We start from the raw sequence: 553,415 nt of genomic DNA, 5'->3' as shown, positions 1-553,415 counted from the left end.
CAGTCACCCGGCTCAGGATGCTGCAGTACTGCTGTGCAGTATCTTCTGCCTGTTACTTGCTTTTATGGGTGACTTTCTGTTAATGCATCTCCAATATATTTTTTTGTAAGAAAGCAAGCCGTATTTCTGTTGGCACAGGTTGCCTATTGGTGATTTCACAGTGCTGATGCTATGGTCTTTTCTTTGTTTAGTACCTGATGATCCAGCAGACTCCATTCGTGCGTCGCCAAGTCCGCAAGCTTTTGCTCTTTATCTGTGGATCCAAGGATAAATACCGTCAGCTCCGAGACCTCCACACTTTAGACTCCCATGTTCGTGGAATCAAAAAGCTTCTGGAAGAGCAAGGCATTTTCCTTCGTGCCAGTGTGGTCACAGCAAGTTCAGGCTCTGCTCTGCAGTATGATACATTGATCAGCTTGGTAAGGAGAAGTGTGCACCTGTACTTGGAGAAAGTCTGTGTTGCACTTCTGTAAGATGTCAGTCACAGAAATACTGACACGGTGTTTAATCCTGTCCCATTGTGCCTTTCAGATGGAACATTTAAAGGCTTGTGCAGAGATTGCAACGCAGCGAACAGTGAACTGGCAGAAATTCTGCATTAAAGATGACTGTGAGTTCTTTCTCTGAGAGTGGTCAGGAGAGCAGAGGGTTTGCATTGCATGCCTTGATTTGAATGAAGACTTCTCAGATGGGGAAGCTCAGCAGACAGAAAAGGGGGAGCAGAGCTGAGAGTTTGACTAGGACTGAATTGTTTCCAATACTAATTATCACAGTGCTCTAATTGCAACTGTTCCCTAGCTGAAGAACACAGTATGCTGTAATGGATAACTTAGTAGAACATGAATTAGGAGATCTGCATTGTTTGCACTGCTTTGTGCAAATTAGGATGTGACACCTGACCTTGGTGTACCCAAGTGTTTTACTTCCATAATGTAGGGTTCTGCCAGCTTGTGGGATGTCCCTTGTCATGTTGGAAGGTATTTTTGTTGGGTTTGGTAGTTCGGTGTAGGTGCATTTAGTTTTAATCTAGGCAGTAAAAATTTTCTTCCTTTCTCTGCAGCGGTTCTCTATTTCCTCCTTCAAGTCAGCTTCTTAGTAGATGAAGGAGTGTCTCCAGTTCTCCTGCAGCTGCTGTCTTGTGCTCTGTGTGGCAGCAAAGTGCTGTGTGTGGCTTCATCCTCTGGATCGTCAAGCACTTCTTCCACCTCTGCTCCTGCAGCATCAGGCTCTGGGCAGCCAGCCACACAGAGCAAATCCTCCACGAAAAAGAGCAAGAAGGAAGAAAAGGAAAAGGAGCGAGAGGGTGAGCTGCAGCTGTGCCCAATTCTGTAGTTCTTTTAGGGATGAAGTCTGCTTCTCTCAGCTTTATGTACCTCTATTTAGAGAGCACTGCTTGCTTCTAGTTGTGATAAATAGCACTGTTATGAAGGGGGCACGAATCTTGGCATGGGTGCTTGAAACCTTTAGCAACACCTAGGAGAGAAGAGCAGTTTCACTGTATATAATAATAGGTTCAAAGGTGGAGTACTGTGCTGTAAGAGTTGGGACTGAAATTGGTTACTGGGCATATCCCAAACCCACTGTGAGTATTTTTTAATTTGAGTGGGCTTTGAGTTGTCTAAAAGAAGTTGCTTATGCCAGTGACTGAATAGCTTCTACCTAAGTTGCTTGTCTTGGGATGGAGGAGGCTGAAATCCTGATGGGAATTAAAACAAATTCTGTTGATGCACACCCAGTTAGCTGTGTTCCTCAATGGTTATGTTCAGACTTGTTTCCTCTGTCTGACTTGTGAGCTATGTTGGAGCCAGGGCTGCTTCTTAATGGATGTCCAAAGTCTTGGGAAAGTAATTAAGCTTTCCTATAAAAGTCATGGGCATAAATTCTCTCTTGGCTTTTCTTCAGGGAACTGTTTTGGCTTTCTCTGACAGATGGTTCTTTGTGACTCTGCTCACTGCCCTATTATTGTTCCTTTTCTTTTTATCAGGACGTGTAGCACATTTCTCATGTCCTTACTGGCAAGTATTGCAGGAGTTTTCTTCTCTAATAGTCAGGAGTGTTAAATGATATTTTTTGAAAAAGTGTTGCCTTAACCACTGTCATTTATCCCCATGTCCTTTCTCTGTGGTCTATAAAATAGGAAACAGGACTGCCTGTGAAGTACTCAAATCATCTGCTTTATTAATTCTTTCTCTCTTGTGCTACCCGGTGTCCCCTAGGTGAGAGTTCAGGCAGTCAGGAAGACCAGCTGTGTACAGCTCTGGTGAACCAGCTGAACAAGTTTGCTGATAAGGAAACCCTCATTCAGTTCCTGCGTTGCTTCTTGCTGGAATCCAACTCATCCTCTGTCAGGTGGCAGGCACACTGCCTCGCACTCCACATCTACAGGTGAGCTGGGAGGGAGCCTCTCTGAGCCAGCTCTTGTGAATCAGTCCCAGCTCAGTTCTGGAAAGATGAAATAGCTCCGTCTCTGCCCTAAAAGTTGCTGAGGTTTGCAATGATGGTATCACCTTGTGCTGCTCATGTTATTCTGCAGTTTTTGGGGCCAGAGGTGTAAGTTGTGACTTACACATCAGTGATCAACTTGAGTTACCATCTGCAAGTCAAATATGATTTCTGCCTTTAGAATCTGGCTCCTGACATCCTCAGAAGCAGGTGTTTGTGGGAGAGTGAATTCCCGAGGTAGACAGAAGCTGGTGCAGATAAAAAGATGGCAGCTGTGTGTGTAAAGGCAGACTTCAGGGTGCTGAACTCCCTCAGGAGTCTGTTGTTACTAGAGAGTCTTCCATTTTGAAGACTGCTGGAACACTGTTGGCGATGGGAAGAGTTGACATTTAACTCTGTGAACTCTCATGTATGGCAAGATAAGAAATAGTTACAACCTTTTTTGAACTGTAAATATATTTTCTTTCCTCTGTGTATAGCTGTCTTGTCAGTATAGCTATCTTGACAAGCCTACTTGATCTGTAATCTGTCCAACAGGAACTCTAACAAGTCTCAGCAAGAATTACTGTTGGATCTCATGTGGTCAATCTGGCCAGAACTCCCAGCCTATGGGAGAAAGGCTGCCCAGTTTGTAGATCTCCTGGGATACTTCTCTCTGAAAACACAGCAGACTGAGAAGAAGGTACAGTGTCATTCAGAAAAAGCTGAACAGCATCTCAGGTCCAGCTGTTAAGAGTTTTCTAAGCGTTCATTTATGGTACAGCTGGATTCCTTGAAATGGAGAGTGGGGATTTTTCTTTTGTTGTGTTGTGGGTTGAAAACTGTTCCTTGGGAAGTCTGTGGGGAAAGTACTGCTAGCTCTAATGCTAGCTCTGATTTACAGATTTGGTATTTCATCTCTTAACTGTGACTTCTGAACAAAGGCAGTGGTGGAATTTCTTAAGGGGCCACAAACAGAGAACAGATAGTTTAGATGCACTGATAATTGCGTGTGTGTTTGTAAAGAGCTGGAAATGTTCTTTGAACCCTAGCAAACATTTCCAGTCATTGTCTGTGACATACAGCACTGTTGTTGTGGTAAAGGTCTAATTTTAGGATCTGTTACATTCTTGGTTAATGACTTAACCACACAAATACCTGTGGGTACAGTGCACACATCGTCTGGGGGACAGAGCATGGCACATGATGAGAAATCTTTGCAGCATTAAAAAAAAATAATTGCTGAGCAGGCAATATTTCCTAATTGTATTTCAGTTGAAGGAATACTCCCAAAAGGCTGTGGAGATCCTCCGGACTCAAAACCACATTCTTACCAACCACCCTAACTCCAACATTTACAAGTGAGTTACTTCTGCCTTTGATCCATTTCGCTGAAGGAGCTTTTTAGCAGATGAGCTGCAATCCACAGAGCATCAGTCCCAATTCTTCTAATGAAATTGTGGTGGAGGAAGGACCCCTACTGAGATTACATGCTTGCTGCAGCTGGCCTTGAGAGAATAGAGAAAGAGAGAGAATCTGCCACATGAAAAGAAATAAATATATGCATTATTGGCAGTAGTTTTAGCTTTTTTGCTTTCCTTTTTGGTACGTTAGAAAATAGTAGGAACAATTGGAGAGTATAGATTTGCCGAGTTGCTAATTGTGTTCCTAGTCATACCTTGGTGGCTAATTGTTTTATTTTCTTCCCCTTTGTTCCAGCACACTGTCTGGGCTGGTGGAATTTGATGGCTATTACCTAGAGAGTGATCCTTGCCTTGTCTGCAACAATCCAGAGGTGCCCTTCTGTGTAAGTACTGCTGTTCTTAAGCCCTTTCCAATTAGTTACAGGGATCCCAACGTTTACAACAGCTGTGTTTCTGTATTTTTGGGGGATGTGATCATATTGACAGTGTGTCCTTATTTTTGTCTTCTCAGTACATTAAGCTTTCCTCCATTAAAGTGGATACTCGGTATACAACCACCCAGCAAGTGGTGAAGCTGATTGGCAGCCACACCATCAGCAAAGTGACAGTGAAGATAGGAGACCTGAAACGCACCAAAATGGTCCGAACCATCAACCTCTACTACAACAACAGGACAGTGCAAGCCATAGTGGAGCTGAAAAACAAGTAAGTTCATCCATGTGTTTCACTGAGTTTGACATTAGGATTTCTGGTGAGGTGGATGGGTTAAATCTGTGTTACATTTGGAAACCAGCGTTAATACCAAGAGCATCTCGTGGGGTTTTGAATCAGGAAGGAATTTGGACTTTGCAACGCATCCAGGAATGTTGAAAGTGTTAACACTACTTGTTTGAAGCCGTATAGTAGAACTAAAATTGGAAGATGGATGGCCTTGCTCTCAAGTGCTGATGTACTCAGGAGAAACCACTCTTTTTCAGTGCATTGCTCCATCTGGAGCCATTTCTGCTTATATGCTTTCCCTTCTCACTTCTTGAGATCTTCTCACCAGAATCAGATCTCTTTGGCTTAGGGATTAATCTGTGCCTGCTGCTTATTGCTTATTTGAAGTCTTAATCTTCTGTGACATCACAAGTAGCTGCTGTGGAGAGGATTATGATGTCACAAAGAGAGGATTCTGACTTCAGGTTGAGAATAAGCAGTGGGAGTAGATGAGATCTTTAGAAATAAATATCCTGTTTTCATGCAAATGTCTTTACTAATAAAAAAAAAACGGAGGTGAAAATCCCTAGAAAATGTCTGTAGAATTAAAGTTCTTCCATGAGGCATCAACAGCTCTCTAATCCTAAACAGTCTCTCTCTATGAAGAGGATAAAGGCTTAAAATGTATTTCTGGCTACATATCATGTCAATACAGAAGCTAAGAAAGCGAATCCTAGAACTGCTCTCCATTCATCCCATATAAAGTAGATTTGGAGCCGAGGTAGTTGTGCTTGGCTCCTCTTTGTGCGTGGGCAGGAGGGAACTTCCCCATTGAAAAACGTTGCACTTCTCTTTCCTTTCCCAGGCCAGCTCGATGGCACAAAGCCAAAAAGGTCCAGCTGACCCCAGGCCAGACAGAGGTAAAGATTGACCTTCCTCTGCCCATCGTGGCTTCCAACCTGATGATTGAATTTGCAGATTTCTATGAGAACTACCAGGCTTCCACGGAGACCCTGCAGTGCCCTCGGTGCAGTGCGTCCGTCCCTGCCAACCCGGGGGTGTGTGGGAACTGTGGTGAGAACGTGTATCAGTGCCACAAGTGCAGGTAGGTCATCCCAGTTCCTCCCCACGGAGCCCTCGTGCTGCTGCTCACGTTGGATGTTCAGCAGAATACCCTGCTATTGAAATGCACCATTCTGGTTAATAGGAGCACGCAATCAAATTAGTCGAGAAGTATAAAACAGGCTTACAGAGGGATTTAGCATTAATGCAGGCAAACAAAGGAAACCTGATACGACAATGCTGAAAGAATGCTGAAGTTTTGAACCGAGCCCTCAGAAGTTTAAAGCAGCAAATTCCCAGAAGGAGGTTATTTTTGGCCTGCTTGGTTAAAGCAGGAGCTGGAGTTCAGTTCTGGGGGGGTTCTCCCTGGGATCCCCAACATGGTGTGCAGGATGGACTGTCCTGGTTTGTCTTTTCATAGCTTTTGTTGTGCTCTCCTCATTCAGAGCAGGGCTCAGGGTGTAATTTACTGTGTGCTATTCAGGCTTTTACTACAGTATGGCAAATCCTCCTCTTTTGTGAGTTTAGTTGCTTCATTTGGAGTCTCTTTTCCCATTGTGTCGTCCCACATTCCTCTCAAATCTGCAGAGGTTCCAAGGTGTTCAGCAGATTCGTTGTGCAGATCAGTTGATTATTGGTCTGCCGAAAGGTTTCCATATCCTATATTGAAATATGGGAGCTATAAACCAGTTCATGTCATGCTACTCTAGTCTGCAGCAGAGGATATTAAGTATGCTGCAGCTAGTCCCACTGCAACTGTTAGAGAGTGAAAGCTATTCAGAGCCCAGACCTTACAAAACTGTTTCTTTTAATCTGTGTCCTCATAAAGGGCACAGTGTCCTCATCTGACGTTCTGCTGGGAGTTACTGTTGTTGAAGCAGGATTGTTAGGCACAAACTCAAGCCTGTTTCTACTTACTACTCAGAATGCACTACTTCTACGTGGATTTTTTGGTGCCTAGGTTTTGATTGTCACATACCACATGTGCTTTGCTCATAATAGCTTCCTTAAGGCAAGTTAGATATTTTGGGGACCATCCTTCTCCTTTACCTAATTAATGAGTGCATTGAGAGCTTACTTGCTTTATTCCCCCAGTTACCTCGATAAGCTCAGCTGCGTTCTCTGACCTTTCTGGCTTGCCTTCCAGGTCCATTAATTACGACGAGAAGGATCCCTTCCTTTGCAATGCCTGTGGGTTCTGTAAATACGCACGCTTTGACTTCATGTTGTATGCCAAGCCTTGCTGTGCAGTGGATCCCATAGAGAATGAGGAGGATCGAAAGAAGGTTGGACTAATAGCAGATTCATTAACAAAACGCTGTATCTCTTGGCCAAGTCAACAATGTGGAGACATCAGAGGCCCATCTGTCTCGGGTGTAACATGAAAAGCAGTGCTCCTTCAATGCTTTTTACTGACTAATGCATTTTCTTTAATTCTGGTGATCTCTCAAAATCCTCATTCTTGTCTCTGGTATTTTGAGAAGTATGGAATGCAATCCCATATTTACTCTCTTCATCCACTAAGTAGATCATTCTTCAAAGACATTATTCAGTGCTTTGCATACAAACTATCTAGCCCTGCATCTCTTTGTCTTGCTGTGCAAGACAGGTTCATTTGGGTTGTGCTATCTACATTAGCATCCCATCTGAGGAGCCCTGCTAATGAAAGAGGAACCCTTTGCAGTACATGCAGTGTCAGTGTGGCCTGTCACAAAGTCTGAGTGTGCAGATTACGGTGTTGCACACTGGATACTCATGGAAGAAGCAGAGCTCACACTTTTCAGTAACACAGAGAACTTCAAAAGACGTGGGAAAACTTGGAGGTGTAGCTCAGTAGAATTAAAAATCTTGTCTGAGCAGAAAGCAAGAGCTTCCTTTCTTCTTTTATTCTTAGGCAGTAACAAACATCAATACTCTCTTGGACAAAGCTGACAGAGTTTATCACCAGCTAATGGGACACCGACCACAGCTGGAAAACCTTCTGTGCAAAGTGAATGAGGCAGCTCCTGAAAAGCCCCAGGTAACAAAGGACAAATGGATTTTGCACAGAAAAATCCTTGTAGAAGGCAAGGAGGACACTGGCTTATATACTGCCAAGGACAGCTGAAGACCCTTGCCTCAGATGCTCCTTTGCAGTGGTTATTTTTTGTGTGTAGCTTCCACATGTGATGCATTTTATTTTCCCCTCTGTTTCAGGATGAATCTGGTAGTAGTGGAGGGATCAGTTCTACCTCAGCTAGTGTGAACAGATACATACTGCAGTTAGCCCAGGAGTACTGTGGTGACTGCAAGAACTCATTTGATGAACTTTCCAAAATCATCCAGGTATGATATGCTTTGATTGGTATTTGGGTCATGCGTTTCCTTCCACTTCTAATGTGGACACCAAGCCTTAAAACAGAGCAGATAACAGGGAGTTAGGCTGACATTTCTAATGAATTTCCCAGGTTTGCCATTGACGTGAAGGATTTTGAGTTTTGTGAAACGTAATGTATCTCCAAAAAGCGTACAGTGCAAGTAACCTGTAAATAGGTTTAGCAACTGCGTACTGCTTCACAATTTTCATTTCTCCTTTTCTGTGTTTCCAGAAAGTATTTGCCTCTCGGAAGGAGCTCCTGGAGTATGACCTTCAACAGAGAGAGGCAGCAACCAAATCCTCACGGACCACCGTCCAACCCACGTTCACTGCCAGCCAGTACCGTGCCTTGTCTGTTCTGGGCTGTGGTCACACATCATCAACAAAGTGCTACGGCTGTGCCTCAGCTGTCACTGAACACTGCATAACATTGCTCCGGGCTTTGGCAACCAACTCTGCCATCAGGCATATCCTCGTGTCCCAGGGCCTTATCCGAGAGCTGTTTGACTACAACTTGCGGCGGGGCGCAGCCACCATGAGGGAGGAGGTCCGTCAGCTCATGTGCCTTCTGACCAGGTATGGGTTGATTCAGTGCTCGTAGCCCTCTTCTAGTAAAAACAGAATTGGGAAGGTGTAGCTGAGCAGGGGAGAGATCTTAGGTCAGCAAACTGTAGTCCGTAACTGCTTGCTGTACGTTTGTCATCAGCTAAGCTGAAATCCCAGGAGCTTTTGGTGTTTAGTAGGAGCACAGCGTAACAGTTCTCTTTTTCCTTCTGATGTTAGGGACAACCCAGAAGCCACACAACAGATGAATGATTTAATCATCGGGAAGGTTTCTGCAGCCCTGAAGGGACACTGGGCAAATCCTGACTTGGTGAGAGACTCCAGTGCTTTCTTTTTTTTTTTCTTTTTTTTTTTCCTGACCCTCTACAACTGCTGGTGTATTCCAGTCATTGCATTTTCTCTGTTATCATAATCTGTCTGTAATACATAAGGTGTCTTGATAGGAATGAAGGTAAAGTACAACATTACATTACAGTAACATGCCTGAGTTTCCTCAGGCTGTTCTACATGCCTTAGCTGTTGTTTGCAGCTCACCTTGCAGCTCTCTCAGGCAGACTGCCTGTCATCTCAGTTGGGGATGGGACTAAATGTACTTAGATCAATGTTTTAAAGCTGTATTTTTAAATATCAGAAGGCAAAAGAGACTGCTGTAGCACCTTCTTAAGCTTTTGCACATCTGTCTTACAGGCTAGCAGTCTCCAGTATGAGATGTTGCTGCTCACAGACTCCATCTCAAAGGAAGACAGCTGCTGGGAGCTCCGACTACGCTGTGGTGAGTTGAAATAGCTAAAAGTGAAAGCTTTGTTTTAAATACTGTACCCAGGTCCCTGCACTTTGTCTCCAGGATATTGAAATAGGAGTGCTAAGAAACAGAAATATGGAAGTGCTTAAAAAAACTGAGTGTTATCCATTCTTGGCTCCATGAGAATGTGATAGCTTTGCTTAAGGATATGAGGAGGTCTTGCTTTATTCCAAGCACTTTTGAGGTGCTGTACAGAGCTGTGGAGGGGTCCCATGTGCAGATCTTGATGGCAAGAGCATGTCTCTCTTTCAGCTCTCAGCCTCTTTCTGATGGCAGTGAACATTAAGACTCCAGTGGTTGTTGAAAACATCACACTCATGTGCCTGCGCATTCTTCAAAAGCTGATCAAACCACCTGCTCCAACCAGCAAGAAAAACAAGGTATTGCCTTAGAATTTGAGCAAAGTATCTGAAAATGAGCTGATTAGAGCCTGCTTTTTAGGTACAAGCTCTTGGTGCTTCCACCAGTTTTGTGAAATCAAGTACATCTGACTCAGATTTTTGAATTCAGCTGCAATTCTGATGAAGGCAATATTTGTTGGCTGCTCTTGACTGTAATTTAGCTGCAGTTTGTGGCTTTGTCAAGAATCACAGAGCTTTTTTTGTCTGCTAGGATGTGCCTGCAGATGCTCTCACCACTGTGAAGCCTTACAGCAATGAAATCCATGCACAAGCTCAACTGTGGCTCAAGAGGGACCCCAAAGCATCATATGAAGCTTGGAAAAAGTGCCTCCCTGCCAGAGGTAGTTCTGTGTTTTTAACTCTGTGCAATATTGTGAAAGAACATGCCTACACAACTCGACAGAAGTACGTGCTTCTGTCCCTGCCATCTGATACCATCTTCACACTTAACCATGCAGACTCTGGAGATGGCAGCACTGACCTTTCTAAGCTGCGTTGCTCGACCTCTGAGCAGAAAATGCACTGTGCCTGAAGATAAACGTTTCTCTTGAGCTGTGTTCAATATTGCAGGTGTAGATGCCAATGGGAAATCTCCTAGCAAAGCAGAGCTTCACCAACTCTATTTGTCAGAAAAATATGTTTGGAAGTGGAAACAGTTCATGAGTCGGCGAGGGAAGAGAACTTGTCCTCTGGATCTCAAGCTGGGACACAACAATTGGTTGCGACAGGTAAACATGGGTGAAAGCTCCAGTGTGATGCATTGGCCTGTCAGCACCATGGGGCAGTTAACCACCAGGGAATGTTGGTAGTTTGCCATATTTTACATGCTGTATGGATGAGTGCATGGTATAAATATTTTGATGTAGAGCATCACGTAGGCATTCTCTTAGAATGAAGTCTTCAGAAGAACAAGTGAACGCTGCCATCAAGTCCCACCAAATTGTCCCAATGTGTGCTGTCTCTTTCTAGTGAGGTATGCCTGGTTTATCTCTGTGCATCAAATGATACCTTCTTTTAATGCTTGTGCTTTAGGTACTGTTTACTCCAGCCACTCAAGCTGCAAGGCAGGCTGCATGTACCATTGTGGAAGCTCTGGCTACCATCCCCAGCCGCAAACAACAGGTCCTTGATCTCCTTACGAGGTATTTCCATGATGCCACACTTGGCAGCTCCAGGATTATTTTTCTCTTAATTCCCGTGAGAATCACTCCCTTCTTCTTTTATCACCTCTGTCTATAGTATGCTTTTGATTGGCATGCTGTTTTGTGCTGGGTTCTTAAACTTAATTAGCTTGGTGGATATTTTTTTAGGAAGAGGTTTTTTTTTGTTGTTGCTTGGCAGTGTGTGTTTTCCAGAGGTAAGCAGATGGTATTCAGCTGCATGGACATAATTTTCCTGCTCTTTTAGACAGCAAGATAACAGGAGAACTCTCTTCTAACTAACATTACATAACTTAGCACAAGTGACACTGTTAGCACAGTTGGTCACCATCTTTTTGGGACAACTTTAGCAGTAAGTAATGAATGCTGGTAATGCTGTTAGTGAGGAAGGACAGAGTGTGAGGGGGACTTGTTGCTGAGTGACATGTTGTCATCATGTACTTCTCTTTACCAGCTACCTGGATGAGCTGAGCATTGCTGGTGAATGTGCTGCTGAGTACCTGGCACTGTACCAGAAACTCATCAAACCTGCCCACTGGAAAGTCTATCTGGCAGCCAGAGGCGTTCTGCCTTATATTGGCAGCCTCATCACGAAGGTATGGACATGTTTGGAGGAACTAAAGAGTAGCAGAAAGCTTGTCCCAGGCCCGTCACTCTATCTGGCTTTTGTGTTTTCAAATCTTCATCTCTTTGTTCAGTTGCTGATCATTGCCAGGTTTATGAATTTCACGCTTTTGCTCTGTCATCTCTGAACAGAAACAGCTGCATTGGTTTTAGCCCCAGCAGTAGAAGGCCTCTGTGTAAACTACCCAGTACATAATTAACTGCTAGGTGAACGGCTGTGCTAAGGGGTATAAATATTGCTCCCCTGACTTGGCATCAGGTCCAAGCTGAAAACTGTCTTAGCTGCCAGGCTGGACTCTGAAAGCTCTTCATGACAAGGGAAGATTAGGTTCCTTGAAAATGAATTTACAGACTGTTGGAGAGGAAACACATTTAAATTGCATTTGTCAGAGAGGTAGGTCTCAGCACTTAGATGTTGTGCCGTGCTCCCAGCTGCACTCCAAAGGAAGTGACAAATTCAGTGGGAGTGGAGGCCATGAGTCCATCATGGAGGGCCCCTAGAGCAAAGCAGCACTAATAGTCATCAAGTGGGTACGGGGAGAAGATAAAGGAGGATATTTGGATCAGTTTTTCTCTCTCCCCTTCCTTCTCACTGCTGCGCTGCAGTTGAAGTTTGTCTGTGGTTGACTCTGTTCTTTTGCTATGTTCCTCTGCACCCCACAAGTCAGTGTGCATTAGGTTTCAGTCTGTTAGACGCTCACCAGCTCATCAATATTGACATTGCAGTTTGTTGTCCTAATGGACTTGTTAATTATTTTCAGGAAATAGCTCGCTTACTTGCCTTGGAGGAAGCAACGCTCAGCACTGATTTGCAGCAAGGATATGCCTTGAAGAGTCTCACAGGTACCAATGCAATCCGTGCAGTAGGATTAGATTAGTGGCAGGATGATCATTCTTCTGTCACAGCATATAATGAAATTTCTGAGAAGTGATGCAGTGTTTTGTAATTGTCAGCACTGGATTTTTGCCATCAGTTCAGCATTCAGTCCCAAAGTAGAATTTTCTGTATCTTTTTGTGGTCGGTTTCAGTATGCAGTTACCTGAACTGTGGTAGTGTATCATGAGCAAACTTTGTCATATCACTTTTCTCCTCCATTTCTTGATTGTATTTATTGACCACTGTGATTCCTGGGGCCACTACTGTTTGTTTCTCGCTTAACGTATCATAGCTTTTCATTTTTTAATCTTCTGGTGTATGCTTTTTTCCACTCCCATTTTCTTGGAAATGGGAGTGTTTTATATTAACTATTTATAAAAGAGGTTGCTCTTTTTTCTGTCATCCTGCACATTCTTCAGAAATGAATGGACTAAATCATAAGACGTGGCTTCTAGCCAGAAAAGACATGTTGATAAATGTAATGGGATAGAATCCAAATGTCCACTGATTCTTTTCTTTGCTGTAGGAACAAGGAGTATGGTGATATAACTGATGAGTCGCATCATCAGAGGCAACTTAAGCATTGGATAGGGAGCAGTCATTTGCTTTTGAAGTATCTCACAAGAAAAGAACTCCCTGTACCTTTTCCTCATTCCCTCATCATGTTCCCATATGGTGTAATTTATAGACAGATTTTGCAGGCCAGGATTGTTGCTTCCAACCACTCAGTTCATAAACTTGAGTTTTAAACCACAAACTGACAAGAGGAGTTGGAACAAGACAGTTCATCATGCTGTTTTATATTATTTTGCCTAGTTTGCTGGCCACGTGAAATTCAGAGCCAGCAAACCAAATTCTCTTTCCCTCTTCCTGAATATCTCACTGCTTTGTAGGCCTTCTCTCTTCCTTTGTGGAGGTGGAGTCCATCAAACGACACTTCAAAAGCCGCCTGGTGGGGACTGTCCTGAATGGGTACCTGTGCTTGAGGAAGTTAGTAGTACAGAGAACAAAGCTGATCGATGAAACCCAGGACATGCTGCTGGAGATGCTGGAGGATATGACAACAGGTAAAGCCACCTCGGTTCCATAAATACAGGCTCTGGGTCAAGCAAGATGAAAAGCAGATAGTTAGAGCCACGTGAAGAACTTCTCCCTAAGAGAACTTCTCTAGCAAGTTGTTTTGTTTTGTTTTTTTGTGGCTTGGATCCCAGTTTTATACTGATTCTTGTGCCTTTTGTAATACTTGTGTTTCTTGGCAGGCACAGAATCTGAAACCAAAGCATTTATGGCAGTATGTATAGAGACTGCAAAACGTTACAGCCTGGATGACTACAGGACTCCAGTTTTCATCTTTGAGAGATTGTGCAGTATTATCTATCCTGTAAGTATACAGATGAATACAGCATGATGTATGAAATCAGAAGTGCTAGCATATTGTCAAAAAACAATAGTCCACGATGATGACTTACTGTGTGCCAATGTAAAACTGCCCCGTTTGGGGAATTTAATATTGAGGTTTCCTGCTTTGGCATGCAATAAAAAGCAGTATTGCTTCTTCAGGAATTTGTTAACTAAGTGATGTACATGTGACAGTGTAAAGCAGGATACACCAGTGATGGAAGCACTTTATGTTTAAGGGACATCCTGCTAATTGCTACCATAAGAATGCAGGAATAGGAATGTGGCTAGGATGAAACTCCTTTACTCTGCCTCTGCCCTGTTGTTCTTTAGGAAGAGAATGAAGTAACCGAGTTCTTTGTAACCCTGGAGAAAGATCCTCAGCAGGAAGACTTCTTGCAGGGCAGAATGCCAGGAAATCCCTATAGCAGTAATGAGCCTGGCATTGGGCCACTCATGAGGGACATCAAGAACAAAATCTGTCAGGACTGTGACCTGGTAGCTCTGCTGGAGGATGACAGTGGAATGGAGGTGAGAATGCACGAGTGTGGTTTTCTTGCAGAAATGTGCGAGGATATTTCTAGGCAGCTGATGTGTTGTGGGCTTGTTCTAGATCTCTTATTTTTTCTCTTTCAGCTTTTGGTGAACAATAAGATCATCAGTTTGGATCTACCTGTGGCTGAGGTCTACAAGAAGGTGTGGTGTCCTACTAACGAGGTACGTGTTATCTTTATATGTGTGTACATTCACAGCACAAAGCACTTATCCTTGATACCAAGAACAGATAAATCACAAGTCAGTATTTATTTCCTACGAAGAATTTCTTCATATAATTGCTCACACCTTTTTTCTCTGTGTGGATAGACTGTTAGTCAATTCTGCAATGTAAGCGATTTAAAAGCACATAATGCTGACCCAGATGAGTCTGTTGGACTTCCCTGTGTAGTATATCAGATAGCTGATCTGCCTTCTTGAGTGACTAACTTTCTTACCTTCCTTTAGGGAAGAGACTGAGCTTTGTGTCACTTCCTTTCAAAGCACATTTCACACTCTGTGTGCACGTGGCAGCTTACTGCGTGCTTGCAGTCTGAGGCACCTGTTTGCTCCATCAGTCTGCACTTCAGAGATGAACCCAAATTATTTATACAGAGAGAGCATCCAACATTTCTCCATACTGCTTTGCGTTTCTGTTCAGCTTGAACACAGGAATGAGTTGCCAGTCTCAACCACTGAGGTCCTGCTTGAACTTGAGTGCAGTCCCAAAGGGAAATGAGAACCCCCATGGCACACACTGCCCCAGCCCACGTGCCCTATCTGAGCAGCACCCAAAGCTCTGCTCTGAGATGCAGTGCTGGCAGGGAGAGGCAGAGTGTGCTCAGCATTACTGTCACCAAGCAGCTTTCATCTGTCTTCCTTTGTGAGCACCTCTGCAAAGCACTTCTGGAGTGGCAGCTGGTGTTCCCTAGGAAATAGACAGCCTCACAAGAAAGCAACCTCAGGCCCCTTTTTGTTTCTCTTGTCTCTCACTGGCTTTTTTTTGTTCATCTGCCATTTTACCAGGGCCCCTGTGGTGTTAATTGCTGGTCTCTTGCGTGGCCTTTGAGCAGATCTTCCCCCCGGGGCTTTCCCTGTGCTTATGTATTTGCTGTGACATTAAGCACTGCTTATTCCACATTAGGCTTAGCACGCTCTCTGACAGGTTTTCTCTTGCAAGGTCTCCTGCTCCCAAATCTGGGATTTTTCTTTTCTGCTTTTTATTCAGACCTATGGATTAAAATGGAAAGTTTAGCGATATGCAGTCAATGTTTCCAGCTGGAAAACTCAAAACTCACCCTTTCCCAGGGCAGAAGCACAGCCCTTTGGTGGGCTTGGTTGTACTGTTGTAATAACATCCCTCATTAAATTGGCTTCTACTGCTCCTCTTCCATTTTCCATCACTGCAGATTTTATCTGCTTGAAAGCATTCATCCAATTTGCTTTTCTTGCTTCATTGCCCGGTCTCTGTATTTCCCAAGTGTGCTGTGAATACCCTCAGAGGAGTTGCTGTGAAAAGCAGATGTTTCTCTAGAGATGAACACGTTTTCCTTGCCTGCATCTGTCACTGGTGCTCAAGGAAACCATTGGAGGAAACGTAAAGAGGAGACTGTTTATTACAGGCTATCCATCTGACTTGACAGACAGACAGATGATTAATTGAGGTTTTTGCAAGTAGTGGCTTTACTGTTTTCCTAATTCATCCCAGTAAGGGGAGAATGAGGGAGTGAAAGATTTCTCCATGTCACCATCAGCTGTCAAGTCAAGGATGTGTATTTGCACAGTTCCTATAATGCTCTCCTTCCTTGCAGGGGGAGCCAATGAGGATCATCTACCGCATGCGAGGGTTACTAGGAGATGCAACTGAGGAATTCATCGAGTCTCTCGACTCCACCACTGGTAATGCACTTGTCTCCTGAAAGCTGGGATTAGATTTGAAATCTGAAGTTCGCTGCAGAGCAGTGACACTATTATCCCCACAGCTTACAGTTGATTGACGTTCCTTGTGCTGCATTTACCTGCTTCACCTAGTGTGGAGGAGGATTTTAGCAGCACTTCAAGTCTGTGCTTTAAACACAAACACTAGCACGGCACGTGGCTGTTCTGCCTGGCCCTTCACATTCCTGCTCATAAGCCTTTTCAAATTTGACAGTCAGTGTGACTTGAACTGTTGGTAAATGTGCACTGCTGTGCTCTGGTTTTGCCTTCATGATCTGCCTCTGGTCCTGTAGATGAAGAGGAGGACGAGGAAGAAGTCTACAAGATGGCAGGCGTCATGGCACAGTGTGGAGGCTTGGAGTGCATGCTCAACAGGCTGACTGGAATTAAGGACTTCAAGCAAGGCCGGCACCTCCTCACTGTGAGTCTCAATTTCTCTTCTTTGGAGTCAGAAGATAAGGTGATAGAAAATTCCACAAGTATCAGTGGAGTTTCCACTTCTGGCTGCCTGCCTTGTGTCGCATATTAAGTGTTGGAACAGAAGTTTCAGTTTACTAATTTACAAAAAAACAAAGTAATTCCTTCTTTTCCTCTTCCGTTCCTCTTTGGTAACAATTCTTTACACAGGCTTTGAGGTTAGGCCCTGGCACTATTGAGAAGTGTGGGTGCCCAAGGTCATGGATGGGGCCCTGGGCAGTCTGAGCTGGTGTTGAGACAGCCAGCCACAGCAGGGTTGGAACTGGCTGGGCTTTAAGGCCCCTTCCAACCCAGTCATTCTGTTTCTATAATCATTCTCTGCTATCTGGTGTTTTTAGCTTCAGCAAAATCCCAGTGCTCATTCTGAAGGGTACCCTAGGGAACGCATTCTGTGTTTTGTAGGTGCTGCTAAAACTGTTCAGTTACTGCGTGAAGGTGAAAATAAATCGTCAGCAGTTGGTCAAGCCAGAGATGAACACTTTGAATGTCATGCTGGGAACTCTCAACTTGGTAAGGACATCCTGGACTTCCATGAGGTGCTTTCAATGGACTCCAGTGAATTTACACTGCCTCTTGACTGTCACGCTTATTTTTGACAAGTGCAAGAGATCTTAAGTGCTGCTGGACTGCTGTTTCAATAACTGCTGCTGTTTTCCCCAGGCTTTGGTGGCTGAGCAAGAAAGTAAGGACAGCGGAGGTGCAGCTGTGGCAGAACAAGTGCTCAGTATAATGGAGATAATACTGGATGAATCCAACGCAGAACCTCTAAGTGAGGACAAGGTGAGTACTTGGACTTACTGCACAAATGGAAATGTTGACTGGGATTCAAGGATCTTATTACAGGGATGCTGAGCTTCAGGAGCTGTAGAGGTGTGCTGAATGGGAGCCTAACCCTTGTTATGCTTGCTGGCATGTCTTAGCAGGCCTCAAAGGTAGGGCAGGAGGAACCAAAAGCACTGCAAAGTTATTTGGGATGATTCTTGCACAGTCCAGGTGCGGGTTAGTAAGCACTGCTTGGATCCCTTCCCTGGTGCTTTGGGCCACAGAGCAATGAGAGGCAAGAAAAGACGCGACTCTGCCTTGTTTTGTCAAGTGTTTTTGTGCCTACTGAAAACATGCTTGGTTTTACAGCCAGTTGAGGATAAGAGCTGTATCTCAAGTGCCCTGAGAGTGAAAAGAGTTCCTTGCTCATCGTTTGAAACTATTGTTTTGTAAGAATCTGCTTTCCTTTAGGCTGGGATTATTAGACTAGAAAATAATGGTAGGTGGAAAAAGTTAGGTGTCAGCCAGGGGAGTTTTGCAACCATTCCATAAACTGTTTGGAAACGAGGATGGATTTTTTACTTCATCAGGGTCTAGAACTCTAATCCTTCAAGACTGGGTTTCCTTAAAGGATGTGGATTTATTCCTGAACGTAAATCATGCTTTTTTTTTTTTTTTTTTTTTTTTTTTTTTCCATTTGCAGGGTAACCTCCTCCTAACTGGTGACAAAGATCAGCTGGTGATGTTGCTCGACCAGATTAACAGCACCTTTGTCCGTTCCAACCTCAGCGTCCTGCAGGGCCTGTTACGCATCATCCCTTACCTGTCCTTTGGGGAAATGGAGAAAATGCAGATCCTGGTGGATCGGTTTAAGCCCTACTGTAACTTTGATAAGTATGTTGTCGTATTTCAGCTAAAAGCATGTGAAATCAGAGGTACTGATAGATCTCTACCTTACTGATGCTTACTTCAGTGTAATACAAAGCCTCAGAGATTCCTGGTACATAAGGTTGATTTCCTATTTCATTTCTTCGCCATTTAAACAAATATGTGAGCATGTAGCTTGGATAATGGTGCTTTAAACTGTATTCTGAGATGACACGTGTATGAGTTGGTTTTCTGAGTCTCTGAGCTGGGCTATGTGCATGCCTTCAATGATAATGTAATGAGAATTACAGGCAGAGATTCATGAGGAACCTCCAAGTCACCCTTTGTTTTCCTCTTTCAGGTATGATGAGGAGCATAGTGGAGATGATAAAGTTTTCCTAGATTGCTTCTGTAAAATAGCAGCAGGAATAAAGAACAACAGCAACGGCCATCAGCTGAAAGATCTCATCCTCCAGAAGGGAATTACACAGAATGCCCTTGACTACATGAAAAAACACATTCCCAGTGCAAAGAAGTAAGAGTCACTTCTTAATCTGAGACATCCTTGTCTCATTTCTTCATTGTCAAATGCAGTGATCTTCCAGGATAGATATTAACAAGTCCACCTTCTGAAGCATTTAGACTTGGTACAGCTAAAAAGCAGAGGATTCAGTGAGAAAATGTTGCTGTAGGGAGAGGCTAAAAAGCCTGCAGTCATCCCATTTGCTACCCATCACAGCTGAGTATCATGATGCCAGTTTTTTTCTGCCTGTTCCTTACCTATGAGACTGGAACAGAGCTTTTGCTGTTGCTGCACAGCTCACAAACATAAATCCCAAGGCTAAGAGTTGACAGTCTGGCTATTAATGTGCACAACATGGAAGTGAGAGTATGAATGTCAGTTCATTAATTAATGGAGAAGGGACAGAGGGGGAGGGGTGCTTGTCTTGCCTGCAAGCCCGTGCTCTGCAAGCTGTGCAGCTGGCTGACTGCCAGTGGCCTTTTTGGAATGGGTGACTGCCCTTCAGCTGCTGCCTCTTTTTTTTCCTGTGCAGTTTGGATGCAGACATATGGAAGAAATTCTTATCTCGACCTGCACTTCCTTTTATCCTGCGCCTGCTCCGAGGACTTGCCACACAACACCCTGCTACACAGGTAAGGAGACCACATTCAAAGCTGAGCTGAGCATGACAGGCTTGGTACACTGCTTTTTGTGGTCGTAGCTAAGCAGGTTTTTCTGTAATGTTTGACTCTACACTTTTTGTTGGGCTTGGAGGGGGGACAGTATCATAGTATAGGCCAGCGTAGAGGCAGTTTGTACATGGTTTTAAGGCCCAGGGTCCATAGTGTAGGAATAAATTAAGCCACTGCCATTGGCAAAAAATCTCTTCTAGATCAGTGCTTCTGCCTAGCTGTGATGGGATCAGAAAGAAGAATCACCATTGTGTGCACCCTTTTTCTGAAGAAGGTGCTGTGTTTCAATCTCTGCTAGGTGCTGATAGGCACAGACTCCATTACCAACCTGCACAAGCTCGAGCAGGTGTCGAGTGATGAAGGGATTGGGACGTTAGCAGAGAATCTTCTGGAGGCATTGAGGGAACACCCGGAGGTAAATAAGAAGATCGACGCTGCCCGGAAGGAGACACGGGCAGAGAAGAAGCGTATGGCCATGGCAATGAGACAGAAGGCCCTGGGCACGCTGGGGATGACGGTAATGTCTGTTTGCACTGATGACAACTGGTGATCTAATGGTCTTTGATTTTTGTCCTGTTAAAACTGCCACACGAGGAATTGTGTAAAATGATTTATTGACAAATATTGCGGAGCTGGAGCCCACGGTTTGCTTGGAGGGTAAATATGGTTGCTAATAGCAGGCTGGGAAAAGGGTTGGGCATTCCTATCACAGTGGTGGAGACGGTGCTGCTGATTGTTGTCTTTTTGACCTGCTCAAGTTGTTTTCTTTTCCAGACGAATGAGAAGGGTCAGGTGGTGACCAAGACTGCACTGCTTAAGCAGATGGAGGAGCTCATAGAAGAACCAGGTCTGACTTGCTGCATCTGCCGGGAAGGATACAAGTTTCAGGTAAAGTGCAATATGTTTGCAAAGCAATCTCACCACCTGAGGGGACTCAGCATCCAGGGCTCCGTGCATTGGCTGTGGGAGGTCAGGAAGTCCCAGGTTTGGTTCTTGGAGTCCAAAGGTGGTTGGGATGTGGAAGCGTGTTTCCAGTGAAAGCTGGAAAAAAATGTACTCAGTGTAAGTGTCTGGGATAGGTGAAACTCAGTGCATTGTCAAAATGACAACAAAGAGTGAACTGTTCCAAATGTGGTTGATCTCTACCATAACTGTTGTCATTGCAGCCTACAAAGGTCCTAGGTATCTATACTTTCACCAAGCGTGTTGCACTGGAGGAGTTTGAGAACAAGCCCCGAAAGCAGCAGGGGTACAGCACAGTCTCTCATTTCAACATTGTCCATTACGACTGTCACCTTGCAGCTGTACGGTACGTTCTGATGATAAGCAGAATCGTGGTGCTCATGTGCATGGCCTTATAATGGGTTTGCTTAGGAATTTGTCACTTTGCAGCTTGCAGATAGCCACGGTCTTCTCTTTTGCAGTCTGCTTTAATGTGCTAAATGGAGGTCAGGCTTGAAGTTTGTAGTTTAAACTGTGGAATTGCCAAGTTGTTCGTAGCTCCTTTGAAAAAATCTTGTGTGCTTCTAACTTGCCTGGGTGTGTGGCTTGCCCTCTCAATACAGACTTGCTCGTGGCCGTGAGGAGTGGGAGAGTGCAGCCCTACAAAATGCCAACACCAAGTGTAATGGGCTCCTGCCAGTCTGGGGACCTCATGTGCCAGAGTCTGCTTTTGCTACTTGCTTAGCACGGTGAGTAGTTGTTACTTCTCATGGTGTTTTACACTTGACTTAGGTGAGACCAACAGAATCCCTTTGTAGATTTCCATATCTCGATGCTAATGAGTTACAATGTCCTGACCACTTATCTAGAATGCTTGTAGATTGATCATCCTGTTGTCCATATTCTGGTTCACTTTGTGAGGGGCTTTTATACAGTCATGTTAGAAATTAGGAGTTGTAACATCTCTAATGCTTTTCAGCCAAGGAGCTGTATCCCAAGCCCTGGACATAGGAAAATAGTACTGATATGTGTAAATGTGTATGCACACGGAGTTGGATTGGCTCAAGTAAGCTCAGAGCCTCTCTTTGGGGAGATTAATCAAGTGTATGCATCTTCATATTCCACTTGTTCTGTAGAGCTTTGCTATGATGTAATTGCTAAGTTTCTGAGTTCTAACTTCTTCACAGTGTGGAAGAAGAAACTTTATTAAAAAGCCTTTACAGACTCTTTATAAAATGCCACTTCACTGCTGTTTTTCAGACACAACACATACCTCCAGGAATGCACAGGGCAGCGGGAGCCCACCTACCAGCTCAATGTCCATGACATTAAACTGCTATTCCTGCGTTTTGCTATGGAGCAATCATTCAGCGTAGATACTGGAGGAGGAGGAAGGGAGAGCAACATACACCTCATTCCCTACATCATCCACACGGTGCTCTACGTCCTCAACACGTCAGTATCTTTCTCTTAGTAGCAGGGAACTGCACGAGGAAAGGCAATTGGGAATTAGCTCCCAATAATTACACCCATTCTAGGTGTAATTATTACCCCTGGGGTGAGCAAAAGGGTTATTAGATTAAAGAAACGCTGCCAGCTTCATTTTCTGGAGTAAACAGTGGGGAGACCCTGTGAAGAGGTAATTGTCAGCTGAAAGCAGCCTTGGTATCATTTTTGTCTGATGTGATAACCACTTATGGCTCTTGGTTCTGCTTTTACCAGATTTGTCCAAATGTTAAGACAATCTGAAGACCAAATTTATTTTTAGCAGTAGACAGCAATGTATGAACACTTCTGTTGAAGTGTTTCAGTAATACCTTCTTTATACAAAGCAAAAGTGTGTGAGGCTTTGGCTTGACACTGTGTCTAAGCCTCCGAATCATTAGATACCAAAGTACTTTAGAATACACGAGCTGATTCTGATAATACAGCAAAAAGTGATAATGCAGTGCCAAAAGGTAATGCCTTTTATTTCTGCAGTTAGATATTGAAAGGTAATATTAATGATAAGAGGCTGTAAATGTTAAAACACATGCCTCTTAAGGTCGTTCCAAATGGAGTGCAGTGAAATCTCTGCCTCCTGGAACTAATCAGCATTTTGGCTCTAATGCAATTTGCCTCTTGTTTTTAATATCTATCTCCAGATCCTTGTCCTATTGTTGTTCTCAGTCTCTCGAGAGACAAATAAATGAAACTATTCTTTTCATCTTGTAAGTCTTCTTAGTGGCACCAGCGAGCCCAGCACCCGCTGTGTGGCTGTTGTATAAAAATGCATTATGTCCTTTCCAGACACAATTTATTTTTTTTCCCCTAAAGATGTGTTTGGTACTAAATGTAGAAAATAGAGCTACTTGTTGGCTACCAGCTGCATAATGTAGCAAATGTGGTTTATGCAGAACACCCAGGCATAGCCTTATCTGCTAGGGATACTGCTTGGTACCTCCTGATGGGGAGGACACAGCTGAATTTAAGAGACCTCGTGCAGCAGAGCAATGGGCTGTGATAAAGGGCTGCACATCTTCACAGGTGTTTACACAGCTCTTCTGAGGAGATCAAAGCGGGGAAAGGAGACAAATACACATCCATGTGTATAAAATATGGAAGCTTACAGTAAGCACACCATCTTTTTGGTTTCGAATTGGCCCGTATCTCCTCCTTGATTGCTTTTGCAGCAGATGAATTGCACAGATCGATCCTGAGGTCTGGCTTAGGAGCAGTTGTGCTTAGTGTCAGTTGGGCAGAGGTTCAACCCAACACATGGGATGCCTGGCCTGACTTTTTCCCCTAACAAAAGGAAAAATAGCTTTACAGTATTATTGTCCTCCTGGAGCAGTGCCAGCTGCCTTGCAGACCTCTCATACTTATGCAGCTCCAGGGAAATGAGTTTGCTGGGCTTGCATGCTTCACTATGAGCAAATACAGACTCAAGCACTGGATGAATTTGAGAAGCAACAGCATGCAAGAGCCAGAACAATTGCTAAAGCTTTTTCTTGTGGTTCAGAACTCGAGCAACGTCGAGGGAGGAGAAGAACCTCCAGAGCTTCATGGAGCACCCCAGGGAGAAGTGGCTGGAGAGTGCCTACGAGGTGGATGGGCCCCATTACTACACCGTGCTGGCACTGCACATCTCACCCCCTGAGAAGTGGAAAGCCATGCGAGTGGAGATCCTCAAGAGGCTCCTGGTGACCTCCCACGCCAGGGTGGTGTCACCAGGGGGAGCCAGCAGGTCAGCCACCAGCAGCTCTTCCTTCCTGTCTCTGCCAGGGCAGTCGGAGCCACGAGGGGCAGCCTGTGGGGAGCTGAGGAAACGAACACCAGTACTTTAGAATAGCAGTTGTTAACCCTTTCTGTGTAGCTCTGTGTTCAGTGTTGCAGAGGTGTGAGCGGAAGCGCTGAGTTTGGGTGATTTGGGGAGTGGATCCGTCAGCTGATGGTGTTAAGGTTAGAAAAGCCCCCCAGGTTATCTCGTCCATCACTGCCTTGCCCACTCATAGAACCACAGAAGCAGAGCCATTAAGATTGGAGGGAACTGGGCTTGTTTAGCTTGGAGAAGAAAAGGCTCCAGGGAGATCTCATTGTGGCCTTCCAGTATTTGAAGGGAGCATATAAACAGGAGGGGGAACGATTGTTTACAAGGTGGATAGTGATAGGACAAGGGAAATGGTCTTAAACTGAGGCAGGGGAGGTTTAGGTTGGATATTAGGAGGAAGTTTTTCACCCAGAGGGTGGTGAGGCACTGGAACAGGTTGCCCAAGGAGGCTGTGGATGCCCCATCCCTGCAGGCATTCAAGGCCAGGCTGGATGTGGCTCTGGGCAGCCTGGGCTGCTGGTTGGTGACCCTGCACGTAGCAGGGGGTTGGAACCAGATGATCACTGTGGTCCTTTTCAACCCAGGCCATTCTATGAGAAGACCACTAAGATTGCCTATCCAACCCCAGCCCACCCCCACCATGCCCAGTAAGCTGTGTTCCCCAGTGCCACATCTCTGTGTTCCTTGAACACCTCCAGGGACTGTGACTGCACCACCTCCCTGGGCAGCCTGCACCAATGCATCACTGCTCTTTTAGAGAAGAAATTTTTCCTAGTAAAACTTTCTGCGCTTCCCTTTGTGAGAAGGCTCCTTCTGTTCTCTTTGTGATCAGTGCAACAGCTTCCTTAAATAGAAAAATAGAAATAGAAATCAAATGCCATTGCTTTCAAAAAAGAAAAGAATCAATAGCAGCTGTCAGGCACTTGAGAAGTACGAGAATAAGTGGCTCTGCTGCCTGACAAAAGGAAATATTTCCAGAGCAGGAAGGGGAATTCCAGTTTCTGAAAAGATGATTTTAAATAGCTGTCATAATTAGGAATGCACTCATTATTATTCTAAGTCGTCTTACGGGGCATTCTTACTCTGATGACATTAATTACGTGTTTGATAAAGTCATTACATTGTAGTTACATACAACACAGCGTGCATCAATGCTATTAGAGGCATCAAAAGAGCTTCCTTGCCATTAAAGGGGCTATTGTATTGATTGCTGTGTTACTTTCTGCCATTCCAGCTCAGCCTGCTCTGTGCTTGGCTCCCATTCCTCTGCCTGAGTGCTGGGAAGGGGGTGCAGCAGTTACAGGAGATGCTATCTTAGAGGGTTGCTTGCTCATGCTTTCATGTGGTCTGCAGAAGAGAAGGGTGAAGCAGAAACCCTGTGTGGGTTTGTTGGTGTTCTTGAAAACCCTGTGCGTGGTGTTGTTTCTTTCCAAACATATCTCCAGGCACGTAGGTGATAAAAGCAGATTGAAGTAGAAGGAACCTCCACCAGCCCCACAGTCTCTGGGATTGCAGGGGAGAGCGCTCAGAAATGGCTCTTGGGAATTATGTCAAGGTTTATTCAAGGGCTTTATTTAATTCCTGCGGACTAAGAGAGCACAAAGCCTTCCTCTGATAACACCAGCTCTGATTTCCAAGGTCTCAGCTTATTTATTCTTGTGGGAAATCAGGAGGAGGGTGATGGGCAGGGAAACTCTGCACAGATAAGTGCCAATACCTCGGCAGTGAGGTGGAGAGGAAGCTTGTGTCTGTAACAACAGGGTGATATGTCTGTGTGCAAAAGATTAAAATTAGCATTCCCTGTTAGAAGCAGTGCAGAGCATTAGTGGGAACGCTGCTGTTCACAGCACTTTGGAATGCTGAATAGAAACAAGGACCCACTTCCATTCTTGCTGGCAGAGATGCAGGAGAGTTGCTATAGCAACTATCAGTGCATCTGAAAGCAGCTGAGCATCACCTCCAGCTCCCCAAAAGGACCTGGAAATCTCACTATTGAGGATGCAGAAACACTGTGCTAAGTGAAGGTGGTAAATGCTGCCCATGTCCAGGTGTTGTAACCTCAGCACCCTTTCTGTGCTGTTGTGTGAGACAGATTTGGGGAGAGCCTAGCCAAAAATGTGGGGTTCATGAATTCTGACAGATCTTCTCCTCCCCAGATGAGGATAAAATGGTTTGGTGTGCATGGTGGTGATGGTTGATGGTTGGACTTGATGATCTTCGTGGTCTTTCCCAACCTTCATGATTCTATGGCTCATGTTAATGACCAGGTAGCAGTATTACGTGGAGCAGCTGCCTACCTACCCAGACTGACCCCACAAGGGCCTTTTAGTTTTCAATTAAAGGAGCAGACAGCAATTAGATCAAAACCAGGCACATAAAAAGAAGCTCTGGCTTGCAGTATTTGGGAGCCTGGAATTAGCCTCGCTTTACATTGCTCTTCTTCCCATGTAAACTTAGTCACCTTTACTAATTGGTTTGCCTTCAAATAATTAAGCCTAGCTGTCACCCAGCAGCATGTTGCAGCTGATGGTCGGATGATCGAGCTGTCCCTGTTCATTGCAGGGGAGTCGAATTAGATGACCTTTAAGGGTCCCTTCCAACTCAAACCATTCTATCATACCCTCTGTCCTGCTCCCTGCTGTCAGTGGCAGCTGGGCTGGTTCTGGATACCCATAAAAGGCCATTTTCAAAGCTTTTGAGTGGTGATTGGAAGTGGCTGGTGAGGGAGGCAGCTGTACCTGAGGAAAGCGTGCAAGAGAATTCCAAAGGCATGAGAGCTGCTGGCAGGAGGCTCTGCCGTGCCACAACCTGTTGGTGATTCATCCCACAAGCTTTGGGAGTTGGTGCACCACGACAGCTCTGCTCCTTTTGTAGCATTTCTGCAGCTGGATGGTGGACGTCCCAAGGCACAAACCCTCCCATGGCCATACAGGAATCAAGCAGCATTAAGCAGAAGTTGTTCCGTTTCACCAAGGCTCCTTTTTGGGGCTGGGATCAGATTCTGCCATTGCCTGAGACCCATGTTTTATTATTTCTTTGGGAATCCACTATACTGCAGCTAGTGGACATACACGTGAGAGCTGTGCATTATTTTTCCAGCTTTGCTGTTGACTTCCTACTCAGCCTTAGCAGTCCACTTCCCTCTCTGCTTGATTTCTCCTCATGAAACACGTTTTTTATCGGTTCACCTCCTTTGGTAACAGCAGCTACAGCTCATAAAGCAATTTCCCAGCCACAGGGAACCAGTGCAGGATACCCAAGGTTTGTTTTGTGTCCAAGAGCACATAGCAGAGCTCCCCGAGAGCCATTCCCCACGCATTATTGACAGCTTTGGGGCCGTTTCAGCTTTCACACTATTCATCACATGGCTTACCAAAGCATAATAAAGTGATTAACTCCGAGATGGATTTCATTATCTCCCTAGATTGGCAGATAAGGCGGTGAAGGAATACGCAACGTACCGCTCTGGCCTTCTCTTCTGGGCCCTCGTAGATCTCATTTACAACATGTTCAAGGTAAGAGAACCGTGAAGGTTCTGCTCATGCACTTGCTTATTTTTCAACCAAGGGTGTTCAGAGGGTAAGGAACGAGGTGGGGGCATCCACCAAACAGCTTAAAGCTTCCAGGGAGGGTTAAAAGCGAGAAGACGCCTCATTGCGTTCTGTACAAAGAGACTGGGAAGTCATCAATGGGGTGACTTGGTAATGGGGCTTGGGACAAATCCAGTGACAGCAGGGCATGGTGTCAGAGCCTTGAAGTTGTTCTGGTTGGCACTGTCCTGCTTTCTCCTCTTGCAGAAGGTGCCTACCAGTAACACAGAGGGAGGCTGGTCCTACTCTCTTGCTGAGTTCATCCGACACAACGACATGCCAATACACGAAGCTGCAGACAAGGCCCTGAAAACCTTCCAGGAGGAGTTCATGCCAGTCGAAACATTTTCCGAGTTTTTGGATGTGGCTGGTAAGCATGCACTTTGCTTTCCCTTTTATAGGCTGCCTTATGCAACTCGTGACTCCAGACAGCAGCATTCCCGACACAGCAACGGCTTGTTTGCAGGGAGGGAGGAGACCTTGGCACCCAGCTATGGCCTCAGCTATTTCCCAAACACGCTTGAGCATCCCCAGACAGGAAAATTTCTCTCACCTGATCCTGCGCGTCCTCCCCCTGCTCTGTTAAATAACTGACATCACAGCATAAGGATGTTTGGGGGTATATGAATCATAGAACTATAGAATTGTTTGAGTTGGGAGGGACACTTAAATACCATCTGGTCCAACTTCCCTGCACTGAGCAGGGACACCCACAGTTCCATCAGTGCTCAGAGCCCCATTCCCCGACCGTGGGTGCCTGCACCACCTCTCTGGACAGCCTGTGTAGTGCCTCACTGCCCTCATTGTAAAAAACTTCCTTCTATCCAATCTAAATCTCCCCTCTTTTAGTCTGAAACTGTTTCCCCAACAGACAGTGAAACAGTGCTTCAGTGCAATGGGAATTCCAGCTGGTGGGTTTTTGTTAGCTCCAGCCTCTGAAAATTCACCTGCAGAGGAGCTGCTCTTCTGCTAAGAGTTCCTGGTGCCCCTCTCTCATTCTCATGCATTTCTCATTCTCATACATTTTCATGTATGGAGCAAGCTGGATCTCTGCAGCAGCTCTGTTCCCCAAAAGCTCTGTTCCCTGCTTGGTTTTAACACACACACCTCAGCCCCATGCACACAGAAGGGTTTATCTCTGTTGAGTCCATACTTAAAATAACACTGCAGCTGTCATTATTAACTTAGTATACACATGCCCTAGCACCAATCTGTAGTGTCGGCTGGAGAAAACACTTCTTGGAGCTAATTACTGTCTTGTCTTCTTCTGTTTAAAGGTCTCCTATCAGAAATCAATGACCCCGACAGCTTCCTCAGAGATCTTTTGAATTCCATCCCCTGAGCCACCAGCACAGAAGCGATGGGCAGAGACCACACTGCTTGCCTTCCATCCCCGTGTTCCTCCTCGTGCAGTCTATCCCTTTCCTGAGGAGTGCTGCAGTTTATTGGGGTTTTGGTTTGGTTTTGGTTGTTGTTGCTGTTGTTGGTTTTTTTTTTTTTTTTTTTTTTCTGTTGTTTATTTTTCTTTTTGTTTTTATTTTCTACAGGTTTTTCTTCCTGGAGTGATGTGGAATTTAGATTTGTTTTATCTTTTATTTCAGTGCTTCTGTCTGTAAAGCCTTGTGTATTCAGCTGGTTCAAAGAACTTGTACAGAGAGGAATCCATACTAGTAAATCTTAATGCTTTAGTGTGCACCTCTTTGAAGTTAAATAAATCAAACAAATAAGTAAGATGGGTTTGATGAGTATTTTAACCTAAAGGCCAAGTTCTCTCCCATCTTTTTCTTTCAGAGCTCTTTATTCCAGGGCTCAGAGTTGCTGCTCTTTCTGGAGGCATAGGAAGCAAAAGCCTTGCAGGGAGCAGACTGGCAGGGGTCACTGATGCACACACAGAGCAGGTTTCCCTTGTGGGATGTGAGCCTTAGAAACACGTGTGTTGCACACGCACCCCTTCCTCACACCTGCCCACGGGGAGCTGTGTGTCATGGACTCTGTCCTCACTTTGCTCTCACCAGGGCTGTACTCAAAACAGGTGTGGATATGGATGGCAGCATTGCCTCTCTTCTACCTGGTACAATTTTCAGCTTTGGAAAATGCATGGAAAACAAACGCCACGTGCTTCTAGAGCTGGGTGCTTGCTCTCTGCTGGTAAATCATGCACTTTGCTGTGCCCTGACCCAGCACTAAGTGCCTGCTTTGGACACAGCCCTGCCTTTCTCACCAAGCTGTGCATGATGGTAAGCTGCCTCTACCTCTGCTGTCCTGTAGCCCACCTGCCACTTGGCTGAGCTGGAACCTAATAAAGCTTTCCCTGTCATCTTCATCTCTGTTTGAACTTGAATTTCTGCAATCCTAACGCAGTCCTGTCACTGTAACTAATAATTATTTCAGAGGATGAATAACTCGCCGGCCCGTTTGATGCCTTTTAGTGCTGTACATGTGCTGTGATTTGGCAGTGAGCAGGTGGGTGAGTGCTGTGTTTTCCTTCTCACCTCTGCTGGTGCTTATTTCACTCCTCTGCCTTGGTCCCTGTGTTTCCAACCAGGGCTGAGCCTCTGCTTTGTGTCTCACTATTTTTGCCTTGATATGCTTTCATTAAAGCCAAACACAAACACCACCCCAGTGGGGTCTGGGCATCACGGAGGATTCCCTGCAATTTTTCCAATGTAGAAGTCATTTATCTCCCTGTGTGGCCGCCCAATTGCTGCTTTCTGGACACAATGTTTGGGTCCCACCTTTTGGACATCGGGGTATGAAAACCCCTGGGTGCTATTCAGGGGAACCCAGTGCCTTGCATAACTGCTTCCAGCAAGGACCATACAGAAGAGGCTTCAGTTGGGGACGTGCTTCAGCCAAAGGGATGCTCAGATCTGGGGAATCTGCCTCTCCCTGGGAGGGAGTCGAAGTCAAATTATCTTGATGAAATGCCAAAGTGATGAGTGTGCCCTGAAGCACACCTGTGTGGCTTAAAGGGGTGATTGCTGCTCTTCTCAATGCTGATGCAAATATTTGGTTACTGGGGAAGCAGGCAACATTTGCCACCATCACCAAGGACGTGTCTCTGCGATGCTCTGCCTGCAGTGCTGTCACCTGCACCTCCCATCGCTCCCCTTGTATCTGTTGTGGGTTTGTTTCCAAAATATTTCTCTTATCTCCACGCAGAAGGAGATGTTGGTGGCACTGAGATGGCACTGTCCCATTGTTTGTGCCTCAATCTGCAGAGATAATGGTAAGAAATCCCAGGGTGCAGAAATTGGGAGAAATATGTGAAGGTGGGAGTGCCTCTGCCATGAAAAGCCAGAATTATTGGGAAGGTTGGGGTGCAGCAGCCCCGTGGAGGGATTTGATGCCTATCCATTCTCTCTCTCTAAATGGCATCGCAATTAAGCAGTGTGGCTTTGATTTGCTGGGTGGCTCAGAGCTCCAGGAGCTGCTTATTTAATAACTTCATTATTATATCATCAGAAGAGCGTTAGTTAGCACTTAAGCAATTCTCTGTCTTCAGATAACCGCTAACAAAATTAACCTTTTATTGTCCAATCTTAACAACTAAGCAATTCCCCTGAATTCCAGAGCATCTTGCAAGGCATGTGAGGAGTGTGGCTCACAGGGCACAATCACAATTTGGCTCTTCTTTGATGCCAAGTGATTCATCTGGGACTTGTGCTGACACCATGCACGGCCCTGTATGGCCCCCAGCACCTCCTTATGGCCTCCAGCGCTTACCAGTGGTTCTATATAGGGCTACTGATGGGAGTTGGGGGCTATATGGTGCCCACCAATGGCCCTATATAGCTCCCAGCATCCACCTGTGGTCCTATATAGCCCTCAACACCCATCAATGGCCCTTTATAGCCCGCAATACCCACCAATGACATTATATAGGCCCCAGAACCCACCAATTGCCCTATATGGTACCCAACAATGGTCCCGTATAGCCCCCAGTACCCACCAATGGCACTATATGGTGCCCAAAATGGTCCTATATAGGCCCCAATAACTACCAATGGCACTATAAAGACCCCCAAAACCACCAATGACACTATATAGGCCCCAGAATCCACCAATGGCCATATATGGTGCCCAGCAATGGCCCTATACAGCCCCCAAAACCACCAATGGCACTATATGGTGCCCAACACTGGCTCTGTATAGCTTCCAATATCTAACAATGGCCATATATGGTGCCCAGCAATGGCCCTATATAGCCCCCAGTACCCACCAATGGCACTATATAGGCCCCAAAATCCACCAATGGCCCTATATGGTGCTTAGCAATGGCCCTATATAGCCCCCAATGCCCACCAATGGCCCTACATGGTGCCCACCAATGGCTTTATATAGCCCCCAATACCCAACAATGGCACTATACAGCTCCTCCAAACCCACCAATGGCCCTATATGGTGCTCAGCAGTGGCCCTATATAGCCCCCAGTACCCACCAGTGGCACTATATGGAGCCCCCCAATGGCCCTATTTGATTCCCCAGCACCCACACAGCCCTCAATACCCCCCCAGACTCCTCTCCAGATCTCCTCCATCCCTACAATCTTTCACTCCCCTAAATGAGCCCCACTCCCCTCCAACTCCCGGCAACGAACACGTGGAACAGAGGCGGCGGGAGGGAGGCGTGGCCTCGTCGTGAGGGGGGCGTGGCTTTAGGACATTGAGGGGGCGTGGCTATGGTGGAGAAAGGGGGCGTGGTCTGGCGCGGTGGGCGGGGCTTCGTGCCGGTGCGGCGGTTGCGGCAGCCGCAGGAACGCGCGGCGGCGGCGGCGGCGGCGCTTCCCCCCCTCCCCCCGCCTTCCGTTCATAACGGCCGTTCGCCTCCCCGCCGCTCCCTTCCGCCATGAACTCGCTGCTATTCGGCGAAATGGCCCGCGCCTTCTCTCCCGGCGTTACGGCGGCTGGAAGCGGTACACCGGGAGCGGCGGGCGGAGCGGCGGGTGGCCCACCGGTAACGGCGGCACTGCGGAACGATCTGGGTTCCAACATCCATCTGCTGAAAGGTCTCAACGTGCGTTTTCGCTGCTTCCTGGCTAAAGTGCACGAGCTGGAGCGGAGGAACCGGCTGCTGGAGAAGCAGCTGGCGGCCCAGCAGTGCGAACGAGACCGCCGCCTTCGTTACAAGACCTTCAGCCGGGATCAGGCCGTGCAAACCGACGGCGGTCTCCCGTTAACCGGAGCTGCTCTGTCTGCGAGCCCGGCGCCCGGCCTGGTTCCGTCACATTACAGCCGTTTACCCGGTACTATTTGGAGCTACACTCAAGTGAGGCGTACCGGTGGCGGTGGATTGGAAACGGTTCAAGGGCCGGGAGTGTCTTGGATTCATCCGGATGGTGTCGGGGTGCAGATCGATACCATCACACCCGAAATCCGGGCGCTTTACAACGTGTTGGCCAAAGTCAAGAGGGAGAGAGACGAGTACAAGAGAAAGTGAGTGGGGTGTCGGGGTGTTGGGGGGCTTCGTTTGGGTGGTGGGGACCCCCTCCTCTTCCCCTTTTACTCCCCCCCCCTTTCCTTCAAAGGGGTTTTGGGCCCCCAGCTGGGGATGGGTGCTCCTTGATGCTCTAGAGAAGGGATTTGGGCTCCTCCATTTGGGGATGCCCCTCCCCCAGCATCACAAGAGAAAGGATCCCCAGCTGGGGATGGGGTTCCCAGCACAACGATCTCTCTGGAGAATGGATTTGGGGCTCCCTTTTCCCCCCCCCCCCCCAGTTGCGTGGCATGCACTGGGGGCACAGGGATGGACCCTCCTGTTACACCTCGATCCTATGGAGAAGGGATTTGGAGCCCCCAGTTGAGGTGGGATCCTAGCACTGCGACCCGTTGGAGAAGGGATGCGTGGACCCCAACAGGGGGTGCCCCTTTTCCTTTCCCTTTCACCCCCCTACCCACCCTATAATTCTCTGGAGAAGGGATATGGGGGGCTCCCAATTAGGAGTGCCCCCCCAAACACTGTGATCCTTTAGAAAAGAGACCTGGAGATTCCAGTTGGAGTTGGGCTTCCCCAGCACTGTGATCCTTTGGAGAAGGGGTTTGCTCCCCTCCCCAGCAGGTTGGCACAGCCCTGAGGGCGGAGGGATATGGGGGACCCCAATTGGGGTGAGGCCTCCACTGCACTGTGATCCTTTGAGATGAGATTTGGGCCCCCCTCCTGGTGGAGATGAGTCCCCTTCATACTGTGATCCTCTGGAGAAGGAATTTGGGGACCCCCAGTTGGGATTAGGCCCATATTTTGCCACGATCCTTTGGATAAATGGTTTGAGGAGCCCAGCTGAAGTTATGCCCCCATTGCACCACGATCCCCTGGAGAAAGAATTTGGGATTCCCCAGTTGTGTGGCAGAGCCCTGGGGTTGTGGGGATGGGCTCCCCTTGAAGCCTTTGGAGAAGGGATCTGGGACCCTCAGTTGGGGATGAGCCTCCCAGCACCACGGCCTTCTGGAGGAGGGATTTGGGCCCCCTCAGCCCGGGGGGCACAGGGATAGGTCCCCTAGCATCACAGTCCTCTGGAGACAAGATCTGGGGACCCCAGTTGGGGATGGGGCCCACTTTGCAGCCTCTGAAGGAGATTTGCAGATCCCCCCCAGCATCATGATCTCTAAAGAAGGGATTTGGCACCCTCCCCTCCCCCCATGCTGGGTGGCACAACCCTGGAGGCACAAGGATGGGCCCCCCAGCACCACAATCTGCAGGGATGATGCTGGCAGCCCAAGATCCCCTCCTTGGGAAGAGTTTGGTGGGGGGGGGACCCTTCTTGAGGAGGGTTTTCTCCTCCGCCAGCATCCACTGCACCACAGGGAGGCTGGGTGTTCCAAGCAGCGTTGTCAGGCTGTAAAACCCCTCCAAAACCCCCTTTTTGGAGATGGGGAGTAATCTGTTGTTAATATTGCATCGTGTCGTTCTTCCTAAATTTAGCTCGTTCTTCATTTTCTGGCTTAATCAGTCGTCGCTTTCGTCCGCCGGTTCTCTTAAATTAGCTCAGTGCTGCAATATTTGGGTTGCAAATACTGCAGGGGAAGGTTTGCTTGCAAAGGAGCTTCTTTGAATTGGTCAAAACAAAACAAAAGCCATCCGGCAGCCTTTGTGAGCCCTGGGAATCTTGAGGCTTCCTTCAGCCTATTGGGGTTTGAAATGGTGTTCTTTCCCCGGTGATGGATAGCATTCCCTTTGCAGTGCTGTGTTTGCTGCTCAACGCATCTGTGGTAGAGATGGAGGCCAAGGGAGGAAAAAAAAAAAAGAGGGAGAGAGAGAGAAAGGGTAGTTGGGATTCTGCAGGGAAATTCCTGCATTGCCTGAGCTGCTGGGCAGTGGGATTGGTGTGAGTGCTCCCATTTTGGGGGTTTTTTAGGCTTAAAATGTGTTTCTCGGGTTGTGTTTTTGTTGGAGAGCAAATGTAATCCTTTATTTGTTTGTGTTTCTTTTGGAAGCAGTCGGGGTTTCTGGTGGAGCTGCCTGAATGTCTTCTGTCCGTTTAACAGAGCTGCAGCGTGTGGCTTTTTGCATCCTTTTGTAACAGAACTCGTGAATTGGTTCAGAACGCCTTTACAAGCAGGAATATTCTGCTCAAGTAATGATTTCTGCCCTCTGTGTTTATTACTAATCTCAGCGCATCTCCTGCAAGCCGCCGTGCCTTCACTGCCAAGCATTGGAGCACCCACTGCATCCAATGGGAAAAGAAGTCTCCCTCTTTGTTCAGCTGACACACCGCGGGGCTATGTTTGCTTGGTTGGTACCAGGGAGATGGGAGGAAGCTGCAACGTGATGTGGTTGGGTGTTGTGTCATTGTGCTCCATGGCTTTGCTCACCCTTGAGCACCCTCATGCCTGCTCATCTGTGGTGCTGGCGATGCCATTCTTGCAGTAAGATTCCTCAGTTTGGTTTCACTATCCTGAGCTCACGTGGTGGTGTGTTTGTCAGCAGCCCTGGAAAGGTCGGTGTGTGTTCATGCCTGTTTATTTGCAGAGGAGGGGTTCTTTGTTGTGGCACACGTGTGCACGTACACAAAATACACGCTCTGAGTTTACATTATCTTGCAGGAGTATATTCAAGTTATTTAGGGAAACAATCTTGCAGTGGAAAATGAGCCTCGTGCTGTTAGGGCCTGCGCTAAGCTAAGTGCACACATGAGTTTCTGACACAGCTCTGTGATCCTACAAAGCCACGCAAGTGCTTAAAAACTGATAGGTGCACCTGGCAGGCAGGCAGCCCTCTGCAACAGCCCTGCTCCGTTTATTGCAGGGATGTTCATGCTGGGAAGACTGAGTTTGCTGGGTCTGCTGCTATGTTTTTTGAGCACTGCTGGAGTGCAATTCAGGATCATAGGATGGCTGAGGTTGGAGAGGACCTTGAAGATCATCTATTTCCAACCCCTGCCTTGGGCAGTTTCTGCCATTACTGATGGCTTCTTGTGGGAAAAGGCACCCATCTCCTTGGTTCTGCCCACCAACATCACTTTTCTGGGGTATCCCAACGCAGTGCGCTTTGGATAAACCCAATACTGGGATGTGCAGTCAGCAGAGCACCTGGGCTGTGTTATACCCCCGTTTTCAGAGAGTTACAGAACACCTTGGGTTGGAAGGGGCCACAAATGAGCACCCCAAGCAGCGCACCACGATTGCTTTCCTTCTACAGGCTGGGTTATGGCTTTGTCTGCTGCCCAGCAAGAGGCAACCCTTTGCATTCAGCCACCCTTGAAGACTGGAATCACAGGATGGTTTGGGTTGGAAGGGGCCTTTAAGATCTCCTTTAGGACTTGAGTGCACCCGTGTGCTCTGCCAGCAGAACGCTGCTGCGTGTGGCCACAGCTCTGCTGACGAGGTGAAACCCTGCTGCAGTCCTGCCCTGCTCTCCCTTCTGTTCCTCTCCCCCCCTTTAACTGCTGTGGCAAGCTTTGCTCTGAACACTTGAATAGATTTGTCTATTATGGTTTCAAAATTGTTCTTAATTGGAGCAGATATTGAGCTGGCCAGATGTTGGTTGTCTTTTCCAGCCCAGATTTAACTCTTAGTAAGGGTTGGACTGGAAATAATTGTTTTACCCCAGGATGGTATTTCATTGGGAAGATTAATCAAGTCCACTTGAAAAAGAGATTATCTTAAATTTGCTGCAGCTGGAAAGGACAAAGATTATCATTGTGAAAGGCACTGAGCGTCAAAACTCACTGGGTCTCATTTTTTAAAGGAGAGAACTTAATAAAAATGTGCTTAAGAGAAGCCCTGGAGGAATGTCTGAGAACTTGTAAAGCTAAAATAGCAGTGGTAACAAGATGCAAATGTTACGCATAGAGCCAATCAAAAACAAATAATTTTTTTATCCCTCCAGAAGAATGCAATCATCGTGCAGGACTTGTGTCCACGTTTCAATTGGTTACAGAGCTGGCAATAATGCAAAAGCCACACATATATATGAGGGTATACATTTAATTCTGGTGCATAGGTATATTTCGGTATATATAGGAATGTATTTAATTCTGGGATGTGTACTTTTCTATTTTCTATTGTAGCTGTGCTGCAATGAGGTTGTTTGTGTTCTGCACCACTTCCCATGTGGATGCAGCCCGATGTCAGAGATTTCAGGTACCCCTCATAGATGTGAATCACGGAATCAGTAAGGCTGGAGAAGACCTCTGCTCCAACTACCCAGCTGATGTGAGGTTTGATGCTAAGTGCTCACCCTTGGGAAACTGGACATTCAGTCTTAAAAAGAGAAATCTTCTTGCCCTGAAAGGGCAAAGGACTGGGATTTCTGGGCTGTAGTAATGCAGGTAAAGTTTGGGAGAAGAGCACAGGGCTCCCTTTGATCCTTCTATCCAGCAGTGCTACGCAGAACCGAGGATTGAGGCTCTATTTGCTAGATACTTAACCAGATGAACTCTGTGCCTTATTAAACTGGCTTGGAATGGGAACCACCGGGGTAGGGTTGAGATGCAAGGACTGATTTCAAATAGCGTGTTAGCTGTTCATTCTGTGCTTTATCTTTGCCCAGCTATTAGCTCAGAACCCCAATTAAAACAATGAATTTGCAGATGAAGCGGATCGGAGAAAGGAATCGCCGCGTGGTGCTGTGAGTTTCAGAGAAACTTGGGCTGTGCTCTTCAAAGAGTGGCATCCCCTGTTGAAAGAGAACCACAACGCTTTCTGTGTGTGTTGAATTCACCTTTTGTTCCTCAGTGACTCACGGTGGGGAAACCTGGCTATGGTGAAGGGGAAAAACCAGGCAGAGAGCACGGCTGTGGGGCTGCAAATCCCCCAGGTGCCTCTGATCGCCAACCTATCAACCCCCCAAGACCGTTCTGATGTAGGGGTGAGGCGAAAACAAACTTAAACCCAAGTTATTTCTGGCTCTTCATCATGGGTAATCACAGCCTTTCTGCAGGGAGAGCTGGGATGGAGCTGAAGGAAGCGCCGAGCCCATGGACAGCTCAACAGCTGCTTTTTTGTGGTTGGGTATTTGTGGTAAAGCTCTGTCTGGCCTTAAGTTAGCTTCCTGCGTTTCCTTCTCTGTGACTAACTAACTATTCTCAGTTTGCTGGAAGTGTTCACAGGACGTTGCTCTTTTTGGCTCAAGTCTCTATTTTAAACGTAAAGTCCAGCTGTTTTCATGGAATCATTAGGGTTGGGAAAGAGCTCTATGGTCACCAAGTCCAGCCATCAACACATCATCGCCATGCCCATTGACTGTGTCCCTAAATAGAACATTGAAGTCGGAGAAGACCTTCAAGTTCACCAAATACAACCATCAACCCATCACCACTGTGTCCCTAAATATAATCACTAAGGTTGGAGAAAACCTTCAAGATCACCAAGTCCAACCATCAACCCATGACTGCCATGCCCATTGGCTGTGTCCTTAAATAGAATCATTCAGGTTGGAGAAGACCTCCAAGATCACCAAATCCAACCATCAACCCAACCCCAAATAGAATGATAGAATAATTAGGGTTGGAGAAGACCTCCAAGGTCATCAAGTCCAACAATAAACCTATCCCCACCATCGTGTTCTTAAATAGAATCATTAAGGTTGGAGAAGACCTCCAAGATCACCAAGTCCAACCACCATCTCATCACCACCACGCTCACTATGTCATAGAATCATTAAGGTTGGAAAAGACCACTAAAATCTTCTCGTCCAGCCTCAACCCCACCATGCTCAACGAGCCATGTCGTGGTTTGTTTGGGTTTGTGCAAGAAAGGAGATTTTGTAGTTTGGTCTAATGTAACACGGCGTAGTAGTTTAACTGAATTTAGTTTAAGTGAAGCTCTTCTGCAGCCTTGTGACCAGTTCACAGTGAGAGATTATCTTGTTCCCAGAACCCTGAGCTGATTTGTGCTGAGAAACAGAACGAGGCACTTCATGAACATACAGCAGGAAAGCTGTATGGCTTCTCCAGGGTATTATTTTCTACATTTTGCTCTCTTGTGGTATGTTTTGTATGGTTGTTCTTGGGCACTGCTGTCACGTGCCAATGTTTAGCAGCAAGTGAAGTGATTGAATGCATCTCCATTTTATGTTCAGAATAGGGGAGAAGTAAATTTGCTGCAGTGTGATGTGAGCTTGGATGCACTGATAGATCATAAGGTTTCAAATATATTGTTGGAAAGCCTTGGTTTGAGGTTGGAGATGCCCACGCTTGCTGGTTAATGACTCGTGTTGGAGGGTGGCATCTGGTTTTGGTGTGAAAGAAAGAAGTCATTTTGTAATCCCTGGCTGCCTCTGGGTCCCAAAGCAGGCATGAAAAATCCCATGGTTTACCAGTGCCTGCTGGTGAGTTCAGTAACTTAGAAATGAAATTATTAGTGCCATCCCTATAACATAAGGGAATCCATCTCCTGCTTTCTGTGCTACGAATGGTGCTGGTCAGCGTGCAAAAACAGCATTGGCTCACACTCAGGGCACACTAATAAGCCCACTGCTGCTGTCAGGGCTGGTTCCCATGGGGGAAAAATAGAATTTCCTCTTGCAGGCATAAGGCAATGTGACATATCCACCCCATGGCTCTTCCTGTAAAGCATTGGCTGTGTGATGAAGCACTGGGCAGTCTGGATTCTGTCCTTACTCTTCCCCCAAATACCTCCCCAATGACTCCACCAGCATCCCTGACCTTTGGTTGTTTCTCTGTTCCACACTGCTTTGAAACCCCCACTCACAAAAAGAAAGGGAGAAAAAGGAGTGCAGAGCACTTAGGAACTCCTAATTCACAGGGCAATGTTTTTCCACTAATCTGTATTCTTACCCAGCACGTGGAGCTGCTGGCTGCCAGCAGGGACAAAGCGACCCTGGGAACGAAGCCCCTCCTGCAGCGATGCCATACAGGATTTCAGCCCTTCCAGAACTGCTCTGGGACTTCAATAAGCTCATTTGGGGACAGCTGTCCCTTGGGTTAGCTGGGCTTGGGGCTGTGACTCAGCCTGGAGCTGCAGGCAGTGAGCTCACTGCCCGCCACGCTGCTCCTCCAACAGCCCTGCTGCCTTCAAACCAAGTTTGTCCTGCAGCTCCTCAGCCCTCCATCATCTCTTCCCTTCCCTAAATAGCACAAGCATTCCGCTGCCAGAGCTTTGCATCCCACTAATGACCACATTGCTCATTTAGCTCTCAGGTAATGTCAGCGTTTGCTCTGCAGAGCAGATCTCCAACACCAGCCTCTGTTCATCCCATTTTCCTCATTGTTCATCTGTGCATTAAGTACTGAGCAGTTATGTCACTGGGAATTGATGCAACAACAAAAACAGCCATTGTGTTGGTGTGAATTTAAGGCTGATCTGCCTTTCTCCAAATACTGCAAAACGCCTGAGCTTGGATGCTATATCCTCCTTGGTGTCATCTTTATTAATTTGCTCCCATTTAAATGGCAGGGTACTGCTGTTTAATGGTACTGCTGAAAGGACCAGTCACTGTAATTAGCCAGGAATACTAAACTATATTAATCTACCCATTGTACTAAAGTGATTAAAGCAGCTTAAACACAGTAAGCACCCTCACGGTTCTTGGAGGGCTGTGTCAGGAGTGCTGTGTGTTTCCTCAAGTGTCGCAGCAGGCTTTCAAGAGCTGTTTACTTCCTACCTTTTGCTATCACTTGCTGTCTCAGAACCCTGATGTTGCATGCAAATATTGGTGGTGGGTGAACAGTCGGTCTGGATGATCTCAGGGGTCTTTTCCAGCCTCAAAGGTTGTGAGATTCACCTTTGCAAAGATAATCCAGCTCATAAAATAGAGGTCAGAGGAAGCTGGGTGCATAGGAACACAGTGTGGAGACTTTGCTCTGTATCTCCGCCGTGACTTTGATTTCCTGATAAGAATTATCTCACTTGATAAAACAGCTTTATTGGGTTCAATCAAGCCTTCAGTGTCGGAGCAGAGATTAAGACAACTTCTGGCTCTTGGTTTTGAGGCTGGTTTTGAGGAGGTGGAGGGAAAGGGAGGGCAGAGAGAGGCTTAGCACTCACTCTTGGCTTTTCGGGCTGAGATATTGCAGAAGTGAACGAAGACATCCCAGCAGTACACTCCAGCAGGAGCTCTGCTTGCCTTCTGCAGAAGAATAATTGCAATTCTTTTTATCACTTGGTCTTATCAAGAACTTGTGCCTTCCAGAAGTGCTCTGCGGTGGTCCCAGTGCAGTTACAACACAGATGAGGACTGGCAGCTTATAGCAAACCCAGCTCCGAGATCAGGGAGACTCAGTGGAGACCTCTTATGTAAGTGTTACTCAGAACTCCCTGCTCCATGCAGAGAGCAGGAGACCCACAAAGCTCAGCCTTTCCCCTCCATAGCATTGCTATGAGGTCCGAAGGCAGTGCTAGAAAGAAATAATCCTCACCCTACATGGGAAACATTTCCCTTGGTTAAAAGCTTGCTCGATTACTGCTTAGAGCTGTGATGTAAGAATCTTCCACGTAGTCATATGCATCAGCTGAGATAATGTGCTGTTTTAACTTGGCAGCCTCCAAGAGGACATTCATGAAAGCTTTCAGTAGGTGTTTATAGCAAATAGAAAGGAAATTCATGCCACAGAAGTTTGCCTGTTCTTTCCGACAGCTTAGCATTAGATCTTATTATGGCTCTAAATCTCTTCTGTAACTACTTGTCTCCTCAGCTGCCAGGCTTTGGCAAGTAGAAGTGTTTTGCTAAGAGAGCAAAGCGTGCCTCGCTTGGTTTTTCTTTTTTCCTCCTGCCCCCAAAGTGCTTCTTCCACGTTAGTATTTGTACCAGGTCTTGAAGCGTCTCCTACGTGGGGATTTAAATATATACAAATTAAAAAGAACTAAGAATTAGGAGAAAAAAATGGTGAGGCTCTGGGACGGGCATGCCGGTGCCTATCATCTGCTCTTTAAATCCATTTGATTAAATGATGAGCATTAAGCAATTTCTGAGTTTCTCTCAACAATGGATGGATTCTTCTGTGATTATAACATGACTCAGTCATAATAATCCCCTTTCATTGTGCACTTTTTGTTCCTGAAACTGAGCACTGAAGGCTTCTCAGTACCTCCCATCCTAACATCCAACCTGACAATTTGGTGAGGAAACCTTTCTCGCTCCGTTCTGCTCTGCTGCAGCCTGTATTTATGTCAGTAATGATGCAGATGGTGGGGATGAGCTGCCCAAAGGAATCACGTGGCGTTTTTGGGACGCTGTGATAATAGCACACTGTATTCTGCAGCTCACAGTCCCCTTTGTGTGCACGGGGTCTCTTTGAGCTTGTTTTCCCCAGCCTTCCCAGTGCAGCTCTATGAGTTCATCCCATTCACACTTGCACCAGGCTCTTTCTAAAAGAACCTGAGGTGCTGAGCAGGCTGTGCAATAACTGCAATATGATTTTTGCAGCTTTGCATGCTGTTGGAGGGTTAGGAAAAAACACTATTTCAAGATGTCAGATTAATTCTTCACGTTTGCCCAAGGAGGCTGTGGATGCCCCATCCCTGCAGGCATTCAAGGCCAGGCTGGATGTGGCTCTGGGCAGCCTGGGCTGCTGGTTGGTGACCTGCACACAGCAAGGGATTAAAACTACATGATCACTGTGGTCTTTTTCAAGCCAGGCCATTCTACGATTTGCTCAGAGATGCTTGCACATGTTACATGAGGCCTTAATAATGGAATTTAGCACGTGGCACTACTTCAGGCTCATAGCCTCTCTTTTGCTCTTTGTGCCCCACTTGAGTTTTGCAGCATCTGTTTTGGAAATCTTTGGAAATACAGGCAGGAATAACAAGTTTACTTGGCTAAATCTCAGAGCAGTTTGCAAAGCATTGAGGCCGAGCACCTGGATGTCTGACACAGTGCCTACCAGAATGATGTAGCTGCAAAATAAATGTCTATACACGATCAGCTGTCTTTAATGCACAGCATTTGTAGCGCTTGTGTTTGTGGGAGATTTCCTTACATGGGAATTGAGCATTTGATAATTAACTCGTAGCTAGCAGCGCTCTACCGTCGTGTAATCCTGTGCTTTTGAGATTACCTGTTTCAAAATGAGTCAGAGTAATTGCTTTATCTGCAGTTATGACAACAGTTTCACAGGAATGTAATGTTCTTTGCTGTGGCTGTTTCATAAGCTGTGCTTGCAGTTGTCTCCTCTGTACCTGGGTGGCAAAGGAGATAAGGGCTCATCGTGTTCGTGCACAGGAGCAGCTCAGTGCTGCTGTGTTCTGATCAGCCAGGGCTGACTGATGAGCTCTGTAGATGGTTCCTCTCCTGCACAGCATGTTTTCCCCCTTCCATGTTTGCCTCATCGTGGTAGGATACTGATATAGTTTTATCCTCACCTTGCGCCCTTCTTTTTGTGCAGAGCGAATGCTGAACTCCCTGCCCACCTTCCAAAAAAGCAAACCCCCAAGCCTTGCATTTTCCTAAATTGCTTTTTTTTTTCTTTTTTCTTTTTCCCCACAAGGCTCTTTTGTGAGAAACTGAACTGAGTTAGCTTCAGTTACCACGAAGCTCGTTGGAAAATGGAAGGCAGGCAGCTCTGTGTTCTCACGTTACTGAACAAATCCATCTCCCCTTCCCCAGGGTCTGCTGTACCACTGGAAAAAAAAATGGCATTTCAGCTGTCAAAAACTGCTGCAGAATTGTTTGTTCATGCTTAAGAGAAGTATATTTGTTCAGGGCTTGTAAACACCGTCAAGAAGATTTTGACAGGAGCGAAAAATGAACTTAAGCTGCTGGTGCTGAGTGGGAAAGAGCAAGCATTAATCCTGCTGGAACCCCTGGCTGCAGACTGCCGTGCCCAGCACTCTGAGCTCAGCACATCCAGCTCCATCTGATCCTTCCTGCCTTCAGATAGGCTCTTTGCTGCCCTGGCAAATACAGGAGGGAAGCAGTGTTTGGTTTGCTTTGTGTAGTAGTTAACGTGTTGTGCATTACATCATGAGGCTTGCTGCTATCTTATCGGCTGCGGCCGGTGATGACTGACCAGAAATCTCTTTCTGCAGGAAATGATTGGGTTCCAGGAGCTGGTGTGGAGAGCTCCAGAGGTAAAACGTGACTCTAATTAATTAGATTCTGATTCCAGAGTGTGGACGCTTTGTAGAGAAATACCAAATAGGCAGAGGCCTTCTGTGGTTTTGCTCCTAAAAGCTCCATTCCTCCTGAGCAGTTTGGATTTCCACACGCCTGACCTGAGCTGGAGGAGCAGAGCAGCTGTGTAGAAATTAAAGATGATGTGAGCTTGCAGGAAAGATGAAATGGACCTGATTAGGTAAGGCAATTCTATTTCAGGAGGGTGTACAGCCGTGGCTGGTAGGAGGTGTGGTTAATGTGTTAATCTATCTCTCATCACTCACAGCTGCAGAATAGCAGGTCAGTGGTGTTACAGAGCCATTAATGGTTAGGAGAGACCACTAAGACCACGTCCAGCCCTGCAGTGGTCAATGGAAGGCCTTCAAGGTGCATGTGCAGAAGGGGAGGTGCAAGGATTGTCTGGGTATCAAAAGATGCTTTAGAGTGGGAACTTAATTGCAGGGCTGTCATACTGGAGGTGTCTTATAGCTGTGTCACTTAACATGCATTAAATTTGGCTCTGAATCTTGCACCTATTATATGTAGATTCTCCTAATGTAAGGAAAGCAACACCATTTGCTCTCTAAAGGAATGCCAGCATGGCTGTTGCTGCTGCTTGAAGTTATTGAGCTCTTGTGACATTATGCATGGCTTAATGAACTTAATGAACAAATGAACCTGCAGCTGATTTTTATTGTGGTTCCATTAACAGGCTCGATCATCATTCCAGATGAATATAATCAAGAGGTATAATTACACAATGCTTCTCTGTATAGTGAGTTCTTCCACTAATTCTCTTCACAAGGAATGGAGCCTAGCAGAGGGCTTTAATATTAACCTCTCCTTTGTAACGAACCCCCTGAGCTTGAACAGTGCAATTTACCTGTCTAACCTCAACCACTGCCACAGGTTCAAGGCATGGACACCCACGGACAGGTTCCATTGCATGGACACCCTCCTTGCTTTGGGAAATCTGATGCTGCAGAGTATGAGCAAAGAGAGCTGTGACTTGTGCAGAGCAAATGCTGCCCTGCCTGTTGCAAGCAACAGATGACTTCATTCAAGAGTGCAGCTTGCTGCTGCTGCGTTAGAGCCAGCCTTTAATGGAATCAGATGTGCACATTAAATTAATACGTTTTACATGGAGCCCATCAACAAACATTTAATTTACTTCAATACGAAGGCAGGGCACGTGGGAGCAGAATGGTCTGTGCTTGGGATAATCTAGGAGAATCCCTGTGTGACAAAAGCTTTCTTAATCAAGAGGTAGCATTTGTGAACAAGCTAATTGTTCACAGTTAGCAATTGCCTAACGTGACCTCCCAGCTCGCTTGGTGCAAAGTGCATCGGATGGAAAAATGGAATCTAAAAACAAGGAGAAGGTTGGTTGGCTTTTTGACTCAACAGGATAGAAAATGGTTTTGTGTGGGTTTGTTTAGGAGCGTAAAGCTTTGTTTACATCTCTCCAAAAAGCCTCAGGTCCCCTCCCCAAAAAGTCCAAGTGGTCTCTCTTAGCCTGGGTACCGCAGTACATCCCAGGCAGCGTGCCCTGCCCAAATTCTGCCTCCAGCCATGCACAGGATTAGCATCCTCATATGTGGGAGTGCCACAGTTTGACTTCTGAAGGGCCGTTAAGTGAAATCAGCACTTAATGACCGGAATTATAAAGTATAATGTTGATAGTTACGATCTAGGTGGTGGAGAAGGGATTAGCAGGCATGTTGCTGCAGCCCTGGGTGCGTAATGAAATGGGATGGGCAGTGCATGGTGCAGAGCGTTCAATCCCGTGCCAGAGGTGGTGAGAAGGCTGCACACCTTCCATTTGGAGCTGCCATCAACGAGGGATGGGCGTCAGAGGGCTGAGAGCACAAAAGAACAAGCAGTGCTGGCACAAAGGAAGGCGAGCTCGGAGACGTGTCTCCCTTGGCATGGTTTGGTGCTGCCATGGGGTGGGGGTTTTCTCCACTTCCTTGCAGGTGTGGTGCAACAGAGAACGCAGCCTAGGTGATACATTTCTTACAGATGAGCAAGGCTGCGTGCATCTCATGCCCAAAAATGGAACGGTGGTGCCTTAGCATGCAAGGAAGGCCAACTGGAGTCCTGTACGTCCATGAGCATTTTTCAGCCGTTGTTCAAATGCACACTTTTTTTTTTTTCCTCCTATTGTAGACTTCAGCAGTTGAGCTCTTTGCTTTTTCTTTGTCTCCCTACGAACTGATGAGAAGGCAGAGCTGAAAGATTCCAAGTCCGTACCTATACCATCATTAAATGTTATTTGAGGAGGGTTTGCTCCCTTGAGGAAGGGTGTTTTTAATGAAAGAAAGAGTGCAGTGGATGCCATCAGGCATCATTAACGATCAGCTGCTCTATTTGCCTTTCTGCCTTGAGCAAAAGCATATTTAGGGCCGTATGTTTATATTTGGCTTATTTTGCAAGCATCTTATCTGTTGTCTAAATAATACTGTGCTCCTGCATTCATAAAAGAAACTCACCGAGCAATTTTTGCAAAGGCAAATTTGCAATTTTTTCTTTCCTGAGCAGCTTTTGTGAATCTGATGGGCAGTTCTCTCCTCCTGAAATTCACTTTGATGATACTGAGGGAGGAGAATTAGGCTCAGGTTGGTCTGAGCCAACCTGAGAGAAAGTTTGGAAGCCTGTTGTGTTAACCTCATGAATGCTAAGGTTGGCATGCTTTGGAGAAGGTTTGAGGGGATACCATCGAGTTCCTGAGATACCCCCCTTAGCAGTGTTGGTGTTGGTGTAGCTGCTCTTCCAATTTCAAAGGAAACACACAAGTTTGTGGTGTGACTCAGCTTTAGAGGAATAAGGCTTTAAGCAACTTTAATCCTAGCTGACTGCTGGTGAGTATTGTTTGTTTAATAGCCCTGCAACGCTGCTGTTCCCTTTAAAGACAGCAAACCGCCTTTGTTCTCCTCTAAGCTACGCAAGACACTGATTCTTAATCACAGGGCTGCAGAAGTGGTTTGGGGCCCGGAGCTGCAGTGACTGCACACTGCTGGAATGTAATTTGTCACATCTGGTAAAAGGGAATCGGTCCGGATCTGCTCCAATGCACACTAGCCCTTTTTTGGGGGTGGTGGCTGTGACTAAAGCACACTTGGTAGGTGGGAAAAGTGGAAAAAAGCATGGCTAGGCTTGAAATATGTATTTGTGATACAGTCAGCAGTGCAGCCTGCTGGGGTTGAGCCTTTGGGAAAGCCATAGAACCGTCAGGGTTGGAAAAGAACACTGAGATCATAAAGCACAGCCATACCTCTGCATTCCTCTGCACTACTCCAGTGACCACATCTTCTGCTGTCAAATCAACATCAAGAAGATATCGACTAGCATAAAATGATATTAGGAGACAACTTGGAGCACGTTGATTATTAATGATGCCAGTGCCATACTTAGCATCTTCTCAGTGGCTTCTTGTTGCGTTTGTTGGAACGTGTGATAGCAGCTGCCAAGGGCCCTTGTAAAGTCCTGTGTGTTACAGCAAATAGAGCATGATCATATGAATGAGCAATCTTTCTGTTGTCTCACTTGCTTGGAAGTTTAAATGGAGAATGAATCAACTGCCTCTTTGTCAGCCTCCAGCTTCTCCTTCCCCTTCTTCCCTACCAATGACCTGATCACTCCTCTAATTAAGAGAAACAGAAACCAGAGTGGGGTGTGTTGTGTGTAAGAGAAGACTGGCCTTTTCCTCTCCTTTGACTCTGAAGGAAGGGAATTAGGGCTGTAAATCACCGCTCTGTGAAATGCACTTGAAGTGACATAAGGAGAAGAAATGGAACGACTGGAATTTTGTGCAGGATGAGGGAGGTTGGGCTGAGCAGACGTCGAGATGCGTAATTTTGGCAGCTTCCCAGCATGGCTGAACTGCTGGGGAGGAACGCTAATCCTTTTTGCTTGCTTTTTGGCACAACCACTCAAAATATGCAGCTCCATCTCCCGAAAATACATCCTTCTCTGCAGACTGCATCGTGCTCTGTAGGAACGCAGGTAATACAGCAGGGTAACCTGAATGCAGCCTCTATTGCTGATGGAACAATTAAAGCCTGGAGGAGCAGCACGCAGTGCCAGCACTGACTTGCATCCACAGAGGGCCAGGAGGAGTGATTTAAGCCCAGCAGCACTGCTGTATCTGAAAGAGCCTATCACAGACTGCAGTATAACTCTGCTTTAATTTCACCTTCTTGACTTTAATATTAAATCTGGGAAACGAAGTTACTATTTTTATAGGAGCATACATGTAATCAGCAGTCAGAAAGGAAACAGGATATGGAAATACAAGCGAAAATATTTGATGACAAATGCAAATTTCAGCCTAAATATTTTACCCTGCTTGGCAGTAAATGCTCGCTGGTAAAAAGATGCACCACAAACCTTCCTGTGTAAATCAACCGTGGGTTGTAAGGGGGGAGTGCACATGCTGTTTTGCTGGCTGTTGCTGCAGCACAATGGCAGGAGGGAGAAGGAGCAGCCAGCATGTCATCTTGGTGCTGCTGCAGTGAGCTGTAACCCCTTCAGGAGTTTCTGGTTGTGCAAGTAGCACCGTGCATCCTCCCCTGCAGGAGATCCTCCTCACCTTCCAGCTCAGATGGGGTTAAATTTGCCCTTCAGTGCATTATTTGATAAAGTTTTGGTCCCTACAAAATAAACAAACAAATAAATAAATAAAAACTCTGGCAGCAGAAATTATTACGATGGCATTCAGACGTGTTTCAATCATGTGGTTTCCAACATCAGTTGGATTACTGAAAGTGAACACATAATTCCTTCTGTTATGAGGGACTGGGCAGGTCTCCTGTGGCACTATAGGACCGTCGAATCATCAAGGTTGGAAAAGACCGCTCATATCAGCAACCCATCAGGCACATCCCTCAGTGCCACATCTCCACTGAACACCTCCAGGGATGGAGACCACCACCTCCCAGGGCAGCCAACAACACATCACCTCTCTTTCTACTCTTTACTCATTGTACTTTTCTTCCTGAACTCAAACTGTATTCACGTGTATGGATGAGCATCATCACGTTTCTGAGAGCTTTGCTTTCAGGTCAGCAAATGACAGAAGTTGACAGTGCCCTTTGAAACGTTTGTATGCTTGAAAGGAGGAACTGCTGCATGGTTCTATACCCAATCCAATAATGATGCTTGTAGTATAAGGTTTAATTACACAGCTTGTAATGACAAAACTCCTTTTCTTGCACCCTCTCAGTTCTGCGTATGCCCTGCATTCAGAGACACTCAGCTGCTCTACTTGAGACTGCAGAGGCATGCAGGTTCTTGCAGGTTTTGATGTAGAGAGCACGTAAGTGTTTGAGTTGATTGGGCTGAACAGGTGAATAGTGAGAGTGCTGATTCGGGTGATTTAACTTCAGATGCCTTCTATTGCTCTGAACATTTCCCACCTTACTTGGAACCAAAAATTGCACAGAACTGTAGGAAGGGTGCTGATCCCAACGAGAGCTGATTTCACTTCTGTGCTTTTATAGGCTTACATCCCTGGTTTGAGGGTGTGTAAAGGAGGGGGACCATCTGCTTGACGTTTGAAATAACTGTCATCATCCCACAGCGAGCAAAAAACTTGTGATATGGAAAAAAAAAATACATTCTTTCCCACAGTTAACACTCCATCTGCACATCTTGTCTTTCAGATGGGAAGAGGAACTGACAAGAAGAATGAGCCTGGAGTCTATGGTAGAAACCTTGCGAGAGGTAAGCCTGGAATAGAACCCTGGAAGCATTCAGGTTGAAAAAGACTTTTAGGATCACCAAGTCCATCCATCAGCCCATCCCCACCATGCCCACTAACCCATGCCATGGAACCAGGAATCATTTAGGTTGGAAAAAAACACTAAGGTCGCCAAGTCTATCCATCAGCCCATCCCCACCATGCCCACCAACCATGTCACTCAGTGCAGATAGCATGTGCTGAATGGCAAGTGCTTTCTCTACACCTTTCATTGTGCTAATCATCGTTCAATTAAATGGTGAAATTAAATTAATTAAAACCCCTCCTGTAGTCCCAGCAGCTGAATGCCTTGCTGTGTGCTAGAGAGCAGGGGGAATGCTTGGAAGCTGAGTGCAGCGTGGGGGTGGTGATGTGCCTTATCAGCCCTGCTCAGGTTAAGTGAGGAAGTGTGTGTTGCCCTGTGGCCTCTGAGTTCTTTGTGTGTTTTCTCTTGCAGGAGGCGCAGGAAGCGGAAGCTCTCCAGGAGGAGTTAAATGAAAAGATTGAGAGATTGAAAGCAGAACTGGTGGTGTTTAAGGGTCTGATGAGTGATGTAAGTACACTGGAGAGCAGAGTGGCCAACTCCCACTGCCTCTGTGAAATGTGTGCGTTGTGCAAATGGCTTCATTCATGAAAAAGTTACGGTCTTAGTGAGTGCTGCTTCGTAGTTAGTATTACGACTGCCTTTATGATCTAATGCATCAGACAGATCACCCTTCCCCCTGCTTCCTGTCTGGTCTGTGTAGAGATGCATTAACTTGCTGCTTAGCCCATAAACTGGACTCTTCCCTTCCTCCCCCGATTCCACTGCTGGCGATGCTGGCATTCCAATCTGCAGCCATGGGGAACGTGATGGAGAACTCCCAGGTTAGGGAAAAGATTCGGTCACCATACAGCTGTCTTGCATTTTAGCCATACTGATCGTATAATCGTGCAGATATCTGAAAGAAAAGCTGGGTGAACACTGAGGTGGCTTTCTCCATTAGACTGCAGCAGCGTGCTGATGCCAGTTGTCTAATGAAGATGTTCTCTTATGCTTATTTATTCAGTAATTTTGTTTAGAACCGCTTCCTCCGGTCTTTATATGAGCTTGCAGAACCTGCTCCCCGGTGTCAAATGTATTCTCTCAGGGCCACTGGATCTATTCATGCGAAATTTGGCAATTAGCTGTCTCTTCTTCTGGTGTTTAATGAAGAATAGGCATGCTTGGTTAGAGGCAGTGTGAATCTTGTTAGGGCTGCATCACTTAGAACTCGTTCACAGAGGGAAAGGTGTTGTTCAGTGTGTACAAAAAGGGTGGTGGTGAATGCAAACATCCTGCTGGATTCAAGAGAAGGTGTGCTCTGAGCTTTGCAAGGTGGAAGAGAGCCTAAGGAAAGCAGCAAGAATGCTTGTTTGAATCCTTCCATGTAAATATGTAGGGCAGAGAAACACAAAATGTTGGCACGTGCCTCGTTGCCTTCCTGTCGATAAGAATCACTGCTACCTGTTCAGTTGATAAGAGTGTGTTTAAAGAGTGTCATTGTTCATAGCCTCCTTTTTTTTTTTTGGAAAATAAAAACCTTCCCAAGTTGTCCAGAGGTGCTTGACAGAGGCTGGAGAAGAATGAGAATCATAGAATATCCCAAATTGGAGGGGAACCCATTAAGATCACCGAGTCCAACTCCTAAAGAAACCTGCTCAATGTTCTTAAACAAAGAAAACAAAACCAAGTCCTCTTGTTGGAAAGCGAGTTTGCTATTTAAGAGTGCTCTGCAAAGAGTTTTTTCCATTTTTCTGGTCAGGGGGATGATTTCCCAACCACTGAGATGCTTTCCAACAGGGAACATCTCACCTAGGCTGGGTGTCTGTAAAAACACAGAACGGTGTTACGTTGTGGATCCAGCAGTACTGTCTGAATAGGAGCAGCCCTTATAAATTCAAAAGTTGTGTTGGGTTGGGCATAGGTTGTTCAGTGGCAAAGAACTGAGCTGAGGTTTTCTTGGATTTGGACACAAATGTTAATTCTGTTAGCTGTCTAGTCTGCTTAGACTGCCTTTCCAGGAGAACAGGACGTAATATTGTTTAAGGATGATGTGCCCTGGGGTGAGAGAGATACTATGGGGTATCTCTGCTTTCCTGAACTGTATAATAATAGAAGATAATCACTGCTGTCCTTCCTGCAGCCCATGACAGACCTGGACACAAAGATTCAAGAAAAGGCCATGAAGGTGGACATGGACATCTGTCGGCGAATCGATATCACAGCCAAGCTGTGTGATGTAGCGCAGCAGCGCAACTCTGAAGACGTTTCCAAGATATTCCAGGTGATTAGGCTGTGAATTTTCTGTAGGGTAGGACGAGCAGTGATGGGTCAAGAGGGAGCAGTGTCAAGAAGCGTGGTCCAGGTCGCTTCCATTTATTGAAATTTCTCTGTGTAGAACTATTCTCTTCTTTCTCAGTGTTGGAGTGTAGCTGTCTTCTGATGTAGCACTAAGAGAAAAAAAAAAAAAAATTGGGAGAGTTTTCACTCAAGATGAACTTTAAGAGATGATGTTAGTCTTGATCCCATTTGGTAACGAATGCATTAAAAAAAAGCATTCCAGGGGCCTAGGTTTGTATAAATGGCTTCCTCCTCACAAGTGAGAGGTTTTAAGCTTGTAGAACTGTCATCTGAATGTTCTTATTTCTGGCTCGAGCTCCACAGCCAGAAATAACACTTCTGTGGTGGCGAGTTATGATTGCATTGTGAGACCAGCAGCTCTAATTGCTTTCCTTGAGCTCCTATGGCTCCTTGGTGCTAGTGGGAGAAGTCGTATAATTTGCTACAAAAGCAACCAGTTGCAGCTCTGTGTTGAGCAAACCTGTAACTCCCATTGCAGTTGATCTTGTGTCATACCCGCTCTTTCAATTGTGATTAACCCAGCTTCACTTTGGTCTAAACGTGTCCTGTCCAATCCCTGGATAAGTCCAGTGCTTTTCTCTGTGTTGTGATGCCGTGTGAAAACACTATAAATATCCTTGTGGTCTCCACCGGTTGTGTATTTTGGTTGTGATGTAGTTGCCTTAATGTTTGGTGGCTTGTTTTTTTGTTTTTGTTTTTGTTTTTGTGTTTTTCCCCCCTATGTTTCCAGAAAGATTCTGATCTCTTTTTTGGAGACAATTTTTGTAGCATATTGAGCCACTGCGTTGTGCTCCTGGTTCCTTCTTGTCCCTGAGCAGAATTGCTCTGTCTTTCTGCTCAAAGGTAACTGCAAAGCACACTTTTGGTCAAGCATGCAGTGGTTAAAATGATCGGTATGGAGAGCAACACCAACAAAGGATGGCTCACGTGCCAGTGAGAGGGAAAACTGCAGTAGGCTGGGAGCAGGCTGTGTGTGACTCAGTGGTACCGCATCTTTTACAGCCATGCTCTCTGCCCTTTGTGGCACTTCAATTCTCTGCACATCTGCAAACTTCCTTTCTTTTGAGGCTGTCCAGGGATTGTCGTGGTTGGGTCGATCCTCCTCCTGTCAGTCTGAAGACTAAACAGTCTGCCTCTGCTTATGGGGAGGGAACAAACCTGGCTTAAAGAATCTCTGCAAGGTTTCTTGTCTACTCTTCACAGTCCCTCAACACTGGGAGCAACAGCCTGTGGTGGTGGCAGGAAAGGGAGAGTTCTGTCATTTGCTCTCAAACCTGCTGCCTGGGCACTCCTGCAAGCTTTTGCTTTTCCCCTGTATCATTCTAACCTCTGCATGTTCTCTGGTAGGCCATAGGCTGTTGTCAGTGAACAGATGAACATCTGTAGAGCGCTGACAGCCTGCAGCTTGCTTTGCTCTTTGCCATTTTTGAACTGCTTTCTTATGCTCTTTGTTCCCCACTCACTAATGGATGCAAATCTTGAATACGTGCAATCCCTGAACTGCCTGGGAGCCGATGTGGTTTTAACCACCCCAACGTAATGCCTCTCCTTTATTTGACACAGCATCTCAGTCGAACCTTCTAAGTTACAACTCTTCTCTTCAATTAAGGTGGCTTCCAAGAAGAAAGAACGAAAACTTGCCTCTGATGATGACCTCTCAGAGCAGGATGCAGACAACAGCAGGTTCTCTGACGACGAGGTCAGCTGTTCTTTGAACATCACAGATGAAATGAAGCGTATGTTCAATCAGCTGTGAGTATCGTGGATAACGTGGGGAAGACTGAAATGCAGATTTAATCTCAGAACTCAAATACTGAGTTACTTCTGGAGGCGTTCAGGAGGTTTTTCATGGTAGAGAATTCGAGTCTGTTTTCCCTGTGTGTTAGAGGATCTTAGGAGGAACCTTGCTGCTTTTTGGGCTGGATGGAATATGGCATCATTGTCACTGAAAGCTCAGGAGTGATTCCAACTCCTCTGGTGTTTCCCATGATTTTCAGGTCAGCTGTGGGTACGTGGCACTGGTGGTTGTGTCCAGATCAGTGGTAGCAGAGGATGACAGTCGTATACATTCCATGAATGTCAAAGGTCTCTTCTCCTGGGCAGGAAGAGTTAATTTATTTAGCCTAAGGGTTTATCCCTGGGCTAGTGAGAGTTAAGGGTCTCTGCTATTTTCTCTTGGCAGAGGGAACCCCAGCCAGGGCCGTAGGTCTGATTTCAGTAGCATTTCAGTATTTGTGTCTTCTGCCAACTTCTGCAATGACTGTGCTGGGAGAGGCAAGAATTCCCAGTGCTTTCCCACACATCAGTATTTAATACGTAGGAGTACACAAGTCTTTCTCTAAGGAGCACTGGCTCCTCTTCTGTTGTCAGCTGTTGCCAGAAGTTCTGTTTTCAGGCCATGCCCCCTTCCTTCCCTCCTCAGTTTCATATGTGGGAGGGCACGATGTGCCCAAGCAGTGCAGGTCATTCTTCGTGTTATAATTCTTGGTGCTGTGTTTGTGGCTTATTGAAGATGATACATGATTAAGTAAATTCTTGCTTTGGGGGCTTTGTCAGGTAGAAGGTGTATTTTACAAGTAGCTGATCTTATTAACAGAAACCTTATGCAACTTTCATTGTGTCTCTAGTGATGACCTTAATGCATAAGTGCCTAGCACTAAAAAGTCAAAACGTGGTCGACATTGAACAACATTTGTCTGTAATAGACAGCAGTCAGAACTGGGAGTCTGCATTCTGATAGCTCTTGCAGCAAAAAGAAACTGAGCTGAAGAAAATCAATTGCAAAAGACAGAATCGTGTATGTCCAAAATGTTTATTATTTTGTGAAGTGGAGATAGATGCCATCTCTCGTGCCAAGCTTCTCAGCTTTCTGAAGACAGTGGGGGACTCAGCTTCCGGATTGAGATGTTATCTGCTTAAAAGGAAGTGAGCTAAAGAACCAGAAATGCATCAGCCAGAAATGAGCAAACTGCTCCTGTGAGCAGCTTCAGGTTTTTGCCAGGCCTCCTTAACAAAGACAAGAAGCAGCTACTTGTGTTTCACTGCCTGCTGTTCAAACCAAGAGTGACCTGGCTGCCTTCTGAAACTTTTTCCTTTATTGCACAACTGGCCATGTTAAAGGGGCTTGACCAAATAGCGAGGTTAAAGGCCACTCTGCCACTGTTTTTTCTCAGTCCTAAGTGGCTTTAGTAGTATCTTTGCTTGTCCAGCTCAATAGTAAGTACTTATGTTCACTTGTGCATCATTCTAGGGCTCCGTTTTCTCTTATTTATTTTTGAAACGAATCTTTCTAAGTGCTGCAGGGGAAAATGTTGGCTGAACTTCAGCGTGAAATCAGCAGGGAATCTTCTAGTGGCTGTTTCCTGTATAATTCCCCAAACTGTGGTTGAGTTCATTTTCCCATGTATAGAAAGAACAGTTTAAAACATTTTTGTGGTTTTGCAAACAGGGGAAACTAACAAGCAGCACCATCTGGAGGACAGAACTAGGACTGTGTGCTTGGGCTGGGAATGCTAACAAGGATCTTTTATTCTGCTTTGGAGTGGCAAAGAGCCCAGGAGTGAGGGACTTGCAGACAGTCGCAAAGCCTGTTTTTAAAATCTTTCAGGATTTTCAACTGCTTTGTTTCCTTTGTTCGGTTCTTGTAAGCCCTTTTTTATTTTCTTTTTTTCCTTAAACATGAAACGAGGGGCTGAAGGAGTGGGGCTGGAGTTCTTTTTCACTCATGCTTTTCCATTACCTTCACAGTCGTGAGACTTTTGATTTTGATGATGACTGTGATAGCTTAACGTGGGAGGAGAACGAGGAAACGTTGCTTCTTTGGGAGGACTTCACAAACTGCAATCCTTCAATTGACCTCCAAGGAGAGGTGAGTATGTCAGTTATCTTCTTAAACTCTTCTCTTCAAAACTGGTATCCCTCAGCTGCTCTTTCAGCCATCTGAGCCTTTGGATATTTGACTGGTGATCTAGTTTGCCATGCAGACTTGCTTTGATTTTAAAATCCTCTTAGGGCTTTCTCTCCGTGGTTGCTTTTCAGTTTATCTACCAAACTTCATTTCTTCTGCTCCTTCATACTGAAGGAGATAGAAATATCAAGCAAGTGTCAAAAGACCCGAGGCTCTAGCTGTTGTAGGAGCATCACACCATCTGTCACCCTGACCAGCGAGGCAGCTAGAGCCCTTTATCTCCCATGCAGCATCTCACTTTCTCTGTAGGGTGTCGTTCACCCTTCCGTTGTCAAAACATCACCTGTAGTGTGTGAGATGGTACCGTGCCCTCATTCCAGCAGGGAGAAAAGTGAACTTGGTGTGTGCCACGTGTGATGCTGAGGTATGTACAGCCTGACACAAAGGGCTGTGTAAGGCCCGGGGGATCTTCTGAGCCCGCAGATCTTGTGCTTCTGTCTTCCCAGTCAATAGGAATCTCCTGGTGCTGGTGGATAATGAACAGCTTGCTCTTAATCCTTAAGATCCCGTGCAAAGTAAGCTAATGGCTGCACGCTGCCTCATTCAGTGACTCCTGAGCCTTTTAGAACAGGCCTAAAGAGAGATTGAAATGGCAAGGTCTGGCTCTGTGCAGGCAGTCTTAAACGTGATGCTATTATTTCATTACTGAGCAGCATGACAGCAGTAGGTAGGCAATAATCCTGCCTTCTCCCATCATTGCCATAGTACAGAGATGCTGAGGCAGCAGTCTCCTGAATATTGTCTTGTGTTGACTGCCAGGGGTGTGTTAATTTACATCTTCCCATTTGTGGATCATCTGGCATAGCCTGAAACTGCGGAGATTATTTCAAAGTGCTGGGACTGCAGAAAGCAGCATACTTAGCTGTACGTCTTTTGAGCAGGAAGAGTGGCAGAGTGATAACGTGCAGCCATGTACTGGAATTAGTGACAGATTTATTTGCATATACCCATGTGTGCATGTATAAGCACAGCTATCAGAGGAATATTGCCGAACTCAGACCTTCAGTGCAAAAACTCTAAAGGTTTTAAGAAGCTTAAATCCTTCTAAATGAAAATTATACAAGGAAAGGGTAGATCCGTCTTGTAGATGGAGCTTCAGAATAAAGACTGCTCCGTCTGTGCCTGGTCTTTAACACAGTGCTTTACATGCCTGAATCTTCCTTCCACTGGCTTTATTCCTTTCAAGTTCTTACACGGTGCCCTCACCACCTTCTTTGAAGACCTTCCTCCTCGAAGCGCTTCTGCATATAAAAGGATAAGTGGAGTGATTCTTGTAACTATAGGCTGGTTATCCTGACGTTGATCCCATGTAGGATCCTGATAAAGCTGCTGCGGATGTGGCCGAAGGATGGTGGCAAAATGAATGCTCATCAACTCAGTTGTGTTCAGTTGATTACTTTACCTGGCATTTAAGTAACGCATTTTGATAGGAGACGATGCGTGTAGGCTATGAGATGATGGAAACTGAGTGGTCTTGGGAGTATGGAATCAGAAAATAGGAATTCCAGAGCAATGCTGTAAGTAGTGCTCAATACAAGGGAAAAAAAAAAAAAAGAAGTTTCGTGTCTGGAAAGTAATTGCTGCATATTTCTGCATGATCAGGCTGGGAAAGGTTCAGCAAATGCAGTAGTTTCATTTTTTGGCATCATCAGGTATCTGTTTGTTGCTGGAGTCTTGATCCAAGGTTCCTTTGCATGGGAGGGTGTAAGACCTTGCGCTTCCCAGCGAGGTTCTATGAGAAAAATCCACAGTCTGCTGCTCTGTTGGTTTCTTGCTAATTCTTTGTGTCCTCATTTCCCATCAGGAAGAAAACCTGGGAAACTTGATCCACGAAACAGAGTCTTTCTTTAAAACAAGAGACAAGGAATACCAAGAAACAATAGGGCAGATAGAGGTAAGGAAGTGATTCATGATCATATAAATAATTCCTAATGGACAAAACGTGTGCAGTGTTCTGCTCACAGATAGACATGCACACACTGCCAAGGAGGAATCTGTATCTCTATCAAGAATGCAAAGATGTTTTCCTTTGACATTGTTTCGGATATTTTTTCCTAAATACTCTTTTCCTCACTACTACTGACTAAGCACAGGTCTGTCATTAGTGCAGTGAGAACCTTCAGAGCAAAGAATCAACGTGCACTGTTTTTTTTCCGCTGTTTGTCCTGCATGCCCACCATCAGACTGGGAAATGTTTCACAGGAAACCACCTCAGAGGTCGCCAGGCACAACATCTGTAGCTTCTCACCATCTTAGCCCTGAATGTGCTTTCATTCATTGCTCTGTGCTGACAAAGAAAGCGCCAAGCAGCAGAACAGGACATAAGAGCTGTTCTAAAAACAGCGTTGAGCTCTGATTAAAATACACCTCATAAGGAGATGAATGCACTCTCAGCATGCAACGCTGCCATAAAGGGTTTATATCTCCCCAGCAGTGTGTAAAGCTGAGGGAGGAGCTGCTAGCAACTCACCTTGAGCTGATGTTTTTTTCTCTTCTCCTCCAGCTGGAATTGGCCACAGCCAAGAGTGACATGAACCGCCACCTTCACGAGTACATGGAGATGTGCAGCATGAAAAGGGGCCTGGATGTCCAAATGGAAACCTGTCGTAGGCTTATCAAAGGTTCAGCTGACAGGTAGTACGATCTTAGAATCCTCCTCCTTACCATCCCACCTTTTATTTACTGCAAAAGTGAAGTTTGTTGGTAATGAAGGGTATTCTTAATTGTTTGAAGAGTGAAAGTGACGATTCCCTTCACAAGCCCCGCGTTTTCGTGCCTGTCAATGGTGTTCAATGCTTTGTCTAAACCTTTCTCTGAATTTTCTGCAGAAATTCTCCATCTCCCAGCTCTGTAGCCAGCAGCGACTCAGGAAACACAGATGAAATTCAGGATGAGTTGGACAGAGACGCGGATGTGGAGCCCATGGTCAGCTGATACGTGGTTGGAGCATTCCAGTGAAAGGGAAAACACAAGCAAAGATTGGAAAACAACACACTGTTGAGGGGTGAAAAGAATAAAATTAAGACTTGTAGGCCCCTGCATCGGGCTTCTATGGACTCGTTCCTACACGCATCCCCACCCCACCCAAGGATTGGTGCTGTAAATTTCTATTGTTATACAATTCACAAATGCAGAGTCCTGTAAGAAAACATGGTGTTTTAATTGTGCCTTTGCCCCAAGCTGAGCCACTTTGAGCTCCAGTGGAATATTACTAGCAGGTGTTTTTATATGAAAAAAAAAAAAAAGTAAATTATATATATATGTATCTATTGAAAAATCTGGTTGCAGCAGAGGATGGTGCTGCAAAGGCTCTGGATATTTCAATAAGCTTCTGGTTTTATTGAACTGCTGCACTGACTGGCAAAAGAAATACTGGCAAACTGAGCAAGGAACCCGAGACAATTGTGGTGTAATTACCAATGCCTGGCACAGAAAAAAAAAAAAAAAAAAAAAAAAAAAAAAAAAAAGAATGCCTGCAAATTGATCTGTAAACATTTAAAAATAATACAGGGTTTCGAGACTGAAAGGAGTTTCTTCATTCCCTCTTTCTGAGTGAAGGAGCCTTTGAGATTTGGACAAGCTCTCTGCCAAACTCCAGACTCAGAAGCAGCAGGTCTCAGCTCGGTGGCAAAGCAGTGGGTGAGGGAGGGTTTGTTGGGGTGGGACTGTCACTGATCAACTACTATGCAACAAAAAATAAGCGCGCCTTATTTATATGGAATGTTTGGTCCCTGCTGGGCTACAGTTATCTCTTGGGGGAAGGAAAGCTGAAAACACTTTGCACATGTTAGTTATCTGTAGAGCTTCTTTTGAGGAGGAAAGTCTTGTTTCAATGCCTGTGTTTCCAGTGGTTGGATTGAGGGGGAAGCGAGACCTTCAGTTCCGGAGTTGTTTTGTGTTTTCTTTTTCTTCAGGATATTTTTTTTAAACCATAGCATTTGCAGATTTTACTTTGCTGACAGGGAGATAACTCCACTTTATGCTGCTTTCGTGACGTGGGATAGTTGAAGCATCGGGATGAACTGACATGTTGTGCTATGGATGTGGGCTTGAGATGACACTGAGAGAGCTCCAGACCTCTGTTCTTCAGCAAAGCTGAACAACAGACAGCACTGTAATCCTTTTTAGGGCGTAGTAAAATCAATCCCAAACTGCTGCTGCCCTAAAGTTAGGGAGGAACAGCTGTGTGCTTTCTCTGTGAGAAGGCTTTGGCAATCTGTGTTTTTAAGCAGTGTCAGAAGTCTGAACCTCTGGCATCATCGAGCTGTTTGTGGTTACTAGTGGGAGTCGTAGCACCTCAGCCAGGTAAAAACAGGGTATAAACCTAAGCCAATAATGTTTTTTGTTTGTATTTAAGAGCAAGATTGCAAGTGTAGTTAATACTGCCTAGAGGTAGCTCTGTAGTTAACTAGCAGTTGCAAGAGGAGTAAATACCAAATGTATTTTGTACCTGCCAGAAAACTTAGCAGCTGTTTCATCTGAGCAGTGCTGGGACTGGGCAGGGAAATTCCAGATTTAAGCACCCTCTCAGTGTTATATAAAGGTAGGGTGGCCATCTTTTAGCTTCCTGAGTATTGTTTCCAAGCCTCTCTTCTTTATTGATCTGAAATCAGCAGGGCTGCAGACAGCCAGTGGAGATCAATATTGCTTTCTTGCAAAAAGAGCACGAGTGTTTCAGCAAATGGGCTGAAAATACCTCTCCATCTCGTGCTGCTGTGCAGAGGGGGCAGGACCTCAGAGGGATTCTCCTGGTTGTTCAGAGCGAGGAGAACCACTGGGGGTGATCCATCTGGATTCACAGTGTGAGCATCCACGGCCTCCGTCCAAGAGAAGAGATCCAAGGTTGTGGTTCCCTCACTGGTTAAAATACTCAGCGCTGTTATTCGTAGGGTTAGCAGCTTCTTGGTTCTTGTGGTGTGTGTTAGGGGCTTCTTCATCACGTAGGTGAGGAAGATAACTTATTCCAAAGTGCTCATTCCTATTATTTCTTTGGTGGCCAAAGTGGTAAGTGTCATGTTCACTAGGGCTGCGAGTGCAGGGCGGGTGGGAGGGGGCAAGAAATACCAGATGGGATATTTTTGTGACTGCATGCTTTCAATAAAGTACTGTTAGGGTTTTTGAGCCTGTATGAACTTCAGCTGCTAAATATGTCGTTTCTCACGAGGCTGAGAAACCGTCTGCCAAAGCTGAATGTCTGTAATGCTTTAGTGACTTTGGTGGAGGCATTAAGCAAACTCCTTGCACAGTGAGTCAGCCTCGTTGGAGGCTGTCGTGTGGCTGTCCTCAAATTGTGAGATGTTCTTTGGTACTGGAGAAACTGAGCAATTTAAATGACCGTCCAGCTTAGCTGCAGTTTGTTTCGTTTTGTTTTTTTTTTTTTTAATTATCATTTTTTTAAAACTCAGTGACGTAGTAAGAAAAAGGCTGAGTGGTCTTGAAGCTCGTAGCTGGCGTGGTGAGGTGGGAAAGAATATCCTCAGTTTGACGGTGGGAGCCAAGTGAGGAAGCAGAAATTGAGCTGTAACCTACAGCTTGTCTCGTAGCCATAATTATGAGAAGCATCTGTCATAGGGTTGTATTTTTTGGTAAGTGTAAGGGATGTGGGTTCGTAGTAGACAGTATAGAAATAACGTGTACGATGGTGATGTGTGTGGTGGTAAGTTACCATGCTTGTTGGTGTCTTTCTTATAACCATGTGTAATCCATTTTCTAGGAAGAAAAAAAAAAAAAAGGTGTTTTCATACTTGGGATTGGGGTTTTATTTTCATGTAGGTCTCAGTGGGTCAACCTTTTGGATATGACCAAGGTTGGTCCTTGATAGTTTCCCTAGGAGGTCTTAGGTTGGTTTAGCGTCAAGCGATGCGATGGTGGCCCTGTTCTGTTTGTGTTGAACCACTCTGTAGCAACCAGATCAAAAGCTTGCCAGAAAAAAAAAAATGGTGAAAATGCTGGAAAATGATTTTGGTGACCTCTTTCTTTTTTTTTTTTTTTTTTTTTTTTTTTCCTTTCCTTTGTAAAGCTGTAAATACTTTATTTTTGTTTACTACTCATAATGCGGTGTCATATTGACACTTTTTTAGACTGATAATCAGAAAATCCTCCTCATTGTTTCTCATTTTTTAAAAGGGGGTTTCAAGGAAGCAAATTTTTTTGCTTGTTAGCAGTGTAATAATAGATCCAATTCCTAAAATGGGTTTGTACAAAAAAAATAATGTTTTCAGTAAACAATGGCGGTTGCTTTTGTGGATGCATGTCGTTCAGAAATGTCCAAAGAATAATGTGATACAAACACTTTTTCAAAGATGTAGTAATTATTGTATTAGTTCAGACAACGTAAAAACAAATGTATTAAAAAAAAAAAGTATGGGGGGGGGGGCGGTGTAATGAAATTCAACTAAGCTAAATATGTAATTATTTATATAAAAAAAAACCCACACAGTATATATTCTATTTTTATTAGAGGTTTTTAAAGTGCAAACAGAGTTCTGCTGGCAAATGCAACTGTTCCCCTGTGAAGTATCTTCTGCTTTGATGCGACTCCGAAATCTCCGACTGTTTTCAAGTGATGATGTGGAACGGTGGGATGGGTAGGGCTGTGATGTGTTCCCCATCGCTTCCTCAGGGGTAGGGAAGACAAGCAGGCTGACAGCCTCAACCTACAGAATTATTGCTGCTCTCAGCCCATTCGTACTGCCCCAACCTTGGCTTTGTGTCCTACCCACTTGGAAGACGCGTTGCGTTGGTCTACGCCAGCGCAAATGGGAATTAATGAAACAGAGTAGATCTAAATAGTGCCTGGCTGTAGATCTAAAGCTCTTTCTACCCAAGACGAGGTGTTTTTCCATCGCCATCGCTGCCAGCAAAAACACAAGCTGAGGTCGTGGTCCAAGAGCGGCGACGGTTGGGTGCACGCAGCCTTACGTGGAGCAGCTCTTTGCTCGTGTTTCCTTTGGCTCTGGGAAAAAAAGCTGGGAGAATGTTTGTGCTGGAACTGCAGTGTGGGGAAGTCTCCAGCTGTGTTGCACGTTTGTGAGTGCTTTATTTTAGAGATGATATTTAAAGCAATTGTAATGCTGTGGTCAATGCTAAATCACAGTTGAGCTCTGGTTGACCAAAGAGGTTGACCAGACTTTTCCATGCCGTGCTTCCATGGTGTAATAACACCCCAATGAGGATTTTCCACATTTTGCTTCAGGATTTTTGGGTTTTGATTCTTATGCACTGCTCCAGGACATGGGTTGCTGGGGGAACACGCAGGTTTTAGCGATTTGTGTCACCCAAAATGCTCGATTTTAAGCTTTTATTACAAAATATCTTTATCAGTTTGAGTTTTAAACAAGAGATTGCTGCACTGTATCCTGGTGTTAATGATGCTGGTGGTAGAGGTGAACTAGACATACTACCTGCCAAATTCTTAATTCAATCCCTCCCCAACCATTGGTGGAGAGGCTGGAGGCTTGACCCCAAGTCTTTGGCAGAGTAGTGAAGAAACACTTGATTATTTCTTGTTGTCTGTTTTTGTGTAGAGTTCTGTGTCTTAAGACCCTTCCGCGTTCGTGGGAGCCGTTCCGAGCTTCTCTTTTGCAGAAGCAACAAATTGCGTTGGCAGAAATGGGTACTTGATGCTTCTGGAAATGATGATTCCCTCCTATCTAATTCCGTAGGATCATAGAATGGTTGGGTTGGAAGGGACCTCAAAGATGACCCAGTTCTGGGCTGGGTCTCTGTAGTGGAAATAATGCTTTAAAAACCCACCACGCTGGGGTTCTTTGAGGGCCCTGCAGCTGACAGCACCATTTCCATGGTAGAGCTCCCCACCCCATTGGGCCACAAACCCAACGCTGTGGGGTTCGCTGCCTGAAATGATGCTCCTTCCATAGCTCTCATTGGAACCCCCAAAGATTTATTTGTTATTAAGAAAGAGCTGAAGATGACTGAAAAGCTCAGTCACCAAACACTCCACCTTTCACTAAAAAAAACACACAATTTAGCCCTTGCTCAAGTGTACGTAGCTTCAGTTCTGCCAAAAAAAAAAAAAACAACAATTATTTATTATTTAAGGTGTCGGAGTGGAGGGTGCCAATGGATGAATCACTTCTCGTCAGTCCCTCTTTAGGCCATTGTAAGAGTTTTTTATACACATCAAAACAGACTACTGATGGGTGTTGGAACCTGTTTACCGTACGGTTGTAAATAATTGTGCTTTGTATTCTGTATATTGGCTTCTTTTAAAGAAAAACAAAAGAACTGGTGATGCCAGCTGGGATCCAAGGTGAGGATGGAGCAGCACCGGGTCCTGAGCTGAGCTGGGGGTGGAATTGGGCCCGTGGTGTCTGACACCACTTGACGGCAGATTTGGGACCATCGAAGGCTCCTGTTGACCTTAATCCATTTCAGAAGGAGCAGCAAGAGCCAGAAGGACTCCAACTCCTCTGATTTCCAATGGGTTACTGCAGTTTTTCCTCATTAGTGCCAAAACCCACCGCTCAGTTCTGCTCGTCGCTCCCTCCGTCGTCCGTCTGTCCTTCCGTCCGTCCGTCCCGGCTCTGCTCTGCAGGAAGGGGCTGTGCTGGGGGTCCCGGCTCTTTGGTTCCGAGGGGAAACAGAAACACTTTAAATAAATTCAAACCTCCTGGTTCCTGCCTGTGCCTGCTCGTTCTTGTGCTGCAGCCTGCAGTAAAGGGTGGGGAGGGGTGGGGGAGGGACGGCCGTCATTTCTTCCTGAAAGCCCCAAATTTAGGGAATGGGGGGGGAATTCTGAGCCGATCCCAAATCTCCCGGGTGTGAAACGGAGACCTATCAGCTGGCACCCGTAGTGCTCACATCTTTTGGGGGGCATTAAAGCACCCGATGCTCACACAGCCCCGGCTGCTTTGCAGCCCAACCTCTCCCTGCCGAGGGCCAGGGGGCTAAAATTGAGGGCTAAAATCCCATTTTGTTCAAGTTTTTGTTCTTTAAGGAGGTGTTCTTTAAGGTTCCCTTAAGCTGCTTTCTCTTCCCCCTGAACAGGGCAAAGGCTGGGAGCAGGCCTCATTTGGAGCGTATTTCTTTTTTCTTCTTTTTCTCCTCTTTTTCTGTTCTTTTATTTTTCCTTTTTTCTCTTTTTTTTTCTTTTTTTTCTCCTTTTTTCTTTTATTCTCTCTCTTTCCTTTTCTCCTCTCCTTTTCCTCCCCCCCTTTTTTTTCTCCTCCTTTTTCTCCTCCGCTTTTTTTCTCCTCCCCCTTTTTTTCTCCCTTTGCTTCCCCCCCTTTTTCTCACCTTTTTCTCCTCTCCTTCCCCCCCCTTTCCTCTCCCCCGCTTTTTTCTCCTCCCCCTTTTTGTCCTCCCCTTTTTTCTCCTCCCCCTTTCTTTCTCCTTTTACTCCCCCCTTATTTCTCCTTTTTTTCTCCTCTCATTTTATTTCCCTTTTTTTTCTCCCTTTTCTCCCCTCTTTTTTCTCCCCTTTTCCTCTTTTTTTTCTCCCCTTACTCCTCCTCCTTATTCCTCTCCTTTTTTCCCCCCCCTCCTTTTATTCCCCCCTCTTTTTTTCCCTCTTTTTCTTTCCCTCTCCCCTTTCAACCCCCTTTTCCCCCCCTTTTTCCTCTCATTTTTTCTCCCCTTACTTCCCTTTTTTTCCCTCCCCTTTCATTCTCCCCCCCCCATTTCCCTCCCCGTTCTTCCCCTCCCCTTTTTTTCTTCCCCTCTTTTTTCCTCTCCCCTTTTTCTATCCGTCCCTTTTCTCTCTCTCCTTTTTTTTCCCCCCTTTTTTTTTTCCCCCCTCCCTCCCCCTTTAAAAAAAAATAATTAATTAATCACCTTTATTTAATTATTTCCCCTTATCTTTACGCTCCGCCCCTTCCTACGTCCCGGCCTCAACCACTACCTCCCCGCACCCGGGTTGATCTCCATCATCACCATCCGACCCCGCAGATTTTACACCTCGATCCCGCATCTCCGCTCCTTGACCGTTAACCCTCAGCTCTCGGAACCTCTCTTCCTTTTCCCTTTATCCCACAACAGCGATCGTCCTCTGGTTTTTATAACTGCGGGTTTTTTTCCTTCCTCCCCTCCCCGCCCGGAGCGTTGCGGGCGCTGCCCGTAAAGCCTTGCGGAGCGTTGCGGGATGTGGCGGGCGCTGCGGGGCCGCGGGTGAGTGCCGGCCGAGCTCACATCCCCCCTGTTGCCCCTTCGTGTGTCCCCCCCGTCTGTCCCTCCGTCCCTTCCTGCCGTCCCTCAGTCTGTCCTTCCATCCCCTCTGCTGTCCCTCTCCCCCCTCAGTCTCCTCCTGTCCCCCCCAGGCGTTCCCCCCGACCCCAAGCGATGCCCAATGGAGGAGAACACAACTCAAGGAGCCCCGCTTGTGCTTGGTTGCCCCCCAAACCCTCAGCACCAACCCCACCGCCTTCCCAACCTTTGCCCCTCTCTCCGCCCCTTTGCCCCTATGGGGAATGGCAAAAGCTCAGAGCTGCCGCGCTCCGGTGCCCCCAACCATTTCCCACCCCATAGAAACCTTTGATCCAGCGTCTTCTACAGCTTTTTTTTTTCAGCCTGGGAGCACTAAAACCACGTTTTGTTGGGGAAAAAAGAAAAAAGAAGAAAAAAAAAAAGCGAGTTCTGTTGGAATGAAACCAAACTTTGTTGGGTTAAATAGTGTTTGTTGGAATAAAAGCGTGTTTTGTTGCAATAGAAACACGTTTTGAGGAGACAAAACTGCATTTTATGGGGATAAAAACAAAGTTTATTGGGGTAAAAATACATTTTTGGGGAGTAAAACATTTTATGGAGATAAACTCATGTTTTATTGGGATAAAAACAAGTTTTCTTGGGTTAAAAACACACTTTATTAAGATAAAACCACATTAAGATGAAAATGTGTTTTATGGGGATAAGCACACATTTTAATGGGATAAAGGCATGTTTTATTGAGATAAAACACATTTTATGGTGATAAAAAACATGGTTTGGTGGGGTAAGACTACATTTTGCTGGTATAAAACCACATTTTTGGGGGAGAAACTCACCTTTTTATGAGATAAAACCGTATTTTGTTTTGATAGAAACACATTTTATTGTGATTAACCCAAATTTTGTTGGGATAAACCAAGGTTTTGTTGGTATAAATCCACGTTTTGTTAGGGTAAACTCATATTTTATTGTGATAAAACCATGTTTTATTGTGATAGAAACACATTTGATTGTGATTAACTCAGGTTTTGTTGGGTTAAATCAGATTTTGTTGGGATAGAACCAAATTTTGTTGGAATAAAACCATGTTTTATTTGGATGAAACCATGTTTTATTGTGATAGAAACACATCTTATTGTAATTAAACCAGGTTTTATTGGGATAAACCCAGGTTTTGTTGGATTAAAAGTGTTTTTTTTGAGGGATGGACCCAGGTTTTGTTGGGATAAACCCAGGTTTTGTTGGATTAAAATCAGTTTTTTGGGGGATAGACCCAGGTTTTGTTGATAAACACAAGTTTTGTTGGGTTAAAGTCAATTTTTTGAGGGATAGACCCAGGTTTTGTTGGGACAGACTCAGGTTTTGTTGGATTAAACTCAGTTTTTTGGAGGATAGACCCAGGTTTTGTTGGGATAAACTCATGTTTTGCTGGGATAAAGCCACATTGAAATAAAACCACGTTCTATTTGGGCAAAATCCCACTTTTGGGGGATAAAACCACCTTCTATTGGAAGCACAAGTGGGATTTCCCCATCCCTCCCTCCCTAGGCAGAGATGCTTGCACCATGCAGCCATCCAGGTGACCAACGAGCCCATCCTCGAATTCAAGCCCGGCAGCCCCGAGCGAGCAGCTCTCCAGAAGGTACCCACACATGACATCACTTTGAGTTTTTCTCCTTTTTTTTTAAACCCATCTCCATCCATCCCCAACTCTGTGCTCTCCCTTCTCCAGGCACTTGCTGAGCTGAAGGGCCGGACTGAAGCCATCCCCTGTGTGGTTGGTGGGGAGGAGGTGTGGACGTCGGCGGTGCGGTACCAACTGTCGGTGAGTTTTTGGGGTGAAATACCACATTATGAGGGACGCATCCATCAGACAGGGAATTACTGATGCTACGTTCTCTTTTCAGCCGTTCAACCATGCGCATAAAGTGGCCAAGTTCTGCTATGCTGATAAGGTGAGCACCCCGCTCCTGGCCCTTTTTCTTGAGTTTTCCTTATGGGGACAGCACGATGATCCTTGGGCAGATGGCCCTTCACCCCCACCCCGATCTTCTATGATGAGCATCTCCTCATGGCTGCCACTCCCCTTCCACAGGACCTCATTAACAAAGCCATTAATGCCGCCGTGGCTGCCAGGAAGGAGTGGGACTTGAAACCCATCCAGGACCGGGCCCAGATCTTCCTGAAAGCAGCCGACATGCTGAGCGGCCCACGGCGTGCCGAGGTGCTGGCCAAAACCATGGTGGGGCAGGTGAGTGGGATGGGATGAGTGGGAGGAGTCTGGGGTCTTGGAAGGAGCGGGATGGGGGCTTTGGGAAGGAGTGAGGTCTTGGGAAGGAACGGGATGGGGGCTTTGGGAAGGAGTGAGGTGAGGTGAGGTCTTGGGAAGGAACGGGATGGGGCCTTTGGGAAGGAGTGAGGTGAGGTGAGGTCTTGGGAAGGAGTGGGATGGGGGCTTTGGGAAGGAACAGGTATGGGGCCTTGCAGGAGGCCAAACCCTTGTTGTAAAGGCCAAACCCCAATGCCATCTGTTGTTTTTGTTGGCCATGACCAGGGCAAAACCGTCATCCAGGCAGAAATCGACGCGGCAGCGGAGCTGATCGACTTCTTCCGCTTCAATGCCAAGTTTGCACTGGAGCTGCAGGGCAGCCAGCCGCTCAGCGTGGAGTCCAGCACCAACAGCATGGTGTACCGCGGCCTGGAGGTGAGCAGCCAGGCAAACTCATGGCCGTGGGATGTCATGGGGTGCCGTAGGGTGACATAGGATGCTACAACCTGTCCTTTTCCTCTTCCTTCTGTAGGGTTTTGTGGCAGCTGTCTCTCCCTTCAACTTCACAGCCATCGGTGGCAACCTGGCGGGCGCTCCAGCTTTGATGGTGAGCATCATGGAGTGATATTTCCCTCTTTTGTCCACCAGTCCCAGCCCCAAATCTCTGGGGTCCTGACCTTAAACCTATGAGTGATTTGCGCTTGGGGATGGAGGAGCTCTTTGGGGCCATTTCCAAAATTGGGTCCAAAACTGGGCACCTCCATGCTCAGCCCAGCCACACCCTTCTAGACCCCCTCCTGAATTTTGTTATTAGGCTCAGGGGATGTTAATTAGTCAGGCATTCCCCTGGCTGCTGGGTAGACCTGTCCACCAAACAGCTTTGATGGACAAGTACTGGAAAAAAGGGAAAATGTTCCCAAAATCTGAGAAGTGCCCCATCCTTGGAGACACTAAAGGCCAGGTTGGATGGGGCCCTGGGCAGCCTGGTCTGATGGGGGGCAACCAGCCCAATTCAGGAGTTGAAACTGGATGCTCTTTAAAGTCCCTTCCAACCTAAACCATTCCGTGATTCACCCGTAGGTTGGGCTTTACACAGAGAGCGGCTTGGGGTGCTCTAATAGGTGGGTGTTAATTAACCCTCAGCAGGTGTTAAGTAATCCCAGGGTGTTCTCCTCTATGCACTGCAGTACTGAACCTTGCTCATCATTGCAGTGATGGTGACACAGGGCAGGTCACGAGCTGCAGCCATGGTGGGGGCACAGAGCCAAAGTGGTGGGAGCACAGCGGGGCCACTGCTCTGTGTCTTGCAGCCAATTGTGCTGTTTGTTTGGGCTCTGTTAATACATGCTTGGGAGGTTGCTCTGCTCCCTCAGCTGGCGCTGGGTCATGTTAAGGCTGGAAGCCTCTCCCCTGTGCAACTCACTGTGCTCTGCCTGCAGGGAAACGTGGTGTTGTGGAAGCCTAGCGACACGGCCCTGCTTTCCAGCTACGCTGTCTACAAGATCCTGCTGGAAGCTGGGCTCCCTCCCAACGTCATCCAGTTCGTGCCAGCAGATGGACCCGTGTTTGGTGATGCTGTCACCAGCTCTGAGCACTTCTGCGGGCTCAACTTCACCGGCAGCGTGCCGTAAGTCGGGGTGGGGAAGCACAAGGAGCTGCTTTAAACAAAAACCAAGGAGTGAAAGGGGAAGAGGAACTTTTGCTGAGTGCTCTCTGCTCTGGGTTTTGCGCAGTGCCCGGTGCTTTGATATCCAGGTTCTTTTTCTCACCGACATTTCTTCCATTTGCAGAACATCCCTTCTTTGGGGATGGCCAGATGGGTTTGTTGAGGGTGTCACAGCAAGGTCAGGACCCTGCCACACCTTTCCCATGTTTCCCACACCTCCTCCTTTCTCTCCCAGGACTTTCAAGCGCCTCTGGAAGCAAGCATCCGAAAACCTGGACCGCTACCGCACCTTCCCACGCCTGGCTGGAGGTGAGCTCACATTTTGGGGAGGGCGCACAGCGGATACCCCATCCCTATACCTCGTGCTAACTCCTCTCGTTCTCCTTTTTTCTCCACCAACCAGAGTGTGGAGGTAAGAACTTCCACCTGGTGCACAGCTCGGCCGACGTGTCCAGCGTGGTGAACGGCACCCTGCGCTCCGCCTTCGAGTACGGCGGCCAGAAATGCTCGGCGTGCTCCCGCCTCTACGCCCCGCGCTCGCTGTGGCCCCAGATCAAAGCCAAGCTGCTGGAGGAGACCAAGAAGATCAAAGTGGGAGACGTGAGTGGAGCTGCCGGGCTGCTGAAGGGCTTTGCGGCTCAGCGGGTGGCTGATGGGATTAGAGACTGCGGTAACTGGCTACTAATTCCTATTGAACCGAGCTTTTTATCCACTGGTTCTCCCCACCACCACCACCCCTCCATCCTCCCCCTCCTTCATCTTTTTTTTTTTTTTTTTTTTTTTTTTAGTGATTAGAAATTAACTTGTAGCCAGCACCTGCGGGATGGATTGTGCAAAGCACTGAATACCGTGGGCTAATTGAAAAAGGGGAGGTTGGTCCCTCCAAACGGAGGTGTGCTTTGGGAAGGGATGCGTTGTTGTGGGAATTTCAGTTTTAGGATCAGCTTTTTGGCACAGTGTTGACCCCAGGCCCTGGTGGTTGCATGTCCTCGTGCTGTCTCCTCCACCTTTCAGCCCAGTGCACTCATCAGGAGCAACCCACATTGGTTGGACGCAATGATCTCGGAGGTCTTCTTCAACCTTAAGGATTCTATGGTCCTATGAGTGGATATGGTGGGGTTGGGTTGATGGTTGGACTGGATGACCTTGGAGGTCTTCTCCAACCTTAAGGATTTTATGATTGGGCGTAGTGGAGATGGGTTGATGGTTGGACTGGATGACCTTGGAGGTCTATGAGTGGACATAGCAGGGATAGGTTGGCATGATGAGTTGTACTTGATGATCCTGGAAGTATTTTCTAACCTTAATGATTCTATGTTGTCTTGTCTTTGCCCTTGCAGCCTGTACAGGACTTTGGGACCTTTTTCTCAGCAGTGATTGATGACAAGGTGAGCTCACATGTTCTGCCTGCATGAAGGTAGCACCACAAGGCTGCTGGTAGAAGTCTGGTTGGGTGGGGTTCATTACACTTAGCAAAGCTTTGAGCAGTATTCCAGGAGAGGAACGAACCCAACTATCACATATTGCCCCAGTCCTGAAGACGTTAAAGGCCAGATTGGATGGGGCTCTGGGCAGCCTGGTCTGGTGGGGTGCAACCAGCCCATGACAGGGCATTGGAACTCAATGATCTTTAAGCATTGATGCTTTTTTAAGGTCCCTTAAAGATTTGTCTATGATATGTCACTGCCTCTTTTGAGAAATGGGATATCTTGCTGAGAAACCTCAGTCTCAGATGTAAGTCTCAGTGCACAGCCCTCATCCTGAGCTGGAAGCAAGCAGCACCCAAAGCTCACCTCCAGCCCTACTTCAACGACAAGTGTAAAGTTATGTACACCTTTCATCATCCTTCCTTTCCTCAGTCTTTTGCACGTATAAAGAAGTGGCTGGAACATGCCAAGACATCCCCCAACCTCAGCATCTTGGCCGGGGGTGGCTGCGATGACAGCGTTGGGTACTTTGTTGAGCCATGCATCGTGGAGAGCCAGGACCCAACAGACCCCATCATGAAGGAGGTGAGAGTGGGGAAAAACACGGGATGTGGATCCACATCTTGGGCAGCACGTTGGCTGGTTGATAGTATTAGCTAACCTGGTGTTAATTTTTAGATGCTGGCGGTTGGAAGAGGCTGGTTTATATAAAATGGCTGAGTGATATGATTGATATTTTTGCTTTTCAGGAAATTTTTGGACCCATCCTCACCGTTTACGTGTACCCTGAGGAGAGGTACCAGGAAGTGTTGGAGCTGATCGACACCACAACCCCCTATGGCCTCACGGGGGCGGTGTTCGCCCAGGAGAGGTGAGCAGGGACCGAGTGGGGACAGCAGGAGGGGACAAGAGGAGGGGGCAGCCGGGGTGTCGGTCCTCCCATCCCTTCCCAGCCACCAGTCTACGTTCCAGCCCGTCAGGGCTTGCGTAGTGCGCTTTTTCAGTTAGAAACTGGTTTCAAGAATCCTGTTTTGAGTTTCTTTTTAGCATGGGGAAAGAGATTAGGAGAAGAATGAGTTATTTCGTTACTTAAGAAGCCTAGAAGAAAACAGGAGCACTATTTCTAAGTGATGAGGAGAGCCAGAAGCTTTTTAGACTGTATGAAAAGCAAGTTGTTGCATTACATCTTTGCGTTGTCGTATTGTATTGCTTTGTTGCGTCGTTGCATTGTGTTGTTTTCTTATTTACGACCTTTTGTTGTTGTTGTGAGAAAGTTTGAGGCTCACACAAAACAGATATGGAATTAATTTTTCAGTGAATACCTAAGAATAAACTAAATATTAGTGAAGCTAGTGGGCAGCTGTAGAATAAGTAACCTAGAAGGTCATTAGACCCAACTTACTCGTCATTAGGATGAGTTGTCCTAACTTAGGAGGTCATTAAGTCGGGCTGTCCTTGGACTTAGGTATAAAGAACTTCATTTTATAACAAAAAATCTTGAAAAGGAATTAGAAGAGAGAACTGCAGTCACTTAATTGAATTTCAAGCACGCAGATCCCATTGGAGTGCGAGTTGAACTTGGCTTGACAAAACATGCAGTCCTGGAGGTGCATGTAAAGGAAAGCAGTGCCCAAATTTGTTGCTGTTAGGGTTAGGGTTAGAGCAGAGGCCCCCCAGTCATATTTTTGTCATTTCTCCCCCCATGCTGACATATCCACCCATCCCTCCCCAGGAGCATAATTGAGGAAGCCCGGAGCCGTCTGCGCAACGCAGCCGGCAACTTCTACATCAATGACAAGTCAACGGGCGCCGTTGTGTCCCAGCAACCCTTTGGGGGCTCCCGCATCTCAGGTGAGACCCTTCAAACCCCCCTTCTTTCAGCAGCACGATGGGACACATCCCCTCCAACTACATCTTTCACCCCAATTCTACTTCTCATAGAATCGCTCACGTTGGGAAAGTCCACTATGATCGCCAAGTCCAACCATCAACCCATCACCTATGCCCACTAAACCACGTCCCTCATGTCCCTTTTTTCCCCCCAAAACAGGAACCAACGACAAGCCTGGTGGCCCCCACTACATCCTACGCTGGACTTCTCCTCAGGCCATCAAGGAAACCCACGTGCCTCTGTCAGACTGGCGCTACGCCTACATGCAGTGATGCCTTCCCCCAACCCGTGCCCTACTACTGATGCTCGACGCACACCGTGGCTTCCTGCCACAGCCTTGAAAGCACTTCAATCAACAGCTCTTTAGCAAAAGTTTTATTTTTAGGGAGTGATTCTTTTATTAAGTTAACTCGCATGAAAACACTGTTTGGGGAAAAAAAAAAAAAGAAAAGAAAAAAAAAAGGACTAAATTAGCTGCAGCAAATCCGCAGAGCGCCGTGGCCTTTGGGAATCGATTCCTCTGCTCTGTGCTGTAAGAGGGCAATGCCTCATGAAGGAGTAACACTTCTTCTACCACGTAAGGGCTTTTCCATCTCATGTCTCGAGAGCTAGCGGCACTGTGCCTCTGCAGAGGGCTTTGAGCTCACCAAGGGATACTGGATCCAGTTCCCCTTTGTCCTTCTGATGAGTGTCCGATGCTCTCAAAGCATCCTTTATCCATGGACAGAGCCTCGCACAGCAAAGTGAATGGAATTTAGGGACTTACCAGGAAGTTTGGTTTAAGCCAGTGTGAGATGCAGTGGGAGCCTTGAGCCTTATTTTTTCCTTGCTTCTGAGCAACGTCTGCAGGAGGCACATTTTGCCAAGAGAGGGCAGCTGCGAGCTCGGTGCTGCTTAGAAATTATCCGAAGTGCCTTATTCCACTGCAGAAGGCACTTCCAAGGCTGCATCCCTCCCGTGAGCTCAGCAGCTCCGACGTGGTCCCCAAGTTTCCTTACCCATGGGGATGCCCAGCTGTCCCCACACGTCCCGTCGTTGATCCTTGGACGTCAACTGGAAGAAGTGGAGGGGTTTTCTAGAACCCTCAGTGCCATTCTGCACAAGTGGCTGCAGCATCCCTCACCCCTGAGGCTATCAGGATTTGCAGATAGTGTGGCTAACCCTGTTACAGCTGCTGCAATAAGCACTGAAGTATCGATCTTGTCCATGCCTGGGCCGGTATTCAGCATGCAGGTGAAGAATGAGTTGCACTAACACCTGCAAATCCAGGCTTAAGTGATGAAAATCGCAATAAAATGCATTGCAAAAACTTTTTGTGCTGTTTTAATGAGTTATTTCTTCCAGTTGTTGCCAAAGGGTGGGCTGATACAAAGCGTGTGTTCAGTGCATGCAGCGTTATGAGCAAGGATGGGAGCAACGAGTGAGAATAACAGCAATAATAGCCATCGTAGTAATAGTCATAAATAATGATAATAATAAATAATCTCCCATGGGGAACTCCTCCTCCTTGCAGCCTGTGGGAGATAAAATAGCTTTGAGTGCTGAATGTAGGGGAAGGGGACATCCTTGGTGCCCTGTTCCAGGGAGCTGTGAGCCACTGCCTTTGGCTCAACGCCTTTTAGGACTTAAGGGCAGGGTGTCAAGTGGATTTTTGAGCCTTAACTCCGATTTTCATGGCTTTTGTGGCTTCAAATCAACCCCCTAATGCTATTGAAGCAGTTGGCTTTTTGAAGTCGGGAGTGCACCGGGGGGGATCACAAGATTCCTTGGGTGCTTCCATGCCTGCAGGGATGGGGAATGGAATTGCCTTTGAGGAGAGCGATGGGGAGAAGGGAACAGCTCTTCTACCTCTGGAAAAAAAGGCGTCAGAGGAGAAAAAATGATCAGAGAGAGCACATCCAGCCCCACAGTGGGACTTTCCCACAGTGCAGATGGAAAACCAAGCAGAGAGGAGGGGATGGGGCGTGGATGTTGGCCCCGTTCAACAACAATAAACGCAGCCCCTCCAAAATGCCGTGGAGCCATGGAGAGCTTGCTAATATTTGGCATTTTTGTGCTAAAGCCTCAGGTCCTGGAGTCATGAGAATACAGCAGGATGTCAGCCTCCAGCTAGAGTAAATAAAGCCTGGCTTCCATCCTTGGGGCTGGAACTGCGTTGTGTGACCCTTTGGGGCCAGAAGAAAATCCCAGAAAGCAAATAAAGGGGCACAGAGACCAGCCTGCTCCCACCTATGCCATGGGATGCTCCGGATTTCGGGCACTCCAATCCCACCCATGCCCTGGGGATCAGCATCACACGCAGCATGGCATCCTTTGGGTATTTAAAATGTATCAGCAGTGCCATCACTGCTGCTGTTTTCCATCCTTCAGTGATAAGGCATCAGCATGTACACAGCACCCAGAAAATCACCGCTTCCTCCCCCCTCCTCACACCAATTATTAACATTATCACAGCAACAAACCCGCTCAGGCTCTATTCTCATTTAAGATTTTCTTTCTTTTCTGTGCTTTTATATATTTTCTTGCCCTCCACTCCACATCCTGGAGATCACAAACGTGACATTTCAGTGCTGGAGTCGTGGTGCCAGGCGGGCAGAGTGGGCGACGACAATCGATTCTCCCCGGATTGTCCAGCAGTGCCATCCAAAACGTTTAATCAGATCAAAATCAGCCCTTCCGGCAGCTTTCCTTTATTATTATTATTATTGTTTTTAATTATTATTTTGTATTATTTTGTTTTCTCCCCAGCCTGCGAAAATGCACAACACCCCCAAGTGGGGCTCGAGGCAAAACTGTGGGGGAAGAGAGGAGCCAGTTGGAATGGGTGGGTGGGTGGATGGCTGTCTCCATCCAAAAATGTATTATGGGGTCCTGGGGGGCTGTAGACATTAGGGTGAATTGGGCTTTGGGCTCCCAGCTCAAGCATCTCCATCCGTGTTCCTTGGGTGGAATAATGGGATGGAGTCTCTGCTAGGAATGGTGGCAGAGAATCCTCCAAAATGGGTCCTGGTGGTAAACTGAACCCCCTCATATTGCATTTATGGCACTCTCTGTATTCACAGCTGTGTGCCAACACCAGGGAATCCCTTCTTGGTGTTTGGGTGCAGAGCTGTGCTGTGCCTATTTCGCAGATGGGAAGGTCGAAGCACAGCAATGGGAACAGCTGCACCCAGACCCCACTGCTGCCCCATTGCAAACAGCAGCAGAAGATGGGGCTCCCAGCCTTTGGCTCCATCCACCGGAGTGACGCCATCCCCCAGGAATGTACCCCCTCCCACCCCACCCCAGTGCAATGCTCTAATCCAGGGGACACTTTCAGACAGCTGCACTGCACAGAACCCTGACATCAGCAGGCAGCTATGAGGTCTGCTTGGCACGGTGCTCCTTCTGTAGGGCTGGCTGCCTGAGAGGGGGGGAAACAGGGACACATGTACGGGATTTCATGTTCCCTGTTAGAGAGTGAATATGGGAGGAGGTGAACCATTGCCTTTTCTCCTACTTTGGCTACTGTACTGGAAACTGCCTAGCCCTTTGTGGCGACCCCATCCTTCTGGGATGAATTGAGACTCCCCTAAAGGACACAGGTGACCGCTAAGCCTTTGATCCTAATTAGGACATGATGTATTTTCATCATGTCAATTTTGTCAGCAGTGCTGGAAACTGCTCCTGGCCCAAAGCTCCCCAAGCATTCCCATCTGTGAGCATCTTCATCCCCAAGCATCCCCATCCTTGAGCACCTCATTCCTGAGCATCCCCATCCTCGAGCATTTCCCCACCCCAAGCGATATCTTTGTGACACTGATTTACTGCAGCCCAGCCTGTGGGGAAGGTGGTAATTCCCTGCCAACACCTGCATTTTCTGCCTCTCCCACTTGTCAGCTCCTTTTAACAGCAGCAGATAACTCGTCCCTGGCTCCTGATGGTGATTTCCCCCCACGTTGGGCACCGGGGGCGGCAGCTGTGCACAGAGCAGCTCTCATCTTTCTGTTCCAACCCTGGGGGACTTAGCCATAACCTCCACACTAAGGCTCTGGCACCATTTCAGACCCTTCCCCTGTCCCAGGCGGGTGGAAGCCAGCTGCGATGCCTCCTCACAGCCTGGGAAAATAACTCAGGGTTCGACTTTTCCTTGAGAGCCCTGAAATCCGAGTGGCCGCTGTTCCTGCTGCCCCCTCCCTTCCCTTTGCATTTCCCTATCCTATACAGCCTACACAGCCCTCGCTTTGGAATTTAGCATTCTTTCTCCCTTGTCAGGTCTGGATTGGGCCACCCATCCAGCACCCTACAAGAACTCTCAACACTATGCCTACCTCCCCATAAACAACAACCCATTCCTTTACCACACCGCCATTTTTTGAGATTACATATCCAACTATTCCAAGATTTTCCTTGAAATCCCACTCTTTTATTCCATGTCACAGAGACCATACCTATTGGATAAGGAGATGGGACAATGTCTCTATACCTCCTTGGGTTCACAGCCCACAGTCAAAGAACCCACATCTATTTCTTGGGAGATCCCTCAATAGACTAAGCCACAGCAGTCGAAAACGCCATCTATCCCCGATTTTAGATGTGCACTCGTGGTGTATCTTGACAAGAAGGTGTAAAGAGATTTCACAGCATCTCAGCACCACAGAGCGTGGACAGCGCACGGTTGGAGGTGGACCCTCAGCCCCCAGGAGCACCAGGTCGATGAGCACAGCCCTGTCCTACCAACCAGAACCCCCCCAGATGATGATTTCTGTCGTTGATTAACATTAAGAACGAGTGTTACTGTTAGTATGCACCTCCTGCAGGAGGACAGGGCCGGTGGGAAGGATGGGTCCCGCTGGGTCTCCAGCAAAGCTTTGGGTGCGCATCCCAACCCGTCCCGTGGATGGTGGATCAACAATTTGTTCCAATCCCCCCAGCCTCATCGGGTTTCAGAATTGGGAAAGATGCACAGATGTGCAGCCTCAGTCCTATGGCTTTGGCTTGAGATTGGATTGACAACCGTACGCAGTTGGATTTTGGGTTCAGGTTCAGGCACAGCTGAGAGCTGTTATCGCAGAACTATGACCAAACATGATCAATAAATTTGGTGGTGGGGACAGAAACAGACAGGAAGGTTTCCAGAGCAGGAAATCCAACCTTCAAGACAAAGCCTGAGCTCAGGGATCCTAATGCTGGCCTCCATTCCCGTTTGCCAATCATCACTCAAACCAAAATCTCTTGATGTTTGGCCAAAAGCAGGTTCACAGATGTCAGTGCTGTGTCCTCCTTGGGGCAATTAAATGGGTTGTGAGGGGTTGGGGAATAGGAGATCTGATTCCTTTCCTCCAAAGGCAGGAATGTAGTGCTTCCAAACCACAAGAGGAGACCTTCTCCTACTCCACCCTTGGCATTGCCCTTGGCAGTGGGAATGCAAGTTGGCAGTTTTTAGCAGGAATCAGTCTTGTGAGGTTCTTACCAGCTTCCCCATACAGCCTCCCAAATATTTATTTTAAAAATTCTTCCACATATTCCCCATCCTTTCCCTTTTTCATCTCCACCCATACCTGGCCAATATAGAAGAGTAAAGTCTATGAGCAACACATCCTACATTTGCCCATGGGGGTCCTCAAACAAAGGAGCATCCCTTCCCCTGGCAGTCAGCAAGCGATCGAGTTGGAAAAGGAAAACTGGGGGTGGAGTAGCACAGGGCTGCTCATATCTAACATCTGTCCGCCCATTTTGGATTGAGCTTCCTGATAGAGAAGAAAGGTTTCATCTCCCATGGAGATGGAATGAACTTGGGGCTAGCTGCTCCTAACCATACGACTTCGAGGTGCCACGTCTCTATCTGTTATTTTAGGAAGGCTCCCATTGCTCTGCATCACATTCAGGTGCTTTCCCATCACCACACACCCGAAGTGCTGGGGATGTGACAAAGCAGAACAGCTCAGCTGACATCCTGTGAATTAATCAGTGAGAAGGACCAGCCTTGATTAAATTAGAAACTCGCCAACTAATAGGGATGGCCCTCGATAAACAAGGGACTGGGAATGGTAGGGAGGGAGCAGCATGAGAAGGGATGACTTAGGCCACAAACACAGAGAACTCCTGGGGTTAAAGGGAGGCTAGAACAGATCCCAAAGTATCATCTCTTCCCACTTGGGAAGCATTTATCCCCACTTTCATACATACGGAATAATGCTGAGAGCTCTGTCCCTGACCAAAAGAGGTAAAAAAGAAACAAAATGGGTGTTACAGTGAGCTGCTGACTCTTCCTGGTGACAGAAGAAGGGATTTGGGATCAGATAAAGCACTTTCCTCCCTAACACCTTGTCTAACATCAGAGCCTTGGTGCCACCAAAGGCCATGGCAGCGCTGCGGAGCTCTCCCACCTCCTCCTCCCATTCCTCCTGGCCTGTGCATCCTCTGCATTTTCCTGCTGGTGACTCACAGGGAGTTAAGTGTTGCCTTTTTTGCTCTTTTTCTTCTTTTTCTTTCTTTCTTCAGAGCAAACTAGGCGGCAGAGCAAGTTGCTTTGCAGCCCTCCCCACCTCCGCTATGCCAGCGAATTTCCAATTTTCAGCTAATATCAAGGTCGTGACAGAAAGCGCAGAGGCCCTGGTAGGACATAATGGCAGAAGAATTGTAAATGTTGCTTTTAGTGAATGCAGAATGAGGAAGGGCCAAGAAGGGGAAATTTTCCATTCAGCGTTGGCCTCTGAAAAGCGAATACATTTTCTCCTCCAGTGTGTCGCATTAGATTTCCAGAGGTGCTCGGCACCAGGTACATGTCATTAGTAACAGTTTGCGTGGTAATGAATCCTTTTATTTCTCTTCCACACAGCTCATGAATACATAAAGAGGCTGGTTTTAGTCGCATCTGGTTCAGCTGCAGGAGCCTCACATAACTTAATTTCGCATCCTCTTCTGTACGGTGGCAAGCGCAGCTGGGGCCAGCCTTAAAGGCACAGGAGGTTCTCAAAATCTGAGCAAAACCTGGGATTGGAGGTGAGAGTCTTTCTGGGGATGGCCCTGAGCTGTCGTACTGGAGCTGGGCATCCTTTGTTGAATAGTGAGATGGACTTGCTTGGGTAATGGCAGCTATGGGTTGAGTTCAGCCATGGCAGCATGGGGTTGAGGTGGGTTTGGCCATGGCAACATGGAGTTGGGATGGGTTGGGTTCTGCCATGGCAACGTTGGGTTGGATGGTGTTTGCTCATGGCAACATTGGGTTGCTTGGAGTTTGGCCATGGCAATGTTGGGTTGGGTTTGGCCATAGCAAGGTGGAGTTGGTTCAACTGGAGCCATGTTAGGCTGGAATGAGTTCAGCTGTGGCAACATGGGGTTGGCTTGGGTTCACCTGTGACAACATATGGTTGGTTGGGTTTGGCCACAGCAACATGGGCCACAGCAACATTCAGCCTTGACAACTTTGGAGTTAGGTCTAGCCATGGCAATGTGGGGTTGGGTTGGGTTAAGCCATGGCAACGTGAAGCTGGGATGGATTCAGCTGTGGCAATGTTGGGCTGATCTTTTGGGAACATGCAATAGCTCAGAGCAGCCCAGCATTCCTCATGCTTCTGGTGAACAAAATCCTCTGTTGGGATTTATTTAATGCACGTCACCTCCCCAAACACAGGGAGCTTCTCCCCCCGCAACAAGTTTGTGAACAGAGAGCAAAGATCTGTTCTTTCTGCAAGCTCTGCCCTGGGGTCACTGAGCTGATGGGTGAGAGCTGAGGCTGCTGGGGCTTTGCTGAGGCCAAAAAATAACTGCCAGGAATTAGGGCTTCATTAACAGCCTCATAAAGCAGGCATGAGGCTGCTGCCAACACAGTGTGAGGCTGCTGTGCTTTCCTCTTCTGAAGTTTTATCTTTCTTAATTGCAATTGCTTTGTAATAATAATAATAAAGTGAGCATAACTAGAGAACTAATTAAGCCCAAGCCTCACCCAGCACCACCTGAAGCCAGACTAGCCTGACATTTCCTCCCTGAGCTTCCACCTGCCAACTGGAACTCGAGAGCAAGACTGCTTCTCCAACAAGACCCAACCTGCAGTTTGCAGAGGCTTTGAGAATGGGATGCTGGGAAGGCACTCAAATATGGACCTATGATGGGAGGGAGCTGAAGTTCATGTATTTCAGCTGAAGTTTTGGGGAGAACACCTCTGTAGGCAGTATTAGATCGTCCCCAAGCCAGGCATGGTCCAGTAGTAGGCAATATTAGATGGTCCCCACGGTCCCATAGGACAAATCCCTTTCAATGGGGACTTCAACCAAATAATAAAACAAAACTCTGGGTTTAGAGTAGCTTATGGGCTTTGCAGGGTGAAGCTGATCTCTGGGTGTAAGTACCTGAAGTGGGGAGCCTGAGGCAGTCCCATGGTGCAGCTTTTGGTGTGTCAGTGACATTCCATGAGTGGTGTCATCCCCAACACAGATCTCTGAAACATTTTGGGAAGGTTTTAAATTGAGATCTGAGCCTTGCAGAAGCGTTGGGCTGAGGGGCAGGTTGGGTGTGCTCAGATCTGGGTCAGGGCAGCCTTAGGGCAATGGTGATGCACGAAGCACTCCCAAATCCCCACCATGGGGAGAAGCTGTGCCTCTTCCAACAGAACAGTGTTAGGTTTTCTAGGTGAAGAGATATCCAAGAACAGAGTAACAAAAAAATAAAATTGTTTGTAATTTGTTAAGAAATCATTTCCTGCACAATCCCTGTCCACTCTGCCATGCAGCTGCAGGTAACTGCACTTTGAGACTTTGCAATAAACTCCTCTGCAGTTTTCCAACAGCTTTTGTCATCAGCGTAACTGAATTTACAATGGACATGGAGTATTTCTCCCTTGCTGACCTGCAGTTGTGCTGAACACAGACCACAGAATGCAAATTTTTGGTGAGAAACCTCCAGCTCTTGTGGTTTTGGGATTAAAACCTTGGAAATGAGGTCAACACACCTCGAAGCCACGAGGCTGAAAATGCACAGCTCCCCATTGCTTGTATGTGTGTGCAGACAGGGACCATTTTGGGGAGAGTACCAAAGTACCAACACATCACTGATTTTCAGTGCAAGAAGGGGCATTCATTCTCCCATCATAGGATCATAGAACCATTAAAGTTGGAGAAGACCTCTAAGATCACCCCAATCCATCCCCACCATGCCCACTGACCATGTCCCTCAGTGCCACATTTCCATGGTTCTTGAGCACCCCCGGGGACAGTGACTCCACCACCTTCCTGTAAACTCACTGATGGTCATTAGTTTAAAAATATCCTGTTTAAGACTGCAAGTCAGACAGTAAACAGAGCAGAGCATCATCCTAACCCTACCCCTAACTCACATCCCCTTGGTCCTGGAATGATGGACCCCAAGAAGCCCCAACCATTTGTGACCCATTGGGTTGGATGCCCAAATGTCCACTTCTCTCAAGACACATAAATGGGAAATTCAACCCCAAATAACTTTGCACTTTGCAAAAACTACCAACCAGGACCATCTCCTCTCCTTTCTCCTACAAACTTCCTCACTCTTCCTGTTTCCCATTCATTGGCGTGTCCGTTCACCCTTCCCCTATCCCACATCCCCCTGGTCCAGGTATGATCAACCCCAAGAAGCCCCACCACTCAGTATCCCATTGGATTGGGTGCCCAAATTCATGGGGTATCATTTCGGCTCGTCGCCCTACTTCTCCAGCTATAAAGAAAGAACATAATGGAAAAATAATTAAAAAACAGAAGAGAGGAATAAAAAAAAACCCACATCATTTTAAGGCAAAAAGGGAGGGGGGCCAGGAGATGCACGGAGCCAGTAGATAACCAGCAGATGTGATTTTTGCAGATAAGCGTAGTAATTTAGATAAATCTGGAGGCTTTAGAGCCTTTCGCTTGCGTTCCTTTTCTTTCTGTCTGATTTTTTTTTCAATTTTATCTCGCAAGTCAAGAGGAGGGGGAGCAGGAAGGGGGGGAGCGTAATCTTTGGGTACTTTTTCTTTTCTTTTTAATGTGTTTTTCCCCAGAAGGTGGGATGAGGCCGCTCTCCCCCCACGCACATGCACACACACAAACGCACACAGAAGATGGGGCTCTGTTTTTTAAAAGCAGCGGACAAAAATCAAAATATTTGAAAATGTATTTCATGGTAATTATGTCATATTTCATGGACTGATGCCACTACTGAAAGAGAGCCTGAATGCCTTAATTTGTATAGAAATTGTAATCATTTGTTCATTTCAAGGTGAAAATTGCATTTTTTAATTTAAATTGTATCCTGCGTGATAGTCTATTATCTAGTAAAATTGTCTCCATGTCTGAATGCCTTATATGCAGCTGCAATGCTTGTTACAAATCCCGTTATATTCATAAAAGCTTTGTCGACGTCTCGGGAAATGTGAACAGTTTCTTGTGGGTTTCTTCTCTCTGTTGTGTTTTTTTTTGTTTTTTTTTTTTTCCCTTTTTTCCCCTTTTCCCTCCCATTCTCATCCTCCCTCCCCTTCCTTCTCTCTTTTTTTTTTTTTTTTTCTTTTTTCCCATATCTGCTATTAATGACAATTAGCCTGGCTACACACAAAAGGCAATTCTGTGCAGAAAGATTTCCGCGTCATTTATTTCGGAGCGTGGCACCTCAGGTTGTGTTGGTAGGGAATAGGGGGCAATGGAGGAGAAAAGGATGGAAAAACCCAATGTGTTCTGCCCTGGGGATGGGAATTCTGCACTAAAGTCACCGTGGGGAGGAGAGGATGGGACGAGTGCCCCATTGATGCTCGGCGTTAGGAAACTGAGTGCCGCTCGCTGTAGGAATGCAGGATGAGCCATTGGGTTACTATAAATCAGCCAAACCTGTTAAAATTCTGGGCTGGTTTGTGCCGGGTGAGAACGTGGCCCGCCCAGGATGGGATATTAATTATATTAATCCTTCAAAAAGAAAGAAATGGGCCTCCCAAGGAAATCCTTTTTCAGTCATTTAATTCCCTTTCATACACCTCTCCCTGCTCGGAATACCCTGATTTTATGCAGGTCCACAGCCCATTATAATAAACTTCTCTACACCTATTCTGCAAAGAAATTGCTCATGGAATGCTGCAAGGCTGAAGGCTGCTGACAGCACAGCCACTCTCTGACTGCGACACCCGAACATGTCAACCAATGTGGGCTCATGTAAGTCACTTAACCTTCAGCTCTCTGTTCCTAAAACCATCATCTCTGAAACCATTGTGTTACAGTGGGGCTGGGATGGGTGACGTGATGGAGGAGAAATCAGAGCGATTTCTTTCAAAATATTTTGGTTTTAACATCAGGATTTTTTCCAAATTGTCTTTTATTAATAAGTCTTGAGTAAAGAGAAATGAGCATAAATCTCAGTTTCTTCAGTTCTGGTTTAAGAACTGGTTTAAAATTTCAGGTTAGAAAGGTAAAAATGTTCACCTTCCAGTTTGTTCTTCTCATATTTTTTAAATGAAAGCAAAATGGAGAAGTGAAAACAATCTCAGTACAAAAAAGATTTTGACCCTTTCCTCCTATTTCATTTTAGAAAAACGCATGTGAGAATGTCTGAGAAGATGATGTAAATAAGTTCAATTTGTTTGGCTTTTTTTCAGTAATTCAGAAGAAAAGTGCTAATTAGTGCCCTTCCAAATGTGCTAGGGCTGCATCCCCATGTGCTTTCCCCAGCTGCTGAATGGTAATGGCATGAAGTTGGGTACACATGTGCCTGTGTGTGTTCAGTGCTATCACATGGGGATCCATGAGGCCATGACACAGGGATCCGTGGCCATAACACATGGATATCCATGAAGCCATGGCATGGAGACCAATGGCCATGACACATGAATCCATGAGACCATGAGATAGGGACCCTTGAGGCCATGACATGAGGACTCATGAAGCCGTGACACTGGGGATCCATGAGACCAGGACACTGGAGACCCATGAGACCATGACCTGGGGACCTTTGGGGCCAAGACATGGGGACCCAGAGGCCATGACACAAGGTTCCCTAGGACCATGACACAGAAACACACGGCCATGACACTGGGGATCCATAAGGCCATGACACTGGAGATCCATAAGGCCAGGACACTGGAGACCCATGAGACCATGACCTGGGGACGTTTGAGGCCAAGACATGGGGACCCAGAGGCCATGACACAAGGTTCCCTAGGACCATGACACAGAAACACACGGCCATGACACTGGGGATCCATAAGGCCATGACACTGGAGATCCATAAGGCCATGACACGGGGATCCATGGCTGTGACACTGGGGGCCCATGAGGCCATGATGTGGGGATCCATGAGGCCATTGGACCTTGGGCACCCTGTGCTTGCAGAAAGTCGGTGCCCTTTGCCCAGACTGCAGATGCAGTGTGTTGGCAAAAGTTAGCAGCTGGTGTCAAATGGCCTTGACTCTGATTTATCACTGGTTTATCAGCAGATTAAAGTTGACAACAGCTTAGGGCCATAATTGAGCAGTGATCCTTGTTGCAGGAGCTGCGTCGGTCCGGAGCAGCTCCCTTGTGGGCTCACTCATGCCCTTGATATCATCCACAGGGCAACATTTGGGCTCTGATGAGGTCTGGGAGATGTCCTGTGCTGCTCTGATAAGGCTCGAGCTGCCAGAAAAGAGGACAAGGAGCTCTGGGAACAGTTGAGGGCAGTGTTGAAACACAACGGCACTGTCTGGATGCGGCCAGCGCAGGAGCAAGATTGTGTTAGGGAGGGCAAAGAGCTTCCAGCAGCAGAGCGGGATGGAAAATAGGGCTGTAGCTATAGAAATAATGCTGCCCTGTTTTAGGGCTCCTGGGAAATGATGGGAGAAGCCTTATGAGGGCAGGGCAGACCCCATGCCTGGGTGCTCCCAGTGCTGGCAGAGTCCCCGCAGCCCCCAGCTCCTCACTGCCCCTCTACGGAATGATCCCTCTGCTGAAAGGCAACCAGAAAATAAATAAATTTAAAAAACCCACCGAACACCAGAGACTAATTACCCTGCTTTCTGCATGTGGATATTGGTCCAGCACTGCTTGGATGGAGATCAACTTATTTTACGGGGGAACCAAAACATCTTCAGATGGGACTGGCTTTGTTTAAAGGCAAAATGCCTTATTACCCACTGCCGAAGCCCCGAGCCATGCCTTGCTCTGCAGAGTTTCAAAATATTGTTCCGCTTGTTGCTGCTGTGCTTTGCCCTCTAACGAGAGCCAGGTGCCTGCGGAGTCAGAGCAGCAGTGCAGTCCTGTCCTGCCTCCCTCTGCCCCACCATCACTCGCTGAAAATCAATGTATAAAGACATAGGTGTGTTTGGAACAGGCGGGGTGACTGTCCTTCCCTTGTGAAAAGTTGCAGTGAAATTGGATGTTTCATTTCTTCACGTAGCTTTTCATTAAGGAATTGGACTCAGTGATCTGTATGGCAGTTGGGCTTGATGGTCCTCACGGGTCCTTTCCAACTTGGTATGAATCATAGACAGAATCACAGAGTCCTCAAGGTTGGAAAAGACCACTGAGATCACTGACTCCAACCATCAACCCATACCCACGATGCCCACCCATAGAACCATAGAATCATTAAGGTTGGAAAGCCCACTAAGATCATCCACTCGCTGACCCATCACCACCACACCCACTAAATCCTCCAAATGAAGTGCACAATTTTGCTTTTTTTGAGCAAAAACATCTGCGGTTTGCCTGTTGCGTTTGGCTGTTGTTGGTTTACCACTTTTTCCCCTTGAGCTCGGCAGAGCGCGTAAAGCAAACAAGCCACCCAAAGACACCTTTAATCCTTTTTTTATCTTTTTTTTTAATGTATAACAGTTATGCCTGAGTTACAGAGAGACACCTACAGGCAGCAGGTAGTTAAAGCAAATACCAGTTTCTCTTTCTACTATTACTACTCCATATAGCTGAATAAATTATGGTGCGATTATATATATACACACGCACGCACGCAGGCACACACGCACACACACTCCCAGGCAGGCATACACATGGAGCAAAATGGCTATGAGTCAAACACAGAAGCAACATATCCGCAGTTACTAGGAATAAGGAATGTCCTATAGTGCTATGTAGATATTCCCCAGGTGGGTATATGGAGGTGTTAGGGATGACGGGTTAGAAGCGTTAAATACACAAAGTCTCTGAGCGACAGGAGCCAATCTGCTGAATTATTGGACACAGTGAGGAAATGTCCATTTTTGTGGTCTCAGGACGGTGCTGAGAGGTGAAGCAGGGGCGTGGGGAGGTCCAAAACCCATTGGTGGGTTGGCTGTCCCCCAAGGATCTCAGTCTGCAGGCATGGAAGAAATGTCGACCTGAGAGAACGGCTCCGGAGCGTGGCCCTTTGCTCGTTGGCTTCTTGTGTGGTTGGGATCCGTGGGTACCCAACAAAGCCACCATTGGGTGGAGGTCTGCTCCATCTGCGCGTCCCTCAAGGTCCCACCACCAGCTCTGCTCTTCCACGCTCGGTTTTCTTTCGCCTCCCTCTGTTCTGTCCCACCCTACCCCCTGAGTTTGTCTCTTTTCAGCAGAACTGAGGTTGGCAACCCGTAAAACAAAAGGAAAAGAAAAATAAAATAAAATACTTGGACTCTCATACATGAATGTACCTTCAGAACAAAACGAAGAAGCAAACAACAAAAAAAAAAAGAATTCCCCAAATCAAACCCGTCCCACCCCAAAGATTCTGGAATGTATTTTGAAAACACACAATAGGCAAAATTTCTACATTTCGCCCTCCCCACTCCCCCATTTTTTTTTCTTTTTTCTTTTTTAAATTTTTTTTAATATATTTTTCTTTAACTAGCACGGCACTCACTGTGTTTTTAGTATTTAAAAAAAAAAAAAAAAGGAAGAAAGGAAAAAAAAAAAAAAAAAAAGAAAGTCAACTTTCTATAAACATACAGCACATGACCAAATTTCCAACTAATGTACAAAGTGCGACCACGAGGGAAAGGTCAGAGAACAGCTATGGGTGCTAGCGGGGCGATCTGGATTCCCCTACAAACTCTATTTACAGCAGTGCCCGGGTACTCACGGACTTTCAGGTGAAGGTGAACGGCAAACAGGTTTCTGCGGTGCTCCCTCTATTTAAGACTTTAATTGGTGGGGTTCTGTGCACCGCTCCTCGGGGGTGGTTGGGAGGTGGGCTGGGATGCACGGCTGGGAGATAGGATGGAGTGGGGAGAAGAGAGCTGGTAGGATTTTGCTAGTGGGAGCGATTCTCGTGACAAACTGAAACTTTCCTTCTAGTTTTGCAGGCAGCGAGGAATGCATTTGGTCAGAAATTTCAGTGTGAAGTAGTGGGGATTGTTGGCCTCTTGTTAAAGAGTGGGTTGTTTTAGCAAATGGGTGTTTCTGGCATTGACCCCTATGCTCGTGTCCAACACAGACACCCTTGTTCTTGCCCTAGAACCCCCTGTTCTGACACGGCAGTCACAGAAGGTGACTTGGGAATAACAGTTAAGCTAGGACTGGAGTTCAGAAGGGATTTCTCCCTTTGATCAGCTCAAGAGCAGCAGCTTGTGTTGCTTACCAAGACCTCAGACTGGCACAAACTGGGGATGGCGTGACTAGCAGAATGGCCAAGCTGGTGTGTTAGCACACTTTTAGGAATGTAGGCTCCATCACCCACATGCAGCAAAGCTGATCAATGCTGTATATGGGTCTGAAAGGACACTGAGCAATGTAAGAAGCAAAATTCGGCTTTGGTCCCGACAGGTATTTGCCCACATGGCTCAGGAAAAAGCAGCTTGGAGGTTCGTGATAAATGAGGCGGGGGCAAGGCAGGGGGGGGTTCCCCAGGAAAACGTTGTTTCAGCTGCAAAAACAACGTCGGATTATTTGGAAAGAACTGAAGAAACAGCAGTAAGAAAAAAAGGGCACAGCAGAAGTGTCTGTAACAACCTGGGCCTAGAAGTATGTGCTGGAGCAGAACTCATCTGACCGTGCAGCCCCATTTTCATTCAGGTGGAACCTTGCAGCAGAACCCCATTCTGCACACTGACCCTCTGAAACACCTTTGACTCTTCCTTCTCTCCACTGTTTTTGCTCTTTATGGCCAACTTCTCTCCCACTGAAGGATGGAAGGGCCACGACAGTCCTCACCCTTGCTGATTGCAAGGGCAAAAGCTCCACAGTAGTCATCTGTATCTGATGCCCTCTCTCTGGCCAGAGTTTGCTACCACATCTTCTGCCACTATCTGATGCCCGTGTCCTTTTGGTGATAACCAGGTCAAACTTGGTCCCTATGAAGAAACGTAAATGTTGCTCGTGCCTGTGCCCAAATCTCCCGTCCTCATGCAGCAATTCACATTTACACCTTCCAAAGGTCCCAGGCTGGACGGACATCCACCCTGCCCCTGCTTAGCAGCAATCTGGCCTGCTTTGGCCCTGCTTTGGGAAGCCATCAGTGAGAACAGAGGGGTAGAGTGGGGTGGGGACATTTGTTGTCTCTTTAATTTACGTTTGAGCTTTTTGTTTGTCTTTGTGTGTTTGTTCATATTTCTTGTGTTCATGATGCTGTTTTTTGTTGTTGTTGTTGTTGTTGTTGTTTTTTGTTTAAAACAAGTTCTTATATTTGGTCCATAGGTCTTCTGTGGTCCCAAATTACATCATCCTTAACAGTCAGCTTGGTTATTCCTTCCTATATAACATTCACCAAATTTACACCAATGGAAAGAAAAGGAAACAAAAAGAAAAGATCAATTTGGCTTTGACTATGCCAACTACCTAGATCAATGGAAAGTCCTTAAGCGTGGGCAAAACGCCATGGCCAGGTGGAGGGAGGGCATGAACTCAGGGTTAATAAATGTACCCAACCTATTGTCTCTGGCCACAGAATTCAGGTCAATGAGGCCAGGCTTGCCTCTGAGCACTCTGGGAGGAGCTGGATTCTTGGAGAGCCCTCCCCATCTTTCCCGTCTCCTTCTCAAGTTGATGCGAGGTGGAAGGGAGTTGGGAAGGAGTAGGGTCCGGGTACAGGCAGATCCCTGGAAGGCTGGTAGTGTTTCTCCAGTGGTACCGAGTTGCTGGAGTGGGTTGTTGGCACGGTTGGGCTCTTCAGTAAGCTTGGCCTGTCTCTACTGGTAGGAGCCCCAGAACGGCCGAATGTTCTCCCAGCTTCATCCTGCGCTGCGTGGACAGGCTCACGTTCTTGGCCAAATAATCAACAGCAGCTGAAGAGAGAGGTGATGGGGGAAAGGAGAGTGAGAAAACAGCACAACATGAGGTTTATTATTTAGTGGAAATGAGGTATTTGCCATCAAAGGATGTGTGACCAACAGACCCTGCAGACTGATTCTTAGAAATTGATGCTTGGATCAGTGGTTGTGCTCCTAGGAAAGGGTGTATCCTTCTAGATCAACCTGCCAGGGCTGTGGGTCCCTCACATCTCCTCACGGACCTACTAAGGTTGAAGATCCTACTTCTGCCATAGAAAATGGTGTTTCCAGGGGAGCTGCCCAAGGATAAGCCTGAGACAGCTCCAGCCTCACCCCGTGCCACCAGCGATGCCGCTGCAAATGAAATTTCAGCAGGACCTCACCAGCCTGGACAGGGCTTCAATGTGACTCAGCCACCACATGCTGACTCATCCCTCTGTCCTCAGGGAAATACTTTATCTCTGTCTTGGTGAGAAATGCATTCCAACTCGCCAGCCTGCCCCACGGTCTGGGGGGGGACGAGGAGCGGGGCAGGATGGTGACACTGCTCATTAGCTGAGCTTCAGTCAAAGTCTCTCCCTTTCCCTGGCTTTAATGTCTCAAATTAGATTAATAAGGAGCTGGCAGGAGATGTACAATCGGTGCCAATGAGTAAACAAATTTCAGCCATCAACATCTTGTCAGATGCCTGCCCCAGAGGAGGTCCCTTCCAGACACAAATTCTTATTAGACTTGTCATATCTATTAGAATTCCTTTCACGCTTCTGCGTTCCATCACCGGCATCATTAACACAGCTCCGGCCTTTGGGAACTGCAAGGACCACATTAATCTGGCATCGCTGCTCCTCACTGGCTGGGACAGCACTGGCTGGTGTGTGGGGAGCAGACAGGGTACAACTTCTACTGGTGGCACTCGGTTGGACACTTGGAGGTGGCATGGTTGGGCTGGTGCTCCTCCTGGACTGGGAGGAATCCCAGTAGGAGCAGCTTGTCTTGAGCACTAGGCTCTTCAAGTTGTGTGATGGTGCCTCCAACTTCATAGGGTTAGAGGCTGGGGAAGACTGCTCTATGGCTTGTGTCCAAACCTTATCAGTTTGTTCCCCTGATATTTCAGGTGATCACATTAAATAGCTGCTTTGTAAAGCTCTGTGTGTGTGTGTTTGGTGCCTGTGCTCTGGGAGAAGGGAATCACAGAATCATTAAGGTTGGAAAAGATCACCAAGATCATTAAGATCTGCTAAATATAAAATGCGCTGAGAAAGGCAAGAAAAAAATGTTGTTATATCAAGGTCATAACCATGCAAGACCTTGCTCAACAGTACTAATTACCAACAAAATGGTTTCTTCACATAGAGATCACTATAAATGGAGCTCATTATAAGAAAAGCTTGTAGAGAAGATTTATGTATTGCCTCTATTTAGCTGGACACACAAATATCCACAGCTGGATATATCTGGGGTAACTCTACCAGCCATGCAAGACTTGCTGTTGGCAGCTTGAATGGGAAAACATTCCTGCTCCAAACTGAGCCCTGTGGCTCCTAAACTGAATGGACATCCAACAGAAAAGAGGGAGAGAAATCAGGAAAGGCAATAAAACAGCATAGATGGGGCTGGGTGGGCAGCTCTTCAAGGAGAGGCCCAAGTGAAAATTCCTGCAGCAAACCAAGACAAACCCTTCTTTCTCTTTCCCTCTCCTTTGCTGGTCACTCTCCTTTCAAAAACGTAGCTCGTCCTCCTTATTTTATTTTTTACACACATGGGTGTGACTAACGTCTTGCCTAAGGGAATCTTTATTGGAAATACATGGTATTGGAATTTGTTTAAGATTTTTATCAATAGCACGTGTGTCCAGCCTCACATCCAGAAGCGAGGGGAAGGTCAAGGGGTCACAGATCAAACTCCCGAAAAACAAAAAAAGGAGGGGTGGGGGGAAGCTGCTATTGATCCCGTCTGCCGCCACAGCCGGTTCTCATTTAGCTGGAGAAGTTAAAGACATTAAAGGGCTGTGACGGAGAGGGGAATAAAAAGCCACAGCCAAATGGAAGGAAAGGTCATTGAGGACAAGCTATGGGCAAGCAGGAGTGCTCCCGGAGGAAGAGGATGCACCTTTAACCCTCTGCAGATCACCCTCTCGCAACACCATACTCATTATTAGTTTAACACCAGCAGGTGAGCCCTTTGGCAGGGTTTCTGGAGGAGAAACAGACCTTCCCTGGGTCGCAGTGCCTTCCAGGTCTGAGCTGTGGGTTGAGGATTGCAATTCCAGCCTCACTTTGGCTGTAGTAGGATCGCACCCTGGTTGGTTGGCAGACATTGGTTTTATGGTTTTTGTAGGGAAAGCTGAGCATGGAACCATCCCTTACCCTACACAGGGCAGGGGAAGAACAAACAGACATAGTTCTGCATCCCTAAATGATGGTATTAAAATCCCATTGGCTGAGCAGGGTGAACATGCTGTTGGGCTTTTGCAGAAGTAAGCACTGGAGAGGAAGAAGGAAAGGGTTGGAACTGGATGATCTTTTAGGTCCCTGCCAATCCAAGCTGTTCTATGACTCTAAGTTCTTGTTCTTTTTATTTTCTAGCAGAAATGTTTTACCTAAAATACATTATTTGGGACTTTGGGAGTGCAAGGTTGACGGGAGCAACCTCTATATGGAGCAATCTCCATCTATCAGGTTCAATTTTTCTCTCTTAGTGGACAGACTTCTTTCCAATTCCATCCCAATCCCTTCCATGGCAATACCCACACATTCTTAGATCCCTCCCTCTCCTCTCCTGATCCCAGTGCAGGGGCCACCCAGCACTTACTTTGTCCATACTGCCCATACTGGTATCCAGCCACTGGGTCCACGCTGTAACTGGTGGTGCTGTAGGTGGGAGGACAGTAGGACTGCGAGGTCGGGAGGCTGTCCACGGACTTGATGGAGTCACTCCGCTGGCTGCAGCTGGCAGAGATGGAGTTGGTGGTGTCCAGGCCACCGTGAAGGGGAGAGATGGAGAAGTCAGCCTGGGGCTGCGGAGGAACCCCGCTGGGGTTGCTCAGGATGCTCATCACCTGGGGAAACACAGCAGGCAATGTGTCATCAGGGGTAGGAGAGACAGACAGTCTACCAGGATGGAGAATGAAGGCTGCTTCCACCTGGTAAAAACAGACCTCACTTTTGGTTCCTCTGTGCCTAAGGCTTTATTTCAGAGAACTGTTGAATCATCGAGGTTGGAAAAGACAGCAAAGATCTCCTTGTCCAAACAATCATCCCATCACCTATGCTCACTAAACCATATCCTTCATACGCATCCAACCTACTAGTTTCATGTTTTTGTTGCCCTCTTTTTTAATGTTTTAATTATATATATATATATATATATAAAGAGGCTTTGTTACTTACATGCCTTAACTATATTAGATATTTTATATGTTGCCCAAACCCATTCCTTTTCACCCACTGCAGCCCAGGCAAATGTTGGATGCCCATAATTTTTATTTGAAAGACCTTCCTAAGGGATAACAGAGAGGTTCCTTCCTGGCACACTCAGCCTTCGGTTGCTCTTTGCTGCCCTGCCAACAATGTCATTGAGCACCAGAGAAAGGAATAAACCAAGGAAAGCACAAGGGATGCACAAGTCAAGACACACAGTTTCCTAAAGGGACAGCAGCTACTGCCATTGGAAGTCTGCATGGGGGGTTGTTAATGGAGGTCCCAAAACATTCTGGTTTTGATACATTCTGCTTTAGGGACAGAAATGTCAAAGTTCTCTTCACTCTGAAATGTCCATGAGTTCAAAGATGACAGGTCATTGCAGCACGGTACTTGGTTTTAGAACATAATTCAATTTGCACACAAGCTATCTTCCTGCTTTGAGACCTGAAACAGATGCATTTACGCTGCTTTTGTCGTGTTTTGTTTCTTTTTTTTCCCCACCAAAATGCCAGATTTGTTCCTGTGGGTGAGCGTGGGGCAAGCCAATGCCTACAGGCCTCCATCCTGATATACTGCCTTAATGCAATTGCCTCCTGCAATCAGCAAAGTGACCCCTGGGTGCCTGGTTAAGGGTGTGAGGAGTCTGTGGGACTGGCGGCGCTGAATTTGTGCTGGGAGAGGTGAGGGGACAACTCATCACCTCGGGGGGCCACGGGCAGCGCTGGGATGGCTGAAAATCTCCGACTTTAGCATAACCTTATTGACATCAATTAAAGTGGCAAATTGGAAATATTTGGAGCCTGGCAAGTGGTAAAATGAGCCCTTTATCCCCCGCCAGCGGCCTGGTGAGCTATTGTGCAGAGCATCCATTCTCTGGAAGGACACAAGAGTTGTTGTATAGAGCGCCGGGTCCCCTTCCTCTTCGTCTCTGTCCCCTCCTCCCTCACCTTCCTGCTGGACTGGGGCTTAGGGGATGCACTGCCCTTTGCTTTCTAAAGCTTCTCCTCCCCCCGGAAGGGCCCCGGAGCCCTGCAAAGCCGCTTTGCCTTGATGGGATCCCACCTCCCGACTCTGCCAGCATGAGATCCTTCCCAGATTTGTCTGGGGGGGAATTTTGGAGCAGGGCTGGCTGGGCCCCTGCGGAGGGGGAGTTAAAAAGCCTGGAAAATCAGTCTAACCCTGAGCACTGGGACAGGGATGGAGGAACAAGCTTCGGATGAGTAGCACAGAGCTCACTTACCCTGCCCTCCTTTGAGTTTTCCATCCTGCACCGAGCGTAGGTTTGCTGCTGGTCCACACAAGATAAAAAGCAATGGAGCTGTTTCATCCATTGGAGCCTAAATCCCCTCCAGCCCTCCAGGCACATCACCTCAATGAAGCCATGAGATGAAGTTTTTTAGCCACAACCACTTGCCCGTGGAACCCCCTGCCCCATGACAGCGGGGGGATGAAGAGAGGAAATTGCATTTAAATATGCAAGACAGAGTGGATTAATAGGAGAGCAGAGCTGTGAGGGTGGATGTAACGCAAACATCTCTGCCTCAAGGCTTATGCAACAGGGAAATCATGCAAGTGCTGCCCCAACGTTGATTTTCCAGCTGCAAAGTTGTTTGTAACCTTCCACTAAAGCTGGGTCACGAACTTTGATCTGGCTCAGCCACAAATCCCCCTCCTCTGCCCCTCGGTCCCTGCAGATACCCCTCCTAGCACCAGGGCTGGAGGTGTCACAGCCTGCCCCAATGGGTATCCGGGATGCTCATGTCTACAGCAGCCACAAAACGCTACTGCCTTTCATCTGAGAACCGAATCAGATGTTTAAAACAATAAACATCCTCCCTGCACACAGATATGTGAATTCTGTGCTATTTTTGGCAAGCTCCAGCTCAGGCAGCACCAAGCAGGGCTGTTTTGCTGCTCCCTTTCCGAGGTGTAGAGCTACAGATTTGCTGCATGCACTGCAAACCTCTGCAGGTGCAGAGAGAAATCATGTGCTAGAAAACAATGTGCAACTGGAACTACTCAGAGATCGGAGGGTTTGCTGGTGCTCTCCCTCCTGGCCATCTCCCCCATAAGAGTCAGCTGCTTTATATTACTCAGGAAAAATAAAAGGGTCTTAAAGCAAGTAGAAGTCATATTAACACTTCCGCTAAGGCCCTTTTAAAAAGAAAGGGGGATGTAAAGCTGTGTTGGTAAATGAAACCCAGATTCACACTCTTCACACTCATAGGAGCTGAGACGGGAGAAGACACTTGCAGAAATCCTGCTAAAGACAGTAATTGGCTTTAATCAGTCAGAATCAGGGCTGATTTCTAATCCTGGCTCTGCTACTGACTCTGAAGGGTTCGTGCGAGTCACTTAAGCTGGGACTCAGCTAACCTGAGCCGTGCGATGCTGTTTCTGGTCTGTGCTAATCCTCCAGAATCCACCTACAGAGAGAGTGATACCTCTGAAGGACCATTCCTCCCATCTCCAGACCCATCTCTGAAAAAAAAGATGGTCAGAATTTCCCTCTGGAAATGCGTAGCGAGACGTAAGGATGCCAATATTACACCAGGATGGTGAACAGCCCCCAGAGCACTGCCGACCATGGGAACATCTGTCTTTTTGCCTTTTCCAGGCATGCTGTGAGCAGTTTGGGACTGGGCTTCACCAGGACCCTGTTTGCATCCAATCCATCCCAGGACATGAAGGTGTTGGGAATAACAAGAGCAACATGGAGATTTCTGCTCCATCTCTGCTCTGCAGCCCCCCAGCATGGATAACCATCGGCCAGCACTATCTGACTTCTTGTTTCAGTTGGATAAACTCATTTTCCAGGCAACTTTTGAACTTAGGAAGGTGCGGGGGCATCTGGAGAAATCCCCTCCTCAAGAATGCCACGTCCTTCTCCCCTTTTTTTTCTGACCTTGCTTTCTTATAATTTATTACTTCTTGGTGCATTATCATCACTAACTAAAAATCAATACCCACTTCACATCTGTAAGGTTTTATCTGGAGGGAAATCTGCTCCCTGTCCATCACGGTGACTGACAGCCTTCCCTTTCCCCTCCCTCTCGTCGGCTGCCTCTCTCCCCTTCCCCATCTCCTTTACCTCTGCTGCTGTCCCAAATCAGTCACAGGCATTGCGTGGGCTTGCACTTCAGGCTAAGTCAATAACAGCCCCGGTGCTAGGAGCCTTCGGCCTCTCTCCTACCCTTTCCAGAGGTCATTTGTCATAGGGGAAAAGTGGTAGGGGGTCTCGGTGTGTTGGGGAACCCAAGGTTACCACACAAAGACCCTCCTGGATGAAAGAGCCAGCCTCCTGCTGCTGCCTCCCTCCCCACCCTCATCTCCCCCTGTTCCCCAACCCCCCCCCCGGGATGTTTCATCACTCTCTCCCATACTTTAAAAGAAGGGGAGTTAAAAAAATGTAATTAATTCCCTCCATTTCTGAGCTGGCCCTCAGGGCCTCTGGCCGTGGAAACTGTAGCAGGGGAAATGTGCACCCTTTATGATAAACGAACGCGGCTTTGGGAAGGGAAGAGCAATTAGGGCCTTCAATCTGTGCAATCAGGCCTTCAGATTTTAGGGTTGGAGGTTGGGGGGTGGTTGTGTGTGCTGGGGGGGCAGGAGGGGCTCAAGGGGCAAACAATGATAGGGAGAGATGCTGTTCTGATGGAGGAGGGCACACACACATCAGGGAAGTTTGATGACAAACCCTTGCCCTGTAGATGTGCTTGGGATATGGGACAAAGCAAGGCAGCCCAATGGTGACATCAGACCCTGAAACACCACAGAGTGGATGTCCACCGTACGCAGGGTGTAAATGGCCCAAGACAACAGGGAGGACGCAGAGATGTTTTGAGGAGATTGCATCCCAAAATTCCAAAAGGATGGGAAGGTGAGAGCCTGCAAACACCATTTTCTAGAGTGGCTCCCAGTGCTGCTTGTCTCTTTTTGGGCTTCCGATCTGACAAAGCGTAAAGCGTCCAAATTCAGACGCTGCCTTAGAAAAATGCTGCATTTAGAAACTGCTGAGTCTGGCTAAGTTGTGAATAAAGGGAAGACGTAATCATCTGCAACTAGCTGAAGGGTGTTAACTCCAAAGGAGCTGCCAGATGGTCCCAAAGGAGTGCAGACTGAAGAGGGAAAAGCTCATGGCAGTAAGCAGTATTTCTGAAGCTGTGGTGTTGTTTTCCTAGGAATGGATAGAAAACTTCAATTTTTGGAAAGGCTGGAAGCACGATTGGTTTGAATATTTAATACTAATCAGACAAAAGCCCTATGAACTTCTGCTGAGAAGAATGTGTTTGTAGGTTCTATGGTGTCAACGTTTACACCAGTCAGTGGGAAATGAATTTCTGAATATCTCATAGCCATGCTATGGGTCTCTTGGCTTTCCTGCCTACAAGGAGCAGACAACTGGTGTGCTGTGAGTTCCCCTATGAGGTTTTTACCACTGGGTTGGTCTCCACTATTTGCAGTTGATCCATCTTCTGCTTTGGGCAGGTGATGCTCTGTCCTCCTCTAAGCTACTTGGTGGAGACCCAGCTCTAACTTTTCCACCTTTCCCTGGCAGCCTTTTCAGCTAATCTTTTCCTTCCCTCTTGCAGAAGGCAACCTTTCCTCACACTGATGCTTTTTGATCTCTGTGGATTCATTCTCACTTCATGGGAAGAGGGAGAGTTGATTATTCTATACATACATTAAATGGGAACAAAACGAAGAGGTGACCGTAGGACTGCTGAGAGTTGAAGAAAGAGTTGGGAGGAGATAAAGAGCTCCCCAAAGATCTTCACTTGAAAGGAAGATAAATATATGCAAATATGCCCCTAGGTAGGCCTAAAATGACTTATGTAGCAATCACTAACTCTGCACTCACAAAGCCAAGTAATTAATTTTGAATATTTTCTAAACCACTAGACCCAGCTGAGCTGTACCTCAAAATGCCAAACCAATCCAGTAAGTGTTCCCTCTACGCGTGGTTTTGCATTCAGGCCAAGAAACTTCATACAGTTTGCACCTAAAAAAAAATCTGATCTGTTCAGTCTAATGGCAATTCCTAGGAAATTTTAGAGCCCAGGGATTGAACTTGTAGAATCAGAGTGTCATTACAGTTGGAAAGACCACTAAGATCATCTAGTCCAGCCATTAACCCATCACCACCACACTAGTGTCTTTTAAATGGAATTTGAAAAGCAAAAGGCCACTCCAGTGAGGTAAATGGGAGTTTAGCCCTTAATTTAAATGGAGCAATTATTTTGCTATAGGAATTAATTGTTATGCTATCGATTGAAGAAGTGCTGACTGGTGTTTCCTACAAAGTGAGTGAGGAGTAGTGCAAATGTTTGCTAACCAACACTACCAGTGTATTCACATTGAATGGACGTAGATAAAAAGGCCATACCCCCCAAAAATGGTTCACCACTAATGGCAAAGGATTGCTCCAGGGCAACGATGTTCCATTTTCATAACCTCTTCCACTCCAGTGGAAAGTGTTTGGGGACGAGTGAAACCTGTGACTTTCCCAATGCCACAGCACTTGAGTCAGAAGCAGACCCAGAACAGAAGAAAATGTTCCTGGATCCTTCCTACTAGCATAGGACAGAGCGTGCCAGATACCTTCAAAGCCATCAGCAATGGTCGCCAGCAAACATTAAAACCATCAGAAATATCATCAATGCCTTTCAGTGACTTAAAACACTTGAAGGGTGTTTCAGTGTAGTCTAGGACACAGCAGGTGAAATGGAGATGAGCACCACGTCCTAAGACGACCCTGTTCACTTGACAGATGAGAATGGAAAGGGCTTGGGGAGATGCTGGTGGTGAGATGGAGCTGGGGATGCAATGGTGAGCTGCAGCAAAGCGGGCCAACGCAGGCTGCACAAGGGGAGGATTAGGAAAAAAAGGCGGTGGGAAGTTATTACCTGATTGTTCAAGGCTATGGTGAGGTTCCACCTGGAGCACTGCATCTTGTTTTGGGCACCCTGCTTCTGTAGAGATGTACAAATTATGGAGAAGGTCTACAGAAAAGTTTCTAAGCTATACAAAAGAATGGGAAGGTGTCAGCTCTAACGGTAAGAGAAATTGCTTAAGGCTGGATGGTCTGGGTAAGAGAAATGAGCTCTTCTTGCAGTGGGAATACTGTAAGCAAACCAGAAGCACCATGGGGTTATACATCCAATAATGGCTATGAGGAATTTTGTAGCAGAAGCATAATTTGGAGGGAAGAGGGGAGGCATTGCTGAATAGGAATTACATCAAAAACTGCTTGATCCAGAGACACAAGCCACTGCTCTTGGTGCCTGGGAGCCAAGGTCTACTGTCACCTATGTGAAAGCAGATGCTAAAGCTTCTAACAGTCTGGATAACCAGAGAAAACAAATAGACCTGCTGTGCTTCAAAATCAAGACTAACCCCTCCCATAATTGGGTTAGACACAAGCCAGCCATGCCTTACCATGTTGAAACTGTTGAAAGGGCTGATTTTTGTTCACTTCTGAGCATCTCTGCTTTTAAACTCTGAAAATGGGCTTTGTGCTTTACTAACCATTGACATCTTTATTCACCCGATTGTACCTATGCAGACCTTATCCTGATGCTGGCCAGGTGGATACACTGGGGACTCCATGGGGAAATTTCTTTGTTGGGATATGGGGTATCTCTGGGCATTAAGTGCAGGAAGATGAATCTTGCTTGTGGCATTTTAGAACTCACAAAGTCATTGAAGATGAGAGAGCGGAAAGGCACAGCCATGGAAAACAGGAATTTCTAAACATTTCCAAGCTTTGAGAGGGACTCAGGTTAGGTTCATCTTTGGAAATGGGTTGGACTGTTGATACCTCGTGTTTTTTAATTGGCACCTATTCATCCAGTTCTGGGTAGGCTGAGACATGCTGATGGCAAGAATATACACCAAGAATATATACCAAACACCGAGAAACACCCGACAAAACTTCAGCCATTTCTCCCTGAACACCCTTCAGCATCCCCACGTCGGCAGAGACTAACAAAGACAGCCCCAAATTTGCAGAAAGTCTCCTTTTCCCCTCCTCCCCTCCCACCTCTCTCCCTCCTTTTATATATTTATTTCCCCTTTGCTAAGCCAGTCTGCGCTCGCTCACTATCACAACCCCCTGCAGACACTGGTAATGGAGTGCGGGTGCTGCCTTACTGCTTCGAAACAAGATTTCCTGAGATCCTTTGAGCTCGCTCCATGCCTCCCCCTCGCCTGCTTTTCTCTCTCTTTTTGGAGAGTGGAGGGGAGCCTCTATAAATGTGAAAGGAGCTGCACTACAAAGAATCCCCCAAGTGGCATATCCCAGCCTCGGGCGAAGCTGCTTGGTGCACTGATAGTCCTGCGTATCTGTTCTAGGACTCCTCTTTCTCTTCCCCTCCCTCTTTCTCTGATCAATCGAGGGCTGTAATCAGTTAAGGTCCAGCTTAACTGCAGTGTAAGATACACCAGTTAAGCAAAGCCAATGCCTCCAGGGTTCCCATGGTAAATACGGAGAGGTCATGGGGAGATGAAATAACCCTGATAAGTTCGGCAAGTGCAGTGCTAGCATAGAACACTTAATAACTTGAGCTGGCAGAAGAATGGGAGAAAGAAACAATCAGAACTGTTTCCCATTCCCAGCTCCTCTTCTGCTTGTTTGTTTGCTCCCCAGTTCTCCCCGTTTCTCTTTTCAGCTCACCCCATGAATGAACAACCCGGACCCCGATCCTGTCCAGGACCGCAGGGTTGAATTCTCAATGACAGTTCCTGAATTCAAGGAGATGCCTTTTGCAGCCCTACACGTGTGCTCTCCCCTTGGGCTTCTTTCTGCTGCTAGGGAGCAGTGTGGTATTTCTAATGGCAGGCAACTCCTTGCTTTTGCCAAACGTGAGCCTCAGAACCCTTGTAGGATCTGAGCTCTGGGTAATGGGGATATGTCTACCCAGGCCTGGGGTCCACTGGAGGCATTATTGCAAATAAATAGGAGGAAAAAAACAAGAGAATAAAGCAAGCATCTTGCTAAAAACGGTGCCTTAAATACAGGATTACCCTTACCACCAAGGCGTCCTACCTCAACAACCCCTACCCTGTTTGTTTCCGTAGTAAATCTTCTCCTTTCTCTCCATAAATGTCCATCTTCAGGGATGGCCCAGGAAAAACAGAGCCCTTTGCACTCATTATTTATAATCACCTTTACATTAGGTTGATCGCCTTCATGCTGGATCCAAACAACTTATGGTTTCCTATCACCCCTTTTGGAGGGTTTGGGGATGACTGGGGTGTCAAAGGGACTTCCTTGTGCTTCTGTTCCTGAGCTCATTGCAGAGAAGTCCCCTCTAAATTCTACCTGGCTTTAATCCTGAACTAATGACTTGATGAACACAACGTGAGGTTTGGATGCAAACAGCACCACATGGGCTGCTGTCTAATTGGACATCAGCCCACCAGGCATTGCAGATAGGGGAAGAAAAAAAAAATACCATGTAGGATTTATTAAAAACGATGCAGATGCACAAAGAGCAGAACAAAATCTTTAACCAGAAGCGATAAGAAAGCCCTAAAGGATTCGAGTTGAGATAAATATCCCTCTTGGAGTCCTCCAGTTCTCCAGAAGCTTTTTGGGCTGGCGTTTCCCCGCAGTGTAAGAGGTGCTTATTTAAGCAGGGGATGGGATTACCTCTTCCCCCAGTGCTTTGGCATTTCTGCACTCAGGGCCTGCACAAAACTTGATCAGTTTATATGATTAGCCAATGCAAAGAGCTGAAATCCCAACAATAAAGATACACCTTTGAACTGCTGGCCAAACCATGTCTATGCCAATGGGAAGGGTCAATACCTCATTAAAACTAAACCTCAACCAAAAGAGAACAGTCACACATTGACCAAAGGAGCACATAAACCACAGCACAGCTCGATGTACCAACACAAGGCACTCTGTATCTCAACCTCCCGACCGAGCTGGCTTTTATGAGAATACCTTGTTTGGAAGAATAAGAAAACGGCAAAATTGTGCCCTTTGCTGCGTGGCCAAGTAGGGGAGATGGGGGGATCACAACTCATAGTGCTCGAGCAGAGTTTTTAAGGCACCTCCTGCATGCAGAAGTTTAAAAGCACACAAGGCGCTGCTGATCCAGAGATAAATGGTGGAAAAGGGATTAGAGATACTTAGCGGAGGAGAGGGAAGACTCAGGAAGGGCTGATTATTTTAAAGATATGACTATTTAAAGATAATGATTGCATAAATTTAATTAATGCATTTTCATGCTGCAAATGGCCGTTTTGTAATTAATGTATCTGGCCTCGCTAAGCATGGGAGATCACATCTCCTGCCCCCCCTCCCTCCCTTCCCTATTCCCCCCTCCGCCTCGCGTTTAATGAAAGACAGAAAGCAGATGACAGAAACAATTTGTCAGCCAGTACGGGTGTCAGATGCCTAATTGGTTGCGCTGAGTTAGTGGGAAGTAAAGGGGGAGAGGGCCAAGGCTAGGGGGCTCTTCTCTCTTTATCCAAGGCTTCGGGGTGGGTGCCTGGATGGGAGGTGATGGGGGGTGAAAGTGTTTCTCGTTAATTGATGGAGATTAGGATACAGATTGGCTGTGGCAGGGACTGGGCAGTGACAAGAAGGGGATGGGAGAGGCTGGTTAACAGCCGTGCAAACAAGCTGCCATATCTCACCATGCATTAAGGCCGGCGGTGCTGACAGCACCGATGGTTCAGGTTGGTGTGTGTGGGTTAGAGCCTCAGGAAAACTGCGTGCCCTGTGTCTTCCCATCCTTGCCCCTCTCTGGGATTGGCTTAAAAAGCCAATCTGGAGTTGATGTACGTGTCAGCTGGTGACTGAGTTCTGTGGGTGTGTTTGGGTCGTAGAGATACAGCACAACCTACTGTTCTCTGGTCCTTATGTTGGAAAACATCCTTCTCCATGCAGAAAGGCCTGGCAGTATGAATCCCTCTGAAATAGCAACCAGCAGAGGCTGTCCAGAGAGGTGGTGATACCCCATCCCTGCAGACACCCAAGGTCAGGAGGGGATCTGAACGCCTGGTTGAGGTGTAGGTGACCCTATTCACTGCAGGGGTGTTGGGCCAGATGGCCTTGAGGGTCCCTTCCAACTCAAACTATGATTCTATGATGAATTAGAGAGCCCAGGCTACAAGCCCCCTGAATCTCGCTGAGAGCTGAGCATCCTGGCCCTGTCCCAGCAGGACATGGCTTGGGCTAGCCAGAGTCACACCTGGGAGGAAAGCAGAGCCATGCCTTATTTTTGCACCATCCCTCTTCCTTCAAGGCTTTCTGGGACCTCTGTACCCTCCAACTCTGCCGTATTTGTCACAAGCACAAGGCAGAGCAGTGTTGCCACCTTACAAATAGAAAAATGAGCTCAATGAAGGCTGATAACTCAAGACTGCACCAAAGTTTTTTGTGGTGGAGGAATTTGATCTTTCCAAATCCAAGGTCTTCATTCCGGACAGCCTTACCTCTCCTCTTGTAGGAAGAACAAGAGAATTACAGCGTGGTAGAATCATTAAGGCTGGGAGAGATCACTAAGATCACCAAGCCCAAGGAACCTCAAAACATCGGTGCCATCAGATGCTGTTGGGTGTCCCTATAGGTATAAGACAGCCTTAGAAAGGTGGGAACAGCTTCCTGTTCCCACAAATAAAGGTGATAAGTAGAGAGGCATGGGGAGAAAGAGCTAAGAATAGAAAATGTTGATTTCCCATGCTGGGCTCTGATCACATTCCAACACACCACCTGCAGAGATGAAGACACTGCTGGGCTCCTGCACTGTGCTACACGTCCCTTTGTGAGGGGTCTGCAGAGGGTTGAGAGGTGGTGAAAAATATTATGGGAAAAAAAAAGATACACAATCTTTTCTTTTAGATGAAAGAGTGACTTTCAAACAGCACAAATGGAAATGGAAAGGAGGTGGGCGATGGATGCAAGAGCAAATGCAAACTTTTCGATTTCAAAGAGATGAAAATAAGGTAAAACCTTGCAATTTGTAGCAAAAACATGTTTAAAATAAAATATCCCGTTAAAAACAGTTTTCTCTTTGCTTATAAAAGCAAAATAAACTCTCCAGAGAGTGAAATGGAACCATTCTGCTCTTTCCAAGATGTCCCCATCTGTCTCCTCGTCCCTGCTGGCCTCAGTTATTCATTCAGCTGTGGGGTGAGCATCATGCAGACATGGGATTTGGTGATGTGTAACTGAAGCCATTCTTATTGCTAAATACTTGTGTTGCAGAGATGTGGAAGTGCTACAGCCAAGGAACGGCTACCACTGTACAATAGAAATAAAACCTTAGTACCCCAAAATGGCATATCTGTGACATATCTCCCACCAAGCCTGGCTCTCTTTCTACTCCCACTCCAAAAAAGCAAATTCAGAAAAAAAGAGAAAAAAAGAAAAAAAAAAAAGAAAAAGAGAGGGTAAAAGCTTCATATTCCTGACTCTATTCCAATACAAAGTCAAAGTCAAAAGAGAGTGGGAGCCAACCCTGCTCCAGCTGCCAAAAGCTAAATGGCCTAAGATGCAGCAGGGAAAATGGAGGAATGGGAATTATTAATGCCTTCTGAAAATTTGCCTCGCACAGGCACTGCAGAAATACTCAGCATTTACTTCTTCCTTATTCATAATGCACACTCTCTTCCCTACACTGGAGTACACCCATCATTTTCCGTCTGGTTTATAGGACATGAGGGGCAATCACTGGGTGCTGGAGCTCTGCTAGGGAGGAATATGTTCCATCGTGCATTAAACAAATGCTAAATGATTACAAGCACCATATTGGCTGAGAAAAAAAGCAGGCTGCGGTGAGTTGTGCTTGTCACATCACCGCTCCTGCTTGGCAAATAAGTCCTAATGCACAATTGGTATTTATTAGATGACATACAACAACTGTCTCATTAAATCAGGGCTCGAGTGTAGGCCGGAAGTCTTAATTTAAAGTGTCACCAGCTACTGAATTCAGATGGTTTAGCCAGGAGGGAGGGAAGGGAAGGGAAGGGAAGGGAAGGGAAGGGAAGGGAAGGGAAGGGAAGGGAAGGGAAGGGAAGGGAAGGGAAGGGAAGGGAAGGGAAGGGAAGGGAAGGGAAGGGAAGGGAAGGGAAGGGAAGGGAAGGGAAGGGAAGGGAAGGGAAGGGAAGGGAAGGGAAGGGAAGGGAAGGGAAGGGAAGGGAAGGGAAGGGAAGGGAAGGGAAAAAAAATGGGGCTTAGAGAAGTAGGAAGTGATAAGTGGTCCTAACCCACCTTCTGAAATGGGTTGTGATTTCCATGCCGATCGCAGCTCTGGCTCAAAAAATATTTGTTCTGCATTTGCTTTCTCTCTCTGCTCCCCTCTACATACACTTCTTCAAACTCTCCCCCTAATAAACGGTTGAGCACCTTTCTCTGTGTTTTAAATGCAGCGTCGAAAGCAAAGGTTAATGCTGGAGATTGCATTCCAATTGAAAACGCGGCAACCGGTAAATTTGGTTTGTTTAGAGTGGAAATGCTTGAACTGCTGTGGATGGGTGGCGGGTGGGAGATGTGCCCCAGCTCCTCGCTGGGCAAAATTAAATTTCAAAGTTTAATGAGTTGCGAAGGGCGCTGGATTAAAAAGCCTGGACCCAAAACTGAAGCAGTGCGATGAAGGGAGAGAGAGAGAGAGAGAGAGAAAAAAATCCCACCAAACCCGAAACGTCAGGGAACAGAGCAAGTGAAAAATGTCAGGGCAAATTGCTCTTGACAGTGTTAATATCTGCACCTCATAGCAATAATTACATGTAAATAAATAGTGAAATAGCTCTCAGCTGGAGTCTGGACTCCGAGTGCAGATGCCACTAACAGCCAGCTGGGGACCTTTCGCTCTTCTACTGTCATTTTCCCTCCTTTCTTTCCCCCCTCCCTCCCCTCATTTAATCTCTGCCAGAGCTGTGAGTGTAATACTGAAGCCCTGCAGCCTCTTTCTTTGGGGCTCGCATCGCCCTCCCCACCAGGGGCTGCTTTTAGCCCCTTGCAAAGGGAGAACAAACTTCAGTTTGGTCATCTTGTGAGTAAAGCTGAGAGGTGAGAATGGCTTGGCTGGCTATCCTCCCACCTCTGTGGGCTCCTAAAATATCAGGAGGGATGGAGCTATCTGTTTCAAGCAGTAGAACCACCAAGGTTCTCAAAAGGACATGGGAGAACATAAGGCTCAGCATCAGGGTGCTAAAAGATGCTTCATTTCCAGAGAAGAGCCTGAGCTGATGCCTCTGACCCTTATACAAATAAAGACCCAATTGCACAAGCCCACATTGTTTTGCATTTCTATAGACCCACGTCACTCTGCACTTTTACAGACCCACATCATTCTGCACTTCTACAGCAATCCTTCCTAAGGCATGGCTCAGCATAGCACATCATGTTAGACTGCTAAGAGGAAAAAAATCACTGCATCATTAGCATTAAAGCCCACTGAGGAGTGCTAGGCAGACAAACTGCCTTTTGGTTTGTCTGTCCTGGTGCTTCGATGATATGGCCAAAGGGATGTGGGTGTTTGAGTGGGGGAGACTCCATAAAATAAATGTGCAATTGCATAGAGAATCATAGAGTTATTAAGGTTGGAAAAAACCTCTAAGATCATCCAGGCCAACTGTCCACCTACCACCAGTATTGCCCATTAAACCATGCCCAAAAATCGATAGATACACAGTTACTACAGGTTGAAGTACTTCTACAGAGAAGGCCTTGGGGCGAGAGCAAAGGGCCCTGATTACACCCCAAGTCAGGGCAACGAGGTTCCTACCTTACATATCTAAATTTAAGCAGAACAAAACGCTCGTGCCTCCGTTCTTGGTCTCAGAGATAATAACCATCCCTGTGGTACAGGGAGAAGAAACGCTTCCCAGGATGATGAGATGCTCAGATATTGTGATGAAAGTCTCAGATAAAGCTAAGCTCATTATTTTAGCCCTGTTCTCTTCCACTTGGTCCATTTATCTCTTCGCGCCCTCAGTTTAGCTCCCAGTCCTACAAATCAGGATTAATTATAAGCCATAAAGCTCTGCTAACCAACAAGCAAGCCCATGCTGCTTACCCCTCATTGCTGGGGAAACTGAAATAACTTGTGGCTGGAGACAAACAAACCTGTAAGGTTGCTCACAAGGGCAGGAATGGTTTAACCCAACTGAGGATGTAGAGAGAAAACCCAGGGATCTCTGCTCCTATTGCCTGGTGGTTTGGGAGGTGCCCCAAATGCACACCCATTGACATCTCTCCCATCTAAACAGCATCACCCCAAAGCTGAGCTGCCAGACCAAAGGAAATCAATACAAATAACCTGCCATGATAGGATGGAGACGTTCCTACTGAACCACTGCCTTGTATAAGGAAGAAAAGCTTTGAGGCCTTTCCTTTTGGCTAATGAAATTCACAACAACACCCCACACTGCACTGAGCAACAAACACAGCTCCATTATTTGGAAAACAAATATGTTCTTTAGAGCTTCCTGGTTGTCAAACACCTTTTTGTTTAGCTCAACAACTAATCCACTTATCGGAGGATAAAGCTGCCAGTGAATCAACAGTATGATAAAAGCATGCACAAAATTAGCAAAAATTTGCCTATGGCTCCTGCACGTTTAACAAACACCAGCTAAGAGAAAAATGATTCCTATTTTTTTTTTAATAACTGAGATCCCCAGGAGAGATTCTGTCAGATAGCAGCTTTTATTTTGCTTGCAGTTTTTTTCCCCTCTCTCTCTCTTCATATATAACCCAAGCACTGAGGCTGGGAGATGCTGGGAGCTGATATCACATCCACGGTGAAATTGGCAGTATTTGAATAAGCAAGTGATGCAGCAAGGAAAAAAATTAATAAGGTTATATATATATATCACAGAATCATAGAATTGCTCAGGTTGGAAAAAACCTTCAAGATCATCAAGTTCAATCTCAACCTAGCCATACTACCCTAACAACTCACCTGTAAATCATGTCCTCGAGCAATATATATATAATACATATTATATATAAATATATAAAATAAAAATGTAGTGCTCAGGCATTGACTGCTTGCCTAAGACCTCAGCTTTGCTGGATGTTTTCCTCCTCATTGGGTTGTAACACCCATAGGATGCTGGATTTGTCCTCCCCTGCTCTTCAGCATGCACTGCACACATGGATGTGTGCAGAGATGTTCTTGTGAGAATTCCAGCATTTCTGGACACAGTAATAAACCAATGCACGTGAAAGGGAATGAGAGAAAGAGGGGATGAAAACTCCTTAGGGCTGGGCTATTCCAATGAAATGGAATGACAGGTTCCAATGGGACCAATGCATCTCTCCATAGTTCACTGCATCAAAAAAGGGTGATTCAGCTTTTCCAAGGTCTGACTAATCTTCTGATGGTTCCTGTCTCTCTATCATACAGAGAATATAAAATGACCTTGCCCCAATGGAAGTGGGTTAGATAAGAGGAATGAACTTGGGCAGTATTCTCTTGTTGCTACCTTTAAATGACAACAGGAGAATAGTAGAATGGTTTGAGTTGAAAGGGACCCTTAAAGGCCTTCTATTCCAAGCCCCTGTAGTGAGCAGGGACACCCACAGCTCCATCAGGGCTCAGAGCCCCGTCCAGCCTAACTTTGGGTGCCTCCAAGAATGGGGTTTCCATCATCTCTCTGGGCACCCTATGACAATGCCTCACCAAACTTACTATAAAACCTTCTTCCATATCCAGTCTAGATCTCCCCTCCTTTAGCTAACCATTTCCCCTCTTCCTATCACAACAGACCCTACTGTCCCCTTCCTTGGTGAGTTGGACTAGATGACCTTTCAGGGTCCCTCTCAACTCAAAAGATTCTATGATTCATTCAAATATTCTCCTCTTTCCCCCCCACCAACTTTACCTAGGCTTGAACAGGACCACGGCACATGACCATGGGATCATTTAGGGGAGCTGGGAATTAATCAAGAGGCACCCACCTGTCAGGCTGGTATCTGGAACTAAATGGAAACACTTGCTAGTACTTGACCTCTCGCCCTCCAGACAAGCCTGCAGCTCTTGAGTGGTTTGAGAAACCCTCTTGCAGCTCTGAGACCCCAGGTGAAATAAAGCAAGGGGAGAGAGGCAGGAACTGGGTAATGAGCCACGGGGGAAGCAGAAAGAGCTGATGGGGGGACCAGTAACCTTCTGGCACTGGTGGGAGAATTCAGATGAAGAGATGGTGCAAAGACTTGGATGCAATGAGAAAAAAAAAACAGAGCACACCATGGTTTGGCCAACAAGGCAAGAGAAAGAGCCTCCTGAGGCTCCATGCTGTGTCATAGTAAGAGATGCTGGAAATATTTGGGGTGAAATATCCCCATACCTTTCTATGTGTCTCCTGGATGGGTTTTGGTTTGGATGAGCTATATCATACATACACATTGGTGCAGACTGTTCAGCACACTTTGGTGCTCCATCTGCTTTTCTTGTGCTTAGTGGAGGCCAAAATGCCGTGCCGATGAAACCCAAGGCAAAGCTCCATCTGCTCAACAGCAGAAGAGAGCCCTGCATGCCTGCCAAAGGATCTTCAAATATCATATCCTAATTTTTTAAAGAGAATCTTGCTCTTTAACATGCACAGCCAGATTGTAAACTGATGCAGAATGGCTCAGTTACTCCAACCTCGGAGCCAGATGATGTGAACAGAACGATGTCACTCCTACTTTGATCTTCAGCTTTAGGATTTTGGGCTTCAGCTTTAGGACTTCTGGGTTATCTCCATGAGAAGGGGAAGGACAAATACTCCAGGAAAACCAGCTTTCACCAACTGCCCCAATACCAAAGAAAGAAAGAGCACAGAACAAGATCTGAGCCAACGCATGAAGCACTGGGACATCTTTCTTACACAATGGGACATCTTACATTCTGGGACAGAATCCAGGAAGATGTCCCCTGGATCTTCACAGAATGGAAAGAGTTTAATACTTAGAAGCCAGCTGGAGGCAACACAGACCCCAAAATGTCTGTGTGAGAGACGACACTTGCAGATGGGCATGGCTGCAGGGCCAGGGCAGGGCATGGGGATGCAATGAGCAGCACGTGCAGCCCAGGACCTCATCAGAGCTGTCGGACAGAGCTGCTGAATCTTACGTTGGCTTTTAGGGTCTGGGAGACCCCATGTGGCTCCTAATTCGGGGCTGGATTTGTGCTCAGCTGCGCACTCTAATCGCTAATTAAAGGTTTGTCATCATCCTCCAGCAGCTGTCAGTGTCCTACAGGTCGATCCCCAAGCAACACTCTGCAGAGCCAGAGCTGTCGATTGGAAAGTTCATTGTATGGGCAGTGTCCAGCCCCCTCCCTGTCCTCAATACACCCGGGTATTTATTTCCTATTTATTCCCTTTATTTCCAATGCTCTGCGTTACCTCTTCCACCTTCTTGCAATCCAGCCCCCACATATTTCTTGCTTTCTCCTCTTGGTCGTTCTTTAGTTTTTCTTTTCTTCTATTTTTTTTCTTTCATTCATTCTTTCTTTTTTTCTTTTTTTCTTTTTTTTTTGGGGGGGGGGGGGGAACAACAACAACAACAAAATGTTATTTTGTGCCTCCTGAGCCTTGCTGGCTGGGCTCGGCTTCTGTATCAGCTGGAGGAGCTTATGAGCCTCGTCTCCTCGGATTTAGACTGAAATTTTGATTTTCTGCCGCGCTCAGATAATGTGGAAATCCTGTTCCCCGATATTTACTGTTTATCAGCGCAGCGCAGCGCAGTTCTGGGGGGAAGGGAAACTCCCCCTCCGTGTCCCCCCTCGTCCACGCCACCCCCATCCTGCATGCTAATGGGGTCTCACTTTGGAGCAAACCTACAACAAAAGCCTAATTACAGTGAGTGGAGGGGAAGAGGGATCCATCATTGGATCCTACTGGAACACGGGGTCGGTTCCTCATCCCATTGGTGACCACCACACCTTCTCCTTGGAGCTGTTGCCACCTCAGGAAGACCTCAATCTGTATGAAGTTGAGGATGGGAAAGCGAACAGCTGTTTCTCCAAGCTCCACAGCTGGATCCAGCATTCCCTCAGCACCTGCCTTTCTCCAAGGAGCTCCACGTCCCTTTTGCATCCATCCCATCCGCATCCCTTCCATGGAGATTAGTGTCACTGAGCCCTTGCAAACACATTCCTACGAGGAACCTGGAGGGAAAGCAGGGGGCACTCCTCTGCCCGACATGAACCAGGCAAGAAAAATAAAGCAGTAATAAGAAAATCTGGGGCTCAGCAGCAGGGGAACATCTCTAAGTGGCCGGCGGGGCGTAATGCCTCGCTATTAATGAGGCCTGCCACCGATCCCTAAAAGGATTGCTTATTGTCAGATAGTGTACGGGGCTTTCTCTCTGCCCCCCAGCCCCTCGTGGGGAAGGCAGGCATTTCCCTCTGGTTGGGATTGAGCTGAATGATGTCCTGGTCACCTACAAACGTGCTGGGCTTTCTCTAAACCATAATTAGCAGCATCAGCGGGGTAAGGCAGCAGGGTAACACGGCATGGAGGAGGAAATGGGAAAAAAAAGAGGGTTTAAAAAAAAAAAAAAGGAAGAAATAGAAGGGGAAAGGAATGGAAAGGGAGACGGGAAATGCGATAAAGCTCAGCCAGGCGCTCCCTGCTCGCGCTGTTCTCCGTGCAGCTCTTCTGGTTTAAAGTGACTCCGCTTCTTATGGAAGCGGAGAGGCGGTATTAAAAAAAAAAAAAAAAAAAAAAAAAAGGAGAGAGAGAAAAAAAAAAAAAAAACCAAGACACAGAGAGCTTCCTTATCTCATGGAGACAGTTGTCAGGAATCACTTTGACTGAGTCGTTTTGTCTCCATGCTTTTTTTCGCTGTCAAGCAGGCCTCAGGACATGGATCAAAGGAGAGGCGCCGAGCGCTCGCTGCAACTTCTGATCCCTTCTCGGTACAGACGCGGAGTGGCAGACAGCTCTCCTCCACATCAAATGGCAGGAGAGGAGCGGGAGGAAGAAGGGAGAGGGGGAAGAGAAGCTGGGAGAGAGGCAGAGAGGAGGCAGCGAGGGGCTCTGTGCCATTCTGGAGCTCAAGGACATATAGACAGATGGACAGACAGACAGCAGCCTTTGCTTTCCCCATTCCCCACTGGGAGCGTTCCCCTCCCAGCATCCTTCCCAAAAAGTTTTCCTATTCTTCCAACAAGCAGCTCCCCACGGTTCTCCTGCATTGCTCACGATCCCCTTTCAGGTACTTATTCCCTGAAATGAGATCCCCCTCATCTCCAAACTGGATAGGCTTAAGGGCTGACTCCAGCTTACCGCGGCGAGCTAAGACCCTCCACACCTTTGATCAATTCCTCGCTCGCCCACCCCAGACCCTGCTAGGATTTCTGATCTCCAGCCTCCGCTGTAAGTAGATCTGTCTGGGGGGGGGGCAGGCAGCAGCATCTCGCAGCACCCAAGCATCTCCCTTTTGCCTTTGCAAAAGATGTGGGTGCCATGCATCCTACAACCCTGTAGCACCCCATAGGGTATCTCCTGGCCTCTATGCCTCCCACACTCTATAGAAGCACAACCCTATAACCCCCATCCTGTTCAAGCACAGCCACACACTGCTCCCTCTCCGTGCACGGCGCATCAGGAACCAGCAAGCTGATGCAATGCCCAAATTCTCATCTCACACTAAAGATTGGTGCAGCATTCCTTTAGTGCACATCTCCCCCACGAGCCCCTCCTGATGCTTTGGGGTGTAACGTGCACGGCTCATCCCAGCAGCCCCAAAGGATGCTCTGAGGATGGGGATGCAGCCCTAGGCTCCCCTCTGCTCTCCCAGCCCCTGGATGTCCCATTTGCAACCTGCACCTATGTACTGTCAGCAGTCCCAGCAGCTAATTGCCTTTGGGATGGGAGCAAGCGTGGGTTTCCCTTTCAGAGCACACCCATTAGGGCTAGAAAAGCTGGAGGTCATGGACCCACAACCTGTTCCACCTCCTCATAGCTCTTCTCCCACACCCCCCGAATTCAATATACTTTCCACAATCTCTCTTCATGGAAAAAAAGAGGGTGCATGTTGGGCTTCATGCCTGACCCACTGCTGTAGGTTTTTCCTATCACAGACAGCTTTTCACAGCTAGAGCACAGCTGGAGCACAGCTGTTCCCCCATCTCCAGGCTTTAACAGGCACACACAATGCACGGGCACACACACTGGTGTGCACACACGGATATCGATGCCCTCGTGCAGGCAGGCGTGCAAGGCTGTAAGTCCTGCCTCTGAGTCCTTTTGTTGCATTCCTCCCTTTTAAGCCTCCCCTCTATTTTGCATCCCACGTCCCAGCGCTGCCCTTCCCCGCTGTTTCCCCTTGGTTCCATTGGCAGCAGCCAAGCTCTTGCCTCTGAATGCCAGAGGTCACTCTGACCTGCCTGTTGCCAGGCTGGATGCTGTATTAATTGCTCATCTCTCCTTTTCTCTATCTGCCCTGCCTGCCTTCCCTCCAGTCCCTTTATTTATTAAAAGTGGAGAGAATTCTGCATTTTTATTCTCCCGGTCTGTGGCACCTTCACACCTTCCTGTGTTTATTCCTCCTCTTATTGGTCTCATTGCTTTTTTTCCTTTATATTTCTTCCCCTATTTTCTCCTTATTCCCCTTTCTCCCCATTTTGTCTATCTCTGATACATCACACAGTCCGATCCTGGACCTCCTGAACTTACTGAGGCTCCTCTTAAAATCCCAAGGCTCAGAAAGCAATGGTTTGCTCCAAAATCAGCCTTTCTCACCTATAAAGATCTCAGCAATACATCCAGAGCACAACCAATGGGGTGGAAATGGAACCGTTCAGAACAAACACAATCAGTGCTACCCAGAGCTCTAGAGTTGGGGTTGAAGTAACAAGGTGCTGCTTTGTTCCTAATGAGTTTTCAGTGGGATAAAGAAATAAGGAAACCCACAAAACCTCATCTCACACCCTGAGCAGGGGCTAAGAGCACACTTTCTTGCAAGCACAGGGGAAAAGTGAGGGACTGTGGTTAGTTCAGCCCCAGTTATGAGCCCAATAGATGCCAAGAGTGAGGGAAGATGGTTTTGCTGCACAGGGAAGATGGGCAGAAAGCATTTTGGATCCTGCTCCTGTGCTTGCAGGAACAACATCAGTAGGAATCAGGCAAAGGAAAAAAAAAAAAAAAAAAGCGTCTCTGTTTTCACATGAGAAAAATGTTCCATTCTCCCCTTTTGCTGCTGCTTGGAGCAGAGGCGTCTAATTGACAAGAGCAGATGGGCTCTGTTTGGTTAAACAGGGTGAGGGGGAAATAAATAAAAAAAAATGAAACTTTAGCGGAGAAAGCACCAGATTCCCTGGGACTCATACATTAAATGCTGTGAAAGATGGAGCTGCATTTGACACCATGTAAGGGAAAGTGCCAACGTGGTCTCAGCAGAGCCAGGCTCTCCATGGTGGAAAAGGACATGGGTTTGAGCATGTTCTCCTCCTAAAATCCTGTGCATGGTCTGCTATAAGGAGGAAAGCCTGTCTGTGGGGAAGAAATAAGGTGTAAGGAGTAGTTGGGACCCAAAAGAGGGATGGTGGTCACCTTTAGAATGGGAAGAAGTTCATTGTAGGGATTCTGAGCCCTCTAGAGAGATGGGGAACAGGGCAAAATGCGGGGTAAAAATGGGATGGAAAAGGAGGGGTAAGAGAGAGGGAAAGGAGAATGGAAAAGGAATGGAATGAAAACACGGGATGGAGAAAGGGGATGGGAAAGAATGGTGGAGGAAACCAAGAGGAAAGGAAAAAGCCCTCGTGTGGGGTGGCACCCAAGAGCGATAGAGGTTAAAGAATATGAGAAGAACATGTTCCTACACCAAGATAAGCCGGGGAAATGAATCCTTATCCGTCCAAAACCAACCCTTTAAAATTCGAGCTAGAGAAGGGTCTCCTTTCAGGGAAACGGGGAATCCTTAATGCTTCCTCCCTCAGCAACTGTAATGCCAGGATGTTCCCAATCTGCTTTGAGGGATGGAAAGATTAAGAATAATAAAAAAATTGCAATAAAATATGTGTGAACGAGGGGGTAATTGTGGACAAATGCAGCATTCAAATTCATTTTTCAGCTCTTTTACACACCATTTCAATCTTATTTTCTGCTTGTTAATGAGATCTTGTTGGTTGGGGTGGGCACGGCTGCCCAGTATCGCTTGGGTAATTGCACATAATTTTCTCTCTACTAGTGATTTGCATCAGATTTTTTTTTTCCTAATTCTTTGCTATTTAAACCCCCTCCTCCCTTTCCCCCTCCCCCCCCCAAATCTCACCCTCTCCTCCCCCTCTTTCTTCCCCTCCCCTTCTCCTGGCCCAGCAAGACTCATTTTGAATGCTTATTATAAGGCACAGTGTCTCCAACAAAAAAAAAAAAAAAGAAAAGAAAAAGAAAAAAAGGGAAAAAAAAAGAAAGAAAAAAAAAATTGGGGAAAAAAAAAGAAAAAAAAAAAAGAAGAAGAACCAGACAGAAAGGATCCATGTCACTGCAGGAAGGAGCCAGACACTGCAATGCCTGCTGCTCTCTCGCCAGCTAACATCGTGTCCTTCCCCACTGCCAGATTTCCCCCCCAAAAAAAGGCTGCAGCTGGCTCTTCTCACATTCAGATCATCTCTAATCCCACCCCAGTGGGCTGAGGAAAGCACTACCCTGGGCAGTGGGAAGAGCTGGGATGGTGTCAGGAAATACAATGCTTGGGTAGACTAAAGAGAATCTTGGGTTTAGAGTGAAAACGTGTGGTCAGAGCCTAACTTTGTGGCTTCAAGGCTCCCTCCAGGAATGGTGATAAACCTGAAGTTGTAAAACCCGATTCCAAAATTTGGTTGGAAACCTTTGGTTTCCAGCCACAGCCACACTGACTGTGCTGGCTCTGTGGCTGTTACACAGGGAAGGGACCTGCTCGTGGAGCAAAAAAAGCCACTGAAAGCCCTCCGAAAATTAAAGCAACAAATACGAGATGATGAACAAGTTTCTCTTGGCTCTCAGCATTTCTGGAGCTGTCTTAATCGCTGGGTGATCCTGTGGGTTTGCTGAAAGATTCAAAGCTCTCAGAAATAACATGTGATGGAAGCATAGGGAGCGCCTGGCTCTTAACTCTGCCTTAATACATTCTCCAGATAGACAGCAGCCATTTGCAATAAACCAACCGTCTTTTGCTTTTGGACAATCCCTCACAAGACCCCAACATGCCACAGTGGATGATGAGACACATTTGAAAGACAGGCCTGGAGCTAAAGCCTTCTGGAAGCAGAGATTCGAGGAGGTGAAGCAGTAAGTAGAAGCTTTCTGAAGACCAGAAGACATTCTAAGAGGCAGAAGAGATGTGCTAGAAGGAAAGTAGCTCAGCATACAATAAAACACAATAATTATTTGCCATTTTAAAATAACCGGGGAATCTCCCATCATCACAAAGGCTCAACCTTTCATTTTCTCTTTACATTGACTTGTAATGTACTCATCAACCCAGTTTTCTCCCACTTCCCTCACTTCATAGAACCACGGAATTGTTAAGGTTGGAAAAGACCACTAAGATCATGTAGTTCAACCATCAGCTCATCACCACCATGCCTGCTAAACCACGTCCCTTAGAAACCATCCTGAAAGACCATCAGAAAAATGCTCAACTGGACTTAACTGGGCTCATACTGCGTTTACTATCACACTGATGATGATAAACCTTGTGATAAACCTCACACTAGCCACAGTGAGAGGTGATTCTCAGATAGCAAAGGTCTGAACTTCAGCAGAAATGGATGCAAAATGTGATGCAGCACATGGCTAAGGATGTCCTGGTACCTGGCATTGCAATAATTCAGGTTGATAGGTGTTCCCGGACAAATGGGAAATCATCTGTGGGATGAAAATGACTTGAAAGTGTTTAAGAGGGATTTATGAAATACCTTGAGGAGATGGGGACCTCACTGTGATGTTCTCCACTGTCCAGAGCAGCTTTCTGACAATCCGTGACTGCTGCAGCCCCTAGCAGATATGGGGGGACACATCTGGCTGCAGCTAGCCTGCTTTGAGGCTTGCTTTTTGAAACACTCAGAGCAAGATCTTTCCTACAAAGGCTGTCCCAGCACAAAGCTATCCCAAATAACTGCTCAGGCTACCCTGAGATCTTCCAGGAAGGTCTGGGATGGAGAATGGCATCTGGGATCATTCTAAGTACTGGTTTAATTGTGTGGGACTCTTTGCACAACCGAGGCAGTGTTCTTACATCATAGAATCACTGAGGTTGGAAGAGACCACTGTAATCTAATCCAGCTGAGCAACCCATCACCACCATGCCCACTCATAGAATCATGAAGGTTGGAAAAGACCTCCAAGATCATCTAGTCCAACCATCAGCTCATCACCACCGTGTCCCTCAAACATCACCGTAGGATGAGGGAGCTGAAGACCAAACTACTCAGGTTTGGAACAGAGGCACAATGACTTCTAAACTGGGTCAACTGGATGTCCCTTCTGGGAAGTGTCGAACAGAGCCAGGAGCAGAGCAGGGACAAGGAACAAAGCTGTGAGCTGGAAAACAAGGAAGAAACGTGGCCATTTCCCATGTGAAGTCTGGGTAGAACTCAGCAATGTCTGCCCTTTGTGTCAGGAGGGGAGGACCGAGCGTGGGGGGACCAAGCCTGCAGAGGCCAAATGTAATCCCTTTTTCTCTGTTGTGGGAATGGAAATGCCATGCTTCTCCTCTTGAATTTCAGCTGCCAGCACCGGGCCCGTCTGGTGGATTCTGGCTGGGACACCCAATCCCAGGGTAACTGGATAGCGTGCTGAGCAAATGTTGGGAGCTCCGAGCTGGCAGCCCCCACTGCCTTGTCTAAACTGCAAAGAAATCTCCCTCCTGCTGCTGCTGAGGGATGAAACCAGAGAACTGTCTGTTTGCAGCTCAGACAAACTGCCATCATTTTAAGTTTGCTGGTTGGTTTTTGTGTTGATTTTTTTTTTCCCCTACTCCTTGAATTCCGTCCTTCCCTGCAGTTGGGATTTAGCCCTGGAGATGTCACAGAGAGCAGCACAGGAGGATGGGGAGCGCTGAGGTTTTACCTGTAATTCAGACGAATGGCTGGAATGTGCTCATGTAAGTTGTCCAAAGCATTCTCTATCCTCTATTTACACACCTCGCCGTGTAAAAAAGGACATTTCTAACAGCTCTTGTTCAAGAGGGTGAGAGCATTTCTCACATCCCTCCACTAGGAACAGCAGAGAGCTTAGGAAAGCGGTGAGTTGGCAAGATCAGTAAACAGAACGCAGTCATAAAATAACCTGGGTTAGCCTCACCAGGCACAAAAGAAATAGAAGAATTTATATGCTGATATCTTGGCCCTCACATGATTAGAAGCATTAGGAAAATGGGAATCTCCCCTTCTTGGGGGTGCAAAGCTCTTTTCTTCAGGACTGCAAGATAATGTATCCTCTCTTTCCTATACAAAGGGCTTATTGGCTCAGGCCTCTATCTTCCCCTACCCTGAGCCTGGGGGCAGGGTAATTTGGGATTGGGATAAGCACAGAAAAAGCATTGGCATGGTCATTTCCATGAGCCTCTGATTGAGCGAGTGGGACCAGTAAGTAGGTGATGAAGGTACAGAAATGGAAATTGCACGATGGACTTGTGTACGTCTAGTGCTTGTGCAGCTTATCACCTGGATCTCACCCCCAATTCATTCTTTGGTGCTTAATTACACTTGTGAGAATAGGAATTAATCATGTGCCCTGGACTAGCTAAGCTGCCTTTGAATCCCTACTGTATGCTCATCTCCCAAGTCTGGTGCTATTAGAAACCTCTTGTTAGAAAGATGTCTCCTTATTTCCCCCACAAAATCACAGTTTGTGGCAATATTCAGCCCCACACCAGTCACACTTCTACATTTTCTATCTTATGGCCATTCCAAGATAGAAGTGGGATTTTTATACTGTTTCAGAGGAGCTGCAAGATTTCCCTCTTTCCATTGACACTCTATGTTTGTTTTCACACTTGAGAAATCACAAGTTATTGGACCTTAAAATCTATCTACCTCTGTGATGTCCCCGTTTATTGGATCCCTCTCTAAACAGTTGTAGCCTTTTCATTTCAGATGCCTACCTAATTTCTCCCAGTAGTTTCAGATTATTTTGTGCTTCCTGTCCTAAATAGTGTTACTGGCCATTCCGAAACCATGGCTGCAGGGCACTTCATGAGTCTCCATATCTCACAACTGACTGAGAGCAAAAGTGAAAGACATTTGGCACCCCTCAGGACAGCAGGCACTGCATAAATACGAGTCATTGCCGTTGATGCTCAGCGTATGGTATGTGCTTTATTGCACTTAAAAGGAAACATGCATTTGGAAAATAGACTGTGTCGAGTAAACCAAAGACCTCTGCCTACTGAGGTAACAAAAAAATTAGAACTTTTATCCATAATGGTGATAGAGATGGATTAGGTAGGGGGTGCATTCTCAGCTGGTGCAAATCCTGGCATCGCCACTGACTTCTGCAGGGCTCACTGGCCAAGAACAGGAGCCGCATCCTGTGACACACACGCATAGCCCAAGCCCTTCTCTCTGCTCTCTCCTGACCTGCTGCTGATGGAGGACTTAACCTCCACACTGCTGAGGCTTGTTTCTCTGCTATACACAGTGTGCAATGCCATGCATGCAATTGGAAGAAATAGGACAGAGCCAGGTGATAACCTTTGGAAGGCAGCTGGGACAAGGCAGGGTAAAAAGTAACCAAGTAAAGTAATTTCTGCCCTAGAAATCCTTCTGGAGCACTGAGAAGGCAAGCACCAATGCTCTAGGTCCTGACGTCTGCAGTGTGATGTCCTGAATGTGGTGACTAACAGGATGCAAATGCTCTGGCAGTACAGTGCTGAGCTCAGGATCGAGATACTGCCGATAAACAAATTAACTAATTGCTTTAACTAGGCCGCCTCCAAGAACTCATGACAATAACAGTAACTCCCTTGTTAACTATAATTCATTGTGATAGCCTGAAGCCTGCCCTGCTCTCAGAGGATCTGGACCAGCCAAATGCTCTCAGCCAAAGAAAGAGAATGGAAGCGGGTCACATACCTGCGGAGAGAGGCCATTGCTAACAGGATTCATGTGGTTGGCAGGAGCTGCAGCATTCATGAAGCTGTCTGAGTAGCTGGAGAAGCTGTGTCGGGCCCCATAGGCAGAGCTGGAATCAGCTGCAGCAGCAGCAGCAAGCCCTCCCTGATGCATGGTGGATGGTGGCAAGGGCTGGGGTCTGTGCACGGTGCTGCTTCCATCTGCAAAGAGGTGGTGATAAAATCACAGGATGGCTTGGGTTGGAAGGGACCCTAAATCCCATCTGGTTCCAACCCCCTGCTGTGGGCAGGGTTGCCACCTACTAGGCCAGGTTGCCCAGGGCCACATCCAGCTTGGCCCATGTTGTTTGCTTTGGACTGATGGAATCTTCACCTCAAAGCTGAGCGGAAGAGATGTGAGACACAGTGGTGTAGCAGGAACGACCATGAGACAGTGAGCAGAGCAGATCCACCTGCTCGCCAGAGGAAAAAGCGGAGTTTCCATTGATGTGAACCAAAAGCTGGTCTTCACAAGAAAGGAAAACCACCTACCCGTTACAGAGGTCTAAGAGGAATGTCACAAACAGAAATGACTGACGGGATGTTGTAGGGCAAAGGAGAGAAGGAATGGTCAGTGGGATGATATAGAGCAAACTAGAGAAGGAATGGCCAACAGGGTGATGTAGGGCAAAGCAGAGAAGGAATGGTCAGTGGGATGATGGAGGGCAGACCAAGGAAAGAATGGCCAACAGGGTGATGGAGGGCAAGAGGAGAGGAGCAGAGCGGGCAAATGAGTGCCTTACCTTGGGAAATGGTGGTGGTTGGGTAGGTGGAGTCTGGCAGCTGGTATGGGGGCAGAGTTGGCATTCCTGTGGGTGGGAAGCCCCCTGGCAGCAGATGGTTGAATGCTGCGAGCTGGTTTGCACCCGCCTGTTTGCGCCATCTCGCTCGTCGGTTGCTGAACCACACCTGGGACAGGGATAGAAAAGAGTATGTATGACTGGCCAAAAACAAACCCGAGTTGGATGCTGTCTTGATAACACATCCAGTGGCAATCTGAGATACAGCACTGGCCAAAGATAGGTTCAAGTTGCAGCCTGGCATTGACTTTCAGGGTATTTGTCCCCATTCCTTAGTCTCCTTTCTCTCAAATTACAACAGTACCACTGCCCTGTCTCCTGGGTAAAGATACATGCATTTAATATTGTGAAAGATATCATTAAGAGCACGGGAGGGTTCTATCAGCAGTAGGGTGAGAAGAAGAGGAATAATTCAGCTTGTGTATTCCGAGTCAGTCCATACCAAATAGATGCATTGCTACCACCTGGCCATTCTGCCTCGTTATCTGACAACTATGTGAATTATGCTGAAGGATTAAGTACCATAATAGCAACACGGCTGCACTGTTAGAAGGGATAAATAGACAGATTAGCATCATGGTTTCTATGTTAGACAAGCTAAATAGATACAACCAGACCGGAGGGAATACAAGGTTTTCTTAGCTCCTCTGTACTGCAGCAAATCACTGTTGTCTGTATGCTAAGACATGCTCTCCTTGCAAGAGGCATTGCAGTGTGCTCTAGCATTGTACTGCAGCCAATTTAAATCTCTATGCATTAAAACAGACGCAGTATTAATGCATGTGCAAAGCTGGGCTCGTGTTTCCTACAGTGCTAGTTTTACCTGTAAGACACAAGGGGAGATTTTTCTAAATTCATGTCTGCACTGATGTGTTTTATCATGGGCAATCTCCCTTCTGGAGAGTGGGAAGTGCTTCTCAGGCTGTCTCTTGGGCTTGGTTTACTTTATTTAATCAGAGAGGCTCTCAGGACCGATCCCTGTTTGGGGTTCAGAAGTATGCGGATAAGCTTTCAAGCCAGATGAGAATGCAGCTGCTGGACTTTGTGAGGCCTAAAGGGCTAGGAAACACGATTAAATTTCACAGCAACATGAAAAAAAATGGAGCAAAAATCAAGAGTGTAAAGCATTCGGGGGAAAAAAATCCTCCATCAGGCTTCCAAGCTGCTCAACGTGAGGTCAGAAGCTGGGTTACAGGGGGCTGAGGCACTGCCATCCAAACTGTCCCCACGTCTTGTGAACCAAAACAAAACTCTCTCCCTTAAATATAATGGAATCCGAGCCCAATGCTCCCTTCCCTCTTTGGAGCAGCTCTCTGAAATGCATGCAGTGCTGATGTCAGGTCCTTGGCACCCAACGTGCCTCTTTACAGACCTGTCCCTACTGCGCTGCCTGGAGCGGCGTAACCTCCCAGCACCTTCCAAAAGCGTGACAGAAATAGGTCAGCACACATCCGATCTGCATTGATCCACAGAGTCCATGCAGGTCGGAATCTCTGTGTTCATTTTTGGCACCAGAAGTCGCTAGCAAAATCTAGGACAGAGTTAAGGAGAGAGAAATGAATGAGCATCAAGGCCTGTAGCGCTTTCGAGTTCTTTTTATCCAGTCCAACCCATGACACAGTTTCTAGGAGCAGTGAGCTGCACAAATAAATAACCTTTTGTTTGCACGGTCATAAGAAGTAGATGGTCCTGCCCTTTTCTCTCACACACAGGTATGTGTTAATTCCTGCTCATTAAGGATACACTGCTTGGCTAATCCTCTCCTCTTCCACACTGAAGGCCATTGGAATTGGAAGGGACCCTCAAGGCCATCTGGGCCAACTCCATTGCAATGAACACCCACAGCTCCATCAGTGCTCAGAGCCCCTCCAGCCTGACTTTGGGTAGTGTCACCATCTCCCTAGGAAACCTCAGTGCCTCACCACCCTCAGTGTAGTCCAGGAATGTCAAGACTTTGGGGAGATTTGGGCCATGTTCCATTACATCACATGAAGTTAATGCTGTCTGTGCACTAGCACACCTACTCACACAAAGTTGAAAAGCAAAGCTTCTCTTATTTTGCTTCTCCAAAGCGAAGGGCGTGTAGTTGATTTGCTTCATATTTATTTCATATTTATTTTATTGTGAAGGGAGATGACTGGCCAGATCCTTTTACAAAGCATGTGCCAGAAAGGCCTTTTCAGGGGTCATCCTTGGGATGCCCTTAAGCTTACAATGTATAAGGGCTTGGGAAGGAAGGAAAGCTATTTTCATGGCTTTGAACTACAACTAGAGAAAAATTTGCTTCCTAATTATGCTACAGGCTCCACCTGTGACCTTGAAAAAGCTTTGTCTTTCCAATCTGAAGTGAGTAGAAACATTCAAGAAACGTTGGTCCTTATGCATCAGGTCATCACTTCTAAAGTGAGGATAAACCCCATGAATCACAGAACCATTTAGGTTGGAAAGACTACTAAGATAATCTAGTCCAACCATCAGCCCATTTTTCTCACATTTTAGTTTATTTCAGCAGTCAACCACCTAAGATAGGGGCCATAATTAACTCCTAGTATGCAGCATACCCAGCAAGATGAGAGCTCTGTCTCAGCTGGAGCGTCGCAGCAAATAATAAAGAATAATGATAGTAAACACGCATGCAAGCAAATACGATTCATAACTACAAGCTGAAGTGTAGTGCTTCCCAGTAGAGCCTGGATTCTCCAGCCACAAATACACTGAAACCTTCCACAAAGAAATTGATAGGATTTATCTTCCCGTGCAGAGGAAGGGACATTTCATGGCCCAAACAGGTTGATTCTGCCCCTTATTTATAACCCCCAGAAAAAAGGCAGATACATTCCAGCTAATGACGTTAGCAATTCTTTCCCTTCCCCCGCCTTAAAGGTGGCTCAGGCCTTTATGCTTATAAATCATTTTATTGGTAGTTAAAATACAGAGGCTAGAGCATCTAACTGTAACGCGAGGCGCACTTCAAAGGGAACCTGCTTTCATTGCACAACAGTTAAGGTTTTATCAGCCACTAAAGATTCCCCCTGCCAGAGGATCCTGTTACACCATGGTAAGCCTGGGGTGAAGGCTACGGCTGCTAAAAGCAGACTGGTGAGAAGGAGCTGAGGAAGAGGAAGAAGTTTTGGCACTGCTGGAACAAAACTGCACGGCCAAAGTTTTGTGCTGGGACAAATGCATTGAAGCAAGGACACCCACAGCCCCATCAGTGCTCAGAGACCCTCCAGCCTGACCTTGGCTGCCTGCACACCTTTCTGGGCAACTTGTGCCAGTGCCTCACTGCCTTTAGTGTAAAAAACTTCTTCCTTACATCTGATGAGAACTCTGTGACAAGAGCAGAACTGTTCACTGCACCATGGGCTACACTCAAAGCAAGGATGCTGCTCTGAGGCTTGTGATCACACCTCTTTATTGCAGAGTATCTCCTCCAGCACCCCCTACACAGATGGCAGAGGAAGGCACAGCGAAGCTAAGAAACCTCTCCAATCCCTCACTGTCAGCTGATTTTGGAAGAGCCCATCCTCCCCACCGACCTGGGTTTGGGGCAAAGGTAAGCACTGGTTCTTATTTAACCCAAATGCCAGCCCTTCGGAGATGTTCCAGGCACTTGTTCTCAAGCAGAGAACAGCAGAGAAGGGTTGCAGAGACAGCTGCCTGCCAGGATGGGGCTGGACTAAATTATCCCCGCAGCCAGTGAGATATGGGTCAGCTCCCACAATTTGTCAGACAAGGAGAGGAAAGGAAGGTCAAAAAGAGCCTCCTGTGGGAAAGAAAGCCTGTTGTTTCCCTGCTCGGCCTAATCAGGATTTGATGTTGGAGAAAGATGGATGGGATAAATGAGCTCATAAATGGAAACAGGGATGGAAAAGCCAAGGCGTGCCTTTGGTCTGCAGCAGGATGGAAGTGATGCAGCATATGTTGCAGAAACCAGGCAAAGAATCTCAAAACCCAGGCACACAAATTCCACCAAAATCAGATGAGGTCCCTCCATAGGTTACATGGAGGCTTTGCAGATTGGGTTTTCCTCCAAACCAGGACAGAGCCTCGCTTGGTCCACATCAGTCCTAAGCATCAGGGACACACGAGCATCGTTGAGGCAGCTGAGATAATTCCTTACAGAACAGAGGGGATACGGGTCCACAACAAGGCACAGATTTTAGACGCAGGTTTTATCCATGCATGCAGGGACACAGCTGTATCTAGTGACACTTTGGTTCAGTGCCCAAAATGCTGAGCCTCTATCACTGGTGGGTGATACAGTTAAGACAAGGTTAGTGGAGCAGAACAAATGATTCTTCACAAATGAGATTATCCAATGAATTTAGCCCGTATTTCTCCTGGCACTTCCCTGCTCCTGAAGGTATTGGCTATTTGTAACATTCTTCTGAAGAGTTTGAACCATTTCTGGCATGGGGATTTATTATTATTATTTTGCAAACCACTTTTGATGAAACCAACCACCTTTGGCAGTAAGATGTTTGATTACGGCTTCACATCTCCAAACCCAACCCTCCACACCAACACAGCTTCACACCACACAGTTTCAAAGCCAGAACCATTTTGGTCCACCTTCCTTGGGCTGGAAATTTGGTGATAAAGGTTCTTCTCATGAAACCTCTCGGAGGCACTGTTTGTTTTTCACACAATGGGACAGACACTGCTCTGCTATAAATCAGTGCGACTGCGCCCGCTCCCATTTAACACACAGCGATCCACACGACGTCTCATCTGAGGAACTGGGACCCAGTTCATTGCTTTGGCCTCTGGGCCCTCTTTCCTTTGTAAGAAAAGCAAATCGTTGCCACATTGTTGAGGCAATGCCTTGTTCAGCTCGCGACCAAAGCAGACCAAGGAACGCAGCACAAAACAAGCTCCTGCCAAATGCTGCAGCTCGTCCTCAAGTTTGCATTTATTCCTGTTGATACCCAGCCATGTTTTGCTAGGAGGACTATGGGATTAGGTTTATCATCTTCATCTCCAGTAAATTTCATACTTAATGAAATAGTGCTGACTCTCTCCAGCAAGATGCCCTCAGGCTTACACAGCTGGAACTTTGTCCCTCGTCAGTGGGACATTTCTATTTCCAAGGGTGCTGCTTACTGTAATTCTACTACGAATACCAAAAGTGCTGATGGTTTTCTAAGCAAACCCTTAGATACAGGCAGAGGACGTGCTTGCAATTTCAAGTGCTCACCTCTGGCTTTTGCAAAATTTAGGTGGAAAAAGACCTGCCACTGCTGTTTAGATCTCTGAAAATCTACCTTACCATTTGTCTTTTTATTTGTGATAAGATTGAGGGCTTATTTGGAGCATATTAGCTGGGGTAAGTGCTCCTGGTTGCTCCTTTTTAAGTGCTTTTCTGTTTCTTAATTCTGGATGAGGAGATGTGAAAGAAGAGCAGCAATGCTGGGACATCAAGCACTGGCCCCCTAAGCGAGTAGGAAGAGATGCTACGAGGTCATAACCAACCTCCACCCAGTTAGCAGCATCCCTCTGCAGCATTAGGCAGTGAACAGCCAGACGCTACTCTGCACCTCAGCTGCATCCAGCCTTGCTGGCTTTACCTTGCAAAGTCCCTTATTCAAGCTGGATCAGCACACTGCCCTCACTCTGACCTTGCTGGGAGCTTGGCACTGCACTGCTGTCCCTCACCGTGCCCAGGCACCACTGTGGTTCTCACGGCCTGGCTGCACAGTGCCAGGGGCTGCTCTCTGCCCAGCTGGATGCTCCGGTGTGCGAGGGCATGGCTGGCTCTGTGCCGTGGAAAATGAGCGTGCCAAGCTCAGCTCTGCCAAGGAGAGCCCCAGCTCCCAGCTCCGCAGCACTGCACCAATGCCAAAACCACGGGGCAGCTGTTGTGTCATAACCCCCTCGCAGCTCTCTTCAAGAAGTGTAAATGAGTGGGACCCTCAGGAAGAAAGAAAACATTCTCAGCTGACCTTTAAGGGTGGAGGATTGCTTCAAAAGAGCCTGTTTGGACACATCTCAAAGGGTTTGGGAAGCAAAACACCAGGCAAACAGCATCAGGCTCCCACCGCTTTGCATGACCCCAGCTCATGCTCAGAGCTTGGAGAGCTGCCTGTCACCACCCCATCCCTCCATCCATCACCTCTGCCCTCAGAAAGCAAAGCACGGACCTCTGACCGCTGGTGTGAGAGCACCCCTCTAGCACAGAGCAAAGACATTTGAGAAGTTGTTGGGAAATCACACAACCACAGAATGGTTGGGTTGGATGGGACCTTAAAGCCCATCCCATTCCAACCACCTGCTGTGGGCTGGGTGCCCCCCACCAGCTCACACTGCCCAGGACCCCATGCAACCTGACCTTGGGCACCTTCAGGTATGGGGCACCCACAGCTCCCTGGGTAACCCAGAAAATAGACTGCAGAAAGCTGCTACAAAATAAGGGAACAGTGGTTTGCAGCTCCTCCGATCCTGAGAACAGGGCTGCTTCGTGCAAAATCTTGAGCAAAATGGAATGGAATTTTTTTTCTGGCACTCCATTTGGCATGTCGGAGCCGTCGCAGCATGATCTGGAGGATGGCTGTTTGTTTACTACTGTTTGAAAGTGTGTCATAAAATACAGATGATGTGAGTAGCCTAGAAATGCACCGAGGTTTCAGAGACAGAATTGCTCTGAGCCTTTTTATTAAATGAAACATCCATTTACTCCCAGGCAGAAATCACAATGGGATCCATCATAAAAATGATCAATAAAGCATTGGGTTGCGACTCCTGCTCTCTCGTTTAATTTTGTTATTGAAATAACTGTTTCTCAGTGCATGGAATTTCCTGGGGATTAACAACAGACATCAACATCACTACAAATCCACCCCTCCTGATTTAATTCTGGGCACTGGCACAGGTTACCCAGAGAGGTGGTGATGCCCCATCCTTGGAGACGCCCGAGGTCAGGCTGGATGGGGCTCTGAGCACTGATGGAGCTGTGGGTGTCCCTGTCCATTGCAGGAGGGTTGGATCTGATGGCCTTTAAGGTCCCTTCCAACTCAAACTATGATTCTATGACTCCATCGTTCCAGGAACTGGGATTAACGGAGCTTGTGGAATGCAAGCCTGTCCCCAGCTGCTGTGGTATGACCACCTGAATCACTCAGAGGTGATGCTGAGAAGCAAAACCATCTATTTTTTTTAATTTTTTTTTTTTTGGGGGGGGGGGGGAAGGGGGAGGAGATGATTTTGGTGGGTTGCAGGGAAAGGATTTTGAGATCATCCTTTGGAACCCATCATGTCTGACTCACCATAGCACCAAGGCGAAGGGAAAGGGGCTGTTTGTGTGGGAACCTATGCACCACGCTCTCCATTTCCAACGTACAAACTTCTAAATGGCTTTGGATTGTGGGGCTGATCGGGGGACATACACTCTTTTTGTTGACGTTGTTCAAACACCAAAGTGAAACAAGCACCCACTATTTGTTTATAACTTGCTTTAAAAGCACAACGTGTTTGGGCAAACAGACCCAACAAATGGGATCATCTCCCAGAGGGATTAGGTTCAACTCTGCAGAGCCATGACTGATGTACCCGGTGTCTCTTTGGGCACTGTCACCTTCAGAAATCATTTCCACACCTGGGTAAGGATTTCTGACAAAACTATTCTCCCGCTGAAAAATGCTGTACTGACAAAGCTGAGACTATGAGAAAAGGGCTGTTCTGAAAATTGTCCCTGCTCTAGAAATACCAGGGAGAAAAGTTTCGAAATTATCAGAGAATCCCATTAAGGTTGGTTTGGTTTTTCTTCCATGTAAAACATTGTCATCGCCAGTTATATAATTGCAAAAAAACAGTGTAAAACCCCAAAATACACTGCAGATCAAACCCAAAGCTTCCATTAAATTCACTAAGTGAATTGCTTAGCTGTTAGGCTTAATTTTAAAAAGCCATGAACACTTGGCATTCGGCAGCTTGTTTGCTGGTAGGGTGAAAACAGGAGCTTGCAGATGGGCAGGAATTCCTTCAGTGCTGGGCAATTAGTGCGGGCACATGAGTCAAGACATCGCCTTGCACAAAAACAAGTGGGAATTTCCACTGGTGGCCTCGTTTGGCACCAATCTGGAACTGAAATCCTGCCCTAGCGGAAATCCACGGCGGTGTTGTCCCCGTCTACATCAGATTTGGGATTAACCTTTGAATGGCTCGGACCCTACGGCGTGTTGTAGCTTGAGTGCTGGAATCCCACATCCCAACCACACAGACACTGCACTGACCCTGCTAAAGCATGGCTCACCCTGCCGTGATCTTCCTAGCAGATGAGAAACCGGAGCTTGGGAGCTCTCCCCCTCCACCTCCTCTTGTTGTTCAGCTTGGGAATTTTATTAGCTGTCAACGTGTCAAACTTCCACTTAGCTGGACAGCTGCATGACCAGCCAGACTCTAAGGTCTGCCAATAAAGTTTAACAGAGCTATCAGCTTTTCACGTGGAGGAGATTACACTACAGGAGCACTCAGGTATCAGAGAGACTGAGTGAGAGCTGGGCAAGCTCATCTTTCATATGGTAAAGGAAGAGAAAGAAGCGAGGAGAAGCATGGACAAGCCTGCTTATTTTTGTCCAGTGCTGATGCAGCAATTAGCTCAACGGGATGCCCATATACAATACAGTTAGAAAGCCTGACGGCAGCTCTGCTGTAGAACTGTGTTTCGTAGAGGGTTGGAAAAGACCTCCAAGATCATCTATTCAGAATGTACTTTTCATTTACCGTCCTCCCGTGTTAACACAAAATGCTCTTGGGGACAAAGTCTGTCCCTTAACACCCAGAACTCCTGATCTCAGCTAGTCCTACCCTCATTACAGCTCCTTCAAACCCAAAGTGCAATTTCTTAACCTTAAAACCTCTTCCCAAACAGGGTTAAGGCTACAAGGTGGTGGACGATTTCCCTGCTGGATGTATGTGTGTGTGTGTGGCTTTTCTTCCCCCCACAAGAACTTGATTGACTAATGTTTGTAGGTCCCGAGAGCCAGTAAAAGATCTGCTCTGATATCCAGAAAATTTTACAAGGGGCGGCAGGCTTAAAAGTGGTGGGAAGAAGCTGAGCCTGCCAGGATGTCGGAATGAGAAAGCCATCAGGAATGTGCCTCAGAGAACAGCTGCTACTAGAGCCCTGGCAGGAACCTCCACGCGAGCTGCCTGGGAGCAAGTAGGGGGATTCAGAGATCACAGCTTGAAACAAGGGAAAGGTTCCCCTTATTTATTTATTTAGCTTTCCCTTTCTCTGCTTTCGCCTCCCTCCCTTCTCCCAGCCTTGTCACGGTGAGGTCAGAACCTATTGGAAAAAAGAGAACCTGCTGCTGGGTTTTGCACCCCCTGGTACTTTTGGGGTTTTTCCCTTCCTCTCCATCACAGCTCATGCAATGCAGATTTCTCGTGCCTCATTAAGAGATATTCCCTAAACTCCGTTCTCCCTTACAATGCCCTTAAAAAAAAATCCCTTGTCAATCTATACAAGGAATTCTCAGAAGCAGAATATGCAAAACAAAAACGGGGGAAATCATGCTACAACCTATGGTGGCTTAGCCCCTAAGTTAGCCACTTTTCCCAAGCTCCATCTATCTACAGTCCCGTATGTCTAGCAAATTATCACTACTGCTGAAATCTCAGATAAGGTTTTTTTCGGATGGATTCAGTTCACGAGATTTCTTTTTTGCTGGCTCTATCAAGCAGACCCTGAATGCTGGATTTCCCCTCTCAAGGGGAAGCTGGAAGGTGATGGGAATAGCCTTTAACCCACGAATGTCCCAGATGTGCACAGGAGGGCAAACATCCCTGCCCAGACAGAGTGGGGCAAGCTTGTGGCAATCACACGACACTCATTATGCTGAGAACCACAGAACAAAAATAAAAGGCTGTTTAACAGGCTTTGCCACAAGCCCACAGTGCTCTTTCCCTCCTTGCCCAGCTCTGGCTGCACGCACACAGTGCTCAGCCTGAAACCCAATCGCACGGCCACGCGGAGCTCGGACTGCTGGGGTCTCCATTTCACTTCTCTAACCCAGCACAATCCCCATTCCCTCCCCCTTCCCTTCCCTTTCCCCAAGGGACCCTATTATACCCCCCGATCTGTTCACACTCCTGATCCCTCTGCGTGTTTGCACACACTGCTGACCCAGCCTTTATCTGGAAGACATAAGGGTCTCTGTGTGGAGTTCCCACAAGGGCTATTAATCGTGTAGATGTCAGAGTCCCCCGGCCCCAAACCCTCCCTTCCTGCTCCTCCCCTCTTCTTCCCTCCCCCCCGCCCTTTTTGTCCTCTCTGGAGATCAGGGGGGGGAGAAAAAAGAAAGTTTTATGAAAATTCACACACGCATCTTGCAAACTTTGCAAAATATGATCTGCTCCCCTGGGCGAGGTTGGTCAATGGTGCCATTTCTCCTCCAGCACCAAATACAAACACACACATACGGCTTCCTCCGAGGAATTTCCTCACACAGCAAACAGAGAGCTAAGTGCCTTGCCAAGAAGGGAAATGTTTGGCTCCGCATCCCAACCTGGATGGAAATCCTGCAGCTGGTACCTCTGCAAGAAGCCAAACCCAAATGGCATAGCTGCAAACCCATGGGAACGCGGGAATGCGCACAACTGGATTTTAGCCTCAGATTCTCATGCTTGAGGCTCCAGAGAAGAGGTCCGTCCAAATTTCCACCTTCCATCCCCAACTGTCTCTCTCCCCAAGGGAAACAAGAAGCTGTGCCACCAGACTCATCCTAGGGTTCTGGTTCCTACCTGAACACGGGCCTCGGTGAGCTTGGTTCTCTGTGCCAGCTCCTCCCGGGTGTAGATATCTGGGTAGTGAGTCCTCTCAAAGGCCTTCTCCAGCTCCTCCAGCTGCTCTGCAGTGAAAGTGGTCCGGCTGCGGCGCTGCTTCCTCTTCAAAGGCAGGTCTGGTTCGGATTCGACATCGGAGCCTTCATCCAGCCTGTTCCCTGGGTGGGCAAGAAGAGGGGAAATGATGCTTAATGAGAGACAGAGAGGAGGGCTGTAGGGCACACCTCAGTGCTACAGTGCTGGTGTCCACCAAAATAAATGCTCTGCCTACATACAACACATCTACCAGTTTTCCACCACTACCACAGATTTCTCCCATTATCTTTCCCCACACTGTTAAAAGCCAATCTATCAAAACCAGAACTGTTTGCACAAAGGGATGGATGCTTCACAGCCCACAGTGGTCACAGTGAAAGAGCTTCCTGTTGTTGACTTATGTTACCTCAAGTGATTTCCATTTTTGGTTTGAAGGGACTGTGTTTAAGTATTGCACATTTTACAATGAAAATACGTAAAAACTGAAAGATAAGAGCATAAAGATTTTCAATATATGATCCCTTGGTTTCTGCAGTCTGATTTCCTCCTGCATTTTGCTGAAGTGCTAGCCTTTGAGATTTCAATTTTTTAAAGCACCTTGAGAAGGAAAAGAGATTTATTAGGAATTTTTCCAGCTGAGAAAAACATTGCCATCTCTGCTTCATCTCTGGGTTGGGCTGCCCAATCCACAGAGTTCTTCTTCTCTTACTTTGCAGATTTCAGCGGTCATTTTTGCACAGTCAGATTCTTAGAGCATGAAGATAGCATCAAAGTCCTTCACCAAGGTCTAACTGATCACCTCCTTCCTCTTCCTTGCCTTGCTCTGGACCTTTGCCTTTCCCTTCTTGAGCCCCAGGTCCCCTCAATCTCTTTGCTTTTCTCTCTCCCCCATAGTAGAGCTGGAATAAGCAAATCTTTTTTCTTCCTATTTGGCTTGGAAATGAAGCAGAAGGCACAGATTTTCACCAAATTTCCACTCAGATCGACTGGGTTTTGGATGGAACGCGCTGCCAACAGCATTACCAATGTCTCTAGCATTTGCTAGCAGCATCTGATGGAGCAAAGCTTGGGTTTCAAAGCTGTGCACCCGAGGACCCACCTGAACTTTTTGTTCAGTTCCTGTGCTATCATCACCCGAAATATGCCCTTTTCTTTTCAGAGCTGGGAATGGCAGCTGTGCCTCCCTAACAGCTGCTCTGCTTGGAGGAGTAGGAGGCAAACATCCCACCAGAGCTCACTTGTTTATCCTGAGAAGATCACAAAATGCCATCGCATTCTGCTTGCTGCGGGACAAAAATGCTTTTATGTCTCGAGGACACAACGTTAGAGCTGAGCTAACTCCACTTGTGTTCATTAACCAGCTTTCTGATTGCATCCGTGTTCGGGAAAGGTCTGGAATCTCAAATGGTGTGAGAGGAACATCTGTACTTGAGAACAGCAGCCCTGCACATCTGCACCCCAGATGATTTGGGGCAGGTAGGAGCACATCTGGAGCTTGGAGAACCGTGTTGTGCCAAAGCACATCTGGAAACCTGCAGCACACGGCAGAGTTCTGCACGTTGATCACATAAGTCACTGGTTATTGTTGGCTTAATTAGGATTTTTTCTTGATAATCAATACAAGAAAAGGACAGAACTGTGTTTTGGCTCAGAATGTGACAGGGTCAGTGAGAGAGAAGGAAGATACACTGTGAGCTGTGCTATGTACTACAGCTCACTGCTTTCTTGATGCAGCTGCTTACGTAGCATACAGCAAGGCTGGGATCCAGCATCTCCCCAGGTGAGGAAAGTCCAGATCCCTGATTTGCCCTAAGGATTTGAGAAAGGAAAAGCCATTGTCACCAGTAACAATCTGTCCTATTCACAGCAGCACTGGTGACCGTGCTGGTCATCACCCTGGCTACAGGGCTAGAAAGAGAGAAAGCCCAAACTTGCCACATAAATTGATGTAACACTCTTTATCCGTGAGACTCCAAGCAGCCCCCAGCTGGCATTATCTCCATTTCACAGCTGTGGCAGGGATGGAGGAAGTCACCCACCTACAGTCACCCCATGAGTCAGGAGCAAAGCTGGGAAAAGAAGCCGCAGCTCCTCGTGCCAAGTCCAAGGCTCCAGCAGCCCGACTACAAAGACGAAACCAAGAGAGCAAGAAAAATCCCAGGGCACGCCTGGAACCAGCTGGTCTCAGTACGATGCAGCTGCTGCTGTCAGCCACAGATGCACCAAATAATACAGAAAGTCGTTTGGCTGAGATAGACTGCAATATGAGCCTGTTACTTAGAGCATCCCCTGATAACAGGGACTCCCTTACCTGCCTAACGCACGACTCGAGGATCAAACAGGTCTTTTCCACTCCTAAATGTGCTGGACAAACAGTTGCCATAATCTCCATGAAGTTTCTGTGCAATGAGAAGCTTCCCAGTGCTGCAGGAGTAACTCAAGGAAACCTCCCTTCCCAAGCAAATCCAGGGGACCCATCCAAAACCCGAGTGCTTCGTTCCACAGCTCCATGTGAAACACAGACACACTGCACTCCAACCAGCACAAGCAGGGGGAGAAACTCAGTTTGCAGCCTCTAGCAGAATGGAGTACTGTGGGAGCACATATTGGCAGAGTTTTACACTTACTCAGCACAGGCAGCAGTGTGCACACTGTCCATAAAATGGTGGAGAGGTACCTGGCAGCAGCTTCTTACTGATCACTAATGGTGCTGGGAAGCAGCTAGCTGTCTGCTCACAGCTCCCCCTGGTATCCTACTGGCTGAGAAAGAGCAGAAGGGAGAGGTGAAGAGATGGGAAAATCTCACAAAGGAAAACAAAGAGAAAAATGCATTGATTGTGGGATGCGCTGATCCATAATGGCTCTTCTCCATTGAAAGAAGTGTGGCCAGAGCCTATAGCTGTACCTACTGACGTAGGACAGGTGAAATATATATGCCTGGGCTTGTCCTGGGCCCATTCTAGCAGGTGCAGATGTGTAAATTATGGCCCACAACTCAACATTCCTGAGAAATGCTGCTGGTTCAGGTTGTGGTACAATTAGCAGAGCACTCTGGAGGGGATTGAAAGGAACACAAGTAGGCTGAGGCTGGAGGAGAGGAGTAAGGAAAAGCCTCCATAATTACGGGCTGGATTTGTCCTCTCTCTTCAGCTTTCCCATCTTCCCCCCTTCTCCTCTCCAGCTCCATTCACTGCTTCTGGGCTCCTCTTAGCCCCAGAGTTAAATTAATCAACAGGATTAGGTGGAATCGGCCGTGAGAAGACCCTCCAGGCTCAGACTGAGCCCTTGATGCCCTACAAGGACCTGCTGCCTCGTCGTGAAGCACCTTGGTGCCGTCTGGAAGGATTGGCAGGCAGGACCAGACATGAAAACGCATTCATTAAAGTGGGGATTGGATTTTGTTGGAGGGGAAAGGGAAAACACATGCGCTCTCCTTCAGTATTTCTCATCCCTTTGTCATCCTCTCGCTTTCATTTCCTCTCTCTTTCTCTCTTGCTTCCAGCTGCACCATCCTAAAAATTAAATGTTGGATAGGAGAGGTGAAGAAGAAGGGAATGGTATTGTGGATGGTTTAGCTGTAACCGCTTGTGCTGCAAATGGCTTCAGCAAACCCACCCAGGCACTGCTGGAGCAGCAGTGATGCTCCACAAAAGCGGGGCTGGAGGTGACAGCTGGGAAGCTGAAGGTGCCCCAGGGGAAATTGAGTTGGATGACACAAGAATGAAGGCAAATCTCACTTTGGTGGTATCCCGGAGATCTGAATATCCCCTCTTATGAGCACTATGCCAGGTCTCCCCTTGCTCACAAAGCTCTCCATCCACCAAAGGAGCCGTTCTTGGTTCCCCAACAATGAAATATATGCATGTTTTTCTAGTCCTGTATATACCTGAGTTTCAGGTCAGGCAACTTTATGATGGAGGGCAATAAAGAGGCTCTCAATGGCCTCGGACAGGGCAGCTTCACCTACAACGATGCTTTTGCTTGACTTAATAAACAGAGCCACATTATCACGAGACAAAAAGGAGCTACCCATCTCACAGATGGAAACCTCTCTTGATTTCTGTGCGGGCACGAAATAATAAACCAAGGAAAAGATCTGCATGTATTCACTGCATCCACAATGTTACTCTATTCTTTCCTGTTCTGTTTTCAAGCACCCACAGTATATTTATCAGGTTGAGGCTGTAACTGGCCATAGGCCAGTACTGTGATGCTGCTATTTCCATGCTCTTTTTTCACCACCTGCTTGTGCAACTAGCCTGTGTACCATGCCAGGACTGGCAGAAGGTGTGCTTCGGTCCAGCACATCCATAGCAGAGCTTCTAGATAGAGCAAAGTTAGATGAGGATGTAGCAGAGGGCTCTGCTGCTGTTCTCTACCACATTTAGGAGCAGGGAGGTAGGAGTGCACACCTCCCAGAAGCAAGCTAGTGTCCCAGGTGGGATAAGAAGGGTCAGTAGGAAGCAGCCATTTATTCAAGGCATGGCTCCTGTGCTAGATCAGCAGCCAACAGCTTCAGAAGCAAGAGCTGAAACTCTCTCTGTCTTCTTAGCATCTGCCTTTCCCTCTGGCAGAAAGCAAACAAAACCCATCAAAATGCAAACAAGACTATGGAAAGCCTGAGAGAAGGAGAGAGACAGTGGCAGCATCACAGGAACAGAACTGTATTGCCTTGATATTTCTTTCTGACGTGAAAACAGGAACAGTCTTTTCTCTCTCTCCTTGGAAAATGATAAAGTCTTCAGTTCACAATGAGAAAGAGATGTGTATTTGTTTGCAGAATAACCCCACTCACCTCCAAGCCCATCCAGCAGCAGGTGGGACTGCAAAGAGGGGACAGAGGTGTTTCAAATTCATCTCTCACCCCTCTGCCCCTGTCCAAGCACATTCCCAGACACACACAAAACCAATCAGCGACACAGCACATACAATAAAGCTTGGGTTTCCCCCTCCCTCCCCTTTCCAACCTGTAAACTCCCCATTCTCCAGCATTTGCTCGTGCCTGTGCAGCTGTATTACAGTTTAACATAGTTTAGAGGGCTGTGGTGTGGAGCAGAGGCAGAAAACGAATCACATAATAGTTGATATGCGTTTTAATCAAGTAATTCGGCCCAAGCAGAATGATAGTGCCTGTTGGTGGGGTGCCCTTGAATACCAAACAGACTGGGTAGCAGGTCTAGGAAAATGAAAAAGTCATTTACAGCTCAGCTGGGGACTGCGATGTTCAGCAAAGCATTAGCGTGGGGACCTTAGGAGATAAAGGTTTGGGTGTTTTTTTATATATATTTTTTTTTATTCAGGCACTGAACTGGCTAGCTGTAACCAAACCACAGATGGAGGTAATGTCCGTTATGGGCTTTACAACTTGGAATTAATACTCACAATGAAGATGATGCACTTGAAGAGGGATACAGGCAGATAGAGTTTCTGCCTAGGGGGGAATATGGAAAGATGGGTGTCAAAGACAGAGGTGTTACACAGCTGCACAATTCCCTCATCACGTAACAATTTCTTCTGAATAAGGTTCTCCTTTTGTGGAAGGAGAAGCTGTAGGAAGGAGAGGGAAAGGAAGGCTGGAGGTTTAATAGATGAGAAGGGAGCATATGCAAAAGGTGCCGAGTGCACACACTTCAGGCCAGCCACAGCAAGAAGCACAGCACAATTCTGGCTTAGGACAAGCAATTGGACAATTTCTTCATGTCCAAATCCCAAGGATTCACCCTGGAGGTGAACCCCAATAAAGGCTTGAAGATGTCAAGGTGAGATCTGGACCAATGCGCCAAGTTTTACCTGGTTCTGGCAGTCCTACCTCCCCAGACACTCACCCCAAATTTCTTTTCCTCCCAGCTCTGCCAGAATTTGCCTCACAACTCAAATTGGTTTGTGGCTTTTAAGAAAACTCTCATAGAATCATATCATAGAATCGTAGAATGGCTTAGGTTGGAAGGGACCTTAAAAGTCATCTAGCTACAGCCCCCCTGCCAAGGACAGGGAGAATCTCAGCTGGCACTTGACCATATGTACATATGTGCCTCTATGCAAGATCAGCTTTTTGGTTTGGATGCCAGCTTCAGATGCACAGAAGTCCAAAATTCACCTCCATTTTCCATTGTGAAATCTCTACATCTCCTCGAGTAAGTGACTTCTGGGCTCAGATCTAGTCGAGTGCCAGTGGACTTTGGAAAGAAAAAGCTAAACTCCCTGTTTTCCATTGGGAGAGTTATCCATCACAAAAAGCTTCTTGCCAATGTGGAACTTGCACTGGGCGAAGATGCAGCCAGCAGCTCGTGTCTGCAGTCCCCTCTGCCTTGACTCCAGCTGTCCCAGGTAACCCTGTTCATGTTGGGCACAAACCTTTGCCTTGAAGCTGGAAGTTAAGCTAGATGAAGGCTTTTCTAACCCCACAGGGAGCAGGAATTGCACCCTTAACCAGCTGATCATCCCTGTGCCACGCGTATAGGTGGAACAAACTCCCTCGTACTGGTGTGCAGCTCTGGTGAAAGCCAAAAAACTGCACTCATTTCTCTGTGTGCAGGGATATGGCCCTGAAAACTCCATCTACTCTGCATGTGAAAGTGATGAGAGCCATCGGGGCCCCAGCAGCTCCTACTGCAAATCAGGGTCTGGCAGTGTGGGTACCAGCTGCAGAGCCCCTATGCAAAGACACATGGTCCCAAAAAAAAGAAAAACCAACACAACAAAACACAACCCACTCTGTTCCTTGCGAGCAGCGAACAAAACCAAATCATCCAGAACATTTGGAGAAAGATAGGGAGGGAGGGAGGGAGAAAGAGAGCCTACGTCTCCAACAGCCTTTGTTAATTCCCAGCACTGGTCTGAACATAAACAGATGGAATATCCATCAACTCCAGTCGTCTTTTCTTTTCTTTCAACTTTTTTCTAGTTCTCGCCTCCCTGCCCCCCTCTACCCTTAACACTCTTTCTTCTGGTTTTTGTTTGGCCTTTTAAAGAACCCCGAGGTAATGAGGCCTGCCCCAACTCCCCAGCACATCTGTGAAGTCCATAAAAGGCCCTTTTTTCACTTCAATATTCATAGCTGCGTGTTTGTGGCAGGCACGGGGTCCAGCAGGGGCTTGCTGGCTGCCCGACTTGAATTGATGCAGTCGGAGAGGCATCGATAGTGCTCCCAAAAATGGGAAGCAAAGGGAAACCAGCTGGTAGCAGGGCAGCAATACATCGCAGCCCCAAGCAGCATGCAGCCTCTCCTCGCTCTCAGCCCATGCTCCAGCCATGTCTGTTCTCCCATAGCAGCAAGCAAAGCATCTCTAACATCACAGCCACTCTAATAAGGGGGTGATCTTCCAGGGGCGCATGACACCAGCTGGACTCCTCATTCCAAGCACAGTGTAATATCTAAGTGCTCCCTGCATGCGTTATGACCACCCTCTGAGGGTGCCCAGAGGTACAAACACCGTCATAGAAAAGACACTGCACTGTACAAACACCTTCACAGAAACAATTCAGATCCACAGGAGCGAGACTCGCAACTGCCCAGAGGTGCTTGTCATCTGGCTGGGCTCTGTTCTGCCTTTATTCCTTGGTTCTGATCTTAGTCCTTAGCCTCTTCCGACACTTTTTGCTCAGAATTTTCCCTGAACTGACTGAGCAAGAAGCACTGTCTCAGATATCTAAAGTCAAATTCACCTTCCTCCAGATCTGGAGTGAAACCCACTTGATATAGCACGCTCAGCACATCACATACACACAGGCGTGCTGTCTCTGATGCCAAATATCCTATCGAGACGCACAAATCCAGGTTTTGCCTGTGAAAACCTCTGCAATCCTGCCCTCCTTCCTGTCCCTGTCCTGTTACTGCATGCTTTGCCAACACATCTCAATCCTGGCCGATAGCTGCCTTGCTACCCTGGGGTCCCTGCACAGCTCTATCACTGCTCCTGCGTCCCAATTTGCAACACCCTCTTTTATTTTCATCCCCATCTCCTATACAGCTCTGCCAATGGCCCTTAATCTTGTCCTGTAGTTCCTCTGCCGTTCCAGCTCTGGCCTCCCTGGCTGGATACATCAAGCTAAAGACCTTTCAATATAAGACTCTTTCAGGAAAGATAAACAAATTTAACCTCATAAACCTTTCCCAACCCTGAAAAACCAGCCTGTGAGAATGAGGCACCAGAGACCACTTAACCACACATGAGAAACACATTCCTCCTGCTGTTTGCAAGCCCTGCTTCATTTATCTGAATGTCAGAGCGACTGCCTGAAGCCAAGAGGTGTACAAGAGTGGGCACGAGCAGCCACTTTGCTTCCTTTGCTTTGCACTCTACCATGTCTGTGCAAACAGAGGGACATAAGAGTCATTAGGGCAGGCGTCCTGAGAGAACGTCTGATTCCTTTTCCCCTCTTCTGTTTCCCACCCTTTCCCTGAGTCCTTGTGCTTTTATGTGTGCACACATCCTCTTGCTTCACTGCTACTTCCACTGCTTCTCTGTTCTCTCTGCTGCCTTGCTACTCGCTCCTGTCCCTCTCTCTGCTTACGCCAATCCCCCCCGTTTGCTCTTCTCCCAACGCACACAGAGAAGGCTTTACATTAATTTCATCCCATGGAGAGAAAACCAAAGTACGTGACTGTATAGAGCCCGAAGAGAAAAGGGCCCAGCAAGCAGAGCGTGCCCCTCGTCAAGTTGGCCAACAGCAAGCTGAAAATGTGTTGAGAAGCCGGACTGTGACATTCGCCTGCAATTGAACCCCTCTGCTTGTCTCTGCTGCTCTCTGCTCGCCGAGTCGCGAGAAGAAAGAGAAGAAAGAAAAGTATAGGGAGGAGAGAATGCAAGTGACAGAAAGAAGGATTGAATGAAGGAGCAAAAAGAAAGAAAGATATCCCTGCGCCGCTTGGTCCTTTATCAGCCCTGTCATCTGGTGCAGGGCCCTGTGAGCATTGTCTCACCTTGGACAAAACAAAAAGGCGTTTTTTGTGCAGATTCCTTTAGAGCTGCCAGAGCCCGCACCTTAGGGGGTCGCTGAAGGCTGAATGTGCAGCTGACAGCCCCGCGCAGCCCGATGTGATATCAATAAACTCCGACACGTCAACTCTTCAGCACAGCTCATGTGGAAGGTACGGCTTGAATATTAAAACCTCCAGCGGCCGGGAAATAAGCTTGGGGTGGAAGGGGGGGGGGGGAGAGGAGGTGGCTCAGAGCAAGAGGGGGCTGCGGTAGCACAAGCTGGGAGCAGACAGCCAAAAAAACAGCATCACAGATCTGCTACCTGCTGTCTGAGTAACTGCTTCGTGTCTTTTTGCTTTTCCTCTTGGCTACCGGTGAGGACAGGTGGCATACAGATCCTCTCCAGGTCCTGGGGCAAGGATTCTCTGCTGGGAACTGAGCTGGACAGGAGCCCAGAAGCTAAAGGAAAATCTGAGCTCACCTGTTCAATATTACATCCTGCTTGGTGGACATTTGCTTCAGGGAGCAAATATCCTGCCTCTTTGCACACTGCTGTTTATTATATGACGCTGCTGAAAGACATCAACCAGTGACAAGTTCTCAGCTACCAGCAAAGCCTCCAGCCCAGAGTGACAAGAGCCTGTTTTGCCAACAGGATGCTGTTTAGCACGGTTGCCCCTTCCAACACCGTAAGAGGATGCTTCCCCAGAAGAGCAGACACAGCATCACGACAGACTTACGTGCTAATTCATGCCTGTTAACACTGGCTGCAAAATGTTTTCTCTGCCAACACTTTCCACCATTAGGTTTCAGAGTGAACGTGCCCAGCTGAGACAGAAGAGGCAGCTCACCCAGAACTCATCTGTGTGAAGCTCAGGGCTGAGTTAAGCTCTCTAAAGACTGTGTAATGTCCACAGCCTCCATTTCCACTCAGATCACAGCTCTGAAGTTTTAGTTTTGCTGCAAAGGACAGAACATAGTATTTCTGAATTAAGCTCTTGGAGCCTTAGGTGTATGTTAGAAGGTGAGCAAACCCGGCACAGGAGCAGAGCTGTGCTGAACAGGTCCCAGTGAAAGCAGGACACAACTGTGACATGAAGTCATGATCAACCCAGAAAAACTAAGTTTTTAAGTCCAGCACCAGCTCTACAGAGCAGTTTTTGGGAGGTAGATAACTGCATATGCATGATTTTCTGTGCTTTTTATCTGCCAAAAATGCTCAGGATACATGACTTCATTCTTCAGCTATTTTAAAATATAACAAGGGATCTTTCAGGGGCTTGCAATGATCTCTTTCCCTCTGGGATTGTGATCCTATGAAGCAACTGTGCCTTGACAGACATGCAGCAGAAGCTGAAACCCTCTTGCTTAGGAATTCAAGATGAGGAGCAAAGTAAAACATATTTCCCACCATCACTAAAGCAGAGGGATATGTTCAACAGTGCTCTTCTCTTACCAAATGGAGAGATTAAATACAGAATATATCTGTATATACATACAGATTAAGTACAGAGTAGTGGCTTTGCATGTCAAACAGTGATGGGAACAGGTACATTTGTAACTACGTTTACTTTGGTTACAGCTGTGCAGATCCTGAGGTTTTTGGTTTTCCAGACAAATTCCCCAAATGCAGGAAGACGAAAATGCTTCAGGATAACTTTAAATCATTCCTGCTTGCTTGGGCTGCTTATGTTATTTTTTATTTCTTTTTAAACAAACAAAAGATTTTAATCTCAGACAGTAGAGACAGTTGAATGGACCTGAAATGAGAAACCTGGCTTTGCTTTCAAATCTCTTGATTAGGCTTTTTTCCATTAAGGAATTTAACATTGCAACATGATGCTGTGATTTGAGAAGAGGTTGAAAACCACCTGGATCTTTTGATTTCTCCCCATGCATGGCTGACAGCCCTGGGATCTTTGCAGAAGCCTCTGCTCCTGCTGCAGTTCAATGATGACCATTCTGTGCCCTTTGCCAGGAGCTGTGCCATGCTGTTTAGAGATGCAGAGGACACAAACCTTGGTGCCATTCACACCTGGCTAGAAACAGAAGCACCACACAGAAATATTAATGGTCCGTGACCTACTACAGGGTGTAGCTGTGGCAGATAATAAGCAGCATCTTCCTCTTCCTCAAACGTGAAGTAGGGGGTTTATAAGGTCTAGAAAATCAAACAGTTGGTTCCCCAGTGAATACTGCTGTGCAGATTTGAGAGCATTTGTGTGCTGGAAGCTGCATGCATACATGCAGTCTTCTAAGTCAGCAAAGTGGTGGGCAAAAAATATTTCAGGAGCTACATGTGGGATTTGCTATCACCTATCAAACAAACAGCCTCCAAGCAAAGACAGGTACTAGCAACACACACTCAATAAAAAAAAAAGACAGAAACCCAAAGAAAACTACTTGAAAACCAAGCAGTGAAGTGTTACAAGAAGGAAATTCCCAATCTCAGCTTGAACAGACGCAGCAAGTGAGCAAAGAGTCAGAAGAAAAATATTTTTCCAGCTACTGATGAGCCCACATGAGAATCACTCACCCTCCAAGGGGCTCAGTGATATGTAAGTTAGTTCCACGCCGAGTACAGTTTTGAAAGCTGAGCACTGACCATGCAAAAGCCTAACCCCTTTCATCCAGCCCTTCTTCCCAACCGAATTTTACAGACCAGAGAAAATTAGCTGGAATGTTTAATGAACCTTTTGATATTCATACTTCTTCAGCTGGTAAATAATTTCATTCTGCACGCTGAGGACATTCAGGGTGCAAGCATGGAGATTTTTCTCTTGGGACAGAGCAAGTTGGCTTAGCTAAATTAAGAAATTACCTCCCTTGAAATTTGAAACACTTCAAAAATGCAGTTGCCTGCATTGTCCAAATTCTCTGTTTCGGGGTGTGAAGCATTAACTGATACTTGTATTTCTGTCTTTCCTATAGCCCATACCTAGGGTTTGGTGGGGGCTCTAGACTGTGCTGAACCAAACATGGACAAATGATGGCGGAAGGACCAGGCAAGGGAAAAAGGTGGTACGAGTTCATTTTGCATGTCTGAGTCAATACTGGAAATAAAATGTGGATGTCCCAGCTCCCAGACAGCTGCTGCATCGACTAGCTGATAGTTTTAGATTATAACACCCCAAAAATTCATGGCTTGGTCTGATTCCTTGCCAGACATGCTGCATAACTCCTACATCAAGCCCCAAACTCCTGGTCAGGTGAAAACATTCCTTTTTGAAAGACATCACTTTGCTGAATATCACCTACAGCTCTAACACATTATTCACGTAATTGATTAGCCTGCCCTTCTTACTTTAACACTTTCCTCCATGCCTAAAGATTCCCATTTCATGCTTCAGAAATCCCAGACAGAACAAGCTCTTGGGCTGCACGAGTTTGGTGGACAACCCCAGAGCCACAAGCAGCAGTAGCAAAGCAGAGCCCTTCTACTAAACAGAGAATTCAGATGTCATCTAGCAAATTCAACGGGTCAGCAAAGGTCTAAAATCAAAGGTGCCCTTTGAAAGCTGGAGTGTTTATTTGTTTTGCTGGTTTTCTAAACAGACAAGTCAACACTAAAACAACTTGCAGGATGTAAAATAAACTATGGGACCATCAGAAGAGCAAGCAACAAACCTAGACGTGAAACTTGGGTAAAATGCATGCCGAAGAGCTGGATGCTGGATATAAATTTTAACCCTGGGCTTGCTGTGGTTTTGGGGAGAAACCCCACCGGGATATTCAAGCGCCTGGCAGCAGCGGGAGCTGAGCCCCATTCTGGGAATGGCAGGGCTGCCCTGGGTCACGTAGCCACCGTCCCACTCCCCACTGCGAGGGGCCCCAGCGTTGGATATTTGCAACCGGCTTTAGCGTCACAGTGGGAGCTGGAGAGGACTTACCAGCCCTTTGTGCTGGATACGCTTTTCGGTCCAATGCTGCCAGCGCTATCGCTATTAGAAATGCCACCAGAATACAGGATAGATTTTCCACTCCCTTCTCATCCATTATCTTATCTGTCTGTATTGTCCCCTGTTCGGTATTGGGCTCGGGGACAGCTGACACACACACAGACACAACTCAAGAAGTTCCAGCAAGCCTTGAACCTCGTGGTGCGGGCCATGACTGGGTCTTTTAAAGGCACGCTTTGCACACTGTGTCTCTGCGATCTGCGCGAGATGCTGATATATCTGGGAAAGACTTTCAAAGAGCAGCACATGCCTTGCACCTACTTAGTATTAGGTGGAGGCACCCATCTCAACCCAGCGGAGACTGAGTGCTCCCTTTGTAGCTATGAACAATCTTTTCCCTCATTGATTATGAAAGATTCAGCCTCGTGCTGATTCCATGGGAGCTTTGTCGTGCTAGGTGATGCACAGAGCCATGAAAATGCATGGTACCTGCTCCACAGGCTGATATCAACCCAATCCAGCACATATGCTCTTTGGGAGACGGGTTACAAACATTTGCATGCTGCCTAAGTTCCTTTACTTCATAGCCATCCACAGCCAACCTTGGAAGAGTGGTAGGAACGGCACTAATTTTTCTTCAGTACAATTGTAGTCTAACATTTATATTGTGTTATGTTCCTGAAGAGTTTCACTCAGATCAATTTCATATTAAGATGCAAGGGATTCCATCCCCAAAACTGAAGTTTCCATCCAAAGCCACGTACAAACTAGATGAAGTGGATATCTTTGATGTTAAAAATAAATAAACGAAGTGTCAGGATTTCTAAAAACAAGAATTTTTAGGCTCAGAAATTAGATATAGATTTTAAATATCTTTGCAGCTCAGAGTTATGCAACATCAAAATAATTCCTTATATTATGTCGTCGATTTTCATAACGCAACCTACTTCCTTCAAATTGGAATCCATTCTAAGCACTCAGACTTCCAAATTTTTGTTGATGGCACTCAAGATTATATCCCAAACCTGCACAATGTCACCCTCTGCTGACGCGTTCAAATAGGAGTTTTTATAACAAAAGAGATACATGGTTCATTTAATATCCACAATCCTTCCTCTGACAGTTCCCAATGGCAGATGCTTCCCAACAGAGATGCAAACCACCCTGTTATTACGTCCTGCACCCATCACCCAGTGGAAGCAACGGTGATTTCCTAGTGCCAATTAACTTATGGATGACTTGTGCCAAAATAGAAATTAAAAAAAATTACTTCCTTCATTTAAAAATAGTTATTCAGATTGTAGGCAGCATCTAAAAGTTCATACATTTTGAATCTGAAGGCCTAGGCTGGAAAGGTCTCCCAGAAACACTGCAAACTCTTCATTACTTGCTGGCAAGATTTGCTCTGAGAACCGAAAGTCTGAGAGGAACTAGAAGCTATCTAAACAGGACCATGAATAACTATTATTTATCAGAAATCCTTTTATATTCATGAGATGAGGCCAGAATCTCCTTTTCCATCTTCACCCCTCTTTGGCTTGCTGTGCAGAAGCACTTACACAGTTGTTTTAACATTTTGCCTGTTGACATGCAAACAAAAAGGCACTGATTTAGCAGTTTCTAAGTCCTGTTCCGTAAGCTTAGAGGTAGAAATTACACTCAAATGTTTTCATCTAGTGCTTTCAAAGCCTAAATGGTCAGGTAAATTGAAATAGGGCAGTACAGGCAGCTTACTAGTGAAGGTACACATCTAAATAACAATGCTGAGAAGCATGGGAAAGGCTAATATAGACCATACAATAACATATAGACCTTCTAACATGCTTGTTTCTGCTGTACGTGATGTCTAAAGGGGGTGATGGATAGATCTGGGGTGCTCAACATGCAAAAAACTCTGCATCTCCCATTCCATCTCACATCCCCATAGGCCATGAGCAGTAAAGAAGGCATAGGAGAAGCAAGATATTTTGCTGTGCTCCAAATGAACGTGAGAGGCGAGGTGTGTAGAACAGAAACTGGGGTAGGGTGAGTAACAAAAGGGGTAAATAGACAAGTTTGGGAATGAAATTGCCTCTCTGAGGTTCTCTGTGATGCCTGAGTGCCACTGATGGAGATGTTCAGAGCACTCATTTTGCATCGTGCTATAATGCGAAGCCAAGGCGATGCCAAGGAGATGTACAACAAAAGCCCAGTTTGGCTGCATTTTTTCTGTTGTTTTTGATTCGGTTTGGGTTTGGGTTTTTTGTTTGTTTGTTTGTTTGTTTGTTTGTTTCTGGAAAAGAGGCTGAAAAGACATGGAGCGCTGCAGCAGCTGAGTACCATGGGTGGAAAAGTCAGCATACAGCAACACCCCTTACACAACTGTGGTGGGAGCAGTGATAAAAGGGGTGGAGAAGAGCAGAAAAGCACAAGTTATGCCTTTGTAGGCTGTGAAAAAGCAAAGCCCAGCCCTTGTGATGAGCTTTGGAGAGAGCAGCGGAGGTTGAACTTGCTCACTGTGCACTGCTGTTGTTGCACTCGTGCCTGCAAAGCATGGCAATCTGGGGCTACAGTGAGGCCAAGAGGTGTGTAGAGATGCGAGCATGGGAGTATAGAACAAGAAATAAGCAAGAAATAAAGCACAGCTCAAGGAAAGCTGAACTGACACCTCTGCAAGCAGAGCCAGGCGGCTCCCGCCTCCCTCCACATGGCTCACCTCAGGTGAGGGGCTGCGCTCCCATTGGCTATCCGCCCCGTGGGTCCACCCCCCGCTGGCAGTGCAGCCAATCAGGATGGGCATCGCCTGGGTGTGGCAGAAGGTGCCAGTAGTAGGAGGCACCTTGTGTGCTCGGTGGCCATTTTCTTGAGGGCATCAAACAGGGCTTCAGTGAAGGGGCTCAGGGCTGAGGAGGCTGGAGGAGGACTGGGAAGGGCTGGAGAAGGGCTTTGGGGGTTAGAGAATGCTCCATTATCCCATAGCTAAGAGACAGGAGGACCTTGCCTTAGGTCCTTGGAAAGGGATTAGGAGCATCTCCACTTGCTGAGAGGGAGCTGTGAGCGTGGGGGTAGGTAATATCTAAGAGAAAGTTGGATAAATGGTTCCAAAAGGGAGAAGGGAATGAAGAAGAAGAGGATCCAGGGAGTTGCAGTTACATAGGCAGGAAGAGGAGGGTTTTGATGTCTCCTTGGAGAGAGAGATGCTGGCATAAGGAATTTAGCCAGGAGAAATTTAGCAGCGTAACTCTGAATAACCCAGTAGCTGGGGATGAGGAAACTTAACAGCAAGAGAAAAAAAAAAAGGCTTAGTAGGTCATCTCCGGCACACGTCCATCAGCCCAAGGCTGCTCTTGCCAGGGAGAATTTTTCCTTCAAAAGTTGATAGTTCAGTTTAAGTCCCAGCGCTTTCCTCAGTGCCCAAATGCCACAAGAGAGGGAAATCCAGGCATTCCAGCTCCTCTAACTGCTAAGTCCTAAAATCTTTCTTTTTTTCCCTCTATCCCTATTTCTTTTGATTCAGACAAAACTCCCTCTGAAGTCGAGTGGACCAAATACGAGGGCATTTACTCAGAGCTCAATTCAGATGTCACTGGGGGTAAATCTCCATAATGCCAGCTGGCGCTTGCTTGAGTGAGCAGTCATTGCTCCTAAGTCGGCCGCCCAGGAAAATCTGCACCGGGTCTGCAGGAGGTGGCCCTGGTTGGGCTGAAGAAGCAATGGAGAGAGTCTGAAATGGAGAAAACGTCCTTCAGCTCCTTGTGTTGTCACAGATTTTGGTATCGTCTGTGAAAATGGTTTGCCTGCTATGATATGTGGGGAGAAGCGCCGTCCCGGGGGGAAAGCAAGCGGCTTTCTCTGCGAATTTCACCAGCGAAGGCAACGCCGTTTTGTGTTACAGCATCCCAATCCAGTCCATTGAGTTGTCTGCAGAGAGTGTTAATTGTAATTTATGGAGGCTAAATTCCTAATAGTGGGCGAAAATCGCGGGCTTTGTTAGAATTAGCGGTCCGCTGGTTTAGAATGGTGCAAAATATGTCTCGCGGGCTGCTACCGACTGAGTGAGATGTACTTGATCTTTTTTTCACTCTGCAGGCAGGACCCCGTGCTTATTTCTTCCAGCTTAAACAGCAGAGGACACATTAAAACAGAACAAAGCAAAAAGCCCGGACCGAAAACCTCGATAGTAGGAGGGGGGGAAAAGTTAGCAAAAACTCAATGAAGGCAACAGCCGTTTCTTCCCGCCTCAGGTCTGATTCAATCAGGTCTTTCAAAAGAAACTCCTGTCACCACAAACTGCCTTTTCATGCCAGATTCCTCCCGGCTCCCCCTCTCTGCCCCATCCCAGCGACTTCCAACAGCACCGATCAATCTCCAAGCGACACCCAGCCCCCCCGCCCAGCTGCCTCCAGCCACCGCCGTTCCCAAGCAAAAGGCAGCTTCACCCAGGAAGGTGGTGGAAAAAATGTGGACAAATTTCTGATTTGCAACACTCTGGGAATGGGTTTATTGCCATTGTTTGAGTGCAAATGTATAAATAAAGCAAAACGAAGATTCCAGGGTGAGTCCGATGAAAAGCAGAAAACAAGAAATTTTATGGCCATAAGTGGCGTGGGCTAATGGTGATTTTTGAGGCACTGGACCATGGTAGTTACTTAGCTAAATGATTGCTGTGAAACCGGGCAAGAGGCTTATTTCTTAATTACTGTTACATATTATGTCAAGCTGACACTTAGAGGCATGCTCGGGCAATGATAAAGTTAGCCAAAAAAAAAAAAAAAGAAAAAAAACACCGCACAACCAGCAACAACCAAAACTCCCTTGCCGTTCTGAGAGGCTGTTTTTAAAGCATGTTACTTGGCAGTGATGCTGGGAAAAGGCCGTGCTGGCCCCTAGAAAGGGGTGTCCCAGACTCATGCTCTGAAGCAACGTGGAGTTATCAGCAACGCTTACCTCTAGATCCATAGGATAACAGGTCTAGGTAAATGTCTGGAGTCCTGACAGCCTTTCAGCTGGCCTTCTCAGCACTGCTAAAGCACTGCTCTGAGCATCTTCAGCTAGCCCAGAGCAAAATACAGTCACCTCAGTGCATGAGCTGAGCAGGAAAGCTATAGGGGAGTGGGAAGAGCCAAGAAGACCAGTGGCACTAGGATACGGGAAGCGGATATCCCTGCTATCCAAATGTCCAGAGTAAGAGCCAGATTTTCCTCTTGGCCACACAGATCCCAAAGGCTGTGACTGGGAGCATCATTCCTGCATGGTACGCACGGGATAGAGCACAGAGCAAGGCCAAGCAGCGTGCTGTCCCAGTCTCAGTGGAGCTGTTCTCATTTCTAGTGACCACGGAGCTGATTCTGGTTATGCACAAAGCAAAAGTGCTGCCAGGATAACCCCAAGCTGCCAATTCCCTGCTCACAGATCTTTCCATCTAGACATCAATTTACGTTACACACGTGCTTTGATCATGGGTAGCCCATATGTAAAAAATCACACATGGAGGCAGCTCTAATTTACAGTTCTTTATATATCCCTGTAGGCTCGCAGCCCTGCAGGCTGTAGTTTTGGTCTCTGCTACTTTACAAAATAAACATACATGTATAGAATTCCTCAGGTGCTGCCCTCTCCCTCACTCTTTATACAGGAGGTGTACAAATCCTGAACAAAGGCACGTTTATGCATGGTTCTATCAGTGTATTTTCTCCAGAAGAAACAGAAATTACACATCTAGAATGCCTTGCAATAACTGGCTCACCACTGGCTTGAGTTGGACATAAATAAACAGTGAAGAATATCAGGCTAGCAGGCATGTAAGAAAAGTGACATTGCAGCATCTACATCATCCCTGCTTTTAATTTGTGTTATCAGCCAAATCAACACCTCTATCTCCATGTGACCCTTCAATTTGTGACATGCAAAACTTGATACTGTTTCTCCAGCTAGGTCAGTTTTACCCTATGTAAGCTGATTATACACTGCATTTAAAACAAACAAACAATAAAAAGACAAAACAAAACATACCAAAAAAAAAAAAAATACCCGACTCTCTGTGCAAGAATGCTAATGGCAAAATATATTCACAGCTTATTTAATAACCCGAGCTGCATAATTGCAACAAGTAAGCTCATCCTGAGGTGTTTAACTTATATTATGTGAGCAGAAAATTCTCCCTGAAAAAAGAAAATGAATGGAAAATGAGAAGAAGTCCTCACTGAGGACTGAGAAATGATGTTCCTTTGGAATCAGTTCCTGTCCTCAAATATCCTCTGAACAAATGTAATTATTTGCAAATTGTGGGGCTTGCTTCAGAGCTAGCTGGCCATGCTCCCGAAAATGCATGGGTTGCCCATTGATGTTGGAGAACAAATAAGGGCACTCTTTCAAAACTTTGAGAAAAGGAAAAAAAAAAAAAGAAAAAAAGAAAAGAGGAATACAAAAAGTTGGCCTTTTTTTCTAATTCCTCCTTCTTTTTTTCTTTTAGCCTCATGGAATAATTTTCCTTCAAGAGCCCCTGGATTCGCTCCAGTATTTTTGAGGTAGGAAACATGCAGAGGTTTAATTCTTTTTTGACTCCGTCGGGTTCAGGTTACATGTTGGGGTACAAAATCATAAACAAATGGACGGCATTTACATTTCTGAAGTGTTTCCAGCCCCCTCGCCCTCTCGTCCCACTTACAGGTACATCATAAGCAGTGCTGTGTAAATAAAGCAAGCCAGGTGCTTCACTGATAACAAGACATCCTTTCTCCCCTCTTCTATAAGTGGGTTTTGCTTTCTCCCTTGGGTTCCTGGCTCAAGTCCGAACTCCAGTCTTAAATGCAGGTCAGTCTCAGGTGAGCCCTAAGAAAACTGGCTGTTCCAAACCCAGAGGTCTGAGCAATTAGTTTTCTAGTCCCAGTAACGTGAGCATCTGATAAGTTGCCTGATTTGGGGGCAGATCACCCCAGTCAGAATCAAACAGAAGGTGTCAAAGGAACGGGACAGGGATATGGCTGGTAACTTCTGCTGCAGCCCTGCGTTTTTGGAAGGAATGTCAATTCGGATAGCTTACACGTTTCTTAAGTATCTTCTAGCCTCAGGAGACATTTAGCTGAACCAAGAGTGTTCTGTGCTATTATTGTAAAAATGAGGCAGCTGGTCATTTTAGTTCCCTGCTATGCTATGAATGCAAGGTAAGAAGCTGTCCCTGGTCAGACAAGAAAGGGATGGGAACCAAAACAGAGCCAGAGGGAGAAGAAGAAGCTTGGTCAAAGATAAAGCAATTTGCTGCTGGAGCCAAATAGAAAAAGCCACTGCTCAGAGTTGTTGCTGAGCCCCACAGCTGTTAGACAAAACTCTTAGCACATAGAGCCAGGCCAGGTTGCATGTGAGCAGATTAACAAAAGCGGTGGTGACATCAAATTCAGTTGCTTTAAAGTTCTATATTTACTGCAAACTCAAGTAGGTCCATCAGACTCACACATTTATGGCAGAACCCATCCCTTAAACCTTGCATGTGAGCACAACTCAGCTAAAATGAATATAAAAAGAAATCTTGCACCCAGCGGGGGGTACTTCTTGCTAACTAAATTAATGATCACTTTTTCAGCTTCTCCCTTTCCTAGGAGGTTGCAGTGAAATATCTTCTTAGGCATGCCTGTGTTTCAAACCATCACATGCATAAAGTTAAATACGGACGTAAGTAATTGCAGATTTGAGACAGGAGACAATAAGGACCGAGTTTTCAGTGGCTGAGCCCAGGCCTCCAAAACTGCATGCCTTAAATTGGGAGATGCGGTTATGAACGATCGCGTTCTCCTATGCCCCAGAGCTCTGAAACGCACACACATATTTTGCAAGCACCAACCAAAGTTCTGAACAATGAAACCCGGAGCAGAAATGTATAGATTGGAGAGGGAAGTGACTGATCCCTTCTCTGATGCAAATGGAGAATCTCCTATGAAATATCCGAGTTTCATAGCGCGTAAGGAGCATCATTCCAGATTGGGACTCAGGAGATTTCTTGGACGTTTCAGCGCAGATGATTTTTAGCAAACCAAATTGGGCAGACAGTTGTATCATTTGCCAAATAATCGAAATGCTACCCCTAGAAGCACGTAAAATAATAGGAGATACGGAGCTTGTGGGTCTCAGACCCAAAATACCGAAAGAGCTTTCTCAAATCCACTGCCTGTGTCCTACTTCATTTGCAAAACTCCACGAAGCGAAGCCGTTTTACGTTACACGAGTGGGTTCAGCCTCAGCACTGAGACAACTTGGGAAGGTGGAGGAGGCTCCAACGGAGAGGGAAGCTCATGAGACACACGTTCTGTTCTTTGTTTAACTCCCTATGGGACAGTAAGTGACACAGGCCACGCTCTAATTTCCTTACTTATAAAGTACTGATCATGTTCCCTTCCAGCTTGGGCACAGTGACCCGAAATCCAGTAATGATGCTCTGCTGTGCGTTCCCTACGTGTTCCTAGATAGATTTTCCAGATGGTCACTTTTCATTGTGACCTTTTAAGAGGTTTTTCATGCTGATACAAAACATGAGATGTCTGGTTTTGAGTGGAATAAACCAACGACTCAGTGCTTGCTTGCAAATGAACAAAAAAAAACCCACAACATTCAGAGAAGATGCAAGTGCTCCCAGGAGCCTTGAAATATATATATATATATTTTTTTTTTTTTGTTAACTATGATGTTGCCTGTAGCTCTTTATGGCAGTTTTAAAGCATCAAAGCTCAGATTTGTTATATTGAACCTGGAAAGCTTCAAAAACTTTTTGTAAATTAAAATTAAAAAAAAAAGAAGAAGAAGAAGAAGATACCAAGAGCTATGAAGTGGTATTTTTCAGATGGGAATATGCTTTGATTTCAGTGGTTAATGCAAATAATACTCTCTCCTCCTCCTCCTTCCCCCTGCACCCCCGACAGAGTTTTCAGTGCAGCAGACAGAAGGTGGGGAAAAACAAATATGACATAAATTGTCTTGGTAAACAAGTAAATAGTGTCATTTAACTCTTCCCCCTATGACTCCTTGCTGGAACTCCGAATTAGTTTATGGCAGGGCTCTGTCAAAAGACCCCCCTCCCTGGAAACAGAGGTGAGACCTCAAAAGCCATTGTCTCTTTAGTTAATTAATTAAGGTAATATTGAGTAGAGCTTTGCTTCTAAGTTCAAGGAACCCAGCTGGGGGCAGCAGCCTCTTGTTTGATGCCATGAATACGGTGGAATGAGCTCCAGGCCCTGCATTAAAATCCAAAATCATTTAAAACATGCCGGGGAGGAGGGGATGGGGGAAGGAGCCCAGTTTATAGAGCTTTACAGCAGGACCAAGCCTTCTTCAAATAACTACAGGGGGTTCTTTGCATTTTACACCCCTGCCAGCTAAGCAGCAACCAGTTTGCAGGTTTGTGACTTTTTGTCTTTTAAGACCAAGGCAGGAGGAGGCTGCTGGAGGTTCTGCAGAGCTGATTTCCTTCCCCATGCAGCCTCCTTGCTGGAAGCTGGGCAATGCTTCTTACCGGTGTCTGGTCCAATCCCTAGAAACGTCGCATTAGTCAATTTTGCTTACATGGGGAATCCTCTCACAGACATGGGATGGGATGACTCATTTGGATAAAGTCACCCACAAATGGAAGTCTTTGCAGGCCTAAGCTGGAAACGTGTTTTATTTCCAAGTAGCATCTTGCTGTTTGCTCTGCGAGCCTCTAAAGAAAATAATAATAATAATAATAATAATAATAATAATAATAATAATAAAAGCCAAATCTCCAGGTCCATATTCAATCTATAACTCTGACAGATATCATGGGTATTTTCCTGCATAAAACCCTCAGGTTATGAAGAAAAAGGCTGTGGATAAAGCTCTGCTTAGTGATTTTTACAGGAGGCTCCAGCCCTGGCTTTGCTGCTGATACTCCTTGTGAACCTGAGCAAGTGGCTTCGCTTTGCTTATCCCCAGCTCTAAAGTCACTCCGTTCCCTAAAGCAAACAGCATCCATCCACTCTGCCTGCAAAGCAAGGTGCTGCACCTTGCCCTGGTCTCTACCCATGTGTAAATATGGGATTGTTTCTTTGCTTTTCCTATAAAATGGGAACCAACCAGCTGATGGGTGCAGGATTCAACACCCAGAGATTTCAGGATCTTTGTGGATTCGAGCCTCACTTTTCTCCTCGTCCCCATATGCTGTGTATTAACGTCTGCCACCGTGCTAAGTCTAATTTCGTTTGGTATCTTCTCAGGGGAGAGGTTGGCTCTCATCTGTCTGTCTGCCGTACGCCAGGCACACCAGTGGCACTGTATAAATAACAGTGATCATAAATAGCTGACAACACCTGCTGGTTTTGAATCAGCAACAAGTGATAATCCTGCGAGCAGCTAAATGGGACTTTGGGATTCCGGGTATTGGCCTGGTTAACTGGCTCCTTGGTTTGATTATGCGTTTGTGTTTTCCCAATTCTTTTTCTTTTTTCTCCTTTGAAATGCCTCAGGGAGCCACTGTGGGGACAGGAACGACACCAAATCTGCTGGTCTTTCATCACATCGGTTCCTCATCTGTTTCTTTTTTTTTTTTCCCCTTTCCCCCTGCCCCATCTGCAGTGCTTTCGGGCAAAGGGACCTCATGGAAGCCCCAAAGGGAAATAATAAAAGTACTCCTGTACATAAGGACCTCAAACACTTTTGCAGGTCTTGTGCCCATCAGTAGGTCCACAGAAGGCAAAGGGATTACTAATGTGAGTAAAATCCTATGGCCACCTCTGAACCACGTCTGGAAATAGAGAATCTTGCCTGCTACACCTCAAGTTCCTGCTGCTCTTTGGATTGCCCAAGCTGATGAAACAGTTATTTCCCCAATGCAGAATTGCTTCTGCTGTTTCAGTTTGATATTTTAGATGTTTGCTCCGTGTTTCTCCTCCCCGCTGCTGTTTCAGTTTGCTGTTAATTGATTGGTTTTGCCCTCGTGGCCCAGCCTGCATTCAGGTCACCTCTCCAGTAGTCCGCACCCTTTGGAGGGCACCAAGTACAGGTTAGTGGGGGTCACGAGTCACAAAACCCCCTTGAGGGAAGTTTGGCTTTAGCCAGCCATGAAATAGCAAATCTTCCGCTGCAGAGGGGAAAATGAGGCTGGGAAAGGGGGGGGATAATTTTATTATTATTATTATCATCGCTTGACCTCCCAACCCAACCCTCAGAGCTGCCTCTTGTTAGGAGCGTGCAAACAGGCATATGGCCCCTCCATCACCAGGGACACACTGGACCGATCCATCACGGCACTTACCAGCCCCATACACCCTCCCAGCCATTGGGATGAGATGTTCCCAGCTGGCAGGGCTCACCAACAGCTCCCAGTCTGACAACAGGGGCAGGGGAGACCTGCCGAGCCCCAAATCTGGGGTGGGAAGGGTCAGCACAACTGGGCTGCATAAATCTCTGCTGTTAGTTGCCATCTGCACCTCTAGAAGTTATTTGGAGGGGCAAAGTGATGCAAAACTTGCTCTTTCCCTACTTTCCCACCATCCAGGCAATGAAATACCCCCAACATCATAAAGCTTCAAACACTCATTAATGCTCTGAAAACTTTATCTTAGCAAAGGTGGAAATGATGTGAAAGAGGCAGAGTTGGGCAAAATGGGGCCTTGTAGAGTTTGCTGTGAGCTCTGCAAGGAGGGGAAACCAAAACTGCTCAGTATGACCCAACCATCTCTCATCCCCATCTCCATAACAAGGAGGCTGGAGCCAGGGAGGAACCCACACCAGTGGTGACATGGACAGCAGAGCCCAGGGAAGGCCTGGTATCAATTTCAGGACTTTTAATTAATCAGTTGTTAATTTAATTAAGGCAGGTTTGGGCATTGGCTTCAGGACTCTTCCAGGTACGCCGTCCTTTGCTCCCTCTGTGGCATGTCCTGACAGCACAGGGCCAATATCCCAGGGTAAAATAATAATAGTAATAATAATAATAATAATAATAATAATAATAATAATAATAATAAAATAAATCCATCAAAGCCTATTAGTTAAATTGCTCTGTGCAAACCTAATTGACCACGAGGGATCTCCTAGGCAAGGAGGCCGTAAATCGCGATTTTAACAGCGGCCAAGGGAAGGAAAGGAGGAGGGAAAAAGGGGAGAGAAGAAAGTTTGCAATGGCTGGGGATCATTTTAGGCGACTGCCTGGCTGGAGGCTGCGGAGAAAGGAGGCTGATCTGGAGCATATGGTGCAAAGAGCCAGTGCTGGGGGTGGAAGAATAAAAACCCTGAGCGGCGCAGATCCTAAGGAGCTATTTATTCCTCCCCCTGCAGATGTACATTAATGCAGGAGGAGTAGGGGGAGCAGATCTTTCGGCTGGAGAAAGAGAAACAGCGCTCCTTCCTTTTAACATGCTGTTGTCTGGCTTGATCTTGTCACTCCAAAGGGACCCATTCAGAGGTATTCATGCATCTGCCTCGGGGGGACAATGGGACCTTAGTTTATAAACTGTCTGTCCAGTTGCCTGCGGCCTTTAGTCCTTTTGTTTTCGCTTCTCTTAATAAACTTTTTGGGGGAGTTCATCAATACGCTTGAATAGCTGATGTTCTCATTCTCAGAGAAGGGAATAACAGAAGGTCTCGAAGGTTTTTTTTTTTGTTTTTTTTTTTTTTTAATAGAGGTGGGGGTGTTGTGTTGTTTTTTTTTACCCCTTAAAGGAGAACCGAGGCTTGGAAAGCATCAGAATAAACCCTTTAAAAAAAAAAAAAAAAAATCTGAATCAACCCCAAACAAAACCTCCATTCAAGAGACGGAGAAATGCGCAACGTTTAATTGCACACACACACACACACCCGAAAGCAATTCTCGTCCTGCCGACAGAATTAAGACGATCTCCGCCTCATTTTACAGCTCTCCAAATATTTTGGGTAGGGGGATTGGGGAGGAATTTCGGAGCCCAGGCTCATTTCCAGAGGATTTAAGGCTGAATGCTGGCTCGAACCTTTCCCCCGAGTTTCCCCGAGTTCCACCTTCCCCCGGCAACTGCAGAAATCACAGCCGAGCAGATACGACCCCCCCCCCTCCAACCCCCCACCCCCCAAAATAAAGCTCAAATCGCGGTGAGCGATGATTTCTTCGGGGAATACCGAACCGCCCGCCCCGTCCTTTGTAGGCAAGCCCACAGCTGGGAGGGGGGGGGGATGAAAACACGGAGATTTCCCCTATTTCCAAGCACCAACGCAAAGTCCGGCCCCATCCCCGTGCCGGTTCCCTCTCTCCCCCCTTGATTTCTCTTTTAAGGCGTTTATTTTGCCGGCAGGGGGTTCTTTTCCCCTTTTCCCTCCCCGCAAATCCCCGCAAGCTCGGAGGAGCTGCTGCTTTGCCCCCTTCTCCACCTCCTATCCCAAGGCAGCCCCCCACCAACCGCTCTCCCCAGTGACTCCAGTTCAGCGTTTTAAGGCCCTAATGAGTGTTGACAAGTTTAATGAGTTTGTTTTAAAGAGGAAAAAACTGGTCAAGTCGAGATTTCCGAGTCAAATCCATTAGGAGATCCCATTCAAACCTCGCCTGACAGCTCAGCCGCTCTCACACTTCACCAGCCGGCGCAGGACCAGCAGAAACCCCAAATCCCTGCCCCAAAAGCTGAACCCTTTCCTCAGCCCCATAGCCCAGCACAGAGCTATGGGTACCCGGGGCGGATAGAGACCCGCACCCACCCCTCCCTAGCTAAAGGAAAGAGGTAATTCACCTTTTGAGGGGCAAGGAGAGGGTCTGCCCTAAACATATCCCACAGGGCAAGGGGTTGCAGCGCGCAGAGAGACCAAACGGAGCCATAATAACCTCTCATTTCTATTGGAAATTGCATTAAACGCCCGGCTATTTTCCTTTTCCTCCCCCCCCTTTCCCTTTTTGTCTCTCCCCCCATCAACCTTCATATAAGTAAACAGCCCTGTGAAGCCGAGGTGGAGGTCATGTTAAGTCATGCAGTCTGACTTCGTGAACTTTGAGCTGGGTGATTAGGAGGGAAAGGGAGGGGGGGGTTCTCCTTTTTCAATTTCTCCACTTCCTAGGTCTCTCCATTGTTCCAATTCCAAACAGCTGCTGGTGCTAATCTTTCGGTTATTTGCAATCAGGAGGAAGAAATACTCACACCCTAGAGTGCTCCGATATTAGCCCTGCCAGCCGAGCAAAGAGCCCACTGGAAGCTGAGGAGATGGAGGAAAACAAAACGGAGCAAAGTTATTGAACTCAGTTTGACTCTGAGCCTTTCAGGTACCTCTCTCAAACCTAAATCCGCACCGGCAAGAAAGCCATGGAAATGAGGCTTACAGGTACCGCATCACTTAAGGCCAGACCTGATTTTCCAAAGGTTAAACTCCTCCATCTACTCAAAGCGTGGCCGGAGCGAGAGGGGAGGGGGGAAAATACCAACCGAGGGGAAAAGAAACCACCACAAAAGCCCGGTTGGAGACCAACCTGGCGAGCTACGCCCAGGAGTGTTTCGCTCGAGCTGGCTTTGAAGGATTTCTATGTAATTATTACCAAGGAGGGCCAGAGAGACTAAAAGGGTTCAAGGAAGCTGCAGTGCAAAATGGACCGTCCTATTTACGTGTGGATGCACGGGAGAGGTTCAGTCCCGTGCCTGGGTACTCCCTTCCCGTTCATTTGTTCACCTGATTAATTAGAGCGATGGGTGCCGTTAATGAGAAGCTGCTCACCTTGAAGCGTCCCGAGGGAGGCTTTCCAAGTTGCACAGACAGCAAAAAATAACTCAAGCCTTGGCTAATAACCTTAAAACCGGGCTCCTAAAGTGGCTGGCAGGGCGGAGAGGGTCGTTTTGGGGTGGGTGGTGCGGGGGGGGATCCCATGAGTGTGCCGGGCTTGCCTGGCCCGCAGCCCTTCCCCAGCCCCGCAGAGCCTTTATTGGTTTACTTAGGTGTTAATCCCTTAACAATCAAGTTGTCTGACCACGGAGCCCCGTCCCTATTCTTGTTTACATCTAATTAAGGGGCCGAAATGCCACTTCCCTTCCGCAGCCCTCCCTGCCTTCAACCAACTTCCATCTCCCACCCGGTTGGTTTTGGTTGGTTGTTTTTTTTTTTTTTTTTTTTAAGCAGGTAAATCTCCCTTCGATCGAACGGCGAGATCCCGTCCCCAAATTCCACGTCCCCCGATCCAGCCACATTCCCTTCCAGCAGATGAAAGGCAGAGCTCTCCCGTCCCGGTGTCACCAGCATCTCCGAGCTCGCCTTAATTCAATTAAACCTCGGAACGCCAGGAAACCAGCGGAGATCCACCCGAGCAAACCAGTAGCCGGGGCTAACAAAGGACCTTTCTTTGCAGAGGGTGCAAGGAGAGCCAGGCCAGCCCATGTGTCATCCAGCCCCGGAGACTCCCGGCTCTGCGGGGTTAACGATTCAGACACCACTGCGAGCTCTGGGACTGCAACTTGGCTTAGATAGCGTCTCAGCCCTGGGGCAATTCCTCTAAATCAATTTTCAAAACAATCAGTTTAGGGGCTTTTAATTAAGCTTTAAACCAGTGGTTAAAAATAGCAGTTTACTTCTTTGGGATGCAAACTAGGCTAGCATAAAAATAAATCAGAGAGACGGGCCCGCTGCCTTTTGGGATTCAGGGCGACGTAGATTATATACGTCCCAAGATTACGAGGATTTCTCTTTCTTCTAAGACTTATTCTCTCTCCGAGCAGCTGCTCTTTCCATGCCAGACACCGAAGTGTCCGCAGGACCGCAAAGAGAGGGGATCCCGTGCAGCTTTCCCCAAACCCAAGCTGAGAGGAAAAGAATCAGGGAGGAAAGCTGGGAGCCCAGCTCAGCACATCCCCGGGGTTTTTCTATATAAGGGGAAAGCAAAAATAAAAAGGGGGGGGGGAAAGCAATACGGACAAGGAAAAAAAAAAAAAAAAACAGCTGGGTGTTTCTGCAAAGAGGAAACCCCAAAAAGCCAGGCTAGATTTGAAGCTGAGCTGCTCAGCTTGGAGATGGGACCCTGGAGCATCCCCTCTCCTCCACCCGCGGTGATAAATTCGCCTAAAAGGTGAATTTAAGCTCCCTGGGTGCTTTTGTAGTTTAAATGGGAGCCTCCAGGTTACCCCCACCGCCCTCTCCCTTTGTTTAATTCTTCTGTGGCTGCAGCTAAAGGGACTCTCCTAGGGCCCAGCTCCATACACACAGCTCACACCTTTAAATCCCTTAAGCTCGCACAGGTTTTTGGCTCCCCAAACCCGGCCAGAAAGCAGATGTTTAAACGCAGCCCTTGCACCAAAGGCAGCTCTTAAAAGGGACCACAGCGTTAGGTTGATTAAAGAGTAATTAAGGGCTGTGGGACTCCTTTGGTGCCGCTCCTAGGACTCTCCTCGCCCGGAGGATTTCTCCCTAGGTGACCCAGATAAATTACAGATAGGGTTGAAATAACTTTTGTCCACGACGGACCGGGATGAGCCCGGCCCGCAAATCCCCGCACAGCGGTGGTTAATGAGGCAGTCATGCAAAACGCAGCGACTTAAACCTAAAAAGAGTCGGCTCGGAGTGACTTCTCCTTCCAGGGCTCCGCGGGTGGGTTTCGAGCCGTTCCCATTTCCATTCCCAACCCTCGGAGCTCGACCTTGACCCGGTTTGTCCCCGGTTTAATGGGGAAAAGAGGAGTCCAGCCGCTTCAGCATCCTCGAAGTTGGGTTTCTCTCCCCTTCTGTTCGGTGGGGAAAAGACCCAAACTCCCCGCGTGGAAGGGGGGGGGGGGGGGAAACAGAAATGAGGGAGGCTGAAAAATCAACCTCCCCGAGAGGAAACGAGGGGATGAGCAAAGGGAGAAAAAAATCATCGGGAATCGGAGAGGTTTCCTAAGCTAACCTGCTCGGGGACGGGGAGAAAAAAACTTTCCCCAAAGGGCTGATTTCCCCCAAAGGGCTGATTTCCCCTAAAGAGCTGATTTCCCCCAAAGAGCTGATTTCCCCTAAAGAGCTGATTTCCCCCAAAGGGCTGATTTCCCCCAAACGCCTGATTTCCCCCAAACGCCTGATTTCCCCGCTACTTCCAAGGACTTTCTGCTGCTCCTTTTCCTCCGTTCCTTCTCCCCCCGCCCCCTGCCTTCCCCCCTTTAGATCTCAGCGTGTTTGCTCTTGACTTCATCCACTAAGTCAATAGTTTGGAGATGCCCTCATCCTCAGAGGCCCGAGCCCCCGTGTCCCCTCCCTGTTTTCTCCTGCGGATAATGGCAGCCTTTTGTCGTGTAATCAAGCTCCCGAGGGGTTGGGAGACAGATATAGATTCTTGGCATTTGTCGGTGAAAATGAAAGCTGGATTAGGCAGAGGCGGCTGCACACTCCATGGTAAAGGACAACAACTATTCCCCCATTGAAAGTCCCATTCTGGTTTGGTTATTTTATCTTTAAAAGTTGTTTGTATTTCTAAAGTGGCCATTGATGCACTTAGAAAGTGTAGCAAGCTGTAAAGCCTCGCTTCAAATGAAAGGCGGACAGAGAGAGAGAGGGAGAAAAAAAAAGAGGAGGTTAAGGGGAGAAAACAGAGTGAGAAAAAATACCGTCATAAAAGGATGGAGAGGAGGGGGAGAGGGGGTAAAAGAGTTAAAAAGATCCAATTCTGCCTAAAATCGGAGAGAAAAGTCACGAAGTCACAGCAGCCGGGGTTCGGCTCTGCTTTTTTCCCTTCCCGACGGAGAACATCGCGGGGGGTGGGAGGGGGGGGGGGGTTTGAAAATCGGGTGGGAACCCAACCGGGGGGGGGGTTTCCTTCGTTGGGGAGCTTTGATTCTTTGCAACCGAAGTGGAAAGCCAAGGCAGATGCTAAGTACAGCGCTGAAGCGATGTTATAACCAGCAACAAGCGCTCTGTTTTCTCCTTCACAGAGCTTTGCTGCCGAGCACTAATGGGGGAAGATTGTCCATCTCTGCACTATTCACCTCTGCCCATTTTCTCTCGAGAAGCTTTGCCAGTATAAATATATAATTCCAACCCCCCCCCCCCCCGAACGTCGCTTGGATTTAACTCCATCTCCTCGTCTTTTAGATGTATCTTAATCTGGGGTTGCGCCGTCCTTCCCTCCGCTGAACAGGAGGTAGAGAGGAGTGGGATATTTTGCTTTTAAAGGAAAGCATTTGTCAAACGCCCAAACTTTTCTCCTCCTTTTCAGTTCCAAGAGTGGAAATCGCAGTTTACCCGCTGCGAGCCGCGCGCACAAGGGTTGGATTGTGGCTGGATGGAGATTAAGGGGAAAACTCCAGGAAAAAAAGCAGCAGAGCAACGAGGTATAAACCAAACATTCACATTCTCCATCTATATCTATATATATATATATATAAATGAGGCTTCAAATAGCTCAATTTGCTGCTATTTAGCATCAAACGCTCCTCGAGAAATGGGGGGGGGGGGGGGGGGGGGGGGGGGGGGAAAGGAGGGAAGAATTGAAAAGAATTAAGTTCCTAAATAAGGAATCCCTATTAAAAATAATACCGGCTTTCCCTAACTGCGTGGCCGTCTATATGGACCCTTACAATCACCAGCAGCTCCGGCTATCTGCCCTCTCTCGGATAATTTACACCATACAAAGGTTGGGGGCTATTAATCCCGTCGTCCCCCCCCCCCTTCCACCCCCCATTCCTATTCATGTCAATGTTTCTTTCTCTTTCCGAGCAATCAAATGTGCTGGAAACAATTGTAGGGAATTTAAACATGACTGTTCCCTGAATATCCCTCGACATCGAAGTGTCCTTTGTACGTTCAACCTCTCCTTTTAGAGACGCTTCTATACTTCGAAATGCAAAATAAAACAACCGTGGGCTGTATTAAAGAGCCGGCCTGGGACTGATGGGACCCAAACCCCACAGTTCGAAATGAGCTTTATGGGATTTAAGGCTACTTCTGTTAACTTCAGGCGAGGCGAAAAATAGCCCGAGCGCCTGAAGTTGCTCGAAAAGCTCTTCTCGTCCAGCCTCAACTTTCCCCTCTCCTTTAATTCCCAATAAATATGCAAATCGATTCGTCCCCATAATGGGAACGGGGAAAATAAATAAATGACAGAATTGCGGTGGCTTCGGACTTTTGCCTCCGTTCGAGGTTTGGGTGAGAATGGAAACGGCAGCGGGTTGGGGTAGGTCCCCATATCCTTCCCTTCTCCGTTCCCTCGAAAGAAAGGAAAATTACATTTTTTAGGACCCTCCCCCTCGATAAAACGGGACAGCATCGCTGCCTAAACGCCCTGTCCGGGTCCCTACAGCGATACAGCGGGGGGGTGGCAGCCCCCAAGGAGGGCTGTATGGGCTGTCCGATGGGATGTCACCCCATCATACGCACACACACACTTTGGGGACAGCCGCCTCTCCGCGGGGACGCAGCATCGCAGCTCCCCCTCCTCTCTCCCCCGTTTAAAGGGTCACTTTGATCCTCGATCTTTAGGGGCTCGGGACAAAGAAGCCACTGAAGGCTGAAGGCTGCCGGGTGTGTTTGTGTCCCGTCCCCGTCCCCCCCCCCCCCCCCCTCTTTCCTTCCCTCCCCACCTACTCCGAGAGAGAGCCTTGCAAACAGCCGTGCCCCCAACCCCACTCTTTTAGGGTCAGGCAAAGTGCTTCCTTCCAATTTTAGCAACAGCAACAACAAGCAAAAGGGAAAAAAAAAAAAAAAAAAAAAGCCCAGAAAAGAGGGAAAACCAAGAAGGGCTTCCTCTGCCTTCCAGAGAGCCTCGGGGGCGGGGGGCAAAGGGATCGGATCTCCCCCCTCGCACCTCGGAGCATCCCTTCGTGCCTTCCGTGTCACCCTCACACCGCGACCCCAAGCCGCCCTGAGGGTTTTCCATTCCTCCCTCTCTAGGAAACGCGACCCTCTCTTTGAATGCCAATTATTCCCCCCCGCCTCCTCAAAAGAAAAAAATAAAAATGTAAAAGCCTTTTTATTTTAGTTATTTTTTTTTTTTTAAAGCCCTTGACTGCGTTTCTCGGGCAGGTGGAGGTGAGCCAGGAGCATCCCTTGAGTCCTGCTGTTGTATGAAGGGAAACCCCCTATTTCCATCTCCAGGAAGTCCCGACAGGTGAAAATTAGTTCTTATCAGCATTAATATATAATTACTAAAAAAGAAAAGAAGAAAAAAAAAAAAGAAAAGAAAAAAGAAAAAAGAAAGAAAACGAAAAACCAAAAACAAGCGCTTTGCTCCTCTTCCTCACCCCAAACCCCAAACCTCGGGCACAGCCGCACAGAAGGGATGAGCTCAGCTGTCCTATGCGCAGCACGGAGCTGGGGGACCCTTCCCTTATAGCACTGCCATACAGCTCAGAAACGAGCCCAGGGTCCCCCCCCCTCCCTCCGCAGACCCTACAGAGCCTTTGCGACAATTCATCACAGGACCCAGAGCCATCCAAGCAAGTAATGTGCAGCCTCAGATCTCCTATGTCCCACAAGACAGAGCGCCTGCTAATTAATAGACAGTGATTCCTGCGAGCAGCCCGAACAGTCTGTAATATGATGAACTTCCTTTGTACCGGTGTCACCACAAATGTTTCTGATAAGGAAAAGCATCCAAGGATCAAAGACTATAAGCTTCTCAATTTCCTCAAGCTGCCTCTACTTTTCCTCACCTACTTTTTCTCTTCTCCCCTCCCTCTGCGCAGCCCCGACCCTTCTCCATGAGCCCCGTTCTGCCTGAAAAACCCCAAATCCAACCCCGTCCCTTCCCCGTTTTTCCCCAACTCCCGGTGACAAATGTCTTTATAACCAGGCATTAACTGACAACTCGTTTCTTTTGTGGCCAGCTCAACGCCAGCCCCGGGGCGGGATGAGCCGAGGATGAGGATGGGGACGAAGATGAGGATGATTTTTGGGGGGTTGGGGGATTCAGCAGATCTCCATCCTGGTTCCACCGCATCCCCATCCCGAACCGAGCTGCTCAACCGCACCTGCGCTTCGGTGGTGCTTTAATTCTTATTCTGGACCGGTTTGGGATGGATGGGATGAGAGGTAACCCCCCCTCCCCTTAAAGGACCCCCCCTCTGAGCACACAGTGGAAGGGGATCGGTGCCACCAAGGCCCGGCCGGCAGCTCGGAGCCGCGTCCCCATCGCTGTCCCCATTCCCTGCAGCTGCCAGCATCTTCTCGCCCACATTCCTCCAAAACAAAAACAAAAACAAAAAAAAGGAAAACTAAAAAATAAGAATAATAAAAAGAAAGAAAAATGGAAGAGCCCAAACCGGGCTGAAGTTCAGCTTAAATAAAAGAAGAAGGGGAAAAAAAAGGAAAAAAAATATATTTAAAGGCCATTGGTGGAGAGAAGAGTTTATGTGGCAGCTGATAGAAATGGACTGCTTTTTTTTTTTTTTTTTTTTTATTTAAGAATAGTCTCTATAAATATATAATATCTCCAAAGCCCAGGTCTTAAGAGGGTCCCTTATTTGCTTCTTTCTTTTGTAGGAAACGTAATTTTCAGAAAGATGCTTCCCCCCCGCCTTACCCTAATGCTCGAGTAAGTACCTTACAGCTTTAAGGCTAGTGTTATATGTGCTTTAAAATCCTGCCATGTAAATTCCCCTGAAAAATTTGGAAAGCTTCTCGGGGGGGTACGAGTGGGGGTGTTGGGGAGGGGGGCTGGAATGGAGGAGGGGGAGAAAGGGGAGGTTAATCCGGGTTTAATGCTATGATGCAGTCACAGGACCAGGGCTAGGCTGATTGTGTTATCTCTTCCCAACATTTGGGTCTCCCATATTTCACCCAGCCAAATAGCTGCGAGAAAAAAGTGCGTATGGAGGCACTCCTGACGCCTCAGGAAAATATGTTATTAATATCTAAATAACTTCCCAATACTGTCTCTAAATCTCCCCTTCACCACTCCAGATGATGAATTCGTTTGAAGTGTTCTCCCGTCTCATCTTTTCAGTGTCTCTCTCCCTTTTTTTTTTTTTTTTTTTTTTTTTAAACCAGGCTTATTTCAAACTGGTAAATATCTAATTCCTTTAACCACACTGCAGACACGTCTCTCCCCTCTTATATACAATTCTCATTTACCGAGATCCAGATAGAAAACAGAGAATAAACCCCAACACCGCCTTCAACTCCTTCTGAAAATTATTCAGGCTTCGGGAGCATCTTTTTTTTTGGGGGAAGCACACCTGGATGGCACATCTGCCCTGCAGCCTCCCCGCTCCATCCCTCCTACCCCAATTACCACCAAAAGCCCGGGATTAGAAATATATACCTTCCAGCTTCCTTCCTGCCCTCCTCTATCACGGCATCCATCTCCCCCCATAGCCGCTTCCTATCCCTCCCAGCCTATCACGTAATCTACCATTCACCTTCAAATTAGAGATTATTATGGCTGCCTTGTATTTCCTTCCCCTTCCTGCTGAGCCGAACCCCCCCCTCGCTTCCCCGTACCCGCATTCCCCTTTTTCTTTGCCCTTTTTCTACAATTCAACCCATTCTTCTCCCCACCCAGCGCCAAAAAGAAGGGGAGGGGACGCACAAAACCCAAACAACCCCTGGATCACAAACATCTCCCTTATATTATTTCACTTCCCACTGTATAATTGAACCTCTCTCCCCGCATCCTTGTCTTAAGTTTGTTTTTTAAGACGCCTTCTATTAGATTATACTCGTTCATTCCCCCCTCCAACCTTATCTCTCCTCCTCTCTTCTCTCCTTCCCGTCACACTCGATTTAGGAAGGAGTTTATCTTGCAAACATTTGCCTACTTTGTTTATGTAGACCAGGTTCTGCAGCTACTTGTTCCCAAAAGCCACTGTTTGCCTTTGTAATTGTTATCTGTGTTTATTGTTGTACCTCATTTGTCTCAGCTTTTTTTGTGACATGTAAGCTCCGTGTGTGCTCACATCCAACCCCCCCTCCCTTCTCCCTCTCCCTGTATTTTTTTTTTCCCTTTTCCCTCCCCTCTCTCCTCTCCTCTCTCTCTCTCTCTCTCCCTGAAATATGCACAGAATAACTGAGCCTAAAGCCAATGAATTGCTTGACACTACCCTATCTCTTTCCTGCCCCCCATTATTAGAGCTGATCCCACTCGCAACACTCACAAATCCCGCCTGGTCTCTGTTTGATTAGATTGCCAACCTTTCGTAATCCCTTGATTTGATGAAGTGTCTGTTCCCCCCCATTTCCCCCCTAAACATACATTGACAGAGAAAGCTCTTGTTGGTTTTACACCGATGCAGATTGTTTGCTGATAAATGGACCTGAAACCCCCCGCTCCCCCCCTCCCCCCCCCGGCTCTTAGGGACAAAGCCACTTCCCAGGTGTGGCAGCGAGGGGTTGATCCCCCCCCCTTCCCCTTTATTTTTCCCATATCCACTCCCCCGAATTTAATTAAATTTGGCAGGACCCGAACAGCCTCCCTCCCCCCCCAAGAAAAGAAAAAACCCTAAACTCTACACCAGGGACTGCTATCACATTAAATCATTACCACCTCGGGGCGGGGAGGGGGGGGATATGGGATGGTCACACCTGTTCACGCTTCCAAAACCCCAATACAATTAAATGCTGCTCTGTATCCATCTCTTCCAACCGGGTTTCCCATCCCAACCCCGCGTATCATTTCCATGGGGGGGGGGGGGGGGTGTGTGAGAAACACAGCGGTGCAACCATTGGTGCCCCGTGCGCCATAAAGAGGAGCACGGAAATAAAGGAACGGGAGGGATTGGGGGGGGGGGATGCGAAACAGTCATGAGTCGTAAATAAATAATAAAAACCAAGAAAAAGATTGAAGTCATCAAAACAACACCGCGATAAGCGATTAAAAAAATATATAAACAATAATTAAAAGAAACAACGACAACAAAAATAAATAAAGTGATAAATAATGCGTAATAACGCAAAGCCACCTGTCCGGCCCCGCCGCTCTGATCCCAAACCCTGCATCCATCCCCGCTCTGTTTCAGCACAGCAGCCCCGAATGGGACACCCGTGGCCATAGGGTGACACGGAGGGGGGGTCATTCCTCTGCTGAAGCTCATCCCCCTCCTGCCATGCCTTCCCCATCACCCACCGCCCCACATCTGCTTGTAATTAATACGAGACCTCGCCTGAAGTGTGGGCACCATCCTCAGCACCCCGTTACATTTGGGGAAGGGGGGGGGGGCGGGTTCCGTTTCTCCATTCACCCCCACGATTCCATATCGCATCTCCGGGTGTGGGGTGAACCAAAGCAGCCCATCACCCACCCTAATAAACCCCAAACACTCACAATAAATAACAACAACAACAAAAATAATAACAACTCGCTCTTAACAAGGATAAAAATAAAAAAATAATAATAATAATAAAAATAAATAAATAAAAAATAAAGTGAAGCCTCATGAATATATGCCCAGGGCTAGCTGGAGTGAGCCGTTTAAAGATGAAAGTGCAAAGAAATAAAGGCTCAATTTAATCTGCCTTAAAACCCTTCAACTTAACGTTTGTGCTGGGAACTCAGAGAGTGAGTACTGATTGGGGATAAATACATTTCTTAGCATGCCTTGGAGCTATTACACCCTTCTCCAACACAGCTCCCTATTCAACAGCCACAGTTTTCATTACCAGCTCTAATAAGTCTTAACATTATTAAATGCCAAGCAGACGATAGAAAGAAACAGGCGCAGGGTGGAAGCTTTCTTTAACACTTAAAAAGAGAGAGCATTTAGGGCTGTCTTCCTCCGGCTCCCCGCGAGGAGAACCCGCAAATGGAGCAAAGGCGTTTGGCAGGAGGAAAAAGGCCAAAACAAAGTTTCCCCCTCTCCTTTTTCTCCCTTCCCCCCCCCCCTCCGTCCGCAATCATCATGAAAATACCCTTAAAAAAAAAAAAAAAAAAAAAAAGGGGAGGTGGGGGGGAAATAAATAGGAAAAATAAAGCGAGGAATACAAACACCCAACGCAGAGCTGGGAACGAGTGCCAGGAATGCTTTTATATATATATATATATATAAATTTAATATCAAACTTCGCAGGGTCAATGGGAATTGATCTCTAAGGGGCATCGCGATTCGCGGCTCTAAAAGAAACAGCAAAACACCGCCTCGGAACGCTTTACAAACTGACCGCTCATTAATTATCTTAATTGGGGCTGTTTAGAAACTTTTCTCAGTATTGATGGCTGTTGTTATTATTGGTGGTATTTTTTAATTGCTCTGACAGCCCCGCACCCGGCTTCACCGCTGCCCGCTGTTTCGGCAGCTCCGCATAACTAAAGCTTTTTTAGAGTTTTTTCCCCCAAATCCACGCAGAAGAAGGAGAAAATAAAACGAACGGGAGCCCAGCAGCCCATCAATAATGATTTATCTCCGGGATTGGGCGCTCCGAGGGCTGCGGCAAAAGGGAATCAGCCCCAAATTAGCGCTCGATTCAAAGCGGGTTCCGCAAAGAACCCGCGGTTCGTTTTGATTTTTTTTTTTTCCCCGACAGAAAACAAACTCAAGAAAATAACTAAAAAGAAACGATCTCGACGTGTAAAAATCATTACTTTTCCCAGCGATGCGACCCGGAGAAAAACCATCTCTCCGAAATGAAACCCAACGCATCGCGCGGTGACGCGGGGGCAGTTTTTCCCCCTCCACACAATGGGCTCCGATTTGCAAATGAGCATCGCCTATTTCCAAATCACAAGCAACATTTTGCAACGTCCAACGGCTCGCCTTTTTTCCAACAGACGGTCCTATAATATTACAAAACTATCTAACAGCAGGGAGTTTTGAATAATTTATCTCCCTTTCTTCCCTTCCTTGGCCCTTTGTCCGAACTTTTTCTCCTCCTTGCAGAATTTTGAATGAGAATAGAGAAGCCCTCCCTCCCCCATCCCTTTACTCCATTTTTAAGGCAGCCTAGGGTTTTTCCCCTTCTTTTTTTCCCCTTTCTTCCCCCCCACCCCCCACCCCCCTTTTTCTTTTTTTCCTTCCACTGTTTGCTTTTGTGGCCGGGAATCTTTTGCTTATAAAGCTTCAATAGACTCGAAGGTCTTTGTAAGTGAAGTTCATCTTCAAGGTTGGAAAAAAAAAAAAAAAAAAAAAAAAAAGGGAGAGAGAGAGAAAGGGAGAGAGAGATCGGATCCTTAAAGAACCCCCTTTTGTGCACCTTCATTTAAACGTTTGATGGTGACACGGAGAAGCTTTTCTCTGCCCCAAATTCCCCGCACTTCAATATTCCCCCGCATTGTCCCGAATTGGGGAAAACTTTGCAGCCTAGTGGGAAACTTTGTGGGAGCTCCTTTGCCGATATGGCAAACCGGCCCCCAAGCCGTGCAAGCCGGTCTCACCATCGCCATTTTGCCATCAATTCGGGGGGAAAAATAAACAGCAAAACCTTCATTCGAAAGGCTTTTCTACGGGACTTCGTAATTCCCGCTTTCCTCCCCCAAAAAGCGCTGAGCTCTTGGACGCGACGAAATCATTCCGTGCCTAAAGCAATACCTCCCTCCCGTCCCTCAAACTTCCCCCCTGCTTTCACACACCCTCACTGCCAAACTTCAATTATTTTCGCTAAAAATACCGGTTTCCCTTCTTTTTTTTTTTTTTTTTTTTTTTCTTTTCTTTTTTTCTTTTTGAAGGCTGAGGAATCATCTCCCCCATCCAGCTTCCCAAAATGACTTTTCCAAAGCACCACGAGCTTGAAAAACTCGCATCCCCCCCCCCTCCCCCCGCAATGAGAGACAAGTGCAGTGTCACCGGGTCCCCCCTCACCGAGCTGCCCTCAAGCTTTCCACCAGCAGCCCCAGCTTTATTATCCCTATTTATTATTTGCCTATTTATTATTTCCCCCCGAGCCCGGTGCTGGTGGCTCTCACTGCAGCCCCACAGCAGCGCGCATCCCGTGCTCTCTAATTGATATTGATTGGCCAAATCGGTCAACTGTCAGCCAGAGTTTCAGGGGACCACTTAGAGAGCAGGAGAGAAATCTGTTTAACAAATTCATTTAGGAATCAGAGATGCCTCCCCTCAGTCATCTCCCTTTATAAATAATTGATCTGGAGCGGCCGCGAGCAAAACACCGACAACTCTTCCACGCGGGGATGAGAAAACATCACAACCCCAAAGGCTGGGTACCAGCAGCCCCAGCAGCATCACACCTTGGCTCTGCCATCAGTCCTACTTGGAAAGGACAACTGTAAGGCTCTGCAGCCAATCCTTTTCTTATTCTCCATCTAAAAGTGGTGGGCTGTGCTCCCAAAGGTTCCCCCTATCTTAAATGTTCCCCCAATCCAACCTGGGGCACGCGTGGCCGCCTCTACCTTTGTCGCCCAGGATGCCATCTATGCTGTGCTTGGCCTTCTTCTCCCCGTCTTCCTCCTTCTTGTCGCAGTCCTCCTCTTCCTCTTTCTTCCCGAATTTGATGCGTAGCACACGGCTAATCGAACTCACTAAACCTCAGACAGTCAAAGACAAGAAGGCAAGTATAAGCTGCCTGGGAACGCATGGGGGAAACCCAAGCTGGAGCCTCATTCACATCGAGGGCACCTGCACCTCTTTTCCCAGTTTTATACACCTTCTCCTTCTGCCAGCTGCACCCAAGCACCCCTCAGTTCACCCAAGTGATGCTAACTTGGGTGCCTGAAGATGGACCCCCTCCCAAACACCTGGCCCCACTCATGGGGTTGCACATCTCAGGGTTCCCACCTGCTTTGTGGCAGGGAAAATGTCCCCAGCGCTTGGCTTGCACCCTCAGTGGGACCAGGAAAGGCCCAAAAGTTTGGATTCAGCCTCCCCAGGACCCCTCTTCTGGGGATCTGTGCCCTGCAGAGCAAGCTCAGCTCCTCTGCAGCAGAGAGGAACTCTGAGCCAAAGGAACCAGGACCTAAAAAACATCCAGACCCCCAGCACAGCTCAACACTGGGGTATAGCATCATTTTCATTCCATTGAGCGATGGCATTCCTGGATGAATGGAAGCACTGCTGTGTATCCCCAGTGCGCAATACCTGGGCTGAAGTCCCCCCCGACTCTGCTCTGGGATCTACCCCATGCAAGCTGTCCTCAGGTTGGAGGCCCCCAGTTGTCCCCAGGGAGCTGGAATAACTTGGAAAAACTGCTTTGGTTTGCATCCCTCCCCATGCAGAGCAAGGAGCAAGAGGATGCTGGAGACAACCGTGCCCATTTTTGGGATCACGGGTGGCCTTACGGCCAAGCTGCCTTCTCACCTGAGGGCACAGTGCTGCGGTCGCAGTGTCCATCCTTCAGCAGCCTGTCCCGGATCTCCCAGCTGAACATCCCAGGGTTTTCCCTCTTGTATTCCTCGATTTTCTTCTCCACGTCGGGAGTCGCAACCTGCTTTTGTGGTCAATGGCCACCGGTGCGTGCGTGAGCAGAGAGAGGGAAGGGGAGAGAGAAAAAGCCCTTTTAATTGAAAAATTAAACCGGGCTGCTAGTTTTGGGGGCAAAAAAAGTTGAATTTGAGGGATGGGAAGGAGGAAAATAAAGCTGGGAAGAGATACGGTGTTGTCCCCCAGGTGTGGATTCTATTTGTCCTCCTTAAAATTAAAGCGCACGGAGGACAAGGAGATGGCAAAGATGGGTTTAACCTGAGATGGAAGGAAGGAGGGGATGCGAGGGATGCTTTTTTGGGGGGCTGTGTAAACCCTAAAGCAAACAGGAGCCGAAGGAAATGCTCGAATGCTTGCCACTTGTTGCATGCTGAAAACCCCGTTAATTTATTCCCATCCTGCTGCCCGGCGCTGTTTTCTCCCCATCTTTGCTCAAAACCCGTTCATTTCGTTCAGCCCTAAATTCACTCCCTCTCCTTCCAAAATAAGACCCCTCCCCGGCTGTTTCCTAACACCTCGTGTCGGGCCCATAACGCGGCCCCACATTGCACTCACCCTGGGCTTGCTGCCCCCGATGGCCCCGGGTCGGATGGAGCCCGTCTCTTGGTACCTGCAGAGGATTTTGGAAACGCAGCCGTGGGAGACCCTGAGCTGCCTGGAAATCACGCAGGGCCGGATCCCGTGGTGAGCCATCTCTACGATCTTGTGGCGGATGTGGTTGGGTAATGGGCGCCCGTTGATGAAAACCCCTCCGAGTTGATTCACCCGGCCCTGGCCCAGCGGGGTGGACACTGGGAACGGGGGGGAAAAAATGGTGAAAAAGGGCAAAAAAAATCCGTCAAAATTCCACGCATCCCTCCCCGCGCCTCCAGTTTGCATCCCAGAGATTTGCACCTCTCCATTGTGTCCTAAAACCGGGGCAAAACCTCTCGCATCCCTGGAATTGGTTTTTATCCCGTATCCCCGCGGTGCCCTTCGCTGTAGGGGAAAGTTTTCCCGTTGAAAATAGAAGGAGCCGCGCATCCCGTCACCCCTCTGTCCCCTCGGGGTTACAGATCCTTGGGCATTTCACACCTACACTTTGAACCAGAGCCGAAAGAGGAAAAGATTTAAAACCTCACGGCAAAGCCAAATAGGATAAAAAAGAAAAAAAAAGTTCGCACTTCTCCCCAAAAGCGCGCAGCGCTCCTCGCTCCAAACGAGGAGCTCCGCGTCCCCGCTGAGGGGCTCCGCGCTCCGAATTAATGAGGGGCTCTCTGATTGCGACCAAACTTTTTGGAAATAGGCTCTCGAAATCCCCTCGAGGGTTTCTTTCTATGGGTTCGGAGGAACAGCGATGCGCGGCACCTGCGGGGTCGGTATTTCGCGCTGTAGATTTCGGAGATTAATACGATTTCACAGGCTTCGGAATTAGGGAGAGGGAAAAAAAAAAATTAAAAGAAAAAAAAAATACGAAGGGAAGAACTCAGCTGCGCAATTTGCAGCGAGGCTGGAGGGGGCGAGGGGGTGATTTTCTCTTTACAAAGAAAAGTCGATTCCAGAAATTGCCTCGCGATTTAACAAGAATCATGCACCACTAATTCAAAGTCACTTGGCCAGCACTCCCTGGATATATCATTATCGACAGATAACACTCGAGTGGCCAATTTTACATTCAAGAGGTACTAAAACCGCCGCCCGCTCTCTCTTTTCATTATTCCCAGTCATGTTGTGCAAATATTGTTGTAATCCTTTGATCCTTTCCCTTGCCGTCTGTTTTACTTCATTTGCTACAGAAAAGCACTTCAGCAAATCCCCCCAGCTTGTATGTTTTGCAGTCTGCGTGGCTTTCCCCAGCTTTGAGTTTCGCCACTTGATCACGGTCTGTATGAAATTCTCCTCTTTAATAAATGCGGGGAAAGGGCTCCTACTTTAATTCTGATTTTTTTCTTTTAATTTTTTTAATTTTTTTTTTTCCTCCTAATTTGTTATTATTCCCTCGCACAGCTTTGGGCAGAAATAATAAGCCGGGCGGCCGCACAAAGGGAAAGAAAACGACGGGGGAAGTTGGTTGCTCCGCAGTGGAGATGTCATCCCCGTGGATGACACTTCTCGAGGTGACAGCTCCCATTTCCCCCCCTTTTTCCTCGGCCGAAGCACCGCATCTGTTCCCAGCCCCAAAGCTCCGGCTTTGGCTTTTATTTTCCTGGGGAGAAGTTGGAAACAATCGGGTTTTCTTGCCTTTTTTTTTTTCCTCCTGCTTTCTTCCTTTCCTCCTTTCTTTCTCTATAGGGCCGGGACTCTTTGAGTTTGGAAAATGATAATAGTAGTCACAGTAATAAAGGGCGAGCCTAAAACCCGCTCCTAACTACTTGAAACGGGAGGAAAAATAAAGAGCAAAGCGGCACAAGCCGCTCGAGGAAAGGCACGGCGTGAGAAAAGAGCTCCAACCTCCCCAAAGTTGGACGCTCCGCTCCGGATCCCCCCTTTCTTTAAGCTCCATCCTCACCCAACTCACCTCTCCCCGGTTTCAAATCCATCCCAAATTCATCTATTTGAAGTCGTCCTCACACACGTAAAGATATGTATACCTACCTTCTAAAGGGAAGCCGGTGCGAGGGTAGTTTTGCCCCGGCGCCGGGCGCATCATCCGCGGTACCGTCCCGGGGAGCGCTGCCATAGCGGGGGGCGGCGGAGCGGCTCCGTACGGATCGGGGTCACCCCCGAACCCCGGGAGAGCCGAAAGATCTACGGCTTTTCTTCTCTGTGGTCCCCGTAAAGCTTGAAGGCTTTCGACGGTTTTCCAGCCCCGGCGGCTGTTTTAAAAAAAAACAAAAACCAAACAAACCCAAACGAACAAGGGAGAAATCATTGCTCCGAACAAAAAAAAAAAAAAAATCATCATCAGAATAATCGTTAACGAGGTGGGGAGGGGGGGGGGGGTGGTGAAATGATGGGGGGTGAGGGGTGAAAGGAGAGGAGGGAGTGGAGGGGGGGGGGAAAAATCACCCACCAGAAATCCCTCGGAAAGTTTTCGGGCTATGTCACAACCGGCCTGAGCGGGCGCTCCGGAGGAATGTAACCCAGACTGCAGGGAGAAGCAGACACATCCAAAGTTGCCTCGGTGCTGGGTTGGGCTTAAGGATGGGGGGGCGTAGGGGGAGTTGAGTTTTTCCCCCTTAAGCTGAGTTTTTTCCCCTTATTTTTGTTACCGCTGCTTTATTTTTTACCTCCCCCCCTTCCACCCCCCACCCTCCTTGCCTCTTTTTTTTTTTTTTTGGTGTTTCGGGGATGGGTGGGAGGAGGGTTTGGAAGTTGTTAAAGAGCCCAACTTGGGGCGGTGGGGAGGATAGAAGGAGCCCCAGCGCTGTGATAGGCTCCGGCTCCTTTCTTTTATTCATGACCGGGGATGGGGGTACCGCGCCGGGGCTGAGGGACCAATAAGAGGCAGCAGCTTCCCAACACGCAGGCAAATCTACGGGCTGGGGTTATTTTGTTAGACGCTATTATTCATTACTAGGCTTGGCTTCCTTTTGATGGAAAGCTGGGGCTCTCCCCCCCATCCTTTCCTTTCCTCTCCCACCCCCCCCCCCTTTTTTTTTTTTTTAAATATATCGTGGAGGAAAACTTTAGGATAAAGGATTTTGTTTCTTTTTTTTTTTTTCTTTTCTTTTTTCTTTCTTTTCTTTTTTCTTTCTTCTTTTTTTGCTTCACAAACTTCAGCACTCTACAATCAGGCTGGAGCATCCGTGTGCATCCCAAAGGGGTCACATCCTGCCTCAGGTTCCATATGGTCCAAATCCCCCATAACAAACGCCCCCCACCCCCCACCCCCCCCGAACGGTCCATATATACCAAATGGGTTCCAAATATGCCAAATCCCCCATAGCAAACCGGCTCCCTCGAAGCTTCTAGGGTGGGGTTTGAGGTGTTGGGTTCCAAATATCCCAAATATCACATAACAAACTGCCCTCCCCCACCCCCCCAAAGTTTCTGGGGTGGGATTGGAAGGTGATGGGTTCCAAATATACCAAATCCCCCATAGCAAACGACCCCCCTCAAAGCTTCTGGGGTGGGTTTGGGGGTGATAGTTTCCAAATGTACCTAATCCCCCGTAGCAAACCGGCCCCCCCGAAGCTTCTGGGGTGAGGTTTGAGGTGATGGGATCCAAATACACTAAATATCCCATTGCAAACTGCCCCCCCCCGAAGCTTCTAGGGTGGGACTGGGGGTGATGCGTTCCAAATATCCCAAATATCCCACAACAAACGCCCCCCCGAAGTTTCTAGAGTGGGGTTTGGGGTGATGGGTTCCAAATATACCAAATCCCCCATAGCAAACAGGCCCCACCAAAGCTTCCGGGGTGGGATGGGGGTGTTGGGTTCCAAATATCCCAAATATCCCATAACAAACTGCCCCCCCCCAAAGCTTCTAGGGTGGGGTTTGGGATGATGGGTTCCAAATACAGTAAATATCCCATAGCAAACTGCCCCCCCCGGAACATTTTGGGGTGGGTTTGGGGGTGATGGGCTTCATCCCTGCTGTTCCCAATGTTTGAGGATGCGTCGCACCTGCCTTTCAGAGTTCCTTCCACATCACCCCCTCCATCCCCACATAGGGACGAAATGAGACCCAAACCTCTCCACCCTGCTCTCAGTAGCTCCCGACGCATCTCCTTCATTAGCATCCTTAATGAATTGGATCATCCCTACCGGTCCCATAGGGTAGAATGGGTAGAAACGCTGTTCTGCCCCGATCTGCCCTCTCGCTCTCTCCTTCCCGTAACCCAGGTGCCATAGGGGCGGTTCCCGGCCCTCTGACCCGGGACGGGCTGAACAAATACCCAATGTTTTCCCCCAAAAAAGTGGGAAAGGGGCAGGAATCCTCCTCTCAGCGGGGCATGACGCCAGGGCTCGCGAACCCTTTTGTTTGCAGCTGTAAAAGGACTTTCCGTGCAAACCGCTGGAAACTTCTCTTTTCCCCTCCTTTAAAAACGAAAAAAAAAAAAAGAAGAGTCCTGGGGGGAAATGAAGCAGCCAGAGCCACTTCTGAGCTGTCTGGACCCAAAATGTGGTCCCTAAATTACCCCCTCGCTCCCCTGAGGGCACCAACACCCCCTAATCCTCCTCCCCACCCCCCCCTTTTCTTTTTCTGTGCTTTGATGCCCCACCGCATCTTCATCGCTCACACTCTTCCTCTGCCCTTCTCTCCCCGCCTTCTCGGTGTAAATAGATAAATATGTTTGTGAATCTAAACTTCGTCCCGAAAATACTCGGGAAAATAAGTAGAAAAAGGGGGAAGAAAATGTGAGGGGAAAAGGGGGGAAATAAGAGAGAGTAAAGAAGGGGAAAAAGGGGAGGAAGGAGGAGAAAAAGGAGAAAAGAGGGAAAATGGGAGAAAATGGAGGGAAAAGGAGAGGAAACGGGGGAAAATGAGGGGAAAGGAAGAAAAGGAAATGGGGGGAGAAAGGGAAAAGGGGGGGAAATGGGGGAAAAAGAAGAAAAGAAAGGGGAAGAAATAAAGGGAAAAAAAGGAAGGCTGAAATTCTTCCCGAGGTGTCAAGTTCCTCCCAAAGTCTCCTAATCTCGTTCCCGTGGGTTGGGGATCCAGCTAACAAAAATAAAGACCTTCTCCCCCCTCCCCTCCAGCCCCCAAAGTGCCGATTCTTGAAGTTTTAGGCACAAAAATAACGGGGACAGGGAACGATCCGGAGCTCCTTCTCCGCCGCCTTCCTTCAGCGCGGCCGTAATTCAATTATTTGCCATTCATTGGGTCAGAGCTTGGGAATAAAGTTGAAAATTAAATATTAATACTAAAAAAAAATTCTTTTTTTTTTTTTTCCTTTTTTTGGGGGGGGGGGGGGGCTACTGCTCTGCTTCATTACCCACGTTGACAAAGGAGAGACCCCTTCTTTTCTCTCCTGGGAGCAGCGAGCAATAGATTAAAACAAGCATCAATCAGGAAAAGGAGCAAGGAAACTGCTTAAAGGAGCAGGGCGGAATTCCTCCCTGCTTCCCCACTTCCCTGCACATCTCCATGGTTTCCTAAGGTATGTTTCTGGTTGATAAATGCCCCTATATCTCTGGTCCCTTTGGGGGAACGGCTGTAAATCAGCGCTGAAAGGCAGCTCATAAGCAGAAGGGAATGGGGTTGGGGCTGGTTTTGGGGAGCATCTCACTTCTGTGCTGCCAGAGGATGGGGTGGGGGGGTCGTAAGGGATCCCAATGGGAGCAAAAGGGCTTTGGGGGCCCTATAGGACGATGCACCCAGGGTGTTAATACTCCCTTATAGAAAGGCACATCCAGGTTAGCCCTAAACCCCCAGATAGGAGCACTGGGGGATCTCCAACCCCACCAATGTGCACTGCGCTCCCATGGACACTCTATTAACCCAAATAAAGTCCTTCTTTTTCTTTTTTTTTCCCCCTTTTTCCCCCCCAAAATTCAATTTCTAGAGCAACGCAGATCTGGAAACGAGCAATCCTTCAATGATAAGCAAGCAGCAGCTCATCTGCTGAAACCTGAAGGATTTAATCACCGATGCTTTCCCCCACAAGTAGGGAAAATGCAGGAAAAAAATAATAATAATAAAAAAAACCCAACCCCAAACCGCCTGGGGATGAATTATTTAATGAAAAGTTGCTACCTTCTGCAATTACAAGAAGATTACTAATGTGGGAAGGTTTTCCATTTGAGATCTTGGAGTAATAAGCATTATTTTTTTAAGCGATTATCCAATAAATCTCTCTTTAAAGGGCGATAAATCCACCTTGAAAACCAGGGGATTTAAAAAAAAATATTTCAGAGGGACTTCCGCATTTTTCAAAATGACCATTGGAGAAAAGCAGAGGAACACATTGAGGCTGAAGTGTTTGTTTTGTCAGAGAAGCCAGAAAGGAGAGGAGGAATATTTGCAGAGCTCAAAGCAAGCGCAGGAAAGCTGGAAAAGCAGAACCGTGTTTGAGAGCTCCTTCTCAGGGAAGCAAAGTTAATGCCCACGAATGCTCAAGGCTGCAAAAATTCATGTGTTGTTTGTGTTATTTGACAGATGGAGGAGATGCAGTCTGGGAGCAATGATTGCTTCAGCACCCTACAGATCCCCAGGGTGAAGCACGGCACCCATCTCGTGGGTAGAGCCCGAAAACCAATGGTTATCGAAGACCTTTGGCCAACACGTGGGGATGCAAACTGAATTCAGTGCACTGTTTGCTGCAGGTGGGTTAGAAAAGAGGTCAGGAAAAGAAAGCTGAGGGCTGAGTGCTCTGCTCCAGACCTCAACACTTTGCTTGCATCAATGCTCTGCGTTCCTCTTGCGTAGGGATTATTTGCAAGGGATGCTCCCAACTTCGGCGCTGGAGAGGAGGAACGTTCCATGCAATCTGACCATGGAGCCCCGAGGTTGGGTGAAAACACTTCCCACTTCCATCCCGCTTCTAAAGGAGAACTTGCATCACTTCTCATTGCAGAATGCCCCTGCAAATCCTCCTGCAGTTCTGCAGAGAGCCCAGTTGGCCACGCTGCCAATTGATGCACGTAACCGGAGTTCTGATCTTTGTCCTGAGACAAAAAAAAACCAAGAACACAACTCCTCTCCTCATTCAGACACCAAACAAAAGGCAAAGTGTCACAACAGCACCGGGCTCTGCCTCTCTGCTGGTTCAGGTTTAATTTGCCCACAGTGCAGTATTAATAGGATGTAAGCTGTGCCCTTGAGCAATTACCTTATCAAAGCATAACATCTATGGAATGAGCAAAGTATTTTCACTAAACAAATCAAAATAATAAGGCTGGCAATGGCCTTGTTCATTCTTTGAACCTCTGAGTGGCTTTTGAGATGTTCTACAGCTCCACACCAACTTTTATTCCTCTTAGTTTTACTAAAGCAGATTAACTCCTCCTTGCTGAAAGGCTCACTTCTATTTCTGTCGGGATGCATGGACTAATTGGGTTTATTCTGCATAGAACAGGAGCCCTGTGCTCCCGCTCCCATGCCCCATCTCACATGGGAGGAGGATTTCTGCCAGGCATATGACTTGCATTGAGATGGGAGGAGATGCTGAAGCACAACGATGATGCAAGCAAGATGGGTTTTCCTCTTCAACTGAACCGTCCCCATTCAGAACATTGTTTTAAGGGAAACAGAGCACCTGCCATCAAATATGCCAAGATGCCCCTGCACTGGATGTACACTCAAATCCCTCATTATGTGGAAAAGCAGCTCACCAGCTCCCACATTAGTCCCACTCCAGTGCTCTCCCACATAAAGATATCACTCTTCCCTGCTTGCACTGCTGGGCACACAAAAGCCATTGCACCCACAGCTGGTTGAATCCAAGGCTGAAGCCCCACTGCAGCTACAACTCACCTCCTTTAACCTCAGGCTTTATGAAACCTCAGCCAAGAGCCAGGGAAACCACCCAACCATTAGGGTTGGAAAAGACCTCTAAGATCATCCAGTCCAACGGTCCATCCACCACCAATACTGCCCTGGAAGGAGCTGTGTGCATGGCAGAGACACAACACAAAGGGCTGGTTTGGTCTTTCTTGAAGTGTAAGGAATCAGATGGAACCAAACTGCATATTTGTCTGGGTGAATTAAAGCACAATCCTCTCTTCCCAGAGGGAGAGGTTGCTTCATATTTATACATTTAGTCTTACAGGTGTAAAATAACTTCCCTTTATGCTTATATAATAATTTTTTCATTTGAATTTCAAGGCTTTATTCCCTTCTTTGGATTCAAGTCTCCTACCTGAACCTGATTCTCCATATTGCCATTAATTCCTTCATCACAGAAATGAATTCCATTTAATTCTCTATAGTGGTAGTGTTAAGGCAGATCAAAAAAATGCATTTGCAGAGACTTCTACCTCTTCTCCCACATGGTTTCCAGATCAACTGTGTCTTGAAAATACTTGAATTCAAAACCATGGCACTGTCCATCCCACCCAATGCTCCAGCACTGAGCCCAGGTGACTGCAGCCAGCCCTACAGCCTAAAAAATGAATAAGAAGAAAAAGCAACTATAAAACCCCGCAAACATACTGATAAAAATACATATCATAATATTACTGTGTTGATAGTCTTGAAGCCATAGAGCAAAGCTATGCAATTGCTAGGTTTTTTTTAATTAATTTATTTTAAAATACTAATAGCCTGATAGCTTTCTTTTTTTTCTGCCTTTGGTCTATGAGCTCAGGAGAGACAAACAAACTCTATACAAACTCTACTCAGGCAATGAGGAGATAATGGTGTTTCTTCTAAAACAGGTGTTCTTAGAGAATAGAAATTAGTAAAAGCAGGATAATATTGGTTGTTGTGCACAAGCTCTAGAGGATGATGGTGGTTTTCCATCATGTGTAGGGTCTGATGCGGCCCCACATCCTGGGCTTTAGGCTTAGGGTTGGTCCTCGACCTGTCCTCATCGTGGATAGTAGAGGAAAAGGGCTGAATGCATCTAAATCATTCACATCATGTTGTATGGAGTGGGATTTGAGTTGACTTTCCCCAAAGCAAAGCTCTTCCCTGGTCATTTCTAAACCTGCAGAACCTGTATGGGTGCTCAGCAGGCAGCAGGGAGGGCTGTTGGCTCTTTTCATCCTCTGCTTTTTGTGATGCTTGCCTCGTTTCCCCGTGGGTTCTGTTTCTCCTGGACCTGTGTGAGATTCACTGATCCCCCACCATGGTCTGTCTCTGCCTTCTAACTGCCATGCAGCAACTTAAGCAAGGCTTTACATCCCTTCCCAAAACCCAGATGGAAATTTTGGGCCCTTCCAGCCCTGAAGAAGAGGGATGAAATGAGCACAGGGGAAGAAAAGGTTAAACCTCAACCTTCAATTCCCTTCCATTCACACCAGGTAGCTTCTAATTACCCCCAATGGGAGAGGTCAGGAGGTGGGAAGAGGCTGCCACAATGAGGGAAAAATGTTTTATTGGCAACTGAGTTAAGGGCTCCCACCCTTGCACCCCGCTAAGGCCCTTGGTGGTAATACTTTTGGCCAGGTGTTTTTTCAATAGGAAAAAAAAAAAAAGGCTTCTATGGGTTGGTTTTATCATGTTAATGTCAGGGTGCATTACTTGAGACCAACTGGATGCCATTAGCTTGGGCAACATCAGAAGGGGAACTGCTGTCCCCGCTTGGTGGTAGCAATGGGTGCATCCTGAAGGTGATCCTTCTTCCATATCAGTGCCCAGAAGTGCTGGGAATGAGGTGTCATTGCCTTTTTTTGTGCTGTGGGAAGAGCTTTTGCAAAAATGCTTTCTCATTTGGGGTTCAGCACCATTGTAAGAGCACTGTTTGCTTCCCTAATGTGAAACTCGGTGTCGTTTTGTCTTCCTTTTAAAATGTTGTGTTTTTTTTTTTCCAGCCATTTTTTCCTCATCCTATAATACTGATTATGCTGTGAGACAAAACATTAAAGGAGAAAAATCCCGATCTACGAAATGCATAATTTTTTTGTCTGAAGGAGATAAGTCTTCAGAAACACAGAAGGAAATTTGCACGCGGCTCAGCCTCGTTGTGCTTAATCTCATGCCATAATCACTGCTGCTTGGGTTGGCAGTGGAATAATTAAACAGATATTAAAATTGCAATCAGCTGTCACTGGGATCTAATAGAAACGTTGGGTGATCAACATCTGGACCTCTGTCTGGAGGTGAGAAGTCAAGGGTGGGGGGTTCCATTGGCATCACCCAGCTCCTGGATGGGTTTCCCCTCCTACTTGAGTAGAGACCCAAGGAACATGGAGATGTGGCACTGAGGGACGTGGTTAGAGGGGATGAGTTGGGGTTGGACTCGACAGTCTTGGAAGTCTTGTCCAGCCCCAATGGTTCTATGATTCTTGTGCTCAAAGTTCTTCCATTTGGGGTCTTGTGTTAGTGGGAACCCCACAGCTGGCTGACGAGTTGCTGGTTGGACTTGATGTCCAAGGTCTCCTCCAGCACTAAGGATTCTGTGATTCTGAGTCTGTGGGAGCAAGCTGTAGGACAAATCCTATCTGTATGATGAAGGTATATTGATGCAGCTGGCATCCATAGATACCATCTCCATCATGCTGTTGTGTGGAAGATGCTCCCAGTTTTGATCATCAGTTCCAGGAGATCCTTCCCAAAGACGCTGGCTGTCCATGAAGCCTGGAGAAGTGTTTGAGATCTGCAAGAGAGGAAACACAGCGTCAAATTTAACGTGAAGGCTTTGGGTCTGAAGAGCCCCTTGGTGGGGAGCTCGCTTTAATTTGGTGCTGGCTTTTAAACAGGAATTCTTTTCCTTGAGACCAGCTCAGGGCTGTGAGATGAAAGACAATCTAGTTGCTAATGCACCGTAAAGCAAGGGGAAAAAAATCTGCTGACAAACCCCGTAAATAAGGTAGGAGGGTTTTTTTTCCTCCAAGAGTCAATTCTCATTTCCTGAATTTTCATTAGGAAGGAGGGGAGAGGTTTTCTTCTCTCCCATTAATTTCTCTTCGTGTTCTCTCTATAATCAACTGATTTGCTTTAATATTTGACGTAGGTGACAAAGTGTTGAAAGCACGTAATTGAATTGTTTTGCTTGCTTTCGCTATACTTAAACGTTTGCAGAGTGACCTCCTGCTTCTGGCACCATTAGAGTCTATGGAGACCATCACAGCACGGATCAAGTTGGAAGGGGCCCTAAAGGCCACGAGGTCCAACTCCCCTGCAATGAGCAGCGACACCCACAGCCCCATCGACGCTCAGAACCCAACCGTGGAGAAGGTCCCAAAGTGCTGCTGCGCAGATCCACAGCGCAAATAAGGATGAGATTTCGATCTGAATTACTTTGGCCAACATCCAAAGCAACTCTTCGACTTCGGCGCGGTCGCGGCGCTGGATGCGTGCCCGGCGTAATGGAAAGCAGGGCTTGGGGCCCCGTTCTGCAAGCCAATATTTAACATTCACAACTTATTTCTCGGCGTTAGGAAAAACAAATTAACAAGGTCCCAAAAAAAAAAAAAAAAAAAAAAAAAAAAGACTTCTTCTCCTGGAACAAAAAGAATCAAATTGCATTTTTTTTTTTTCCCCTCCCTGTTAAAACGAAAATCTTTCTGTCTGAGGCACCTTTGCTGGTTTTGATTAGATTTTTTTTTTTTATTTAAAACCATTACCTCTATCATTTTTTAAGCCCATGGTTACATTAGCTCTGGATGATGCAGTATCTGCAAAAGAAGGCTCTTTTCCTCTAACATGCAGCCTTTACTTGACTGCTTCCCATTGATAGGAGATAGAGCAGCATGGAAAATAGCCTGTGAGAGGCTGGTAGAAAGGGAGGGAAGTTAGCAGGGCTGCTCAGCATATGAAATAACCCCGTGCCTTTATCGTAATCCGGGGACCCACTTTCCTACCATCCTGGGCAGAGGTAGAGCTATCTCCAGACTGGAGGCAGGCAGATAGCCGGCGAGCCGCACTTATCGCCCAGCACAGCGGGCAGAATGGGAACTGGAAATTGCTCTAAAATAAAGTTGCTGGAGAATTAACTTCTAAAGGGTGGAAATGCTCAGAGGAGGGGGTGCTGGCCACTTGCTAGCCGCATAGAATTAAAATCAGGCTCATGCTTGGTCTTGCTCTGTTCTTGCCAAGTCCAAAGGTTCTGCTTGGATGAATTTTTCCCCATAAAAACCCATAAAGACAACAGGTCTGATGGGTCAGGTCATGGGAATGTACTCCTAATGAAGGGAAGGGATGCTTAAAGCGTCGTGGGGTTGCTTCTGTTGCAGCCCATATTGAAACCAACACCCAACTTCCCCTCCAAAACCCCCTCCTGCACCTTGGTAGAACCACACATGAACCCCACGCATCCTCACCAAGAGCCCCTCATCCTCCTTGCACAGTGCATTTTGCTTCCATCCCCACTCCTTTGGCAATCCCGGATGCCTGCAGGCTGTCCTCTGGAAGTCAGCAGGATTTAAGCCATGCTTAAAGCAATTTGGAGCCAGCAGAGGAGTGGGGGCTTGGCTGGGAGGGAGGGAACCCCCTGGAGTGAGATGGGGGTTTTGTGGCATGGAGGAAGGCATGCTGCTGTCTTGGGGCCACAGGGTGATGAGGGCAGAGCTGCTCCACATAAACTTTTTTTTTTTTCCCTCAGTTTTTAAATGTTGTGGGGTTTCTTTGTCCATTGGCTTGGCTCTGTTGCAGTCAGAAGATGGTTGGCTTTGTTTTCTATTGTTTTTTTTTTCCCCCTCCTTTTCTCTAGAATTTAATTTGCCTTTCTTCCCAATATCAGCCTTGCAAATAAGTTTAGAAAATCACCACGAAGATGAGGCTTATTTCACTCTGCCCCTCTCAAAGTGATGCTTCCCTGAATCAGAGAGTCATTAAAGTTGGAAAAGGACCCTGAAGGACCAAGCCCACCCCCAGTCCACCCCACCTGCCCACTGCCCACATCCCTCAGTGCCACATCTTCACACTGAACACCTCCAGGGATGGTGACCCCACCACCTCCATGGGCAGCTGTGCCAATCTGAACCCCCTCCAATGCAACTCAAGGCCATTACCATTGGATGGGGCCAGACCTATCGGGTCAAAAGCCAATGACTACTAATATATAACATTTACAAGGGTATTTATGTGTTGAAGAGGTCTCTCAGGACAGGCTGAGATGTGCAACTTGTAGGTGTGCATACACACAGCATCAGTGATGTGAATTATTGGGGTGATCTGATCCCAGCGCTGTCCCCCCCAGCCACCCAGCTCCAGTCAAGCCAGAAGATATTGTAATAACCCATGCATTGAGAGCAGAATAGAGAATAAATTGCTAATAAAAACTCTAGGGGATGACATATGAATGAGAATAGAGCCTGGCATATGTTTTCATCGACCTCGATGTGTTGCACCACGTTGTCCCCACACTTTCTTTTGGTGATAAATTACGGCGCATTGCTGCTGGGAATGGAATGATCAAGCTCAGATGTCTTATTAAGATCTCTCCTTTCCAAAATGTCACGTTGCCTTGATGTTTAAAGGTCTCTGCAGTGCAACAAGCGGGGCATTGTGGTGATCAGCAGGCTCCCTGTTCCTTTTTGCTGGTCAGGGCAGCAGGACCCACAGCATCCCACTGTGAGCTCACAGCGCTGGATGTCAGATGGTGCTGTCCTCATAGCAAGATAGAGGAAATGGGGTGAGCAGTAGGGTACAATTTCTTGGCCCATGCAGATTTGGTGCAGGGAGTTGGGTAGAACAAGGTGGGGTCTTCAAGGACACCCAGGTATACTTCTCAAAGCTCTATTTGACTGCTCAGCATCTCCAGCCCCTTTGCTCTGTCCTGTATCGCCACCCAAGGGGTGAAATCTTGCTTTTTACTGCAGCTCGTGCAAGAGCAATGAGTGACCTGTAAGCTGTGCCTGCAAACAGGTGGTTTCAAAGCCCTTGATACAGGGATGGAGAAGTGCTGGAAAGGCTTGCTGAGCCTTTTTCCCCTTAGAAAACTCTTTGCAGAACAGGAGATGATAACAAACAGCTGTGTTCTCAACCAGCCCCTCCAGCAGCAGAGAATCATTCAGGTTGGAAAAAAACCTCTAAGATCATCCAGTCCAACCATTCACCCATCCCACCGTGCCATCTGAGCACATCCCTCAGTGCCACATTTCCACACTGCACACCTCTAAGGGCAGTGACCCCATCACCCTCTGGGCATCACCTCTCTTTTGGATGAGAAATATTCCCTAATCTCCAACCCGAAACTCCCGTGGCACAACTTAAGGCCATTACCTCCTGTCCTAACCATGATCACAGCAGCATCTTTTTCACGGCACGAGCTTAGCATATGGCGAAATTTGGCCTGCGGACGGGGTGAGTTTTATCCCTATCTCCTTCCAGCGGTCCGACATCCATAGGGATGCTTCCATCCAGGGCCGATGGAGATCGGCTCCTACCGTTGCCATCGGAAGACGCCTGCTGCCACCCCGCGGCACGGCCTGGAAGCGCCGGGAGGGATGGGAGCCTTCCTCCTCTTCCTCCTCTTCCTCCTCTTCCTCCTCTTCCTCCATCCGTGCTCAGAGCCCCATCCAGCCTGAACTTGGATGTCTGCAGAGATGGGGCATCCAGCACTCTCAAGGCAGCCTGTGCCGGTGCTTCACTGCCCTTACTGTAAAAAAACTTCTTCCTACTCAATCTAAATCTCCCCTCTTTTATTTTGGAATCATTTCACCTCGTCCCATCACAACCTGCTGAAGAGTCCATCCCCTTCCTTCTTACATCCCCTTGAGATATCCCGGATTTTCAGTCTAAGCACAGGTGATGTAACATTTCTTCTTCACAAACTGTGCAGCTGTTGTTGGCTTGGACCACTGCAATGGGGATGTGTGAACAGCACGGAGACAAAGTTTTCCCCAATCTGCAAGGTTTTAAAGGGTTTCCTTTGAGTGTTTTGATTCAATTTTGGGCAGTCTGTGGGTATGTGTCAGCTCCCAGCTTTGGCAAGGCAGGTCCTCATGCCCCATCCCTGGAGGCATTCAAGGCCAGGCTGGATGTGGCTCTGGGCAGCCTGGTCTGCTGGTTGGTGACCCTGCACACAGCAGGGGGTTGGAACCAGATGGTCCTTGTGGTCCTTTTCAACTCAGGCCATTCTATCACTCTATGATTTTATACTATCTGTTGGATCAGATATTGATTTCATAGAATCATAGAATGGCTTGGGTTGGAAGGGACCACAAGGATCATCAAGCTCCAACCTCTGTTTGAGTTGGAACACTGAGGTTTTCACTTCTTCTCACAACAAATGCAAGTATAAGAAGAATACAATGTAGAATGTTGTATGGAATTCTTCTGTAACAGTATAGAAGAAGGGATAGGATGGCCAAACCCAACCCAACGGGATGCCATGATGTCTCTGTGCCATGGGCTCGCTCACGTGCCAAGGAAACAACTTATTTCCAGCCCTGGGCTTTCCAGGGAAAGAAGCAGCTCTTTGACAAGCTCCTTAATTAGCCAGAAAGTTGGGTCATAACCACTGCTGTGTCTCCCCTTGCTGTGGTTAGACTGCAGGGTGTGTGAAAAATTGCAGCAGCACAATGAGCATTTCGAGGCGTTGATGTCAATTTTAGAGAATGAAAGAAGGGATTTCTTTTTTTTTTTTCTTCTCTGTTGATAATGATTTTTTTTTTTTTTAAAGACTTCTGAATAACCTCAGGAAAGGAACAGAGAGGGTCTGTTTGTAAATGACTCTAAAAATGTGACCCTGAGCACCTATGATTATAACAGGGAGGACTTCCATCTGAACCTTCCAGCTCGCCCAGTGACTTGCTGCTTGGGCTCAAATCTGAAGCTGCTTAAGAAGGAGCAGAACGTGGTCCTGGCTGCTCAGACCTTCCCTGCAGCACCCAGAGGAGTGGGTGGATGGGCTCTGTTGGGCCATTGGGGTGCAACGTTTGCATTACACAACTGCACAATGGTGAGGGTGGGTATTTGGATATGTGATGGTGAAGCCCAGGTCCTGCTTCTTGCAGCACAAAGCTCCTGGTTTTAATGGGCTAAATGCCACTTAACCCCTTTTAGCATCCTCATGTAGGGTCCCTGCATGTCACACTGAATGGCCTCGACTCTTCCGTGTGTCTAGGAGATGGAGCTTTGATATCAAGGCTGATAACCCTGCTTCTAATGGGACATTTGGAAAAAGACACAGTTCTTCCCAGGCCCTCTGGACTCAAGAGAGGAACATCACACTGCACAACCCAGCTTGTACACCCCATAGCCCTTACCCCCTTCTTTAAAACTCTCCTGGCCAAGCTATTTTTGGAGCTTGCTTTAGCTGCCATAAGCTTCAAAGCCTTGTTTATACAAGAGCAGTTAATAATGGTAAGAGCTGTGTGCAGACTTCTCTAAAAGGGAGTCCAGAAAAGCTGTGCTCATTCAGGAATAGTAATTACTTGTATGGCTTCGGCAGCACTAAAAACAGCCCCGCAGTGTTTCAGGGTTGGAAGCCTTTGCCAAGCTGCTGAAGGTGAATGACTTGGGTACACGGGGGCTGTCTCATTGCATTTCTCAGTCCTTGGCTCACCCTTTCCTGGGCAGGCTGCCATCTCTTTGCAATGCTGAGCTCCTGTTCTCTGTGTCTGCAGAGCCACTGAGCTGCATCGCACCCGTCCTTGGGTCTTGGGATCAGCTGGGGGTCAAGGTTGCACAGAGAGTTGGTGATTGTCCCATCCTTGGACACATACAAGGTCAGGGGCTCTGAGCAAGCTGACTGAGCTGTAGATGTCCCTGTTCATTGCAGGGGAGTTGGACCAGATGGCTTTTTAGGGTCCCTTCCATCTCAAACGATTCTGTGCTAAGGTTAGGTTCGAACTTTCCGGATGCATTGCTGGCCTCCAGCTGCTAACAGGAGTGCTTCAAGTGAAATGCAAGCATCGTGTGGTGAAATGCTGTTGGTTCTATTTTCCTTTTAGGACTTTATGTACATGGGAATAGCTGCAGAAGGGAAGAGATGTGAGAGGATGGATAGCAATGGCCAAGCCTGGCTGGACGAAGCACATCTTCCTCTGCCAGAAGTGCTGCACACAAAGCAATGCAGCAAAACGAGTCCAGGAGTGAGGGCTCTGAGCCAAGACTTAAGTGACTGGGATAGAGCCAGCTGCCTAGGGGCAGGAGATGGGCTGCTGGTGTGTTATCACCACTGCTTGCCATGGACCAACTGCAGGGAGGGGCCCTGGGGGTGGATGCTGCTCGAGATGGAGCGTTTGTCTTCTTTGGCCTTGGGCAGCTCTGGGGATGTGCACACAGCAAGGCTCTGCTGGCTTTGGAGGAGAACTGGAGAATCCTGTGTCCTCATATTGGGTGGCCCCAAATCTCTGCACTGCACAAAGCTGCAATGTGCTCTGAGCTGTGATGCTCAGCAGCATTAAAGCACTGGGTGCTGGCTGTGCCAACGTGCAGGCAGCCGACCACCTCTGGAGCTGGGATTTCATGCTTGTGTGCTTGCTGTCCTTGCTACTGGGCAAAAAACGTCAGTGAAGACTTCATCAGCCAGGCTGGGAGCTGTTCCCATGCTCATTGCATGCCTGCATCTCCTCAGGACGAACGATGCTGCTGGGGGGGGGGCAGGAGGGCTCCCATCTGCAACGTGCAAATCCCACAGGGGAACTTTCAAAGAGTTTCTGAATAACTAGAAATGTATTTATAGCCAGCCCCAGGATGTTTGCTGCTAATGAGATGCACACAGGGCTCAAACATGACTCAGTGCTCCACGGATGTGAGTTTGCTCCTTTTAGTGGCCTGCTTTTAAACAAGAACAGAACTCTGGGCCGTGTCTTTGGGAGAGCTGGTGCTCCAAATAAAGGGAATAAAAGCCTGGCTGGGAGGATTGAAGTGTGCTCTTGTGCCATGTTTAGGGTTGGTGTTGGGCACAAAGGGGGGGATGCAGCTGAAGGCATCTCCCCGCCGTCTGCAATGGAATGGAATGGAATTGAAGCACAACGTGAAGGTTTGGGAGGATGCATTGCTGGGAGGTTCATGTGGATTTGGTTAGGGGCGTGAAATAGCGGTGCTGCCGGGTGCTCCTGTACCATTTATCTCTGTCCGGGTGGATGAGGTGGAAGATGGGTGAAGGCAGCTGACAGCCCCGCCTGGTAGCTGTAACAAATATGTGAATAATGACAAGTGAAATCCCACCCAACGAACAGCCCTGCTCACCACACGCATTTCTCCACTCAATCCTGGCCCCTGCTTAGCACCTGCAACACCTCCAGCCCTGCAGAGAGAGGTTGGGGTGTCCATCAGCCGCCGTGAGAAATGTCCTTCATTCCTCCTCCGAGCTCCTTCTTGAGGCAAACTCATTTGTTTTTCCAGCAGGGGATTTTTGGATAGGTCTCCAGTGCCAAGATTGTGTCAAAAGGGAGGAAAGGGAGCAGGTGAATTGGGAAGACAGATGTCTCACCTGTTATGTCATGTTAGTGTCAAGGCGTAGGGATCAGTGTGAATAGACATTAAGCTGGAAAACACAAGGAGGGGGGGAATAAGGTGCAGACAGAAGGAAAAAAGCATTCTCAGTGTCTGTTGTTTTGAGTTTCTGTGCCACTTGGCACAGTGAGGGTCACTAAAAGACAGGGAGCTGCTCAAGGTGTTGCCTTACCAACATGTTAACCCCTAGCAGTTGGCCAGGGGATGTGTTTTTGTGCTGAGCAGCACCTTTGTCTGGTGGGGATGGAGGTGGTTGGAGCTCCTGTTTGGGGGCAGATGGCACTGAGGGCTTTTGGGTTAAGAAAATCAGACCCTAAACAAGAAATACTTGAATTCTCTTTAAGAGTGATTGCTATTTGACCTCAAGTGCTGCCCGGGCCTTAAGCAAAGGGCAAAAATCTCAATTTCCATCTTGAGTCATAGAATAATGAAAGTAGGAAAAGACAGCTCTAAGTTCATCAAGTCCAACCACCAACCCACCCCAACCACCAACCCACCCCAACCACCAACCCATCCCAACCACCAACCCATCCCAACCACCAACCCATCCCAACCACCAAACCACCCCAACCACCACCCCATCCCAACCACCACCCCATCCCAACCACCAAACCATCCCAACCACCACCCCATCCCAACCACCACCCCATCCCAACCACCAACTCATCCCAACCACCAAACCACCCCAACCACCAACCCACCCCAACCACCAAACCACCCCAACCACCAACCCATCCCAACCACCAACCCACCCCAACCACCAAACCACCCCAACCACCACCCCATCCCAACCACCACCCCATCCCAACCACCAAACCACCCCAACCACCAAACCACCCCAACCACCACCCCATCCCAACCACCACCCCATCCCAACCACCAACTCATCCCAACCACCAAACCACCCCAACCACCAAACCACCCCAACCACCAACCCATCCCAATCACCAACCCATCCCAACCACCAACCCATCCCAACCACCAACCCACCCCAACCACCACCCCATCCCAACCACCACCCCATCCCAACCACCAACCCAACCCCACTATCAACCCCATGTTGTGCAGCGTAAGGTGTGGAGGACACAAATACCCATCAAATTGAATGGTTTCAATTTTGGAAGGGATGCAGGAGGTGAACATCCATCAAGTGAAATCTTTCTGTTTTGGTCCTGTGCAGCTCCCAAGTTGTGGCCAATGATCCTTGGGAGGCAAGTAGCCACTGCAATGAAGCAGTTCACCAACATTAAGTGCCATGGGTGCTCCACTGCCACTCAGATGACATTGACTCTGCAGGGATTTACAGCTGTCAGCTTGAATCCCTTCTCAGAGACCTTTGCTGACTTGCAGCTGGGAACATCACCAACACAGAGCAGAATTATCTGTGTTCATATCTGTTCTGTGGTTGTGTTGTGGAAGTGAACTGATATCTCCTTTAGAGAAGTTACATACATAAATGAGAATAACTGCAGTCATTATCCGGCTCTAATTTCTTAAAGCCACGATTCAATAACTAAATATACATGCTTAGTTCTAAGCAAGCACTACTACTTATCTGAATATATACAGGACTGGGACAGAAAATGCATCTAAAGCACAGGACACACTTGCATGGCTTGGTGGTGATGTACTCACCCCATAAAGCTTCAGTTTGCCAGTGGCTGGTTGTAGATCATGCATGTCATGAGGGGCCACCATGTGATAAGAGGAAAAATGGCTCTGGAAGACAAAGCTTTCCCCCATCACTGCCTTGTCGAGGCTATAAAAAGTTGCCCTGATCCAAGTTTTTCTTGTGCATAGCCTCTGGCTTGGTCTGTGGTCCAGCTAAATGAGGCTTGCACTTGCATAAGTGTAAGGAAGAGGAATCATTCTGAAGATATTTATAATGGCTTTGCTCTTCATGATCTCCTCTCCCTGCAGCCATGCATGTGACCCAGCCTTGGCTCTGCATAGGGCTGTTATTGTGGGGTCCTGGTCACGGTGGATGCTGCTGACACATGATGGAAAGATGTCAAAGGGACCATCAAAGCGGGTTTATCACAGGGAGCCCTTGTCTGCGTGCAGCCCTTTGGACTGACATGAAATAAATTTGGGGCGGTGGGGACAAGATAAATTACAGAGCCTCCTGGTCATCAGATGAAACAGCGGAGGGGGAAAGAAAGAACAGAGGGTCCTTTGCTGGGTGAGGAGGGGGGTGCTGGGCTGACACGTGAGTTGGGATGCACATGACGGGGGGGAGGAGGCCGTGTCCTGATACACTCAGGCATGCACATGAAGCTGAAACCCTCTTTATGACGCTTCCTCAGGGTGAGATGGCTTTCTGCTTTGCTCGGGGCTCGTATCCAGGTAAGAAAAAAGCCTTGCCTCCCCTAGAAGGTCAAAAAATAGAGGGGGGGATGCTTTGCCATCCTTCTGCTTGGTGGCTGCACCTCCTCCCAGCTCCCTGTGTCAGGCAGTTCGGCACTGTGCACTGCTGTAGGTGCAGCTGGTGGACGTCTGTGGTTGAAATGAAGACCAGGATGCAGCTGTAAATTACTGCTCTTCCTGCAAACCTGCCTGCTCGTGCAGCAACAAGCATTGCAGCACCACTGGGTGCTCGCAGAAAGACACGCTTGGAGAACAAGAGCTCTGAATCCCCAAGGTCAGCCGTGTGCTGCCATGTTTGCTTGGGTGGTTGGTGACAAATGTCAATTAATTGCTTCATCCTGCATAGGGAAACCCTCCCTGCTGGTGCTCGTATGGGCTGTGCTTGTACAGGAGTTCCTTTCCTTGTGACCCCGATGTCAGGAGCACCAGCACACGCCTGAAGGAGTGCTTGATGTTAACGGTTCGAGTTCCGCTGTGGGTCGTTTCATAGAACATCAGCCATCATTCATGGCCAACCGCAATGAAGAGCGGCGGAGTCGTTGCGGAGAGCCGTTAGAATTCAAACAGGCCACTTCCGCTCCTCTGCGCGCATGCGCTGTGCTGCTTGGAGGAACAAACAGCATAGAGTTGGCGGACTGGCGGCGCAGAGCGGCTAAAGCGAAGGGACTCCACGTCCCCGCAATACGCTTGGGAGGACCTATCACCATAGAGACGGGCTGCACAGAGCGGAGACAGCAGAGCGGCGCTCTGCGCAGTTCCGGGCGCGCTCTGTGGTGCTCTGCGGGGACTCGGGTGGGTCCGGAGCTCCAATGACCGCTATGGCCCCTGGTGCAGTTCCGCACTTTGGCCACGCGGCGGCAGCAGAGACCGAGGAAAGAGCTTCGCCTATAGGGCCCAATTTAATGCCGAACAAACGAGAGCACGTTAGCAGAAAGCACGGCGGCACATCGACGTGAGAGATGCTGACAGAAGCAGCAGTACACGGCACAGCTTGCACAATAGAGGAATTCATGGCTCGTTCTCAGTGCTTTGGGCGGTGTTCTGCTCAGACATGCTGCTGCAGGGGGATTTCCAGGACGATTTCTGCGGTTTTTCTACTGAGAAGTGAGCAAAGCTGTTCCTTATTGCTGTAACCTCGTGCCTGTTGCTGGGCAAATCACCACCCTTCCTTTTTCTGCCAGCTGTGTTAGGTTCTACCTAGGCATTGCTTGTGATCTGATGGGAGGGGAAATCCTCCGTAACACGAAGGCAAAAGATGGAGCGGATCACGGATATGGAAAAACGAAGCGCTGGAGATCCGGGCTGGTGTTTATCAGGAGCACCGCCTGCTGGTTTTTGTGTGCTCAGCATGAGTCACCGACTGCCGGTAATCCCTTGGGTGCAGGGCAGGTTATCGTGTTCCTAAAGGCAAAGGTTCGGCTGGCTGTACGCAGTGCAGGGCCACAACACGTTGGGGAGTGCTATTTCTGCACCGAGAAGCACAGACCCCAAGCAAAACATTTGTTTCGTCTTCCTTCCTGCAGAAGAAACCCTATGCGAGGGTGGCTGTGTGTTTGCAGCTCGGGTGGGCTGGGCTGCTCCTGGCAGCGGTTTTGCTGCAGCTGAGCCCCACGCAGCCCCCAACCATCACCGAAATGGGGGAGGGGAGGAGGGGATGCAGAGCCCCTATAGGGGCAGAGCTGCTGCATTTCCACACAGGTGCTGAGGCTCTATGGGGCAGAGCACGGATCGCTTCCCTGGCTGATCTGATGATGATGATGATGATGATACGGGGAGGGGGGGGTTGGTGCGAGGACTACAAACCCCGGCAGCTCCCACGCTCCGCCCTTCCGCTGCCGCTGCTCAGCGCGGCCCCGAGGCGGCAGCGGGCGGCCCACGCGTGGCCCCGCCATGAGCTCAGGTCAGGGGCGATGATGGGGGGAGGATGGGGATGGGAGGATGGGGGGCTGCAATGTGTGATCCGAGGGGGTGGCAGCGCTGGTGAAGCCTCGCGGTCGCGTAGCACGCAGGGGTTGCACACCGTGTTTTTCCTCGCTGTTGCGGTTTGCACAGAGCCCAGGGCTCGGTTATCCCGGCAGGTCGCATCTCTGCTCCGCTTTGCTCTCTTCTCCTTTTCTTTGCTTCCCTTCCCCATCCCCCAGCTCTGCCCCCAGCTGCACGGCCGCATCCCGGCTGTTGGCACCTTTACGCCGTGCAAGGAGATGCAGCCGGGCACGGTGCGCTGCTCAGCTCAGGACGCAGGCAGGCGGGGCGTTGAGTTCGCTTCTTCTACCTTTGGGTTCCCATTGGAAAGTGCAGGGGAGCAGAGCACAGAGAGGTCCCCTGGAGGTCGTTGTGCTTGCAAAGCACCTCGGAGCTTGCAAAGGAAAGATGCTCTCGTTGCCATCCAGCATCTCAGGGTGAATAAAGCCCCGTGGTTTGGGGCAAAAGCGGGGACAGCAGCTGCCCTGCGTCGTGTTTGCACGGCCACACCTCATCCACAAACTGCTGTGTGCAAACTGGTTGTGCAGCTTTAGCACGCTCTGCCCGCCCCTCTTTGGCACCGGCTGCTTCCTGGGCACAGCGTGGAGGATCCCGTGCCTTGAGATCAGCTGGGAGCTCCATTCGTGGGCTTTGGGAAGCAGCCGGGATGGGAGCAGGTGAGAAAACCCACAGCTGTGGGGTTGGGATCGTGTGGGAATCACTGCGGTGGTGGCAGGATGGTCGTGCAGTCCCCCAGAAAGGTTCTTAACCCGTGGAGCTGTGCACACATTGCACGGCAGGACGCTCAAACAGCAAAGAGAAAAGGATAAAAACGCATTTTCCATCCGTTTCCCAGCACCCAGGCGAGGAGGAAAGGACAGGGAGGAAAACAAGCATGAAAAGCACTGCGGGATGGCTTGCCTGGCACTGCCCCAGCACCTCTCCCTGTGCCAGCTTCTGTCCCCTGGCACCGCCTGCTGTCCACCCATTGGGGTTCTGTGGGCTTTGGATTGGATTTGGTGGCACTTCTGCCCCGGTGTTTCCATCCTTGCCACTGCCACCCATCTGGCACAGCTCTCAATGCCATCATAACACATTTGCTATTTGCATTGCAGACAGCAGCAGGCTGCTGGGGAGCCCACGGCCGGGCTACGGGACGCTGCAGCACGACACAGACACATCCTGCATGGTACGTACAGAGCTTTGGGTTAAGGGGAACCCGTTTGTGAGCAGGCAGAGCATCCTGCTTGGAAGGAAATTGCATAAGTGAGTGCATTTTGGTGTTCCTGCAGGAGGTGACGGGCTATCGCAGCCAGCCGTGGCGCACAGCCCTGTGCCATGTGTGCTGTGTGCTGAGTGCTGGGCTGCTGCTGCTGCTCTTCCACTGGAGACCCAGCCTGCGTGTACGGGCCAGGTGCAAGCCTTGTGCCTTGGGGCAGGCAGATTGGGTCATCATTAGGGTGAGCACCACGGAGGGGGGGTTTTAAGTGGGATGGGGTTCCCTGCTTGCATCCATTGGGACGCTGTGTGCGTTTTGCAGGATCGATTTGGGCAGTGCTTCACTGCACGCGTGCAGACGGAGATGCTGGGTGAGAGCAGGTGAGCGAAACCCCCGTTAAGTGGGTGGGATGCGTGTGTGAGGGGGGTGTTTGTAGAGATTGATGTCTGTTCTGTGCCCCGAGCAGCCTGGAGCATCACCCCGGGGCCAGGCTGGAGGACCGCAAGAGCAGCATCGCTGTTGGCGTGGCAGATGAGGAGGAGAGCCGGGACACCATCCGCCTGCACCAGGAGGAGGTGATGCCCACAGCCCCCCTCCCTGCTCCCCCGTGCTCCCCACAGCCCTTTAAAAGCCCCCCGATCTCTGCTCAGCACAACGTCCTGCGCTATTACCTCTTCGAGGGGCTGCGCTACGTCTGGATGGAGAGGAGGCAGGCATACTGCAGGGTCAGGTATTCCTCTTCCCCAAAAACAATCCTAATCCATCTGTGGGTCCCGCACCCACACCACTGGCTCTCTGCATGTTGCAAAGCCTTCGCAAATCCTTGCACTGTGCCCCTTTTGTTCCTGCTCCCAGCCTTGGCTGAGCACGCGGAACAAGATGCTCTCTCTTTCCCAAAGGGTTTTTGTTGACGTGGACGTGCTGTGTGTTCTGCTGTGCTCCCAGTGATTCTGAATCTGTTTTTCTTCCTTCTCTTCCCCCCGTTCCAGTGCCTTGGATGAAGGCTGGACCTGTGCAGAGCTCCACCTCTGTCGGGCTGGGCTGGGCCAGCAGGATCACAGCTCTAGGTGGGCATGCAGAACATTGGTAGGATACAGCAATGAGGGGTTTTTTTGGGTTTTTTTTTTTTTTTTGGCATTTACTCTCTCAGTCTGAGCCTGGAGCTCAGTTACAAGGCCTGATATACCATTACATTGTCATTTGAATACCTTCCATCTTTACTTTACAGAAGAAAGATCTACGGCCCAAACCTCATCGAGGTGCCTGTCAAGTCCTATGCCAAGCTCCTGGTGGAGGAGGTGAGCACCCGTGGGAGGACTGCAGACCCAGGAGCATCCCCAGTTGGCTGCAGAGCATCCTCAGCCATCCTGACCATAAACCTCTCTCCAGGTGCTCAATCCCTTCTACATCTTCCAAGTGCTCAGCATCTTGCTGTGGGTCTGTGATGCCTACTACTACTATGCTGCCTGCATCTTCCTCATCTCCACCATCTCCCTGGGGCTGTCCCTCTACGAGACGAGGAAGGTTGGTGGTTGGACCTTGGGAAATGCTTCACAAAGCCCACCCTGTGTTGGAATCTGGCTTTCTGGGGGCTTTATAGGGATCTGGCTTGGTGGAATAACCCTTTTCCGAAGCCAGCTGGCTGAGTGTGCATTGAGAAGGTTTCATGAAGTCATGGAATCGTTAAGGTTGGATAAGACCCCTAAGATCATCCAGTCCAGCTATCTGTTCATCCTCACTATGCCTACCAACCACGTCCCTCAGTGCCACATCTCCACACTGAACACCTCCAGGGATGCTGGTTCTACCACCTCCCTGGGCAGCCTGCTCCAATGCATCACCGGTCCTTTACACCACATCCCATGTATGGTCCCCAGCCTGGTGCACTCATGACCAAGGTGCTTTACTTTCCTTTTTGAGCTGGTTCTGGCTCCCCCTAACAGCTCCCTCCCTTGCAGCAAAGCACCACGCTGCGGAACATGGCCAGGATGTCCATCAGCATCCGAGTGCGCCGTGCTGACGGAGGTGAGCGTGATGCCTGTGATGAGCAAAGGCTCCTTTGAGATGGGACCAACCCCACCTCAGGGAGACGTGCTTGGCTTTTCCTACTGGGACACCCAGTGGGAGCGCCCCAGTGGGCTCAGATGGGTGGTGGATGGAACAGCATTGGGGTGGTTTGGGTTCTGGGTGCAAAGGATGGGGCCGGGTGCTGTCCCAGCAGAGGAGGCCATGGTGAGCTCAGCAGAGCTGGTGCCTGGTGACTGCATCAGCCTGCCCTTGGATGGTGTGCTGGTCCCCTGTGATGCTGCACTGCTGACAGGCGAGTGCATGGTCAACGAGAGCATGCTGACAGGTGAGAGCATCCCAGTGTCCCCTTCCATCCTTGCATCCACCTCCTGGTAATAAATTAGCAGTGCTCATCACCGCTGGGTTTTACCTGCAGGGGAAAGCGTGCCGGTGCTGAAGACGCCTCTCCCCGATGGTGGAGGGGCTGCGGGCACCATTTATAGCCCCAAGGAGCATCAGAGGCACACGCTGTTCTGTGGGACACACATCATCCAAGCCAGGTCCTACGTGGGGCAGGAGGTGCTGGCTGTTGTCACCCGTACAGGTAGCACCGTGCAGACACGTTGCGTCCATTGGGGTGGTGGCTTTGAGCGCATGCTGAGGTCCTCCTGCTCTTATCCCATAGGGTTTTGCACAGCCAAAGGTGACCTGATCAGCTCCATTCTCTACCCCAAGCCCGTGACCTTCAAGTTCTACAAGGATGCTGTGAAGTTTGTGCTGTTCCTCGCTGTGCTGGGTAAGGGAGGCATTGCCTGGAGCAGCCGAACTCCTTGTTATGGTGGAATCCCCATCTCTGCTTGGCTTTGTACCACAACCCATTTTTTTCTCTGCACAGCTTTTATCGGCACACTGTACAGCATCCTCATCATGATGAAAAACCAGGTAGGGGAAAACCACCACGCATAAAGATCCATCAACTGATGCTATCAGGATGCTCACCCCATTTACGCACCTCGCCTGCCAGGTTCCCGTGGGGCAAATCATCATCCGTGCCCTCGACCTGATCACTGTCATTGTGCCGCCAGCTCTCCCAGCTGCCATGACCGTGGGCTCCATCTACGCCCAGAACAGGCTGAAGAAACGTGGCATCTTCTGCATCAGGTTGGATTTTAGGAATAATTTCTTCTCTGGAAGAGCGGTGGCCCCAGGTACCCCCTGGGGCAGCTCAGGGGGTGGTGGGGTCACCATCCTTGGAGGTGTTCCATGTGGAGATGTGACACTGAGGGATGTGATCAGTGGGGATGGGTTTGGGTTGGACTGGATGATCTTAGTGGTCTTTTCCAATGTTAATAATTCTGTGATTCCACGCTCAGCCCTCCCCGCATCAACCTGTGTGGGAAGATCCGCTTGGTGTGCTTTGACAAGGTGAGCGTTTGGGGTGGCTTCATGCCATGGCTCCCAGCTTGGAGCTGCTCCTGCCCTACTGTGCTCATCCTACAGACAGGGACTCTGACAGAGGAAGGGTTGGATGTATGGGGGGTGATCTCCCTGGAGGACGGACGCTTCATGCCCATCATCCACGAGCCGCGCCGTCTGCCTGCCGGCCCCCTGCTCCATGCCCTGGCTGCCTGCCACAGCATCACACTGCTGCAGGGACAGCCCGTTGGGGACCCCGTGGACCTTAAGATGATGGAATCCACTGGATGGGTAAGGGGAGCGGTGGGACTGGTGTGGAGAGGGTGGTGCCATGCCTTCTGCTTGTGCGTTGCTTCCAGCGCCTGGAGATGGCTGAGGAGGATGAAGGGGAGCTGCCTGGTTTGCAGTGCTTTGGGACAAAGGTCTTGGCCATGATGAACCCTCCACCTGAGGAAGAACAGCCACCAGGCAGGGTGAGTGCCTCGCAGCATCCGTTGGGGAGGTCCTGGTTGGATGTTGGGAAAAATGTAATTTCCAAACGAGTGGTGATGGGCTGACACAGCTGCACAGGGGAGTGGTGGGATCACCTGGAGGTGTTAAGAGCCATGGAGATGTGGCTCTGAGAAACACAGTAGGCATGGTGGGAGTGGGCTAGCAAGTGGGCTTGTTGACCTTAGAGGTCTTTTCCACCCTTAATGATTCTGGCACGCTATAAATGGGTGCGTTGGAGATGGTTTGGTTGGACTCAGTGATCTCAGAGGTCTTCTCCAACCTGAATGATAACGTGGTGCCATGAATGGGTGCAATGGGGATGGTTTGATGGTTGGACTCGGTGATCTCAGATGTCTTCTCCAACCTTAATGATAACCTGGTGCCATGACTGGGTGCGTTGGGGATGGTTTGATGGTTGGACTCAATGATCTCAGATGTCTTCTCCAACCTTAATGATAATGTGGTGCCATGAATGAGTGCGTTGGGGATGGTTTGATGGTTGGACTCAATGATCTCAGAGACCTCCAACCTGAATGTTCTGTTATGCTATAACTGGGTGCGTTGGGGATGGTTTGATGGTTGGGCTCGATGCTCTCAGAGATTTCCTCCAACCTGAATGATTCTATTATGCTATAAATGGATGTTAGGGATGGTTTGATGGTTGGACTCAATGCTCTCAGAGATCTTCTCCGATCTTAATGGTTCAGTGATTCTGTCCCTGGATTGCATCCCTGGATGCTGTGCTTCATACTCCTGGGTTGCCATGTCTTCCAGAAGCACCACTCTCCCATGGGCATCCTGCGCCGCTTCCCCTTCTCCTCCTCCCTACAACGCATGAGCGTCCTTGCAAAGCTGCCCGGCGACGACGCAGCCTGGCTCTACATCAAAGGAGCCCCGGAGGTGGTGGCCAGCCTCTGCAGCACGGAGACGGGTGCGTTCCCACACCGCCATCCTATCCCCATGCCTTTGGGAGCTGTTGGGAGCCCTCTGTCCCCGCGGCAGTGCCCGCGGATTTCTCCCAGGTGCTGCGGCATTACACCGCCGATGGTTTCCGCGTGCTGGCGTTGGCTTGCAGACCCATGAGCACAGTGAGGAGCTTTGAGGATGCCCTGCAGCTGACGAGGTGGGTGCGCACTGCTTTGGCTTTAGATCCCGTTTGGTTTGATGGTGGTTTTCTTTTTTGTTTTTTTTTTTTTTGGTGTGTGGTTTTGGAGGTGGTGCCACGCAGATCGCTGTGCCCAACAGGGATGTGGCAGAGAGCAGCCTGACCTTCCTGGGCTTCTTGGTGATGAAGAACGTCCTCAAGATGGAATCAGCACCCGTGATCACACTGCTGAGGAACGCTGGCGTGCGTCCCGTCATGGTGACAGGTGGCATTGCAACGGGGGGACAGGGCTGGGGAACGGGGGGCAGGGAGGGGCCGTGGGGCTGCAGGAGGGCTGAGGGGCTCTGACTGCATGGATCAGTGGTGAGGATCCACTGGGAGGTGGGGTTGGGGCTATGGGGTTAAGGGTTATGAGGTTGTGGGTTAGGGTTCATAGGTTTGGGGTTAGGGGTTGGGTTCTGGGCTTAGAGGCTGAGGTTAGAATCATAGAATCATAGAATCATAGGGGTTGGAAGGGACCTCCAGAGATCATCGAGTCCAACCCCCCAAGGGGGGGTCATTAGGGATTAGGGATCTCATAATTGTTAGGGATTATGAGCTAGAGTTAGGTGCCAGGGTGAGGGGCTGGGATTGGGGCTAAGGGTTTTAGGAATATTAGGAATCCCAGACTGTATTTTATATGCATTCCCATGATTTGTTTGCATCGTGTCCCTTTGCATGCCTTGCTGGTGGGTTTGGAGAGGCTGGGAGATGTTGGCTGCTTCTGTAACCAGCACCCTTAGAGCCGGGGTGAGCAAGTTGAGCAGCAAAACCCCTGTTACACCACTGTTACACCATCAGCAGCATGAAAGTCCATATCCTGTCAACACTTTGATATACATAGCCTGCACTGTGCCCTGGGGGTGGGTTCCAGTAAAGCAAGCAGAGCTCTGAGCACCATGCCAGCCTAGGTTTGGTTGCTCCATGATTGCTCCACCACTACTCCCATCACCATCTGCAGGAGACAACATGCTGACGGCTGTGAACGTGGCCAGGAGCTGCTGCATGGTGGGTCCAAATGAGAGGGTTGTCTTCGTCACCGCTTCGCCACCCGGCCGTGACCAGCCTGCATCTCTCAAGTTCATCCCCGCAGAGCTCTCGCAGGGCGAGAAGCAGCCAGAGGTGAGCTGAGAAGCAGTCCCAAAAACGTGTTGCTTCTCCAGAAGTATGCTGACGGCTTGCTCTGCCTGCTGCAGGATGCACAGCAGTGGGATGGCCGCCTGCACCTGGCGCTGAATGGCAAATCCTTCGCCGTGCTTCAGGAGCATTTTGCTGACCTGCTGCCCAAGGTGCGTCCCATCCCCATCCACATCCCATCTGGGGGGTGTTGGGCAGTGGGACCGAGCCATCCTCTCCTTGCAGATTCTTGTCCGAGCCACTGTGTTTGCCCGCATGTCACCTGAGCAGAAGACTCAGCTGGTGTGCAGCCTGCAGGAGCTCGAGTGAGTGCCCCAGCCCTGAGGGTTGGGGGACAGTGGGGACACGAGGCATTTCTTGGGCACTGGAGGTTTTCTCAGTGTGCCGATTACATCCTGCCCTTTCCCCAAGCGTCCTAAACGCCTAGGCTTGACCTCAAATCCCAGTGTGTCAGTGTTATGAATCCACCTTCTCTGCTTCTCCTCCAGCTACTGCGTGGGGATGTGTGGGGATGGGGCCAATGACTGCGGGGCACTGAAGGCAGCTGATGTGGGCATTTCCCTTTCGGAGGCTGAAGCATCCGTGGCATCACCCTTCACCTCCTGCCACGCCAACATTGAGTGTGTGCCCACCGTCATCCGGTGAGGGGAGGACCCACAGGGGTTCTCAGCACCTCCATCCCCTCTTTGGGATGGGGTTTGTGGCAGGGCTCTGTTGTGCTGATGGTGGTTCTGCCTGCAGGGAGGGAAGGTGCTCGCTGGTCACCTCCTTTGGGGTCTTTAAGTACATGGCCCTGTACAGCCTGGTGCAGTTTGTGTCCGTGTTGCTGCTCTACACGGTGAGTCCATCTGTCTTGGGGATGGGATGCATCAGCAGGGCAGTGGGAGGTGGGGGAGGACCTCTCTGCATCCATCAGCAATGCCCAGGGATGCCCGAGCCTTCCCTACTTCTGATTTTTATCACACCACGTGACCCCATAGTTGAGAGCATTCCATTTCTCCCTCCCAGATCAACACCAACCTGAGTGACTTCCAGTTTCTCTTCTTCGACCTGATCATCACCACCACTGTGGCTGTGCTGATGGGCCGCACGGGTCCTGCCAGGGAGCTGGGAGTGCGTCGACCCCAAGGGGCATTGATCAGCATCCCAGTGCTGGGCAGCCTGCTCCTGCAGACCACTCTGCTCATCACTGTGCAAGTCCTCAGCTACTTCATTACTATTTCACAGAGCTGGTACGGGACCTGGCGCCGTGGGTTTGGCCATGGGGATGTCGTTGGTCAAAGTCAGCTTGGATGGTGCTGGCCAAAGCCAAGGGGGTTGGCACCAAAAGTCAACTTTGGTCATCACAGTGATCCTTTGTGTCTATTCTTTAGGTACGTGCCACTGAACAGCACAGTGACAGCTCCCCAAAACCTGCCCAACTATGAGAACACGGTTCTCTTCTGCATCACTGGCTTCCAGTACCTCATTTTGGCCGTTGCCATGTCCAAGGGGTACCCATTTCGGGAGCCGCTCTACACCAATGGTGAGGCCATGAGCAAGGGGAGACCCCAGCCCTTCAGCTCCTTTCCCCAGCCCTTCAGCTCCTTCCTCAACCTTCTCCCTTCTCGCCCTCAGTGCTCTTTCTGGTAGTCCTCATGCTCCTCTTCGGCCTCTTGATATGGTTGACCCTGTACCCTCTGGGCTTCCCCAAAACCCTGCTGAAGCTGCAGGACATCGATGACTTGAACTTCAAGCTGCTGCTGTTGGGAATTGCCACGCTCAATTTCTTCGCTGCCTTTGTGCTGGAGGTGGGTAGCAAAGCATCGCACTCAGTAGAGTTTTAAGACCACCATCCTCATGGATCTGTCCAAGAAACCTCCCCAAACTTGTTTTACTTCTATCTTTGCTGCAGACTGCACTGGACTATGGATTGCTGGGCTGCTTGCGTAAGCTGCGCCGGAAGAAGGCATCCAGCAAGCTGTTCAAGAGGCTGGAGAAGGATCTGAGCCAGCAACCATCCTGGCCGCCCCTTAATGAACCACTCTTTGCTACCCCTCGGATGTCCATCGCTGTGAGATAGCACACACCAAACTTCACTCCTCCCTGCTCTGCAGGGGAGCACCACACTCCTGTATTTATTTCTCCTGGTCCCACTGAGGGCAGCTGGTGCCTGGCTCCGTGTCCATCCCATGGGATGCAGCGTGCAGATGAAGATGGTCCCATCTTCCCAGGGGGGAGACCCTCAGCCTCACAGCCACGAAGCCACGTGCTCCAGAAACCACACGCTTGGTCCAATGGCCCCAAAAGAGAAGTGGTGGGAGATGCTAGAGATGAAAACTCGGGGGTTCACCTGGGGATGCCACCTGCCTTCTGCCTCCAGCACCATGCCCTTCTGGCTGGTCAGAGCTGTGAATTAAAGGGTCCTGCTTGTTCTGCCGGTGGTGGCACCCACTGTGGCCTCAGGGCTCTGCTCACTGTGAAGGAAACCTCCCTCCCTCCCTGCTGGCCACCTCGATGTGTAGGAAATGTTTACAAACCACTCCAGCTTGCCAAGGACGTTCTGAGCCAGCTTTCAGCAGCGAGGGGCTTGGAGCATCCAATGCAGAGCCCAAACCCTTATTGCACCTCATGCATTTTTGCCCTTTGGTCCATCGGAGCAGCTGGAAGGGCATCCATGCACCCCCTTCCAGGTCAGTGGGAGGTTTTGGCATGGGATCTCAGCACACTGGTGATGTTTCTGCATGGCCTTCCAGCTGTGCCAGCAGGAGCTTTGTAGCATTAAAACCCCCTCAAATCTCTATTTTTATTTCTATTTTTAACTCCATTCCAGTGCGTAAAGGGGTGGAGCAGGGTGTACCACTTCTGGATTTCACATGGTTCTGGTGTGAGCACATCTAATAAATTAATGCTATTTTCGTGAGAACGCTGTGAACCTCTGGGCAGGGGGATGGTGGAGGGAGGGCAGTGGGTCAGGGTGAGCTTTGGGGTCATTTTCTTCTCTATTGGGGCTGGAAGATGCTGTAAAAGCAGAGAGAACACAGGGATGGCACCACTGGGATGTCAGAACAGGCAGGAGTTGACTTTGGCCAACGCCACCCCCAGTGTGTTTCCAGCTGGAATTTGCTAGAAGAAAAAAAAAAAAAAAAAAAAAAAAGAGAGAGAGAAATTAAAATATATATATATATATATAATTGCTGGAAAAAAAGAAGAAAAAAAAACCAGGTGTCCTTGCCAAAATGTCTCTCCGTGCAAAACCGCTCATCGTGCAGCCTGTCTCCCTCCAGCACTGGTGTATGGAAGGCAAAGCCTGCAGCTGGAGGTGCTGTGGCTGGCATTGGGAATGCCAATCTCTGCAGGTGGGGAAGGGGAAGGGGCAGCAGGGCTGGGGGCTTGGCTGTCTCCAAGCATGGGATGTGGCGAGGCATTGAGCCCCCTCGAGCACGAGCGGTGCCTCTCTGCCCTCCTGGAGCTAGGGATTAGGTCAGGAAATGAGGCACAAGCAGAGGTAAGAGGTTTCCTGAAATCCTAGCCAGGGCTTGAGCTATTAAAGCAGGCTTCCTGAGCAGAGGGCGGGGGGTGAGGGGGGGGGAGAAACCCGTCGAGAGTTTGCCTCGGCCTTTGCCAAGTGAAAGCGCCTGGTGGCTTGAAAAGCAAAAGGAGGGGGAAACAACGCACTGCAGCCCCACTGCAACCCCCAAAGAACCCATCCGTGCCCTCCCAGCATCGCTGACCCCACTGGCACCATTGGGATTTGGAGCCATCCCCTCTGCTCAGCACCGCAGTGGAGCTCCTAGGGGGGAACCCACGCTCCCAAATTCCCATTGGTGCCATGCTTTGCCCTCCTCCCAACTCCCCCCCCCCCCCAACCCCTACTTGGTTTTGGGGTTAACAGTGCTATAAATGATGCCTAATTATGAAGCTGCTGCCCTGGGGACAAGGCTTGGAGAAGGCAGGAGTTCAGTTGGAGGTGTGCTCAGAACCTCAGGTTTAGCCACAATCCAGGTGTTAGGATTGGAAAAACAGGCTTGGGGAGCACCCTACACCCCCCACTTGCTCTCTCTGGTCTGAAACTGGATTTTCTGCTTCTTTTTTAGAGCAGCAGCAGCACTCACAAAGGAGGAATAGCTCACAGGTATCCCCTTCCCCATTGAGAAATGACACTGACCCCCCCAGGTCTGAGCTCCAAGCCCTCAGCTCCCCTCCACGCCATTCCCTTGCTTTGAATCTCACCTACAACCTTTAGGTTTTGGCCCAGAGCACCGCAGCTGATGTTGGTGTGGGGTGGTGGTGAGCACAGAGCGTGCATTCTTTGTTGTTCCCATCGCCCTCCAGCAATGGGAGCATCCCACGCTGCCCTGCTGACAAAGGGGAAATGGGGGGAGGGGGGGGGTTTGCACCCCCCAGGGTAAAGCTGCACCCAGCAATGGGAGCTGCTGCACCCACCTCCTCCTTCATGTCCCTGGGTGGGGGAGGGAGTTTCACCCTAAAAATTGAAAACTTGTCCCATTTTGCACCCCCCCCTCTGATGTATGTGTGTGTGTGTGTGGGGGGGGATTGTTTGGGGTCACCCCTTTTTCCCATCCTCCAACAAGAAGAGTTGACTCCTGTGCCCCAAAGCGCCGCTCAGCGCCGCTCAAAGCCTTCCTCACTTCTGCCATCGGGTCAAAAGCCAAAGGGATTTAAAAAAAAAAAAACAAACCCAAAACCCACTAAAATCCCAAAAGTTTCGCTCGGTTCAGTGTGCACCCATTGATTCTTTTTTTGGATTATTCCCGTTTCCTCCCCAGCAGGCAGCACATCTCCGGGCGAGGAGGAGGAGGAAGGGAAGGATCAGGTGTCGCTTTAGGACCCAGCGGAGCCCCCATGTTGGAGGTAGGAGCTTTTTTTTTTTTCTTCCCCCCCCCCCCCCCAACCCCCCCCTTTCTCATTTTGGAGTTTTTGAGCCTGGAGAGAAGAAACCAAAGCGTTGGGCAAAGGCGAGAGCAGCTCGGTGCACCCAGAGCGGTAAGGAGCCAGCAGAGCCCCAATCCTACACATCCATCCTCCTCAACCTCTCGATGACGGCCCCAAGTTAGGGCCAAAAGCCATTTTTGGGGGGGCTGAAACCCAACTTTTAGGGGGGGGCACGGAAGATGGGAGCCTCACCAATGGCTTTGCCAACGTGCTTGGAGGATTTCCAATCGCAGCCCCCAGGGACGGCCCTTGGAGCTCACGGTGAGGACGTTCCCATCGCTTTTTGGGGCTCCGCAGCCGTGCTTTGGGGGGGACCCCAGCTTTGGTGGAGACATCTCATCCCAGACAGCTGTTGTGGTGGCTTTATCACTGCTTCAATCAATCTAAAAATACCCCGAAGTCTGAAGGAAGCTGGATTATTTCCTTTTTTTTTTTTTTTTCTCTTTTTTTTTTTTCCTTTTTTTTTTTTCTTTTTTTTTCCTCCCGTTCTCCTGGAAACTGAAGGGATTTTTGCTTCGGTCCAGGTTTTATTTTATTTATATCCAAGGGGCACAGAGGAGGGGGAAATCCTGATGGAAGAGCGGTGCGTGGGGAGGCGTGCAGAGAAGGGGGGGGGGGGGAGAGCAGAAAACTTTTGGACTGGACGTTGGGTTTTTGGTTTCTTTTTTTTTCTTTTTTTTTCTTTTTTTTTTAATGGTTGGTCCGGGGCCAGGAAATGCGAATCCTTTCAAATTCCCTTTGTTCTCTCACTCTCTGACAACCAGAGCTTTAAAAAAAAAAAAAAAAAAAGACCAAAAAAAAAAAAAAAAAAGGGGAAAAAAAGCTGGGGGAGGGGGGAAAAGGCTGGGGGAAGGTGGGGTTTAGCAGAGGGAAAGGCTGTGGTGTTCTTTCTGCAGCCTGATTGTTCCCAGATGTGCGTTGCAAAAACATCTGGCTCTGCAGAGCCAATAGACCCCCCCCCCCCCCAGCCCCCCCTGCAGGGCACCCAATGGGGTTTGGTGGGGATGGAGTGGGGTGTGAGGGTGCTGTGCCCCCAACCCCGTGCCTTTCGGGTGGAAAATCCCAATGGTGGATGGCCGCTGTTGAGCGGCTGCCATGGTTTGCTGCTGAAATGGGATGTGAGGATGTGGTGGTGGCCTTCGTGGAGATGATGGGGGTGTTGTCATCGTGTTCCCATCGAGGATGTTGACGCCTGGTTCTGTGTGTGGGGCCAGGGAGCGGAAGATCCCTCATGGGAAATTGGAACTAAAGGAAATTGGAGCACCGGGTCGGGGTGATTTGGGGTCCTGGCCAGCACCCAGCCCCCCGAGGCTGGAGAAAGCCTCCTGGAGCCTCACGCTGATCCCGTTCATCCCTATGCAATTCCTCGTAGCCCGCACCTTGTGCATCCGCTGCTCTCCTGGCGGTGGGAAGCAAGACAGGGCAGGGCTGCGGGGCACAGGACCCGAGGTTCAGGGGCTGGGATGGGACCCCATTGGGACCCCTGAGGTCTGCCTGGTGGCCAAGTTATCCAACCTCAGTTTGTGCCAATCCCAACACTCCCAAAGCTTGTAAGGGCTGGGAGTCAACATCTCCCTACAGACTTGGGAGACCTCAGTTTCCCCTCTCTATCAGCAGGGTGGGATCCCCATCCCATGCCACAAAGCTTCCTCCTGGATGGACAGACGGTTGCATTTCCAACACTTCTATTGTATTCGTTATTCTCTTTCCCAATTTTATTGCGTTTTTCCTCTGCCCCCATCCAGACTGTGCCGTGCTCCTGCAACTACCTCCCATCACCATGAGAGCGCTGTGCCTCGTCCTGCTGGGCCTGCCAGGTGAGTGCCAAGGCCCAAAGCAGCCCCACACTTTGGGGACACTGTGGGCTCCAAAATATCTTCTCCTCCCCCTCCACCCCCCTTCCCAGCGCTCCTGGTCCAGGGCCAGTACAGCAGGTTTGAGGGCATTACCTACCCGGAACCGGTGCAATACTCCCAGTACGACCAGCAGGCAGGTGAGAGCCTTCATCCACCTCCTCTTCCTTGCAGCTTTGCTTTCCCTAATGCCTTTTTCCACGCTCTGTTCCATTCCCTTTTCCACCCCAACCCCCCACGTTTCCCATTGCTCCCAGTCCCCACGGGCTGTGCGATAACACAAGAAAACCCAACATCCTTACGCTCCATTTTCTCCCTTTTTTTCTGCAGAAATTCAGGATTACTACGACTACCACGGTGAGTGCAGCCGTGGGGCAGGTTGGGGGCTGGGGGTTGCACATCCTCATTGTTTTATCCCCCAGATGTGACCCCACGCACCCCAGAGGAGCAGTTTCGCTTCCAGTCCCAGCAGCAATCCCAGCAGGAAGTTGTGCCAGCACCAACCATGGGTGGGTGAAAAAAAGAGACCACATCCCCCTTCCCTTCCAGCACTGCCCCGACCCTAAAACCTGACTGGGGGACAGTAGGATGCTCCCTATGCCCAACCCCAAAGCTTTGCTCTTCCTCCCATCAGCTGCTGCCCCTGAGACTGAGCCCACAGAGCCCGGACCTCTGGGTAAGTGTGGCTTTCACCACTCTCCTCCTAACACAGAAATGGTGCAACTTGAGTCCCTTCCCCCACCCGTGCATCCCCCCTATGGATCATCCTTACTCCGGGGGGGGTAGGGAACGATGCAATGCTGAGCACACCCCCAGTGCTCATGGATTTTCCCCCCTATTTAAGCCTGCTTGTATTTTGGGGGCAAAACAACACAAAACCAGCTCTGGCTCTCATTGCAGACTGCCGGGAGGAGCAGTATCCCTGCACCAGGCTCTACTCTGTTCACAAGCCCTGCAAGCAGTGCCTGAACGAGATCTGCTTCTACAGGCGAGCGCAGGGGCTGTGCCCCCCACCCCCCCACCCGCATTGGCACAGTACCACATTTGGGTTTTTTAACCCCAAAACCATCCTTTACCCCGCAGCCTCCGCCGGGTCTACGTGATCAACAAGGAGATCTGCGTCCGCACCGTGTGCGCCCACGAAGAGCTGCTGAGGGGTAAGGACTCATCCATCAGCTCAGGGACATCCCCACCCATCGTTGGGTACCACCAAAGAGGATGCTGATGGTTGAACACAGAGGATGCTCTGCGTTCCCAGTCGGCACCAGTTTAGGTGCAGTGGCGGCTGCTGGAAGAGCGTTGTGTTTCCATCTCCCTGCAGCCGACCTGTGCCGTGACAAGTTCTCCAAGTGTGGTGTGATGGCCACCAGTGGGCTCTGCCAGACCGTGGTCACCTCCTGTGCCCGTAGCTGCGGGGGTTGCTGAAGCCCCCACCTCGCTGGGACGCAGCCCGGCTCCTCCACCTGGTGCTATAAAGGAACCGTGCATGAAAGGCCAAAGAAAAAGTCCGGTTTGGTGCACATAAAAATAAATAAGGGTTGGGGGTGGGGTGGGGGGTGTTATTATTTTTATGACTTTTGTTATTATATTGTAAGTCGGGGGGGGGTTGTTTGCTGCGTAGAGTATCCAAGAGAAAAAGCGTAAGGGTTGCTGTGGCTCCTGTCTCTTTCTTTTTGGGTTTCCCATTGGTTTGGGGTCATTGGTGATGCTCCTTGAATAGAGCAGAGCTGGGCTGTAGGATTTGGGAATGCTTTGGGGATTTGGACAGTTGAGTGTTCTGCTTGAAATAACACAGCATCATTTGGGGCAGTTCTGGTTTTTCCTATGAGAAATGGTGCAGCTATGGGGTTTGGAGTGGTTGTCCCCAGTTTCCACATGGGGAATAGCATGCATTCAGTCTATGCAGTGTCCTGATGTTGAATTGAGGGCAGTTTTGGGGTTCTCTGATTGGAAAGGAGGGGATTGGTTTACTACATTCAATTTAGCTTGTAGTTTTCTTGGGATATAGTCATCTTCTATAGCGTGTGTAATAATAACAGCATATAGGTCACATAATAATGATGCTAATAAATGTCATGGGGCCTGATGGGCGCCAATTTGAGCAGCTGGTTCCCAAACCCTCCACCCTCAACCCCAATAAGTGTCACTAGGTTGGCTTTCCATACATTTAATGGAGGATTAGAAGGGATATACAAGGGTTGGGGCCACGTTGGGTTGGCCCATAGCACCGATATCAAACCAGTCTCCAAAAAGAGCAGTAGAAAAGAGAGGACCCTCCCTGTGCCACGTGGGATCCAGGCGTAGGGATGCTTACCCTGGTCAGCACCAGTCTGGGGAGCCCCACTGCTCCCATCACATCCATGTGGGCTAAAAAACGTCCTATTTCCAAATATTGGTTATAGAAAAGCTGTAGAAAAAGGAGGGGGGAAAAAAAATCAAGCTGTATCAAAAATAGACAGTGGTGGCTCAGGGGGTAAAGTGCTGCTCTTGATCAAGAAAAAAGAGTGGGATTTGCGAACGCTGAGCAGATTTTTGGTGAGCTGCACGTGCTGCTCTCAGCCCTAAATGCTGCGGGGGTGACGGCGAGACTCCTGTGCCCCCCACTGCTGTGCTGGTGGCTTCTGTGCAGCCCCAGAGCTCTGCTCCAGCGCTGAGACCTGTGCCTGGGGTGGGGGGGAGAACAGAGGGGTCACCCCAAAGAGAAACCCAGTGGCATCCCCATGCGTGCAGCAGCATCTCCACGCAATGGGATGAGCCCCAGAACAGCCCAGCTCCACCACCATGCAACCTAAGGTGCAGGCAGCACCCCGGGGCCACCCGCCTGCAGCACTTGAATGCGTCGCTGTGCCTCTGCCAGCTGCTGCTCTGATGTGCCCAGAGAGCGGTCCAGGCGGCCCTTCTGCAGAGCCAACCTCAGCGAGGCTTCGTGTGTCTTCAGCTTCTCCCTCTCCACCTGCGTAAGGATGCAAACCGTTGCTCTGTTGCACGCCTTGCTCTAGTGCATAACATCAATGCATGCGTGCATGCTGTGTGTAGCTGCACGCTTTGCTCCTGTGCACAGCACACACATATTTGCATGCACGTGTGCACAGCTGCATGCCTTGCCCCAGTGCACATATATGTGTATATGCACGCACATGTGTTGCTGCATGCATTGCTCCAGTGCACAAAATATATGTATGCACGCCCACTTGCATTGTTGCATGCCTTGCTCCAGTGCACAAAATATACATATGCATGCACGCGCATGTGCTGTGCATTGTTGCACACCTTGCTCTGGTGCACAAAGTATATGCACGCATGCACACATGCACTGTTGCATGTCTTGCTCCAGTGCACAGAATATATGCATGCATGCACACGTGCACTGTTGCATGCCTTGCTCTGCTACACAAAATACACAGATGCATGCCTGTGCTGTGCATCACTGCACAGCTTGCTGCAATGCACTCTATATACACACATGCATCTGTATGTTTTGTTGCACTTGCTCCTTGCTCTGTTGCAGTAGATATATATACACATGTATTCACGTGTGCATGCTATGCTTTGTTGTACACCTTGCTCCTCTGTGCACAACGCACACATATAAATACAGCTCTGCACACACTGTGCAGAGCAGAGAGATCAGAGCATCATTGATATCATGCGTGCTTCACGCTTGGAAAAACAACATTGCAGTTTTATGGCTCCAGCACTGAGGCTGCACCACCCAAGGGTGCAGGGCAGGGCGGTGGGTGCTCACCTTCTCCAGGGTTCTTTTCAGGGCACAGTTGTCCTTTTCAAGGCGCAGGGCGCAGCGCTCAGCTTCACGCCGTTCAGCCTCCAGCTGGGTCACAGCACGCTGCAGGCTGCCCACGCGCTCCTGCAGCCCCCGCTGCTCTGCCCTCAGCCCCCCCAGCACCGCCGCCTCCTCCTCGTCCTGCTGCTGCTGTGTCTGCAATGGGAGCAAGGCTGTAGGGTGCTGCGTGGAGTTATAGGGTGTGCACAGGGTGATAGGGTATGATGCGGGGCTATGGGTTGCTGCACAGGGTGACAGGGTGATGCACAGGGTGATAGGGTGATGCACGGGGCAATAAGGTGCTGTGTAGGCAATGGGGTGATGCATGGGGTAATGGTGCTGCAAGGGGTGGTAGGGTGCTGCACAGGATAAGAGGGTGATGCGCGGGGCAACAGGGTGATGCACACGGTAACTGGGTGCTAGAAGGGGTGTAGGGTACTGCACAGGGTAATAGGGTGATGCACAGGGCATCAGGGTGATGCACAGGGTAATTGGGTGCTGGAAGGGGTGTAGGGTACTACAAGGTTAATAGGGTGATGCATGGGGCAGTAGGGTAATTGGGTGCTGCATGGAGTATAGGGTAACTAGGTGCTGGACAGGGTGGTAGGGTGCTGCAGAGGGTAATAGGGTGATGCACGGGGCAATAGGGTGATGCACAGGGTAACAGGGTGCTGCAAGGAGTGGTAGGGTGCTGCACAGAGTAATAGGGAAGTGCATGGAGCTACAGAGCAATGCATGGAGTAACAGGGTGCTGCATAGCAGAGTAAAAAGAGCTGCATGGGAGGGCTGCGTGGGTCCCAGTTAGGACAGTTGCCGTTGCTCTCCCACCTCCTGCAGCCGCCGGACCTGCGCCTCCAGCTCCTCTCTGCGCAGCTCCAGCACTGCACGCTCCTCCTGCAGCGCCCGCAGCTGCTCCCGCAGCACCCCGCGCTCCTCCCGTGCAGCATCCAGCATCTCCTGCATGGGGGACGTGCACGGTGACACAAGGCCAGATAGGTCCCCACTGCACCCCGAGGTGCTCCTGCACACCTGCAGTGCCCGGCGGTCGAGCTCGCCCGCAGCCAAGGCAGTCTGCAGCTTCTGCAACCGCTGCTGCAGGGCTGTGCTGGTGTTGGCCCCCGGTGTGCCCTGTGCATGGTCCTTGGCTGCCAGCAGTGCACTCAGCTTCTCCTGGAAGAGACAGAGCAGTGCATGCAAGCTGCTTTCAGGCATAAAACCAGCATGAATGCAAGGTTTCAGGCTGCGTGCACATGCAAGCAGCACTCATGCAGTTTGTGTGCCAGCCTGCAAGCAGCTTACATCCAGTTTGCGCGCATTTTGTATGCGAGACTCCAGGCAGCTTGTAGGCAGCTTGCCAGAAGCTTACACTTGGTTTTCATGCAAGCTTGCAAGCAGCTTGCATGGAAGCTTGTACGTGTAAGCTTGTGAGAAGCATACATGCAGTTTTTACACATCTTGCATTGAACCTTCCTTGCACCTCACATGCAGTTTAATGCGACGTGCATGCAATTTGTGCACATCTTGCATGGATTTGCATGCAGCTCGCATGCAGCCTGTGTGCAAGGCAGCAGAAAGGCTGCTCAGGGAGGGAGAGGAGGGTTTTTCCCCCCGGTGCCCACCTGGGCAGCCCGGCGCTCGCCCTCAGCAGCGTGCAAGCTGCGTTCCAGCGCTGACACCTTCTCGAGCAGCAGCCGGCGCTCGCCCTCACCCTGCTGCAGCATCTCCTCCTGCAGCAGCAGTGCTGCCTGCTTGCCTTCAGAGCCCTGCCACCCTGCCACAGCCAGAGCGGGGCTTGCAAACCTCTGTGCTTTTGAGGCATGCACTGGGGTTTATGGGGCATGCACAAGGAGGGGGCTGACTGCTCGTACTGGGGTTGTACCAGTTACTGGGGTGTAGAGGTTTATTTGCTCCTATGGGGTTTCTTTTATCTTTCTATTATGATCTGGGGGAAACGTGCAGCACTTGAGTGCAGCGCCATCACCCCACCCCACAATCTGTCACCCTCACAGCCCCACAACGTGCCCACATCCTGAGCAGCTACACACTACAGGGAGGCAGTGATGCTCCTGTGCAGCACCCAACCCCACACCACTAAGGGAAACCCACCCCAAAACTGCCCCATCACCTTCCTTGCTCTCAGCCAATCTCTTGTGCAGCTGCAGTGCTCTGTCCCGCTGTGCTTCTGCCTCGGCCAGCTGTTTGCTCAGGCTGCACACCCGCACCTGCAGCTCTTCCTGGGGGAGAAAATGGGGTGAGAAAGGCATATTTTGGGGATGCACACCTTGGAGAGGGGGTGAGGGGCGTACCTTATCCCGCTGGGCGTCCTGCAGCTGGCGCAGGAAATTCTGCAGGGCTGCACGAACTGCCTCGGGGTCAGCTGCTGCATCAGGGTCTGGGGGTGAGCAGGGGGTGCGTGTCCCCTTCCTGGGTCCAGCTGGAAGAGAGAGGACAGGGCGGGATGGCAGGAGACAAGGTGGGACAAGGACAGGGTAGGGTGAGAGGGGTGAGGTGGAACGGGGAGGGACTGGAGGGGATAGAGTGGGATGAGAGGGATGGGGTGGCATGGGGAGGGTCAGGAGGGAATAGAGTGGCATGGGAAGGATAGTGGGATGAGAGGGACAGGGTGACATGGGAGAGAGTGGCACAGGAGGGAAGGGATGATGCATGATGGACACAGCCACAGGAGGGGACAGAATAGGACAAGAGGGAACAGAGTGGATTGGGAAGGGGCAGGGTGGCACGGGAAGAATGCACAGCTAGATGGAGCACCCAACACCCACCCCAGTGCCCCCCACACCCCGTGCCATCCTCACCCTTGCCTGGAGAGCCTCCATGTGCCCGTCCAACACCGACGGTGCAGCGCAGGGCTGAGCTCAGCCCACTCAGCCGCATCTCAGCATCGCGTCGTCGCTCCTCACCCCGTGCCAGCTCAGCCTCCAGCCCTTGTGCCCGACCCTCGGCTGCGCTCAGCTTCAAGCTCAGCTCTGCTGCCTCACTGCGTGCTGCCTCTGCCTTCAGCCGCAGGTTGCGGGCATCAGCCAGCAGCTTCTTCTCGTGGCCTCGAGCATCCTCCAGGCTGCGGGACAGTGCCCGCTCCCGTTGCTGGAAATCTGCCTCCTTCTCTGCCAGCCTGCGCTGCAGCTGCTGGAGCTGGGGAGCAAAGGAATGTGGGGATGCAGGGATGGGATGGAGAGACGTGGGAGATGCTTAGAGATGTAGATGATGGAGCAAAAGGGTGATGGAGAGAAGGATGGAGCGATTTGGTTTGGAGAACGTCCAAATGGTGTGAAGGATGGAGTATAAGGACGATCCCCAGTGATGCAGGGAACAGAGCAGTGGGGCGATGGGGACGTGGAAGACTGAATGTGGGGTGATGGGGACAGGCGTGGCATCAAGGGACTGAGCAGCAGGTGCACCCAGCGACACAGGGCAATCACTGTGGGGCCACCAAGGGACATGGGGTACTGAGCAGGGGTGACAAGGAGGGCTCCAGCAGCCTTACCTCCTTCCTGGTGGCCTCCACGCCAGCCTCACTCTCCACCACCTTCTGCCTGAGGCCGAAGGCTTCACGATGCCTCTCCTCCTCGTGCTGTTCCTCCCGTGCCACACGTGCCCGCAGCTCCTCCACCTCCTTGCTCTTCTTGCTGTTCTCACTATCCAGAGCCTTCACCTGTCCCAGTGAGGCAACGAGGGGAGGCTGTGATTTAAGCTGCATGTGAGGGGATCCCCCTGTTGTCCCCCTCCCGCACCTGGCGGCGCAACTCCTGCAGCTCACGACGGGCATCCAGGCGGGCACGTTCCAGCCCACGGAGGGTGGCACGCAGCTCTGCTGCCTCCCTGCCTGCTGCTGCCTGCCCGTCCTCTGCCAGCGCCAGCCGCTGCTCCTGCTGCTCAGCTGCACGCTGCAGGCTGTGGGGATATCGGGGTGGTGAGGTCTGTGCAGGGTACTCCAACCTTGGCACAGTAGTGTGCCAGGTATCTCCAAAATTGCATCCTTCCTGTGCATCCTCCAGCCCTGAGCATCCCCTTCCAAAGAACTTCACCACCCCACACAGCTCCCATTTTAAGCATCTCCTTGACACCAAGCATCACCCTTCATCCAAGGTGTCCCCCAACCTCAGAACCCTACTCTGGAGCCCGAGCATCCTTCCCTTCTCCAAACACCACCCCAAACCCAAAACATCACCCCTGGACCCCAAGCACAACCCCTGCCCCAAACACCCCCTGACCCCAAGCATCACCCTGACCCACACCTGATGCGCTGCCCCTCGCTGTGCCGCAGTGCCGCCCGCAGCTGTTCGTTGGAGCGCCGCAGCGCTTCCTGCTCCCTGGCAGCATCACCCAGCGCCCTGCGTGCCTCCATTCCCATCCTGCGCTGCTCCTCGCACCCCTCACGCCCCTCCTGTGCTTCTCTCTGTGCCCGCAGCAGCGCCTGCTGCCTCGCTGCCCGTGCCTCCGCCTCCAGTGCCAGCTGCGCCCGCATCTCTTCCACCTGCACCAGGGGATGCTGTGGGATTATGGAGCAACCAGGGTGCAGCAGGGATGGGAAGGGATACGGGGGGCTCACATCACGCAGGGCGCTGTCACGCTGCTGGGATGCTGCCACTGCCTGCTCACGGAGAGCCGTGGCCTCGCGTGCGTGGGCCTCTGCTGCTGCCTCCAACTGTGCCTGCAGCGAGCGCAGCTCCGCCGAGCGGTGCTGGAGGAGCTGGGGTGAGCGCTGCTGTGCAGGGCTGGGGGCTCAAGGGGTGGTAACGGTGTAAGGGATTTGCAATGGGGATGGAGGGTATGCAATGGGAATAGGGCATCCAGGGAGGATGCCCAAGCACCGGGTTTGCAATTGGGGTGCCTGTGCTGTGCACCCACCTGCTGCTGCTGCTGCCAGCTCGCATTCTCGTGTCGCTGCCGCTCGAGCTCGGCTGTAGCCTGGGCCAGGCTCTGCTGCAGCCCTGCCAGAGTTCCTGCTAGAGCTGCCTTCTCCTCCTCCTTCAGTGCCAGCGCCTGCACAGGGATGCGCTCAGCGGGGGCAGCAGGCACACAGCAGGGACCCCCCAGCACCCACCTGCTGCTTCTCGCTCTCGGCACGCAGCACCCCTTCATCCCGCTGTCGCCGTGCTGCTGCCACCTCTGCTGCCAGCTCCTGCTGCTCCCGTGCCAGCCGGCCCCGCTCCATGTCCAGCTCCTCCTGCAGTGCCCCAAAACAGCCCCGACACCGTTCAGCACTGTCCCAAAATCGGTGCCACTCCAAATAATGTCAGCATCACCTTCAAATCAGCATCACCATCCCGTGGTGCAACGCAGTGTTGGCCCCCCCCCACAAGAAATGGCGTTGCTCCAATACTGGCATCACCCCAAAATCTGACAACAAATTGAGGGCAACTCAGAATAGTCACCCCAAAATCAGAGTTACTCCCCCAAACCAGCGTCGCTCCTCATAATCAGCATCAAGACTCCCAACCAGCATGGCTTCCCAGAACAGCATCACTACGCAGAATAGAAGCTCCTACCCAAATGCATCACCATCCTCCTAAAACCAGCATTGCCTCCCCAAATCAGCCTTACCCCACAACCCCCTGGTGCCCACCTTCTCGCTCTGCAGCTGCTTGAGCTCTCCCTCGTGTTCCTCCTGGGTCCTGCGCAGGGCCACCACCTCCTTCTGTGCCACTGCCAGCTGCTGCCGTGCTGCACCCAGCTCCTCTGCCAGCCCCACAGTGGGTGGGGAGTGATGGGAATGGGGGGGTCACAATACCCAGAATTGAGAGAGAAGTGATGTGACCAAAGGTGACAACCCCAAAACTGAGCAAGGTAAGTGGTGAGGCCAAGGATACCAGCCTCAGAACGTAAGTGGCTAAAGTGGCGTGGCCAAGGATGTGATGTGGCCACCCCCCGCCGAGCAGATACGTGATGTGACCCCACTGCCTGCTCACCCAGCAACCCATCCCTGGCCACCCGTAGGCTCCGTCCCTCGGCCTCCAGCTGCTGCCTGCTCGTTCTCAGCTGCCCAAGCTGCTCCCGTGCCTCGAAGAGGTTCGTCTCCAGCACAGCCTTCTCAGCCCTGCAGGGACACCGTGGCAGCACACTGCCTAACATCAACAGGATGGGACATCACACAGATCCGGCGACACCAACCTGAGCCCATCGGCCTCCTGGGCACGGTCACGAGCATCGCGCTGGGCAGCGTGCAGCTGGACCCCCAGGCTGGCCCCATCCTTGGCCAGCCCCTCTCGCTCCTGCATGGTGCGCTCCAGCTCTGCGCTCAGCCGCTGCTGCTCACCCCGTGCTTGCACCAGTGCCTCCCCTGCTGCATGCTGCTCCTGCTGAGCCTGCACCAGCACCAGGTGATGCGTGTACCACTGGGACGGTCTGGTAGCCCTGCGTCCTCTCCCAGTTCCCTCATGCATCTTTCCCAGTCGTCCCAACTGCCTCACGTGTATCCCAATTACATTCTCCCCATCATTTCCAAATGCTTTCCACATCCTCTTCATTATTCCCAACCACCCCATGCACCCACCAAACTGCCCCAGCACCCTCACCCATGCATCCTTCCAATCGCCCTGTGCATCTTCCCACTCACTCCATGCATCCCCCCATTTGCCCCTGTATCCTCCCCACCTTTCCCAGCTGCCCCTAGCCCCACACCTGCCCCAGCTGCTCCCGCATTCTCTGCAGCTCCCCACGCAGCTCCCGCAGCTCAGCCCGCAGCCCCTCACAGCTCCTCTCTGCCGCTTTCCGTGCCCGCTCCAGCTCCATCCTCTCAGCCTCTCCATCCCTGCAGCTGCGTCCCAGCCGCCCCAGCTCAGCCTTCAGTCCTTCCAACTCCCTCCTGGCCTCGCTGTCAGCTTCGTGCTGCTCCTCCAGCCCCACCAGCGTCCGGCTCAGCTCCCGTTTGTCCCGTGCCAGGCTGGCAGCCAGCTCACTGCTCCGTGCTGCAGCATCCCGCAGCCTGGCCTCTTGTGTGCGGGCGTCCCGCAGCGCTGCCTCCAGCTCTGCACTGCTGCCCTGTGCCTGGTGAGTGCCCAGAGTGATGGATGTGGGGCTTGGGATGTGCATGGGGGGCTTGGGAATGTCCATGGAGTTTGAGGATGGACAACAGGGCTTGGGGATGAGCATGGGGTTTGAGGTTGGACAGTGGGACTTGGGGATGTCCATGGGTCTTGAGGATGGACAACAGTTCCTGGGGATGAGCATGAAGTTTGAGGATGGACAACAGGTCTTAGGGATGTCCACTGGGTTTGATGATGGACAACAGGGCCTGAGGATGTGCATGCAGTTTGAGGATGCACAGTGGTGCTTGGGGATGTCCAAGGGGGGGGTTAAGGGATGTGGATGGCCCCAAGAAGGATGCACATGGGATTTGGGGACCTGGATGTCCCCAGGGAGGATGCACATGGGGTTTGGAGGTGCACACATCCCAGGGATGAGGAACAATGGATCTGGGGCACGGAGATGCAGATGTCCCCAGGGAGAAGAAAGGGTTTGGTGAATGTGTCTGGAATTTGGGGATGGGTATGGGATTTGGGGATGTGCTTGGCTCTGGGGAAAATGCACCTTGGTTTTGGGGGCCTGAATGCCCCTAGGAAGCACACTCATTGGGTTTAGGGATGCACACAAGGTTTGAGGATGTAATTGACCCCAGGAAGAATGCACAACAGCTTTGGGGACACACGGGGGAGGGGGTTGGAGACACAGATGTCTCCAAAGAGGACGCAGGGAGTTAAGAGATGCAGACATCCCCAGACAAGAGAATTACAAGGGTTTGGATGTGGGGGTGATTTGAGAACACCGGGGCTTTGTCACTCACCTGTGCCAACGCCTCTCCCAGCGCTGCCTGCTCGCCTCGTGCCACCTCTGCCTCCAGCTGTGCCCGGCTCAGCGCCTCCCGTGCCCGCAGCAGCTCCTGCTGCCCTGCTGCCCGCTGTCCTTCCAGCTGCTCCAGCTGCTGTGTGCTGCAGCACCCACGGTGGGAGCACACATTGGAGGGTTGCAGCACCCACTTTAGGGCTGGCATTGCAACACTTTTACTCTGCAGCGCCTGGAGGTCCCCACCTGTGCTCCAGCTGCTGTCTTGCAGCCTCTGCTGCTCGGTTGGCCTCATCCCGTTGCTCCTCCAGCTCCTGGATCCGGAGCTGCAGCTCAGCCTCGCTGCGTTGCAGAGCTCCTGCCCGCGCCTGCTCTGCCACCAGCGCCTGCTCCACGCGGCCCTGCTCACTGCAGACAGACAGACACACGTGGGGATGGACAAATGCATGGAGATGGTTGCATGTGACACACGGATGGATGGACATATGGACAGCAGTACCTGCGCAGGAGCTCAGTGTCAGCACGCAGGCGTGCAGCCTCACGCACGGCCTCATCCTGTGCCTGCCGGCAGCCCCCAGCCTCAGTGCTGAGTTGCTCCAGCCGCTGCTCCAGGGCAGCCCGCCGGCTCTCGCTGTCCCCCAGCTCCCTCCGCAGGTTCCCTGACACCTCCTGGGCTTCCTGAGGGCAGGGGGACAGTGGTCGTCCTTCATCATCCTCTGCCCATCCATCCTATACTCATCTTCCATCTGTCTTTCCTCCACCATCCATCCTCCCAGCTTTTATCTTCCTTCATCCATGATCCATGCATTCACTCATTACTATCCCTCCTCCTCCATCCATCTTCCCCTCCATCCATTCCCACATCCATTTATCCCTTATTCCCCTTCATGCACACTCCATCCATCCATCTTCCCTCCAGCTCTTCCCCTATCATTGTCTCCCTTCTTCCATCCTCCCACCTATCCTCCATCCTCCCATCCATCTATCCTCCATCCTTCTATCCTTCCATCCTCTTCCAACCACCTTCACATCTGTCCTCCCATCCATCTGTCCCCATTTCCATCTGCCCTCTATTCCCCTCCATCCACCTTCCAAGTATCCAGCCATCCACACATCCATCAGCCTTCCTTTCTCCTCCATGCATCCACCAACCCTCCGTCCTCCATTTAACAGTTGGACTAGATGATCTTAGTGGTCTTTCCCAAACTTAATGATTCGCTTCTATGATTCATCCTCCCATCAATCCATCCCCTATCTCCCGTCTGTTCCCACACCCATCTATGCATCTCCACATTCTTTTGCCCTCCATTCTACTCTATCCATCCTCTATGCTTGCACCCATCTGTCCACACATCCATCCATCCACCCATTGATCCCCACATTGATCTGTCCCCACATCCATTTACCCATTCATCCATCCACTCCAACGTCTGTCTGTCCATCTATCCTCCATCCGTCCATCCATCCATCCCCATGTCTGTCCATCCACCCATTCACCCATTCATCCCCATGTCCACCCACCCATGCATCTATCCATCCCCAAGTTCATCTATCCATCTCCATGTCAATCCATCTGTCCATCCATCCATCCAACCCCACATTCATCCATCCTCATGTCCATCCATCCATCCCCATGTCTGTCCATCCACCCATTCACCTGTCCATCCCCACGTCCAACCACCCATGCATCTGTCCATCCCCAAATTCATCTATCCATCTCCATGTCAATCCATCAGTCCGTCCGTCCATCCATCCATCCATCCATCCAACCAATCCCACATCCATCCATCCATCCATCCTCATGTCCATCCATCCATTCCCATGTCTGTCCATCCATCCACCCCCACATCCATGCATCCATCCATCCATCCATCCCCATGTCCACCCGCCAATGCATCTGCCCATCCCCACATCCATCCATCCGTCTGTCCATCCATCCACGTGTCTGTCTGCCATCATTCCTCCTCCCTCACCCACCTGCAGCTGGATGTGCCGCCGGCGCAGGGCACCATGCACAGCTCCCAACGTGGCCGCAGCAGCAGCAGGCGAGAGACTGCGGCAAGGGAGCCTGGGAGGCCCTGGGGAGGACCCATGGTCATCAGCCAGCACTGCCTGCAAGGGACAGGGACAGCATCATTGCTGCAGGAGGGGAAACTGAGGCACGAAGGGGTTGGTAGTGCTGGGAGTGGGGAGCACCTGGGTGATGTCCTGCAGCGTCTGGTGCAGCAGCTCCAGCTCTGCACGCAATGCCTGCACCTCCTCTGCTGACGGCTCCTGAGCACGAGAGGCTTCCTGCAAAACACCCGGCGTGCAACGTGCCTGGTGTGCGTTGTGCATCACACGTTGCACCTGCCTTGGTGTGCAGCGTGCATCTCACACAACGACACACACTCACCATCTTCTGCAGCTGTGCTGTCAGAGCCTGCACTGCCCGCTCCTTCTCACCACCTTCCTTCCGTAGCTGCTGCAGGGCTGCTGTCAGCTCCGCCAGCCTGGATGAGATGGCGCCCAGCAGGGATGGTGCTCAGCACCACGCAGAACCACGCTGTGTTGCATGGCACTCTGCAGCACCCTGTAGCACCCTGTCACCCCTCACAGCATCCCACAAAGTATCTCACAGCACCCCATAAAACAGCGTAGCACCCTTTAGCACCCTGTACCGACCCACAGAACACCACAGCGTCCCTCAGCACCCTGTAAGCACCCCATAACAGCCTGAATATCCCACAGCTCCCCAAAGCACCCAGCAGCACCCCGTAGCACCCAATAACACCCTACAGCATCCCACCTGTCCCCCAGCATTGCCCTCTCCCGCTCAGCATCGCGGCCCCGTGCTGCCAGCTGCTCCTCCAGCTGTGCCAGCTGCTGTGCCTGCTGCTCTTGCACTGCACCCGCCCGGCCCTCGGCCAGCTGCAGGTGGGCTCCCAGCTGCACGCAGGCGGCGTGGGCAGCACGGCCGGCACGGCTCACCTCCTGCCCCAGCTCCACCAGATCTCTGCAAAGGGAATGGGGGATAGGAGAAGGGTGAGCCCTTATCTTGCCACCCCATCCCCGCTCCTCGCCGCCCCACTGACCTCTCAGTGGCGGCTCGCAGCTGGCCAAAGTGGCGTCGGAAAGCCACTGCCTGCCTCCAGAGGGTGAGCAGGCGGCCGTGCTCGTTGCTGAAGTAGGTGTTGAAGGACTGTGAGGGGATGGGGATGGATGGAGCAGATCCTGGTCACGCAGTTTTGCAGCCTGGTGGTATCACCGCAGCACCAGGTCCTGCCCCATGCACCATCCTGTGCAGCCCCAAAAGTGCCTCCGTGCAATACCTCCTTCCGCCCTGCATTCTTTTGCATGCAGCGTTGCTTCTCCCTGCATCCCCCCCTGCACCCCAAATTCTTCTGTGTGCAATGACCCCACGGTTCTGCACCCCCTCTGTCTCCCTGCTTTGCATCTCTCCATGCAACATCCTCTGAATGCCCAAATTCCTCTCCATGCAATGTCCTACACCCCTCCCCATGCAGCACCCCTATGCTTTGCATCTGTGCAGCACTCCCTGCAACCCCTAACTCCTCTCCATGCAACAACCCAATGGTCCCACATCTCTGCATCTCACAACCCTCCATCCTGCAGCATCCCTCCACTCCTCTGCTTCGAATCTCCCCATACACCACCTACTGCATCCCCTTATAATTATCCATGCAATATTCCTCACACCCTTCTCCATGCAGCACCCTCTGCATGCAACATCCCATGCATTCATCAATTCTTCTCCATCCAAAATTCCATGCATCCACAAATTCTCCATGCGACATCCCAATGGTCCTGCACTTTGCATCCCTTCACCTCGCTGCATCCTGGCACCCCTCTCCTTGGCCTCTTTGTGCAACGCCCCGTGCACCCCCAAATTTATCTCCATGCAAAATCCCAATGATCCTGCAACCCTTGCGCTTTGCATCCCTCCACCTCAGGCTCCCATGCAGCACCCCTCTGCTCTGCATCTCCCCATGGCCCTGACCTCCTCCTCCCTCCTCCACTGGGCCTCACGCTGCTCCAGCTCTCCACGTGCCCGTGCCCAGTCGGCTGTCAGCTTGCGGATGTCCTCGCTCAGTGCCGCATTGGCCACGTTTGCCTGCTCCAGCTGCTCCCGCAGCATCGAGTTCACCTGCACCAGGCTGCAGCTCCTGGGCAACACAGGGCTGGGGATGATGCTAGGAGGTCCCAACAGCCACCAGCCCCACTTGGGACCCCCTCACACCTTTGCTGCTCCTCCTCCAGCCGGATCAGTGCGTTCTCCAGCTCGTTGGGGCTCTCCTCCTCCGGCTGGCTCTGTGGGGACATCGTTCCCTTTGCATGCAGGTGATGGTGGGGGACATTTGGGGACACACTGGGGACATTACACACTGTCAGCCTCTCCTGCTCCAGTTCTGTCTCCTTCTTCAGCAGCTGCTGCTCCACCTCACCACATTTCTTCTTGTACTGCAGCACCTGGGGGAAACAACGCGATGACATCCAGTCCCTCCCCGACATCACAGCGTTCCCGTGTCCCCAGTGTGCACCCACCTTGGCTTGCAGCTTCTGCACCAGCTGTGCTTGCCTCTGCTGGCCCTCCTGGTACGCCTGCAGCTTGCGCTTGTAGGCAGCCTGCTCCTCATCCAGCAGCCTCCGCAGCTCAATGTTGTGCTGTGCCAGGCTCCGGCTCTCTGCCACCTCCTGCTCGCCCGCTTCCAGCCGCAGGGATTGCTCCAGCTGCAAGCCAGCATCATCCCTTTGAGGATGCAACCCCTCCAGAACCATTCCAGGTGCAAGCATCCCAGCTGGGATAAAATCATCCTCGCTTTGATGGTGCAAAGCTCCATAGGGTTGAAGCAACACGGGGCGCCCTGATGTTCTGCACTTGAGATGCAATAGGAAATGGCAACGGAAAACTAATAGGGAATTGGCTGCTACGTGCAGAAAATAACCCAGATCTGGGTTTGCATCAGGTTGGCCAATGGATAAAGAGTCTTTCAGCACAAGGAACAGGAGGCAGTGATTTCCCTGTGGGTACTTTTTGGTTCTTGGCTCACTTCTTTTAGCAACCAGGCGTGCACAAAGGGGCGTGAGCCCCCAGAGCCATACAGACCCCAGAGTGGTACAGCTCGAGTTTTGCATCTCCCTGAGCAACCAAAGCCCTCATTCTTCTCCCAGTGCCACCGTTGAAAAAAAAAAAAAAAAAGGGGGGGAAAAAAAGAAAGCATTGAGATGAATAAAATGGGAATGCTTTGTGCTTCCTGCAAGCCCCAGCATGCCGGGTGCTGGATCTCCATCACAGCAGCGCCCTCAGCATCTCCGAGTGATGCTGGTAAAGAAAGGTGCATTTTGAGGGTGAAAGAGATGTATTTTGGGCTGTGTGTGTGGCTGACCTACCCGCTCACTGATGGCGTTGTATTTGATGGCCAACTCATCGCGCTCAGCACGGCTCTGAGCCAGCAGGTCCTCAACACGCGACAGCTCCTGCTGCAGGATGCGGTTCTCCTCCTGGAGGGACAGCAGCGAGGCCATGGCCTTGGGAATGGAACCTACAGGAGGGGACGAGGCTCAGGGTATAGGCTCAACTTTGCCGCTTTGCTCCTCTGGCTGCAAACTCCGCATCCCTCTGTGCAACAGTTGCTTTGTGCAATTGCACAACCAGCTGCATTTCTGCAAATCGGCGCTTGCACAAACCGCAGCTTTGCCGTTACAGCTGCACAGCAGATTTTGTCTTTGCAATGGCAAACGATCTCAGCTGCTCCTGTGAGTTCCTACCTCAGTCCGGCACGCTCGTGGGTTCCCCCCCCCTTTGCTTTGCTTTCAGCAGCCCCGCGTCTCCATCCTGCTCTGCTCTTTTAGGGCTTTGCTTCCGCTCCGCAAGCGGAAAGCGGATGCATGGTTGGGATTAGCCTGAAATCCTCATTTTCCCCTCCCAGGCTGGGAGCCCTCCTCTTCCTGGCTGTATCTGCGTGCCTCAGGGGTCCTAATGCCTCCCCCAAACTCTGCTTTGCTGCAAAACCAGAGCTTCGCAATTCAAACCAAGCAACAAAGCTATTTGAGCAAAAAAAAAAATAGAGATTCTTCTGTTACTGCAAGAAATCAGCAGCGCCAAGCAGCCCTGCACCCAAAAGCAGTGGAAATGCACTCACTTTGCTCCAATGTTCAGCTTCCTTGAGATTCGGGGCTCTGTTATCCCGCAGGAGCCCGGGAGAGAGGAGCCCTTTCGTTAAGCCATAACGAAGCACGGCCTCGTTAAGCTCATTACAGCGCAGGAGTTGGCTCTGGCAGGAAAAAGTGTTGGGTGGAGCATGCCAGGTTGCTATGGGAGGCCTTTGGCTGGGTGCTGGGAAGGGGTGGCAGCCACTCCATAAATCGTACGGTTAGCTGCCACGTGGAAAAGAAAGACCCCGGGGCAATTAATTTAAGTGCAGGGGTAACGGTGAGGTGCTGCTTCCTGCTCCCCCCCCCCGGAGGGCAGAAAGGAGAAACGCTTCAACAAATCGATGCCAGCTCAAAACCTGCATCCCCCATCAGGGGCTGCAGGGCAACAACGCACCGAAGGCATTTCCCTCTGCAAACCCTCGGATTTGCCCTCTCAGCATTCCCCAGCCCACGCTTGCCCCTCAGGAAGAGAAAATGCCCTTTCTCCTCCCAGCTGAGCCGCAGATTAGTGGTGAGGGAGGGAGTGCAGCACGGTTAGTCAATAGGATTGAGGCTTTGCAGTGCTGCTGGGATCGTCTGGCTTATGAAAACGTTCACGCCAGAGCCACGCTGAGGCTCCCTGATGGGTTTTGGGGACACAAGTCCTCAGCTGTCCCTTTTACTTTCCTTATTCCTTACCTTCTTTGCCCACAGAGCTTCAAAGCCACTGCTAAGCAACACCCATGTGTTGTGCCTCGCTGTTTCCCTGGCACCAAGAAGGAGGGAAAGCACAAAACCACCCCCAACATCAAATCCCCACCTCCAAGGAAGCCCCGTGGTCCCACCCTGAGCGCACACGGGCAGATCTCAGGGTGCAAAATGTCACATCTGGCATCAAAATGACTTTATTGTTCCCTTGGAAGTGTGACATCTCTCACCTGGCCCTGTGAGCTGCCAGGCAAAGTGAAAGCTGTGAAATGGAAATGTTCACCTGTCCAGTTGAGAATGGAAATAATAATAAAGTCTGAAACACTGAAAAAATAGCACAACTCTGTACTGTGAAAGGCCTTCACCATAATATAAATAGGTAAGAAAATACTTGGGAGTTTTTTCAAAGAGGAATCTCAACCCCAGCTCTGTTCAAGAGACCAAGTTTGTCTTTCATTGCATATATTCCAATAATAAAGTCTCTGCAAAAAGAATAAAAATCTCTCTTTGAAATAGAGGGGGAAAAAAAAAAAACACCACCAAAAAACAACCTCACTGGAGCAGGAAAATAGGAACTCCAGCACTGTGCTCACATTTACCTGCACACAGCAGTCGTGCTCCCCACCCCCCACATTGCAGGGAGTGCTAGAAATATCAGGGGTGATGCTCAGCATCGTGGAAGGACGTTGCCTGCACGATGCTGTCAGCAGCAGACAAAGCAAGGCCTTGCACACAAGAAGTCTCCAGGAGGGTGCTCCCCTCTGATTGCCAGACTGAAAGATTTCAGTGGCCCAAACGCATGAGGAGAAAGAGGAGATGGTGATGGGGGCAGCCTCGTGCTGCACACCTCAACCCACCTCTATTGCATCAGAATTGAAAGAAAAATGCCCAAATTGGGCAGCAAAAGTGCTGCCAGCTGAGTCCTCAATCAGTGCCCTGAGCACTCTCACGTCACCAAGGAGACACAGGGTGCCATGAAGCTGCCACATTTTTGCAGCCCTGCTAGTGCAGTAAGAAAGGAAGGAAGGGAAGACACAAGAAAGGTCACTGAAGCCTCAACGGTTTGCAGTGATCCAGGCACAAAATACCCAGAAAAGGCCCCCAGCTCTGAGGGTGCTGGCGTGGAGTTTTGTAAGGCACGTGCTTCATTTGTCAACCAGCACCAATTTCTGCTTTTCAACTCCAGCACCAGATTTTGGGGTCTTGTTTCTTGTCAGAGGGGGCCAGGGGAGTACAATGCCACCATAAGTGACAAATGAGGTGTCCTTAAGCAGCAGGAGCACTTCCCACTGCTGCTTTGGTCCTGCAGAAATTGGCACAATCTTCCTCCAGTGCCTGTGAGGAGCTGGCTCAGAACTGCACCCAGCCTGCATTTGCCTTTGTCTGGTTAGAATCTGACCTGAAGAGAGAAAGAGAGAGAAAAAGAGGGTTTGGACACTGAGAAAAGAGGGTTTAGACATTAAAAAAGGAGAGCTTAGACACTAAAAGGAGCTGCAGCACAGGTCGCTTGGTGCCAATCCATAACTCTCCCTGACACATGGCCAGGCACAGCAGCTTCTCACCTTTCAAAATCTGCCCCCACCCTGCTGCTATTTTAGTGAGAGTAAAACCAGCAGGATTGGGTTCTAACGTTGCAGGTATTGGCCCAAGCAACCTGCAAACCCCACATGGCCTCACCCTGAAGCTTTGGTGAAGTCACCCCAGACGTCGGTGGCAGGGGCAGAAGAAGCAGCAGCGGGCTGTGGCCAGGACAGCAGGGAGTCTGCAGCAGCCAGAGGAGCCAGAGACAGAGGAGAAAAAGGAAAACTGTTATTGACAATTATTCCTTCCAGATTCCCTGCTTTCATGAAGATGCTATATTGTTTTTCCACACACCCACTGCTTGAATGCAGTCAGTCCACCGTTCCAACCTGACTGGGGTTTAAAATGAACTTCTCACTGAAGTTCTGTGCTGCACACAGATGGTTAAAGACCAGGCAGGAGGGCCAGGATTCATGCAGGGACTTTATAAGCATGCTGTCCTTTCAGCTTTCAAAATATGCGTGCAAAACTTATGCTTCCCAAACAATCATAAAACAGAGAGTAGCTCTGAACAGTTAGGGGATATTAAGACTGACAAGCTGGGTGGCTTTGCGATCCCATTCCCCTCAGTGCCTCAGTTCCCCTCATCCAACAGGGCTTCAGCACTATTTCCTCCTGCAGGAGCTCAAGAGGAACGTCAAGGTCTTTCTATATCTCTGAATTCATAAAACTGAATGTAAATAGCCCTGCAGCCATTTCTGTAAGACACAGACCTGTGATGGGGGTACCAGGGAGCCGGGTGGGTGGGGGAAGTGAAGATGGCAGCAGCTCTCCAGAAGGAAGAGTTGGCACGGAAGATTTTCCTCCTGGAGGTGGTGGGAGCAAGCTCAGCCCCCCAGGACCTGCAGAACGTGGTCTGGTGTTCCCTGCTGCTCCTTCCTTTTTCTTCATATTCTGAAAGGAGACGTGAGAGGGAAACTTCAGGTGGAACCACATTTAAATCCAGAATCGGAGCATGATTCTACTTCTTCCTCCCAGCCAATGCTTTCAAGTAGCCCAGCAGCTCAGATGCTTTGTTCTGGGGGAAAAGATCGCTGTACTGCATTCTCCTGGTGCAGCAACAGGTGTCTAACCACAGATGTTTTCATCTGTGAATCCCCACCACGTAGCCACAGACCAGGTTCTGTGACTGGGAACCATAAGACACCCCTCTACAAATCATTGCAGGCAGCATGGGCACCAGCAGCTCTGCACCAGGCTTTCTTTAGTAAGGGGATTTCATGAGAAAGCCACTGCTTCCTCTTATGCCACAAACCACAGCAGAGGGGAAAAACAGATTGTGAGGGCTGAGTGTGAAGGCAGACAGCTTGGCTGGATTCTGCATCTCTAACAAGAAATGAGGCTAACAAAAGAGGCTAAAAGAATATTCTTGATGCTTTCATTTCCCAAAACGCTGCAAAAAAAAAAGGAAGGGTTTTGGTGATGTTTCTCTTTCAGTCTTTCAGGACAATCACCAAAACCACAGGCAGTGTTTTTATACGTTATAAAGTGTACAAGGTAAAACATCTGGAGCAGCAAAAACCCTCACCGCAATGTTAAGCTTGATGGTCTGCCCCTCCTTGAAGCCCAGGTCCAGCTTGGGTGCCTGGTCAGGGTTTTCAGCCTGCTTGGCCAGCTCGTTCTGTTGCCTCACCCACCTGCAGGAAGGCAAGAAAAAAGAAAAAGACTCATAAGCTGTAGCCCCCTTTGCACTCTGCTTCCTCATTCGAGTGAATTGGGCACAGTGAACCAGGAGCAAACAGCTCCCTCGCCCCCACCACTTGGAGTGAACACCTGCAGCCGCCACGCAAAACCACCAAGTCAAGAGGACAAAAGGAGAGGCACAAACTCACTTAAAATGGTCCTGGAGAGCGACATTGAAGTCAAAAGCATCTCCTCGATCCACAAATCCAACTCCAATGAAAGCACGGCGGCCTGGGGAATGAGGAAGAGTAAAGGCTAGAAATGCAAAACAGGGTAAAAGCCAGGGATGCAGACCAGCAGTGGGGGGACAGCCAATTTCACAGCCCTGTGACTGTCAGCTCCTCCAGCTGGAGCTGAAAGGAATTCTGATGACAGCAGGGCTGAGGTTAGGACTGGAGCTGCATTTCTTTCTTCCTTCTACAAAGAAAGGGAACAGCCAGCAAGTTCCAAGCAGGGGAAGCAGTGTTATACTGTCAGCAGGGCTGTAACATGAGGCTGGAAGAAAACTGCAGCCACGCTTTCAGTTAGCAGAGTTGTGTTTACATCATCACTTCAACTTGATTGGATTTAAAGAACTAGCAAAACCCAGCTTTAAAATTAATATAAATGAATCAACACGGAGGCTGGCATCACAGCGACAGTCCTACACATAGGAGTGTCCTTAATGCTGAGCAGTAGATTAAACTATTGCTTAAAAAAACTGATTTTTTTTTACTAGCAAAAGGCAGAGCGTGAAGGACAGAGGTGATCTGTCCATTCATCACTGTAGGCAGGGACTATTTAGCTCTCAACCACACAAATCATTCACCAGTAAGAACTCAGAATAAGCTCTGAGTGTTTTCAAGATCTGCTCCCCCCAGGCCTGTCTCTCCTAGCACCAAAGCAGCACCACACCGTTGCCATCCTCAATCCGGATAACGAAATATCTGCTGGAGTCTGTCACACCCTCCACAGCAATGCCAGGGAACTGCTCCACAGGGGCCTGGGCAAAAAGCTCTCCTGAAAAAAAAGAAGCAGGTGTGAGTTAACATGCCAGTGTAGCACATCAATGCCACTCTCCTTGCTGTGAGGATGAACACAGAGGCAGCAGCCTGCATGCAAGAAATGGGTAAACACGACCCGTTTCCTCTGCAGCAGCAGCTTGGGAGGCAATAAAGAATCTAGGAAATGGAAAAACTCTCAGAGTGACTTGTTGTGATGACAGGATGCTTGGAGGAAGAGAGGTCAGATCCTGCTTGCCTTATTTTGGCAGATCCGCACCATTTCATTCCACCAGATAAAGTTTCCCCAGCGGTAGGCACGAACACTTTTCCTGGCTCAGTTACCAATGCTCAACAAAGGAGCCTCCCACTATCTGGTGCTACATGGCACCACACTCTGGAGGTGACATACCAGCTCATTAACACTCAGCAGATGGATTCAAAAAACAACACACAGCTGCTCTGCAGTCACACCATGCCGAGGTCTGCTCTGCCAGCAGCCCAGTGCCCTCCTGGGGTGACAGGAAAGCTGTTCTGCTGCAGCCCCTCCTCCTCACCTGAGTTTTTGTCCTCCAACTTGATGAAAGCAGTCTTGCCCTTGGCGGTGATGCGCAGCCTGCCGCTCCATGCTGGCTGGTCAAGCTGCCACTCTGCAGCTCTGCAGGGAGAGGAAAAGGTGACTGACTCTGGGTGCCCCTGCAGTCCTCAGGAAGCAGCAATGAGACAATTTTATGGCATGGTAACGTATCACAAAGCCTTGTGAGATAGCATGTGAGGGAACCTGCTTGCACCTGGGCTTGCTGCAGACAGAAAGCACACATCACAAGACCTCGCATCTCACCCCAAATCTGCTGACCGCTTGCAGAAGCGCTGGGGAACAGACCCATAGTTCTGCACTACACAATACAGAAAGGTTTCACTTCCCCTTCTGTGGAATCGCCGGCTTGAAAACAGCGTTGGGGCAGTGCAAGCCATGCTGGTGAGGGGATCCTTGTGGAATACCTCAATTTTCATAGAATTATAGAGTGGTTTGGGTTGGGAATCTCCCATCATGGGGATACCATCTAGCAGTTCATACTGCCCAAGGCCGCTCCAGCCTGGCCTGGAATACCTCCAGAAATGGGGCACCTGCAGCTCTCAGGGCAGCCTATGCCAGGGCATCATCACTTCAGGGTGAAGAATTTCTCCCTACTTCATTTCCCCTCGTCCTGCCACTACAAAACCCCGTCCAAGAGCCCTTCCCGGCTCTCCTCTCACCCCTGCAGGCACCGAAAGGCCGTTATAAGCCCTCCCGCAGCCTTCCTGGCCGCTTGGACTGGATGACGTCGGAGGCCTTTTCCAACCTTGGCGATTCTATCGTTCTTTCCAGGCACAACAACCCTCAACTCCTCCTCCCAGCGGGGCTGAGCGGGCCTGCAGCCCAACAGAGGGGCCTGGCTGCCTGCGAGAGCCCCGAGGCCGCACTAGGCCCACCCCCGGCGTCGTACCGCACCTGTAGCCGCGGTTGGAGGCCCTCGGCGGCACTCGGTAGACGTGCACGGCCGGTTTCACGCACAGCACCGCTTCGTAGTCCTCCTCCATGGCCGCCAGCACGACGGAAGGGCGCCGGCGCCTCTATGGTACCGCCCGCCCCGGGGCGGGGAGAGAGGAGGAAGGGAAGCACTTCCGGTGCGTGCTGAGCATCGCGTTTCGCAACTGCGCCCCCTGCCGGGCGGGAGGCGCACTGCGGCAAGTGATCAGTCTCAAAAGCCTGGGGCGCGCTCTGAAGGCACGTTTTTCCCCTAAATCACCTTAAAATAAAAACATTGAGAAAGGACTCCATCCTGCTCCTTCTCGGTTCAGCCAGCCCCACAGCCTCTCCTCATGCTAGTGAGCAAAGGACGGAGGGCAGCCCAGCCCCAAAACACTACAAAATCAACCCAAAATTCTCCAGTTCCCATCCTTAAGCTTCCAAGTTCTGCTTTTTCTTCCCAAGAGCTTAGCCCTTGTAGCCCAAAGAGGACAGACGTCCCTCATCTCATCCATAGCACCTCAGAACCACGGTGGGCATCCCTCAGGGTGACACAAACGCTGCCACGGCCAACAACAACCGGTGGATTTTTGGGGTTCCCCATTCTGGGATCCGGCAAAGCGACGAGACGGAAGCAGGCCGTGAAAAAGTTTAAACACATTTATTGAAAATACAATTTATAAAATGTTTCTCTGCATACTCGGGCGCGCTCTGACGGGGCGGCGGGAGAAGCTCTCGGCCCCACAAAAGAAGGCGCGTGCCCCGGGACCGCCGTCTCGCCCTGCCTGCAGGTCGGGAGCAGCCGCCACGGCTGAGGCATCGGCGCACGGTCAGTGCTGGAGAACAAGGTCGGGTGTGCAAGGAGAAGGGTGGTAGGCACCTGACGGACGGGAGGAGACATCTAACATTGGCAAGGTAGCGGGAAGCTACGCCAGGAGCTGGGGTTGGGGTTGTTGTGCCAGCTGCCAGCCTTCTGGAATAGAAGCTATCGAGCGATTAGTTAAGGAAAAGTGCGGTGACTACAGTTATTGCTAATGTCCTTCTCCCCTCCTGCTCCCACCCACCCCAAATAAATCAGTTTCACAGACGCCTCCAGCCTGAGAGGGAGCTCAGTAAGCAGCAAGATTATAGCTTCTAAAGCCACGGAGATGGGTTGGGATCCCGGTGGGACGAGGCTTCTGCCATTCCCACCTCGTCATCCTCCTTCGCCAGTCACTCAGGGCTCTGGGAACTCACGTGGAGGGTGACACAGGGTCAACGAGCCAACTGACATTCTAGCAGATGCCATCTCTTTTTTGTACACAGGTAGTTTTATTTTACCTTTTTTTAAGCCGTATTTCCATCCACGTCTTTCCAGATGGGAGTTTCCCATACAACATGGCATGGCACAGTCACTTCTGTTCAGTCAGAAGGCATCAGGTTTGCTCATTTACCACATCTGCCAAGCACAAAGCATCTGGCAACACTGCACCCGTACAGAATAATCCTCTGACAGCCAACAACAGTATTTTTTTCTAGGTACTGAGCACGCAGCAATCCGCCGGCCCGCGGCCATTTCAGCTGAATGAACAGTCGAGGTCCTCACACGACACGCAGAAACGCCTCCACGCCTGACGTCGCCCATTACATCCCCTCCAAGAAGAGCCTTAGTGTTCATCTAATCCCTGGAGACAGTAATATCAAGATAGGTCAGCTTTGTCTAGCGTGCATTAGGACAGACAGCACTGCGCACGGGGGAAGCATCCATGTTCAATAGCATCCTGTGACACACACCAGCTCCTCATGGCTCTTCTCCACCACCACCACCATTCTGGGAAGCTTTCATCCTACGAGCTGCCTGAAATCCTGTCTCTTCGTGGGAGCAGGAGCAGCAAGAGCAATCCATTCCCTGAAGCCCAGCGGAAAGCTGGCTGTTACCACCCACAGCGTACGACGATGGGGAGGTTTCCAGACTTGATTGAACACATTTTGTTCCCAATGTCTGTGATTTCTAGAAGCGTGTGTATCAGGTACAGCACCGGCTCGTACCGTAACAGAGATCAGAGCCTTCAGTCCATTGTAAGCCACTTCGGTTTCAACCTTTGGAGCAGCGGCCGTCCCGCTCCCCGCCGTCACATCAGCCACCACGCAGGCTGGACGGAACGCAGCTCTTCACCATGGGTTCATCTCATGGAGCAATTAGAGCCACGCAGCACTATTGCCCTCCTAGCCTGCACGTCCAGATGTCACAGAGCCCTAGTTCCCCGCAGATCAGCTCTGCTGCAAGCAGTAACCACACAGCAGGCATTTTCGTGGGATCTGTCTACATTCCCTTCTCCCCACATACAAAAAAGATGTATTTAAAGGTTTTTTTTTTCCCCTCAAGCCAGCAGAAAACACCAGCCAAGCTTTAACAGGTGCAATACACAAACCAGATCATTGGACTCCACTGGCTCCCAGGCCATGGCAAGCAGAAAGGCTGGGCATCCCAGAGTCCAGTTTGCTTGGCAGTGGTAGAAACACAGAACGAGAAGCTAAGCTTGTCAAACCCTAACCACTAAAGTTGCAGGAATTCAGTGAAATTCCTTTTCAAACACTTAGCTACCTCTCTCAGTTAAAACAAACTAAACAGTTAAAACCCTTTCCATGCACTCCCTTGAAAGTCAATCCGATATACAAACAGAAAACAAAAGGAAAAAAAAATCAAAAGATATCCTTTGAAACAGAACTTGCTCTTAAAGTGATGAAGACAAAGTGTGTGTCTGGGGAGGCTTCCCGTTTTTTTCCCTAAATCCCAGGTTACAAGTACAACAAACATTATTGCTGGCACTAGCTTGAACCAGAGTGGCACGCATGACTCTTTGCACCTGTCCGAGTCCTTTACCCTCCCTTCCCCTTTCCGCTTACAATGACTGGGGACAGCCCTCGTCAGTTTGCTGATCACAGTGCGTGGAGCAGGGAGGTCACAGTGCGTGGGGTTGGAGGTCACAGTGGGCAGAGCAAAGGGGATCACAGTGCAAGTAAACCAGGTAGTTCCCTTTGCTCAAGTCCATTTGTCCGCCACAGCAGTGCGACCCGTGGCGGCTGACCCTGCTTTCTGCAGCATCCTCTCATGCCCACGTTTATCTGCGTTGTTTGAAGCCTTGTGAACCATCGGGGCCCAGGGGCTGCCTAATCACATTATTGGGCTGTCTGACGTCCTCCGGCTGGGAGATCCTCGTTGGCCTGCAAGGAGAAAGGAGAGGACGATGCAGTGTATTTGTGGAATGGAACGTGTGTAATTCAGATACTCCTGTACTTGCTTTGGTGGAAAGCTGCAGGACAACCGTTGCAGACCTGCTGCATTTCTCCCTGGGATAAGGGAACACGACCAAAAATAAACTGATGCTTCATTTCTTTCCTGAAGTTTTCGAAGCCTTGTTCCCAAGTGGCCAAGACCCACAGTACAACTACAAAGGAAAGGCCTTAAACAACCTGTACTCATTTCAGAGTGCTTACTTTCAACTTTCCCACTTGATGACAGCAGCTCTTTCAAGCCTACTTTCTCTTTGCTGAGGTTTTATGTCGTGTCAAAGTTGCCTGCACTCCTCTCTATATCCCCATCTTGCTCTTTCAAGGAGTTAAAGTCAATAACCTTTATTGCCTTATCGGGTACAAGCACTTCCTTTAGCTGCCAAAAATCTGAACTGCAAGTTGCTGTTTACAAACAAAACACTCCTTTCTCCTTGGCTGGCCTCGTTTAATACTACAAGGAGCACATCTCCTCTTTCCCCTGCTTGGAAGGTATTTGCACAGAGCACGCACAAAGATGTCACTTTCCTGCCCGCAGTGCCAAGTCTGCTCTCACCTATCCAGAATGGGTTTCTCCTGCTCCTCTTCAGGGCTGGCGCTGCCCAGTATTCGTTTCCTGGCCTCGGCGTACTCTGCTTCCCTCTGTGCCAGGGACTTCACAGGGAACGCCGGTCTGGTGGTGGAGTTGGGGTTGCTGAGCACACCGTTGGTGGCCGGCCGCTTCAGGATCCGGATCTGTGGGGGGGGACCTGAAGGAACGCTGTCGTCCTGAATCACGATCGGCACTTTAGGAGGAGATTTGGATTTTCTACTGCTTAAAAAGAAAGAAAAAAAAGCAACAAACAAACACACGACATTTGATCAGTGCTTGTTTTTACCGCAAGCACGCTTTGCTTTTAATTCTGTATGTGGATTCCTCCCAGCCAAACGCCATTCCCATGACTAAGAGGCAGCCTGTAACAATTAGAGACCTTGTTGTATTTGTAACCCTAAACTAGAGGCAGGCAGGTTTGCAGATTAGCTCAGCAAGGGACAGAAAACACCAGCCTCTGATGCGTTCAACATCTTGAAACTCAACCAAAGGAGACACTGAGCAGAGATAACTTCACTTTTGATTTGATTCACCAAAGATTTTTCAAAAGAAAGTGTTTACACATCTTCAAAGGCATTGGTTTAAGCACTTTAATTCCACTCCTTGCCAGGCCTTAGAGCCAGCCTTGGCCCCAGCCTGTTTTAATTCTCACTGACCCTTTTCTGCGTGGGTGTGGGAATCCTTGAGAAACAATACTATGACTCTAAGTGGTGTGCTAACAATCAGAAGGAAACAAAAATATGCATCAGGAGTGATTGGAAGTACCAGTGCTAGGAGGCAAGACACCCCCACTCCAACCCAAACAAGCAGGAAAATTAAGCCTTACTGATGCAAGACATGGTGAGCCAATTTAGGCTACAAGCTGCGATTACCTGATTCATTCATTTCCTCCTATGAGTGTCTTTTTCTTAATGGCTTCACCACAGCTGGAGCTACAGCCAGTCTGGGAGACAGCTCTGAAATAAAATCACTCCTAAGAACCTCTCCATTACTCTGCTACAGACCGGAGGGGCCCCCTGGTGGCACCACTACAGATCCCATTTCTCAACACCGCGCAGCAGTTACCTTTCCTTCTGCGTGATCTTCAGCTTCTTTTCCAATCGTCTGTCTATTTCCTACAGAGGAAGGAAGAAAAAATAAAAACATGAGGGCTCATCTTTGAGATCAGAGTAGGAATCTGCCTGCGAATGCCTTTTGTTTCCTCTTTGATACAGCGATGCCTCACTGCGAAAGGCAGAGACAGAACACCTCTCAACCTGAGCATGGCTTGCTAACCAAGAGGCAGAGGAAAGCAAAACCACTTCATTCACTGTACCCACGAATACACCTACACCAGGTTGAAGTTGCAGAGCGGGGCGGAAGGGCAGCTGCGAGGTGTTCATCTCCCCTGGAGAGCAATTTTCATTTTGAGAACTTCAGCTGCTAAGAAAGCTCTCTTATGGGCAGGAAAAAAAGCCCCAGAAACATTCAGCAAGCTGCTCCCGGATGGAGCAGGCACTGACACCAGACCTCCCTGCCAGAGAAACCTTGGAAGCAGCAGCTGGGACAACACACAGCAGCACAGACCTGGAGCCTGCAGCCACCCTGAGGACTAGCCAGCAGGTCTGCATTCCTGCTGCTTGCTGCAAGAACCCGCCTTCACCAAAATATCCTTGCCCTGCCCAACCTGCACCCAGAGACTCACCGAGCTGCAGTAGCCAGCCATGCTTTTTCCTCCTATGCCTCTCCTTTGCTTTTGCAACAGAGCTGCCAAGTCAATCAACACGTGGAAAGACATCTTCATTACCCTGAGAGCCAACTGTGTGGCTTTAAGCTTGCTGAATTCTGTCGAAAGCTTGCACCTGTCTTACACAAGGTGTTTACGTTTTGCACTTGGAGCAATTACACAAAGAAACTTTGCTAAACAGAAAAATAAAGCTGCCAGCCCCTCCAGTCTCTACGTAACCCATCCCAGCAAGATGCACCTCACTGTTACCTTTAGATTCCCATGACTGCAGACTGTATAAAAGAGCTTCCAGAACAGCAATGTGCTTTATTTAACTGTCAGTAAAGAGGGAAAAAAGTACCTTGGAGTGTCCCAGTTTTACCATCTGATAACTGGTAATGCTGCAGGAAAGGTCAAGCTCCTGGCAGGATGCAGTCACTCTGCTTTTCAGGTCAGTTTGTTTGACTACACCACAAGCCTGCTGCCAGCAGACCTGCCCTGCTGTCAAGAAGCATGCACAGCCTGGTAAGGAGTTGCACTGCTCCACATCCTCACCCCTACACTTCTGTGCAGTTACTCCCCAGTGAACAAGGAATGAATGCAAGCCATGACACACCACCAAAGCGTGGTGCTACTCATGGTCATGCAGCCCTCAGCACCCTCCATCTGGAAAAACACAGTTCTGAGTTGTTTCTGAAAGATTTTGTTGGGTGAGACGTTGAATTTTCTTCCCAGCTCTATACGAGGAAGCCACATTTGTTTCCTAGGAATCAAACACAGCATTGAGCTGAAGCCAAATCTCAATGAATCCCACTGCTGAGGGCAAACACACCTGCAGCTTCCTTCCCTTTCAAGAAGACTCAAATTTCAGAAGAAAATCCCACCCAACGTTGCTCAGGAGGATGGAGCCTCCTGCCCTCGTGGATGGAGGAATGGCCAACCAGGAAGGCAGCAGGGAAGCGGATATCCTGGCCAAGGATGGAAGTGGTTTCGAGCAGCTAGCAACAAACAATGACAGCCAAACCAAGGCCAGGGGGTTAGCTCATCTGTCTACCCTCCACCAGAAGAGGTTACATCCTACTATAGAACGCTTTTTCAAACTTGAATACGTGGCTGTAACCCTCCAGAGCTGTCTGGAATGAAGCTTCTTTCAATACCCCTTCATAAATACCTCCCATGTTGGTGAGGGGTGTGAGGTGCAAACTCACAAAACTCCACTCATTCATCCACGAGGAGGATTTTTCCAGTGCCATACAGCAAATACAGAGATCAGAACCAGCACCTCAACCCCTGCACCCAATGTTGGCTGTACAACACACTGCCCACGGCACAGTGAGCCACAAGGAAGATCCAGTCCTGTTCTCTCTTCCCTTCCCAGCTATGCTTCTGCATTCCTGTAGGCTCTGTGAGTCAGTCCTGGGGTTAGTGTCACATTCTTTACCTCGGATGGCCAGATCCTGTAATTGCAAAGAGTCATTTCAACCCCATCACCTGAAAAACACTCTGATTAATGCGACTGTCACAGTGATTGAGTGCTGCTGGGCAGCTCTTCAACCTCTCTTGCACCAGGGACGTCCCGCCTACATTCTCTGCTGCCAGAATCTACAGCTTCCTCATCTAGAAAGAAACACAGCTTTAACTTACCTAGCATATGCAAGGGTATCCCAAGGAATACTTCAAAACCTACCATCAGTACACCTTAAATGAGTCCTTCACCCAGATTTTCACTTTCCTACAACTACCAACAACTTGGCACTTCTGCTGCCTCGCTCCTCTGGCAGCCATAACATGAGGAGATTGATTCTGTCTTTTCCTAAGCAGAAGCCACATCACTACAAACTCCTGATGCTTAACAGGATTGTACTTTAGTAGGCATGGTGGTGATGGGCTGACAAGCTGGACTTTATCTTAAAGGTCTTTTCCAACCATAATGATCCATGATAATTATAGGTATGAAGGAGTTCAAATCTGAAGAGCATTATCAACTCAAATGGGCAGCCCTTGATCACCAGAGCAACCCAAGGCATTAGAAAGAGGCACAGTTGGCAGCTCACAACAGGGGTCACGCTGCACACAGCTAGAAGCTCCAGAAGCAGAAACAGCAGATCTGTTTGCTTGCTGATGTCATTCTGTTTGCACTGCTCTATCTCATGTTGCCTTGCCATCGAGCTGTGGATAACAAGATAAAATTAGGACCTGACTTATGGCACAAGTGCCAGAAGCACTACAACAAGCAAAAGGCATGCAAGCAGAGGAGGGGTGAGCCCACATGGCACTCAAGGACACCAAGCTGCACAGAAGCTGGGCAGGTCACGCTGTACAAAACCAGTTATTAATCTTCTGATGGTGAGAATGCATTAAGGAGTTTCTCCTAGCTTTCATTCCCCAAACAAGCATATTTATAACCAAAAGGTAAGCACCATTCGTGCCCCTGTGCTTTATAAACACCCTTCTCAAAGATTAGCAGGGAATCTCAACAAACTATTTTTAGTGCTATTATGTCTAGATGCTAAAAGGGACCCAGCAGACAGCACGAAGGAGACTCTGTTCTTTGACATTTAAGCTGCATTTGTAGATGAGGACGTAATGGAAGCTGAGCTCCAGTCCCATCACAACCAACTTTCCACCCCAGAAGAAAAAAACCAAACAAACAGGATCAGTGTGCCTCCTGGAAAGCAGTTAGGTGAGGACTGCAAACAAACCTATTTAGACTCAGTCCTCCTGAGACAGACTCGGAGAATCACAGTTTGTAGTGAGGCGCAAGCAGAGAACCCCAAGTTAACCCTGACTGCTGCCTCAAGCACTTGGTTGGAATAACTCTGGTATGTCAGATATTTATAAATAATTACCCCTCAGACAGTTGCCTGCAAAAGATCTCCAGATCTCCAGACCTCTGAAAGGCAGCAAATCCAAGCTGGGGGGAAAGGAATAACAAAGCAACTGCTGGCATTTTTATTTATTTTTTTTTTTTTTCAGGTATGCTGAGTAATTTTCACAATGCCTCAGCACAGGCAAAGACTTCAGCTCCCTAAAAATCCCTTACACCAGCAGGATTTCTCCCCTCTGCCTCCAAAATCCAGTTACTTTACAGAAATCCAGAGGAGATACTCACCAAGTGGGCCACACTGGAGCTCAGAACTGCCACTGATAAAGGAAGCTGCGCTCTCTTCAAAAGCTGATAACATTTCACATACATAGCTCTGGAAAAACATTAACCATGCTCTTTGATGTATTTGCTGAGGACACTTCTGAATACAACCTGCTACCTTGCCAAAAAGCTGAGCGTGAGATCAAACCCTGAAAAGAGGGAATGAGTCTGGAGCTGCATCCTCCCACATCAGTGCAGTGGGAGCATCATCCACTGAGCACAAGCAGCACTAGGTACCCTGAAAACACCTCCAAGTGAGAGCAACAGCAGATAATCCCCAGGTAGCAAACTGACTCCTCACTAGCTACTCATTCCTTTCCTCTGGAGATATATAAATCTTCTGTTAATTACTAGAATTTCCCAATTCCTGAGGCTAGTGGGAGTCAGACTGCTCCATTAATTAATCTGCCAAGTTACTCTGCTTATAATAACCCTGGCAGTGCACCGTACCCAACGCGATGCCAAGAAAGCCACAGATGCCTTCAGCTGCGTGGCATCTATATCTTCCACAGGTAGGTGATGCTCCTCAGCAGCTACAAAACACGGGAATATTTAGGAGCAAGCCTGGCAAGGGTCCTTTCCTCAGCCAGGCACACACAGGGGGAAGCACTGAAGAGGGCTGCAGTTTCTCCTCCCTCCCCACCTTCATGGTTCGGTGGCACAGGCAGATGCTCACCAAGGTCGTGCTGCTGAAAGTGGCAGCAAACAGGGACTGCTACCAGGTGATGCTGCCTCACAGCAACACCCCATTGCAGATGCTGGCTTTATGACATACAGAGCTTGTTTGTTCCTAGCCAACGAAGCTCTTTTCTTACCAGTCTCTGCTTGGGCAACGCTGAGCAGCAGGAACAGAAAGTTTTGTTTCCTAGTTTCAAGAGTTTTAACCAATTACAAATACCTAAAGTAAATATTCAGTAAATATTCACAGAAATCACAGTGAGCCTGTCCCCCCTCTCAGTGCTTCCTGACAGCAGAAAACACCAGTTATCCTCAAGGCTTTTCTCCAAAGCACAGCCCTACCCTGGAAGGAAAGTGTGCCAGAGCCCTGCTGACTTGTCCTCCAATCACACAAGGAGTTATAGCAGGCTACACGGGCTGGAGGTCACAGCATTATGCTCCGAAATATTTCCCTTTTGACTTCTGTGTACTTTGATCACATTTAGCAACCGAAGAAACACCAGCCAAAACCCAGATGCAGCCCTTTGCAACCAATGATTCACCTGCCTCTGCTGAAGGGTGAAATCCAAAGCAAGAAGCCCAGCCTGCTCCCAACTACCACTTGGGCATCGACCTGTGCAGAGAAGGCAGAAAGGAGCTCAGCAAGCATCCTGGAGCACAGCAACACCAGCAGATGATCCCCATACCCACACACACCTCCAGCTCAATGTGACCCCTGGGTACAGGGTTTTCACTCCAGTTTTGAAGTATGGCTTCCCATCTGAAGTGTAATGATTGGTTTAACCAGGTAAGCAGGCTGAAAAACATACCTCCCTTCTGTGATTTCCCTCTTCCTGGGAAGGCCACGCAACAGAGAAATGAGCAGTGCATTCAGTCGTATTCGTGTTTACCAACCCAGGCTGTCTCCTTGATGCCTCACACTTTGATCCTGCCACAAGTCTCTTAGACAACCCCAGACAGCTCACACACACCAGTTCCCCCTCTAGAACTCACAGACAGGCAAAACCTCTCCATTTCAGACTTTTCAAATACCTGTACGCCAGGCAGTTGTGCAACACAGAGCCTTGTTAGCCAGGTCTGCTGGCCTCACAAAATTCTGCTGCATCAGCTTGGTACAAAGAACTCACATGTAACATCCCCCACGCCTGCAAAATTCCTGGGGTAGATGAAACTAATGGAGCAGAGGTTTCTGCTTAATGTATGGTCACACAGGGTGGCACATACCAAACGAGCTGCTCCTTGAGCTGGCAAGCACTGGGTAATTCTGATGACACAGAAAACTAGAAGACAAACAGAAGCTGCATTAAGAAAAATAAATAAAATCGAGTATCTTTTTTATAGCTACTTTGACTGCCCAAGTCCAAAAGAGAAGCTGTATCAGGTATTTTGGCTTTTCCCCTTTCAAAGGGCACCAGTATCTCTTCAATGAATTAAGGTCTCAGTGCTGCTTGTAAAGTCAAACCTACAAAAGCTACATGTGCTGCCATAATGACTAGTGAAGCCACAGCAACTCTGCTCAGCCCAAAACTGCTTCTTGCTGAGAAGCACCTTCTTCAAGACCTGGAGTCTTACTGATTTAGGAGCCTAGCACCAAGAGCCACACATACAGAGGGAAAAATGAGCACTAAATATCTCAGCATCCTTTCTGTTCCGTAGAACACCCTCAGGTGACTTAGCAGAAAACTACATACCCAGAACCACGGATCTCCCTTTGCTACATTTCTCCTATTTCCTCAAATATGTGCTGAAAGGACTGAAGAATAACTAGTCAGGTTCACAACTGCTTACAGCGTTCAGAATATAGTTAAAGCTGCTCCTTGGAATGCTAGGTTTTATCTTTAACATTTACTGCAGATCCCTCTGGACCATGGCTATCATATCTCTAAGTTAGGCTCTGTTTCTGACCCATGCCAGGTAAGAAATAGGTGAAAGAAACCAAAGCAAACCTCTCACAACAAAAACAACATAATGATTACAGTGGCAAACCAACGTGTAAGCTCTCCCTGCACACAGTTTTTTCACTTTCAATAGAAAATCCACCCCACTAAAGCAGCACATCTCAAGCCTGCTCACTGCAGCAAATTTGTCACCAAGAAAAGCAGGTGTGTCTCAAATATATTTCAACTGCTAACAACTGACGTCAGTCACGCTGTCTGCTCCCCTTCCTGCACTGTTCCCCTTTTCAAAATCTGCCTCTGGCAGCAATAATTGCTGTAGTGACTCAGAGAGCCCCCAGCAGCACCCACTTGCTTCAAGCAGAAAGCCAGGAGAGAGCAGGTCCACGTCCCCGCAGGTCCATCCCAGCTTTGACTTCCTGCAGCCATCAGCAGTGGCTGAGATCCTCCTTCCTGCAGGCTGCAGCATGACCTTTCTAAAATATCTTGGCTGCTAGAAGACAGCTTCCATGTCTTCTCTTGCACAATAATAACTCCTGCTGGAGACAGCTCAGTTTTCTCCTTGCTCCATGTGCTTTTACAGGCACCCAAAGCCTGGACAACTGCAAAAGCAGCTGCAAGAGTGGTGTCAGCTACTAGAGAAATGTCTGCTCCCCACTGAGTGGCATAAGTATAATGTTTCTGCAGCCTGGACTTGCAGGAAAGGGGTATCAGAAAGGACAGGCGATGAGATTTCCTTTCTAAGGGTTTTGAAAGAACACCAAAAGGTACAAGCTGTGAAGACAAACAAGACAGACAACTGGTGCCTGGGATTTGAGCAGCCCTGCAATTTTAAACCATTACTCTAGGCCTCAGCTATTATCAGCTCCCAGACACAAGCGATGTCTCTTAATGAAGCAATTTAATGAGCACTTGAATTAACTCCTCCATCCTATGCGAGGTTTCCCATTATCACAGGATCCTGGTGCTAGCAGCAGAGCCAGCCCTCCCTGGCACCTCACAGAGGTGAGGGCATTGGATTACAGCTTCTATTTTGCCCCCACCCCGCTCCCCAGCTGTAACCCAATTCCTGCAGCAGCCGCTGACCAAAGCCAAGCTGCCCTCTTGTTGCAGAGCCAATAGTTACAGCGTCCTTCTGCCCTCTGAGCGTCAACGAGCCCACAAAACTCCCTACAAACAGCAGCTCTCAATCAGCAGAAGAAATTCCCTTTCTCAGGCTATGGAGTAGTAAACTCCCTGCACACCATTTGCCCACGCTACTGTAAAAATTACTGATTTTATTACACGAGGGAAGCGTGCAGAACCATCTGCAGCCTCACAGCACGTCAGGACCCAACCACAAGCCATGAGGCGGCCTAACGGAGGCAGAGGGCCGCCCAGGAAGAGCCCCGAGCTCCTCACCGCGCTCAGGGCCGTACCAACAGCCCCAGGAGAGCTGAGGCAGCACGCTGGGCCAGGCCCGAGGCGAAGCAGGGCCCAGACGCCGCGGTGCGAACCGGGCACGGCTCCACAGCCCTGCCGCAGCCCCGCGCCGTACAGGCCGCGGCCCCTTTAAGAGGCCTACCGGCCGCTCCCGACCAGCCGCCTCCTCAGAAGCCGCCGCGCCGTCCCCCACTCCTCCCTTTACGCCCCCTCTTTCGCCTCGGCCGACCGGGAGCCGCCCTCACCCCGCTGTCGGCCGCCTCCTCCCAGCTCTCGGCCACCTCCTCATCTTCCATTTTAATTCCCCTCCGCCGCCGCCGCCGCCAGCCCGGGACCCGCGCATGCGCGCCCGCCCCTCTCCTCCGTGCGCCTGCGCGGCTACAGCCTCTGCCAATCAGGGCGTGCCCGCTGCGCCTGCGCGCTGCGAGGGAGCGGGCGGCATCGGAGATGGTGAGGCGGTGCGCATGCGTGGTGGCCAGCTGCGGGAAGCCACGTGCGGCGGGGAGGGCATGCGGCGGGGAGAGCGGCGCGCTGGCGTCCCCTAGCGGTGGGAGGACCGGCGGTATGGAGAGGGACATGGATAAAACACGCGTCACCCTCTGGGCGGAGCAGGAACCCAAGTTTCAGCAGGGTTTACCTCTCGCTGCAACGCCTGCAGTCAGTCCAGCAGAGGGGCTGTGGCTGCTCCCATCACAGCACCTTCAAAGCCTGGCAAAGCTCTAGCCGGAGGGTAGCTTTGATTGGGGTTTGTTTGGGTGCTGAGAAGAGAGAAACTCATTGAAGTGTGTGTGATTCTGTCATCCTTACTAATCTTACTTTACATTTCAACCCTCTCAGTGCTTGCATCATCCTGAGCAGCAGGAGGGATAGCTTCAACACAAAGCCTTCAGTTCTCGCTAAAGACTCACTAGAATCATCGAATCATTAAGACCTCTAAGATAACCAAGTCCAACCATCAAGCATCCTATCATGCTCACCAAATCACATCCTTCACTGCCACATCTCCGCATTCCTTGAACATCTCTAAGGAAGGTGACTCAACACCTTCCTAAGCAGCCTGTTCCAATGCATCGCTACTCCCTCTGAGAATAAATTTTTCCTAATATCCATCTTGAATTGATGAGGCTTCCTTCAAAGCTGAGCTGTTTGTCCCACTTTTCACATGCTCACACACCACTCCCAGCTTTGAAGGACACAAATGTACAGGGATCAGCTCTGCAGGGCATTGATCCACGCACTACAGACTTCAATGCCTCTTCCAGCACAAAACAGCAAGGTTCAAACAGTGTGTTAGAGCAGCCTTCCTTTCTACCTTAATCCTGTAAACTTCCTCAACGCACCAGATAGACACCCCACCTATGAGCTGCAGCTTGCTAGCAGATAACAGGTAGCTTCCTACAAACTTCAAGCAGAGAAATACACAGACTGTGGTGAGCCCTGGCTCCTGCCCCATAGCAGCCTTCCTTTCCTCTGGCATCTTGAAGGCAGAGAGGGGAAAATTGGAATCCTCTCGGTAGTTTTGCAGAGGGATGCTGTCTGTAGAAGCAAGAGGGGCACATATGGTCCTGCAGCAGCTCTCACTGATGTCCTCATCCTCAAATCTCTGTTCTTTTGGCTGAGGCCTGAAAGCCTGGGTGGGGACAGCCCTGTGGGTCACACAGGAGATGTGGAACTGCATAAGGATGGGAGGAAAGGTTGCATCGTCAGGGTGTTCTTACCCATCCTCTGGCTTTTTCCAAAGGGAAACTGAAGCTGTGTTCTCCAGCAGCTGGTGCTCTGCCAGGCCTCGCACAGAGCCACAGCCCAGGAACCGCCCTGCCACTTTTTCCTCACAGCTGCCCTCCTCTCCCAACATGGCGGCCTCGCCTTGCCTCCCCTCCCAACATGGCGGCGGGACAGCTCACGCCCTCCCTTGAAACGCACTCAACATGGCAACCCGCTCCCACCACAGAAACCTCACTGCCGCGAGGTTTGACCTTCCCAAGATGGCGCCACGCCCCACGTGACTATTTGCTCTTCCCTATTCCGTGATCACGTGAGACAGGGCCGGGTGGCGCATGCGCAGTATCATCTCCGCCGCGGCCAGAGCGGCGGCTGCCGCGGCGCTGAGGGAAGATGGCGGCGCCGGTGCGAGCCGTCACCGGGGCGACGCGGCGGCTCCGGCACCGGCTGCCGTGAGGGCTCGGCTCGGCCCGGCCTAGGCCCGGCCCAGCAGGTGAGCAGCGACGGCAGGGCGGGAGCGGCTCCTCTTCGGATGAGCGGCCCCTTGGGGCGGGCCGGGCCCTGTGGGGGGCGGTGGGCGAGCGTAAGGACCCCGTGTGGGGCCGAACCTCTCGGTGAGGATCCTGTGTGCGGCCGAGCCCGGCCCGGTCGGCGTCCCTTTATTTAGGGAGGGGTATTTAGGGCAGAGCCTCCATTTCTCGGGGTGTTGTCGCTGTGTTGAGGTCTCCCTCCTCAGCCCCTCGTTGTTGAGGGGCTCCTTTGGGGATCCACAGCCCCAAAATGACGGTCGGGTGATGCTGAGCTGTGCCTTGTTGTTCCTTGTCCCCCGAGGGGCACTGAGCTTTATCGGTGCCAACACAAAGGTGAGCCTCAGCCAGGCTCCCAGAGCAGTAAATAACCGTGAATTCCTATGCTGGGCAGCTCACACCTCGCATCGTGTTGTGCTCTGAGTCCCTTCCATGGAGGCAGCCTCAGCTCCGCGTCGCTCCCCATTGTCTCGCTGCTGGTCCAACACCTCCTGGTGTTGGCAAGGCTCTTCTTGGTCGCTGCATCCCCACAGAGCTGTGTCCCTGCGAGGGAAGGGCCCTGCTCCAGGTTTCGGAGCTCGGGCTTTGCGTTTCTAGAAGCTGGGAGCCAAACTTAATTCGTGTTGAGAGACAGAACAAAAGAGAAGTCGGGGAAGCCTTGTTCAGCTGAAATGCATCTGTAGTATGGTGAAAGATAGGGCTGTTTTGTGTTTGTAAGATAACTTACTGTGTGCTGGGGCTGTCATTTGTATTCAAATGGATTTAATTATTGGTAGTGAGACTTATGCTACAGCTGGGAGAGCTTTGGCAGAAGAGTTGTAACTATGTGTGTGGACAGTTAGCTTTGATCTTGGTAGAATTCTTCCCCTTTATACTACAGGGCTGTGAATCTGCTTAAAATGCATTACATCTGAGATGCTGCTGACCTAAATTTGGAACCCGAGTGTAATGACAGAGCAGCCACCTCCCATCATCACTTGCATCCTGGAGCCTGGATCAATACATTACATTGCAGGTGGCCTTGCAAAGCTCTGGACTGCTGATGATGCTGCAGTGTTCTCACAAACGTGCCCAGCAGTTCCAGCCTGGGCTCAGGGAATTTGCTCTTCTGGAGAACCAAACCTCTGAGCCAGGTGTTAGCAGTGAGTCTCTCCCAACTTTACAGCTATTCTCCCTTTTCCTTATTCCTTGAGTGCTCATTTCTTCTTCCTTTTCCTTACACTTGTGCTGGAGCAGGGAGAGAATGCTGCTGCTTTCCCTTAGGCTGTGACCCTCAGTGTTCCCTGGGGAAATCTCCTTGAATTTCTCCAGTGCAGGTAGCCTGAACAAATCCTGGGTGATTTTGCATAGTGAAGATGTCTGTATGTTTTTCTTCTTGTGTCACCTGATAGTTATCTGATAGGTGGCTCCACCCGAGCAGCAATTTTTCCACAGTGCCAAGTGAAATTCTTCATAAAGCACCTGAGAGTGAAAAGCAGCATACAGCACAGTTGTGTTACTGCACTTCTTTACATGTGTTGCTTTATTCTCATCCACAGCAGCACGTGGAACTTGAAAACAGAGCTCATTTGAGCCTGTAGTCACTGGGGCTTCAATTTTCTCCATTTGGCTGCTGGAGAAACCTGAGAATGCTTCATGTTGACACAGGGATGCTCGGTTCCCTGTGCTTTCCCAGCACATGATTGATTTTTAAATGCACATTTTCAGGGCTTCCAAGGGCTGTGGGGCTGCAGCTCAGCCTGCTCTCTTTGCTGCCAACTTGAGCCATTTCCACAGGATGTGACTGAGCATGTCTGGAAAAGGGTTCCCACTTTCTGTGTAAACAGAGCTGTGCATCCGAGGGAAGTTCTTTTCCCTGTGTATTTAGGCTTTATTGTACAACATCAATTCAGGCTTTGCCCTTACACGTTTAGAAGGTTGAGCACAGATAAACCAAAAGCCCTTTGCTTCTGGATCAAGGTGTGGGGTGAGGACATCTACAGCAGCTTGTGGGAGACATCAGAGCCAGCAGGTTTGGTCCAAGCCCTGATAAAAGCCTTTGAGAAGAGGACTCTGGTGATGTGCTTGGTGAGTGTCGCTCTGGATGCGAGGTGTATTCCTGACATGAGGACTGTGTGCAATTCAGATATCTCCTGCTTCCTGTCGTGCTTTGAAATTCAAGTCAAAATCCCTTTCAAACTTGCTTATGCCTTAGATAAAAGAAGAGCAGGATGACATGGATGTGTCGAAAACTGCGGCTGGAAACTTGGGATTGTGCAAGATGTAAAAATGCGGTTCTTGCCTTCAGGAGCTTGCTATTTTGGGAGCTGCACATGTTCTCCTAGAGCCTCAATTAATTCACTTTGGATTGTGCTGCAGAGTGTGTTCACTTCCCCATTTCTATGGCAATTTAAAAAATATTTATCTTTGCTAGTTAAACACCGACTGAAATATCTGTGAATTAAACAAAAAGCATTCATTTTTCCCCTCTTGTCCACTATTTGTGGCTCCAACAGGCTGTATCTCTTCCTATGTTTTAGAATTGCTTTGAAATGCTTGTCTGGCTTTTTCTGTTCTGTGCTGTGCTGGGTTTAATCTAGTTTGGGGTTTGAGGGTTTAAAGTGAGTCCATAGAGTTTTTTTGTAGAAGCAGCTCATACTTTCTGCTCATGTTGGTTTCGTCTCATTCCAGTTTCTGCTGGTCTTACCAGATGCTTTTAAAAGTGAAGTGAGTGCAATATCATCACAATTGTGCCAAAAACAAATGAGAAATCCAAAGAGCAGCAGCCACTTTTGTACCATATGGAGCTAAAATTACTGAATCCAGTTCCTCGTGCGTCCGTCGAGCAGCCACCTTTAATCTGTCACTTTGAATGCATACCCTTCCTGCATTTGTCTTTAGGCTGCCTGTTTTTTCCCTGTTGCAACAGAGGGAGAAAAGCCTTTGGGAGCAGCAGTGGCCCATTCTGCAAATGTGGGCTGGGGGAAGCCAGGCTGCGTTTGGGGTGTGAGGTTGGAGGTCTGCAGCAGGGGGATGAGGGTGAGCTGGCATCACGAGTTCCTTGCATTTTGAGTTGCTAATGTGCATTAGGCATCTGTTTCTTGTCTTTTTTCATAGAATTTTCAACGTGGTATTGCTAAGCCTTGGTGAACAGACTTGATTTGCTGAATCTCACAGCATGGCATGGCCAGGTAGCTCATCTCAGGAGCTGCAGGAGGTGAGCGTTGCTCAGTGCTGTTGGATGTCCTCAGCCCTTGCGTGCTAGCAATGATGACAGCATTGCATCAGCGTGCTCCTGTGCAGTTAGCAGCAGGGCTGAAAGCTGCAGATATTGATTTTAAATTAAACCTTGGCCACTGAGCCTGCAGTAATATGTGGCTTTTTCCAGAGCATCCTTTTATTGGCCTGAAAGTCAGTACCACTGAGCTCATCTTCGCTTCAGAGGAGATGTCTCAGGGCTGCTCATCACTTGATTTCTTAGCGAGCAGAGGAACGTTGTGCTTTGTACAATTAGGCTGCAGGGTAGCTTTGCTCTGTGCAAACATTAAATCCTTCCATTCCTCTGACAAAGAGCACTTGGGGGACACCAGAGGTTGGCACGTGAGCATCTGCTCAATGGGTTGCCCTGCAGCAAACCTTGCCTTCACCAGCATTCTCATTGTCCTGTGCAGGCTTTTTGGGCACGTCAGGCATACGAGTGGGCTTCTAGATGTCTTGAAATACAGAAGTGATGCTTCTGTTGTGTTTTCAGGCTTATTTTTCATACGTTCAAGACACGATTGGTTTTTAGGTGTGGTTTCCTAATGGCCCAGCTGTACGTTTGTCTGAAATCTGTGTATGAAATCTGTGTACAGGCTGACCAGCGTTAGAGATTCAGTAGCTTTAAGGGATGTCAGGAGAAGGGAGGCAGCACTGTGCTGTTTTTAAGGCTTTCTCCTAAATAATTAATTTAACAGCAGTTCTACAGGCACTGCCTGCGAGCTCCTGAGCTATCTTAAGAAAGCAGGGAGATGGCACTTACTCCCAATATCTGTTCATGGACATTATCAAGCAAGATTTTTTGCTGAGGAATCATTGCAGGCACTTCTGGATAAGTCTTGAGCATCGTGTCTGTTGGGTGGTTTTGTCTGCGCTGATAAATCCTCAGGCAGCATGTGATACAGCAACGTTTTCCTGGATGATCTTATGATGTATTTTCAAGTCTCAGAGCCTGTTGTTTGCTTGCTTTGGGATCATTCTTATTTTCTGGCTAGGCAATTTGCCTTCATTTTGAAATTCTTTTTATCCTCAGGTGAGAATTAATGTAGTTTATGGCTTGCAGGGAGCCAGCAGAGGGAGTACATGAGCGTAAAACACCACTTCTTCACAAGAGCAAGTTTAGGATGATTGTGATTAGAAAATTAAGAGCAAACCTGGACACAGGTAGTGCAGCTGATCCCTGCAACCAAGCAGAACAGTTTTCAAAAGTGGCCCAATTTGGGTTGAGGTTGCTGGGGTGGTCACTTAGTGCCTGGAGCCCAGCTGGGATCGGTATCAATGTTCTGGTTTTTGGCTGGGGTGAGGGAATGCTGTGTTGCTGAGATGTCAGAGGTGGAGGTGTGCAAGCAGCAGCCTGCATTTTGTATCAAGGGATGGCATGTAGAGGGCTGGATTGCCTTTTAACCAAAGGTTAACTGTGTTTACTGCCCAGCATGGTTACGTTTGGGGTTTGTTGGCCAACAGCACATGCATGAGCTCCAGCAGCTGCTTCTGTGCTTTTCCAACCATCTCTCCCCTCGTGTAGCTTTCAGCAGGTTTCCCACAGCTTGAACTAGTTTCAGGTTAATAACACCAGCAAAAGAAAACCTTCAGTCACCTTTGCTGTGGATGCCTTTGGCTTTTTGAAGATGGGATATTTGAGTTCTCCACTTGCTTAGCGGCTTTCTGCAGCGAGGTTTGGCCCTGCTGCTTTCCTTTCGGTCTGGTTCACGATTGATGAACATTTTATTAAGCTTTTAAGCCAATTCTGATGCTTCTGGTTTCCTTCTGTTTATCCCATTAACAGATTCTAGTGACACGTTTTACCACTTGAAGCGTGCTGTTATTGAACAGCACTGCTTCCTCTCATTCACGTGCTAAGTGAGAAGTGTACACAACATGTTCTGTTAGGTTGAAATCCAGAATGAACCTCAGGTTTTCTACATCACTTTCAGTGCTTTAATTTTGTAGGAAGATAGCTTAGGCAGCTGTCATGGAGTTAACAGCAGCATAATGTTGGATTTGCATGCAGAGCCCTTACAACAGCACTGGTTTCCAGGCAGGGCGTGCAGCAGGGAGGTGGTGGCATCAAGAGGGAGAGATTGGCATTTTGCAACTTGCAGATGGAATTTAGGAAACCTTTCTCTTTAGAGCTGAAGTCTGATATGGAGGAAAAGACAATTTCCTGTTGAAAAGCATCTGAAGGGGAAAGGCAGAGCTTCAAAGAGCTGGGAACTGCCTGTTCAGTGGGGACGAAAAGCAAAGGTTGGTGCAGGTGTCTGCAAGGTCTCGCTCATTCATCCTTCCAGCACTGCCATGTTAGGTCGGATGCTGGTGGAGCAGTGCAGGCAGGATATTGCTCATTGCTTTGTTTCCCACTGGCTTTTTTTTTTTTTTTGCTTAAAATCTGCTTCTTTTCTTTTTTTTTTTCCCCACTTGTCTGGCAATTGATTTTCAAGCAGGTGGGCTCTCACTGGTGCATGTGTCTGAGGGCTCGGAACAGTGTGTTATTTTATGCTCAGTGCTTGGTGCTAACAGAACAAAACGATATCCCTACCCCAAATCACAGGCAGTTAGCACTGCTGATCCCGTTAATCATATGAAGCAGGGCTGGTGGCTGTGGGGTGAGTGGTGTTGGCAGAAGGGAGGGAAGCTGCCATCCCAGCCCTTGGTGCCGTGGCTGCTCAGGAGCCCTTGGAGCCTTGTTTTGGACTGGCTAAGCAAATAAGCCCAAATGCTCTTAATGTCTCTTAAACACAGCTCTGCTGTGCGGATGGGGCTGGTGACAAGCAGAACAGGCCTGCCAAAGTATGAGGAAGTGTCTGTAGCAGGTTGGCTCTTCCACCCCTAAATTAACCCTGTAGCTACTGATTGCCAAGCGCAATTAAATGTTCTGCAGAGTCCCTTTCTCCTTCCAACCAAAGCAGTCAGCCAGGGCTGGGCCATTTAACACACACCTTGATTTTTTTTTTTTTCCCAAGTGAGAACGTAGCTTCTACAATTATGTTTGGATAACGAGTTCTTTGTGGCATGTGAAAATGAGCATTCCCTTCTGAGTAACGCACTGTGACTCAGTACTATTGCATGACTGCTTATTTTCATTCAAGAGCTTGTTTTCATTCAAGAACTTTCCCTTTGGAGGATTTTTCTTTTCCTAAAATCTGTTGACTTTATAAAAAAGAAGTTGTCAAAAGCTCTGCGGGTTCGGGCACTTCTGTGACAGCTGAGCAGAGGAGGAGGGATCTCAGGATGGGAACCACCAATGCAACCCACGCCTGTGAGTTGGGGTCTTTGGGACCAGGAGTGATGCCTGCAGGTAGGGAAACCTTGCTGTGTCAGGAGAGGTTTTGCATGAGCAGAGTTCTTGCTGCCTTCTGCAACCAGGTTCTGGGAGCTGTTTTCACTTGGCAGTTTTCTTGTCTGCAATTCACATTTCTTCTCTGTCTGTTCCACTGCAGTGGCTAATTATTTTAGCAGAATAAAGAGCAGGTTCTTAAGTAGATTCAGGAGGGGAGGGAAGGGGTATTGAAGTGCACAGAGAGGAGGAAAAGAGTTCTAAAATGTTTTGCCAGCTGGCAGGGTAGCAGCTCTTAGGATCGGTCAGGCAAATGGGATCGGTGCTGGCAGAGCTTGGCTTCGATCGCCCTCTGAGTGTTTCTGTATGCATTATTTTAAGCAGTTGAGATCATTTGGTAAGGCTTCAGGCTGACTTTTAAATGCTCTGAGATGTCTGTCCTCCTGCAGTGTAAGGACTGTCCCCTGGGCTGGGGGTCTGTAAGGTGCAAAGCACAGAGTGATGCTTTGGGGCGCTTCGCAGCGATCAGGCAAAGCAGACCAGGGCTGTGGGATGATTCATTGGCAAGTGAATCAAATTGCACGTGCTTTTTGATGAGACACAGCTGTGCGAATCACTTTGTTGCTTTTTCAGTGCTGGTGTTGCTTAGATATTAATTTTAGTCTGTGTAGAAGCTGCAGTCCCAGCTCTGCACAAGCAGAGAGCATCTGGAGAGCTGCTCTGCCCTTGGGACAGCTAGCAGTGCTACTGACATGGGATTTTGTCCTGTGGCTGTGCTGATTAATTGTCAGTAGGAGCTGGTGGGATGTTTGAGCTTTGTGGCCTTTTTGCTTTAAGGCAAGGTTACAGCACAGGGCTTTTGCTTCTATCACTGTGGAAGGTGAGTGTTGCAATCTGGGGTCATTCCCAGCTCCCTGGTCTCACGCCCTATAAACAAGATCCACATCCATGGCAGGTGAAGCTTGGTGCCCAAATATCCCTTCCACTTGTCTATTGGGAGCTGAATTCATTTCTAATCTTGTTCTCCTTATAAAAAATAGCACGTTGTGGGTGTGAACTTGGAGGACGGTTATTTGTTATGCTCAGATGCTTAGGAAATGAGGATTTAGCTAAGTGGATGCATTTGGGTATAATGATATAAAGTGGTCTGGTAAAGCTGTAATGAAGTCCTGAACACTCTGCAGTCATTTTCATTTCAGTTAAGGGAAGGCAGAGGAATTTCCTTGCTCTCCAGAGAACAGGCTGCCATCCCGATGCCCTGCCAGCTTCCTCTTCAGCCTGCTTCCTGTAATTCTGCAGCAAGAATGTTGGGATTGCATATGTGTATTTAATGAGCATTACAAAAAAGATGTCTGGGAGAGATGTGCCCAGCAGGAAGCTGTGCTGGGAAGCAGAGTTGGGCTGATTTTAACTGTGGTGTCATGCACTCTGCCTGTGGGTGCTGCTTGCTGTAATCTCCATCCTTTGAGACCGCTGTATCGATGCTGGCACGTGTGGCATCCCAGGAAGGATAAAAACCATCTCTGCAGGTCCAGGTTTGTTTCCTTATCTTCTTTCTTAGGGAAGCCTTTCACAGCTAAGCACCACCGTCAGACACAGGGCCTGTTCACCTTCTGCAAAGCGTGGGAGACCAGGCAAGGCTGCCTGGAACTTCTGCACCTCCAGGGATGCACAGATACCTGCAGATCGCAGGAGAACACCAGCAGGCTTCCTGCAGCTCCTGCCTTGGCAAAGCAGGTGCTCTCCTACACTCTGAGCTGCTTGCACACAGTTTGTCTTCCTCCAGATCTTGCAGTAAGATCTGTGTCTGTGATTATTCTGTGTGCTGGAGCTCTAGAGGATTGAAATTGGGATTTGATAATTGGGTTATTTATAGTTGAGGGGGAAAAAAAACTTTCCTAGGAGGGCATCCATTCTTGCACTTCTCAGCTGACATCCTCCAGTAGGTTTTGCACATTATTTAAATAGTAAATAAAAGCTGCTGGGAAATGCCCACCACCATAATCTTTGCTTCTGAACCTTTACAACAACAGATTTCTTGTGTGAACCTATTGAACCAAGACTTACGTTCAGTTTTGTCACCCCCAGGTGTCCCATTGTACCTGGTCTGGTTGTGTTCCTGTTTGCTTTTCCAGCACATAAGACAATTCTAGGGTGTCTGGTGCTTTCTGTTCCCCATTTGCTGCTCTGGTTTCCTAGCTGTAAGGCTTTTGCTTCCCCCAGCTTGGGCATGACTCAGGGCTGTGAAGCTGGGAGCCTTTGCTTGCCTGCAGCACTGCATAAAGCTGGAAACGATTACCTGTGCTTGCTGACTGTTGATGCTATTGTTTGGAAAGGACCCAACTCACTATTTTTTTGTTAGTTTTGTTAATTTGTTTTTAGTGCAACTCTCCTTGTTTTCCTTAATCTTTGGGAATTTGTAAATTATCTGCTGCGTAATGCAGTTTACTGATGGGAGCAGCACTTTTGTCAGAGTGTTTCAGTTTCAGGCTCTCTGTCATAGCATTGACTCTAAGAAGGATTTCTGACATTGGAAAGCTTGCAGAGCATCTGCTAGCACAATAACTGGAAGTTTAATTTTAACTTGGTTTCTGCTGAAGGTTGACAGCCCCTCAGGATTTTCTGAAGCTGCTTCATCAGGGAAGCTGCCAAAAGTGGAGTGATGCTGCCTACTGCCATTCTTCTGGTGGTGGATTAGTTGTCACAGTGAGTTGGAAGGCAAAACCAGCACCTCTTCCTGAAGTGTGGGGTTATTTCCTAGAAAATAGGGTCTGGGGCTTTGCTTTGCAGCAGCTGGCATGGGTTTGGTGGTCACAGCCTATAAACCATCCAATGAGCCAAACTGCATGCAGCTGCTCCTTAAGATGGATTTCCTTCGCTTTGTAGTTCTGTCATTGTTACCCAGTAATGTTACATGTCTTGAATGGCTGGAGATTTAATATTTCAGCCTGTCATCAGCAGTCAGTCCTGCTCAGTGGCCAGACAGTGGCATGGCACGATTGGATTACAGTGGTTCTATCAGACTAGATGATCTTAGTGGTCTTTTCCAATCTTAACCATTCTGTGATGTTTGCTGCCCCAGCAGAGGTGAGTCTCCTTGCTTTGATGATGGTGGTGGTTGAGCATTTGTTTGGAGCCTTTTGTCCACGTGCAGGGGAGGCTTGGTTGTGAGCTCATTCTGAAGCAGTGTGCAGCCTGTTTCAGAGCCCTGCAAAAACCACGTCCTTGGTTTGGAGCTTCCTGGTGCAGTGCTTTGTGTAGAGCAACGTGCAGGGCTTGCACGTAGTGCACAGTTTATATTTCTGATGCTGTTGAGTTTCTTTTGGTGACCTCAGTGTTGTCTTTTTTCCCCACCTGAAGCTGTGAAGTGGAATGCCATGGCCAGCTCCTCAGACAGTGAAGATGACAGTTTCATGGCCGTGGATCCAGAAGAAGCTGTGGTCGAGGGGACAATGGAGCAAGATGAGGAGCCACGTGCTGAGCTGGAGGTGGAGGAGCCCAGGCATAACAGATCCATGTTGGAGCTCCCCGAGGAAGTTTTGGAGTATATCCTGTCCTTCCTTTCCCCCTATCAGGAGCACAAAACTGCTGCCCTTGTCTGCAAACAGTGGTATCGACTAATCAAAGGTACAAACAGCTGTAGTGAGAATGCATTTATTGTGATTGTAGGAACATGGATTTGTATTCCAGCTGCTCTGTGTTTCGCTTTAAACTCACCTGTTGTTTTCCACTTGAACTCAGAAATTGTATTTCAGCAAAGTGTCTGAAATCAGCAGACACTGTTGATTCCCTTGCTGAAGCATTGCTGGTAGCTCTGGTGCTGCAGAACAGAGCTGGGTATGCTCTTTTGAAGTAGGAAAAAGCAAAACCTCAAGCCCCCTACAACAACGTTGCTCACTTATTGCTGTTTGTGAGCACTACCTGTATGCTGCCACCATTGACCCTGCAGTCAGCCTTCTCCCCTGGCACGTGCACAGCAGACCTCCATTCCCTATACCCCATGTGTAATGTGGCTGTAGTTGTGCACTGTCTGCAGCTTGCTCAGGAATTACATTCCCAAAGTCTGTGCTTTTGGTTGGAAACCAAACAGTGCCTGGTTCTTACAGATCTGCTGAAGATAAGTGGCAAAGTATAAACTGCATCTACATTAATACAGATCTACATATTCAGATTTTCTGAAAGGGTAGCAGCTCTGAGATACAAATGCTTCACTGTGCTTCTGTGCAGCATTAATTCTGAAGCCTAATGGGGATATTTTAGTGCTGTATAGATGTGATACAACAAATAGTTTTGCTAGGATCCTTGTGCAAACTCTGCCTCTTAGCTCCCAGTGTTCTGAACACACTGGGTGATTTCTGCTACCTTGGACTGTTGACCATGCAAGTTTTGCTAGCAAGCTTCATAAAAACAGGCAGTTTGAGAGAAAAACCATGGTTAGATCTGTGGGAAATTAGTCAGGTTGCTGCACTTGGGCAGCTTGTTTCTTCTGGAACATGCAGAACAGGTGTCAAGTGAGAAATGTCTGCATTCTGCCCCTGGCTCTGCATACAGTTGGCAGGTGTGTGGGGCGATGTCTCAATTGTGGCCTTGTTGCACATGTGAGGCGTTGCTAAGATTCCAGGGATTCTCTGCTTTGCCCAGTGTTTAACAGGCTTGAACAAAAACACAGCTACCTCACAAGTAAGCATTGCACCATTTCTTTGGCATCGTTTTGGGTCAGTGAATGCGCAGTGCTCTGTTACTGCTGGCTCAGCAATCTGCATCCTCTTGCTGAAAAGTTTTCAAGTGTCCGTGGCCTTGTGTTGCTGCTTTCTCACACATCCTTGTTCCTGAAGCAGCCTTCAGAGGTGCAAAGGATGCAGCTGGAATGAGCCAGCACCCGGTGAGTCACCCCAAAAGAGGCTGTGGGAAACATCCCTGAAGTGCAGGGAGAGGGAAGAGCAGCCTGTGGCATTACAGAGTCGTCCATCTGGAGCCTGCTGGGTGGTGCTGGGCAGCTGCAGTGTTTTTTACGGTGCATATTGCTAACCTGTGCCCTGCAAAGCAGAGAGGTCACTTGAGGTAAATGCCCAATCTGTTTTCTTCTGGTTAATTTTTCCTGTTTGTCAGGATGCATCTGCTTTGAACCCTATGGTTCAAGTTAGGTTTCCCACATGTCTCTTGGGGACCGGCTGCTGGAGGACCCACGGCTTCATTTTTTAAAACTTCCTGCTGTGTATCCCGGAGTGTAATTTCTCGCTGGGGGTGTTCCTGGCACAGGGCATGCAGTAAGCAAACTCCTGGGAAAAATCTCAGCAGGTTCCGGTGCCTCAAGTGCATTTGTTGCCTGTGCCCAGCCTCCAGCAAGGAGTGATGCAGCCCTGTGACACCAGGGCACAGCAAGACTCAGACCAGCTCAGATCTGCATGCGATCATCGAAAGCCTTTGCTAGCAGCCAAGCACTGCAGCTAAAGCAGAATCTGCTCTGTGTGCTTTCTCAAAACCAGTACTTTGCTGCACATGCACGAAGGGCTGCGTTTTCTCCCCGTGTACCTGCACAGAGCACTTTGAGGCAGCAGGGATGTGGCTGAGTGGTGAGCAGATGCTGTGGCCACAGAGCATCTGTTGAGCTGCTGCAGTCAATCGGCAGCGGGCCACTTTCTTCCCACAGCAACCAGCTTCTGACTTCTCAGTACAAGCACGGTCAGATGCATTCTGTACACTGAATGAAGTGTGGCTGGAGTGCTGGCCTGCTCTGCACAGGAGCTGGAGCCATCTCCAGTAGCCAGATTCGTGCCTTGGAAAGCAGAAGGAAAACTTTCAACGAAGACATGCTGCCTTTTATCTCTGATATCTCTTTTATTTATTTTTAAATTCTTGTCTGGTAGCTGCATGCATTTTCTTCACAGTTCATTATTGCATGTTCTTTGTCCTCAAAGGTCCATTAAGGGAAGGGCAGATGCTCTCTGGGCAGAAAGGTGTGCTTGCTTGCAGCATCAGTTTGGGTGTGATTGGGGACAGCAACTTTGCATGGCAGCTGGGTGAGACAGAAGGACCTAGAAGATGTAGCAGAAAGGTAATAGGTTTTAAAGTAATGGGAAGCTAGTTCAGTGCTGTGATTCTTGTAGGCAGTTAAATATTGGGAGAAATGTGGGGTAAGTCACATAGCAGAAATGTAGCAAATAAGTTCAGTGATTGCTGATTTCTGCAACTGTTTATTCTCTTAAATCCTCTGAATTTCTACCAGCATAGTTAAAATCTAAATGCAGGATTTCTTTAATAATTGCTATCATGCTGCTACTCACTACACATCAACGTGATAATTCATTTATTTTGGCTTCTCCAAGCTCAGTGCTTCCTACAAAGGCTGTCGTGCACTTCTTATGTAGAGCTGTAGTATGTGCTGGATTTGGACGTGCTTGTGCAACCGTGCAGACACATTTTGTTCCTAACATGCCCCAAATTCTGCTGACATCTTGTCTTTCTCTAGGTGTGGCCCATCAGTGTTATCATGGCTTTATCAAAGCAGTGCAAGAAGGAAACATTCAGTGGGAGAGCCGTACTTACCCTTACCCAGGAACCCCCATCACACAACGCTTCTCACACAGTAAGTAACTGCCCAGCAAAGCTCCTGATCGACCACAGAAAGCTGTAGTGAGGCGTTTGCATTTTGTCACCTGCTGCACGTGGTGCTGTGTGCTGGCTGCTTTATGCAGCACTTCGTTTCTTAGCTTCTGAGCAGTTAACTTGGAGGAGGCTGAGCGTGGTATGCCTGAAAACAAAGCACAAAGGGCTGCACCTGAGACGTATTGAAGCAAACTCCTTTCCTGTGGGTGTGATTTGCTGATAGAAGTCAGCAATTTGGTTGACAGCAGTGCTTAAATTATGGCTGCATTTTTGCCTTGCTTCCAAGTTTACAAGTTTATGGAACAGAAGAAGAGTTCCCATTGGGGGAAAGATATTTAAATAAAACTTGTTATTTGTACTGCAATAACACTGAACTGTGCCAGGCGCTGGATTAAAATATGACAAAAATTCAGTCCTTGTGGTTTTGTCACTGGGTCAGAGTTCTGTGAGAGCTCAGCTCTTCCGGGGAGCAAACTTCACATTTCAGGAGTTAAATAAACATGATTTAAGTGGTGTGATTCCAACAGCAAGTAGTTGTAAAATTTTCATATTCCTGGGGAATAATTTATGAAGCAACTGACACACAGAATATGCAGCTTCTTGCTAGGACAAGTCTGGGAGGCATTCTGCTGATGGCGTTGTGCTTTTCAAGGATTTCATTGTCCTCCCCCAGCAAAATACCCAGAAAATGGAACCAGAGTTTATTGCTCCTTTTTAGCAGCAGTGCTAATAATGTGCTTAGTGATGATTGCAGGTTTGCATGTATTATCCATCAGCTTGCTGGGAGGTATTTCATCTGCACTGGTTCCTCTGAGCGTGCTGCTCTTGCACTGGCTCTGGAATCATAGAATTCATAGAATGGCTTTGGGAGGGACCTCAGAGATCACCTATTTCCCAAATCCCTCCTGCAGGCAGGGTTGCTAACCACTAAATCAGGTACTACATCAGTCCAGGGCCCCAACCAGCCCAGCATTAAACACCTCCAGGGATGGGGCATCAAAGCTGCTGCTTTCAGAGCCTGTGGTCTGTATTAGCCTCAGTGTTTGCCAGTGTCCTGGCTCTGGTCAACGCTTGGTTAGTAACAAAGCATTATTAATGTACTTTACACATGGAAAGCTAATCTGGATTAACTTGTTTGCTGATTTAAACTACTTTTTTTTTAATTTGAACAGTTCTCCAGATCTGTGAGATCTATTTCCCCTGCGGCAAAGCTGCATGAATTTGTGGGTGGATTCCAATATCAGGGCTTCAGGGCTTGGAGGGAGGTTTGATCAAAGCTGGGCTGGGTTCAGATTCCTTTTTGAGAGCGCTAACAAATCATTAATCACAATGCAAAGATTCTTGGAAAATTATGATCTCAAACACTACTGTGCAGTGAGTGGAGACGAAGTGGGAAGGGGAGGTTTGGGAGGGGGTGCAGAGGAGGACTCACAAACCATTTTTTAGGGATGACCTGCCAGGTTTCATGGGAAGACGTCATCTGCCAGGCACGAGTCCTTTGAAGTCAACAGGCAACGGTTACTGGCATCAAAGATTTGGCTAGGCCTGCTTCTTTTCCCAAGATTTATTAGAGATATCTCAGAAGTGCTAATAAGGAGCCAATATTTAACATGACATGTAAGGAAATTTTAAATAGAGGTCATTGTCTCCGATAAATTCTGAAGAACTTAATAGAAAAAAAAAAAAAACTGATAAGGAATAATTAATGTAAGTCGCTGGAATTTTACAGAGAGGAAGCGTTTGTCGAGGTCTTTGATCATATGACAGGTTTGGCTGATAACAGACTTTATGGATGGGGTGTAGGTTGGCTGAAGGATTTAACTGAAGCTGCATAACACTGTGCAATTCTCAATAACGCTGCTCCTTGAGATTTAGGCACCCAGGGTTACTGAAAGAAGTACTCATAGGTTTCTGAGGTGAACACCAGGTAATTTGGTGAAAGTGTAAACTTGGAAATAGTTGTCTAATTGTCTTCTTTAGCTGGAATGTGTAAACCTATGGAGATCATACCAGCAGGGTGACTCATGCAGTTAAATCACTGGCCACAGTCAGAAAGTGATGTCAAAAGGTGGAAGAATGCAGGAAAGGAAAGGCCTGAATGGAATGTCAACCGTTGAGCCAGAAATATTCTTCCTTTGATGGAAGAGGTGGTTCTGCAGTGACTATGTTTAAGTACTGATTTTTCCATGCAGACTGGGGAGCTTGGTACCAGCATGGTGACTAATTAAACAAATTCACACTGAGAGATGACAAAGGAAAAAGCTGGAAAGCTGTTGGTGTTATAGGAGGAGCAGCTCCTTTCCCAAGAGCAAGGGGACCCAGCAGCAATGGCTTTCTTTGTCTCTAAGCTTTGCTGAATATATTACTGCCTTCTGAGTGTCCCTGAGCTGAAAGCAGCAGTAAAATAATGAAATTGTAAGTCTGGGGTTGTTTTCAGAGGAGACAGATAGCTTGCACACTTCATCTCTTGGCTGAACCCCTCCTTCAGCGACTGTATTTGTGGTGCTGCGTTTCCTGTCCTTAGTTGAAGTGAACTTCTAGACATGTCTGAGCTCTTTCAAACTGGGGAAGTGATCTCAGGAGGTGACAGAGCTGTGTACAGGGACAGTTTAAAGCCATTACGTAGGAACATGACAATGGTCAGCAATAAGGCTGCAGCGCTATTGTCAACTGGAGCCACGTATCAATGGGAGTTCAACAGCCTGCTGACTTTTCCCCTCTCTCTGATGGGGAATCTGACCTCTGAGTTTGACTCCTGTACATGTAGGTTACCTTTTTTTTTTATGTACTTGATGTTGAAAAAGTCCGTGCCCTCTGATTATCATAAGGGGCATCTGTGTTGCATTTAAGTTTCCTTTCCCAGTTGCAGCTTGCTGATCTTTATTTTGCTTCTCTCACACTTAGGGTGCAAATCTCAGATGCTTTATTTGTGGCTGTTGTGCAGCACAGAGGGAAAAACTCTTCCTCCCTGGGTCTGTTCTACCCTCAAAAAGGCTGGTATCAAACTGGTGTTTTCACCTATGCTTTTTCTCAAACTGACCTGTCTTTCTTGGCACCAGAAACTTTGAATGGTGCACTGAAAAGAAGAAGGAAAACACAGCCTAAATTATTTTGATCTGGAATTAAAATACGTGCCGTGTGGACGTCACGGTGCCTGGCTGGCTTGGTTGCTCTTTTGAATCCAAATAGAGGAGAAGAATGCTGCCACCTCCCCTCCAAATAATAAATGAGCTGTGCTGTGTGAAACCAGGAATGCCAAGGGCTTGGTGTGGGGAGGAGGAGGGAGGCACTCAACCTGTTGTAATTAGGGAGCAAGTAGGCCTCTAAGGGTGCCATAAAGATTTCAAGGAATGTTGGTCCTTTTCGTTAGTTCTTCCCTGCTATTCCTATCCTGCTCCCGGCAGAGGTGCTGGGAGCCATGCAATCATTCTCCTGTTTTTCACCAAGGCAGTTTATATCCCAGCCCAGGTAAATCTTGAAACCCGCACAGTTACTCTGCTACTGTTTTACCCCCACCCAAAAAGCAGCTCCTCGGCTACTCTGCATGGTGTGTAGGTGTGTGCTGTACACCTTGGCAAGATGTGCTTTGAGATGAAGGCTTCAGCTGCAGGCGAGGGCCCCGAGGTGCACACAGAGAGCTGGGTGGTCTCACACCACCAGGGCCAGCTCAGGACGCTGCCCTCGTGCATCCCCATCCCACTCTTCCCCCAGTCCTGCTGTGTGGCCAGCTGCTGCAGCAGCAAAAAGCCAAGGGCGTGAGGGCTGCTGGCTTTTCAGCAGGCTCTCAATAGGGGAAGCAGGTGATCTGCATGACAAGCCCTTGGTCGCACAATAGGGCCCTTGGCAAAGGCCACTGCTCCTGGGCTGCCCTCCGCAGAGCTGCAGCATTGTGCTGGGTTACGGTGTGATTCATTTGTTGAGGTGGTGAGATGAATGTCTGAGTGTACAGCCGGGTGGGCTGTGTTAAAGGGCCGTTCCTCTCGGGCAGGGCTATCCCAAAAAACTGCTATGCTGGGTTGTTGGAAGCCAGGGATGCTCTTCTGGTCTGGAACAAAGCTTTTTCTATTGTACCAAAATGGGGCATCAGCACGTTTAGTCCTTTCAATCCACATATTCCTCACTCTGTGGTGTGGGATTTTTTCCTGTCTTGTGTTGGTACATGTTCCTCAGGAACAGTTCTGTGTCCTGCCAGGCCAACTAAACCAAATATCTTTTTATTTTGGAACTTGTGGTGCTGGTGAACAGCTGCCTACAGTGAGTGATGTAGAGAAAGAGAAGGAACTGCAGCTTTCACCCCTACACATACGTACCTTATATTTCAGCACGAAATACTGGCTGCTTGTCAGAACTGCCGTGCTGATCTTACAAATACACACTGAACTTGAATTTCTTTCTTGCTTCTTGGTCTTTTTTATTGAAGTTGCCCTGCCCTCCTGCTGCCCTTGACCTTGCAGCTTGCCTTGTGTTGGTTATTTACGGTGCTGCTTGGTCCCAAGTGCCCTGGGGGGGCTTCTGCATGTCCTCCCCCCAGGGCCACATGCTGCTCTGAGCCTGAACTTTGACTTGGTCTTTTGCCTTTCTGCTGCATATTTTTCAATATATCACTTGTCACTGTGAGGACGATGTCTTTTTCCCCCATCCAAGCCTCAGCTCATGCCCCTTGGCTTTCTCAAAGCGTAAAACACTGCCACTTTCTCCTACGTGCTGGTGGATGTATGTACGGATGTGAGTTACTGTGATTGCTTCCTACCAAACTTGATGGTAAATCAAGGAATCTCTGTGCAGGCACAGCTCATGTTATATTAGATATTGAGCACTTTGTTGAAGGCTGCTATAGAGGTTCCCATAGCTGTGTGGGGCTCAGATGTTGTGTGCAATCAGCAGGGCTAGTTGTGTGAGAGAGGGGAAATGCAGAAACAGCAACACTGCTCATGTTGTCTTTGTCTGATGTTAATCTCAGTGTTTCAGTTTTTTGAACGCAGTCCTATTTGCTCTGTGGATGTTTGATTTACAGAGGTGCCTGGGTACCACAGACACCTAAGTGGCCAAATGCTGTTGTTTGAATTCTTTTACTGCTGAGTTTGGTTACGGGCCAAAAGTTTGCTTTTTCCTAAATGTCTCTGTGGGGCTCAAGCACTGTGTTCCCTCTCCATCCCACTTCCCACTGCCTAATCCTTCTCCCTGACAAGCAAAGGGGATGCTCCTGTAAGATGCCATATTTCAGTGGTGCATAATTGTAATGAGATAAGGTGAAATGCTGTCAGCTTTGGAAAAAGAGAGTAAGTGACCGTGTTTAAGCATACAGGACCGTTGCTTAGTAAATCTTGGCAGCCCCGTAAGCAATATGAAATAGCTTAGAGAAGGTAAGCATGCTGAATGTGTTAATCATAGCTAATCTAATTAACTGCAAGCTTCTAAGGCAGCTTTCTTTGCATTTTCAGGAGCAGCTCTGCTTGAGAGGATAATCGTCTTAGGTTCTTGCTGGAGTTGGATTGGGTTACTCCTGACCCAACTCATCAAGGTTGCTGCAGCTTGTTGGCTTTCCCCTCACCTGATACTCGGGGAAATAAAACAAATTTTTGTGCACCCAAAACATGAGGATGAGAGAATGAACTAATCCATGGTTTTCTTTCTCCTAGGTGCATGTTACTATGATGCCAACCAGTCGATGTACGTGTTTGGAGGCTGCACACAAAGCAGCTGTAATGCTGCCTTCAATGACCTCTGGAGACTTGATCTGAACAGCAAAGAGTGGATCCGGCCCCTGGCATCAGGTGAGAGCAGCCGTGCAGCCTTCCCTAACCCTCCTCCAGCTGCTTGGTGTGGGGAGAAGGTGCCACTTCATCACCACTCACCTTGCCTCCAGGCTGAGTGGTCCCAGTTTTATCAATGAATGGTTTTCAGATGACATCCTGAACACACATCTGTTGCCTGCAGCAGGGTGCTGTGAGGCGGATTGAGTTGTTTCTGGTTTTCATTTTCATCTGGAGAAGCTATTGAGCACCAGTTCATGACGTGCATGATGAGGGGCATTTAACTGCAGTCACAAGAGCTCATGCTGATAAGAGTTGTTGTCCCAAAGTATCTCTGCTAGTTGCTGCTTAGGTATTTGGAAGAGTGGATGAGACGTGCCCATGCTGGCAGCCCAGAGCAACCAGGAAAACATGGGAAAGCAGGTACATTCCTGCAGCCCTCGTGCCCAGAGCAGGAAAATGCCACCAGTTATTTCCCACACTGATTTTAAACTCAAGACATCATGCACGAGGTGCTTGCTTTTCATGAGTTTCTGAATTTGGCTAACATAACTTTTGAAAAAAGCAGAATTTTGGGCAGCTCTTGGTAATGTGGAGCAAGAAGTGAATATAAAGCTAGTCGCTTGGGTAAAAGCTTTACATTTAATGAGGGAGAAACGAAAGGAAAAGGAGCTCAGCATTCACCATGCTTTCCTTGCTGAGTTGTCTGCTTGGATGCAGACTCCTTCTGACCCTGCGTTGTGTGTGGGTAAGTATTGAGAATTACTTGATCACTGTTTAAAGCTGTATTTTCCTGACTACTATTTCTTTTTTTAAATGTGAAATCCTACAAGATCAAGATGTTTCTGTGTTCAGATGTTACCCGGGAACTTTTCAGATGCAACTTTGTTAATGCAACTTGGTACATTAGATAAATAGATGCAACTTTTGGGAAACAATTCTGCCCACGCTTTGACGTTTCAGTTTGATTTTTGAATCTGCACATCCAGCATATGATGTGGACAGATGAGAGCTAGGCAGGCATGGGCTTAAAATGGAGAAAGAAAATAACCCACAGTGCTCTCAGTCTTCCTCCTACTGTGCCGTGGTGCTCGCCTGCTCCTTTCCCCCTGCTCAGCTGGAGAAGAGGCCATGGGTAGCATAAACAGGATGCTGGGTTATGCAGACCTTTGCTCTGACCCAGGCCAGCTATTCTTGCAGCCCAGCAAGTTCTTCCGTCAGATTGAATGTGGGGCACAACTCACCTTTAGCACTCACACCCTGTTAATGAATCCAACCGCCAGCACCCAGCTCTGCATCCCAGACACCCTGCTGGTATTTCACAGAGTGAAATTCCCGCTGCCTTACTAACAAATAGCGCTGTTAAAAAGAACAAGTCCTGTGGGAATATGTGTCAGAATTAAGTCCCATGGGAAGATCCCCTGAGGAAATATTTCTGCATGCTGTCATGAGTGCACAGAGCGAGATCAGATCGCAACTGAAACTTCAGGGCAGTCTCAGTGAACAGAAAGAGCTCTTGTTTGTCAGTCTTCAGAGAAGATGAGTCACCCGTGCCTGTGCTGGTGGTGGTTTCTTGCACATAGCTGCTTTTTGGTGCCCTAACCAAAGTGTTGGCACCCACTACCTGGGAAAGAATAGTGACTGGAGGGGGCAAAAGCAGAGAGCTTTGAAACTTAAGAGTCAGATGTAAATAACACGAGAGGGATTTTAAAAGGAGAGCTGACGTTGATGAATGAATGCTTGCTCTGGCACAGGGTGTGTGCAAGCTAATTGCTGGTGGAGGTTGAGGAGGAATTCCCACCCCGTTTCTGCAGGTCACTGGCTCTGCACACTCTGCGTAGTGGTTGTTCTCCAGGGGAAGATGGTGGCTTCTCCTCCAGGCCCATTCTGGCTCGGAGAGGTTTGCTCATGCATAATTACATCTATGCCCTTATAAATCATGGGCATCTTATCTAATGAGAGCCGTGGGGTAGCCTAGAGGCAGCCAGAGCGTGGTGCCAGCTCCATGCTGAATGCCTTGCAGCCTGTCCAGTGCTGTGCCACATGTGAGCAGGAACAGCCTCATCCCTGCCCCTTTCCAAAGGGCTTTTCCATGAGAAATCTCCCTTTTTGGTTGTTTGTGCCTGTTGTTTTTGTTTGGGTTTTCTTATGGGCAGACATTAAATGAGATGACATCAGAGCTAAGTAATTTACCTCCAATCTGAGCTGCTGCATTGAATCTGGGAGTAAATATTTAGCCTTCAAAGAAATAATTAGACCATGCTTCTTTAGTCCTTGAGACGGGGGAGGGAGATAATTGCTTCAAAAAAAAAAAAACCTAATTTTTGAGGTTTCAAAGTACTTTTTGCTTAGATCTGTAAGGACGGCATTGACTTTCTGCTTATTAGACTGGAACAGAACAAGAGAGTCAATGCCTACCTTTCATGTAGCTCTTTTGCTGGTGGGGTGTAATGCCTTACAAAGGCGAGTAGGCAGCAGGCTCTTTATTTTAGAAACGTGAACAGGAATGCCTCTGAACTCTCAGCTGCAATATCCTATTAGGCTAGGTGGGCCTAGAAGGCAGGTGCTGTCCTTGGTGAGCACTTTTCTTTGGTGTTGGGGATGCTTTCGTTGCCTTTATTTGCATAGTTAATCAGAATCTTCTTTGATTTTTGGCCATTCTGTGCAGAGACAAACCTGATTGAAGGCTGGAGGTGGTATAAGCTAGACTTTGTTTATCCAGCTGGAGGCAAGGGTTCGTCTCAGCTCTGCCACTCAAGCTACAGCATGCTGCTCTTGCAATGAGGGCACAGGCTTTGGTACTGATAGATCTTTGGTGCTCCCTAAATATGAGTTCTCATGTGGCTGAAACAGTCATGGAAGAAACTTGAAGCCAGTCAGCGCTGAGACTCACAGCCTTTGGCGTGATGGAGCTGCAGGTAGCCACGCGATGAGAGCTTTTTTTGTGGTGATGCTGAGGCATGGAATTGGCCAACCCAGCACTATGCTTCCCTGGTAGCAGGGAAGAATTGTTCTGTTCCTTTGCAGGTTTGTAAAACACTCTTTGCTTGAAACCCCCTCCATCTCTGTGCTGTGGCAGGTCCACGGGGAGGCTGCCTCAGCCATCAGCACTGACCCAGACCCATCAATGTTTCCCCTTGGTGTTTCACGACCACATCATCCTCAAACTGCAGCAGATAATTTATTGGCAAAATTGAGGGCATGTCTCCAGGCGGTATCCCTCTGGCCTGCATGTGCTATTTCAGACTCCTGAAGCAACTATGTGTTTCTGCAGACTTTCTCCCTTCCTCCATTTGTTGGTTTATGTTCCTCACAAGTCCTGCTCTTGGCCTCTGCCTGTTGGAGCCATGTACTAAGCTGGGAAATCCCTTTTTTAAATCAGAGAGAAGAATGCTGGTAGCTTTGCCTGTGCTCCTGAGGGCTTATTGAGCAGAGGTGGAAAGCTTTTTTTAAAACAGAGCCTTTTACAGCGCTCATAAAATAAGGAATGACAACATAAAAAAAGCTCTTTGCAAGGAGAGGTATGCTAGCCAAAATCTTGAAGTCTGTGCATCCTGCCTGCTGGGTCTGCTTCACCACCCTGGGCCAAGCACCATCCCTTACTTTGCTTTGCATTCTTCCAGCTGCAGGAGAAAGCAAGAAGGACTCAGAAAATCACACACCCACCCTCAAGCTGTGTTCCCCCAGCACCCTGCTCTCAAAGCAGCCCGGCAGCCCTGCCGCTCAGCTCTTCTTGTTTGCTGTGAGCAGTCTGGCTGTGCTGGCATCCCCATAGCCACCCTTCCTGCAGCAGGGCACAGCTCCCAGCACTTGCTTCCTGCTGCTTTCTACTCTGTGCAGTGAGATTGTCTTCATTTTTGCTGGGGAGACATGTCTCCTCTCCCTTGAGAGGCTTGAAGGCAGTGCTCTTTGTGTAGATGCTTTGATCCTCTCTGTATGTTTTCAGACCTTGCCAAGATGCAGCTGCGACTGGTCCTGTGCCTTATTGCTGTCACCTGAAGTGAGCAGCCAGCTTTAGCACAAAGACTATACTGAAAGCATTGAATGTGATGCAGTAAGTGTGCAGCAGTCATTCTCACATCTGTTGCTCCAGCCCTGCTCTTTCCCCAGGTTTCACTCCGTTCCATGCTTCAGCAGTGCTGGTTTCTGGCTTGAGTTTTGAGTCGGAGTTTTAGGATTGGGTTTCCCCTTGTGAGCCTTTGATGGTGTTGTGTCAACAGAAGGAGCAGACAAAAGGAGGTAGGGGGAACTGCTGTCACCTGTCCAAGGAAGCTGCACCAGATGTGGTCCCACTGTGGTGGGAGGCTCTCTTGGCTGCAGCACCAGATCTCTGCCCATTAGGTGAGCGTGTTGCCCTTGACAAAGCTGTCCAAAAACTTTGCCCCAAGCAGGAAGCTCTGTTTTCATCATCTCCTTTTGAAAAACAGCAATAAGTTTACTAAACAGTTGGTGAAGTTTCATAACAGTAGGCCTGATTTGGGGCCACCTGAGTGCTCCTTGCAGAGCTGAGTGGAGACGGGGTGTAGCCATGGCCAGGGCCCTTTGGGTACAGGTTACATTGTGTAGCTGAGAGCCAGCAGGCACGAAGAGAGAACTCTGAATCTGTCCATCAGTGTAAATAACACACAGGGCTACAGAATGTCAAAAGGATTGGTGGCATTTCTGAAGTAGAAACAATTGTTTGAATAGTAGAAATGCTCTTTGGATTTACTCAAAAGCCATTAGGTGTGATGCCCTCCTGAGATAATACAGATTGTTCAGCTGCTGTCCTCGGTTGTGTGTTGCATCTCCCTTCTAATAGCAGTCCCTGCTGAGACTCATTGCTGAAATGCTCCAGTCTGACCCCGTGCTGTGATGCTTCTGTTCCCATTGCAGGATGACTTGCTTTGGATTAATACAGTGAATGATCTAAACAATGTTTCCCAGTCTGTGGACTGCTGCTGGTCTCTGAGATGCCGGAGTGCAGCCTGCGAGATGTTTGTTAGTGAAGCAAACTTGTTTCCCTCCTTGCATACATGGGAATTAAGAGAGTCAATTTGGAAAATAAACTTTCAGAATTTAGCCTAACTTGTTTCCGTTTACAGCCAGCTGCCCTTGAGGGGAAGACTATGAAAGGATCTCTGTGTACATGTGCTTTTGTAAGTTTAGTGCAGTGTGTTGAGCAGACCTCTATAATTGAAAGCACACCTCGTTTTTCAGTAGAAGCCTGGTATCACCTTAAGCACATTAAGGCCATGTCATAGCTCCTGGCCTCCTGGGAATCAAAAGAGGTGAAAACCTGATAACTTGGCACGGAACAGTGCCTCTAATTATCACTACAGCTACTGGCTTCAGGTGTCTGATCTGTCAAAGTAGAGCAGGTTAATGAAACAGATGGAAATTCCTTGCTGTATGTGCAATGTCTTTCTAGTTGAAAGCTGGAGTGGATGGATCTGAGTAAAGATCTCATTGTGTTCACGCTGTCCTTCAGGACAGGCAGACTGTTGCAGCTCAGGTTGCTTGGAATTGCTTTTTCCAATTAAATCTATTGACATTGTTCCTTCTTTGGGCTCACGAGTGATGGTGTGCCAGCTTTGTACTCCAGCACACTGCTCCCTGTGGGGCTGGAAGGAGCAGGGAGAACTGAGGGAGACCTTTGCAAAATGTTTGGCAAAGAAAAGACAAAATAGTTCTAAAGCAAAATTGGAGTAAGGAGAGAAATCTAGCTGATGGTACACACAGAAACCTTGCGAAGCTGGAATTGTGCAGTGATCTGCTGCTCCCAGGTGCTTTGAGAGTGAAAGCTGCAGTTGGGCAATACTTAAAAACAATTTCAATTGCAAAATGCAATCTTGCAGAAAGTATACAAGCAGCTGGGTTTGCTACGTGTGAAAAAGCATTGGCTGTGCATGGAGGGCTGGCTTCCAGGAGATAATCCATCGCTGTTTAGGTTCAATAGGATTGCTCTGCAGCAGTGATTAAATGCTTAATCCCAGCAGGTTTTGGTTTACAACACACATCTATCCTCACTTTGATTTGCCAGGCTCTGTCTTCCCCTATTCTCGCTGCCTCTTGCTTGTGTTTAACCTTTGAAAGTATTTTCTTGTTGTCTGGATCTGTTATCATCCGAAACACGTCCCCAACACTGCAGTCTCCAGGGCAGCTCTTCCCCTTGGCCAGCAGGACCTGGGCTCTTCAGCACAAGTGGGAAGCACAGATCTTAGAGACTGGAGAGACACAGCATGGGTTGCAACCAGCAGCAGTGCAGGAATTATGCCTGGGTTGTGCAGGTGGGAAGAGCCCCCAGGCTGGACATGCGTCTCTTTCCCCCAGCTGTTTGCCAGGAACCGTTCACCAAGACAGATGGGAAAAGAGCTCAAAGTCTGCTGCCTTCTTCCCTGGTTTTTATACAGCTTTTGAGTGCTTTCTGCCTGCAGAAGAGCCCACTGGAGAGAGCAAAGCCTTTAAACTTGTTGGCAGGTCAGTGTAATGGGACGTGGATTTGGTATACCCCTATCAGGGTTAGAAAAAATATCCGTGCCTCCTATTTTTGTGCATGCAAACGTTTGCAGCATGGGAAATAGTGGAGCTCTTGGAAACTTGCTTATGCTCACTCAGTTTTCAGGGCAGAGGTTTAACCTGTTGCTGTTAAGTATGTGTTTGTCTGGAAGAGGCTGTGCTTCTCAGCCCTTCCTCTCTTACAGAGAAGGAGATCTCATCCCCTAATGCTGTTCTGTGTCTGACAGCCATCTCCTTTCCTCCCTGGTGGTGGAGGCTGTCCCCTCTTCCAGCCCAGTTTGTCAGAGCTCTCCATATCAGTGCCGATGAGCCACGTGTGAAGCTGCTTTTACATCAGCAGTCCAAAACAACTAGCGACTTCTCCTTTCCCATCCCTGCTCTCAATACTCTGCATCCGTTCTGCCCTTACTGGAAGTTCAGCACATTTTTATCTGTGTGCAAAACATGGGAAAACAGTCCCTGCTGTGGGAAATGCACTCCTTGGAGCAACAGCCCGTGTGCTCCCGTCAGCACAGCTCTGCTACACTGTCAGCTGTGCAGAGAAATCTGCCTTACCCTTGATGCCCTCTTGGCCTGGCTCTGACAGTTGGGCCTGACGTGGTTGGAATACGCTGTGCTCTGCAGCTTGGGAGCTGTCACAGGGGGAAATGTGGTGGAGGAGGCTGGAGAGAAGTGCCTGAAAGAGAAATGGATGGTTTAAGCAACTGTCTTAGTTTCCTCCTCCCTTAGTTCAGGATGAAAAACATTAGGTTCTCTTTGAGACCGAACTGCAAGGGGAAGAGCTGAGCAAGTGTTGGTGCAGAAATGGAGTCAGGCAGAGGAGATCCCACACCTCTACTCATCCTTGTCGAGCACAGGGGTACGTTTCAGTCTCAACCCTCACTCATTTTATTTCCTCAGCCACATGCCAGAAAACAGAGCCCTCTCAAAACGTTATCAGCACGAATCTAGCAGCAAGGCATGAAAAATAGCTTGTTGCTTTAACCTTGTCGGATTTAGATTCTCAGAGAGAAGGTCCCCAGGCATGGATCCCTCCAGAGATTAACGGAGGAATTTTCCCACTCTTGCCTTTATTGGACTCGGGGAGTTTTGAGCTTCTCTGGTCCCCATTTTCTCCAAGCAATGCACAAAGGTAGGAGCAGGGACTGCTGTTGGGTGATGCCTGATGTGTGCCACTTCTCAGCATTGTGGGCACTATGTGCTCATTTTAAACGTGACCCCAGGCCATCTGCAAATCGTGCTGATGAGCATGCTATACCAAAACTAGGGAAAACTATTTGTGGTTATGTCAGTAAATAAGAAGATCATGATCTGTAAAAATAGGTTCCTGATGCTAGGAGTCCTTATATAGACAAGCAAGTAATTGTGCCTCGTTAATAGTGCTGACCACTCAGCAGCTCCCAGTGAGTTTGGAAGCTTCTGAATGTCACTTGTTTGAGATTTGGTTGAAACTTTGAGCATCCTCTGTTGAAATTCTGCATATAAATCTCCATCCTGGAATACTCAGTGCCCTGCGTGCCAAAGCCAAGTGCTTGGAGAGCAATTTGTTTTTTAATGGCCTCAAAGTACAACCCTGCAATCTTTCCAACTGGTATTGCCATAAGCAGACGTTAAGCCTGATTTTGCAAGAGCTTTTTTGCTGCTTGGCTATGCAGGGTTGTTAACATAGCAGGTATAAAACCTGTGGCAGGATGTCCTTGCAGCAGCCTGGCTATTTCCTGACGCTTGTTGCCACAAGAACTGTAGAGAACTTTATTTCTTCAGGATATCTGCTATCCTGACAGATTTATGTGAGTTACATCTCAGCCAGTTTGAGCTTGGAGATGTTGGGAAGGCTCTGCTCGCAGGCTGTGCTGACACCTATCGGCAGGAGCTCCTGCAGGGAGGGAAAGCCTTGCAGCTCAGCACAGGGCTTCCAGCTGCTGCTGTGCCTTTGCATCGAGGACCCTGTCCACAGAGATCTCATGTGTCACACTTAAGATTGATTGTGCAGTGTTGGTATTTTATTATAGCCAGCATGATTTGCTTTCAGAGAGCTGCAAATGCTCACGCTTCATAGCCTGATTCTGCACCTTTCACAAGAACATCTACTTTAAAACAGTTCTCTCCTTGAATCTGGTAGGCATGTGGAATGACAAAGCACTGGCTCACACTTGTCTGCAATCCAAAGGTGAATCTTTATTCCTTGCATGAAATATTTAACAAGTTTGGCATTAAGTGCTGGAATTACTGGAAGAAGGGAGAGAAGTGTGAACAAAGCATAGAGTGCAAACCAAATGCTGAAAACAGAAGCAAGTGGGGGCAGTTAGGGACCCTCATGCCAGGCTTTCAGCAGGTAGTTGCATTTTGTTTGCAGGACAGCTCTGAACTGAGCAGAGCCCTGTTCTTCCTGAGGTTGATCTGCCTGTATTTATCTGGGGAGGCTGTTCTGACTGCGCACACAGGATGAGGAGAGGAATGTTTGAGGTTTTTGAGCCACTTAGTAGCCCTAACCTCACCAAATTGCACAGAAGCCATTTCCTGAGACACCAGCAATTTGGGGCTGGGTTGGAAAGAGTTCTCAGACTTGTGGAATTGCCCTGCTGTGTCCCTCCCGCTATGGCAATGGGACAGCAGCTAACTGGGAGTGTGACTTGAGTGAAAAGTGTGGAGCTCAGCACAGACTCAACATGCTTCTCTGCAAACCCACACATTCTTCAGTCCCTTCCCTACAGTTACTCTGTCATTACCACATTGCAGTCTGATACAGCAATTTCCATTCCTCCGTTTGCCTCCTGGAGAGAAGATGAGCGGCAGGAGCTGATCAGCCCTTTCTCTCTCGGCTCCCGAGCTCTTTAATTAGCGTTGGAGCTGCCTTGTGTAGGATGTTGAACTGTTACTCATATCACTAAAAGTCTGCAGGGTAAGTTATCACTGGGGTGGGGGGAAAACACGCAATAAAACTTAGAAAAGCTGGCTGGAATTCTGTTCCACCCACCTGGAGGGAGAGGGAGCTTGCAACAGCACTCCCTTTTAGGGCAGGACCAGATTTGCATTTCCCAAAAGCAGGGGAGGTTGCAAAGAAGGGAATGGGGTGACCTCACTGTGAGCAGCACTCAGCACCTGGGAGTGACACTGCGGTGACAGTGCTGTGAGAAACCTTCCCAGCCCAGGATGGGAGCAAACACAGCCCCTCCTGCACCATTGTGTGCAGAAATTGCAATGTAAATTGCACAGTGCAGAAATTGCATCCTTGTTTTCAGCTATTAGGAGGGAAGGGGGCAGAGCCCCGGGCGTTCTGGCACTCCTATCTTGTTGCTGTTTTGCTCAACACTGCTGTTACTGTGTAAAGAGGTTTCTGATTAACGCTAGCGAAGAATGACTCAGTAATCCTGTTGCACAGGGTTCATAGGGCACTGCCGCTCCTTTTAAACAGCTTTATGGGCTGATGGGACTCCACGCTTGGGCTGCGTGAGAATTTCCAGGACGAAGAAATGACTGTGACATTGCAAAAGCTCGGAAGTGACTGATCCTCACTGATGAAGATTTCTGACTTCCGCATCCACGCGAAGCACTGCAGGACTTTTGTCCTCTGTTTCAGCGCTGTGCCCGTGCCATGAGCCTGTGTCCTTGTCAGATGGGAGTTTGCTGTGTGACAGTTGTCCTGGACACCACGGGGGTTGCTGTACGTACCCCAGTTCTTATATTCTTGCAGAACACCTCCACTGTTTCTGCATTGGTGCACAGAGGGACGTGGGTTTGGTGGGCATGGGTTGATGGTTGGGTTGGATGGCCTTTGTGGTCGTTTCCAACTTTAATGATTCTCTGAGATTCGTTACCCTGAGCAGCATCTTGCAGGCAGCAGCCACATGTGCCTGCAGAGGGTTTGATCAAGGTGGGCTGTGCCTGGTGGGAAGGCATTTCAGGTCCTGCTCCATTTTTCTTTATCTCCTACAAAGCTGAGGTTGTGATTGTGGCATAGATCTCTTTTCTCACGTAAGAAAGCCAGATTGGAGGGAGCACTAAGTCACATGTGGCTTTAGTGAGGGAAAATGATACTTTCCTGGCTCTTCAATGCTTTAAGGTTTAGCAGTCCCAGTCCAAAGCCAGTCTTGAAAATGATCTCAGGCCTCTCTTTGAACAACTGAAGACAGAAACAGGTGAATGTCAGACACTGGATCTGAGGTAGCTGCAGCGAGTCCTAAAGGATGCAGTTCCATTCTGCAGAGAGCTGGTGTGAGACCTGCATGCAGATGCCTACGTTTCCCAGTAGAGTGGCCCTTTGTTATCTCGTGGTCATGGTGCCAGGGCTGGGATTGCCTGGGGTGCTGATCTTCTGCCTCCGGACTTGTTGTCATCCTGCTCAGCACTCTGCTGGGGGAACAGCTTTCAAGCAAATCTGCAGACTACTGCAGAAAAATCCAGGCTGCGAAGCCAAGGGATTTTTTCCTTCTCTGGTTTCCCTTCCCATAGAGGGAAAAAGATCTGGGGGGATTTCACGCTGTCAGACAAGACTCAGGATCTGCTGAGCAAGGAAGATTGTGGCCTTCCCATCAGTGGGGCACAGCCACATTGTGAGGGTAATGCCTCAGATAGCGTGCTGGGGGGAATTAGCTTTCCAGATAGGGCTCCCAGTTTGCTTCCTTTGAGTCTGCCAGCCTGAAGGCCAGGCTGCTAAATGCAATCCTGACACACCATCAGGAGCTCCGCAAGAGAGCTGTGTGCTTGGAGCACTGTAAGTGCAGGCTGCCCTTTGAGCTGCTCGTTCTGCTGGCACTGATGGCAGCCAGATTGCTTTTTCTTTTCTCTTTCTGAAAGGAATTTGCTTTTGACCAATTCTTTGCAATTCTCTGTAAGCACAGCACAAACTCTTTGCAGCAAAAGCCAGCACAGCATTTTGTCCTGCTGCGGATGGGTTGTGCTGAAGCACAAAAAGTTTAGGAAACATGAGATTACCAGCACGTGTAGCTTTTCATATCTGAGTGTTCAAGCTTAGCATCTCTGGCTTTTTTACCCTCATACACCCAATAACTCCTTCTGTATCTTCCCATCACCCTGGAATGGTGCAAATGTATGGCTTTACTCCATCTCCTCTCCTACAGCATTTCCCAAAGCGATATTGATCTGAACCGATTCTTTCATCTGGCTAACTCCATCACATCAAAAGCGTCGTGCAGCTTTTCCCCTTTGTTTTTATTTTCATCTTTTGAGCTCCACTTGATGTTCATTGCTTGCCCTCTTTCTGGAGCTGCTCGGGGGCTGTGCTTAAAAGGCAGCCTGGAAAAGCGTGTTGCACGTGCCCCTGCAGCAAGGTTTTTCTTTTGTTGCTGCTCGTGCTGCTCCACTGGCATTAGAAGGCTGAATAAATGGGCTTTAAAAACTGCTTATAAGGACATATTGTGGATGAGTGGTGTTCAGAGCTCGCATCAGAAGTGATCAGGGCCAGCATTTCTCTTCCACGTGTCCACAGAAGCCGGAGATTTGTTTTGTTTGTTTGTTTGTTTGAAAAGTATCTCTGCTTGGTGAGCCAGGAAAATCCATCAACTGGAACAAATAGCTCCATCCAGCATTTGGTCACTCATCCCTGCTAAATAAGCAGCATCAACTGGAAAGAGGTGGCTTCTTCTATGTTTAGAAATAGTTAATTGTGCTACACCCTCTGCACGCTAGAATTTTTATCCTGGGGAAAAATAATCTGATACTGGGCTTGATGATGTTATCAGGTGCAGAGCTTGGAAACCCATTTGAGCTTGTTAAGGAGGAGCTTCCATCATATTGACCAAGGAAGCTGTCAGAACAGACACAATTAGCTAATGAAGCCCGTCTGGGGGCACTGCCATCACTCAGAAGTTTCATTTGATGGTGGGATAGCAGAGCTACGAGAGGAGGAAGCCCTCCTGTGCCAAACGTGCTTGGAACACCGCTCTGCCATCCCAGGGTGAGTCACTGCAGGCTGCAGCCATGTCCCTTTGATGTTGCTGCTGCCTGCCCCATCCCCATGCTCCACGTGCCTGGGACCTGAAGTCACAAACGCTGCAGCCGTGTGCCTGTGCTGTGTCCCTCGGGTGCTCCTTTCTTTCTCAGGCTCGGAAAGGTGCCAGGTGAGCAGTGACCGGGTGGGGGAAATGAGTGGAAACTGAGTCATGCTTGGGCACAGCCTTTTACCAAAGGTACTTTGTGTCTCAAACTTGAAGCGGGTATGAGCCAGGCTTCAGCATTAGCTTGCAGTTTGCTGGCAGCAGCACCCTGAGCTCTTCTCTGCCCTAGAGACAAGCAGGCAGTGTTAGTTCTCCATCTCCTAGTCACTCTCTGTTCCCATGCTGAAGGCAGGATCAGTGAAGCTAAGGCATCTTTGATATCACAACTGTATCATACAGCAATTTTGCAGAGAGCCATCAAGCTCTGCAACATTTCCCCCATTTCTATGTGTTCCACCCATGGACCAAAGTTCATTTATTGCTCTGAAACAGAGCTGCCACCCAGGAGCAGCAAGGTTGCTCTGCACTGCTTGCTCCCTTTGAAGCCCTTTGCATACCGCGCTGTCTGCTCACCATGCCTGCACTGGGAAATTCATCTTTTTCCTGCCTGCCAGAAAGAAATGCTGCTTTCATTTTCACCTGCACAGCCTCCAATAAGAGGCAGTGCTTCCTGCAAAACCAGGGCTGACCTCTGCCTTGGGCTGATTGCATGGTACTTATTGACTCCTTTGGGAAGCACCTCGGTGCCTGCAGCAGGGGTTGTGACCTTCAGCCTGCAGCAGGACGAAGACCTTTCAGAGCAAAGTGGTGCTTTGCCTCTCAGCCCCCACCCCAACTTGCAGTGGGACCCTTGTTGTTCAACATTAACTTCTGTCCTAGTTTAAAACCCACACTTTACATCACTTTGGGATCCCCGTTGCAGATAGACAAGCGCACCCCAACCAGCTGTGTGCCCCTGTGCCATGTCCTGGCTGGACGAGTCCAACCAACTTCTTCTTTCCAAACCAGATCGAAGCCTTTCTAGCAACCAATTTGCCATGCCAAGCTTGGGAGTGTCACTTCTAAGCTCTGCCAGGGCTGCAGACCTGCTGGTGTGGATGAATGAATTACACACAGCCAGGAAAACTGGAAATATGGCATCTGCATGGGAACAACAAGTAACTGACCTCTTCTGCCACTTTAATCTTTAAAAAGACTTTGGGTATGGCCTTGCCATGCTACACATGTGCCCAAGCAGCAGTACAACATGCTCTGTCCCCAGCAAAGGGCTCCTGGGTCAGGGGTGCTTTTTGGCTCAGCTGTTCTCACCCACCACCTGGAATCCATCACAATCAAATTGCTTTTCTCAGCTGCAACATCTTAAAATAGCTGCTCTGGTTTCTTTTAAAAATAGTCCTAGTTCTGCATGTCATTACCTGCTAAAAATGTTTCCCTGAGTCCCATTAGGACATCAGAGGAGAGCGCTGGCTTTGTTATCTCAGCACTTCAGAGAGGGCGATGGTGCTTCCATGGCCACATGCACAGCTTTGCCCTTGGGCTCCCCTGGTCCCACACAACCCTTTTTTTGTGTGATGCTTTTAGGTGGTGTATTTATGATTATTAGAGATCTGCATTGATGAAGGAACCTACCTGGTGCTGGTTAAGACTGCAGGAAGCTCAGCCATTCACCCGACTCAACATCTAACATTGCAGCAAGGGAGTATTGTTGCAGAGCCCTGTGCCTCATTCTCTGATAGGCTCAGGGAGTGATTGCTCACCGACACAGCAAAGTGCTTTGGGTTTAATTGAGCCTCTTTCTGACAACGAGGTTGGGTTTCTGCTGCTGCTTGCAAGTTCCCAAGCAGTCCTCCAGGAGCAGCACTGGTGCATGTTAATTAGCATTCCTTCTTGCTCCTTGGGGAGAAGTTAGGTATTTGGAGGTAATTATTGCTTTTATTCAGTGCTAAAGCAATAATTTAAAGGGATATGGGGGAAAGCTAGTAATTTCCTGCCAGTGACTGACAGATGTTTTGCCATACGTGAAATGTGCTTTTAGGCTCCTACTAATTACAGCAACACAAATTGGCAGTAGTTTTCTTCCCAGGCTCCCAGCTCTAATTTTGCCTTCTTTGCTGCCTTTTTTTTTCTTTTCTTTTTCTTTCAAAGGTGGAGTCCCCACGTCATCACACTTGAGTGAAATTCACATCAGGTTTGATGCCTGTGTTTCGAGGATGGTCTCCTAACCCTCCCCTCTTCTCCCCCTGCCCAGGTTCATACCCCTCGCCCAAGGCTGGGGCCACGCTGGTGGTCTACAAGGACCTGCTGGTGCTGTTTGGTGGGTGGACGCGGCCGAGCCCATACCCCCTGCACCAGCCAGAGAGGTTCTTCGATGAAATCCACACATACTCGCCCTCCAAAAACTGGTAAGAGAACATCTGGATTTGAAACACTGCCTTTGATCCTGGCAAAGAATGTCTGCGGTGCTGTTGGGGAGCTGCTGGAGGGAGCGACGGGCTGCAGGGACGGGGAAGCTGTGCACATTCCTGGTTTCCAAGGTGTGGCTGATCCTGGCTTGTCTGCGAGGCTCCATTTCAAACAAAAAAAAAGCAAAGCATCGCTGCTCAGGCCTGGGGAGCTGAGCAGAGCTGAGCACGCTGCTGTCTGACACCTCTGGGGCGGTGCTTGCTGCAGACTCACACTGAAAAGCTACCAGCACCACCTCAGTGCTCCTTGGAATGCCTTCCACACCAGCAGGAAAACTGGGTGCGAATATTTTCAGTGCATAATTTGTTTGGCTGTGAGCTTGAAGAGTTTCTGAAGAAAGTGAGAGAGAAAGCCTCAATCCCTGAGGTTTTGCCTTTTGTCTGTGATCCAAAATTCAAAGCTCCCGTGGCCCTTTCCTGTTCCCTTTAACCAGCATTCAGCCGCTTTCAGACCGTGTTTTCTCGTCTGCTGCCTGTGTGAGAAAGAAGCAAATGCTCTATCAAAGCAGTGAGGGTTCTTTCTCCTCTTTCATTGAGAACTTTTAATCATCAGAAGTGTCAATTATCCACTGCACTTTCAGGCAGTGCCATTCAAATGCTATAATTAAACTGCGTTGGAAAGAAGTCAGGGCAAACTTAATTGAAAGGGTCAATATTTCCAGCTTTGCCCCGTGGCTTTGTCATGTTTTAGAAATGGTCAGCACATTGATACTTCTAATGAGTTTCGTTACTCTTTGGATCTTTGTTGGTATTCCTCTGCAATGCATCCTCAAGGGCTTGGCTGGCCCATGGGATTTCTCATTCTGCCATTCATCCAGCAGCGTCCTTCCTGACCCTGTGCTGAATCTCCTTCTCCCTGTTCCCCCAGGTGGAACTGCATCGTGACCACCCATGGCCCTCCTCCCATGGCAGGACACTCCTCCTGTGTCATTGAGGACAAGATGATTGTCTTTGGGGGTTCGCTGGGATCTCGGCAAATGTAAGTTTGGGGTGAAGGCGTTGGACGGGTTCTCCCGCAAGGAGTGTGGGGTGGGATAGCATAGAAAGAAATCTCTGTGAGGCTGGGCTGTGAGAGCCTTGCAGCAGGATCCCTGTGTGACTGCCTGGTTGTCCTCACAGCGCAGAGTGCTGCCAACACTGCCTGAAGCAATACCCTGAACTGGGGCAGCAGAGAGGTGGTGAGGTGTGTGGGAAGGCTGCAGATCGGTTTTTTTGATCAGAGAGCCTTGAGATAATCCTCTGTGCTCACCCTGCCTGCCCTTGTGGCTGGGAGTGGAGATGGGCTGGTGCTTGCTGCGAGCTCCTGCGGGGTCTGCTGGCTGTTCACTGCGTGTTTCACCTCCTGCAGTGAATTCCCTGAGGGCAGGTAGCCTGCAGCAAACCCATTCTGTGATAAAACCTCACCCCGGAGTCAGCATTTCAAAGATGCAGAGGGCACGGTTGTGCTGTGAGCAGGTGCTTGTTTGAGACCTCAAGCTGAGCCTCTGCCTGTTTTTTCACCCCCACAGGAGCAACGACGTCTGGGTGCTGGATCTCGAGCAGTGGGCTTGGTCCAAGCCAAACATCTCTGGGCCCAGCCCTCACCCGCGGGGTGGCCAATCTCAGGTGATGCTCCCTTCTCTCACTCTGCTCCACAATCCGCCTTAGCACAGGCATCTGCTGCCAAACAGAAACCAGGCATGGCTGAATTTCCAGCTTCCAGGCAGCTCTCTGTGGGTTACCTAAAAACTAATGCCCCATTTCTTAGTTATCTTTGCAGTCTTTGCATGCCGTGCCCTTGTTTTTTCTAGCCAGCTGTTCTATGAGATCACACTTCTAATCTTCCTGAGGCTCAGGTAGATACCAGACTGCATCTTGCACATGCCCCAGAACTGTGATGAGCATTTCTAGATACAAATTGCTATTTAGCCCATCAGAGGAAGAACAGTTATCATACCCTGTGGCACTTAACAATGAAGCATTATTACCGTGTCCTGGTTTTGCTGGTCTGACTCGCTCTTCTTTGCCCCCCCAGATTGTCATAGATGACGAAACCATTTTAATCCTTGGTGGCTGTGGTGGTCCCAACGCAGTAAGTACCCTGTGGGGAGTGTGGGCATGAACTGCAAGAGTCCTGCTGTACCACGAGCCCTGGGTGCAGGCTGGGGAGCAGGAAGGCTCCTTGCTTTCCCCAGGTGACATTTTGTCCTGCAGATCCGAGATGCACACTGCAGACTTTCCAGCAAAGCTGTCACTATAGCTAGAGCTGCCTTTAATTAATAAAAATCATCCCAGGAGCTATGTGAGCAGCTAACTGGGGTTAATTAGAAGCCCTGACTTTACACTGGGACAGTAGATGGGGATGAAAAGACATGAGCATAGCCACAGCAGGGTGTAGTCACCCCTGGGTGGTCAGATCCCAATGTAGGTCACTGTCCCTCTGCTTGCAGCAGTGAGGCAGCTGCCCAGCACCGTTCCTGCCGCTGCAGGATGATCTTGGCAGCACGCTGGTCTCCTGAATCCCTTGTGCTTTTCTTCACAGCTGTTCAAAGACGCCTGGCTGCTGCACATGCAGGCAAACCCCTGGACGTGGCAGCCACTCAAGGTAGAGAATGAGGACCACGGAGCCCCTGAGCTGTGGTGCCATCCTGCCTGCAGGGTGAGTCTGGCTTTGGGACAGATGCAGTGGGATCTCTGGTCTCTCGCACACGTCTGTAGACTTTCCTGCCCAGAATGCCCCAAACTCTCTTCCTTTTCATCCCAGCTCCCTGCCAGCAATGCCAGCAGCCCCCCAGCAGTCCATAACCCATTCCCTCTCCTCTCTTGCAGGTAGGACAGTGTGTCGTGGTCTTCAGCCAGGCTCCCAGCGGCAGAGCCCCGCTGAGCCCCAGCCTGAACTCTCGTCCCTCTCCCATCAGTGCCACACCGCCCGCCCTGGTCCCCGAAACACGCGAGTACCGCTCCCAGTCCCCAGTCAGGACCACAGATGAGGCTCCTTGCGTCAACGGCCGCTGGGGCACCCTCAGGCCCAGAGCCCAGCGCCAGACACCCTCAGGTTCGCGGGAGGGCAGCCTCTCCCCAGCCAGAGGTGACAGCTCCCCCGTGCTCAATGGTGGCAGCTTATCGCCTGGGGCTGCGGCGCCTGGCGGGGCCTCCTTGGACAGCCCAGTGCAGCTCATATCGCCCAGCACGCCCGGAGCCACTGAAGGATGCGACCTGAAAGTCGGGCTCGCCCTGGCGCCGAGGCGGGGATCGCTGCCGGAGCAGAAGGACCTGCGTTTGGGCTCCATCGATTTGAGCTGGGAGCAGAAAGCAGCTTCCCTGTGCCAGACGGATGGTGCGGACGGCAGGACGCTGCGAAACCCCCCCGAGCACACCAATGGCATCCACACACCGCCCCACTCCCTGCCAGGAGCCGTGTCCCCCGGAGCACTCCGCAGGAGCTTGGAGGCCATCAAAGCTCTCTCCTCCAAAGCTCCTCCAGCTTCTGCTGCTCTCAGCCCCCCGCTCGGCTCCTCACCGGGCTCCCCGGGCAGCCAGGGCAGCGGTGCCGATGCACGGCCGGGCTCTGCTCAAGGTGACAGCCACTCGCTGCCACCCATCGCCCGCCGCCTGGGCCACCACCCTCCGCAGTCCCTCAATGTGGGGAAGCCTTTGTACCAGAGCATGAACTGCAAACCCATGCAGATGTATGTGCTGGACATTAAGGACACCAAGGAGAAAGGGCGAGTTAAATGGAAGGTGTTCACTAGCAGCTCGGTGGTGGGGCCGCCCGAGACCAGCCTGCACACGGTGGTGCAAGGCAGAGGGGAGCTCATCATATTCGGTGGTCTGATGGACAAGAAACAGAACGTGAAGTACTATCCCAAAACAAATGCCTTGTACTTTGTGCGAGCAAAGAGATAATGTGGCCCGAGCCTACTGCCACCGCCCCCCTCCCCCATGGCTCTCCCTCTCCCTCTGAAATCTGTCGCGCAGGCATTCAAACTGTGAATTAGGGAACAACAAACAATGCAGCTCAAGCCGACCTCCAGCACATCCCGGTGAAGCAAATCGTGTTTACAAGCAGGGGAGCAGCGCCCTGCTGTAGGACCTGTTACTGTGCTCCACGCTGCAGCCCAGGCCAAGGATGTAGGGCGAGTCACGGTGCTTTCCTAGAGCCGACCTTGCAGCTGGAGGCTGTCAGCTCATTGCACTGACGATTCCCGTGCTTGGAGGAAAGAAAACAACAGCAATACCTGAACAAACTTTCAGCACTGCAAGCTGTGACCGTTAAGCTTTGCTCGACACAAACACGATGCCTTCTTTTTGCCTCTCACCCCTTTGGCCTGACAGCTTCATTCCTGTCCTCGTCACAGGACCCTAAGAAGGAAGAAAGGACAGTTGTGCATTGTAAAGCCAAAAAATAAAAATCATTGTGAATAGGATGGGCAGGACTTGCTTTCACAGCCCTCCTTGCCCGGCAGCCTTGGTGCTCTGCTGCTGCACATTCCCAGCAGAGGGATTGGAAGTGCTGAAAGAAACGGCCCAGATGCTGAGTGCTGGTGCACCCGAGCGGCACGGCGTGAGCCTCCACTGCAGGAACAAAACCATCTTTGCATGTGCCTCCTTCCGCAAAGATTAAAACAAAGCAAAATCCAAATGGATTGAACCCGTGTGTCCGTCTGGGACAAACTTCCTTCCTTCCTTCCTCCTTCCTTTTCAGCTCGAGGTGGGGGGAAGCTGGGCGCATTCTGCTCCGTTCTGCCAACAGCGCGCGCCCTTCCTGAGGATGCTCCCGGCTTCAGCACCTGAAAAGTAGGAAACTCACCCCAAAGCCCAGCCCTGCGCACCGGCAGCGCCATGACGTGGTCCCCATCTCCTCGCCATCCCCACTGAGCTTTGCCGGCTTCGCCACCACAAGCCCCAGCCTTTGGGGTGGCAGCCCTCCCCAAAAAGGATCGGGGCTCGTTGTTTTCTATTACAGTAGGACCGTTTTGGTCCAACAGGGCTGGGGAGCCCCGTTTGGGATGGGGCTGGGGGAGGGCAACGCCTCATCTGCAGTCTGTAGATAAACCTTTAGGTTCGATCCGTTCCCAAATCCCCGCTCCTCGGGGACCCCCACGCGACGTCCGACGTTTCTCTCCTGTCTGCATGTCTCAGCATCCCTCCCCCCTTAAAAAAAATAAAAGGCAAAAAAGCAAAAACGTGGGGCTGCTGAGAGCTGGCTGTGATATGGTCACCCACCCCCACCAGCTGCTCTCCTAACGGCCTCAAATCCCCAAATCACCTCCAAACGACCCCAAAACGGCAGCGCCCGTGGGGGGGGTGAGGAGTCCCTTTTTGGTGATATTTAAAGAAATCTGTGTACTTTTTTTTTTTTTTTTTTTTTTTTTTTTTTTTACGTTTCACTCTCTCTCCCTCGAGGAATTTTTAGCTGTTTAACAAATAAAAACCAGAAGAAGTGGCCGAATGCTGCGTCTGTGTGGAGGGTGAAATGGGGCAGCGTTTGGGGCTCCCGGTGGTGGGGGTGCGTGGGGCAACGCTCCGCCATAAGGGCGTCCCTTAAGTCCCATCACCTTTAGGGCAGCCCGTAACGCTGGGGGGTCTTAAACCCATAAGGCTTAGGGCTCCCTTCCTATACGTTTGGGTAACCTATGGCACACGGGGCTCACAATATAGAGGTCTGGGGGTCCGTGTAGGGGTAGCTATAGGGCTAACTCTCCGTAACCCGTAGCTTTGGGGTCGCCTATAGGGCTGAAACCCATCGCTTCCAGCTCCTGACCCCGGCACCGCAACCCACGTGAAGCCGCCGGAAGGGGCGGGGCTTGCGCGAGGCCACGCCCACCGCGTGACGTCACCGGGGCGGAAGCAGCCGCGGGTGAGGGAGGCGGGAGCGCGGCGGGGAGGGATGGCGGGGGGTGGGCGCTGCCCGGGGGCGTTCGGGGAGCCGTGGGGCGGCACGCGGGTGGGACGCGGGCTCGGGGCGGGATGCGCGGCCCCGTGGGCGGGTAGGGGGTGTAACGGGGCGCCCCACAACGGCGCGTTTAGAGAGGGATGCGGGAGCGGTAGGGGCGCGGGGGCCCACTGGGTGCAATGGAGACCCATAGGGGCGCAGTGCCCCACGGCCGTGGGGGTCTCCCCGTGTGCTCCCCAGGTGCCACCCCGCGATGGTGGAGCCGGGCTGGCTGCTGTCCCCCCCCGGCCGCCCCTACCTGGCCTCCATCCTCCACAAGAACCAGCGCAGAGTTTTTGGTGAGACCCCCACAGCGTTCCCTAACCCCCCCCCACGTAAACCCCAAACCCCCCAAAAACCTCACACGTCCCCCTTCTTCTCCCACCCCTCCCTCTTCCCCCCCCCCAAGGGCTGCTGGAGCGCCCCGCGCTGCCCCCCGCCCTCAGTGTCCCCACGGTCACCTACAAACTCTTCGTGTCGGGACGCAGCGGGGTGGGCAAAACGGCGCTGGTGGCAGCGCTGGCTGGGAGCCCCGCGCCCCCTTTGCACCGAGAGACATTGGGTATGGAGAGGGGATGTGGGGGGGCTCGGGGTCACGGTGTGGGAGGGACACGGTGGGGATGCTGAGTGTAACGGTGGCATAAGGGCACAGAGGGGAAATATGGGATTGGTGGGATGCGCGGTGTCGTGGCACGGTGGGGGGCACAGACGTGGGATGCTTGGTGTCATGGTGTGGTGGGGGGCACAGACGTGGGATCCGTGGGGTGCTTGGTGTCATGGTGTGGTGGGGACAGCAGGGATCTGGGGTCTGTGAGATGCTGTGCCGTGGTATGGTGGAGACCATAGGGATATGGGGTCTGTGTGGTGCTCAGATTAACTGTATCGTAGGGACACAGTGAGGGCATGGGGTGCTCGGTGTCACAGTGCCATAGGGACACAGCGGAGACACGAGGTCTGTGGGGCTCTCAGTGTGATGGTATGGTGGGGACCGCAGGGATGTGGGTGTCCGTGGGGGTTTTTGGTGTCACAGAATGGCGGGGACACAGGACACGGTGGGGACATGGGGTCTGTGGGATGTGTCACGGTGCAGTGAGGCCGTTGGCTGGATGTGTCCCTTTGCTGTCCCGCAGGAATCGAGGTGAGCACGCTGTTCTGGCCCGCCATGCCGCTGGGCTCCGAGCGCCCCTTGCTCTTCCAGCTGCGTTTTTGGGACTGCGGGGAGAGTGCCCTGCGGAAGTTCGAGCACCTCCTGCCCGTGAGTTGGGGACACGTGTGGGGTCGGGGGTGGGGGGGAGGATGTGGGACAATGAGGTGGGCGACGGTCGCCTCTCCTCTTCCAGGCCTGCAGGGAGGAGGCGGACGCCGTCCTTTTGCTCTTCTCCTTCACCGACCGCGCGTCCTTCGAGGAGCTGCCGGCGCGGATGGCACGTGTGCTGCAGCCCGGCGAGGACACGCTGCGCGTGGTGGTGGGCACCAGGTACCGGGGGTCCCCAGCAGCCACCACCCCGTTGAAGCAGAGCACCTCGAATCCCCTCCACTGCCCTTCCCTGCTCTCCCCCGAGACCCCAAATCCTGAGCGCTCCAAATCCTTGGTATCCCGCAGCACTCTGCATCCACATCACCCCCATCCCCAGCATCTCAGCACCCCATCACCTTCCAGCACCCCTAACCCTCAGCATCCCAGAGCAGCCAAAGTTCCATCAGCCCCAACCCTATCAAATCCCAGCACCCCAAATGCCCAACATCCCAGCACCCTCCATATCCCCATCACCCTAAATCTCATCTCTCCGCAAATCCTCAGCCCTCCCAAATCCCAGCATCCCCCTCCCTGTTCCCCCTACCTCCAGCTCTGTCAGATTTTTGGGGTGCTGCCATCACCATAACCCCTTCATGTCCTCAGATTCGACCTGTGTCCCCACACTGCTGTGACGGAGTCGGACGTGGCTGCCTTCGAGGACAGCTGGGGGCTGCGGGTGCTGCGGGCAGGGGGTTCTGGGGTCGGCCGGGGGGGTCTGGCACGGATGGCCCCACTGCTGGATGCCCTGGTGGGGCAGCTGTGGCAACGAGACCAGATGGCAGCTGGTGTCATCCCAGAGGGTCAGGGGGCCCCCGAGGACTGAACCCCATTTTGGTGGGGGGTTCTGTGTTTTGGGGGCGTGGGAACCCCTCACCGTGGCGTCTGGGCTCCCCCTGCCATTAAACAGTGTTGGTTTTCCAAACTCTGGATTGGAGATTTTTTTTTGGGAGAGGGGAGGGAAAAGAGGAAGGAGTCCCTACATTTTGGGGTGCGGGAGAAGGAGGTGCCCGGGGTCCTTGGGGTTTGGGGAATGTGGTCGCTGTTTGGGTGGGTGCTGTCCCTGTAGGATCTGGGAGTGATGTGGATTTGGGATGCTGGAGGATGCTGGGACTTTGGGGAGGGACCCCAAGCAGACAGGATCCCAACTGCCCCCAAAAGGCCCTAATGGGGATTTGGGGAACCCCAGCTCCCGCCCCACAGCAGTGATGTGGGGCGTGGCATGGGATGAGTCGGGGTCACAGTGGGGCCTGGGGTGCGGTGAGGTTTTGGGGAGCAGCTGGGCCAGCCCAGCCGGTCAATCCAGGCGCGTCGCAACCCTGGGAGAAAGTGCTGGAAACGTCCCAAAAGTGTGGGGGCAGATGGGGAGGGTGGGGGGGGGGCAGCAGGGAACACTGTGATGAGGGGTGGGGGTGGCCGATGGGGATGGGAGGGGTTGGATGGACAGACGGACAGACGGATGGACAGGGATGGGTGGTGGGTGGGTGGATGGATGAATGAAGGGGTAGATGGGATGGATGGATGGGGTAATGAATGGGGGGATGGGTGGAGGGACAGAGGGGTGGGCGGACACACGGGTGGGTGGATGGACGGACAGACAGACAGGGAAGTGCTTGGATAGACAGCTGAGGGCTGGACAGGTGGACAGGTGGGTGGGGGGGAGGGTTGGTCAGCCAGACAGAGGGACGGACAGGCCATGCAGCAGAAGGACAGCTGGACAGACGGACGGACAGAGGACACGCTCCCGCAGCGCTCACCGGGCACTGACCCCCCCCCCCCAGCCCCCCAACCCCGCAGCGCTGCGGGTGGGAACCGCTACGCCCCGCCCCGCCGCCATTGGCCGCCCCCCTTCCCACGCCGTTTCATGAATGAAAGGCAGATGGGGGGGGAGGGGCTCTTTAACCCCTCGTGTGCCGAGGGGTCCAAATGCGGGTAGGCTCTCCACAGCCAAACTTTGGGGGGACCGCCCGCTTTCTGGGTGTGTCCCCCCTTCCCCCCCCTTCGGAGACTCGCTGTTCCTTTAAGAGCCCCCCCGCTCTCCTATTGGTGGGCGGGGCCACGTGACGTCAGCAGGGCATGAATGAACAGAGCCGGAGCGCTCCCACGGAGTGCGTGGAGCTGCGGGGCCGCGTCCCGCCATGGCCCCCCCGGCAGCCTTCATCCCCCCCACCCTCCTCCTCTTCATCATCGGCCCCGCCGCCCCCAAGGAAGGTGAGAACCGCCGCGACCCCAAAACCAACTTTTTTCCCTTCTTTTCTCCTTTTTTTCCCCCCTTCCAAACTTTATCCCATTATTTAAGAACTTTTTCCTTTTTCTCCCCCCCCCCTTCCCCCACCCCGCCCCAATATTTTATTGTTTCTCCCTTTTTTGGGGGGGATGTGGGGTGGGGGGGGGGGGTTGCAATGAAGCTCAGCGCCTCTCTACCCGAGAGCTCCCAGCGTTTTGGGCTTTGGGGGACAGTTGGTTTGGGATTTAGGGGGGGGCAAAGGAGACGTTTTAATATCAGTAATCACGATCTAATGGTTAGTAATGATTAAAAACGGAGAGTTCGGGACTTTTAGTCCGTGGGTGCCGAGCGGTGGGCTCCCAGTCGGGAAAAGTGAGGATCCCTCAACACCGCTGGTGGGAACCGCTTAAATATATGGGGGGGGGGAGGGAGAAGGGCAGAAATGAGCCCAAAGTTGATAAATCCGCCCCATAAAGATACCGTACGAGGAAGGTTCCCGGGGCAGGATCCGGTGCTGGAGCTGAGAACAATGTCAGGAAAGCCCGAAAAGTGCTGGGAAAACAAACCGTCCCCCTCCTTCCCCCCCCCTCCGGTTCCGTGGGGCTCTATGGGGCAGTTTGGGCTCAGCTTTGGGATTTTTGAGGCAAATTGGAGGTGGTTGGGTTTGTTTTACTGGGAGGTGAAGGAATTGAGGGGGTGAAGGAATTTATTGGGATGGGGGTTATAAGCCTTACATGGGGAGGGGAGGCGGGATTCGGGGTGCTCTGAGGAGCGTCCCTATGGTCAACAATTTGGGGTGAAAGAAGTGAAAATATGGCAAAGTTGGGGTGTGAAATGCCGGGTGTGGGTTCTGCAAAGGGAAAGGAAGGGGATGGGGTGGTTTATTACCCCCACCTCGCAACTAAATAGGATTTGAGTGAGGAGGGGGGACTGAAGCCACGGTTGGGGTGTAGGAATGGGGAGTGGAGGTGGAGAGGGGCTGAGGTGGGATGGGGTGGGGGGCACTGGGTGTCAGGGCAGCGATGGGATGGCGATGAGGATAGGGAAGGAGTGAGGGGAGGGTAAGGACAGGGATGGGAATGGCCGTGGTCGTGGCCGTGCAGGTGGGGATGAGCCCCAAAAGGTGCACACCACAAACCCAGCCGTGCCAGATTTCCCCTCCTGGGGGAATTCCAGCTGCAGGAAAGCAGTGCTGTGCCCGATTTCTCCCCATATGTGGCCCTGTGGGGTGAAATATGGCACGAGTTTGGCGTTCTCAGTGCTTACCCCACTGTGGGGGTCACGTCCCCAAACTCCAACCCTGGGGGATGGGTTGAGGCTGTCCCGGCAGGCGCGAAGCCGGGCGCATTCCTGGGGGCTGATTCATGGGCGCTTCCGCCCTGGCCGTGGCCTCCTCTTCCTCCTCCTCTTCCTCCCCCGGTGCTGGATCCGGCCACCGCCCTCAGCATGCTGGGGCATGTCCTCTCCTGATGGCCCTGAGGGACCTGGGGGGACACGGGGCGGTGGTACGGGGTGGGGGCTCCTGGGGGTTTTGGGGTCCTGTGGATTTACAGGGGTCCCATGGACCTTCGGGGGTCCTGGAGGTATTTGAGGGTATTTAAAGGTGCTGGGGGTGTCTGGGTGTGTTGGGGGTTTCCGTGGGTTATGGGGGCATCCGTGGGACCTGGGGACATCTGTGGGCCCCAGGAACGTTATATGTGTGGATCTCAGGGATCTCTGTGGATCCAGGTGGCATCTGGGTGTTCTGGGGACAGGCGTGGATCCTGCTGGACATCTGTTGGTCCTGGAGGCGTCTGTGGGTTCTGAGGTCGTCTGTGGGTTCCAGGGGGACTTGGAGGTATCTGTGCTCTCAAGAGGCATCTGAGTGCATTGGTGGCCCTGCAGGTCCTGAGGCTGTCTGTGGGTCCTGGTTGGCATCTTCCTGATTTTGTGCTCATCCCACTAATGGTCCCTTTCTCTCCTCTTCCCACAGTTGTCCTGCTAGATTTCGCCAAGGCTCAAGGGGAGCTGGGCTGGCTCACCCAGCCCTATGGCAAAGGGGTGAGCATCCAGCAAGCTTCTCCTCAAACCAGCATCGCGGATGGGATGGGATGGAATAGGATAGGATGGGGGCATCCATGGTGATGGAGAAATGGATGTCCTTGTGAATGGGGATATCCATACAGATGGAGATGGATCAACCATGAGGAAAGAGAACTTGATGGGGATGGGGATGGTGGTATGGATGGGGACAGATCATCCACAGGGATGGATTGGGACCATCCTTGGGGATGTAGATGGGTTCATCCTTGGGAATTGGGACAGGGGACATCCATTGGGATGGGAAGACTTCCATGAGATGGGGGGACGTCCATATGGATGGGGACACGGAACGGGACTGTCCACAGGGACATCTGTGGGGATGGGAATGGGGAGCATCCAGGGGGACGGATTGTCTATGGGGATGGGGCTGGGGAGCAGCAGCACCACCGACCCATTTCTCCCTGTGGTGCAGTGGGACCTGCAGCAGCACGTGCTGAACGACTCTGGGATCTACATCTACGCGGTGTGCAGCGTGCTGCAGGGCGAGCAGGAGAACTGGCTGCGCACCAACTGGATCTACCGCAGCGAGGCGCAGCGCATCTTCATCGAGCTCAAATTCACCGTCCGCGACTGCAACAGCTTCCCTGGAGGCGGCGGCTCCTGCAAGGAGACCTTCAACCTCTTCTATGCTGAATCTGACGTTGACTATGGCACCAATTTCCAGAAGCGACAGTTCAAGAAGATTGACACCATTGCTCCGGATGAGATCACGGTGCAAGAAGACTTTGAGACGCGCAACGTCAAACTCAACGTGGAGGTTCGCTCGGTGGGACCTCTGCGCCGGAAAGGTTTCTACCTGGCTTTTCAGGACCTGGGGGCCTGCGTGTCCCTGCTGTCTGTGCGGGTGTACTACAAGACGTGCCCAGCTGTGCTGCGGGGCCTGGCGGTGTTCCCCGAGACGGTGGCAGGCGCTGACTCCCAGCAGCTGGCGAAGGTGCAGGGTGCCTGCGTGGAGCACGCGGTGGCTGACAGGGTGCCGATGCTGCACTGCAACATGGATGGAGAGTGGTTGGTGCCCATCGAGCAGTGCCAGTGCCAGGCTGGCTACGAGGCGGCGGGAGAGCAATGTCAAGGTGGGGATGGGGAGCGTCGGTGGGAGTGGATAAGTGGTGTGGGGGTGGGGATGCCCTGTCTTGGGGTGTCTTTGAGAGCCATCCCTGCCCCCGGGGGCACTCTTGGGGTATCTTCAGCACTCTTGGGGGTGCACAGGGATCCTCAGTGCAATTGGGCATTCTTGGGCATCTCCGGTGTCCTTGGGGGAAGCCTTGGAACGGCCTTGCGTAGCTGACACAGCGAGTGCATCGGGTGCAGAGGGGCGGACTGGCAGGGTTCCCCCAGATAGAGGGGTGGGTTGATGGGAGGAGCCTCCCCCATTCATGGTGGGTAATAACGAGCCGTGCAATAAGGTGAAATGCTCTGAATCTCTGGAAGCTGGTGATGATGCTCAGGCTGAGGATGGGGGACCCAAGTGTTCACCTCCATGTTGTCCCCTACTCCAGCATGTCCCCCCGGCACCTTCAAGGCTGAGGTGTCCCTGAGTGGCTGCCAGCCCTGCCCTGCTCACACGCTGCCATCCTCGGCCGCCGCTGACGCATGTCCCTGCCAGGATGGGTACTTCCGTGCCCCCACCGACCCGGCTGCCATGCCCTGCACCCGTGAGTGGCATTTTGGGAAGGTGGCATGGGGTTTGAGGGATTATATCTGTGCCCTGACCTCAACGTCATGCTCCGTGTCCCCAGGTCCTCCTTCACCCCCCCGCAGCGTCATAGCTCTTGGGCTGGGGGCCACCGTGCAGCTGCGTTGGTCGCCTCCCAGTGACAGGGGTGGTCGGCAGGATGTCACCTACAGCATCACCTGTGAGCAGTGCTTGTCTGAGAGTGGAGAGTGCCAGCCCTGCGATGGGGGAATCCGCTACTCGCAGCCCCCCCAGGGGCTGGTGGGGACAGGGGTAACAGTCACCGACCTGGAGCCCCACATCAACTACACCTTCACCGTCGAAGCTCGAAACGGCGTCTCAGCCTTCAGCCCGCTCCGCAGCGTGGCCAGCACCAGCATCAGCGTCAACCACACGGGTAAGGGCCACCCGTAGCCCTGTGCCCACCACGGGGTGCCACCCGTGGCCGCCGTCACACAACAAAAGAGGTGTCACCACCTCTGACACTGCCTCTCCATCGCAGAGCCGCCCCAGGTGACGTCGGTGAGCCTGAACGGACAAACAGCCACCAGCTTGGTCCTCTCCTGGACGGTGCCACCACGGCAGCAGAGCTGGGTCTGGAAATATGAAGTCACCTACAGCAAGAAGGTGCCACCAGCAGCATCCCATCTGCATCCCATCTCATGTCCTCTGCACAGTCCCTCGCTCACCCTCTTCCCTGCTTCCTCAGACAGATGAGAACAGCTACTCGGTGCTGCGCTGTGAGGGCACCTCTGTCACCATCCCCAAGCTGTCCCCTGGCACTGCCTACGTGGTGCGGGTCCAGGCGCTCACCAAGGATGGCCATGGCGCCTTCAGCCTCGAGCATGAGTTTGAGACATTACCTGAGGGTAAGGAACAGGATTTGGGGGATTTGGGGTGTTTTTTTGGGTGCTGTGGGGTGTACATGACTCTGAATGTTCCCACAGAAGCTGAGTCCATGGCATCGGCTGCCGTCATCAGTGGCTCTGTCACCGGTGTCATCTTTGTTGTCTTCGTCCTCACTGTTCTACTCTACGTCCTCCGGAGGTAGGGAGAGATTAAAAAAAAAAAAACAAATCCAATTTTCTGCCACCCCAGGGGTGAATAATAGGGCCAAACACTGCTTTTCTGCAGGAGGAGGAGGAACTCTCCATCGCGCCAGTCCCCCGAGGATGTCTACTTCTCCAAGTCTGGTGAGTGGTGAGGTGGTGGGCTCAAGGCATGGGGGTGACAAAAAGAGGACACTTTGGGGGTGACACGGCTGCCAACCCCACAGACCAGTTGAAGCCCCTCAAGACCTACGTTGACCCACACACCTATGAAGACCCCAACCAAGCCATGCTCAAGTTCACCACTGAGATCTCGCCATCCTCCATCACCCGCCAGAAGGTCATCGGCGCCGGTAGGTCCTCACATTGTCATCTGTCCCCAAACTGAGGAGGGAGCACATTTTGAACTTCTCTGTTGCCCTGAGCAGGAGAATTCGGGGAGGTCTACAAGGGCACCCTGAAGCAGGGCAAGAAGGAGGTGCCGGTGGCCATCAAGACGCTCAAGGTGGGCTACACGGAGAAGCAGCGTGTGGACTTCCTGAGTGAGGCCAGCATCATGGGGCAGTTCTGTCACCACAACATCATCCGCCTTGAGGGGGTCGTCTCTAAGCGTGAGTGCCCTAAAACCGCAGTTATCTTCCCAAAAAGCTTGCCGGACACCCAAGAAGCATTATTTTCAAGGGCACGGAGTTGGTCTTCAGAATTTTTCAACACATTTTGGCTCTCTTTCTGCAGACAAACCCTTCATGATCGTCACAGAGTACATGGAAAACGGCGCGTTGGACAAATTCCTGCGGGTAGGTGATGCGTGATGGAATCCCATTACCCCGGAATCCCAATCCCCGGGGTGGGATTAGCAGGACTTCAGCCCCAAAATCCCCGTGGAGACAAGACCTGGCTCTGTGAACGTCCCTGTAGTGACAAGATGTGGGATTTGGGGTTATTTTCTGTGCTTTCAGGAAAAAGATGGGCAGTTCTGCGTCATCCAGCTGGTGGGCATGCTGCGGGGCATCGCAGCGGGCATGAAGTACTTGGCCAACATGAACTACGTGCACCGGGACTTGGCTGCACGCAACATCCTGGTCAACAGCAACCTGGTCTGCAAGGTGTCCGACTTTGGGCTGTCGAGGGTGCTGGAGGATGACCCCGAAGCCACCTATACCACCAGTGTAAGTGCCACCAAAGAGGATTTTGGGGGTTTTGGTACGGTTCTGCATCGTTGCCTCCTTTCTTTTTCCCTGCCATTGGGGAATTGTGACGCCGTTGCCCCCAATAGGGTGGGAAGATCCCGATCCGCTGGACAGCACCCGAAGCCATCTCATACCGCAAGTTCACCTCTGCCAGTGACGTCTGGAGCTACGGCATCGTCATGTGGGAGGTGATGTCCTACGGCGAGCGCCCGTACTGGGAGCTCTCCAACCACGAGGTGAGCGTCTGCAGCCCTCTGGCACCCTATTTTGGGGGGCTGCCTTGGGGGCTGAGTGCCTTATTTGGCATGACTGCTTTCTGTGGGGCTGACTTTGAGGGATGACCTTGCTATTCCGGGTGGGCCAGCTTTGCTCTTTTGGGGTCCAGCTTTGTTATTCTGGGGGCTTTGTTAGGCACGTTTCTTTATTCTTTGCATTTCCGGGATGCCTTTACAGGTGATGAAAGCCATCAATGAAGGCTTCCGCCTGCCCGCCCCGTTGGACTGCCCCTCGGCTGTGTACCAGCTGATGATGCAGTGCTGGCAGCAGGAACGTGCCCGGCGCCCCAAATTTGCAGACATTGTCAGCATCCTGGACAAGCTCGTCCGCGCCCCCGACTCACTCAAGGCACTGGCAGATTTCGACCCCCGGTGAGCTGCAGGAACCTTTGCATCCTCTGCTTTTTTTGCACCCTTCCACTTTTCCACGTTGTTTTTCTTTGCATTATTTTTTGCATGTGTGCATTCCTGCATTATTTCCCACACCTTCTATTCCTGCAGTTTTCCTCGCTCTCACTCATTCCTTTGCATGACTTTTTCTCCAGTCCTTGCATTCCCCTTGTTTTCACGTCTTCCATTCCTGCATTTTTTTTTTATTGCACTCTTGCATCTTTGCACTGCCGTCTCCTCTTCCATTCATTTCTGCATGAATTTTTTTGGCAGCCTGTTGCTTTTTACACGCTTTCCTGTACCTCTGTGTAAACTTTTTTGCAGTCCTGCATTTCTGCATGCTTTTTTCTTTTTTTTCCTTTTGCATCCGTACATTTCTGTGTGCTGATGTCATTTCCTTTGGCTTTCCTCAGTGTCTCCATCCGCCTGCCCAGCACCAGCGGCTCCGACGGCGTTCCCTTCCGCTCGGTGCCTGAGTGGCTCGAGTCCATCAAGATGCACCAATACGCTGAGCACTTTGCTGCTGCTGGCTACAACACCATTGAGAAAGTGCTGCAGATGACAAACGAGTGAGTGGCGGTGGCTTTGGGGACAGCGTTGCCCTGGACTCCGTCCCTTGGGATCCCCTTTCAGGCTGGATCCCCTCCCCTGGGGAGCTCGGGGGTGGGATGCCCCCAGTGCTGCTCAAGATCCAGCCTTACGTCACGCTCAGAATCAAACCACCTCCAACCCAGCCCATTTTGCTGCCGTTCTCAACCCCCAAAAATTCCACCTGTAGTTAAACACCCCTTCTATATTTCCCCTACAGTGACCTCAAGAAGATCGGGGTACGCCTGCCCGGCCACAAGAAACGCATTGCCTACAGCCTGCTGGGGCTGCAGGAGCAGCTCTGCCCCGCCGGCGTCCCCATCTGACTCCACACGGGCAAATGAAGACCCCCGGCATCCCCCCCACCCTCCGCTTTATTTATTGTTGTTAATATTTTTTAAGGTGGTTGTTGCTGTTATTATTATTATTATTATTATTAATATTATTCCCGGCAGGGGATTTCACCGCATTGCCATCGCTGTCCTGAGGACAAAACAGGTGGAACCCCTCCCTCCCCCATAAAATGACAATTTCAAGTGGGGGAGGCTGTTTTGGGGGGGAATTTCCCCTTTTTTTCTGCATTTCAAGGAAAAAAAAAAAACCCAAAGGGCTGAGCCACAAAGCTTTGGCCCTCAATTTCACTACTTCTTCCTTTTTTTCCCTCCTGTTTTCCTCTCCCACCGCTGGTTTGGTTTTTCTCTGCCTTACTGCTGACAAGCAGTGTTACCTCTTTATTTTTTTTTGTCGGTGGTGTTGTTGTTTTTCTAATTTATTATTTTTGTATATTTATTGAGAGAAATCAAAAAGGTCTCAGATTTCGGAGAGGTAAAAGGAGAGAAGGGAGAGGAAAAAAGAAAAGGGGGGTAGGGGGGAGGTTTGGGGTTTTTCCCCCCTTTTTTTTTTTTTTAATGGATTCTATGAGGTTTTCATGATTTTCACGACAGTGAGTTGGATTTGAATAAAACTTTTGTGCTCTTTTTCTACCCCAGCGTCCATCAGTGCTGAGTTGGAGTGGGATTTTAGAGCCAGTATGGGGGGGGGGGGGAAAACCTCTATTCTTTGTTTATTTTAAGGAGGCTGGAAAACCTTAAAGCATTTCTCAAGCATTTGTGCACATTTCCCTTCTCCCTCCCCAAACCCGCGAGGAATTCAGGGTCACTTTGCCAAACACCAGCAGGGATGGCTGCGTGGTGCCTGCAAATAACCGGGTGGGAAAAACACCGGAAAAAGCATTTATTATCATCATTTTTTTTTTTTTTTTTTTTTTTTTTTTTTTTAAACCTCAAACCCGCAGCGAGGGGTGTGCGGTTGTGGAGCTTCTTCAGCATGCTTTCTTTGGTGCTTTTTGCCCTTTTTTTTGGCACTTGGCCCTACAGCACATCACCACGCCCCGTGCCCGGGTGCCGCCGTGCCTCGGTTTCCCCTCCCTGTGTGGAGTTTCGGTGAAACTCCCAATCCCTGCAGGAGCTGGCAGCAGGGTGATGCGTGGGGCAGGGGCTGCTGCGCACCCTCATCTCTATGGGGGCTGTGCTCCCATCGCCTTCTGCTTGCCCCCAACCCACTGAGCACGCTCCACGGGGTCTATGGGTGCTGTGGTCCCCGTATCTACTCAGCACCTTTCCCAGGTGGTGGGGATGGTGTGGACCTCCCGCCGCCCTACTCTGTAGACCCATCACTGTTCTCACCCCCGCCATGGTGTCCTCCTCTCATGGGTGTTGTCTGGCCCCAGCCCCACAGAGCCATCCCCCGCACCCCTCTGGCGCTGCCATGCCCAGCTCCAGCCCCATTTTTTGGGTGTTCCTCTGGCGCTGACCTCGTTTCACCCCTCCTGCAGCTGGGCTTGGGCATGCCCAGGATTAATTGCACCGCCCTTCATTAGCATCAGCTGCACCCTCCGCACCCTGAAATGCTACACCCTGCTTTGCAGAGCGACCCCGAAACGCGGTGGCAATAGGATTGGATGCTCTGCACCCCAGACAGCTCCTGAAATTAACCATATGACCCCAAAAGCCATTTAATTAACACAGCAGCAGGAGGGGCGGTCACGCGTCCTTGGCCAGCTCCTCTATGGCTCTGCGCAGCTGCAAGGGGAAGGAAGAGTTGGGACGGGTGCTGTCCCCTCATGCCCCCCACCCCATGTTCACCCAATGTCCCTGCTGGCACCTCGGTGCGTGTGACAGCCCCCACCAGCTCCCCATAGTGGGTGACGAAGATACACTGCAGCTTCAGCAGCTCGAAGAGGTGATGTGCCTGCAAAGAGCGGGGACATAGTCCAAATGTTTCTGGGTTAGGGGGGTCCCGTTGTCACCTGTTCCTCCACCCCAAACCTGGTGCAGTGAGGTCCACGGTGACAGCTGCAGTACGATGGGCTCAATGGCACAGTCTTCCCCAAGTGTCCCAGTGGAGGCTGGCTGCAGTGGGATAGAGAAAGTGATGCACTGTATGTTGGGGTGAAAAAAATGTCTCTTTTGGGTGCCCCAAACTCACCTTCTCCTGCAGCAGCCCTGGGGGTGCCTGTGGGTGCTCGTGGCTCTGCAGGAAGGCCACCAGTTTGGCACGGCTGATGGTGCCCACCAGTGTGGGTGATCCTGTGGGGACAGGAGCCAGGTGAGGTGACCACAAGGCCACGTCCCATGGCCACCAGGCCCCTGCACACCTACCACCCTACCTTTGCTCTCCACCACTGGGTATTCTTTATCAGTGGTGGCAGTGAGGGCCGCCAGCACCTCCTCAAAGCCATCACTCTTGGTCACAGCCACCACCTGCTGCTCCATGAACTCCTTCACCACCACCCGATAGGAGCTGGAGAACAGGGACAAAAAGCCATGATTTTTGCCAGGGAATCCCCCCCAAAGCAGAGCCTGTGAGGATACTCACGCTATGTGCCGGCTGCGGATGCGGGGCAGGTAGGGCAGCTTCTTGACAATGATGGTGCCATCATAGAAGGAAGGCTGGCACTTCTGAGTGATGGCATTGGCCACCAGCACAGCCAGCACGACGGGCAGCACGTGGGCCATGTGGCCAGTGGCCTCACACACCAGCAGGGCGGTGGAGACAGAGTAGGTGACAGCACCCGAGAAAGCAGCAGCGCCTATGACATGAGATAGTGGTGGCACTGGCACAAGGATTGGGGTGGCCCCACTGTCCCCACCCAACGATGTCATCCACTTACCGGCCAGTGCATATCCACTGGGGACAATGGGGTACGCCGTGCCCTCTGCACGGATGCCATGGGGAAACAGCCAGGCCAGCACCTCCCCATGTAACCGCCCGATGGCTGCTCCTGTGGGGTTGGAGACGGGGAGAGGGAGAAGCCCAGGACCCCCAAGAAACACCCCCCAAAAAATACAGAACCAGACCAGGTGCAGCCCCCAGTGCTGGATGCAACTCCCTTATCCACCACACATCAAACTGGGTTGGACACTCTCCTGTAGTCCCCCCAAGATCACATGCACCTCAAGAGCTGGATGCATCCCTGTGCCCCCCGCGTATCAGATCCCAACCCCCTAATATCCTCCTCGCCCCTAATGCGTTGGATGTACCCCATGCTCCCCCAGGAGTAGCCCAGGGCTGGGTGCCCCCCAGAAGTGGGGCAGGACCCCCCAGACTCACCATAGACAAAGACAGGCATGAAGTACCCAGCAGGCATGGGCAGGGTGGTGGCCAGGGTCAGCATCCAGAACTGAGGGGGCACACAGCACATGGGAATGGGAACAGCAGGTTGTGGTGTGGGGCTGGGGACACAATGAGGTACCTTCATCAGCAGGAAGAAGACCAAAGTACCGAAGATGGTGGCTGAAGGATGGCACCACTCCTGCCACAGCCCCCGTGGGTCTCCCAGCAGGGTGGTGGACATGGAAGCGTTCTGGGCCAGCAGAAACCAGGAGCGGTTGTCGAAGAGAGAGATGAGGTGTTCCTTCATGGACAGCTAGACAGACAGACAAATGGCATGGGTGTGGGGGTCGGGTGGGGGCTGACGGGAAAGCCCTCAGCCCTGCTCACCCTGGAGGCCATCAGCTGGCCCAGGCCTGGAGGGAAGGTGATGGACGCCAGCAGCAGCACCACCAGCGCTGTGTACAGGGGTTTGCTGTGGAAAGAAGGGCGGATGAGACAGACGGATGTACCAGGGGACACACAGACACACTGGGGGACACGAGGACGTAGTGAGCGGGACAGATGGACACACTGGGGGGACACAAGGATGTGTGGGGTGGGACACACGGGACGCACTCGGTGGCCAGCAGCCTGCCTGTCAGCCGGTTCTCTTTGACAGCCGCCAGCAGCCAGCGCTGGCAGAAGAGGTAGGCGCAGGCGATGGCTCCACAGATGGCCCTGGGGAAGAGATGGCAGTGTGCAGACAGAGCTGGGCAGGGTGTGCACAAGGAAACGGGCTGGGGACAGGCAGAACGCAGGCAGGTTATGGGCAGAATATAGGCAGGGAAGTGGGAAGGATATGGGCAGATTCAGGCAGGGTACGGGCACTGTGAGGGCAAGGAGCCTGTCCTCAGTAGGTCCTTCTTTACCCCAAAATCATGAAGAAGAAAGTCTCTGGCAGGTCGAAAGGGAAATCAATCTTGAGGTCGCTTTTAAAAAGAGCAGCGATGGTTTCTGAGGAGGAAGAAAGGGGCACATGGATTTTTAGGGGGGGACAAAGGACACTGCAGGGCTGCTCCCTGCCCTGCCTTGCCTTGCTCCCTGTTGAAGACGGCGAGGAGGCGGAACATGAAGGCACCACAAGTAGCAGCAAAAAACCCACGCCAGTAATCCCGCACGGCAAAGTGGGATGACATAACCTCGATGCTGAACAGCACCCCTGGAAAAAGGGAGGGGATTCACTCAGATTTGCGGGTCCCTCTCATGGGAAAGGGGCAGTGGGGTCACTCACCGCTGATGGGAGCCCCGAAAACAGTGGCCACGCCAACAGCCTGAGCAGCCACCAGCATCTCGTTCTGCTTGAATTTGTCCTGTGGAGGAAATGGTTTAGCTGAAACGCTTTGGGTTTGGAGAGAAAACTGGTTAAAAAATAATATTCCAGCATTGCCACCACCTCATACTCCCTTATCACCGAGGTCCGCATCTTCCCCAGATAAGCTGCAGCCATGGAGGAGAGGTGAACAAAGGGACCCTGGGGACATGGAGAGGACACAGCACTGAGCAACCCTGGCACTGAGCCTGTGCTGAAATTCCTGCCTGCAATTCCCTGCTCACCAATTTGCCAAGGAAAACGGTGCTGCCAGCAGAAAGGGTGCAAGTCAGTCCCACCACCTTGGCCCCAAAATTTTTGATGGCCAAGTATTCCTTCATCTCCACGCCGCTCAGGATGGTCTTGAGCTCAGGAATGCCGGAGCCTTGGTGGGGGAGAAGAGCTCTGAGTTGGGGGGGCTCCAAGATTGGAGGAGCCTCCAAGTACTGGATGCTCCAAGTGTGAAGAGCTCCAGGTTTTGAAGGCTCCAGGTTTTGAGGGGGTGGGTCTCCAAGTTTTAGGGATACCCTGCACTGCGGGGGGTTTGGGGAGCCCAAGGGGTCCCCACTCACCTCCCGAATACGGTGTGATGCTGTTGGCAAAGCCGGTGGAGAAGGCTGTCAGGGCCACAGGGTAGATGGTCCATGAGAGGTACTTGAGCACCAAATAATCACCGACTTCTTGGTACAGCCACCGGTGGGCTGGAGGAGAAGTGCTGGGAGGGGAGATGCCCCAACAGCCTCCCAGCTTTCCCCAGTTTTCAGGTTCTCCCCCAAAACTGGAGATGCTGCAGCCCCTCCTTACCCTCGTAGAGCCTGAAGACGATGAGGTCCATCATGAAGCTGATGGTGGCCATGAGGACCCCCAGGACAAAGAGGAAATACCAGTCCTCGCCCACACGGAAGAGCAGCCCCTTCACCACCTCCAGACACCCTGCAGAACCGGGATGGGGGCAACAGGGTGCTAACCTCCCAGAAGATCCCAAAACCAACTCAGTGTGTCCAAAACTAGGGGTAGGGGTCTCACCTCGCAGCCTCCTACGGGCTTTGGGGAAGGGCCGCCAGCTGTGCTCCGACACCAAGACCTTCTCCTCTTCCTGCTCCAGGCTGGGGGGGTCCATCCCGGGAGTGTTTTGGGGGTCTGGGGCTGCCCGGCTCGATGCTGCTGGCTGTGCCAGCGCTGTGGTGGAAATGAGTTTGCAAACAAGCTCATTATAAACGACCTTGACAAGGTGGCCAGACCTGCGCGGGCTGGAGCCAGCCGGAGCAACAAGGGAAGGGTTTCAGCCTCCGAATACGCCTCGGGAAGGGAAGGGGGGATGGGGATACATCCAGCCCTAGCTGAGGGGGCATGGAGGAGCAGTGCAGTGCCCAGCGATGCTCTGAGCATCTCCACACATGTGGACAGCCAAGGGTGACTCAGGCGCCTGCCGGAATTACTCAGCACAGAGGGGGGGCTGCTCACATTACAACCCCCTGCATTTTTTGGCAGGGCTGTCTGGTGGGTCAGCGCAGGGAATAAAGCCTTACATGGTCTGCTCTGCCGAGCCACTCGCCGAGCCCTCCTTTTCTACCCCAAAATGTGGCCTCGGCTGCCCTGGGGTGGGAGGAAAGCTCCAAATGATGTAGATTTTTGCACCCCCTCCCCCCCCCCAGATTCCTGCACGGAGCTGCCAGCTTGGAGTGCTCCATGCTTCCGTCAAGGACACTTCTAATGACTTTTTATTGCTATTATCACTCCCCATGCAAGGAGCCCTGGGACTGGAGCTTCCCAAAACCCCCATCCTGGTGACAGTGGGTGGGGGCGAGCATCATGCCCCTCAGCCCACTGCATTATCCTGGTGGGCAGGAATGCCAGCAGTGGAATCAGGTTCCCCCCACCATGTCCAGGACGGGGAGGAGCCGAGCCAACGAAAGGGGGGGAGAGAGGAAAAAATTTCCACAGCGCCCAGAGTGATGTAGCAGGACCTAAATTTAGCCGGTTTTACAAGAGGTCTGGAAGGTGGCCGAGAGCCAAACGGGGCTTTATAAGCTCGGTGGCCGCCCTCGAGACAGCCGGTGCCGCTGGGTAAGGAGGTGCCATTGGCCCCTTTGACCTGCTCTGGAGTGGATGAACTTGAAATCCTCCTCAGCTTTCCGGTCGGAGCACAGCTTCCACCACCACAGCCGCTCCTCGTCGCCCGCCTGCCCCATGGAGCTTTTTGGGAGCTTCGCAAGGCCCCACGAGCCGATGGGCTTCCCAGGCAAGTCCCTACAATGGGATCTCTGCGAGGGCGCACCTCACCTTTTGGGGTCCCGTTGCAGTCCAAGGTCACCCCAAGGAGGGTGAAGAGCTTGGATTCAACACAGAGTTGTAGGAAAGGTGTCATTTTGGGAGGGAATTATCGGGGGGAACGGGGACGAGCTGACCCCTGCGCTGCCCTACAGCTCGGCCTGGCACCAATGGCAACGTGAAGACCCTGGGCAACACCTACCAGTTCACAGTGGACGTCAGCGACTTCGCCCCTGAGGACATCATTGTCACCACCTCCAACAACCACATTGAGGTGCACGCTGAGAAGGTGAGCACGCCCTCCGGCACCCCACATCACCACCCCAATGCTGCCACCCTCCAGACCCCCACCCGGCTATCACAACATCCCCACAGTCCTGGCCATCACCAATTGAGCACTGAAGTCCCAATTTCCTCATCTTTTTGCCCTTTATTTTTGCTGCAGCGTCCCACGTCCTCTCCCAGGTGCTGTTCCCACACACCCTAAATCTTAACGCCCCAGGAGCAGCTCCCAAAACAGCACCTTTGTTTCTCCAGCTACCAGCCCCAGGTGACTCACGTCCCACCAACGCACCCGCAAGGAGATTATAAATATTAACACCACACACAAGGCGACACTGCGAGCCTCACCCAAGGGCAAAGAAACAAAGCTCTCCTGTGCCTCTTGCAGCCTAAAATCGCCCTTTTCTCCCCTCCCAGCTGGCCGCGGATGGCACCGTCATGAACACCTTCACCCATAAGTGCCAGCTGCCCGAGGATGTGGACCCCACGTCAGTGTCATCCTCGCTGGGGGACAACGGCACGCTGACCATCCGCGCCATGCGGCAGCCGGCTAAACACACCGAGCACGTCCAGCAGACCTTCCGGACTGAGATCAAAATCTGAGAGGCTGGGGCCAGCGCCGGGGATGGGCTTTTTCCCTGCCCTGTGGGTCAGTGTGTGGGGTGCTCCCTTATTTATCTAGTTGTCTGTCTGCTCTCTGGCAAGCTGGCTGCCACCCTGCTGGTTTGGGATGGAGGGGATGCTGTGGAGGGGATGGGAGTGCTCCCCGCAGGCTCCCTAGGAGGTATGAGGTGAAACCCGCACACAGCATGAGCATCCCTCACTGCAGAACCCCCAAGAACTGCAGGCATCATTTTGGGGCTGGATTGGGAAGACCTGGAGGTCCCACAGCAGTCGTGGTGGCGGTGGTGGTTGTGGGTTTGCCTGCAGGACGGATACGAGGAGCGAGGCCGGGGAGGAGCCCTTCCCTGACCCTCTGCTGGAGCTTTTCTTTGTATATACAGCTTGTACTGGGTTGTGAGAGATAACTGAGAACTGCTGTCTCCTTTCATTCTTCTGCTTTCCTGATGCTTTTTCCCCAGAGGATCTGAGTTAAAGGGACAAAGCAGCTGCAGGCTCAGCTCCAATGGGTACCTCAGTAGCAGGGACCACAATGCCTCCTGGATGCAAACAAGAAGCTGGCCCCAGCATCCCTGCTCCATGCCCACCTCCTTGTTTATTTCCAGTCCCAGTGACTCACTTCTTCCTGGCCGCTCTATTTCTAAGCCCTTCCCTCAGCTGCTCGGCTGCCAGCCCACCTTGGAAGGTCACCAAACCCCCTTCTCCTTTTTGCCCATCACCAAACCCTAGACGGCAGCAGGCTGGGGCAGAGAGGCTGCCAAACCCAGGGTTCCTTCCTTTGTGGGACCAACCACTGCCCCAAAGCCACCCCATGTGTACAAACACAGCACAGGGCTGTTTATAGAAACCACACAGCTCATGTTACCTTGGCATGGGTGTGAGGATGGCTTGTCCCATAATGGCTTATGATCAGCATTGACATGCCTGTAATGCTACAAGGTCATTCAAAGGGATCTAGCTGCTGCCTTTCGCTGTTTTATTTCTGTCCCATGCTCACCTCGGGTACGGCAGGAGCTGCTGCAGGGCTTGGTGGACCCCTTGCTGCAATGAAAAATGTTTAAACGGTAGCTTTTTGCTCCCAAAGAGCCAAGTACAGCTCAGAAAATTGGAACTGCGCATCTATGGGGAAATGAGCAACAGGATGCACCCACTGTGCCCCCAAATGCCACCCCATGGCACCCGGAACCCACACACTGCAGTCACACAGTGCCATCTAGTGGCGAGGGGTACAGATAAAAGACCTAAGGGGAGGAAAAAAGGGGTTTTCTCCCCAAAGCTGCCTAGTTTTGGGGTGGGAGTTGGGGACAGAGTGAAAAGCAGCTCAGAGTTCCAACGCTGAACACTGTGAGGGGCTCATCGCTGGCACGCTGGCCGTGCCACACACGCCTGACAGGGAAGCTGATACAGGAGGAACAGCAATATGGTGCAGTCTCCAGTCTGCTGCCTGCACAGCTGTAGCAGTTGGGCTGTCCTTGCCTCACCAGCATCTTGTGAAGAACAACACTGCTTCGACGCTCTTCTCAAGCGGCCATCCCTGCACCACACCTTTCCTATGGGGAGCAGCACAGACAACCATCTGGGTTGTTGAAGACCTGAGCAAGACCCTCAACCCCACCCACCCAGTTCCCTTAGCACACAGGACCTCGCCTGGATAATTCCGGCGCCTTTCATCCCCACAGAGCGTACCTCGGGGCCCGCTCCCTGTGGGGTCACCCGGCCATCATCGCGGCACACCCTCATCCCCAGGCTTAGAGACACTCAAGGAAGAACACCAGCCACCACGGACGCACAGGGCACGAAGCTGAGCCCACGGTTCCACAGAACACAGCGGGACCCAGCCGGCTGCCCGCCCCACACCGACAGCCCCATCCCAACGCCCGCCAACATGGCGCCGGGCCGGGGAGGGAGGAAAACACCCGCGTCACGTGACCCGACCGCCTCCTGCGCTTCGCGCATGCGCGTCCCCGCCCCGAGCAGGGCGCGCAGGCGCAGTGCCGCCGGAGGTGGGCGGGAAGGGGCGACGCCGCTTCCGCCCGGTGCCAAGATGGCGGCGCCCTTTGTCTGGGCCGTGTCACGGGCGGTGATCTGAGGCCGCCGGCGGGCCGGCATGGCAGGTAGGGCCGAGGGCGGTGGGAGAGAACCTGGGGGGGCTGGGAGGAGGCTTGCTAGGAGGCTAAGAGCCTCTTGGTAGAGGCCTGGGGGCAGGCCTAGGAGGAGGCCTTGGTTTTGGGGTGCAGTCCCCCTTTGCGTTGAACCCAGCTCTGAGGTGAGGCCCTGCGCTGAGCCTGACTGCTGCCCGCCCGGCCCCAGAGCTGAGGGCACCTCTGAGCACCTCAGAAATTTAACAGCAACAAAAAAAGGGTTTCTCTGCTCCACTGTGTTGTGCGAGCCCTTGTTAATAAACGGGAGAGCTCCCAGCCCCTCGCAGTGAGAACTTCTGGGCGTTGAAGGAGGAAAGAAGGCATAAAACCTTTGCTTCACGTCTCCTGTTGCTGAGCACCTCTTGCTCCCTTGGCTTTCCTTCCTTTTCTCCCCGCAGTTTCGCACCCTGGGGAGCACACTTGCGTGGGCTGCTCCCTGGGACCTGGCTGTGGTTCTTGCTGTGTGTGTGGGTGCTCTGCTAGCAGAGCTTTCCATCTCTGTGGTGGGTCGGGTAATGAGGGGCTTGTCAGCTTTGTCAGGGAGAGATGGGAAGGGAAAGCAGCACCCACGCCCTTCTGACAAGGTGGAATCAGAGGGTGTCTGGTTCTGGCTGCATGTTGTCTGCATGGAGGTCACAGCCCCTTGGTGTGGGGTAGGAAAAAAAAAGCAGCAAGAAACCACTGCGAGTTTTGCACGGCTCTGAAGCAATGAGTTTTGTAGATTAAAACAGAGGGTTTGCAGTGTGTTTCTCCCTGGAGGGCTGGGTTGAGTCTGACTTCAGCACCAGGGAGGGGTGGATTCGGGAGAAGAGCCACGAACTTCTCATTCCTCATAGTGCCTGGTCTGGTGCTTGGCGACCCTGCACATAGCAGAGGGGTTGAAATTGTGGTCCTTTTCAACCCAGGCCATTCTATGATTCTATGGTTCCCAATTCTGTTCCTGAGATCTTTCTGGCACACGGTTGCAACCAAGCACCACTCCTCTTTTATCAATGTTTTTCAGGCACGGAGCTGAGCGAGGGGGCTTTGATACATCTTCGTGTGTCACAGCACCAATAGAAAAGGGTTTGTGCCAATATCAGCTACTTTCTTTAGCAGTCCTGATTGTATTCCTTTTTGTTTTTTTCTGCTCCCAGTCCTATGCTGTTGTGTTTGCATGTGGCTCAGAGCTTTCTGAGTACATAAGGCAGCATTGTTTGTGCTGCTGGGAAAATGCTCTTTTTCCAGTGAAGCAAAGTTTCCCTTGCAAAGTTTAATTAGTCTTTATATGTATATATGAGGGTTTAGATAGATCTTGATGCAAGTATTGCTGTTTCTGGCTGTTGATAGATGTGTTTGGGGGCAGGTGGTTTGTTGGTGTTTGGTTGAAAATCATCCTGTGTTTTGGGAGAGGCAAGGGAAGGAGACACAGAGCATCTTTGCTCAGAGGAGAGCAAACTCACAATCTTGTGTGGTTTTTCCTAATGGTTCCTTTCCAGCTTCTATCTTTCTGACTTCTCAGCTGAGCAAACTAAGCCCCTAACACCTCCTTCCTGCAGGTTTCTTTTTGCTGCTCCTCTCCAAGGGGTAATTGCAATCAAGGCTGCAGAGCACGGCAGAAGACCGTTGTGAGCTCATTGCTACGACCCACTGCAGACAGGAGGAGGCTCCCTCGTCGCGCTGCACGCCCATCCTGTGCTTAGCAGCTGAAGGAACGCGTTTGTGGCTTGCAGCAGCTGCCCCAGCTGAACTGGCCTGCCCAGCCCTGACCGAGTACGTGAGCTCACACTGCCTGCAGATGTCTGCAGTGATCCCACCTCCTTTGGTCCGCTGACCCTCCGCCTTCTGTTTCTTAGGATTCCTGGCTTTGTGCTCTGCCCCATTCCCGCCCCTTTTGGGTTTTAGCACCACCTCACTACAGCTCTGCTTTCTGCCCACAGCCATGGATTTCCCTCAGCACAGCAGGCAGGTTTTGGAACAGCTGAACCAGCTGCGGCAGCTGGGCTTGCTGTGCGACTGCACCTTCGTGGTGGATGGCATCAACTTCAAGGCCCACAAAGCCGTGCTGGCAGCATGCAGTGAGTATTTCAGGATGCTCTTTGTGGACCAGAAGGAGGATGTGGTGCACCTTGACATCAGCAACGTGGCAGGTAGGATCCAAGGCTTCTGGAAATCCCACAGCCAGATGGGTGGCACAAGTGAGAGCTTGCAGCATGTGCTGTGTCTTTTGCAGGGTTGGGGCAGGTTTTGGAGTTCATGTACACGGCCAAGCTGAGCCTGAACCCTGACAATGTGGAAGATGTGCTGGCTGTGGCAGGGTTCCTCCAGATGCAGGAGATTGTCAACGCTTGCAATGCACTCAAATCCCTCACAGTGCTGGCAGAAAGCCCTGTAGAGAGCCGGGAGCTCCTCACTGAGCTTGGTACGTAGCTTTCTTGTTTTGTTTCGCCTCATCCAGCAAGCCACAGAGGCCTGATGGCATAGTTTTCTTCCTCTGCAGGGGTTGAGAAGGTGATTGTTGAGGGCAAAACAGTGGCAGCAGTAACGCAAGGTGATTCTGACAAACCAAAACAAGTTCCTCCCAGCCAAGAGGGGAAGGAAGAGGCGCCTGTGGCCGCAGCAACACAGCCCAAGGAGCCAGCAGAGCAACTGGATGCCAAAGAGGGCCCTGCAGAAGGTCAGCAGCCAGGAGGTGAGCTCTGAACTCCCCCCAGATGCCCTGTCCTGCTGCCCATTACTTCTTGAACGTGGCTCAGACACTCTGCCACTTGTAGGTGTGGACAGTGCTGCCAAAGTCGGCCCTGCTGCCACATCCCCCAGCCGCCTGCAGCCAGCAGAGAGCGAGGTGGGCAACAGGAGCCCCAGGGAGAAGAGCAGCAATGCTCCAAGCACTGAGGCAAGAGGTGCGTTGTGGTGAGCACAGCAGCGGGGCCTTTGCTGTTTTCCCTTCCTGGGAGCGGGGCAGGGTCTAAGCTGCATCAGCTTAAACTTGGGGTTAGAGTTAGGAAGTGCAGATGGGTTTTGTGTCTCTGATGCTGCTCTCGATCCTTCACGTCCCCGTTTTTTGAATGCAGAGATGGAGCTGGAAGGGAAGGAGAAAGAGGGGGAGGCGATGGCGGAGGATGAAGAGGAGGCTAAAATCCCCAAGGCAGCACAACCCAAATTAGAAAGCAGAGAAAATGCTGAGGATAACGAATCAGGGAGCACTGACTCTGGACAGGAGAACTCAGGCGAAACGCGGCTGCTGCGTTCGGGTACTTACAGCGACAGGACCGAGTCGAAAGCCTACGGCTCCGTCACACACAAGTGTGAGGTGAGGGCGGCCGCAGCCACAGCAGGGCTCCCGTTCCTTGGTGCCACCGGCATCACTGTGCATCTGTCTGCCTGTAGGACTGCGGAAAGGAGTTCACCCACACTGGGAACTTCAAGCGGCACATCCGCATCCACACCGGCGAGAAACCCTTCTCCTGCAGGGAGTGCAATAAAGCCTTCTCAGACCCAGCTGCGTGCAAAGCCCACGAGAAGACGCACAGGTATGGTGACAGCTGCCGCCTGGTTCAGCTGTTGGAGCTGTGACAGTGGCAGCGGAGTCAGAGGTCGGTGGGGACTTGCTGTGCTGCTTCCCTCACCTGACAGCCCCGTGTGCCTTGCAGCCCGCTGAAGCCCTATGGCTGTGAGGAGTGTGGGAAGAGCTACCGCCTCATCAGCCTGCTGAACCTGCACAAGAAGCGGCACACAGGGGAGGCCAAGTATCGCTGTGACGACTGCGGAAAGCTCTTCACCACCTCGGGCAACCTCAAGCGGCACCAACTGGTGCACAGTGGGGAAAAGCCTTACCAGTGTGACTACTGCGGGCGCTCCTTCTCTGACCCCACCTCCAAAATGCGGCACCTGGAGACCCACGACACCGACAAGGAGCACAAGTGTCCCCACTGCGACAAGAAATTCAACCAAGTGAGCTGGGGAAGGGGCTGGAGCAGTCACAGCTCAGTGCCCACCGTGGGGGCTGCTGGGGATGGCGGGGAACTCTCTGCATCCCAATGTTTGTTCCCAGGTGGGGAACTTGAAAGCTCACTTGAAGATTCACATTGCGGATGGGCCCCTGAAGTGTCGGGAGTGCGGCAAGCAGTTCACCACCTCAGGTAGCATGGGGTGGGTAGGTGGGGAGCTCCCTGCGCAGGGTGTCCACTGTCCATGGGGAACAGAGAAGGGTTTAAACCTCCACCTCACACCCTGGGGCTGCTCCTGAAAGGAGCTGATCTGCGGGACAGAGGTGTCCCTCCCATCTCCCCAAGCTGTTGCAGGGTTCCTGCTGCATGCGGCACAGGGAGGGATGGGGGTGCTCTGGTGTCCCCGTGCTGCTGTCTGAGATGCAGCTGCACGCAGGCAACCTGAAGCGGCACCTCCGGATCCACAGCGGGGAGAAGCCCTACGTCTGTGTGCACTGCCAGCGACAGTTTGCTGACCCTGGGGCACTGCAGCGGCACGTCCGCATCCACACGGGTAGGGATACGGCTCAGCCTCCACACTGCCTTTCCCTGGAGGGCTGAGGGGTTCCATGTTGATTCCCGTGTGGCTGAGCCCTCCTGCTGCCTCCCCAGGAGAGAAGCCGTGCCAGTGCCTCATCTGTGGGAAGGCGTTCACCCAAGCCAGCTCCCTCATCGCCCACGTGCGGCAGCACACGGGGGAGAAACCCTATGTCTGTGAGCGCTGTGGCAAGAGGTGAGTGTCCTCCGTGGTGCTCTTATTGCACACAGTGCTGCTGGGGCAGTGCCACCGCTGTGTCCTCATCCCTGTCCCCTTCAGGTTTGTGCAGTCAAGCCAGCTGGCCAACCACATCCGGCACCACGACAACATCCGACCTCACAAGTGCACTGTCTGCAACAAAGCCTTCGTCAATGTGGGCGACCTCTCCAAACACATCATCATCCACACGGGTGAGTGCCCCCAGGGCTCCCCACGCTGCCCCGTGTGCCTGAACCCATGGTTAACCTCCTGCTTTCCCTCTCGTCCCCAGGGGAGAAGCCGTTCCTCTGTGACAAATGCGGCCGTGGCTTCAACCGGGTGGACAACCTGCGCTCCCACGTCAAGACGGTGCACCAGGGCAAGGCGGGCATGAAGATCCTGGAGCCAGAAGATGGCAGTGAGCTCAACATTGTCACGGTGGCCTCAGACGACATGGTGACGCTGGCCACCGAGGCGCTGGCTGCCACCGCTGTCACACAGCTCACGGGTGAGCTCTGGGCTTTGGCCGTGGGGGACTTTGGTGTGGGTCGGATCTCTCATGGGCTGAATCTTGCCTGGCCTCGTGTCCTTGCGGCGCCCTCAGCATCACTTCTCTCTCCTTTCTTCCAGTGGTCCCCGTGGCGGCCGCTGTGACGGCAGATGAGACCGAAGCACTTAAAGCAGAGATCACCAAAGCGGTGAAACAAGTGCAGGAAGCAGGTGAGGAGGGGAGGGGGCCAGCATCGCACTCACCTGGCTCCCGCCCTGCTGCTGCCACACCCCGGGCCTCCCTTCTGCCCTTGCAGACCCCAACACTCAGATCCTTTATGCCTGCGATTCCTGCGGGGAGAAATTCCTGGATGCCACCAGCCTGGCGCAGCACGTCCGCATCCACACGGCCCAGGCGCTCGTCATGTTCCAGGCCGACACGGACTTTTACCAGCAGTACGGGGCCGCTGCTGCCACCTGGCAGACCGAGCAGGTCATCCCAGCCACCGAGCTGCTCTTCCGTGCCCGCGACAGCCCCCAGGAGGCCCCCACCGCCCCCCTGGCCCCTGTGCCCCTCGCTGGGGAGGGCCAGGCACCTGCTGAGTGACCCACCCACATCCCCTCGCCTTTATTTAAAATCAGCTGCTTGGAAATGGTGTAAAAAGTGTATTTCTGGAAGGAGAGAAAGAGAAGGAATAAATTGCAATATTTTCTAAAGCATGTCCTGGAGCCCACTGCCTCAGACAGGTGCTGCAGGGGTAGGGAGGGAGGACCTCAGGGCTGGAGGTACTGAAATACCTGCTAAGAGGTGCAGCTGGACGCTCCCCCCTGCTCAGGGCTGGGGCTGTGCACAGGGACCCTGAGGCCCCTTCCCACCTCTTCCTGCTGCTCAGGGGTGGGGGGGCCAGCAGGGTAGGGCGTGGGGTAATACAGACAGATGCATGGAGCAACCCCTGTCCCTACAGCCCCATCCATGGGGATGATGAGGTTGGGGCCGAGAGGTTTACTCTGCCCAGAGGCAGGATGGGGATGGGGGCCGGCACTCCCGATCCACACCTCTGCAGCAGGGATGATGATGCTGAGTGCCCAGGAGCACCGTGCGTGCCGCCATACACCTGCAGGCTGCTGGGAGGAAACAGCAAAACCACTCCACGTGGCTGTGGGTTTGAAGGACTCAGCACAGCAGCTTCCAAACCAACAGAGGCACGACGGTGTTGGGCTGACAACAGCTAGCGTGCTGCATCCGGTGCAGAAGCGCTCAGGGCACGGAGGATTTGTTCTCATCAAAGCTAGAAATGCCCATTTCTAAGACAATGGTGACAGCAGCATCCTGCACCTGAGTGCTTTAACAATGCTCGAAGGAACACCAAGAAGAGCTGCACTGAGGAACACCCTGCCCGCCCCCCGGCGCAGCAGGGAGCACAGCCGGCGCGAGGTGTTTTGTATTTTTTAATAAAGTTTGTAATCCAATGGACACACAAAACAAAACTGCGCTGAGAAAAACAGTTCCATAAATTAATAAGTGTTAGGGGAGGTGAAGGGAGAAGGGTAAAAAGTCTTTGTACAAGTGTATAACACTTCCACAGCTCATGAGACGAGGGAGGGGGGCATGTTTAAATGAAGCGCACTTACAAATGAGTGACAATACAAAGTCTGAGTATGAAAATAAGATTTTCTCTGAAAACACATTTTTGGCACAGATTAAAAAAAAATGTATGTTGTGGGGATTTGATTTTTTTTTTTTTTAAAGTCAGTATTATATATATTTATATATATTATATATATATTTATATATACACACACCCACTGAGTTCTGCATATCCCACCAGGAAGGAAAATAGCTCTCCCTTTTGTTTTGCTTTTTTTTTTTTCTCTTTTTTTTTTTTTTTTTCTTTTTTTTCAGTGTAAACTGTACATCCCAGATGAAGAGAAGACGGCTGCAGCAGGGGTGGGTGGAGGAGAGGAAGGTTCACATCCAGAAAAAAAAAAAAAACAAAAACAAACCAAAACGAAACAAAACAACGAAAAAACCAACAACAACAACAACAAAAAAAGAAGATAATGTGTGAAATGATCCTTGACCCACAGAATTCAGCAGAAGTTCCCAGGTCCTGCGTTTAGTCCACGGCGCGTGTTCGTGTGTGTCAAGACATCCAGAACGTCACAGCATGTCTCCAACTGTGCAAAGGTCCGAGTCACTAATTTAGTGCAAAGGCAGTTCAGGTTCTTTTTTATTTATTTTCTTTTTGTTAAAAAAAATAGCCGTCCTTTATTTTCCCCAAAAGGAGGCACGGAAACCCAATACCAGTCCGCCTGTTGAGTGCATCAGTTGTCCATAAGCTAAAGCAATATGTAAACATACAAGGTAGCAGAACCACTACCCAGCAACAGTTTGATCGAGGCCTGTTAGGGCAGGAGGCTGGTAGTCTGGCAGCATTTTCTTGTTTCTTTACTTTCTCTCTCTCTTTTTATTTATTTTTAATCTTTTTGTGATTTTTTTCGTGTGTTTTTGTGGGGGGGGGGAGTTGTGTTGTTTTTGTTTTTTTTTTTGTATTTTTTTGTTTTGTTTTTTTTTTAGGGTTTTTTTTTTTGTTGGTTTTTTTTTTTTTTTTTTTGCTGCAGGGCCTTGGAAAAAAAAAAAAAAAGAGTCAGTAACCAGTAAACAGCTCATACCGACGCAATGACGATCATCAGGTGAGGAGAGATGTTGGAGATGCTGGCGAGGAGGTCGGGGGCCAGGCGGGACAGGTGGCTTTCTGAGAACTCACAGGGTGGGAAGATCTGCAGAACGTAGGCAGGCTGTTGGGGAGAGAGGGAATGCAGTCAGACAGCAATGCATTGAGTGAGAATCCCCCCCTTCTTGTCTTGAAAAGCAGAGGGACAAATGTTACCAGCTACGGTGAAAAAGAGATGAAAAATGGCTTTGCTCTCTTTTCAGCCCAGGGCTGTAAAGAACAAAACCACAGTTTGGGGTTCTGTTCTGAGCAGCAGCAGTAAATGGGGGTTGTTTCAGTGATTAAATGAAGGAACCTCAACTACAACCCTGAGTGAAGACCTGGGCTGTGCGGCTGCAGGTCCCTTATCTACACACAGCTTTCATCTGCAAAGTTACCCCGCTCTCCTTGCCCATACCTGATTAGAGCCAGGGTTGGGAACGTTGATGATTCCTGCTGCTTGTTTAGCCTGCAGGTAGCTGATGAACGCAGCCTTCAGTGACTCAGTCTGATTCACAACATCTTCCTGGTCTCGTCCACAAGGCAAGGCCAGGAGCAGGCAGTAATCGCTCTCCACCTGGAAAGAAAACCAACCAAAATTAAGTCAAACGTTTGCTTGGAACAGGCCTGCTGCTGGCTGACTTCAAGCAGCTCTGCTCTCCCAGCTGAAAATACCCGCTCCTCCTGACGTGCCAAACGAAGGAGCTCCCAGAACCTTACAGAAATGCAAAGTGATTGAGGTGAGAACGAAGGCTGCAGCCCATACCATCATCCTGCGTGCGACGCCCTCCAGCTGCGAGGCCTCGAGCCGCATGCGCTGAGCGATGCGCAGCGGCGGCCCTCCCTCGGGGGCAGGCAGGGAGCGATGTGCCAGCACGTTGTTTCCAGACACAAAGTGAAGCTGAACGGCGGCCGTGTCGTTTTTCAGAGCCAAGAGGCCCTGCCACACGATCGGGTATTTCTGTAGGGAGAGGGAAAGGAAACCTTAAGATGGATGAACAAAGTGAACTTGCGGGAAGCGCTTCTCTCTCCTAAAGAGGGGTCTTAATTGTGATGGAAATGCCATCTGAACTGAGTTTCTTTCATACTTCCCTCAAATATTTCCATGGGAGATGTTAAATTCTGGTGCTACTCATGGGAGAAGAGAGGCAGAACCTATCTCCTGATCATATCTCTCCCAGCAGGAAGCAAGCAGCACAAGGCTCCTGGCCTGAAGATGACAGCACAGTGCTTACCGTGAGAAGCTGAACCATATCCACAGGTCTCTGTGACACAGGGTGAGGAGATGGCTCCTGTTTCAGAGCAGCCTGGGGCTCGGGGCGGTTGAGGGGCAGCCCTGGCGGCGCCCCAGGGCCCGACGTTGTTGGGATGAACAGCGATTGCTTGGGAACTGCCTGAGCTTGGTGCGGTGACGGAAGCTCTTGTTTCATGGAAATGGCAACAGGCGAAGGGTAGGAGGTCTGGCCCGTGTCTGCTTGTGCCCTCTGAAGGTGGACGTGAGGGTCTATCTGTGCTGCATGCCTATTTACAGTGGGGTGGTGACTCTGTTCAGGTCCCGATGTCGATGGGCCCTTGGGATCCTGGGAGATCTGAGGAGTCTTGCTGCGTCCGGGCTGGCTGGGGTGCGAGTGTTCACCCTCTGGGAGACCCTGGGAAGCAGGCAATGGGGGAAAAAGGAAAAACTTTAGACCACAGGCATATCAGAGCTCGCTAATGCACCAATGAGGCCACTGGGACACCATCAGCCTGGGGTAGCATAACTTGGACGTGTCTCCATGCTGCTGCTGCAGCAGCCACCTCCCCAGGCCCCGCTCTGCTGCTCAGATTTCAAGGGCCTCCCTCAGCCCCAACACCCACCCAACACAGGAGCCCATCTGCCCCGTCCAATATCTTGATGTTGACTGTTCTCCCCAACACCTCTGCCTCTAGAAACCAATGGAAGCTTTGCACCACACGTAACGTTCCTCTAATGTCTGTTAATGCTAACCAATGTTCAACATCCACTGCCTAAACAACAAAAACAGCTCTGTGATTTTGGAAACCAACTTAAATTGGGCTGGAACAACCCAGAGCTCAGCTCTCGATCACAAAGAACTGCAGCGAGGCCACTGTAAGCTCAAAACACGATGAGTGAGGAACAGCCTCACTTCTCACCTGTGATGGGGTCATGCTCCGGGAAGGCAGCCCGATGGGCGACGCACCGGGGAACTGCGGATGGCCAAGCTGTGCCGCAGTGTGGTAATTCCTCATGTCGCCATACACCGAGCGGTAGTCGTGGAAGGAGCTGCCCGTGGGGTGCATGATCTGCACGCCGTGCGGCACCACCACCGGCTGCGTCAGGGGCAAGCCAGGGAGCTGGCTGCTGGAAGGGACGCTGAGCAGCCGGGGCTCGCTGTGCGGAGAGTGGGCCATCTTGCCTTCGGAGGATTTTGGCGTCTCTTTGCCAGGCTGCGGGGTCTTGCTAACAGGCGGCGTTTTTCCGGCCCCTTCAGGCGTCCGGGACTGCCTGCTTTCTGAGTGGTGCTCGCCCACAGCAGCCATGTGGGGATGCATGATCATCCGCACGTCCCGCGGCACGTTGTACTGCTCCAGCCTGATGCTGGTGGGGTGCATGCGGTAATCCGGCTGCATCACCAGCACATCGGGCTGCACGGGGGCCGGCCCCCTGCACACTGTGGTGTGGTGGTAGTGCATCTCCTCCTCGGGGGGATGCTGAGAGGACAGAGGGGGCATGACGATATCTCGTATCGGCGCTGGTTGGGGCGTGCTGGATCGCTGAGGTTTCATTTCTATCTGAGGTTGCAGAGCAGCTCTGGGGGAGTGGAGCGCTTCGGGGCGGATGCTGTAAGAAATTCCGGAGAGGGGAGGAGTGTTCATCCTCACCTCCCCTTGGGACAGGTGGCCCAGGGACACAGTCTGTGTGACGCTGTGCGGGGGCATGATGACGGACTGCTCGGGGTGCATGCTGGAGATGTACTGAGGCACGGGGATCCCTGGTGCCAGCATGACCGGGGTGCTGCTCGACAAAGCTGGGGATGAGGTGCTGCCGGGATGACACGTGCGTGGGAACGGTGACGGCGAGTGCCCGCTGGTCCGCGGCGAGTGTGGCTCCTGTTTGGTGACCGCCAGGTGGGAAATAGCCCGGTCGGTTGGGGTGCTGGGCCCCGAGCTGACATGGTTTGCTTCCGAATGCATCTTCCCAGAAAGGGAAGGGTGGTGAGGACTGACCCCAGGACTCAGGTTGGAGGGCTGCAGAGTCTTGGTCTCCACTTTCAGAGCCGTCGGATCGGGCAGTTTTTTGTTCACAACGAGCACGGGAGGAGTGTTGACAGTCTGTGTGAGAACCTTGCCAGGCTGAGACGCTGCAGGCTGGGCAGGCAGGTGGGCTGAGTCGGACTTCTCCAGCGCAACGCGCTCCTGTTTGACGGAGGAGATCACGGGAGACATATTGTATGGCTGCGTTCCCAGTACCAAAGGAGAATGGGTGGAAACAGTCCCATAGCCCGTGGAGGTCTGAGAGCCTTTTGGTGTCGGCTGCGACGGTGTGATAGGCTCCTGTTTGATCTGAGACTTAGACACGGACTGCTGGAATTCAATGTCAACGGCACTGGCTGGGGGGATCTGACTGATCTTAGCACTAATTCGCTGCGGGCCTTCCGTCTTCTGTCCCGAGTAACTCAGCAGCACAACGCCTTCTGACGTGTTCACCCGCAGCCCGGGGCTGGAGCCAGTCTCTACAGGCCGATCCTCAATGATGGACATTGATCCTGGATGAAACCTACTGTTGTCGTTTGTGCTTGACCTCTGCTTAAATTTAGGCGACGGGGCATTAACAAGACACGTCTGGGTTTGGGGGGCTTGCTTCACCAAGGTGATCCTCGGAGCCTCCTCCAGGTCGACGCTGTGGGGCATTCTGCTTATGACAGAAGTGGCTTTGGGGGCAATCACAGTACTTATCTTTTCCTTCTCGCTGAAAACAGGTGCTTCGGCCACCGGTGGGTCCAAAGCGTTAGTGATGGGCACGGCCGGCTTCTCCTCCGAAACTGGTTTGATGGCCTCTACGACAGGGTGGAGAGGGGCCTCCTCCAAGCGGGGCGCGCTCACCGGCTCCACGTGCGTCGTCGTTACGTGCGTGGAGGTTATGCTCGTTGCCGAGACGTACTTGGGTTCCATGAGTATCTTCCTCAAAGTGCTCGAATTGGTATCGATGTCTGAGGCCTTTGTGTCGGGGGGCAGAGCAGGCGGAGGCGTGGAGCGGGCACGGGGCTCCTCATGCCTTACGATCCACTCGGGCACCTTGGCAGCGCCGGAGTGAAGGGGGACGATCGCGGCAGGCACCGCGGCGGGCAGCTTGGCCACGGCTGCCGAAGGAATGGTGGGAACGGCAGCACTCGGGACACTGGGTGGTGTGATGGGCGTGTTCTCAATGGGCGACCGTATCTTGAAGCTGCTCTGACCCCCCTCGTCGGCAGAAGCCAGCGGGGCTGGCAGGTCCAGAGGAGCGGGCGCAGGGGCTTTGGGAGAGGCACTGCTCTCAGCAGTGGCTTCGGGCACATCCACAATGATGTCTGCAGATGCAGCCTTGCTGCCTTCAGCAGCGCTTGGTTCTACAGTCACCTGAGTGGCAGCTTTAGGTGGCTTTTCCTCCTTCAGGGCGTCTTCAGGTTTTGCCTTTATCTCGTTGGCAGGAGGAGACCTGCTCTGTACCCTCTCTGGCTCATAGGCATTGACTTCAGCGACGTCGCCCTTCCTGCCCGTGCTCCTTTTGCGTCTCTGCCGTGTCGCCTTCTGACGGCCCTTTTCCTTCCGTGCAACTTCAGCCTCCTGCAGGGTCTCCGTCTCCTGTGCGGAGTTGGACGACTCGCTGAAGCTGACCTCCGTCTCCTTGCTCTCTGTCTCCACAGCCAGTGGGGCAGAGCTGGCAACCGGCTGCACCGGGGCCTCGACAGCAGCTTCGGCCTCAAGGATGTTGTTCACTGCCTGATCAGTTTCAGGTTCCATTTCCTCCCGAGGTGATGGTAACACCAGTGGCTCAGATGGGATTTCTGCTTCTGATTCCGTGGGATAGGTTGGGGGTGCAGGAAAGCTTTCCGTCTCCCCAGAAATATCATTGATGATGGATCCGATAGCTGCTGCCAGCTCTGTTTCACTGGCCTGATGGGCTGGTTTGTCTCCTTCCTCCTCCTGACGAACCTCATGCACATCTGCTGTCGGCTCCTTGTAGGCAGCAATCGACGGAGGCGTTTCGGTGAGTTTTGCAATATGCTCCACAGCCTGCTCGAGCTCAATCTGTTTTGCTAATTGGGCAGCCTCAGGGGATTGCTTCGGCTCCCGCATCACCTCTTTTTCTGTCTCCTGGAATGAATCTTCAACCTCATTCTTAGCAAAGTGGGGTGGCAAGATGTCCTCTTTCTGTGGGCTTTTGATTTTTGCTGGTGACACCGCCATAGGCTCTGCTTCTTCCTCAGCTGGCCGCAAGGCGCCCTTGACTTCATCGACATTGAGGCGTATTTCTACATTTTTGAGACACACTGATGCTTTATCTACAACAGTTTTGGTATTTTTGTACCTTCCCCTTTTGGATTTCGTAACCTTTTCTGGCACTGGCTTCTTCTCTGTCATCTCAACGGTGGAGATTTCTAGCTGATTTTTCTCTGCATCCACTTCTTTCCTATCACGTTTTTGTTCGCTTGCTGCCAGCTCTTTCTCATTTGCTTTTGCCTTATTGCTGTTGTCACTAACAGTTGATTCCTGACCACTTCTTTCAGCAGCATCCTCAGATTCAGCAGAGGTATCAGCTTTTGGTTCGTTCTTCCCTTTCTTCCCCTGCTGGCCTGTAGCAGCAGATGAGTGACTGTGTGTCAGCTTCTGGGATCGAGGAGACCTCCATCCCTCCACAGGCTTAGGAGCTTCCGCAGCCTCCTTAGCTTCAGTCTCCTCCACTTCTTGCTGTACCGGCTCTGTCTTTATAGGAGAGATGTCCTCCTCTGGCTTACGGCGGGTTTTGGGAGGTCTTCCTCTCCTCGGCGTCGTAGGAACAGTGGTGACCATTTCCTGTGGTTCCTTTTCCCCTCTCTTCCTGGTGGATCTAGTGACCTCCACGAAGTCCTTCACTGGAGATGGACCCTCATTGTCTCCTGTGGTAGCATAGACTGAACGGACATTCCTGCGCCTCGTTCGGCTTATGGGCAAGCTTGGCTCCACGTTTTCTGGCTCTGCGGCAGAACTAGGGGACTTAGCCGCATTCCTTGAAACTTTCTCTGCTTCCACTTTCAATTCAGAAAGTTTCTGCACTTCCCCTCGAGGAGAGCTCGACCTTTTGAGTTTTTCACGATCAATTCTTTCACTCTTCCTTGTGACGGGCTTTTCTGTGACACTAGCTGCTGCTGACTGTACAGGGGTCTTGGAACGTTTACTCTTGTAAGACTTTTTATCTTTTACAACAACTGGAGGTTCAACTTCCATATCGTTGTCAGAAACAGGAGGCAAGACCTCAGCAGCTGCCTCAGCCTTTTGACTTGCACCAGCATCAGCGCTGGCAGGTGGCAGAGGATTTTCTTCCTTCGGTTCTGCAGCCTCATCAGATTTCTGAACTTGTTTCGGTGGAGGCGGAATCAGTTGAGCACTCTCAGGTTCTGGATCTACACCGATGTCCACTTGGGAAAACGAAGCTCCGGGAGTAGGAGGTTTGGTATCCAAGTACGAAGGATGTTCTGCTGCCACTGCATCTTCCTCAGGTGCCACGGCTGTAGGAATGTCTTTACTAGCTTCACTGACTGGTGGGGGTTCAGTTTGCTCAGGTGGTTCCACTTTGACAGGAGCAGCAAGTTCAGGAAAAGGTTTTTGTTCCTCTGCTGTAGAAACAGGCTCAGATGGTTTTTCTTCTTTTACAGAAGTTGTTTCCACTATTATTTTTTCTACTACCTTCTCAGAAGCAACTGGTGTTGGTTCCTGTGGTAGGGCAGCAACAGAGGAAGGACCAGCTACTGAGGAAGTTTTATGTTCTGGTTCTTTACTATCAGGAACTGTTTCTGGCGTTTTAGGCCGACTCTCTTTATCTTCCTGTTTTTCCACTTCTTTTGGTTTCTGATCTTTCTCTTTTTCTTTTTGCTGCATTCGTGTTAGTTCAATAAATCTACTGTGGAAAAGAACAACTGGTTCTTGCACCAAGTCAGCTGCACTGTTAGTCCCATCGGAGGAAGACTGTCTCCCGTATAACCTACCAGAAATGAAGTCAAGATCATCATCTTTTCTCTCTAAGTGCTGCAGGCGCTTAGAGTCCTGTTCAAAGATCGAACTATGCAAAAAACGAGAAGCAAACAGTTCCTGTCTCTCTTGTTCTTCTTCTTTATGATCTTCTTTCTTATCATCCAGTTTTCCACCTTCTGAATCAGTCCTGATTTTCTTCTTTTTCATATACCAAGATGGAATAGGTCTAGGAGCTGAGTCAACCTTCTCTTTGTCTTTATTATTTCTAAAACTAGCAAACCTTGAATCCCAGTCTAGAAAGGACCAGTTTTCTTCTCTGGAGGAAGACAGGGATTTAGCTCTTTCAAGCAAGGCCTTTGTGTCTGGCGTGATTGTCTTGTCCAATGCAAAAGAATAAAATTTGTTTCTTTCTAAAGAACTTGACAGTCTCTCCTCCCTTTCACGTAATTTCTCTTCTCTGTCCCTCAATAAAAAAGATAACCTGGAACCCTCTAGCAAAGACGAGGCTTTTGGAGAATGGGGTTTGTTTTCACTGTCATCATCTGAATCTGAAGGCACCTCCCCAGGTTCCAGGTCTCGTACAGACCGCTTGCGTATGCCATCTCTTTTCACAATGCTGCTTGGAAAGCTAATATCAACTCTCCCAGGCTCCTGCTTTACTTGTGTTTCCCATCTACTTGAGTCATCTTCAGAACTCAGGACAGACAGTTTTATTTTAGCCATTTCTGCCATCTGCTCCCTTCTGCTGGAATCGTAAGGATTGAATTTCAGGGAGTCCTCCCTCACCGTCATATTGGAATAGGAAAGACCTTTTTCTTCTATTTTAGGTGACTCTTTGGTTTCCTTTAATGGTATGAGCCTTGGAGAATCTAGTGTGTCATCGTCTTCATGGAAAGGGAATTGTCTGATACTAGGCGAACACGATGTCCTTTCAGAGTCTTCACTCACCTGACGGGAACTTCTGTAGTTTCTCTCTCTTTTAGTGCTAATTTCGAAGTCAAACTGGTCAGCCTTTTTCCTTTTACTTGGTGGAGAGTCGTCGGTGACATCTTGCGGAGGTTTTCCCACCTCATGGACCAAGCTCCGTCTTTCATACTCATCTACATCTTTCTTTGGACTGCCAAACTTCTCAGACTTTGCAATCTCCATTTCCAGTTGCTGTTTTAACCTGCGACTTTGCTCCATTTGCTTCCTATAACTTTGTGTGTGGTCAATGTCAATGCCAATTTTCTCCTCCGTTTCAGTTGACTGCGGTTTCTCTTGGCCAAGCTTATGGTCAGGTGTGTCTTCTGGAAGACCAGAGTAATTCTTCTTTGCATCTTCTCTCTCTGTTCCATGATCATCTAGTAACTGTGCTTGTTTATGCTGGGATTTTACTGGATTCAATTTTTTAGAAGGGAGCTCTTGAATTTCCACTGGCTCATCAGCTGCCTCAATTAGCCTTGCCTGCAAATCGAGAGTGGGACGCATGCCAATCCCACCAACATTAAGAGTCTCCTGAATTTCTTTGGGACTAGTACCAGGAATAAGTCTTTCCAGTCTCATTTTTTTAGATTCCCTTTTAAGCATCTCCTTCCTCAGGGGCTTTCTGTCCAATTCTCCTTCCCTTAACATTGTAGCTTCTCTAGATGAAGCTGTTGCATCAAGTTGTTTTTTCAAAGCTACGCGTGCGTCTTCCTCATCTTGGCTGCCTCTTTTTGCTTCCAGTTTTTGCCTGTCAAGCTTCAGATTTGCATCAGCAAAACGTCTTTTACGAGCCTCCAGCTTGTCTAAATCTACTGCATTTGCCCCCTCAGAAGTCTGCTCTGTCTTCAAGTGCTTTTTGGGTTTCAGTTTTCCCTCTTTATCAACCACTTCTATGTGACTGGCAAGGGCTTTCTCTTTTTGTACCTTGGTTCTGACAGGTTCCAGTTTAGACTGCTCAGACTTTGTTTGCTCAGCTTGAGATGTTTGTGTTTTCTGTTCAAGAAGTGGGGACTTCATAGTGTCATTATCAAGCTTTGCTCTCAGTTTCTCCAAGGTAGGCTGATCAATAACTTTCCCTTCCTTCTCTTTTACTCGGGTCAACACTACACAGGGCATTAGCTCTAGACGGTTTTTAGCTGTCCCTTCTTTGTCACCTCTCTCTTTACTCTGTTTACTATTGCCCTTTAATTTTTCAGGGCTGGGCTCTCTCTCATTCTCTTGATCAGTTTCAGAAGACTGAGAGCTGGGTGAATGGATTTTTGCTTTTCGTTTCTGCTTATCCATTTTCTCCTTTTCTAGTTTTTCCGGCTTCTCCTTTCTCACCAAGCGTTTGTCTTTGTCAGCTCTCTCCTGGTCAAAAGCTCTCTCTTTCTCTGTTTTTTCGTTTTTTGCATAACGTTCTACACGGGCTTTGTCAAGCTTGTCGTATCGCGGAGGAGACAGAGAGCTGCAACTTCCACTGCGATCCGATGACCTGCTGTAGATCCTCCTCTCTGAATCACTCTGCAGCCTTTCTGACTGGGAGGGAGATGCTCCAGGACTCTGCGGACGCCTCGAGTGTGTGGGACTCTGGCTACGTTCAATCGGTCTCCTCTCATGATCTCTGTCGCGATCGGACTCAAACCGTTCCCTCTCCCTCTCTCTCTCTCGCTGTCTGTAGCTGTACTCCCTTATGTCTTGCTCATATGGATCGCCTCTGTAATCCCGGTACTCGCGTGGGTCATCGTAGTATCGTGGGTCATAGTAGTCTCCTTGGTAAGGATCCCATTCTGCATAAAACTCTCTGCCTCGAGCTGGGTATTCTCGACGAGGATCTTCAGGATACGTCCCAGGAGTCCTAACAGTCTCATAGTAAGTACGATCAGGGGCGTATTCATAAGATCCTCTTCTTTCATCCCTGCTAAAAATATGAAAAACAGGGCAATCAGTTTTCCCTCTCAACCAGTGTGTGCTGCATTACCACCTTTGTCATGCAGGTGAATCATTTTACAGTAGTTTGTTTATATGTGTACTAAGGTAACTGTACACAGCTGCATACAGAGATTTAACAACAACAATCAGTACACAGATGAGTAAATGCTTTGTTAGCTTCAAATACTGTATGCAGTTAGTACATCGGTCATTTAGTGACAGCTCTGCCAAGTATCTTTTCGTTAGCCTTACTGCATTGTTTTGCCAAATTCAGGTACTTCAAAACATAAAACCTACCTAGCACTTGTGGACACACACAGCCATGGTAGAGACCACTCCACCTCATGGAGCAGAGACGGTTCCTACCTACCTTCGAAAACATGAGTCAAGTCAAAATTCAAGGCTGGATTGTCTCCATTTCTAAGCAGTGAAGAGGTAATATCGGTTCTTCAAAAGTCCTAAACCTTTTAAATGAACTTTTAATTCCAAAATTAGCTCTTTTACTGTGATATGCTGACACTGCCTATTTAAATACCAAAATATCAGCCCACTTGTAAGAGCAGGCAAATTCTTAGGAAGCACTCAGCAAAGTCAAGCAATTAGCATTATATCATCTTGATAACCTTCAACTGCAAAAAGAAGCAATTCCTAACAGTGAATGTGACTGTTTGGCAGAGGGGCAGGATACAGGGATGGCACAGAGCTCATGTTCCTATTCTTCACCATTTATGTACAGTAACTTAGCTTCACAGTCTGTGTTTTATTCTGAAAGTTAGTAGCTTCCACATTGTAAGAAATGTACAAAATTAAAATAATTAAATAATAATAACAAAAGACACAGGGCTTAACACGGAAGACAAAAACCCAACCACCTCACTCTGCAAGCAATAATGAGTGCTGTGAAAGGCAGTTGTAGGTAAACACATAGGAAGAAGGAAGTTGCCATGTTTGATAACTTTCCATTTTAATCAACAAATACAAAACCAGACACAGAATGCACTATTTGTATTCAGTAACAATTTACTAAGAGGAAGAAATAGAGAGACTGGCTACTCCATACACCAAAGCAGTCTCATCCATTTCTAAATAATTTATGAACCATTAGGATGCTCGAGGATAAATGGCCTTTCTCCTGCAGCACACACTGCTCCACCTGCACTCTGCCCCAAAGTCATCACTCCTTCAGAGCTTTAACAGCAAGAAATCTTAGGCAGCTTTGAACAGTTGTGATATTACACAATTCAACCTCACACAACGATATTCCAGAGACAACCCAGCCTCCAGCCTCCTACTCAAGAAATCCCATTTATAATTTCACAGACTGCAGGACTGGATATGCTCACGTTCATGCGGGCCTATTGCGGGTGAAACGCCACACGATGTGGTTTTGTAACGGTTGTAAAGAAAGCTTCCAGATTTTCTGAAGCAGTCTGGTTTTGCAAAGATCTGAGATTAATGATGCACTGACCCGGTGAGATTATTCCCTATGTTGTAGCGATGCAACTTCTCTGAAGTTAAAAAACACGTTTTGGTTTGAGTTCTATTTAGGCTGAGTGCAATTAAAACCTACGGAAATCTGGCTGGTGCAATTCTCAGCAACATTGCCAGAGACAGTGAAGTGCCAGAAGGAGCCTGGGAGACCAGAAGATGCAGAATTACAAGACACACTGCAGGGCTCGCTCAATCACTCCATGATTCATTACTCCTAAGTATCTAGTAATGACAACGTGAACGTAATGACAGAAATGGAAAAACAAGTCTAACATGTACCCAACTATCAAGTTGTTCCAGGAATAAATGTGCAGCTCAGAATTATTTCACACTGAAGACAAGCCCAAGCTGACTTCTGTGCATTCAAAGACATCTGAAAATGCACTACTCTTTCCTCAGTTTGGTGTAGCTCAGAGAAAATGACTACTGACTTCTTGCTGGCACATCACAACATCTGGCAAGGACCAGACAATGAATGGACTTATTTCCATTATGCAAATCCTGATTGCCAATTTCTAAACTCTCTCCACTTTTACATCTGGCAATTTTGGATGCATGTTAGTCCAATCTATTTTGCTGTTAAAAAACAAAACAAAACATTAGATTTATGTAGCAGACAGGCACAATCAAAGCCCAAGTCACACTGAGCTTATTCACAGGTAGAACAATGGAGCCAGCATCTGAAGGTAACAAAAATGCACCCACACAAAACCAAAACGTTCTGTTTTTCAGCCGTCACCGCTGTCACTAGTAATAAAAACACTGATGTTCCATTCAATCACCGTAGGGGGAAAAAAAGAACAAAATGAGAGTGCTTCTGTGCAAGGCTGCTTTCAGCCAGGGCATACAAATAAAAACGGCTGTTCTGAGGCAGCACAAGATTTTGCAACCTTCACAAAATGGTCAGAAATCAACAGGACAGATGCTGTAGATGGTCATCAACACAGAATACATTTTTCATATGAAAAAAAAAAAAGCATCCTTGCTCATTTTTATAGTTTTATCGTGTTAATGAACTAACCTCTTGAGAAGGGGTAGGTAGAAGACAATTTCACTTTGTTCAAGAGATGAGCAGCAGTAGCTGATCAGACTATATGCAAACAACTGTTATAATCTAATTACACCTGAGGGTTAAGGCATTACAGATAAACTAGTCTCTGTATTCTTAAGAAACAACGAATGACTCATAACTGTGTCCTGGTGACCCATCACCATAACCTGAATACTAAATATACACCATGCAGATAGCTGAAGCCTCCACCTTACATATGAGTTTTAGTAACTGTCTACACTTCAGATGTGTGATATCCTGTCTACCTTAATGCACAGCTTAAGCTCAGCCACCAAAATTTGCTGGGGATTTTTTGTGTGGGTGGGTTTTTTCTGAGAGGGGAGGTTTTATGTTTTAAAGTTGAGAAGGTAGAAGATGATAAAAATATGCTAAAATGTTTTTAATGAAACTTTAAAAGGATAAAGTTGGTAAGAACAAAACTCAGTGTTTAAAACTTGGCCTGAAGAAAGTTTAATTGCACTGAATATGATACTGAAGAAGTAAGAAACAGTAATAATTGCATTAGGCACTTGCCTTCTTTCTGCCAGCATTTCATAGAAGTCTCTGATATCCTGACCTGTTTTCTCCATGGAATGATAAAATGCCAACTGACTTTCTCGATTTGCAAAATCCACCTGAAAAATAAAAGGTTAATCACATTCAGTAAGAGAAACAATCCATTTTAACACTGCTTCAAGTCTGCTGGGGAATCTGAGCATGGGAGCTGAACTGAAAATGGGGATTATCCTATTTAACGATAAAAAAGCCAAGTGTTTCTTGGGACTGGCCAACCTTGCACATCCCCAGGAGAAAAAGACCTTTCTCTCTCAACTCAGTGTTGCTGCGTGGATCTGTGTGACTACTTCCTCGCTGGGCTTTTAGGTGTAAGACCAGAAGCACATGAGAAGCTTCTGTTCAGTAAGCCAGCAAGAAAAATACGTTATTCTCGTGGTACTGATGCTTCCAATGCTGCAGCTCCATTTAAAATTCCAAATGCCTTATATCTCCACATGGTCAGTATTATTCTTTTCAGACTCCACATTATTTGCCTGGGTTTATACACCAAGGCAACAGTGGGGATGGGAAAGGAACCAAAAATTGCAGCTCCCTACTCTAGCTGCTTCAAGATTGTCTGTTTTCTAGCTAAGTGTGCGAATATGAAGAAGCCAATGGCATAACTGATGCCAAAAATTAATGATTAAAATGGATTTAATGAATTGTATATAACATTAATGAAATTATTATTTTTTTAAAACAATCTTGAGGGTTCATTTTTTTCCTAAATCTGCCCAGACTTTTGTATAACCACACCAGTGGAGCAGATATACAGATACTAAGGGCACTGCTTCCTCCAGGGTCGCTGAGGAGTAAGACCCACAGACCCATGATAGGAAACTTCTGAATGGACATGTATTTTATTCTGCACGAAGGCTACTTATATTCAACCACCACATTTAGAAACTGAAGTATATCCAACTCCTAAGGTATGAAAGGGTCCAAAGGGTATGAAGTTGCTAGGTTAACGTACCGGATGAGAGACCATGCTTGAAATCATCACCCACTCTTTAGGAGAGAAGAAAGGAGGAGGAAGAAGGTGATTCAGAGGGTGGCTAACACCTCACGTCCCATTTAGTGGCATTGATGGGACACTGAGAACAGGTTTTACCATATTCACCCAAATCCAAGGTGGCTCTGCAGATGCTAAGTGCTGCTCCAGGAAACAAGTACTCTCCATCCATTCTTTTTTAGAGGAGTTTTTAGTTTTTTCCCCCGCTGCAAAGAGGAGCAGGTGGCAGGTTTGGCCAGGCTGTGACCTGTGTGCTGGGGCACTGACAAGCAGCAGCCACACGGCAGCGCTCTGTCACCCCGTGCAGTTTGGAGTTTCCTAACATTAAAGCAAATCTCGCCTTGGATTCGGGTAAATAAGGCAGTAACACGGACACCAACACTCAGGAGCTTAGAGAGACAAGTTCAGCAAAACAAAACGGCAGGACACTGGAAAAGGCTCTGCAGGTAACACTTTGAGATACCCTAACAGCTTGATAAGCCGAGTGTGAAAAATAGTTTAAGCCTTAGGTAAATGGGACATGCTTGTCCCACTAAGAGCCCTTCTGACTGGCACTCTGCAAATGCCAGTGTTCAAGGGGTAAGGCCTAAACACAATTTGTTTCTGCTTTTGTTTTGGAGGTCATTCTGCACACCTTAATTTTATTCCCACCGATTTTCCTCCCCTTGGTCTCTTTTACAGCTGCTTGTGCATATTCAATCTCATTGTAGAGAACCAGGGCCATGCCTTTTAAGCGGTCAAACACCACCTGTAAAAAACAAAAAAACAAAACAAAAACCAAATAAGAGCCTCATCCACAGGACTTAACGTCAGTCCCAACAAAATCCTAAGTCATGAGGATACCAGTAAGAAAATGATTTTTAGCAAAGTAAATTTCCATTCTTTTCTGATGAGGCATATTGTAATGAAGAGACAATAAAAGCACACGGGACTGCTTTGAATTGTGGATCTTGTGGCTTGAGGTATATTATGCCTTTATTTTGTTTTTCTGTATTTTACTTTTTTTTTTTTTTTCTTTGGTGACTGAGTTTTGTGGTTTTACTTGTTTTACTTTCAGTTTTTCAAAAAATTTCCAATATGTCTTAGGGGGGAAAAAAGGTAAAGGGAACATTTAATCACAAAATGGAAACAGTTTTTCTTATGATAGTCTGCAGTACCGCTCAGTTGCTAAACACCCAGTTTCCAAATATCAGCTTCCTTCAGCAACACAGACTTATAATTCAAGCAACAACAACTACAATAAAGAATGTCAAAGCTGCAACACAAATCCACAGAGTTCCTTAAGGAGGCAAGACCCCGAGATCCCGAGGAGATGTACAGGCACAGCTTCACTTTAAGCACATCGACGTCCAAAAGGACAGGGACAGCTCACATGCTTAAGGTGAAGCATGTGCACAGATCTCGCTCATGGAGGGGCTGGGTGATGTGCCACTGCTGCAGGACATGTTCCACAGTCACTGCCTTTCTTCTTTTCCTTCACGTGCTTTTGTGACTGTCCTAACTGCATTTAAGAAGTCGTTTTTTGGTCTAATGAAAAAACGTAGTCATGTCTATTAATGTAATTAGCACGCGTAAGTGTCACTACTTGATTAGGTTGCTATTCCTACGTGTGAGCAGCCTAAAGAAATTTTGTTGGGGTGAGGCTGTACTGCACAAGAGCTACACACGGGTTCCAATGCTCGTTATCTCGGCTCACTCCAAACACCAGCAGCAACTGCTCTATGGATCAGATGGACGAGATGCAAAGCTAGAAGAGCCCTGTCAGCCAAATTACATCCCAGAGAGAACTTCTCTATTGGAGCTATAAAGCCCTGGACAGCCGGGGTTGAAAGGACAGGATGTGAAGAAAGGAAGACAGTAACAACTTCAAACCATACACCAAAGCCTCCCACCTACCTTCACCACAGGCCCGTATCGGCAGAAATGTCGAGTTAAATACTGATCCGTAACGTTTGTAGAAAGACCATCTAACCACACGCAGTTTGTAGGCATGCTCTTTCCAAAACCCAGCTGAACACAAAAGGGCAAAACGTCCATCAGTACAATTCACAAGCATTAAACTCACCGAACAGAGCACGCCTAATTAAGAGTCGTTTGAAAAAAGCTAGGCGTTTGTATGGCTTTTCTAAAATTAGCATCTTGCACAGGTGCAAGCAAGACAAAAAATCAAACAGCAATTAATGAAAATAATTCTGCATGCTTAAACAAATACAGTGTTTGACAACATTTGTTTCTTGTGCAATCTGAATGCTTCTGGAAGGTGACAGATTGATGGCTCTGGGGACTCACAGCCTCTGTTTATTGTCAGTACCAGGGCAGCTCCCCAGCTCTGCCTTCAAGGGGCAAACCAAAGAATGGCAGTCTCCAGGTCTGCTCCATGCTGGGCTTCCTTGCTCAGGCAGCCAGCAAAAATGATGATTAACCCCAATACTGGTGGTGAAAACACTGCGCTCTAATCTGGTCTATGCATTAAAAAAATTCTCACTTGCGTGGCCTAAGCTGATCCAAAATGTCCTAAGATGCTGCAAACCAAAGTAACAGGAGAAGGATACCATCCATGGGAAGATTTCTTTACCTTGAGCCGGTTGTTTCCAAGATATTCCCCATCCATCTTCTTAATTGCTTTACAAACACTTGCAATGTCACAGTATTGCAGGAATGCATACTGAGGAACACCATTCACTTTCTTAATGTCAATATCCTGGGGAGAAAAAGGAAATGACAATCAGCAACAGGCTGAAAAGGATATTCAACAACCTAACGGGATCTAAAAGGACTTCTGATACTCACAATCATTGTTTAATTAATGCTTCTTTCACAGAGAGGATTTAAACGTTAGTAGATAGTTGAAAACTTTGCTGTTCTGCTGTATCTCATTCAGTGGTAAAACCAAATCCTTACTGACACAGGGAGAGCTCTTTATAATGCAGATTCAGAATTCAACCCCACAGAAGCCAGCCTGACCTGATCAACGAACAGCAGCTTTGCTTTGCTAATATTATGTCAAGGAGAGACAACACCAAGAATTGTCTGTATTTCTGCTTGCAAAGGCTTGAGAGAAAACAGCCTGCTCCGATCCCCATTTCTGGGCCAAAAGCCACACAGGGTTTCTCATCCAAACAAACCCGACCCATCCTGTTCCTGGAGGCAGAGAGGGATGCTGGACACATCTCCTGAACCAGTCTGGCACTGATGTGACACAGACGAAAAAGACCCCAAATTTCTATCACTGCTGATATTTAACCTTAAGCCACCACGAGCCCATTCAATAGCAGATGCAGGCACAAGAAAGCAATGAAAGTCTAAATAAGGCTCATTTTAATTGATTTAAAAATAAAAGCAGCAAGCTTGCAGCTGACATTTGGTTAACATTCAAGCTCGGCACTCGTACTAGCAAATGTACCAAAAGCCTCTGAACAAACTCATGATGTTATGATTCATTCCAAGCTGAAAATAGAAGGTAGAGTGCTGGGGTTTATTTGTTTAAATCGCAGAAGCTTCCTTTGTGTACTGCATGCCAATGCTACAGCACGAGCTTAAGCACAAACGTTTCAACAGTCAGGACAGACTGATTTTGTGGTTAATAAACTTAGAGGCAAGGCAGCAGTCTGAAATGGTCTCACCTAAGAAATCTTTAGCTGGGAAAACAGAAGTGAACAGAGAGATTTACACAACTATTGGAATTCTACTGCCTTGACCTAATGATTTAAGTGGAATGCTAATTGAGGACTGCATTTCCAAGCATCTGAAGCAGCTATATATAACTACTGCATATAACTATTGCAACTGTGGCAAATTATACCTGACCACTCATTCTGGGCAAGCAATTTCTTTTGGCAGGCAAATAAAAAAACCATCATTTTGCTCATTATCCACTAGAAAGATTATAAAGCTGGTCCCTTTTGCACCTGAGCTTGTAAGTTTTCATGGAAATTCAGCAAGGCAGCACTGCTGCTGAATTCTGACCAATTAATAATGTTGACAATACAGCACTGTTTCATAGAAAATCCAATTTACAAGACAGTGCAGTATCACTGATAAGCATCTTTATCGGGACAGCTCAGCTGGTACAACACTAGAAAAGGGTTGAAGCCACAGGCGCTGTGTAAATTCATAAATCAGCACCGATTTCAAGAGGTAGGATGCACAAGAGCTGCCAGCCATAATAAAATGTACATTTTGTGTTTGTCCACAACACACACAGAAGCACGCTGTCCCTTCCTTTCACTGATACCTCTGCAGTATTCCAGAGCAAAACAGATAATGCAGCCACAGCCTCCAAAGAACCGTGCAGTGAGCACACAGAATAAACTTTAAGTGCAGAAGCTCAGATTCAACTAATTATATTCGCTGTAATTTCCTGGCAAATCTCTCATAATTGCAGTATTGATATGATTTGGTGGCATGAGGAGAGGAGAAGGGAATGATTGCTGCTTTACCTCATGCAGATCAGCCTGCTCAGCCAAAAACCCAAATCCCACATGTGTCATCACTACCCCATCTGTTCAGTGCCTCCTCTGCCCTATTGTCAGGGAACAGACTGCCATAGCTGATGGCTACTGCCACATGCAGCAGCTCAACACTTTGTTTCAGACATGAATAGGAAATGCAGACTTCACAGAGTGGTGCTGATTAAATACGAAAGCAGCACTAGGAGTATTTAAATCCCAACTATTCAGCTATGCTCTTCTGCAAATATTCTGGGCTGGCAGAAGGCACATTTCTTACAAACGTTCCCAAGACTGCTTCTACTGCTAAATTATCTCTTCAACACACATGTGCTGAGATTTCACTCAAAATGCAAAGAAAAGCTTTCAGGTATATTTCAGCAAGATGAATGACTCAGATTATTACAGAAGGACTGAATTATCTGTTATCAGCAGCATGATGTTCCACCACTCGCAGCATTTTATAGGTCTGTACAGAAAGAATGGGCAATAATACCCTACAGAGCAGAAAAAGAATTCACATACCACTATGCCACCAAAGCGCTGAAAGATGTTGCGAAGGTCATGATAGGTGGTTGTCTTCTCCAGGTTGCCAATGAAGAGAGTTCTTGTTGCTTTTGGGTGAAACTCATCTATCCTTTCATCCAAAGGACGAAATTCATTCTCGCTTTCTGTTTCTAGAAGCAGAAGAGTGAGAAATTTTTAGCACATCAGAGTGTTTTTCATGTGGGTTTGGTTCACACTGATTTGTTTGTTCAAGTCTACTTCCTGACAAGCAGATATGATCTGACTGAGACTAGCCAATGTCTTTAACAAAAATACAGCTTGTGAACTGCCCTCTTTAGGTGCAACTCAAAACATCACATCACTGGGTGAGCACTATGGAATGGGAGCATCCTCAGATGGAAAGCTGCTCCATTCTGTATCTGCTTCCCTAGAAACTTAACTCTTTTACAAGTATTAATGTCTGTCAAGAATTTAAATGAAGCTTCATCGCACTTGGGGAACAGCATATGGAAAAAGTTGATTTTCACAAGTTTATTTTTAAACAAACAATTGAAGTACAGTGTGAAATCGACGTGCTCAATGCCACAGCTTTCACTGATTAGTCATTCACACTACGCTGCCTAAGCCGTTATTAGCTGTTTTAATTAAAAGCTGAAAAAAGGTGGCTGTGGGGACTCTGTTCTATGCTTACATCACACTACTGGCTCCTGCTCCACTGAGATATGGAAGATCTGATTGCTCCCAGCAGCAGCAGCAGATCCCACTGTATGAGAGGATGGCAGCTTTCCTTGTCTGAGGTTTAAGACTGGAATTCTCTCCCTGTTTGACCTACAGTATCCACTCTCCTAGCTCTGGAATTTATTCTGGCCTATTTCCCAGTTTCTTAAAACTACATTTCTTCAGGAAGGAGGTTTTAAGATTTCTTATTTCTACAGTGCCTCAGCAGTGACTGTGCCCAGGGCAGCAACACGTCCGGCACAGGTCTCACCTGGTCCTATCCAAGCTGTCACTTCAATCTGCATGCCAAAGAAAAGCTTTCCTTTGGAGGCATTCAGTGCTTTTTCCTGGTCCTCCTGCTGTCGGAAGAACACCAGTCCATACCGTTCCTCAGAGGCCCCATGAATCTGCACCGACGTCACCTTCCCATACTTCTTGAATTCATGGAAAAGTCCATCTTTAAGGCTTGTATCTAAACCAACAAACATGTGTCAGTAGCGTGAAACACACTTTGTAACAACGTGGGAGAACGTTAAGAAATCTAATACTCTTTCTGAAATATGACTCAGCACTCAGTGCTGCAATACAAAACCCTAAGTTCTTGTATTACACAAACAAGAAGCTGAGGCATGGTGAGAATTAAAAGCCAAAGCTGCCCACCAGTTCTAAGTGAAACACTGGAGATGCTTCAAATCTTCCCCTGGAAATCCGGATCACTGTTTCTAAGCACCAGCTCCAGTAGCTGTGGCGATGGGACACGCTGGGTTTCTCACAGATGGTCACTAATTAAGCAATTTTCCCACCATTGCACCAGAGCTGAGACAGAAGCCCTAAGAGAAGCCCGTCTGCAGGGGCAGCACACAGCTGCCTCGAGGAAGGCACCATCCTGCTGCCCCTTACAGCCCTGTCTCGTTCAGCACACACATCTCTGCTCCTGCAGGAGCCACACTGGATGTTCTCTCAGCACTCTGCACTCCTCCCCTGGGCAGCATCCATTTTCTGCTCTAAATGAGGCAGGGCTTTGGGGGACAAACCTCATATGCTGCCAATTCATAACACCTATGGTACTAGAAGTTTGATCAAAGCTGTCCTGAACTTTATCCTGTGTCCCTTCCTCGCAGGTTAATCTTTCTACCCATTCCTGTCCGGTCTTTGTTACAATTCCATTTGAAGAACTTCCTTCCATCCTTCTTGCACACAGCAATAAGCTGCAGGGCATTTTTAAGACCTGCAGCCAAACCTAGAATGCATTTTTCTTCCTGAGGTGAAAAAAATGCACACCTCTGACAAAACCACAGCCCTGTACCTAATGTCAGTTTGGATGTCCGAAGCACGGAAGTACTTCTCTCCCAACAAAACGCCTTCAGAAACTGTTAAGCAACACTTGAACTGTTCTTTAACTGCATCAGAACAAAACTGTGCTGAGGCAGACAGCAAATGGAATAAAACTGTGGAAATTTCTGTCTCAACAGCTTCAGTTTGGCGATGCTGAAAGAATCTGAGGGCACTGCTCAACTTTTATCACAACCACAGCTTTCTTTCATGGATGCAAAACATTAAATTCCTGGCCCAAGCTACAAAAGCCACAGCAGGACTGCTCCTCTGGCCAAAGAATCATAGAATGGCTTGGGTTTGAAAAGGACCACAATGCTCATCCAGTCCCAACCCCCTGCTGTGTGCAGGTCACCAACCAGCAGCCCAGGCTGCCCAGAGCCACATCCAGCCTGGCCTTGAATGCCTGCAGGGATGGGGCATCCACAGCCTCCTTGGGCAACCTGTTCCAGTGCTTCATCACCCTGAGTGAAAAACTTCCTCCTAATATCCAACCTAAACCTCCCCTGCCTCAGTTTAAAACCATTCCCCTTGTCCTACCACTATCCACCCTTGTACTTGGAATTTATAGAGGAGTGTAGCACCACAACTTAATGCTTTTCATACGTAACCTGCAAACTGTCTTGCATTGTGATGGCAGCATACGAACCAAGTATGAACCAAGTTTCATACAAGCTGGTTCATCAAACGACACATTTTCCCATTCAACAGTGAAGTTCAAAAAGGTACTTAACACCAAGGATGCAGAATAAAAATTATTTAACCGGTCAATAATCCACCCTTACTTCTTTTTTTCCCTTTTTCTGGAACACTGAAGGAACACTTCTGCACGTGACCGTACCTGTTGAGCGCACTGGAAGATTTTGGACCTTGATCCCAAAACTTTTCCTGGGTTCATCTTTCTCCAGAGATGGAAGCAGCTGGGATGCAGGTGCGGGGACCGCTGTGGACTGCACTGAGCGTGCCGGCGACTCGTCACTCGAACTGCTGCTGGAGTCACTGCTGCAAAAGGCACAAGGGAATGGTCAGAAGGACAACGGGGATGGAATTAGAAAGCAAACCTTGCCTGAGCTATGGTGGTTAGCTCTCAGAGCTGTCTTTGCTCTCGGAGCACGCTGGCGGTCAGTGGCAGCACACAGCTGTTTGGGACCGTGCTGACATCAAACCATGGGGACAGGGCTCTCCTGAAGCTGCCTTATCTTCCTCACCTGGGGCAGGAGAGCTGCTCCCAGCACACGTGGGAGCTCAGAGATGCTCCACAACCACCCCACAGAACCCTCAGAGGTGAAGGCCGAGGAAATGGAATATGGGTAAAACATCAGATGGATCCTGTTGTGTTCGGAATGACAGAGCTTATCAGCCTGGGCACAGCACGCAAAGGATGGCAAAACACACAGGGCACATCACAGAATCCCCCACAGCACAACAAGAAATCCACTGCCAAGCTGATGGGCAGCCCCTTAATGTCTCCCAAGGCTCCACACCTCCTAGGGATGGATCCCAGAACCATAGGATTTCTGAGCTGCAAAGGACCCCCACAGCTATCGCCTTTGCAGAGAATACAAAATGTAGAGAATAATGTGACTGCAGCCTGCCCAGTGGGGACACGTCAGCTTCTTCAGTGGCTGGTTTCTTCCCGGAGGCACAAGGGCTTCTAACACTGCTAAAAATAATTGTGTCTGACATAACCCTGGAGAGGCTCCATTACACAAGCGACTTTCTAAAAAATTCCGCTGGAATTTCAATTCAGTGAGCGCTGGGAGGAGGATCTGCCACGTACAGAAATAACAGCCACGCTTTGAAGTTCATTGCTTTTCACATTTGTCTCTGTATCGTGTTAGAGATGAGAAACAAGCTCATCTTTTTTGTATCTGACATTATTCCACAGGTTTCCCGCATTCCCTCTTCACATTAAACCATCTGACTTCGTATCATACCATAGAATGGCCTGGGTTGCAAAGGCCCACAGTGCTCATCCAGTCCCAACCCCCTGCTGTGTGCAGGTCACCAACCAGCAGCCCAGGCTGCCCAGAGCCACATCCAGCCTGGCCTTGAATGCCTGCAGGGATGGGGCATCCACAGCCTCCTTGGGCAACCTGTTCCAGTGCATTTTCTCTTCCTCTTTTCCCAGGGAAATGGTTTTGTGTTCCCGACCATTTTAACCACCTGATGCAGCGACCTCTCCCACCACGCTCTGCATTTCTGTGGCTGTGCACTTTGCTTCTCCGTCAGCACGGAGCAAAATGGGCAGCAGGGACGCTTTGAAAACACAAACATCACCAAAGGATGAAGGGGGAGAGTCTGAAAATAATTTCCAAACTGAGAGCAGCCCCAGGGTGCTGTGCCATACCCCAGGGAAGTGAAAATAGACATCAGGGCTGCAGTGAGACTCTGCCCCTTTGCTCTTCTTTGCTCGGTACCACCAGCCAAACATTTCAAATACCCGTCTTTGCTGAGAGATTGTGCCTTTGAAGTAAGTGGTAGAGCTGGATTTCTATCTGAGCGGTGCTTTAGGATGGGAATGGGATATTTTTAGCATTTAAGAAGAACAAGCTGTTAGAGTGGCAGCACTCCTCCGTGGGTAACGCGGTGAGACATCGGAGCAGCAGAGCACAGCCGTGTCCCAAACACTGCACTGAATGGGATGAGTCACACAGCACAGCTCTCATCTTTACCTAAGGGGGCTCTGGGAAAGGGGGAACGCGCCGCTAACTCCTACTGCGTGCGTGGAGCTTTAGGGATGTGTGTCCCAAAGCAAATGGAGGCTTTGAGGCGTCCCAGGAAAAAGTCATGCTTTCTCTATTCAGTTTTCAGGGAGGAAAAAAACGGCAGCAGGAACAATTCCCCTTTCTTTCAGCAGAAGCTCGTCCCTTTTCCAACTGAAGAAACATGGATATAATCATTCAAGAGCTTAAGCCAAAGGTTTTTCTGTTGCGTGAATGGGAGATTGATGGAAGAGTTAATTACAGCTGCTGTGTCATGAAGTTACAGCCGCAGCAGAATCAAAACAAGCATGTGACAGTGAGCTATAGGAAGTCTCAACCGGAACAACAGAACGCTTTCACACAAAGCTAAAACATGGATGCTACATGCGGATACGTTCCCAAATACTGCTAATATGGCTGGTTTTCTCCTTGTATTTGGAAAATAACCACCCTTAGCTGGGACCATCCCGAAGGAACAGCTTAGTGCCTGCCCTCGGCTGTTCCCCGCCTGGCACGCAGCCTCCTCCCAGCACAGGGAAACCTGCTCCTCAACGTCCATGTAAACTCAGCCGAGCAGAATGCCAGCACAACTAATCTCCTGAGCTGTCACAACACACACGTCTCACATAGAGGCAGGCTGCGCTGGGAATTTGCTTTTTTAAACATCTCAGGCTTACGGCTTCATTTGCCTTTTAGGAGGTTTGCTTGTGACGTATGCTCGTTTGGGAAGAGGCAGCTTTCAGACGCTCGCTCATCGAGCTCAGATCTGCACACAGCTTTGCAACGAGTTCTGCTGCAGCTTTTATCCTGGCCTCACACAAAACAGGGTTTTGATTTTGCTGTTAGCAAAACCGGATGGAAATGGGAGCTGTAAGGAGAGGCTCTTTAAGGAGGCAGACGTGGAGCCTTCCTCTCCCACACACTCTCTGCTACAAGCATAATTTATGAGCCCTTTTAAAACATTAATCCAATTGTCTACAGGGTTTTACAAGCACTCAGGATGCCGGCGTTCTTACTCACAGTATTTATCTCTGCATCTATTTTCTAATAATCACGATAAACCTAACAGCAACCCAGTGCTCTGTCGGTGTCCATGTGGGCTCAGTCCCCACCAGGCACAGAACTGAGCTCTGGGGCTCAGACCACGAAAGTGAGCCCCAGCACGCCTGGCTCTCAGCACACAGATGTTGCTTTTCTCATTTGTAACTGCAAAGATGACGCTCCAGATCCTGGCGCACGCAGCACACCTCTCACTCCCACTGAAATACACCTCGTTTTCCACTAATTGCATTTTGCAGTTCTAACGAATGATGAAGTTATGTGCTATTTATGTATGATAAATGAAAGCTCCCAAGCGAAGCACACAAAGGCAGCCGCTCTCTTTGTTCCCAGCACAGCGGAGATAAAAGCAGGCTCCGAGGCAGCCCATGTGAAAGGATCCCTGCTGCTGAGCTGAATCAAGGGATCCCACAGCCTGCCTTACCCTCCTGCAGTTCTAAAATGTGGGACGGCTGTCATTTCTGAGCACAGATTCGAGAAGTGTGAGTCAGCTGTAGTGCAGTGAGCAGGAAGCAGGGAGGCCTGGGTGCAAAATAAAGCAGAAGTGCTAATGTGTGCTGCAGGCAGCTGAACGTCAGCTTTGGGGACAAAAGGCAACAAAGCCAGCCCTCGTGGCCAGGCTGAGTTAGAAGGCAAGATGCCTAAAATTGTTTGAGGGGGAAACGTATGCAAAATTTCAGCAGGAAAAGGTAAAAATTAGGTGGTTTTTTGTAACAGTTTCCTTCAAAAAAATGTGTAAGCGAAACTGGAAAACGATCCAGAGCTCTTTTAGAGAACTATTCAAAGCCATTTTTTTGTTTCTGCCAGGATGAGCCAGAACCAGGAGCCCTGCCTGGGTCAGCCATGCTTCAACACCCTGCCAGAATCACCTCCCAGCAGCAATGATCTGCTCAGGACAGGGAGCTCTGCCCCACCAACAGGCTGCTCACAGCCCATGGCAGCGACACAGCCCAGGAAATTCACATTTAACACGGAGCAATCTCTGAATGGAAATAGCAGGAACTCTTCAGATCCCAGCTCTGCCACAGGAGATGATCTGCGTGCAGAGAACAAGGCCTGCAAAGCGCCGTGTGCTGATCCAGAAGACACAAATCCTCGTGGTGTTTTTTTATTGTCTATGGGCTCCAGACAGAAGATGAGATTTCTTGGGCTTAACGATGTCAGCTCTGGGAAAACAGCAGCGGAGGAATGGCCAACAGACCCTGGAGTGCAAAAATCATTGTTTGGAAAAGCAGTTCTGGAGACCTGGTTACTGGTGGCCAACACTCTGCAAAAGCTATCATGGTCACCATGAAAAACATGAGGGAACGTGTCACATTCTGACCACACAGCAAAGGAGCTTGCCCTTGGAAATGCCTCATTTTCTGATATAGGTTTATTTTAAGCTGTTATTTCTGCCTTAAAGCACTACACCGAACTAAAAACGTGTTTAACTAGGATTCCTTTCATCCTCAACACGTGCTGAAGTCCCAAACCACCCCAAAGGACGCACGTTATCAACAGCAACTAAAGGCCTCCCACAAAACTCAATAGTCCCTCGCCTTTGTAAATAAGTTGGAACAAGCAGATTACTCAGAGTTATTCAGACTTTGTTTCCTTTTGTGTCAGCATACTCAGAACACTTTTGCTAATGCTAAATTCCACCTGAAAATCTTTTTTAATCGAACATTCTCAGCACTCGCCCACTGTGCACGTGGGGCTCCAGCTGCAAACTGGGAGCAAGGTCACCAACAACCAACCCTCTGCCTCCCTGAAAGCAAGCCAAAGCAGATCCGCACTCTTCGAGCATCCTCAAACAGAGGATGGGAACAGAGCACCGTCAGAGCCTGCCCCGTAGCAAAGCTCAGACACCAGTGAGAGGATCCACATGGCTGTCCTGCTGCATTTATGGGCCTCCATGAGAACCCAGAGCTCTGAGCATCCCTTCCTCACAGCTGTGCACATTCTACCACCACTGACCCACAGCCCTGCAGGTTGTTTGGTGCTCACGACGTATCCTGTGTGACACGAGGCCGTGTCAGCACGCGCGCACAACAGAACCATTTCTCAGCCTGGTGGAAATGAATAGAGGCGTGGGGTTTTCCCCTGCTGCAAGGAGTTACTGAGCCTGAGTAAAAAGCATCAGAAAAGCGAGTCAGACATCCCGAGTTTGTTTGCATTGAGTTAACAAGCCATTACCATGCTCTGCAGACTGCAGGCCTGCAGCTGGGCGGGCTCAGCCCACACACACATACCACAGCGAGCCCAAACCCTCCTTTTCCATTTCATAACAACCTTTTCCATTTTAATATCAACACATGAGCTGCCTGGCATGTGAGGGTGGAGAAAACCAGAGCAGAGCTACACCAAACAGTGCCTCCGTGTCATTACTCTGTGCCTGCAGCCTGCCTCGTGGTACCTCCAGCCTGTGCTGGGAGGCAGTGATTGCACCACACTCCTGGCATCGTGTCAAGCCACTGAAAACTTGCCACCCAGGGAACTTTGGTCTGTGCATGTCACCCTGAGAAGTATTTAACAACACACAGCTATGAGAAAACAATCTACCAAGAGAGGGAAAAAAAAAAAAAAAAAAAGACCTCCTACGTGTTAGCAGAAAACAGTTGTGAAAAATCAGAGCTCAGCAGATACAGAAGTATTTACTGCTCCAAGAAAGGCCATTACAAACTGCAGACAAATGAAATCAGGACGACCTCTTTTAATCAACTTTTTCTGCTTTACCACGCCCAGAAAGGAGACTTAAGCAATCTCCTGCTGGGCTGGAATCCTAAATTGAAAGAAGTAAAATGATGTTTAAAGGCCATGGGAAAGTAGCACAGCCACGACAACCCTGGATGTGTTAGCTAGCCAACTCACACAGGCTGCTGGAAGGGCTTTTTCAGCCTTGGACATTTTTAAGGTACAGTTCCTGTGTTTTTAACCCAAATCAAGTGTCTGGTCATTAGGGTTACAATACCATTTCCAGGATGGCCATATGAACATTTACTCCGCATTAATCCACGTCTGGCTGAGAACGGTGCCCAACGCAGCGCCAGCACCACTCCCTGACCTCATCCCTCTGTCCTCAGCCTCGGCTGTCGGGGTGAACTTTGTACGAGCAAGAAGAAAACAGCTAACCTGGAAAACACACACTGGTTACGGGCCCAGAGCTGCTCGCCGAGGCCAGGAGGCGCAGCCCTGTGCTGGGACGGGGCCACCTGGAGGTGCTGCCCACCCACCTGCTGCACACAGGTCCCCTGGGGACAACGCACTGCGCCGGTGCCAAAACAAAAGTCCTGAGAGGCAGAGGAAAGGCAAAACACTGCATGCACTGAGCCGGGGAGGCTGAAGCCAGAGAGGCCTCGAGGGTGAAGTGCAGAACAGCTCCGTGCCGTCACGTTCCCACGATTCAGCTTCCACCAGTGTGAACCAGAGCTGCTTTCCCTTCCAGATCTGGGAACGTCCCCGTGCTGCTGCGCGCTGCCTGTGATCACAGCTGCTTTTACAGACGTCAGCGGGGCAGGGCTCGCTGCTGCAGCTTGCACAGTCTGCAGGAAAAATCTCTTCTCAACCTTCTGGCCAGAATTACCGCCGGGCTGTTAAAGTAAACAACTTTTGCCAGCTATCTACAGATGATCTAAACGAATCTGTTGCAACCCCACCTGGGAGAGAATGAAATGAGCTGGGTACATCCTCACAGCCCCGCACTGCAGATGGAAAAACAAGGGAAGCGCAGGGCACGGGCTTTGCCCAAGGCTGTGCTGTGATCACCCAGGCAGCAGGCTGAGGCTCAAGGCAGGCCAGAGCTTTCCAAAATGCTGAGAAAGAGATATGAGAAGGTGGTTTCCTGAACAGCGGCTGCAACGCTTTCATGAAGGCACCTACCGAGGACTTTAAGAGAAACCTACCCTGAGTACAACCGGGGTATCAATGTGCCATTCAAAGTGCAGCCATGGTCCCCATTCATTCGCTGGGATTTGGGGCTGTTTGGAAATCGTGGAAATCTCTTATCAACAAACAGAATTGTTCTGTCGATGGGAGCTGCAGTGAAAGCTGAGCCAAGACACACAGCTGATAAACACTGCTGCTTCAGTAAAACCGGGAGCATGCAGAGCTTAATATAGAAATTCCATTTCTGACGGGTAAAGCCGTGCAAGTTTGGTCCTTCTAAAAATGGCCACCATTGTCCCAGGGGTGAGAATGGACAAAGCAACGTTATTGCTCAATCAGAAATAAGGATGTGTACTGAGGGTGGTTTGGAAACAAGTTCTGTTGCCCGACACCTCATCTCGCTTGTTAAAGAAATGCCAACTACATCAAAGGCTGACTGGTCTCCCAGGCTTCTTTATTTTACCCTGTTTTACACCAACCCCAGCAGCTGGAGCAGAGGGTGAGTGCTGTCCTCCTGCACAGGGCTACTGCAAAAGGAAGGCCTGGGAAAACCACGTCGCTCCTGTGATTGCAGGAGGTGCACGACAGAAAAGAGAAAGACGTGTGATGAGTTGTATGCTGAGGATTAATTTGTCGTTTGAAAATGCAAAGAACAGATGGATCTCTTGGCTAGGACTATATTTGGAAATGACTTCACTTGCTGCCCACGTGCAAATAAAAATAAAACTAAAAGTAGAACTTTCAGTGAAATTTCTCATGAATAGAAAACACTTAAGCCACAAGAGTTAAAACAAAACACAGCTCTGGAACAGGTAAAGTGCAACAGTGTAGTATCGTATCATAAGAAAAACGTGTCTTTCTATCTATTAAGCAACCACACAGAGTTATGCCAGACTTAACCATCCACAAACCAAGCGCAGCATCACATGATGGAGCAGCCCTTGAGTTCCTCTCTGAGACATCTCACAATCCCCCACTTCAAATTCTGTCAGCAATATTTGCTGTGATGCAGTGATTAAACGTCAGTGTGGCTGGGAGCCCGGGGACACACACGGCACTTCTCTGTGACCATCCATTAGGAAGCAATCCCGCTCCCCTTCCCCAAAAAGCCCAGCAGTGCCATCCCCCCAACGAGGCCGTGGAGTGAGGGAGGGTGAGGACTTTGATACTTGTGGGAAAAACGCAAAAGTGCAGAAAAATGCAAATGAAAACCATCACCCACGTGAACAGCCTCAGTCTGAGGAATTCCCACAGCTCACTGTCCTGACGGGGAGCAGGAGTTAAGCCTCCCATCCACAGCAAGACACACGACGTTCAGGAAACTACTTTTCTCTGCACGTGGTTTGAAAAAATCAAGGGAAATATTAATATTAAAAAGCAAACTCAACAAAAACTACATCTGAGATCGGCGTGAGATAGCATCTGTGTGGCTCCGCAACCACAAAACGAGCCGCTCCTCACCTCCCTCCTCAGAACAACCAGCCAAGGGCAGACTCACAGCAGCGCACCGGAGCCCAGCAGTGCAGGGCACCTCCTGCCCTCCAACTGGGCTGAACGCCGCCCCGCACGCCTTGGGAAAGTGAGGGGGGACAGAAAATGGGTACGAACCTGACAGCTTCCTTTCTTTGACTATTCATCCTTCACAATCCAGACAACAGGACACGCCAGGCGGTAAACAAACATGTTAGGGTGGGGCTAACTCCCAAGCAGCTGGGTAAGCCTGCCATAATTTAAGGGTTTGAGGTCTTGCAGCACTCTTACCAAACCAGGTGTCGGATGATACAAGGAGGTCAGAGCTGGAGCAGCCACAACAAGCAGGGCACTCTGCAGCTCCCCACGGCCAGGGGATACGGGGCTGCTGGGGCTGGGAATCAACAGGCAGAGAACAAAGCTGCTCTTTCACACGTTATCGCAGGGCGGGCCAGCAACGCCTTCGACTTTTGTACTCTCAAATGGAAGTGTGATGATAAATCATGTGAACGTCCTCTGGATGGGGTGGGTTTGGGCCTCAACCACTGACTCCTGAAGTGTTCCGTGACTTTTTATTAATTTTGCCCAGGTATAAAAACAATGAAGGTTTCTGGGCACTGGGAAAATACAAAGCAGCTGGGGAAGAAACAAGACAGACCTGAAAACCACTTCCCTCTCACAGAAAGGATCCTCCAGAAGGTGCTCTCGCTGCAATCCTCCATTTTTAAGCATCTTCTAGCTAAAATAATCACCAGGAGCTACAAAAAGCAACCGTGCACTGAGCTAAGGACATTTTTCAGAGAGATACTTGGAAGGCTCCACATTTCACTCCTGCAACCAGGAGCACTTGTGCTCGCAGGCAGACAGGCTGCTTGTTTCTAAATCCAGCACGTAGCAGGAAAGAAAAAATAGGCCTCCCTGCTTTTATCACCAGAATCTCACACGAAGGCAGGACGCTCGGAGAAGCCTGATTTCTCCATGCCAGACACACTAAAAGAGTTGGTTTTGTTCTCCTAGCAGTTGAGCACTTAATAAGTGGTACCGTAAGGTTCTGCTTTTTATTAACACGCTATCTGTACAGCACGTTTCCTTGCTCTTCCCTTTAGAAACTCACCTTCTGCTTCCCTTTAAACCAAACATGCAGTCATGCCTTCGGTATTTAAGAAATTATGACTACATCCTGGCCCACGCAAACTGCTTCCCCTTCACACAGCCCTCACTTCTCCCTCACGCTGTGATTTGCCACTCGTAACCACGCCGCGTTCTCCTCTGCAAACTGCATTCCTGGCTGACTGGAAGGATCTCAGAGGCAGATCTAATCGCTCGTTAAGAAGCTTTCGTGCTTAAAACCCTGATGCCATCATTAGTGGTTTCGGCAGCAGCAAAGTCACAGTAAGACTATGCCCGATGCGTGGAAGTTAAGGGCAAACCTAAGTGCATCAGTTACACGGCTAATTCAGTGGCTAAAGATCAAGGGAGGATATTCAATCTTTTTCCAGTAAGGTTTATTTGCCATCAATCCTCACCTGGGTCACCTTAGTTTAAACACGGCATAAACAACTTAGGTTGTTTTTAAGGTTAATGCCAGGGCCTCTCAAGCAGAGTTCTTTAAGGAAGGTACCACAGTGCCTGCACTTGTGCTCCTGGCACAGCCAAAAACGCTCTCCTTGGGGAAAAAAACACATCACTGTATTTGCAAACTCGCCTGTTAAGACATGAAGAGACTCTGTGTCTGTGCTTTAATGGCCGTACGTATGACTGAACACAGACGCCGGCTGGAGCTCTCCTTTGATCATCATAATGACTAGCATTTCTTCAGGAAGCATTTCATACAACCTTCCTTCTTTCCATTCATTCCCCCATGTGAATATTCATTAGAAATTATTAAACTGCTCATTATTCCGGAGGTCTTTATGATGGGAATCCCCTCTCCTACCTTTTGGTGCCTGCCATGCCACGGCTCCATCTGAGCTCCACGGCGGAGCACACAGAGGTGCTGCAGTGCCTCTCACCCCTTCCACTGCCCCTCACATCCCAGGCCTATTTCCCTCAAGACAACAGAACTCGGACCCCCAGCACTGCACAGCCATCACTCTTGGCGTTTTCTGCTTTGTTTTTTTTTTTAGCTTTTCGTTTCCTCTCATTCTCCAGAGCACGGCGGCACAAGGAGGCGGCTTTCTCCATGCCTTAGCCTCGCTGCTGAGAAGGAAGACGGGCAGCTTCAACTTCCCTGACCTCAGCTAATTCTTTCCTTCCCTCAGCCTACTCGAGATGATTAAGCAAAACACTTGGAAGGAAATCAAAGACTTAAAAACGCACTGAGAAGTGACCGTTTTGCTAAGGCACGGCCCCATCCAGCAGCACAAGGCAGCCAGCCCTTCCCCGGGCTGCAGAGCAGGAAATCCGCGCTGCTGCGGTGTGCGTGGGATCGAGAAACTGCAGCGTGGAACTCACAGGGATGGAGCTGCCATGACAACAGCACGGTTTCTGTGCCATGTGGGGTCTTCCCGCTGCTCCCAAAAAGCAGGGAAGGAAAAGTTGGCCTTGCAGACACCTCCAAGCCTTCCTGCTCGGAGCAGGCTGAGGGTCAGGCGCACCCGAGGGCTGGGGTTCTGCTGCCAGCATCCTTGACCTCACAATCATTAAGAAAAGGCTGAGCTGATTGCAAGCCGCCCTCACAGCATTACAAATAAAACTGCACAGGCATGTTCCTATCTAAAGGGAACCTCGGGCTGCTGAGTGCAAACCTGAAGGCACAGTCGCACTGCTCACACGTCCACGTGCTGGAAATCCCGCACGGCTGCTTATCTTCTACATGACTCCTTTGCAGTTCCCATTACAAATCCCCTACATGCATTTCAAGTATCTAAATCTCAACCTAGATGAAATAAAAGCTTTGTTCCTTTTTTTTTTTGAACAATCTGCAAAGCATCTTCCCTCCCATTATGGCCCAGGAAAACCATCTCCATGCCATGGAAACTGTATTTACTCCGCACAGCCCTCAGGAAACCACACCACAAGGAATGCAGCCATGCCTTTCCCTTGCTGCCCTTTTGCTCCTCCTTCCCAGCCCAAAGGAGTGGTGCTGGCACACGCAGTTCCCATGGTGTTTAACACCTGCACTCCTCACAGCCCCACTGTTTGACCACCGTGCTTTCGGGGCGTGGGTGAGCGACCCACCTCTGTGGGCAAACACGGTGACAAAGTGCTCTCCAATACAAACAATCACAGCAGCTCAGCGTCAGAACGGAGCGGAGCAGAATCGAATCACGTCCCATCCTGCTGCCTGCCATGCTCAGGGCTAACTGAAAGCTGAACACACCATTCAAGGCATGCTCCATTCCCTTTCTGGCACGGGGAACCAACAGCCCTGCTCAGAACCTGCTCTGGGGTTTCATCATCATCACAGTGAAGACGTTTCTCCCAGTGCCCAGTGACTTCCAACCAATGAAGACCTAAATATTCTCAGCATGACAGAACGGACCGTTTCCACCTCGCAAGGCACTGATGTATTCACACTGCCAAGCTCAACGTGTGCTGAGAACATGGAAGCCCCACTTCATGACTTCAAGGCCAGGTGGGACTTTGCTTTACAAGGTAAATGCGTGGTTAAATGCTTATCTATCTAGCCTCATGCTTACAGACACGTAAAGCTCCTTTCTGATCCTTCAACATGAAAACTACCTCCAAGATTCTATTACTTGTTCCACTGAATTTGAATTTACTTTATTAGAAAGACAAAAAAAAAACGTTTGTTTCCCTTTCCTTCCAGAGCATCACCTCATTTTCCATTACCAGAACTACAGACTGTCAAGAAAATGAAATGCCCAAAGAGCAGACAGCACTTATCTCCTGATTAAATCTGCAAACCTTGTTCCAGTGGGATGATATCTAAAACTCACACTGTATTTCCCCCAGCCTCAACATCCTAACAGCGGCGTTCTATAAATATTACAAGTTCCTTGGACTCCATTCTATCCTCACTGCGACCAAAGGAGCACCAGAAGAGAGGATTTTTCCTGCTTGTGTTTTTTTGTTTTTTTTTTTAAGCCTTTAATGTAACCAGGACTTTTTCAGCTCATCTCTCATTTGTTGAGACCTCTGAAGACTGAAGGACCTGGATTTCTGCATCCAGGAGGAGAAAACACTATACAAGAGAACTCACTTCTGCTCACACCGCCCATCTAACCCTTCAAGCAAGAAAGACTTTATGAGAATAACTATTAGAGAATTACCACTGGAAAATTCAATTCAAATTAACAACCCATCACTAAATATTTATCGTACTGCTACATGTATTTACTTACTACATATTTCAGTTTTTTTAAAAAAGAACTGGTATGCAAAGGAAATGTTTCCAACTCTGGAAAGCCTTCACCAAATAACACGGAGCAACCACAGGTACAGCAGCAACTTCCTCGTTTCCACACTTAGGGTGGATTTGCTCTCAAAAAGTCACATACGTGAGAGGCATTTCAAGATGAATTTTCCATTTACTTAAAGAAATCCAGTGGCTAGCTCTAGTACTCTTTTTTTTCTTCCCTGTATGTGGTTAGTGAAGCCACAGAAATTACAGAATTACAGAACCAAGGACACGCTCTTATCGATAGGGAAATGCATCTGGATTTTAAAAATTCTTCCAAGTCTACAATTTTTGCTGCAAGGAAACATAGGAAGAAACTGGAAAGGCAATACATTCATCTTTTAAATGTCAGCGGTAAGAGGGAATGAAGAGGAAGCAGGCCAATAATACTCATCATTTCTAAAAATACTATAAAATTCACCCTGTATAAAGTAGCTGGACCTTAAAATAAACTTATGCCCTAATTTAAAACAGGAAAATTATTAACCCGTTCTCCAATCACGTAGAGAGCAGCCCAGCCTGCAGAAAGGCTTTGGCTCTGCACACAGTTTCATCTAGCTAGCACCTCAAGGACCCTGCACGTATCCACCACGGCCAACAGTGAGCACCAACAACAGCACGGACCTCAACTTCGTTTTGCACCAACTCAGCCTCTCTATCTTTCATGTCAGCTTACTTGTACATCAGTGAATAGCTGCCACCAAACACCTTCTGGTTCAGAGGCTTGCGACCCCACACCATGACTCACAAACTGCCATCAGTCTGAAGCACAAAGATAAGGCACCAGGAACACAGAGTTGGCACACTGGCTTGGGAGATGGCACAGTGAGTTGGGTTACGGCGCACTGGGGTTGGGTGATGGCACGTTGGATAGGGTGATGGCATACCAAGCTGGGTGATGCCATGTTGGACTGGGTGATGGCATACCAAGCTGGGTGATGGAACACCAAGTTGGGTGATGGCATGTTGGACTGGGTAATGGAACACCCAGTTGGGTGATGGCACACTAGGCTGGGTGATGGCACACCAAGTTGGGTGATGGCATGTTGGACTGGGTAATGGAACACCCAGTTGGGTGATGGCACGTTGGACTGGGTGATGGCACACCAAGTTGGGTGATGGCATGTTGGGTTGGGTGATGGCACAATGGGTTGAGTTACAACACATTGGGTTGGGTGATGGCACATTGGGTTGGGTGATGGCACGTTTGGTTGGTTGATGGCACGCCAGGTTGGGTGATGGCACGTTGGGCTGGGTGATGGCACGCCAGGTTGAGTTACGGCGCATCGGATTGGGTGACACCGCGTCCACTGCAGCCACAAGAGTCCTACCTGTCACTGCTGGTACTGCTGCTGCTGCTGATGGAGTCGCTGCTGGAAGACCGACTCCTGGAGCCGCTGCCGCTGGGGGAGCGCGTGGGCCTGGAGGCCTGGCTGGCCAGCCGCTGCGGGGACTGGGTCCGGGACTGGGACGAATGCGGCGAGCGGCTCCTGCTGTGCTGGTAATTCCGTTCTGGCCTTCTGCCTCGTACCTCCCGTGTAATATCATCCCTGTAGATATCCCTGTGTACCACACTGGGCAATGTAAACTGTTCCCGGGCCCTAGGTTCGTAACGGGGGTCGTGAGCATCAAAACGGTTTGGACTTCGACTCCGAGAAGTATAATAGAGCCCATGTTGTAAAGTCCGCTCTCGAGGATCTCTATAGTAATCCTGATCGTAATGCCTTGTCCGATCAAATCCTCCCGTCCCCCGTTCATGGTGTCCATAGGCACTATGTTCATAAGCACGCTCCCTGTTATCTGAAGCCCTGCATTTAGGAGGAGGGAAAAATATTTAATCCATCAGCAAGGGGCAAGCACAACTAAAAGCAAATCATGCAAACATTCACTTCAGCACTGAATTTATTTTTGCGACTGCTTCTCTGCTAAAGAGCAATAACCTACCAAGCAAACATTGACAAACTTAAAACATTTTACTTAACTCCAAAGTTATATTCATATACAATAAAGCTGAGCAATCACTTTGTTTTAATTACAGATTGGGCTTTCATGACCAGCATCTTGCCTGCACAGGAAAAAATAAAGCTTTATAGTGCAGAATCCTCATGTAAATTGTTGGTTTGGGTCTGGTTAGTTGTTTTTTTTTTTTTTCATTTTCTTTAAAATTCAGCAAACGCTGAAAAAAACTTCATGGTTTTGAACATCACAATAAACTTTTTTTTTTTTTTTTCCATTTTTTGCTTTAAGAGCTTCAGAAATTTTTCTTGAATTTGGTAATGACTGGAACTCATGTAATTATCCCTCTGCACAAATGACATCACAAATTGGGCTGTAGCCATGAAAGCCTCAGTGCAAAGCATGACCCAGAGGTAAGAAGCTGCTTTCAAAAGGGGTAGTATTACCCAGACAAAGGCCCAGAAAATTAGGGGTTTTCTTCTTGTTGTTGTAAAATATTTCATTCTTTTAGAAGGATTTTTTCTTTTAATTGGAGAGCTACACTCAGTTCTTGTTAAAGCTGCAGACTCTAATTGATAACATCAGAATACTTAAATTGCAAGTATTCATAACATCTAAAAAGATGCAGGCCCTCAAAATACACTAAAAATCTACAGGAAGAGCAGAAGTTAATTTTTCTATAGGTGTTTGTTGAGATTGTTGTTACTGCCATCACAGAATTTGTATCTGTGTAAACAGGCTAGTCTGAAGATCCATTTTGTTTCAGTATTTGAAATATTTTGTACGTCACTTAAGGAAAGCTTCGTGCTCTAAGAATGTTAGTGTGATCTCTCAAACAAAGATACAGTAAAACTAACAGATACAGGAACATTATAAATAGTAGAGCAGTCTAATTTAGACAAGCACCAGCACGGGATGTCTAAATCACCTCTGCAAAATGGCAGATCAAGAACGATTACGTCGAACGCTTAAAAAATACTTGCAAAATTCTAAATACGGCAGGAGAGCCAAAGTTAATTTAAAAATTTAATTATCCAGCTTATGAAGGACATTTCAACCTTTTTCTCAGCCTTCTCAGAATCAATTATTAGTCACTTCAGTCCCCTGAATCCTAATAACCCAATTCTTCCCTGCCCTTCCTCCTCCCCTCCTGCATCATGGGTCTGTCTCCCATTTAAAATGGCAGAATCATTCCAGATATCTTTTATAAACTCAAAATCAGATTTGAATCTTTTTTGATTAGCGTCTCAGGAAGTTTAATTCCTTCTGCAATGAATCACAGGATCCTTCATCCTCTAAATATATTCACCCTCTGTTGTTCAATTATAACTCATTTTCAGAGTTATTTTCAGAGCTAACTCATGTCTTGCCTGCAATTTTTTTCCCTCAAAAATTATATATAAAAAACTCCCTAGCTGATGCAGTAGAAAATTTCATTGATGTGTATACGTGCTTAAAATTCATTCTTGCCTTATCTCTCGCTGGCAACAATAGCATTTCTAAAGACATTTCAGGGTCTAGCACAGAAACATGTCTCTCTTTTCCCCCCTTTTGAAGGACCACGATCAGCATTTTCATAAACGATTGCATTTAGCATCCTACAAAGTGTTAATCAGAGAAAGCTGATTTAATCAGGTAAGAGAAAAAGCAGTGTTTTCTAAAGGGTTACTGCTATAGCTGAGATAAAAGAACAAAGTCCTTCCATGAAAAGGACACAGAAGACAGACAGAGGAGCTAGCAGAGCTGAAAATCTAATGGCTACAGTGCTTTTTTGATTTATCTATTAGTACTAAGTACTACTGGAGTTAGTGGAAAGAGAGGGTTTGACTTGGGTTAGGAGAGGGGCTAATATACACAGGGCAGGACATACCAACCTTTTTCAAGTGTGGAAACACGACCTATATTCCCAATTAAATCTAGGGAGAGAATTGTGAACATAACTTCCCCAATTTTGGCCCCTCTTACAGGGGTAATCCACCTTCTTAATGGGCAAGGGTGTCAAATGATATTTTGGATGAACCAACAAGAAAAAAAAAATCTTATTGACAAGACAAAAAAAAAAATTCCACTGGAAGCAAGTAGTCCCAGACTGAAACCGTAACTCTGAAACCCCCAGACTTCTTTCTTGAGACAGAAGGCACTTAAATAGATCCATTATTTTAATTTCCAGCCCTATGTCTGAATCAAGCAGCTGGTAGTTGACCCAATGCACGAGGGCACTCATCGCTGTTGGCCAGCAGGCATCCTCGAGCCGCCTTGTAACCATCCAGCCCCGTCAGTTTTTGGTTGGTGTATCCACAAACTGATTGTTAGCGCCACGTCCTTAAAACTAAAGTACACTTAATGTGGAGCAACAAAGAGCTTTTAAGAGACTAGATAGTAATCCACTCCCCATGGCTACTGACGTCTTGACTGTATACCATCCAGTAAATTCAAGGCAGTAGTTCTCATCCCAGCATTTAAAAAAAACTATAATTTCCAAAATTTAGTCATGTCCATCAGCACTTTTTTGCCAATACCATCAGAAAGAATAATCCCAATAGCTTGGAAATGATGTAGATCCAAAATGGAAACATCACAAGCTGCCTTCGGTCTTCTCCATCCAAGCGTTATTTCCATGGCTAAGTGTTGTTTGTAGAATCCAAGGGACTGCATCATTAAATTCTACTAGGAAATTTTTGGTGACAATCCAATTAACACATAAACTGCGTATAGTGAGAACTGAGAACTAGGCATCAAGCTTTCACAGAATTTTAGGCTCTAGTATTCCGAAGATACTCCATACAGAACTTCACCACATGTTGTAGTAAGATAACTCCATCTGGCAGTAGGGATACATCCGAATAAGGCCTTAATATTATCCAAGAAATGGAATCGTTACTTCTAGAAAAGAGTAACTCCAATATCGATGCTGGCCAAAGGAAATCTTCCATCTTAAAACCACCTTATTTCAAGTGTAGATATCCAACCAGCTGCAGAAAACATCCTTTATGGATCCACCAGGTACCAGCCACTGGGATAGAAATCACTTCCGTTTCCAACCCAAAATAGGAAGCATAGATAATTCCCAAAATTTTAAATCCATCTGGGGGCCCTATATATGAGTTTGTGTTTCTCACCATATCAAATACAAAATACCTGCCTAGAGAAACCTTGGAACTTACCCATCAAGTCTCCGCTCATAACGTCCTTCCCGTGCATGAAGCGATGGTGGGGGGCCATAAGTGGGCCCCCCCCCACCTCCTCTGAACCCAGAAACCTCTCTACTACGAGATGCTATGGAAACTGTATCATCCAATCCCCGAGCAGCACTGGGAATGGTTCCTGGTTCATTATAATCCGTCCGTAGGTCTCTATCGCCCATTTTGTTGACAGAGTTGTGCGCCTTCTGCGCACTTTTGATGTCCACAAAATCCACAAACGCTGCCACTCCGCCTTCCGACCCCCTCTTAGGGAGTATTTTGACGCTTTCGACACGTCCATATCTGGAAGAAAAGCAAAGCAAAGCAAAAATATTAATGCAAGGAGAAAAAGACCGTATTTAATAACATTACCAAGTGAAAACTCAACGTCAGTTTCAACAATTTGCACGGGAAAACCCATCTCAAAACACATCAGAGGCTGGAGGAGGCGTTTTAAAAAGGGAAACAAACCCCCCTCCTTCACTTAGCCTAACACAAGGTCTCTGTTTGTATAATCACGGAGCAGCAGCAGCCAAAGAAATAGAAAGGTATTTGCAATTAGAGCAGCCCTTCTAATTTTTAATCTGACGAGCAAGACGTAATTAAAGCAAAACTGTGTCACAACAAGTAAAAATAAAGACATCTCAGAAATCTCCTTAAGAAAAAATGACCTTGACACAGCAATTCCGCTACTCTGATCTATATTTAATCCATTCAGCACTAAAGCAAGTCTTCATTCTCATCCCCGCTGCCGATCTGGAGCCCACTTATAGGGAACACCCCACAGGACACGCGTGCTGCCTGCCCCACATAGGGATGAAAACAAGTCCACAAAAAAAAAAACAAAAAACACATTTTTGCACACAAGCAAACAAGGCTTGGAACAAGGCTTTCTAATACTCGCAGACTCATGCCAAAGAGGATAAAATGGAAAGATGAACACAGCAATGTTTCGCAATGGCTGAGAACTGCACATAGCATTCAGACTGCTCCAAGGCAGCCAGTAGGGTCAGCAGAGCAGGTAAGGGCATTTAACTTCAATGTGAATCCGTGACTAAAAGGAACAAAACCTAAATTTTGGAATGTATTGGCAAACCGGGGATAAATGAAGGGGGAAAAAATTCATGAAATATTAGTAAAACGAACAAAGAATTATTGCAAAATTCTTCTATTCCCAAAGGCAGCACGATGCTGAACAGATGTAAGCTGATCTTAGACAAGAAAAGCTGCTTTCAGCTGTGTATGCACAAATAAAAGCCAATACGACTGTCTGTGTGAGGAGCAAACGCTGCCGGAGCCCACATCTGGTTTGTGCATGGCTTCCAGTACACCTTAAGATTTCATCATTGTTACTGGATGACTAATTGGTAAACACGATCTGAAAACCTGCCTCACCGACTGCTGGCTCCTCGTTCCAACCCGGCCCACTGAGCTTTGCATATCATCTGCTTCGGATTTCACTTCCATTTTTCTCTATTTTCTCCCCCTCCAAATACAGCACAGTGGTCATAAAGGAATGTGTGCACAAACAAGAGCATCTTTCAAGTGAATGAAAAAGCTCCTTGTTAGCCATAAAAAGGCAGGGGCGCGTATGGCACGCATTTGTGCCTGGACACTGCCCAGGACTTGGTGCTCATTCCCAGAGGGGTTTTCAAACTGTGACACCAAACTGCAGTGCTGGTTATGCTTTATTCTAATAAGAGCAGCAAGGAGCAAATAATGGCGATGCAGGAAGGAGACCTCCCCAGGTCTGAGCTCCCCTGGAGCTGGGTGAGCTCACTGAATCTCAAGGTGAGGTTTAGAAAGAAATAAAAATAGAGGACATGGGTAATAAGATTTGTACAAGGGAAAAAAAAATGAGCTTAATTGGATGTGGGATGTGCAAAGGGAGAAGCAACAGCAACGGAAGAAGGGAGAAGGAAAACAGGAAAGAGTCTGTTTGAAAAATGAGACCGACTGCCACGAACGAACACGACAAAAATCTGAACAATAACTGGGGACGTTATCTGGTGTCACCGAAGAGCCTTCCGCATGCATTTCAGTGCCAGCTCCCTTCAGACAGAAGAAGAAAGCTGCTGGAGATCTGTAACTCTCCTTTCTGTCAAGCTGCTCTCCCGAACGCCGCCGCTACAGAGCTGACTGGTTCCAACACGCACTGTGCTGCGCTCACTGTTTACACATTCAGTTTCTGGCAACGCAAGGCAGTACTTTGTCTGCAATCTTCAGCACGAAAAAAAACCTTAAATGTCTTAATATTCCTCAAAAAACCTGAAATCCTAATTGACCTTTCTGGCTGCAATCACCAGAGCCTACTTAATATGAAGTGCTGCCTGCCAGTTACATCAGAAAGAAGCTCCGACTGTTCCCACTCACCAGCCTGATAATTCTTTTATTTCCCAATTCTGCAATCGTAGCACGTTCGTGTTATTGTAATACACACACAGACCTCCACTATTTTCTTTTCCTGCAGAAGATCCAGAAATGCGTTCAAACGTTCAGCTACTCAAACCGACGCTGCTCGGAACGCACAAAAAAGCAGGAGATGAGCATCATGTGCTCCCTGTGCACCAACAGGACGCGACGGCGAACGCACAGCGCTCGCGGCAGAGCTCAGGTTTCATAGCGAGGAAGCTGCTGACGGCTATTTAAGGAAAAAAATTAAAAAGAAAACGAATGATGAAAACCGAAGGATAACGTATGATTTTTTTTCTAAGTAAAACGTGAGTGGGGGAGGCTCATCCTGTATTCCGCTGCAGCCACAGCCCTCAGTCACCTCGCCCAGTGACGGCGCGGTAATCTGGACGCACGGATCTGTGCCGTCCTGCGCCGTGTCCTTGATGAGCCCCCGGGATAATCTGTGACAATCGCCTTTGCTGCGAGGCAGGGAGGCGGCAGGGGAGGAAAGCGAGAGGCAGAGAGGCCGAAGGAGCCCAGGGGTCCGTGCCCTGCGCCCGCAATGCTCCGCATCCCATCCCCGGGGGAGAGGAGAGCCGCAGTGCCGTATGGCGAGGCTGGTGGATGCTGCAGCGCGGCGCTGGGGAGCCAAGATGGAGGCAAAGGGCGAGCATAACCTCGGCGTGGGTCTGAGTGCTGGGAATGGGGGGTGAAGGGGAGAGGGGAGAGCGGCTCCTGCCCACCCAGCCCTGCCTGCCTTCTGCCGGCGCTGGCAGAGCCGGCTGAAAACAAAGAGGCTGAGCCGTGCATCCAGCGCCCGAGGAATGCCAGGCACAGTGCCTCCTCATGTGTGGAACTCAAGGCGGTTAATCATTAGCTCTGCGTTGAATGAAGTCATGTTTCCAGAGGGGTTTACAGTTCAGCTGAATCCCAGCCGGGGCGCAGGGCTGTTATGTCAGCGAGCCCCTCCGCCAGCACGCAGCTGTAGCACGCTATAAACAGAGATCTGGAGGCCCCTTCACAAAACAGAAGTTGCTAGCTAATCGTCGCTCCAACAAAGCCACGCTAATCCAGCTTGTTAGACAAAGAACGTGAATTTGTCATTTCAACATTATGGGTTTATTCTCTGCAGATCAAAGCTCCCCTATCCTCAGTGCCGGGGTGTCCCTGGGCTCCAGCACTCCCTGCTCTGCTCCTCCCTGGGCACCGCAGCCACGCGCAGCCTCTGCCCTCCTCCAGCACGAGCACTTGGAACAAAGGACACAACAACAGAGCTGGCCAGCAAATATTTAGTAAGCAAATCTTACTGCTCAGCTGCGTTATTTTATAACCCGATTAGGATCTTTACAGACTGATATACACCGTAAGAAATCAGAGGTGCGGGCGCTTTTTTCTCTCTTTCCTTCTCTCTCCCTCCAAGCTCCTACAACCCCCAAAGCCACTCTGCGGGTCAGCTGCATCCCAGCCCACAGAGCATCACCTTCCTTCTGCGGGGAGCTTGGCACAATGCTGCACGACAAGTCCTGCTGCATGCCAGACATTGCGAGATCAAAACCAAGGCAGAACTTTTAGTGCTGGTTTCTGCACTGCTCATTACAAGCAGACATACTGCTCACCTGAACGGGACGGATCAGCTCGGATTCACACTGACTGAAGCCAGCTATCTTTAGTTGCTGGGAAGCACGGGCGGGTTTTTGTGCTCTGAGCTATTATACAATTACGTTTTTCAGTGCAGCACGCGGTGAGGAGCTCCCCTGCCAACCAGCCTCCTCTGGCCGTGCTGTTATTTCATAAGGAAATAACGTGACCTGAAATAGTCCTCAGCCAGATGTCTGCCTGTGTGCATCCCACTCCTCTATTCCTCCACGCACAGCAGAGCTGCTCCAGGCACGTGAGATGCAGGATGTGCTGCCACAAAGCAGGCTCCCACCACCAGCTTCAGAGGGGCTGTAGCCAAGCTATTCACGTTCGTAGAACCCAGCACCTCCACTGAGATCCCTTCCGGGCTTTTTGCTGGTTCTCAGCCCCACAACTCATTCCACCATTGATCATCCCTAGGATGCTGCTCAGGTCACGCTTTGGGCAGAGGATCAGATCCAAACCTGATAAAATCTTTGATCAAAAGTCATCATACATCTAGAATCACAGAACCATAGAATAGCTTGTGTTGGAAGGGTCCTTAAAGTCTATCCAGCTCCAACCCAACCTTGAATGCCTCCAACAGAAAGTAGACCTGAGAGTTTACAAATAGAGGACAAAAACTAAAACGAACTCAAACAAAGCACTTTTTGCATGGCTGGGTTTGGGTCCTTTCATAAAAACTAAGCTGTAACAGAAAGCACACCCAGAGGCAGTCCATAAATGTGTGTGTGCAGGGCTGAGATGAAAATAACATGTGTTAATTGAAACATAATCTCAATAGAGAGCAAGCTGAATTCCACAGTGCTGGGAAACCAGGCTTAAAACGAACAACTGCACGCAGGGAACCTGATGAGCCACAACCACTCATCTTCGTACAGCTGTCACTCAAACCAGGAGAGTTTGTCAAACAGAATCCCAAACGCCTGCTGACAAAGATGGGAACGTGCTCACAGCCACCTGCCCTCACACACGGCTGCTCCGGAGCAGAACTGACTCACAAAAACATTCCTTTGCGCCCAACATCTCCAAGTAGCAGCTTGCAATTTGGGATCGCAGTGAAAATGCTGTGATGTTTCAGAGCACTGACCTCGTGTAGCTACACACACAGCCCTAAAAGGAACCCGATGGCTCCAAACAGCTCATCTGAACACACCCAACAGGAATGAGGGTACCAGCATCGAGGCTGCAAGTGCAGCTTTCGGACTTGCAAAGGGTGCTGTTGGCTCTCCCCATCTCCAGCTGCTACAGCGCGTTAAAGACGGCTAAAAATAAAAGAAATTCAATGCCTCTCGAATTCCACCTTTCTCGGCACAAAATCCTACAAGGATAAGTCATCACAATCGGGATGATCGCAGGTAGGAAGGCTTGTCAGAGAGCAGTAAATCCACGTGATGTGAGCTTTGAAAGTCTTTGCTTTCGCAAAGCCATGCAAATAAAAGCTCCTCATCGCACAAGGAGTGCTGGCTTTCAAACCGTAGGGCAAACCGAGCTTGTGACAGCAGTGAGTCAGAAATGCCCTCATTACTGAGCTCCCACAATTTTCTAGATTGCAATCTTAGATGCTTTAAAGCCTGCTTTGCGATCTTTATCAGCTCTGCGACTTCTGGGAAAAAAAAAATACACATTATTCGGGGTGTTCTCTCCAGCACTCCTCACAGCAACAAAAAACTGTCAACGACTCTCAAAGATCTGGAGCAGAAACCATCAGCCGGGTTACGGCAAAGTGCTGATGTGACCAGGCTGAACCCTCAGCACGACGATTCCATCCCCCTTCCTCCACATAGCAAAAATGACCGACTGAAGCCCGTCCCCTCCTGCATTTCCCAGCTCCCTTTTGCCCCCAGCAGCACTCTGTGGGAATCCCCCAGCCCTGACTACAAACAGGGGCTGTTAATGAGACACAGCACGTGTTTCTGCCACGCACCGAGAACAGCAAAGGCTTTGTCTGCGCTCATAATCCCTCCGTAAGGGATGACAAAGTAGGAAATTAAAAAGCTAGCGCAGGCACATTCACTTCTGAGCCCTCTGCTATTTCAGAGCAACGTGTTCAGCAGATCAGATAGTCTGGAAGGTGGCTCTGTGCTGAAATCAGCGTTTGCCTCTTGCCTACAGCTCAGCTGTACGTTTCATTAAGACACAAAAAGTGATTCATAATTAAGTCATTTTATTTACACCTTTATGGCAAAGTCACCACTCAGATGCTGCCAAGGTATTAATGTATAAACAAATTATTGTGTCCCACCAGAGAGGGAAGAAAACGAATATTTTCAACTATTTATTCACATTGGCTACTTGTCCAACTGCATCTTCCAACCAACAGTCAGTGTATCAGGAAATTTTTCTCCAGTGCCAAAGACAACAAATTCCACCAGCAGCAATGCTATCAATGCTCTGTTTAAGTGTGAATGTATGGGGTGGCTCCTGAAACACGACTGCAGGTACATCCATTCCTCGAGGTGCCCATCAGCCCCACTGCACACAGAACAAGCTGCAGGAAGAGCTTCCAAAAAGCCTGCCCTGATCAATGATGGCAGAGGGGAAGCAGAAGCCCCCGTGTAGCCATTGGGAAAAGCCTCAGCAGGTTAGTCCCGCTCAATCCTCCAGCAGGATGCTGAGGCAGAAGGCAAATTGAAGCTATTTCACCACTGCATGGGGTAAAGCAGCACCAGTGCAGTTCAACAGCACAGGGTTCTTGCTCACAGCCACCAGAAAACAGCAGCTCTGTCATTAAGGAACCTTTTCCAGCCACCTCTGCAGGCTCTGGCAGGCACCCTTAGCAGGGCTTACTGGTATACCCATCTTCTTATTAAGGAAAAGAAATCAAAGCGGCTTTGTGAGCAGAAATAATGAAGACTCATTTCTTATGGATGCATGTCTTGAGGTCGAATTCCCCGGTGTCCAATAAACGCTGGTTCCCACTGCAGCTTTTCCCACGGTTAGGAACACCTCTCTCCCGTGTGGATTCTTTAATGTCTAATAAGGGTTGCGCTCACGCTGCAGCTTTTCTCTCCATGGGGCCGCTAATCAGGCCTCCCTCCTCTATTAGAACTGCTCGTTTCCATTACACTCACAGGGACATCTCGTCACCGAGGCTGGAGCACCCCTGAGCCCTCCAGCTCAGCTCTAGCTGGCTAACGGGTCCAGAAGTGATCAGGGATGATAAGCACGCACGGTAAGATCGCGTCAGTCTTGTCTTGCTCTCTTAGCAGATCAGAATAAATAAAAACGCTGCTGCTCCTGAGCAGTACAACTACTCATAGAAGCCTAAGGAGGCTACAGAACTTTGTAGAAGCTCTGCAAGGGAGAGAACGTGCTCAAGTGCATTGTATCAAGGGAGATGTGCTGTGATTCTTCCTCCTCCAACCTACACAGATGCACAGCCACCAAATTCCATCCCCAGGACATTCTCCTTCCAACATAGGGCATAATCTGCAGGTTTTCTTCAAAAATACTGCTGGTGACATGCCACCTTAAATGCTTTCTGAATGGGAATTGCTCAAACCTTGCTCTGAGTGAATGCTTTTAGGATTTGTTTGGATCTGATTTTAAGGATGTACTCGCATCGCATTGGGGGAATCTCACAATTAGTCGTTTTCCATTCTTACATCAAAGGGTAAATCCCCACCTCAGTTCTGCTTCTCCAAGCCCTGCTTTGCATGCATTCGGCAGCAGATGGAGGAAAATGCAGAGTCATAACATTATGGTCTCCCTGCCATGCTGTAAAGTACTTTAAATATGTATCATCTTCAGGCTTAACGAGTCTCTGTGATCACTGGCTCGTACTTCTCTAGTGAAACAAACTTCATAACCTGTCTTCTTACAGGCTTTGATATATTTTCCAGGAATCAGTGGTCCACAATGAGCTGAAACCATTTTTGTTTTCTACACATAGCAAAGCTTCTGTGTTGCTGACACTCCCAGCAAGTTGTTTTGAGAAGACCAAAGGTTCATTTTGTCTTTGATTACAATGAGGCCAGTGTGTGCACCGTGGCCATTAGATGTGCGTTCAGATGGCTTTCCAAGAGCAGCATCTCACGTGTACAACCACCAGCTCCTACATCAGATTTGGTTCTGTATACAAGGGAGACAGTCATCCATTCTGAGCATTTATTCTTCTCACAACCAGGATACGGATGAGGCCGGAAGACTTCTTCCTCCAGCAATGACTGCTTTAAACATACAGCTTGGCCATCTATCTTTCTTATTTTGACCTACTGACTGTTACGGGTCACCCGCAGCTGTCACAGAGAGCCTGAAAAGGAAAGGCTGAAATAAGGCTCTGTGTGCTTTTTGGCAGCCGGCACCACAAACAGGGACAGGAGGCATTCAGGCCCACAGCAGCAGCAGATGGACCCCAGCTCAGGGCTCTGTGCTGCGCAGAAGCAGCACGCATCCTTCCAAAGGTTCCTGCAGCACACAGGGGAGCTGAGGATGGGGAGAAGTTATTTCTAACAAAGCCCATGGACTGAGAACATCAGCTACGATTTCTACCTGGAGCAAAACTGATTCACCGCTTACTAAAAAGAAGTCACAGTCTGGCACACTCTATTTAGTGAGCTCCAAGATCACTTCCAAAGCAGCTTTGATCACGTACCCAATGCACCCATGTAACAGTTTGGGAACCCAGCTCTGACTTCCCGCAGCATCAGAGGATAAGTTAAGCCTCTTTGTGCGGACAGGAGGGTATCCAAGAGGAACAAGTAAGCAGTTCAACAGCACCTATCTGCAGGGCATCGCTGGTGCTGAGCACTGCGACCATCCATCTGCACTGCTTCCAGGGAGGCTCGGGTTTATCACCGTTCAGTTTTGTGAGATCAGACACTTCCAGTGCATTTTCATTAAATTTGGATGTGCAGGCTACACATCTAAGCATATCAAAAAAAAGTGCTTTCAATTTTAAGTTATTAAGCTTAATTAAAAAGAGGAAGAGAATGGAAGCGAAAAAGCTCCCTTTTGTTCTTAAAAGATGCCTGGGTTTTCAAACAGAAACCAGCCGCCGAGATAGGCTATTGCTTTTCTCATTATTAGTTTGTCTGGGCAGAAAATTTATGTTCCTCTCACATCCCAATTCTGCATTATCACCATGAATATTTGGACCTCAGACAATGCACGAATATACAAAACCGAGTCCCGAGCCAGCACCACGCAGAGCTGCAGGGTGCACTTCCAAAAATCTGCCCCGAGATGTGTGTTGTTTCAAGTGAATTCACAGACACTGCCTCAACCATCAATCTGCCCTGTTAACACACCAGACTGCAGCAATCCCCGGAATATATTGTGGTGTATTTATGAAAAGTATGCAACTACGTTTAATCTTTTATTAAAGGATGTTATCTTCACACTACAGAATTTTACAGATTGCATGTGATGATTACACAATGTCAGCAGGTCAAACAATAACTATGGAAATGCAGAAGCCAAAGCACTGGCTGTGTTTTACTCGTTCCATGCAAGTCGTCATCGCGTCTTAAAATATGACTGCAGCTGAGCACTGGAGATGGGTTTTCAGGCTCAAGGAGCCCAGAGCTGACGTTACTTGGCCACAGCAGCAGTGCTGGGCAGCCAGAGAGACAAAGCGACCCTGGCACACGCCGTCATCAGGTGAAAACCTGCAAAAAGCAGCTTTTGTCCAATTTCCATTCACCGCTCAAATCACCTTTCTAACACTGAAGACTGCAGGTTGGTTGCTCGCTGCCAATTCCCATCTTCAGGCTCATATTCTTCCCACTAAACTCAAATTCTTACTATGAACAGTAATTGTATTTTCTAGTTTATTCCTTAGTTCACTGTTTAAGAATGTTTGCCTTTCCAGTCTTTGGTTTCGGGGCATTCACAGACCTCAGCAAATTCACTCAACAAAAACCACATACAACACATCTCACAAGCACTTACTTTTGGTAGCCACCAAAATCAGAACTCACCCACTCCAGAAGCAACTTAACTACTTACATCCTCAGCACCAGCAGCCCTCCCAAAATACCAGCCAAGAGGGACAACCCTGTTTTGCCCCCTTCCCAACTTCTCATAGAATCGCCAAGGTTGGAAAAGACTTTCAAGATCATCCAGTCCAACCATCCACCTACCACCAACATTTCCCCACTAAACCATATCCCTGAGTGCAACGTCCAAACCCTTCCTGAACACCTCCAGGGATGGTGACTCAATCACCTTCCTGGCCAGTCTCAGCACCCGACCACTTTTTCGGAGAAGAAATATTTCCTAACACCCAACCTGAACCTCCCCTGGTGCAACTTGAGGCCATTCCCTCTTGTCCTATCACAGTCACACAGGAGAAGAGGCCAATCCCCATCCCACCACAACCCGGCCATCCTCTGGGCCCAGCCCTCCAGCCAGTTCTTTACCAGCAGAGCACACCTGTCCAAGCCATGGGCTGCAGCTCCTCCAGAAGAATACCATGGGAGACAGTGCCAAAGGGTTTTCTGAAGTCTAAGTAGACTCCATAACAGCCTTCCCCTCATCCACCAGGTGGGTCACTCAATCACAGAAGGACATCAGGTTGGTCAAGCAGGACCTGAGCCTCGTGAGCCCATGCTGGCAGGGCCTGATTCCCAGGTTGTCTCAAACACGTGTGTGATCTCACTCAAGATAACCTGCTCCATAACATTCCCTGATACTGAGGTCAGGCTGACAGGCCTGTAGGTCCCCAAATCCTCCTTATAACGCTTCTGGTAGATGGGAGTCACGCTGGCAAGCCTCCAGTTCTCTGGAGCCTCTCCAGTCGACCAGGAACTCTGACAGATGGTGGAAAGCAGCTTGGCTACCACCTCCTCCAGCTCCCTCAGCACCCTCGGGAGGATCCCACCCAGCCCCAGGGACCTGTGACCATGCAGGTGGATTAATGGGTGTCTGTTCCCACCTGAATCACGGGGGGTTTATTCTGCTCCCTATTCCAGTTGAGGTCAGGGGATTGAGCACCCTGGGGATAACTGGTCTGACTTTTAAAGACAGATGTAAAGAAAGCATTGAGAACCACAGCCTTTTCTTTATCATCAGTGGTCATGTTTCCCGTTGCATCCTGTAAAGAACGGAGATTCTCCTCAGCCGTCCTCTTACTGTTAATATAGTTGTAAAAAAGTTTTTTGTTCTCTTTTACCCCAGTGGCCACACTGAGTTAAAGCTGGGCTATTGCCTTTTCTAATTTTCTCCCTGCATATCCTAACAACTTCCTGTACTCTCCCCAAGCTGCCTGTCCCTTCTCCTACAGGAGGCAGGCTCTTTCTCTCCCGGAGTCTCAGCAGAAGTTCCCAGTTCATCCACCCTGCTCTTCTTCCCCACCAGCTCATCTTACGACACAGGGAGTCAGCCTGCTCCTGCACCTCCAGCAGTTCCCTCTTGAGGAACGCCCAGCCTTCCTGGGCCCCTTTACCCTTCAGGACTGAATCCCAAGGGACTCTCCCTACCACTGTCCTAACAGTGTGAAGGCCATGCCCTGGAAGCCCAAGGTTGCAGTCTTGCTTCATCAGGATTTGAGAACTCCACCATTTCATGGTCACTCTGCTCAAGGCAGTCCCAACCTCCACACCTCCCAACACTTCATTCTGATACGTGGTGTAGATCAGGTGAATCTTCACAAGCAGCAAGCATCTCCTCCTGCAACTCCTGCATGCTAGCGCAGCAAAATAAAGCTCGAGGCTCATCTTGGCTCACCAGCATGCCTCAGAACTGCAGCCTGCCCTCTGCACAGATGGATGCTGACTTCCTTTCCCATGAAATGCCAGCTGGTGCTGCTGGGCCCTCAGCAAAGACAAGGACCTAATTTTGGACACACCTTAGGACTACATAAGGTCATCCGCTGGAGGACTTGGCACAACTCGCTGTCCTATGAAAAGCACTGGGAGAAAAAAAAAAAGTCAACAAGACTATCAAGAACAGCTCCGGGCCTTTTCTAGTCCCATTTTAGCTTGATGAATGGGTTTAATATCTGCGTATTCCTCACAAGGGGCTGTTAAGTTCTCCATCCACCAGTCTGCTCTCAGCTCTCACAGGAACGGGTTCCACGCAGAACCCAACGCTTCCATCAACCCAGATGCAGCCACAACAACCATCAGGCTCCGACAGCGTTTCCCATATGCGTAGAACAGTCCTGTTTTGCTCATAGGTGGCACAGACAGGCGGGAGGCAATCCGTCTGAAATGCCATTAGGATTACTTCAGCGTTGCACCAAGGGAATTTAGAGCAATTACAAGAAACACCAAAAGCCAGAGAAACTTCAGAGCGGTATTTCAGAGATAACAAAAGCCGCTTTCCTCACATCACAAATGAATGTAGCCTGGACCTCTGAAGGAACCTCAGCGAACAAACAATGCTGGAAAGGCTCAGCAGACAGCAGAATTTTGTAACCAAGTGACCCATCCACTTATCTTTCAAGCACGGCCCCGCACACAGAAACTTATAACAGAAGCTTAGTCCAAATCTGCGCTCTGTGCAGCTCTTCATTAAGTTTCTTTGCAGTAATTACAGGCATTTCCCCGGCCAGCGCGGCGTCACCAAGCTGCCACCTCACTCCAGTGTGTGCAAAGAACTGAGCACGGGGCAGCCTGAGGAGCAGTGACTCTCACAGCACTGAGGAATCATGCTTACATTCCTCAAAACCAACATCTCTTACTCAAGGGCTTGGTCAAACACAGCGCAACCAGGCCTCAACGCTGCCCAGTAGCCCAGGCCCTCAGCAAAGCACAAGCAGAAATCCCACCTTCCCTCCAAAGGCTCTGAGCTTACAGGCCAGCACCTGTGCTATGTTCACCTAAACAGTGAACACCTGACAGATAAAAGCCAGGAATGGGATATTCTGTATCCATACCTCAGCCTCTTCCCCAGATAAATGTCACAACTGAACAGGGATCTCTACATGCAAAGCTGATTTAGGATAACTACCCACATGTTTGCATCTCAAGTGATACCCAACAACCATAACTAGATGATAAGCACTAAGAGCTTGGGAACGTTCTGCAGCAGCCATCCTGCAGGTCTGCCCTACGCAGTGCTACCATTCCATCACCATCCCCAGCAGTGCTGCACAGGGCAGGAGCAGGAGGAGCTCCCAGGCCGTGTCCTCACTCCCAGCCACCAGACACAACGTTTCTTGTAAACTGACCGATGGGAAGCCACTGAAAGAAACACACGCTCTCCATTATGGCCAGATCTTGCTCCTCAGAGCAGCACTGACAACACAACACACTGCAGAAGGCAGCCTGCATGCCTCAGAGCAGGGACCGGGGTGGACAAAGCCCTGCTTTTCCAGAAGGAAACGCTAACAGCTATTTATCTGTTCCAAGAGAGCTCTGGTTTGCAGTGTAATTGCAGTAATTTTGAAGGAGAACGGCTGCTCCTGAAATCCAAAGTGTCTCACAGTCCTGGTTGCCACTCTGAACGTCTCAATTCTCCCACAGAAGGCACGATGGCATACCGAAATCACATGGCTTGCAATTAAGAGGCTTTTACTCCTCTCACCCTTTAAAACAGCAATAAAGGGACAAAGCCAGGTTCTTCCACGTTAACCGAGAGAAAACACGGGAAAGAAACTACAAAAGGCCAGCACTAATGCTGGGGACAAACACTGCTATGTTTAGTTGTGGTGTTCTGCAGGCTGCTGAGCATCTTTCAGTGATGGTGAATGACTCTTTTCCTGCGAGTCACGGCACCGTTAGTTGGGGGAACCCAAAGTGATTGCAGCCACTGCTTCCCTGCACCCCAGTGCTGGTTTGGGATTTGCTGTGCATCAACACCCATTGCTTTCGTGTTCAGGGACGCCTTAGGAACTCACTGAAAGAAAACACAGAGCCTTAGAATGAAGTCTTTCAGAAGGGAGCACAGCCGGTGAGAACAAAACAAAAGCCTGGATTTCAGTTTGTTACAATACAGACAAAATCCCTCTTCTTAACCCCTCTGGATATCAAGACAAAAAAAGAAATGTATTCATTCCCTCCAAACACCTTTTCCAACTTAATTCCTTCTCTTTAAAAAAAAAAAAAAAAAAAAAAAGTCCAAAGATGGCAAAGCCAAGCAAGGTTCCTGGAGTAAATAGAACGGGATGAGAGCAGGAAGAAGAAATAAAACAGCACCCCCTCACACTGAGCGCGTGGATTGAAGTTTTTGGGTTTTGCTCCTGGGTTTTGCTCCTTCCGAAACAAAATGGTTGTGTTTCAAACTTGCTCCAAGCACAGCCTGTGCAGCAGCAGATATGGAAACTGCAGCTGAGTGGGAACGCAAACAGCCCCACGGGTAGCAGAGCTCTGCGGGCAGCGCTGCTCCCCAGCCACACCATGCCAAAGCCGAGGAGCACATCCACACAGGGGGAAAGGCTGGAAGCAGCACCGTGCCCACAGCACGGCTCACAGCCTCAACTCCACAGCCTCCCTCTGCTTCCACGTCGCGGCCGTCACCACACAAAGAGCCCGGCTGCTTTGTGCGGCTCTACCTGCGGCTGCCCATTACCTGCCGGTCCCTGCACCCGGACCCAGCCGCTCGGAATGGATTTTAGCCCCGTGTTTACTCGTGTAACGTCAGCCTCTCTCCCAACGCACGAACGCTGAGAAACGTTTATCTTTGGAAAACCGTCGAGAGATGCTGGGAATGGAGGGCTCTGCCTGGCAGCAAACCTCCTCCTGCAGCCACCAATCGAAACTCGCAGAGGTAAAAACAACCGAAAAAAAAAAAAAAAGAAAAAGAAAAAAAAAAGGGGGGGGAGAATTCACAATTCCGAGCCTGCCATTTTTTCACATCCATCTCCAAGCAACAGTGCCATAGCAACTTTTTCCTGCTTTAACCTTACAAAAGCGGAGGGCTGGACAAAAATAAGACTCAGGAACGTCGAATTCCCGCTCGCATTCAGCTCGCCGCGCTCGGAATCACGCAAAGCCCGAAGCGTTCCGCGCCGCGTTCCGCCGCACGCCGCGGAGCTCCGGCCGCACGCACGGCCCGTCCCGGGGAGCCCCGGCCGCACGCACGGCCCGTCCCGGGCCCCGCCGCCATTTTAGGGCCCGGCTGGAGGCAGCCGCGCTCGGGCAGCGGCCCCGCGGGCATCGCATCGCAGCGCGGCCCGGGCCGCCATCTGTCAGCGCGGCGCGGCTCGCATCTATTTTTCCCCACGGTGACTCACGGCGAAGGACGGAGCGGCGGAGCTCCGAAGGCGGTCAGCGCCCCGCGCTCAGCCTCCAGCGACCGAAGCCGCGCACGGCGGTGCCGCCGTCCCGGTGCCGGCGCTCCGCGAGCCGCGCACGCCGCGATGCAGACGCGGCTCCGGGCGGCGCTGAGCGCGGCGCGTTCCGGCGGGGATCCCTGCGGACCGCCGTTTCCGCGGACGTTTCCGCGCTTCCCGAGCGGCTCCCTCGGTTCCCCCCGCGGTTCCCGGACCCCTCCCGCCCTCCGTCGCCGCCCCACTCACCGCTTGAAGTGCTCGATGATCTTCTCCTCCCGCACGTTCTCCGGCAGGTTGCCCACCCACAGGTGCCTGGTTTCCCGCACCATGCTGCGCGCCGCGGGGCGAGCCCCCTGCCCCGGCTCCCGGCCTCCACCGCCGCCGCCGCCTCCCCCCGCGCTGCGCCGCCGCCGCCGCCGCCTCCTCCTCCTCCGCCGCCTCTTCCGCCGCGGGGCCCCGCCGCCCTCAGCGCCGCCGGCTGCCTCCCCCCGCGGCGGCGGCCCCGGCGGACCACACCATCCCCCGCGGGGGGGCCCCGAGGCTCGCGGGCCGGCTGCGGGGCGGCGGGCTGCCCCTCGGCCGCTTTTCTTCCTCGGTGCCTCCCCCCGCCTCGGCCGTGGCTCGCTCGCTGCCTCCTCCTCCTCCGTCAGCGGCAGCGCGGCGCCCCCCCTCTCCTCCTCCTCCTCCTCCTCCTCCTCCTCCTCCTCCTCCGCGCCCTTCGCTGCTCCGCCGCCTCGGGCCCGCTCGCCCCCCCCCCCTCGCGGCGCCACACGGGGGCCCCCGCGCAGGCGCAGTGCGCGCTCAGGCGCGCGGCCCCGGGGAGGAGGGAGGGGCGCGAGCGCGCAACGCCCCGCGGGAGGGAGGGAGAGTGCGCATGCGCGGGGAGCGCTGGGGAAGCGGGAGGAGCGCGGTGCGATGCGACGTGACGGAGAGGTTTTATTGCAAAAAATACAAAAAAAAAAAAAGGCTGGGATGGGAATCGTAGATAAAAGAAGTACGGCAAAAAAAAAGATGAGGTGCGAGCCAATAACGGGAGCTGCGATGGAAAGTAATAAATGCACGAGGTGGGTTGTGGAAAATAAGGAATGCGTGGCAGACGGGCTGCAGTACGAGGTGATGAGTGGATGCAATGCAATGCAGGGTTGCAAATAAATAAATAAGACGTACAGTGCAAAGAAATAAAGGGGGGCTGTTGCAAAAAAGTGGGGCTGCGATACAAAATGAGTGGGGAAAAATTGGGACACGCTGTGAAAGGTAAAGGGCTGCCGTGCAAAAATGGGTGCAGGGCAAAAGGCATCGAGGTTCTGCCTCCTCCTCACCATCCAAACCCAGCACAAGGCAAACCCTACACAAGGCAAACCCAGCGCTCTCCCTTCACTGCAATCAGCAAGTAAAAAATTAATTGTGGTGTGAGCAGACAAGGGCCCTGTGATGCAGAGCCTTTTATTAGCCTATAGAGCTGTTTATCTCTAATAGCTCCAAAGTTCAGTGCCGTATGAACCCCGCGGGCTGGCTGTGGGCCAGGCTCTGGCGCTGGAGGAGTTCACCAAATCTCACCGTGGGCACCGTGCTGCCAAATTCTTCCCCTGACCAAACTGCGGTTCGAGTTGGAAGGCACCCATAAGGCTCAGGTCCAGCAGCAGTCCCAGCCATCGAGCTGTAGGTCACTTCCCTTTGCAAATCTCTCCATTTAAGCAGCCCTCTGACGCACGTCAGCCTGAGCCTCGGCAAACCTGAGCCTTATCCCCAGCTCTGCCTGTAATCCCACGGTGGCCCCGTGCCTCAGTTTCCCCCGTGATGGTGGGTGTGAAGCTGCTCTGCTGAATGGAGATGGACTGATTAAAAATAAAAAAGCAATAACCTCTTGCATGCAAACCATCTACTAATAAAGCACGTGACCACGCACATGCAAGGAAAAGCATTGCAGTGGACTCTACCACACATTTCTCCATGGAAATGGGCTCAGCTCTTTGTTTTAACTGGTCAGAAACCCCAAGAGCAGGAACCACTTGTCTATACCTTCCTTAAGGGATTCCATTTTGGAGAGAAAGGAACATATCCCTCTCCAAACCATGAGCCAGCTGGCTTTTCCACACCAAGTTTTCCCCTAGCCAGGTAAGCATGCCCCCCTGTGACAGCATTTCCAAACATTTTCCTCCGTCCCTGCCAGGGAAGCACCTCTGAGAGACTAAAAAAAGCCACACGTTCTCCCAGGTCCTTCAAAGAAACCTCATGCAGGGTCACTGCTGTCACACTGCAGGCAGCCTGGCTGGAAGGACATCCACAGTCAAGGAGCTGTCACAAACAAAGCCTGCAGACAGAAGAAAACAGTTGAAATTAGTACTTAAAACGCTCTGTTTACATGAAAGCCAGCTGGAAGAGGAGTGCATAGCCTGGTCTGTGATGCAGAACGAAGCTCTGGATCATTCCAGTGCTCTTAGTGTGCTTTAAGGGGAAGCTGTTCCCAGTTACAACACACAGCCACGCTTGGGCAGTGCTGCTGTAACCAGATCCCTCTCACTCTTCTGAAGATTTTAAAGAACACAGATTGGAGAGAGTGTGACCTGCATCTCAGAAGGCCAAAGGGACCTCAGTAAAGGAGGTGGCAGCAACCGGCGTCATCCTGGTCACTGCACGAGGACCTGTGTGCAGCCTGCTGGCAACAAGCTTGGGAGCAAGCATCAAAGGTCAACACTTGATCCTGCACCCCTGCTACTCAAACAGCCCAGAACAGGAGACTCCATCCAGCTGCTCTCCATCACCCAGCGTCGCTCATCCACCAGCACACGCCAGGGCAGAGCCCAGGGCTCTGCAGGGCACTGTTTAATTGCTCATCCACACAGTGAGTGCAGTGAGAACCCAGCTATCTGCAGGCATTGCGGCCAAACACTGTTAAAACATCTGCATGTTTCTTATCACTACTTGGAGAGGATTAACATGCCAGACCAGATATTAATGAGGGAGCAGGTTATAAACCCATCTCAGCTTGCACACTGTGTTCACATCAAGAAAAGCAAAGCAGGAGCAGGACAGATCAAAAGAGAGCCATTAAAGGCGTGAGAAAAACAGTGCTGCCATATAAGGAGCTAATAAAGTTAGCAGCTCTCCAGTTTGGAGGAAAAAAGGGCAGGAGGATCAGAAAACATCCTTGGGGTTCATACCAAAAGCAAAGGCAACAGCCAGAGGCAGCCTACCATCTAGGAGCAAACGTGGATAAACAGAAAGGCACTTTACAGAGCCAACAGCACCGCTCATACATTTTTAACGTGTAACACAATGTTCATAACATTCCTAACCCAGTATCTTACCCCAAGTGGTGCAGCTTGCTAAAAAATTAGATACGGAACAAGGACAGCAACAAGGATTGCTCGCTAAAACCATAATTCCCTACAATCAGCCCTGGTTCAGTGAGGGCTCTGCTTTGTGAGCTCATAGCACTGCAGTTGGAGAGTGGGGCGGGAGGCATTGCTCTGCTCCCCACAGCTGGGGACACCGCACTGACCAGACCTGCAGGGATTACAGCACTCGCATTCACAGCACGCAGCGATTACCCTCAGTGTCCAGTAAGCATCCAGCTTGCTTTGCTTTGTGCAGAGAAATGGTGTGTTGCTCAGACAAGAGCTCTCAGACACTCAGGGCTCTGCTTTGTTCGAGCCGGTCAGCTCCACCAACATCTTGCCATGAGGCATTTTATTGACATGTCTTTCCTGCTCATTGACTATATTTATTAACACAACACTATGGCAGCTGAATATCAAATTGCCAGCCAAGCTTTTATCTCATTTTTTAAGCCAGCCTGAATTGCTGTGCTAATTTTATTGCTTACCCATTACGTTTTATGCAATGGATAATTTTCTCCAAAAAGGAATTGGTGCTTTTTGATATTTGGGCTCATGTGTTGCCAAGACAGAGGATACTGGCTAATGTGCTGATAACGCTTTGAACGTGAAGCCTGATTCTGAATCCTAAGCAACAACACAAAGTATAGGATTTGAATTAATAAAGCTATTGATTTCAGTCCTTGCCTCTTACAGGGTAGCGCTCCAAGTCTTCGCGATGTGTTAACTCTGTCCAGAACATCCCTTTGAGATGCAGAACATCCCTGCATCAGCTGTACCAGGACTCTCTGACTTCTTTTCAAGCACTGCTCCACCCAGACTTCACGGTGTTCTCATCCACAAAACACAGGGGATGAGAGCTGCTGCAAAATAATGCCACCGTGGCCAGTGGCTGAGCATCAGCTACCTTCTGCAGCACAGCAAGCACAGCTCAGGAGCCCCTGGAATTTGATTTACGCTGAACCCATTTGTGTATATATATATAAAAGCACACTTCCGTTTTCAAAATACGTTGCTACCCAAAAATAGATGTTTCTTCAACAGCAGAGCACAGAGCAATTGCTAAGGCATGCAAGCAAAGCACTATGTGCAATCAGAGACTGCAAAAGAACTCACTCTTGCTTACTGCATAGTAGAATTTTTGAAATTAATACCTAGTTTTTCACCCACTGTTAGGAAAATAATAGAAACATTTCAGTGCCAGCTTCTGTCCTGGTTCCTTTTGTCCCCAAGCTTCTCTGCAACCACATCCTGAAGTGCTGTACCTGATAGCTTTTTTCCAAACACGAAGCATTTCATCCTCTAGGCAGAGGGCTTCTGTCTTCCAGGCTGCAAAACAGAACGTTTCAGGGGAATAAGATGAAAGGGGGAAAAAAAAAAATAAAAGCCACCCAGCCCCACGTGGTTTGACTACTGCAAAGGATACAAACCTCCTAGAACTGGAGAGATTACTGTATCCTGTACGTTGCCATGTTTAACACACAGTTGCAGTGTATTACCTCTCCATTAAAAGCCTCACATGCAATTGCCCAGCAGGAATGACAGAAATCAGGCTGGAGATGTTGCAGGACAAAGGTTTATAACAGTGCAACCATGTGAGTGGAAAGCTGCTCTTCTTCAACGTTCCCAATCACACCTAGGGCAAAATAAATAGCAAGCCAGCTATCTTCAGTGCTTTTGATTCACCATGTTGGCATTGAAGTCGCATCACTGTGTTCTAAATGAAGCAGACCGAGTGCACGCTTGTGCCATTACTGCTCCCTCACTTCAGGGAAGGGCAAAGAAGAAAAGTACTCGTGCATGGAGACCGACTGTATTTGAAAGGAGAACAGTTTCTTGGCTAGCTTTGGCTTTCATTTTACATCACCACAGCACTGCAGAACTCACAATGCATGCTTATGCTTTTTCTACCTCTTTGGTGTAATAGGAAAGCTTAAAAGGCTGCAGTTTCACCCAGAAGAGGAGCAGAGGTTTCTATCACTCACTTGCTTTTTGCACCAGAAATTCAGGTTTTGTTTAGCTTGGAAACCTCACAGATGTCATTCTGGTAACTCTTCAATCCAAAGCACGCGGTGATACAAGTCCAACACTCCCAAGGAAATCCAGTTATTCCAAACTGATAGAGAAAAGTAGTACAATTCCTACAGGGTATCGTGGCCTGAAAAACCTGAAAGCATCCCAAACACTTTGTTGGTCCCCTGTACCTGCAGGCCAGCAGAGGCCCCCAATCAGCACCAGGCATATCTCCAAATACATCCCTAACAAGAGGAAAAAAATGGATGCCCTATCCAGGCTCATTTAATTCAAACACAGATGAGCCTTTTTAGAAACACAAGCAATTGGCAGTTTTCACATACACCATGCACCAGCTTCTCCCAGCTCTCCATCTCATTTTGAAATCTGGCCTGGACATCTCATACTTACCCTCAGCTAAATTTTTGCCAGAAAAACATAAAGTCACAGCTGTGCTCCAAATCACTGCAGCAACCAGGCAATGAAATCACTGCTCAGAAAGTGTTGCTCTAGCTTAGAAGGGCAGGGCCCCTCCACTGGTCAGCCAGCAGCACTCACACAACACCAAAGCCAATATTCTCATTGATGAAGGCTAATGAGGAGGTGCCAATACCTGCTCTCTTTGCTCACTGCTTGGACTGTGCATTTTGAAGTCATGGTGACCTAGGAAAGATCTGAACCAGCTGCTTTTGATTACCTTCTGCCTCACAACAAAAGAAATTACACCCAGAAAGGAAGCATTCTCCTTCCTTCTGGCAAGCAAGCACAACTTTGAGGAATTGAGTAATAAAGCTGTGGCATCTCATGGGAGCAAGCTCACAGGAAAAATAGTTCAAGGGGACCCTGATCTTCAGCAACACCATTTAGCACGTTGCAATGCTCCCTCTGATGTCTGTGCATTACATTTGCCTGAGCAAAATGAGAAGTAATAAACTATTGCATGTAGGTCTGTTTGCTGGTAGGGAAAGGGGCCCCACAGTTTTACTCCCTGGAGGCACCCGCTCTCCCCACCCCTTTTGTGTGTATTTTTTTTTTTTTTTTTTATGTGCCACACATCAGCACAATGCTGACAACTGCATTGTATGCTTTCTGCCTATGCAGCAATTCAAGAACACACAACTCTGGAAGGTTTTTTGAAATGGGAAAGGGGGAGGGAACTGTCCTTTGCTACCCCACTTTAATTGCACAGCTCACTCCTCTACATGACCACAGGGAAGGGATAAAAATAAACGATTCAAACCAGTGCCGTTTTTACCACCCAAAAGGGTCAAACTAAGTCTTCTCACAAGATACAGTCAGTTGTGCTTAGAATAAAAGCTACCACGAGCAAGGATAAAAAAGCACAGGGTTTCTTCTCTGGCATTGGAACCTCGCCTGTCCTCGCTGTTGTTTCGGTCTCCTCCTTCCCACACCTGCCAGTGCAAAGATACTGAAAAGGGAAAAGGGATGGAAGGGGACCAACAGCCAGCCCATCAGCTTTTCCACCTGCAAGCAGCAGCTTGATGGAGCCTGGTGGCACTGCTCCAAGAGCAGCGACCCGAGCACATTACCAGCCCTCCCAAATAAACTAATGCTTAACATCACACACACACCAGCACACGCAGCCTCCTTTAACGATAATGATGACTAATCCACAGCCTTTTTTATTTATTTATTTATTTTTAATAAGGCCACAAGGCAGTGCCTCTTCCAGAAGCAGCAGCCTTTTCTTTTGTGAAACAGTATGGGGTGGGAAGGGGAAGCCCTGGGACCTGCTCATGCCCTCCAGAAGCAACCACAGAAACACTGTGGCTTTCTGTGGCGGTGTAAAGCACTCACACAACCAGAGCACTGTGCCTTACCCTCCTCAGCAAGGCCAGATCCCACTGCCCAGCTTGCTGCATGTTTACAATACTCACAGAGAAACTATCTGCTGCAGAGTGGGAGTTACACAAACAATCCTGCATTTCCCTGGGAGGAAAAAAAAAAAAAAAAATTAGGGCAGAAGACAGCTTTCACCCATAACATTGCAACATTCCCCTACACTGCTTGGGTCAGGGAGGGGATGCAGAGTTGTGTAATTGAAGTGGAGCATCTGCATTAGCTCAGTGGGCCCTGTCCCCTGAGCAAGGTCACGTGGACTTGCATGGAGACACATTAGTGCTCGCAGCCTGCTTTAATGCAAAGCTGTGGTCAGACCGCAGCGGAGCCAGCACTAAAGGAGGTCACCTGGGGACTACAAAAAAGTAATGAATTAAAAAATATATATCTATATGCAGATGTTTACTGACAAGCAGGCAGGTCTGAATCTTTGCTCTGCAAAAAGCAAGGAGGAGCATAGAGCAGGCTGAGAAATAGCAGCCTGGTTCCCAGGACAAAGACAAATATCTGCATCTACAGACAACACCAAACAGATTTAGGTTACAGCTTTTACCAGCCTCCCTCCTCCCAGCTTCGCAGCCCTGAAACCCACCGGATCTGCCGTTATTTTAGCACACACCGACTCCAGCTCTCCCTGATTTTTGGTGGCACCGTGGAAATACTTACCCACCTCACAGGCAGGGTTGTGAAAGCTTACATTTGTGAGAGTTTGCAAATGGTTTTGAAAGCCTTCCAAGGAAGGTGCTGTAGGATCGTAAATCCTTCCCATTATTAATAAAATGGAGCTATTGTTCCAGCTCTAATCAAGACTTGTCTCCAGCTGGGCAATTTTAAAATGCAATTCAAAGCATACACACACACACACAAAACGATCATGAGGAAGCTGCAACACACAGGCTGAGAATAATAATAAAAAATAATAATAATAAAAAAAAAAATCACCGAGGCAGCAATCTGTTCTTTGGAGGTGGGATAAAAAAATAATAAGGCTGCTATGTAAGATGAATTCCAAGCAGCAGCATATCGGGGTGGGGAGAAGCTCCCTCCCACTGCCTGGGAAAGGTCACTTCTGCCCTAAGCAGCAGATCAGGGCTGTGGCACAGTGCATGCAAGTGAGCTCAGCCTCATCCATCTCCATCAGGAGACATCTCTGCTTTTAATTTATTTAGCAAAGGGGGAGGAAACTGAGTGTGTGTTGGGGGGGGGAGGACGGGCGGGGGTGAAAGAAAAAAAAAAAACAACTTGCAAACACCTCCCAGCACCCTCTGCAAGGATGGAGAAATATAGCGAGGGGGAGAGGCTTGGAAAGCGTCCTGAACCAAGGAGGGAGGGAGAGAGAGAGGGAGGTGGTGCATCCTCCGCATCCTCCTCCTCCTCCTCCACGCCTGCCCGGCTGCGGCAAAGCTCCGCAGTGGGTGCTCCCCTCCCCCGTGCATTTCCTCTGCTGTAGAAACTTCTGGAATCAGCAGCCGAGCTGGGGAGAGGAAAGCAGAGCAACCCTGCTGCCCGCAGAGGGGGGAGAAAAAAAGCGAGCCATAGAGCAGGCAATAAAAGGGAGAGGAATGCACGGCACCAGGGCACGCGCGTCGCTCCGTGCATCACGTAGGGCAGCCCGCGGGGCTGGAAATAAAGCACAAAAGCACACAAATGGTGGAGTGTGCAGCGCTGGATGGTGGGACGAGGAGCTGAGCCCTCCTCCCGGAGCTGCACTCAGCCCTGCCACTCAGTTCAGCTCATCCGTCCTCATTTCGGTGCAATGAATTCAGTGCCTGCCCGATTGCATTGGCAGCGTCAGCTGCTTTTTTTTTTTTTTTTTCTCAATAATAATTCATATTATTTTCCTTTTTGGTTTTGTTTCACGGTTTTATTTTTTACTTTTCATTTTTTATCCTTTAATTAAGAAATCCTTCCCCAACATCCCAAGGGAAATCTACACCTCTGTGGAACAAATAAAGCATTCAGGCACCAATCTCTACCACGGACTGATCCAAATGGGCAACTGGTTGCTTTTTGCTTGTTTTTATCTTTTTTTTTACTATTATTTTTTGCCTTTTTTTTTTTCTTTTGGGTGTGCACGTGTAATTTTTTTTTTTTTCCCTCTTGCTCTTAGGACAGTAGAAAGCCAATGGAGGAAAGCAAAGGTAATAAATATATAAAATCCAAGATACGTACGGGCCAAAGTGAGAGTAATTGGGTGTAATTGGATCATAGCATTGTAGGTATATGGCTTTGTTCTGCAATCCATCTCTAGGATAAGGAGATATATAGAGACATGTGGGAATAAAGAGCACCTGTATGGCCCTAAATCTGTATTTAAAAAAAAAAAAAAAAAAAAAGGGGATTTTAGGTATGAGGCTTTTAACAAAGGAGGGGAGATGCTACAGTGCTACACTGTGGTATGGATAAAGGTAAAGAAGCATTACAAACAGTAAACAAAGGAAAGAAATATGCGTGGTATCGAGGCTGCAGCCTCTACCGAGCACTGGAATGTGACAGGTTTTGTGTTTTTTTTTTTTTTTTCTTTTTCTTTTTAGCAGTATTACCACATCTGATCACACCACATGTATGTTTTTAATTATCAGAACGGTGGCTGTGAGGAGGCAGTTCCTTCCTTCAGCCCTCGGCTGTTCGGGGCTTTTTTAGTATTGTTTTGTTTTGTTTTTTTGGCATTTTCCACGCGGTGAGGGCAGCGAAGGCTGCAACCCCTGCGGAAAAGTGAAGGGGGAGAAAAAATTAGGCATCAAGCTATGGAAATACCCACCTGGGAGCGTGCGTGTGGAGGGGGCGGAAAGAGCAGCACTGACCCCAAAATCTTCACGCTATGAGAGGAAAAACACCTCAAAACGGGACGGGGAGGGGAACGAGGGGCCATGAGGCCCGTCCTTCGCTGTCCACCCGCCGCCATTTTGTCGCCTCAGAAGCGCTCGGCGCGGCCCCGCCGGGCGCCATTTTGTGAAGCGAGCAGCGGGCGGGGCCCTGCAGTACCGCGGGCGGCGCTGTGCTGCGCGGCCGCCTGCCTCCCCCTCCCCTTTCTGTGAGGAAAACATTCTCCGTTTGCTCATTTTTTACTCTCGCTTTTCTTTTTTTCTTTTTTTCTTTTCTTTTCTTCCTCCCTCCACAAAATGTGGAGGTTACGTGATGTTCTTAAAACAGGGTCGAAAAAAGGGGATAAGGTCTCCTCAGCATCACTGAGTGCAGCCACTCGCGTTAAGCAGATGAAGTCTGTGAGAGAAAGTTTGACCTTACACAGAGTTAAGGGATATATTTAATTTCAGAAGATATTCCCTTTGCCCTTTGCTGATGTCCGTGAGCCTCCCTGACAGACGGACACCTTCTGCTTTTTTCTGTATAAATATTTTTAAATAAAGCACACACCTATGGGCTCCAATCAACACCCCAGTGAAATAAAGAAGAAAATAAACTGCTCCAAGTCAGAGCTGGGCAAAAATCCTTAATTCCATCTGGAAAACAAGGGCTGCAGGATGTTGTAATCCACACTGCTGATGGCATGGATGCTGTCAGAGCTCCCTTGTGTCTATTTTCAGAAATAGGGTGGGTTGGGTGATTTTTTATTTTTTATTTATTTTTGCCTTATTTATTTCATAACCCAGCATATAATTTGCAGCCTGGTAACAACGCTTGCATAACGGGATGTATCGATATATATATATTTTTTTCCTGGTGTATGGAAAACACTGCATTAAAAATAACCCCCCAGCACTGCGTATGGAGGTGATGATCCAGGCAGGTCCTGCTGCAGGATCCTCTGTAAACAGATCTCAGGATAAAAGGACAATAGCACAGTGTTATTTTCATTGTGTTTTTTTTTTTTTTTTTCTGGGTGTTTTTTTTTTTTCCCCCCTTTCTTTTTCTGTTTTTGTTTTCATCCTGGCTATGCTCCAAATCACGAAGCTGGAGAATTTCAGGGCTCGCGCTACTCTGCTTATTTTTAACCCAGAACAATTCCAGCTGCTTTCCAACCCTCCCCCTTAACCAGGGCGCATTTCATCAGAGCTGCTGGCTTTTAGGCTGTGTTGAGCGCAGGGAAGTGAAAAAAATGGGTCCGAATGCTCCGCCAGAAAGGATGACACTGCAGCAAGCCAGCTGGGACATGCTCACAATTAACTCAGGTCAACCAAAGGGGGAAAAAAAAAAAAAAAAGATTTCCTCCAGCTCTAAAATCCATTTTAAAAGAAAAACAAAGCACTGTTGCCATTGCTCCTTCTCCCTTCTCGACTGCTCCAGCCTCACTCATCCCATCTCGCTGCAGCGCTGGCTCCTGCTCGCCGCTCCCCAGCAGCTTTCACCTCCGAGGCAGTGATGGCAGAGGGAAGGCACGCCAGGAATCCGGCTCAGCTCTCCCTCAGTCCACCGCCTGCTTTTCACATTTCTCACGGCTGATGGGGCCGTTTCCAACCCGTTTCCCTTTACAACCTTGCTTATGCTGCACCAAAATCTTCAGCTTGCAAGTGAAACCTGCAAAAGGCCGTTTTTGTTACAAAGAAAAACCTTGATTGCTGATTTAAAAATATGAATGGTCGTGCCTGTCAGCTCCTTTTAACAACGCTAGAGTTGCAAGAAAGATAACCTTTGTGGTTTTTTGTCCTACATTCTCATGTTCCTGAGAGCAGGGCACGGTGTCGGATGCCTTCTCTGGGAAAGACCAGGGAAATTTTATCCACAGGCCGCACCCAGCCCGAAGTGAAGAAATATTTGCATTTGCTTCTCCTTGGAGAGCAGCCAGCCTATGTGAGAGGGCCCTCCCCGCTCGCCTTGGCCTGCCAAGAGGGATTGCAAGAAAGGACGGGCTGATTGCAGCAGCTCAGGGCGTTGCGCAGGCACTGCTCCTTGCCCTTTTGCACCTCCACTGCAAGACGACGCAAGACCTCAGCAGGTTTTGCACCTCCAGGTGATCCGGGGGGGCTCCATGGGCCCTCTGGGGGTAAAGAATGAGCTCTGCATTGCTGTGGGTGTGCTTTGTGTTTTTGCTGGCAGACCTGGGCACGTTGGTGTTGAGTAAGGGGGTGGACTTGAACTTTTTTCCCCTTGCAAAATCGCTTGCCGTGGAGTGAAGAGCCCAAGGATGGGCTGAGCTGTTGCAATTGGTGCCTACATGCTCAGCAGCAGAACGGGACCCCCAGGACTTGATGGGGCCAGACATACAGCACAATTCCTTAATGTCCACCCAGAGGAAAACACAGAGTTGTGCTTTCCAGGCTCAGCAACACACCCCAGACCCCAGCTCACAATGCTTCTCCCCTTGCCCTCCCAGAAAGCAGCTCAGATCAGCCTTTATCAGTTTACTTCCCTATCTGTACACCCCCGTCATCCTTCGCTCCTGGAAAAAATTGCCAAATCCGACCACTTCTGCAACCCTTTGAACTCTCCAGCTGCACTTTGTCCTGCTCCTCTCCCTGCCAGAATCGCCTCCAAGGCTTTGTGTCCATAAAAGCCATTCCCTGCCCACCTCTGGCCAAAAACCACCGCAGCCCAGTGCCAGCAGAGCACCCTGCGGGGAAATACCCAGCCCCTTCCTGCTTTCACTACCCAAGCTGCTGCTCAAAGGGTTCAGCAGTGCAACAACACATCTATACCAATGCTCAGCATCACTATTTCCATCCTCCCTGAAAATCTCATTTGGAAAATAGCCATATTACAAAAAGAGGGAAATGCTCTGCTGTCTGGCACTTCCCCACTCCTGCACTCTTTACGCCACTTTTTTGGCATTTTTTTTTCACTTTTCCATGCCTGGATTTCCCCACAGAGTGCGAGGCTTTGGGAATGACTTCAAACACAGGACTTCTGGCATGGCACACGTCCCCACATGGACCATAACCGCCTCTATACGTGACCATCCCAACTCCAGGAAACACCACAGCTTTACACGAGCGTCTTATTTACAAATAGCTTACAGCCATCTGTGCCCTGATGGATGGCTGCAGACACACATCACCAACATGAATAATAGGCTTTGTAGATGGGGAGAGACGGCAGGAAACATTTGCGGGGTTGGTGTGATGAATCCATATGTTACCCATAATTAACCCTTTCATTCATAAATACAGCATGTGCTGGGGAGACTTTAGGCAACGTGACCTAGAAATGTTCGCCTGCTGCTTTGTTGGTGCTTTTTTTTTAAACATCTTCCTTTTTTTTTCTTTTTTTTCCATCAGGGAAGCATTAAATATTGACTCAGATGCTCTTGTTATTTCCTGCACTTGATTTGTGGCTTTATAAATACTTTTGGCTAAAAGGGAAACCCCTTTGTCTGTCTGGTTCACAGTATATTCACAAACAAAACCAATGTGCAGGTGGCACCGCTCACACAGATGCACAAAGAGAAGTTTTCATTTCTGCCTGTTTTCCATACCGTGGACCAAAAGAAAGTCTGAAAGCTTCTGCTGGTGGAGTGGTATTATTTTGGGGAAGATGCAAAATCTAAGCGTCAGTACCAGCGTCGCTGCCTACAGAAGACAGAAATCAGGCAGTTTTTTCACCCATTGGAGGAATTTGTGCTCCGGCTGCCCTCTGCCGGCCTGGGACTTTTGTGAGACAGAGCAGAGAAACAGCACGCATCCTTTATCAACACCGGGCACGCTGCAGAACCCCCAGTCCGGCCCCAGAACAGACCTCCTGCTCTCCCTCTGCCAAATCGCCGCATCCCACCCCGCCCCAGCCATGCTATCAGCCAGCAGCCCAAGCAAGCTGTGCCCAGCCTCCTGCCACCCGAGGTGACCCACGAGGTCCCAATGTGGCCTCTTCCTTCTTTTTAAACTTGCCTTCTGTAAGTTTGGGACACAGGAAACGGGCGGATGAAAGAGACGGCATTTTTAGCTCGGGGTTTTATGTAATGACAAGGAGCTAAATCAGTGCTGCTCTCTGCATCACCACAAACAGAAGTGTTTAAACAAAACCCCAAGAAAGCTTGAGAAGAAAGAAAAACACTGAAGAAATCAAACCAACTTCAAAAAAAGGATTTAAAAAGAAAAAAGTGAACAAACCCTCAGCTCATCCACCACCACTGCTCTTCCAGGGCTTTTTCTGCTTGTGATGAGCAGCTGGCAGAGGCCGAGCTGCACGGTTTGGGGTCCTGGCACCCTCTGGTGATGACACGCTGGTCCCGCTCTCTCGGTGGGTCCATCCCAATGGCACGGCCCTTCTCACAGCCTGCACTTCAGCAGGACGACTCGTTCCGCCGGCAGATGTGGCAGGCTTTGCAGAGCAGGTGGTGGCCCAGCGGGTAGCACCCATCCTCCGTCGGCTCCGGCGACAGCGGCGTCCCACAGCTCTGCAAACAGTGCAGCCACGTGTAGGGCTTTCCTGCAGCCCTGCGCCGTGCTGCCTGCAGGACACCGCACTGCTGCACCTCGCCACCAAGCCATGCTTTGTGCCTGCCTCCAACCCCATGTACTTTGCGAGGCACTGGGACAACACTTAGAGTTTCGGGGCCGTACCTCGCAGCGGTAACAGCTCTCGTGGAAGCTACGTCCCAGGCACTCAATCTTGTAGGTGTCCTCGTCAGGGATGATGGGGCGCTTGCAGGCACCGCACACTGGGGCGAATTTCCTTGGTGGGATAAAGCGGGGGTGAGGTGAGACCCACGGGGTGACAAGGATCAGCTGAACCCCCCTGCTGGTACTGCCCCACCTGTAGAAGTCAGCCACACAGTACACCTTGCCCTGCTCGTCCACCGCAAAGCTCTCAGCACCGATGGCCCGGCCGCAGGCAGCACAGGCGAAGCAGCCGGGGTGGAAGCCTTTGCCCAGGGCACGCACGATGCGCTCAGTGATCAGCCCCTGGCACTTGGCACATTTCTCCAGCGTGGCCTGCAGGCAGGGACGTGACATGAGAGATCCCATTGCTCCCCGACTGCCAATGCTCCCCAAGATGGCACCGCTCCCCGAATGCCATCATTCCCCAAGACGCCATCGCTCCCTGAAATGCCACCGTCCCGGACATCCCCTACCTGGTAGCAGGCATCGCAGGTGGGGCGGCCATCCCTCTGATAGTAGCGCTGGCCGGCCAGGCGTCGCTGGCAGGTCCGGCAGGTGAAGCAGTCAGCGTGGTACTGCTTCCGCATCGCCTCCACCGTTGGCTCCTGTGGGCCCACGGCTTTGTGGCAGAAGGCGCAGATGTCTGTGGGAAGGGAGCAGGGCGGGGAGCTGCCTTGGTGGCCCCACTGAGGGATCACCACAGCCAGGTCCACGTGCTTACCTCGAGAGCTGTCCCTCTCCATGTGCCCATTTGCACCTTGCCATTGCAGCTTGTCTGCTTGTCCCTGGCAAACTTGGAGAGGCCTCAGTTCAGCAGGGAAGGCAAAAGGAGCCTGGCAAGCAGGAGGAAAACACGCATTATATTCAAGCCCTTGAAGGTGGGGAAACCGAGGCACACTCATGGTCCTGACCTGCACTGTGGTGGGTGCCGCAAGGTCCAGTTGCTGCAGAGCTGGAGCCAGTGCCTCTGCGGAGAGGGGCTGGGGCGCTTCGGAGAGGATGAGAGCTGGTGGGGATGAAGGCACTGCTGGAGAGCGAGGGCAGGATTCTGCAGCAAAAGCCAGGCAGAGTGTGTTGGGAGAGTGCTGCCAGCCCCATCCCGAGCCTCCCCCTGCAATAATGCCCCGACAGCTTGCAGCAACGCTCCCCACCGACCAGCCCCAAAAGCAAACGCTGATAAGCGCTGGCTGACGGAGAGCAAACATCACCCTATGCTGGCAACTGGATCCATCCTGCCCTGGGTGTGGGGATCTGGGGAACGACCCTCAGAAAACACCCCCCCTCCACTGGCACCCACATCCTTTTGCAAAGTGTCTCCACACCACCAGAACTGTCCTCACACGCGGTGCCTCACAGCCACTCCTCACCTCCGTTGGGCAGCGCCGGGGTCATCGGGGGGCGAGGGCTGCCCTCGGGGACAGCCAGTGACACCCCTGCGCAGGGCTGCTCCCTGGGGGCTGCCTCCCTCCGTGGGGACGCCAGGGTGATGAAGACAGATGAAGCCATCCTCTTCTCTGCCTTCCTGGGCAGCATCGCAGAAACGGCAGAGGGGCTGGACATGGGCTGGGGTCAAAATAAGGAAAAAAAAGAAGAAAGCAGAAGGAAATGTGCCAGTGCCCCAGCAGTGCTGTGTGCCTGTGGCTGCTGCTGTCCTTCAGCCTCAACCCGTCTCCTCTTCCCCTTCCTGGATAGGCAATAAGGAACGGGCATCCCCGCCCCACGTCACAGCAATAAACAGCCTCGTGCCTGGTGGGGTGAGGGCACCCGGGGAGCACCTGGCTGCGGGCAGCATGTGCAGCCCCCAAAATCTCCCATTTTGTCCCAAGCACTCCTTACCAACCCCAGCCTTTTGCAAGCGTTGTAACCCTCTTTTATTCCTCTCTTACTGACCCCAACTGGGATCAAACTGCGGGGGGAACCCACCTTGCCTGTGGAAAATGGGATTGTAAGAGCACAGTGGCCACCGCACAGGCAGGATGCGCCCGACCCTGGCTGACCCCAGTCGGGAAGGAAAAGGGCTGTGCTCAGCAATGGGAAAAGCAGCCAGGACCTGCTTCCTCCCTGCTTCCCCCTCCAAAACAGCTCCTGGGGACCCCCAGGCTTCATCCAGCGCTGCATCCATCCCTGCAGTGCTGCAGAACAATACCTGTGTGATGAGTTGCCTGGTCTCATGCAGCACTCCGTATTCAGCGCGTGGCAGCTCTGCTTCCCTAAATCCGGCTCACGGGCATCCCCACATCCTGTGCAGTGGGGAAATCGCTGTGGGACGGGCACACTGCTGACTTCAGCCTCTGACTCAAAGAAAAGGGAGGAAAAAGGAGAATCCGGAGTGGCTGCGCTCCCTCCCTCCCCGCCGGCGGAACCTAAACGGGTCCCGGCGCTGCCAGCCCTCGCCCTGCACGCAAACCTTCACCTGCTCCCCGCGGAAAATAAAGGGGAAAAAAAAAATCAATCTGCAGGGCTAATGTGAACCATGTGCTCGGCGCATTCCTCTTTGTGCTGGGGCAGCCCAGCCGCCAGCGGCCCCATTGCTGCCCCACTGCCGCCCACCAGAGTGGCTAATGCTGGAGGGTGGCTAAAGCTGGAGGGTGGCCCCTCTGGGGTCTGCACTCTGCTTTTTGTGGGGTGCCCGCGCAACAGGAGGACAGCACCTTCCTGTTTTGGGGTGGCTGTGGCTATGCTGGGATGGGGCTGTGGTATCCTGTGAGAGACACCCCAAAATCATGGGTACCAGAGGGGGTGGGATCAATGGGGTGGAGGCTGCTTATGGGGCACCTCTCCCCAAATTGGAGTGGGAGAAGGCTCTCCTACACCCCCTCTGCCCCAACAGATCCCGCACGCACCCCCCAGCCCTCGGAGGACGCTGTGGGGACTGTGGCGATGGCCTCAGTGTCCCCTCCCCTACCTGGGACCCCCGTTTCCCTCCCTGGGGGCGGTTCTCGGTACCCCGTCCCGTCCCAGGACAGTTCTCTGCCGCCTTTATCCCCCCTCGTGCAGAGTCCCGTGTCCCACACTGGGGCGTCCCAGTCCCAGCGGGGATGTCCTCAACCCCGCACCTGGGGGTGTCTCCTGTCCCCTACCTGGGGAAAGCGTGGGGGCTCTGCTCTGAAGGGGCGTTGCCAGCCAAGCGGTGGCCCCGCAGCCCCGCGTCCCCCGGGGTGCCCGCTGTCCCGGTGTCTGTCCTGTCTCCTACCTGGGCAGCGCTGCGGGTCCCTCCGTGCGCTCCGTGGGCGCGCCCTGCCCGGCGCAGCGGGGGCAGCGGGGGGGCAGAGCCGCGGCATCACCGCCCCTTCCTCCCTCCCCTCCCTCCTCCTCCTCCCCCCTTCCTGCCCCACGGCCCGCCCCCCCCCGGCAGGCGGCCCCATAGCCCCCACCAGCTGCCTCAAAAGCCCTCAGGGTTCTACCGTGTGCTTGAGGGTGTCCGATGCACCCCTAGGTTATGGAATAACTCTATAGAGCTCCCACGACGTCCCACACCACCACGATACCCCAAGTGCCTCATACACCCTCAGGATCCCCCTGAGTCCCATACATCTCTAGATGCCCCCAAAACCCCAAGGTTCTCCGGCCAGCCCCATCCGCTCTCCTGCTGCACCCACCAGCGTAGGGCCGGATGCCCTCCAGCACAGTAGAAAGGGTTTGGGGGCACCCCTCTTTGCCTCTGTCCCTCTTTGCAGCATGCACCCCCTCCAGAAAGCTCTGCCCCGGCTGTCCCCGAGCCGGACCCCAATGCAACAGGACCCCAGCTCACTCTTCCCAGGCATTTGCTGGGAATAAAACACTTTTATTTTCCATGATTTATAAAGCTCCAGAGGTCCCTCGGTGCACCACGGTGGTGCAGCCTGGCAGCCCCTGAGGATAGGGGCATCCATATGCATCCCACATCCCACATCCCACAGCAGGACGAAGGAGATGACCCCCAGCCCAATCACAGCCATAGGGAGGGGGGCCTCAAAAGTCAGGGGCTGTACAAGCATCCACATATCCGACGGGATGGGATCCAGCACCTTCCAGGAGCCCCTTCCCCTGTGTTCCCGTGTCCCCATAGTGGCTGTCCAGCACAGCAGGGAGGACTTAGGGAGCTGCTCTGAGTTCTTCATCCCTGCTTATACCTCAGGACGATCCTGACGTCGGTCGATGCAGCTGGGAGAAATCCTATGGGAAACAGAGGAGAGAGAAATGGAAAGGCGGGCACCAGATCCTCACTGCGGCCTCGGGGCTGCGCTGGGGGCACTCACCTGCTGCCGGCACACTTCCAGTAGGGCGCCGGTGTGGAGCAGGCACCAGAGCTCACCCAGCAGTGAGAGGAAGATGTGGAGGAGGTCCGTCCAGCGGCCCACAGTGAAGAGGAGGATGAAGAGTCCTCCCATGCGCACCAGCACCGTCTGGTAGGCTGACTGCCTGCCCGTGCCTGACCGCTGCTCCTCTGTGGGGACACAGCGTCAGGGTATGCATGCCCATATGGACGGCATGCTCTGCAGCCAGGCAGAGCGTGGAATTCATCCAACTTGGAGACATCCTGGCTGAGCTGTCCTCAAAACTTGGGGGACCCGAATGACATCACAGCTGAGTCATCCCCAGAATCTGAGGGACCCAAACAAACTCCTGGTTGGGTCATCCTCACAGTATTCAAGGTCCCCATTGCAAAGCCACTGTGTGGGGAAATTTCCTCCTGGTTTTGATCCCCCAAGCTTTGGGGATGGCCCAATGACCTTTTTGAGTCACCCCTAAAATCTTTGGGGACCTTTTTGCAAAGCCAACATTTGGGAAAATGTCATCTCGGTTGCGTCTTCCTAAAAACTTGGGAGGAACACACGTGCCCTGCAGAACGTGTCACCTCCAGAACCCAGGGGATCCGAATGATGTCCCATTTGCAGACAGAAACCACGGGGCTATGACCTCCTGGTCGGGTCATCTCCAAAACTTGTTTTCCCCAAACATTCCGTGTCCTTACAGCCCTCCATCACCCTCTCACCTTGCATGTAAACAACGAGCAGCGTGTAGCAGATAGTGAGCGGCGTCCAGAAGCGGACGGCCTCCGCCGTCGAGAGGAAATCACGATTGATGAGCGCGATGGCGGCCAGGTCAGCCACGACGAAGGCGACAACCAGAGCCTTGCGCAGCAGCCGGGGCACGCCGTGCCCAGAGGTGAGCAGCAACATGCAGATGCCGCAGTACCGTGCCCGGCTGTGCAGCTCATACAGGGTGCAGGTGTGTAGAGCCAAGCGGCGGGCATGCACGGCCAGCAGCCCCGCCAGCCCCGCCGCCAGCACCAGGTTGCAGGTCCCATGGGGAGCTTCCTCCAGCAGGAAGCTGAGGCCGCAGGACAGCCCGCAGCCCAGCGAGAACTGGCACAGCACGAGCAGCTGGATGCTGTGGGCGCCCTGCGGGAGTGGGATGGAGCCGTCAGGAGCTGCATCAGGAGGGGGTGCAAAGCAGCAAGGGGATGCGCCATCGCAACACCGCGTACCACTGCAAAGCCACACACCACTGCCAAGCCATGCACTATTGCACCGCCATGCATGCCTTCCTCCATGCTGCATCTCTCGTCCTCAGCATGGGTGTTGAAAAGCACCAACACTATCATGCAAGCGTCAGGAGGGTGTGTGACTCGCCCACCACCACACCTCGGTTTCCCTGTCCCCACTCACCTTGCTGAGGGAGAGGAGGGTGGAGATGGCGCGGAGGGAAAATTCCAGCACCACCAGCGCGGCCACGCGGGAGCCCACCAGCGCCAGGATGCCCGTCAGCACCAGCACGTGCAGCGGCTCCAGCACCAACCGCCGCGCCCCGAGGGCCACCCGCAGGTCCTGCTGCGCCGGGTTGCTGGGGACAGCGGGGTACAGCAGGATGGGGTCACCTCCCTGCCCGCAGCAACATCTAGGGGTGCTGGATGGAGACCAAACGCAGACCCCGAAGGGGATCCCAAAAGCAGATCCCTCAAAAATGAATACCCAAAGGGGGAACCCCAAAGTGGATAACCAAAGAGTGGGGATCCAAAAAGGAGAGCATCCAAAATGGGGATCTCCAAACGAAGATAGCTAAAAGCTGATCCCAAAAAGTGGATGGCCAAGAGTAGACCCCCAAAGGGGATCTCAAAAGAGGATTCCCAAAAGCACAGTCCCCAAAAGGTGAAAGCCAAAGTGGATCCCCCAAGAGGGGATCCCCAAAAGCAGATCCTCCATAAGAGGCTACCCAAAAAGTGGATCCCAAAGGCGGATAACACAAAATTGGATCTCCAAATGTGGATCCCCCAAAACAGACACCCAAAAAGTGCATCACCCAGAGCTGGATAACCGAAATGCAGATAGCCAAATGTAGCCAACCCAGAAGCAGATCTCTAAATGTGGATACTCAAAAGCAGATCCCCAAGAGCAGATCTCCATAGCAGAGCCTTCCCAAAGCAGATCTCCAAACGTGGATCCCAAAGCAGATCCTCAAAAGTGGATCATCCCAAAACCAGACCCCCAAAAAGTGGATCCCCCAACACGGATCCCAAAATCAGATCCCGTGTGGTAGCGGGGTGGGAGCTTACTTCAGGCACTGGATGTAGAGATAAACTCTCAGCAGACTGCAGAGCACCGAGGTGGCGCAGGCCCCCACCAGCCCTGCAGGAAGAAGCAGTGCCACGTCACCGTGTCCCCAATGTCCCCAACATCCCCACGTCCCCATGGCCTCACCTCGCAGCACTGCATCCAGCAGCGCCCAGCCCCACGCCAGCCCCGGCCACGCGGGCAGCCAGGACCCCAGGGACAGCATCGCCACGCAGAGCAGCGCCAGGCCCAGCTCAAAGGTCTGCGGGCGGGGGCACGGGCTGGTAAATCATTGCCTGTGGCTGCACCTCTGGCCCCATAGGAGGGGACATTCAGGTGGTGGTGAGGCTCAGAACGCCGCAGCATCCCCACGGCTTTGCTATCACCCCTCCCGGTCCCACTGCGCCCCAAAGAGCCCCAGAGCTCCACCAAAACAAAAAAAAATACATCCCTTTATTTGTATCCGTGGGGTCCTACGGCCCCGGGGGCGGCTGCGGCCGCACCATCCTCCTGAGCTCATCCCAGAAGAAAAGGCTGAGGACAGTGTGGGGGCCCAGGCGCAGGTAGACGGCGCCGATGCCCTTGTAGAGCCCCAGCAGCCCCTCCTTGCTGGAGATTTGTGCAAAGCAGTCCAGGAACCCGCGGTACAGCTTGCCCTGCGGAGAGACACGCTGGATGCAGCCCGGCTGAGCCGGGAAATGACCCCAAATCCCAACGCCACGCACTCACCGTGCCGTCAGCCTCCACGGGCTGGTTGTAGAGCCGCGTGCTGACCACGTCAAACGGCGTCATCGTCACCGCCACGGCCACGCCGCTCACCATGCCGCCCGCCAGCACCGCTGCCCAGCTGCCCTCCCCGAACCACTGCGGGGATCCACAGCCGTCAGCGGTGGCACCGCAGCACGGGGCTGAGGCGGGGCGCGGGGGTCACCTGGTGCTGGCAGACCCAGTCCTTGGCAGAGGCGAAGGTGGCAAGCTGCGCAGCCGAGCCCACCGCCACGCGTGGCACCGCGCCCGACACCCCACGCCACAGCCCTGCCACGCCGTGCTGCCGGTAGATGCTCCCGAAGGCGTCCGAGATGCTCTGCGGGGAGAAACGCTGGGTGAGCACATCCGTACCCCACCCCCTACACAACCTCGTCCCCGTCACCCCAGTGTCACCGCATCCCTGAGTGCCACGCACGTTGTTTCCGAGCAGCCCGTGCTGATATTTATAGCACCCACCTGACAACGGCTTTAAATACTGCAGGACAAAATGGTGTCCCCTCTGCCAGCCCTACAACCGCCGCCTGCAGAGCCTGGTCCTTCTCACCTCGTGGTTGTGCTGGTGGCCCACGGCCATGGCTGACAGCGTCTGGGCTTGGAGGTGGGTCTTGACCTGCAGGGATGGACGACACCGGGTGACGCCAGGTGACAGAACCCCCCTTTGCCCTGTGCATTCCCTCCCTGGGCTTCAGCATCCCTTCCCAACATCAGGAAAGCGCCTTTTGGGGCCATCTGAGCCCTCCCGGCAGATACGGGGCACCCACTACGTGCCCCCCCAGACTCTGAACTCCCATTTCCCCCCACTGCCCTGGGGCAAAGAGCCGCAGCGGCGCCGCAGCGGCTCCGCCTCTGAGCACCCTAAGAAATGGAGAAACCTCAAAAAGGGAGAAATCCCGATTTCCTTGCAGTGGAGCTCCGGGCTCGGGATGAGGCGAGCAGGAGGGCTGGGGCACGGCACGCACAACGCGTCGCTGTGCTCCGGGGGGCAAAGCCGAGCGGGGACGGGGACGCGCAGCACGCAGAGGGGGGGCTCCTCTCCCCCCCCCCCGGCCCGCAGCACTCACCAGGTACGCGGGGCTGCCCACGAAGGCTCCCACCGCCCCGGCCACCGCCCCGGCCACCACGGTGCCCCCGGGCCACCCGGTCCAGCCGGCGTCCAGCGCGCAGGAGTAGCAATAGAAGCGGACGCCGTTCATCAGCCCCTGGTACAGCAGCCCCGCCGCCAGCCCCTTCTGCAGCCCCCGCAGCCCGTCGGCGCGGCACACGGCTCCCACCGCCCGCAGCACGCCGCGGTACGGCCGGGGATAGGTGCCGGGAGCCCGCAGCTCGCCCTGCAGCTGCAGCCGCGTCTTGACCACCTCCAGCGGGTTGGTGAGCACGCAGGCCATGCAGCCGGCCGCGGCTCCCAGCACCAAATCGGCGGCCGGAGGAACCCCTCCCGCCGGGGGGCCGTGGGAGACGGGGGCCGCGGTTTGGGGGGCGTAGGGGAAATCGTGCAGCGCGGCGGCGGGGAAGGGCCCGAGGGCCCCGGTGCCCGCCGCCATGCAGCACCTGCACGCCCTGCCAACAGCCCCGCGCTCCGCCTTCCTCGTCCTGCGGACACGAGGAGTTGGGGGGGGGGGGCGACTGAGCGCCGCCCAGCCCGATGCCGACCCCGATTTGGGGGCGGGATGCGGAGCAAAGGTCAACGGCGCGTCCCACCCCGCGTCCCATCCGGCGGCGGTGCGCCCTGCCGCAACGGGACGCGGCGCCAATGCGGGTACGGCAGAGGGACTTCGGGGAAAGGACGGAGGGCTGCACCGAGCAGAGCCCGGCAAACCCCAAAACCAGCAGCAAGGGAACCCCAGCCCTGTGCGCAATGCAGGGCCGAGCTGAGTTACCAATGAATATTTATTTGGGGAGGAGGGGAACGGAAGCAGATGTATATATATATACATTCAGTCACATACATTTCCTCCCAGAAAAAGGCCCCGCAGATGTATATTACAGGAGATCTCCGTAGTACTGTTTAAAAGCTCAGACTGTGCCCTGCAGGGTGTGTGGCAGAGGGGGGAGCGATGGGGCCGACGTGGGGCTGCTGCCCCTGTCCTCTGGGCACAGCGACGGAGCTGGGCACGGCGGGGCAGCCGCAGCCCTTCGGCCCCTGAAGAACTCCGGACTCCATCTCTCTCTGCTGGGGTTTGTCCCATCACACATCCAAGCCCAGAGCTCCTGTCGCCTCCTAAAACCAGACCGCTCATGGCCAGGATATTCAAGGCCAAACTTCTGGCCACGTTCCCTCTTCTTTCCCCATCGTTCCCTGCTCAGCACCTCCAGCCTCAGCCCTGGCGCCAGCTCAGTGTGTGGTTTGGCCGTGTCTGGATGCGTTGCCCGTGGTGAGATTCTCCGTGCCCAGAGGGGGCTCAGAAGGAGCAGTGCCATACACAGTGATTGCATCAGCAAGGAGAAAACATGCACGATGTGATTCAGTGCCCGTCTCACCATGGCTGCCACCTGCTCTGTTCTGCACTGAACAAAGCCATGCTGTGCCCGGTGGATGCCCAGCCCCAGCCCACCCCACTCCAACACGCCGGGGCATTCCTCTCAAGGCGAAGCGCTCTGCCCCACAGCAGCTGGATGGCGAGGAGGGCGCAGGCTGCACAGCAGGGCAAGGCTGGCTGCGGCCCCAGCATGGCCACGGGGACCGTGAGATGGCAGAAGAGGTTGGGATGCCGCCGGTCACAGGCGCTGCCCGTGCCCACTCTCTGAGAGCATCTGGGGTGTCTGTCAGCCGTCCTCCCCCCTCAGGGCTAACACCAGGGGTCTCGCTCTGCCCGCCCGCGGCACAGGCTGTCGCTGCGCTGCCAGGCGCTGTTGATGAGGCTCTGAGCATCCTCACATTTCTTCTTGACAGCTGCGTCCAGAATGGCCTTGTGCAGGAGGTCGACCTGCAACGCGTGGAACCGTCAGGCAGGGAGGCACCACAGCTCCTTCTTGCACCCCATCCCACACCCCATGGATGTATGGGCACGGAGCTTTGGGGCTGCATGCCCTCTGCAGAAAGGAGGGTTTGCCTTGCCTACAGGCAGGGAAACGTTCGTGCAGAGCACGTGCTCACCTGGTATTTGTTTCTCCACGCGGCATTCAGTGCTGAGAGGAACCTCTCCAGTTCTGTAGTGCAACTGAAATAGAGCACCCAGGGAGGCAGGAACTGCTTCTGGTCCTGAGCAAACTCCTGAACATGAGAGAAAGCAGGTGTTGCTACCACGGCCCTGCCCAGCCCCAGGCCACCACAAATCACCTCGCTCACCAGGATGCAGTACTCCTTGTTGGCCTCTGTGGAGATAGAGGTGATGTCTGTCAGCTCCACCGTGCCCAGCGAGCGGAAGAAGCTGGTCTGGCAGTCCTCATGACAGGTGAAGGCCTTCTCATCTGTCAGCACCAGGCAGCAGGGGACACATGGTGTAGGGGCTACACCCTGGGGGATGACCTGCACATAGCGGGTGGGGAAGGGGAGATAGATCCTGGAATGAAGGAGCCCCATCTCCGTGGATGCCACATGCTTCTAGTGAAGGAAAGTGCCCTAAAACATCGCTTTCTATCCCGCTCTTTCGGGAACATCATGGAAAGGACCATGGAGGTTGGACCCAAAGGGGCTCAGGAGGGATTTGTTCACCCATGTGCGCAGCTCACCCCTTTGGAGACAGCCTGGCAGAAATACTGCATCCAGTCGGCCATGTCCTCCTCGTTGTCAGCACTCAGCTCCAGGGAGGGCCGGTCTGTCAGGATCACCTGGAAGGAGTGGGGCCGGTCGGTGGTGTTGGAGCGCCGGCATCCCCCGCACTGCTCACCGCTGGGAGAGAGGAGGGAGATCAGGATGGACCGGTAGCGCTGTTCCGATGACAACAAGCCCTGCCCCCATCCACCTTCCTTGTGCTGTTCATCAGCCTGTCCCATTTTCCCAGCTACATCCTACCAGCTGCTTACCCCATGTTGATGGAGAGCAGAGGTGTGACATCTGTGCGGTCGGGGTACTGGTACAGGATCCCATTGCTGTCATTTGGAAAGATGAGAGATGGTCAGTGGAGCCAGCTCAGCTCTGCCAACCATACAAGCATGCCCTGGCTTTGGTCACACAGACACTCCCGCCCAGCCCTGTGCATACAGGGGTTGTGATGCTGCTGCTGGCAGCCACAACAGGGGCTTTATCTCAGCCTCCCAGGTGATGAGATGGGCCCTCCTCCTCTCCCAGACAGCTCCTGGACAGCAAAAGAAAACTGGTCAGGGATCTTCTCCCAGACCCACCTGAGCACCACGAAGCAGGTCTTCCACTGCTCCTTGCCCAGGTATGAGGTGCCAGCCTTGTAGTGCAGAATGCCATCCTTTGTGACTGCATTTTCAGCAGAGGTGTAGCTATTGGGAGAGGGTCCCAGCGTCTCATCCATGGGGTCCTCCCAGTGTACGAGGCCATAGAAACGCACAACCACATCACAGGCCTGCGGGATGGGCAGAGATGTGAACAGGACGGCGTCCAGCGCGATGCTCCGCCACGCGCAGCGATGGCTGCCATGTCTGAACTCACCTCACACTTGGACTCCTGAGCCACAAATTTTGCAAGTGCCAGTTTCTCCATGGTGGCATCTGTGAGGATACTGGGGTACGGTGGCTCCCGGCACCCCTTGATCATGGCTGACTTCAAGGAGACCAGGAAGAACCTGAGAGGGAGACGCAGCTATGGAGGCAGCCCTTTGTCAGCTCCACCTGCCTGGCAGCCAAGGGTCCCTCCACTGACTGGAGGACTTCTGACGACACGAGGGACCGTCGGTCCCACTTACTCTGTGAGAGCCACATCTGCAGTGTCGAGCAGGAACTGCTTCCTCCGATTGGTGCACACCAGCGTCACCGTCTGCTGATCCAGCCCAACCTGTGTCACACATGACTGGGTAAGGAAGCAAGACAGAGGACAAAGGGTGGTGGAGCAGGGCTGAACCTGGCATCCTGGCCCCAGGGGAGAAGGTCAGCAGGTGCTCTGCTGCCCGTGTGGAGACACAGCAAGCCAAGCACCAGAGGTGGCATTTGAGAGCAACACTTCTAACGCTCCATCTCAAAGATTCACGGTCCAAAATGCTCCTCATGGACAAAGAGCCCCACTGAAACATTCCACCGTGCTGCTGCTGCGATCCCTGCAGCCAAAGAGGTGAGGATAACCACCAACCTGCCTCCTGCTCCCTCCCCAGACAGCACTCACCGAAATGTAGTCGAGCTCATTATAGGAAACGGCCTCCTCCACCATGTATGGCTTCTCTGCTGCCCCTGGCACAGAGAAAAAGAGCTGCATGAAGGGGGCCAAAGGAACCTGTCACTGCCTGGAACCAGCAAGAGAAGCCATGTCCCAGGGGCAAGGAGCTACAGGGCACAGGTCCTAGGGCTCCTTAGGGGGCACATCAACCTGATCTCACTGCTGCTATTGCCACTGCTCTTGGGAGCATGAAGGAACTGATAAACATTGATGAGTAATGATACCCTAATCACTGAGCAAGCCGCAGATCAAGCATCACTTCCCCCAGCTCCCAGACCTCCAGGGGCTGTCCTTGCTAAACTGAGAGTTGTAGCAACCCAGATAAGCAGGAGCTGTTGAGATACCTTTCCGGATCAGATACACGTAGCAATCTGTCAGCAGAACGTAGACCAGCTGCAGGTTCCCCTCCATGTGCCCAGTGCTCATTCGGATCATCTGTGTGCAAGGAGGAAAGCTCTCAGCCCATGGCCAAAGCAGACAGAGGAGGCTCCTTGCAGACTGATTGGTATGCCCGCCCTATGTGACTGTCTTACCCTGAACAACTGTTCCTCATTCTCCCGAAAGACATGGATCATCAGTAGGAGCAGATGGTTGTTGTCCACCCTGCAAAGACAGACAGAACAGGCTGAAGGACAGACAAATATGTGGGGCTGGGTGGGTCCAGTCACCTTTCTGAGTGAATGTGTGTGTGTTGAGGGCACCTGCTGGCCCACAAGACCTCCTTGTGAATCCCTGCGCATCACCTTCATCCTGGAAAAGGTTGGGCTTCGCCCCACAATTGGAGGACAATGGAAAAGTATCAGCTTGAGTACCAGCAGCTCTTTACATTTGGAAGACACGTTCTGTGCTCACCCAAACTCTGTATGCTGAGCTCAGCAGACCCAGCCTCACCTGAACTCCGAGGGATGGGTGAGCTCTGAAGGGCTGCCCTGACCTTCCTCCACACCAGAGTCCTCAGCGCTGCTCAAGGAAGGGCTGGGCTGCTCCTTCTTTGGCTCACCGACAGCCTCGGGATTGATGGTGTCCATCCGGGCAGTTTGGGGTTCACTGCTCACTCCTCCAGACTCCTCTACTGCCCCAACTGCTTCTCCCTGTCTGCTTTCTTCTTCTTCTTTAGGAGTCTCAGGGCTACCAGAAACATGTGGCGGTTGGCCAGCCCCTGGAGCGTCATTGTGGCCACCACCTGGTGCAGCAGCATTTGGACTCTCGACGGTAAAGCGGTAGAAGTCCATGGGGGCTGAAATCCCCTCGCTAAAGTCGCCAGAGGACGATCCATCTGGGGTGTCCCCTGGCGTGCCGGTCCGAAAGGACTGCCTGGGCGGCTCCAGGGGCGCGCTCCAGCCGCCGGGGTCCAGCTGCCCGTTCAGCCTGTCCATCACCTTGCTCAGCGGCTGCCCCACGCTCTCCATGGACGTGTCCTTCATTTCGGGGATGCGCAAAGCCAGCTGGCTGAGGGCGGAGCGCTCGTGTCCCTCCTCCTGCCCGCCCGGGCTCGGCTCCCCGGCTGGGGCGGTGGGATCATCGTCCCTCTGTACATCTCCTCTGTCACTCAGCCCGTTCACATCGCTGTCTCCGCTGCTCTGATGCGTGCTGGTCTCGGGCACTGTGGGCACAGATGTGTTCACTGGCTCCTCTGGCTTTGCTTTCTTCTTCTTGCCTGTTTTCTTCTTCTTGGCTAACCTGCAGGGTGAGAGGCCGTCATGAACATCACTTATCTTTGCCTGCCTGGACTTCTGCAGTGCAAAGGGAGGCGACTGGGGTCCCACCCTTTCCTGACAACCTTCCTCTGCTATTTTCCCTATAAAAGGAAGCACGGTGCTTCTCTTCCCACACTGCTGGAGAGCAGGGTGCACCGTGACCCATCTCAGAGTCGTCTCCTCTGCACCTCCCAGAAAAAACAGGTGTGAGAACAAAACCCAGGCCTGCTGGTCTGGTTTTGGGGTGCCTCTGTCCCCAGACGTGAGCAGTCAGCCTTGCACTCTCTGTCTGGGTTTAAGGCCTCCAAGGGAACCCCAAGGCTCTCCTCTGCAAGAAGTCAAACACAGGCCAGCAGGTCTGCAGACACATCTCCCTCAGCAGGTTTAGCCACAGCTCACTGACAGACAAGAGGAAGGAAGGAAGATCTGAGACCCAGAACTGCTGCAAAGCCGCCATCAGCCGGAGAAAGCTTAAATCACAAGCTAACAGCTCCCTCTGAGCTCCCTGATGCAAAACGTTGGGCAAAGGAATGTATGCCAAGCAATTCTACAGACCCAAGGGAGCTCTGTTAACACCTACAGAGGATCACTTAGTGTGCAGAAGCATAAAACCACTGCCTCCTGATTTTACAGAGGCTGCACAACAGATGCTGGGTTGGAAGGAGTGGTGCACCATCAGCCCCCAGTGTCTGCTGACACTGCAGGGCACGTTTCCAGGCCAGCAGCTCCATCCCCACCTGATGACCTCCAGCTCTGTGCAGCTCTCAGACTGGTCCGTTCCTTCAGGGGTGGCTTCTGCCTTCTCCTGGGAAGCTGTGTGCACCGGGGTGGTCTCCGTGGAGGACAGCACATCTGCTTTCTCCTCATTGAAGGGGTTGTAGCGCTGCGTTGGGCTTTTCACAGAGGCTTTGCTGCTATTTGCTTCTGAGGCAGTGGAGTGCGGGCAGCTGAGCGTGTCTGTGAGCTCCCCATCTGCAAAGACAAGAAAGGAAATGTGGGATTAACATCAGCCTGGGCATCCTGCAAGGGCCGGGTCAGGTCAGGTCAAGCAAAGCTGCGTGCTGGGGGCTCAGGGCACTGGGTGGTCACCCCACTGCTTACAGAGCACTGGCAGAGCATCGCTGGGCCAGCTTAGCACTGACAGCAGCTCCTTGCAAGGAGGGACAGAGGGCGTGCAGACCAGCATTACTCTGTGCTTGGCACTTGCTGCAATTTAGAAAATGTCTAGAAATAACAGCTCAGTCACCCACGAGCCTGCACCTGCATTAGGAAGTAGAGGCAGCATCCCCAGGAAAGAACCAGTGGGTCTTGGGGCTGTGGTGCTCATTACCAAGATGACAGTGGTTAACGAGGCTCAGAAATGCCCAAGGTGGAAATGTCTAGATGGAAACTGATGCACTTATGTGGCATCACGTTTGTGGTCGAGTCACCAGGACTCCTCATCTCTGCTAACAAGTCTTGGGGGCAATGCTCCCATCCAATCCTCCTCGAGGTCAGCAGCATTTTACACCAAATGGCTGCAGAGTACGGTTAGAAACCTCGCAGCTGGGTCCTGTGCTCAGCTAGGAGGGCAGCACGGAACCAACCCATGAAGCAATGCCCCTTACAGCAACCTGCATGACACACACATGGCACTGGGAGTGTGGGGAGGGAACGCAGCATTCACCCAGGCTGGAGGACAGCAGGCTGTGCAGAAGTCATAGCACAACCAGCCCGGCCCATGTTAGTCTGCAGAGGGAAAAGGAGCAGCAGAGAGGGGCTACAGCAGTCATGCTCAGCATTATCCATCCACAAAGACAGGGTTAAAGGAAGGTGATTGTGCCCTTCTCCCCAACACCATTAATTCCCCAGCTAACTACAAGCCTCATGGTAGGCAGCAAAAGGCCTTCTGAATGACAACCCTGTGAGACTGATTGGGGGGTGGAGGGTTTGAAGAGGAAAATGAAACCTTTAGTGACATTCCAGGTGCTCAGAAGCACTCATGACCCTGCTTGAGCACAGAACTGGATCTAGGGGAGCTCACTGGCCATTGCCATCGCTGCAAAGACGAGAAGCCAAAGGCTTCTGCTCCACTCCAGCCTTGTCCAGACTGACTGGAAGTGCTGTGGTAGAGCACTTGAGTGTGTTGGATAAGAAAGAAAATGAGAGGGGGTGTGTTAGAGCCTGAGAGCCATCCACATGGAATTCAAGCAGTCTTCCCAAATAGTCAGGTAGTTCTGGCCAAAACAATTCTGACTGCAACCTTCATCCAGTTTGTAATTATAAAGAACAGAGTGCATTTCCCCCTGGGGTAAAGCAAAGAGATTTCCTGCTCCTGGGATATGCAGAGGATCCACACATGGGCTCTGCATATGGAGGAAGGAGAACAAATTCCTCTGTCTGGCTACGCTAGGAGCTGGGAAATGCTCGGCATGTGATCTTACAGGAGACAAGATATTCTCTCCCCTCTGCCTACACTGAATTCCATCAACATGTGATGTTTGCATGTTAAAGAAGTGAACAGGAGAGCATGCAGCAAGCTTCAGGTGGCAGCAATGCATAGAGAAAAAACAACTGTTGTTAACACATGAGTATGTCCCACCTTCCCAGTCTCTGCTGGGCATGGTCTGCATTGCTGGAAAGACATCTCCAAAATCATAATCTACAAAAATGAGGGATAAAACTCAGGATTAGAAAAACAAGTAGTGGGGAGGGAAGGGAACAGGGGACAGTGTGAAGGGGGTTTAGGGATAAGAAGGGTGAGAAACAAAACAATCTTCCACTGATATCTGAAATGCATAACAAAATAGTTAGGGAACATGGATGCAAATGGAAATCAGCTTCCCTAACAGCTGTTACTGATGGATATTTGTGTTGCAGGAGTTACAATGCATAGGGATGAAGGCCTCAGTATGTGAGCTACTGGAAAGCTATAAATAAACAAACAAACAAATAAAATAATGGTGGGTATCATAGCAGGCTTGTGTACCTAACCAGGAATCCCCTTTGGGAAACTATTTAAGTGCTCTGTGCCTCAATTTCCCCACCTCACACTTATCTCCCACAGACACTGTGATGTTTGACTAATTAACGTTTGCAAAGCCAAGGGTCTGATTAAAGGGCAAACCTTGTCCTCTGGTCCTAAATTCCCCAAATTCACCTACATTCCCATGGTAGAGATGCTCCTGTTGAAATGTCTGGTAAGGAGACTTGGGGGTCACTTAGGAAAGACTACGCACTACTTTGATACAAAGACTCTGTGTGATGCTTCAGGGAAGGGTTCTGCTTTGTACACCCTGGCAAACCCAAACACCTCACTGCTTTCCCTGTGAAAGCAAACCCTTCTGCACCTGAACAGCACAGAGGAGCCCAAGGCAGTGCTGTGCTTCAAAGCCCTTTGCTAAAATGATGCTAATGCCCATCCCTGCATCTTGTGTCCAGAGCTGCTCCTCCTCAGTGTCTTTAGGGACTGCAGTCCTTGCACATAAAAGGCAGCTGGCAGACCCTTGTCTCAGACAGATCCCATCTGTAGGTGGACTCGCCCCCAAATTCACTGCACCCAGTTAATGACACACACTGCACCATCTACTCCAGAATTCCCCGATCCTACTTTCCTCAAACTGGCACTGAAGAAGGAAGCAGGCCGGTGTGTTTGGATTAGGAACAGCAGCAGAAGAGATGTTTCTTCAGGTGAGCATGCTTCCTGCAGTGTAAGAGCTGCCTGTTTCAGCCTGGGACGGGTTAAGGAGGCAGGCATAAGACACATCTCAACTGGTCAGGGACAACACCCAGCATGGCCAAGCCCCTTCTGACACAGACAAGAAGGTGAGTGTAAGGATATGAGTATCATGAGTTATCAGGCTGCTGGAAGTAAGATGCATAAAGAGAAATCACAGCATCTCTGAGACCATCACCTGCCTTTTCCTAGGGCTGCAGAGATGGAAAAAGACTTAGGAAACTGTTCCCTGCTTCCTTCACCATACTGAGGTCTCTCAACTGCAAAATAAGCAGTTAGAAAAGGTCCTCTGCAGTCTTATGTACCTGCTCTAAGCTGAAAGCTGTGTTCAGAAACAGCACAGCCTTCATTCCTTGAGAGATTTCACCAGTTCTTGCAAAAACATCCCCCCCATTATGGAAATTTGGCCTGAGGCAATTGGCATGGAAGGTCCTCCTTTCCCAGACTGAAGCAACGTGGTTGTTTTTGCAGCTTAAATGCCAGTGCTGCACTGCCCTCTCATTTCCACTGGCCGCACCTCCCTGCGAAAGACATGAAGAGGCTCACAGCCTTACTTCTGGAGTTCTTTGGTCTCTTCATCTGTTCATCATCTGTTACATGATTTGGTGCCTTGTCCAGTTCAGCAGCACAGCTGATGGCAGTACGGAAACATGCAGCCCTCAATCTCACCTGTTTCAGAAGACAGGAGGCTGGTGCTTTTCCCTCCCAGACCACTTACCTTCACTGGATGGAGCAATGGCACTGTCGTCCCACTCCAGGTTGGTGGAGGTGACAGAGTTGAAGGAGTTGAGAGAGATACTGTCTGAGCCGTGCATGGAGCTGGGCAGGCGGTCCTCAAAGTCCAGCAGGTACTGAGGTTTGTAGTAATCTGGCATGTACGGGGCCAGATCCAGGTAAGGAGCGTCCTGCAGGGAAGAAGAAATGGAGTCAGTCAGGCTCTGAGTCACTGCACACAGGTAAAAGCACAGCCAAAATGACAGGACTGCCCTTGAATGTCTTCTGATGTCTATTCCTGCTCCTTTCATAGGAAAGCCAATGGCTTCCTCCTCTTTTCCTGCAACACGGAGGGTCTCCAGTGACTTTGTGAACACCTCCATTTCCCTGCAGGAATGCCAGCACTTCATAGCACATTTGGAAGCATGACTTCTCTTTATCCTCATCTGTCTGGAAGCCGCATATTTTCAACTGAACAAGACAGCTGCCAACAAGGTGCCCTGGCCCAAGCAGTGAGACCTGTGGCAGCCAGGACACCCATCCCACTCCATGCACCCACTGTCCCCAGTTACAAAGGCAGACAACAAACTGTCCCCTCACCAGATCCAAGTCAAAGCGGATGAACTCCAGCCCGGACACCAGCGTTAAGAACAAGGTCAGATGATCATGGCTGCAAACCAGGGCATTCCTGCAACACGGATAAAACAGAACAGTTGAAAAGGAAACTAGCTACAAGCACCCTTGTGTTTTCTTAGTTTTGGTGGTGTGTCCCTGAGATGCGCTGTAAACAACCCCACAGCTGCACGCCTGCTGTTTGCCTCCTGTCTAAGAGCTCCAAAAGCACATCTTCTTCTGCATGCTGCCCCCAAATTGTGCTACATCCCAATTTCCAATCGTCCACCAGAGCTGGTCCACAGCTTCTTGGAAGGCATGGAAGAGAATGAAGAGTATGTCTGGGGAATAACAGGAGGAATAAAAGGGAATAAAAGGGGTAAATAGAAGAGATGCTTGCAGGCCCTCTTATAGAACTGTACCTCCACATCTGGGATCCTTGCATCAAATATGCAACACTTCTGCAAATGATCAGACCTGGCCAACTTCTTGCTCTCTCACTGGCACCTCTTGTTTCTCACAAGGAGGGATACCAAAAAGAGCCCAAAAACCAGAACCAGTTCAGATACTCACTTGACATAGTACTTGTGCAGCAGGCTTAGGTTCTCCTGGAACAACCTCAAGTAGCTCTCCAAGGAGTTTTCATTGAGGGCAAGATACAGCCATGCTCGGCCTGAAAGCAAAGCAGCAGAAAGATTTATCTGCAGGGAGACACCTGCAAAGCAAAGTAAGCCTGGAAATAATCACAAGTCAGTTACAATGCATCAGATTGTTCATTCACATTCATATCATTTGAAGGGGGCATCTGACTGTTGGATGAATCTACGGGAAAAATGCCAGTGGGAGATGAATGGGAAGATTCATGATTTGGGGTAGGAATAAGAATGAGAGACTGTGTGGTAGGCAGTTGAGGAGCAGCCACACAACTGGGTCCCTACTGCATGATGGGGCCCTGCTGGCATTTCCAGTGGGATCAGCAGCCAGGAGAAGCAGAGGGAGAATCATTCTAAATCAGCACAGGTGGAATTGGAGGTATTACAAAAAGGTTGGTGCAGAGAGAGGTGATGGTGGAATCTGTGCTCAGCTCCACTCTCACCGGTACAAGGCTTGGGAGACGAAGGATGCTGGGAGAATCAGGCAGAGAGGAGGTCTCTGGGCACCACCCTGTGGCCTTGATGGTCCCAAACATCTGCTACAGACATCTCACAGCTGAGGAGAAGCAGCATCAGACAAACAACAGCTACAGCAAGACACTGCGGGGCAAGAGAGGTGATGCCTCCTGTCTGCCACAAACTCTTCCTGAGAGCACAGCACAGCAGATTGCTTTGGTTTCACAGCAGCAGAAGCATGGCTAGAGACAGGCTGCAGTACTGCTAGGGCCATAAAGCAGCTCCAACAAGACTGCCACCTCCTGGGGTTGAATACAGTGAGATGGACTCAGCCCAGCTGGCTCCCCAGGTCCCCAGCCCTCGAGCACATGGCCATTACAGCCTTCCCAAGCTTTCTGCCAGATGTCCCCACCCTGATGTCTGCTCTCAGAGCCAGGCCAGTGTCTGCGAACACTCACTGCGTCCCAGGTTGGTGGCCACGTGTTGGAGCACTTCTATCTGCTTGATGGCTTCACGGCGGGTGAAGTGAACAACCAGCACCCAGTAACCCGAGGAAAGGTCTTGCAACCTGGAAAAGAGGGGTCCAGAGAGAATGTAAGCAAGGGCTTCGTTATCCCCGTCCAAATTACCGACTAGACGTTTTTCCCATGTTGAGGAAAGCTTCTGCAGCATGCTGTGTGTGCTTTCACAAGCCAAATGCAGTGAAAAGGAAAACCCAGAAGTAGGTGCAATGCTTACCCATAGAGCAGAGCGTGGTCCAGATGCTCACAGAGCCGCTGCAGGACCTTGTCGTGGTTTCTGATGGCCGGGGTCTCATCCTCACAGGCAGCAAAGTAGCTCTGCAGCTGCAAGGGGAAGAGACAGATGGCTGAAGCATCCCACAGAGACAGCTGGAATCGCTGGCACGCTCACACACAGCATTAGGTAGCATCCCAGGAAGAGACAGAGGGTTTCTGCAGCACAGGTGAAGGCAGAGGCATTGAATACAGAACGAAGGCAGCCTGGTTCATCTGCGGGGTGAGGCCACATCACCACCAGGCATTATGTCATTTGGCTGCCACTTTTTCAAAAACCAGGACAGTCATCTCACTGTTCACAGCTGCAAGGCACTGGTAAGGTCAGCTCTGAGGTCCACACTGGTTCTAGAAACCCCATAAACTCCCTCACAGCCACATCATGCCTTCACAGCTGACCCAACGGCCCTCTCCTGCCCCTCGAGCTCAGAGCTCTACTCAGGTCCACATCTCACATGCACTTGGCATCCAGGCAGGCACATTACTCACGTAACCTCAGCTGTTCAGCCACGTTTATTTGCTCTGGTTGGCGACAGTTCAGCTGAGCCATGACAGCACATCCCCCTTACATACCATGTTTTGGCAACCTGATGCATCTTTGCCAAACCTCACCAGTCACTCAGGCTCCACGTAAATAACTACAGCAATAAAGAACCAGGTTTATAGGCTACAAAAACTCAGCGTTGTGCTTGTAAAGCCTGACCTGACCCCAAAAGCCAGGAACTGGTTTCTCCTCTTGAATTACTGTGGGTACATCCAGCTTTAGCACCCTCCTCGCCTGAAGATCTCTGCATCTCTGTGGAGGAAGGCAGCTCTTAGGTAAGACAGGAGAGCCAGGCGTGTTCCTACATGGACCCAGCCCTTACGTGGGAAAGAACTGCTGAGCTGGAAGACTTGCAACCAAATTCCTTCATCTGATTGCACAGTGCAATGCATCCAGTCCCTGTCCCAGTAAGGAGGTGAATCCCCTGGGGAAGGCAACGTGCCATGTTGGTTTGCTTACAGACTTTCACTGCACCTACGTGAGAGTCGACGTGTTCTAGCCCAGCAGCTCCTACCTGTGTTAGAAGGAAGCAGTCTCCAAAGATTTCTGCTATTAATAGGCAGCCCAGGCCTAAGCAGGGACACCAGTGCCCTAAAATCCCACGATTCAAGAACTACTTTGGGATCCATCTGCAGCCAGTGTTTTAAGTGCATTCCTGAAGCAAGGACACTCAAGGAAGAAACAAAATTCAGAGCTTATCCCCCAGATGATGGGCAGATGGAGCCACGGGGGATCACACAGGATTTCACACAGTCCCCTTTGATTTGGAGCAGTGGGATCCTCTGGGATGGCAAAGCCTTTGCCACGTGGGCTATGAGCCAGGAACCAAAGGCAGAAATGCATTATCCCACCCATGCTGCTGCCTATGCAGAGAGCTGGGAAACCCTCTGCTGTGGGTCTGGGACATCTGTCCTGGGTTTTTCTGCAGGCTATGTGCTTGCTTGACAAAATGCAGCTGTGGGGTCTTACATTAGCTGACCACACCAGCGGCTGAAAAGGAGCAGCTCTGTGCGCAGAGAGGTCAGCACAGAGGGAAGTCTCCAGTCTTGCTCTGTCACAGACCAGAGGAACTCCCCATCAGTGACAGAACCCAAGCCTGGGCAGCAAAAGAGATGAGCAAATGGAAGCACTTCCTCTTCTTCTTTCCTTTCTTCCCCAAAATAGCTCCTATCTTCGTTACAGACCTTCCTGCAGCCAGCTCGTGATTTCCAACCCTCTGCAGCTCCCCGGCGCTGCCAGACTGACCGACCAGCTCCCACATCACAGGTCCCCCCGAAAGCCATTAGCAAACCCACAGGGTTATCTCCTCTCAACATCTCTGAATGGTGAGAAGTACCTGGGGATTTCTGGAAGATTTCCATTCCTTAGAAAAGCTAAATTTCAGTTTTGATGGTGTCACTCTGTGTTATGTTAAGGCTTTGTGCTACCTTCAGCCTCCCTCTTGTCCCAGGAGCCAATTCCACCAGCAGCACCCTGGCCTTGCTTCATTTAGCTGAGGGAAAGACATAGCAACGTCCACTCCAAGCAGCCCTCACCCACTCTCTGCCATGTTGGGAGGCAGAGGACGGACTCGTGGACTGCTGTGTGTGCAGTCACGGGGCTGTGCAGCTTGGCAGTTCCTCCCAAGGTGGATTTGAGCACTGAGTCACGGCTGTGGATGAGCTGTTCCATGCGTTGGTCACAAGGAAGCACATCAAGGAGTTGCTCCTACCTGTAGGTGATGCCTAATACACCTCTCTGACCTCTAAATTACCATGCATTTACATGAGGTGTTTGTTCTTCTGCAAATTGCTACAAAACACAAACAAACCATTTGGAAGCAACCTCTTCCTAATCACTGTGTGGCAGATGGACCTGTTTGGGAAGCGAAGAGCTGAAGCCTCGTGACCACATGTGAAGCATCCACAAAGCAGCTTCCTGACATGCACGGGGAAAAGCAGGAAGGAAACAAGCAATGAGGGTAAAAAGCGTTAACTGAGCACAACTGCAGGAGCACTCATCTCAAGGGTTTCTGGAGAGATGCTCTCCCCTTCTGCCTCACAAACCAGGTGAGTACCAGACCGAATGGCTGAAGTCTGCCTGGGGTGAAGGAGTTGCGCAGCATGCAGTGCCCTGAGACCTCGAGTCTCAACCCAGAGCTATTTATAAACATTCCTGTGGCCAAAATAAGTGCTGTTGGCATCCAGAAGGCATCCCCACCATGCACTGAGAGCGTCCTTCTCAGCTCGGCAGCCCTTTGTGTCACAACCACATCTGACCACTGCGTTTCAGCAGCGTGGGGCAGAACCTGGTGTGTAAACATGCTGTGTAAAGCTGTTACAAAAGCTCCTCCCAAGCCCAAGTATTCAAGGATGGCAAGTTAAACACACTCAAAGAAGAGCAGAAGGGTGTTTGTCCAAAGGGAGCAGAGAGCTTCTCTGAATGAAGGGGAATAAAGGGAGAATTTGTGCTCTCAATCACTGCACCTCGTGCCAGTGAGGAGATGCTTTTAATTGCTGTTTATCAATAAGAGCTGACTGCAGACAGTGTTTTGGTTCTTTTTTTGTAGTAATATACCACACCCCATGCTGGCATGCATAAGGATATTCCTCACACAACTTTATAGCCCACTAATTGAATCAGTTCTCAATGAGTACACTGCTCTCCGGGCCCATTTGCAGAGCTTGTGCTGTAAGAAGAGGTGCCAAAAAATGAGCTGGCCAGGCTCTTCCCTCTATTCCTGTTTGGCTCCCAACAAAAGAAGGGACCTTCAGTGTTTTTCATGCTGAGGAATAGCTTTGAGCTGTAGCAGCCACACTGTGAAGTCCATTCTCCAAACAGAATCATTCTTGTGGTGCTTCTTGGAAGGCCCTCCTGCACTCCCACAGCCTGATTGAAATGCAGTCTTCTGACTCTGTTCAAGGCTGGCCACAATCCAGCCAAGTCTTCACCTCCTCTCCGTACATCTGGCCCACAGATATTCCACCAGCAGCTTTCCAGCATCAAGTTCACATCCCTTGTTCTGCTTGGCATTTCTCTGGCAAGACAAAATCACTGCAAAGAAAAGCCAACAGTGCCATCGGGCAGCCCCTTGCATTCTGCCAGCTCAGCTCCGACCCCAAACCACTGTGCTCACTGCATGGGACACTTCAAAACCCACTTTCTCACACACAGCACAAGGACTGGCAAGGGGTTTTCTGCCAGTTGCAAAAAAGAAAAACAAAAGGAATGCCACAAAGCAGCAAATGGATAGCCAAAACATCAAGCAAATTGGTGTAGCCTTTTTTCTGTCTCAATTCCTGTCCTCCCATTGCCTTCCCAATCAGTGGAAAGACAGTTTCTCCTATCTGTCAAGGAGGTATCTTTCTCTGAAAGCAGGATTTTGGAGATGTGAACCTCTGCAAGACTCAACACACTCCCAAAACCCATTTCCAGCAGCTGTCCTTCCATCTCACTGCTCAAGGCTGGAGCTCCAGGGAGCACCAAAACCACAAGGCAGATGTCTGACCTTGTCCCAGGCAAGTGATGGCAGCTCAGCTCAAAGGAAAGGGGCAAAGGCACAGGACAGGGCAGATAGGTAAGAAGACTGATAAATGAATAGAGGAGCAAAATTACACTTGCTCAGAGGAGTACAAATTCAATGGCAGATGGATAAAGAGGAGGCCAAACTCCTCTGCAACTTCTACATCACCCATAAAACTGGGCTGAATTTCAAGGCAGAGACGCTGCTCTGTTGCTGTCTTCACCAGTCAAGAAATACATACATATATACAGCACAACTTAGATCTCTGAAACTGCAGCTCTGTCTGGACCTTTGGGGGCTGCACACATGACTTGGCATTTCTTACAAAAAACTTTCAGATCAGCACCTGCCTCAGTGCCTGGCTTCCCATTCTGGACACTGCATCCCTTGCCTCGGTTTTGGGACCTTCCCAATGGAAAACATTGACACTCAGCAAGTTGAGGGCACTGCCAATTGCACTGGAGCAGCCTTGAGAAAAAACAGCACTTTCATGATGTGCAGAGACCTGAGCCTAAAAGAAACAAAGCCGACTCCCACAACAAAGACGTTTCACGTCTAGAAACACAGAGCTCTGAAGCATTTGCCCAGCTGTGTGCAGTCTGGTAAGGCTGTCACCTCCTGGGACACTTGTCAGCTCCCATTCCCCAAAGGCTTTTCCACCAGGGCTTTTCTTCATTTGAAGTTCATTATTTCTGCAGCAGCGAGCAGGGAATGGGCACGGAGCCGGCTGGCAAGGCTGGAGGGAAGCTGCCAGTGGTGCAGTCTGTCAGATGCAGCCAGCAGAGTCTTTGGGATGGCACACAGCTGCTGAGGAACAGGATCCCCGTGTTAGTTGCAGGCAGACAGAAAGGTCATATGCTCAGCACAACAGAAAAACAGATTTCATAGGAGTGAAAAACAAGTCCAGTTGGTAAACACACTACAACAAATGAGCACAGGGGGTTTGTGCCCTGCAACGGTGCTGTTCTCCCAGAGAGCTGCTGCTTACCCACACTGCAAGCATTCAGTGCTTTGAATCTCTCCACACAGACCAAGTTTTCTGGCACGAAGTTATTTGGATTACTCTTCTTGGATGGGGACATCAGAAAGCTGAATCACTCAGCGGCCGCATCACGCTCAGAGAACTTGTGAAACTGGAGGCTGACCGCCTCGGAGACAGTTCCTGTTGCTCCCTATACAAAAGCCACTGCCTCATCCACCTAGAGGTGAGCACATTCCTTTTGTGTTTTAGCAAAGGATGCTCTGCTTCAGCACCTCTCCAGGATGGGTGGACCAAACCGTCCCCAAATCTACCTTCAGGGGATGCTGCAAAGCAGAGCTGGGGCACAATGGGGGACTGCAACAGCATTTTTCTGGTACAGAGCTGAAAACCAGGTCGGGAGATGGGCAGAAAGGCACAGCATTAACTCACTGCTACTGCTGCTCAAATGGGGATAGTGGAAACTCCTCCTCAAGTCTGAAGCTGAGAAAAGAAAGCCTGTTACACCTGGGCAAAAAGCATTAGAGAGGCACATACATTGTCTCAGAATCACAGAATCACCAAGGTTGGAAAAGACCTTCAAGATCATCCAGTCCAACCACCCACCCATCACCAATAGTTCTCACTAAACCATGTCCCTCAACACAAAATCCAAACGTTCCTTGAACACCTCCAGGGTCGGTGACTCCACCACCTCCCTGGGCAGCCCATTCCAAACCCATGGTCACAAACTCATCCGAGCCCTCTGCTCTACAAATCAAACCTGTACCAACATGGAAAGTAAGGAGCGACCAGCCTACGCAGCCAGAAAGCTTTTGAAATCAGAGGTGATACCTGGAGAACTCCCCACACCTCGTGACACAACCTGCTGCAGGCAGGGAGCAGAGAACAAATGAGATGAGATCTCAGCGTGTGGGAAGGGTGTAGCTGCTCCTCTCACCTACTGACTGATGGTTCCCACTAAGACAGAGAAAAGAGAAGCACCAGAGACTCAAGGGCAGAAGTCAAACAGCGAAGCACTGAGATGAATGATCAGCTCCATTGCTGAAGGAGAGCAAACTCCCTGAGGAAGCAGAATTGCATCCCAGAGGTAGAACACAGGGGTGTGCCAGTGCTGGACTTCTGCCACGTGGCTGAGCTGGGTTTCAGTAGGACAGTATTAACAAATCTATCAGCCTGAAGTCTCCTATGCCTGCCTGAGCTTTTGTACTCTGAACTGAGCAGGAAAGCAAAGGGGTAGGACTGCAAAATCCAAAAATCCCTCTGTTCTGCTGGACCAAAACAGGAGAGCTGACAGAGATCAGTGCAGGTCAAGCCATAGCAAAGCTGTAGCTGAGGAGCCCTCAAATATGACAATTATTAAAACAGTCACCAGGTTGATTTTATAGCATCTCCAAACGAGGATCCCCGGGGATTTTCTGCATGTAAATAAACAGTGCCCAACAAATCCTGTGTGGGAACTGATATATCCTTATGCCAAGGTCAGACATGTGGAGCATCACAACGGAGCTGGGAGCCAGATGAACATCCACACATTTCCAGGTAGATACAAGATTATCCTTTGTTTTTAGAGGACAGATAAACGAGAGCAGAGGACAGGCTCACAGATGGAGGAAAGAGAACGGGAATTTGCACAGCCATCCTACATTCAGGAGTGCTGTCAAGCTACCCTGCCCTTAATAATGCTGGAAATTCACTTGTGTCACAGCAAATCTTCACGGATGAATCTGTATCAGGACATACACCAGGACACACACGGAGCAAGCCCAGGAAGCCCCCCTTCCCCAAAACTTGTGGGAACACTGAAACCAGGTCGCCTTCCCAAGCGCCAACCGGAGCTGCCATCGGCGCCAGGCCGGACCGCGAGCTCCGAAGTCCCGCACGCCTGACGAATCGCTCTTCCGACCGACACAGAAAGGGGCAGCAGCCCGGCACGGCAGCGCAGCCCCGCCGCAGCCCACACGGACCCCGTCCCGTCCGCGCCCACCTTCTTCACGGACAGCGAGATGTTCTCCAGGATGCGGTCCTTCACCTCGGCCGGCTCCATCACTCCCGGCCCGGCCGCCCTCCGCCGCCCGGTCCGCCCGGCGGAGCCCGAGTGCCGCGCCGCCCCCCGGGCCCGCTCCCCGCCCCGCCGCCCCCCGCCGGCCGGCTCCGTGCTGCCGGCTGCCCGGCCCGGCCCCGGCCCGGCCCGCAGGCTGCGGGGTTTGGGCCGCCGCCGCTCAGCGCGCCATGGCCGCGCCCGGGCCCTGCCGGCGGGCGGGAGGGAGCGGAGCCGGGCAGCGCTCGTGACGGCGCCGCGCTCCGCAGGAACTGAGCTCAGCAGGAAGGGGACGGGCTGTGCGCGGTCGGACCGCCCAGCACCGCCCCCGGCACGGAGCGGCTGCGGGACGCTGCTGGGATCCGCGCACCGCCTTCCTTCCGCAGCCTTTGCTGTAAGTGAGAACGGAGTTCGGTGCTTGGCTGTTTCTGGGCTCGGGTTGTTCGGAACCACGCTTGTACGGACCGCCGCTCCTGGTGAACGGCTTCCCAACATGCGGCTCTGGGATCCAGCGATCTTGAAAGCGGGGTTATTTGGGATACGGAATTTAGAGTTCCAGTGTTGGAAGAACAGGCAGGGAAGCTCCACGAGCTCCACCGATCCCGTATTGCTTATAGACACTGCGTGGTTCCTGCTTTGTGAGCTAATGAGCAAAAAGAAAAAATTACATTAAATCTTCTGGTATAAAGAAATAAGACTGACTTTCAGAATGGCGTGGCACAAATATCGCCAAATAATGGCGGAGGCGCTCCGGGCAGCGCTTCACGTAGGGCTCAGCAGCTGCACGGTGCTGCAGCAGAGCGGTGCTGCCATCTGCGGACAGCCAGAATTACAGCCCTTCCTAAGCGGGACGTGAGCAAAAAGCTGCTCAGCATTACGTCAATTCCCAGTGTCTGAAGTTTCTACTAGAGGGCATGCTTCTTTAAAGTGAGTTGACTACTAGTGTGCTAGCTTGTTGGTGATGTATCTGCAGACCCTCTAGAAGAAACGCACAGACTGCCAAAAACTTCCAAACACAGCTATCTCCATCACCTCGGGCCGGTGCTGGTAAGGAGGCAGCAGCGACAGCACCGCGAGAAGCCCACTGTCACAACGGGGAAAATAAAGGCTAAGCCATCAAGTCTGTTTCTGGTTCTTCCAAAAGGGAGGAGTTGTTCTGCCACAGGCCTATGGAGCAGAATAAAGCCATTGCAAGAAGAGACCACGACACTGAAGGATAGCAGGTCACACAGGTGAGGATGAAAAAGTCCACCTTTATTAAAAAGATTAAATGTTGAGAAAGTTCAGCTGGAAGCTCCTTACAAATGCTGAGCAGGACGTGGCACAGAAAACTGCATCAAAGGAAATTCTGTTTATTGATGGAAACACTAACACCAGTCTGAAGTCTGCTGTTACTATGAGATGATCACTGCTACCAAACTTCTTATCCAACGAGATGGAAGGACATGATTATGCAAGTCATAAGGAGACTCAGCACACATAAAATAATAGGTATGAGCTTTCATGTTCTTACACTATAAGCACTGCAGAGAAAGACCCCTACCTTCCCAGAGAATTCTCTAATACATGTGCAAAAACACAGGGTGATATAAAATAATGGCAGTATAGTTAACAGAATAACATTCAGTCGTTTTATTGAGTAAGAAAGGCCAGGAGGTGCTTTAGGACACATTAATCAGTTAACCTACCAATGCAGACTCATCACACAGCAACACAGCTCGAGAGAGACCTGTAAGAAGCTTAAGAAATGTATATTCAGGTAAAATCACACGGGACAGGAAGGAGAGGGACAGAAACAGACTCGGCATCCTCATCACAAAACAAACCAAGGGAGCCTCTCTTACCACTCAGTGTCAGCTCGGAGGTGATTTTGGTCTGCTCACACTGGTTCAGTCACCCGTTAGGTTAGTTCATACCTAAAATGCTTTCTAATGCTAACACGCTTTTGGAAAGCACACAGAGATAAAGCACTTGTTACTTTCAAAGCTGTGATAGTGATGTTGGCTCAGCATCCCTGTGAGGTAGGCAAAAGTTAGCTGTTTCCTGATACACAAAGTAGGTAAATGACTTCCTCAAAGCCATGGTGAAGAAAATGGGAGCTCTTATCAGTATCCCCAAGCACGTGAAATTACATTCTTTCACAGACAGGGAACCGTATGCAACCAGTATCTGTTAGGAAGCAAAAGCATTTCAGACTCATTTTCCTCTAATCCTCATCACTAAACTGCTTTAAAACTCCTCTCCTTGAAAAGAGTTCCACAAACATACACACGTATGAGTGAACTCTTCCATCATCTCTTTGAACAGGAAGCAGTGATCCTTCCCATGACTAAAGGGCAGCCCCAATACAACCACAGCTGCATACACTGCCTCACTACCAGTTACTCCCCAGGTTGTTCTCCACCAGTACAGCTATCAGACGAGCCATGTCTTAGGCATCATAAGGAATTCAGCTTGAGTAACTCTGTGCACAAGGAGTAGAAAAAGAGAAATACTCTTTTAAACTGACAGCTACATAAAAACGAGCCATCATAAAATGAAGCTCACAGCTGCTACAAAGGGTAACAACGAAGCCACGTTGGGATTAATACACCCACCTATCTCCCAGCGTACAATTAGCAGATTCACCAGCTCAGTCCACATCCCTGGGAAAGCTTTTCTCTGCAGAAAAGCGATGTGGGTCACAGAGCCAAGCTCTTCTTTATGCTGTAGGTCTACAAAGAAACAACAGTAGATACTGTGTTTTATACCTCTACTTAAAGCAGTTTCCAAAACACTTCCATCTCCCTCCATCTGCCCAAGCTGAATTCTTCCCTTTTCTCCTCATGTTTCTAATCTAGCCAAGTATTTTGCTGTATAAAGCAGCAGACAGTTGCTGAAGTCCTTATCTTCTTGTCTTGTGCCCAGTCAGATCAGGTTTTGTCACTGAGCTCTTAATACTATGCAATCTTGTCTCATTAACAGCTTCAGCACTGGCAGTGGCACACTCCACTAATACAACACTCAGTACTTCTGAATGTATGATTTAATTATGACAAATGAAGGACAACACCATGCTAAGTTTATTGCTTAAAAGTCCTTTATATAGTAATTAACGCGCTTCCCCTTGGTTCAAAAGCAAGGCTGTGCTCCAGGCACTAACAGAGTGGCACACCAGGATGAATTGCTGTGAAGCTCTTCACAACTCCTCTAAACAAACAACTCAGCAAACCCCTAACTATAGGAAATAAATACTTTTTCTTCAAAAAGAGAGAATTCAACTGCCACCGAGTAACAACAGAATGGACAAATTCATCTTTGTATGGAAAGTGACTGGATGTTTCCCAGTTGTGTTTGGCATGGTTTGCTTTTCAAACTGCTGCACGTTCACTGAAACAAACAGTTCTCCAAAAGGTCAAAGTATCAATAGGTGAGATCTAAAGAAGAAAATAAAACAACGCTGCAAGGTGCAGAGGGAGGAGAAGAGGTGGGGAAACTCACTTCAGAGCTCCTAACATTTAAGTTGGATTCAGTCACACAAACTGGTCTGCCTTAGAAAAAATCTGGTTAGTAAAGATGGTTTCTTCCCATCCCCAGTTCTCATTTATACGTAGAGCCAACACAATCATTTATTTTTGCTAACCCTGTGTCTTTCTCCTTTGCTTCTTACTTGGACTTCTTTTAGGTCTTACAATAGGACATTTGACTGTGGTACTTCAAGCCTCTAAACAGAGAGAATGACAATAAAAAAACATATTTTTTCCACTGAAAGCTTGTTCTCTCACTCAAATATCAACCCAGGTCCAAGAATTTTGGCACCCTGTCCATCATTTCTCCTTAACTACATGGCTGTCCTTTCAGACAGTTAAATTTAAGCAAAAGTAGAAAGGAAACCACTTGTTCTTCTACTCATTGAAGGCTATTCAGTTGCGTGATTTGCATTTACAGGTTCAGCTCTCAAAGCAGAATACATCAACTGGTTTTGTCTTCAAGCTTGTGCAGTGGGCTAGTTGTGCTCCATTTTTGCACCAACACACCACAGAGACACAATTTTGTATTTTCTAGATTATAAGAATCCAGCAGAGACAACAGTGAATGAATCAGTATCCTACTACCATTCAGGGGGCTTGGAAATTAAAGCTTAAAAGGAAAAAGAAAACCAACAAAAATTAAAAGATACGACTGATGAATCACGTTCTCAAGGGAGTGAATAGCACCTATGCCACTGTGATGCTAAACATTTGGCAGTGCTTTCTATTTGCCACGTGGGAGCCACTGAACTCCATGACTGTGGGAAGGAGTTGTAAGAAGAGCAATCAAAGCTACTTATGAAGGGAGTGTTTGTATGAGACTCAATCTTACTTCCATTAACAGTGGAAGCCCCTCAGAATTCATCAGCAGAAGGGTGACATTCTTTAAACTCTTGTCCTCAGGTCACGTTGCTTCTCCAGGATCAAAGCTGCAAGGAAGTGATATTCCAAGGAACTGATAAATGGCTTCCCTAAAGCCTGATGTGCAAGCTAACCAAGACCAGAAATCAAAACACTCACATACAATCAACAGCTCAGGACAGTCTCTCTGTGTTTCACACTGTCCATAACAGTCAACTACCCACATAATCCCCCTCTTCATTGGCATTAATACTGAACTGTGAGGTCTGGCTCTACAGCTTGTTACAGTTCAGGCAGAACACCAGCTGGTGCCAGCATAATTCCAAAAACATAGAAAAGCCCCAAAAGGAGATTGAGTTTGGCTGTCCGCTGAGGAATTTTGTTGAAGTTTTGGCTCCGAAATTGCCTCTCCAGTGAAAATGCCATCGGGATGGTGAGCAGTGGCAATGCCATGCTGATGGTGTAGCGTGTGGCCAACACACAGAAAATTAAGTAGGGTAAGAAGAGCAGCACGGTGTAGAGAACATAGGAGAACGCAGGGCCGATGAGGATAGCCAAGGTGACAATGCCTGCCTGCTGGTCAGACTCCATGTCTCGCGTGTTGTTGCTGTGCAGGATGGCCTCAGTGCTGAGAGCCAGCGGGACAGCGTAGAGCAGCGGTGAGACAGACAGATAACCAACCTGCACAGCATGGGCAAACATGACAGCCAGGGGCCCAAAGGTGATCAGGATCACCACGTCTCCGAGTGCAACATATTTAAATCCAATTCCTGTGGCAAAACACAAGAATACAATGAAGCATCATCAAACAAATCAAATGACAACAGAGAATGGATTACAAGAGATCAGCCCTTCCCATAGAAATACTGTAAAACAGCCAACAAGTACATAGCTATGGCTGAGAGGCATATTGTCTTTTTTCCTTTATTGAAAATGCAGCTCATTAATTTCTCCAGCCTTTCGTGTTGTACCAACCCAACCCAGAACAACACTAAGAACACCTTCTCAGTAAAACAAGCACGTACTGTTCTGCATTCTCAATGGAATTCCATCTAAAGCATAACAACATTCCAAAACATAACAAATTCCACCAATGGAAAAGGACACATGCAGCAAGCCATACTGTAGAAGATATGAGATACACACCACAAAAAGCTTCAGTAACAGTTCTAAGGAGCACCTACAGCCATACTGCTAACATAGTTGATACAAGTTATAACGATGTTGTTACATTTGCTAGTGTTGGTTGATGAATGGATCTGGACCTGCCCTGCAATTTTTGTTCAGATAACAAGAAGAGCTGTGTCTCCGAACCAAGGAGATAAAGAAGTTTTACCGAGTCTTTGTACCAAAGAAACAGGAGCTCCTGCTTGGAATCGGTCACTGAATACATAATTCTGGGAAACTTGCATATGTAACATAACTCTAAGAAAGTTCTGCATATATAACATACCTCTTGGAAAACTCATATGTAACACAAGAAATGTATGTTAACTAAAGATCTTTTGTAAGCATGCAAGCCATAGTGATAGGAGGATGACCCCCATGCATTCAGTGCTGCTATTAAAGAACTCCTGCTTTCTAACGCTCCAAATTCAGTCTTAGAGACTTTCCTGATCAACTGCCTTATGGTATCAATGTCTCAGTGCTACTTTCCAGCTGAACTTGATGCATCCCTTCTCGCACTTCCCCACAGTCAATGCAATCAATGGCAAGGCTATGTACCAGCACTCCAGGGAATACCACCAAATACTTTCCAGGCAGCCTATTAAATCACTTGGGTCTCCTCTGACAAGTCACTTCACTGTCCCATTCAGACTGAGAGCAAACAGGGGCCGGTGCTTACCTCCAGTATAGAGGAAGGAGCTGGACAGCCCCCCGAAGTAAACCAGGGCCAGGTGCTCCAGCTTCAGCGTTGAGACGGCATAGAGCCCAGCGGCGCAGACGCAGCCCACCGTGTACAGGAACACCCCGAACCGGACCACGTCCTGAGGCTCCAAGATCTGGTCCACCAACGTCCTGTCATCGCTCTTTTTGTGATCGATGCCTTTGGAGAAATCGTAGTAGGTGTTCACCAGGTTGCCGGCCCCGTGCACGGCCAGCACGGCCACGGCGCTGCCCACCAGCAGCCGCGGGTCCAGAGCTCCTTCGGCCCGGTAGGCCAACGCGCTGCCCAGAGCCACGGGGGTGAGGGAGGCGCTGAAGCTCCAGGGCCGCAGCGCCAGTACGTAGGCCGCGCACTTCTGCCTCCAGCCGCCGGCGGGGCCGCGCTCAGCCCCCGCCCCGCAGCCGTTCCTCTCGCCGCCGCGAGGGCTCTCGGCATTAATGCTGATCTTCTGCACCGGCTCCGCCGGCCCCATGCTCTCGCGGCACCTGCAAGGAGAAGGGCCGCGCGTCAGGGCCCGGAGGGGCGGGCGGGACGCACCGCCTCCATGGCCGGGCCTGAGGGGAGCCTCGCGCGGCGCCCGAGGCGATGCGCACCGCCCCGCCCGCCCCTCAGCCCCGCGCGGAGGGTTCCGCTGCCGCGCGGCCTGACGGGAATCTGTAACGCTCCGCCGGGGTCTGATGGAAGTATAAAACACCGCACGGCTGCCAGGGGCGGCTCCCAGCCCCGCTCTACGCGCCATTGCGTTTGCTGAGCACCGCTCCACCGCGCCCGCCCTCAGCCCCACACGGACTCATTTCGCGTACGCACCGGGCGCGGCCCTGCGCCTTAGCCTTCGCGCATGCGTACAACGCGCACGGGCTCCTGTGGAGAGCGGAGGGCTGCCGGCGTCTGGAGGGCGGGCCTAGCTCAGGCTTGTCACCAGCCGAGAGAACCTAGCTCTCTATTGGTAGAGCGCGCTGCCAGTCACTCGCAGTTCGCCTGCTGATTGGCAGAGCGGTGACGGTCACTCTTCTTGCGGCCCCTCAGGAGGAGAGGCGGGGCTAGGAGCGCCCCTTCCCTTTTTCTCTATTTCTATTGGCCAAATGCACTACCTATCAAACCTTTTCTGGGAGCCTATTGGCCGATAGCGTCTTGCCGGTCCGGTAGGCGCGGGGGAGGCCGCTGGGGCCCAGAGCGGGGGAGCCGGCGGCGTTGGCGGCGTTTGGGGTGGAGGTGGTGAGTGAGTGTTGCTCGGGAGCCTCCCTTCAGCATCCCGTAACTCCTCGCTCCCCGGCGCGGCCCCGCCATCGCGGCCCTCCCGCCTCACAGCCCGCCAGGCCGGCGCCTCGCGCCCTGTCAGCGGTCCGGCCGCCTCAGCCCCACGGCCTCCCTCAGCCCCGCAGCGGAGGCCCCGTTCCCGCCGCGCCGCGCGCCCTCAGCCTTCCCGCGCTCCCGGCTTGTGGGGTTCGGGCCTGCCGCCCCCTCAGCGGGGATGGGGCTCCTTCAGGGGGCTCCCCTCGTCGTGAGGAGCCCCGAGGTCACCTCGCGTGGTGTTCTCCGTGGGGTTTAAGGCTGTGTGGGGAATACTGGGGGGAAAGAATTGAAGTTTTGATGCGTTGTGGTGCTGTGGGCCCTTCTGTCAAGTGGGCAGGTTGGGTTTATGTGATGTGATGTTACAATAGCAAACATCCCCCTGCAGTGACTGCTGTTGCTATAAGTGGACATCTCATCTCTAAATATCTCCTGAGGAATGTAATGCTTGCCGGGCCCCAAATGTTGTTAGAACATGGGGATTTCCGTGGAGAAACTTGGGTGAAAATGCTCACAGAGGAATCAGATGCCATAATGGCACATTCATGGGAAAGACTGTGCCTCGTTATAGGGTGACTGCAAAACTTCATCTTATCATGGTGTCTTTTTGGCTATCGTGTGCCTTGCAGTTAGAGCACCATGGGTGCACCCAACCTACTGGAGTGTGTTTTGGTGTTGGAGGAACCAGAGAGGAAATGGGTTGTGGGAGACATTGCAGCGTGATGTAATGATGTGGTTTTATCACGGGGCTATAGTGCCTAGGGGAAGGTACTGGTTAGCTGTATTGTTTATACTGTCTGGCACAGCATCCTTGCGTGCAATGGGATATATGTTGGAAAAAGGCAGTAGGGGCAGAGTTAAGCTCAGAGATTTCAGTAACTGAAAATACTGAAAATCCTGTGTCTCTGAAGAACTTACAGGACTTGATGCCCCAAGCCCCAGCATAACAGCACCATGTCAGGCACTGTGTCTATTCTCCAACAATTTGCCAATGGCTTGAAGAGTCGCAGTGAAGAAACAAGGGCGAAAGCTGCCAAGGACCTGCAGCATTATGTCACCATGGAACTCCGTGAAGTGAGTGCTACAAAAAATGTATTATCTGTCTATTAAATGAGCGTAGGGCACTGGCTGGGTACTCTGAGGATGGATGTTTTTGGAATATGAAAACTGTTATTAGTGAGGAGGTGGGGCATAACATGGATCTTACCTTTGCCCAAGCATGTAGGAGAAGAGAGGTGAGCGATGGATGGTCAAGCACCAGGATTAATAAACTCAACAGGTCAAGGACGTAAAGAAGAGAAACTGTTTATAATGTATGGTTCTTTCTATTAGTGTAACCTAAGGAGTATTGTCTCTGTGGAGGTTTTGGAAGTAGCAAGAGAAGAGAGAATGCTGAGAGCCTATATGAGTCTTTTCCTGTTACAGATGAGCCAGGAGGAATCCACCAGGTTTTATGATCAGCTGAACCATCACATTTTTGAACTGGTCTCTAGCTCTGATGCAAATGAAAGGAAGGGTGGCATTTTGGCTATAGGTGAGTAGAAGTGCTTTATGCTTTTGAGTTTTCTCTTCATGTACTTCTTCAGTTGGGACAGATTTTCCAAACAAATGAACTTCTGCAGTCAGAGCCTTATGTCCAACTGCTCAATACGCTGGGTGTGTGCTAGCTGCTGGGCTCAAAGTATCTGTCTGTTAGTGTCAGCATGGGAGCTGCTGAGTGCTGAGAATGGCTGAAAACCTGGTGCTTAATGGGCAGTGAGCTCTTCTGGGAGTCAAACATCAAACATGAATGAGTGCTGAGCACATGAAAACTCTGTTCCTGAGCTCAACTGAGAACAATTTGTGCTTTCTGTTTAGTGCCTGATTTAGAGGTTGGCAGCCCTACTGAGACAGGGAGGTTGAAACTAGATGATCTTTGAGGTCTTTTCCAGCTCAAGTGATTCTGTGATTCTGTTTAATATGCATCCTAGAGGGCTGACTTCTGAACTCTTTTCTGTCTGAGGAGATTATTATTATTATTTACATTTGCCTGGCTCAGTAACAGCATCTTCCATCCAAGGGAGAGGCTCATGTAGCTTTTGCCTTAATTCTGGCTAGGTGCTCCATCAGTAGCTCTGGTTGTGCTTTCTGTGATGTGGCAGAGCTGCCTGTGTTTTAACTGTTAAGAAAATCAGCTTGTATGAATACTTTGCTTTCTGAATGAATAGATTGTATTGTAGAATTACTTCTTTAACAACCAAGTAGGTGTTGCCTATCAGTTAGCTTGGACATAATCATCCAATCCCAACAAGTTTGAAGATGGTGGAAGCCTTGTAGCTAGAGAAATTGTTGTTGACAGCATCTGACTCTTAAGCTGACAGTATTGCTTTAAAATTGTTTCTGTGACTTTAGTGCTGTTGAAAGGTGCTGGCTGGACAGCCCTGAATACTGGTGGCCTCTGCATCTACAGAGCAGGTAGAACCCAGGCTCTGGCTGCACAAGCTTCCACCACACTGCCCTGCCAGCATGCATCCACCCCTAGGCTGGAGAGCCCACCTCTAGGGCTGATGGAGGAGAGCAATCTCTGTGGTCTGTTCTGTCTTTCACTTTTCTTCTGAGGCAGACCAGCTGTAGCAGTTGCATGTGGATGGATGCCTTCCTATTAGGAATGGGCCTGTGATCCTAGGATGGATTTTTTTTTTTCTGTTTTTAAACTAAAAATGGGGAGAATCTATGAAGTCATTTTATGTGTTTTCCTGTCTATTTAACAAGTACAAGTTTGGAAGAATGGTGACCCTCTCCTATTTTTTTTTTTTTTTAAATCTTTATTTATTTATTTTTTCCCAGTGGATTTACAGTTTAGAAAAAGTTAATGGGAATCTTTAAGGAATGGATAGGGAATACTAACTCTCAGTTAGGGATTAGCTGCTGTCCGCTCCACCAATCCTTAGGGAGAACCTACAGCACTGCTCTTTTTCTCTACAGCAAGCCTTATTGGTGTAGAAGGAGGTAACGCCACCCGTATCGGCAGGTTTGCAAACTATCTGAGGAACCTTTTGCCATCCAATGACCCAGTTGTAATGGAAATGGCTTCCAAGGCTATCGGGCGGCTTGCAATGGCTGGTGACACCTTCACAGCTGAGTATGTGGAGTTTGAGGTGAAACGTGCTCTGGAATGGCTGGGGGCTGACAGGAATGAAGGTCGAAGACATGCAGCTGTAAGTGATTTATTTTTATTTTTTCTGACTTCACCTGTCTTGGAATGGGATGGTTAGGTTTAATGGTGGTGGGAGAGGTTCTAAGAAAGCTGGGAAAAAGCTCTGCTAGTGCAATTGTAAGGATCTGTGATCCTATCATAGCAGATGCAGTGTTTCCTCCCTTCTACCTTATGAATTCCTCATGACTAAACAAGGTTGAGAGACCATTATGCTATCATCTGTAAAAGTGGACGGAGCTGGTTACAGCTCAGGCTCACAGACACTAAGAGTCTAAATAAATGATACTGCATTCTAGAAATTGAGGTTTGTGTATGGGTGCTCATTTTCACACATTCACTGTTTCTTTCCCCGCCTCCAGGTTCTTGTTCTGCGTGAGCTGGCAATCAGTGTGCCTACCTTCTTCTTCCAACAAGTGCAGCCGTTCTTTGACAATATTTTTGTGGCTGTGTGGGATCCCAAACAGGCCATTCGAGAGGGAGCCGTTTCTGCCTTAAGAGCCTGCCTTATCCTCACCACTCAGCGGGAACCAAAAGAAATGCAGAAACCTCAGTGGTACAGAGTAAGAAAATAACTTTATTTGAAACAGTTGTTTTAGAAGAGTTAAGCTTTGTCTGAAATTCAGCTTTGCTGCCATTGCCACATGGCTTAAGGCTTCCTAGTATCAAACAGAACTTGGCCAGCGCAGCTGAATATTGTGAGCTCTGCTTTCTTGTGGTCAAAAATGTGATGAAGCTATTGATGAAGTTTATACCATGGCATAGCTGACTGGCTGTTTGATTAGTGGTGTTGAAAATATTCTGCAGCAGATTCTACAACTTCTGGATAATTGTTAGCTAGCAGTATTAATTACAATTTTTCTACTGGCTTTTCCTCTGTTATGATCATTGAGATTTTAATATATTTTTTTTCCCCCAAGCATACATATGAAGAGGCTGAGAAGGGTTTTGATGAAACTTTGGCCAAGGAGAAAGGAATGAACCGTGATGACCGAATCCATGGTGCCTTATTGATCCTCAATGAGCTCGTGAGGATCAGCAGTATGGAGGGAGAGGTGAGCAAGTGAACAGGACGGGGACTATGGCTTTTGGCTGCCAATCTGTTGATTGACAGTGTGTAGTAGCTCAGCAACCTGTGAAAATAAACCACTGTATTTGAAGTGGATTGATGTGACTGTGGATCAGAGCACTGATTGGTTCAAATTAGGTAGTGTCAGAGAAAAAAACGAGTTTGGGCTGAATAGGTATCAAGCTCTGATGGAAAGTGCTATTAATTGAATTAATTACAATAGAAAAAAATACTATAGAATGCAGTCTCTTTTGTTTCAAATTAGATATCCAAATATTTTTTTGCTGAACTTAAGCTTAGTTGATGTCTTCCAGCCGTTTGGATATCAGTGATACAACATGCTGCTTAGGAGATTTAGGTAGCACTGGACTAGGTATCTTTTAGTCACCTGTGTTTTTTTCTTTTGTTTTTTTTTTTTGTTTGTTTGTTTTTCAAATGTGCTTTTCTGCTTTATCCAGCGCCTTAGAGAGGAGATGGAGGAGATCACTCAGCAGCAGCTTGTGCATGACAAGTACTGCAAAGACCTGATGGGCTTTAGTACCAAACCTCGCCACATCACTCCCTTCACTAGCTTCCAGTCTCTTCAGCCCTCTCAGTCAAATGCTTTGGCTGGTCTTCTGGGTTACAATGCCCACCAAGGAATCATGGGTTTTGCAACTTCACCTGTGCCAGCAAAGTCTACCTTGGTAGAAAGTCGATGCTGCAGGGATCTAATGGAGGAAAAGTTTGATCAGGTAAGCGTTCAGTCTTGCCTTTCCAAATTCACGACGCAGGTTCTTGTAATTAACCTCTATATCCTTATTAGGCAGGCAATACTGCCTAATACTGAATTGGGGCATCAAAACTCAGTGATTGTATGTATTCTAGCTGTATAACTCTCTCTGTTAGAGCAGTGGTTTAATTTCTTGATTCATCTGTCTTCCAGATGGGCTCTGAAGCCAAATGTCAGTAGAATGCCTTAGGGTACCCGGGTAATAAACAGCCTTGCCTTACTTCCAGTAGCCATCCTTCAGAGCCCAATCCATATCCTTTCAGGTGTGCCAGTGGGTTCTTAAGTGCAGAACCAGCAAAAACTCTTTGATCCAGATGACAGTTCTCAATCTGCTCCCACGGCTGGCGGCTTTCCGTCCTTCAGCATTCACAGGTGAGGAGGCAGGTGGCTGAGTGTTAGAAGTGAAATTGTACTTGAAGTTACCCAGGTGAGTTTGTGCAGACAATGCAGAAGTAGAAATGCGGTGCTTGGGAGATGAGCAGGCGAATTCATCCATGCAAGTGGTGGGAGGACAGTCTTTTTTTCTGGGTAAATATGACTTGACATCTGATGCCAGTGTGTTGCTCTAATGAAGAAAATAGATTGAAAGCTGTTCTCTGAATTCTGTAATTGATTTCCTGAGAAGTAGAACCTCATTTATTTTTTGTATTAGTGTGTCACATTTAGGGCTGAACTCTGTTCTCTTGATCACAATCAGGGTGACCTTAATACTGTCAGCAGAATTGTCTTTCTCCGTTGCATCTGCCAGAAAATCTCAAGGTAAAGTGAGAAGTAGCTGCTGCTGCAGTTCAGCTGATTTGTCAAGCAAGCTTAGAAGAATATTTGAGTTGTAGGCATGTCATCAAACTGATCCAAGTAGGTTGGAAAATCATGATTAAGTTTCCAGTAAAAACAAGTACTTGTTTCATGTTTATGTATATAATCCCTAGGCAGTGTCTTGGGCTACCTGTTGCAATGTTCTCTTGTAGCTCTTTCATTTTTGTGGAACTTATTTTTGAAAAGAAAAAAAAGCCTTTGAGGCCGTGGGAGTTTTATCACATAGTGACCTGTTTGTCACCACTTACACCAGCGATTTTATATTGCAGTGTCTGTCACCTAGTTTTATACTTGTAAATACATAGTTACAAATCTGCTGCAACTGTATAAACCTAAAGGACCTCCATTATCTATCTTGTTCTCTTTTGTGGGCAGCTGATCAGTATCTTCCAGACACCATGAACCATGTTCTCAGCTGTGTGAAGAAGGAGAAGGAGAGAACAGCAGCCTTCCAGGCCTTGGGTTTGCTTTCTGTGGCTGTCAGATCTGAGTTTCAAGCTTACCTGCCAAAAGTCCTTGAAATAATAAAAGCAGCTCTTCCACCAAAGGACTTTGCTCACAAGTAAGTATGCCAAAGTTAGAGGAGGAAACTGAAAATCCCTTTCTTTGTATAATTTTTGTGATGTGGGATTAAATGATCATGTTAAAATCAATTATTTTTGTAAGACTGATAATGGAAGTGAAATGAGAAAAAATGTTTGAAAAACAGCAGCTCCTGTTAATTAACTACTACGTGATCTCTTTCCAGGAGGCAGAAGTCTGTGCAGGTTGATGCTACAGTCTTCACCTGCATTAGTATGTTGGCACGAGCCATGGGACCAAGTATCCAGCAGGACATTAAAGAGCTTCTGGAACCTATGCTGGCTGTGGGTCTGAGGTAAACATGAGGCACAGGAGCACTTTTTTCTGTTAGCCACTGGATGGCATTGTTGACCATGCAGAAGCAGATCTTGAAAGTGTTCAGGTTGTGAAGGAAGATTATTTTTCTAAATGATTTGTATTGCTCTTTCAGAAGAGTAATATTATATGTCTCTTGAATTACTTGAAAGCATTAGTCTCTGTAAATAAGTCTTTTTTTTTTCTTTTTTTTTTTTTTTTTTTTTTTTAAGAAACTAGTGAATCCAAAGACAATTTCCTTTACTTCCCACTGTTCAAATACACTTGGCAGCAGCCTGCGAAAGTTTAGAAAGCCTCTGAAGGGTAGCAGATTTCTGCCATATCACATTGGCAGGAAAGGAGAGTGATGAATATTTGCTCCTGGTTTCTATTGGGAATTTCATAGCTCATGAAGTTATTAATATGGGAAGGTACAGAGGAATGCTGCTTGCATTAATGTTACCACCTGGAGCTGAATTTAGTTGCCTTTGTGTCTAGGAGGCAAAAGTAAGATGAATCACTGAAGTTTACATCAATGTAGTCTGACGTAATGGCTGTCTGCCTGCTTCTTTCCATCAGCCCTGCTCTAACAGCTGTGCTGTACGACTTGAGTCGTCAGATCCCCCAGCTAAAGAAGGATATCCAGGATGGGCTGCTGAAAATGCTTTCCCTTGTTTTAATGCACAAACCTCTGCGACATCCAGGCATGCCAAAAGGTCTTGCCCATCAGCTGGCCTCCCCTAGCCTCACCAACATCCCAGAGGCCAGTGATGTGGGTAGCATCACACTTGCCCTACGTACGCTGGGCAGCTTTGAGTTTGAAGGTAAACTATGGAATAAGGAAGCAAAAGACTTCCTTAAACTCCTGTTACCCAGTAAGACCAGCAATCAGGGTGTAAACTTGTGTTAAGTTCCCGTCTTCTTCTTTCTAGGGCATTCTCTGACTCAGTTTGTCCGGCATTGTGCAGACCACTTTCTGAACAGTGAGCACAAGGAGATACGGATGGAAGCAGCCCGCACTTGCTCTCGCTTGCTCACGCCTTCCATCCACTTGATCAGTGGCCATGCCCACGTGGTCAGTCAGACAGCAGTGCAGGTTGTGGCTGATGTTCTCAGCAAACTGCTTGTGGTTGGAATAACAGACCCAGGTTAGTGTGGCATTCAGTGAAAAGGGTTCCCCTACCGTGTGTTGATGTAGGGTCTGAACGTGCTTGCCATTAACTTAAGATGTCAGTCTTCACAAAAAAATGCTGGTAGCCTGAGACAAGTTGATTTCTGCACACGGTCTCCAGATGTGCTGCTTATAGGTGCAAGAGGTTAATACTGTATTGATTGGGGTATTGATGCAGTACTGAGCAGCGCTGAATCTGTTGGGCTGACCTAACTTGTTTCTCATGGGTAAAATGCTGAGGTAGTGTTTCATGCTGGGAAAGCTTTCAGCATTTTTTTTTTTTTTTTTTTTTTTTTTGGAAGTTCTGAAGAATTTTGAGTCCAGCTGTGAGTAAGGGTAATAATAAAAAGAGGAGCTTACTGCATTTAAAAAAAAAAACCAAATGTGTTCTTGCAGACCCTGATATACGTTTCTGTGTATTGGCATCTCTGGATGAGCGATTTGATGCTCACCTTGCCCAGGCAGAAAACTTGCAAGCTCTTTTTGTGGCCCTGAATGATCAAGTATTTGAAATCCGAGAGCTCGCCATCTGTACTGTGGGTCGCCTGAGCAGCATGAACCCTGCCTTTGTCATGCCTTTCCTGCGCAAGATGTTAATCCAGGTAAAGAAGAGGGATACCTGCAAAGTGTTTGGTAGTTGAGGTTAAGATGGTGCTAAAGAACTGGGCTCCCTGACTGCAGTGAATGTAAGGGAGAGTGAGTGAATGTATTAATCAACCAGCTTAGGTTTCAGCAAGTCTTTCTTACTGATGGATGTTTGGAATGAAGCTCTAGGAGTGTGTTTAGTATGAGAGGATGGTGGTCACCATTTTGCTCTGTGTTTATCTTGCCTGGAGCTCTTTCCAACTGTATTGAGGAAAAATGCTCTGCACAACATTTGGGCAAACTGTTAGGCACTGCTCCACGAGTGTGTTTGTTTTGAAGACATATATTCCGATTAACTGTTTGGATGGAGTGCAAATGTAGAATATCATTTAAAATCTTTTGGTGTCATTGGATAGGAGAGAAATCTGAAGATTTTTTTTTTATCTACATTTTATTTTCTTATTTCTCATGCTTCCGTCATCTTTCCTGCAGATTCTAACAGAACTAGAACACAGTGGTGTTGGTAGGATTAAAGAGCAAAGTGCCAGGATGTTGGGTCATCTGGTTTCTAACGCTCCACGCCTCATTCGTCCATATATGGAGCCTATCCTGAAGGTACAGTCAGTCTCTCTCCTTCTCTGTCTGCTTCCCTCATGCACACTTTCTGTTTATTTTGGAGTGAAATGATACAGCAAGTGGGTGTACAACCCCCACCTTGATCAGAAGCTGCTTTTCTTTCGCTTCGTCATAGCAGTAGAAAATCTGATTGGTGTGGATGTCACCCTGAGTAATAATGCATGCGTATGACAGAGTAACCTAATTTGATTCTGGATTTGCATAAAGTTGGTGACACTGAGTTTTTATTTACTGTTCAAATACTCACTGTGATGCAAGTTCAGCCTCTGAGGAATTTTAGGTGGAAAGGAAAGAAGAGAAGACTTTGAGTATTTCATGTATAGCAAGAAGTCATCTCAGCACATTCTAATCTGTTCCTCTGTACCGCCCAGGCACTGATTGTGAAACTGAAAGATCCTGATCCAGATCCAAATCCAGGGGTGATTAACAACGTTTTAGCTACCATAGGGGAACTTGCACAGGTAGGGAAATTGCAAGTATTTCTTTTTCATGTTTGTCACTTGTCAAGCTTCTGGAGATGCTAGACAAAGAACTTTATGTGATTTTCAATAGGTCAGTGGGCTGGAGATGAGGAAGTGGGTGGATGAACTCTTCATTATAATTATGGACATGCTACAGGACTCTTCCCTGCTGGCTAAAAGACAAGTAAGTGTTTGACAGTTGCACTAAACTTGCTGTTCTGTGTCAAAAACAGTAATGAAATATCTGTGTCCCATCACAGCTGCTAGAACAAAACTTTAAATCACTCAAGTCTCTCTCTTGGATAGCATACAGTCACATTTGTGACTTGTGTCACAGGCTGGGGATTGCAGTGCCTCTTTCTTGACAAAGTACTGAATTTACTTCTGAAGGTAAAGAAGGAAAAAGTGAAGTAGCTTTCTTTGAAATGCATGCACTCAGTCTTGGTGCCTGTTTGAACTGTATCTCCAGGTTATGGCAATTAAGTCAGTCACTGATTCTGTTGCATGACATAATACATTCACTGGTCAAAACGAATCTTTTCTGGATTTAACCATTCCAGGTGGCTCTTTGGACACTGGGTCAGCTTGTGGCTAGCACTGGTTATGTGGTGGAACCATACAGGAAGTACCCAACTTTACTGGAGGTGCTTCTGAACTTCCTGAAGACTGAGCAGAACCAGGGCACCCGTAGAGAGGTACGAACACAAAGCTTTCTCACAATTCTTTCTGAAAACTTTTCAAAAAGTGCTTTTGAAATTTGAAATAAATGCCTCTGAACAAAGACTAAAAAACGAGAAGTGAAAGATAACTGCTGTGGCTGACATAAGTACAGTAAGCAGAATTAAGAGAATGGAAAGGTGAATGAGTGAAATGGCCTCCAGCAGTTGGATGGAAAGAACTGATGCTTTCTGCAGGCAGTCGTTTCAGTTCCAGATCTTCTTTCTTTAATCCTCAGCACCTTTCCAAGCCTGGATTCATGTGTTGACTTTTGCCTTAGTGCTGCGCTTCTGACAAATTTTCTTTGTTTCTCTTTTATCAGGCTATTCGTGTGTTGGGGCTGCTGGGTGCTTTGGACCCCTACAAACACAAGGTGAACATTGGCATGATTGATCAGTCACGAGATGCTTCTGCTGTCAGCCTCTCAGAGTCCAAATCTAGCCAGGATTCTTGTAAGCATCTGGAGAAACACCTCCTTTGTTTTCTCTTCCAAGTGAATATACAAAGAGCTTCAATATACAAACAATTTGTGGGGTTTTTTTGTTTGTTTATTTTTCTTGCCACTTTATCTTCTCTTCTGAGCAAATTATTATTGTGAATTGAAGTGCTCTTGAAGTGCTATGGTATGGAAAAACATTTTAATATACAACTTGTGACATTGTCTTCTTTCTCCTAGCGGATTACAGTACCAGTGAGATGCTGGTGAACATGGGAAACCTCCCTCTGGATGAATTCTATCCAGCTGTCTCTATGGTGGCACTGATGAGAATTTTCCGAGACCAGTCCTTGTCCCAGCACCACACAATGGTGGTTCAGGCCATCACCTTTATTTTCAAATCTCTTGGACTGAAATGTGTGCAGTTCCTGCCCCAGGTCATGCCAACGTTCCTTAATGTAATAAGGGTCTGTGATGGTGCCATCCGAGAGGTGTGTACACTCCTTCCCTTTTATTCCACTGCCTTAAAATAAGAATGCATTTAAAAGAGAATGCAGCTGGCTTTAGGCATTGCTGTGCTGTGTGTTGCTGTCTAGCATGCTGCAGAAGTGAGGTACAGCTCTGCCTTTTCTCTCCTTTGAACATTTGATAGAATATTCAATGGAAACAAATGTTCTGCTTCTTATTGAAGCTTCTGACTATAATCCTAATGTGGACATTATCTCCTTCTGTTGTTTTTTTTCATTAAGCTGTTTTTTTGTTTTTTTTTGTTTTTTCCTAGGGAAACAGCTTGTGCAGCTCCCAGAGCTTTCAGTGATCTCTGCATTAGTGCACTATTGCAGTTATTAAATAGTAGAGGTAGATTCTTCAAGTTTCCAATAGAACTGTGTACTTTAGCACATCTATGAGAAGGAAAATTCAATTTCCTAACATCCAGAGCAACATGGACAGTAATTCCACAGCAGCATTTTCTCTTCCTTCCCACTTAATTTTCAGTTTTAGGAGGAGATGAAAATTGTGATAATTGGCCTAAGGTGGTACATCTGACCAGAGATGGCTGGTGTTTGCCAAGCTTTTTTCTCAGGCTGCTGAAAACAATCTCTGGGGTGGGAAGGGCTGTTTGTATTAGTTGTTGATATTGTGTTTTATAGGTGGGATGGGTGCTTCCTTAGCAGACTCTCAACCCTGCTATAAAACCATTGTTTTCTCCCATACTGAACTACTACTCAGATTGGAAGGAAAAGCTCTCAGGGTTCTGGGTTGGCCAAACTCCTGAGCATGGCTGATCTAACTGCTTGAAAGCTACGTAGTTGTGCAGACCTATTAAAAATGTTCAGGTAAAAGAACATGGTGAAAGTGTACTGGGGACAAGAGCTGAGGTGGGTACGTGTGGCTACAAGGAAGCAGGTCCTTGTCCTACATGTAAGCATGCTTTTTCAACACACTCCAAAAAAAGGCACAACATAGGAGCTCAGCATTCATTTTTGGTAAATGTAGGTGTGCTGCTCTCACTAAAGAAATTTGTGTTATTTCTTCCTCAGTTTTTGCACCTGTTGTCTCTTTCTCTGAACTTCACTTTCACTGCATTTTGCCAATGTAGTCTTTGAATACTGCATGAAGAAACTATATTTAATATGCAATGATTTCCATATTCCTACTTTCCCTGGGGGAAAAAAAGGCTGTAAACATTTATTTTATGGACAAGGAGATTTTACCCACATTATTTTATACCGATTTCAAAAATAAATTCATTGCCACAAGTGAGTGCATAAGATTGTGTTAGGGGAAAAGGAATTGCAAAATTGTCACAGTATACATGAATAAAATTGTCTCAAAGTTCTCTTACTGTATCAAACATCATTCAAAAGAAAAAAGTGATACATTAGGCAATATATCAAGGAACAAACTCTCTTCCCATTGACTTCTCACCCGTATACCGTGGTGGGGATGGGAAAGAGTGCAGGAGTATTTTAAAACATGTGCCAGTTTGGCTAACAGGCAGGGGGAAAGGTTAGGGGCTGTATTTTTGGAAGCATCCTTCAAATCTGAATTACAAAACTGTTGTAGTTGAAGTCTTGGCATTTGTGCTTGCAAGTTTATTTTGGCACATCCTAATAAGTTTGCTTACCTAAATATCTATGTGCTTGACTGTATGAGGCTTGGAGCTCATAAAATTTTTGATGCAAGTAAAAAACAAAACAAAACAAAAAAATTAAGAAAGAAAAACCAAACACCACTGCACTGGAGCCACTAAGAATTTAGCCCCATTTCTTGAGCATATGCATGCTATCTGTTTGATAAATCAGCTTGTGAATTGCTTGAGAAACACAGTTCACTCTGGTGTTCAAATAACTATTCTGATCAGTACCTGTTTCTTCTTCTAGTTCCTGTTCCAGCAGCTGGGGATGTTGGTGTCCTTTGTGAGAAGCCACATTCGGCCCTATATGGATGAAATTGTCACCCTCATGAGAGTGAGTACAATTTTTAAGACAGTCTTGTACTGTTCAAAAACAGCTTTAACAGGAGGTGTTCTGAGTTCATAAATAAATGGCATTTCACTTCATTTTCACATACTGTTTGCAAACACATGGAGATAAGAGAAATCAGTAGCCTAGAGGTTATTTTTAACAGCACTAAACATACTGGAGGCACTGAATGTTTTAAAAACAAACCAAAACTGCTCACTTATATAACTATAATGGAAGTGTAGGCCCTCCATACAGGCTTGGATTTGTGTAGACACTGTCTCCTACGATCTGCTTTTCTTGTAATTGGTACAGTTTAGCTGAAGGAGAATTACTTAATTTTTTTCTGGTTTCTTCTGTAGGACTTCTGGGTCATGAACAACTCCATACAGAGCACAATTATCCTACTTATTGAGCAAATTGTGGTGGCTCTAGGAGGCGAGTTCAAGCTCTATCTGCCTCAGCTCATTCCTCACATGTTACGGGTCTTCATGCATGACAATAGTCAGAGTCGAATTGTCTCTGTCAAGGTGAGTGGGAAGCTACAACCTGCTGGGTTGGTTTGGGTACTGCCAAGGCAGGTACAGGCTGCGTGCCTTCTTTTAGAAGGATTTCTGCTGCTTGTGTTGTAGGTGCAGTGTTGGCAGTGGCTTGGGGTGAAGTACAGACAATAGTCTCTTGAAAGCAAAAGGTCAAAGCAGCTTTTCTCTGGAGACTGATCTATTTAAAATGCATCTTTTTTTTTCTCCAGCTATTGAATGCAATCCAGCTCTTTGGAGCTAACCTGGATGACTACCTTCATTTATTACTACCTCCCATTGTAAAGCTGTTTGATGCCCCAGATGCCCCAGTGGTGGCTCGCAAGTAAGTGTTAGTAGCTTTGCAGTCTATCTTTTTGGCTGTGACATCCCAGTTTCTCAGTGGTTTCCCTGGCCACATGTAGAGTGAAATAACTCTTAGTTTTCTGCATTAAATCATTACAGAAGGCTGTTCTCAGATGGACTGTGCAGCACTGTTATTTGGATATAGACTACTAACTTTCTGTTCTCACCTGTCAGCATTCTAGTCACTGCAGCTTGCAAGCTGTCCTGCAAATGATAGCTGTGTTAATGGTTTTGGTGATATTCTTCCCATTATTTCTGATACCTGGGAGGTCTGAGCATGAATCACTTACATATTTTTTTACATTCTATTTCTTCTGTTGTGTCATGAGAGATTAGAAATCTTTTCTTTCTGCTCTGACTTTAGGGCTGCTCTTGAAACGGTGGACCGCTTGACAGAGTCTCTGGATTTTACCGATTATGCTTCACGAATTATTCATCCCATTGTGAGAACACTGGATCAGAGCCCAGAGCTACGAACAACTGCAATGGACACTCTCTCCTCTCTAGTATTCCAGCTGGGAAAGAAGGTAATGCACTTCTAAGGCTTGTAAGCTTATAGATGAAAGAATAGTCCGAAAGATCAGGGCTTTGAAGTTGAATATTTATTTTATAGTGTTTTGGGGTTTTTATATAAAGTCTTTCCTTCTCTTAGTTGATTCTGGACTGGGATATTACTAAATTAGACACTCACAATTGGTTTCTTATCAGATCAGTGAAACAAAGGTGGGATTTTACTGCTCTTGGTGAGTAACTAGTTTTTGATGTATTCCCTTGTTCAGTACCAGATCTTTATCCCGATGGTAAACAAAGTTCTGGTGCGACACAGAATTAACCATCAACGCTACGATGTTCTTATCTGCAGAATCGTAAAGGTTAGTTGAAATGCATATTGTTGTTTGCATCAAAGTACTTGAGGAGTGTTTTCATGTTGATTTTGATGTAGCTGGGAGACTTTAAGATATTTGTAAAGTGAAGAGTAGTTGTTGCTATATTTATGTGTTAAGTATGTATCTGTACGGAGTCTGAGATTGATTGGGAAAACTGTTGTCAAATGGTATCAGTTACCTCCCACAGAAAAATCACTGCAAGTCCTAGGTAAGAACTTAAATTTGTAGTCAGTATCATCACTTTTTCTGCTGGAGATTCTTACATGTGAATTTCCCCTACTTGTTTCCGCGGAGTCAAGACCTAATAAAGAGATAACAAGGTCTCATTTTCTGTAGTAGGGCCAACATTTCAAAAACTCACAACTGCTATGTAATTTAGTATAGAACAAGCAGTGTATTGCGTCCCACATTGAGTAGTGAGATGAGTAGAAATAAAGTGTTTGTTTTTAAAGTCAAGTTATTCTGCATTGGTGTATTATTTTGTCCTTTCATACTAGGAGATATCTTAGTACAAAGTTATCTCAAGTATGAAAGGGCTATCGTTTGAATTCACTGTTTTATAAGCTGTAATAATCACTATTATGAAACACAGTTGTTTGCTTCACAAACTGAGTTGTGAGATTGGCTGATGCACTGACTATCATCCCTTTGATTTACAGAAAATTGCTTTTATCTGTGTAGGTGTGATCCTCACTGTGAACTGTTTATTGTAGGGCTACACTCTTGCTGATGAAGAGGAGGATCCCCTGATTTATCAACATCGGATGTTGAGAAGCAACCAGGGAGAAACTTTGGCCAGTGGTCCTGTGGAAACAGGTCCTATGAAGAAATTACATGTTAGCACCATCAACCTGCAGAAGGTAAAACTGGAGCCCTGCACAGAACAATGGAGGAGCTATTGTGTCTAAATTAAGCAGTTTGTTCAGTGCATCTACACATTTGTTTACTTCTCTTTTCTGTTGCTAGCTTTGTATAAGGACAAGGTCAAGGTAGTGTTGGAGAATCCCTTTAAAATCAGAGGGTGCTAAGGGACTTAAAGATAGGAGCAGCTGCATTATCTGGCTGTTAAAAACTGAAGTAATCTTGATGCTTTCTCCTTATGTGAAGTATTAAGAAGGCTTCTTTGATTAAAAAGAATCATCTGTAGTTTTTAGAGACATCTACTTCAGAGCCTCTGCTTTTTTCTAATCAAACCATTGCCCTCATATCTTACTGTTCATAGTCTTCAAGCTGCTGTAGAACTTAATAGTTACATTAATTTAAACAGTAAATGTTTGCAGCACTTGGCACAGTATCAGGATGGATAGGCTTCAAAATGCTGGACTTACAAATTTAAGTCTAAATGCCTTAAGTATTTTTAAGCTGATGTTTCAACAGTAGCTTCAGCTCTTGATGGGTTTTTGCACGGAAAGAATTATCAATGTTAAATATTTGTTGTGACAGGAATGAATTTCTTAGAAATAAGACTGATCTACTGCGAATTATTTGGTAACTGTAAATGGATTTCAGAGAATTGAAAAAGGAATCTCAGAAATACGATTTGGAGTTGTGAAGAAGTAATGCTTCCTTTTGATGGATTTTTTTCTGCTTTTGGACTGTGCTCTGTTTAGATTGGTAGTTAAATTGTTTTGCTTTGTACTGCAGGCCTGGGGAGCAGCAAGAAGAGTCTCCAAAGATGACTGGTTGGAATGGTTAAGAAGGCTCAGTCTGGAGCTGCTGAAAGATTCCTCCTCACCATCCTTGCGCTCATGCTGGGCCCTGGCTCAGGCATATAATCCTATGGCTCGGTACATTAATTATGTCTTTTTCAGATCACTTGAAATTGCAGATGCAAGCCAGAGGTTATAAGGAAAAAGATAGTTTCTTAAAAGCTCATAGGTTCTGTAAATAGAGTTCCTGGGACAAATCAAATAGTTGGCAACTTGATTTCATTTCCAGCCTTTGCTCTTGGCAGCTCCACGATGTGCACAAAATCTTTAGTGGAATTCTGCGTATTAGTCTAGAAATAACATAAGACACATAAAAGTGGAACTGGAGTATGAAATAGTCTCATGGGTCTGTTGTGGGTGAATAAAAATTCCATAGAGTGGAGTAAGCTGCTGTACTTTATTGCAGCCAGTATGTCTGGAGAAGTGTAGAGTTTCTGTAAGCAGTTGCCCAGTTATCTCTTCATTACGATATACACTTGTCATCTCAGTGCATAAGAATCTGGCCACTGCTGATAGGGAAGTGTTTGACCTGGTTTAGTTTTATGTTAAAGTGAGCTTTGTCACTTTTTTCAATTATGAAATTGAAAAAAGAGTGTGATAAAAGGTCAGCACTTCCTAGGTAGACAGAGATAATGCTCCTGTCCTCCATACATACTTGCAAATGCATCACAAATCCATTTCACAGGATTTCTTCAGAGCACTACTAGTGACAAGGGCAGTCACTATTGTTTTCATCACCATTCCTTCTCCCTCCCCAAGATCTGCCACTAATGCAATCTCCAGCTGTTGCAGTCCTCTAGTGAGTTCAGAATGTCTGTGCACATCTGGTGAAATGCCCAATTATTTTCACAGTATTCATTTGTAACCAAAATCAAATGAGGCCTCATCCTTTGTCACATAAAAGCGTTCTTGCTGCTCTGAAGATTCAGTTCTAGCCTAGAATACTTACTAGCAAATGATAATACTATCTCTTACTATCATATTATCTCGTTCTATTATGTGTTTTTATAATGTAGGTCTCAGTATTTGGTACAGAAGCTGCTTTTGTAAAAGTTAACCACTGTGTTTCACAGGTGGACACATATATGGTGTTTGTAAGCTATCTTTGCTTGCTGTCAAATACACTTTTTCTCTCGAGTAATCTTTTAATTTTTTTATTTTTCTCTCTCTTTTCAGTGATCTCTTCAATGCTGCTTTTGTTTCATGTTGGTCTGAACTGAACGAAGACCAGCAGGATGAGTTGATCCGAAGCATTGAATTGGCTCTGACTTCTCAGGACATTGCAGAGGTCACTCAGACACTGCTGAACTTGGCAGAATTCATGGAACACAGCGACAAGGTAGACACACTGTCAGGCTTTCTAACTCTGGCTAGTTGGCAGGTGTTTAGTGCATGGGAAGGATGTGAAGAGTTCATGCATACTTTCTCTCTCACTTTTTTTTTTTTAATTAACTTTCCTTCGATGTATGTGCTCTACCCAGGGTCCACTGCCTTTGAGAGATGATAATGGCATTGTCCTTCTGGGGGAGAGAGCAGCAAAGTGCCGAGCATATGCCAAGGCTCTTCACTACAAGGAGCTGGAATTTCAGAAGGGCCCCACTCCAGCCATTCTAGAGTCTCTTATCAGGTAGGACTACAGCTGATGAGACTTTTTTGCTCCCACATCACGTCCCAATTTAGGAAACTATTAAGATGAATATGGACACTTGTTAAAATTTCAGTATCTACTACAAGTCTCTGTTGTAGGCTTACCTTCTCTAGATGTACACTCCTGACTGCTAAATTCTGCTACAAGAAGCTACAGGAAGCTGAAAAGATGGGGATAGTTCTGATTTCCTCCCTTATACCTTCAAGTTCAGTATGGGGCTGCTTGGAGTGGCTTTAATATAGATGAAAGAGATTTCTATACCTACAAATAAATAAGCTAGAACAGCTGAAGCTTTTGACTAAAATTTTAGTCAAGTTCTACTCTTCTGGCTTAGATAGATTTTATTCTTTATATATCAAATTGAACATACTGTATCGAATGGGGGAGTGTACTGTCCTGAGCTTTGTCAACAAAAATCATAGAATCAGAAGGGCCTGAGTTGAAAAGGACCTCAAAGATTATCTAGTTTCAACCCCTCTGTCTGGAATACATGCACAGTTAGTAACAAAGCAGTTGAAGCTACTGTGCATGTTCTGAAGAAGAGTGGTCTTGTGCCCTCTTGAGAATCTTTCCATTTTCATCTTGCAGTTGCTTTGTTCTGCTGTCTCAGAGTTCAAAAACCTGACTTCAGAGTGTGCCCACAGAAACACAAGAACAAAGTGTCACTCGGTGTAGGAACAGAAGTTCTGCTAAAGTGATTTCTTTAAATTTCTTTCTTTTAAGAGAGATTATAACTTTGAATCTTTATGATTGTAATTTCAGGAGGCTTTCTGCAATTGCATTGTGGTGCACCCCTTCTCTGCTTACCAGCAGCTCTGCTTAGTAATATACCTCTTGGCTTCAGAACTCTGAAGGGTTTGGTTTTGGTACTAAACAACCCATTTTCAAACATGAATCTGTTTCTTATCCAGAGAACATTAATGCTACGATCTGATATCAACAGATTGATTTTGGTTAAACAAAAATTGGCTTTGTCTGTATGCTGTAATTTTTCAGTCCTTATAACTCCTTGGAGTTTGCTTCCTTGTTCCCTCCCCACCTTGTTCCTTGTTCCCAGCTTCTATTTGATTTGTTTCATCCTTTGTCCTTTTATTTTTCTGAGGAAAAGATATAGAATTCAGTGCGTCAGTTGTGGTCAGTTGTGCAGTTATTTCTTTGTGCACCATAAGGCAAGTTAAGGAGCAAAGAGTTGAAATAAATCAAGATTAAAAATGAAAGACAATTTATTAGAAATCTTAAAGTTTAGAAATCTTCCAAATTTCTAGACCACAGTTAAAATGGTTCCAGCTAAGTTCCATGCAGCTGAAATTTATAGTATTAATAGTCAAACATTTAATAGTCAGACATACATAAAGCAATTACTGACACTTCTATCTCCCTTTTCACACGAGACCAAACAATTTAAATTAGATTCAAGTCCTCTTTAAGGTGAATAGAAATAGATATATTAAATATAACTATCTTTTCCAACATATTCAAACAAGAGTAATGCTATGGGAGGAATCTTTTTTAATGTTCTTTGCAACACTGTGTTATAAAAGGGAGAAACAAGATACTGATTTTCAACATAACATCTCCAGTTAACTTTCAGTTGGAAGATCTTCAGAACGAGTGTGAATATTTCTCAGTGTATGAAGTGTGATTTAATAACTTTGGGGTTCTCTGTGTAGTTCTCTGGTGTGTAGTAGTGTTTTGCTTAAGGATACAGTGGTTTCAGGTGTAGGAGTGGAGTTTGGTTGTCTGGGTCTTTATTTTTGCTAACTTGCTGTTTTCTTATTTTCTTACTGCCTTACAGAACACTTCTATATCCTAACATGAACATAATTTGGTGGTGGCCTGAAATGTTGCACTCTAGTTTTATCAGGCTTTAGGAATAAGTGTTGTATAGGATATGGGATAAATCCTTTCTCCGGGGCACTGTGCTGTGTGCAGCTGTCTGTGGGGACAGCAGCAGGAGATGGCAGTAAAACTTCAGGAGAGAACCTGCACAATATTAGCTTATGGAGAATTTTTGGGCTTCATTTTTCCTTCTGTGGGGATGTAAGCTGAAAAAAGGTCCATCAAGAACACTTCTATTTGGTGATTACCCTCGTGGTGATTACATTGGTTTGAGACCAATGTGTTGCTTTTGTGATTTGAATCCCTCTTGAAAGGAGCTGAACAGCAGTACTTATACTTGACAGATGGAATGGGAGCAAGGAGGCTTTCTTTTTGCAGTCCCTGCCTAACTGATTAGTACAACCCACTAGTTGCAATGCTAGTGAAAACACACCAGGAAGTTTTCTGAAGGTGCTGTAAGCGCAGGAGGTGTTTTGCATTTTGTTCTAGCCTATTCTAACACAGTATTTATCCCTTTAGAAAGAATCTTCAGAGGAGATAAGTGTGAGCCCTGATAACACTAGTGGCTGTATCTGGTGTTTGGTGTGCCTTAGTGATTCTGTGTGTACATACTATGCAGTTTTGCACATACGAGATGAAGTGGACAATTAAATGGTGGGAGTTGTCAGTTGCCCACCTTCTCTATAGTGGCATCATGTGGCTGTATGAGCAGGTATTGATTTCCTCTATGGTTTGAAGTCTTCTGGCCGGATCTTCATCTCAACCCGTTTTAGGGAATAGGTTGACCCATGCCATCCATACCAGGTGATACCATCCATGTTTTTGGTGTGTTCTCCTTTGCGGTAGTAAACCCCGTTCAGGTTGGAATCCGTGCAGCAGTTGTACCAATATCCACCTTTTCAGAAAACAAATTAATAGATTCTTAGTCAGCCACTTATTTAAAAACAGGTATGTGTTGTACTAATAATCACGATGAATTATTGCTCTGTTCTGAAGAAATTGCCCAGAATGCAGTATTTAATTCTTAGAGTCTATGGCCCTGATAGATAGTATTGCAGGTAAATTCAAAACTTAACATAAATACTGAATGCATAAATGCTTTACAGTTAAACAGACAGTTTAATCTGTTAGTTTTTCATTTATTTGCTCGTTCCTCTGGGAGTATTTCTTTGCCATCTTTCTGACTGAGAGCATAGGCAATGAATTTGGGTTCCTAGCGTGGACATCTGGAGGCCTTTGGAAAGGGTTTCTGGGCTCTGTGGCTAAAATGCATTATTTTATTTAGATGGATATCAACAGTTTTTATTTACACATTGCACGGGTTTGGACGAGAAGTGAAAAAATAAAGGGCAAGAAGCAGTGGAGACAATTATCTTTGTGACAGAGTCTTGTGTGCTCAACAAGCTCACTGGGGACAGCTTACCTTTACGGAACTGAGCACAGTCATCCACACACTTGTCGTTATCTTTGTCCTTTGTGCTGAAGGCTGTGTTGTTGTGGTACCTCAGGGAGTCACGTCCTGTGTTGCCAGTGTAGTTCCCCACAAAAAGACGGTAGCTGTTCAATTCATTGCTCAGGGTGAACTGCTTGTATTGTGCGTAGCGTATGTTACCTTCCCAGTCCTGTCACAAACAGTGAGGAAGAAATAATTCCTATTAGAATGGTTACAAAAAGACTGTGTGGCCTGTGTTTATATACAGTGCATGTTGCAAGTCTGTTCTCAGTCCTTTTTTATGAGTCTTTTCCATCTCAGGAGCAGGTTGATGGAACTTCTCTAAGGCAGAAAAACTTTCCAGAGCAAGATACCATGTTTCCAAGTCTCAGCACTGCTATCAAACAGTATGTATGGAAACCTGATTTGTAGCTCTCACATCCAGCAGACTCCTTTGATAGTGTGCAGCCTCAAGTCTCTCTCCTTTTTTTTTTTTTTTTTTTTTTTTTTTCCTCTGAAAGAGCAACTTCTAGACATAAAGCCTTGCAGCTCACTTCTGTTTTACATATCCCATCCCTCAAAGCAATTGTGCTGATTGTAAGCTAACCCAAACCAGAACCAAGCCCTAAGGAGACTGTAATTGGGTAATACAGTGCAAACTAACTTGTGCACGAACCAGAAAGAATTGCTGCAAAGTAGAAGACTTGGCCTCAAAATCTTTATCAGATACCTGAGTGAATGTTTAAACCTGCAGTGGTAGCAGTTTGATCTGTCTGCAGAGGATCATACAGGGCTCTCTAGAGCTCACATTACTGAAGACACAGGCTACATGGAGATTGAAGTTGTAACCTTGATTTTGCTTGCTGGAGAACATGGTTCTACTTTGTCCTTGAATCTGTCGCTAGGACCATCCTGCTTCCTTCTATAATTAAAGCATGCAAATTCCTTGAGCCTTCTATTACAATAAGGGATGGTATCTGCTTTGGAAGAACTACTCCATGCAAAACAAAACAAAAAAACAAAACAACAGCCAACAACCTTTGGTTGCTGAGATGGAGAGCTTTTAATTACCTCCAACTCCACCCGCAGAACAGTGGGACGCCGTGAAAGTCGGTAGATGTTTTCATTTCCCAGCCAAAAATCTCCCCGAATATTGCCAAATCCTTCCCTGTATTGTTTCCAGTCCCTATTGAAAGATGTCAGACCAACTTTACGCCTCTGAATGATGGTCCAGCCACCTCCATCTGTCTCCATGTCACAGAACACCTAGAAGAGGAAACGTGCAGTGCTTATCAGGAGACATAGGAAGTTTGTTTTCAGCTGAAACAAGACAAGAAACAGTACTGTTCCAGCTTTCACAAGTTGGAGAACTTCCTGTTTTATTTAAAAAGAATTAAAAAAACAACAACACTGTTATCTAAACATCTTACAGTTTGCCCTTAAGTGCACTTTCCTCCCAGATTTGCCTATGTAAGGATGCTGCCTCAAAGTGCAGGGCATCATAACTCAATATGTGCTCTCTTTCTCTTCTGTATTGTATTTCAGAAAGCTCTTAATGTTTGTTGTGTACATTACATCCTTACCTCCAGATCTGGACTCCCCAGAAATTCATCAGGAGGTAGCTTGTAAACACCAGAGATGCGATAGTTCCTCTGATAAAGTGATGAGCAGTCATAGACAGCATCTACTTGAATCAAAACCATAAAGTAAGAATCTGAGCTGTGAGAATAATGCCCCCTGCCCCCTGAGCCTGCTTTCTGCAAAGCTTAATTTGTAGTACGAGAAATAATTAAGTGAAGAATAATTAAGGAAGAAGACTTCCTACAAGTCTGTTTATCTGAAAATGGTCCAATGGTCTTTACTCCTTTTCACATTGCTACTGTATGTTTGTGCTGAAAGGTAAGAAGCTAAATTTGCTGTCCCTTTCCAATAGTAAAGCCTTATCCAGTAGGATGGATGGGCCAGGTGCTTCTTTGGTTGTGTGCTTGAAAACAGGTTAGCTGAGTTGAGTCTGTGGGTGAGGCATGTTAGCTCAGCACTTTTGTCACTGGAGCTGTGACAGGTGGTGGCTTTTAGCTGCAGTCAGTCTCTGTGAGCCTCCTTTCTCCCTGTGCAGGAGCTGACTTGGTGCTGGTGGTATGCACTGCTTCTGAGGAAGATAAAGTAGCTGAAGCAAGGCTTTACCTGTTCTGACAGTTTTCAATTTAGTACAGGCTCAATGTGTCTTACCTGGTGTAGTCAGACATGCTTGCATTAAATACGTTCTGGGCTAGTTTCTTGTGTGTTGTTACTTTTTTTCTCTGTGCTTTTACTATAGCTCCAATGAATTTAATTCATGGTGAAATCTCTAAGACCTGCTGTAAGCAGTGAGTGGTGTGTGAAAGCTGAGCAACTTAAACTTTCTGCAAGCAGAATTTAGTAAATAGATTTAGAAGTTTTTCCTTTGCATTTAAAAAAACAAAATGTGTGTATGTGGGTTTTTTTTGTTTTTTTTTTTCCCTGCAAATCCAACCATCCCAGGCAATAGCAGTCTGAAAGAAATCTTAAGCTTATTGAATTCAATTTCTTTTTAAGATAAAAGCCAGAAGAAACTGAATGACACTTTCTTCTAGAAATTGCTGTACAGGTAGCTGAACTACAAAATGCACCTGCATTCCACATAACAAACCTGAGCAATTGCTGTGTGCATTGAAATCTTCCCCTAGGGAAGAGAGAATTATGAGTGATTTAAATGTGTTTTGGCTGGGCATATATCACCACTTACACGTTGCATCATCTGCACCTTTTGAATTTTGAAGAATTATCATTCAAATAATGGATTGAGTCTCTTACTCTTGCTCAGAGATCATCATAAAGATGCAATTACAGATCTACAATAATGCTTGGAAAGCATTTCCTATTTCTTTACCAACTTTTGGTCCCCTGTCAGCACTGTGAACTCAAAGGATGTCACTGCCAGAGCCATTTCCTCTCAGAGCCAGCTTTCTTTTTGGTTTGGTACTTCAGTGCTCAGAAAGTGAGGTGACTTACTGAATTAATTACTGAACTAATACATTATCTGCTCAGTTTTTCCATTTTCTGGTAGCAAACATGCAGGCATTAAAATACAGCTGGAACTCTGGACTTTTGACAGGAAGTCAAATTGCTTTTTTCCTGAGGATCACCTGCCTACAGAAGTCTTTTAAGCAGATGTATTCAGTACACAGACTGGATAAAGACGTTAGTGGGACATGCTAGCATTAAGAACTAATCATTAGTTCATTTTGTGCATTAAGATGTGCAGCTGGGAGCTTGGAGACTCCCTCCTTACCAGCCGAAGTTTGCGTGACCGTCTGAGCTGCCTGGAGTTGCATGATATCTATCTGGTTGTTCATTTCGGAGTACTTGCTCTCAGCATCAATGAGGCGGGACTCCATCTGCTTGGTGCTTCCTTCCAGCTCCATCACCTGCATGACCACATTCACCCAGTCGCCTTCCTGCTTCTTGCTCAGCTCCTGCAGCATCCTGCTCAGGTTGGCTACTTGCAACTTGAGCTCTTTAATCTCATCGCAGCATCCCGTCATCTTGGACTGTACGTTCCCATTGATTGTCCTCCTTTTAGGAGGCTTCTGCAGCAGTGCTGGATAGACAGCAACAGACACAGTGATAATGCAGAGCCATGCCAGCTGAACAGTAGATCTTGCTGGCATTTTTGCTTACAGCAACAGAAAACTTCCAACTGACTGCGGGTAGTGAATGCAGCTGGGGTATGTATGAAACTTGCTGCAAGTGCTGCAGCAGAATGGTACCTAGCTTTCTTCCAATGAAGTGAGTCTGTGAAGGTGGAGCCTGAAGAATCAGCCTTTTTTCAGACCCCTCCTGTCAGAGTATGAGCTTTCTAAGTCTCTCTCAAAGCATCTTAAATACATTTTTTCTGTTTACTTCCACCCCCTGAAACTATGTGGAGCTTTCTGGCCCCTCCCAGTTCATCTGTTTGTATCAGGTATTTACTGGGTGAAATTGGAACAGGTTTCAGCCAAGGAAGGTTGTGATGTGCAGGAGAGACTTCACACTCCTTCAGGACAAAACTGAGTAGGAGAGGGCTAGGAAATGAGGAAAGTTTCCAGTAATTTTTGCCTATTGGATTCTAGCCCTCTTGGTGACTAACTCTGGTACTTCAATAACATGAAAGCCTTGAAGGTGCAGGATGTGAAAAGTCTGTTCTAACAGGATCAGGGTTTTTTTTTGTTTTTTTTTTTTTTGAAAGTTCAAGGAAGGTAACTCCCTAGAAAGTACCCATAGCTACAGAATAGCTGCTAACATACTGTCCAGCAGTTGCAGGCATAGAGTTATTACTCCCCACAGTATTCTATAATTTAGAATAATTAATTCTAAATTCATTTGTTAGCATCTAATTCTAATCTCCCTGGACACTCTTGTCTTGGGAATGCTTGTTTGTGGACTTCAGTGCTGTTCTTTTTAGAGATGGGATATCTAAGGGTGGGGTGCACAGTAGTCTGCAAAACAGGTAAATCAAACCCCATGCTTTTGTTTGTGCGTGGTGGACGAGCAAGAGAACACTAATGCTGAAAGGTGATCTATAAAGTTGACAAGTGATGTGTTTTTTACAGGACGCAGTCAGTCTAACTCCAGTGTTATGAGGCCAGTTTATTGATAAGACATTAAGAGAGAAAGATGATCTGTGGGTAATTAAAACATCCAGAGTTATATAAAGTGTAAGTTTAAGAGTAACTTTTAAATCTTTAGAACTTCAGGATATAAATAATGCATCAGCTGGGTGAGATCCCAAGAATTCCCTTCTCCTTCTGTATCCTTTTAACAGTTAAAAAGTTGATAATAGTTGTCTGATTCCAAAATAGAGAAGTTTCATCAGTGGTGTTACCTTTTGCTAAAGGTCTGCAGCTTTTCTTCTGGATCCTCGCAGATCAATTTTTACTGCACAGGCAAACTGCCCTGCAATTGCCATACGTGTGGGTTATTCTCTCTCTGCAAGCTTCTGATTGTGAAAATTGGCAAAGATAAGATACAAATGAAGGGGTAAATGACTCATGTGTCTGCTCCTGGGGTAAATGCCATGAAAGTTCTCGGTGTCCAAGAAAACAAAATAAAGCTAATCTTGCTCTTTTTATGAAGAAAATGAGAATAAACACAGCAGAGACATATTATCCCATCTAAAATTCTTTTGTTGGTCCAAAGCAGCTGCAGGATTTTGTTTAATTAAGATTAGAAAAGCCTTGGTGATCTCCCATTTGCTTTTAGAGAAATGGGAAACAACATCTAGCTGGTATAGTTTCTCCTCCTTCGTTACACTTCTAGCTAGATGCTTCTTGTCTGTCTCTGATTTGCAGCACAACTGGCAAATAGCTTTTCTGCAGAACAGAAATGAGACTCCTCACCCTTCACCAGGGTGCAAAGATTTAGGAAGGCGAAAGCATCAAAGCACTGAAGAGGCAGAATATGTTAAAGAGGAAGAAGAGGATCTTCTGGAGATCAGAGTTAGAGATCTCCAAACAGGCAGCATGGGTGCCTTGTGCTGCACTGTGAGTGACTACCTGTGTGCTGTGCTTCAGACAGAAACCCTGCAGTCTGCAGTACTGGTGAGGCTGCTGTGTGGTGTTGCTGACCTGAGCTATCACAAGAGATAGATGTAAGTACTCTGATTGAAGCACAGAGGACACCTCTATTTACAATAGATCGTTGGCTTCGGTCATGTTGTTGTCATGGGCATTCCAGAAACCTTCCATTGCAAAATTGCTTTTATACTTCAGACCAGAGAGTGCCACTGCACACAGATGAAAGCCTGACCTTTTTGTTCTGTCTCTAATCCTGTCTGAGCCCTCTTCCAGCTGGAGCTTCTGCCATTCCCAGGGGCAAATTCTTCTCAGGCTGCCTGCGATGAGAAACATGTTTTTGTGGAAGCTGGAACAAAGAGCAGGACAAGCCCGACTCTGGCTTCCCTACCCCAAAAAACCACCCTGCTAATGTCCCAATCTTGTTATGTAGGACTCTGATCCTCTCCACTGCTTCTCTAGCTTACAATAACTCTTCTCTTTGCCTTGTACGGTCTGAATTCCCCCACACTCATGCTTGTGTCACATGGAGCAGATCTGGGAAAGAGTAACCATTGTCCTTGTGTTCCCTCTTGATTTAAGTTTTAGAAGTATCTAGGATTCAGCCAAGCTCCATGTTGCATCCAGATGTTACAAAACAATGCAGAAAGGCTTCTGAATCCCTTTTCTAAACTGTTTAATTGAAAATGAGACAGCCAGGGCTTTGTTTCAAATTCAGTCTCTGAATTGTATATCCTAATTCTGGACATCTTTCTGTTATGTACTTTGGTTTTCCTGAGATGATACTACTTTGTTCTGTCATTTTGTTCTCTGTAAGGTGCAACTGGCATTATGCAGGATTGGAAAAGCAAATCTTCACATCTGTCATTGCTTTTGAGGGGGCATTAAGGGAGATTTAGGCAGACATCTCTGTTGGCAGAGGCCCTATCCTCAAAGAAATTTGATTTTTTTTGTGTGTTTGAGTGTTGAATCTCTCCCTGTTGCATAGCAGATAGTAGTCTGTTATACATATCAGTGTAAGTTATTGCCAGATAAGATCAGGTATAGAAGTTGACAGTCTATAGGAAATTATTCTGTACTTAAAATACTTAAAATAGGACCCTAATTTCAAGTTGAATTTTGGAAAGTGGCATAGCTAGGGACATAACTAAAGAGAAACTGATTCCCTTACAGCTGTGTAGGTCCCAGTCCTATTTTTGACTTTCCCTTGACATTGATAGAGAAATCCAGTCTGAAATTCATAGTCCTACCTTTCTTTCATTATATTTTGTATTTGGAGGTACTCTGCTACACAGTAGCTAAAAAGATGATATCTTCAGGTCAAGAGCATGAAGCGAATTCTTTCTAACTTCCTTAAGGATGTTAGGTTTGAAGTGGTTGGGAGGATTAATATAAACATCAGTGGTTAGCACGCACCTTGAGGTGTTGGTTTATGTTACGTAATTAGAGAAGTATATTAATATCACTTAATTAGAACCAGGTATCTGGCCCTGGAGGGCCAGATTAAATTAGAGATGGGTGTAAATGACTGCCTTGTCTGTAGAGTTTTTCTGGCAGGTGTACGTGAAGCCGAGAGAAGAAAAGCTGTGCCCTGTGGCTATTTATTTGGTAGCCAGTCATTGCAAAACCCTTAACACATACCTGGCAAATGCTTAAATCTAGCATTCCTCATGCCTGCTGAGATGGCAAAGATGCTCAGCTCTCTCCTGGCGGAGCCCAGAGGTCCGTGCTTTGCCAGAGCACTCTGAAGATCTGCTTTTACCTGCTAGACAGCCAGGAAGCGTGGAAATGCATGGAACTGCTCACCTTTCTTCTTAGATATGCATAAATGTTCTAATATTCACTTTGCTATTGCTGTGCAGTAATGACTTTTGGAAGGGTGAGGATTGGGAGCAGTTAGTCTGGTCTGTAAGCAGTCACTCATTGCAACTGTTTATTGAAAACAGCTCTTTGCTGGCAATTGTTTTTTTCTGAAGTTTGTTGAATCAACAATTCAGGGATGCCTGAACACAAACTGTAGAATTGAGGAAATTAGCCTATAAATCCAGTTCCTTGTGCCAAAGGATTATCTGTTCTGCAAAGTAGCAATAGCTTCCACTTCTACTCCCAGAAGCAAACTCTTACCACTTCTGAAGGAAAAACTAGCTTGAATTGGGTGGATAAAATCTGTGAGATAGAGGAGGTTTGATTTTATACAGTGTTGAGGAGACAACTTTGGCTACTTTTAGATGTTACACACAAGCTGCTTTATTGCAAAAATAAGGCCTTTTTTTTTTCTTTTTTTTTTTCTAATGAGCCTTGAGACACTTTCTGGAGATAGAAAATGTGTGTTCTCTCCCAGATAGTCTTGGGACTTCTTGAAAAGTCTCTAATATTAACAAAAATAACTGGGGAAGATGAAGGAAGGTCCAGGCTCTTAATTCTAATTCTTGAAGATTTAATATATTTTGAGTGACAGAATTTTGCTAGATATCCTTAAAGCTAGTGGATGACTGGACTGTATAAAAGGGAATATTTCTAGTGAGCATTAGACATCATGCCTGGGGTTTATGGAGGAGGAAATCCATCATGGAGCGTTTTTCCTGCTGAAGACAGTAAAGTTGTTTTTCATTCCTAGTTCATGTCTGGTTTCTATTTAAACAGCCTTCAAAATAGACAAGCAATAGGAGTGCCTTTCTCTTAAATAATGCTCTTCTTTTTGTACTTCTAGCTCAGAAGTGAGCTTTGCACACTGAAGACTTGCATTTTTGTTTGCTATCTTGATAATCAAACAATAGGTTTGCCAGACCTCTCACAACTAATAAAGTTCACAGATTGAAGATTTTGTCCAGGATTTTCATATCAGGGAATCTGTCAGGGGTAGGCACTTTTTCCCATTACTATACCATTCCATCTCTACAAACTGTTTTTCATCAGGCTTGTCACATCTTAATATCCTGCTCATCTTCAAGTGCTGCAGGCAGGTTAAGGTTGGACTGTGGGGTTGGATGTTCTCCTAGCCCAGCTCTCTCCTATACTGATTAACAAATGGGAAAAAAAATGTAATTTTGGATTTATGTCTTCTCTTTACAAAGCTTTCTGTGCCCATCTCTTCTCCTTATCCAGCTGCCCCTTCTATCTCTGCTGAAGACTGTACACTTGAAATATGGAAATTAATGCTTCTGATGTTGTTATTGAGATCAAATTCAATTATCCTGTACTGCTTTATGTAAGTCCAGGTGGGCCAAACTCATACAAAACTGGAGGAAAACACTTTTGCAGCTGATTAATGCTCATTTTGAAAGAAACTATAGATACCTTGCAGGCTGTTTTATTGGTTTTCTTATTCACTTTATTCCACGAAACGCAAAATCAAATAAGTAAGTAGTTTTAAGTAGTGAAAAGGGTGCATTGTATACTAGAATCTCTGTCTTGAAACAGCTTAAGAAGTCTTGCTGTCTCCCTTGGCTCCCTGTGCAGGTTTATTTTGTGTAGCATTCTGATTCATGTAGGCAGGCAAACAATACAGATGGCTTGTGCTTCAGTTAGAAGACTTTAAGTGCGTACATATGGTGTTGAAAAGATTGAATTTTGGAATATTTTACTTGAGCATTTTTCTGAAGAGAAAACAATTCACAACTTAGCATTTCTGGAAGGAAGAAGGTAGCTGCTGTCCAGGCCAAAATACTGTTTTATGTAAAAATTTAAATCTCATGGAAATAAACTAAATGTAGTATACAGACACTGTTGGAGTGCACTGTAAACATAAAAGGCATTTGAAGAGCGTCAGGAGGAAGGCAGATATGAAGACTGCACTGAATAACCAATATCTGCTCAAAGCTGTTGTCTGTTTCTTATAGGAAGAATTTTCTATTTTTAACCAACTGGAAGGAGATACTTTAACCTTTCCTCAAAGCTGACTTATGTAACCTATGGCCAGTCAAACCTACGCCTAGAAACTTCCAAGGAAAGGGGGTAGAGTGGTCTTCTCTTATGGCCTGATGTTGAGCAAAGGGTTTGAGTCGTGTGGTTGGTTTCTGTTGATGGTGTTGGTATTTTGTTGGTGTCTTTTCTCTAGCTTCTAAACAAAATGAGCAGATGAACTTGTTCTGCACTCAGTGGATATGGAAAAGAAATGATTTTTGCTTTCATTTTAAGCTTCGTGTTACCTTGAATTGGGAACAACTGTAAGGACACCACAATCACAGACCAAAGTGCCTGTCTGCTGGGTTAGCCAGCAGGATTGCTTCTGTCTTGAGAGATGTTTTTCCACCTTCTTTAACCCAAAACGACACTGTACAAACTGTTACCAGGTACAAAAAGAAGATATTCCCCTGTCTTACAGCAGTAATGCTGTGGCTAAAATCCCTGGAAACTGCCTGGCTGGAGAATTAGCCCTTCAGGACTGCTTTGGTGTGCCTGCATGCTTTTCTGTAGTGTTATTCATTCTATTCAGTCCCCATCATAATAACTAAAAAAAACCCAAACCTTATAGTGCTTTAAAATATTGTAGAATTTTGGAAGATTTTTTTAGGCAGATATCTGCAATGAGAGGTAATGCTTTTATAGCAGGGAGATGAAAATGGAGAAAGTGCAAAGTGGCATGATTTCTGAGTGTGTGTTTTGAATGTATTAACAGGGCTCCACGTGGAAGTGCTTTTCCAAAAGGAGTACAATCTGTTGGCCTGCTCTCAGAGAATTTGTATGCAGAGAGCAGTGGGTCTGTTAAGAACTCATTCTGATCAGCTGCAGTAGCAGTGGTGTTTGGGGACTATCAATATACTTCCAATGATCCCATGGATGAGAAAACACAGAAATCCAAGCTCTTTTAAAACAAAACCCACAAGATCAGTGCTTAATGAATTCACAAACAACTGCATTTTCTTTAGCTTGTAGGACTGAATAGCAAAAGGATGCTGTGATTACCAGGGATTTATTGCTGTGAGGAAAGTCAGTGAATATTCAGCCATCAGTAATAAAAGTCAGTTTGACGTGTGAGTCTTGCTTTGGAGGGATTTCTGTGTTCTTCTTGACAGTTGCAATTCTCTGTGTTGAGGTTTGTTTTTGCCAAAGCAATAGATGCTTTCTTCTTCTTCCATTTGTGTAAGCACACTTTTAATGTGCTCTGTCAGGACACTGACAGGTTCTCCATCAGTGGCTTATCCCAGTCCAAAGAATTACCTAGCTTTACTCACTGTCTGGGTTACATCATTTATTAAGAGTGATTTATGGCTAATATTAACAACACGGTGTTATATCTATCAATATATATTCTTTTAAATCCAGGCCTTTCTCCTTCCCCTTCTTTCCTCTCCTTCTCCTTAAAACTAACAGCTACAGCTTAGAGTATTGAAACGTGTAATTGTGCTGTGGACAGCCAAGAAAGTACAAAACAAAAAGGAATGATTGAGTGCACCAGGGAGCATCAGCAAAAGTGCAGTGCTAATAGTCAAAGAATAAAAGATAATGGACAATTTGTCAGGACATGTTGACAAGAAAGATAAGTTGGAAGTAATTAACTGCCTGACATACTGGAAGTGATGTTCCTGCCAATGGCTCTTTAAATCATCAGGATATGAAATGTGACAACCATTTATCACTTTTATGGGGCACTGCTGTCTAGCTTTCCCTTGGGAAGCGTGCAGTAGTATGTACTTTGACTATCTTACTTTAAGAAAGGCATGGATATATTCCAATTCCCATTTTTGAGTGCCTGTCTTTAAGAGCTGTGATTGTGGTACATTCTAGGCTAAGTCTAATTTGACCTCAAAGTGTTCCTAGTTCCTATTTCCAAAGGTGTTTTACTTGACCTTGCCAGATACCCCGTGTGTCAGTGAGCTTGGTTCTGTAGTTGTCAAGAAAGGAAACTTTCAGGGAGAGAATAAATGTATAACGCTTGAAAACGTCCCTTCTCTTGACAGTCTGTTCAGATGGCTCCCTTTAATACTGTAGATTTCATTTTGTATGAGTCAGTGCAACTCTTATGGGGGAAAGATACATATGTATATGCTGTCATTCTGACAACAGGTAATGAGGGGCATTTCTGCAAGCTACACCTATCTGTAACAACAATTCAAAGACTCTGCATTGCTGTCACTGCCCATGTTTTGATGGTTTTGCTGTTTTACACTTCCAGTGTTAACAAGTACTAATATTGGATCGTAATCTGTGTTGTAACTTGCTCAGTTGTTGTGATATCATTTGGATCAGCTTGCCCTTTTTGTTTTCCAATGTCAGTAGGGAAAGAGGAGAGCAATGAGCCAGAAAATGTTGACAAATAAATAAATAAAATATCAAGAGCTCTATAGAAAGGTATTTCCCTTATTGATGAGGTGTTGAGCAAAAGCACTGATAACAAGAACCAATGTGGAGATAGAGCCATTTCTGACTGTCGAATGAAAAAACAACCGTGTGAAATAACAATGATTCAGAGCACATCACTTGAGCTGGTGAGCCAGGCTCAGGAGTTGTCTACTTGTTTGTGTTTCACAAAATTCAGATACCCCTGCAAAGCAAGGAGAGTGTGTTTAACTCCATAGGATGCTGTGACAGCAGGTGTTTCTGTCATGGTCTTGAACACAGGCAAAAGAAGAGTATTGGTATGGGTTTGCCCCAATGCAGAGGTGTTATTTGAAGCTGAGTGTGGAACTGCATGCTTTTTGTGAAGCTGGCAGGTTTGTCAGCTGTTCTAACGATGGAGCTCATTTCCTGCAGTATTGAAATCTCAACTCAGATTTTCAAGGGAGTTGGTGATCTATATAAGACAAATGGAAGGGAAAAATATCAGCACTGTAAAGCTCTTAGTGCAGCTGGTATTTGGTGGTGGGAAGGTCTTGTATACATAGAGGTGGGTAAGATGGAAAAAAAAATGCTAGGGAAGAGGTTCTAGCTTAATAAAATGAGATTCTGAGGAAATTAAAATGAAGAAATGGAACATGAGAGCAGGCACTGAAGTTTTGCTCAAGTCCCCTTTTGATCACTGTTAAATCTTGTTTCTATCCCTAAGTTTAATGGTAGCAAAGAGGAAAAGTGATAGCTGGAGAAATAAAACAAGCAAAACCTCAGAAGAATCCTTTCCAGTGTGGCTGCCAGTGATTTTTTTTTTTTAAAGACAGACGTCTGTATCTGAAAGTATTCTTATGTAATGCATTTGCACTGACTTGGCAACACCTGCACCTTCAGTTCCACCAATTCATATGCCCTCCTGTGAATCTGGTTGTGCACAGCTGTGTGTCTATTGGATGTGTTTTTGCCTGTTGTGTAAATAGAAAGCTGACATGGATTGTCATCTTACATGAGCACTTCCAAAAGGAAATCTCAGCGTTGTAGGAAAGACTTCGTATAAATTTCCAAATGGAAATCTACTTAATCAGTAGTCTGAAAATGCCTTGCAATCCAGTTTTATTTCCAGTATGCAGTGTATGTAGTTCAGCCTTTCTTAACACTGCATCCAGGAAGCTGCCTACAATGGTGAAGTGAAGCTAGCAGGCTGCTATTCAGCACTAATAATCATATGCAGTCATTGTTTTGTGTAACAGGTCTTGGGAATATATGCAGAGAATATATGTACCCTGTTGTAGCCATTGTGTCTCTTATTAGTCTCCTCATTCACTTAAAAGTTTTAAAGAAAAAGGACCATGTTCCATTGGTCTTTCTAATGGACAGAACGTGATACTATCAAAGAGAAGCTCATACCAGCCCCTGAGTGCTGCCAGCTGTGTTAAATGATCTTTCTCTTCCCTCTTCAGCATTAACAATAAACTGCAACAGCCAGAAGCAGCTGCAGGGGTGCTGGAATATGCCATGAAACACTTTGGGGAGCTGGTGAGTCATAATGGATAACTATTCCTTGTGCCTGATGTTAAGTCATTTTATTTTGAACTCTGTAACTCTGTTTCTGCTGTGTGTTGGGAAGGAAGGGCATGAGTTCCTGTTCTGAGCTTTAAATGCTTGAGAGTTTTCTGAGAAACTGTTCTGGTAACACCCTCCAGGTAAGAATTTAGTGTAAGTTAAGCCTCTAGCTTCTCTCATTCAGGAGGGCACGTGAACCTGTCAGAGAGTTTATGGATACTAGTTTTTGGAACAGTAGGTTGTCCAATCCTGTACAGTTTTGACTGCTCATAGAAATGGAATAGATACAGAAGGTATCTTCTCTCAATGACAGTTTTCCTTCTTTTTCTCTTTAACAATAATTTAACTCGTGTTTGGGGATTCAAGTACCTATGTTCTCCAGTCAATTCGACTTTGTTACCAACATGATTTTGCTATGGTAATTCTTGCAGTGCCTTAGGGAGATTGTTTGGGAAGAGAAAACAGCCTTCTCAGCACAGGCTTTTTAAATAGGAGCTGCTAGAAGGTGGGAACAGGTTTAATCATGGAATGGTGGAACTCATTCAGATTGAATTCCTCTGGTGTTAGGATTATGTGAAATTTTGACCTAGACTGGAAAAGAGGTCCTTCTGGGAGAAGTACTGACTTCAGAACAACTTTGCACCTTCTTATGATTCCTTGAGATGATTGAGCACAACCCTTGTTAGCTAATTCTGACCTCACTCTTGAGAAGTAATGTATTTCAGTATGTAGAGTTTCCTAGAATAGGCAGTGCAAAGAAATTAAGAGGATCTGTGAGCTCTGCTTTCAGGAACGTACTTGAAATGTTATGACTAAGATGAGGAGTTAAAGGGCTGGTATATAAACATCCTAAGTGGGAGACCTGGCGTGCAGAGCGTGGGTTATGTTGACCCTACCCAGTGGGCTGAGAAAAGAATCCATGCTGCAACATATGTCAAGGCATGAGCTGCCAAAGGCTGAGCAGAAAAAACTTTGGCAGAGATCAGTATGGAAGAAAGATCCAAGGCATTTTATTTCTTGAGAATTAGAAACCAAATCTAGGAACAGACTGAAGAGAGGTTTGTGCAGCTGATAAGGATCACCATTTGGTTTTTAAAACCTCTGTTACAAACCACAGCCTTCTCTTGTGAGGGTTCTGGTTAAACCCCATCATACCTGCCTGATCTGCTGGAAAATGGCCTAGCAGTAGCCAGACACACTGTACACGCTGTGCTTTTTCCTTTTCTTCCCAGTTAGTCACATAATTCCTCACCACAGCACAATGGCAAATTGAGCATTTAATAAATTTGCTGGTTTTGCCCCTCGCTCCCCAGCTCCAAGAAGAAAAGGATGAGGCCCAGCTACTAAGCTAGTATTTCAGTAGCAGGGAATTGGTGATACATCCCTCCGGGTAAACTTGATACATTAATTAATTTCTGTCAAGCTTGGGCAGTGCTTAAAATTTGTTTTCTCATGAGCTCAAAGCTTTTTTCTGTATCAAGACATCTGAGTGAGTTTATTTCAAATCATCAGAGGGCCAAATGAGCGCCATAGATGTAGAATTTTCCAAGCAAAGTTGCAGTAGGTAATATGGAATGTTGAATACTAATGCTGCTATTTTTTCTGATTTTTATTTTTTAATCCCCCAGGAAATTCAAGCTACCTGGTATGAAAAACTTCATGAATGGGAAGATGCTCTGGTGGCCTATGACAAGAAGATGGACACAAACAAAGATGATCCTGAGCTGATGCTAGGACGAATGCGTTGCTTGGAAGCACTTGGAGAATGGTAAGAGGAATATCTGAAGATTAAGAAAAGTCCAGTTAATTATATCAAGAAGTCTGCCCCATATTAAAGTAATTTCTCCTTAAAATTCTCTCCTTCTCCTATTCTTTTATATTTTCTTGCTGTTTCAGAAATGCCAGCTGCTCTAATTTTCAAATCAATGCCTGACTTTTCCGTTTCAGAAATGCCAGGCATTCTGTCACTTACGTGATTTTTTTTCCTGCCTAAATTCCTTCTTACCTAATAGTTTGAGCATTTCCAGAGATGTATTTCTTTGTCCATAGTCATCATAATCGGAAATAAAATTCTAAGCATTTTGAGATGAACCATCTGATAAATTGAGGTCTGTAAAGGGGGATCTGCAGCCTGACGATCGTATCAACTCCATTTTTAAGAGAATGATGACCTTTCAGGAAACATTGACTGGGCAGAATTTGTCAAAAACAATCATAAAATGAACTAATCTTGGCCCTCCTTTGTAAATTTTATTACTAAAGTAACAGATTACTACTTGTCAGACCTACCATGCCTATCCAGAATGCAGTCTTCTGAACAACTGGTAGTGAAGTTGTCTGCTTCCCAGCAATCACCTTGGTGTAAGACTATGCCAAGCAAATTGCTCTCACTTTAAAACCCTTGTAAATTACTGAATTTTTTGTTACTACTCTTTTTAACACACATTAAGCATTGCCTTTGTGAAAGTTTGGGACTTCAAACCCTGTGTTAAATGTGCGTTGTCAACAAGTAATTGAATACAGTCGGTTTTCTTGAGAGGATGAGCTCGTAGTCACTTGTAGCTTGTTAGTTAAGTAGAGGCTTCTTTTTTTTCTTTCTTCCTACTCACCTCAGTTGAAAGAAGATAATGGAAGCAGACATATCCTGTGCACTGTAGTGTGGAGTTCTACCCAGGGGCATAACTGATGAGTTCAGGTGCCACCTTTCTACTGAACTTTTCACGTCACTAGAGCTCTCTGCTGATGGGTCCTGACATGAACCCATGGATGGTGCACTGTAAGGAGACTCCTCTTCCCTAAAGACATTTTACTCTTGGACAAGCAGAACTGTTTAAGAAACACAGTTCTAACAGCATTTTTCTACCCTTTTTGTTTCTAGATGAGGGTGAGGCACATTGGGTGGTGTTTTCCTCAGTAGGAGAAATGAAACCTTTTACTGCGCAGTTTTGCAGTCATCTTTTCTAGGAAGTAGGCAGTTCCCAGCAGAAACTTCTTTCTCCTGTGGAATGAGTATTTGTGCAAAATATCTTTTCAGAGCCTTCTCCTTCCTCACGTGTTAATAATAAATACATTAGAAAAAGATTCCACTCTTCTCTTGGAACTAGAGATTGTGTATCTCATGATAGTCTGTAGCCAAGCAACCCCAGTGCTTTGGCTCAGTCTTTTTTTTTGGTCTGATACGAGAGAATTGTCACATCCAGGTAATGTGTTTTCTTATATCAAAGTTCTGTTCTCTGTAGTGTCTTTTGGCCTATAATTATACATTGTAGAATTTTTTTTTCTGCCCTTTTGAGGGGGCTTTCTCAGGCATTCTCACCCCTTTTTCATGTTTGTTTGGTTTATTTTTTTTTCTCCCAGAAGGATCTGAAAGGCAGGTAGATGTATCAAAGAAATTGAGCCTAAAATTTCAAGAACTTAATTCAAAATCTGTGACATGGCAGATGACTATAAGTGTTTAGAAAGAATCTGATTTTTGTTTTTCGTGTAACATCTGTTAAAAAGAAAATTTGAAAAAGGCAGGGACCACTTACATGCTTTCTGTGATGTTACCTGTAATTAAGTGTAGCTGAGAGATTCCATAACTTGTCTAAACTTAAAAGTTTTGTTTGTTCTTTCCACAATTCAGAAATGCTTCTGCAAAGGTGCTGTCTGCTCTCTGGCAGCTGACTTATATAGACATCACCCCACACTGAGGACTCCCTAGTTTGGCTGCTGATAGTCTTCAATAGCATTCAACATGATTATTTTGTGTTGTTGAAGCCTTCTTGACGTAGTATGACATTTAATCTAGGGCTGATGCTACACAGCATCATTATTTCAGTACTCTGTGCAGTGACATTTTGAAAGAACAGCCAAAATATTCTTGGCCATTTGTCTCCTGATGTGGTTATGTCTGCAAGAGTCATGCTACTTCATTAGCATCTACTAGGTCTTGATTTACTGCTGTTGCTGTTTGGCTTGGGTTTTCATTTGTTGTATTTTATTTTCTCCTGGGCCATTAAGCTGTCAGAAATGACTGTCTTGCCTGTGGCAGCCCATTGGTTCTGTTTGACTAATTCATCTTTCTTTTTGGGAGAGGAGAGGATGGCAGTAGAGAAGGGAAGTTGGCAGCTATTTCACTGCTGCAGAGTATCCAGCCTAAGAAATGCTGGAACTGCAACACCCACAGTACTTGGTTTGATTAACAGAGCATTCACAGTTGATTTATAAGACATCATATAAAAAATACTGATGTTTCCTCTCAGCTGGAGATGAAATATCTGGAGTCCCCTCTGAGATCTTGCCACAACAAGTCTTCATAATAGGTTACAACAACACTGTTTTTCTAGTTTCAGTCTTCAAACTTAATTGTATGTTTATCCAAAGTGTTTGATAGTGGGAGCCATTTGTAAGCTGTTCATGTAATACATTCTTTGTGCTGAGACTTCAGGAAAAAAAAAACTCTTGACAACTTCTGATCTTGCTTTTTAGTACCTTCAGAGTATTATTTTTTTCTTGGATTTACGGACTATAGTTCACAGATCCATTCGTAGAATAGGCATTACTAAATGCTGAGGAACAAATGCAAACTTCTGTCTGGACTTGTGTTTTCAAAGCATTTAAGAACTTGTGTTCTTAAATTATTGATAGGATGTTTGTCATCAAACTAGCATGTCTGAGTTGGCCAGGTGAGAAGAGATGAATCCTGTTCTCCACTCTACATAAAAAGAATTAGGCCTGTTGTTTAGCGAGATAAAATTCTTGGAAGAAAGAAACTTTTCACTGATTAGAAACTGTGGTTTCTTTGTAGGGGCCAACTCCACCAGCAATGCTGTGAGAAGTGGACACAGGTCAATGATGAAACTCAAGCTAAGATGGCAAGGATGGCTGCTGCTGCTGCCTGGGGTCTAGGTGATGTATCTTTCTAGCTGTGCTCGTGTGAGCATGTATGACAGCCAACAATGTAAAAGCACAAATAGATTTAACTTTAGAGCCACAAATTATAAGAAACAAAATAATCAACACAACCCGTTCACGTTGGGACAAGAATTAGATGTTGTTCAACACAAAAGCCCTTTGGAAACCTGTGTTTGCATATGGTGTCCCTGTGTGATGCTGAGTAACAGAGACTGCCTCGTGGGTCTGGGGAGATAAGCAGTTACTTACCTGGTCTCTTTTACTTAGTTTTAGTCTGAACGTAGCTCAGACTTGAAATGAGGCTAATAGAATTTCTCTGATTTCTGGCAGACCCTTATTTAGAAATTAGAACCTTGTCCATTGAGAATTTTGGTAGGTTATCTTGATTGAGCAGGCAATCTTAAGTGGAATAAATCTGTAGATGGTCCAGAAATTGCTGTTGCTGATAGCTAGGTATTTACTAAAAATGTTATAAACCACCTTTTGTTTGTCAGTCTTCGAGAAAAGTTAATCATCTGCTGTGTGGAACACTAGCTCATTTAAATCTTTTGGCAATGGCAGTGGCTGAGTCACGTAAGGAAGATGTTAAAAATCCTGATGATGAATGTACCTAATCATGCAATATTAACTGAATAGTCTTCTGACATCTGTCTTGAAGTAGAATTTGATTAATTGTAAAAGACCAAGGAGAATTGGTTCAAGCAGGTATCAGTCGTCAATTCAAATGCTATAGGCAGAGGGAAGCAATAGAAGTTCCCAGTACCATACTGAATTCAGGCCTGGTCTCTGAGGCCTAAGCACTGTAACATAGTTCTGTTCTTATCTCACAGAGGGGGCTGATGCATTGCTGAGGGTATTTGTGTCTCTGCAGGTCAGTGGGACAGCATGGAAGAATATACCTGCATGATCCCAAGGGACACCCACGATGGTGCCTTCTACAGGGCTGTACTGGCTCTTCATCAGGACCTTTTCTCACTGGCTCAGCAGGTAACTCTTTCCTAGCCTTCCCAAAAGCTGGTTTAGGATGAGCGAGATTACATAGCTACGTGGAAGGCATGCTGTTTCAAAGTGTTTAACTATAACATGTGAATTGCTCAGCAATCTTTTTTTCCACTGATTTATTAGACCTTGTTGATTGAGCTTGTCTTTTGTTTCTAGAAACTCAGCAGCGAATTTATTTGAACAGATTTTAGAGGTCCAGAGCTGTAGAGTGCAGAGAGCCTTAGGCTTCTTTTGTCAGCTTTCTAGAGGAAGTGCAAAAAGATGATCTCAGCAGGGATTCCATTCTGCAAGATACAGCTTGATAAAAGACATTAATGACACAAGACATGCACAAGAATCTCCGCGGATGTTCTTTGCACTTCTGTATATTGCAGCTTTTGCAGTGAAGTGCTTGTGTATCTCACATACCAGAATTTCTGCTCTGATTTTTCTGGCAGCAGTGATAAAGCTTAAATTGAGATCAGGAATCACGGCAAGGAATGACTCCATTAAGTAGAGCTGTACTGGTGTGCACGTTTGCCACAAAGGAGATTTACAGAGATACTTTTCCCCCCTGAAGATGTGAAGCTTGTTGTTTACTTTCCAACGAAGCTCAAGTAGCATTTCTCAGAATTCTATTCTGACTTGCCAACTTAGATAAAGGAGTAGTTCAGTCTGCTTTGTCAAAACCCATACATAGATTTTTTTGAATGATATGCACAGTAGAATTATCCAGGCATTCAAAGGGGTAGGGTTTGTGATTAACCTTTAACATTTTAAACAGGAAAAACTCTAGATAAGAGATTACATAATGACTGGAACCAGAGGAGGATTTATTTTATGCTTGAAAAGCATGCCTTAGCTGCAGTGAGAGAATTGGAATTTGCAGATCCTGTAAAATTCATAAAAAAACTGCTTGGTTATGTAAAGCAGTGAAAACCACTTTCTGTCATTGTGAATTAAGGAAGACATTTCTTGAGTCTTTCTGTAGCTGACTCTCTTGCACTAAAATGCAAACTTCTGTTTTCCTCCATGAATGTTTTTAATGATATCTCTACAATGAGAGTAGGATTAGAGGTACTGCAGACTTTGATTTTGTAGAGGAACAAACTTTGCAACTGTTCAGGTGATAAATAAACCTCTTCCTCCTATACCTCCCACTAGGTGCTGCTTTCCTCTTGATTCTTCCAGCTTATAACATCCTTTCCTGATCCTTGCTGGACAATGTGAACAGTGCCATCTCTGTTCAGGAGATGGAACAGATGAATATCAGTTTGAACAGTTGACTCATGATAAAAACACCCCCATCTTCACTCCAAAATCTTATTTTATTTCAGTGCATTGACAAGGCCAGAGATCTGCTCGATGCTGAGCTGACTGCCATGGCAGGCGAGAGCTACAGTCGAGCCTATGGAGTAAGTGTCTCACTCTTAGCCTTCATTCTCCTCACTGCTGCTTTATAATATCCCTAGAAGTCATGTAAAACTTTTTAACTAGTGTTAGTATCAAACATCTTTTTAAGACTAGAAGCTAAATGACTCGTGTCAGATAAGAAGACTGCGTAAGGACTAATTAAACAATTAAATGAACGCTACCCCTCAAAAGAAGTAAGAATTGACGTCTACAAATGGTGTATCTAAATGTCAGTATATACCAGTCTGTCCATTACCTGCTGGGGAAAGCTCATGGGCTTAAGATTTGGGTGCCAAAATACTATTTGTTAATTATAGATTTGTTCTGTAGTGATTAGGATGGAATGTGATTGTTTCCTTTAGGCTATGGTATCCTGCCAGATGCTGTCAGAGCTGGAAGAAGTTATCCAGTATAAACTTGTACCAGAACGTCGTGAGATCATCCGCCAGATATGGTGGGAAAGACTGCAGGTACATGCGTGTAAAGACCAAGGATGGTGATGCTGATATTTTGAGCCTGAACAGCTTCCTTCAAAGTCGGCGTGATGGCTCAGCAGTTCATTCTTGTTCCTGTCCAACACCATGTGTTCTTACATGGCTATATGCTTTCAGTCTCCTTTGTGTTGTCCTTGTTGGTTTTTAGTCTGCCTGAGGTGTGACACCTTAATAGGTGATTTAAGCTTGAAACAAAGGTGTACAGAGCAGAGATGCTGGTAGCACCTCCAGAGCTGCTTGTCTTAGTGTTGGACCTCACCTGAAAATACTGGTTCCAGTACAACTGGTTTGAACTTTTTACCTGTCTGGCTGCATTTTAAGGAGAAGCAAATTCTCTCACAATACTGGAAAACCAGACAGAGAATTCACATACGTATAAAAGATTGTTCTTTTCTTGAAGTACTCTGATCCCTGGAAAGGATTAAAAGGGAAAAAACAGAAAACAAACATAGGGTAAAATGTTCTAATTATAGCAAATTTTTATAGACTGTATGGAAAAGGAATTTCTCCCCTTGCAGATTTCTCCACTGCTCTATATGCCTTTTTATGAAAGACTGTTACTGCTGCATGTTTTTTTTAGCTGTTTGGGAAGCTGTGACAAAGGCTTTAGTCTCTCATCTGCATTCCTGTCTGTAAGAGCTCAGGAGCATTCCGCTGGGGTGGAGAAACTGTGTGTGACAGGAAGTGTAATGTCTGAATACAGCTGTTTATGGTTCTGAAAGCAGTACGTGCAGTTCTTACACATCTTACAGCTTCTTTTAAATAATTTTCCAATGCCAATTGGATACGTTGTGTACTTGGGTGTCAAGGAACAAGCTTTGTCTAACTTCCCAACCCTCAATTTTGGGGAAAAATAAAAAAGGAAAAGAAACAGATGCTTTGCTACAAAGGAGCTTGCTGCCATTAGGAATTCTCTTCTTTACCTCAAAACAAAATCTGAGTTGTCTCTGGATTAATACAAACTTCAGAGCATCACTGTTAACTCTGAGGTATTTGGTCACTGCAGCAAGCACTCTGATTATGGTCATTTCCATCCCTTCTGAAATTCTACTTTGCTGTAGCATCCTTAAACATTTGAAATGCAAACTCTTCCTGATGTGACCAACAGTGTTCTGGGCCTTTCCCTTCAGGCAGGCATGAGCTAGGCAAGCAGTGTAGCAGTTGGGACTGCAGTTTTTGGTAGGATATCAGTCTAGTCATGCCAGCTTCTAAAAGCAACACATGCAAGGAGAAGAAGAAGGGTGATAAGAAAAATGTCTTTGTAGCCATTTAATTTTTTTTTAATCATCTGTGTATAGGGTTTGTAACTGTTTAAACCAAAGACTTTAAAGCTGAGTTGAGAAGGGTTACAAAACATTTGACGTGGTTTGGAACTGCACAAATAACTTCCATGATTTTTGGATACATTCTTCTTTAGAAGCTTTTCTCCTAGGTAGAAGCTCTACTCTTAGGGAATATCACTAGACTGCAAGCACTGAGCTGACTTCCCATGCTTTGTGGGCTGCAGGCTGTAAGGGCCAGGAACTTAACATGCTACACACACTACAGTTTGAAGAAATAGCCAGCTAGTTTTTTTATATTGGCCTGCTGTGAATTATGGCTACTGAAGTCTCTCCATCTTGGAAAAAGTCCCTTCAGATTCTGAGTTAAGACTTTCTCTGTGGAATAGGCTGAATATACATCTTTTCTTCCTTTATCTCCTAGGGCTGTCAACGGATTGTGGAAGACTGGCAAAGAATATTGATGGTTAGGTCTCTTGTTGTGAATCCTCACGAGGACATGAGAACTTGGCTTAAGTATGCCAGCTTGTGTGGCAAGAGTGGGAGACTGGTGAGCATTATCAATCTCTACAACATGTTTTTAGACAACTGATTTCTTCTAACTGGCTTGTAACCAGTGATGTTAATATCAAGAAATGCTATAATTCAGTTTCAATATTCACCACTAGATTTATTACAAAAAATACTTGAAACAGACTTCACCCTCCGTATTGGCTTCTGAAAAGGTGATTTAATGCTCAGGTTCCAATAAAGATATATATGGTTTATGATGTGGTATTCTTGAGTCCAGGAAGTGGTAAAAAGTCTGCTGCACCTGTGCTTTATACTGCTGGTTTAGCTTTTAGCTTTTTTAATGGCAGGCAATTCTGTGGTGAATATGAGATGGAGGTAAGGATGAACTTGTTCTAACTCTTTTTTTTTTTTTTTTTTAATGTTTGTAATTTCCTCCAGGCTTTGGCCCATAAGACACTTGTCCTGCTCTTGGGAGTAGATCCATCCCGACAGCTGGATCACCCACTGCCAACAGTTCATCCCCAAGTGACTTATGCATACATGAAACACATGTGGAAGAGCGCCCGTAAGGTACAGAACAACATTGCACCCTCTGTGTTTTGTTGCTCAGTTTTAGTGCAGTGCACTTCAGCTCTTCATAGCCTGCACAGGACAAAGACAAGGGTGAAGGTTTTACCTTTTTTTTGTTTTTTTTTAAAAGAATGACTAGTCTCTTTCCTTATCATTATTTTAAAGACAAGCTTTTTATTTTAAATCTCACTAGACAGAGAAAACCTGGCCCAATTTTATTTTCTGCACGGAAAGATTTGTTGTTAAAGCAGTATCAGGTATCCAAGGCAGGCAGCTAAGTTTAATACTCAATTGTAACTCTTCTTTCCTCACCAGTTTTACTGTGTAGGCTCAGCACATAGCTTTTCTTCCACTGCTCTGATTGCCAGGTCTCCATATCTTACGCATGGTCAGGGCTACACAATGGAAAAAGAAAGGAGTTCTTTCATTTCCAGTTTTAGAATATCTAGAACAATTTGTACTTAGTTGCTAAGCAGAACTTTTATTAAAGACACAATTGAAAATGTCTTTCTGAAAGACAGCTGAAAAGTACATAGGGTTTTGTCAGGGGAACAATTTGGCACTGAAGAGCCTGGGCTGAATGTTTATGACATTGCAACACAGAGAGAATTTACATACTCAAATCCAATAAGCCTCAGACTGGGTAACTTACCTTTTTTTTTTAATATACATTAAAGCCTCCGTTTATTGTCATATTCTGCCACATCTTTTTTTGATTTTTTTTGTCTTTGGGGTTGCCAGTACTGGAGCAGAGCCGTTGCTGTGGGATGATGGCCATGACCTAACTATTCTTTATTTGAATTTAAAAAACAGAAGGAGCTGCTGATGAGGCCCTGTTCTGTTGGCTTTGTAAAGCAGTGTAATGGTCTCTTACTTTCTTCTTTAAATGATCCCGGGAATATATGGGTATTCTCTGCCAGCTTCTCTCAATGAAAGTGCCTTTTTTCTCTTTGACCCGTGATAAAGAAATAGGTAAAAAAGATGCAGGAAGAGAATATGTTTAAACTAAACTGTTTATTATAGATTATGTGGAAGCCCATGAGGACAGGAGGAAAAAAAAAAAGGAAAGCAGCAAAGATGAGAGAGAGACAGACGTGGATCCAATCACAACCTCTTGCCTGCTGACTGATCTCATATTTTCCTACAGCACATAAGCTCTATGCACATAGAGACTTCCACAGTTATGTTTTGACAAATATCTGGTACAACAGCACTACTGTTTTTAAGATTGTTTTTCCTTCCTACATCTAATGAAGTATCTAAGTTAGTACCTGTGGAACGACGCCTCCCTGTTAATGATGTGATACTTTAATTTTGCCTTAGGCCAATGCCCTTTTTCATGACAACTGATTTGTGCATGCTGACATTTGAACCGGACAAATAAGGCATTCCAACTCAGGTGATTGCTGTCTCACTTTAAAGTAGATCATTCCTGTAGGTGGAACAGAAGTAAATTGGACTCTTAATAGCACCTTCTGCAGTTTCTGAACTGAAATGACCTTGCAGTTTGCAAGAGCTTTACTCTAATTATTTCCACTGAAGCATGCACACTTTTTTTTCCCCTAAATTTTCAGAGTTCTTTACTCCATAATTCACCCAAAGGAATTTCAAAGAATATTCCCCCAAAATGTTGGTAGTTACTTTAGAACTAATGCCTTCTGTAGTCTGCTGACAAAGGAGCAAAACGTTTGTACTTCTTAAACAACTTCAGGAGAGATCTAGATTTTCATCTGTTGAAATAAGTCAAAGTTTATGTTCTGTGGTATGTACTCTAAGTAGCCAAAGCCTGGGTTTTAGAAGGGAAGCTGCAAGTTCTCCTTTAGACAGTATTTTCTCAAATTGTCTGTTCCAAGCCATAGCATGTTACAGGCAGGCTTCTTAGGATCTGTGATCCAGTCTGTTATGGTTGTGACCCATTCAGACACAGTATGTACACTATGAACATTTGACTGTTGGTTGCTGGACTCTTTGATGTAAATGTTCAATTGCAATTGCAATCAAAAACTATATGATTTATAGAATCTTACTTACAGGAGCAGTAATAGGACATTCTCTGCTGTTGGAGGTTTATTCTCATATACTTGACCTTGCCAGTTTGCCAGATCTGGGTGCTTGCACTACTGTCATTCTGTCTACTGTATGCACGATGAGCATCAGGATGCAGTTATTTGTTCCTCAGTGTAGCAATTCAGAGGCCAGATTTATAAGACAATTAAGAATTTCTATCTTGTTCATTTATTAGGGGTTACAGACCTGGCATAAATTGATTCTAGAGATATGTAAATGGTTAAGAGGCTTTCAAAAAAAACCCAAAACTGTATTTTTTGCTTTTGGTGAAAACTTATTTCCATGTTGTCTTCCACATGTGAAATGTTATTTAACCCCCATGGCTCTTACCACAACCATCATCCAATTACAGATCGATGCATTCCAGCACATGCAGCACTTCGTACAGACGATGCAGCAGCAGGCACAGCATGCTATTGCCACTGAGGACCAGCAGCACAAGCAAGAACTCCACAAGCTTATGGCACGGTCAGCACCTAGTCCTTGGAGACCCTTTTAGCTGTGTGTCTGTCCTGAGGTTGCAGGGTCCATGCATATGAGACGTGTTAGATGAGACCCACGCTTTGATTAAGAGGGAAAAGATTTCTCATTTAGATGGTAGAAGACCCTTTCAATATTCATCATTCTTCATCTCATAATTTCAGGAAGTGTTACTGTGACACGTCAGTGTAAACAAGCTCATATTTGTCCCTGGCAGCTGGCTGTGTTATTCCAGCACTGTGGCTCACTGGCAGAAGGCATCACTCTCATTTGTTTTTTCAGGAGATTCAGCCAGTAGGAAAGAAACTCTTCCCACATGGCTGGCACATCTGTGCCTGGCAGTGTGTGCCCTTAGTTTGACAGCAGTACTTTGGGCATTGGGTGCCAAGCATGTGATGGTCTCTTAAAATATTGTTGTAATGAAATGCATCTCATAAGCTCTGTTTTCCTCTGTAAAGCTGTGGTTACCAGATCTGTTATTTCCAATTTGAAGGAGAAATTGCATGGTACTCATTAATGAAGGGTTGGTTTTATGGGAATGGAAACCTGATAACAGCATTGTCTTAGTATTTTCAGGTTGACTATCATGGAAAATAAGTTAGTAATGACTTATTTTTCTTGAACAAGGCTTACAGGAAAAGTCAAAATACTGAAAGAACAGCTATGTATCTGTGGTATTTAGAGTCTGCTGAGAGAGCAAAGTATTAAGCTTAGTGCAGAACTTCACAGCCCCACCCTGCTGCAGGAAAAAATGTTGTTTTTCTTTCCTCTGGGAGGAGATGGCTTAATGGGGTTTCTGGCTTGGGGGAAGAGCATTTGCTCTGCACTTCTGCTGGCTGGCTGGTACCTGGTCTCTCCAGAAGGCTAGTTTGTACGGTGATAAATACAGCTAGTCAGCACACATGCTGTGTGTCTTTTATCATCACTGAATAAGTGTTTTGATGCTTTTGTTAGCTACTTCTAAAGTGCATCTTATAACTGATAAAAATGAGAAACAAAATTTGACCCTAGCCTTGTTCCATAGAGTTTAAACCAACCTTACCTGTTAAATGCATACACTCCATCTGTAGAAGAAGCTTACTGAGTGAGTTTAGCACATGAAACATTTTTTTTTTCAGGCTTTGGATAAGAATTCTGCCTCTTAAACCAGCAGGTTTTGTTTTCATTTCAGGTTGTGTCTGAGTCAATAATCCCTTTGCTTAACCAGGTGTTTCCTGAAACTGGGTGAGTGGCAGCTGAACCTGCAAGGCATCAATGAGAGTACCATCCCCAAAGTCTTACAGTACTACAGTGCTGCAACAGAGCACGATCGCAACTGGTACAAGGTCAGTAAGGAGAGGTTCCAGACAGAGCAGAGAGATGGTGAATCTGATCACATCTCCTCTATCTTTTTCCTATTACAACTCCTTAAGCTTTGAAGAATTAAGGAGTATGGGAAGGTAATGTGATTTATTTTTAGTTTCTTTGATGCTATATGGAGCTCTTGACTGAGAACTCACCATGATGTTAAGATATTGAGGCAATAAAAACTACAAGTGATTAGAGAAAGCAAAGCATTGTGCTGTCTGCAGGGTATTGCTTCTCATCTCTAGATTCAGAAAGGTTGAGTTATTACCTAATACTCAGTACAAGTTGCAGAAAGGATTAGTCTTCATTTTCGTTGAAGTTCTTCTCTCCTGTTGGCAGGCCTGGCATGCCTGGGCAGTGATGAATTTTGAAGCAGTGCTTCACTACAAACATCAGAACCAGGCCAGAGATGAGAAGAAGAAATTGCGTCATGCCAGTGGTGCCAGTATCACCAGTGCCAACACTGAGGGCAGCAACAGTGAGAGTGATGCAGAGAGCACAGAGAACAGTCCCATCCCATCTCCAGTGCAGAAAAAAGTCACTGAGGTATCAGTCTTCCCTGTTTACTTAAAGAAATAGATACTTAGTCTTCAGACACAGGAAACAAGCTACTGTGTATGCTTGATTTGTGGACATGCTTGTCTGCATATAGCCAACAAACTGAGGTATAAAAATGCTTCACAGTCCTACCAGCATGAAAGAGCTATGTAAATACAGATCTATATAAATATATTTTGTCCAGCAAAAAATGAAACCCAGGTGTGATGTGGTCTGTGGGAGCATGAATGGAAGCCAACTATAATGTGGATTAGGTCTGTTCTCCCTCTTTCCCCATGCTAAGTTTAGGATTCCTATGGATTGATAGTCCTGTGCAGAACTAATGCAGCAATTTCATTCCAAAAGGATTTATCCAAGACCCTCTTGATGTACACAGTCCCTGCTGTCCAAGGCTTCTTCAGATCCATATCTCTGTCTCGTGGAAACAACCTGCAAGACACTCTCAGGTATGTAATAAAGCCCATAGTAAATGAAATCTAGCTGATAAAGCCACGTAGTTTAAAATTAGGTAGAGCCTTTCTTCTGCTCTTGTTATGGCTAAACTTCAGTTCAAACTAATGCATGTTAGGTTATCCTAGTTTGGTTCTGGGAAGAAGAATTTTTTTGTAAATGTAACTGAAGATATTTGACTGGAATGATAATTTTTGTTTTGTTCTGTTTCATTCCTAATGAGTGTTTCTTTCTTCCAGAGTCCTTACTCTATGGTTTGATTATGGTCACTGGCCTGATGTGAATGAAGCTTTGGTTGAAGGGGTCAAGGCAATCCAAATAGATACTTGGTTGCAGGTAAGGAACACAAAGGACTAAGGTCTTGGGAATCCTAGGGGGATCTTTTACAAGTTACCCAGGATGATCCTTTACTAAACACTTCCTTAGGTGAGTGGCAAGAGCAGTGTGCATGCAGTACAATTTGTGACTGACTTAACAAGAATTTTGAATAGATACTGAAGAAGCATTCTCACATTAATTTCTATATTTATATGTAGGCTAGCTCACATGAATAAGAGACCAAAGATTTTAAAATTGAAGATAGTGATCAAGTATAAAACAACACTGCTATCCCAATGTAATCTGACAGTGAGTCTATTTTGAGACTACTTTGTAGACTGAGTCTTGTAAAAAATGGCTTAATTTCTTATTTGAGTGTTACACTTCCAATACATGTCTTGCTCTGTCCATGTGAAGATCCTATAATAGCTTTGCATGGAGCATTTGTCATCTCAACAAGTTGTTCTGCATTTTTGGCACCGTTCGGATCTTTGCTATGTTATCCTCTGACTCAAAAATGAATGATGGGCCTGTATCTCCTTTAGAGACTGTGAGGTCTCTGGCTGAGAGCAGAAAACAGCTTGTGAACTGTGTGTGTGTGCTGACAGGGATGTTTATTTTACTTATCCTTACTATTAGGTTATCCCTCAGCTTATTGCAAGAATTGACACCCCTCGACCATTAGTAGGACGTCTCATTCATCAGCTCCTCACAGATATTGGACGGTACCACCCCCAGGTAAGCTGTACTTAGAGAAGGAATTTCTATATACTTGCAGCCTGTTAAGGTATTTCTTCTATGTTCCATCTCACTGCTCTTGATACCTGCTATGGAATTCACAGCAGGTGAAAGTGGGGGCATTTCTGCTGCTGCAGTTCTGTGGGACTATTTCACCTCAGTCCTATTCAATTAAAAAAAAAAGAAATTGGAGGTAGGTGAGCCATGCTGCAGAGGAAGTCCTCCTCCTCTAATAGAAAATTGGATAGTGCAGATTGTCATCTTAAATCTAATCTCATTAAGTGACTGATAAGAGCCTGCTCCTGAGATGTTTTTTCCAGAATTTCTTCCTACAGCATGGAAAATCACAAAATGCTGAGTATGTTTTTCTGTTCTTTGGGTTTGATACAGGCTCTTAGAGTCATTCTGCTGTTCAGAGAATTAAAGTCTTGTAAGCTTTTTGGATTGGAATACTTTGAATAGCAAATTCCTACCACCTCTCTCAAGAACCAAGATTACTTTCTCTTGTCTGACCCTAAGACTGCTACTAATGTTCTGCTAATCTTTCAATTCATGCAACTCTTCTGTATGGTCCTAAAATATTGTTATTTGTTGACATCACTTGTAGGCTTTGATCTATCCTTTGACTGTGGCATCTAAATCCACGACCACTGCTCGCCACAATGCTGCAAATAAAATCTTGAAAAACATGTGTGAGCACAGTAACACACTGGTGCAGCAGGCAATGATGGTGAGTGCTTAAGTGTCATAAGGTAGTTGATATTTCAGGTAAGACAATACAAAATGACTGTTCAGTGTTAATTTTGTTCAGTTATAAGTTTTGTTTTGTTTTAATTTGGAAGAACTTAGTGTCAGCATAATTTCAAGAGAATAATATAAAATGAGCCATAACATTCAGACAGAGTTCTTGTGTGTCCTTATGAATAAAGATGGAATAAATGAAGAGTAATTTTTTCCCAGGGATATTTTTGCTTAATGATAAGTGGAAACAAAACTTTTCATTTAATTCAATTGTTGTGTAATTTAATTCAATTGCTCAAGCTTTTTATGAATAAATGAAAACTAATGCTATTAGGCCAAGTTACACAAATATATACAATATTTCAAAGGCAACAAGTTCAGTGAGAAAAGCCTGATCATCATCTTACAGGAAAAGATATAACAAACTTGTGGGAGTTTTTGTAGCTCCCTCTAGCTGACAGCAAGAAACACTTCATAACCATCAGAGAAGAAAGTCGTTCTACATTTTTAAGCATACATTCATAATGGTTAGGGGTTTTCTTGAGTATTTTATCTTTTTTTTTCCTGATCTGAAATAGGTAAGTGAAGAGCTAATCCGTGTGGCGATCCTGTGGCATGAGATGTGGCATGAAGGGTTGGAAGAAGCATCTCGTCTGTACTTCGGAGAAAGAAATGTGAAGGGAATGTTTGAGGTGCTGGAACCACTTCATGCTATGATGGAGCGTGGGCCTCAGACTTTAAAAGAGACATCCTTCAATCAGGTATCAGCAAATAAACTTCTGTTTGCCCTCAAAATTAGGCAGGACAGCCTCCTGCCCCAGATGAGTTCCAAGGACCGCTGCCGTCTAAGAAAGACTCAGGCTGTTGAGATTATTATGTTGTTAGATTTCATTACTTTTCATTTATTTCTGGTCTGCATTGCTTTTGGTGGCTATGAAGTTCCATGGCTATAGCAGCACAGATTACAGTCTTTATCAAGTGGGTATCTGATGAGATCTGGAAGACATACAGCAGCTTTGCAATTAACTGTTCTAGCTCCATTCTGCTTTGCTTCATGATAACCACCAGCACAGACTGAAGATATTATCTCTCTCAAGTCTCCAAAAGAAATTCATTTGAGCTTGTTAGCCTACTGTTAAAGGTCTATTAATATTCAACAGAATGAATGTTCTATTCATTCTGTTGCCTCCTATTATGAAGTCTGTTTGGGAGTAATGTTGCCCAAAACACTCAGTGCCTGTCTTAGATCCAGGAATTTCTGGTTCATTAGTTTTGGCGCGCTATAAAAAATGTGAGGTCAAGGATTTGCAATGGAATTTGAAAATAGACTGTACTGGTATTAAGTGGTCTCCACCTGTTCCACTGTAGTCTGTAGAAATGTTTCTCTTGTTTTTCACTTCCTCCCTAGGCCTATGGCAGAGATCTAATGGAAGCTCAAGAGTGGTGCAGGAAGTATATGAAATCAGGAAATGTCAAGGACCTAACCCAGGCTTGGGATCTCTATTACCACGTTTTCAGGCGTATCTCAAAGCAGTTGCCTCAGGTAGGGAGAGAGGTACAGTTCTCTCGTGGGGTTACAGTGCACGTTGTCAATACTAATCTCTGTTTTCTTGTTATTCAAAGCATTCAGATTCAGTATTCTAGAATTAACTGCTTTTAATTTGCTCAGAAGCTCAGAAGCTTCATAAGCTTCAAGTTTTCTACTTTTGCAGCCCTTCTGGCAAGTACTGAAGTATTGACAGCTGACTGTGAACTGTTCTAGGCTCCTTGCCAGCATGAACTCTTCAGATGTTTAAGTGAGATTTAACTGAAATGCTTGAGGAGTTATGTTTCATCTGTCTTCTGTAGCTCACTTCTTTGGAACTACAGTACGTGTCACCAAAACTCTTAATGTGCCGGGACCTGGAGTTGGCAGTGCCAGGAACATATGATCCCAACCAGCCCATCATCCGCATTCAGTCCATTGCACCCTCACTTCAGGTCATCACCTCCAAGCAGCGGCCCAGGAAACTAACATTAATGGGTAAGAGGAAGCAGTTTGTACTTTGCTATTCTAGTATTTAAACAGTTGGTTTTAGTATATGTCACGTAAAACTTCTATAGCATTTCCATTCCTGTAGTCTGGCCAGTCTGATTGCCAAACTTCTCAGTTCTTCTGTGTCCTTGTGTTTACTCTTTAGTGTTTGCTCAGTGAGAGTAAACTTTTCCCTGTTAATCCTTTTTTCAGGAAGCAATGGGCATGAGTTTGTGTTCCTTCTGAAAGGTCATGAAGACCTTCGTCAAGATGAAAGAGTGATGCAGCTTTTTGGGTTGGTCAACACTCTGCTAGCAAACGACCCAACTTCTCTTCGTAAAAACCTCAGGTATGTGTTAGGGATGGTCACTGAGTGCATGAGTGACTGCAAATGTATAGGAAACCTTGGCATATCCAGTTGGTTTGTAAGGAAGTGAAGAGTATTGGAGCTAAGCTGGTTTGAACATGCGAGAGAGCACCCATTCATAGACTGAAACTTGGAGGAAATGTTTTACATAAAACAAAAACTTCCTCAGTACAAATTCTTTCTTGAGAATTGTTAATGGTACTTGGGATAAATGCTATTTCAAGATAGGCTCCTAAGGCAGTGCTCAAGCTGAGAGCAGGCTTTTTATCAAGGATTTTTTTAATTATAGTGAGTAAACAGCTTGGTCAATAGTCACTGACTGCAGTTCAGTACACTATTGTTCAAACATCAACATATTAAATGGCTCGTGCAAATTATGGATATTCATGGGTCACATAATATGTGCCTTCTAAAAGCAGCATTCCTGTGAAAACCACATCAGCCATCCAAAAGGATGTTCCAGATCTGTTTGGGGGGGGGGGAGAACTTAAAGTGTAGTAAGTTGTAACATACAACAATTTGAGCTCTGATTGTCCATTTTTTCCCCTGTAGCATTCAGAGATACGCTGTTATTCCACTGTCCACAAATTCAGGCTTGATAGGTTGGGTCCCCCACTGTGACACACTGCATGCCCTCATTCGAGACTACAGAGAGAAGAAGAAGATCCTGCTGAACATCGAACATCGCATCATGCTGAGGGTAAAGGGCAAAAGTAGCAAAATTTTTGGTACATTCTTATAGAACTCCAGTGTCTTAGTAAAGAACAGTGATGCACACGTTTTTCTTACTTTACCTGTTCTCTAATTTGTTGTTGGTACCAATAATAAATGCAAGAATATCAGATAAGTGTTCTAAAATGTTTCTAAAAGGCAAAATTGGCCATAAATTTATTTGTTTCTCCTTTCCTATTTTAGCAGTGACCATAAGTTGTCACCATCTGGTGACTAAAATGTGTTTTGCATGAATATGATGTGCCTTATAGAAGATGCCATGCTGCTGGCATTTACAAGCATTGTGACTAGGGAACATGGCCAAAGTTAGACAGAATGGAGAAACAGAACATTACCAGAGAAGCTGGAATTGCCTGCCAAAAAGGAACTTGTGTGCCAACCCAGGAAATGTTTTTCAAAACATATTTACCTCAGCAGTATTTTAATTAAATATGGCTATGGACTATTTTTTTGGGTGCTAAATTGTTTCCTATCCCATTTCACCTGATTTCTTCACTGTAGTTCTCATACTATGTTTGGGTATGTTTGGGAACATACTGGGCAGCCTGCAAATAATTTTGTATCGCATTTATTTTGAAATTATTTGTGATTGCTGTGTTTCTCATAGTACAGCTAGGGGTTGCTGAATGTTTTCATAGTTGATTAATGTCACTTCTCAATTATAGATGGCTCCAGATTATGACCACCTGACTTTAATGCAGAAGGTAGAAGTATTTGAACATGCTGTCAATAACACAGCTGGTGATGACCTTGCCAAACTGCTGTGGTTGAAAAGTCCAAGCTCAGAGGTTAGTTCAGCACATGTACTGTCTTCTCTGCAGAATGTGGGAGAAGTGGGTGTACTTGCACAGCACAAACTCCAAATGAATCTCTACAGAAGGTGTTTTTTCCACAAACGAATAAACCTTTGCTGCTTCATGAAGATCTTTCCATGTTTGGAAATTATTGACTTTTGAGTGGTTTTCACATTCCAAAGTACAGCAGTTATTGTATAAATTAAAATGTAAGCTGAAACATGCAACATGCCTACCTGACTTCTTCTATTCTGTCTCTGCTTGTAGGTATGGTTTGACAGAAGAACAAACTACACTCGTTCACTGGCTGTGATGTCAATGGTTGGGTACATTTTGGGTCTTGGGGACAGGTGAGTAATATTGCAAAGGTTTTGTTTTTGTTTTTTTTTTAAATGAAAGCAGACTGCAAAGACCTCTCAGTCTGTTCATTGAATCTGTTCTTATGATAACATCTTTCAGTATGGATATTGCTGAGCTATGATGATACCATCTTTACAGATTTCATTGTGCTGCCATTATTTTCAACACTGCAGCATGTGATAGAGTTTGTGCATCTTGAGTACACATAAGAGTTTCTTCTGTTCTGAGAGGAATACACCCAAGAATGTATGAAGAGACACAAGTTCTGGCTTTGGCCTTTTAGTCATAGGATGGAGAGAGATTTCCTATTCTTTCTGTAAAATGGAGTAGATAATGCTTTTTCTGATCTGCATTGCAGACATGTTCTGTAGGGAAGTATAGGCTTAAATGAATTAGGCAAATTAAAAAAAAAAAAAGTAAAACAAAGAAATAAGGTATGTAGTACATGATTCTTTGTCAAAAAGAGGCATTGTAACTCTCAAAATATTGAGATAGGCAGTATCATTTAGAATTAAGGACTATAATGCCAAAAAAGCTAAATCCTCAAATGTTTTTATACAAGAAGCTTCTATTCTTGTGCTTAAAGGCTTTTATAACGAAATTTAAAACCTTTGAAAATTGGATTAAAGCAAAATTGGAACAAGTCAGCATGAATAACAGTATCTTGGTTTCTGTTAGTCAAGTCTGATTCTCTTCTCTTCTAGTAGTAATCCAATTTATGTTACTTCACTTGCATAATTCATTGTATTTATATACTGATTAAAAAAAAAATGAAGAAAGATAATACAAATAGAAGAATTATCCTAACTGGAAAATAGATGTTCATATCCAAGAACTGTACTGATGGCAGTGATCCAGTAGGTTGTTTGTCTTCCGTGATGAGATGATATCTAATTCCTGAGAAGTAATTACAAAAATAATGTGATAGATGCACTGTCAGGGAAGCTGTTCTGTTCATCCTGAGATTGAAGACCTCAGACAAGCAAGCTGTCACTGGCTGTTCTCATTCATGAAGATAAATATCATTTCAGACTAGAGCTGCGATTTACTTTATTTTTTCTTAATGACCTGTCAATCTGCTTTTTCTCCTACTCCTTCATCAAAGACACCCTTCCAATCTGATGTTAGACAGACTGAGTGGAAAAATCCTGCATATCGACTTTGGGGACTGTTTTGAGGTAAGTCTTTGCATTTGAACATAAACTTCAGTAATGTTTCGCATTCTCTGATAGATCAAAAATCTATTTATAAGTCAAGAAAAGTAGACCTTGAAGAGTAGTCCTGAGCAACCTGTTTGGCTCTTTTTTGGGTTTCACTTTTACCTATGGGTGAAAATAAAATGAGTTTTATCTGAGAGGCATGTCTTGGTGATTAGCTAACCACTCTGAAACAAGCAAAGATGTATTAGCTATTAGCATCACTGTTCTGTAAAATTTCCTGGAGCAGTTTAAGCTACTAATTGGAAATCTTTGTTATTTAGCATTAGCAACATGGGCACGTGTTTGAATTTTCCCTGTTGCCAAGTTAATTACCTAGCTTCTCCCTCAAATTTGTGTAACCTCAGGAATAAAAGCTGGGACTTTCTTTGGAGTATAACCCTTAAGGGTGTAACAAGAAAAACAGTACTTGTTAACTATTAATAAGTTAGCCATTCATTTACTAATTCTCCATTATTTGTTTAGGTTGCAATGACAAGAGAGAAGTTCCCTGAGAAGATCCCATTTCGGTTAACAAGGATGCTGACAAACGCTATGGAGGTAAGTATTCCCTCTTTGATATAAAGGGAATTGTTCCTAGGGAAAATGGCACCTATTTCTAAATTTTTTTTCCTGTATTACTGTTATGGTTGAACCTCTCCACTCCTGCAAGAGGGAGAGATGTGAGTTACTGTTTCAACTTCATTTTCAGGTCTTGTGATCTGTACAGTGCATTACAGTGGAAAGCAACATTTTCACTGATGGGGGGAAAAAAAGAAAGGAAATTTCTTCAATTTCTTAGGCCTTCCGTAATTTCCTCACTTCAAAATAGGTTTTACATCAACCAAACACAACCAATAGCATGGTGCTTTACGGGGGTTGATTTGATGTCAGGAAGGAGCTTAGGTTGCAGGGATCATCTGTCTTGTTCTTCTAATGAACAGAGAATGACAGAAGTGAATTTTAATTCAAAGCACGAGCCATTTCCCGTTCCCTAGAAATTAGGATTGGAGTTGCATAATGAACAAAGCAGCATGTTTGATGGCTTCTTTCTCTTCTGAAGGTGACGGGCCTTGATGGCAATTACAGAATCACCTGCCACACAGTGATGGAAGTCCTGCGTGAGCATAAGGACAGTGTCATGGCTGTGCTGGAAGCCTTTGTGTATGATCCATTATTGAACTGGAGGCTGATGGACAGTAAGTTTTTCTGAGCAAACAGTGACACGAGGAGAGTCGTCAACCTCACTAAGGTTATATTTGAACAAGAAATGCAGAAGCATAAAACCTAGTGTCTGTTTGAAGGCAGACTGGTTATACTGTTGATTTGCAAGTGCTATTTATTGTACGTGGTTCTAGGGATTGTAGTGTAAACTTACCACAGTGATTAAAACCATTTCTGCCCTTAAACTGAGGCACAGAACTAAGCTACATGCAAAACAGTTTGAGTTGTCCTTGTGTTAGCTGTCATCAAGAGATTAAAAGCCATTTCGGGTGACATTTGGGGGAGAAGAAAGTCAGTCAAGCATAAACTGTCTGTGGAGAGGCAAATTTGCTGCAAACCTTTGAAACTTGAGTTCATCTTTTTTAGTTCTGTTATTTTCTTGCAGCAAATACAAAGGGCAATAAACGCTCACGAACAAGAACAGACTCCTACTCAGCCAGCCAGTCAGTAGGTGAGTAAAAACAATGTATATGACAGATGTTTGGGGCATTTTCTATTTTTTAACAGTATACAAGGCCATGAAGGTGTTTTCAGCCTTTTTTCTTCTCAGAAGTAGACAAAGAGCTTATTGTCATTAGCTTTAGCACTAAGTGTTGAGTTCGGCACTTGGCTCAAACAGCAGATGCTCATTTATATTAACACTACCCTGGGGCACATAAACTGTTGTAAACCAAATTATAATTGCCATGTGATCGTTATTTCCTTAGCCACCAAATTTTAGTGTGCAGAACACGGCGAGTAACAATCAGTGTTGAAGGTTCATTGCATTGAATCTTAGCAATTGTTTGCCTTTGGACTATAGAACAGTGACAGTGTTTCATACTCAGAGTTCTATAAATTTCTATATAAATTTCTATAAATTCTATATAAATTTGTCTTTGCTGTAGTTTTAGGCCAATTGCATATAACTTCAAAGTATCTCTTGTTTACAGTTTAATAGGAAATGTTCCTGAAAGTTGGATCAAACCTTTCAGAATTTTAGCAAGGGAAAGATGTTTGCTCCTGTGTTACGTTTGCAGTAGTGATAGAGATGTGTAGTATGCTTTGTCACAGTCAAGTATGCTTTTCAAAAGAGCTGATTAACGGTGTTATTAATGTTTCCAAAAGAATGTTACTTTAGCTGCCTTTCAGTTCAACATTTTCATTTTTGTTTTCGTGTTTTTATCAAAAGAAATGTTAGATGGTATGGAACTGGGGGAGACAGCCCATAAGAAAACTGGGACCACAGTGCCTGAATCCATCCATTCCTTCAGTAAGTTCCTTGGTGATCTTATACTGATGCAGAAATTGTTCTCAGATATGGAAATTTCACATGAGACACATTCCACATTTGTGCTGGCAAGGAACTGCATAATTACCTGTGTTCTCAATTACAGAAAGAGATGACAGAAAATAAAATGGAATTTGGGTTTGCTAGCAATCAGAATGATATTTGGGAAGGACAGATGTGACAGCAGGACGAATGCTTTAATTGTTTGGATGAGGTCCTAATTCTATGGGTTTTTCCTACTTCTCTCTTGTAGTAGGAGATGGCCTCGTGAAGCCAGAAGCTCTAAATAAGAAAGCAATTCAAATTATCAACAGAGTTCGAGATAAACTCACTGGTAAGCACTTATTTATGTAAAATCTGATAAGATGGATCAGCACTATTTTTAATATTTGTATTTTGTGTTAATCCTGTGATTTATATCCAGTAAGGGAAGGGTAGTACAAGTCCCATCAGTCCTGAACTTGCCATCTGGAAGTTATGTTTATGTCATGCGACTTCCATTCATGTTTTTTCATCCCTTAATTTCAAAGGTCGAGACTTCTCTCACGATGAAACACTTGATGTACCCACACAAGTAGAATTGCTCATTAAGCAGGCTACTTCTCATGAGAATCTGTGCCAGTGCTACATTGGATGGTGAGTTTGTCATTCAGCTAACAATACAAAGTTCTTCTCTGAATGATCTGGAATTAATAATTTGAGCAGAGAAAAAGCCAACAAAAACATTACTTCTTGTGTATTTAGTTATGTATGGAAGCCTTACCACATGTTGATCTGATCTCATAGATTTTGCAGGCCTATGGCAGAGATCCCTTAGACAGTCATTGTAAGAAAGTGAGTTGTCACAAGGAGTGATGGGAATGATAGAGCATTTAAGCTGCAATCAGCCTGAACACTGCAAGTGTTTGAAGTAAGGCACGTGTCAGTCACTGATTTCAGTTACAGTGAAGAATTACATATTCTGAAGTAAACATAAATTATTTAGTTGCATGTCTGCCATTTGAGAGAGAGAGAACAGTGGACTATGCTGAAGGAAACAGTTCTTTTTAGTTTTTAAGCATTAGTTGGCAGGTGATCCCCATGCTTCTTTCCAGCTAACTTTTCCTATACTATGTCTTTAAAATGGTGCCCTGGCAATCTCAGTCCTTCTCAGCATTGCCTTTGTGAAACTGCAGACCAATTAGCATTACCACAATATTTTTGTTTTCCTTAGGTGTCCTTTCTGGTAACAGAAGATTCCAAAGTATCCACAGCCTTTTATTCTGGAGGCTTTTGCACTCCAAACTTGCTCTTCTACAAACACAAACTGAACGTTGGACTGATATACAGCCTTTGTCAAATATTTTGAAATGTAAATGAAAAGAGTTATTGTATATTAAAAGTTGGTTGAAGCCAATTTATAGCTGCTACTGGGGAAACACAAGCTGTCTGAAACACAACAGTTGATTGGGTTTCCAGGACAGTGAAGACTGATTGTACCACAGGTGTCAATGGTTCCACTTGGTCTTTAGGGAACTGGTGAATATAACTATATACGGGTTTTGACTTATTTTGCAATGTAACTAAGTCACTTGCAAGCAGGTTGTTGCCCTGATCAGAAGATTGAAGCAGATCTTAAGAATTTAAGATCTTAAGCTGATCGTAACCAGGTGCCTCAGTGCAGATTGATCAGTGCAAACTGGCTGCAGGGTGCAGATGAGATACTGCTGGGGAGCTCCCAGTGTCCTGGTTAAAGAACAGTGTTGGGAAGTAAGTAGGGGAAATTGATAACTGGCATAGGAGGCAAAAGGGGGAGAGCTGGTCATAACTTGAAACAGAAAATAATGGTTATTAAACAGGGGAGTGGACAAAGTTGTGAATTATGAATAAAACGTTAAAAAAAAAAATGCACAAAATACAACAGAGTAGCCATGTTTAGATGCCATGTTGTATTTGAATATTTTTGTGCCAATAAATTACACCAAAATGTAGAAACGTGGGCTGCGTTCTTGTTTATTCCTAAGTACCTCTTAGGAAGAGACAGGGAGGCGGGCCGAGCAGTAACAGATGGCAGGCAGGGTAGATGGCGGTCCGCAGACAGCACGGCCCGCCACGCCGCAAGGGGGCGCAAGATGGAAGGCCTGGTACTGTCTAGCCCACCCGAACGCGCTGCCCCTTTTCCGCTCTCGGCCCTGACGGGCGGGAAGCTCTCGCGAGAGTTTCTGGGCGTCGCGTGGCTGAGGGGACAAGATGGCGGCCGCCGTCGGCGAGGGAAAAGGCTGCGCGGCGGCGGGGAGCCCAGCGGCCCAAGGAGGCAGTGGGGGGTCGAGGGTGCCGCCCGCGGAGCCGGAAAGAGAGGGGGACCCCGCCGCGGCGCCGGTGCTGCCCGGCTTCGACGACGTCGACGCCTTCGTCAAGGTGCGGGGCGGGGGCCAAGTGGGAAGGGCCCTGTGCACTACGGCTCCCGCCGATCCGCGCGCGGTTCGGGCCGTGGCGCTCCCAGTGCCGTGAGCCGCGGGGCATGCTGGGAGCTGCAGTCCTGCCTGGGAGGGCTGTCTGAGGGGGCGGGCGGGAAGCCTTGCAGTTCGTTTTCATTAAAATAAAGCCAATATCTGCCGATTTAATGATGTCTTTTTAGACGTAAATCGTAGAACGAGAGCTAGGCGTGTTGTTGTTATTCTTTGCTCTGTTTAAAGGGTCCTGATAGATGGTGTAAATGAAACGACAGTGAACTTAAACTTAAAACAGTTAAAAAACATCCAAACAAAACAACGCTTAGTGAGGTGTTAGGTATAACCGCACGGTTCAGGCAGGCAGGGAAGAAGCATTTCAGCACGCTGGGTAAGCAGGGGCAGTGTGGCAGTGCAGTAATAACACAGTGTTCTTACACAGCACGCCCTCGGCACCATGGTGGCCACCACGAAGGCATCCAGTGGGCTCCCGCAGCCCGGCGATGAGTACGACTTCTACCGCAGCTTCCCTGGGTTCCGGGCGTACTGCAAGGCGCAGGGCCAGCGGCTCCTGCAATGGTAAGAAGCCGTCACGGCTCTGGTATCTTCTGGTCCCAGACAGAGAGCTGCAGCTTTCTTTGGAATCTTCAGGCTGGTTGGAGATTAAAGGATGTTTTAGATCATGTGCCTAATTTTAGCTAAGCTTCAAACACTTCACATTTAAAACGATGGGTTTATACAATGCCTTTAATAGTGTTGATGGTAAAGAAGTGCAGAGCAAGCAGGGACTGATGTGAAATGCACTAAGGCTCTGGGGGAGACCTGGGAACGGCCTTTCAGTATCTAAAGGGGTGTATAAGAAAGAAGGGGACAGAACCTTATAGCAGCATCTGTTGTGACAGAACAAGAGAAAAGGGTTTTGGACTAAGAGAGCGGAGGTTTAGACTGGCTATAATGGTAAGGATAGTGAGTCACAGGCTGCCCTGAGTGGTGCTGGTGCCCCATCTATGGAGACTTGAGATCGGGCTGGATGGGGCTCTGAACTGATGGAGCTGTAGATGTTCTTGTTTGTTGCAAGAAAGTTGGACCAGATGGCCTTTAAAGGTCCCTTCCAAACAATTCTGTGATCTAGAAAGTTGTTTAATAAAGAAATTAGTACTATTAGTACTAAATAACACTTAGTACTGTATAGATGTGTCTTATGTTTACTACTTGAATGTAATTATAGGTATTACATCTGATCTGCTTTCAAACTTCTAAGATGCAGAAAGTTGAGAAGAACTGCATGATTTGGTGTGATGTTTTTAAATGTGCCTGTGTTTAAATCAGCAGTAATTGTGCTGTTCTCTTGCAAGCATGAGCAGGGTGATGCAGTACCATGGCTGCCGCAGCCACATGAGAGATCACAGCAAAGTCACAGAGCTGGAAGATAAATTTGATATGCTGGTTGACTCCAATGATGTCATTCTTGAAAGAGTGGTGAGCAAATCATTCCTCAACATTATTTGTATAAAGTATTCAGGTACCACAAGTTTTTTTAATTAAAATAGCTTTAGTATTAGTGCCTTTACACAATTGTCTTTAGCGTAGTAAAGTAACTGTGCAGGTGTTTGATTTTCATCTATTTTTTTTTCCTGGCATTTAGGGTATTTTACTGGATGAAGCAGCAGGAGTGAACAAAAACCAGCAGCCTGTCCTTCCTGCTGGGCTGCAGATGCCACAGACGATCGTCTCCAGTTGGAACCGCAAGGTGAGGCTGCTGCACTCAGGTTGCTTTTGCAGATTCTTTTTCCCAGTACAGTGCTCCAGTTTCCCAGTGGACCTTAGTAGTTAAATGTACCCTTGGTCCTTTTCATGTGTTCTCACTCACCTCTGTTTTCTCACAGTATTGGGTCAGTGAATAAAAGAGGCTCTGGACGTCTTTAAGTCATGTTGGTTTGTCTTCTTTTTAATAGGCAGGAGAATACCACAAAAGAACTAAGTCTGAAACCTTCCGACTGCTTCACGCCAAGAATATCTCTCGCCCACAACTTAAGTTTAGTGAAAAGATTGACAATTCCAACACTCCCTTTGTACCTAAACTTTTTATCAAGCCAAATGCTTTGAAACCATTGCCTGAAGGTAAGTTTTTGTTATTGTTGATGGGTAATCTATTGAGAGTATCTGTCTTGACAATTCAGAAGAGGAAATATTGACTGTAAAAACAAATAGGAGGAGAAGATGTTGACTATTTGGTTGAGATTACTCTGTGACTCCATTGTTTATGTACGTGCAGTGTAAGATTTGGTCAGCATACAACATCTTTTTGTTGGTATACAGTAACTAATCTGTTCCCAACAGATACTCTGCTGCTTCCCTGTGCCACCATTGAATTTCCATAATCAGAGTCCCCCTGACAGAAGGAGTTTTGTTGATTGGTCTGTAAGTCTGGTTGACTTTACAGATGCCTTTTTCTAATTAGTTAGAAAAGGAGGTACACGATTAGACCTGGCTTCTCAAAGCTGCCAGTGAAACATCTCGTCCCAGCAAGGTGTCACATTTCTGCTGCTGATCCACCTCGAGTCTGCACTGATGTGGGTGTAATTTAGAACATGGGAATGAGTGAAAGTGTTTTCTGAAGATTTTTCAGTCTCTTTCCAAGCTCTCGAGCAGAGCCACCTTGCATGTTTCTTACCAGCATCCTGTTCAGACCCAGACACTGGCTTATATCTGGAGCTGCAGACACAAATCTAGCCGGCAGCAAAAGCTGTAGGTCTAAATTAACAAGTTTTTGATACTTTGCGACTGTAAAAGGATGCTGTGGTGGGTGGAGGGGAGAGGTTAGAAGACTGAGAGCATATTATGTGTGGGACCTGGTCCAGTTGTTCCATATTGGTTGTTCAGCCCTCACAAAAAGCGGACGAGAACGAAAGGAACGCCCCGAAGACTTGGATGTCCCAGCTGCTTTGGCAGACTTCATACACCAGCAGAGGACGCAGCAAACTGAGCAAGACATGTAAGAAATCAAACCAGCAGTGAGGTGCTTGGAGTGCACTGCTGAACGTGCGCTTGTATGGTCCCTTTGTGCTGATGACATCTGTGTAACAGCTCCGCATGTGTTTGTGTCTGCACACTGTGTTGTGTGTGATCTGCTTTAGTCACCCGGAGTTACCTTAAACCTAATCCTTAACAACAGACAAAATTATTACTCAGTAGGGAAACTTGTTAGCTCTCAGAAGTCTCTGTCTGCTGGCTTTGTGACTGAAGTTTAGTCCGTGCCTGTTTTCCTACTTTCCATAGGTTTGCTCATCCTTACCAGTATGAACTGGAGCATTTTTCTCCACCAGATGGAGTTCTTAAGAAGCCAGAACCCCAGGTTGGTGCACATATTAATTTGTGAGTAGATGCAATAGGTTTACAGCCTTGACAAATTTCAGAATTGAGAGGGGGAGGTCTGGAGCAGGGATGGACAGAGAACTTACAGTTCCTAATAATTTGCTCTGCCAGATGTACAGACCCATCAAGGAAACACCTTGTCATTTTATCACTACACTGGATGAGCTGGTAGAACTGAACGAGAAGCTTATGAACTGTAAAGAGTTTGCTCTGGACTTAGAGGTAATCAGTTTGTGTTTTCTATTTAAAAGTTATATGCATGCTCTTAGCACCTAGGAGACTGCTCTATTCTTCCAGGCTATTTTATAACCTCTTTATCCCACTTTTAGTGCTTTCTTACATGTGTTTAGTTCGTGGCCATAACGTGTCAGATATTGTCTAGAGGCCTGAAACAAACAGTGGCAGTGTTTTGAGTTTTTCAGTGGTAGTAATGGCCGCATGTTTCATACTGAATTTGTTTGATTTAATTTTGCCCATGCTGTGTGCTGTGTTAGTTAGTGCAAGGGTGAAGCTTGCTCTGAGTATCTTGGCTTTCAGAAGTTCTCTGTTCATTTTTCTTCCTTCATTTGGAGTGCATTTGTTTTCTAGTATTATCTGCAATCGATCCTAATTAATATTTCTTTTTGTTTTTCAGCACCATTCCTACAGGAGCTTCCTGGGCTTGACATGTCTGATGCAGATTTCCACTCGAACAGAAGACTTCATTATTGATACACTGGAGCTGCGCAGTGACATGAGCATCCTCAATGAGACCTTCACAGACCCAGCAATTGTGAAGGTCAGCTGCCATGTTCACCAGAATTCCTTGGTGTTTTTTGTTTGATTGTTTGATTTTGGTGGTTCTTGTTCTTTTTGGGTTTATTTTGTTGTTGCTGTTGTTGTATTTTTGTTTGTTTTTTTTTTTTTTTTGGTAATCCTGCACACTTAATGTTGAAAGTCAGAGCAAAAAAAGTCTAATCCTAGACACGTGATCCTAGACACAGTGAATATGAAACCCCACAGCACTGACAGCCTGTAGTAGAAATGTTCTTCATGTTATTCTCAATTTCTGTTGCTTTACAAGGTCCTGCACGGTGCTGATTCAGATGTGGAGTGGCTGCAAAAAGACTTTGGCCTGTACTTGGTGAACATGTTTGATACTCACCAAGCTGCTCGTCTTCTCAATCTTGGCAAGCACTCTTTGGACCACTTGCTGAAGCTGTATTGCAGCGTGGATGCTGACAAGCAGTACCAGTTGGCTGACTGGAGGATACGGTAACAATTCACCCCTTAGATGGGCCGACCTGCAGGGTGGCACTTAGCCTTGTTTCTGTTGTTAGGGTAGGAGCTTCTTTCTGCCTGCAAGCCCCACAGTTGTACATTACTCTCAAAGCAAAAAGGCACAGCGTTTACCTTTAAGTGGTTTAAGTTTTTTTTTAAGTGTTACATTTTTCTGTGTTTCTTCAGAAATTGAGTTATTTGGGAAAGGTCTGGGAATATTGTTTAATGAAAGGCTCTGGGAAGCTCATTTCCTGGGGGCACTGCTGAACCACTGCAGTATTGTGGAGAATGTCAGCGTTTGGCTTCTAAGAAGTCCCCACAAAAATGTTTGGTTACCCATGGTAGATAGAGCAGTGTGCTGTGAGAGCACTGAGCCTGGCTGTAGGGATCAACTCTGCACACTGCAGAGATCCCAGATTTAGTTTGTAGGCTCTGAAGAGTGAAAAGTATCTTGACAATTGCCACAGCAGGCACTTCTGTCTGGCTTAACTAAGCAGCAGTCATGTTGTCCATCTGAAGATGTCATCTGAATAAGATGAGTGCACAGTATGTTATTGCTGCTGTCCAACAAATCCTTCAGCAAGGAAACAGAAGGATTTGCTGTTAGTATGTTTTAGATGCAGTTTGCCCCAATGTGTGCTGCAAGGGAAAAATGACTGGCAGGGGGCACCTGAAATGTATTACTGTAATTTTGGCTCTTTTTCTAGCCCTTTGCCAGAGGAAATGATTCAGTATGCCCGTGATGACACTCACTACTTGCTCTACATTTACGATAAAATGAGGGAGGCACTGTGGGAGGGAGGCAACAAGCAGCCCACTCAGCTGAAGGTGGTTTGGCAGCGCAGCAGAGACATCTGCCTGAAGGTAAAGCTTCATCTGATTGGGTTACCTGCATCAGAGTGCAGGCTTACCAGGATGTAAAGTCCTTTACCCATTTCTTCATCTGTTGCATAGACATTTTGTTTTGTTTTCCCTACTTGTATGTGTGAAATTGACTGTATGAATTCATACTCTGCTGTGTGCAGCGATTTGTGCTTCGCTAGGCAAGGTGCCTGCATTCAGATTCCCTCTTGCTATTTTTTGAATGGTGACACACCTTGGCTGTATCAAGTGTGCCTTTCCCCAGGGAAATGTTATATTTCCAGTTCTACTGGACGTTCCTAACAGTTCAAAGCCTTGGTGAAGTTGCCTTGAGACAATTATATTGTGACTGTGGAAAGTACTGACTCCAAGAGGCGTTAGACCTGAGTTCATTCAATCCCCTTGCATCTGTGTGAGGTTGTGCCCCGTTGAAGCAAGACAATCGAGGAAGCACCAATCTGATAACTGATCGCAAGTCTTTCTTTTTTTCCTCTCCAGAAATACATCAAGCCCCTCTTTTCAGATGAGTCCTACCTTGAGCTCTACAGGAGGCAGAAAAGACATCTCAACACACAGCAGCTGACAGCATTTAGGTTGCTGTTTTCGTGGAGAGACAAGACAGCGCGTCAGGAAGATGAGAGTATAGGGTAGGAAGGCATTTGTTACAGATACTGTCTTCAACGAGTGTTGGATTGTGCTCCCACCCCTGAGGAGGAGCCACTCTGTTATCTGTAGAAATTAGTGTGCTGCCTCAGGCTTTTTGCATGTAGAACAGAAGCATCATTATGTTTGAAGTAGATTCTTATGTGTATCTAGATCACTTCTGCTTAATTTCTTCTTAACTGACTTCACAATGTAAACTGGGGCAGACTTGTGTGCTGTGAAGATCTTTTAATGAGTTTTTCACATTCTGTTATGTTCACACTGCCTCTTTGTGTTGCAGATATGTGTTACCAAATCACATGTTATTGAAGATAGCAGAGGAGCTGCCCAAGTAAGTTTTGCTCATCCTTGAAGAGTCTCATTTGACTTTGATACCTAGCAAAGTGTTTCCTAATGCATAATTTCTTCTGTAGTTAGTTCCTTCCTTCCAGCTGTTAGAACTGCTTTTCTATATAGTTCTTCAGTTTGTTGAAGAAATAAATTGCAGTTTTCCCCCGGAAGCTCCAAATTTCTTCTCAGAAATACATCTCTATGATTTTATTGCACTAATACATTCCTTTGCATTGCTATGTATCACACATCTGCCCCTGCAATTCCTACAGAGTAAGGGAGAGTAGAATTCCCCTATAACATCTGTTTTTTGGGGGGTTCTCAGTGGGAGTTGAGTGGGGACAGATCTCTTTCAAAACTCAATTTATCCAACTTTTTTCTTTTCTCAAACACTTGGCACACTCATCATCTAATGTTCCATAACTGAGAATGATAAAAATGCATTTTTAAGTGCAAGTCCATCGTTGGACACAGCTTCAGAAGATGATCACTGAAAAAGGAAGCAAAAGGAATAATGGGTACAGACAGACAATAGTGAAAGGAGTGAGTCGAGAGCTGTGTTAGTGGGTTCTCTTTACCTGCACAAATCGACACAGCAAAAATTTTCATCACTGAGAATATACTCTGACATTAATCTGACTTGTCTTGTTCTGTCACAGTCAGGCCTGTGGTTATGTCCACTTGCACATCCTTTGAATGCAAATGCTTAACATATAAGCCATAAATACAGCACACTGAATTTTTCTCATCTCTCTGTAGAGAACCCCAGGGTATCATTGCTTGCTGCAATCCAGTCCCACCACTGGTTCGCCAGCAGATTAATGAATTGCATCTTCTCATTCAGCAGGCACGAGAGATGCCTCTTCTCAAGGTAGGAGTAGCTCGTGTCACACAACACTCATCACTTGCTTGCCATAAGAGAGGTACTGGAGGCAAATGGTGACCTGTGAGGGTGAGGTGCATGTTGGACAGGGCATCACTGAGCAGGGTGTGGTTGCCCGTGCAGCAGCTTATCTTTATATCCCACTTTACATTGACCTGTGAGGAACAACTGCACCCTGTGGAATTTGTAGGCCATGTAAATGGATTCATAAATCTTACTCAGCTGTGGTGAAGAAAAAACAACAACTCTAGATTTAAGAAATTCATTAGATGTAGTCCATATTTAGCATGTAGGTATTAGTGCAGCCTTCTCCCTTTGGTGAAACAAGGCTGTTTGTGAGCATGACCATTAGCTATCTGTGCAAGTATCCATATGCAAACACTGCAGGAAAATAAGAAAGAGTGTAGTTTTATTAACCCAGTAGCTTGTAATATATGTATTGAAAACATGAGGAGAAAAGCCAATCTAGAAGAAATAGGGCAGGTGCAGTTAACTGACTTTCTTTCTCTCCCATTCTAGTCAGAGATTGCTTTGACAGTCAAGAAAAGGACATCTCTCTCCAACCCTGAGGTAATGTTTGCATAATATTTGTCTCCTTCCATCTTAAGCCTTAAGCATGGGAAAAAAAACAACGTAGCAATGTTCTAGCTTCCAGTAAATTGTTTATTCCAGTCCATTTTATAGATCTTTCCTCTTCATCTTGATGTTAAATTTCTGTGCTAGACTCAAAACAGTACCAGCTGCAAATTGGCATTTTACATATCAGCATTATAACAGCACTGAAGGTTTCATCACAGTAGATGGTGGGCATTTGCATGTGTGTCAGTCTGTAATGGTAGGCCCTTGTGAAGGGAAGTCTCAGATGAGCCTCTGAGGCCGACTCATCCTCCTGCTTAAAAAGTACAGCATCTCCATTAGCCACTGGGTTTTTGCTTTTGGGTGCATTGTGCTCTGACAGGTGAGTTACATTAGAAATGCTCAGTTTATGAATGTCACCCTTCCCTTTGAGTTTTCGGTAATGTATCTCTGCAATACCTGAAAACATGTGGATTCATGGAGTAGTGTGCTGATGGTGTTTGCCATCTGAACCTTTCTGCAGAAACTGGAGAATACCTTCTTTGGACCACACGACAGCTCCCGGATTCCTATGGATGATTTTCAGAATAATTCTGCTTTAGGTAATTTGGATTTATGAGTTGTGATAGATGTGACATTATGTGGCTTTGACAGGGGGAAATAAGCAGCACTGAAGAAGTTGTCATGAAATCTTATTACGTGAAAAAGTAACCAGTATAATATACATGTATCTAATAAAAAAATCATCATCTTTTCAATTTTCATGTAGAATCTACATCTGCACCAGTCTTGGAACGTGATTCTCTCTTTTTGGACAATGAGAGGACAATGAATATTCAGGGTGTTCAGCCAGAGTCAGCATGCCTTGTTGCTACTGCCACTGTCAGCATATTCAGTGTAAGCACTGTCTGTGGTTGTGCCAGCATTCAAGTATTAGGAAACATACCTAATGTGGTGTAAATGTGTAGTAGTAGTGAAAGAAGTAGTAGGGTGGGATGTAGATGGGTATCCTGTCAAGCATGTGACACAACCAAGACAATGAGGTTGGGAGGCCAGCAAATTAATTCTTCCTGGAGGGTTGCTGCCAGTGCTGGAGTTTCAGATAATGACAGATAACGTGCATGGAATAGCAATAGCCAGGAGTAAGAATGATTCATGTTAATGTTTCTTCCCTTTATTTTTTTAAGGAATGTGATAAAGATGAAGGAAGTGAGAAGGTTTTAACAACTGCACAGAAGAAAGCTCAGCGTATAATGGAGTCCTTTGAAAATCCATTTAGAATGGTAAAATTCAAAGTGGGGTAAAACCCAACATATGTTTGTAGTGATACTGATAAACCACCCCATGCAAAGGATGCTCTGCACTGCTTTTCCAGGCTGCGTGACAGACCTTGATGTAGTAACAGCTCTGCTGGAATTGAGAGGTGGTCTTTGCAGAGCACACGTGTGGATGTGTTCTCAAAACATCCTGAGTTGTGTCTGTAGTAAACAGACCTCTTGTACTGCTTTTTGTTTGTTTATCAAGCTTGAGGTTTCTTTAATTTAATTTCAGCCATCTCTGTGGCTGAAATTAGTGAGTTGATCTTACTCTTCTCATGAAAAAGAACAGTAGAATAGTTTGTAACAGATATGGAGCAGCAGATTACTGGGAGGTAGCATACAAACAACTGTTTTCTGCTGTGTGGTTGGAGGTTTTGTTTTGTGTGTTTGGCTTGGTTTAATTATTTTTTCTTTAATGTTGCTGTTGGCTATGGCTGTGGTAACTCTGATTTTTGCAAAAGATGATCTTCCTGTAAGAATGTTTCTGACACATGAATTTGATTTGGGACGTTTTAAGCAGCATTGTAGCAATGAGCTGACAGCACTAATAGCACATGCTGTGTTTAAAGACAAATGCTTTTTTCCCTTTCTGCAGTATTTGCCTTCAGAACAGAATCCTGCCTATGTCTCACAGTCTGCAAAGTTTGACCCATCATCAAAAATTTATGAAGTAAGACTGAAGTTAAAATTTCCTGCCGACTACTAGGAAAGAAACAAATAATGAGATTCTTTTCCTTTGGGAGCCTTAGCAATATATGTTTGGGGTTTTTTTCTCCTTAGAAAAAGAATATAAACTTTAAGAAACATCACGTGTTCCTAAATCAGTTTTTGTTTGAATAGCATTCATATCCTTCAAAGAGCCAGAGATTGGAGGCATTCCACTTTGTAGTCTGGGTCTGTCAAAGCTACAAACTACTACTGAAGTCTGCATCTGCCTTTGTTCTCATTGGGCTTGTTTGTAGCTCAGAACTTTTAAAGCCCATAGTTTTACTTTACTTGGTGCAGCAGATCTTAATCTCTTTTACAATCCAATTTGATCTTTTGTGCTCTTAATGAAGACCAGCATGTGGTAGCAAGTTTATAAACTCCCTTTTGCCATAAAACTTCAAAGAAAACGATTCCAGGTAATTTTTTCTTTCTTTGCAGATCAGCAATCGATGGAAGTTGTTGAGTAAGACACAGGTACAGAAGGAATCCAGGGATGAAGCCAAAAAGAAAGCAGCCCAGCAGTCAGGTACAGCCCTTTTTCTCCTCAGTGTGTTGGCTAGTGTGCTTTTCCCAGTGACTTTCTAACCTTGTGGCTAATTTAGTCCTGCTTCCTACAGTAATGTCTGTTTGTCTCTAGCTGCTCGTGACCAAGCACAGAAGGAGTACAAAGAGGCAACAGAAAACATTGTGTCTGTTCGTCAGCAAGCTATGGTATGTCACTGAATTTAATTCTTCCAGCCTTTGCCTTTTTTGACCTTTTGAACATCAATTCAGAATAAGGCCCTGTGCCCCCACTACTCTGAACCGGTGCCCAAGCTGAAAGCAGCTGATCTCCCAGGCAGCCTTGATAGCAGTCTGTCCATGGTTCTCCCTTATGTGCAGCAACAAGCCCTTGGCAGCTGTGCTCTGCAAATCTTCGCATCCTTCCCTGTCTTCAGAAACCAATGTGTTGCACTCCTGCAGCTCACTGTTCCTTGCTTGCTTGAGGGGTGACAGCAGATCTCGGCCTCAAATGTCCCATGAAATGACAGCTTGGCTTTTCATCCGAAAAGTCCCTGCACTGAGGGCTGGAAGGAAGGGAAGGAACGTGATTCAGTCCCAAAGAAAAAGGCAGTGCTTTACCCCCCTACTGTTATTGCCACAGACAGCCCCTGGCTGTCACAGGCCCAGGTCCACCAACAGCTCATCAGCATGCTGGTGCTCGTGCCTGCACAGAGATGTTTCATTCTCCTGAACTTGTTTCCATTCTGTGGGTTGCTTTCACAGCAGGAGCAAGCTAATAGGAAGAGGGAGAGGGTCATGAGTGAAACAGGAACAGAACTGCCAAAACCAGAGAAGAAACGGCCAAAAGCCTCCCAGCAACCAGAGGAGCTGGAAGCACCAAAGCAGTTTACCCCCTTTGATTACAGCAAGTTCAACTTCAAAGTGTTTGCGGGTAAGATCTGGATCTCGGCTAGAGTGCTGCAGGCTGTGGAAAACGTTGCCAGCTGAGGCCTGAGAAGGCTGTGTGAATCTGGGTGCCAAGGCAGTACAAATGGTTAAAATGCACTTACACTGCAGTGGGGAAATATGAAAAGAAATTTACCTAGGGAATGGGTAGTGTAGCATCCTTTTTCTGGCTTAGAAACAAAACTTGGAAACGGGTGAGGGGATTGTGGATTCGTGGTTTGCTTCTCTTCTCAGCAGAGAAAGTCATTTGTTTAATTGGGCCCGAGAAAGGAGGAGTTAAAGGAGATGTAGCTTCTAATAACGCGTCTATTCAGAAGCTTCTTATGCCCTGCAGTAACTGTTCTGGTTTTTTTAGCTTGGGAGACTGCAGTGAAACCTCTTCATCAGAGAAACACCATGAAGAGTACTGTTCTTTCTAGCAACGTTTGGTGACAACTTCTCTCCTCTTTCCCGTAGGAAGCAGCAAATCGAAGCAGTCAGCACAGTTTGATCCTGCCAGACAAGTTCACACAGGCAAGGTACAGACATGTCATGAAAGAAGTAACAGAACTTTTGGTGATCGTGTGTACCCAGCTGGGGAATTGTTGGGAGAGGTGTTTTTTTGTTGTTGTTGTTGTTGTTGGAAAAGCAAACTCTTCCAGGATCTGCAAAATACTCCCTTGGTACTGACACGCAGCTTCCAGTCACAAACTCGTGCCTTGTATTACAGCCTCATCTTGTTCAGGAAGAGCTTTCTTGGGGCTTTCACATTCTCCCATTGTTTCTCACCTGTTTGTACTTCGTTCACAGCTACACCCTCCTGCACAGCAGGCACACTGCCTAGGCTACTTCAAATTGCAATACTAAATTCAAGGCACCCTCCAAAATCTCAGTCACTCCAGTTATGGCCTTGGCACATCCAGGTGTTGCCTGCATTCTCCACTACAGGAAGGAATTTTTTCCTGATTTAATTTATTGCTAATTAACTTAAACTTCTCATCACTGGCTGGGAGAATGAAGGGAAGTGTGACCAGCACAGGAGAGTTTTTGTCTCCGTGCTCAGCTCACTCTGGCAGAGCTGGCTTGCTGTATGCAGTGCTCACGTATGGAGCATTTGAGACATGACATCAGTGGGCATTCAAGCATGAAGTAACAGGTGCTCATCTGTGAATTCATTGGGTGCCCAGGCACCAATTAATTTCCAAAGCTCATTTCTTGCATTTCAGCCTCTTTCTTGTACATGCTGCCTTCTTGTGAATTCAACTGAAGGGCAAATGGTTCCAGGAAGCCTCTTAGGTACTCATTTAAAATATATATCAGGAGCAGAACAGGTTTATTCCTGATGGTTTGTAAATAGTTTCCTGCATGATTTGCTGTGTGTCACTGGAAACTTTTTTCAAAAGAAAAAAAGCCAGCAAAACAATTTAATAATTTAGTAATATAGGAGAGCAAGGTTTTAGACCTTTAGGACTTCTGTCTAGGTGGGTGCTTGGGACGTTGGTGGTCAGACCAGCAGAACAGCATGTATTCAAGTGGATTCGGTGCACGTGTACAGAAGTCGTAAAACAAAGCCCACAGTGTAAACAGTGTTCCTTGAGTTGGAGGATGACAGGATGTGCACCACGTGGAATAGACTCTGTTTGTCCGCTCCTCACACTGTTGTTTTTTCTCTTCCATGCAGAAATTTGCTGGAGCTAACAAACTTCAACAACCAGCTGGAAACCGAAGCATGTCCTACCTGGCAGGGAAAGCTGATAGGTGTGTTGTCAGCCTGCTCTCATCACGGAGCAGTGTTTCCACTCCTGTGCCCCAGAGCCACGGGCTGAGCACAGCTATTGTGCTGCACTGCTGGGGGAGCTGAAGCACGTTTAATGGGAAGCAGTTGCATAACACCTACTTATGTTCATTTGGCAGCTTGACGTCAGTTTAAAGGGGGGAAAAAATAAGAAAAGAAAAAGCTTAGTCAGGATTAACGCAAATAAAAAACAATTCTGGGTGGAAAGTTTGAAATGTTGAGGTAAAAGTTTGTGATAATAGATGTGGGAGTCGCTTTCTTAGGCCACAGAGATGGGCAGAGGTGGAGAGAACATTTGTCTTGTTTGGAGGGAAGACAAACAACAGTACTGCCAAATATGGATATTCTTGTTCTGAATATACTTAATGTTCAGCTTCCTGGACTCTATTCTTGTGAATTCTTTAGTCATAAAAGAGCAGTGCCATGCAAGGGCTGCACTGGAAGCAGAAAGGTTCTGCATCGTGACTCTTTCTCAATAGAATCATTGTAAGCTATTGTAGATTGTCAGTCTTGGGTGAATTTAGAGCAAGATTTAAAGTCTTTCTTTAACTCTCTTTTACAGGGGTTCCAAGCACCACTGGCCAAAGAGATAGTCCTTGTTATGGGAGCTGTGGGAGCTGCTGCTGAAGAAAACAGTGGACAGAAGTACTGTAACCATGGAAAGGCAAATACTGGTCAATGAGCAGTTTTCGTACAGAAATGTTTTTAAGACCATTAAAATCCTTTTTTTTTTTTTTTTTCCCAAAAGGGAAAACATCTTAATTGCTTTGGCTTTTATTACATTCACACTGTTCTTTGTAATTATACTCACAATGTTGCCTTGTTTCTGATTTTGAAAGTTTGTCCTCAAATGCAGTCAGATTAAGCTTAAGTGGATATGGAGGAACACTTTGGCATCTCTGAAGTCAGCACAAAAGTAACTGAGAGATTCAATAGATGTGACTTAAACCCCAGCAGTCCAGAGGAGGAACTAAGGCCAGACTGACCTTAGCCCTTGCTTACACATTGGACTGCACAGCTCATCTTTTGCAAGACAAGGTAATGTGAAAAATGAGAATGTTCCTGGCAGTGTTGGTATTATTAAATGAAGGTTGTAAGGGGGGTAGGTGTGTAAGGGTTGAGGTGCTTTTTAGATCAGACAAAGTAGGTAGTTGCTTTTTCTCCATAGTGATACGGAGTGAAAGCAATGCTTTAATGTAGAAAATAAAGCCAGAGAGGTTCTGTGATGCAGCCAGATGTCAGCACAGCTATCCCAGTGTTTCATAGCTGTGAATATTCAGAGCGAGTTACCCTGATGCCTTTGTACAAAGAGTATCAGCCCGTGATTTGATTCAGCTTATTCTGAACACAGCTGGAAGCTGGGAGCACTCCTGTGATGGAGGTAAACAACTTCAGCATTCTGGGGCTGTATAAACCCATAGTTGTGCAACCTTGTTCCTGGATCTCTGGTCACTGAGCAGTACAGCTTGCTCCCAGAGTCCTTGTCTTTGCTTTGGTGTTTATTTCTGCCTGAAGAGATCCCATGCCACGCTCACCTGTTTGGGCAGTGAGAGCATTCCTTCTCGTAGGTGAAGTGCAAGGACTGGGTGAGGAGTGGTAAATCTTGTGTTCCCAAACCCCAGGGTTGCACTTTTATGTAAAAGACTGAGGAGGTCTGGTGGATTTTTGTTTCTTTTCAGTCTTTCCCTGCATCTCTGCGGTACACTGGAAGGTTTTTCCCCCCGTGTTGTCCTCTGCTCACAAAGCCTGGCTGCAGTGGGATTACGTTTGAAGAGAGGCACGTGAATAGCAGCTAAAGAAGCTGATTTAGCTGCTTTAGGAAGGGCTGCCCAACTCCCTTCTGTGCAGCTCTGCTACTTCTGACTTTGACGACTGAACAAACTGAATGGAGTAAATCTTAATGAAAGACCCGTTGGCTGCAGAGGTGTTAAAACCGTTGTGGTTTAAGTCTCCTAGCTGGCCTGATGGAGGTACGATGTCAGTGACGCTGATGTATCCCGTTTCTCACCGTGAGGGGCTTTTGCTGCCGTAGGGATGACGGGCTGTGCTGGGGCCGCTTCTGTAAGCCGGGCCGCTTCTGAGGCTGCTGTGCGCCCTACCACGTTCTGTAGCGTTGCCGCGTGCTGCAGGAAGGGATTGCCTTTGCCTTCCCAACGCGCAGCCCCAAAATCTCCAAACCAGCCGTTTCCCGGGAGGCGGTTACTCGCTCAGCGCTCCCAGGACGCTTTAATTACTATGTAACGAGAAACTCCGGGCTCTGTTACAGGCACCCCGCGTGGATCCGCGCGCGGAACCGCTCTCCGCCCCCGGCTGCGCCTCACCCCCCGCAGGCGGCAGCTCGGCCCCGCTCCCAGGTACGCCGGTACCCCGCGGTCCCTCCGGCTACGGGGGGCTCGGAGGAGCGGCAGCTCCGGGGCGCCGCCGCACGTGGCCCCTCGCCGCCGGCCGCACTACCCTGCTGGCGCTGACGTCACGCCGCTCCGAGCCAATGGGCGTGCTGCGGCGGGCGGGCGGCCAATGGGAGCGCGGCGGCGCGCGCGCTTGCGGCGGGGGCGGGGCGGGGCGCGGCGGCGCGTGGGCCCCTGCGCTCCTGTGCTCGGCTCCCGCGCCGGCGGGGTCAGGCGGTGCGCGGGGCAGGGCCGGGTCGGGGGCGCGAGGAGCGGTTCGGGGAGCGGTACGGGAGGCGCCGGGCCCGGCGGGGCGGCGTGGGACGGCGGGGCCGGACCGGGATGGAGCGCGGCGCGGCGGCGCTGATCCGCGAGGGCTGGTTCCGCGAGACGTGCCGGCTGTGGCCGGGCCAGGCCATGTCGCTGCAGGTGGAGGAGCTCCTGCACCACCAGCGCTCCCGCTACCAGGAGATCCTCGTCTTCCGCAGGTGCGGCGCGGGGCGGCGGCCGAGGGCGGTGGGGGCCCCGCGGCGCCGGGGAGCGGGGGGAGCGCGGCCGAGGGCCGGTTCCGACCCCGCTTCCCCGCTCTGCCCAGCACCACCTACGGCAACGTCCTGGTCCTGGACGGGGTGATCCAGTGCACGGAGCGGGACGAGTTCTCGTACCAGGAGATGATCGCCAACCTGCCGCTCTGCAGCCACCCCGACCCCCGCAAGGTAAGCCGGCCCCGCGCCCTCGCCGCCTCCCCGGGGCCCGTCGGTCCCGCGCTCCCCGCACGCCTCGCCGCGGTGTCTCGCAGCCCTCCGACCCGCGTACACCTCCTCCTTCCTCTCCCGCCCCAGGTGCTCATCATCGGCGGCGGCGACGGCGGAGTGCTGCGCGAGGTGGTGAAGCACCCCACCGTGGAGTCCGTGGTGCAGTGCGAGATCGATGAGGTGCGCGGGGCACACGGCAGCGCTGCCCTGCAGCATCCCCCGGCCGCGCTTCACCTGCTGCCCCGTGACAGCCCTGAGCGCTGACGCCACTCCTCGCCTTGCGACGTGGCAGCTGGCCGCTGCCTCCTGCGCCTTCCCGTGCACGCATGTGGCTGAGGCCCTTCCAGGCCGGCGCCGGCTCCCCGGTTCCTGAAGGAGCTGCTTTCCCCATCCCCTGATGTGTAACAGCACATCCTCTTGCCGGAGGAATATGGGCTCTTTGTTAAGCAGGCTCCTGTGCACTCACTTGCACAGGAAATAAGCGAGGGGATTTGTTTCCGTGACAAATGGGCTGGTTCTCCTCGGTCAGTTTGCTCTGATGTTTTACTTTGAGAAGACAGCATAACTTTCTAATAAAGCGAGGCTGCGCTGTAAGTGGAAAATGCTGCTGTGGGAGCCTCCGTACCTGTCTGCCAAACCGTGCAGGCAACACGTGCTTGGTTCTGAACAGGCATGGCCTGACAGCGGAGCAGTTCTTGTCTCTGCCGTTTACAAGAAGCTGGGGATGCCCAGTACTAGTGCTTGGGCTCAGGCTGTCTCACATAGTGCATGGCTTGTAGCAATTTCATACAGAAAATATACTTCATGTTGAGACTGAACATAATGATTCTAGAGCAGAGGTGGGGATGTTTCTCACGTTGCACCTATAAACCCGCTGCTGTGGTCTTGTTTAAAAAGAAAAAAAAAATCTTAAATTGATATCACCTCTGCAAGTGATGTCCTCAGGGAAAAGGAGCACAGCAGCAGACAGCAGTCTGCAGTCAGATTCTCTTAGCTCCTCAGAGAGCTTTTGAAGCTGTAAGTTCCTCTTGTTGAGTTTGGCACGGACACGCAGTGTCAGTGAACTCTGAGGCCATAGGAAAGGGCTGAGTGTAGTTCGTTGGCTGAGGATGCTGACAGCTCTTGAGGATCCAGCTAGAGTGCAGTTTGTGCTGAAGGCATGGAAGGAAATGACTCATAGCACTGCAGCTGCACAGTGGCCTGGAAAGCAGCTCCTCATAGCCCCCTCTGACCCACTTGTGCTCTCTGCGTTGCAGGATGTGATCCAGGTATCTAAGAAATACCTCCCTGGGATGGCAGTGGGGTATTCCAGTGCTAAACTGACCCTGCACGTCGGAGATGGTTTTGAGTTCATGAAACAGAATCAGGAAGCCTTTGATGTGATTATCACGGACTCATCTGACCCCATGGGTAAGAATCCCATCCATAAAAGGACACTGCTTTTCACACTTCTGCAGAAGTAATGCTGGTCTGCCCAGTTTCTTTTTCAAGTGGAAACTCTGTCATTGACGTGGTTGTTTTGGTTGGGAAAGGGAAGGATGAAGACCAGAAAATTGTATTAATGAGGCTTCAAGGCAGCTGTCACATTTCTGTCCTCAAAATTCAATTGCAGCCACTATTGCTTCTGGCAGGGAGTTGATCCTTGAGTCCAGTGATCCCATGGGAAATACAGCGCTAGGCTGGCAAAGACAGCTTTGCACATGAGCCCTCTAACGAAGCAATGGCTCATGTGCTGTTGGTGGATCTGCAGCCTAAAGGCAGAGAGCTGCATTTCTGAAGGTGAGATCTGGGGCACAGAAGGGAAAATGTTGTTACGGTGCCTGAGTTTCCGTTAATCTTGCTGGAGTCAACACAGAGACATCTGTAAAAGGCAGATTGGAGCAGAAGTTTGATTTGAACAAAACTGGAGCAAGAAGCAGCTGCCAGGACTCTCTGGTAAAGATCCTGGGGCTGCTATTGAGGAAAGCTGAAATCCTGGTGGTTTTGTTGTGCTAGGTGTGGGCTGAACCTACAGAACTCTGCTTTCAGATCATCTCCAGCATTTGTCATCACTGAAAAGCTGCTTGAACTCTCTCTTTGCCTGTGCAGACCACGTGCAGCACGAGCATTCCAAAAACTACGAGTCTGCTTTCTGAGCCTCTCTCTAGATGTACCTTTTTTTTCTTACAGGTCCTGCAGAAAGTTTATTCAAAGAATCCTACTACCAGCTGATGAAGACAGCACTGCGCGAAGATGGGATTCTCTGCTGCCAAGGTGAGGATGCTCTCTAGGTAGAGGTTGATGCCAAATCATTGCCTGCTGAGCGTGAGTCCCATGTGAGACATGATGCAGGGAGAAAAATTGATTTCAGCTGTGATGTAGGACATTAAATCTATTTTAGCTCCCAGGTATGGCAGTGGTTTTGATCCATTTACGTCAACTCATTAAGTGCTGGTCTGCACATAGTAGTGGTCTTATCTCACCTCTGAAACTGCATGAGCTGTCTGGAATAGAGCAGGTTTGGACTTGGAGCTGCTGTTGACTTGGCACAGGCCTGTGCAGAGAAAAGGGGCAGCTCTCACTTTGCATCCTGTCTTGCTCTCTCCTGTAGGTGAGTGCCAGTGGCTGCACCTGGATCTCATTAAGGAGATGCGTCAGTTCTGCAAGTCTCTGTTCCCTGTTGTGGAATACGCCTATTGCACCATCCCTACGTACCCCAGCGGGCAGATTGGCTTCATGCTCTGCAGCAAGAACCCAGTGAGTTTCAGGCACCTGAAGTGCCCCTTTTCGCTCCCTGAGACTGCAGAGCCTGTCTCAGCCTGGGGGCCTCTGGGCTTCTTCTGGTCCCAGGTCTGCCAGCTCAGGGCACGAGAGGTGCAGTGCAGCTTGTTCAGCAGAGTGCACAGTTGGCCACTAACATAAGCAGTTGCTTTAGGAAAAATATTATAATTTTGTCTCCTGTACAGCTAACTCGTAAAGGTGAAAGATACTTCTGACCAGAGGTCTGCTCTTTTCCTAACTTGATGTGTTGCTGTTAACCTACAGTGCATTTGTTGCACTTCTGGGGGGGATCAGGCAGCACTTCTGCTGCTGTATTTAGTTTAACTGAGACAGTGGCAGCTTGCACTGTGCCTGACTTAACACAGATGCTGATTCTGCTCTGAAGAGCAAAGGCCTTGATTCTGGGATGTTTGGGCACAGTCTGACAGCTTCATCTGGCACGTGGCTCACATTCAGTCTGACCTCATAGGCAGACATCTGTGAACAAGGGCTAGTCACACAAGGTACGGCGTGTAAACTCCAGCCCTTGGGGCTGGAGCTGCGCAGAACCTTTGACATCATACTAGAACAGAAAATCATCTGTTTTCCTGTGAGTTCTTTTGGTTCTCTGCCACGAATCGGGCTGCCCATTGTGCAGCACTGTGCTTGTTTCCCAAATGCTACAGAACTACCTGGCTTCTGTATTGCAGAACACAAATTTCCGAGAGCCTGTGCAGCAACTCTCACAGCAACAAGTAGAGGAGAGGAGTCTGAAATATTACAACTCTGACATTCACCGGGCAGCTTTCATCCTGCCAGAGTTTGCACGGAAGGTAAGTAGGGCTGTGCTGCTTCTCCTCTGTCAGGGTGAGGTATGACTTTTCTTTGACAGGGCTGGGAATATACAAAATTGAGGATTTCCTGCAGCCCTGAAGGCTTCTCTGGGCAAGTTGGAGCAGGGTGGCATTTTGTATGACATGGCAGAGGATGAGTCAGTCTGGTAAGACTGGAGTTCAGTTCGGAACTATTATTTGGGTTGATGTCCCAAGTCTTGATGGCAGATCGCTCTTACTTAGCCTAGCAGAAATGAGTCCAAGAGCCTGCAGAACTGGTGTTTTCCATTGGAAAGCTCCAAAGGTCTTAGACAAAAAAAAAAACTGGTTGTGGTTTTTAGTGCAAACCAGAGGATATAGAAAGGATGGTGTGGTGTAGTTCAGTCTGCCTTCTTGAAGTCCTTCATCTCCTAACTGCAGGTTCTAGCAGAGCGCATCCTCAGAGTGTCCTAGGGACAAGGGCACGTGTTGTGGGTGTGTTTCAGAGCCATCTGTCTGCTGAGGACTGCTGGATTTGTCCATCCTGACACTGTTGGTTTTTTTTTGGCTGTCGGCAGGCCCTGAGCGATGTGTGAGACTGAGAAGCTACTTCCTCCCTTCAAGTTGGACCCTGAGATCATCAGTGATGTGGGGACCTTCCTAGCAGACTACAGATTTGCTCTCCACTGTGTGGGATTGTTTAACCCCTTGCCAGCCAACATTCCCTTTGATGTGTCATAACCCAGATAAGACTATTGAAAAGGTCCAGTGACTTATTGCGTGAGGTCAAAACTGTTGTTTGCAGTACTGGAAATGTAAAATGTCTTCTTCCTTCCTCTCCTCCCTTTACCCATTCTAAATTTGCCTCCACCCAACTGACAACGATATATTTATAACTGACGTGTATTTCTGTCTGGTGATCTCCTGAAACTTGGGAAGAGTTCAGGAGGTTCACTGACTCGGCCTTAAGCACAGAGAGCGAGAGCTTTGTGCACAAAGTTAGCTTGCTCTCTCCTAATAGAAGCTCCCTGCTGCTGAGACATTTTGACTGGTAACGGGTCTGAGCCTTCGCATCCCACTGCCCTGCTGTGATGCCTGTGCTGTTCTGCAGCACAGCTGGAGAAGTCACAGTGCAAACTGTTGCCATTCACAATAAGTCTCCCTCCAACCCTGATGGAGTAGCAGTATTAAACGCCAGCATGCCAGGCTGGCAGCAAAGTCTTGTGGCTTTTATTTTTTTTTTTTTCCAATTGGTTGGAAACAGAAATGCTGAGGTACTAACAGGCTGACTCCTGTTCTTACCCCTGCCATCAAAATGGTTCCAAAGAATGTTTATCAATCAGGTGATAGGCGCTTTATATATAAAAATATAAATATAAATATATATATAAAAAAAAGCAAACCTTAGATCCATTGCCTGCTGTTAAGTACTGATGCTGGGGAGGCAGTTGTGCTGATAAATCTCATCTCAGTCTTGCTGAGGTGCCTCAGGCCTGGGTATTTGCTAGTCGTTAGGAGGCATCATTACTTCTAATGCTGCCCCCAGAAGTGTAAGCTGTTTTTCGTTTTACTGTGTTGTGAGATGGATCTTCCTCCACGTCTACTTCTGGTTTAAAGTCTCCGTGCCACCGCTGTGCAACAGGGATCTTTCCAGCACAACCACTGTGCAATTGTCACTCCCTTGCAATCAATTAAACACTCGGCTCTGGTTAAGGTGACGTGAGTGTGGGTTGGTGTATTTCTTTGGGGGGTGTGTGGGAGTGGTGACGAAGTCTGAAAGTTTGCTGTGCTTGTCAGAAGACATCCAGGGGCACTCGCTCGTTGGTGTGCCCTCCTGTCTCCCTTGTCTTTAGAGCTGACAAACATCATAAAGATAAGCTGTGGAGAATGATCCCGTTGCTTGCTTTGTATTGTAACCTGGCTGCATTTTAGCTCCAGCTTCTGTCATCCTCTGCACTGCAGAATTCTGTACCTTCTATTCCAACTATTCCCTAGTCCAGATGCTGCCTCTGCTGTGCCTTTCCAAGCTGTTCTATGTCTCCCATCTCCCTGTGCACGTGGCTTAGTTCCTGTCAATCACTGCTCCCACTCAGTTGCACTGTCTTTTCCTCTGTAAATTTGCAGTGGCTGAGTGGCTCTGAGGGCTGAAACTGCACTGCAGTCCAGGTGCTGAACAGGCTGAGAACAGTCGCTAGGTGGCATCAGGAGAATCAAAAAAAAAAAGAAAACCCAGTCCTGAGGGAGATTGGGTTGGATGAGAGAAAACCAGGAGCAGTATTTTGCAACGTTTGGGGTTGAGCTTTGCCATAAATGTGACCTTGCAAAGAGCACAGATGGTGCAGCCACTGACTGCCTACAGCAAGAAGCCTGCTTCAGTGGTGTCAGCAAATACCTTCCTGCTTTCTCCTTTGTGAGACTTCCCATTCTTTCCTGATTTGCCCCTTCCACTATCGGTATCAGTGTAGCTTCTTTGTAGTTGTAAGGGTTTGCAGAAGCATTGCTGAGCTGCAGAGCTAATGGATAATGCTTTGGTTGTGTTGTATGTAGAAACTTTCATCTGTTTTGTCTCTTAATTGTCTGGGAAACTCTTCTTTTTCCCATAGTTACTGATTAGTTAGATTTGCCCTTGTACAGAAGGCTACAGAGGCATTGTCACTGCTCTACTCTTGTGTGTTTATTACAAAGAGCAGATCAGTATGAGAGAGGCTGGCTCTATAGCTACTCCTCTTTAAATTTCTGAGGGACCTGAGCCCCATTCAGCCCTTCATCTTGACAGAAAACCACCTTTAGCACCTTCTCTCTCCTGGAGCCAGATCAAGACTAAGACTGTAATCCAGGAAGGCCTCAGAGCAGCAGCCAACTGGTAACAAGTTCAAGCCTTCCACCCACCCTCGGTGAGTACAATGCCCAGGAGCAAAAGAGCTCCCTCCAACCTGTTACTGGCTTCCACACAGCTTCCTTCTGTTTTTCTGAGCTCTCAAGAAAGTTCAGTGAGTGAGCAGTGGTGAGAACAGGAGGATGAAGCTGTTTGCCATCTAAGTTGCAAATGCTCTGTGCGTAGATAAGGTCCAGTAAACAATTTGAGTAGTTTTAAATCAGTATCCTTTACAAGCAGTTACATACGTCAGTGCCTTGCAATAGGCGAAGACACATCAGTGCTTGAATCAAGCACTCATTAACAATGCAGCAAGAGAGGGAACGTGAATTTGTGCTTCGGAGGCTTGTTCTGTCTGAGCAGCTTTGAGCAATTTAGGACTCAAAAAATTGTGAATTGTGAATGATTAAAATCATTCACTTATTGGTTAAGCACTGCCATGAGGTCTGCAAGACATATAACTGCTAAAGCAGCATTTGTTGTGGCAGTCACCTGTCAGGTAATGGTGCCTGCAGGTGATTATCCCTTCTGTAAGTGTAACGAGGTGTGAGCTGTTATGCTGCAGGATGCTGTGGCACTAGGATGCCAGGGATTAAAAAGAGACTGACAATTTGGGATATACCTAACAGGGGAAAAATAATGGGATCTCCAACTGAATTGAGCATGAATGCTTGAAAGCTGTCTTTGCAGCATCTCCAGTTGGGCAACTGAAAGCTTGAGTAACTGTTCTGGAGTCTTAGCTGTCTTTTGCCTGAGGCTAGTCAGGCAAGGCTGCTCGTAAGCAGAGATCCACAAAGATGCTGTTTGTCTAGACATGCTGCAGTCATGTTCCTGTACCTTATTAAGGTGGGAGCTATGTGAGCAGTGACAGGCTTTGTCCCATGTACCACACATTGCAGTATCACTCAGAGCAGGTGGAGTCAGATGAGGTAACAGAGCCTGATGGGCTTCAGCACATCAATTCCTTAAGCCTCTTGGCGCCTTCTGAACTATCAGACTCCCAACTCTGTGTGCTTTACTTATTAAACTAACTCAATTTTTCAGAGTTCAGAAAAGAGCTTAAAAAACTAAGAGAAATCTCTTGCCCATATCTCTTGAGCCCTTTCAGCCAGTTAATTGGTATGAGTGTCTTATTCATCCAGAGCTAATGTTATCAAGGTCTGGCTTGAATTATTGATGGAGCTTGGCTGGAGCAAGAGATTGCTGAGGTAGGAATGGCAATTCATCTTGCATCAGAGAGCAGCAGTCTCAATAAGCAAACAGTCCAAAAAAAAAAAAAAAAAAAGCCACCAAGTTCAGGGAGAGGCCAGTTTCTACGATAAAATGGGAGGAGAAAAAGGGAAAAGCTGGGACAAAAGCATGAAAAAGCAGCTCCAGTCTAGACAAAGTCAGACAAAATGTCATTAAAAAGTAAGATGAGAAATTTAATGAAGTTACGTACTGAGAAGTCTCGGTGAAGCTCTTTCCTGGCTGTGTATGGGATGGAGTTAAATGCTTTTAAATATGCAGGAGGTGGGGAATTAGAGCCAGGGGATCTCAATTATAGAGCAGCAACATGTGAAGCAGATGAAGGCGGGAGGATCATTAGGAATGTGAAAGATCTCGGTGACAGGCTGTTCCTGAGCGGCAGCTCGGCAGCTTGCAGCCTGCGAAGCCACGTCGGAGCGTGGAGCTGGCGGAGCTGGCTGCCCTCTCCTTGGTACTGAACAGCACTGAGAGGGAGTTTGCTCCAGCGAGCTGATCCTGCTTGCCAGCAGCAAGGGCAAGGTGATGTATGTGATGACCTCTGTGTGTGTTTCATCCCTCTTCAGCTGCAGGAGAGGAAGATCCTCACCCCACGTGGAGTGCGTGAATCCTCGGGTGAGACTCTCCCAGCTGAACGATCCCTGGCAGGATCAGCCCTGTGTGCTAACGTCAGTGCCCAGCTGTTTCTGCCTGAATTCCCACAAGGCACAGAGCATATGCAATCCCTCAGGAATCCCTTGTCACCGATGGGATGAGTCCGGTGTAACAGAGGTCAGTTCATGTGTCATGAGGGAGTAGTTATCCCACACGTCCTTAGCCTGCTTCACAGCCTGGCGTTCATCCTGCTTGGAGCTAGGCAAAGTATGTTCAGTGGGAAACTTGAACAATTTAGAAGTAAGTGTCTCATAGCAAGCAGTTGTTTTTTGAAGATGATTTTGAGTGGCAAACTTGAAGTGTTTTAACTTTACGTTGCACACTGAAATAAAAGCTTTTGAGCATACCACTGAAGCACTGCCTGCCCTCCCGCAGTCCTGTCGAGGTCGATGGACAGAGAAGGCAGCACTGCTCCTCACACTCTGCCTCCCCAGAGAGCTGTAACAGGCTTGTAGTTATGTGTGCTCTGACAGCAGCATCCCTGCAGTATTCCCCTCCTCCTCCCTGCACCTGCTCTGCAGCTCTTATCAGAGACGAGCGGGAGCTGTAGGCTCCAGCCCACGCTCTTTCTTGGGTCTGTTAGATTAGAGCCAATGAAAGCCATGGCTGACACAGCCACCCGTATGCTTTGTGGAGTCCTTTGGGGACTGCACTGTGAGGGAATACTGCAAGCCTGGCCTGATAAATCAGCTGTGATTTCAGACCCATGGACAAATTGGTTTCCTCTTCCAGGAAGGCTCACAACTGTCAGATGAGCATTGCTTTATTTATTGTGTTGTCCTTTGCAACTAGGGACTCTTGAGGGCAAGCAGAAAGGCTTCCAGTGACATGAAAGCAGAGGTATTGCAACTCTTCCTTCAGTTGCAGTTCAGTGTCCCACCTTTGGGAACCTGACTGTTCTGGAAGCCTGATGCAATTCTGCAGCACGCTTCAAAAAAGTCTGGTGATCCAAATTCAGACCAGGCAACAAATGGGTAGAAGACAGCAAATATCCAAGCGACAGAGGAAAGTAATAGAGATGATCTAATTCCTTAATGTGGCATTTGGTGCCAGACATTGTGTTCCCTTTTGGATTCCAATAATGCCTTCACTGCTGTACAGACACACTGACAAGAGGGCAATGAACTCCTTCGAAGACAAAATCCCCTATGCATATTGCTTGGTCACTCTTTATCACAAAAAGATGGTGGTGGTTGCAATTGTGTAAGCATATTCTGTGAGCTTTGGTGCCTACACAGGCCTTTTCAGGCCACCTTCTATGCTGAATTTCCATCTGGAGGATCCCCGCCTGTACCAGGCTCTGATGGACATGTTCACAGGCATGCTGATCTCAGATAGATCTGCCCTCATTGTAAATTGGTAGCAACCCACTCCTATTGCTCCAGACAGAAGAGAGTGTCAATGAAAATCAATGAAAAAGGATTCTAAATGAGTGAGTCAGATAACTGAGGGAGAGAAAGTGTCAAGAGGATGTCAAGGGAAGGCCTTAAACCTTCCTGTACAGTGATAAGCATTTAAGGGTTGGCAAAAGAAAAGTTTTGGCCACCTTAAAGTCAGCCAGTAGCAATCCTGATGCAACCTTGATATTTCTTTCCTGTTACTATAAAGAACAAACTGTATCACTGTGGAGTTATTCTGCTTCCTTTGGAGAAGGAAGTCAGCCCTAATGTTACAGGAGGCACCAGGGACTGCGAAAGGGCCAGAGGTTCAGAGCTTGAGGGCAGGCTAATGTAGAGGAAAGGGAAGGTGGAGGAATCTGGGAAAATAAGCTTCTGATATTGAAGGTGCTGAAGCAGAGCAGCTGAGAGAACCTATTTGATTCTAGAGATTTGGTCCCAGTGTGGAACTGCTTCCATGTGTGCTTATTCCCCTCCCTCACAGCTGGGCATGGTCCCTGCCTTTCCCTAAGTAGAAGTGCAGTTTTTCTCTGCACTGTGCTGGTCAGATGGATGCAGGTTTGGTGTTGCATGTCTGGGCAGATACACTCCAAAGCCAACCCCATTAGGAGATGCTAATTATTTCATTACTGCCCTTTAATCCCAGGGCAGACTTGCTTACAGCTGGGTCACTGCATCCCAGTAGGACCTCCTCGGAAACTGATGTGCTCTGGCTCAGCACCCAGCATAGAGACCTGGTTGCACTGCTTTTGTTGTATCTAGCTTTTGGGCTACTTAGCCCATGAGGTTTAGTCCTGCCTTGTAAGCAACAGTACAAGATTCACCCTCTGCTTGCCTGTCAGCCCAGCCACATCTCACACAGGTACATGCCCTTCGTTCCTCTTGAGCAACCAAGCGTGCTTTCTCCATTTGCAGTTCTCCCATTTTTCCTCTCCCACAGCAGATCAGCTGCAGGTCATTTCGCAGGTCCCTGTGATTTGCTTTACTCACTGGAGTCTGCTCCTTTGCTGCTCTCTGTCTCGAGCCCCAGATATGCTGGGAAGTGTTTGACAGAATCCATTAAGAAGGGTAATGCAGCAATTCTGATAAACTAGCAAGATGAGTTTAAAAGGAAATGGGTAATGTTTCATCTGAAACTGGTGCATGGAGCTAGCCCTCGCAAGGAGGGATGAGAAGCAATGGGGTTACAGTTTTTTCAGGAAAATTCATTTATAGAAATTGCTGGATCATTAACTCCCCACAGGTCCCTGTTGTTGAGAAAAACTTTTTTCTTCTTTGTAACTTCTGGTGAGGGGATCCAGTATTTCTTTTCAAAAATGCATGGATGAGATGGCATCTTTTCTCTCAAGCACCCAGGGTGGTATGGCTGGCATTAGGGGCTGGATTGTTTGCAGGCAGAGCTTCATTATGTTCTTTCCAAGAACTTTGACACTGATGAGCAGTGCAAGTGGGGAGCACATCTTTCTGTTTCATTTTGTTCTGACACAGCAACCTTCTGGCTAAGTCACTCTGCTGTGCTTTTTTTATGTGCTAACTTAGGATAATAATTCACCTTTTGACTGCTGGGGTTGGTTCAGAATGGAGCTCGTCTTGAGGCAAATGCTTTTGGAGAAAGTGAGATGAGATCCTTAGCTCTGTCACTGCATCTCAACAGAATGAGACAGTAGATGCCACCCTATGTGACAGGGGCAAAGGAAAGCAGGCAGCAGTGTTTAAATAGTACCTTCTGCTGGTCCCCAAACCAGTCTCACTCTGGGATCATATTTTATGCAAAGGGAGAAGCATTCTTTACTACTAATCAGGGGCAAGAGAAGGTAGGGACACATGCCAAGTAGCCTGCAGTCAATGTCAATACACTGCAGGCTTCTTGAAGTCCCACTGCATGGAACAGTTCCAGTTATGATCGGTTGTTCAGTGGTTTGTTTTCCCTTTAATACACTTAAACCCAGCATCTCCAAGTCAGAATTCACTGTGTTGATCCATGGGATTGGTTCAAGACACGTTGAAACAATAGTAAAAACAAAAACCAGTAAATACCAGCTGGCCTTCTTGTAGCTGTCGATACATTTGCAAAGTGTGATGTTATTGCATAGCTGCAACCTGTGTCCCCACATTACTGTAAAGGGAAAGCCAGGCGTACTGGCATTTCACAGTGAGGTATATCACAGCTTGCAGAGATCCAGATCCGAGTACCCATTGAGTCCAGAGCTGTTTAGACACAATGGCTGAAGGTCTGAGTTGCTCGTATCTAGTACTGGTGGCCAAAAATTTTACCTTTTCCTTTTGAGTCACCCAGCATTGGCCAGAGGTTGGTGCAAGCCTGGTGACCTGTTCTAGCCAATGTTATGTTCCCAAGTGGAATTTAGCTAACTAGAAGAGGCACAGACATTTCCTACAATTACTGGGGGTGAACAGCATGTTATTGGAGAATCCCAAACCCTCGCTTTCTCTGCAGGTCTGGCGCATGGAAAGCCCAGAGGCACTGAGGTATCCCACTCAAGCAGCCAAGTGTTAACAACCTCTCCAAAGTCTAATTTGCCTTTGATATAGACTTAATTGTTTGCGTCACCCACTGGGCTAGGGGGAGGGCTATAAAAGGGGCTGCAGCCATTGTCTGAGGCAGAAGAGAGCCCAGAAACAGCTCCCTCTCCCAGTCTTCCTAATTCAGCACAGTAGTGACAGCCTGTGCATCATGCAGCTGGTGGCCAGCCTGGTGTCTGTTCTGCTGCTGGCGTGGAGCGTGAGAGCCACGGCGCTGCCTGGAGAAGAGAGACTCGCGTTACAGAACAGTAGGGTGAGTATAATGCACCCTGTGCAGGAGCTGGGTAGGATGGGAGCATGCAGGAGCAGGCTGAAGTTGTCAGGGGATGGATAAAAAGGGCAGTTGGCTTTTACTTGATGTAAACACTTCTACCTCTGCATGTTCCAAGACAATACAGCTTCATGCGCTGCTGAAGCAGGGCTATCACTACAGCTTATTAGCCAGTTTATTTAGGAAAGGTACCGCAGCAGACTCCTGAGGACTGCAAAAGTGAAATCTGAACTAAGCAAAAACTGGCAAAGAAAACCGAGCGGTCAGGAGGAGGGAGAGGGAGAAAATAAGATTGCTGAAGGAGTGCAGCATGAGAGAATGAAGCAGAGTAGTAGGGAGGGAGAGAAAAGATACATAATTGGTAAAATGATCAAGGGAGATGATATTTTAAATAGGACTCCTGGGAAGGACAAATGTTTAAAAGATGGGTTCAGTAAGAAAGTAACAGAGGAATAATAAATGAAGTAATTATATCAGAATAAAATTGCTTTTTCCAGAGTAGTATTCACAGGGGGAGTTATACCGACATAGTTCTGCTAGAATAATTACACTCTGAACCAGCACAGGCTCTATGCAGTGGCAGAACTTATTATAGCAATATAATTATCCTACCAACTGGCAAAACTCTAATGTTATAATAGCTACAGCACTATAATAACTTTTTTTTTTTTTTTTTTTTTTTTTTTTGCTGGACTATTTCCCTGAGAGGCCAAAGAGGTAGGAAGCAATAGCATAACATAATCACAGGCAAATGCTCTGTGCTGCCTGCCCTTGCCCCGCGGTTTTCTCACCTGCTTGTTCTTCGCCATCCCCAGGGTTCCTCTGAGCTGTGTTCAGTCACACAACGCTGTGCTGCTCCAGTTCACAGCTGTATCTGTAGTGCTGCTGTTATTTCAGTGCTGGATAGGTTCTACCCAGAGAAGTGAAGGATTCCTGTGTTGGTTTCAAAGGCACTGACTTCTCCTTTGTGCGCACCCGTATCATTCTTTCTGTCTCAGCGTTGGCTCCAGCTCATCCATCAGTGTCTTGCTGCTTTAAGTGTTCTCACATCCTATTAACAGCAAAACTGGCTGCGAGACAGAAATACAGTGTGAGGTGCTAGGAATGGCTTTCTGTTGGAGATCAGGGCTTCTGCAGCTGCCTGAGATTAACCCTTCTGGGGAGAACTCTGAACTTTCAGCTGTACATTCTTACCGTAGCATATCCAGCACTTAAAAAGTGAACTCTTACCTAGTGGACATGTCAGCTGCTGGGGGAAAATGAAACTATTTGCATAGAATAAATCAGTAAGGCTCTGTAAAAATGTCTTCAAGTATTATGAATCCCCAACACAGTTTCTTACAAAATTACGATTCAATATCTGGCAAAATAGAATTGTTCTCCACAGAGTAGTCTGAAAACTGTTAGATGCTGATGTAGTGATGTTTGCAATCACCACTCCTGTAACTCAGACAAATGGTTTAAATATGAAGAAAATCAGGATTCCATATATCAACTACCATGAAATGTATAACAGTGCAAATTAAAGATGTGCATGTACTGATTGCTGGTGGAAGCAGTGCAGGAAGCTGAGCATCAACCCAAAGGGGTGCCACGACCAACCAGTGTTCAAATCTGCTTCCAAAGAGTCTTCATCTCAGGCAACTCAGGAACAGCTATAAACAGAAAGGTTGTTAGCAATGGATTAGCGCAGGGGAAGAGCTGCCTCATTTCACTAACAGCCACAGCTGATCATGCGTAAGGAACAATCCTCTAGCAGCAGGCTGAGTTCTGCCTTCCCACCCTTGAGTTTGGAGCGATTCATCTCCTGAGATTTTAGTATATCTATTTCATTTCTCTTCACTGAGGAGCTGAATCCTTAGCAGATGGCTCTTAACATCACAGGGCTCATCTGTGGCTCTGCTTGGAGCAGGTTAGTTCAAAGCAGAGCACTTACAGCAAGGAAAGTGGCTTAGGAGGAGGAGATGACCCAGGAGATGCATTTTGCTGATTTCCCAAGTCCCAGCCCATCCTCCTGAGGCTCAAGATAATTCTGTACCTTCTATGCAGGACCTGGAGTTGGAATGGACACAAACTTGCCTTTATCTGTTCTTCTGCTCCAAACATAGCAGTGTGGAAATAGGCATAGTAATTAGAGCTAAGAAATTCTTCAAAAATATCCATAAGCATTCTGTCAAAGAGACTCAGTATAATTGTTTCTGCCTCCATTCATCCATCTTCTGAGCTGCTCACCTTGGTGAAGGCTGCTGCTGGCAGAGCCAACGGGTAACTACTACATTCCAGCAATAAAGACGGCATTTGTGAGAAGCAATATGCAAATCCACTTCCAAGATTCTCATCTGCATGGGAAGCAGCAATCTGTTTCTGTCAGACCATCTATCCCACCTTACTCAGTGCCAGCTGTTTCTGCTGAAGGGTCACAGGGGCCAGAGGGAATTCCTCAGGTTTGCTTGATGGGTGGCATACAAACAACATAGCTCACATTTGTTTTTACACTAAGGCTGCCCAAAGAGGAGGTGGTGCCACATCCCTGCAGACACCCAAGGCCAGGCTGGGGGGCTCTGAGCACTGATGGAGCTGTGGGTGTCCTTGTGCACTGCAGGGCAGTGGGATCAGATGGCCTTTAGAAGTCCCTTCCAACTCAAATGGTTCTGTGATTCTTGTTTTTGGTGGAAATCCCTTAAGCTCCAGACCAGACTGCTCTCTTCCCTAAGCTTCTATGGCAAAGGGATGGAGAAGAACACTATCTTTCCTTCTGCTTTACCCCAGGGTCAGGCCACTGCAATACAAAAATACAAACTGCCCATCTCCTCTGATTTAAATGCTGTGTTCCAATTGTTTGAAGCACCTCACCTCGCTCCAACCAGGCCCTCTCTTCTGTTACATTGAATTCCCAGCATTTTACAGTGGGTTACAGCCCCGTGTGCTTAAATTAATATTGCTCTGTACCCATACCTCTATCCTGGCCTTCCCAAAGTGTATGTTGGGCAGCCAGGATGGTGAGAAGAAAGCAGCTTGGCATTCACTGCGATTTAATTAGTGCAGGCAGCAAGGGATTTCACTAATTCGTGTTTATTTGTTGGAGGCCCTTTGTTACAACAATGCACGTATGCTTCCTGTGGTTCTGTTGGCTGAGCTGGACAAAGCTGAAGGATGTAAGTGAGGATGATGGTGGGAAAGGGCCGTAGGGGTGCCTGGGGCTGTCATCATTCCTTCTCTCTGCCCACAGGAGCAGACCAAGCTGCGCAGGGATGCCCTGCTGAAGATGCTGGCGGGGCTCCTGGAGAGTGCAGACGGGGCCTCTCCAGACCTGGAGGAGGAAGGCAAGCTGGAGGAGGAGCGGGCAGCGTTGGGACGGCTGGCTCAGCTCTCGCAGCGGGACCGCAAGGCGCCCTGTAAAAACTTCTTCTGGAAAACCTTCACCTCCTGCTAGTGCTGCCCTGCTGGGCTGCCCACCTGCCTGCCATCACACACCCCATCCCCTCAGCTCCTTCCCTGTCCTCCTGCACACCTGAGAATAAAGCATGGTGCCTCGGGGACTCGTGTCTGCCTCTGCATGCCCTGGGATCTCGCCTCGTCTCCTGGGAGGGTGGGCGGGGCTGTGGGGTGGCGGCCATCTTGTTAGGTGGCCATCTTGTGCAGCCGCCATCTTGTGTGGCGGCCATCTTGTGCGGTGGCCATGAAGAGGAGCAGCCATTTTGGAAGAGGGCTTTGCAGCTGTGAGGAAGCCTGGGGAGAGCAGAGGGTCTTTCTCCCCAATCCGTGGGACTTCCGCAGCTCCTTATGGAATGCGAGGGGCCAGGTGGGTGTGTGCAGCCATGCTGTGGTGGGGCACAGTCCAAGCACTGGCTGTGCTCTGTGGTAAAGGGGTTTGTGCCTGCAGGGGAGAGCCCTCCCAGTCCCTCGTGCCTGTCTCCATCGAGGCTCTGGCTGCAGGGATGTGGAACAATATGGCTAGGAGCTAAAAGGGGGACCTGGCCCTGCCCTGCCCTTGCTCTGACACCAGGTTATTACTAGAGCAGCTCTCTGGATGCCCTTTGTATGTCTGGAGGAAACTGGCTCCAGTCCAGCCAGTTTCTCTCACAGCTTCTTGGTATCCTATCACCCTGCTTTAAAAACCCCGTGGAACTCCTGATTTCAGCTGCTTCACTCCTTGGGTGCCCTTTACTGTTCCCTGAGCAGTGAGGACTGCTGCTTTATTCTTGCTGCTTGCTGAGGAACCATGTGAACCTCTATTTTAGAACTGAAAGGCAGGGTGGAGATATGAAATGTCTGAAATTTTTGAGACTAGCACAGGTATTTACTTATAGGAGGCAGCTGAGGCCTTGGTACACACACTTAGATTTGCAGGAATACTTTTGGGGAGAGGGCCGAGGGGAGAGGAAAGTGGTTTAAATTTGCTGTTTGCTTTAATTTTTAGCAGTAATGGTTTGAGTTTGGGAGCTGCTTCATCTCTAGGAATGGTCACGCAAAGCAGCAGGCTCCAGCTGCAACTTTCAGAGCCTGTCTGCAGGGCCTGGGTGGCCATAGCTAGAAGGAAGCTGTTAGCACTTGTTTGGTTTTGAGCCTTTACGTCTTGTTTCTGGATGCCAGTGACCATGAAGTCTCTCATCTGCACAGCAGCATTTTGGGTTTATCAGCAGCCAACCTGTTTTCTAACAGTTGAAATAGTGCTCCCAACTCCCCCGCTCTTCCTGAATAATGAGTGATGCAGTGCTCCACACCCAGGTAGGCTGGCTTGCTTATGCCCTATGTTCTGTGTCAGGCTGCGTTTTCACTGCCTTGTTTGCCATCAAAATTTCTGGCTGTGTCTGGCTTGCAGGAGAGGCTAGAGCCCCATGGTTTGTTTTATTTTTCATTCCATAATGAAAAATAAGATCCTTGCTGGGGGAACTCAGTGACTCAGTGTATGGGTAATGGGATATGGAGCTTTCCAGCTGTGTTGCCTGAAGCACCCAGCTGGGATGCAGGAGACCTGATTTTATGCCTCGCTTTTCTGATAGCATTCATGTTTTATTATTACCACCCTTTGAATACTTCAGTTTCTTTGTCTTTAAAATGTGCATGATAGCTCTTGACTATCATTTTTTCTCAGGATACATGAGTGGCAATCATAGAATCAATAGAATTATAGAATCACTCAGGTTGGAAAAGACCTTAAAGATCATCGAGTCCAACCACGACCTATCCATACCACCCTAGCAAGTGCCATGGAAGAGCCAATTATGGCCGTTATTGTTTTTAAGGCTTGTGTTGCATCATGAGACCAAGATCTTGGAAGTATTCTTGTAGGAACTACCTTATTATCTACAGTCAAATCTTGTCTGTGATAATAATGCTCATGACTGCGTGCGGTGAAAAGGAGAAACCCTGCAGCACACAGATGTAGGAGTGAGCCCTATCAGAGACTGCCTGTTCAGCAAGCTGTGCAGGCTGTATTATTTAGTGGTTCCTGGAGGAGAGTGTGGTCAGGCTACTCTCGAGCTTGGAAGTCAAGTTGGAAGTTGAACTCTTCTTTCATCCCTGCAGATGGCTCCTGCTAATGCAAACAGGAGGCACGCTGGCTGAGCACCAAGCAGGAAGCCTGCACCGCCAGTGCACGTGCTGTGGATAGGGGCCAGCACAGTTGAGCCAGCTTCTTTCATCAGTGCTGAAATCAGTGTTTGAGTTGGATGTGATTCCGCAGTTTCCGTGGTCAGCGTGCTGAGGCTGAAGCGCTGCTAGGTCCGCCTGATGGCAGTGTGTGGTATCAGGGAGTGTGGAGTGACAGATCAGGTGGAGTGGGAGGGATGTAATGAAGGGTTATAGATGGTGTGTCGCATGTGAGTATTTTTTATTTAAACGTTTCACAAAGTAATTGTGAGTCTTGCAGTGGTATAAGTCAAGTAGAAGGGGCAGCGTGCTGGTTGTTTTTTTTTTTAATGCAATAGCCAACACATTTTTAAGGCACCGCTCAGGATAATTTTGTGTGCATGCGAGCTATCTTGACATTTAAAAAAAATAATTGAAAAAGACATGCATTATTTTCTCAGAAGGACCAGCAGACTTTTACAGTCAGCTATCACATACATTTCCTCACCTAGTTCGGTGCATGGTGTGGTTCATAGAACAGAAGGTCCCTTTAAAGGTCCCTTCCAACTCTAATGATTCTATGGTGGCATTCAGTGCGTATGTTTGCACTGAACTGTATAACTCATGGTTATGCATAAAGCTGCAGATGGGTGATGAAATGATCATGGGGCTGGAAACCTGCAGCGTATTCAGTAGCAAGGCAAGCTCTGGGTGTGCATATCCTACTCCATGATGAATGTGAAGGAGTCTTAGGTAGCTTATTCTTTGTTGAATACAGAGTAAATCTCATTTACTGTGAGATCAAAATGTGTGTATGTGGATAGATACTGTGCAGGAACTAGCCAGATATTAATTTGAGATTTATTAGCTTCCCTGGTGCCTTGTTTGTATGTCCTTTTAATAGTGAAGATCACATTTTAATACATGCTGTCAGGGGACATAGCTAGTGGGGAATCAATACTTCAATGCGTTCGTTTTCATCCTGGGAAGAAGGAGAGAGTTTCAATCTGATCAGACTTCCCAGAGACACTGTCTGTCTCCAGATAGCTGGCAAGTAGAGATAAGTTTAGTGGGAAGAGAAGAGTTCCACTTAGTCTGGTGGGTTTGTGTCTGTTGTTTTCAAGTTATGCACAGCCTCTGAGGAACCTTTAGCTAATTATTGCAGTTACTGAAAACTGAGGTTAAACCAAAGACTGCAGGGAGAATGAAGTGTATGGTTGGCCAAAGTATCTTTTGTCCTACACTGTTACTGTCTTTGGGTCTGCTTAGAGGCACTGAATGCTGATTTGAAAAGTTGTTAGTCTGTTATTAAAAAAACAAAAATCTGTTTTGCGGTTGATGGAATAGACAGATATAATATTGGGTAAATCTGGGAGAGATCAGCCAGGTTTGTGCTAGAAAATTGAAAATGTAACCTCCTTTTCTCCTATCAGCTCCTCTGTTCACAGTGCCCCCAGCAGCAGCAAGCTGTGAATGCAGTTTGTGCTCCACAGAGACTGTTCAGACTGTATGACATCTTCACGTGAGACATGCAGCACAGGAAATCCTGAGTACCTCTTGATGACTTGAGAGAATGTTTCACACAAGGAATTTTTCCAGTCTTTGCTGAGTTGGAGAGGGGGACACGAGGGGACCATTCTATGATTCTGTGATCAAGGAATATTTGCATTAGCTTGGGAGCACAATCAGAAGCCATTGGTCTGTAACCTGGACTGCTGAGGAGCTCAGCTCACACAAAGGGCAATCAGTTTAACTGCCTGCACTGAGCCTGTGAGCTCTTCTGTAGCAGGCACATCTGAGCTGGGTATCCTCTTTGCTGACTCCAGCACCTTTGGAGCTGACTGAGCTCTCATTCTTAGATTTATATCTCATTTTGCAGCCTTGAGAGGGAGGTACCTAATGAAACAAAAGTCATCCTTTCAGTCTCTTTCCCATAGGTGCTTAGGAGAGAGCTCTTTGAATCTGGATTCAAACCTTCCAACACGTCTGCTTCCCACTTGTTGCATTACATAGGGCTTGTAGAAAGAGCAAGTATCTGGGAAGTGAAGGAAACTCGAAACATAGTTCAAATCTATGTCTTATGCCTGCTCAGAGAATGTCTTGTCTTAAGTGATAGGCTGGGCTGGGTGAGGGTCTTGTCTGTGTCTGCCAGGCCTGCAGTGCACAGAGGACTAAGTAGCTGTGGTGGAAGAGAGCATGTTGTCTCTTTGGTCAGTGGCATTCAGCTGAGAGTGAGGAACTGTTGGTTCCAGCTGTATTTGGGGGCCTGGAGGACTCTTGTTTTAAGCTAATTAATGTTTAATGTAAATTTTAACGTTTAATGTAAAAGCTATAAACAGTGTAGCTGAGAACTTACCTGAGGTCAAGCCTTCCCATCGTCAGATTGTTTCCTGGTTAGATAAGTCTGCTCTTAAAACAGAGGGTACTTCACCAGGTTGTGCTTGGCTGGTGGCTGGTGTTAGTCTCCTCTTGACAGAAAGGAAGAAGCCAAGGAGATCACTGCTGCATGGAGCAAAAATAGTTTGCACATCTAGTTAATTTAGCAATACCTTTTTTATGTATTTGCAAGAACAAGTTGTCAGGATAGCTCTAGGTCTATAGTCTGCATTAGCTGGTGAGCCTAGCGCAGGCAGCAACCCAATCTGTAGAGGAAAGGAAGGGAGAGTATTTCTACAGTGGCATTTTACACAGAGCTTGGAAGTCTGGTTGGAACAAGACTGCAGAGTGAAGCCCTGAGGTCAGGGCATGTCTGCATGCCGTGAGCCTCCTTGGCCCTGTGCTGCCAATCCAGTGGGAGCTAAATCAGTTCTGTACTGAGCAGTCCTCTGCCAGAAGCTTAGGTGCAGGTGTACAGACAGGGAGCTGCAGGTGCCTAGGAAACATCAATATTCCCTTCTGGAGCCCAAGGCATGGGGAGCAAGCAGCAGTCTTTTTGCTGTGAAATACTGGCTTGCAGGCAGTGCTCATCTTTGTGAAGTGATGAATTTACCCACTGCTGGGAGCCAGCAGGCCAGAAAGTGCTTTGTGATTGCTCTTCTGAAAAGGATAACTGAACCCAGCTCCGTGCTCAGCAGCAGCTTGTTGTGTGGAGCAGAGCAGGCTGGAGGCACAATGGCTGGGAAGAAATGCCACTGGTGGCTTCTCACTGCATTCCAGAGAAAAGATGAGAATGTCTCTGTATTGCAAAGCAGTCCCAATTGTACGTGACTCACACTGCTGTGTGAGAGGATACAGGGTGAGAGAAGGGAACGTCCTCTTGCTTTAACCACGTTTACGTTTTGACAATATTCTTGTTATTGCTGAATTCGGAATTGCTGTACAGGGAAAGTGCCACACGTGTGTATACATGGATATTCTTTTGCTGTAAGTTGTAGCTTCTTTTCTCATTTCAGTAGCAGCCTTTGTGAAGGAGGTTTTATGCAGTGATCCCTCTCTGCTAGCATTTTTATGCTTCAAACAAGATTGATAGTGTCTGTTTAACTGGAGACAGACCAAAGTACCAGCTGATGTATCGAAGATCCTGCAGGAAGTGAGTGGGAGTGTGGGGATCGCAGTCTGTAGGACACTTCTTTTCTTATGGCTCCATCCAGATTACAGGGAAATTGCAGATTGCAGGGGAATCTTCACTCAGACCATGGGTTTCTCTACCTTCGAAGGATCACAGCCCCAAGGAATGCTCTGGGTTGGAGCAACGTGCCAAGAACACCCTGTCTGTCCGCTCCTCCTATCAGCTGTGGGATCTAGGCAGGCATGGGCAGGTTAATACGTTTCCTTGTCCTTAAGTCTGGTCTGACAGCTGGTCAGTTTGAGCTGCAGGCCTTCATTGCTTCTGAGATACAGGCCATAAATCAGAGCTGGCACTTGAAAGAAGGATTGTAATGAAGGCTGAAAGATTCAGGGAGAATTGCCTTCCTGAGTCCCATTCCATTTTCACACATGCACACAAAGGCACTTGCCCTGTCCCTCAGAAACCCATAACTAGACTTCACCTCTCTGGGAAGGTAGGTGACTGGTAAATGAGATGTCAAGGGCAAATTGCCCTAGAATTAAGGAGATGATTTCCAAGTTGTTTGAAAGGGCTTAGCACGAAGGCAGAAACCATAAATAAGGAGCACTTTGGAATGTCAGAGGCAGCCTCATGGGACTTTGTGTGCAAGGTACAGAGCCAGGACAGCAGGCTGTGAGCGGGTCCTGCCTGGCCTGCTTGCAGCACAGTATGTGGTGCCCCAGGATGGCAACTGAGAGCAAGTTAGCCCAAGAGATGTGTGAAATGTGCTTTTAAAGAAACTGCCTCTTAGCCAGAGACTCTCAGTGGCAACTTGCAGCAAGGGACATTTGGCCAAAGACATCGCTGTTGCAGCAGGTGTTTGTCTGTTGTATACTTTCACTCTGTGTATTTGTTTGTTGAGTAAATGGTACTTCATTGGTGTCACTGAAAAGATGAGAATAACTTGAAGAATGAGGAACCTGCTGGGAGATGACCCTTGGTTGGCATGCTCATTACACTGCCCGTGTTCTCACAGGTACAGTGCCAGGAGACTCCACAGGGCTTTCATATTGGTAAACCAGTTGTTTAATTAATTGCTGTCAGTCCTGCAGAAGAGCTTGCAACATATGTAGAAGAGGTGAAATGGAAGAGAAGGAAAGCGAAGGAGCACGTGACTGGCAGGGCCATTAGCAGAGTAGCCGTGCTGAGGCGGATGTGAGTCTGCAGACTTTGAGATTCAGCTAAGCTGAGAGTTTGCAAATTCAAATTCCTGGCCTGCCTGAAGAATGCAGCGGGTTAGGGGGAGTAAACTACAGTGATACAAAAATAAAAACTTCATACTCTTTTGAGACTTTCTTAAATGAAAATACGTTTCGAAACGAAAAACCATTCGGTCCATCTGTATCCCATTACTAAGTTGGGGTTGTCATCCATTTTCATTAGACGGGGCCTGAGCGTGTGGGTGGTGACTGAGGCCCAGGCAGCTGCCCTGGCCACCAGGCTGAAAAGCACCATGTGGAAAAGCCTAATGTATGTTAACAGGCTTCAGAGACCAAAATTGAAAGAGTAATGGCCCGTCCGCATGCGGCAGCCTCAATGAGACATACTCAGCACCAATCTGTCAGCTGCAATTTTGGGTCATTACTGTGCTGCTAAGCAGAGGCTAACAGACAAGTCAGAGAGTAATCTGACTTTAGCAGGAATAATTCTCCAAGCCCTGCTAGCACTCTGGCTCGGTTTCCTTCTTGCTAACATGCCTCAAACAAAGTATCTGACTTTCTTCCCCCAGGGCTTCCTCCTACCAGGCTTCAGGGGATCCCAGCCAAACATTTAAATTGCATGAAATGATCTTTTAATTTGCTGGCTTCTCAGAGACTGTATTACTCTTGCCCCTTCAGATAAACTCGTCTATAGCAAGACCTAAATGAAGCAAGCCCTGGATGTCTGGTGGCTAGTGAAAGTCTCTGGCAGATGATAGGACTGGAACCATTTAGGATATGCTTTTCCAGCCTGTGCTTAATTTTAAGTTAGAAGGCTATAGGCTCCTTTGCTTGCCAGCAGGACCGATGCCTCCAGGGCATGTCAGCAATTTCTAGTGTTTGTTTTTGTGGTTTTTTTTTTTTCTTTTTCTTTTTTTTTTCCTATACACAGCTTTGAGACTCAACAAGTTGTGGGGTGATAACAGGTGTCAGTGTGTCCAACAGGTCTGAGAAATTCACAGATAGCATCAAGCTCAGCAGTAATCTCATAATCCAGGGAATATTTGTGTGCCAACACCTGAAAAATTGATTTTGTGCAGTCAGATTATGGCTCTGCCTAGCTCCAAAATGCAGATTTTTCTGAGACAGTACACAATGCTGTGCTAGCATGAGCTCATTCCTTCTTTGCAGTGATTCTGTTTAAGTTGTGCTTTTTGAAAACTGTATTTTAATGGAATTATTTTCTGTTGCAGATTTCCTCTGTTGTTCAAACTTTAATCATGACTTCTGCAGAAACTTCAGTGCTGTGAATTTCACTGACCCTGATGAAAAAGGAGAGGGAAACAAGGTAACTGTCCCACTCATCTGAGGGAATTAGTTAAGCTTCTCTATTCAACAGCAACAATTTCACCTCAGTCTAAATGTTTGTCATCACCCAAAACAAAAGCACACAGGAGCAAAAGATGCTTTGCTGGTTATTGCTTTTTGGAGATTTCTGTAAGAAAAGCAAATATGGGCAAAGAAGCTGAGGAATGAAGTGTCTGTGCAGGACAAAGCTCTTACCTACATTTTTAAATTTCTTTTTCCTTATAGCAAGATGCAAGAGTTTTAGGGTGGAGCTTGGACAAAATTGAACGTAGATGTTCTGAACTGGAAGACACTGCCCAATTTGAGTGCTTCCAGTTCTTCTGGGCAGAAAAAAAAATGCCATTCCTGCCTGAAAAGTCAGATAGATAGGGCCAGTGTTTGCAAATGCAATATATCTACAGTGTGCCACACTTATCCTTAATTTCTTCTCTAAAGAGAAGAGAGTAATCGGGGATCCCAGACCTCGGAAAAGGGGTTGATTTGAAATAGTTGGGATGAGCACATTGCTCCATTGAGGTGGTAAGGACAAGTTTATTGCAGCTGGTTGCTTAGCAGGTACTTTGGTTTTTCATGGAGTGCTGCAGGCATTTGATATAAGGGTGCTGACTGTTGGCTCTGACATGGCCTTCAATCTGCCTCTTCAAGGCAGGAATGAGGTTATGTGTATTCAGTGAGGGGTTTAGCCACAGGGAAGATCTGTCCATTTCAATATATCACTCTAGCTCTTTAGTGTCTGAGCAATAGCTCTTACTTTGGGAGTGCTTTGGACTGGCTTTATTGTTTATCTAGATCAGAGGGTAATAGCCTCTGTGTTAGAAAAAAAATGAGGTTATGGGCAACTGCAGAGGAAGAGAAATAATGAAAAATGTTTTTGTGTAGACCACAGGTGAGTAGAAAATGCATTTGAATGCATATATTGACAAGAACCCCGTGGATTTAATGAATTCACCGGTCCCAGTGCTGTTGACACCTTTTTCTTAGCACATTTCTCAAACTTTTCCCTCTCGCTTGAAGGGGGAAGGAGCCTCAGGACTTTGCCATCTCTTTCAGTCTCAGCTACTTTCTTTGCACTGTAATTACTGCATAGAGAAAGAGCAGTCATGAAAAAAGAAGGAAGAAAGCAAAGCGAGATGAAAATGAAGAAAAGCAGCCAAAGGCAGACCTTGTCCTCTCGGATGAGAGTGACTTGTCTGCTGTGTTGCTGGTGTAGAAGATGAAGCCTGGGTGCTTGTTTGTGTGAACCCTAAGCTGCCTTCCCTGCTTTAAGACCTTCTGCTGGACAAGAGGGAGGTGTTGGATGTGTGTTATTCACCCATCCCCTTGTTCCTCTCAGTGGTTTGCAGGCTGGCTTGCCCAAGTGGGATGTATTGGCTGTGCCTGTAACACGCGTAGCATTGCTGCTTGGGTAGTAGGCATCAGTGTGTTTTATAGCTTTGGCTCTGGCTGTAACCAAATTCTTTTCCCAGCACAAACAGATGCTCCAGTGAAGTTACCAACCTGGAGCCAGCCCAGCTACCATGAATGTGGATGGCAGTGAGATGGTAGCTTTGTGAGCTAGTTACATTTTTAGGAGCCAGCCCCATGGGACTGGTGAGACAGGGAAGATGGCTGACAGGGAAAGAGTTTGACCTATGCAATTTGTATGTTGTCTTCTTCGTGGCAGAATGGGAGACTTTTCTAGAAGGCAGAGTGATGTGATCAGTACGTCCTACCTGTGTGTGCTGTCGTGTTTTCTCCCAAAGGAAACAGTGCACACAGTGTGGGGCTTTACCCTGGAATTGCTATGTGTGTAATGTGTGTAAATACATACAGGAGATGGGAAGGAGGAAAGGATACTCTGGTTGAAGAAAGAAAGTATCTTGCCCCAGTGCATGAGCTTTTTCTGCCTGATGTTTTTACCTTGGCAAGGTTTTTTTTTTTTCTATTTCACAGCAGCAAGGCTTTTCCCTACCTCGCTCCATGCTCTGCTTGCTCCATCTGTGTGCTTGTCTTTTGATGTCAGTCACGCTATCTGATTTGTAATGAGGAAACAACGCCTTTTTTTTCTGTCGCATCCTTCCCCCAGTCCTCTGAACACCTCAGTGCAGAAGGATTGAATTTAGCCACGGAACAGCAAGCAGCAAAGCAACCTCTCTGGGACTCTGCGGAGCAGCTGGCATTTGAGAAATAAGAGGCAATGGGGAACAACGTCTTTGGGGATCACAACAGTCAGCTGTTACACTCATTTGCTCTCCAAGTTTATGACACAAGGATAGCCACTGCTATGTTAGACAAATGCAATGTCACATCTAAAAGCTGGGAAGGTCTGTGTGGGCTTTTCCTCCATTCATCAACCAGCCTTGCTTGTTGTCACCGTTCTCGTGCTTCAAATGAGGAGGCACGTTAGATGGTCACTTAGGTGGTTCTGCTTATTATACCTGAATCAGCTGTGATCAGTTGTCGCAGTGCTTCTGGGAGTGCTGCTATCAGACTGCCTCTCAAAAACCCAGACATGGTTTTCTCCCTAGGCTCAAGACATCCAAGTCAAGACTTCTGGAGGTGGTGTCTTGTTTTGCTTGGTCCATTTGACAGTGGAGCTGTCTGAGACCTTTCTGATCATGTATTTTTGGGGCTGCACTGACTTTACTGCTAGGAGATCTCGGTATTTGCCCTGTGATTGTCTTACCATAGGAACATAGCTTTGGCAGAATTTTTATCAGGTGGTACTTTTCCTAGATTCAATGTCAAATGAAATAGCTACACCAAGACTTAACCTGGATCTCACACAGCTTTGATGGAGACCCTCTGCTTTCCAGCTTTTTCCTCTTTTCAGTCGATTCCTGCTGCTGTCTGGTTTTGCAGGGAAAGGGGAGATCGGTTCTGTGGACCATGGAGGTGTCAGCCTGAAGGACACTGTGTTGGCTGAGCTCTGCTCTTGCTGATTTATTCATGTGTCTGGCTCAGCTGTCTGCATTTGCTGTTGCCTCAGGAGGGATTTGAAACCTCTCCTTTATAGACCTCAAAGGTAACAGTAGTAAAAGCATATTCTGAGACACAGTACAGGACTGAAGGAGAGTGTGGGCACGCATGGGGTCACATCTGTATCTTTTGTTATTCTGCATTCCTCCAATCCACAGAAGAATTTTTCTTCAAGGAATAGACTTTTCTGAACCTCAGCTTTCACATCTGCTGGTGGTTCTCCTGAAAATGATGGCTTGCATTTGCACTACCTCAGTCCGTAAGCACGAAAGGAGACAGGAGCTCAAGAAGACAGCCGGGCAGACTTGGCAGAGACATCTGTCATTTCGCATAACACCCAAGCTTCCTAAAGTGGGTCAGTAACTTTGCAAGTCACAGACATCTGGAAACTGCAGTGACATGGATGAAGTCTGCTCGGCCTTCAGGCTGGCTTAGGCCTGTTCAGACAGAAGGGAAATGGTTGGCAGGAGGAGCACCTGCAGGGCCTGAGGTTGGCCATCCCAGTGCTCAGGATCCTGCTGTACCTGGCTAGCTGATGCAGCCTTTTGGAGCTGGAAGAGTTCCAGGCAAAGAAACAGGATGCACAGAAACAGTGTTTTTGGCATTGTTCATGTCAGGTGCTGAGGACTGAAAACACAGCAGCCTTTTCTCTCCAAAGATCAGACTGGAAGAAAGCCAGTGTATATCAGGCATTCACAGTTTTTCAGTCTTCAGGATTACGGATTAAGTCAAATTTCTTGTTTCAGTGCTAGGTAGCCTCTGGCTTCAGAGGCCCCATCAAATTTGAGACTGTGGGAAGCATTTCCTACTTAAGATCAGAATTTACTTTCCATGCCTCTGTTACTAAGCTGAGCAGGAAGCCTGGTAGGAAACACTCCTGGAAGTATTTGCTTGTAGGATTTGGGTACCAGCTCTGTTGGGAATGTACTGATTTTTGCAAAACTTTCTTTTCCAGAAAGTGTAAACTAGTGGATCCTGGGAAAAGCTAATCCCCTCTGAGTTTTTGTCCATTAACCATGCTTGTGGCAACTGCTGTTACTCAGTTGATTACTGTTACTGGTTGCTCCTTCGCTCTTATTAAATGGCATTTTCTGATTGCAGTCTGCTAGATGGTTTCTTGGCTTTAGTTTTGCTCATGTAATAACTCCTGCTTTCCTGCCAGCTCCAAATTCACTGCCTGGGGTAATGCTTTTTGGCTGTTCGAAAATGGATATGAAAAGGTGTCCATTTAATTACACAATATCTCAGTATAAATTGCCTGCATGCATAGCGTGGGAGTCTGTTCCCTGCTGCAAATTAGCTTCCCTGCTCTCTGTCCATTTTTGTTGGGGAGAGATGGGATCCATGTTCCTACTGACGCCAGTGCTGGTTTTTCACCCTTATTTGTGCTTACCCCCATATCCATTGGCACAGAAGTTCTGTAGGAAACCTGAATGATGTTTCTGGGGGAATGTATCTGTGAGCAGTGGAATTAGTAAAGCTTTTTGTCCTATGCTACTGGCCCTACCAGTTGAATTCCTTAGGGCTTGTTAGGGTTTATTTGGATGTTGTAGCAGTGCGAAATTGCTCTGAAGACTCCCAGATACCTAAAAGATGTTTGAGTTAATTTTGCAATCTTCTCCTCCAAGACTCCTTGGTAATAGGAAATTATTTTTCACTCCATCCACCTGTTTCCATTACATTAACATTCCTGAAACTATTTCTCTTCTGTCAGATGTAGTAGAAATTATGCTGTGTAACCTAGCATATGTGAGCACAGAATACATTTTCTTCTTTCTGCAGCAAGTCAGGTTCAAAAGACTTTTTTACCTTGCTGGTGTTCTAGGGTGGATAGCATAAAAAGCCATCCACACGCAGAAATGAGGTGTGGAGCAGATCTGTCTGCCTCTGCCTGTTGCTGAGTGGGGCCTCATGTGCTGAACGTAAGCCCGGTTTTCAGTAATTGCTGTTCCCAGAACTCAGCAGGCTGGAGGCGGGTGGAAGGAAGATAAACATCAGAGTTCAACATCCAGACAAACACAGCAGAGCACACACAATAAATACATCCACCCCAAAATGCAAAAACATCAGAAGAGGTTCCTGCCCCCAGGGCCCCGAGCAGAGCAGGCTCAGGCAGGAGAGCAGCAAGATGAGGTGAGTGCTGTCACAGCAACCTGCCCTGCTCCTCTGGCCACCTGGCTCTGGGTAGGCCTGAAAAGGCATGAATGTGAGTCTCATCTTGTCTCGCTGTTGCTGCAGTGTAATTTCTTCTATTACCAAGTGAGAGAGGTGTCCAGGCATAAGGATTTCATGTAGTGCTGGGATATCTGTGATCTGGTACCGAGATGAGCACCTTGGATGTGTGGTGTTTGGGGTGTGATTGAGTTGACACTCAATGTCTGCTCATCTGTTCCTTTGAGGCAGGCTACTTCTCTTGCTGGCTGTGCTTTGTGGTGGAGTAAACAGTAGCGTTGTGCTGCAGAAAATGTATGGGAGGATCACATCTCCTAACTTCCCCAATACCTACCCAAATCACAAGGAGAGAACGTGGAATGTTACTGTCCCCAGAGGATACGCTGTCCGCATCTACTTCACCCACTTCAACCTGGAGCTGTCCTACCAGTGTGAATACGATTACGTGAAGGTATGTGTATGGCAGGTGGATGTGTGGCCTGCTGCATTCTTTAAAACTGTGTATGTGTGATCCTGGCCACGTGCAGGACCAACAGAAATGTTGTAAGCAGTTGCTTCTAGTATGCTAGTGAAGTTCACGCTCAGTTGATTTATGAATGATGTGTTTATGGAGGCCTGTGTGACCATGATTGTCACATTAAAACATTTAGAACTTGGGGGTTTTGTGCTCAAAAAATTCTGAAATTCCCCTCTTGTGAAGCAAAAAGTTCGAGATGTTGCCCAGGACAACATTTGAGCTTCATTTTTCCAAAATTCCACTGTATGCTTTAAATTAACATGTAGTGCTTTACGAAGGAATAATGGGAGACTGCAAAGGTGTAAGCGATAGTCAAACAAGATACCTCAGCTTGTCCAAACGTGCATTTGCAACCCTTGCTGTCTGCTTTAGCTAGCTAATGTGAGAAACGATGTCAGGAAAAAGAGATACTGGCTCTGGGAAGTGCTTGCATGGTGAGCACTATCCCTGAAATGTTTGTGCTCCGTGTGCTTTAGCCTAGGCAGCCCTGTTGCTCATTTAAGGCCATCCTACCACTGCCTCAGTTTGCTGTTTGGATAGACCTGGTCATATCAGTGAGGGAGCTGTGTACACAAAAAGCTTGCAAAGGTGATGTACTGACAGTACTTTAGCATCTGATGGAACCAAATCAGGTGGAATTGATACTGTTTTGGAAGATCTCATTTTCATTATTTAATACGAGAAGTTGCTGCCATTCCCATGTTCTTGCTGTGGTTTTCTTTGGGCAGGACAGAATACCCATTTCTGCTCATCTGTAGTATGTGCAATTTTGTCATTACCATGACCCGTGCATCAGAACATTTGTCTTGTATTACAAACACAAGATAAATGAAGAGCTCAGACTGTAATAAGTGAATCATAGAGCACATGAGTCACTAATTTAAAGAGAGCTTTTGTTATATGTTTTGAATCTATCAGTGTATGAAACCTTTTTACCCCAATTATCTCTCGCTTTGTCCTTACTTAGGTCTCCTGTACACAAAGATTTCACTGTCATTGAAAGTGTGAAGTTTACAAGAATTTTATGTACAATAAGCAAAGCATGGTGCTGGTAGCCCAGGCTGGCTTCACAGCTTTGTGGGAGGCCTCTGAAAAGAAAAGGGAGAGAAACACATAGGCTTGATTCACAGAGAGCAAGGAAAGTCCTCGTGTGTCACTGTATCTGGGTTAATTTCCAGAAGCACCTTTTGAGAATATCCAAGTCTAGAAATGTCTTGAACCTCCTTTCACATTCCATTAAGCACATGCTCTCCAATGCATGGCAGCAAAGCTCTGTGATCATCTGGTAAATTTCTTTTTTGCAGCTAAGCTCCAGTGGGAAGACCTTGGCTACACTATGCGGACGGGATAGTACTGACACCGAGGAGGCTCCAGGCAACAAAACATACATCTCTATTGACAACACCCTCATGGTTGTATTTCGATCTGACTACTCCAATGAGAAGCCGTTCACAGGCTTTGAGGCCTTCTATGCTGCTGAAGGTAAGAGACCAGCCCCTCTTGTAGGTGAAAGAGAAACAGCTGTGGGGGGGTTGGTGCTTCCATGTGTTCACACACACTGTGGCTCTTGTTGTTAGATGGGAGAAGGCAGTTTTGTATGGAGATGTTGCTCAAAGTGAAACAAAGTTAAAGGGTGTTGATTGCCTAATTCTTCTATGCTTCACCCATTAGATATTGATGAGTGCAAACAGCTGTTTGATGGTGAGCCCCTCTGCAATCATTACTGTCACAACTATGTCGGGGGCTACTATTGCAGCTGTCGGATTGGCTACATACTGCATGAAAACAAGAGGACGTGCACAGGTGAGTTCTTGCAGATCAAGAGATACTTTCCTGTCTACAGCATCCGCCTAAACTTAGTCACAACACTAGTATCAAAATCAAAGCAGCCTTTTACTATTGTTGCTTTTAACATCTCCTATGGGCCTGGTGCAGCTGGAAGGAGCTGTAGGGGCTTGGGGCTGTGAGCAGTGACTGTGGTTTGTTGTGGGCTAATGGCAGCCATGAGGGCAATCAACATTGTGTCATAGCAAAATGGTGCATTGGCCAGTGGCTGTCAGAGTGTGAAAGTAACAGTTTTTGGCTACTTCTTAGTCAGCATGCACCTGTGTTCAGCTTTGGACAGGCTGAACAGAGAAGCAAGAAACTCATTGTCTGCTGCCCACTACAACTACAGACACTTCCCAGCTTTATGGCTGCCAGTGCAGCCAGCCTTGCAGCACTGAGTATCTCATGCTATCTGGGTACTGAGGGACTGAGTGTTCTGGACCTGAGTTAGTAGATGTGCTGAAAAAGCTTAACAATCAGATTGCCAAGTCTAATGGAGAAAGATTTTGCTTACTGTCCCTGGAGGGACCTAGGCTGAGGAGCAGTGCAATCTGCTTATCACTGACACCAGATACAACCAAATAAAATCATTCAAATAAAAGACAAGGCCAAGCACAAGTCTCTTTTTCAGAAGGTTATACAGCATGAGATTTATCCAGATTCCTGCCTGGCTGTGTTGTTCAGTGCACAGCTGGGGAAGGCTTATCATTTGGTAGGCAGGAAAGTCTGTCTGAATCAGCGCAGTGATCAGCTCCTCAGGATTCACTTTGTCTGCAGTGAATTGTGTGCCTACACATGCTATCAGATTAATCCTCTGTGAGTGCAACTTTGCCCACCTAGAGCTGAATCCTGTCTGAAAAGAACCAGCACACAATGCTCACAAAAATTGTCATAATAGGGAACACGGTTTGTGCTTCCCAGTGCTGAAAATCAGACCTGGCTGTAACTTACAGTGTTTAACTGACATTTGGCTTCCCACCTTTACCCCATTACAACCCTTCTCCAGCCATGACTGTCTGGTCTGATGCAGAATTCAAACTCTTCATGTCTTCAGTGCATTAAACAGACCTATTCATTGTTCACCCTCTCCTTCCTAGAGTGCTGGCTTGTAACAGAAATGTATTGGTGATATGGAAGGGCTGGGCTACAACGCTACTGAGAGGTGGAGCCATGCACATTGGGAATTGCTATGGCACAGCTGATGAGTTGGAACTTGTTCACATTTTGGGGGGGCCTTCAAATGAAAGTTCCAGCCCCTGGGCTGGGCTGCAAAGCAAAGGTCTGTAGATCGTCCTTAAGAGATGAAGGCAAAAGCTGCCCCTTTGATTTTGGTCCCTGCCTGAGTGCTCTGATACTGACAGGCTATTTTTTTTTTTTTTCCTTTATTTTCCAGCGTGAAATAATTAAGCTTCTCCTCGCTTAGGCAGAGATGGATACAGATGTGCTGGAAAAAGCTGGTTTGCCCTCCCCTGTGGCCTTCCTGTTGCAGTCCAACTAAGGGGGCTGCAGGCTTGTCTTGTTTCCTTGCCTCTCAGACCTCCTTCCTCCAGCCAATAAAGAGGCCATTATTTGTTGAAAGCTCATGGCATCCTGTGGGCATTCATTTTCTTGCATTTCCTGTGTGTCACTAGTGAAAGAAGGAAGAAGATAATGGAGGCTGATAAAAGAAGGCCTCTGGCCATATCTCTGTTGTGAACCCAGTCTTATTGCTGAAGTTTATTCTGGTGAACAAAGCCTCAGAGTTACAGGAGTTTGCTAAAATGATGTGAATGTCACCAGGGCAGCTTCAGAGAGAACTTGTGAAGTCAACAGTGCCCTGACCAAAATAGGTGCAGTGCAAAGGCATTGTGGCACTAATAGGTTCTGTCTCGTTTCCTTTTGACTGTACTATCTTTGGGCAGGGGCCGTTTTCCTGCAGCACGTTGGAGGAGTGTCATGCTTGCTTCTTTGTCAGACACTACAGTTCTCCAGTTCTGTGGAGGGAATTATGATAATTTCAAGTGAGAGCTGAACATGGCAGAGCTGAGCAGCCCAGGTGAATAGCTGGTAGAGAGATGCTGCAGGAGGCTGATTTGGGGGATTTGTGCAAGTGATTACCAAGACTTACTTCTCTGTGCTTAATTTTGTTCAGAAGCTGCTTTATGATCACAATGAATCTGTGACCAAAGCATCTTGAGTTTTTGTCATGGTTCAGTGGTACAGTTTATGATCCACATTCCTTGAGATACCTAATAAGCCAGTGACAACAGAATTGCAAATTTTGAGGGGGTCATTTTTCAGAATGAAGCCTCTGGCAAATAGCTCACTGCAGTTCTAATAAAATATGGCCTGAGCATAATTGAGCACTCTCTGGACATCTCTAAAGCATAGACTGAGAAGTCAAGGAACAGTATTTCTGCTGGGAAATGTCCAGAAATTATTTGATCCTTTTTGTGCTGAATAGATTATGACTTTCTTCCTTGCAGACTGATGGATAATAAAGATACTGCCCTGACACAGGGCTCTCCCAGCAGCTGCATTGAGGAGGTAACGAGAAAAGTAAGGTCCAGTCTAGCTTTCTTCATCTTCAGGCTGCAAATTTCCTATGACTAGCACAGGGTATCTTCTTTTGGGTCAGTTAGTTTTGGCCATGTGAACTCAAGAGTTTATTGGTGATGACTACACATTTTCCAAACCATATGGTGAAAATCCCCCATCAAAATTAGGAATCTGAAAGTAAAGAAGAAAGGTACAGTAAAGCACGAAGAATTACCAGTTCTGTATTATTATTATTTCTTTTTATTTCATTATATGTCCCTTTGCTTCTTTTATTACTAGAGGAGGTAACACCACCTTTGGAAACTGTACTGGGTAGTTATACGTAGTGTTTTTCTATCTCTATGTACATGTATTTATGTGTACATATTACCAAACAATGTTCTCATGTTTTTATGAGGAGCTTTTGCCTAATAATATTCCTTCAAATGTACTCTAGGGAAAGAAAGTTATTGGTCGTTCCTGTAAATAGAAGCCAGGTGATGCTGCCTTCTAGCTTTGAGCTTCATGTAGGGGAATCTAACTTCACCAACCTGTGTACCTCTTCTTTGTACAGTAGATCCCATGTATGCTGAAGGAAAAAAATGGTTTTGTAGGTAAGGAAGGCTTTGTAGGTAGGGAAGGATTCTGATGCAGAATTAGCATTAGATTTCAGTTTTTTTTCTTATGATTTCCTTAGGGCATTAGGGGTGTAAAGATAGTACTTGTTATGTTGTGGCATGTGTGTTTAGGATAAGACTTCACACGGAATCTTTTTCCACACTGAAGGCTTTTATTCTTTTATTCCTTTCTCTTCCTGTCATTGCCTCTAGACTGCTCTTGATGCTGTAGAACAGGGACAGATACTATCAACATGAGGAGATGTCAGTTTTTAAGAGGAATGGATTTTTTTCCACTGAGATGGCTGTGAGCTATCAACTGCTGAAGTTGCATATCAGGTAGGTTTTGAGGTTCTTCTTAACCTGGGCTTGCAGCAGGTAGAAGGAAGCATTACAGCAGGACCTGATGCCTGCTGTAGAAGGGAAGAGACACTGTGTGTCACTGGCAGTACTGTAAGCAGCACCTGCAGCAGCTCAGGAGATGCTTTATTCTCATATAGCCATCAAATGCTTCTGTATTTTGAGGCAGAATCAGTGAATTACAGAAACATGCATGCAGGGGAAAAGAAACTAAACCTGCTGATAATCCTCTACAAGTACAGCATGAAAGGAAAAGATTTAATTCCCATTGTAGCTCAACTGATATCTGCTGGTGCAGAGCAGCGTGCTGTTAGGCTGAGTTCAGAGCAGCCAGAACCTCCGTGTGCATTAGTCGAGCTCTCTGTGTTTCTTTGGACCAAGAGGGGCCTTTCAGCCAGGATTTAGTAACGAGAGTGCTCAATTTATGCAGGATAAGCCTTTATTTGTATTTATTGACTAGTTTACTCTGTGCCTTGATAAGTTTTGTTTGAAATCATAAGACAATGAATTCAGAGCAGAGCTCACACAGGCAGTCACTGTGGCGATGGATAGGTTTATGTCAAATAAGATTAGTTGCACATAAATTGCAGGGATGATGGACAGAGAAATACCGTTTGTTTCTCTATGCCCCTAACATCCTACTGAAATCATTGGGAAGCTAAAATCTGAACTCTGCTGTTAGTTCTGCATCAGAGTCCTTTCCTATTGCCTACAAAGCCATTTTTCCCTGAGCGTGGGATCTGCTGTGTAAGGGAGCACACTCAGATTGGTAAAGGTAGATTCTCTTGCAGGAAATTAATGCTAATTTTCAAGGTAAAACAAACACACAGGGGTACCCATATGCATCGTTACTTGTGTTATGGTATTGTAGTTGTGCTAAGAGTCACACAAATGTAAAACAAAAAGAGAACTTTTTTACACATTCCCACTTTCCAAGTGATCACTTACATCCAAATGCTTCCCGCAGTAGTAAGGAGTGCTGTTGCTCAGGTGTAGGGAGGAAGCTGGTTTCTTTGCCCAAAGTAAAAAGGCTTAGAATCCTGGCTAATGACATCCCCAGTTCGTTAAGACACTGATGTTCATTTTCGCATTTAAAATTTGGTCCTATTCCATTAAAATTACAACCTTAAATCGGATGGTTTACTTCAGATGACAGTCTGTAAATAGTGACTGGATAATGGCTTTTTATTTTATTTTAGTTGAGGGAGGCTTGCACAGTGTATTTGATGATACGATTCAAGCGATTTTCCTCTTAGAATTAATTCAGCATCACGGTGTTGCAAAAATATTCCGGTATTATCAGCCAGTCCAGCGTTCCTCATCAGCTAAAGGATTGCTCATACAGCTTTTGCAGCTCGTCATAAAGGCTTTGTTCCCAGCTGATCAAAGCACCACTTCACAGCGATCAGATGCTGTCAACAAGCAGAGATCCTCAGGGCACTTGTGGCTGTTCCTCCTTGCTGCGGCAGGGAGCATTTGTGGCTCCAATTGTGTCTGCAAGAGGCACAGCTGGTTTTGCTCAGAGAATACAATTACATTCTAAACGTCTGGCAGCAAAGGCATTAAAAAAAAAGAGCTTCATTCAGAGGCCTCTGGAACTGAGGTGCTGATAGCTGTCCTAGGGCTCTGCACGCTCTGGTGCAGGAGACGAGCTGCAAGTTTAACACCTTGGAATGTTTTGAGCTTGCAGCTATCGCACTCATTTCTGAGCACCAGCCCTGTGCCCATCCAAGCGGTGCTTTTGTTGGTGTCCTCCCCCACACTGCTTCTGAGGTGGCAGTGCTGGATAGTGCCTGTGCTGCAGTCCTACCCGAGCAGGGAGAACACAGCTTTCTCAGCCATCACAGGTGCCTACCGGTAGAACGTGTGACTGTTGCTTCCCTTCAGAGGTCATTAAACTGTGGCTCTGAAACTTTGACAAGTGTAGAAAAAATGCACAGCAATTACCCAGTGTGGCTGGAGTGAATAATATAAATGCCATCATTTTCCATTACTTTTTCTAGCCCAGTGTCAGAACCAAGTTTTTACTCAGAGAACTGGAGAAATTGCCAGCCCTGACTATCCAGCACCTTATCCCCCATTCAGCACCTGCAGCTACAATATCCAGGTAGAAGATGGCTTTCTGATCACATTGGAATTCGTGGAGACCTTTAATGTGGAGACACACCCCGAGGTGCTGTGCCCCTACGATGTACTCAAGGTAAGGTGGGGCTCCCTCACAACCTTTGAGACACCTGGTTCCTATTCTGCATCTTCCTCAGCCTGTGTCTTGCCACGTTCGTTTTGTGTCCCTGTGTCTCTCCTCACTCGTTTCTTCTTCCCATCCCTTCAGTTTTGTCGTTGTGTTCTTTCAGCACCTTTCTCCTTTGGGAAATTCACCCAAAGAACAAATGCAAACACGTGTTTAATGACCTGAAAGATTTCAGATGATCACAAGCTTTGCCTGTATCCCAGTGGTACTGGGGGGCTCAGATAAGTCTTTTCCATTCTCTTTGCTTTTCTATAAATGGACCCAGTGATCACTTCCCAGGAATTCCATAGCAGTTAGGATGCTTGGAGAAAAGGCCCTCTGAGGTATTGCAGTGGCAGGCTGTCATTCTAACTCCCTGCCTTTCCTTTGTATGCTTTGCAAGAAAGAGCCATTCAAGTTCAAGGAATTTAAAATTAGTTTGTTCTTGTATAAGCCTCATGGGAGGAGCTGTAAATATAGGGGTGGGGATTTTTTTGTTTTGTTATTGTTTTTCTGCTTTCTTTTCAGATTGAAACGCACAAAAAGCAGTTTGGCCCGTTCTGTGGAAAGACTTTGCCTGCAAAAATTGAGACACAGACTAATGTTGTAAATATTACTTTCATAACTGACATGTCAGGAGCACACACTGGATGGAAGGTGAAATACACAGCAGCAGGTGGGTAGACCTCTATCCAGTTCTCAAATCCAGACTGTTTCCAGAATTGAATTCTGGAAAGGCCTGAATAGCACTCAAACAGCTATGCTTTGAAACAGTAGTTTCACCCTTGAATTTCTACCTTATTGAATGTAGCTCCCAGTAGTTACTTTTGAAACTGAGTTTTAAGAGAATTCCAGGGTTCGTGCTAGTCTTACAGTTAACCTCTAGTTTTGGTATAAGGTGTTATTTTAGGGAATGAATTTCCCACCTGGACAAGAGGTGGGGTGTGTGTTTAGGCAGCAGATGCTCTGGGTGAATCCTGCCAGCATAGCCTGGCTCTGTGCTGGCTGCTGCACAGCCTTGGTGTCAGTCCACAGTTCTTCCTTCTGTTCTCAGTAGCTGTAGATCTGTGCAAGTGAAACAATGTAGAGGTAGGGTTGAGAGGTGCGTTTATTTTTATATTATACATAAAATATATACATAATATATTTTTATTCCTTAACAGCCTTCAGCAGTAAATAGCAAAGTGACTTTAAGGGCAATTTCTCGTCATTCGGTGGCAGGTTTGCCGTGCCCCAGTCCTGAAGCACCACCCTATGGCCGCATCGCACCAGTGCAAGCACAGTACACCGTGGGTGACCACTATGTGCTCTCTTGCGACATTGGATACGTGCTACTTGAAGTAGGTGAACCGTGCCATTGTCAGCCCTATTGGGATTAATTTCTCAGGGGTTAAACGTGTGGGTGCCTTTTCTCATTAACAGTTTCTGTTGCTCACATACAACAATTCTGAGATATTTTCAGTATGCTCCATTTGGTAGCTGTTGTCCTTGATACCCTTCCCAAAGAATTGTTTCTTGGTATGCCTGTGTACAGGCTGATGTTCTTTGAACACTGGAGATTAGCTTATAATTATGCTGGAAGAATGAATAATTTTATAAAAGATTTCAGGAAGTAAGTGAGAATTTATTTTCTTTCATCTGTTATTGCAGCTCTTCTGGGAAGTAACAGCTAGTAACTTGGTCATTCCCACTGAACACAGCATTTCACACTTAGTCCTCAACAGCATCCTACTTCCTAGCAGGAAGGCTGTTCTAGGCTGCATATGCACACAGCAAAACTTCACAGTCATGGTTAAGCGTCTTTGTTTTAGCAGACTCTTCTCAGTAATTATTTTATACTCTGTCTGATTTGCACACATTTAGTGTTTATGTAGAAACTGCGAATAACAAAACTGATGTGAGGGGTGGTGTTCAAGAGGCAGTGGGGTGTAAATAGATGGATACAGGCTGCACTCCGTGTCCCTGCAGTGCACTGAGCGGCCCTGCGTGTCCATACTAGAGAGCAGGCAGCTGTGAATGGTAGAACTGCTACCTACAGTAGACACAAATTAGTCTCACGTTTCTAGATAGGGTAAGCTGTCCCTCACATTATCAGCTGTTCCCTGACACACTGAAGAGATTAATAGTGGCAGTATAGGAATTATATACATTTAAACAGTATTTCTAGTAGAGAGATTTTAAGCAAATAAAAATCTAATTACCATTTTTTCCTTTCTGAATGAGCAAATAAATGTGTAGGTGGTGCTGTTTTGCTGTAATTTACCCTCTTAATTTGATGTGAAATTAATATGACCTTTTATTTCTATCCATGTTTCTTGGAGAATGAAAATGTTGTGATGTCTTTTGTAGCAGAATGTCAAAAGAATGCTTCTTGGAACAAACCAATGGCAAAGTGCATCAGTAAGTCTATGTTAATATTTGTGAACTGGGAAATTTCTGTGTCAATATTTGTTTAAACAAGACAGGTTTTATAAAGAGAACAATACGTATGGCAGTATGAGAAACAGTTTCTTTATGCTTGCTAACCATTCCCTTCCTTGCAAAAACTAAATGTACTTTGACAAGTTGAAAGATTTTTCAATTTCTGCCATTCTTTAAAATCTCTAAAAGGCACTGGTGGTTATATATTAAAAAAAAAGCGTGGTTAGGTTGACACTGAACCCACTGGCTTCTAGTATTGAATACTTACTTACATCTTTTGTACTGCTTTAGTTGTTGACTGCGGCCAGCCTGAGGACATAGACAGTGGTGCCATTATGTACCTCACAGGGCCTGAGAAGACAACCTACGGCGCTGCCATTCAGTACCAGTGTGCAGCCCCCTTCTACACCATGAGGGCTAACAGCAGCGGTAGGTCATAAACATCGCAGAGGTCAAGGAACTTCTCTTTCCAAAACACGGTGAAAGGCTGTCATCTGTGGGACGTATTACCTGTATTTTTAAGAACTTTTACCTAAGCATATTGAAATGTTCCCAGGCGGTAAAATTCATGATCAGCTGTAGGCTTAACCCATTCTTACCATTCTCCAGTTAGCAGTATTACATGCTTGTGTGGTAGCAAAGGCTGCAGTAATGTTTGATCCTGCAAACAGCCAGAGGGGAGGTGATACTTCTCTTAAATGCAGTAAACAGTGTAGGAGCCCTACACTGTGACGATGCTCTACAGGTGTCAGGACTCATGAGAACTATGTGCATCTCTTCTGTTCACTTGTTCCTGTTTTTATTGTCTCTGTGAGCTGCAGGTAAATATATATGCAGTGATGATGGATTTTGGAAGAACACCAGGGGAGAAATAACACTGCCTGTGTGTGAACCAGGTAACGCATGGATTACTAAAGTTGCTGCAATTAGTGGTTATGGAAGAATCATTAACAAACTGCCAGCTAGTACTCACTGCTGTTGGTACAGAGACAACTATTTTTTACAAGTCTTGGTCTTATCTAAGGCTCTCTATTGCTGCTAGCATTGGAGTTTAATGCCATCAACTCAGTTCCCTTGAAGAGAGTAAAAAGCTGAACCTTCAATTTATCCCAGCTCCCTGCAGTTTCATGGCTAACTAAACTCTTGTTGCCTGAAAATTGCTTGGAATCGCTTCTGACAGAAAAATTGAATCACTCTCCAGAAGTATTTGAGAGCAGAAAAAGCCACTCTTTTTTTTTTTTTTTTAATGCTCAAACTGCTAAATTACACTGTAAAATTACTCAAGATCAAAGAATGACTTTTGGGAGAAACATTTTACAATCTAAAAGCCTAATTGTTCCTCTTATCTTTTAGATTAGAATGTCCATATATTCCAATTACTTTAATTTACATTCAGCACAAATGCATTTAGTTCTCTATGCCCAAATTCTTCAGCAAAACAGTATCTCTTGATTACAGAACTTTTCCAAAAGCTGTATGTTGTACCGACTAATGAAAAGTGTATGCTAAAATCAAATATTCATTTGGAAGCAATTCTATCATTCAAAGTAATCTCGGAATTACATTTAGAATCATTAACTTAATTTTACCCATGCCAGAGTAATAAATCAGTGTCCAAATCTTAAAACATTATTACTGCGTTCATTGTTTTACAGTTTGTGGGATGCAAAGAACTGGAGCTGTAGAACGTATTTATGGAGGAAGGAGAGCCAACCCTGGACAATTTCCATGGCAAGTGATGTTAATTACTGAGCATGGAGAATTAGGAGGTGGTTCACTTTTGTATGACAGCTGGGTTTTAACAGCTGCTCATGTTGTAGCTGAGCAAAGAAATCCCTCAACTTTAAAGATTAAATTGGGGATTTTGAACAAATATTCAGTTCACTATGAGGAAGTCCAGGCAGAAAGAATTTTTATTCATGAAGGTTACAGAAATGATCTTGTCAATTTTGACAATGATATTGCATTAATTAAATTGGAACATAAAGTCCCAATGAGTACCACTATCTCACCCATTTGTTTACCTGGAAAAGAAGAAAGATTTCAAATGAAAGCCGATGACATAGTAACTGTATCGGGTTGGGGAAGAACTGAGACCAGGAGCTCTTCCGTGGTACTGCTGTACACTGAATTGATGATTATCAACCAAAAAGAGTGTACAGATGCATATGCAAATAAATCACACAACGGCAATCCTCTTGTGGTAACAGAAAACATGCTGTGTGCTGGAGTTGAGGAAGGGGGCAGAGATGCCTGCCACGGGGACAGCGGAGGGCCACTCGTGCTCTTGGATGTTCAGACCAGAAAATGGTTTGTTATTGGTGTTGTGTCCTGGGCTTTAGACTGCGCTGTGGCAGGGCAGTATGGGGTCTATACAAGAGTAACAAGTTATATTCCTTGGATTGAAAGCATCATTACAAATAACTCCTAGTAGACTTTTATTGCTAATTCCTACCAGCTTTTCACTGGTTCTTGGATTACATTACACAGACTATTTAAATACTTCAAGAACAACACAAAATCCTGCATGTTTATTATTAGGCTTACCTGTTCTTTAAAACAAAGCAAAAAACAAAACCAAACACTTGAGCATCAATTTTCATTTTTGTTTTGTCCCAGAAATTGTTAAAAGACCATTAAGCGTATGACAATTTTGTAAACTTAAACAAACTTGAGACTTTTAATTACTCTTTAAAAATTCAGTTAATAAAATCTATTTTGTTTTCTCTTAAATAGCTTTGTGGATTCTTGTAGGACTGCGGCATTACCAGCTAGCGTTTGAATGAACACCTCCAGAGAAAGCAGGCAGAGCAGCATTAAGGTACCTTAAGCCATGTGTAGTGGATGGGTAGTTAAAGAGTCCCAATAGCCCTACATACCTGGAGAGCACACGTACAGAGAAACCTCTCAGGCTCCCTAGGTTACGGCTGTACTGAAGTACAGGCACAGCTGCACAACCATAACCTTAAAGGCCTTCATGCTGTCAGCTGCAAAAACCATTTCTCTTAATATAGCTTTCAAACAGAACAAGTTTTCACATTCAAGTATATAAAATACTAATATCACTACAATCAAGAACTACTTGAGAGTAGAGTTAGATATTTTCTACAGTAACTGATTCTTACCAAGCATGCCCAAATGGTATATCCTTTTCTGATAATGTAAAGATACTGTCTCTTTTATCTCACATTCTCTTCTTAGTTCAATTATTCTAGAAAGTGAAATACTGAAGTCTTCTTAAAAAAAAAAAAAACAAAACAAGACTGAACACTTCAATATGTAATCAACAGTATTTTATTTACTCACTTATAAACACTAGAGTATGCAAAGCAGTTAGAAAATATCACTAAAACTTGAAAACTCTTCGAAACCTTCAAGGATTTTGTTTGAGGGTCAGGAAAGTCTGAAATTATTAGGGGACTATTCAGCACCGCCAACCCACCTCTTAAAGCCTAAACCTGGGCTTAAGACAATTTAAAAAAAAATGAAGCCATGCTAATCACAAAAACTTACCATAAAGTTCCTTGCAGGGATGTCACAGTTAGTCTTTGGAGGTCCAAGAATACCATTTTTAAGTGTTACTCAGCAGAAGTAGCTGGTAATAGTGCAAGTGCTAAAATGCAAAATTCACAATGGTACAGAGTTTGGATATTATTCTGACTTAGGTGCAGAAAAAAGATTTAAGCAACTTTTTGCAGTGGGATATGAACAAGCACACGATTAGTTTTCAGCCTGTTTTTTGCAACCCCTCTTCAAACCACTTAAGGTATACACTGAGACCCAGCTGATTTAGTATTGCAATTAAAATGGAAAACTAACAGTAGTGCAGCTGTTTAGATGGTCTTCTATTCACAAGCACTGATACTCAGTAATTGAGTTCTAGCTCAAAAAAAACCTATTAAACTGTGTTAACATCCACACTCTGAAGTTGCATAGCTACAGCATAGTGGTACATTGTGTAAAAACATGGATCAAGCTTTAGTGGGTTGCAAGTGCAGATAGCTTCAACAATTCTTCAAGTTCCTACCACCAGAGGAAATAATTTTCCAGCAGTTTGCACTGAAAGATCCTGCTCTTTGTTAAGAAGCTGCCTCTTATTTGGCCCTCTGCACTCGCAGTAAATCCATTTTTTTCAGGTAAGGCTTCTGTCAAAGTTATGTACATTTACTAATGCTTTATTTAGCTAGGAAGTCTTTTCTGTGACTAATTCTGAGTTTACAGTTGTCTTCTGAGCTAGAAGTGTCACAGAGCCCTACTTCCCACTGGGGGGCTGCTCTAAAAATACACCCCCACAGGAGGTGCCGTGGATGTCAGTACATCTGACAGTGTTTGTTTCCCCTCCATCACACTTCTGATAAGAGCCCCTACTCCTAAAAATAGAAGTAACTTTCCTCGGTACAGATGCAAAGTGGAGGGAACTGCTTACCATTCTAGGTGCGGATACCCAAACTTGTGGGAACTGGATTTTAAATATCTACGTATCACTGAACAGTGCAAAAATGCAGTGGGTTAAGTTGGGTGTCAGGTAGCGATACGTGGTGGCTCCATTTGACTTGCCAACTTTTAGAGCACGTTTATCTGAAACGAACTGAATTGCTGCAAACAATACTTTACAGAAGTTCATCTCAAAAGGGTAAAATTAATTAACTGCTATGAATTCTTTGCATTCAGGGCTGCAAAACAAAGACACATATTACTTAAATCAGTTTTATTTAAGAATTTCCTACAGTGACAAATCTTATAAAAAGCATCCAAACACGGAACTGCAGCAAACAGCATTCTTAAGGTATCTTACACAGCAGAGCTTCCACCCTCAAGAGGCACACTGAGCTCACCAGTGATGTGCCGCAAGAGCTACTGCCAAGCGCATCACAAGCTCAATGTTCTCATCGCAAACCCCACCATCTTCAATTCACGTTGCCACACTTACAGATCATTAACAGAAAAAAAAAACAACACACACCATACAGCATTCACAGCAGTTGACATAAGGGAAAAAAAATACAAATATTCTTTTCACATAAACACATTCAGCTAATTGATTAACTAGGTATAAAACCCACTTAAAGTCTTCCACATATGGATGTCCTTTGAATGCAATAAACACTCGTACTTTATTTGCTATCATTGCTCTCTGCACACTCTCTCACCAAAGCCACAGGATTGAGAGACATCTCGCCAAGTAAAATAAAATCCCATAATGCACCACCAGGTCTCCGCATGCGCTCTCTTTTTTCTCGCTCATACCAGCCCTCTCATGCCTCGGCACCACCATCAATCCCACACAAGGTTTCAAAAGTTCAAACAGCCTTCTGGTTCCATCTCACAGCCTTGCGTTCATAGCGTTGATACGACTCCATGAAATAAAGAGTAGCGGATAAAAATGGAACACCCACCGTCTAAGACGCAGCATGTGCAGTGTGATGAAGTATTCTTGGATGAGAAAGCATGTAGACAGAAGTATTCCTAAGGCAGAATATTTACAGCACTGCTTTCAATGAAGTGCTTCTTCCATACACATTTGAAATGAGATGAACTGCGGAGATTAAATGAAGCCTTCATATCGTACTTTAGTATGGAGGGGAGACAGTGTTAAAAAAGAAAAACAACAACAAAAAAAACAAACGAAACAGAAAAACAACACTGAGTTCTCCAGTTGGGGCACTTGGAGATTCTTATGGTGGGATCAAATTAAAAACGAGAGGGAGAGAATGCTGTTTCTGACCAATGGTTTCCATTTTGAACATGCAAAGAATTCAGGTAGCCAGGAAACGAGGGGTAAAGTACTACAAGAGAACGCTTTCCTATTGATTGTAGTGTTAGTTTACCTATCAGGCAAACAGCAGTCCACTTCCAAACATTCAGTATTCCAACAAGTTATGTAACAAAACTTATAAAATTCCTTTTACCTTTCTTCCTCTTCCTTTTTTTTTTTGTTTGTTTGTTTTTTACAAAAGAAAGACATCAAAAATACTGCTGAATATACCGCACATTGAACAAACTGATTTGGAAAAAATTTATATGTAATTTACAGTATACTTACCACGCGTTAGAAAAATTTGATTTCCCACCAAAGAGTCAGTATGAGAGCCCACTGCGTCTACATTCCCCAGCCTGACGATTTGGAATCCATGCTTGAACCAAAGCCTCCGTTAAACCCACTGCTGGAACCCGCGTTGGAAGCTGAGCCCCAGCCTATTGCTGCTCCCGAGTTGGAACCACCATAAGAGTTATTTCCTGAGCTAAAGCCCTGATTCTGTTCCCGCTGCATGTTGCCTTGGGGCTGGTTGTTTCCCGACGGCCCTGACTGGTTCTGCTGGCTAGCCAGCATGCCCATCATCCCCCAGCTGCTCTGCAGGGCTGCCTGTGCTGCTGCCATCATGGCAGGGTTGATGCTAAAGGCTCCGAAGTTCATGCCACCGCCCATGTTACTGCCCTGGTTGTTACCCAGTCCTCCCCCACCTCCTCTGCTGTTGCCAAACCCCCCCTGATTCCCAAAACCTCCTGGATTACCACCAAACCTTCCACCTCTCTCTAACTGCCTATTGCTATTGTGCTTAGGTTCAGCATTGGATATATGTACGCTGATTCCTTTAATGATCAAGTCCTCTCCACAAAGAGACTGGGCAACCTACAAAAAATAAGGGATTAGTTAAATGTAGGCTATTATATTTTTTTAAAAAGAACATTTAGTAGTACAAGACAATATAAGCCCGTGTGAATCCTAAGCAGATACTTATTTAACCTGAAAAGAAGCGTATGTGTATATTTGAGGTGTTCTATCTTCATGTTTGCTACAGAACTAACTGCAGTATAAAAGCTGTATGCACAACAGCATCTGAGAACCTAACCTCAGCCAGGCCAACACCACTGAAGGGACCCTAAGGGTCACCTAGCTACTGAAACACAGGTTGTCTGAACATGAGGCTAAAATACTTTAACACGTACCTGATCATCTGCAAATGTAACAAAAGCAAAAGCTCGGAAAGGTTTAGGAATGAAGACATCTACCACTTCTCCATACTGAGCAAAGAACTGCTGGAGTTCATCTGCTGTCATGTCCTCAGTGCAGCGTCCAACAAACACTTTTCTGCTCCGCAAAGGCTCGTCAGGACTTTGCTGAAGAGAATTGAAGAGAAGTGTAATTAACAAATGAAAACTTTAACATGAAGACCACTGTTCAGAAGACTGATGATAAGGAATTTTGAACTGGTAAGCTTAAGACTTCCAAAATTCTGTTCAGAGAGCACGTCTGCAAGTTGGTACAGATGGGAACAGGGAAACAAAGGTAGTCAGTTACAGACAGTGACAAGGCAGTGCAGGACATGTCACTGTGCTGTACATTTAACTGCATATACACACGATCAGAAAAGACTCATTCTGATATTCCATAGTTTATATATTCTTGCCTCCTCTGTTCATGCATCAGACAAGATAAGCAACATACTGCTGGATGTTAATAACACATTATTTTGAACTTTATATTGGGAAATTGAGTCCCCAACACCTCTCATTCATTTCTCGTTCACCCACCTCATCTATGTTCTTTATCCTGGCTACTCAGACCCAAAAACCACAACCAGGGCTTTTATTAACGGGTTCATCTGCTCACTTCACACAGTGGCTAAAGAAGAGTAGTTGTGAATGTCAGGTAAAACAAAGGTAGTCATAAATATGAAAGTACCTTAGAGTTGGGAAGTTTACAGTCGCACCATCTGCCATCTATCATGTGTCGTTGGGACATGACTTTCACCTGGGTCTCATAATCCGTAAAACGAACAAAACCAAAACCCTTCGAGTGACCAGTCTTAATATCCTTCTTAACCTAGGATAAAAAAGCAGACTTTAAAACAGAACGCAGTAGCACCGTGCTTGTTCTGATGACATTAATGGTGTGCTATTTACCTATCATCTTCTGCATCAGCCTTGGTATTACCGTCACCAGGAAGGATGCATTCAGATCTCTGATTACCCCCTCATACACAACTACCTTTTCCTATGAAACTAACCCTACTATTACATAGTCACAGCACAGGCTTCTGACACCTACAAATTTAAAGCATTCTGACTGCTTTGAGCCCCAGTATTAGTTACTAAAGCAGCATGACCAGCACTGGGATATAATTATTTTCTAACACTGTAATGGCATGGCCAGATTTGCTGTATAAACAAAGCAACCACACATAGCTGCATGTGGGACACAGCCAGGTAACAAAAGGCAAAGATTAAGAGCGTTTCTGTGGCAGTGAGATCTTCCCCTTCTGGGAGGATAAAAAAATCCTGCATGAGAAGAAAACTGAAGCAAGCTTATATTTCAGCTTCTCTCAGCAAAGAGCCCCTAGGCCTGGCCAGGTCACCACAGCTGTGCCTGTCCCAGACAAGCAGCACCTAGCACGGTGCTTGCAGCTGGCACAGGAGATGCTGCACAGGCTATGTGAGGTAGTGGTGACACAGAGGCAACCTAGAGCATGGAACATGCTGTTCCTGAATTGATTTAGTAAAGCTCTGTTTCAAAGTCTGAAAAATAGACATGTACTCAGCCGCAACAATTAATAATGGTAACATAAATTAAACAGATCTTAATATACTGTACCCATTTGTCAGATCTGCATGGATTACCACTCCCAAATATTCCTACCTGTACCTACACCAGTCTGCAGCTACAAAGCTCATGGAACAAACTACCGAGGAACTGAGGCACACAGCTTCAGATCTGCTCTGCACGTACATGGCTCTGGTTCTTTCTACTGGCATCATCAGAACCCCAATTTCTACTTAACATCTTTCCTTACTCAAAAAGTATTTTACCTGCACCATGAGAACTTCTCCAAACGTACTGAAGTATTCCTTTAAGTCTTGTTCTGTAGTTTTCCAGGGTAAACCTAGGACAATTAAGTCTGAAGTCTTCTGTACTGCTCGCTTTACCTTCACGGCTGATGATGCATCTGTTTCATCCATTTTTCTCTTATTATCTGAATACAACGATGTACATTAGAAATTATCCTCGTAAGCTTGGAAACTGCTTCCACTAATCTTGAACAGCCTGGTATAAAACCAGACAACAATAAGAGAAGGTGCAGACTGCAGAAGAACATGTGCCAGCTGTTGGAGGTTATCATTATGACCCACAGCCAACTGTCTGCAAGCATGAGGAAAGAAAGAACTACCAAACCCTCCTCAAAAATGCATTCTGAGTTATTTTTGCATTAGTTCACTCAAGGACCACCCAGTAATGTTTAGAGTCCTCTGAGGAGGAGAACAAGATAGGTTTTTAACAAGAATATTTAACGAGAAGACCATTTCTAACTATTTTGGAGAGAGTGTCTTTGGTTGCTCTTTTCCTCAGCATTTGGCTCAAAAGGTAGCTGTGACCAAAGCGTGGCTTGAAGTGTCTGTGAGCACACACAGAGCCAGCAATCTTTAGAAGTTCTAATTAGGCTGCCGCTCTCCCAAGCACAATACAAAACTTTGTCATTCAAGCACTTCTGCAGCTAAAGAATTAAAGATTTGTGGGCATTTGAAAACTCAGCGGGCTCAACTTCACCTGCGGGATGAACACGAGTAAGATCAGAGGATTTCTGTCAACGCGAGGACTCGACACACTCGGACCTCTTGACTAAAAGGACGCTCGTAGGGAAACACAAAGGCGCAGGCACGAACCTTTCGGGTAGTTCACCACATAGACCAGGTTTCCCCAGCCGGCCTCGGGAGCGTGCAGGATGCCCTCCACCAGCCGCACGCCCCGCATGCACTGCGACACCGGGTTGCGGTACCGCAGCCCACACGCCCCAGGGAACTGCGCCGTCACGGTGGAGAGCAGCACCGTGCCGTCATCCTCCGAGGGGATCTCGATGGGCTCATCGTTCTCGTCCTCCGTGACCCGGATGTACTCCGACATCTTCGCTGGAAGTCACTGAAGCGTGGGAGAGAAACACGCGTAAACAACCGCCCGAGCAAAGCGCGCCGTCGGCTTTCGTCCTCAGCGCCTCGGGCCCGACCCGCGGCCAACACACAGCGGCACGGAGCGGCGCCGCGCACGGAACGGCAGCGCAGGGCAGCGCCTCGCCCCGCCCCGAACAGCGCGGGCCCCGCAGCGGCGCCCCGGGCCTCAGAGCCACCCGCGGAGCAGCCCGCGAGAAGGGCTCGGGACCGGGACCCGGCCCCACCGCCCGCCCGACCGGCGGCCCATCGGGCCCGACCCCGCCGGCGGCCCCATCCGCAGAGCCCCGAGCCGCCTCACCGGGAAGGAAGGCAGCGCCGCGTCCTCAGCCGTCAGCGCCTCCGCCGCGCGCCGCACAAAATGGCGGCCGCCACCCCCCGTGGAGGCCGGGCCACGGGGCGAACCACTCCGGGAAGCGGAGGGAAAGATCGGCGCGCCGCCGCCGGCCTCGGGGAGGCGGTCGGCTCGAGGCACGCCGCCTTCGAGCCGAGCCGGAGCTGCTGCCCAAGCTCCCAGAACGGCGCAGGCGGCGAGGACCGGGAACGGGGCGGCGGTCCGCGCCGCTGCCCCCGCGCGCGGAGGTGGTACGGGCCGAGCCGCGCATTGCGCGAGCGCGCGGGGGCTGCCGGGAGGGGCGGGGCGGGGCGAGGCGTTCCCGCCGCGTGCGGCTTCCTCACAGCGCGGCCGAGCGCCGAGTTGGGCGGGCGTTCGTTGCTCTGCTCTGCCCGGCCTCGTAAAGCGATTCGGTCACGGCTGCTAGATGTTTAACGTA

General features: G+C 48.1%; 28 protein-coding genes and 2 long non-coding RNA genes across 96 annotated transcripts in view; 17 read left to right on the top strand and 13 right to left on the bottom strand.

The window, feature by feature from the left end:
- The window catches only part of UBR4 (ubiquitin protein ligase E3 component n-recognin 4), a 67,634-nt gene extending 38,501 nt beyond the window's left edge, over positions 1–29,133 (top strand). For all 5 annotated transcript variants that reach the window (XM_085242195.1, XM_019622358.2, XM_085242194.1 and 2 more), the window contains 41 exons: positions 192–419; positions 532–610; positions 1,061–1,303; positions 2,217–2,385; positions 2,980–3,124; positions 3,697–3,782; positions 4,141–4,228; positions 4,357–4,550; positions 5,410–5,649; positions 6,754–6,892; positions 7,501–7,626; positions 7,803–7,931; positions 8,195–8,538; positions 8,746–8,836; positions 9,214–9,298; positions 9,581–9,708; positions 9,941–10,070; positions 10,300–10,457; positions 10,762–10,871; positions 11,344–11,485; positions 12,275–12,356; positions 13,284–13,457; positions 13,650–13,771; positions 14,122–14,319; positions 14,425–14,505; positions 16,134–16,221; positions 16,554–16,681; positions 17,140–17,247; positions 17,398–17,517; positions 18,203–18,393; positions 18,728–18,901; positions 19,422–19,521; positions 19,859–20,077; positions 20,335–20,448; positions 20,727–20,869; positions 21,126–21,251; positions 21,763–21,957; positions 23,504–23,728; positions 27,237–27,327; positions 27,610–27,772; positions 28,680–29,133. In XM_085242195.1, the coding sequence (XP_085098321.1) occupies positions 192–419; positions 532–610; positions 1,061–1,303; positions 2,217–2,385; positions 2,980–3,124; positions 3,697–3,782; positions 4,141–4,228; positions 4,357–4,550; positions 5,410–5,649; positions 6,754–6,892; positions 7,501–7,626; positions 7,803–7,931; positions 8,195–8,538; positions 8,746–8,836; positions 9,214–9,298; positions 9,581–9,708; positions 9,941–10,070; positions 10,300–10,457; positions 10,762–10,871; positions 11,344–11,485; positions 12,275–12,356; positions 13,284–13,457; positions 13,650–13,771; positions 14,122–14,319; positions 14,425–14,505; positions 16,134–16,221; positions 16,554–16,681; positions 17,140–17,247; positions 17,398–17,517; positions 18,203–18,393; positions 18,728–18,901; positions 19,422–19,521; positions 19,859–20,077; positions 20,335–20,448; positions 20,727–20,869; positions 21,126–21,251; positions 21,763–21,957; positions 23,504–23,728; positions 27,237–27,327; positions 27,610–27,772; positions 28,680–28,744 (5,961 nt within the window). In that variant the 3' untranslated portion in view covers positions 28,745–29,133. The remainder of the gene's footprint in view (positions 1–191; positions 420–531; positions 611–1,060; positions 1,304–2,216; positions 2,386–2,979; positions 3,125–3,696; positions 3,783–4,140; positions 4,229–4,356; positions 4,551–5,409; positions 5,650–6,753; positions 6,893–7,500; positions 7,627–7,802; positions 7,932–8,194; positions 8,539–8,745; positions 8,837–9,213; positions 9,299–9,580; positions 9,709–9,940; positions 10,071–10,299; positions 10,458–10,761; positions 10,872–11,343; positions 11,486–12,274; positions 12,357–13,283; positions 13,458–13,649; positions 13,772–14,121; positions 14,320–14,424; positions 14,506–16,133; positions 16,222–16,553; positions 16,682–17,139; positions 17,248–17,397; positions 17,518–18,202; positions 18,394–18,727; positions 18,902–19,421; positions 19,522–19,858; positions 20,078–20,334; positions 20,449–20,726; positions 20,870–21,125; positions 21,252–21,762; positions 21,958–23,503; positions 23,729–27,236; positions 27,328–27,609; positions 27,773–28,679) is intronic.
- Positions 29,134–32,101: 2,968 nt separating this feature from the next.
- Positions 32,102–64,625, top strand: IFFO2 (intermediate filament family orphan 2). 2 transcript variants are annotated; one of them, XM_085242228.1, is made up of 9 exons: positions 32,104–32,838; positions 49,561–49,621; positions 50,095–50,190; positions 51,803–51,943; positions 53,630–53,772; positions 55,768–55,888; positions 57,792–57,881; positions 58,491–58,621; positions 58,816–64,625. In XM_085242228.1, exons 1-9 carry the CDS (start codon positions 32,252–32,254, stop codon positions 58,919–58,921), a joined length of 1,476 nt encoding a protein of 491 aa, XP_085098354.1. In that variant the 5' UTR covers positions 32,104–32,251; the 3' UTR covers positions 58,922–64,625. The 2 variants fall into 2 exon arrangements, with proteins under 2 accessions (XP_085098355.1, XP_085098354.1); XM_085242229.1 differs by lacking the exon at positions 51,803–51,943 and having other exon boundaries at positions 32,102–32,838.
- Positions 64,626–65,816: 1,191 nt separating this feature from the next.
- ALDH4A1 (aldehyde dehydrogenase 4 family member A1) lies at positions 65,817–74,713 on the top strand. Its single transcript, XM_031556729.2, has 15 exons — positions 65,817–66,115; positions 67,700–67,793; positions 67,884–67,976; positions 68,059–68,106; positions 68,247–68,402; positions 68,706–68,855; positions 68,953–69,027; positions 69,860–70,047; positions 70,322–70,395; positions 70,490–70,686; positions 71,427–71,474; positions 71,946–72,098; positions 72,263–72,384; positions 73,246–73,364; positions 73,564–74,713. The coding sequence occupies exons 1-15, from the start codon at positions 66,090–66,092 to the stop codon at positions 73,674–73,676; spliced, it is 1,656 nt and encodes a 551-aa protein (XP_031412589.2). The 5' UTR covers positions 65,817–66,089; the 3' UTR covers positions 73,677–74,713.
- Positions 74,714–90,428: 15,715 nt separating this feature from the next.
- PAX7 (paired box 7) lies at positions 90,429–176,280 on the bottom strand. Its single transcript, NM_001303185.1, is given in 9 exon segments — positions 90,429–90,544; positions 93,341–93,587; positions 120,963–121,162; positions 121,744–121,909; positions 132,544–132,743; positions 172,595–172,723; positions 173,499–173,628; positions 174,177–174,412; positions 176,196–176,280. Coding segments are annotated over 9 exon segments (1,509 nt in total).
- A 19,290-nt stretch (positions 176,281–195,570) lies between these two features.
- ATP13A2 (ATPase cation transporting 13A2) lies at positions 195,571–207,152 on the top strand. Its single transcript, XM_031556693.2, has 31 exons — positions 195,571–195,974; positions 196,052–196,236; positions 197,948–198,021; positions 198,125–198,292; positions 198,373–198,431; positions 198,518–198,626; positions 198,702–198,781; positions 199,041–199,118; positions 199,280–199,349; positions 199,441–199,575; positions 200,010–200,076; positions 200,273–200,404; positions 200,495–200,662; positions 200,744–200,854; positions 200,954–201,000; positions 201,083–201,219; positions 201,432–201,483; positions 201,559–201,765; positions 201,834–201,947; positions 202,741–202,897; positions 202,969–203,089; positions 203,212–203,336; positions 204,072–204,232; positions 204,307–204,399; positions 204,473–204,552; positions 204,736–204,888; positions 204,989–205,085; positions 205,256–205,479; positions 205,621–205,772; positions 205,865–206,037; positions 206,142–207,152. The coding sequence occupies exons 1-31, from the start codon at positions 195,922–195,924 to the stop codon at positions 206,307–206,309; spliced, it is 3,750 nt and encodes a 1,249-aa protein (XP_031412553.2). The 5' UTR covers positions 195,571–195,921; the 3' UTR covers positions 206,310–207,152.
- Positions 207,153–209,024: 1,872 nt separating this feature from the next.
- On the top strand, positions 209,025–212,684 carry MFAP2 (microfibril associated protein 2). Of its 2 annotated transcripts, none has more exons than XM_085242672.1 (9): positions 209,025–209,101; positions 210,928–210,999; positions 211,089–211,175; positions 211,366–211,392; positions 211,458–211,544; positions 211,670–211,711; positions 211,936–212,023; positions 212,119–212,192; positions 212,357–212,684. In XM_085242672.1, exons 2-9 carry the CDS (start codon positions 210,963–210,965, stop codon positions 212,458–212,460), a joined length of 546 nt encoding a protein of 181 aa, XP_085098798.1. In that variant the 5' UTR covers positions 209,025–209,101; positions 210,928–210,962; the 3' UTR covers positions 212,461–212,684. The 2 variants fall into 2 exon arrangements, with proteins under 2 accessions (XP_085098798.1, XP_085098797.1); XM_085242671.1 differs by lacking the exon at positions 209,025–209,101 and adding an exon at positions 209,118–209,233.
- A 502-nt stretch (positions 212,685–213,186) lies between these two features.
- Positions 213,187–228,909, bottom strand: CROCC (ciliary rootlet coiled-coil, rootletin). Of its 9 annotated transcripts, none has more exons than XM_085242662.1 (33): positions 228,760–228,909; positions 228,008–228,159; positions 227,162–227,347; positions 227,003–227,086; positions 226,857–226,927; positions 226,617–226,782; positions 225,691–225,797; positions 225,405–225,611; positions 225,012–225,108; positions 224,813–224,935; positions 224,594–224,728; positions 223,116–223,294; positions 222,863–223,024; positions 222,618–222,762; positions 221,456–221,821; positions 220,946–221,139; positions 220,744–220,871; positions 220,401–220,513; positions 219,879–220,001; positions 219,683–219,817; positions 219,384–219,515; positions 219,070–219,308; positions 218,566–218,725; positions 218,319–218,486; positions 217,630–217,966; positions 217,123–217,250; positions 216,942–217,050; positions 216,436–216,587; positions 215,846–215,986; positions 215,645–215,773; positions 214,781–214,972; positions 213,824–213,988; positions 213,187–213,698 (listed from the first exon to the last, which is right to left on the bottom strand). In XM_085242662.1, the coding sequence occupies exons 2-32, from the start codon at positions 228,140–228,142 to the stop codon at positions 213,824–213,826; spliced, it is 4,908 nt and encodes a 1,635-aa protein (XP_085098788.1). In that variant the 5' UTR covers positions 228,143–228,159; positions 228,760–228,909; the 3' UTR covers positions 213,187–213,698. The 9 variants fall into 9 exon arrangements, 8 of the variants coding, with proteins under 8 accessions (XP_085098788.1, XP_019477905.2, XP_085098787.1 ...); XM_019622360.3 differs by having other exon boundaries at positions 213,857–213,988; XM_085242661.1 differs by having other exon boundaries at positions 213,857–213,988; positions 224,813–224,908.
- A 731-nt stretch (positions 228,910–229,640) lies between these two features.
- NECAP2 (NECAP endocytosis associated 2) lies at positions 229,641–235,353 on the bottom strand. Its single transcript, XM_010722981.4, has 8 exons — positions 235,196–235,353; positions 234,261–234,361; positions 233,618–233,722; positions 232,873–232,954; positions 232,569–232,677; positions 231,754–231,934; positions 231,137–231,221; positions 229,641–230,858 (listed from the first exon to the last, which is right to left on the bottom strand). Exons 1-8 carry the CDS (start codon positions 235,282–235,284, stop codon positions 230,810–230,812), a joined length of 801 nt encoding a protein of 266 aa, XP_010721283.1. The 5' UTR covers positions 235,285–235,353; the 3' UTR covers positions 229,641–230,809.
- A 505-nt stretch (positions 235,354–235,858) lies between these two features.
- SZRD1 (SUZ RNA binding domain containing 1) lies at positions 235,859–248,322 on the bottom strand. 7 transcript variants are annotated; one of them, XM_085242669.1, is made up of 6 exons: positions 248,169–248,281; positions 245,831–245,886; positions 242,222–242,271; positions 240,141–240,190; positions 239,040–239,297; positions 235,859–238,417 (listed from the first exon to the last, which is right to left on the bottom strand). In XM_085242669.1, exons 1-6 carry the CDS (start codon positions 248,264–248,266, stop codon positions 238,315–238,317), a joined length of 615 nt encoding a protein of 204 aa, XP_085098795.1. In that variant the 5' UTR covers positions 248,267–248,281; the 3' UTR covers positions 235,859–238,314. The 7 variants fall into 7 exon arrangements, with proteins under 7 accessions (XP_085098795.1, XP_031412555.2, XP_031412556.2 ...); XM_031556695.2 differs by lacking the exons at positions 242,222–242,271; positions 248,169–248,281 and adding an exon at positions 243,893–243,980 and having other exon boundaries at positions 245,149–246,804; XM_031556696.2 differs by lacking the exons at positions 242,222–242,271; positions 248,169–248,281 and adding an exon at positions 243,893–243,980 and having other exon boundaries at positions 239,040–239,294; positions 245,149–246,799.
- Positions 248,323–249,959: 1,637 nt separating this feature from the next.
- Positions 249,960–289,124, top strand: FBXO42 (F-box protein 42). 3 transcript variants are annotated; one of them, XM_085242240.1, is made up of 10 exons: positions 249,960–250,138; positions 260,044–260,310; positions 263,153–263,269; positions 268,929–269,063; positions 283,746–283,899; positions 284,828–284,938; positions 285,468–285,564; positions 285,974–286,030; positions 286,481–286,597; positions 286,768–289,124. In XM_085242240.1, exons 2-10 carry the CDS (start codon positions 260,061–260,063, stop codon positions 287,842–287,844), a joined length of 2,115 nt encoding a protein of 704 aa, XP_085098366.1. In that variant the 5' UTR covers positions 249,960–250,138; positions 260,044–260,060; the 3' UTR covers positions 287,845–289,124. The 3 variants fall into 3 exon arrangements, with proteins under 3 accessions (XP_085098366.1, XP_085098363.1, XP_085098365.1); XM_085242237.1 differs by lacking the exon at positions 249,960–250,138 and adding an exon at positions 256,425–256,704; XM_085242239.1 differs by lacking the exon at positions 249,960–250,138 and adding an exon at positions 256,426–256,665.
- A 568-nt stretch (positions 289,125–289,692) lies between these two features.
- CPLANE2 (ciliogenesis and planar polarity effector complex subunit 2) lies at positions 289,693–292,092 on the top strand. 4 transcript variants are annotated; one of them, XM_085242242.1, is made up of 6 exons: positions 289,705–289,798; positions 290,075–290,172; positions 290,283–290,435; positions 291,004–291,128; positions 291,214–291,350; positions 291,774–292,092. In XM_085242242.1, exons 2-6 carry the CDS (start codon positions 290,088–290,090, stop codon positions 291,991–291,993), a joined length of 720 nt encoding a protein of 239 aa, XP_085098368.1. In that variant the 5' UTR covers positions 289,705–289,798; positions 290,075–290,087; the 3' UTR covers positions 291,994–292,092. The 4 variants fall into 4 exon arrangements, with proteins under 4 accessions (XP_085098370.1, XP_085098368.1, XP_085098369.1 ...); XM_085242244.1 differs by lacking the exon at positions 290,283–290,435 and having other exon boundaries at positions 289,693–289,798; XM_085242241.1 differs by lacking the exon at positions 289,705–289,798 and having other exon boundaries at positions 289,848–290,172.
- Positions 292,093–293,248: 1,156 nt separating this feature from the next.
- On the top strand, positions 293,249–301,924 carry EPHA2 (EPH receptor A2). Of its 3 annotated transcripts, none has more exons than XM_085242411.1 (17): positions 293,249–293,378; positions 295,367–295,434; positions 295,889–296,549; positions 296,976–297,131; positions 297,216–297,548; positions 297,654–297,778; positions 297,861–298,020; positions 298,099–298,198; positions 298,286–298,344; positions 298,428–298,553; positions 298,629–298,811; positions 298,936–298,997; positions 299,160–299,369; positions 299,477–299,626; positions 299,844–300,037; positions 300,469–300,624; positions 300,864–301,924. In XM_085242411.1, the coding sequence occupies exons 1-17, from the start codon at positions 293,306–293,308 to the stop codon at positions 300,967–300,969; spliced, it is 2,922 nt and encodes a 973-aa protein (XP_085098537.1). In that variant the 5' UTR covers positions 293,249–293,305; the 3' UTR covers positions 300,970–301,924. The 3 variants fall into 3 exon arrangements, with proteins under 3 accessions (XP_085098537.1, XP_031412565.2, XP_085098536.1); XM_031556705.2 differs by lacking the exon at positions 293,249–293,378 and adding an exon at positions 294,836–294,977 and having other exon boundaries at positions 298,102–298,198; XM_085242410.1 differs by lacking the exon at positions 293,249–293,378 and adding an exon at positions 294,836–294,977.
- Positions 301,925–302,641: 717 nt separating this feature from the next.
- Positions 302,642–310,679, bottom strand: LOC100544372 (chloride channel protein ClC-Kb-like). 11 transcript variants are annotated; one of them, XM_085242413.1, is made up of 22 exons: positions 310,467–310,679; positions 310,257–310,330; positions 309,778–309,821; positions 306,633–306,785; positions 306,411–306,539; positions 306,179–306,307; positions 305,852–305,991; positions 305,691–305,768; positions 305,529–305,607; positions 305,331–305,456; positions 305,167–305,251; positions 304,874–304,975; positions 304,646–304,730; positions 304,398–304,571; positions 304,256–304,325; positions 303,816–303,926; positions 303,521–303,734; positions 303,312–303,445; positions 303,131–303,231; positions 302,971–303,054; positions 302,807–302,893; positions 302,642–302,724 (listed from the first exon to the last, which is right to left on the bottom strand). In XM_085242413.1, the coding sequence occupies exons 2-22, from the start codon at positions 310,265–310,267 to the stop codon at positions 302,686–302,688; spliced, it is 2,175 nt and encodes a 724-aa protein (XP_085098539.1). In that variant the 5' UTR covers positions 310,268–310,330; positions 310,467–310,679; the 3' UTR covers positions 302,642–302,685. The 11 variants fall into 11 exon arrangements, with proteins under 11 accessions (XP_085098539.1, XP_085098543.1, XP_085098542.1 ...); XM_085242417.1 differs by having other exon boundaries at positions 310,262–310,330; XM_085242416.1 differs by having other exon boundaries at positions 309,646–310,330.
- HSPB7 (heat shock protein family B (small) member 7) lies at positions 307,623–309,210 on the top strand. Its single transcript, XM_003212290.5, has 3 exons — positions 307,623–307,848; positions 308,033–308,166; positions 308,577–309,210. The coding sequence occupies exons 1-3, from the start codon at positions 307,716–307,718 to the stop codon at positions 308,760–308,762; spliced, it is 453 nt and encodes a 150-aa protein (XP_003212338.1). The 5' UTR covers positions 307,623–307,715; the 3' UTR covers positions 308,763–309,210.
- Positions 310,680–310,758: 79 nt separating the features above from the next.
- On the top strand, positions 310,759–316,831 carry ZBTB17 (zinc finger and BTB domain containing 17). Of its 2 annotated transcripts, XM_031556706.2 has the most exons (17): positions 310,763–310,894; positions 311,925–311,986; positions 312,460–312,673; positions 312,841–313,050; positions 313,134–313,322; positions 313,401–313,592; positions 313,675–313,803; positions 313,975–314,213; positions 314,291–314,433; positions 314,554–314,854; positions 314,955–315,042; positions 315,287–315,403; positions 315,502–315,622; positions 315,707–315,837; positions 315,918–316,133; positions 316,256–316,345; positions 316,432–316,831. In XM_031556706.2, the coding sequence occupies exons 4-17, from the start codon at positions 312,843–312,845 to the stop codon at positions 316,719–316,721; spliced, it is 2,454 nt and encodes an 817-aa protein (XP_031412566.2). In that variant the 5' UTR covers positions 310,763–310,894; positions 311,925–311,986; positions 312,460–312,673; positions 312,841–312,842; the 3' UTR covers positions 316,722–316,831. The 2 variants fall into 2 exon arrangements, with proteins under 2 accessions (XP_010721294.2, XP_031412566.2); XM_010722992.4 differs by lacking the exon at positions 311,925–311,986 and having other exon boundaries at positions 310,759–310,894.
- A 719-nt stretch (positions 316,832–317,550) lies between these two features.
- SPEN (spen family transcriptional repressor) lies at positions 317,551–374,500 on the bottom strand. Of its 5 annotated transcripts, none has more exons than XM_085242405.1 (16): positions 374,069–374,500; positions 358,612–358,932; positions 354,823–355,299; positions 340,869–341,029; positions 338,967–339,167; positions 337,997–338,148; positions 335,599–335,724; positions 334,920–335,033; positions 333,658–333,771; positions 331,991–332,091; positions 320,983–328,903; positions 320,064–320,477; positions 319,595–319,789; positions 319,247–319,405; positions 318,788–318,913; positions 317,551–318,292 (listed from the first exon to the last, which is right to left on the bottom strand). In XM_085242405.1, exons 1-16 carry the CDS (start codon positions 374,149–374,151, stop codon positions 318,206–318,208), a joined length of 10,752 nt encoding a protein of 3,583 aa, XP_085098531.1. In that variant the 5' UTR covers positions 374,152–374,500; the 3' UTR covers positions 317,551–318,205. The 5 variants fall into 5 exon arrangements, with proteins under 5 accessions (XP_085098531.1, XP_085098532.1, XP_085098533.1 ...); XM_085242406.1 differs by having other exon boundaries at positions 320,983–328,900; XM_085242407.1 differs by having other exon boundaries at positions 317,551–318,913; positions 320,983–328,900.
- Positions 352,186–355,523, top strand: LOC146542889 (uncharacterized). The gene is made up of 2 exons (XR_014887903.1): positions 352,186–352,725; positions 352,901–355,523. It is a non-coding gene; the product is annotated as an uncharacterized LOC146542889 (long non-coding RNA).
- Positions 374,501–382,252: 7,752 nt separating the features above from the next.
- On the top strand, positions 382,253–387,232 carry LOC146542888 (uncharacterized). Its single transcript, XR_014887904.1, has 2 exons — positions 382,253–383,174; positions 385,304–387,232. It is a non-coding gene; the product is annotated as an uncharacterized LOC146542888 (long non-coding RNA).
- A 628-nt stretch (positions 387,233–387,860) lies between these two features.
- On the bottom strand, positions 387,861–391,827 carry FBLIM1 (filamin binding LIM protein 1). Of its 9 annotated transcripts, none has more exons than XM_085242426.1 (9): positions 391,720–391,827; positions 390,673–390,821; positions 389,894–390,089; positions 389,438–389,637; positions 389,248–389,359; positions 389,000–389,169; positions 388,681–388,859; positions 388,488–388,599; positions 387,861–388,321 (listed from the first exon to the last, which is right to left on the bottom strand). In XM_085242426.1, exons 3-9 carry the CDS (start codon positions 390,084–390,086, stop codon positions 388,208–388,210), a joined length of 1,080 nt encoding a protein of 359 aa, XP_085098552.1. In that variant the 5' UTR covers positions 390,087–390,089; positions 390,673–390,821; positions 391,720–391,827; the 3' UTR covers positions 387,861–388,207. The 9 variants fall into 9 exon arrangements, with proteins under 9 accessions (XP_085098552.1, XP_085098551.1, XP_085098550.1 ...); XM_085242425.1 differs by having other exon boundaries at positions 390,673–390,817; positions 391,720–391,825; XM_085242424.1 differs by having other exon boundaries at positions 391,607–391,800.
- Positions 391,828–392,273: 446 nt separating this feature from the next.
- On the bottom strand, positions 392,274–395,482 carry TMEM82 (transmembrane protein 82). Of its 6 annotated transcripts, none has more exons than XM_085242534.1 (6): positions 395,207–395,480; positions 395,062–395,134; positions 394,178–394,415; positions 393,502–393,910; positions 392,765–392,952; positions 392,274–392,681 (listed from the first exon to the last, which is right to left on the bottom strand). In XM_085242534.1, the coding sequence occupies exons 1-6, from the start codon at positions 395,283–395,285 to the stop codon at positions 392,640–392,642; spliced, it is 1,029 nt and encodes a 342-aa protein (XP_085098660.1). In that variant the 5' UTR covers positions 395,286–395,480; the 3' UTR covers positions 392,274–392,639. The 6 variants fall into 6 exon arrangements, with proteins under 6 accessions (XP_085098660.1, XP_085098661.1, XP_085098656.1 ...); XM_085242535.1 differs by having other exon boundaries at positions 394,178–394,352; positions 395,207–395,475; XM_085242530.1 differs by having other exon boundaries at positions 395,062–395,482.
- Positions 395,483–395,491: 9 nt separating this feature from the next.
- Positions 395,492–397,445, bottom strand: SLC25A34 (solute carrier family 25 member 34). The gene is made up of 5 exons (XM_085242529.1): positions 396,889–397,445; positions 396,372–396,437; positions 395,991–396,143; positions 395,789–395,923; positions 395,492–395,715 (listed from the first exon to the last, which is right to left on the bottom strand). The coding sequence occupies exons 1-5, from the start codon at positions 397,366–397,368 to the stop codon at positions 395,533–395,535; spliced, it is 1,017 nt and encodes a 338-aa protein (XP_085098655.1). The 5' UTR covers positions 397,369–397,445; the 3' UTR covers positions 395,492–395,532.
- A 251-nt stretch (positions 397,446–397,696) lies between these two features.
- PLEKHM2 (pleckstrin homology and RUN domain containing M2) lies at positions 397,697–417,112 on the bottom strand. Of its 4 annotated transcripts, none has more exons than XM_010722996.3 (20): positions 416,756–417,112; positions 409,688–409,794; positions 409,408–409,517; positions 408,414–408,513; positions 407,829–407,916; positions 407,233–407,419; positions 405,381–405,440; positions 403,537–403,771; positions 401,994–402,782; positions 401,636–401,705; positions 401,447–401,537; positions 401,052–401,116; positions 400,639–400,742; positions 400,386–400,518; positions 400,109–400,299; positions 399,791–399,856; positions 399,497–399,656; positions 399,114–399,293; positions 398,922–399,038; positions 397,697–398,751 (listed from the first exon to the last, which is right to left on the bottom strand). In XM_010722996.3, the coding sequence occupies exons 1-20, from the start codon at positions 416,813–416,815 to the stop codon at positions 398,614–398,616; spliced, it is 3,051 nt and encodes a 1,016-aa protein (XP_010721298.2). In that variant the 5' UTR covers positions 416,816–417,112; the 3' UTR covers positions 397,697–398,613. The 4 variants fall into 4 exon arrangements, with proteins under 4 accessions (XP_010721298.2, XP_010721300.2, XP_010721301.2 ...); XM_010722998.3 differs by having other exon boundaries at positions 400,639–400,727; XM_010722999.3 differs by lacking the exon at positions 405,381–405,440.
- A 930-nt stretch (positions 417,113–418,042) lies between these two features.
- UBIAD1 (UbiA prenyltransferase domain containing 1) lies at positions 418,043–423,970 on the bottom strand. Its single transcript, XM_003212277.4, has 3 exons — positions 423,875–423,970; positions 423,026–423,552; positions 418,043–421,949 (listed from the first exon to the last, which is right to left on the bottom strand). The coding sequence occupies exons 2-3, from the start codon at positions 423,537–423,539 to the stop codon at positions 421,462–421,464; spliced, it is 1,002 nt and encodes a 333-aa protein (XP_003212325.3). The 5' UTR covers positions 423,540–423,552; positions 423,875–423,970; the 3' UTR covers positions 418,043–421,461.
- A 177-nt stretch (positions 423,971–424,147) lies between these two features.
- On the top strand, positions 424,148–486,130 carry MTOR (mechanistic target of rapamycin kinase). 3 transcript variants are annotated; one of them, XM_010723001.4, is made up of 58 exons: positions 424,148–424,282; positions 425,269–425,431; positions 425,783–425,891; positions 427,322–427,554; positions 427,913–428,113; positions 428,471–428,605; positions 429,078–429,353; positions 429,655–429,763; positions 430,583–430,769; positions 430,956–431,084; positions 431,663–431,907; positions 432,016–432,231; positions 432,651–432,856; positions 433,332–433,454; positions 433,847–433,936; positions 434,028–434,120; positions 434,497–434,631; positions 434,976–435,105; positions 435,330–435,580; positions 437,474–437,560; positions 437,917–438,084; positions 438,306–438,418; positions 438,803–438,965; positions 439,218–439,310; positions 440,039–440,185; positions 440,970–441,112; positions 442,211–442,373; positions 442,516–442,661; positions 459,251–459,326; positions 460,982–461,121; positions 464,143–464,243; positions 465,121–465,236; positions 466,568–466,645; positions 467,006–467,113; positions 468,842–468,967; positions 469,369–469,500; positions 471,920–472,035; positions 473,255–473,372; positions 473,734–473,940; positions 474,298–474,398; positions 474,642–474,738; positions 475,360–475,458; positions 476,066–476,188; positions 476,778–476,960; positions 477,608–477,742; positions 478,048–478,222; positions 478,427–478,562; positions 479,133–479,280; positions 479,978–480,100; positions 480,374–480,456; positions 481,572–481,644; positions 482,149–482,223; positions 482,726–482,861; positions 483,272–483,337; positions 484,058–484,138; positions 484,410–484,490; positions 484,687–484,792; positions 485,370–486,130. In XM_010723001.4, exons 2-58 carry the CDS (start codon positions 425,312–425,314, stop codon positions 485,383–485,385), a joined length of 7,566 nt encoding a protein of 2,521 aa, XP_010721303.1. In that variant the 5' UTR covers positions 424,148–424,282; positions 425,269–425,311; the 3' UTR covers positions 485,386–486,130. The 3 variants fall into 3 exon arrangements, with proteins under 3 accessions (XP_010721303.1, XP_010721304.1, XP_085098650.1); XM_010723002.4 differs by having other exon boundaries at positions 424,199–424,286; XM_085242524.1 differs by lacking the exon at positions 424,148–424,282 and adding an exon at positions 424,345–424,583.
- On the bottom strand, positions 443,952–449,826 carry ANGPTL7 (angiopoietin like 7). 2 transcript variants are annotated; one of them, XM_085242490.1, is made up of 5 exons: positions 449,264–449,826; positions 447,537–447,640; positions 447,025–447,219; positions 445,945–446,143; positions 443,952–445,416 (listed from the first exon to the last, which is right to left on the bottom strand). In XM_085242490.1, exons 1-5 carry the CDS (start codon positions 449,640–449,642, stop codon positions 445,247–445,249), a joined length of 1,047 nt encoding a protein of 348 aa, XP_085098616.1. In that variant the 5' UTR covers positions 449,643–449,826; the 3' UTR covers positions 443,952–445,246. The 2 variants fall into 2 exon arrangements, with proteins under 2 accessions (XP_085098616.1, XP_010721302.2); XM_010723000.4 differs by having other exon boundaries at positions 447,537–447,637.
- Positions 486,131–486,330: 200 nt separating the features above from the next.
- Positions 486,331–500,608, top strand: EXOSC10 (exosome component 10). Of its 2 annotated transcripts, XM_085242527.1 has the most exons (25): positions 486,331–486,553; positions 487,028–487,164; positions 487,941–488,064; positions 488,231–488,335; positions 488,541–488,706; positions 489,469–489,580; positions 489,865–489,940; positions 490,072–490,182; positions 490,595–490,738; positions 491,024–491,214; positions 491,928–492,084; positions 492,580–492,728; positions 493,025–493,075; positions 493,834–493,945; positions 494,477–494,527; positions 495,057–495,135; positions 495,303–495,430; positions 495,721–495,816; positions 496,448–496,522; positions 496,999–497,086; positions 497,198–497,271; positions 497,827–497,995; positions 498,466–498,527; positions 499,670–499,746; positions 500,346–500,608. In XM_085242527.1, exons 1-25 carry the CDS (start codon positions 486,386–486,388, stop codon positions 500,374–500,376), a joined length of 2,733 nt encoding a protein of 910 aa, XP_085098653.1. In that variant the 5' UTR covers positions 486,331–486,385; the 3' UTR covers positions 500,377–500,608. The 2 variants fall into 2 exon arrangements, with proteins under 2 accessions (XP_085098653.1, XP_085098654.1); XM_085242528.1 differs by lacking the exons at positions 499,670–499,746; positions 500,346–500,608 and having other exon boundaries at positions 498,365–498,494.
- Positions 500,609–502,324: 1,716 nt separating this feature from the next.
- Positions 502,325–508,194, top strand: SRM (spermidine synthase). Its single transcript, XM_085242537.1, has 8 exons — positions 502,325–502,658; positions 502,766–502,886; positions 503,013–503,105; positions 504,182–504,335; positions 505,095–505,178; positions 505,516–505,661; positions 506,375–506,497; positions 507,055–508,194. Exons 1-8 carry the CDS (start codon positions 502,513–502,515, stop codon positions 507,070–507,072), a joined length of 885 nt encoding a protein of 294 aa, XP_085098663.1. The 5' UTR covers positions 502,325–502,512; the 3' UTR covers positions 507,073–508,194.
- Positions 508,195–509,376: 1,182 nt separating this feature from the next.
- Positions 509,377–518,998, top strand: CORT (cortistatin). 3 transcript variants are annotated; one of them, XM_085242538.1, is made up of 3 exons: positions 509,377–511,367; positions 515,346–515,441; positions 518,689–518,998. In XM_085242538.1, exons 1-3 carry the CDS (start codon positions 511,122–511,124, stop codon positions 518,890–518,892), a joined length of 546 nt encoding a protein of 181 aa, XP_085098664.1. In that variant the 5' UTR covers positions 509,377–511,121; the 3' UTR covers positions 518,893–518,998. The 3 variants fall into 3 exon arrangements, with proteins under 3 accessions (XP_085098664.1, XP_003212320.1, XP_019478004.1); XM_003212272.5 differs by lacking the exon at positions 509,377–511,367 and having other exon boundaries at positions 511,375–515,441; XM_019622459.3 differs by lacking the exons at positions 509,377–511,367; positions 515,346–515,441 and adding an exon at positions 515,450–518,614.
- A 127-nt stretch (positions 518,999–519,125) lies between these two features.
- On the top strand, positions 519,126–548,676 carry MASP2 (MBL associated serine protease 2). 3 transcript variants are annotated; one of them, XM_019622453.3, is made up of 12 exons: positions 519,126–519,261; positions 526,970–527,064; positions 532,446–532,665; positions 534,036–534,213; positions 534,403–534,534; positions 540,056–540,252; positions 540,811–540,958; positions 541,504–541,622; positions 542,604–542,682; positions 542,995–543,132; positions 543,525–543,599; positions 544,359–548,676. In XM_019622453.3, the coding sequence occupies exons 2-12, from the start codon at positions 527,042–527,044 to the stop codon at positions 545,132–545,134; spliced, it is 2,085 nt and encodes a 694-aa protein (XP_019477998.1). In that variant the 5' UTR covers positions 519,126–519,261; positions 526,970–527,041; the 3' UTR covers positions 545,135–548,676. The 3 variants fall into 3 exon arrangements, with proteins under 3 accessions (XP_019477998.1, XP_085098308.1, XP_003212322.1); XM_085242182.1 differs by lacking the exon at positions 519,126–519,261 and having other exon boundaries at positions 532,442–532,665; XM_003212274.5 differs by lacking the exons at positions 519,126–519,261; positions 526,970–527,064 and adding an exon at positions 532,039–532,175.
- TARDBP (TAR DNA binding protein) lies at positions 547,397–553,213 on the bottom strand. The gene is made up of 6 exons (XM_085242183.1): positions 552,944–553,213; positions 552,364–552,616; positions 551,512–551,675; positions 550,388–550,528; positions 549,652–549,822; positions 547,397–549,334 (listed from the first exon to the last, which is right to left on the bottom strand). Exons 2-6 carry the CDS (start codon positions 552,599–552,601, stop codon positions 548,804–548,806), a joined length of 1,245 nt encoding a protein of 414 aa, XP_085098309.1. The 5' UTR covers positions 552,602–552,616; positions 552,944–553,213; the 3' UTR covers positions 547,397–548,803.
- Between the last annotated feature and the right edge of the window lie 202 nt (positions 553,214–553,415).

Source organism: Meleagris gallopavo, chromosome 23, assembly GCF_905368555.1.
Source record: "Meleagris gallopavo chromosome 23, MGAL_WU_HG_1.1, whole genome shotgun sequence".
NCBI classification, from domain to species: Eukaryota; Metazoa; Chordata; class Aves; order Galliformes; family Phasianidae; genus Meleagris; species Meleagris gallopavo.
This window is presented reverse-complemented; position numbering and strand designations above follow the sequence as displayed.

Coding starts and splice junctions, on each gene's coding strand:
- IFFO2 (XM_085242228.1), top strand. CDS start 32,252: ATGAACTCGCTGCTATTCGGCGAAATGGCCCGCGCCTTCTCTCCCGGC. Junction 50,191..51,802: donor TTAAGGGTCTGATGAGTGAT/GTAAGTACACTG, acceptor TCCTTCCTGCAG/CCCATGACAGACCTGGACAC. Junction 53,773..55,767: donor AAGCGTATGTTCAATCAGCT/GTGAGTATCGTG, acceptor TTACCTTCACAG/TCGTGAGACTTTTGATTTTG.
- ALDH4A1 (XM_031556729.2), top strand. CDS start 66,090: ATGTGGCGGGCGCTGCGGGGCCGCGG. Junction 70,396..70,489: donor CTTCCCACGCCTGGCTGGAG/GTGAGCTCACAT, acceptor TCCACCAACCAG/AGTGTGGAGGTAAGAACTTC. Junction 73,365..73,563: donor TGGGGGCTCCCGCATCTCAG/GTGAGACCCTTC, acceptor CCCCCAAAACAG/GAACCAACGACAAGCCTGGT.
- ATP13A2 (XM_031556693.2), top strand. CDS start 195,922: ATGCTGCTGCAGGGGGATTTCCAGGACGATTTCTGCGGTTTTTCTACT. Junction 201,001..201,082: donor TCATCATGATGAAAAACCAG/GTAGGGGAAAAC, acceptor CTCGCCTGCCAG/GTTCCCGTGGGGCAAATCAT. Junction 204,889..204,988: donor TGTGTGCCCACCGTCATCCG/GTGAGGGGAGGA, acceptor TTCTGCCTGCAG/GGAGGGAAGGTGCTCGCTGG.
- MFAP2 (XM_085242672.1), top strand. CDS start 210,963: ATGAGAGCGCTGTGCCTCGTCCTGCTGGGCCTGCCAG. Junction 211,176..211,365: donor CCAGTACGACCAGCAGGCAG/GTGAGAGCCTTC, acceptor TTTTTTCTGCAG/AAATTCAGGATTACTACGAC. Junction 211,393..211,457: donor GGATTACTACGACTACCACG/GTGAGTGCAGCC, acceptor TTTATCCCCCAG/ATGTGACCCCACGCACCCCA.
- CROCC (XM_019622360.3), bottom strand. CDS start 228,142: ATGGCCTCGCTGCTGTCCCTCCAGGAGGAGAACCGCATCCTGCAGCAG. Junction 219,516..219,682: donor GCTGGCAGCAGCAGCAGCAG/GTGGGTGCACAG, acceptor CAGCTCCTCCAG/CACCGCTCGGCGGAGCTGCG. Junction 217,967..218,318: donor TGGAGGCCACCAGGAAGGAG/GTAAGGCTGCTG, acceptor TTTGCTCCCCAG/CTCCAGCAGCTGCAGCGCAG.
- NECAP2 (XM_010722981.4), bottom strand. CDS start 235,284: ATGGAGGAGGACTACGAAGCGGTGCTGTGCGTGAAACCGGCCGTGCAC. Junction 234,362..235,195: donor GCCTCCAACCGCGGCTACAG/GTGCGGTACGAC, acceptor CTCTCCCTGCAG/AGCTGCAGAGTGGCAGCTTG. Junction 233,723..234,260: donor GTTGGAGGACAAAAACTCAG/GTGAGGAGGAGG, acceptor CTTTTTTTTCAG/GAGAGCTTTTTGCCCAGGCC.
- SZRD1 (XM_085242669.1), bottom strand. CDS start 248,266: ATGCGCGGGTCCCGGGCTGGCGGCGGCGGCGGCGGAGGGGAATTAAAA. Junction 242,272..245,830: donor CTCAAGGAGCAGCTCGTTTG/GTATGTGCCACC, acceptor AGTGTTTTTCAG/GTGATGGGGTTGAAATGACT. Junction 240,191..242,221: donor ACAGGATCTGGCCATCCGAG/GTAAAGAATGTG, acceptor CTTCCTCTGTAG/GAAATAGACAGACGATTGGA.
- FBXO42 (XM_085242237.1), top strand. CDS start 256,638: ATGGGAACCACCAATGCAACCCACGCCTGTGAGTTGGGGTCTTTGGGA. Junction 263,270..268,928: donor CACACAACGCTTCTCACACA/GTAAGTAACTGC, acceptor TCTTTCTCCTAG/GTGCATGTTACTATGATGCC. Junction 286,598..286,767: donor GGTGCCATCCTGCCTGCAGG/GTGAGTCTGGCT, acceptor CCTCTCTTGCAG/GTAGGACAGTGTGTCGTGGT.
- CPLANE2 (XM_085242242.1), top strand. CDS start 290,088: ATGGTGGAGCCGGGCTGGCTGCTGTCCCCCCCCGGCCGCCCCTACCTG. Junction 291,129..291,213: donor AGTTCGAGCACCTCCTGCCC/GTGAGTTGGGGA, acceptor CTCCTCTTCCAG/GCCTGCAGGGAGGAGGCGGA. Junction 291,351..291,773: donor CGCGTGGTGGTGGGCACCAG/GTACCGGGGGTC, acceptor TCATGTCCTCAG/ATTCGACCTGTGTCCCCACA.
- EPHA2 (XM_085242410.1), top strand. CDS start 294,851: ATGTCCTCTCCTGATGGCCCTGAGGGACCTGGGGGGACACGGGGCGGT. Junction 295,435..295,888: donor CCCAGCCCTATGGCAAAGGG/GTGAGCATCCAG, acceptor CCTGTGGTGCAG/TGGGACCTGCAGCAGCACGT. Junction 298,554..298,628: donor CCAGAAGGTCATCGGCGCCG/GTAGGTCCTCAC, acceptor TGCCCTGAGCAG/GAGAATTCGGGGAGGTCTAC.
- HSPB7 (XM_003212290.5), top strand. CDS start 307,716: ATGAACTTGAAATCCTCCTCAGCTTTCCGGTCGGAGCACAGCTTCCAC. Junction 307,849..308,032: donor CGAGCCGATGGGCTTCCCAG/GCAAGTCCCTAC, acceptor GCTGCCCTACAG/CTCGGCCTGGCACCAATGGC. Junction 308,167..308,576: donor TTGAGGTGCACGCTGAGAAG/GTGAGCACGCCC, acceptor CTCCCCTCCCAG/CTGGCCGCGGATGGCACCGT.
- LOC100544372 (XM_085242413.1), bottom strand. Junction 304,572..304,645: donor GCCAGCTGATGGCCTCCAGG/GTGAGCAGGGCT, acceptor CTGTCTGTCTAG/CTGTCCATGAAGGAACACCT. Junction 303,735..303,815: donor CAGTGGATATGCACTGGCCG/GTAAGTGGATGA, acceptor CTCATGTCATAG/GCGCTGCTGCTTTCTCGGGT.
- ZBTB17 (XM_010722992.4), top strand. CDS start 312,843: ATGGATTTCCCTCAGCACAGCAGGCAGGTTTTGGAACAGCTGAACCAG. Junction 313,051..313,133: donor TGACATCAGCAACGTGGCAG/GTAGGATCCAAG, acceptor TGTCTTTTGCAG/GGTTGGGGCAGGTTTTGGAG. Junction 315,043..315,286: donor CAAGCAGTTCACCACCTCAG/GTAGCATGGGGT, acceptor AGCTGCACGCAG/GCAACCTGAAGCGGCACCTC.
- SPEN (XM_085242405.1), bottom strand. CDS start 374,151: ATGGTGCGGGAAACCAGGCACCTGTGGGTGGGCAACCTGCCGGAGAAC. Junction 339,168..340,868: donor TCTTCCAGTGCGCTCAACAG/GTACGGTCACGT, acceptor TTGTTGGTTTAG/ATACAAGCCTTAAAGATGGA. Junction 335,034..335,598: donor TTGGAAACAACCGGCTCAAG/GTAAAGAAATCT, acceptor TTTTGTGTTCAG/CTGGGTTTTGGAAAGAGCAT.
- FBLIM1 (XM_085242426.1), bottom strand. CDS start 390,086: ATGTCCAGCCCCTCTGCCGTTTCTGCGATGCTGCCCAGGAAGGCAGAG. Junction 389,638..389,893: donor CCCGGCGCTGCCCAACGGAG/GTGAGGAGTGGC, acceptor GCATTATTGCAG/GGGGAGGCTCGGGATGGGGC. Junction 388,322..388,487: donor AGAGCTGTTACCGCTGCGAG/GTACGGCCCCGA, acceptor CACTGTTTGCAG/AGCTGTGGGACGCCGCTGTC.
- TMEM82 (XM_085242530.1), bottom strand. CDS start 395,285: ATGCTGTCCCTGGGGTCCTGGCTGCCCGCGTGGCCGGGGCTGGCGTGG. Junction 394,416..395,061: donor CTCTACATCCAGTGCCTGAA/GTAAGCTCCCAC, acceptor GTCTCCATCCAG/CACCCCTAGATGTTGCTGCG. Junction 392,953..393,501: donor GCTCGTTGTTTACATGCAAG/GTGAGAGGGTGA, acceptor GTGTCCCCACAG/AGGAGCAGCGGTCAGGCACG.
- SLC25A34 (XM_085242529.1), bottom strand. CDS start 397,368: ATGGCGGCGGGCACCGGGGCCCTCGGGCCCTTCCCCGCCGCCGCGCTG. Junction 396,144..396,371: donor GCCACCAGCACAACCACGAG/GTGAGAAGGACC, acceptor TTCTCCCCGCAG/AGCATCTCGGACGCCTTCGG. Junction 395,924..395,990: donor ACTGGGTCTGCCAGCACCAG/GTGACCCCCGCG, acceptor GGATCCCCGCAG/TGGTTCGGGGAGGGCAGCTG.
- PLEKHM2 (XM_010722996.3), bottom strand. CDS start 416,815: ATGGAGCCGGCCGAGGTGAAGGACCGCATCCTGGAGAACATCTCGCTG. Junction 409,795..416,755: donor TCTCGCTGTCCGTGAAGAAG/GTGGGCGCGGAC, acceptor TTCCCCTTGCAG/CTGCAGAGCTACTTTGCTGC. Junction 400,300..400,385: donor CTCAGGAGTCCAAGTGTGAG/GTGAGTTCAGAC, acceptor CCCATCCCGCAG/GCCTGTGATGTGGTTGTGCG.
- UBIAD1 (XM_003212277.4), bottom strand. CDS start 423,539: ATGGGGCCGGCGGAGCCGGTGCAGAAGATCAGCATTAATGCCGAGAGC. Junction 421,950..423,025: donor CTCCTTCCTCTATACTGGAG/GTAAGCACCGGC, acceptor GTTTTGCCACAG/GAATTGGATTTAAATATGTT.
- MTOR (XM_010723001.4), top strand. CDS start 425,312: ATGTCAGGCACTGTGTCTATTCTCCAACAATTTGCCAATGGCTTGAAG. Junction 432,857..433,331: donor TGCGCAAGATGTTAATCCAG/GTAAAGAAGAGG, acceptor TCTTTCCTGCAG/ATTCTAACAGAACTAGAACA. Junction 484,139..484,409: donor TGAATCCATCCATTCCTTCA/GTAAGTTCCTTG, acceptor TCTCTCTTGTAG/TAGGAGATGGCCTCGTGAAG.
- ANGPTL7 (XM_085242490.1), bottom strand. CDS start 449,642: ATGCCAGCAAGATCTACTGTTCAGCTGGCATGGCTCTGCATTATCACT. Junction 447,641..449,263: donor GGTCACGCAAACTTCGGCTG/GTAAGGAGGGAG, acceptor TTTTGATTCAAG/TAGATGCTGTCTATGACTGC. Junction 446,144..447,024: donor TTCTGCGGGTGGAGTTGGAG/GTAATTAAAAGC, acceptor TGTTTGTGACAG/GACTGGGAAGGTAACATACG.
- EXOSC10 (XM_085242527.1), top strand. CDS start 486,386: ATGGCGGCCGCCGTCGGCGAGGGAAAAGGCTGCGCGGCGGCGGGGAGC. Junction 494,528..495,056: donor CATCTCTCTCCAACCCTGAG/GTAATGTTTGCA, acceptor ACCTTTCTGCAG/AAACTGGAGAATACCTTCTT. Junction 495,817..496,447: donor TTGAAAATCCATTTAGAATG/GTAAAATTCAAA, acceptor CCCTTTCTGCAG/TATTTGCCTTCAGAACAGAA.
- SRM (XM_085242537.1), top strand. CDS start 502,513: ATGGAGCGCGGCGCGGCGGCGCTGATCCGCGAGGGCTGGTTCCGCGAG. Junction 505,179..505,515: donor TGGGATTCTCTGCTGCCAAG/GTGAGGATGCTC, acceptor TCTCTCCTGTAG/GTGAGTGCCAGTGGCTGCAC. Junction 505,662..506,374: donor TGCTCTGCAGCAAGAACCCA/GTGAGTTTCAGG, acceptor TCTGTATTGCAG/AACACAAATTTCCGAGAGCC.
- CORT (XM_085242538.1), top strand. CDS start 511,122: ATGTATGTGATGACCTCTGTGTGTGTTTCATCCCTCTTCAGCTGCAGG. Junction 511,368..515,345: donor ATGAGTCCGGTGTAACAGAG/GTCAGTTCATGT, acceptor TGCATCATGCAG/CTGGTGGCCAGCCTGGTGTC. Junction 515,442..518,688: donor TCGCGTTACAGAACAGTAGG/GTGAGTATAATG, acceptor CTCTGCCCACAG/GAGCAGACCAAGCTGCGCAG.
- MASP2 (XM_019622453.3), top strand. CDS start 527,042: ATGAAAAAGGAGAGGGAAACAAG. Junction 541,623..542,603: donor TTGGATACGTGCTACTTGAA/GTAGGTGAACCG, acceptor TGTTTCTTGGAG/AATGAAAATGTTGTGATGTC. Junction 543,133..543,524: donor CATGAGGGCTAACAGCAGCG/GTAGGTCATAAA, acceptor TGTGAGCTGCAG/GTAAATATATATGCAGTGAT.
- TARDBP (XM_085242183.1), bottom strand. CDS start 552,601: ATGTCGGAGTACATCCGGGTCACGGAGGACGAGAACGATGAGCCCATC. Junction 551,676..552,363: donor TGTGGTGAACTACCCGAAAG/GTTCGTGCCTGC, acceptor CGTTGTATTCAG/ATAATAAGAGAAAAATGGAT. Junction 549,335..549,651: donor TTACATTTGCAGATGATCAG/GTACGTGTTAAA, acceptor TATTTTTTGTAG/GTTGCCCAGTCTCTTTGTGG.